Genomic DNA, 529,127 nt, shown 5'->3' with positions numbered 1-529,127 from the left:
TGTAGCTGCTTCAGTTTTCACTTGTTATTTTCATGGATATATCGGCCATTTGCATTTCCTCTTTTGTGAAATACATCTTGACATTGTTTATTCATTTTTATATAGCTATTTGTCTGTTTATAACTCATTGTTACAAGGCTCCTGAGTGTTAGGGATGTTAATCCATCGCTTTTTATATGTGCCGCAAATATTTTTTCCTTGGCTTCTGTTCATCTTTTGTCATGCAGGGTTTTCATGGCTGGGTAGTCACTTTGGTTATCTTTTCCTTTAATGGTTTCTGGATTTGAACTTGCTTAGGTCTTTCTAAGCCGGAAATATATAAATGTTTTCTCCATATTATGTATTAATGTTTTCGATTCCTCTAAAGGTGATAGTATTATTCGTTTTTACAATGAGCACTTCAATCTATGCAAAGGGAAGACCTTTTTCCTCTTCTCAATGGATACTCCATTGTCCCACTGACTGGAAGTGAAATAGTGCTCTGCAAAGCGGGCAGACCATAGTTTCAGGCCTTGCACAATTAGGCAGGACTTTCTTGGGGAGAGCAGGCAGGAAGATGCAGGTTACAGGACCCTTAGGAGGCTGAGCCTGGCAAAGGGCTCCTCCCTCCTTTCCCTTCCCTCAGCCACAGCAGGGAGCACCACCCAGGCTCTGCCTACACCCTGCCCTCTAACCAAGGGTGGGGTCCTACAACTTCCTGAGTCACCCAGAGTGATTTAGAGATACAGAACGCTATATAGAATATCATAATTTTATATTCCCTATCATATAGCTGTGTCTATAAAATGTGAAACATAAGGAACAAGACATGGTTTCATATACGTTTGCTATATATACCTAAAAAAATCTATAAAAGAAATGACTTTATATACCTGTTAAGGGACATATAAGTATAAAGGCTGTTATACATGCAGATGATTATATATGAAGGCATATATGTATAATTATAATTCTAAAGCAAGCTGAGATCTGACAGAGGAACTGAGAGCTCAAGGAGGGCTCTTTGACAGAGAGCCTTGAAGACAGCACAACTACAAAGGTCAGTTGTCGTGGAAAGACCTACGGGGCTGTGCAGCCGTCCCTCCTTGTTTCGGATGGGCAGGCCGTGTCTGGGAGGAGCGTGCAGTGCGTTGCGCCTGCTGGAGAGTCTGAACCTGTGTGTGTGACGAGGAGGGGACATGTTTGACCATAGAGTAACAGAGTCATTGTGACCGAGTCATAGTGTGTGTGTGTGTTTGAGTGTGCCTATGCATGTGTGTTTGAGTGTGAGCACATGCGTGTGTTTGTGTGTGGTGTGGCAGGCCCTACGTGGTAACAAAATATCACCGAGCTGCCCAGGGGATTATATCCAGAGATGTAATTGGATATAATCCTTTGACCAGGATGGCAGGCCATCACTCCAAAGAACGTTAAGACAGGTTTGACGTTCCAGTCTTTTTCAGTATTTGCTGAGTTCCAGGAGAACTGATGACTGGGTCTGGATGGAAAGAATTCGGGTTCAGGGCACATAATCCAGGGCAGCTGTGGGAGACCTGGGGTGGGACGTGGCAACACAGCACTGACACATCTGTGCCTCCCTCACCTCTCTCAGATTCTGGTTCCAATTTAGATTCAAATTCAGCTGTTAGTGGGTGAGTCCAAGTCCTCCCATCAAGCTTATGTCTTTCAACTTTTTATTATCACAGTTTTCAAACTTGTTTGAAGGAGAGAGCACATTTGATGTGCTCGGTCCCCTCTTAGGTTAACTAATTTTCAATATTTAGCTGTATTGATTCATCCATCCTGTATGTTCTTTCCCTTTTAAGAACATTTTTGGCTGTCATGTTTTAAAGTAAATTGTTGACATGTCATTCCATCCCTAAATACTTCACTAAATATAAAAAATAAGGACAATTAGTTTCATAGCTGCCATATCCTTATCACACCTAACACAATCATTAATTGTTCAACATTATCTAATTTCCAGTCCATAAATAAATTTCTTCCTGTTGTCTGGAAAAAAAATGTGTTTTGCACTCAGATCAATGAAACAGAATTCAGAATCGAGAAATAAACCAATACATCCTTGGGCAATTGATCTTTTGACAAGAGCACCAAGACCACGCAAATGGGAAAGAACAGTGTCCTCTACACATAGTGCCGGGACAGCTGCATATCCACAGGCAAAAGAGTGAAGGTGGACCCTTACCCCATCCATGCACCAAAGTTCACTTGAAATGGATCAAAGACCTACATAGAAAAGCTAAAACTGTAAAGCTCTTAGAAGAAAACACCGGGGCAGATCTGAATGCCCTTGGATTTGAAAAACGTCTGTGCATCAAAGAACAGTCGGAAGAGAGTGAAAGGAGAACCCACGTGGGCTCACAAACATGCGCAAATGCTCACACCTGTGTTACTCGGAGGCTCCCGCAAGGCGCTCATAGTCCAGAAAGACAGAATCCCTAATGCCGCCTTCTGAATGTTAAGATCCTTAAAGATCAAAATTGCGAACAATATAATTCTTAAAAAATAATAAAAAAATTTTCCAGGGGAATTTGAGAAACATAAAAACACAAAGGAACAGTTTATAGACCATTTTACACAATAGTACACACACTTTAGGCAAGAATAATATGTATATTTTGCAAGCAGGAACACTTGAGTATACTAATGACAGTGACACTTTATAAGAATTATGACCAAATGAACCATATTAAAATAATAGGTCAAAAAGGGAAATGTATAAACATATATCACTGTGGTCGGTGATTGTGCACCCAGGTTTATGAGTGCAGTGATGGGAATACAGTGGTGACCAATCTATGTCTGTTCATGAGATTAAGGGAAAACCAGTATGGGCCACCACAGTACATACAGTCGCCCAAAGAGCCTCGATCTTGAGAATTTTCATCTTTCACAAATGCAGGTGTATAAAAAGGCATCTCTTCCTTTATTGAGGAAGTTCCAACACTTTGCACAGGCACATTTCTCACTAAGTTGACTTTGTAACAATGCACAATTCAGTGAAGTCGAATTTGCTACAAATGCATTAAAGCAAATTAGAAATTGCTAAAAGTCTCCACACAATTTACACCTTCAGTATGGGAAATGATACAAAGATGAATATACAGGGTAATCATAAAAATAATGCTGACAATTTAACATAGTGAAAAAACCCTAAAACGAAGAAAACTATCCAGTGATTGTGATTTTTGGGTTTTTAGACATTACAGATGTGAGATATTAGGGATTTAGATCTTGGAGATTTTGGTCTTTCACAACTCCCACCCCATAGCGTCACAAAATTAGTTTACAGCAGAGCTTCTCAAGCTAGGTGTTCTTAAGGAACAGCATAAAATAGTCTTGCAAGTCATTACAAATGCATATTTTTTGTAAAATAGAACAAAAATGAAATGGTCGAAAATGAAATGAAATCGACCAGAGGCCTCTAAAATGCAGATCTGCTGATGGTTTCTTGGATGACGTAGCAGCACCAATTGCTCTGAGACTTTCTAAGCACTTAACTGTGGGACCTGCCCTCGGGTCGGGTGGGCAGGGAACCGTACTTTGAGCAGCACTGTTTTAGACCCAGGTCAGTACCTTCATAGGCACAGTGCTTAGTGAGAAACAAAAAGTGATCAGAATGGTTTGATAAATGTGCTAAGTATAACACACGGTGACAAATACTGAATAGTAAGTTAAGGGCAGGGCACACTCCACTGTGAGCGACTTGTTTCCTTGTAATCTTCTGTTTTGGGAACGTGGCAGCACCTGTCCCTGCTAGGGTGACAACTCATGCTGGTTTGCCCAGAACATTCCCAGGGTTGCCCTGGAAGTGCCACATCCCAGGAGACTCCTCATTCCCAGTGAACAGGGACAGTGGTGGCTGTCACTGAGCAGCGAAAGGTGGCCTCAGCAGCACGTGTGCCTGAGGGGGAGAGACTTCAGGAGGCTTCATCACTCTCCCATCTAGTGCCTCTGCTCAGGTGTCTGAGGTGACGGTTCCCTTCCATGCAGAACCCAGGCTAGGGAACAGTGTAGAAATAGCCTACTGTTACCACCCGGCTTATCAATAAGATAAGCATTCATTAATACACATTTCTTTGTGTGGCATGTACTGTATTCTGCCATAAAGTAACCTAGAGAGATGATAATGTTAAGACTATGAAAGGGAGAGAGACCAATTTACTATTCATTAAGTGGAAATGGACCATCTTAAAGGTGACATCTTCCTAGTCTTGAGGTGGAGTAGGCAGAGGAGAAGGAGGAGGAGGAAGCGAGGCGTTGGTCTTGCTGTGTCAGAAGAGGCAGAGGGGGAAGAGGCGGAGGGGCTGGAAGGGGAGGCAGGAGAGACAGGCACACTTGGTTTAATTTACAGAAATACATTATGATTTCTGTCTGACTGTTTTGCTTGTTCATTCCTTAAAATGTGCGTCTACACACTACCAATCCTTCTCCCACTGTTTCCTTCCCTTGCCGTGAGTGTCCGTAGCACAGAAGGGTCCTTGTCATAGAGCAGGTGAAAAGCAGTCTGGAGTAACTGCCACTCTTCTGCCATGTTGTCTAATGTGCATTTGGTTTGGGCACCGCTTCCTCCTCACCTTCTCCCTCGGCGTCTGGCCCTGGTCCAGAGCACTCCTGTCCAGCAAGTCGTCCTCTGTGAACTGCCCAGTGTGCTGTGCACGAGCTCTTGAATTCCTCCAAGACCCATGTGTTGCAACACTTTATGCCCCACCTTTTTTCCTGTTTTCTTTGGCCACATCCACGGTCTCCTTTGTGATTTCCTCGCACAACAGCTGGACACAATTTTCTATAGCAGGAACTGACTGTTTCGGGCTTGATGGCTTTCACAGCGTTTTGTATCACGACAACTGCATCTTCAGTGGTGAAATCCTTCTGCGTTTCCCTGATGTTCTCTCTGTGGGACCGTCTTCCATAGCGTCGACAGCCCTTTCATACAGTGCTTTGTGCAATGAGCCCTAAAGGTCCTTGTGAGCCCAGACCTAGATGCTGAATTAGAGACTTCGTGCTTGTGGCACATAGAGCACTTTGAGGCCTTCCATGTTGAACTTATTGGGTTGTGGGTGGCCAGCGGCATTGTCCAATATCAAAAGAACTTCGACAGATAGTACCTTACGGGCAGGGTCGTTTCTGAGTTCAGGGACAAAGCATCGATGAAACCCATCCAGAAAAAGTGTCCTTGTCCAGGCCTTCTGTTGTACAACGAAAAGACTTCTCTTTTCCTCAGGGGTTAGCAGCTTTGCAGATAAGGGCAGTCCTGATCATAAACCCAATGGCATTTGCACAAACAGTAGAGTTAGGCTCTTCCTTCCTGCCTTAAACCCTGGTGCTTGCTTCTCTTCCTTAATAGTAAATTTTCTGTTTTGGCTTTTTTTTTTTTTTTTTCCAGAATAGGGCATGTTCATCTGCATTAAAAATCTATTCAGGCAGATATCCTTTCTCCTCGATAAAATTCTTAATGGGATCTGGAAACTGGTCTGCTGCCTCTTGTCCAGCAAAAGCTGCTTCCCCTGTCATCTAGACATTTTAAGAGTCTAACCTCTTTCATGAAATCTTTGCTGGCATTAAATTCTCCAGCTTTAGATCCTTCACCTTCCTTTTGCTTTAAGTTGTCCTGCAATGGCTTTGCTTTCTCTGGCATCATAGAGAGTCTACAGGTATTTCCTTCTTGTAGCAATCCTACATCCACATAAATGCTACATTTTCCATACAAGATAAAAACGTATTTCACAACAAGTGCAAGGTCTGGGTACTTGCTGGCATAGCTGCAGTGATGGCTGCTCAGATTTTGTTTTTGTTTTTGGCAGTGGTCCTTATGCTGGAATCATTGAGTTGGAAATGGTGGGCAAGCAGAGCTGCAGACCTCAGTCTATGGTACTCATCAAGTTATTCAAGTTACTCTTGAAATGCCATGACTTCTCTCTGCCTATTGGGAGAACTTCCAGCATCAGTGGTGGTACCTTTTGCCTCATATGGTGTTAGTCAAGGTCTATAATATTCCTGAGATTGCACCAAACAGTGGAAAAATACATGAGAACCATGAGAGATCACTATTTAGTGTGATAGGCAATTTACTATAGAAATGGACTGCTCAGGAGGAGAGGATTAGCATCACAGGGCATTTCAACTGATACTCCCAGCACTTTAGCTCCCCGCAGTGGCAACAGGAGGTGGCTGTGAAATTATCACAGTGCACACCACTGTTAGTTGTATGTCTAAGGATTTATGCAGCATCTTCACATTTTTTACATTTCTCCTCAGGGAGAATGGCACCTTTTACAATCTGTGTTTGTGGGTGTAAATTTTGATAAGTTTTACCTTTCTACCATAGATTTGTATATGTTTTAGTATAGTAAATGATAAAATAGAGTGGTATGCACATATATTTTATGGATTCATGACTTACCCAACTTAAAAAAATTTTTTTTTGATATTTCTAGACTACATAGTTTATCTGTAAGATTTTTCAAATGGTTGCAAGTGTCCACAATGTTTTTTATATATTTATTTTGAAAAATCTGCCTGTAAATGGACCCCTGCCATTCAAGCCTGTGTTGTTCTAGTCAACCTTGACTGACTTTTTACGTTGAACCAGCCTTTCATTCTTGCAATAAGCCCCAGTTGATTATAGTGTATTATCTTTTTATATATTATAGATTGTTATAAATTATGGAATTAGATTTGCTAAAATTTTGTTTAGAAGTTTTGCATCTACAGTGAGGAGGGTCTGCAGTTTTTCTTTCTTTGAATGTCTTTATGTGATTTTGGAATTGTGGGAGTGCTGGTCTCATGGAATGAGTTAGGCACTTCCTCTGCTCCTGTTGTATGGAATAGACAGTGAGGAATTGGGATTATTTCTTCTCTGCTTGTTTGGTAGAATTCATCAGTAAAGTCATCTGGACTGCATGAGTTATTTGTGGGAAAATTTAAGTTAGAAATTTAATTTTTATGCAAAAGATTTAGGTTATCTCTCTGGGTTATTTATGTGTTCTTATGTAAATTCTGGGAGCTAGTGTGTTTTAAGGAATTTGTCCATATCATTTAAATGGTAGCATTTATTGTCATGAACGTTCATGACATTCACTTAGTACCATTTTGATATCTGTGGACTCTGTGGTGATACCACCTCTCTCATCCCTCTCTTTCCAGTTTATTTCTTCTCTTTTTTTTTCCTGATCACTCTGGTTAGAGCTTTAGCAAGTTAATTGATCTCAAAGAACCAGCTGTGATTTCACTGCGTTTCTCTGTTGTCTTTCTGTTTCTAGTTGTCTGATTTCTCTTCTGATTTATGCCTTAAGGGAAGATTAGATTGCTCACTTCCGTTTTCATTTCTCATTTACCTTGTAAATGATAAACGGTAACTAAGCAATTGTGTAGGGACAATTAGGAAGTCTCCATTTGTTGTTCCTGACAAGGATTATACTACTAGCACCGCTGCTGGCAGGGCTGAGGAAACTGTGGCTTTGTGATTTTAAAGATTTTTGTTTTTTTAAGCAACGAAGGGCACAAGAACAGCTTCATCTTTCTCTGCTGCACCCTGTTTAATAAAACGATTTGTTGTGTATAATTTGGATTCAGTCAAATATGGCACTTATGGACCTAGAAGCCCACCTGTGGGCTTAAGACCACAGGTTGCCCACCTGTCTGACCTGACACACACCGACAGGCTCACGCAGGAAGGTACCTAGGAAACCTGCGCGGTGCAGTTGAGCCCAGTACAACGACATTCCTGTGTACTTTCCCTGTGCAAGGCACAGCATGGGTACTGTGGAAGGGGAAGGAAACATGAAGACATATCACCTGACCTCAAGGAGCGCTCAGCAGAGTGTGGGAGACCAATACGTGCTGAAGGAGGGTGCCTGTGGTGATGGGGTGAGCCCACAGCAGAGGTCCACACCTCTGGCTGGAACGGGGACGCATGGAGGACAGAGAGGAATCTCAGCAGGGTGCTCAGGCAGCACTGGGCAGGTGACCACCCAGTGCATGCAGCGAGTCTCAGGGAAGCAGGTGAATATAGATGCCAGTCACTTTCCATCACATCCCTGGATCAGTCCATGCCAGAGGGGTCGTCCACCTTGCTCAGCATTTCAGAGGCCTCAGGGGTTGGAAATGGAAAAGGAGAAGCAGCGACGCCTACGCGTGGCCAAGACACTTGGGAACAACAACTTCTTGCCAGTCAGGAGCCGTTGCTAAGGCCCTTGCTGTCTGTCCTTGGACCAGGAGATGCCAATTTTTTCTGGGCAGAGTGATTTTTTTTTTTTAATTTTTATTTTTGAGGGTGTTTTGTAGTCTGAGGATAAAATACAAATTTTGCTTTGGGACAAATTTCTTAAACACAAGGTGCAGTCTTGCATTTATTTTCTCTCCTGTTTTATTTTATGTATTCATTTTCTCTCCCTTTTATCTTTCTGAGTAGTCAACGTCCAAAGCACTGCTGAATAATTTTGTTTCTAAAGTCACACTGCGGTACTGTGTACAGTCTATTTCTAAGGCAAAGGTAATAAGCTAGTCTTATCCGGAGAACATACAAGTGTGTATCTCAGAAGATATTATGGTCCTTATGAGTAAATCATTGGCCATGTGTGTGGTTTTTTTAAGAACATGTGGGTACACGCCCTGTGTCGGGTGCAGGTTTTGTGCCTGCACTGCTTCCGCCTGCTAGGTTACAGGAGCGAGAATCCAAGGGGCTGGTTTGCTCCAGGCTGCGGTTCTGCCATGGCTCCTGCAGCGCTGCCCAGGCTCCTTCCCCTGTGTGCGTGTCTGCTGCTGACGCCTGGCCTGGCCCAGGCAGGCAAGCTGCTGGTGGTGCCCATGGACGGGAGCCACTGGTTTACCATGCGGTCGGTGGTGGAGAAACTCATCCAGAAAGGGCACGAGCTGGTTGTGGTCGTTCCAGACGTGAGTTGGCACCTGGGACAATCCGTGAATTTTACAGTGAAGACTTATAAGACTTCTCACACCCTGGAGGATTTGAACCGTGAGTTTCTGAGTTTTGCCGACGATCAATGGAAAAGTCGGCCACAAACTTTATATTCTCTTTTAATGAGTTCAGTCAGAGGTTTTTTTGAAATTGTTGTTTCACACTGTAGGAGTTTGTTTAATGACAAAAATTTAGTAGAATACTTAAAAGAGAGTTCTTTTGATGCTGTGTTTCTGGATCCTTTTGACATGTGTGGCTTAATTGTTGCCAAATACTTTTCGCTCCCCTCTGTGGTCTTCGGCAGGGTAATATTTTGCCATTATCTTGAGGAAGGTACGCAGTGCCCGGCTCCTCTTTCTTATGTTCCCAGAATGATCTTAGGGTACTCGGAAGCCATGACTTTCAAGGAGAGAACACGGAACTATATCTTCCACTTGGAGGAGCATTTATTTTGCCCCTATTTTTTAAAAACTGGGTTAGAAATTGCCTCTGAAATTCTCCAGACACCTGTCACAGTATACGACCTCTTCAGCCATACATCAATCTGGCTGCTGCGAACAGACTTTGTTCTGGACTATCCCAGGCCTGTGATGCCCAACATGATCTTCATCGGTGGCATCAACTGCAACCAGGGAAAGCCATTGCCTGAGGTGAGTTGTGTCTCTTTTAGCTCATGAGGGATTATCTGACTTTGGACATTAAAAAAAGAATAAAGATTCCTTCCTTAGCTGTGATTTTTCATTTGCATTTGTTGGATTTGGAATTCTTTCTATTTTAATGAATTATTTTGTGCCAGGTCACTTAATTGTGGGTTAGCGAATATTACAAATCTGCCCTGTTGTTGTGTGTATGTATATAATTCATATAGCTGTACATAATTTTTAGGCTGCATTGTTTGTAAATAGAAATGGGGTCTTTCTGTATTGCCCAGGCTGGCCTGAAATTCCTGGACTCAAAGGATCCTCTTGCTTCAGCCTTCTTTGCAGCTGAGATTACAGTCTTATGCCCCACTAGAAGGCTGGAATTTTTTTTTTTTTTTTTTTTTTGATACAGGGTCTCATTGTTTTGCCCGGGCTAGAGTGCAGTGGTATCATAGTTCACCGCAACTTCAACCCCCTGGGCTTAAGCAATCCTCCTGCCTGAGCCTCCCAAGTAGACAGGACTACAGGCCGGTGTCACCAAGCCCAGCTAATCTTTTTAAAATATTCTGTAGACAGGGGTCTGGCTCTGTTGCTCAGCCTGGTCTCAAACTCCTGGGCTCAAGGCACCTGGGCCTCCAAAGTGCTGGGACTACAGGCATGGGCCACTGCCCAGCTCAGGCTGCATTTTTTAAGTGTTTTTCGAAAAGTAATAAAAAACACAGTAAGACAAGAAAATTCCCTCTTTTGCTAGTTCTGTGCTACTCCCTACAGGAAAATGCTCTTAGCAGTTCTGTATGCATTGTTTTCAATTTTTGAAATTATTTTCTATAACTCCATATGGCTAATGTGAATTATCACATCCATATTATTAAAATACAGTCTGTTAATAACATCAGGCTGCACATGTTCTTCTTTCCTTTGCATTTTTTACTTGCTGACAAATCGTAGAATCATGTGTGGTGGCTTCAGTTTTCACTTGTTATTTTCATAGATATATCGGCCATTTGCGTTTCCTCTTTTGTGAAATACATCTTGACATTCTTTATTTATTTTTATATATCCATTTGTTTGTTTGTAACTCATTGTTACAAGGCTCTTGAATGTTAGGGATGTTAATTCATTGCTTTTTATATGTGCTGCATATATTTTTTCCTTGGCTTTTCTTCATCTTTTGTCATACAGGGTTTTCACGGCTGGGTAGTCACATTGGTTAACTTTTTCTTTAATGGTTTCTGAATTTCAACTTGTTTAGTTTTTCCAAGCCCAAAATATATAAATGTTTCCTCCATATTATGTATTAATGTTTTTGATTCCTCTAATGGTGATGGTATTATTCATTTATACAATGAGCCCTTCATTCTTTGCAAAGTGAAGACCTTTTTTTCTTCTCAATGTATACTCCATTGTCCTAATGTCATTTAATCAAAAATTTGTTCTTTAGCCATTGAATTGAAATGCATCTTCATCATATTTTACATTTCTATGAATATATTGATTTGCATGTGCTTCTGAACTCTCAGTTTTGTCCCACAGATTTGTCCATTTATGCACCAGCACCGTATTTTCATTCGACTGGTTTTGTAGCAAGTTTTCTCATGTGGCAGGGCAAGCCTGTCCTAAATATTATTTTTCCAAATGTTCTTGGTGATCCTAATAATTTATTCTCCTTTGTAAATTTAAAAATGCTTTTGTTAAGTTTCAAAAACTAAAAACAAACCTTTAGGGCTGTGTTATTATTACATTAAATATTTTTATTAATTGAGATTTGTTACTGTCTTCCTATGCAGATATATATATATATATTCCTTTTTATTTATCCAGATCTTGTTTTATGTCCATCTATAAAATTTTGCACATCATATAAGCATTTTATCTTTCTTATTTAATACAATTTATGCTAAGCATTTATTATTTTTGAAACTATTGTTCAGAGGACAATTTTTCCATTTCTATTCTTAACTGACTATTGATGATTAAAATACAGCTTTGGTTTTTGATAGTTTATTGAGTATCTTTATCTACTGTTCTGGCTTCTTCCGAAGCTCAGTAGACTTTGCAACAGAGTCACATTCTCTCACGTATCGGCAGATGTCTGGTGAGTGACTTGGAGCCAACTCGCTGGAAGTGAAATAGTGCTCTGCAAAGCGGGCAGACCATAGTTTCAGGCCTTGCACAATTAGGCAGGACTTTCTTGGGGAGAGCAGGCAGGAAGATGCAGGTTACAGGACCCTTAGGCGGCTCAGCCTGGCAAAGGGCTCCTCCCACCTTTCCCTTCCATCAGCCACAGCAGGGAGCACCACCCAGACTCTGCCTGCACCCTGCCCTCTAGCCAGGGGTGGGGTCCTACAACTTCCTGGGTCACCCAGAGTGATTTAGAGATACAGAAAGCTGTATATAATATCATAATTTTATATTCCCTATCATATAGCTGTGTCTATAAAATGTGAAACATAAGGAACAAGACATGGTTTCATATACGTTTGGCTACATATACCTATAAAAATCGATAAAATAAATGATTGTATACATCTGTTAAGGGACATGTAAGTATACAAGCTCTTATACATGCAGATGGTTGTATATGAAGGCATGTATGTATAATTATAATTCTAAAGCAAGCTGAGATCTGACAGAGGAACTGAGAGCTCAAGGAGGGCTCTTTGACAGAGAGCCTTGAAGACAGCACAACTACAAAGGTCAGTTGTCGCGGAAAGACCTACGGGGCTGTGCAGCCGTCCCTCCTTGTTTCGGATGGGCAGGCCGTGTCTGGGAGGAGCGTGCAGTGCGTTGCGCCTGCTGGAGATCAGGAGTCAGAGTCTGAACCTGTGTGTGTGACGAGGAGGGGACATGCTTGACTATAGAGTAACAGAGTCATTGTGACCGAGTCATATTCTGTGTGTGTTTGAGTGTGCACGTGTGTTTGAGTGTGAGCATGTGCGTGTGTTTGTGTGTGGTGTGACAGGCCCTACGTGGTAACAAAATATCACCGAGCTGCCCAGGGGATTATATCCAGAGATGTAATTGGATATAATCCTTTGACCAGGATGGCAGGCCATCACTCCAAAGAACGTTAAGACAGGTTTCACGTTCCAGTCTTTTTCAGTATTTGCTGAGTTCCAGGAGAACTGATGACTGGGTCTGGATGGAAAGAATTCGGGTTCAGGGCACATAATCCAGGGCTGCTGTGGGAGACCTGGGGTGGGACGTGGCAACACAGCACTGACACATCTGTGCCTCCCTCACCTCTCTCAGATTCTGGTTCCAATTTAGATTCAAATTCAGCTGTTAGTGGGTGAGTCCAAGTCCTCCCATCAAGCTTATGTCTTTCAACTTTTTATTATCACAGTTTTCAAACATCTGTGAAGGAAAGAGCATGTGTGATGGCACCCATAGGTCTCCCCTTAGGTTACCTAATTTTCAATATTTAGCTGTATTGATTCATCCATCCTGTATTTTCTTTCCCTTTTAAGAACATTTTTTGCTGTCATCTTTTAAAGTAAATTGTTGACATGTCATTCCATCCCTAAATACTTCACTAAATATAGAAAATAAAGACAATTTGTTACATAGCTATAATATTCTTACCACACGTAACACAATTACTAATTCCTCAATATTATCTAATTTTCGGTCCATAATTAAAGTTCCTCCCATTGTCTGGGAAAAAATGTCTTTTGCCCTCAGATCAATGAAATAGAATTGAGAATCTGGGAAAAAACCCACACATCCTTGGGCAATTGATCTTTTGATGAGGGTACCAAGACCACGCAAATGGGAAAGAACAGTGTCGTCTACACGTAGTGCCGGGACAGCTGCATATCCACAGGCAAAATGATGAAGATGGACTCTTACCCCATCCCATGCACCAAAGTTCACTTGAAATGGATCAAAGACCCTACATAGAAAAGCTAAAGCTGTAAAACTCTTACAAGAAAATACTGGGCAGATCTTCAGGACCTTGGACGTGGCAATGGTTTCTTGGGTATGACAGCAAAAAGCACAAGAAACAAAAGCAAATAAATAGATAAATTTCACTTCCTTGAAGTGAAAAACGTTTGTGCATCAAAGGGCACTCGGAAGAGAGTGAAAGGAGAACCCACATGGGCTCACAAAGATGCACAACTGCACACACCTGCTAGATGCGGAGGCTCCCACAAGGCTCTCATAGTCTGGAAATACACAATCCCGAACGCCACATTCTGAATGTTAACGTCCTTAAAGATCAAAATTCCGAACAATATAATTCTTAAAGCATAATAAAAAAATTTTCAAACACAATTTGAGAAACATAAAAACACAAAGGGACACTTTATAGACCATTTTGCACAATAATACACACATTAGGCACTAATAACATGCGTATTTTGCAAGCATGAACACTCGAGTATAGTAATGACAGTCACACTTTGTAAGAATTATGACCAAATGAGCCACGTTAAAAAAAGTAGGTCAAAAAGGGAAATGTATAAACACATATCACTGTGGTCGGTGATTGTGCACCCAGGTTTATGAGTGCAGTGATCAGAATACAGTGGTGACCAGTCTGTCTATTGATGAGATTAAGGGAAAATCAGTATGGGCCACCACAGTACATACAGTCGCCCAAAGAGCGTCGATCTTGAGAATTTTCATGTGTCACAAATGCAGGTGTTTAAAAAGGGCATCTCTTCCTTTATTGAGGAAGTTCCAACTCTTTGCACAGGTACATTTCTCACTAAGTTGACTTTGTGACAACGCACAATTTAGTGAAGGCAAATTTGCGACAAATGCATTAAAGCAGATTAGAACTTGCTAAAAGTCTGCACACAATTTACACCTTCAGTATGGGAAATGATACAAAGATGAGTATACAGGATAGTTAATTATAAAAAACAATGCTGACAGCTGAAGATAGTGAAAACACCCTGAAACGAAGAAAACTATCGTGTTCTTGTGATTTTTGGGATTTTAGACATTATGGATGTAGGATATTAGGGATTTAGGCCTTAGAGATTTTGGTCTTTCTCGACTGCACATGGGGGGCTGTAGCATTTCTGATTGTGTCTGTCAGCATTTTGAGCTGAAGCCCTGAGCATCTTGTCCTTTAGCACATTGTGTGCAAATCAGAGAAGACACATTTTCCCCACCTCTTAGCATCACGAAATTAGTCTACAGCAGAGCTTCTCAAGCTAGGTGTTCTTAAGGAACAGCATAAAAAAGTCTTGCAATTCATTACAAATGCATATTTTTTGTAAAATAGAACAAAAATGAAATGGTCGAAAATGAAATGAAATCGACCAGAGGCCTCTAAAATGCAGATCTGCTGATGGTTTCTTGGATGACGTAGCAGCACCAATTGCTCTGAGACTTTCTAAGCACTTAACTGTGGGACCTGCCCTCGGGTCGGGTGGGCAGGGAACCATACTTTGAGCAGCACTGCTTTAGAGCCAGGACAGTACCTTCATAGGCACAGTGCTTAGTGAGAAACAAAAAGTGATCAGAATGGTTTGATAAATGTGCTAAGTATAACACACGGTGACAAATACTGAATAGTAAGTTAAGGGCAGGGCACACTCCACTGTGAGCGAATTGTTTCCTTGTAATATGTTTTGGGAACATGGCAGCACCTGTCCCTGCTAGGGTGACAACTCATGCTGGTTTGCCCAGAACATTCCCAGGGTTGCCCTGGAAGTGCCACATCCCAGGAGACTCCTCATTCCCAGTGAACAGGGACAGTGGTGGCTGTCACTGAAGCAGCGAAAGGTGGCCTCAGCAGCACGTGTGCCAGAGGGGGAGAGACTTCAGGAGGCTTCATCACTCTCCCATCTAGTGCCTCTGCTCAGGTGTCTGAGGGGTGACGGGTCCCTTCCATGCAGAAGCCAGGCTAGGAAAGAGTGTAGAAATAGCCTACTGTTACCACCCGGCTTATTAATAAGATGAAACATTCATTGATACACATTTCTTTGTGTGGTATGTACTGTATTCTCACCATAAAGTAACCTAGAGAAATGATACTGTTAAGACTATGAAAGGGAGAGAGACCAATTTACTATTCATTAAGTGGAAATGGACCATCTTAAAGGTGACATCTTCCTAGTCTTGAGGTGGAGTAGGCAGAGGAGGAGGAGGAGGAGGAAGACGAGGCGTTGGTCTTGCTGTGTCAGAAGAGGCAGAGGGGGAAGAGGCGGAGGGGCTGGAAGGGGAGGCAGGAGAGACAGGCACACTTGGTTTAATTTACAGAAATACATCATGATTTCTGTCTGACTGTTTTGCTTGTTCATTCCTTAAAATGTGCGTCTACACACTACCAATCCTTCTCCCACTGTTTGCTTCCCTTGCAGTGAGTGTCCGTAGCACAGAAGGGTCCTTGTCATAGAGCAGGTGAAAAGCAGTCTGGAGTAACTGCCACTCTTCTGCCATGTTGTCTAATGTGCATTTGGTTTGGGCACCGCTTCCTCCTCACCTTCTCCCTCGGCGTCTGGCCCTGGTCCAGAGCACTCCTGTCCAGCAAGTCGTCCTCTGTGAACTGCCCAGTGTGCTGTGCACGAGCTCTTGAATTCCTCCAAGACCCATGTGTTGCAACACTTTATGCCCCACCTTTTTTTCTGTTTTCTTTGGCGACATCCACAGTCTCCTACGAGATTTCCTCGCACAACAGCTGGACACGGTTTTCTACATCAGGAACTCACTGTTTCAGGCTTGATGGCTTTCACAGCTTTTTGTATCACAGCAACTGCATCTTCAGTGGTGAAATCCCTCTGCATTTTCCTGATGTTCTCTCTGTGGGACCGTCTTCCATAGCGTCGACAATCCTTTGCATATGGTGCTTTGTGCAATGAGCCCTAAAGGCCCTTGTGAGCCCTGATCTAGAGGCTGAATTTGAGACGTTGTGCTTGGGGCACATAGAGCACTTTGACGCCTTCCGTGTTCAACTCATGGGCTTGTGGGTGGCCAGTGGCATTGTCCAATATCAAAAGAACTTTGACAGATAGTCCCTTACTGGCAGGGTTGTTTCTGAGTTCAGAGACAAAGCATCGATGGAACCCATCCAGAAAAAGTGTTATTGTTGTCCAGGCTTTCTTGTCGTACAGCCCAAAAACTTATCTTTTCCTCTGGGGTTAGCGTCTTTGCAGATAAGGGCAGTCTTGATCATAAACCCAATGGCATTTGCACAAACAGTAGAGTTAGGCTCTTCCTTCCTGCCTTAAACCCTGGTGCTCGCTTCTCTTCCTTAATAATAAATGTTCTTTGTGGCTTTTCTTCCCTCAGAATAGGGCACTTTCATCTGCATTAAAAATCTATTCAGGCCGGGCGCGGTGGCTCACGCCTGTAATCCTAGCACTCTGGGAGGCCGAGGTGGGCGGATTGTTTGAGCTCAGGAGTTCGAGACCAGCCTGAGCAAGAGCGAGACCCCATCTCTACTAAAAATAGAAAGAAATTATATGGACAGCTAAAAATATATAGAAAAAATTAGCCGGGCATGGTGGTGCATGCCTGTAGTCCCAGCTACTCGGGAGGCTGAGACAGGAGGATCCCTTGAGCTCAGGAGTTTGAGGTTGCTGTGAGCTAGGCTGACGCCACGGCACTCACTCTAGCCTGGGCAACAGAGCGAGACTCTGTCTCAAAAAAAAAAAAAAAAAAAAAAAATCTATTCAGGGGGATATCCTTTCTCCGTGATGATTTTCTTAATGGCATCTGGAAACTGGTCTGGTGCCTCTTGTCCAGCAAAAGCTGCTTCTCCTGTCATCTTGACATTTTAAGAGTCCAACCTCTTTCATGAAATCATCTTTGCTGGCATTAAATTCTCCAGCTTTAGATCCTTCACCTTCCTTTTGCTTTAAATTGTTCTGCAATGGCTTTGCTTTCTCTGGTATCACAGAGAGACTACAGATATGTCTTTCTTGTAGTAATCCTTGATCCACAAAAAGTCTGCATTTTCCATACAAGATAAAAAGGTATTTCACAACAAGTGCACAGTCTGGGTGCTTGCTGGTGGAGTTGCAGGGATGGCTGCTCAGATTTCATTTGTGAGTGAGAGTGTGTGTGTGTGTGTGTGTGTGTGTTTTGACAGTCGTCCTTATGTTAAGGACCTTGCTGTCTGTCCTTGGGACAGGCAATGCCAATTTCTTTCTGGACAGAGTGTTCTTGTAGTTTGAGGATAAGATCCAAATTATTCTTTGGGACAGATTTCTTAAACGCAACATTTATTGTTGTACTTATCTTCTCTCCTTTTTAATTTTCTGTATTTTGTTCTCTCCTTTTTATCTTTCAGTGTTCAAAGTCCAAAGACCGCTCAATAATTTTGTTTCTAAAGTCACACTGCAGTACTGGGCATGGTCTATTTGTAAGGCAAAGGTAATAAGCTAGTCTTATCCGGAGAACATATAAATGTGTATCTCAGCAGATATTATGGTCCTTATCAGTAAATGATTGGCCGTGTGTGTGGCTTTTTAATGAACATGTGGGTACACGCCCTGTGTCGGGTGCAGGTTTTGTGCCTGCACTGCTTCCGCCTGCTGCTTTGCAGAAGCTGAGAACCAAGTGGCTGGTTTGCTCCAGGCTGCGGTTCTGCCATGGCTCCTGCAGCGCTGCCCGGGCTCCTTCCCCTGTGTGTGTGTCTGCTGCTGATGCCTGGCCTGGCCCAGGCAGGCAAGCTGCTGGTGGTGCCCATGGACGGGAGCCACTGGTTTACCATGCGGTCGGTGGTGGAGAAACTCATCCAGAAAGGGCACGAGCTGGTTGTGGTTGTTCCAGATGTGAGTTGGCACCTGGGACAATCCATGAACTTTACAGTGAAGACTTATAAAACTTCTTACACCCTGGAGGATTTGGACCGTGATTTCATGGATTTTAGCAATGTTCACTGGAAAACTCGTATACAAAGTTTATTTCCCCTGTTATGGAGTTCTTCCATGGGTTTGTTTGACTTATTTTATTCACACTGTAGGAGTTTGTTTAATGACAAAAAATTAGTTGAATACTTAAAAGAGAGTTCTTTTGATGCTGTGTTTCTGGATCCCTTTGATTTGTGTGGCTTAATCATTGCCAAGTACTTTTCGCTCCCCTCTGTGGTCTTCAGCAGGGGAGTATTTTGCGGTTATCTTGAGGAAGGTACACAGTGCCCGGCTCCTCTATCTTATGTCCCCAAAGCTGTCTTAGGGTTCTCGGATGCCATGACTTTCAAGGAGAGAGTGCGGAACCATATCGTCCACTTGGAGGAGCATTTGTTTTGCCACTATTTTTTTAAAACTGGGTTAGAAATTGCCTCTGAAATTCTCCAGACACCTGTCACAGTATATGACCTCTTCAGCCATACATCAATCTGGCTGCTGCGAACAGACTTTGTTCTGGACTATCCCAGGCCTGTGATGCCCAACATGATCTTCATCGGTGGCATCAACTGCAAGCAGGGAAAGCTGTTGCCTGAGGTGAGTTGTCTCTCTTTTAGCTCATGAGGAATTATCTGACTTTGGACATTAAAAAAAGAATAAAGATTCCTTCCTTAGCTGTGATTTGTCATTTGCATCTGTTGGATTTGGAATTCTTTCTATTTTAATGAATTATTTTGTGCCAGGTCACTTAATTGTGGGTTAGTAAACATTACAAATCTGCCCCGTTGATGTGTATATGTGTACGCTTGATATAGTTGTACATAATTTTTAGGCTGTATTGTTTGTAAATAGAAATGGGGTTTTTCTGTGTTGCCCAGGCTGGCCTGAAATTCCTGGGCTCCAGTGATCCTCTTGCTTCAGGCTTCTGTGCAGCTGAGATTACAGTCTTATGCCACCATGCCCCACTAGAAGCCTGGAATGTTTTTTTTTTTTCTTTGATACAGGGTCTCATTGTTATGCCCAGGCTAGAGTGCAGTGGTATCATAGCTCACCACAACCTCAAACCGCTGGGCTTAAGCAATCCTCCTGCCTGAGCCTCCCAAATCAACAGCACTACAGGCCTGTGTCACTAAGCCCAGCTAATCTTTTTAAAATATTCTGTAGACACGGGTCAGGCTCTGTTGCTCAGGCTGGTCTCAAACTCCTGGGCACCTTGGCCTCAAAAGTGGTGGCACTACAGGCATGGGCCACTGTGCAGCTCAGGCTGCAATTTTTAAGTGTTTTTCGAAAAGTAATAAAAAACACAGTAAGACAAGAATATTCCCTCTTTTGCTAGTTCTGTGCTACTCCCTACAGGAAAATGCTCTTAGCAGTTTTGTATGCATTGTTTTCAATTTTTGAAATTATTTTCTATAACTCCATATGGCTAAGGTGAATTGTCACATCCATATTATTAAAATACAATCTGTTAATAACATCAGGCTGCACATGTTCTTCTTTACTTTGTACTTTTTACTTGCTGATAAGTCGTAGAATCGTGTGTAGCTGCTTCAGTTTTCACTTGTTATTTTCATAGATATATCGGCCATTTGCATTTCCTCTTTTGTAAAATACATCTTGACATTCTTTATTCATTTTTATATAGCTATTTGTCTTTTTATAACTCATTGTTACAAGGCTCTTGAGTGTTAGGGATGTTAATCCATCGCTTTTTATATGTGCCGCAAATATTGTTTCCTTGGCTTTTCTTCATCTTTTGTCATACAGGGTTTTCACGGCTGGGTAGTCACTTTGGTTAACTGTTTCTTTTATGGTTTCTGGATTTCAACTTGCTTAGGTCTTTTCAAGTCGGAAATATATAAACGTTTTCTCCATATTATGTTTTAATGTTTTCGATTCCTCTAATGGTGATAGTATTATTCGTTTATACAATGAGCACTTCATTCTATGCAAAGTGAAGACCTTTTTCCTCTTCTCAATGGATACTCCATTGTCCCAATGCCATTTAATCAAAAATTCATTCTTTAGCCATTGAATTGAAATGCATGTTTATCATATTTTACATTTCTATCAATGTATGGATTTGCATGGGCTTCTGAGCTCTCAGATTTGTCCTGCTGATTTGTCTACTTATGCACCAGCACCCGTATTTTCATTAGACTGGTTTTGTAGTAAGTTTTCCCATCTGGCAGGGCAAGCCACATACTAAATATTATTTTTCCAAATGTTCTTGGTGATCCCCATAATTTATTCTGCTTCATAAATTTTAAAATCCTTTTGTCTAGTTTCAAAAACTAAAAAACAAACCATTAGGGCTGTGTTATTATTACATTAAATATTTTTATTAATTGAGAAAGACTGGTAAACTTTTGTTATTCTTCCTATGCAGAAATATATATTCGTGTTTATTTTTCCAGATCTTGTTTTATGTCCATCTGTAAAATTTTGCATTTCATATAAGCATTTTATCTTTCTTATTTAATAGACTTTATGCTAGGCATTTATTATTTTTGAAACTATTGTTCAGAGGACAATTTTTCCATTTCTATTCTTAACTGACTATTGATGATTAAAATACAGCTTTGGTTTGTGTTATTTTATTACATATCTTTACCTACTGTTCTGGCTTCTTCCAAAGCTCAGTAGACTTTGTAGCAGAGTCACATTCTCTCACGTATCAGCAGATGTCTGGTGAGTGACTTGGAGCCAACTCACTGGAAGTGAAATAGTTAGTGCTCTGCAAAGCGGGCAGACCAAAGTTTCAGGCCTTGCACAATTAGGCAGGACTTTCTTGGGGAGAGCAGGCAGGAAGATGCAGGTTACAGGACCCTTAGGAAGCTCAGCCTGGCAAAGGGCTCCTCCCACCTTTCCCTTCCATCAGCCACAGCAGGGAGCACCACCCAGGCTCTGCCTGCACCCTGCCCTCTAACCAAGGGTGGGGCCCTGCAACTTCCTGGGTCACCCAGAGTGATTTAGAGATACAGAAAGCTGTATATAATATCATAATTTTATATTCCCTATCATATAGCTGTGTCTATAAAATGTGAAACATAAGGAACAAGACATGGTTTCACATACGTTTGGCTACATATACCTATAAAAATCGATAAAATAAATGATTGTATATACCTGTTAAGGGACATTTAAGTATATAACCTCTTATACATGGGGATGGTTGTATATGAAGGCATGTATGTATAATTATAATTCTAAAGCAAGCTGAGATCTGACAGAGGAACTGAGAGCTCAAGGAGGGCTCTTTGACAGAGAGCCTTGAAGACAGCACAACTACAAAGGTCAGTTGTCGCGGAAAGACCTACGGGGCTGTGCAGCCGTCCCTGCTTGTTTCGGATGGGCAGGCTGTGTCTGGGAAGAGCGTGCAGTGCGTTGCGCCTGCTGGAGAGTCTGAACCTGTGTGTGTGACGAGGAGGGGACATGCTTGACCATAGAGTAATAGAGTCATTGTGACCGAGTCATAGTGTGTGTGTGTGTTTGAGTGTGCCTATGCATGTGTGTTTGAGTGTGAGCACGTGCGTGTGTTTGTGTGTGGTGTGGCAGGCCCTACGTGGTAACAGAATATCACCGAGCTGCCCAGGGGATTATATCCAGAGATGTAATTGGATATAATCCTTTGACCAGGATGGCAGGCCATCACTCCAAAGAACGTTAAGACAGGTTTGACGTTCCAGTCTTTTTCAGTATTTGCTGAGTTCCAGGAGAACTGATGACTGGGTCTGGATGGAAAGAATTCGGGTTCAGGGCACATAATCCAGGGCAGCTGTGGGAGACCTGGGGTGGGACGTGGCAACACAGCACTGACACATCTGTGCCTCCCTCACCTCTCTCAGATTCTGGTTCCAATTTAGATTCAAATTCAGCTGTTAGTGGGTGAGTCCAAGTCCTCCCATCAAGATTATGTCTTTCAACTTTTTATTATCACAGTTTTCAAACATCTGTGAAGCAGAGAACATATGTGATGAGCACCCATAGGTCCCCCCTTTGGTTACCTAATTTTCAATATTTAGCTGTATTGATTCATCCATCCTGTATTTTCTTTCCTTTTTAGGAACACTTTTGGCTGTCATCTTTTAAAGTAAATTGTTGACATGTCATTCCATCCCTAAATACTTCACTAAATATAAAAAATAAGGACAATTTGTTACATAGCCACAATATCCTTATCACATCTAACACAACCACTAATTCTTCAATATTATCTAGTTTCCAGTCCACAACTAAATTTCCTCCTGTTGTCTGGAAAAAAATGTCTTTTGCCCTCAGATCAATGAAATAGAATTGAGAATCTGGGAAAAAACCCACACATCCTTGGGCAATTGATCTTTTGATGAGGGCACCAAGACCACGCAAATGGGAAAGAACAGTGTCGTCTACACGTAGTGCCGGGACAGCTGCATATCCACAGGCAAAATGATGAAGATGGACTCTTACCCCATCCCATGCACCAAAGTTCACTTGAAATGGATCAAAGACCTACATAGAAAAGCTAAAGCTGTAAAACTCTTACAAGAAAATACTGGGGCAGATCTTCAGGACCTTGGACGTGGCAATGGTTTCTTGGGTATGACAGCAAAAAGCACAAGAAACAAAAGCAAATAAATAGATAAATTTCACTTCCTTGAAGTGAAAAACGTTTGTGCATCAAAGGGCACTCGGAAGAGAGTGAAAGGAGAACCCACATGGGCTCACAAAGATGCACAACTGCACACACCTGCTAGATGCGGAGGCTCCCACAAGGCTCTCATAGTCTGGAAATACACAATCCCGAACGCCACATTCTGAATGTTAACGTCCTTAAAGATCAAAATTCCGAACAATATAATTCTTAAAGCATAATAAAAAAATTTTCAAACACAATTTGAGAAACATAAAAACACAAAGGGACACTTTATAGACCATTTTGCACAATAATACACACATTAGGCACTAATAACATGCGTATTTTGCAAGCATGAACACTCGAGTATAGTAATGACAGTCACACTTTGTAAGAATTATGACCAAATGAGCCACGTTAAAAAAAGTAGGTCAAAAAGGGAAATGTATAAACACATATCACTGTGGTCGGTGATTGTGCACCCAGGTTTATGAGTGCAGTGATCAGAATACAGTGGTGACCAGTCTGTCTATTGATGAGATTAAGGGAAAACCAGTATGGGCCACCACAGTACATACAGTCGCCCAAAGAGCGTCGATCTTGGGAATTTTCATGTGTCACTAGTGCAGGTGTTTAAAAAGGGCATCTCTTCCTTTATTGAGGAAGTTCCAACTCTTTGCACAGGTACATTTCTCACTAAGTTGACTTTGTGACAACGCACAATTTAGTGAAGGCAAATTTGCGACAAATGCATTAAAGCAGATTAGAACTTGCTAAAAGTCTGCACACAATTTACACCTTCAGTATGGGAAATGATACAAAGATTAATATACAGGATAGTTAACTATAAAAAATAATGCTGACAGCTGAAGATAGTGAAAACACCCTGAAACGAAGAAAACTATCGTGTTCTTGTGATTTTTGGGATTTTAGACATTATGGATGTAGGATATTAGGGATTTAGGCCTTAGAGATTTTGGTCTTTCTCGACTGCACATGGGGGGCTGTAGCATTTCTGATTGTGTCTGTCAGCATTTTGAGCTGAAGCCCTGAGCATCTTGTCCTTTAGCACATTGTGTGCAAATCAGAGAAGACACATTTTCCCCACCTCTTAGCATCACGAAATTAGTCTACAGCAGAGCTTCTCAAGCTAGGTGTTCTTAAGGAACAGCATAAAAAAGTCTTGCAATTCATTACAAATGCATATTTTTTGTAAAATAGAACAAAAATGAAATGGTCGAAAATGAAATGAAATCGACCAGAGGCCTCTAAAATGCAGATCTGCTGATGGTTTCTTGGATGACGTAGCAGCACCAATTGCTCTGAGACTTTCTAAGCACTTAACTGTGGGACCTCCCCTCGGGTCGGGTGGGCAGGGAACCCTACTTTGAGCAGCACTGTTTTAGAGCCAGGTCAGTACCTTCACAGGCACAGTGCTAGTGAGAAATAAAGTATGACCTGAATCCTTTGATAAATGTGCTAAGTATAATACACGGTGACAAATACTGAATAGTAAGTTAAGGGCAGGGCACACTCCACTGTGAGCGACTTATTTCCTTGTAATCTTCTGTTTTGGGAACGTGGCAGCACCTGTCCCTGCTAGGGTGACAACTCATGCTGGTTTGCCCAGAACATTCCCAGGGTTGCCCTGGAAGTGCCACATCCCAGGAGACTCCGCATTCCCAGTGAACAGGGACAGTGGTGGCTGTCACTGAAGCAGCGAAAGGTGGCCTCAGCAGCACGTGTGCCAGAGGGGGAGAGACTTCAGGAGGCTTCATCACTCTCCCATCTAGTGCCTCTGCTCAGGTGTCTGAGGGGTGACGGGTCCCTTCCACGCAGAACCCAGGCTAGGAAACAGTGTAGAAATAGCCTACTGTTACCACCCGGCTTATCAATAAGGTGAAACATTCATTGATACACATTTCTTTGTGTGGTATGTACTGTATTCTCACCATAAAGTAACCTAGAGAAATGATAATGTTAAGACTATGAGAGGTAGAGAAGACCCATGTGCTATCCATTAAGTGGAAATGGACCATCTTAAAGGTGACATCTTTTTGTCTTGAGGTAGAGTAGGCAGAGGAGGAAGAGGAGGAGGAAGACGAAGCATTGGTCTTGCTGTGTCAGAAGAGGCAGAGGGGGAAGAGGCGGAGGGGCTGGAAGGGGAGGCAGGAGAGGCAGGCACACTTGGTTTAATTTACAGAAATACATCATCATTTCTGTCTGACTGTTTTGCTTGTTCATTCCTTAAAATGTGCGTCTACACACTACCAATCCTTCTCCCACTGTTTGCTTCCCTTGCAGTGACTGTCTGTAGCACAGAAGGGTCCTTGTCATAGAGCAGGTGAAAGGCAGTCTGGAGTAACTGCCACTCTTCTGCCATGTTGTCTAATGTGCATTTGGTTTGGGCACCGCTTCCTCCTCACCTTCTCCCTCGGCGTCTGGCCCTGGTCCAGAGCACTCCTGTCCAGCAAGTCGTCCTCTGTGAACTGCCCAGTGTGCTGTGCACGAGCTCTTGAATTCCTCCAAGACCCATGTGTTGCAACACTTTATGCCCCACCTTTTTTTCTGTTTTCTTTGGCCACATCCACAGTCTCCTTCGTGATTTCCTCGCACAACAGCTGGACACGGTTTTCTACATCAGGAACTCACTGTTTCAGGCTTGATGGCTTTCACAGCTTTTTGTATCACAGCAACTGCATCTTCAGTGGTGAAATCCCTCTGCATTTTCCTGATGTTCTCTCTGTGGGACCGTCTTCCATAGCGTCGACAACCCTTTCCATACAGTGCTTTGTGCAATGAGCCCCGATCTAGAGGCTGAATTAGAGACGTTGTACTTGGGGCATGTAGAGCACTTTGACGCCTTCCATGTTGAACTCATGTGGTTATGGATGCCCAGCGGCATTGTCTAATATCAAAGAACTTTCACAGGCAGTGTCTTACTGGCAGGGTTGTTTCTGAGTTCAGGGACAAAGCATCGATGGAACCCATCCAGAAAAAGTGTCCTTGTCCAGGGCTTGTGTTGTACAACAGAAAGACTTCTCTTTTCCTCGGGGGTCAGCAGCTTTGCAGATAAGGGCAGTCCTGATCCTAAACCCAATGGCATTTGCACAAACAGTAGAGTTAGGCTCTTCCTTCCTGCCTTAAACCCTGGTGCTCGCTTCTCTTCCTTAATAATAAATGTTCTTTGTGGCTTTTTTCCCCCTGAATAGGGCACTTTCATCTGCATTAAAAATCTATTCATCCAGCCTGAGCAAGAGCGAGACCCCACCTCTACTAAAAATAGAAAGAAATTATATGGACAGCTAAAAATATATATAGAAAAAATTAGCCGGGCATGGTGGCACATGCCTGTAGTCCCAGCTACTCGGGAGGCTGAGACAGGAGGATCCCTTGAGCTCAGGAGTTTGAGGTTGCTGTGAGCTAGGCTGACGCCACGGCACTCACTCTAGCCTGGGCAACAGAGTGAGACTCTGTCTCAAAAAAAAAAAAAAAAAAAAAAAAAAATCTATTCAGGCAAATATCCTTTCTCCTCGATGATTTTTCTCAATGGGATCTGGAAACTGGTCTGGTGCCTCTTGTCCAGCAAAAGCTGCTTCTCCTGTCCTCTAGACATTTTAAGAGTCCAACCTGTTTCTAAAATTATGACATCATCTTTGCTGGCATTAAATTCTCCAGCTTTAGATCCTTCACCTTTCTTTTTCTTTAAGTTGTCCTATAATGGCTTTGGTTTCTCTTGCATCACAGAGGGTCTACAGGTATGTCTTTCTTGTAGCAATCCTATATCTACATAAAGTCTGCATTTTCCATACAAGATAAAAAGGTATTTCACAACAAGTGCAAGGTCTCAGTGCTTGCTGGTGTAGCTGCTGAGATTTTGGTGTTTGTTTGTTTGTTTGTTTGTTTTTACAGTGGTCCTTTTGCTGGAATCATTGAGTTGGAAATGGTGGGCAAGCAGAGCTGTAGACCTCAATCTATGGTACTTATCAAGGTATCCAACTTTTCCTTCTAACGCCATGACTTTTCTCTACTTCTTGGGAGAACTTCTAGCAAGAGTAGTGGCACTTTGTGGGGGTCCCATGGTGTAGGTCAAGGTCTATAATATTGCCGATATTGCATCAAACATGATGAAGATCGATGAGAGATCACTATTTAGTGTGATAGGCAATTTACTATAGAAATGAACTGCTCACGAGGAGAGGATTAGCATCACAGGGCATTTCAAGCAGATACTCCCAGCACTTTAGCTCCCCGCAGTGGCAACAGGAGGTGGCTGTGAAATTATCACAGTGTGCACCACTGTTAGTTGTATGTCTAAGGATTTATACAGCATCTTCACATTTTTTACATTTCTCCTCAGGGAGAATGGCACCTTTTACAGTCTGTGTTTGTGGGTGTAAATTTTGATAAGTTTTACCCTTCTACAATAGATTTGAGTATGTTTTAGGATAGTTAATGATAAAATAGAGTGGTATGCACATATATTTTATGCATTCATGACTTACCCAACTTAAAAAATTTTTTTTTTGATATTTCTAGATTACATAATTTATCTGCAAGATTTTTGAAATGGTTGCAAACCTCCACGAAGTTTTTTATATATTTATTTTGAAAAATCTGCCTGTAAATGGATCCCTGCCCTTCAAGCCTGTGTTGTTCAAGTCAGCTGTACATACAAATAGCATTAATTTTTATGTATTGTATTTTGCAACCATGCTGAACTTACTTGTTTGTTCTAGGAGATTTTTGTACAGTTCCTTGGAATTTCTAAATAGACGATCATCTTGTCTGTGAATGAGATCCTTTCACTATTTCTTTCCAACCTGACACATTTTATATTTCTTGGTTTCCTGAACTGGAGAGAATCTGAAGAACAATTTTGAATAGAAGAAGTAAAAGCTCCCACCCTAGACATGTGTCTGGCCTGAGGAGTAGAACATTCAGTCATTTGCCATTAAGTAGGATGTTAGCTGAGGGTTTTTCAGAGATGCCCTTTGTTAAGTGGAGAAACTTCTCTTATTTACCAGTTGTGCTAAGACTTTTTATCAGGAATCGATTTTCAATTTTGTCAAATACTTTTTCTATGCTTATTGAGATGATTATACCATTTGACTTTTTGAGTGGATTTTTGTGGTGTGTAGCCTTGATTGATTTTGTGTTTTTAAATATTTACTTCATTCTGAATGTTGGAAAAATACTCATAATGTAACATTTATCATGTCAACCCTTTGAAGTGTACAGTTCAATATTGAATATATTCACATTACAAATAACACCATTCATTTCCAAAACTCTTTTACCTTCACAGACTGAGCCTTTGGACATCTTAAACAATAACTCCCCATTACCCGTCCTTCCAGCCCTTGGCACTCACCTTTCCACTATGTGATTATATGAGTTTGACTATTTTAGGTGCCTCATGACAATGGAATCATAGTATTTGTCTTTTGGTGACTGGCTAATTTGATTCAGCAAAATGTCTTGTGGGTTCATCCATGTTGTAGCATGTGTCGGAATTTTCTTCCTTTTTAAGGCTGGATAATATTCCATTGTATATGTATCTGCCACCTGTTGCCTATTCATTCATCTGCGCGTGGACACCTGAGTTGCTTCCACCTCTTGGCTATTATGAATGATGCTGCTAGGAACTTGGCCCGACAACCTTGACTGACTTTTAACGTTGAACCAGCCTTTCATTCTTGAGATAAACCCCAGGTGATTATAGTGTATTATCTTTTTATATATTATAGAGTTTTATATACCATGGAATTAGATTTGCTAAAATTTTGTTTAGAAGTTTTGCATCTATGGTGAGGAGGGTCTGCAGTTTTTCTTTCTTTGAATGTCTTTATGTGATTTTGGAACTGTGGGAGTGCTGGTCTCATGGAATGAGTTAGGCAATTCCTCTGCTCCTGTTGTATGGAATAGACAGTGAGGAATTGGGATTATTTCTTCCCTCCATATCTGGTAGAATTCATCAATTTAAATTAGAAATTCAATGTTTATGCAAAAGGTTTAGGTTATCTCTCTGTGGGTTATTTATTTGTTCGTATGTAAATTCAGAGAGCTTGTGATTTTTAAGGAATTTGTCCGTATCATTTAAATGGTAGCATTTGTTGTCGTGAACGTTCATGACATTCACTCAGTATCATTTTGATATCTGTGGACTCTGTGGTGATACCACCTCTCTCATCCCCCTCTTTGGCAGTTTATTTCTTCTCTTTTTTTTCTGATCACTCTGGCTAGAGCTTTAGCAAGTTCCTTGAGCTCAGAGAACCAGCTTTGATTTCATTGCTTTTCTCTGTTGTCTTTCTGTTTCTAGTTGTCTGATTTCTCTTCTGATTTATGCCTTTAGGGAAGGTAGATGGTTCAGTTCCATTTTCATTTCTCAAAGATGATTATGTGAAAGTGTCCCATACAACAAGGTAAATGGTGGCTAAGCAATTGTCTAGGAACAATTAGGGCGTCCCCCAAGGAGCCATCTTTTGTTCCTGACAAGGATTATACTCCTTGTCAGGAGGGCTGAGGAAAACTGTGGCTTTGTGATTTTAAAGATTTTTGTTTTTTTCAGCAACGAAGGGCACAAGAAAAGCTTCATCTTTCTCTGCTGCACCCTGTTTAATAAAACGATTTGTTGTGTAAAATTTGGATTCAGTCAAATGTGGCACTTACGGACCTAGAAGCCCACATGTGGCCTTAAGACCACCCACCTGTCTGACCTGACACACACCAACAGACTCACACAGGAAGGTACCTAGGAAACCTGCGCGGTGCAGTTGAGCCCAGTGCAACAACATCCCTGTGTACTTTCTGTGTGCAAGGCACAGCATGGGTACTGTGGAAGGGGAAGGAAACATGAAGACACATCCCCTGACCTCAAGGAGCGCTCAGCAGAGTGGGGGAGACCAATACGTGCTGAAGGAGGGTGCCTGTGGTGATGGGGTGAGCCCACAGCAGAGGTCCACACCTCTGGCTGGAACGGGGACGCATGGAGGACAGAGAGGAATCTCAGCAGGGTGCTCAGGCAGCACTGGGCAGGTGACCACCCACTGCATACAGCAAGTCTCAGGGAAGCAGGTGAATATAGATGCCAGTCACTTTCCATCACATCCCTGGATCAGTCCATGCTGGAGGGGTCGTCCACCTTGCTCAGCATTTCAGAGGCCTCAGGGGTTGAAAATGGAGAAGGAGAGGCAGCGACCCCTACGCATGGCTGAGACACTTGGGAACAACAACTTCTTGCCAGTCAGGATCCGTTGCTAAGGGCCTTGTTGTCTGTCCTTGGACCAGGAGATGCCAATTTTTTCTGGGCAGAGTGATTTTTTTTTTTATTTTAATTTTTGAGGGTGTTTTGTAGTCTGAGGATAAAATACAAATTTTGCTTTGGGACAAATTTCTTAAACACAAGGTGCAGTCTTGCATTTATTTTCTCTCCTGTTTTATTTTATGTATTCATTTTCTCTCCCTTTTATCTTTCTGAGTAGTCACCGTCCAAAGCACTGCTGAATAATTTTGTTTCTAAAGTCACACTGCAGTACTGGGCACGGTCTATTTCTAAGGCAAAGGTAATAAGCTAGTCTTATCTGGAGAATGTACAAGTGTGTATCTCAGAAGATATTATGGTCCTTATGAGTAAATCATTGGCCGTGTGTGTGGTTTTTTTAAGAACATGTGGCTACACGCCCTGTGTCGGGTGCAGGTTTTGTGCCTGCACTGCTTCCGCCTGCTAGGTTACAGGAGCGAGAATCCAAGGGGCTGGTTTGCTCCGGGCTGCGGTTCTGCCATGGCTCCTGCAGCGCTGCCCAGGCTCCTTCCCCTGTGTGCGTGTCTGCTGCTGACGCCTGGCCTGGCCCAGGCAGGCAAGCTGCTGGTGGTGCCCATGGACGGGAGCCACTGGTTTACCATGCGGTCGGTGGTGGAGAAACTCATCCAGAAAGGGCACGAGCTGGTTGTGGTTGTTCCAGATGTGAGTTGGCACCTGGGACAATCCGTGAATTTTACAGTGAAGACTTATAAGACTTCTCATACCCTGGAGGATTTGAACCGTGAGTTTGTGAGTTTTGCCGACGATCAATGGAAAAGTCGGCCACAAACTTTATATTCTTTTTTAATGACTTCAGCCAGAGGTTTTTTTGAGCTTGTTCTTTCACACTGTAAGAGTTTGTTTAATGACAAAAAATTAGTAGAATACTTAAAAGAGAGTTCTTTTGATGCTGTGTTTCTCGATCCTTTTGATCTGTGTGGCTTAATCGTTGCCAAGTACTTTTCGCTCCCCTCTGTGGTCTTTGGCAGGGGAGTATTTTGCGGTTATCTTGAAGAAGGTGCGCAGTGCCCGGCTCCTCTTTCTTATGTTCCCAGAATGCTCTTAGGGTACTCGGACGCCATGACTTTCAAGGAGAGAGTACGAAACCATATCTTGCACTTGGAGGAGCATTTATTTTGCCCCTATTTTTTTAAAACTGGGTTAGAAATTGCCTCTGAAATTCTCGAGACACCTGTCACAGCATACGACCTCTTCGGCCATACATCAATCTGGCTGCTGCGAACAGACTTTGTTCTGGACTATCCCAGGCCTGTGATGCCCAACATGATCTTCATCGGTGGCATCAACTGCAAGCAGGGAAAGCCATTGCCTGAGGTGAGTTGTCTCTCTTTTAGCTCATGAGTAATTATCTGACTTTGGACATTAAAAAAAGAATAAAGATTCCTTCCTTAGCTGTGATTTTTCATTTGCATTTGTTGGATTTGGAATGCTTTCTATTTTAATGAATTATTTTGTGCCAGTTCACTTAATTGTGGGTTAGTGAATATTAGAAATTTGTCCCATTGTTGTGTGTATGTATACAATTGATATAGCTGTACATAATTTTTAGGCTGTATTGTTTGTAAATAGAAATGGGATCTTTCTGTGTTGCCCAGGCTGGACTCAAATGATCCTCTTGCTTCAGCCTTCTGGGCAGCTGAGATTACAGTTTTATGCCGCCATGCCCCACTAGAAGGCTGGAATTTTTTTTTTTTTGATACGGGGTCTCATTCTTTTGTCCAGGCTAGAGTGCAGTGATATCATAGCTTACCACAACCTCAACCCCTGGGTTTAAGCAATCGTCCTGCCTGAGCCTCCCAAGTGAAGAGGACTACAATCCTGTGTCACCAAGCCCAGCTAATCTTTTTAAACTATTCTGTAGACAGGGGTCTGGCTCTGTTGCTCACCCTGGTCTCAAACTCCTGGGCTCAAGGTACCTTGGCCTCCAAAGTGCTAGGACTACAGGCATGGGCCACTGTGCAGCTCAGGCTGCAATTTTTAAGTGTTTTTGGAAAAGTAATAAAAAACACAGTAAGACAAGAAAATTCCCTCTTTTGCTAGTTCTGTGCTACTCCCTACAGGAAAATGCTCTTAGCAGTTCTGTATGCATTGTTTTCAATTTTTGAAATCATTTTCTATAACTCCATATGGCTAAGGTCAATTGTCACATCCATATTATTAAAATATAATCTGTTAATAACATCAGGCTGCACATGTTCTTCTTTACTTTGCACTTTTTACTTGCTGACAAATCGTAGAATCGTGTGTAGCTGCTTCAGTTTTCACTTGTTATTTTCATGGATATATCGGCCATTTGCATTTCCTCTTTTGTGAAATACATCTTGACATTGTTTATTCATTTTTATATACCTATTTGTCTGTTTATAACTCATTGTTACAAGGCTCCTGAGTGTTAGGGATGTTAATCCATCGCTTTTTATATGTGCCGCAAATATTTTTTCCTTGGCTTCTGTTCATCTTTTGTCATGCAGGGTTTTCATGGCTGGGTAGTCACTTTGGTTACCTTTTCCTTTAATGGTTTCTGGATTTCAACTTGCTTAGGTCTTTCTAAGCCTGAAATATATAAATGTTTTCTCCATATTATGTATTGATGTTTTCGATTCCTCTAATGGTGATAGTATTATTTGTTTTTACAATGAGCACTTCAATCTATGCAAAGGGAAGACCTTTTTCCTCTTCTCAATGGATACTCCATTGTCCCACTGACTGGAAGTGAAATAGTGCTCTGCAAAGCGGGCAGACCATAGTTTCAGGCCTTGCACAATTAGGCAGGACTTTCTTGGGGAGAGCAGGCAGGAAGATGCAGGTTACAGGACCCTTAGGAGGCTGAGCCTGGCAAAGGGCTCCTCCCTCCTTTCCCTTCCCTCAGCCACAGCAGGGAGCACCACCCAGGCTCTGCCTACACCCTGCCCTCTAACCAAGGGTGGGGTCCTACAACTTCCTGAGTCACCCAGAGTGATTTAGAGATACAGAATGCTATATAGAATATCATAATTTTATATTCCCTATCATATAGCTGTGTCTATAAAGTGTGAAACATAAGGAACAAGACATGGTTTCATATACGTTTGGTATATATACCTAAAAAAATCTATAAAAGAAATGACTTTATATACCTGTTAAGGGACATATAAGTATAAAGGCTGTTATACATGCAGATGATTATATATGAAGGCATATATGTATAATTATAATTCTAAAGCAAGCTGAGATCTGACAGAGGAACTGAGAGCTCAAGGAGGGCTCTTTGACAGAGAGCCTTGAAGACAGCACAACTACAAAGGTCAGTTGTTGCGGAAAGACCTACGGGGCTGTGCAGCCGTCCCTCCTTGTTTCGGATGGGCAGGCCGTGTCTGGGAGGAGCGTGCAGTGCGTTGCACCTGCTGGAGAGTCTGAACCTGTGTGTGTGACGAGGAGGGGACATGTTTGACCATAGAGTAACAGAGTCATTGTGACCGAGTCATAGTGTGTGTGTGTGTTTGAGTGTGCCTATGCATGTGTGTTTGAGTGTGAGCACATGCGTGTGTTTGTGTGTGGTGTGGCAGGCCCTACGTGGTAACAAAATATCACCGAGCTGCCCAGGGGATTATATCCAGAGATGTAATTGGATATAATCCTTTGACCAGGATGGCAGGCCATCACTCCAAAGAACGTTAAGACAGGTTTGACGTTCCAGTCTTTTTCAGTATTTGCTGAGTTCCAGGAGAACTGATGACTGGGTCTGGATGGAAAGAATTCGGGTTCAGGGCACATAATCCAGGGCAGCTGTGGGAGACCTGGGGTGGGACGTGGCAACACAGCACTGACACATCTGTGCCTCCCTCACCTCTCTCAGATTCTGGTTCCAATTTAGATTCAAATTCAGCTGTTAGTGGGTGAGTCCAAGTCCTCCCATCAAGCTTATGTCTTTCAACTTTTTATTATCACAGTTTTCAAACTTGTTTGAAGGAGAGAGCACATTTGATGTGCTCGGTCCCCTCTTAGGTTAACTAATTTTCAATATTTAGCTGTATTGATTCATCCATCCTGTATGTTCTTTCCCTTTTAAGAACATTTTTGGCTGTCATGTTTTAAAGTAAATTGTTGACATGTCATTCCATCCCTAAATACTTCACTAAATATAAAAAATAAGGACAATTAGTTTCATAGCTGCCATATCCTTATCACACCTAACACAATCATTAATTGTTCAACATTATCTAATTTCCAGTCCATAAATAAATTTCTTCCTGTTGTCTGGAAAAAAAATGTGTTTTGCACTCAGATCAATGAAACAGAATTCAGAATCGAGAAATAAACCAATACATCCTTGGGCAATTGATCTTTTGACAAGGGCACCAAGACCACGCAAATGGGAAAGAACAGTGTCCTCTACACATAGTGCCGGGACAGCTGCATATCCACAGGCAAAAGAGTGAAGGTGGACCCTTACCCCATCCATGCACCAAAGTTCACTTGAAATGGATCAAAGACCTACATAGAAAAGCTAAAACTGTAAAGCTCTTAGAAGAAAACACCGGGGCAGATCTGAATGCCCTTGGATTTGAAAAACGTCTGTGCATCAAAGAACAGTCGGAAGAGAGTGAAAGGAGAACCCACGTGGGCTCACAAACATGCGCAAATGCTCACACCTGTGTTACTCGGAGGCTCCCGCAAGGCGCTCATAGTCCAGAAAGACAGAATCCCTAATGCCGCCTTCTGAATGTTAAGATCCTTAAAGATCAAAATTGCGAACAATATAATTCTTAAAAAATAATAAAAAAATTTTCCAGGGGAATTTGAGAAACATAAAAACACAAAGGAACAGTTTATAGACCATTTTACACAATAGTACACACACTTTAGGCAAGAATAATATGTATATTTTGCAAGCATGAACACTTGAGTATAGTAATGACAGTGACACTTTATAAGAATTATGACCAAATGAACCATATTAAAATAATAGGTCAAAAAGGGAAATGTATAAACATATATCACTGTGGTCGGTGATTGTGCACCCAGGTTTATGAGTGCAGTGATGGGAATACAGTGGTGACCAATCTATGTCTGTTCATGAGATTAAGGGAAAACCAGTATGGGCCACCACAGTACATACAGTCGCCCAAAGAGCCTCGATCTTGAGAATTTTCATCTTTCACAAATGCAGGTGTATAAAAAGGCATCTCTTCCTTTATTGAGGAAGTTCCAACACTTTGCACAGGCACATTTCTCACTAAGTTGACTTTGTAACAATGCACAATTCAGTGAAGTCGAATTTGCTACAAATGCATTAAAGCAAATTAGAAATTGCTAAAAGTCTCCACACAATTTACACCTTCAGTATGGGAAATGATACAAAGATGAATATACAGGGTAATCATAAAAATAATGCTGACAATTTGACATAGTGAAAAAACCCTAAAACGAAGAAAACTATCCAGTGATTGTGATTTTTGGGTTTTTAGACATTACAGATGTGAGATATTAGGGATTTAGATCTTGGAGATTTTGGTCTTTCACAACTCCCACCCCATAGCGTCACAAAATTAGTTTACAGCAGAGCTTCTCAAGCTAGGTGTTCTTAAGGAACAGCATAAAATAGTCTTGCAAGTCATTACAAATGCATATTTTTTGTAAAATAGAACAAAAATGAAATGGTCGAAAATGAAATGAAATCGACCAGAGGCCTCTAAAATGCAGATCTGCTGATGGTTTCTTGGATGACGTAGCAGCACCAATTGCTCTGAGACTTTCTAAGCACTTAACTGTGGGACCTGCCCTCGGGTCGGGTGGGCAGGGAACCGTACTTTGAGCAGCACTGTTTTAGACCCAGGTCAGTACCTTCATAGGCACAGTGCTTAGTGAGAAACAAAAAGTGATCAGAATGGTTTGATAAATGTGCTAAGTATAACACACGGTGACGAATACTGAATAGTAAGTTAAGGGCAGGGCACACTCCACTGTGAGCGACTTGTTTCCTTGTAATCTTCTGTTTTGGGAACGTGGCAGCACCTGTCCCTGCTAGGGTGACAACTCATGCTGGTTTGCCCAGAACATTCCCAGGGTTGCCCTGGAAGTGCCACATCCCAGGAGACTCCTCATTCCCAGTGAACAGGGACAGTGGTGGCTGTCACTGAAGCAGCGAAAGGTGGCCTCAGCAGCACGTGTGCCAGAGGGGGAGAGACTTCAGGAGGCTTCATCACTCTCCCATCTAGTGCCTCTGCTCAGGTGTCTGAGGTGACGGTTCCCTTCCATGCAGAACCCAGGCTAGGGAACAGTGTAGAAATAGCCTACTGTTACCACCCGGCTTATCAATAAGATAAGCATTCATTAATACACATTTCTTTGTGTGGCATGTACTGTATTCTGCCATAAAGTAACCTAGAGAGATGATAATGTTAAGACTATGAAAGGGAGAGAGACCAATTTACTATTCATTAAGTGGAAATGGACCATCTTAAAGGTGACATCTTCCTAGTCTTGAGGTGGAGTAGGCAGAGGAGGAGGAGGAGGAGGAAGACGAGGCGTTGGTCTTGCTGTGTCAGAAGAGGCAGAGGGGGAAGAGGCGGAGGGGCTGGAAGGGGAGGCAGGAGAGACAGGCACACTTGGTTTAATTTACAGAAATACATTATGATTTCTGTCTGACTGTTTTGCTTGTTCATTCCTTAAAATGTGCGTCTACACACTACCAATCCTTCTCCCACTGTTTGCTTCCCTTGCAGTGAGTGTCCGTAGCACAGAAGGGTCCTTGTCATAGAGCAGGTGAAAAGCAGTCTGGAGTAACTGCCACTCTTCTGCCATGTTGTCTAATGTGCATTTGGTTTGGGCACCGCTTCCTCCTCACCTTCTCCCTCGGCGTCTGGCCCTGGTCCAGAGCACTCCTGTCCAGCAAGTCGTCCTCTGTGAACTGCCCAGTGTGCTGTGCACGAGCTCTTGAATTCCTCCAAGACCCTTGTGTTGCAACACTTTATGCCCCACCTTTTTTCCTGTTTTCTTTGGCCACATCCACGGTCTCCTTTGTGATTTCCTCGCACAACAGCTGGACACAATTTTCTATAGCAGGAACTGACTGTTTCGGGCTTGATGGCTTTCACAGCGTTTTGTATCACGACAACTGCATCTTCAGTGGTGAAATCCTTCTGCGTTTCCCTGATGTTCTCTCTGTGGGACCGTCTTCCATAGCGTCGACAGCCCTTTCATACAGTGCTTTGTGCAATGAGCCCTAAAGGTCCTTGTGAGCCCAGACCTAGATGCTGAATTAGAGACTTCGTGCTTGTGGCACATAGAGCACTTTGAGGCCTTCCATGTTGAACTTATTGGGTTGTGGGTGGCCAGCGGCATTGTCCAATATCAAAAGAACTTCGACAGATAGTACCTTACGGGCAGGGTCGTTTCTGAGTTCAGGGACAAAGCATCGATGAAACCCATCCAGAAAAAGTGTCCTTGTCCAGGCCTTCTGTTGTACAACGAAAAGACTTCTCTTTTCCTCAGGGGTTAGCAGCTTTGCAGATAAGGGCAGTCCTGATCATAAACCCAATGGCATTTGCACAAACAGTAGAGTTAGGCTCTTCCTTCCTGCCTTAAACCCTGGTGCTTGCTTCTCTTCCTTAATAGTAAATTTTCTGTTTTGGCTTTTTTTTTTTTTTTTTTCCAGAATAGGGCATGTTCATCTGCATTAAAAATCTATTCAGGCAGATATCCTTTCTCCTCGATAAAATTCTTAATGGGATCTGGAAACTGGTCTGCTGCCTCTTGTCCAGCAAAAGCTGCTTCCCCTGTCATCTAGACATTTTAAGAGTCTAACCTCTTTCATGAAATCTTTGCTGGCATTAAATTCTCCAGCTTTAGATCCTTCACCTTCCTTTTGCTTTAAGTTGTCCTGCAATGGCTTTGCTTTCTCTGGCATCATAGAGAGTCTACAGGTATTTCCTTCTTGTAGCAATCCTACATCCACATAAATGCTACATTTTCCATACAAGATAAAAACGTATTTCACAACAAGTGCAAGGTCTGGGTACTTGCTGGCATAGCTGCAGTGATGGCTGCTCAGATTTTGTTTTTGTTTTTGGCAGTGGTCCTTATGCTGGAATCATTGAGTTGGAAATGGTGGGCAAGCAGAGCTGCAGACCTCAGTCTATGGTACTCATCAAGTTATTCAAGTTACTCTTGAAATGCCATGACTTCTCTCTGCCTATTGGGAGAACTTCCAGCATCAGTGGTGGTACCTTTTGCCTCATATGGTGTTAGTCAAGGTCTATAATATTCCTGAGATTGCACCAAACAGTGGAAAAATACATGAGAACCATGAGAGATCACTATTTAGTGTGATAGGCAATTTACTATAGAAATGGACTGCTCAGGAGGAGAGGATTAGCATCACAGGGCATTTCAACTGATACTCCCAGCACTTTAGCTCCCCGCAGTGGCAACAGGAGGTGGCTGTGAAATTATCACAGTGCACACCACTGTTAGTTGTATGTCTAAGGATTTATGCAGCATCTTCACATTTTTTACATTTCTCCTCAGGGAGAATGGCACCTTTTACAATCTGTGTTTGTGGGTGTAAATTTTGATAAGTTTTACCTTTCTACCATAGATTTGTATATGTTTTAGTATAGTAAATGATAAAATAGAGTGGTATGCACATATATTTTATGGATTCATGACTTACCCAACTTAAAAAAATTTTTTTTTGATATTTCTAGACTACATAGTTTATCTGTAAGATTTTTCAAATGGTTGCAAGTGTCCACAATGTTTTTTATATATTTATTTTGAAAAATCTGCCTGTAAATGGACCCCTGCCATTCAAGCCTGTGTTGTTCTAGTCAACCTTGACTGACTTTTTACGTTGAACCAGCCTTTCATTCTTGAAATAAGCCCCAGTTGATTATAGTGTATTATCTTTTTATATATTATAGATTTTTATAAATTATGGAATTAGATTTGCTAAAATTTTGTTTAGAAGTTTTGCATCTACAGTGAGGAGGGTCTGCAGTTTTTCTTTCTTTGAATGTCTTTATGTGATTTTGGAATTGTGGGAGTGCTGGTCTCATGGAATGAGTTAGGCAATTCCTCTGCTCCTGTTGTATGGAATAGACAGTGAGGAATTGGGATTATTTCTTCTCTGCTTGTTTGGTAGAATTCATCAGTAAAGTCATCTGGACTGCATGAGTTATTTGTGGGAAAATTTAAGTTAGAAATTTAATTTTTATGCAAAAGATTTAGGTTATCTCTCTGGGTTATTTATGTGTTCTTATGTAAATTCTGGGAGCTAGTGTGTTTTAAGGAATTTGTCCATATCATTTAAATGGTAGCATTTATTGTCATGAACGTTCATGACATTCACTTAGTACCATTTTGATATCTGTGGACTCTGTGGTGATACCACCTCTCTCATCCCTCTCTTTCCAGTTTATTTCTTCTCTTTTTTTTTCCTGATCACTCTGGTTAGAGCTTTAGCAAGTTAATTGATCTCAAAGAACCAGCTGTGATTTCACTGCGTTTCTCTGTTGTCTTTCTGTTTCTAGTTGTCTGATTTCTCTTCTGATTTATGCCTTAAGGGAAGATTAGATTGCTCACTTCCGTTTTCATTTCTCATTTACCTTGTAAATGATAAACGGTAACTAAGCAATTGTGTAGGGACAATTAGGAAGTCTCCAAAGGAGCCATTTGTTGTTCCTGACAAGGATTATACTACTAGCACCGCTGCTGGCAGGGCTGAGGAAACTGTGGCTTTGTGATTTTAAAGATTTTTGTTTTTTTAAGCAACGAAGGGCACAAGAACAGCTTCATCTTTCTCTGCTGCACCCTGTTTAATAAAACGATTTGTTGTGTATAATTTGGATTCAGTCAAATATGGCACTTATGGACCTAGAAGCCCACCTGTGGGCTTAAGACCACAGGTTGCCCACCTGTCTGACCTGACACACACCGACAGGCTCACGCAGGAAGGTACCTAGGAAACCTGCGCGGTGCAGTTGAGCCCAGTGCAACGACATTCCTGTGTACTTTCCCTGTGCAAGGCACAGCATGGGTACTGTGGAAGGGGAAGGAAACATGAAGACACATCACCTGACCTCAAGGAGCGCTCAGCAGAGTGTGGGAGACCAATACGTGCTGAAGGAGGGTGCCTGTGGTGATGGGGTGAGCCCACAGCAGAGGTCCACACCTCTGGCTGGAACGGGGACGCATGGAGGACAGAGAGGAATCTCAGCAGGGTGCTCAGGCAGCACTGGGCAGGTGACCACCCAGTGCATGCAGCGAGTCTCAGGGAAGCAGGTGAATATAGATGCCAGTCACTTTCCATCACATCCCTGGATCAGTCCATGCCGGAGGGGTCGTCCACCTTGCTCAGCATTTCAGAGGCCTCAGGGGTTGGAAATGGAAAAGGAGAAGCAGCGACGCCTACGCGTGGCCAAGACACTTGGGAACAACAACTTCTTGCCAGTCAGGAGCCGTTGCTAAGGCCCTTGCTGTCTGTCCTTGGACCAGGAGATGCCAATTTTTTCTGGGCAGAGTGATTTTTTTTTTTTAATTTTTATTTTTGAGGGTGTTTTGAAGTCTGAGGATAAAATACAAATTTTGCTTTGGGACAAATTTCTTAAACACAAGGTGCAGTCTTGCATTTATTTTCTCTCCTGTTTTATTTTATGTATTCATTTTCTCTCCCTTTTATCTTTCTGAGTAGTCAACGTCCAAAGCACTGCTGAATAATTTTGTTTCTAAAGTCACACTGCGGTACTGTGTACAGTCTATTTCTAAGGCAAAGGTAATAAGCTAGTCTTATCCGGAGAACATACAAGTGTGTATCTCAGAAGATATTATGGTCCTTATGAGTAAATCATTGGCCATGTGTGTGGTTTTTTTAAGAACATGTGGGTACACGCCCTGTGTCGGGTGCAGGTTTTGTGCCTGCACTGCTTCCGCCTGCTAGGTTACAGGAGCGAGAATCCAAGGGGCTGGTTTGCTCCAGGCTGCGGTTCTGCCATGGCTCCTGCAGCGCTGCCCAGGCTCCTTCCCCTGTGTGCGTGTCTGCTGCTGACGCCTGGCCTGGCCCAGGCAGGCAAGCTGCTGGTGGTGCCCATGGACGGGAGCCACTGGTTTACCATGCGGTCGGTGGTGGAGAAACTCATCCAGAAAGGGCACGAGCTGGTTGTGGTCGTTCCAGACGTGAGTTGGCACCTGGGACAATCCGTGAATTTTACAGTGAAGACTTATAAGACTTCTCACACCCTGGAGGATTTGAACCGTGAGTTTCTGAGTTTTGCCGACGATCAATGGAAAAGTCGGCCACAAACTTTATATTCTCTTTTAATGAGTTCAGTCAGAGGTTTTTTTGAAATTGTTGTTTCACACTGTAGGAGTTTGTTTAATGACAAAAATTTAGTAGAATACTTAAAAGAGAGTTCTTTTGATGCTGTGTTTCTGGATCCTTTTGACATGTGTGGCTTAATTGTTGCCAAATACTTTTCGCTCCCCTCTGTGGTCTTCGGCAGGGTAATATTTTGCCATTATCTTGAGGAAGGTACGCAGTGCCCGGCTCCTCTTTCTTATGTTCCCAGAATGATCTTAGGGTACTCGGAAGCCATGACTTTCAAGGAGAGAACACGGAACTATATCTTCCACTTGGAGGAGCATTTATTTTGCCCCTATTTTTTAAAAACTGGGTTAGAAATTGCCTCTGAAATTCTCCAGACACCTGTCACAGTATACGACCTCTTCAGCCATACATCAATCTGGCTGCTGCGAACAGACTTTGTTCTGGACTATCCCAGGCCTGTGATGCCCAACATGATCTTCATCGGTGGCATCAACTGCAAGCAGGGAAAGCCATTGCCTGAGGTGAGTTGTCTCTCTTTTAGCTCATGAGGGATTATCTGACTTTGGACATTAAAAAAAGAATAAAGATTCCTTCCTTAGCTGTGATTTTTCATTTGCATTTGTTGGATTTGGAATTCTTTCTATTTTAATGAATTATTTTGTGCCAGGTCACTTAATTGTGGGTTAGCGAATATTACAAATCTGCCCTGTTGTTGTGTGTATGTATATAATTCATATAGCTGTACATAATTTTTAGGCTGCATTGTTTGTAAATAGAAATGGGGTCTTTCTGTATTGCCCAGGCTGGCCTGAAATTCCTGGACTCAAAGGATCCTCTTGCTTCAGCCTTCTTTGCAGCTGAGATTACAGTCTTATGCCCCACTAGAAGGCTGGAATTTTTTTTTTTTTTTTTTTGATACAGGGTCTCATTGTTTTGCCCGGGCTAGAGTGCAGTGGTATCATAGTTCACCGCAACTTCAACCCCCTGGGCTTAAGCAATCCTCCTGCCTGAGCCTCCCAAGTAGACAGGACTACAGGCCGGTGTCACCAAGCCCAGCTAATCTTTTTAAAATATTCTGTAGACAGGGGTCTGGCTCTGTTGCTCAGCCTGGTCTCAAACTCCTGGGCTCAAGGCACCTGGGCCTCCAAAGTGCTGGGACTACAGGCATGGGCCACTGCCCAGCTCAGGCTGCATTTTTTAAGTGTTTTTCGAAAAGTAATAAAAAACACAGTAAGACAAGAAAATTCCCTCTTTTGCTAGTTCTGTGCTACTCCCTACAGGAAAATGCTCTTAGCAGTTCTGTATGCATTGTTTTCAATTTTTGAAATTATTTTCTATAACTCCATATGGCTAATGTGAATTATCACATCCATATTATTAAAATACAGTCTGTTAATAACATCAGGCTGCACATGTTCTTCTTTCCTTTGCATTTTTTACTTGCTGACAAATCGTAGAATCATGTGTGGTGGCTTCAGTTTTCACTTGTTATTTTCATAGATATATCGGCCATTTGCGTTTCCTCTTTTGTGAAATACATCTTGACATTCTTTATTTATTTTTATATATCCATTTGTTTGTTTGTAACTCATTGTTACAAGGCTCTTGAATGTTAGGGATGTTAATTCATTGCTTTTTATATGTGCTGCATATATTTTTTCCTTGGCTTTTCTTCATCTTTTGTCATACAGGGTTTTCACGGCTGGGTAGTCACATTGGTTAACTTTTTCTTTAATGGTTTCTGAATTTCAACTTGTTTAGTTTTTCCAAGCCCAAAATATATAAATGTTTCCTCCATATTATGTATTAATGTTTTTGATTCCTCTAATGGTGATGGTATTATTCATTTATACAATGAGCCCTTCATTCTTTGCAAAGTGAAGACCTTTTTTTCTTCTCAATGTATACTCCATTGTCCTAATGTCATTTAATCAAAAATTTGTTCTTTAGCCATTGAATTGAAATGCATCTTCATCATATTTTACATTTCTATGAATATATTGATTTGCATGTGCTTCTGAACTCTCAGTTTTGTCCCACAGATTTGTCCATTTATGCACCAGCACCGTATTTTCATTCGACTGGTTTTGTAGCAAGTTTTCTCATGTGGCAGGGCAAGCCTGTCCTAAATATTATTTTTCCAAATGTTCTTGGTGATCCTAATAATTTATTCTCCTTTGTAAATTTAAAAATGCTTTTGTTAAGTTTCAAAAACTAAAAACAAACCTTTAGGGCTGTGTTATTATTACATTAAATATTTTTATTAATTGAGATTTGTTACTGTCTTCCTATGCAGATATATATATATATATTCCTTTTTATTTATCCAGATCTTGTTTTATGTCCATCTATAAAATTTTGCACATCATATAAGCATTTTATCTTTCTTATTTAATACAATTTATGCTAAGCATTTATTATTTTTGAAACTATTGTTCAGAGGACAATTTTTCCATTTCTATTCTTAACTGACTATTGATGATTAAAATACAGCTTTGGTTTTTGATAGTTTATTGAGTATCTTTATCTACTGTTCTGGCTTCTTCCGAAGCTCAGTAGACTTTGCAACAGAGTCACATTCTCTCACGTATCGGCAGATGTCTGGTGAGTGACTTGGAGCCAACTCGCTGGAAGTGAAATAGTGCTCTGCAAAGCGGGCAGACCATAGTTTCAGGCCTTGCACAATTAGGCAGGACTTTCTTGGGGAGAGCAGGCAGGAAGATGCAGGTTACAGGACCCTTAGGCGGCTCAGCCTGGCAAAGGGCTCCTCCCACCTTTCCCTTCCATCAGCCACAGCAGGGAGCACCACCCAGACTCTGCCTGCACCCTGCCCTCTAGCCAGGGGTGGGGTCCTACAACTTCCTGGGTCACCCAGAGTGATTTAGAGATACAGAAAGCTGTATATAATATCATAATTTTATATTCCCTATCATATAGCTGTGTCTATAAAATGTGAAACATAAGGAACAAGACATGGTTTCATATACGTTTGGCTACATATACCTATAAAAATCGATAAAATAAATGATTGTATACATCTGTTAAGGGACATGTAAGTATACAAGCTCTTATACATGCGGATGGTTGTATATGAAGGCATGTATGTATAATTATAATTCTAAAGCAAGCTGAGATCTGACAGAGGAACTGAGAGCTCAAGGAGGGCTCTTTGACAGAGAGCCTTGAAGACAGCACAACTACAAAGGTCAGTTGTCGCGGAAAGACCTACGGGGCTGTGCAGCCGTCCCTCCTTGTTTCGGATGGGCAGGCCGTGTCTGGGAGGAGCGTGCAGTGCGTTGCGCCTGCTGGAGATCAGGAGTCAGAGTCTGAACCTGTGTGTGTGACGAGGAGGGGACATGCTTGACTACAGAGTAACAGAGTCATTGTGACCGAGTCATATTCTGTGTGTGTTTGAGTGTGCACGTGTGTTTGAGTGTGAGCATGTGCGTGTGTTTGTGTGTGGTGTGACAGGCCCTACGTGGTAACAAAATATCACCGAGCTGCCCAGGGGATTATATCCAGAGATGTAATTGGATATAATCCTTTGACCAGGATGGCAGGCCATCACTCCAAAGAACGTTAAGACAGGTTTGACGTTCCAGTCTTTTTCAGTATTTGCTGAGTTCCAGGAGAACTGATGACTGGGTCTGGATGGAAAGAATTCGGGTTCAGGGCACATAATCCAGGGCAGCTGTGGGAGACCTGGGGTGGGACGTGGCAACACAGCACTGACACATCTGTGCCTCCCTCACCTCTCTCAGATTCTGGTTCCAATTTAGATTCAAATTCAGCTGTTAGTGGGTGAGTCCAAGTCCTCCCATCAAGCTTATGTCTTTCAACTTTTTATTATCACAGTTTTCAAACATCTGTGAAGGAAAGAGCATGTGTGATGGCACCCATAGGTCTCCCCTTAGGTTACCTAATTTTCAATATTTAGCTGTATTGATTCATCCATCCTGTATTTTCTTTCCCTTTTAAGAACATTTTTTGCTGTCATCTTTTAAAGTAAATTGTTGACATGTCATTCCATCCCTAAATACTTCACTAAATATAGAAAATAAAGACAATTTGTTACATAGCTATAATATTCTTACCACACGTAACACAATTACTAATTCCTCAATATTATCTAATTTTCGGTCCATAATTAAAGTTCCTCCCATTGTCTGGGAAAAAATGTCTTTTGCCCTCAGATCAATGAAATAGAATTGAGAATCTGGGAAAAAACCCACACATCCTTGGGCAATTGATCTTTTGATGAGGGTACCAAGACCACGCAAATGGGAAAGAACAGTGTCGTCTACACGTAGTGCCGGGACAGCTGCATATCCACAGGCAAAATGATGAAGATGGACTCTTACCCCATCCCATGCACCAAAGTTCACTTGAAATGGATCAAAGACCCTACATAGAAAAGCTAAAGCTGTAAAACTCTTACAAGAAAATACTGGGCAGATCTTCAGGACCTTGGACGTGGCAATGGTTTCTTGGGTATGACAGCAAAAAGCACAAGAAACAAAAGCAAATAAATAGATAAATTTCACTTCCTTGAAGTGAAAAATGTTTGTGCATCAAAGGGCACTCGGAAGAGAGTGAAAGGAGAACCCACATGGGCTCACAAAGATGCACAACTGCACACACCTGCTAGATGCGGAGGCTCCCACAAGGCTCTCATAGTCTGGAAATACACAATCCCGAACGCCACATTCTGAATGTTAACGTCCTTAAAGATCAAAATTCCGAACAATATAATTCTTAAAGCATAATAAAAAAATTTTCAAACACAATTTGAGAAACATAAAAACACAAAGGGACACTTTATAGACCATTTTGCACAATAATACACACATTAGGCACTAATAACATGCGTATTTTGCAAGCATGAACACTCGAGTATAGTAATGACAGTCACACTTTGTAAGAATTATGACCAAATGAGCCACGTTAAAAAAAGTAGGTCAAAAAGGGAAATGTATAAACACATATCACTGTGGTCGGTGATTGTGCACCCAGGTTTATGAGTGCAGTGATCAGAATACAGTGGTGACCAGTCTGTCTATTGATGAGATTAAGGGAAAATCAGTATGGGCCACCACAGTACATACAGTCGCCCAAAGAGCGTCGATCTTGAGAATTTTCATGTGTCACAAATGCAGGTGTTTAAAAAGGGCATCTCTTCCTTTATTGAGGAAGTTCCAACTCTTTGCACAGGTACATTTCTCACTAAGTTGACTTTGTGACAACGCACAATTTAGTGAAGGCAAATTTGCGACAAATGCATTAAAGCAGATTAGAACTTGCTAAAAGTCTGCACACAATTTACACCTTCAGTATGGGAAATGATACAAAGATGAGTATACAGGATAGTTAATTATAAAAAACAATGCTGACAGCTGAAGATAGTGAAAACACCCTGAAACGAAGAAAACTATCGTGTTCTTGTGATTTTTGGGATTTTAGACATTATGGATGTAGGATATTAGGGATTTAGGCCTTAGAGATTTTGGTCTTTCTCGACTGCACATGGGGGGCTGTAGCATTTCTGATTGTGTCTGTCAGCATTTTGAGCTGAAGCCCTGAGCATCTTGTCCTTTAGCACATTGTGTGCAAATCAGAGAAGACACATTTTCCCCACCTCTTAGCATCACGAAATTAGTCTACAGCAGAGCTTCTCAAGCTAGGTGTTCTTAAGGAACAGCATAAAAAAGTCTTGCAATTCATTACAAATGCATATTTTTTGTAAAATAGAACAAAAATGAAATGGTCGAAAATGAAATGAAATCGACCAGAGGCCTCTAAAATGCAGATCTGCTGATGGTTTCTTGGATGACGTAGCAGCACCAATTGCTCTGAGACTTTCTAAGCACTTAACTGTGGGACCTGCCCTCGGGTCGGGTGGGCAGGGAACCATACTTTGAGCAGCACTGCTTTAGAGCCAGGACAGTACCTTCATAGGCACAGTGCTTAGTGAGAAACAAAAAGTGATCAGAATGGTTTGATAAATGTGCTAAGTATAACACACGGTGACAAATACTGAATAGTAAGTTAAGGGCAGGGCACACTCCACTGTGAGCGAATTGTTTCCTTGTAATATGTTTTGGGAACATGGCAGCACCTGTCCCTGCTAGGGTGACAACTCATGCTGGTTTGCCCAGAACATTCCCAGGGTTGCCCTGGAAGTGCCACATCCCAGGAGACTCCTCATTCCCAGTGAACAGGGACAGTGGTGGCTGTCACTGAAGCAGCGAAAGGTGGCCTCAGCAGCACGTGTGCCAGAGGGGGAGAGACTTCAGGAGGCTTCATCACTCTCCCATCTAGTGCCTCTGCTCAGGTGTCTGAGGGGTGACGGGTCCCTTCCATGCAGAAGCCAGGCTAGGAAAGAGTGTAGAAATAGCCTACTGTTACCACCCGGCTTATTAATAAGATGAAACATTCATTGATACACATTTCTTTGTGTGGCATGTACTGTATTCTCACCATAAAGTAACCTAGAGAAATGATACTGTTAAGACTATGAAAGGGAGAGAGACCAATTTACTATTCATTAAGTGGAAATGGACCATCTTAAAGGTGACATCTTCCTAGTCTTGAGGTGGAGTAGGCAGAGGAGGAGGAGGAGGAGGAAGACGAGGCGTTGGTCTTGCTGTGTCAGAAGAGGCAGAGGGGGAAGAGGCGGAGGGGCTGGAAGGGGAGGCAGGAGAGACAGGCACACTTGGTTTAATTTACAGAAATACATCATGATTTCTGTCTGACTGTTTTGCTTGTTCATTCCTTAAAATGTGCGTCTACACACTACCAATCCTTCTCCCACTGTTTGCTTCCCTTGCAGTGAGTGTCCGTAGCACAGAAGGGTCCTTGTCATAGAGCAGGTGAAAAGCAGTCTGGAGTAACTGCCACTCTTCTGCCATGTTGTCTAATGTGCATTTGGTTTGGGCACCGCTTCCTCCTCACCTTCTCCCTCGGCGTCTGGCCCTGGTCCAGAGCACTCCTGTCCAGCAAGTCGTCCTCTGTGAACTGCCCAGTGTGCTGTGCACGAGCTCTTGAATTCCTCCAAGACCCATGTGTTGCAACACTTTATGCCCCACCTTTTTTTCTGTTTTCTTTGGCGACATCCACAGTCTCCTACGAGATTTCCTCGCACAACAGCTGGACACGGTTTTCTACATCAGGAACTCACTGTTTCAGGCTTGATGGCTTTCACAGCTTTTTGTATCACAGCAACTGCATCTTCAGTGGTGAAATCCCTCTGCATTTTCCTGATGTTCTCTCTGTGGGACCGTCTTCCATAGCGTCGACAATCCTTTGCATATGGTGCTTTGTGCAATGAGCCCTAAAGGCCCTTGTGAGCCCTGATCTAGAGGCTGAATTTGAGACGTTGTGCTTGGGGCACATAGAGCACTTTGACGCCTTCCGTGTTCAACTCATGGGCTTGTGGGTGGCCAGTGGCATTGTCCAATATCAAAAGAACTTTGACAGATAGTCCCTTACTGGCAGGGTTGTTTCTGAGTTCAGAGACAAAGCATCGATGGAACCCATCCAGAAAAAGTGTTATTGTTGTCCAGGCTTTCTTGTCGTACAGCCCAAAAACTTATCTTTTCCTCCGGGGTTAGCGTCTTTGCAGATAAGGGCAGTCTTGATCATAAACCCAATGGCATTTGCACAAACAGTAGAGTTAGGCTCTTCCTTCCTGCCTTAAACCCTGGTGCTCGCTTCTCTTCCTTAATAATAAATGTTCTTTGTGGCTTTTCTTCCCTCAGAATAGGGCACTTTCATCTGCATTAAAAATCTATTCAGGCCGGGCGCGGTGGCTCACGCCTGTAATCCTAGCACTCTGGGAGGCCGAGGTGGGCGGATTGTTTGAGCTCAGGAGTTCGAGACCAGCCTGAGCAAGAGCGAGACCCCATCTCTACTAAAAATAGAAAGAAATTATATGGACAGCTAAAAATATATAGAAAAAATTAGCCGGGCATGGTGGTGCATGCCTGTAGTCCCAGCTACTCGGGAGGCTGAGACAGGAGGATCCCTTGAGCTCAGGAGTTTGAGGTTGCTGTGAGCTAGGCTGACGCCACGGCACTCACTCTAGCCTGGGCAACAGAGCGAGACTCTGTCTCAAAAAAAAAAAAAAAAAAAAAAAATCTATTCAGGGGGATATCCTTTCTCCGTGATGATTTTCTTAATGGCATCTGGAAACTGGTCTGGTGCCTCTTGTCCAGCAAAAGCTGCTTCTCCTGTCATCTTGACATTTTAAGAGTCCAACCTCTTTCATGAAATTATCTTTGCTGGCATTAAATTCTCCAGCTTTAGATCCTTCACCTTCCTTTTGCTTTAAATTGTTCTGCAATGGCTTTGCTTTCTCTGGTATCACAGAGAGACTACAGATATGTCTTTCTTGTAGTAATCCTTTATCCACAAAAAGTCTGCATTTTCCATACAAGATAAAAAGGTATTTCACAACAAGTGCACAGTCTGGGTGCTTGCTGGTGGAGTTGCAGGGATGGCTGCTCAGATTTCATTTGTGAGTGAGAGTGTGTGTGTGTGTGTGTGTGTGTGTGTGTTTTGACAGTCGTCCTTATGTTAAGGACCTTGCTGTCTGTCCTTGGGACAGGCAATGCCAATTTCTTTCTGGACAGAGTGTTCTTGTAGTTTGAGGATAAGATCCAAATTATTCTTTGGGACAGATTTCTTAAACGCAACATTTATTGTTGTACTTATCTTCTCTCCTTTTTAATTTTCTGTATTTTGTTCTCTCCTTTTTATCTTTCAGTGTTCAAAGTCCAAAGACCGCTCAATAATTTTGTTTCTAAAGTCACACTGCAGTACTGGGCATGGTCTATTTGTAAGGCAAAGGTAATAAGCTAGTCTTATCCGGAGAACATATAAATGTGTATCTCAGCAGATATTATGGTCCTTATCAGTAAATGATTGGCCGTGTGTGTGGCTTTTTAATGAACATGTGGGTACACGCCCTGTGTCGGGTGCAGGTTTTGTGCCTGCACTGCTTCCGCCTGCTGCTTTGCAGAAGCTGAGAACCAAGTGGCTGGTTTGCTCCAGGCTGCGGTTCTGCCATGGCTCCTGCAGCGCTGCCCGGGCTCCTTCCCCTGTGTGTGTGTCTGCTGCTGATGCCTGGCCTGGCCCAGGCAGGCAAGCTGCTGGTGGTGCCCATGGACGGGAGCCACTGGTTTACCATGCGGTCGGTGGTGGAGAAACTCATCCAGAAAGGGCACGAGCTGGTTGTGGTCGTTCCAGACGTCAGTTGGCACCTGGGACAATCCATGAACTTTACAGTGAAGACTTATAAAACTTCTTACACCCTGGAGGATTTGGACCGTGATTTCATGGATTTTAGCAATGTTCACTGGAAAACTCGTATACAAAGTTTATTTCCCCTGTTATGGAGTTCTTCCATGGGTTTGTTTGACTTATTTTATTCACACTGTAGGAGTTTGTTTAATGACAAAAAATTAGTTGAATACTTAAAAGAGAGTTCTTTTGATGCTGTGTTTCTGGATCCCTTTGATTTGTGTGGCTTAATCATTGCCAAGTACTTTTCGCTCCCCTCTGTGGTCTTCAGCAGGGGAGTATTTTGCGGTTATCTTGAGGAAGGTACACAGTGCCCGGCTCCTCTATCTTATGTCCCCAAAGCTGTCTTAGGGTTCTCGGATGCCATGACTTTCAAGGAGAGAGTGCGGAACCATATCGTCCACTTGGAGGAGCATTTGTTTTGCCACTATTTTTTTAAAACTGGGTTAGAAATTGCCTCTGAAATTCTCCAGACACCTGTCACAGTATATGACCTCTTCAGCCATACATCAATCTGGCTGCTGCGAACAGACTTTGTTCTGGACTATCCCAGGCCTGTGATGCCCAACATGATCTTCATCGGTGGCATCAACTGCAAGCAGGGAAAGCTGTTGCCTGAGGTGAGTTGTCTCTCTTTTAGCTCATGAGGAATTATCTGACTTTGGACATTAAAAAAAGAATAAAGATTCCTTCCTTAGCTGTGATTTGTCATTTGCATCTGTTGGATTTGGAATTCTTTCTATTTTAATGAATTATTTTGTGCCAGGTCACTTAATTGTGGGTTAGTAAACATTACAAATCTGCCCCGTTGATGTGTATATGTGTACCCTTGATATAGTTGTACATAATTTTTAGGCTGTATTGTTTGTAAATAGAAATGGGGTTTTTCTGTGTTGCCCAGGCTGGCCTGAAATTCCTGGGCTCCAGTGATCCTCTTGCTTCAGGCTTCTGTGCAGCTGAGATTACAGTCTTATGCCACCATGCCCCACTAGAAGCCTGGAATGTTTTTTTTTTTTTCTTTGATACAGGGTCTCATTGTTATGCCCAGGCTAGAGTGCAGTGGTATCATAGCTCACCACAACCTCAAACCGCTGGGCTTAAGCAATCCTCCTGCCTGAGCCTCCCAAATCAACAGCACTACAGGCCTGTGTCACTAAGCCCAGCTAATCTTTTTAAAATATTCTGTAGACACGGGTCAGGCTCTGTTGCTCAGGCTGGTCTCAAACTCCTGGGCACCTTGGCCTCAAAAGTGGTGGCACTACAGGCATGGGCCACTGCGCAGCTCAGGCTGCAATTTTTAAGTGTTTTTCGAAAAGTAATAAAAAACACAGTAAGACAAGAATATTCCCTCTTTTGCTAGTTCTGTGCTACTCCCTACAGGAAAATGCTCTTAGCAGTTTTGTATGCATTGTTTTCAATTTTTGAAATTATTTTCTATAACTCCATATGGCTAAGGTGAATTGTCACATCCATATTATTAAAATACAATCTGTTAATAACATCAGGCTGCACATGTTCTTCTTTACTTTGTACTTTTTACTTGCTGATAAGTCGTAGAATCGTGTGTAGCTGCTTCAGTTTTCACTTGTTATTTTCATAGATATATCGGCCATTTGCATTTCCTCTTTTGTAAAATACATCTTGACATTCTTTATTCATTTTTATATAGCTATTTGTCTTTTTATAACTCATTGTTACAAGGCTCTTGAGTGTTAGGGATGTTAATCCATCGCTTTTTATATGTGCCGCAAATATTGTTTCCTTGGCTTTTCTTCATCTTTTGTCATACAGGGTTTTCACGGCTGGGTAGTCACTTTGGTTAACTGTTTCTTTTATGGTTTCTGGATTTCAACTTGCTTAGGTCTTTTCAAGTCGGAAATATATAAACGTTTTCTCCATATTATGTTTTAATGTTTTCGATTCCTCTAATGGTGATAGTATTATTCGTTTATACAATGAGCACTTCATTCTATGCAAAGTGAAGACCTTTTTCCTCTTCTCAATGGATACTCCATTGTCCCAATGCCATTTAATCAAAAATTCATTCTTTAGCCATTGAATTGAAATGCATGTTTATCATATTTTACATTTCTATCAATGTATGGATTTGCATGGGCTTCTGAGCTCTCAGATTTTTCCTGCTGATTTGTCTACTTATGCACCAGCACCCGTATTTTCATTAGACTGGTTTTGTAGTAAGTTTTCCCATCTGGCAGGGCAAGCCACATACTAAATATTATTTTTCCAAATGTTCTTGGTGATCCCCATAATTTATTCTGCTTCATAAATTTTAAAATCCTTTTGTCTAGTTTCAAAAACTAAAAAACAAACCATTAGGGCTGTGTTATTATTACATTAAATATTTTTATTAATTGAGAAAGACTGGTAAACTTTTGTTATTCTTCCTATGCAGAAATATATATTCGTGTTTATTTTTCCAGATCTTGTTTTATGTCCATCTGTAAAATTTTGCATTTCATATAAGCATTTTATCTTTCTTATTTAATAGACTTTATGCTAGGCATTTATTATTTTTGAAACTATTGTTCAGAGGACAATTTTTCCATTTCTATTCTTAACTGACTATTGATGATTAAAATACAGCTTTGGTTTGTGTTATTTTATTACATATCTTTACCTACTGTTCTGGCTTCTTCCAAAGCTCAGTAGACTTTGTAGCAGAGTCACATTCTCTCACGTATCGGCAGATGTCTGGTGAGTGACTTGGAGCCAACTCACTGGAAGTGAAATAGTTAGTGCTCTGCAAAGCGGGCAGACCAAAGTTTCAGGCCTTGCACAATTAGGCAGGACTTTCTTGGGGAGAGCAGGCAGGAAGATGCAGGTTACAGGACCCTTAGGAAGCTCAGCCTGGCAAAGGGCTCCTCCCACCTTTCCCTTCCATCAGCCACAGCAGGGAGCACCACCCAGGCTCTGCCTGCACCCTGCCCTCTAACCAAGGGTGGGGCCCTGCAACTTCCTGGGTCACCCAGAGTGATTTAGAGATACAGAAAGCTGTATATAATATCATAATTTTATATTCCCTATCATATAGCTGTGTCTATAAAATGTGAAACATAAGGAACAAGACATGGTTTCACATACGTTTGGCTACATATACCTATAAAAATCGATAAAATAAATGATTGTATATACCTGTTAAGGGACATTTAAGTATATAACCTCTTATACATGGGGATGGTTGTATATGAAGGCATGTATGTATAATTATAATTCTAAAGCAAGCTGAGATCTGACAGAGGAACTGAGAGCTCAAGGAGGGCTCTTTGACAGAGAGCCTTGAAGACAGCACAACTACAAAGGTCAGTTGTCGCGGAAAGACCTACGGGGCTGTGCAGCCGTCCCTGCTTGTTTCGGATGGGCAGGCTGTGTCTGGGAAGAGCGTGCAGTGCGTTGCGCCTGCTGGAGAGTCTGAACCTGTGTGTGTGACGAGGAGGGGACATGCTTGACCATAGAGTAATAGAGTCATTGTGACCGAGTCATAGTGTGTGTGTGTGTGTATGTGTGCCTATGCATGTGTGTTTGAGTGTGAGCACGTGCGTGTGTTTGTGTGTGGTGTGGCAGGCCCTACGTGGTAACAGAATATCACCGAGCTGCCCAGGGGATTATATCCAGAGATGTAATTGGATATAATCCTTTGACCAGGATGGCAGGCCATCACTCCAAAGAACGTTAAGACAGGTTTGACGTTCCAGTCTTTTTCAGTATTTGCTGAGTTCCAGGAGAACTGATGACTGGGTCTGGATGGAAAGAATTCGGGTTCAGGGCACATAATCCAGGGCAGCTGTGGGAGACCTGGGGTGGGACGTGGCAACACAGCACTGACACATCTGTGCCTCCCTCACCTCTCTCAGATTCTGGTTCCAATTTAGATTCAAATTCAGCTGTTAGTGGGTGAGTCCAAGTCCTCCCATCAAGATTATGTCTTTCAACTTTTTATTATCAAAGTTTTCAAACATCTGTGAAGCAGAGAACATATGTGATGAGCACCCATAGGTCCCCCCTTTGGTTACCTAATTTTCAATATTTAGCTGTATTGATTCATCCATCCTGTATTTTCTTTCCTTTTTAGGAACACTTTTGGCTGTCATCTTTTAAAGTAAATTGTTGACATGTCATTCCATCCCTAAATACTTCACTAAATATAAAAAATAAGGACAATTTGTTACATAGCCACAATATCCTTATCACATCTAACACAACCACTAATTCTTCAATATTATCTAGTTTCCAGTCCACAACTAAATTTCCTCCTGTTGTCTGGAAAAAAATGTCTTTTGCCCTCAGATCAATGAAATAGAATTGAGAATCTGGGAAAAAACCCACACATCCTTGGGCAATTGATCTTTTGATGAGGGCACCAAGACCACGCAAATGGGAAAGAACAGTGTCGTCTACACGTAGTGCCGGGACAGCTGCATATCCACAGGCAAAATGATGAAGATGGACTCTTACCCCATCCCATGCACCAAAGTTCACTTGAAATGGATCAAAGACCTACATAGAAAAGCTAAAGCTGTAAAACTCTTACAAGAAAATACTGGGGCAGATCTTCAGGACCTTGGACGTGGCAATGGTTTCTTGGGTATGACAGCAAAAAGCACAAGAAACAAAAGCAAATAAATAGATAAATTTCACTTCCTTGAAGTGAAAAACGTTTGTGCATCAAAGGGCACTCGGAAGAGAGTGAAAGGAGAACCCACATGGGCTCACAAAGATGCACAACTGCACACACCTGCTAGATGCGGAGGCTCCCACAAGGCTCTCATAGTCTGGAAATACACAATCCCGAACGCCACATTCTGAATGTTAACGTCCTTAAAGATCAAAATTCCGAACAATATAATTCTTAAAGCATAATAAAAAAATTTTCAAACACAATTTGAGAAACATAAAAACACAAAGGGACACTTTATAGACCATTTTGCACAATAATACACACATTAGGCACTAATAACATGCGTATTTTGCAAGCATGAACACTCGAGTATAGTAATGACAGTCACACTTTGTAAGAATTATGACCAAATGAGCCACGTTAAAAAAAGTAGGTCAAAAAGGGAAATGTATAAACACATATCACTGTGGTCGGTGATTGTGCACCCAGGTTTATGAGTGCAGTGATCAGAATACAGTGGTGACCAGTCTGTCTATTGATGAGATTAAGGGAAAACCAGTATGGGCCACCACAGTACATACAGTCGCCCAAAGAGCGTCGATCTTGAGAATTTTCATGTGTCACAAATGCAGGTGTTTAAAAAGGGCATCTCTTCCTTTATTGAGGAAGTTCCAACTCTTTGCACAGGTACATTTCTCACTAAGTTGACTTTGTGACAACGCACAATTTAGTGAAGGCAAATTTGCGACAAATGCATTAAAGCAGATTAGAATTTGCTAAAAGTCTGCACACAATTTACACCTTCAGTATGGGAAATTATACAAAGATTAATATACAGGATAGTTAATTATAAAAAACAATGCTGACAGCTGAATATAGTGAAAACACCCTGAAACGAAGAAAACTATCGTGTTCTTGTGATTTTTGGGATTTTAGACATTATGGATGTAGGATATTAGGGATTTAGGCCTTAGAGATTTTGGTCTTTCTCGACTGCACATGGGGGGCTGTAGCATTTCTGATTGTGTCTGTCAGCATTTTGAGCTGAAGCCCTGAGCATCTTGTCCTTTAGCACATTGTGTGCAAATCAGAGAAGACACATTTTCCCCACCTCTTAGCATCACGAAATTAGTCTACAGCAGAGCTTCTCAAGCTAGGTGTTCTTAAGGAATAGAATAAAAAAGTCTTGCAAGTCATTACAAATGCATATTTTTTGTAAAATAGAACAAAAATGAAATGGTCGAAAATGAAATGAAATTGACCAGAGGCCTCTAAAATGCAGATCTGCTGATGGTTTCTTGGATGACGTAGCAGCACCAATTGCTCTGAGACTTTCTAAGCACTTAACTGTGGGACCTCCCCTCGGGTCGGGTGGGCAGGGAACCGTACTTTGAGCAGCACTGTTTTAGAGCCAGGTCAGTACCTTCATAGGCACAGTGCTTAGTGAGAAACAAAAAGTGATCAGAATGGTTTGATAAATGTGCTAAGTATAACACACGGTGACAAATACTGAATAGTAAGTTAAGGGCAGGGCACACTCCACTGTGAGCGACTTGTTTTCCTTGTAATCTTATGTTTTGGGAACGTGGCAGCACCTGTCCCTGCTAGGGTGACAACTCATGCTGGTTTGCCCAGAACATTCCCAGGGTTGCCCTGGAAGTGCCACATCCCAGGAGACTCCTCATTCCCAGTGAACAGGGACAGTGGTGGCTGTCACTGAGCAGCGAAAGGTGGCCTCAGCAGCACGTGTGCCTGAGGGGGAGAGACTTCAGGAGGCTTCATCACTCTCCCATCTAGTGCCTCTGCTCAGGTGTCTGAGGGGTGACGGGTCCCTTCCATGCAGAAGCCAGGCTAGGAAAGAGTGTAGAAATAGCCTACTGTTACCACCCGGCTTATCAATAAGGTGAAACATTCATTGATACACATTTCTTTGTGTGGCATGTACTGTATTCTCACCATAAAGTAACCTAGAGAAATGATAATGTTAAGACTATGAGAGGGAGAGAGACCAATTTACTATCCATTAAGTGGAAATGGACCATCTTAAAGGTGACATCTTCCTTGTCTTGAGGTGGAGTAGGCAGAGGAGCAGGAGGAGGAAGACGAGGCGTTGGTCTTGCTGTGTCAGAAGAGGCAGAGGGGGAAGAGGCGGAGGGGCTGGAAGGGGAGGCAGGAGAGACAGGCACACTTGGTTTAATTTACAGAAATACATCATCATTTCTGTCTGACTGTTTTGCTTGTTCATTCCTTAAAATGTGCGTCTACACACTAGCAATCCTTCTCCCACTGTTTGCTTCCCTTGCAGTGAGTGTCCGTAGCACAGAAGGGTCCTTGTCATAGAGCAGGTGAAAAGCAGTCTGGAGTAACTGCCACTCTTCTGCCATGTTGTCTAATGTGCATTTGGTTTGGGCACCGCTTCCTCCTCACCTTCTCCCTCGGCGTCTGGCCCTGGTCCAGAGCACTCCTGTCCAGCAAGTCGTCCTCTGTGAACTGCCCAGTGTGCTGTGCACGAGCTCTTGAATTCCTCCAAGACCCATGTGTTGCAACACTTTTTGCCCCACCTTTTTTTCTGTTTTCTTTGGCCACATCCATGCTCTCCCTTGTGATTTCTTCGCACAACAGCTGGACACAGTTTTCTGTAGCAGGAACTGACTGTTTCGGGCTTGATGGCTTTCACAGCTTTTTATATCATGACAACTGCATCTTCAGTGGTGAAATCCTTCTGCGTTTCCCTGATGTTCTCTCTGTGGGACCGTCTTCCATAGCGTCGACAGCCCTTTCCATACAGCGCTTTGTGCAATGAGCCCTAAAGGTCCTTGTGAGCCCCGACCTAGATGCTGAATTAGAGAGGTTTTGCTTGGGCTCGTAGAGTGCTTTGACGCCTTCTATGTTGAACTCATGGGGTTGTGGGTGGCCCGTGGCATTGTCCATCTCAGAAGAACTTTTTTTTTTTTTTTTTTTTTTTTTGAGACAGAGTCTCACTCTGTTGCCCAGGCTAGCGTGAGTGCCGTGGCGTCAGCCTAGCTCACAGCAACCTCAAACTCCTGGGCTCAAGCAATCCTGCTGCCTCAGCCTCCCGAGTAGCTGGGACTACAGGCATGTGCCACCATGCCCGGCTAGTTTTCTCTTTATATATTTAGCTGTCTATATAATTTCTTTCTATTTTTAGTAGAGATGGAGTCTCGCTATTGCTCGGGCTGGTCTCGAACTCCTGAGCTCAAACGATCCACCCATCTCGGCCTCCCAGAGTGCTAGGATTACAGGCGTGAGCCACCGCACCCGACCTATATCAGAAGAACTTTGACGGGCAATATCATACTGGCAGGATCGTTTCTGAGTTCAGAGACAAAGCATCGATGAAACCCATCCAGAAAAAGTGTTCTTGTCCAGGGCTTGTGTTGTACAACGGAAAGACTTATCTTTTCCTTGGGGGTTAGCAGCTTTGCAGATAAGGGCAGTCCTGATCATAAACCCAACGGCATTTGCACAAACAGTAGAGTTAGCCTCTTCCTTCCTGCCTTAAACTCTGGTCCTCACTTCTGTTCCTTAATAATAAATGTTCTTTGTGGCTTTTTTCCCCCAGATTAGGGCACTTTCATCTGCATTTAAACCTATTCCAGCAGATATCCTTTCTCATCAATGATTTTCTCAATGTGATCTGGAAACTGGTCTGCTGCCTCTTGTCCAGCAAAAGCTGCTTCTCCTGTCATCTTGACATTTTAAGAGTCTAACCTCTTTCATGAAATAATCTTTGCTGGCATTAAATTCTCCAGCTTTAGATCCTTCACCTTCCTTTTGCTTTAAGTTGTCCTGCAATGGCTTTGCTTTCTCTGGCATCATAGAGAGTCTACAGGTATTTTCTTCTTGTAGCAATCCTACATCCACATAAATGCTACATTTTCCGTACAAGATAAAAATGTATTTCACAACAAGTGCAAGGTCTCAGTACTTGCTGGAGTAGCTGCAGTGATGGCTGCTCAGATTTTGTTTTTGTTTTTAGCAGTGGTCCTTTTGCTGGAATCATTGAGTTGGAAATGGTGGGCAAGCAGAGCTGCAGACCTCAATCTATGGTACTCATCAAGCAATTCAGCTTTTTCTTGTAATGCCATGTCTTTTCTCTCCTTCTTGGGAGAACTTCCAGCATCAGTAGTGGCACTTTGTGTGGGTCCCATGGTGTTAGTCAAGGTCTATAATATTCCTGAGATTGCACCAAACAGTGGAAAAATACGGGAGAACCACGAGAGATCACTATTTAGTGTGATAGGCAATTTGCCCTAGAAATGGACTGCTCAGGAGGAGAGGATTAGCATCACAGGGCATTTCAAGCTGATACTCCCAGCACTTTAGCTCCCCGCAGTGGCAACAGGAGGTGGCTGTGAAATTATCACAGTGCGCACAACTGTTAGTTGTATGTCTAAGGATTTATACAGCATCTTCACATTTTTTACTTTTCTTCTTATGGAGAATGGCACCTTGTACAATATGTGAATAGAAATTTTAATAATTTTTACCTTTCTACCATAGATTTGTATATGTTTTAGGATAGTAAACGATAAAATAGAGTGGTATGCACATATATTTTATGCATTCATGACTTACCCAACTTAAAATTTTTTTTTGGTATTTCTAGATTACATAGTTTATCTGCAAGATTTTTCGAATGGTTGCAAATCTCCATAATGTTTTTTATATATTTATTTTGAAAAATCTGCCTGTACATGGACCCCTGCCATTCAAGCCTGTGTTGTTCAAGTCAGCTGTACATACAAATAGCATTAATTTTTACCTTTTGTATCGCGCAACCATGCTGAACTTACTTGTTTGTTCTAGGAGATTTTTTTACAGTTCCTTAGAATTTGTAAATAGATGGTCATCTTGTCTGTGAATCAGATCCCCTTACTGTTTCTTTCCAACCTGACACTTTTTATTTCTTTTTCTTGGTTTCCTAAACTGGAGAGAATCTGAAGAACAATTCTGAATAGAAGTAGTGAAAGTTCCCACCCTAGACATGTGTCTGGCCTGAGGAGTAGAACATTCAGTCATTTCCCATTAAGTAGGATGTTAGCTGAGGGTTTTCAGGGATTGTTAAGTGGAGAAACTTCTCTTATTTACCAGTTGTGCTAAGACTTTTTATCAGGAATGAATTTTGAATTTTGTCAAATACTTTTTCTATGCTTACTGAGATGATAATATCGTTTCACTTTTTGAATGGATTTATGTGGTGTGTAGCCTTGATTGATTTTGTGTTTTTAATTATTTACTTCATTCTGAATGTTGGAAAAATACTCATAATGTAACATTTGTCATGTCAACCCTTTGAAGTGTACAGTTCAATATTGAATATATTCACATTACAAATAACACCATTCATTTCCAAAACTCTTTTACCTTCCCAAACTGAACCTTTGGACCTCTTAAACTGTAACTCCCCATTACTCCTCCCTCTAGCCCTTGGCAGCCACCTTTCAACTCTGTGGTTCTATGTGGTTGACTATTTTAGGTGCCTCATGACAATGGAATCATAGTATTTGTCTTTTGGTGACTGGCTAATTTGACTCAACAAAATGTCTTGTGGGTTCATCCATGTTGTGGCATGTGTCGGAATTTTCTTCCTTTTTAAGGCTGGATAATATTCCATTGTATATGTATCTGCCACCTGTTGCCTATTCATTCATCTGCGCGTGGACACCTGAGTTGCTTCCACCTCTTGGCTATTATGAATGATGCTGCTAGGAACTTGGCCCGACAACCTTGACTGACTTTTAACGTTGAACCAGCCTTTCATTCTTGAGATAAACCCCAGGTGATTATAGTGTAATAGCTTTTTATATATTATAGATTTTTATATATCATGGAATTAGATTTGCTAAAATTTTGTTTAGAAGTTTTGCACCCATGGTGAGGAGGGTCTGCAGTTTTTCTTTCTTTGAATGTCTTTATGTGATTTTGGAACTGTGGGAGTGCTGGTCTCATGGAATGAGTTAGGCAATTCCTCTGCTCCTGTTGTATGGAATAGACAGTGAGGAATTGGGATTATTTCTTCCCTCCTTGTTAGAATTCATTAGTGAAGTCTTCTGGACTGGAGGTATTATCTGTGGGAAATTTTGAATTAGAATCTCAATTTCCATGCAAAAGGTTTAGGTTATCTCTCTGTGGGTTATTTATTTGTTCGTATGTAAATTCTGGGAACTTGTGTCTTTTAAGGAATTTGTCATATCATTTAAATAGTAGCATTTATTGTCATAAACGTGTTGACGACATTCTCCTATTATCAATTCAGAGTCTGTGGACTCTGTTGTTATGATACCACCTGTGTCATTCCCCTCTTTGGTAATTTATTTCTTCTCTCTCCTTTTTTTTCCCTGATTAGTCTGGTGAGAGCTTTAGCAACTTAATTGATCTCAAAGAACCAGTTTGATTTCATTGCTTTTCTTTTGTCTTTTTATTTTCTCGTCCATTGATTTCTACTCTGAAGTTAGCCTCAGGGAAGGTAGATCACTCACTTCCGTTTTCATTTCTCAAAGACAATGATGTGAATGTGCCCTAGTGGGCCAGGTAAATGGTGACTAATCAAATATCTACCAACAGAGTGTCCTGAAGGAGCCATCTTTTGTTCCTGACTAGGATTGTACTCCTAAGTTGGCTGCAGAACCCCTCACTAAATACTCTTTGGGTATTACCTGACACACACCGATTTGCCCACCTAGGAAGGTACCTAGGAAACCTGCGCGGTGCAGTTGAGCCCAGTGCAACAACATCCCTGTGTACTTTCTCTGTGCAAGGCAAAGCATGGGTACTGTGGAAGGGGAAGGAAACATGAAGACACATCCCCTGACCTCAAGGAGCGCTCAGCAGAGTCGGGGAGACCAATACGTGCTGAAGGAGGGTGCCTGTGGTGATGGGGTGAGCCCACAGCAGAGGTCCACACCTCTGGCTGGAACAGAGAGGAATGGAGGACAGAGAGGAATCTCAGCAGGGTGCTCAGGCAGCACTGGGCAGGTGACCACCCACTGCATGCAGCGAGCCCGAGGGGAGCAGGAGAAAATAGATGCCAGTCACTTTCCATCACATCCCTGGATCAATCCATGCCGGAGGGGTTGTCCACCTTGTTCAGCATTTCAGGGCTTCAGGTGTTGGAAATGGAGAAGGAGAAGCAGCGACGCCTATGCGTGGCCGAAACAGTTACGAACAACAACTTCTTGCCAGTCAGGAGCCGTTGCTAAGGCCCTTGCTGTCTGTCCTTGGACCAGAAGATGCCAATTTCTTTCTGGGCAGACAGTGTTCTCGTAGTCTGAGGATAAAATCCAAATTTTGGTTTGGGACAAATTTCATAAACACAAGCTTTATTCTTGTATTTATCTTCTCTCCTTTTTAATTTTCTGTATTTTTTCTCTCCTTTTTATCTTTGAGTTGTCAAAGTCCAAAGGACTGCTCAATAATTTTGTTTCCAAAGTCACACTGCAGTACTGGGCACGATCTATTTCTAAGGCAAAGGTAGTCTTATCTGGAGAACATACAAGTGTGTATCTCAGCAGATATTATGGTCCTTATCATTGGCCGTGTGTGTGGCTTTTAATGAACATGTGACTACACGCCCTCTTTTGGGTGCAGGTTTTGTGCGTGCACTCCTTCCACCTGCTGCATTACCCGAGCTGAGAATCCAAGCAGCTGGTTTACTCCAGGCTGTGGTTCTGCCATGGCTCCTGCAGCACTGCCCGGGCTCCTTCCCCTGTGTGCGTGTCTGCTGCTGACGCCTGGCCTGGCCCAGGCAGGCAAGCTGCTGGTGGTGCCCATGGATGGGAGCCACTGGTTTACCATGCGGTCGGTGGTGGAGAAACTCATCCAGAAAGGGCACGAGCTGGTTGTGGTCGTTCCAGACGTGAGTTGGCACCTGGGACAATCCCTGAATTGTACAGTGAAGACTTATAAGACTTCTCACACCCTGGAGAATTTGAACCGTGAGTTTGTGAGTTTTGTCGACGATCAATGGAAAAGTCGGCCACAAACTTTATATTCTTTTTTAATGACTTCAGCCAGAGGCTTTTTTGAAATTGTGTTTTCACACTGTAGGAGTTTATTTAATGACAAAAAATTAGTAGAATACTTAAAAGAGAGTTCTTTTGATGCTGTGTTTCTGAATCCTTTTGACATGTGTGGCTTAATCGTTGCCAAGTACTTTTCGCTCCCCTCTGTGGTCTTCAGCAGGGTAATATTTTGCGATTCTCTTGAAGAAGGTGCGCAGTGCCCGGCTCCTCTTTCTTATGTTCCCAGAATGCTCTTAGGGTACTCGGACGCCATGACTTTCAAGGAGAGAGTACGGAACTATATCTTGCACTTGGAGGAGCATTTATTTTGCCCCAATTTTTATAAAACCGGGTTAGAAATTGCCTCTGAAATTCTCCAGACACCTGTCACAGCATATGACCTCTTCAGCCATACATCAATCTGGCTGCTGCGAACAGACTTTGTTCTGGACTATCCCAGGCCTGTGATGCCCAACATGATCTTCATCGGTGGCATCAACTGCAAGCAGGGAAAGCCATTGCCTGAGGTGAGTTGTCTCTCTTTTAGCTCATGAGGGATTATCTGACTTTGGACATTAAAAAAAGAATAAAGATTCCTTCCTTAGCTGTGATTTTTCATTTGCATTTGTTGGATTTAGAATGCTTTCTATTTTAATGAATTATTTTGTGCCAGTTACTTAATTGTGGGTTAGTAAATATTACAAATCTGCCGAATTGTTGTGTGTATGTATACAATTGATATAGCTGTACATAATTTTTAGGCTGTATCGTTTGTAAATAGAAATGGGATCTTTCTGTGTTGCCTAGGCTGGACTCAAATGATCCTCTTGCTTCAGCCTTCTGGGCAGCTGAGATTACAGTTTTATGCCGCCATGCCCCACTAGAAGGCTGGAATTTTTTTTTTTTTTTTTGATACGGGGTCTCATTCTTTTGTCCGGGCTACAGTGCAGTGATATCATAGCTTACCACAACCTCAACCCCTGGGTTTAAGCAATTCTCCTGCCTGAGCCTCCCAAGTGGAGAGGACTACAGGCCTGTGTCACCAAGCCCAGCTAATCTTTTTAAACTATTCTGTAGACAGGGGTCTGGCTCTGTTGCTCAGCCTGGTCTCAAACTCCTGGGCTCAAGGCACCTGGGCCTTCAAAGTGCTGGGACTACAGTCATGGGCCACTGCGCAGCTCAGGCTGCAATTTTTAAGTGTTTTTCGAAAAGTAATAAAAAACACAGTAAGACAAGAAAATTCCCTCTTTTGCTAGTTCTTTGCTACTCCCTACAGGAAAATGGTCTTAGCAGTTCTGTATGCATTGTTTTCAATTTTTGAAATCATTTTCTATAACTCCATATGGCTAAGGTGAATTGTCACATCCATATTATTAAAATACAGTCTGTTAATAACATCAGACTGCACATGTTCTTCTTTACTTTGCACTTTTTACTTGCTGATAAATCGTAGAATCATGTGTAGCTGCTTCAGTTTTCACTTGTTATTTTCATGGATATATTGGCCATTTGCATTTCCTCATTTGTGAAATACATCCTGACATTCTTTGTTCATTTTTATATAGCTATTTTTCTGTTTATAACTCATTGTTACAAGGCTCTTGAGTGTTAGGGATGTTAATCCATCGCTTTTTATATGTGCCGCAAATATTTTTTCCTTGGCTTCTCTTCATCTTTTGTCATACAGGGTTTTCACAACTGGGTAGTCACTTTGGTTATCTTTTCCTTTAATGGTTTCTGGATTTGAACTTGCTTAGGTCTTTCTAAGCCGGAAATATATAAATGTTTTCTCCATATTATGTATTAATGTTTTCGATTCCTCTAAAGGTGATAGTATTATTCGTTTTTACAATGAGCACTTCAATCTATGCAAAGGGAAGACCTTTTTCCTCTTCTCAATGGATACTCCATTGTCCCACTGACTGGAAGTGAAATAGTGCTCTGCAAAGCGGGCAGACCATAGTTTCAGGGCTTGCACAATTAGGCAGGACTTTCTTGGGGAGAGCAGGCAGGAAGATGCAGGTTACAGGACCCTTAGGAGGCTGAGCCTGGCAAAGGGCTCCTCCCACCTTTCCCTTCCATCAGCCACAGCAGGGAGCACCACCCAGGCTCTGCCTGCACCCTGCCCTCTAACCAAGGGTGGGGTCCTACAACTTCCTGAGTCACCCAGAGTGATTTAGAGATACAGAAAGCTGTATATAATATCATAATTTTATATTCCCTATCATATAGCTGTGTCTATAAAATGTGAAACATAAGGAACAAGACATGGTTTCATATACGTTTGGCTACATATACCTATAAAAATCGATAAAATAAATGATTGTATACACCTGTTAAGGGACATGTAAGTATACAAGCTCTCATACATGCGGATGGTTGTATATGAAGGCATGTATGTATAATTATAATTCTAAAGCAAGCTGAGATCTGACAGAGGAACTGAGAGCTCAAGGAGGGCTCTTTGACAGAGAGCCTTGAAGACAGCACGACTACAAAGGTCAGTTGTCGTGGAAAGACCTACGGGGCTGTGCAGCCGTCCCTCCTTGTTTCGGATGGGCAGGCCGTGTCTGGGAGGAGCGTGCAGTGCGTTGCGCCTGCTGGAGAGTCTGAACCTGTGTGTGTGACGAGGAGGGGACATGCTTGACCATAGAGTAACAGAGTCATTGTGACCGAGTCATAGTGTGTGTGTGTGTGTGTATGTGTGCCTATGCATGTGTGTTTGAGTGTGAGCACATGCGTGTGTTTGTGTGTGGTGTGGCAGGCCCTACTTGGTAACAAAATGCCACCGAGCTGCCCAGGGGATTATATCCAGAGATGTAATTGGATATAATCCTTTGACCAGGATGGCAGGCCATCACTCCAAAGAACGTTAAGGCAGGTTTGACGTTCCAGTCTTTTTCAGTATTTGCTGAGTTCCAGGAGAACTGATGACTGGGTCTGGATGGAAAGAATTCGGGTTCAGGGCACATAATCCAGGGCAGCTGTGGGAGACCTGGGGTGGGACGTGGCAACACAGCACTGACACATCTGTGCCTCCCTCACCTCTCTCAGATTCTGGTTCCAATTTAGATTCAAATTGAGCTGTTAGTGGGTGAGTCCAAGTCCTCCCATCAAGATTATGTCTTTCAACTTTTTATTATCACAGTTTTCAAACTTGTTTGAAGGAGAGAGCACATTTGATGTGCTCGGTCCCCTCTTAGGTTAACTAATTTTCAATATTTAGCTGTATTGATTCATCCATCCTGTATGTTCTTTCCCTTTTAAGAACATTTTTGGCTGTCATCTTTTAAAGTAAATTGTTGACATGTCATTCCATCCCTAAATACTTCACTAAGCATAAAAAATAAGGACAATTTGTTAAATAGCTACACTATCCTTATCACACCTACACAATCATTAATTGTTCAACATTATCTAATTTCCAGTCCATAAATAAATTTCTTCCTGTTGTGTGGAAAAAAAATGTGTTTTGCACTCAGATCAATGAAACAGAATTCAGAATCGAGAAATAAACCAATACATCCTTGGGCAATTGATCTTTTGACGAGGGCACCAAGACCACGCAAATGGGAAAGAACAGTGTCCTCTACACATAGTGCCGGGACAGCTGCATATCCACAGGCAAAAGAGTGAAGGTGGACCCTTACCCCATCCATGCACCAAAGTTCACTTGAAATGGATCAAAGACCTACATAGAAAAGCTAAAACTGTAAAGCTCTTAGAAGACAATACCGGGGCAGATCTGAATGCCCTTGGATGTGAAAAACATTTGTGCATCAAAGAACAGTCGGAAGAGAGTGAAAGGAGAACCCACGTGGGCTCACAAACATGCGCAAATGCTCACACCTGTGTTACTCCGAGGCTCCTGCAAGGCTCTCATAGTCCAGAAAGACAGAATCCCTAATGCCACCTTTGAATGTTAAGGTCCTTAAAGATCAAAATTGCGAACAATATAATTCTTAAAAAATAATAAAAAAATTTTCAAAGGGAATTTGAGAAACATAAAAACACAAAGGAACACTTTATAGGCCATTTTACACAATAATACACACACATTAGGCAAGAATAACATGTATATTTTGCAAGCATGAACACTCGAGTATAGTAATGACAGTGACACTTTCTAAGAATTATGACCAAATGAGCCATATTAAAATAATAGGTCAAAAAGGGAAATGTATAAACACATGTCACTGTGGTCGGTGATTGTGCACCCAGGTTTATGAGTGCAGTGATTGGAATACAGTGGTGACCAATCTGTCTGTTGATGAGATTAAGGGAAAACCAGTATGGGCCACCACAGTACATACAGTCGCCCAAAGAGCGTCGATCTTGAGAATTTTCATCTTTCACAAGTGCAGGTGTATAAAAAGGCATCTCTTCCTTTACTGAGGAAGTTCCAACTCTTTGCACAGGCACATTTCTCACTAAGTTAACTTTGTAACAATGCACAATTCAGTGAAGTCGAATTTGCTACAAATGCATTAAAGCAAATTAGAACTTGCTAAAAGTCTTCACACAATTTACACCTTCAGTATGGGAAATGATACAAAGATGAATATACAGGATACTTAATCATAAAAATAATGCTGACAATTTAACATAGTGAAAACACCCTAAAACGAAGCAAACTATCCAGTGATTGTGATTTTTGGGTTTTTAGACATTAGAGATGTCAGATATTAGGGATTTAGATCTTGGAGATTTTGGTCTTTCACAACTCCCACCCCATAGCATCACGAAATTAGTTTACAGCAGAGCTTCTCAAGCTAGATGTTCTTAAGAAACAGCATAAAAAGTCCTCCAATTCATTACAAATGCATATTTTATGTAAAACAGAACAAAAATGAAATGGTCAAAAATGAAATGAAATCGACCAGAGGCCTCTAAAATGCAGATCTGCTGATGGTTTCTTGGATGACGTAGCAGCACCAATTGCTCTGAGACTTTCTAAGCACTTAACTGTGGGACCTGCCCTCGGGTCGGGTGGGCAGGGAACAGTACTTTGAGCAGCACTGTTTTAGACCCAGGTCAGTACCTTCATAGGCACAGTGCTAGTGAGAAATAAAGAATGACCAGACTCCTTTGATAAATGTGCTAAGTATAATACATGGTGACAAATACTGAATAGTAAGTTAAGGGCAGGGCACACTCCACTGTGAGCGACTTGTTTCCTTGTAATCTTATGTTTTGGGAACGTGGCAGCACCTGTCCCTGCTAGGGTGACAACTCATGCTGGTTTGCCCAGAACATTCCCAGGGTTGCCCTGGAAGTGCCACATCCCAGGAGACTCCTCATTCCCAGTGAACAGGGACAGTGGTGGCTGTCACTGAGCAGCGAAAGGTGGCCTCAGCAGCACGTATGCCTGAGGGGGAGAGACTTCAGGAGGCTTCATCACTCTCCCATCTAGTGCCTCTGCTCAGGTGTCTGAGGGGTGACGGGTCCCTTCCACGCAGAACCCAGGCTAGGAAAGAGTGTAGAAATAGCCTACTGTTACCACCTGGCTTATCAATAAGGTGAAACATTCATTGATACACATTTCTTTGTGTGGTATGTACTGTATTCTCACCATAAAGTAACCTAGAGAAATGATACTGTTAAGACTATGAGAGGGAGAGAAGACCAATTTACTATCCATTAAGTGGAAATGGACCATCTTAAAGGTGACATCTTCCTTGTCTTGAGGTAGAGTACGCAGAGGAGGAGGAGGAGGAGGAAGACGAGGCGTTGGTCTTGCTGTGTCAGAAGAGGCAGAGGGGGAAGAGGCGGAGGGGCTGGAAGGCGAGGCAGGAGAGGGAGGCACACTTGGTTTAATTTACAGAAATACATCATCATTTCTGTCTGACTGTTTTGCTTGTTCATTCCTTAAAATGTGCGTCTACACACTAGCAATCCTTCTCCCACTGTTTGCTTCCCTTGCAGTGAGTGTCCGTAGCACAGAAGGGTCCTTGTCATAGAGCAGGTGAAAGGCAGTCTGGAGTAACTGCCAGTCTTCTGCCATGTTGTCTAATGTGCATTTGGTTTGGGCACCGCTTCCTCCTCACCTTCTCCCTCAGCGTCTGGCCCTGGTCCAGAGCACTCCTGTCCAGCAAGTCGTCCTCTGTGAACTGCCCAGTGTGCTGTGCACGAGCTCTTGAATTCCTCCAAGACCCATGTGTTGCAACACTTTATGCCCCACCTTTTTTTCTGTTTTCTTTGGCCACATCCATGCTCTCCCTTGTGATTTCCTCGCACAACAGCTGGACACAATTTTCTATAGCAGGAACTGACTGTTTGGGGCTTGATGGCTTTCACAGCTTTTTATATCACAACAACTGCATCTTCAGTGGTGAAATCCTTCTGCGTTTCCCTGATGTTCTCTCTGTGGGACCGTCTTCCATAGCGTTGACAGCCCTTTCCATACAGCGCTTTGTGCAATGAGCCCTAAAGGTCCTTGTGAGCCCCGACCTAGATGCTGAATTAGAGAAGTTTTGCTTGGGCACGTAGAGTGCTTTGACGCCTTCTATGTTGAACTCATGGGGTTGTGGGTGGCCAGTGGCATTGTCCATATCAGAAGAACTTTTTTTTTTTTTTTTTTTTTTTTTGAGACAGAGTCTCACTCTGTTGCCCAGGCTAGCGTGAGTGCCGTGGCGTCAGCCTAGCTCACAGCAACCTCAAACACCTGGGCTCAAGCAATCCTGCTGCCTCAGCCTCCCGAGTAGCTGGGACTACAGGCATGTGCCACCATGCCCGGCTAGTTTTTTCTTTATATATTTAGCTGTCTATATAATTTCTTTCTATTTTTAGTAGAGATGGAGTCTCGCTATTGCTCGGGCTGGTCTCGAACTCCTGAGCTCAAACGATCCGCCCATCTCGGCCTCCCAGAGTGCTAGGATTACAGGCGTGAGCCACCGCACCCGACCTATATCAGAAGAACTTTGACGGGCAATATCATACTGGCAGGATCGTTTCTGAGTTCAGAGACAAAGCATCGATGAAACCCATCCAGAAAAAGTGTTCTTGTCCAGGGCTTGTGTTGTACAACGGAAAGACTTATCTTTTCCTCGGGGGTTAGCAGCTTTGCAGATAAGGGCAGTCCTGATCATAAACCCAATGGCATTTGCACAAACAGTAGAGTTAGGCTCTTCCTTCCTGCCTTAAACTCTGGTCCTCACTTCTGTTCCTTAATAATAAATGTTCTTTGTGGCTTTTTTTCCCCCAGATTAGGGCACTTTCATCTGCATTTAAACCTATTCCAGCAGATATCCTTTCTCATCACTGATTTTCTCAATGTGATCTGGAAACTGGTCTGCTGCCTCTTGTCCAGCAAAAGCTGCTTCTCCTGTCATCTTGACATTTTAAGAGTCCAACCTCTTTCATGAAATAATCTTTGCTGGCATTAAATTCTCCAGCTTTAGATCCTTCACCTTCCTTTTGCTTTAAGTTGTCCTGCAATGGCTTTGCTTTCTCTGGCATCATAGAGAGTCTACAGGTATTTTCTTCTTGTAGCAATCCTACATCCACATAAATGCTACATTTTCCATACAAGATAAAAATGTATTTCACAACAAGTGCAAGGTCTCAGTACTTGCTGGAGTAGCTGCAGTGATGGCTGCTCAGATTTTGTTTTTAGCAGTGGTCCTTTTGCTGGAATCATTGAGTTGGAAATGGTGGGCAAGCAGAGCTGCAGACCTCAATCTATGGTACTCATCAAGCAATTCAGCTTTTTCTTGTAATGCCATGTCTTTTCTCTCCTTCTTGGGAGAACTTCCAGCATCAGTAGTGACACTTTGTGTGGGTCCCATGGTGTTAGTCAAGGTCTATAATATTCCTGAGATTGCACCAAACAGTGGAAAAATACGGGAGAACCACGAGAGATCACTATTTAGTGTGATAGGCAATTTGCCCTAGAAATGGACTGCTCAGGAGGAGAGGATTAGCATCACAGGGCATTTCAAGCTGATACTCCCAGCACTTTAGCTCCCCGCAGTGGCAACAGGAGGTGGCTGTGAAATTATCACAGTGTGCACCACTGTTAGTTGTATGTCTAAGGATTTATACAGCATCTTCACATTTTTTACATTTCTCCTCAGGGAGAATGGTACCTTGTACAATGTGTGGGTAGAAATTTTAATAATTTTTACCTTTCTACCATAGATTTGTATATGTTTTAGGATAGTAAGCGATAAAATAGAGTGGTATGCACATATATTTTATGCATTCATGACTTACCCAACTTAAATTTTTTTTTTTTTTGGTATTTCTAGATTACATAGTTTATCTGCAAGATTTTTCGAATGGTTGCAAATCTCCATAATGTTTTTTATATATTTATTTTGAAAAATCTGCCTGTAAATGGACCCCTGCCATTCAAGCCTGTGTTGTTCAAGTCAGCTGTACATACAAATAGCATTAATTTTTACCTTTTGTATCGCGCAACCATGCTGAACTTACTTGTTTGTTCTAGGAGATTTTTGTACAGTTCCTCAGAATTTGTAAATAGATGGTCATCTTGTCTGTGAATGAGACCCCCTTACTGTTTCTTTCCAACCTGACACTTTTTATTTCTTTTTCTTGGTTTCCTGAACTGGAGAGAATCTGAAGAACAATTCTGAATAGAAGTAGCGAAAGCTCCCACCCTAGACATGTGTCTGGCCTGAGGAGTAGAACATTCAGTCATTTCCCATTAACTTAGCCGAGGGTTTTTCAGGGATGTATTTGTTAAGTGGAGAAACTTCTCTTATTTACCAGTTGTGCTAAGACTTTTTATCAGGAATGAATTTTGAATTTTGTCAAATACTTTTTCTATGCTTACTGAGATGATAATATCGTTTCACTTTTTGAATGGATTTATGTGGTGTGTAGCCTTGATTGATTTTGTGTTTTTAATTATTTACTTCATTCTGAATGTTGGAAAAATACTCATAATGTAACATTTGTCATGTCAACCCTTTGAAGTGTACAGTTCAATATTGAATATATTCACATTACAAATAACACCATTCATTTCCAAAACTCTTTTACCTTCACAGACTGAGCCTTTGGACCTCTTAAACTGTAACTCCCCATTACCCCTCCCTCCAGCCCGTGGCAGCCACCTTTCCACTATGTGATTCTATGAGTTTGACTATTTTAGGTGCCTCATGACAATGGAATCATAGTGTTTGTCTTTTGGTGACTGGCTAATTTGACTCAACAAAATGTCTTGTGGGTTCATCCATGTTGTGGCATGTGTCGGAATTTTCTTCCTTTTAAAGGCTGGATAATATTCTATTGTATATGTATCTGCCACCTGTTGCCTATTCATTCATCTGCGCGTGGACACCTGAGTTGCTTCCACCTCTTGGCTATTATGAATGATGCTGCTAGGAACTTGGCCCGACAACCTTGATTGACTTTTAACGTTGAACCAGCCTTTCATTCTTGAGATAAACCCCAGTTGATTATAGTGTATTATCCTTTTATATAATATAGATTTTTATATATTATGGAATTAGATTTGCTAAAATTTTGTTTAGATGTTTTGCATCTACAGTGAGGAGGGTCTGCCGTTTTTCTTTCTTTGAATGTCTTTATGTGATTTTGGAACTGTGGGAGTGCTGGTCTCATGGAATGAGTTAGGCAATTCCTCTGCTCCTGTTGTATGGAATAGACAGTGAGGAATTGGGATTATTTCTTCCCTCCTTATTTGTTAGAATTCATTAGTGAAGTCTTCTGGACTGGAGGTATTATTTGTGGGAAATTTTGAATTAGAATCTCAATTTCCATGCAAAAGATTTAGGTTATCTCTCTGTGGGTTATTTATTTGTTCTTATGTAAATTCTGGGAACTTGTGTCTTTTAAGGAATTTGTCCATATCATTTAAATGGTAGCATTTATTGTCATAAACGTGTTGACGACATTCTCATATTATCAATTCAGTGTCTGAGGACTCTGTTGTTATGATACCACCTGTGTCATTCCCCTCTTTGGTAATTTATTTCTTCTCTCCCCTTTTTTTTTCCTGATCAGTCTGGTGAGAGCTTTAGCAACTTAATTGATCTCAAAGAACCAGTTTGATTTCATTGCTTTTCTTTTGTCTTTTTATTTTCTCGTCCATTGATTTCTACTCTGAAGTTAGCCTCAGGGAAGGTAGATCACTCACTTCCGTTTTCATTTCTCAAAGACAATGATGTGAATGTGCCCTAGTGGGCCAGGTAAATGGTGACTAAGCAAATTTCTACCAACAGAGTGTCCTGAAGGAGCCATCTTTTGTTCCTGACTAGGATTGTACTCCTAAGTTGGCTGCAGAACCCCTCACTAAATACTCTTTGGGTATTACCTGACACACACCGATTTGCCCACCTAGGAAGGTACCTAGGAAACCTGCGCGGTGCAATTGAGCCCAGTGCAACAACATTCCTGCATACTTTCTCTGTGCAAGGCACAGCATGGGTACTGTGGAAGGGGAAGGAAACATGAAGACACATCCCCTGACCTCAAGGAGCGCTCAGCAGAGTCGGGGAGACCAATACGTGCTGAAGGAGGGTGCCTGTGGTGATGGGGTGAGCCCACAGCAGAGGTCCACACCTCTGGCTGGAACAGAGAGGAATGGAGGACAGAGAGGAATCTCAGCAGGGTGCTCAGGCAGCACTGGGCAGGTGACCACCCACTGCATACAGCAAGTCTCAGGGGAGCAGGTGAAAATAGATGCCAGTCACTTTCCATCACATCCCTGGATCAATCCATGCCGGAGGGGTTGTCCACCTTGTTCAGCATTTCAGGGCTTCAGGTGTTGGAAATGGAGAAGGAGAAACAGTGACGCCTATGCGTGGCCGAGACAGTAGGGAACAACAACTTCTTGCCAGTCAGGAGCCATTGCTAAGGGCCTTGCTGTCTGTCCTTGGACCAGGAGATGCCAATTTCTTTCTGGGCAGACAGTGTTCTCGTAGTCTGAGGATAAAATCCAAATTTTGGTTTGGGACAAATTTCATAAACACAAGCTTTATTCTTGTATTTATCTTCTCTCCTTTTTAATTTTCTGTATTTTTTCTCTCCTTTTTATCTTTGAGTTGTCAAAGTCCAAAGGACTGCTCAATAATTTTGTTTCCAAAGTCACACTGCAGTACTGGGCACGATCTATTTCTAAGGCAAAGGTAGTCTTATCTGGAGAACATACAAGTGTGTATCTCAGCAGATATTATGGTCCTTATCATTGGCCGTGTGTGTGGCTTTTAATGAACATGTGACTACACGCCCTCTTTTGGGTGCAGGTTTTGTGCGTGCACTCCTTCCACCTGCTGCATTACCCGAGCTGAGAATCCAAGCAGCTGGTTTGCTCCAGGCTGTGGTTCTGCCATGGCTCCAGCAGCGCTGCCCGGGCTCCTTCCCCTGTGTGTGTGTCTGCTGCTGACGCCTGGCCTGGCCCAGGCAGGCAAGCTGCTGGTGGTGCCCATGGACGGGAGCCACTGGTTTACCATGCGGTTGGTGGTGGAGAAACTCATCCAGAAAGGGCACGAGCTGGTTGTGGTCGTTCCAGATGTGAGTTGGCACCTGGGACAATCCATGAATTTTACAGTGAAGACTTATAAGACTTCTCACACCCTGGAGGATTTGAACCATCATTTCATCATTTTTAGCAATGTTCACTGGAAAACTCGAATGCATAGTTTAGTTCCCCTATCATGGAGGTCATCCATGAGTGTTTTTGACTTATATTTTTCACGCTGTAGGAGTTTGTTTAATGACAAAAAATTAGTAGAATACTTAAAAGAGAGTTCTTTTGATGCTGTGTTTCTGGATCCTTTTGATCTGTGTGGCTTAATTGTTGCCAAGTACTTTTCGCTCCCCTCTGTGGTCTTCAGCAGGGGAGTATTTTGCCATTATCTTGAGGAAGCCGTGCAGTGCCCGGCTCCTCTTTCTTATGTTCCCAGAATGCTCTTAGGGTACTCGGACGCCATGACTTTCAAGGAGAGAGTACGGAACCATATCTTCCACTTGGAGGAGCATTTATTTTGCCCCAATTTTTATAAAACCGGGTTAGAAATTGCCTCTGAAATTCTCCAGACACCTGTCACAGCATATGACCTCTTCAGCCATACATCAATCTGGCTGCTGCGAACAGACTTTGTTCTGGACTATCCCAGGCCTGTGATGCCCAACATGATCTTCATCGGTGGCATCAACTGCAAGCAGGGAAAGCCATTGCCTGAGGTGAGATGTCTCTCTTTTAGCTCATGAGGAATTATCTGACTTTGGACATTAAAAAAAGAATAAAGATTCCTTCCTTAGCTGTGATTTTTCATTTGCATCTGTTGGATTTGGAATGCTTTCTATTTTAATGAATTATTTTTTGCCAGTGACTTTATTGTGGGTTAGTAAATATTACAAATCTGCCCCATTGATGTGTGTATGTATACAATTGATATAGCTGTACATAATTTTTAGGCTGTATTGTTTGTTAATAGAAATGGGGTCTTTCTGTGTTGCCCATGCTGGCCTCAAATTCCTTGGCTCAAAGGATCCTCTTGCTTCAGCCTTCTGGGCAGCTGAGAATACTGTCTTATGCCACCATACTCCACTAGAAGGCTGGAATTTTTATTTATTTATTTTTTTTGTTGATACAGGGTCTCATTGTTTTGCCCGGGCTACAGTGCAGTGATATCATAGCTTACCGCAATCTGAAATCCCTGGGCTTAAGCAATCCTCCTGCCTAAGCCTTCCATGTTGACAGCACTACAGGCCTGTGTCACCAAGCCCTGCTAATTTTTAAAAAGTATTCTGTAGACAGGGGTCTGGCTCTGTTGCTCAGGCTGGTCTCAAACTCCTGGGCTCAAGGCACCTTGGCCTCCAAAGTGCTGGGACTACAGGCATGGGCCACTGCCCAGCTCAGGCTGCAATTTTGAAGTGTTTTTGGAAAAGTAATAAAAAACACATCAAGAGAAGAAAATTCCCTTTTTTGCTAATCCTGTGCTACTCCCTATAGGAAAATGCTCTTAGCAGTTTTGTATGCATTGTTTTCAATTTTTGAAATAATTTTCTGTAACTGCATATGGCTAATGTGAATTGTCGCATCCATATTATTAAAATATAATCTATTAATAACATCAGGCTGCACATGTTCTTCTTTCCTTTGCATTTTTTACTTGCTGACAAATCATAGAATCGTGTGTAGCTGCTTCAGTTTTCACTTGTTATTTTCATGGATATATCGGCCATTTGCATTTCCTCTTTTGTGAAATACATCTTGACATTCTTTATTCATTCTTATATAGCTATTTGTCTGTTTAAAACTCATTGTTACAAGGCTCCTGAGTGTTAGGGATGTTAATCCATCGCTTTTTATATGTGCCGCAAATATTTTTTCCTTGGCTTCTCTTCATCTTTTGTCATGCGGGGTTTTCACGGCTGGGTAGTTACATTGGTTAAATTTTCTTTTATGGTTTCTGGATTTCAACATGTTTAGGTCTTTCCAAGCCCGAAATATATAAAGGTTTTCTCCATATTATGTTTTAATGTTTTCATTTCCTCTAATGGTGATAGAATTATTTGTTTTAACAGTGAGCACTTCAGTCTATGCAACGTGAAGACCTTTTCCTCTTCTCAATGGGTACTCCATTGTCCCAATGCCATTTAGTCAAAAATTCATCCTTTAGCCATTAAATTGAAATGCATCTTTATCATATTTTACATTTCTATCAATACATTGATTTGCATGGGCTTCTGAACTCTCAGTTTTGTCCTACTGATTTGTCTACTTATGCACCAGCACCCGTATTTTCGTTAGACTGGGTTTGTAGTAAGTTTTCCCATCTGGCAGGGCAAGCCACATAATAAATATTCTTTTTCGAAATGTTCTTGGTGATCCTCATAATTTATTCTCCTTCATAAATTTACAAATGCTTTTGTCTAGTTTCAAAAGCTAAAAACAAAGCTTTAGGGCTGTGTTATTACATTAAATATTTTTATTAATCGAGAAATACTGGTAACCTTTTGTTATTAAGGCTTCCTAGGCAGAAATACCTATTCCTTTTTATTTATCCATATCTTGTTTTATGTCCATCTGTAAAATTTTGCATCTCATATAAGCATTTCATCTTTCTTATTTAATAGAATTTATACTAGGCATTTATTATTTTTGAAACTATTGTTCAGAGGGCAATTTTTCCATTTCTATTTTGAACTGACTGTTGATGATTAAAATACACCTTTGGTTTTTGTTATTTTATTAAGTATCTTTACTGTTCTGGCTTCTTCCTAAGTTCAGTAGACTTTGTAACAGAGTCACATTCTGTCGCGTGTTGGCAGATATTTGGTGAGTGACTTGGAGCCAACTCACTGGAAGTGAAATAGTGCTCTGCAAAGCGGGCAGACCATAGTTTCAGACCTTGCACAATTAGGCAGGACTTTCTTGGCAAGAACAGGCAGGAAGATGCAGGTTACAGGACCCTTAGGAGGCTGAGCCTGGCAAAGGGCCCCTCCCACCTTTCCCTTCCATCAGCCACAGCAGGGAGCACCACCCAGGCTCTGCCTGCACCCTGCCCTCTAACCAGGGGTGGGGCCCTGCAACTTCCTGGGTCACCCAGAGTGATTTAGAGATACAGAAAGCTGTATATAATATCATAATTTTATATTCCCTATCATATAGCTGTGTCTATAAAATGTGAAACATAAGGAACAAGACATGGTTTCATATACGTTTGGCTACATATACCTATAAAAATCGATAAAATAAATGATTGTATACATCTGTTAAGGGACATGTAAGTATACAAGCTCTTATACATGAGGATGGTTGTATATGAAGGCATGTATGTATAATTATAATTCTAAAGCAAGCTGAGATCTGACAGAGGAACTGAGAGCTCAAGGAGGGCTCTTTGACAGAGAGCCTTGAAGACAGCACAACTACAAAGGTCAGTTGTCGCGGAAAGACCTACGGGGCTGTGCAGCCGTCCCTCCTTGTTTTGGATGGGCAGGCCGTGTCTGGGAGGAGCGTGCAGTGCGTTGCGCCTGCTGGAGAGCAGGAGTCAGAGTCTGAACCTGTGTGTGTGACGAGGAGGGGACATGCTTGACCATAGAGTAATAGAGTCATTGTGACCGAGTCATAGTGTGTGTGTGTGTTTGAGTGTGCACGTGTGTTTGAGTGTGAGCACATGTGTGTGTTTGTGTGTGGTGTGGCAGGCCCTACTTGGTAACAAAATGCCACCGAGCTGCCCAGGGGATTATATCCAGAGATGTAATTGCATATAATCCTTTGACCAGGATGGCAGGCCATCACTCCAAAGAACGTTAAGACAGGTTTCACGTTCCAGTCTTTTTCAGTATTTGCTGAGTTCCAGGAGAACTGATGACTGGGTCTGGATTGGAAAGAATTCGGGTTCAGGGCACATAATCCAGGGCAGCTGTGGGAGACCTGGGGTGGGACGTGGCAACACAGCACTGACACATCTGTGCCTCCCTCACCTCTCTCAGATTCTGGTTCCAATTTAGATTCAAATTCAGCTGTTAGTGGGTGAGTCCAAGTCCTCCCATCAAGATTATGTCTTTCAACTTTTTATTATCAAAGTTTTCAAACTTGTTTGAAGGAGAGAGCACATGTGATGGCACCCATAGGTCTCCCCTTAGGTTAAATAATTTTCAATATTTAGCTGTATTGATTCATCCATCCTGTATGTTCTTTCCCTTTCAAGAACATTTTTGGCTGTCATCTTTTAAAGTAAATTGTTGACATGTCATTCCATCCCTAAATACTTCACTAAGTATAAAAAAATAAGGACAATTAGTTTCATAGCTGCAATATCCTTTTCACACCTAACACAATCAAATTCAACATTATCTAATTTCCAGTCCACAATTAAATTTCTTCCCATTGTCTGGAAAAAATGTATTTTGCACTCAGATCAATGAAACAGAATTCAAATCGAGAAATAAACCAATACATCCTTGGGCAATTGATCTTTTGACGAGGGCACCAAGACCACGCAAATGGGAAAGAACAGTGTCCTCTACACATAGTGCCGGGACAGCTGCATATCCACAGGCAAAAGAGTGAAGGTGGACCCTTACCCCATCCATGCACCAAAGTTCACTTGAAATGGATCAAAGACCTACATAGAAAAGCTAAAACTGTAAAGCTCTTAGAAGACAATACCGGGGCAGATCTGAATGCCCTTGGATGTGAAAAACATTTGTGCATCAAAGAACAGTCGGAAGAGAGTGAAAGGAGAACCCACGTGGGCTCACAAACATGTGCAAATGCTCACACCTGTGTTACTCGGAGGCTGCTGCAAGGCTCTCATAGTCCAGAAAGACAGAATCCCTAATGCCACCTTCTGAATGTTAAAGTCCTTAAAGATCAAAATTGTGAACAATATAATTCTTAAAAAATAATAAAAAAATTTTCAAAGGGAATTTGAGAAACATAAAAACACAAAGGATCACTTCATAGACCATTTTACACAATAGTACACACATATTAGGTGAGAATAACATGCATATTTTGCAAGCATGTATATTCCAGTATAGTAATGTCAGTGACACTTTCTAAGAATTAAGACCAAATGAGCCATATTAAAATAATAGGTCAAAAAGGGAAATGTATAAACACATGTCACTGTGGTCGGTGATTGTGCACCCAGGTTTATGAGTGCAGTGATGGGAATACAGTGGTGACCAATCTATGTCTGTTGATGAGATTAAGGGAAAACCAGTATGGGCCACCACAGTACATACAGTCACCCAAAGAGCCACGATCTTGAGAATTTTCATCTTTCACAAATGCAGGTGTATAAAAAGGCATCTCTTCCTTTACTGAGGAAGTTCCAACTCTTTGCACAGGCACATTTCTCACTAAGTTAACTTTGTAACAATGCACAATTCAGTGAAGTCGAATTTGCTACAAATGCATTAAAGCAAATTAGAACTTGCTAAAAGTCTTCACACAATTTACACCTTCAGTATGGGAAATGATACAAAGATGAATATACAGGATACTTAATCATAAAAATAATGCTGACAATTTAATATAGTGAAAACACCCTAAAACGAAGCAAACTATCCAGTGATTGTGATTTTTGGGTTTTTAGACATTAGAGATGTCAGATATTAGGGATTTAGATCTTGGAGATTTTGGTCTTTCACAACTCCCACCCCATAGCATCACGAAATTAGTTTACAGCAGAGCTTCTCAAGCTAGGTGTTCTTAAGGAACAGCATAAAAAATCCTCCAATTCATTACAAATGCATATTTTATGTAAAACAGAACAAAAATGAAATGGTCGAAAATGAAATGAAATCGACCAGAGGCCTCTAAAATGCAGATCTGCTGATGGTTTCTTGGATGACGTAGCAGCACCAATTGCTCTGAGACTTTCTAAGCACTTAACTGTGGGACCTGCCCTCGGGTCGGGTGGGCAGGGAACCGTACTTTGAGCAGCACTGTTTTAGACCCAGGTCAGTACCTTCATAGGCACAGTGCTAGTGAGAAATAAAGAATGACCAGACTCCTTTGATAAATGTGCTAAGTATAATACATGGTGACAAATACTGAATAGTAAGTTAAGGGCAGGGCACACTCCACTGTGAGCGACTTGTTTCCTTGTAATCTTATGTTTTGGGAACGTGGCAGCACCTGTCCCTGCTAGGGTGACAACTCATGCTGGTTTGCCCAGAACATTCCCAGGGTTGCCCTGGAAGTGCCACATCCCAGGAGACTCCTCATTCCCAGTGAACAGGGACAGTGGTGGCTGTCACTGAAGCAGCGAAAGGTGGCCTCAGCAGCACGTGTGCCTGAGGGGGAGAGACTTCAGGAGGCTTCATCACTCTCCCATCTAGTGCCTCTGCTCAGGTGTCTGAGGGGTGACGGGTCCCTTCCACACAGAACCCAGGCTAGGGAACAGTGTAGAAATAGCCTACTGTTACCACCCGGCTTATCAATAAGGTGAAACATTCATTGATACACATTTCTTTGTGTGGCATGTACTGTATTCTCACCATAAAGTAACCTAGAGAAATGATAATGTTAAGACTATGAGAGGGAGAGAGACCAATTTACTATCCATTAAGTGGAAATGGACCATCTTAAAGGTGACATCTTCCTTGTCTTGAGGTAGAGTACGCAGAGGAGGAGGAGGAGGAGGAAGATGAGGCGTTGGTCTTGCTGTGTCAGAAGAGGCAGAGGGGGAAGAGGCGGAGGGGCTGGAAGGGGAGGCAGGAGAGGCAGGCACACTTGGTTTAATTTACAGAAATACATCATCATTTCTGTCTGACTGTTTTGCTTATTCATTCCTTAAAATGTGCGTCTACACACTACCAATCCTTCTCCCACTGTTTGCTTCCCTTGCAGTGAGTGTCCGTAGCACAGAAGGGTCCTTGTCATAGAGCAGGTGAAAAGCAGTCTGGAGTAACTGCCACTCTTCTGCCATGTTGTGTAATGTGCATTTGGTTTGGGCACCGCTTCCTCCTCACCTTCTCCCTCGGCGTCTGGCCCTGGTCCAGAGCCCTCCTGTCCAGCAAGTCGTCCTCTGTGAACTGCCCAGTGTGCTGTGCACGAGCTCTTGAATTCCTCCAAGACCCATGTGTTGCAACACCTTATGCCCCACCTTTTTTTCTGTTTTCTTTGGCCACATCCACGCTCTCCCTTGTGATTTCCTCGCACAACAGCTGGACACAATTTTCTATAGCAGGAACTGACTGTTTCGGGCTTGATGGCTTTCACAGAGTTTTGTATCACAGCAACTGCATCTTCAGTGGTGAAATCCTTCTGCGTTTCCCTGATGTTCTCTCTGTGGGACCGTCTTCCATAGCGTCGACAATCCTTTCCATACAGTGCTTTGTGCAATGAGCCCTAAAGGTCCTTGTGAGCCCAGACCTAGATGCTGAATTAGAGACTTCGTGCTTGTGGCACATAGAGCACTTTGAGGCCTTCCATGTTGAACTCATTGGGTTGTGGGTGGCCAGCGGCATTGTCCAATATCAAAAGAACTTCGACAGATAGTACCTTACGGGCAGGGTCGTTTCTCAGTTCAGGGACAAAGCATCGATGAATCCCATCCAGAAAAAGTGTCCTTGTCCAGGCCTTCTGTTGTACAACGAAAAGACTTCTCTTTTCCTCAGGGGTTAGCAGCTTTGCAGATAAGGGCAGTCCTGATCATAAACCCAATGGCATTTGCACAAATAGTAGAGTTAGGCTCTTCCTTCCTGCCTTAAACCCTGGTGCTTGCTTCTCTTCCTTAATAGTAAATTTTCTGTTTTGGCTTTTTTTTTTTTTTTTTTTCCAGAATAGGGCATGTTCATCTGCATTAAAAATCTATTCAGGCAGATATCCTTTCTCCTCGATAAAATTCTTAATGGGATCTGGAAACTGGTCTGCTGCCTCTTGTCCAGCAAAAGCTGCTTCCCCTGTCATCTAGACATTTTAAGAGTCTAACCTCTTTCATGAAATCTTTGCTGGCATTAAATTCTCCAGCTTTAGATCCTTCACCTTCCTTTTGCTTTAAGTTGTCCTGCAATGGCTTTGCTTTCTCTGGCATCATAGAGAGTCTACAGGTATTTCCTTCTTGTAGCAATCCTACATCCACATAAATGCTACATTTTCCATACAAGATAAAAATGTATTTCACAACAAGTGCAAGGTCTGGGTACTTGCTGGCATAGCTGCAGTGATGGCTGCTCAGATTTTGTTTTTGTTTTTGGCAGTGGTCCTTATGCTGGAATCATTGAGTTGGAAATGGTGGGCAAGCAGAGCTGCAGACCTCAGTCTATGGTACTCATCAAGCTATTCAAGTTACTCTTGAAATGCCATGACTTCTCTCTGCCTATTGGGAGAACTTCCAGCATCAGTGGTGGTACTTTTCACGTCCCATGGTGTTAGTCAAGGTCTATAATATTCCTGAGATTGCACCAAACAGTGGAAAAATACATGAGAACCATGAGAGATCACTATTTAGTGTGATAGGCAATTTACTATAGAAATAGACTGCTCAGGAGGAGAGGATTAGCATCACAGGGCATTTCAAGCAGATACTCCCAGCACTTTAGCTCCCCGCAGTGGCAACAGGAGGTGGCTGTGAAATTATCATAGTGCGCACCACTGTTAGTTGTATGTCTAAGGATTTATACAGCATCTTCACATTTTTTACATTTCTCCTCAGGGAGAATGGCACCTTTTACAGTCTGTGTTTGTGGGTGTAAATTTTGATAAGTTTTACCTTTCTACCATAGATTTGTATATGTTTTAGGATAGTAAATGATAAAATAGAGTGCTATGCACATATATTTTATGCATTCATGACTTACCCAACTTAAAAATTTTTTTTTGATATTTCTAGACTACATAGTTTATCTGTAAGAATTTTCAAATGGTTGCAAGTGTCCACAATGTTTTTTATATATTTATTTTGAAAAATCTGCCTGTAAATGGACCCCTGCCATTCAAGCCTGTGTTGTTCAAGTCAACCTTGACTGACTTTTTACGTTGAACCAGCCTTTCATTCTTGCAATAAGCCCCAGTTGATTATAGTGTATTATCTTTTTATATATTATAGATTTTTATAAATTATGGAATTAGATTTGCTAAAATTTTGTTTAGAAGTTTTGCATCTACAGTGAGGAGGGTCTGCAGTTTTTCTTTCTTTGAATGTCTTTAGTGATTTTGGAATTGTGGGAGTGCTGGTCTCATGGAATGAGTTAGGCACTTCCTCTGCTCCTGTTGTATGGAATAGACAGTGAGGAATTGGGATTATTTCTTCTCTGCTTGTTTGGTAGAATTCATCAGTAAAGTCATCTGGACTGCATGAGTTATTTGTGGGAAAATTTAAATTAGAAATTTAATTTTTATGCAAAAGATTTAGGTTATCTCTCTGGGTTATTTATGTGTTTTATGTAAATTCTGGGAGCTAGTGTGTTTTAAGGAATTTGTCCATATCATTTAAATGGTAGCATTTATTGTCATGAACGTTCATGACATTCACTTAGTACCATTTTGATATCTGTGGACTCTGTGGTGATACCACCTCTCTCATCCCCCTCTTTCCAGTTTATTTCTTCTCTTTTTTTTTTTTTCTGATCACTCTGGCTAGAGCTTTAGCAAGTTAATTGATCTCAAAGAACCAGCTGTGATTTCACTGCGTTTCTCTGTTGTGTTTCTGTTTCTAGTTGTCTGATCTCTCTTCTGATTTATGCCTTTAGGGAAGATTAGATTGCTCACCTCCGTTTTCATTTCTCATTTACCTTGTAAATGATAAACGGTAACTAAGCAATTGTGTAGGGACAATTAGGAAGTCTCCAAAGGAGCCATTTGTTGTTCCTGACAAGGATTATACTACTAGCACCGCTGCTGGCAGGGCTGAGGAAACTGTGGCCTTGTGATTTCAAGATTTTTCTGTTTTTAAACAACGAAGGGCACAAGAAAACCTTCATCTTTCTCTGCTGCACCCCGTTTAATAAAACGATTTGTTGTGTAAAATTTGGATTCAGTCAAATGTGGCACTTACGGACCCAGAAGCCCACATATGGCCTTAAGACCACAGGTTCCCCACCTGTCTGACCTGACACACAATGACAGGCAGGAAGGTACCTAGGAAACCTGCGCGGTGCAGTTGAGCCCAGTGCAACAACATCCCTGTGTACTTTCTCTGTGCAAGGCACAGCATGGGTACTGTGGAAGGGGAAGGAAACATGAAGACACATCCCCTGACCTCAAGGAGCGCTCAGCAGAGTCGGGGAGACCAATACGTGCTGAAGGAGGGTGCCTGTGGTGATGGGGTGAGCCCACAGCAGAGGACCACACCTCTGGCTGGAACGGGGACGTATGGAGGACAGAGAGGAATCTCAGCAGGGTGCTCAGGCAGCACTGGGCAGGTGACCACCCAGTGGTCTCAGGGAGTCTCAGGGAAGCAGGTGAATATAGATGCCAGTCACTTTCCATCACATCCCTGGATCAGTCCATGCTGGAGGGGTCGTCCACCTTGCTCAGCATTTCAGAGGCCTCAGGGGTTGGAAATGGAGAAGGAGAAGCAGCGACCCCTACGCGTGGCCAAGACACTTGGGAACAACAACTTCTTGCCAGTCAGGAGCCGTTGCTAAGGCCCTTGCTGTCTGTCCTTGGACCAGGAGATGCCAATTTTTTCTGGGCAGAGTGATTTTTTTTATTTTTATTTTAATTTTTGAGGGTGTTTTGTAGTCTGAGGATAAAATACAAATTTTGCTTTGGGACAAATTTCTTAAACACAAGGTGTAGTATTGCATTTATTTTCTCTCCTGTTTTATTTTATGTATTCATTTTCTCTCCCTTTTATCTTTCTGAGTAGTCACCGTCCAAAGCACTGTTGAATAATTTTGTTTCTAAAGTCACACTGCAGTACTGGGCACGGTCTATTTCTAAGGCAAAGGTAATAAGCTAGTCTTATCTGGAGAACGTACAAGTGTGTATCTCAGCCCATATTATGGTCCTTATGAGTAAATCATTGGCCGTGTGTGTGGTTTCTTTAAGAACATGTGACTACACGCCCTGTGTCCGGTGCAGGTTTTGTGCCTGCACTGCTTCCGCCTGCTAGGTTACAGGAGCGAGAATCCAAGGGGCTGGTTTGCTCCAGGCTGCGGTTCTGCCATGGCTCCTGCAGCGCTGCCCGGGCTTCTTCCCCTGTGTGCGTGTCTGCTGCTGATGCCTGGCCTGGCCCAGGCAGGCAAGCTGCTGGTGGTGCCCATGGACGGGAGCCACTGGTTTACCATGCGGTCGGTGGTGGAGAAACTCATCCAGAAAGGGCACGAGCTGGTTGTGGTCGTTCCAGACCTGAGTTGGCACCTGGGACAATCCCTGAATTGGACAGTGAAGACTTATAAGACTTCTCACACCCTGGAGAATTTGAACCGTGAGTTTGTGAGTTTTGTCGACGATCAATGGAAAAGTCGGCCACAAACTTTATATTCTTTTTTAATGATTTCAGCCAGAGGCTATTTTGAAATTGTGTTTTCACACTGTAGGAGTTTATTTAATGACAAAAAATTAGTAGAATACTTAAAAGAGAGTTCTTTTGATGCTGTGTTTCTGGATCCTTTTGACATGTGTGGCTTAATCATTGCCAAGTACTTTTCGCTCCCCTCTGTGGTCTTCAGCAGGGTAATATTTTGCGATTCTCTTGAAGAAGGTGCGCAGTGCCCGGCTCCTCTTTCTTATGTTCCCAGAATGCTCTCAGGGTACTCGGACGCCATGACTTTCAAGGAGAGAGTACGGAACTATATCTTCCACTTGGAGGAGCATTTATTTTGCCCCAATTTTTATAAAACCGGGTTAGAAATTGCCTCTGAAATTCTCCAGACACCTGTCACAGCATATGACCTCTTCAGCCATACATCAATCTGGCTGCTGCGAACAGACTTTGTTCTGGACTATCCCAGGCCTGTGATGCCCAACATGATCTTCATCGGTGGCATCAACTGCAAGCAGGGAAAGCCATTGCCTGAGGTGAGTTGTCTCTCTTTTAGCTCATGAGGGATTATCTGACTTTGGACATTAAAAAAAGAATAAAGATTCCTTCCTTAGCTGTGATTTTTCATTTGCATTTGTTGGATTTAGAATGCTTTCTATTTTAATGAATTATTTTGTGCCGGTTCACTTAATTGTGGGTTAGTGAATATTACAAATCTGCCGAATTGTTGTGTGTATGTATACAATTGATATAGCTGTACATAATTTTTAGGCTGTATCGTTTGTAAATAGAAATGGGATCTTTCTGTGTTGCCTAGGCTGGACTCAAATGATCCTCTTGCTTCAGCCTTCTGGGCAGCTGAGATTACAGTTTTATGCCGCCATGCCCCACTAGAAGGCTGGAATTTTTTTTTTTTTTTTGATACGGGGTCTCATTCTTTTGTCCGGGCTACAGTGCAGTGATATCATAGCTTACCACAACCTCAACCCCTGGGTTTAAGCAATTCTCCTGCCTGAGCCTCCCAAGTGGAGAGGACTACAGGCCTGTGTCACCAAGCCCAGCTAATCTTTTTAAACTATTCTGTAGACAGGGTCTGGCTCTGTTGCTCAGCCTGGTCTCAAACTCCTGGGCTCAAGGCACCTGGGCCTTCAAAGTACTGGGACTACAGTCATGGGCCACTGCGCAGCTCAGGCTGCATTTTTTAAGTGTTTTTCGAAAAGTAATAAAAAACACAGTAAGACAAGAAAATTCCCTCTTTTGCTAGTTCTGTGCTACTCCCTACAGGAAAATGGTCTTAGCAGTTCTGTATGCATTGTTTTCAATTTTTGAAATCATTTTCTATAACTCCATATGGCTAAGGTGAATTGTCACATCCATACTATTAAAATACAGTCTGTTAATAACATCAGGCTGCACATGTTCTTCTTTACTTTGCACTTTTTACTTGCTGACAAATCGTAGAATCATGTGTAGCGGCTTCAGTTTTCACTTGTTATTTTCATGGATATATCGGCCATTTGCATTTCCTCTTTTGTGAAATACATCTTGACATTCTTTGTTCATTTTTATATAGCTATTTGTCTGTTTATAACTCATTGTTACAAGGCTCGTGAGTGTTAGGGATGTTAATCCATCGCTTTTTATATGTGCCGCAAATATTTTTTCCTTGGCTTCTCTTCATCTTTTGTCATACAGGGTTTTCACAGCTGGGTAGTCACTTTGGTTATCTTTTCCTTTAATGGTTTCTGGATTTGAACTTGCTTAGGTCTTTCTAAGCCTGAAATATATAAATGTTTTCTCCATATTATGTATTAATGTTTTCGATTCCTCTAATGGTGATAGTATTATTCGTTTTTACAATGAGCACTTCAATCTATGCAAAGGGAAGACCTTTTTCCTCTTCTCAATGGATACTCCATTGTCCCACTGACTGGAAGTGAAATAGTGCTCTGCAAAGCGGGCAGACCATAGTTTCAGGCCTTGCACAATTAGGCAGGACTTTCTTGGGGAGAGCAGGCAGGAAGATGCAGGTTACAGGACCCTTAGGAAGCTCAGCCTGGCAAAGGGCTCCTCCCACCTTTCCCTTCCATCAGCCACAGCAGGGAGCACCACCCAGGCTCTGCCTGCACCCTGCCCTCTAACCAAGGGTGGGGTCCTACAACTTCCTGAGTCACCCAGAGTGATTTAGAGATACAGAAAGCTGTATATAATATCATAATTTTATATTCCCTATCATATAGCTGTGTCTATAAAATGTGAAACATAAGGAACAAGACATGGTTTCATATACGTTTGGCTACATATACCTATAAAAATCGATAAAATAAATGATTGTATACACCTGTTAAGGGACATGTAAGTATACAAGCTCTCATACATGCGGATGGTTGTATATGAAGGCATGTATGTATAATTATAATTCTAAAGCAAGCTGAGATCTGACAGAGGAACTGAGAGTTCAAGGAGGGCTCTTTGACAGAGAGCCTTGAAGACAGCACGACTACAAAGGTCAGTTGTCGTGGAAAGACCTACGGGGCTGTGCAGCCGTCCCTGCTTGTTTCGGATGGGCAGGCCGTGTCTGGGAGGAGCGTGCAGTGTGTTGCGCCTGCTGGAGAGTCTGAACCTGTGTGTGTGACGAGGAGGGGACATGCTTGACCATAGAGTAACAGAGTCATTGTGACCGAGTCATAGTGTGTGTGTGTGTTTGAGTGTGCCTATGCATGTGTGTTTGAGTATGAGCACATGTGTGTGTTTGTGTGTGGTGTGGCAGGCCCTACTTGGTAACAAAATGCCACCGAGCTGCCCAGGGGATTATATCCAGAGATGTAATTGGATATAATCCTTTGACCAGGATGGCAGGCCATCACTCCAAAGAACGTTAAGACAGGTTTGACGTTTCAGTCTTTTTCAGTATTTGCTGAGTTCCAGGAGAACTGATGACTGGGTCTGGATTGGAAAGAATTCGGGTTCAGGGCACATAATCCAGGGCTGCTGTGGGAGACCTGGGGTGGGACGTGGCAACACAGCACTGACACATCTGTGCCTCCCTCACCTCTCTCAGATTCTGGTTCCAATTTAGATTCAAATTCAGCTGTTAGTGGGTGAGTCCAAGTCCTCCCATCAAGCTTATGTCTTTATCAAAGTTTTCAAACTTGTTTGAAGGAGAGAGCACATTTGATGTGCTCGGTCCCCTCTTAGGTTAACTAATTTTCAATATTTAGCTGTATTGATTCATCCATCCTGTATGTTCTTTCCCTTTTAAGAACATTTTTGGCTGTCATCTTTTAAAGTAAATTGTTGACATGTCATTCCATCCCTAAATACTTCACTAAGCATAAAAAATAAGGACAATTTGTTAAATAGCTACACTATCCTTATCACACCTACACAATCATTAATTGTTCAACATTATCTAATTTCCAGTCCATAAATAAATTTCTTCCTGTTGTCTGGAAAAAAAATGTGTTTTGCACTCAGATCAATGAAACAGAATTCAGAATCGAGAAATAAACCAATACATCCTTGGGCAATTGATCTTTTGACGAGGACACCAAGACCACGCAAATGGGAAAGAACAGTGTCCTCTACACATAGTGCCGGGACAGCTGCATATCCACAGGCAAAAGAGTGAAGGTGGACCCTTACCCCATCCATGCACCAAAGTTCACTTGAAATGGATCAAAGACCTACATAGAAAAGCTAAAACTGTAAAGCTCTTAGAAGACAATACCGGGGCAGATCTGAATGCCCTTGGATGTGAAAAACATTTGTGCATCAAAGAACAGTCGGAAGAGAGTGAAAGGAGAACCCACGTGGGCTCACAAACATGCGCAAATGCTCACACCTGTGTTACTCCGAGGCTCCTGCAAGGCTCTCATAGTCCAGAAAGACAGAATCCCTAATGCCACCTTTGAATGTTAAGGTCCTTAAAGATCAAAATTGCGAACAATATAATTCTTAAAAAATAATAAAAAAATTTTCAAAGGGAATTTGAGAAACATAAACACACAAAGGAACACTTTATAGGCCATTTCACACAATAATACACACACATTAGGCAAGAATAACATGTATATTTTGCAAGCATGAACACTCGAGTATAGTAATGACAGTGACACTTTCTAAGAATTATGACCAAATGAGCCATATTAAAATAATAGGTCAAAAAGGGAAATGTATAAACACATGTCACTGTGGTCGGTGATTGTGCACCCAGGTTTATGAGTGCAGTGATGGGAATACAGTGGTGACCAATCTGTCTGTTGATGAGATTAAGGGAAAACCAGTATGGGCCACCACAGTACATACAGTCGCCCAAAGAGCCGCGATCTTGAGAATTTTCATCTTTCACAAATGCAGGTGTATAAAAAGGCATCTCTTCCTTTACTGAGGAAGTTCCAACTCTTTGCACAGGCACATTTCTCACTAAGTTAACTTTGTAACAATGCACAATTCAGTGAAGTCGAATTTACTACAAATGCATTAAAGCAAATTAGAACTTGCTAAAAGTCTTCACACAATTTACACCTTCAGTATGGGAAATGATACAAAGATGAATATACAGGATACTTAATCATAAAAATAATGCTGACAATTTAACATAGTGAAAACACCCTAAAACGAAGCAAACTATCCAGTGATTGTGATTTTTGGGTTTTTAGACATTAGAGATGTCAGATATTAGGGATTTAGATCTTGGAGATTTTGGTCTTTCACAACTCCCACCCCATAGCATCACGAAATTAGTTTACAGCAGAGCTTCTCAAGCTAGGTGTTCTTAAGGAACAGCATAAAAAATCCTCCAATTCATTACAAATGCATATTTTATGTAAAACAGAACAAAAATGAAATGGTCGAAAATGAAATGAAATCGACCAGAGGCCTCTAAAATGCAGATCTGCTGATGGTTTCTTGGATGACATAGCAGCACCAATTGCTCTGAGACTTTCTAAGCACTTAACTGTGGGACCTGCCCTCGGGTCGGGTGGGCAGGGAACCGTACTTTGAGCAGCACTGTTTTAGACCCAGGTCAGTACCTTCATAGGCACAGTGCTAGTGAGAAATAAAGAATGACCAGACTCCTTTGATAAATGTGCTAAGTATAATACATGGTGACAAATACTGAATAGTAAGTTAAGGGCAGGGCACACTCCACTGTGAGCGACTTGTTTCCTTGTAATCTTATGTTTTGGGAACGTGGCAGCACCTGTCCCTGCTAGGGTGACAACTCATGCTGGTTTGCCCAGAACATTCCCAGGGTTGCCCTGGAAGTGCCACATCCCAGGAGACTCCTCATTCCCAGTGAACAGGGACAGTGGTGGCTGTCACTGAGCAGCGAAAGGTGGCCTCAGCAGCACGTGTGCCTGAGGGGGAGAGACTTCAGGAGGCTTCATCACTCTCCCATCTAGTGCCTCTGCTCAGGTGTCTGAGGGGTGACGGGTCCCTTCCATGCAGAAGCCAGGCTAGGAAAGAGTGTAGAAATAGCCTACTGTTACCACCCGGCTTATCAATAAGGTGAAACATTCATTGATACACATTTCTTTGTGTGGTATGTACTGTATTCTCACCATAAAGTAACCTAGAGAGATGATAATGTTAAGACTATGAAAGGGAGAGAGACCAATTTACTATTCATTAAGTGGAAATGGACCATCTTAAAGGTGACATCTTCCTTGTCTTGAGGTGGAGTAGGCAGAGGAGGAGGAGGAGGAAGACGAGGCGTTCGTCTTGCTGTGTCAGAAGAGGCAGAGGGGGAAGAGGCGGAGGGGCTGGAAGGGGAGGCAGGAGAGACAGGCACACTTGGTTTAATTTACAGAAATACATCATCATTTCTGTCTGACTGTTTTGCTTGTTCATTCCTTAAAATGTGCGTCTACACACTACCAATCCTTCTCTCACTGTTTGCTTCCCTTGCAGTGAGTGTCCGTAGCACAGAAGGGTCCTTGTCATAGAGCAGGTGAAAAGCAGTCTGGAGTAACTGCCAGTCTTCTGCCATGTTGTGTAATGTGCATTTGGTTTGGGCACCGCTTCCTCCTCACCTTCTCCCTCAGCGTCTGGCCCTGGTCCAGAGCACTCCTGTCCAGCAAGTCGTCCTCTGTGAACTGCCCAGTGTGCTGTGCACGAGCTCTTGAATTCCTCCAAGACCCATGTGTTGCAACACTTTTTGCCCCACCTTTTTTCCTGTTTTCTTTGGCCACATCCACGGTCTCCTTTGTGATTTCCTCACACAACAGCTGGACACGGTTTTCTACATCAGGAACTCACTGTTTCAGGCTTGATGGCTTTCACAGCTTTTTGTATCACAGCAACTGCATCTTCAGTGGTGAAATCCCTCTGCATTTTCCTGATGTTCTCTCTGTGGGACCGTCTTCCATAGCGTCGACAATCCTTTGCATATGGTGCTTTGTGCAATGAGCCCTAAAGGCCCTTGTGAGCCCCGATCTAGAGGCTGAATTTGAGACGTTGTGCTTGGGGCACATAGAGCACTTTGACGCCTTCCATGTTCAATTCATGGGCTTGTGGGTGGCCAGCGGCATTGTCCAATATCAAAAGAACTTTGACAGATAGTCCCTTACTGGCAGGGTTGTTTCTGACTTCAGGGACAAAGCATCGATGGAACCCATCCAGAAAAAGTGTTATTGTTGTCCAGGCTTTCTTGTCGTACAACCCAAAAACTTATCTTTTCCTCCGGGGTTAGCGTCTTTGCAGATAAGGGCAGTCTTGATCATAAACCCAATGGCATTTGCACAAACAGTAGAGTTAGGCTCTTCCTTCCTGCCTTTAACCCTGGTGCTTGCTTCTCTTCCTTAATAATAAATGTTCTTTGTGGCTTTTCTTCCCTCAGAATAGGGTACTTTCATCTGCATTAAAAATCTATTCAGGCCGGGCGCGGTGGCTCACGCCTGTAATCCTAGCACTCTGGGAGGCCGAGGTGGGCGGATCGTTTGAGCTCAGGAGTTCGAGACCAGCCTGAGCAAGAGCGAGACCCCATCTCTACTAAAAATAGAAAGAAATTATATGGACAGCTAAAAATATATAGAAAAAATTAGCCGGGCATGGTGGTGCATGCCTGTAGTCCCAGCTACTCGAGAGGCTGAGACAGGAGGATCCCTTGAGCTCAGGAGTTTGAGGTTGCTGTGAGCTAGGCTGACGCCACGGCACTCACTCTAGCCTGGGCAACAGAGCGAGACTCTGTCTCAAAAAAAAAAAAAAAAAATCTATTCAGGGGGATATCCTTTCTCCGTGATGATTTTCTTAATGGCATCTGGAAACTGGTCTGGTGCCTCTTGTCCAGCAAAAGCTGCTTCTCCTGTCATCTTGACATTTTAAGAGTCCAACCTCTTTCATGAAATCATCTTTGCTGGCATTAAATTCTCCAGCTTTAGATCCTTCACCTTCCTTTTGCTTTAAATTGTTCTGCAATGGCTTTGCTTTCTCTGGTATCACAGAGAGACTACAGATATGTCTTTCTTGTAGTAATCCTTGATCCACAAAAAGTCTGCATTTTCCATACAAGATAAAAAGGTATTTCACAACAAGTGCACAGTCTGGGTGCTTGCTGGTGGAGTTGCAGGGATGGCTGCTCAGATTTCATTTGTGAGTGAGAGTGTGTGTGTGTGTGTGTGTGTGTGTGTTTTGACAGTCGTCCTTATGTTAAGGACCTTGCTGTCTGTCCTTGGGACAGGCAATGCCAATTTCTTTCTGGACAGAGTGTTCTTGTAGTTTGAGGATAAGATCCAAATTATTCTTTGGGACAGATTTCTTAAACGCAACATTTATTGTTGTACTTATCTTCTCTCCTTTTTAATTTTCTGTATTTTGTTCTCTCCTTTTTATCTTTCAGTGTTCAAAGTCCAAAGACCGCTCAATAATTTTGTTTCTAAAGTCACACTGCAGTACTGGGCATGGTCTATTTGTAAGGCAAAGGTAATAAGCTAGTCTTATCCGGAGAACATATAAATGTGTATCTCAGCAGATATTATGGTCCTTATCAGTAAATGATTGGCCGTGTGTGTGGCTTTTTAATGAACATGTTGGTACACGCCCTGTGTCGGGTGCAGGTTTTGTGCCTGCACTGCTTCCGCCTGCTGCTTTGCAGAAGCTGAGAACCAAGTGGCTGGTTTGCTCCAGGCTGCGGTTCTGCCATGGCTCCTGCAGCGCTGCCCGGGCTCCTTCCCCTGTGTGTGTGTCTGCTGCTGACGCCTGGCCTGGCCCAGGCAGGCAAGCTGCTGGTGGTGCCCATGGATGGGAGCCACTGGTTTACCATGCGGTCGGTGGTGGAGAAACTCATCCAGAAAGGGCACGAGCTGGTTGTGGTCGTTCCAGACGTGAGTTGGCACCTGGGACAATCCATGAACTTTACAGTGAAGACTTATAAAACTTCTTACACCCTGGAGGATTTGGACCGTGATTTCATGGATTTTAGCAATGTTCACTGGAAAACTCGTATACAAAGTTTATTTCCCCTGTTATGGAGTTCTTCCATGGGTTTGTTTGACTTATTTTATTCACACTGTAGGAGTTTGTTTAATGACAAAAAATTAGTTGAATACTTAAAAGAGAGTTCTTTTGATGCTGTGTTTCTGGATCCTTTTGATTTGTGTGGCTTAATCATTGCCAAGTACTTTTCGCTCCCCTCTGTGGTCTTCAGCAGGGGAGTATTTTGCGGTTATCTTGAGGAAGGTACACAGTGCCCGGCTCCTCTATCTTATGTTCCCAAAGCTGTCTTAGGGTTCTCGGATGCCATGACTTTCAAGGAGAGAGTGCGGAACCATATCGTCCACTTGGAGGAGCATTTGTTTTGCCACTATTTTTTTAAAACTGGGTTAGAAATTGCCTCTGAAATTCTCCAGACACCTGTCACAGTATATGACCTCTTCAGCCATACATCAATCTGGCTGCTGCGAACAGACTTTGTTCTGGACTATCCCAGGCCTGTGATGCCCAACATGATCTTCATCGGTGGCATCAACTGCAAGCAGGGAAAGCTGTTGCCTGAGGTGAGTTGTCTCTCTTTTAGCTCATGAGGAATTATCTGACTTTGGACATTAAAAAAAGAATAAAGATTCCTTCCTTAGCTGTGATTTGTCATTTGCATCTGTTGGATTTGGAATTCTTTCTATTTTAATGAATTATTTTGTGTCAGGTCACTTAATTGTGGGTTAGTAAATATTACAAATCTGCCCCGTTGATGTGTATATGTGTACCCTTGATATAGTTGTACATAATTTTTAGGCTGTATTGTTTGTAAATAGAAATGGGGTTTTTCTGTGTTGCCCAGGCTGGCCTGAAATTCCTGGGCTCCAGTGATCCTCTTGCTTCAGGCTTCTGTGCAGCTGAGATTACAGTCTTATGCCACCTTGCCCCACTTGAAGGCTGGAATGTTTTTTTTTTTTCTTTGATACAGGGTCTCATTGTTATGCCCAGGCTAGAGTGCAGTGGTATCATAGCTCACCACAACCTCAAACCGCTGGGCTTAAGCAATCCTCCTGCCTGAGCCTCCCAAATCAACAGCACTACAGGCCTGTGTCACTAAGCCCAGCTAATCTTTTTAAAATATTCTGTAGACACGGGTCAGGCTCTGTTGCTCAGGCTGGTCTCAAACTCCTGGGCACCTTGGCCTCAAAAGTGGTGGCACTACAGACATGGGCCACTGCGCAGCTCAGGCTGCAATTTTTAAGTGTTTTTCGAAAAGTAATAAAAAACACAGTAAGACAAGAATATTCCCTCTTTTGCTAGTTCTGTGCTACTCCCTACAGGAAAATGCTCTTAGCAGTTCTGTATGCATTGTTTTCAATTTTTGAAATTATTTTCTATAACTCCATATGGCTAATGTGAATTATCACATCCATATTATTAAGATACAATCTGTTAATAACATCAGGCTGTACATGTTGTTCTTTACTTTGCACTTTTTACTTGCTGGTAAGTCGTAGAATCGTGTGTAGCTGCTTCAGTTTTCACTTGTTATTTTCATAGATATATCGGCCATTTGCATTTCCTCTTTTGTAAAATACATCTTGACATTCTTTATTCATTTTTATATAGCTATTTGTCTTTTTATAACTCATTGTTACAAGGCTCTTGAGTGTTAGGGATGTTAATCCATCGCTTTTTATATGTGTCGCATATATTGTTTCCTTGGCTTTTCTTCATCTTTTGTCATACAGGGTTTTCACGGCTGGGTAGTCACTTTGGTTAACTGTTTCTTTTATGGTTTCTGGATTTCAACTTGCTTAGGTCTTTTCAAGTCGGAAATATATAAACGTTTTCTCCATATTATGTTTTAATGTTTTCGATTCCTCTAATGGTGATAGTATTATTCGTTTATACAATGAGCACTTCATTCTATGCAAAGTGAAGACCTTTTTCTCTTCTCAATGGGTACTCCATTGTCCCAATGCCATTTAATCAAAAATTCATTCTCTAGCCATTGAATTGAAATGCATGTTTATCATATTTTACATTTCTATCAATGTATGGATTTGCAAGGGCTTCTGAGCTCTCAGATTTGTCCTGCTGATTTGTCTACTTATGCACCAGCACCCGTATTTTCATTAGACTGGTTTTGTAGTAAGTTTTCCCATCTGGCAGGGCAAGCCACATACTAAATATTATTTTTCCAAATGTTCTTGGTGATCCCCATAATTTATTCTGCTTCATAAATTTACAAATGCTTTTGTCTAGTTTCAAAAACTAAAAACAAACCATTAGGGCTGTGTTATTATTACATTAAATATTTTTATTAATTGAGAAAGACTGGTAACCTTTTGTTATTAAGGCTTCCTATGCAGAAATATATATCCGTGTTTATTTTTCCAGATCTTGTTTTATGTCCATCTGTAAAATTTTGCATTTCATATAAGCATTTTATCTTTCTTATTTAATAGACTTTATGCTAGGCATTTATTATTTTTGAAACTATTGCTCAGAAGACAATTTTTCCATTTCTATTCTTAACTGACTATTGATGATTAAAATACAGCTTTGGTTTGTGTTATTTTATTCCATATCTTTACCTACTGTTCTGGCTTCTTCCGAAGCTCAGTAGACTTTGTAGCAGAGTCACATTCTCTCACGTATCGGCAGATGTCTGGTGAGTGACTTGGAGCCAACTCACTGGAAGTGAAATAGTGCTCTGCAAAGCGGGCAGACCAAAGTTTCAGGCCTTGCACAATTAGGCAGGACTTTCTTGGGGAGAGCAGGCAGGAAGATGCAGGTTACAGGACCCTTAGGAAGCTCAGCCTGGCAAAGGGCTCCTCCCACCTTTCCCTTCCATCAGCCACAGCAGGGAGCACCACCCAGGCTCTGCCTGCACCCTGCCCTCTAGCCAAGGGTGGGGTCCTGCAACTTCCTGGGTCACCCAGAGTGATTTAGAGATAGAGAAAGCTGTATATAATATCATAATTTTATATTCCCTATCATATAGCTGTGTCTATAAAATGTAAAACATAAGGAACAAGACATGGTTTCATATACGTTTGGCTACATATACCTATAAAAATCGATAAAATAAATGATTGTATACACCTCTTAAGGGACATGTAAGTATACAAGCTCTCATACATGCGGATGGTTGTATATGAAGGCATGTATGTATAATTATAATTCTAAAGCAAGCTGAGATCTGACAGAGGAACTGAGAGCTCAAGGAGGGCTCTTTGACAGAGAGCCTTGAAGACAGCACAACTACAAAGGTCAGTTGTTGCGGAAAGACCTACGGGGCTGTGCAGCCGTCCCTGCTTGTTTCGGATGGGCAGGCCGTGTCTGGGAGGAGCCTGCAGTGCGTTGCGCCTGCTGGAGAGCAGGAGTCAGAGTCTGAACCTGTGTGTGTGACGAGGAGGGGACATGCTTGACCATAGAGTAATAGAGTCATTGTGACCGAGTCATAGTGTGTGTGTGTGTATGTGTGCCTCTGCACGTGTGTTTGAGTGTATGCACATGCATGTGTTTGTGTGTGGTGTGGCAGGCCCTACTTGGTAACAAAATGCCACCGAGCTGCCCAGGGGATTATATCCAGAGATGTAATTGGATATAATCCTTTGACCAGGATGGCAGGCCATCACTCCAAAGAACGTTAAGACAGGTTTCACGTTCCAGTCTTTTTCAGTATTTGCTGAGTTCCAGGAGAACTGATGACTGGGTCTGGATGGAAAGAATTCGGGTTCAGGGCACATAATCCAGGGCAGCTGTGGGAGACCTGGGGTGGGACGTGGCAACACAGCACTGACACATCTGTGCCTCCCTCACCTCTCTCAGATTCTGGTTCCAATTTAGATTCAAATTCAGCTGTTAGTGGGTGAGTCCAAGTCCTCCCATCAAGATTATGTCTTTCAACTTTTTATTATCACAGTTTTCAAACATCTGTGAGGGAGAGAGCACGTTCGATGGCACCCATAGGTCCCCCCTTAGGTTACCTAATTTTCAATATTTAGCTGTATTGATTCATCCATCCTGTATTTTCTTTCCCTTTTAAGAACATTTTTGGCTGTCATCTTTTAAAGTAAATTGTTGACATGTCATTTCATCCCTAAATACTTCGCTAAATATAAAAAATAAGGACAATTTGTTACATAGCCATAATATCCTTATCACACTTAACACAATCCCTAATTCTTCAATATTATCTAATTTCCAAGTCCACAATTAAATTTCCTCTCCTTGTGTGGGAAAAAAATGTCTTTTGCACTCAAATCAGTGAAATAAAATTGAGAATCCAGAAATAAACCCATACATCCTTGGGCAATTGATTTTTTAGGAGGGCACCAAGACCACGCAAATGGGAAAGAACAGTGTCCTCTACACGTAGTGCCGGGACAACTGCATATCCACAGGCAAGAGAATGAAGGTGGACCCTTACCCCATCCATGCACAAAAGTTCACCTGAAATGGATCAAAGACCCTACATAGAAAAGCTAAAACTGTAAAACTCTTAGAAGAAAATACTGGGACAGATCTCCATGACCTTGGATGTGTCAGTGGTTTCTGGGATATGACAGCAAAAAGCACAAAAAACAAAAGCAAAAAAAAAAAAATTGATAAATTTGACTTCTTCAAAGTGAAAAACGTTTGTACATCAAAGGACACTCGGAATAGAATAAAAAGAGAACCCACGTGGGCTCACAGAGAGGCACAACTGTACATACCTGCTTGCTGTAAACTTTGCCTCCCTGAACCATCCTTGTTTCCGCTTTGCTGTGGAACTTTCTGACAGGCGAGCCCAGCTGGAGCCACCATGTGCCTTAGCACCTACGCGCTCTGCAGCTCTCCGAGCTCCCTGGCATCAGAGGTCATGTGTGGATCACTGCTGCTTCCCTGTGCCACTTTCCCTCCTCACCCTACCCTAAGAACACGATGGCAAACACCACACACCACCTCTTTGACACACTCCAAATGTCTGTGTGGTGTCTGTGGCCTGCCACCCGCCAACCAACCATCGAGGTCCCCCTGATCCTGTCTTGCCTGGGGTCACTGGCCTTATTTTATGCATCTCTCAGCTCTCCTCTCTCCAGCTCCCAGGCTATTTTTCCTCCCCACTACATTCCTTTTTTCTACCTCCTTCCCTGGTCTTGTCTTTCCTTTGTGTCACTTCCTCGGCATGAAGCCTGCCCCGGAGAGGTGAAAGGGGAAGGGGCATCCCACTGCCTGACTGACACTGGGAAGGTTTCAGTAATTATTTGTCAAGACAGGAGCTTGTACCCGGAGTACTGGTTTCAACACTAGGGTGCTTTACGAGGTGGTTCAACAGGCTCACATTACCTTGAGTGAGAACCTGAGATTCTTCATAGGTGACATGGGGATAAAATATCCCACCACACAGAGCAGGTTAAATACAACACTGCACGATGAAATATGAGAAGGCGTGCAGATGCCTGGCGTGTGGCCGTCAGTCAGCAACAGCCATGATTGGGTGGGTGATATGCATTTTCTAGCACAGTCATTTCCAATTTGCACAATGTTAGTAACAGTAACCATACATTCAGGCTCTCTTCAAAACGACATGACCAGATGTCAGCATTCTCTTCTTGATGCAAGCCTCCCGCGAATTATTTCATCTTCAGATGGGTGGACTGTCCCCTTAGAGAGAGCTTATACATTAAATTTAATGGAAGCTAACAGATATTGGATAGTTACCACAGTGACAGGTGCCACTCTTACCGAGACGCCAGCAGTACCTATGGGCCTACTTTCCAGATGATGAAACTGAGGCACAGAGAGGTTGAATGACTCACCTAAGGGCATGGCTCTAGGAAGGGGGAAGCCAGGATTCAAACCCAGACATTCTTTTTTAAAAATTGAGACATAATTCACATACTATAAAATTTACGTTTTAAAATGTACAGTTCCGTGGTTTTTAGTATATTCACAGAAGTGAGCAACCATCACCACTACCTAATTCCAGATCATTTTCCTCACCCCAGACAGAAGCCCCGTGCCCACTGGCACTCACTCCACTTTTCTCCCCATTCTCCTAGCCCTGGCATAAATTCCCTTTCCGTTTCTATGGGTTTGCTTGCTCTGGGCATTTCATAGAAGTGGAATCACACAACACATGGCCTTTATGACTGGTGTCTGTCACTTAGTGTCGAAGTTTGTTTGTAGCATGAGTCAGAATTTCATTCCTTTTCATGCCTGAATTGTATTCCATGTCCGGATTCACCACATTCGTTTATCCATTCATTAGCTGATGGACAATTGGTTTGTTTCCATGTTTCAGCCATGAACAAATCACGCTGCTATGAACCTTTGTGCACAATGAACCCCGACATTTTGATTTTCGAGCTTGTGTGCCTAACAACTTCTACACGTGGCTGCTTCCCGTGTAGACAGGAAACTTCTTGGGAAATGTCCCGCCTGTGGCCGTTTGGTAATGTCACACTCAGTGAACTGTGCCCAGGCTGGGCTCGACTTACATCACATGGTCTCTCACCCCATATGTCGTATGTAGCAGACATGAGTTGGTTTTGGTGGTTTTGGCTACAGAGTAACATGCAGCTGGCTGTTTCCTGTTATTTGATAGTAAAGATCCTTCATTCAACAAATATCCATGGAGACCTGTAAGTGCCTGGCCGAGTGCTGGGAACACGGCCCTAAACAAATGAACGTGGCTTTGCCTGTGGAATAGAGAGGAAGAGGACCAGTTATAAACTGTGAAAATACTTTGAAAGAAGAGTCAAGGGTGCAAAGAGACATGATGGTCGGGGCCTGGCAGGATGGGGAGGAGCAAGGCTGGGAGAAGTTGGGGAACCATGTGCCAAGCAGAGAAGACAGCAGGTGCGGCACGAAGCCAAATGCCACGAGCCCTTTAATGTTTGGAACTGCGGCGCACTACTGCCCGACACCCCTGTGTCTCTACTGCATAACCATGGGCACGTGAAGTCCTAGTTTATGTGTTTTCTGAGTAGTCCCTTTGTCATGGCTTATTCAATGGCCTGTGCCCTCCCCACTGCTCCTGCGCTCCTGGGACCACCACAAGCACTGGAACAAGCCCCCCTGGGAAGTCATAGGCCACTTGAAATGTCCATTTGGGCAAGCCACACGTCCCTGACCTGCCCTGTCCCATGTGTGGGTGATTTGGGATCCGGGCCCAGAGCACCACGACTCCTGCAGCCCCCACCCCACAGCCTGTCCAGTGCATTAAATTGCCCCAGTTTCCCACGTCACATAGACTGTAGTAAAACTCACTGAGCTGGCCTGCTGTGGATTCAAGGAATGTAGTTAGATTTCTACAGCCATTTAATAGAATATTTATACAGTTTAGTGTTGTGGATTCAGCACATTTCTTTTTTCAAGTCTTGAGGATTTTGTAGGTCCTTTGGAATCTTGTAGGCACGTCCTGGCTCCATTGCTCATGGGTTGTGGATAGTGCCAGGGTCTGGGAGAGGGAGCACCCAAGAGGTTACTCCTCCATAGGGTCAGCCTTTCTCAATGCCACCTGCCCTAGCATGAAGTCACCTCCATGCCCACCTTTAGGTCTCCCCCTACTCACAGTGCCCAGCGTCCCCCATTTACTTTTTGGGAAACCTGCTACTTGTGCAATGAGACTGGTTTCATCCTAGGGGCTACCTCGTCCCCCCACTGCAGTGGGTCCCATGCCTGAGTCATTCTATCTACAGTAACCCCTGAGACACAGCTGGCCTTCCCATGGGCACTCAGGTAAATGGTGATGCCCGAGGACACCTTGAGTCCCAAAGCACCACCCAGGCCTGGGCCACCTGGGCAGCTCTTCTTAGGAATCATTTATTGTCACTAACAGACATGCCTGTTTCCTCCTCCTAGTGTCCAGGAAAACACACACACACACACACACACACACACACTTCATTCTTAGAAATAGTGCAGTCAAACCTTGCAAGGAAAAAGAGAAATGTTTTCTAACAGCTTCTTAACTTGAAGGATCATTCTAGTGATGGTTTGCACAGAGGCTTTAGTCCTTTCCTTCATCTCCTGCCTCCAACCTATGTCCCTCTGGGCCTGCGGGGAAAAAGAACAGCACCCACGAATGAGCCATATGATTTTCAGAGCGAGGCTCTGCTTAGAAGGGCCCAGAGCACGGTCCTCAGCAGAGTGGCGGTCCAGCACCTCTTCGTCCTCCTACTTCTGCTTGCTTGCATCAGCCATTCTCTCCCCAGATGCCTGTTTTTGGAAGGAACTCTGCCCAGCGTGCACCTGCCCCAGAAAGGTGGGCCTGCACTGTGCTCCCTTTGTAACCTCCTGGTGTCTTACTGCCATCTAGATAGACCCCAAGCAGGGTGCTGTCACCTTCCTGACTCTGATCATTGTAATTAGGAAGCCCAGCTGCCAACCTCCTTGGGAAGGAGTCCTGGGAGGCTGCTCCCAGCTTGGATTGAGCCAAATCTTTGCGTGCCTTGAATGATGAATTTGCATCCTGGCTGTGTTCCTGGGGCCAGCCCTGCTTGGGGTTGGGGTGGCCCCTTCAATCCTGTTCCTCAGGCTGCTTGTCCTTTCCCAGGCCCCAGCATGCCTTCCGTGCCAAAGGTGAGGCTTAGGACAGGGCCTGGCTTGCCAGTCCAGGTGTGCGTGACTAGCTCTGGGCAAGTCTGCTCTAGTAATTCAAGGAGCCACTTCTTATAAGGACGGCTAGTTTCCCCTTCCATCCTCCTCTGGGACCTCCCTCAGCAGTGTGATTGAGTAGGTAGGACCCACGTGACCCTCCCTCCCTGGGTGTCAGTTGAGAAACCTGAAACTTAAGTGATGGGCCACTCCTCTGGCTGATGGGTGGCCACTTTCTGAAGCAGCGGCCAGGCTCTCCGCCTCCTACTCTGGGGCTCTCACCACATGCTGGCTGGACTTACACTTCTCAAATCATAATTTCCTAAAGGTAAATATCAGATTACATGTTTTGATATTGTAATATATAATAAGAAATATACATGTCAGTCTGTGTTCCCATTGCTTGGGCAGAGCTCCTGAATCCTTTGTAATTTCCTAAGTGAGGGGAGTGATAAAGGTGAACAGAGCATCTCTTGTCATTCAGCTCAGGTGTGATTCAGTGATTACACCTTAGTTGGTGGAAGGAGGCGAAAAAAGTGCCTGAGGATGGGGACTGGTGGCCAGGAGAACCAACCTTGTGATTAGAGGGCGGAGAGTACAGAGGGACTGAAGGTTGAGTTAATCAGTAATAAATCATTCCTACTCTGTTGTGGGGAGTTAGCTATGCTCCCCACAAAGGTTCAGGTCCCTCAGACAGGGGTCGTCACAAAGGATGAAAAAATAGTAGGAAACAGAAATAAAAATAATGCGCAGAGCCAAAGATATAGTTTTTAAAGTAAAGATTTATGAAGATAGACAATGCAGGGTGCCTAGAAGGTTACATCCCTTCCCGCGGAAATGCAACCCAGACTGAAATTTTACACAGATACTTATAGGGCAGATACAGGTTCTCGGTTGCCAAGGGCAATGGGATTTACATAATGATAGGTAGTTTGGTTTAGGGTCAAAGTCTTCTAAAAGGCTACTACAGATCCTTAAACTAACTCTATCTAGGTGAACAATGAGTTATAAAATCTTCTTAGGGCAAACTTCTAAGTTTTATGATAAGGCTATTACTTTAGCAAAAACAGAGACATCGTGGCTCTGGTTATTGTGTATTAGAACATAGATTTCAGAAAGCAAGCATGAGCTGTCTCGTAAGCTATTTACTTTAACCCCATGGTTCCGTCTGGGCTCGGCTTGGGCAGCAGCATTTCTATCTGATCAGCTGTCATCTCCCGCGGCCTGTCTTTATTGATCAGCTCCGGTATCCCGTGGCTCTAGGCAAGACCTGCTTTGTCTTTCAAAACAGGTGAGAGCCATAGGCCTGGATAGCAGCCTCGCTTTGGAATGCAGCTGTAACTGACCATTGAGACGCCCTCCTCAGGTGAGGCAGCTATGGATATGCGAACTAACACATTTACATTTTCCTTCAGAGCAAAGCCTTGCAAGACTTCTGAAATCATATCTGTCTCTAAAAGTATATGGGGCATTTCTATAAATCAATAATTTTTAGGCTCAGCACTCTGTAACAAAGCCTACATAAAAACCCAAAGCGGGCCGGGCGCGGTGGCTCACGCCTGTAATCCTAGCACTCTGGGAGGCTGAGGTGGGCGGATCGTTTGAGCTCAGGAGTTCGAGACCAGCCTGAGCAAGAGCGAGACCCCATCTCTACTAAAAATAGAAAGAAATTATATGGACAGCTAAAAATATATATAGAAAAAATTAGCCAGGCATGGTGGTGCATGCCTGTAGTCCCAGCTACTCGGGAGGCTGAGACAGGAGGATCCCTTGAGCTCAGGAGTTTGAGGTTGCTGTGAGCTAGGCTGACGCCACGGCACTCACTCTAGCCTGGGCAACAGAGTGAGACTCTGTCTCAAAAAAAAAAAAAAAAAAAAAAAAAAAAACCCAAAGCGACAGGTGACAATCAAAAATAAGTGACTGAGGCAAAGGTCTCAATCAATGGAGGTTTATTAAGCCAAAGTTTGAGGATGCACCCAGGAAAATCACAAGCTGCGGACGCATTTGTAACTGTCTTGTTTCTAAGAGGGATTTGGGCAGGCAGTATTTAAGGGGAGAGGAATACAGAAACAAAAGGGGGGTGGGGCAGTGAGGCAAATGGCTATGTCTCCTCAGGCCAAGGAAATCTACATTTTATAAAAGACAGGGTGAATATTCAAAGAGAAAAAGGGAGTAAAGGAAGAATCAATTATGCAGATATCCCTGGGTAGGTGGAAGAGCCTCTGATCTTACCTAGTCTCTGTTCTGCGCCTTGGAAGATTAGCTTGAAATGAACATTATCAGTGTGGGATTGAATAAGCTTTAGTTTTAGGACCTAGAGTTAGACTGTAGACCTAAAGCTGTGATTGGCATGTCCTTGTTTCTGGGAAGCCAGCGAGGAATTTCCTTCTGATTATCTGTGGAGGCAGTTCTCCCTGGGTGCCTGAGCCCTCTTCTCTTGCTGATGGGATCTGGCTGTTGCATAATGTTGGTGACAGCTATTCATTCAGAGGGGGGTCTTCTTGCATGACTCGGCCTGCAGGCTTGACTTTCCCTTTCCATAAGGAGTTGTGGGGTTGTTCCCGAGATGTTCATTTTCCTTTACATGGAATTTGTAGAGTTCCCCGGTTTCTAAAGGCGTGGAGAGTGGTGTCCAGGAGAGGGCATGGGAGCTCCATCCTCCTGTCCCCATGTCTTGTGATCTGTGCTTCTCCATCTGGCTGGTCATGTGTATCCTTTGTAATAGCCCTTGTAATAAACCGGTAACCTAGCAAATAAACTGTTTTCTTTGGTTCCGTGAGCCATTCCAGCAACGGATAAACCCTAGAGGGAGATGTGGGACCCTTTGATTTGCAGCCAAGTGAGACAGAAGTGGGTGTAACTTTGGGACCTGCTACTTGCCATTGGTGTCTGAGGTGGGGGCAGTCTTGGGTGGGACTGGATCCTGACCCTGTGGGGTCTGGGCTAACTCTGGTTACTGACAGAATTGAATTGATTTCTAGGACAGCCAGTTGGTGTCAGGGAATTGGTCAGTGTGGAAGAAAATCCCAACATGTCATGGATATTACCGATGACGAGGAATCCAGAAAGTTCAGAAGAGAGGGCTGGCGGGGTGGCGGGGCCCAGGGGTCTCTCTAAATTGTCCTCAAAGTGTTGCTATGACTCTTTAGAGTGGGAGAGGCAGATTGGTGGAGATGAAGAGAAAAAGCGAGAAGCTCAGGAGAAAGCTGATAAGGAGCAGGGTTGGTCTACTTTAGCTGTGTGGTTAAGGCTGGTTAAATTTTAATTTAGGTTTTTCATAACAAAGGGCAAGATTCAGAGCAAGGGTGAGGTCTATAAAGAGAACTGCATGGCTCTGGGTGTGCAGACACTACTGTTTTCACTTTAACTCCTTCCAGAATGGCCTGCCTTCCCCGTCGTCCTGCATTTCAGAGAGTTTCTGTGGGAGTTTTCTTCTTAGCACTTTGGAGAGTGGTTGTGGGTGACAAGGTGCTGATGGTCCCTCTGGACGGAAGCCACTGGCTTAGCGTAAAGGATGTAGCCGAGAGACTCAGTGCCAGGGGCCATGAGATTGTGGTGCTGGCACCAGAAGTCAATTTGCTTTTGAAAGAATCCAAATACTATTCGAGGAGAATCTTTCCAGTGCCATATGACGAAGAGGAGCTGAAGAACCGTTTCCGTTCCTTCGGAAACAGTGTGTTTGCTGAGAGATCATACGTGATGACTCCTCTGGTGGAGTACAGGAATGTCATGTTTGTCATTGACATGTGGTTCATCAACTGCCAGAGCCTCCTGAAGGACCATGCCACCCTGAATATCCTCAAGGAGAGCAAGTTCGATGTTGTTTTCACAGACCCAGCCTTACCCTGTGGCGTGATCCTGGCTGAGTACCTGGGACTTCCCTCTGTGTACTTATTCAGGGGCTTCCCGTGTTCCCTGGAGCACGTGTACAGTAGAAGCCCAAGCCCTGTGTCTTATATACCCAGGTGCTACACAAGCTTTTCAGACCAGATGAGTTTTCCCCAACGGATGGTCAACTTCCTGGTTCATTTGTTGGAGCCCGCTCTATTTTATTGTCTGTATTCAAAGTACGAAGAGCTCGCATCAGATGTCCTCAAGAGAGATGTGCACTTACCCACCTTGTATCAGAAGGGCTCTGTCTGGCTGCTGAGATACGACTTTGTGTTTGATTACCCCAGGCCAGTCATGCCCAACATGGTCTTCGTTGGAGGCATCAATTGCAAAAACAAGAAGGACTTGCCTCAGGTTGGTGCATTTATTTCTTTCGCATTGCCCTCTTTCTTTGTGTTTGGACATTATTCTTCTAGGTTCTGTCATCCCTTGCTCGAGCCAACTGTTACCTGGAGGACCGCTGAAGAAACGGTGGCAGGAAGAGAATGCTGGGCTCAGAGTAGCAGGGACATATTAGGAGACCTGAGGGTGAGGTGATACAGAGGACTTTGAATGAAGACAGGGTTCATGCTTGGCACCAGTGTGAGATACGTTCGGCTGGGCAATCTGGGGACAGTCACAGGATCAGTGCATGAAACATCCTAGTCCAAATAGAGGCACAGGTTTAACCGTGGGGACAGGTCTAGGTCATAACCCGATCTCCCAATTTTATCCCGTGCTTTGTCCCTGGGCCCAAAGCCAGGGGTCAGCAACCTACAGCCAGGGAGCCAAATCTGTCCAAATCTTCATTGTTCCCTACCCATAATTTTCCTAGCCCCTCATAACCACCAATCAACTCTCTACCTGCATAAGATACAGTTCCTTGGCTCCCACATAGGACTCAGCTTCGTGTGGTCTTTGTCTTTCTATTTGCCTTGCTTATTCCATTTAACATAATGCCTTCCAGCACCATTCATGCTGCTAGGAACGACAGACTTTCTTTCTTTTTTGTGGCTGAATAATATTACATTGTGCATATCTTCTACCAGCGAGTGTGGAAGAAACCCTCAAAGTGTTTTTTCTATTCTCTCACTCAACAAGAACCACCAACACAGAATACTTCTGTGACTAAATATGTGGGTTTTTTCCCCACACACCAAGGAAGCAATTCTGCAGCTGATATCTGCAGCTGTCTGATTTAGTTCTGACACTATTTACCTGGAGATAGTGCCAGATCCCACAGGTTGAGGGCTCAGGGCCCAAGACTGAGCCCCCAACCCCACCAGTTACAAGTCTGGGCCTCCAGAAATTCTGACTGACTGACTTCAAGTTGGGGTTCCCATGACTCCCTCTTTGAGTTTGGTTAATTTGCCAGAGTGCTCACAGAACTCAGGGACACTTAGGTTTAGCAGTTTACTGTGAAGGATTTTTATTCGTTCCTCTGCTGACAGGCACTTAGTTTGATTCTATGTCTTGGGTATTGCGAATGGTGCTGCAGTAAACGTGGGAGTGCAGCTATCTCTTCAATACACTGATTTCCTTTCTTTTGGACCTATACTCAGTAGTGAGATTGCCAGATCATATGGTAGCTCTATTTTTAGTTTTTTGAGGAACCTTTATGTTGTTTTCCATAATGGCTGTGCTAATTTACATTCCCACACAGTGTGTGAACATTCCTCTTTCTCCACAACCTTGCTTGTCTTTTTGGTGAAAGCCTTTTTAGGTAGGGTGAACCAGTGTTTCATTGTGACTTTAATCTGCATTTCCCTGATGATTAGTGATATTGACCATTTTTCATATACTTCTTGTCCATTTGTATGTCTTCTTTTGAGAAATGCCTATTCAGGTCCATCTTAGTCTCTTTTGTGTTGCTATAAAGTAATACCCGACATTGGGTAGTTTATAAAGAAAAGAGGTTTATTTGGCTGATAGTGATGCAGGGGCTGTCCCAATAAAGGGAGGAAAAACCCCTGAACTCACTAAGGGAGTTCTTGGCTCTGTGCTGGAAACAATTTGAGAGCAAGCCAACTAGCACAGGAAGTTTATTGAGAGAGACAAGAGATCCTACTCCACAAAGTAGGGATGTCTTCCCGAGCAGGAGTGAGACACCTTATGGTGGCAATAGTAGCATTTTATTTATTTATTTATTTATTTAGTCGGAGTCTCGCTCTGTTGTCAGGCTGTAGTGCCATGGTGTCAGCCTAGCTCATAACAACCTGAAACTACTGGGCTCCAGTGACCCTTCTGTCTCAGCCTCCTGAGTAGCTGGGACTACAGGTGTGCACCACCATGCCTTGCTAATTTTTCTCTGTTTTAAGTAGAGATGGGGTCTTACTCTTGCTGAGGCTGGTCTCAAACTCCTGACCTCAAGCAATCCTCCTGCCTTGGCCTAACTGAGTGGGGATTTTACCTGCTCTAATGATAATGTTTTTAAATGTTCATAAACCCCATATGTGACCAGCCTTGTCTTGAGGTCAGGCCATAAAGGTTAACCATAAACTGCTGTCCCATAAAGGTAAACACAGTTTGTGATGCATCCAGTTTAGGAATTCATCCACCCTCGGCAGTTCAGGCCTGTGATGTGCCGGTGACTTCCTCGTTTGCGGTGGTTAGAATCTTATCAGTCAAAATGGCTGCACTCAGGCTCTCTTGACTTTCCTTTTCTGCCTCATCACTGCATTAGTGTTCCTACAGGCTGTACAAGAGGCATGATGCGGCATCTGCTTCTGGCGAAGGCGTCAGGGAGCTTCCAGTCAAGGCAGAAGGTGAAGGGGGAGCAGGCATGTCACCTGGTGAGAGAAGGACCAATACAGAGAGGAGGTGGTGCCAGGCTCTTTTAAATAACCAGCTCTCGTGAACTAATAGAGTGAGAACTCACTCATTACCTCAGGGAGGGCACCAAGTTATTCATGAGGGATCCGTCCCCATGACTCAAGCACCTCTCACTTCCAACATTGGGGATCAAATTTCAACATGAGTTTTGAAGGGGACAAACATCCAAACTATGTCCAAGTCTTTGGCCCATTGTTAGATTATTTGATTTTTTTTGCTATTGAGTTGTTTGAGTTTCTTATATATTCTGGGTATTAATCCCTTGTTGGATGTGTAGTTTGCAAATATTTTCTCCCATTCTGTAGGTTGTCTCTTCACTTTGTTGACCGTTTCCTTTGCTGTACAGAAGCTTTTTAGCTTGATCCATTCATGTTTGTCCAGTTTTGCTTTTGTTGCCTGTGCATTTGAAGTTTTATCCAAAAAGTCTTTTTCCAGACTAATGACCTAAATCATTTCCCCAACGTTTTCTTCTAGTAGTTTCATAGTTTCAGGTCTCAGATTTTAAACCTTGAAACCACGGAGATTTAATTTTTGTATTTTAGTGAGAGATAGAGTTGTAGCTTAATTTTCTGCATGTAGTTATCCAGTTTTCTCAGCAGCGTTTGTTGAAGAGACTGTCCATTCCCCAATATATGTTTGTGGCACCTTTGTTAAAAATGAGTTCAATGTAAAGATGTAAATTTCTTTCAGCGTTTCCTATTCTGCCCCATTGTTCTGTGTGTCTGGTTTTATGCCAGTACTGTGCTGTTTTGGAAACTATGGATTTGTACTATAGTTTGAAGGTAGGTAGTATGATGTCTCTAGTTTTATTCTTTTTGCTCAGGATTGCTTTGGTTATTTTGGGTCTTTCCTGGTTTCATTCAAATTTTAGGATTTATTTTCTATTTCTGTGAAGAATGCCACTGGTATTTTGATAGGGATTGCATTGGACTTGTACCTCTCTTTGGGTAGCATTGACATTTTAATAACATTAATTCTTCCAATGCATGAGCAAGAGCTATTTTTCCAATTTTTTTTGCATTCAATTTCTTTTTTCAGTGTTTTATAGTTTTCCATGTAGAGATCTTTCACTTCTCTGATTAAATTTATTCTTAGATACTTTATATTTTTTGTAGGTTTTGTAAATGGTAGTGTTTTCTTGATTTTTTTTTTAGTTTGTTAGCTGTTGACATATATAAATGCTACTGATTTTTGTATGTTGATTTCATATTCTGCAACTTTCCTGAATTCGTTTGTCAGTTATAACAGTTTGTTTGGTGGAGTCTTTAGGTTTTTCTAAATATAAGATCACGTTGTCTGTAGACAAGGCTAATTTGACTTATTCCTTTCCAATCTGCATGCCCTTTATCTCCTTCTGTGGCCTAATTGCTCTGGCTAGGACTCCCAGGACTATATTGAATAAAAGTGATAAAAGAAGGCATCCTTGTCTTTTCCAGATCTTAGAGGAAGGCTTTCAATTTTACCCAGTTCAGTATGATGTTAGTTGTGGATTTGTCATATATGGCCTCTATTGAGGTATCTTCCTTCCACAGCCAATTTGTTGATAGTTTTATCATAAAATCATGTTGAACTTTGTTGAATTCCTTCTTCAGTGTCTGTGAGACGATCATAGGATTTTTTTCCCTTGATAATTTTAGTGTGATGTCTCAAGTTTATTGATTCGTGTGTGTTGAATCACCATTGCATCCCTTTGATTAATCCCACTTGATTGTGGTGAATGATCATTTCAATGTGCTTTTAGGTTTGGTTTGCTAGTATTTTGTTGAGGAGTTTTTCATCTATGTTACTCAATGATATTGGCCTACAGTTTTCTTTTTTTGGTTGTGTCCTTGCCTCGTTTTGGTATCAGGGTAATGCTGGCCTCGTGGGATGATTTTGGAAGAATTAGTGGTTTTTTTTTTTTTTAAATTTTGGTAGAATTGAGCAGTGACTCATCAGGTCCTAGGCTTTTGCTGGATGGGAAACATTTTATTACTGCTTTGATCTCATTATTTGTTATTGGTCTGTTTAGGTTTTGTATTTCTTCATGGGTCAATCTTGATTGGTTGTAAGTATGCAGGAATTTATCCATTTCTTCTAGGTTTTCCAATTTGTTGGAGGTATAGTTGTTCATAATGGTCTCTAATGATCCTTTGTATTTCTCTGGCATCAGTGGTTATGTTTCCTCTTTCATTACTCATTTTATTTATTTGGATCTTTTTTCTGGCTAAAGGTTTGGCAATTTTGTTTATCTTTCTAAAAATACCAACTTTTTATTGCTTGATGTTTTGTATTATTTATTTTGTCTCAATTTAATCTGTGATCTTTATTATTTCTTTCCTTGTACTAATTTTGGGTTTGATTTGTTCTTGCTTTTCTAGATCCTTGAGGTACATTGTTAGGTCGTTTATTTGAAAGTTTTCTACTTTTTTGTGTAGGCATTTATTGTTATAAACTTCCTTCTTACTACTGATTCAGAACATTTAGGGCTGCCTCACAGCCCAGGCTTCTACCGCCATTGTCAGGTGGAACCTCCAGCCGGGCAGCCAAGGGGCTTCTCCGAGGGCCAACTTAGGCAGAAATGATCAGGGCAGCCCTCTGAGATGGCTAATCTATCCCATAGATTTTGGTATGTTGTGTTTCCATTTTCATTTGTTTCAAGAAAATTTTAAATTTCCATTTTAATTTCAAGAAAATTTAAGAAATTAATAAGCAAAAGTTATTTATTAATTTAATAATTCATTATTTATTTAAAGCTATTCTTATTACAAAGAAAACTTTGATGTAAGAAGAAAAAATATTATTTTTGCTATCTTGATAGTAACCATCCTGTTTTTGTAAAAAGAATTGTATTTCGTGATATTGAAAAACCGGGTGTAGCGAATGTTCTTTTTTAGCACCATGAACCTTTATCTGGTGTTTGACCTCATTTGTATCTCAATTATATTCCCAACATGTCACCACAGAGAACATTCTGTGTTATGATATGTAATTATCAACTTATAATTATTAGGAATTAAATTAAAGAGATCAGAATCAAGTTTCTTTTGCAAGTAATCAAGCCATTTCAACACCATGAAGAAAACGTGCACTTTGCAGTGATGGAAATGAGTGGAACCAGACAGAGGTGGTGGCGCAACATCATGGAGGTGCTGAATGCCATGGAGTTCATCACTTCAAACGGTTAATTTATAATACGTGACTTCGCCTCCATAAATCGCTGAAAAAAGAAGAGACATCACAGCTCATTAAAAAACAAAGCCCTGATTTGTAGCTTAAAAAATACACTCCTCATTAGGGAAATAACACAGTCAGGCAATACATAAAGTAAATACGAAACAAGGCCAATAAAACTTTGAAAACACATTTAAGTTCAGAAATAATCCAAGGAATTCAGATTAATAAGCAATGAAATTCAATATCCCCTTTCAAACTAGTAAGCATGTTATGTAGATAACCACTGGCCCAAGTGTAAAACAAATACTCATATATTTCTTGAAAAAACACGTGCAGATCCTTTCGAAAACCATACCTTGGTGAATAATCCTTGCATAGTGCACTTTGGCCTACTCCAGATGTCCGGGTGGGGACTGTGGCCTGCCACCCCTCAACCAGACATCAAGGTCCCCCTGATCCTGTCTTGCCTGGGGTCCCTGGCCTTATTTTATGCATCTCTCAGCTCTCCTCTCTCCAGCTCCCAGGCTATTTTTCCTTCCCCCTCCATTCCTTTTTTGTAGCTCCTTTCCCAATCTTGTCTTTCCTTTGCGTCACTTCCTCGGCATGAACCCTGCCCCGGGGAGGTGAAAGGGGAAGGGGCATCCCACTGCCTGACTGACACTGGGAAGGTTTCAGTAATTATTTGTCAAGACAGGAGCTTGTACCCGGAGTACTGGTTTCAACACTAGGGTGCTTTACGAGGTGGTTCAACAGGCTCACATTACCTTGAGTGAGAACCTGAGATTCTTCATAGGTGACATGGGGATAAAATATCCCACCACACAGAGCAGGTTAAATACAACACTGCACGATGAAATATGAGAATGCGTGCAGATGCCTGGCGTGTGGCCGTCAGTCAGGAACAGCCATGATTGGGTGGGTGATATGCATTTTCTAGCACAGTCATTTCCAATTTGCACAATGTTAGTAACAGTAACCATACATTCAGGCTCTCCTCAAAACGACATGACCAGAGGTCAGCATTCTCTTCTTGATGCAAGCCTCCCACGAATTATTTCATCTTCAGATGGGTGGACTGTCCCCTTAGAGAGAGTTTACACATTACATGCAATGGAACCTAACACATATTGGATGCTTACCTCTGTGAACGTGCTACCCGCCGTACCAAGACGCCAGCAGTACCTATGGGCCTACTTTCCAGATGATGAAACTGAGGCACAGAGAGGTTGAATGACTCACCTAAGGGCATGGCTCTAGGAAGGGGGAAGCCAGGATTCAAACCCAGACATTCTTTTTTAAAAATTGAGACATAATTCACATACTACAAAATTTATGTTTTAAAATGTACAGTTCCGTGGTTTTTAGTATATTCACAGAAGTGAGCAACCATCACCACTACCTAATTCCAGATCATTTTCCTCACCCCAGACAGAAGCCCCGTGCCCACTGGCACTCACTCCATTTTTCTCCCCATTCTACTAGCCCTGGGCACAAATTCCCTTTCCGTTTCTATGGGTTTGCTTGTTCTGGGCATTTTATAGAAACAGAATCACACAATACATAGCCTTTATGACTGGCTTCTTTTACTTAGTGTCGAAGTTTGTTTGTAGCATGAGTCAGTATTTCATTCCTTTTCATGCCTGAATTGCATTCCATGTCCGGATTCACCACATTCGTATATCCATTCATTAGCTGATGGACAATTGGTTTGTTTCCATGTTTCAGCCATGAACAAATCACGCTGCTATGAACCTTTGTGCACAATGAACCCTGACATTTTGATTTTCGAGCTTGTGTGCCTATCAACCTCTACACGTGGCTGCTTCCCATGTAGAAAGGAAACTTCTTGGGAAATGTCCCGCCTGTGGCCGTTTGGTAATGTCACACTCAGTGAACTGTGCCCAGGGTGGGTTCCACTTACATCACATGGTCTCTCACCACGTATGTAGCAGACGTGAGTTGGTTGGTGGTTTTGGCTACAGAGTAACATGCAGCTGGCTGTTTCCTGTTATTTGATATTAAAGATCCTTCATTCAACAAATATCCATGGAGACCCTGTAAGTGCCTGGCCGAGTGCTGGGAACACGGCCCTAAACAAATGAACGTGGCTTTGCCTGTGGAATAGAGAGGAAGAGGACCAGTTATAAACTGTGAAAATACTTTGAAAGAAGAGTCAAGGGTGCAAAGAGACATGATGGTCGGGGCCTGGCAGGATGGGGAGGAGCAAGGCTGGGAGAAGTTGGGGAACCATGTGCCAAGCAGAGAAGACGGCAGGTGCAGCACGAAGCCAAATGCCACGAGCCCTTTAATGTTTGGAACTGCGGCGCACTACTGTCTGACACCCCTGTGTCTCTACTGCATAACCATGGGCACGTGAAGTCCTAGTTTATGTGTTTTCTGAGTAGTCCCTTTGTCATGGCTTATTTAATGGACTGTGCCCTCCCCACTGCTCCTACCCTCCTGGGACCACCACCTGCACTGGTACAAGCCCCCCTGGGAAGTCATAGGCCACTTGAAATGTCCGGCTGGGCAAGCCACACGTCCCTGACCTGCCCTGTCCCATGTGTGGGTGATTTGGGATCCGGGCCCAGAGCACCGTGACTCCTGCAGCCCACACCCCACAGCCTGTCCAGTGCATTAAATTGCCCCAGTTTCCCACGTCACACAGACTGTAGTATAACTCACTGAGCTGGCCTGGTGTGGAGTCAAGGCATGTAGTTAGATTTCTACAGCCATTTAATAGAATATTTATACAGTTTAGTGTTGTGGATTCAGCACATTTCTTTTCTCAAGTCTTGAGGATTTTGTAGGCCCTTTGGAAACTTGTGGGCAGGTCCTGGCTCCATTGCTCATGGGTTGCGGGTAGTGCCAGGGTCTGGGAGAGGGAGCACCCAAGAGGTTACTCCTCCATAGGGTCAGCCTTTCTCAATGCCACCTGCCCTAGCATGAAGTCACCTCCATGCCCACCTTTAGGTCTCCCCCTACTCACAGTGCCCAGCGTCCCCTATTTACTTTTTGGGAAACCTGCTCCTTGTGCAATGAGACTGGTTTCATCCTAGGGGCTACCCCGTCCCCCCACTGCAGTGTGTCCCACGCCTGAGTCATTCTATCTACAGTAACCCCTGAGACACAGCTGGCCTTCCCATGGGCACTCAGGTAAATGGTGATGCCCAAGGACACCTTGAGTGCCAAAGCACCACCCAGGCCTGGGCCACCTGGGCAGCTCTTCTTAGGGATCATTCATTGTCACTAATAGACATGCCAGATTCCTCCTCCTAGTATCCAGGAGAACACACACACACACACACACACACACACAAAAACACACACACTTCATTCTTAGAAATAGTGCAGTCAAACCTTGCAAGGAAAAAGAGAAATGTTTTCTAATAGCTTCTTAACTTGAAGGATCATTCTGGTGATGGTTTGCACAGAGGCTTTAGTCCTTTCCTTCATCTCTTGCCTCCAACCTATGTTCCTCTGGGCCTGCGGGGAAAAAGAACAGCACCCACGAATGAGCCATATGATTTTCAGAGCGAGGCTCTGCTTAGAAGGGCCCAGAGCACGGTCCTCAGCAGAGTGGCGGTCCAGCACCTCTTCGTCCTCCTACTTCTGCTTGCTTGCATCAGCCATTCTCTCCCCAGATGCCTGTTTTTGGAAGGAACTCTGCCCAGCGTGCACCTGCCCCAGAAAGGTGGGCCTGCACTGTGCTCCCTTTGTAACCTCCTGGTGTCTTACTGCCATCTAGATAGACCCCAAGCAGGGTGCTGCCACCTTCCTGACTCTGATCATTGTAATTAGGAAGCCCAGCTGCCAACCTCCTTGGGAAGGAGTCCTGGGAGGCTGCTCCCAGCTTGGATTGAGCCAAATCTTTGCGTGCCTTGAATGATGAATTTGCATCCTGGCTGTGTTCCTGGGGCCAGCCCTGCTTGGGGTTGGGGTGGCCCCTTCAATCCTGTTCCTCAGGCTGCTTGTCCTTTCCCAGGCCCCAGCATGCCTCCCGTGCCAAAGGTGAGGCTTAGGACAGGGCCTGGCTTGCCAGTCCAGGTGTGCGTGACTAGCTCTGGGCAAGTCTGCTCTAGTAATTCAAGGAGCCACTTCTTATAAGGACGGCTAGTTTCCCTTTCCATCCTCCTCTGGGACCTCCCTCAGCAGTGTGATTGAGTAGGCAGGACCCACGTGACCCTCCCTCCCTGGGTGTCAGTTGAGAAACCTGAAACTTAGGTGATGGGCCACTCCCCTGCCTGATGGGTGGCCACTTTCTGAAATAGCAGCCAGGCTTTCTGACTCCTACTCTGGGGCTCTCAACACGTGCTGGCTGGACTTACACTTCTCAAATCATAATTTCCTAAAGGCAAATACCAGATTACATGTTGTGATCTTGTAATATATAGTAAGAAAAATATATATCCGTCTGTGTTCCCATTTCCTGGCCAGACCTCCTAAAACTTTTGTAATTTCCTAAGTGAGGGGAGTGATAAAGGTGAACAGAGCATCGCTTGTCATTCAGCTCAGGTGTGATTCAGCGATTACACCTGAGTTGGTGGAAGGAGGCGAAAAAAGTGCCTGAGGATGGGGGCTGGTGGCCGGGAGAACCAACCTTGTGATTAGAGGGTGGGGAGGACAGAGGGACTGAAGGTTGAGTTGGTCACTAACAAATTATGCCTACTGTGTAACAAAGCCTACAGAAAAACCCAGGGTGACAGGTAACAACCGAAAATAGGTGACTGAGGGAAAAGTCTCAATCAATGGAGATTTATTAAGGTAAATGTGACGATGCGCCCAGGAAAAACACAAGCCAGGGACACATTTGTGACTGTCTTGTTTCTAAGAGGGATTTGGGCAGGCAGTATTTAAGGGGAGAGGAATACAGAAAGAAAAGGGGGGTGGGGCAGTGAGGCAAATGGCTATGTCTCCTCAGGCCAAGGAAATCTACATTTTATATAAGACAGGGTGAATATTCAAAGAGCAAAAGCGAATAAAAGAAGAGTCAATTATGCAGATATCCCTGGGTAGGTGGAAGAGCCTCTGATCTTACCTAGTCTCTGTTCTGCGCCTTGGAAGATTAGCTTGAAATGAACATTATCAGTGTGGGATTGAATAAGCTTTAGTTTTAGGACCTAGAGTTAGACTGTAGACCTAAAGCTGTGATTGGTATGTCCTTGTTTCTGGGAAGCCAGGGAGGAATTTCCTTCTGATTATCTGTGGAGGCAGTTCTCCCTGGGTGCCTGAGTCCTCTTCCCTTGCTGATGGGATCTGGCTGATGCATAGTGTTGGTGACAGCTGTTATTTCAGAGGGGGTCTTCTTGCATTACTCAGCCTCTAGGCTTAACTTTCCCTTTCCATAAGGAGTTGTGGAGGTTGTCCTCACATATTCTCTTTCCTTTATGGAATTTGAAGAGTTCCCCGGTTTCTAAAGGCGTGGAGAGTGGTGTCCAGGAGAGGGCATGGGAGCTCCATCCTCCTGTCCCCATGTCTTGTGATCTGTGCTTCTCCATCTGGCTGGTCATGTGTATCCTTTGTAATAGCCTTTGTAATAAACCGGTAATCTAGCAAATAAACTGTTTTCTTTGGTTCCGTGAGCCATTCCAGCAACGGATAAACCCTAGAGGGAGATATGGGAACCTTTGATTTGCAGCCAAGTGAGACAGAAGTGGGTGTAACTTTGGGACCTGCTACTTGCGATTGGTGTCTGAGGTGGGGGCAGTCTTGGGTGGGGCTGGACCTGACCCTGTGGGGTCTGGGCTAACTCTGGTTACTGACAGAATTGAATTGATTTCTAGGACAGCCAGTTGGTGTCAGGGAATTGGTCAGTGTGGAAGAAAATCCCAACATGTCATGGATATTACCGATGACGAGGAATCCAGAAAGTTCAGAAGAGAGGGCTGGCGGGCTAGGGGGGCAGTGTGACCAGGGGTCTCTCTAAGTTGTCCTCAAAGTGTTGCTATGACTCTTTAGAGTGGGAGAGGCAGATTGGTGGAGATGAAGAGAAAAATCGAGAAGCTCAGGAGAAAGCTGATAAGGAGCAGGGTTGGTCTACTTTAGCTGTGTGCTTAAGGCTGGTTAAATTTTAATTTAGGTTTTACATAACAAAGGGCAAGATTCAGAGCAAGGGTGAGGTCTATGAAGAGCACTGCGTGGCTCTGGGTGTGCAGACACTACTGTTTTCACTTTAACTCCTTCCAGAATGGCCTGCCTTCCCCGTCGTCCTGCATTTCAGAGAGTCTCTGTGGGAGTTTTCTTCTTAGCACTTTGGAGAGTGGTTGTGGGTGACAAGGTGCTGATGGTCCCTCTGGATGGAAGCCACTGGCTTAGCGTAAAGGATGTAGCCGAGAGACTCAGTGCCAGGGGCCATGAGATTGTGGTGCTGGCACCAGAAGTCAATTTGCTTTTGAAAGAATCCAAATACTATTCGAGGAGAATCTTTCCAGTGCCGTATGACGAAGAGGAGCTGAAGAACCGTTTCCGTTCCTTTGGAAACAGTGTGTTTGCTGAGAGATCATACGTGATGACTCCTCTGGTGGAGTACAGGAATAACATGTTTGTCATTGACATGTGGTTCATCAACTGCCAGAGCCTCCTGAAGGACCATGCCACCCTGAATATCCTCAAGGAGAGCAAGTTCGATGTTCTTTTCACCGACCCAGCCTTACCCTGTGGCGTGATCCTGGCTGAGTACCTGGGACTTCCCTCCGTGTACTTCTTCAGGGGCTTCCCGTGTTCCCTGGAGCACGTGTACAGTAGAAGCCCAAGCCCTGTGTCCTATGTACCCAGGTGCTACACAAGCTTTTCAGACCAGATGAGTTTTCCCCAACGGATGGTCAACTTCCTGGTTCATTTGTTGGAGCCCGCTCTATTTTATTGTCTGTATTCAAAGTACGAAGAGCTCGCATCAGATGTCCTCAAGAGAGATGTGCACTTACCCACCTTGTATCAGAAGGGCTCTGTCTGGCTGCTGAGATACGACTTTGTGTTTGATTACCCCAGGCCAGTCATGCCCAACATGGTCTTCGTTGGAGGCATCAATTGCAAAAACAAGAAGGACTTGCCTCAGGTTGGTGCATTTATTTCTTTCGCATTGCCCTCTTTCTTTGTGTTTGGACATTATTCTTCTAGGTTCTGTCATCCCTTGCTCGAGCCAACTGTTACCTGTAGGACCGCTGAAGAAACGGTGGCAGGAAGAGAATGCTGGGCTCAGAGTAGCAGGGACATATTAGGGGACATGAGGGTGAGGTGATACAGAGGCCTTTGAATGAAGACAGGGTTCATGCTTGGCACCAGTGTGGGATATGTTCAGCTGGGCAATCTGGGGACAGTCACAGGATCAGTGCATGAAACATCCTAGTCCAAATAGAGGCACAGGTTTAACCGTGGGGACAGGTCTAGGTCACAACCCGATCTCCCAATTGTATCCTGTGCTTTGTCCCTGGGCCCAAAGCCGGGGTCAGCAACCTACAGCAGGGATCCAAATCTGCCCAAATCTTCATTCTTCCCTCCGCTTAACTTTTTCTAGCCCCTCGTAACCACCAATCAACTCTCTACCTGCATAAGATACAGTTCCTTGGCTCCCACATAGGACTCAGCTTCGTGTGGTCTTTGTCTTTCTATTTGCCTTGCTTATTCCATTTAACATAATGCCTTCCAGCACCATTCATGCTGCTAGGAATGACAGACTTTCTTTCTTTTTTGTGGCTGAATAATATTACATTGTGCATATCTTCTACCAGCGAGTGTGGAAGAAACCTTCAAAGAGTTTTTTCTATTCTCTCACTCAACAAGAACCACCAACACAGAATACTTCTGTGACTAAATATGTGGGTTTTTTCCCCACACACCAAGGAAGCAATTCTGCAGCTGATATCTGCAGCTGTCTGATTTAGTTCTGACACTATTTACCTGGAGATAGTGCCAGATCCCACAGGTTGAGGGCTCAGGGCCCAAGACTGAGTCCGCAACCCCACCAGTTACAAGTCTGGGCCTCCAGAAATTCTGACTGACTGACTTCAAGTTGGGGTTCCCATGACTCCCTCTTTGAGTTTGGTTAATTTGCCAGAGTGCTCACAGAACCCAGGGACACTTAGGTTTAGCAGTTAATTGTGAAGGATTTTTATTCGTTCCTCTGCTGACAGGCACTTAGTTTGATTCTATGTCTTGGGTATTGCGAATGGTGCTGCAGTAAACGTGGGAGTGCAGCTATCTCTTCAATACACTGATTTCCTTTCCTTTGGACCTATACTCAGTAGTGAGATTGCCAGATCATATGGTAGCTCTATTTTTAGTTTTTTGAGGAACCTTTATGTTGTTTTCCATAATGGCTGTGCTAATTTACATTCCCACACAGTGTGTGAACATTCCTCTTTCTCCACAACCTTGCTTGTCTTTTTGGTGAAAGCCTTTTTAGGTAGGGTGAACCGGTAGTCTCACTGTGATTTTAATCTGCATTTCCCTGATGATTAGTGATGTTGACCATTTTTCATATACTTCTTGTCCATTTGTATGTCTTCTTTTGAGAAATGCCTATTCAGGTCCATCTTAGTCTCTTTTGTGTTGCTATAAAGTAATACCCGACATTGGGTAGTTTATAAAGAAAAGAGGTTTATTTGGCTGATAGTGATGCAGGGGCTGTCCCAATAAAGGGAGGAAAAACCCCTGAACTCACTAAGGGCGTTCTTGGCTCTGTGCTGGAAACAATTTGAGAGCAAGCCAACTAGCACAGGAAGTTTATTGAGAGAGACAAGAGATCCTACTCCACAAAGTAGGGATGTCTTCCCGAGCAGGAGTGAGACACCTTATGGGGCAATGGTAACGTTTTATTTATTTATTTAGTCATAATCTCACTCTGTTGTCAGGCTAGAGTGCCGTGGTGTCAGCCTAGCTCATAACAACGTCAAACTACTGGTCTCCAGTGATTCTTCTGTCTCAGTCTCCTGAGTAGCTGGGACTACAGGTGTGCACCACCATGCCTTGCTAATTTTTCTCTGTTTTCAGTAGTGATGGGATTTCTCTTTTGCTGAGGCTGGTCTCAAACTCCTGACCTGAAACAATCCTCCTGCCTCGGCCTAACTGAGTGTAGATTACAGGCATGAGCCACCATGCCCGGTCTCATGGTAATGTTTTTATATGTTCATAAACTCCATATGTGACCAGCCTTGTATTGAGGTCAAGCCATAAAGGTTAACCATAAACTGCTGTAACAGAAAGGTAAACACAGTTTGTAATGCATCCAGTTTAGGAATTCATCCACTGTTGTCGGTTCAGGCCTGAGATATGCTGGTGACTCCCTTGTTTGGGGTGGTTAGAGTCTTATCAGTCAAAGTGGCTGCACTCAGGCTCTCTTGACCTTCCTTTTCTGCCTCATCCCTACATTGGTGATCCTATAGGGTATACAAGAGGCATGGTGCCAGCATCTGCTTCTGGCGAAGGCGTCAGGGAGCTTCCAATCAAGGCAGAAGGTGAAAGGGGAGCAGGCATGTCACCTGGTGAGAGAAGGATCAATACAGAGAGGAGGTGGTGCCAGGCTCTTTTAAATAACCAGCTCTCGTAAACTAATAGAGTGAGAACTCACTCATTACCTCAGGGAGGGCACCAAGTCACTCATGAGGGATCCGTCCCCATGACTCAAGCACCTCTCACTTCCAACATTGGGGATCAAATTTCAACATGAGTTTTGAAGGGGACAAACATCCAAACTATGTCCAGGTCTTTGGCCCATTGTTAGATTATTTGATTTTTTTGCTATTGAGTTGTTTGAGTTTCTTATATATTCTGGTTATTAATCCCTTGTTGGATGTGTAGTTTGCAAATATTTTCTCCCATTCTGTAGGTTGTCTCTTCACTTTGTTGACTGTTTCCTTTGCTGTGCAGAACCTTTTTAGCTTGATGTATACTCATTTGTCTATTTTTGCTTTTGTTGCCTGTGCGTTTGAAGTTTTATCCAAAAAATCTTTTTCCAGACCAATGACCTAAAGCATTTCCCCATGTTTTCTTCTAGTAGTTTCATAGTTTCAAGTCTCAGATTTAAACCTTTAATCCATTTTGATTTCATTTTTGTATTTGGTGAGATATAGGGGTCTAGCTTAATTTTCTGCACGTAGTTATCTAGTTTTCCCAGCAACGTTTGTTGAAGAGACTCTCCATTCCCTAATATATGTTTGTGGTACCATTGTTAAAAATGGGTTGACTGTAAATGTGTGAATTTCTTTCAAGGTTTTCTGTTCTTCTCCATTGTTCTGTGTGTCTGTTTTTATGCCAGCACCATGCTGTTTTGGAAACTATGGATTTGTAGTATAGTTTGAAGGCAGGTAGTATGATGTCTCTAGCTTTATTCTTTTTGCTCAGGATTGCTTTGGTTATTTTGGGTCTTTCCTGGTTTCATTCAAATTTTAGGATTTATTTTCTATTTCTGTGAAGAATGCCACTGGTATTTTGATAGGGATTGCATTGGACTTGTACATCTCTTTGGATAATGCTTATATTTTAATAACATTAATTCTTCCAATCCATGACCAAGAGCTATTTTTCCATTTTTTTTTTTGCACTGTCTTCTGTTTCTTTCATCAGTGTTTATAGTTTTCCATGTAGAGATCTTTCACTTCTCTGATTAAATTTATTCTTAGATACTTTATATTTTTTGTAGGTTTTGTAAATGAGATTATTTTCTTGATTTCTTTTTTAGTTTGTTAGCTGTTGACATATATAAATGCTACTGATTTTTGTATGTTGATTTCATATTCTGCAACTTTCCTGAATTCGTTTGTCAGTTATAACAGTTTGTTTGGTAGAGTCTTTAGGTTTTTCTAAATATAAGATCACGTTGTCTGTAGACAAGGCTAATTTGACTTATTCCTTTCCAATCTGCATGCCCTTTATCTCCTTCTGTGGCCTAATTGCTCTGGCTAGGACTCCCAGGACTATATTGAATAAAAGTGATAAAAGAAGGCATCCTTGTCTTTTCCAGATCTTAGAGGAATGGCTTTCAGTTTTACCCAATTCAGTATGATGTTAGTTGTGGATTTGTCATATATGGCCTCTATTGAGGTATCTTCCTTCCACAGCCAATTTGTTGATAGTTTTATCATAAAATCATGTTGAACTTTGTTGAATTCCTTCTTCAGTGTCTGTGAGACGATCATAGGATTTTTTTCCCTTGATAATTTTAGTGTGATGTCTCAAGTTTATTGATTCGTGTGTGTTGAATCACCATTGCATCCCTTTGATTAATCCCACTTGATTGTGGTGAATGATCATTTCAATGTGCTTTTAGGTTTGGTTTGCTAGTATTTTGTTGAGGAGTTTTGCATCTATATTCATGAATGATATTGGCCTACAGTTTTCTTTTTTTGGTTGTGTCCTTGCCTCGTTTTGGTATCAGGGTAATGCTGGCCTCGTAGGATGATTTTGGAAGAATTAGTGGTTTTTTTTTTTTTTAAATGTTTGGTAGAATTGAGCAGTGACTCATCAGGTCCTAGGCTTTTGCCGGATGGGAAACATTTTATTACTGCTTTGATCTCATTATTTGTTATTGGTCTGTTTAGGTTTTGTATTTCTTCATGGGTCAATCTTGATAGGTTGTAAGTATGCAGGAATTTATCCATTTCTTCTAGGTTTTCCAATTTGTTGGAGGTATAGTTGTTCATAATGGTCTCTAATGATCTTTTGTATTTCTGTGGCATCAGTTGTTATGTTTCTTCTTTCATTTCTCATTTTATCTATTTGGATCTTTTTTCTTTGTTGGTTACTCTAGCTAAAGGTTTGTCAATTTTGTTTATCTTTTTGAAGAAAACTAGCATTTTTTATTATTCATTTCATCTCCATTTAATTTTTTACTGCTGTGATCTTTATTATTTCTTTCCTTGTACTAATTTTGGGTTTGGTTTGTTCTTGCTTTTCTAGAGCCTCGAGGTATATCATTAGGCCGTTTATTTGAAATTTTTCTACTTTTATCAAAAAAGTAGGCATTTATTGTTATAAATTCCTTCTGTCTACTGCTTCAGAACATCTGGGGCTGCCTCGTGGCCCAGCCTCCTACCTCCATGGTCAGGAGGAACCAGCATCCGGGCAGCCACGGGGCTTCTCCGAGGGCCAACTTCAGCAGAAACGACCAGGGCAACCCTCTGAGGTGGCTAATCTATCCCATAGATTTTGATGTGTTGTGTTTCCATTTCCATATGTTTTAAGAAAATTTTAAATTTCCATTTTAATTTCAAGAAAATTTAAGAAATTAATAAGCAAAAGTTATTTATTAATTTAATAGTTTATTATTTATTTAAAGCTATTCTTATTACAAATAAATCTTTGACATAAAAAGAAAAAGTATCATTTTTGGTATCTTGATAGTAACTATCCTGTTTTTGCAGAAGGAGTTGTATCTGGTGAATTGAGAAACTGGACTGTAGCGAATGTTCTTTTTGAGCACCGTGAACCTGTATCTGGTGTTTGACCTCATTTGTATCTCAATTATATTCCCAACATGTCACCATAGAGAACATTCTGTGTTATGATATGTAATTATCAACCTATAATTATTAGGAATTAAATTAAAGGGATGAGAATCAAGTTTCTTTTGTCAAATAATCAAACCATCTCAACACCACGAAGAAAATGTGCACTTTGCAGTGATGGAAATGAGGGGATCCAGACAGAGGTGGTGGAGCAACATCGTGGAGGTGCTGAATGCCATGGAGTTGGTCACTTTAAAATGGCTAATTTATGATATGTGACTTCGCCTCCATAAATTACTTAAAAAAGAAGATACATCATTAAAAAACAGATCATTAGAAAACAAAGCCCTGATTTGTAGCTTAAAAAATACACTCCTCATAGGCGAATAACACAATCAGGCAATACATAAAGTAAATACAAAACAAGGCCAATAAAACTTTGAAAATACATTTAACTTCAGAAATAATCCAAGGAATTCACATTAATAATGAAATTCTATTTCTCCTGTCAAACTAGTAAGCATGTTACATAGATAACCATTGGCCCAACTATAAAACAAATACTCATACATTCCCTGAAATAAAATGTGCAAAGCCTTTTTAAAACATAACTTGGTGAACATTCATTGCATAATGCTCTTTGGCCCACTCCAGATGTCCAGGTGGGGTCTATGGCCAGCCACCCCCCAACCAGATATCAGGGTCCCCCTGATAAGTCTTGCCTGGAGTCACTGGCATTATTTTATGCATCTCTCCCACTCTCTTCTCTCGCTACTGGGCTATTTTTCCTCCCCACTTCATTACTTTTTTCTAGTTTCTTCCTCACTCTTGTCTTTCCTTTGTGTCAATTCCTCCGCATGAACCCTGCCCCAGAGAGGTGAAAGGGGAAAGGGCATCCCACTGCCCGACTAACATTGGGAAGGTTTTGGTAATTATTTGTCAAGGTAGGAGCTTGTACCCGGAGTACTGGTTTCAACACTAGGGTGCTTTACGAGGTGGTTCAACAGGCTCACATTACCTTGTGTAAGAACCTGACATTCTAAATAGGTGATGGGGAAAAATATCCCACCACACAGAGCAGGTTAAATACAACACTGCACGATGAAATATGAGAAGGCGTGCAGATGCCTGGCGTGTGGCCGTCAGTCAGCAACAGCCATGATTGGGTGGGTGATATGCATTTTCTAGCACAGTCATTTCCAATTTGCACAATGTTAGTAACAGTAACCATACATTCAGGCTCTCCTCAAAACGACATGACCAGAGGTCAGCATTCTCTTCTTGATGTAAATCTCCCGCAAATTATTTCATCTTCAGATGGATGGACTGTCCCCTTAGAGAGAGTTTACACATACATGCAATGGAACCTAACACATATTGGATGCTTACCTCTGTGACAGGTGCTAGCCTTACCCAGATGCCAGCAGTACCTATGGGCCTACTTTGCAGATGGTGAACCTGAGGCACAGAGAGGTTGAATGACTCACCTAAGGGCATGGCTCTAGGAAGGGGGAAGCCAGGATTCAAACCCAGACATTCTTTTTTAAAAATTGAGACATAATTCACATACTATAAAATTTACGTTTTAAAATGTACAGTTCCGTGGTTTTTAGTATATTCACAGAAGTGAGCAACCATCACCACTACCTAATTCCAGATCATTTTCCTCACCCCAGACAGAAGCCCCGTGCCCACTGGCACTCACTCCACTTTTCTCCCCATTCTCCTAGCCCTGGCATAAATTCCCTTTCCGTTTCTATGGGTTTGCTTGCTCTGGGCATTTCATAGAAGTGGAATCACACAATACATGGCCTTTATGACTGGTGTCTGTCACTTAGTGTCGAAGTTTGTTTGTAGCATGAGTCAGTATTTCATTCCTTTTCATGCCTGAATTGTATTCCATGTCCGGATTCACCACATTCGTTTATCCATTCATTAGCTGATGGACAATTGGTTTGTTTCCATGTTTCAGCCATGAACAAATCACGCTGCTATGAACCTTTGTGCACAATGAACCCCGACATTTTGATTTTCGAGCTTGTGTGCCTAACAACTTCTACACGTGGCTGCTTCCCGTGTAGACAGGAAACTTCTTGGGAAATGTCCCACCTGTGGCCGTTTGGTAATGTCACACTCATTGAACTGTGCCCAGGCTGGGCTCGACTTACATCACATGGTCTCTCACCCCATATGTCGTATGTAGCAGACATGAGTTGGTTTTGGTGGTTTTGGCTACAGAGTAACATGCAGCTGGCTGTTTCCTGTTATTTGATAGTAAAGATCCTTCATTCAACAAATATCCATGGAGACCCTGTAAGTGCCTGGCCGAGTGCTGGGAACACGGCCCTAAACAAATGAATGTGGCTTTGCCTGTGGAATAGAGAGGAAGAGGACCAGTTATAAACTGTGAAAATACTTTGAAAGAAGAGTCAAGGGTGCAAAGAGACATGATGGTCGGGGCCTGGCAGGATGGGGAGGAGCAAGGCTGGGAGAAGTTGGGGAACCGTGTGCCAAGCAGAGAAGACGGCAGGTGCAGCACGAAGCCAAATGCCACGAGCCCTTTAATGTTTGGAACTGCGGCGCACTACTGCCCGACACCCCTGTGTCTCTACTGCATAACCATGGGCACGTGAAGTCCTAGTTTATGTGTTTTCTGAGTAGTCCCTTTGTCATGGCTTATTTAATGGCCTGTGCCCTCCCCACTGCTCCTACCCTCCTGGGACCAACACCCGCACTGGTACAAGCCCCCCTGGGAAGTCATAGGCCACTTGAAATGTCCATTTGGGCAAGCCACACGTCCCTGACCTGCCCTGTCCCATGTGTGGGTGATTTGGGATCCGGGCCCAGAGCACCGTGACTCCTGCAGCCCCCGCCCCACAGCCTGTCCAGTGCATTAAATTGCCCCAGTTTCCCACGTCACACAGACTGTAGTAAAACTCACTGAGCTGGCCTGCGGTGGATTCAAGGCATGTAGTTAGATTTCTACAGCCATTTAATAGAATATTTATACAGTTTAGTGTTGTGGATTCAGCACATTTCTTTTTTCAAGTCTTGAGGATTTTGTAGGCCCTTTGGAAACTTGTGGGCAGGTCCTGGCTCCATTGCTCATGGGTTGCGGGTAGTGCCAGGGTCTGGGAGAGGGAGCACCCAAGAGGTTACTCCTCCATAGGGTCAGCCTTTCTCAATGCCACCTGCCCTAGCATGAAGTCACCCCCATGCCCACCTTTAGGTGTCCCCCTACTCACAGTGCCCAGCATCCCCCATTCACTTTTTGGGAAACCTGCTACTTGTGCAATGAGACTGGTTTCATCCTAGGGGCTACTCGTCCCCCCACTGCAGTGAGTCCCACGCCTGAGTCATTCTATCTACAGTAACCCCTGAGACACAGCTGGCCTTCCCATGGGCACTCAGGTAAATGGTGATGCCCGAGGACACCTTGAGTCCCAAAGCACCACCCAGGCCTGGGCCACCTGGGCAGCTCTTCTTAGGAATCATTTATTGTCACTAACAGACATGCCTGTTTCCTCCTCCTAGTGTCCAGGAAAACACACACACACACACACACACACACACTTCATTCTTAGAAATAGTGCAGTCAAACCTTGCAAGGAAAAAGAGAAATGTTTTCTAACAGCTTCTTAACTTGAAGGATCATTCTGGTGATGGTTTGCACAGAGGCTTTAGTCCTTTCCTTCATCTCCTGCCTCCAACCTATGTCCCTCTGGGCCTGCGGGGAAAAAGAACAGCACCCATGAATGAGCCATATGATTTTCAGAGCGAGGCTCTGCTTAGAAGGGTCCAGAGCACGGTCCTTAGCAGAGTGGGGGTCCAGCACCTCTTCGTCCTCCTACTTCTGCTTGCTTGCGTCAGCCATTCTCTCCCCAGATGCCTGTTTTTGGAAGGAACTCTGCCCAGCGTGCACCTGCCCCAGAAAGGTGGGCCTGCACTGTGCTCCCTTTGTAACCTCCTGGTGTCTTACTGCCATCTAGATAGACCCCAAGCAGGGTGCTGTCACCTTCCTGACTCTGATCATTGTAATTAGGAAGCCCAGCTGCCAACCTCCTTGGGAAGGAGTCCTGGGAGGCTGCTCCCAGCTTGGATTGAGCCAAGTCTTTGCGTGCCTTGAATGATGAATTTGCATCCTGGCTGTGTTCCTGGGGCCAGCCCTGCTTGGGGTTGGGGTGGCCCCTTCAATCCTGTTCCTCAGGCTGCTTGTCCTTTCCCAGGCCCCAGCATGCCTCCCGTGCCAAAGGTGAGGCTTAGGACAGGGCCTGGCTTGTCAGTCCAGGTGTGCGTGACTAGCTCTGGGCAAGTCTGCTCTAGTAATTCAAGGAGCCACTTCTTATAAGGACGGCTAGTTTCCCCTTCCATCCTCCTCTGGAACCTCCCTCAGCAGTGTGATTGAGTAGGCAGGACCCACGTGACCCTCCCTCCCTGGGTGTCAGTTGAGAAACCTGAAACTTAGGCGATGGGCCACTCCTCTGGCTGATGGGTGGCCACTTTCTGAAGTAGCAGCCAGGCTTTCTGACTCCTACTCTGGGGCTCTCAACACGTGCTGACTGGACTTACACTTCTCAGATCATAATTTCCTAAAGCCGAATATCAGATTACATGTTGTGACATTGTAATATATAATAAGAAATATACATGTCAGTCTGTGTTCCCATTTCCTGGCCAGAGCTCCTGAAACCTTTGTAATTTCCTAAGTGAGGGGAGTGATAAAGGTGAACAGAGCATCTCTTGTCATTCAGCTCAGGTGTGATTCAGCGATTACACCTGAGTTGGTGGAAGGAGGCGAAAAAAGTGCCTGAGGATGGGGGCTGGTGGCCAGGAGAACCAACCTTGTGATTGGAGGGTGGGGAGGACAGAGGGACTGAAGGTTGAGTTGGTCACTAACAAATTATGCCTACTGTGTAACAAAGCCTGCAGAAAAACCCAAAGCGACAGGTGACAACCGAAAATAAGTGATTGAGGGAAAGGTCTCAATCAATGGAGATTTATTAAGGTAAAATGTGACGATGCGCCAGGAAAAACACAAGCTGCGGATGCATTTGTGACTGTCTTGTTTCTAAGAGGGATTTGGGCAGGCAGTATTTAAGGGGAGAGGAATACAGGAAGAAAAGGGGGGTGGGGCAGTGAGGCAAATGGCTATGTCTCCTGAGGCCAAGGAAATCTACATTTTATATAAGACAGGGTGAATATTCAAAGAGCAAAAGCGAATAAAAGAAGAGTCAATTATGCAGATATCCCTGGGTAGGTGGAAGAGCCTCTGATCTTACCTAGTCTCTGTTCTGCGCCTTGGAAGATTAGCTTGAAATGAACATTATCAGTGTGGGATTGAATAAGCTTTAGTTTTAGGACCTAGAGTTAGACTGTAGACCTAAAGCTGTGATTGGTATGTCCTTGTTTCTGGGAAGCCAGGGAGGAATTTCCTTCTGATTATCTGTGGAGGCAGTTCTCCTTGGGTGCCTGAGTCCTCTTCTCTTGCTGATGGGATCTGGCTGTTGCATAGTGTTGGTGACAGCTGTTATTTCAGAGGGGGTCTTCTTGCATGACTCGGCCTGCAGGCTTGACCTTCCCTCTCCATAAGGAGTTGTGGGGTTGGTCCTGAGATGTTCATTTTCCTTTACATGGAATTTGTAGAGTTCCCAGGTTTCTAAAGGCGTGGAGAGTGGTGTCCAGGAGAGGGCATGGGAGCTCCATCCTCCTGTCCCCGTATCTTGTGATCTGTGCTTCTCCATCTGGCTGGTCATGTGTATCCTTTGTAATAGCCTTTGTAATAAACTGGTAACCTAGCAAATAAACTGTTTTCTTTGGTTCCGTGAGGCATTCCAGCAACGGATAAACCCTAGAGGAAGATGGGGGACCCTTTGATTTGCAGCCAAGTGAGACAGAAGTGGGTGTAACTTTGGGACCTGCTACTTGCGATTGGTGTCTGAGGTGGGGGCAGTCTTGGGTGGGACTGGACCTGACCCTGTGGGGTCTGGGCTAACTCTGGTTACTGATAGAATTGAATTGATTTGTGGGACAGCCACTTGGTGTCAGGGAATTGGTCAGTGTGGAAGAAAATCCCAACATGTCATGGATATTACCGATGACGAGGAATCCAGAAAGTTCAGAAGAGAGGGCTGGCGGGGTGGCGGGGCCCAGGGGTCTCTCTAAATTGTCCTCAAAGTGTTGCTATGACTCTTTAGAGTGGGAGAGGCAGATTGGTGGAGATGAAGAGAAAAATCGAGAAGCTCAGGCGAAAGCTGATAAGGAGCAGGGTTGGTCTACGTTAGCTGTGTGCTTAAGGCTGGTTAAATTTTAATTTAGGTTTTTCATAACAAATGGCAAGATTCAGAGCAAGGGTGAGATCTATAAAGAGAATTGCATGGCTCTGGGTGCACAGACACTACTGTTTTCACTTTAACTCTTTCCAGAATGGCCTGCCTTCCCCGTCGTCCTGCATTTCAGAGAGTCTCTGTGGGAATTTTCTTCTTAGCACTTTGGAGAGTGGTTGTGGGTGACAAGGTGCTGATGGTCCCTGTGGACGGAAGCCACTGGCTTAGCGTAAAGGATGTAGCCGAGAGACTCAGTGCCAGGGGCCATGAGATTGTGGTGCTGGCACCAGAAGTCAATTTGCTTTTGGAAGAATCCAAATACTATTCGAGGAGAATCTTTCCAGTGCCGTATGATGAAGAGGAGCTAAAGGACATTTTACGTTCCTTCGGAAACAGTATGTTTACTGAGAGATCATACCTGATGACTCCTCTGATAGAGTACAGGCATAACATGGATGGCATTAACATGTGGGTCATCAACTGCCAGAACATCCTGAATGACCATGCCACCCTCAATTTCCTCAAGGAGAGCAAGTTCGATGTTGTTTTCACAGACCCGATCATACCCTGTGGCGTCATTCTGGCTGAGTACCTGGGCCTTCCCTCCGTGTATTTCTTCAGGGGCTTTCCGTGTTCCCTGGAGCACATGTACAGTAGAACCCCAAGCCCTGTGTCCTATGTACCCAAGTGCTACACAAGCTTTTCAGACCAGATGACTTTTCCCCAACGGATGGTCAACTTCCTGGTTCATTTGTTGGAGCGCCCTCTATTTTCTCATGTATATTCAAAGTTCGAAGAGCTCGCATCAGATGTCCTCAAGAGAGATGTGCACTTACCCACCTTGTATCAGAAGGGCTCTGTCTGGCTGTTAAGATACGACTTTGTGTTTGAGTACCCCAGGCCAGTCATGCCCAACATGGTCTTTATTGGAGGCATCCACTGCAAAAACAGGAAGGACTTGCCTCAGGTTAGTGCATTTATTTCTTTCACATTGCCCTCTTTCTTTGTGTTCGGACATTATTCTTCTAGGTTCTGTCATCCCTTGCTCGAGCCAACTGCTACCTGGAGGACTGCTTGAAGAAACGGTGGCAGGAAGAGAATGCTGGGCTCAGAGTAGCAGGGACATATTAGGAGACCTGAGGGTGAGGTGACACAGAGGCCTTTGAATGAAGACAGGGTTCATGCTTGGCACCAGTGTGAGATACGTTCGGCTGGGCAATCTGGGGACAGTCACAGGATCAGTGCATGGTATGTCCTAGTCCAAATAGAGGCACAAGTTTAACCGTGGGGACAGGTCTAGGTCATAACCCGATCTCCCAATTCTATCCCATGCTTTGTCCCTGGGCCCAAAACCGGGGGTCAGCAAACTACAGCCAGGGAGCCAAATCTGTCCAAATCTTCATCCTTTCCTCCCCACAACTTTTCCTAGCCCCTCGTAAACACCAATGAACTCTCTACCTGCTTAAGATACGCTTCCTTAGCTCCCACATAGGACTGAGCTTCGTGTGGTCTTTTTCTTTCTGTGCCTTGCTTATTCCACTTAACATAATGCCTTCAAGCACCATCCAAGCTGCTACAAATGACAGACTTTCTTTCTTTTTTATGGCTGAATAATATTGCATTGTGCATATGTTCCATCTGTGAATCAGGAAGAAACCCTCAAAGTGTTTTTTCTATTTTCTCACTCAAGAACGACAACCAACACAGAATACTTCTATGACTAAATACGTGTTTTTTTTCTCCACACAGCAAGGAACCAAGCAATTCTGCAGCAGATAGCAGCTGGGTGTCCTCTAATTTAGTTCTGACACTGTTTACCTGAAGATAGTGTCAGATCCCACAGGTTGAGGGCTCAGGTCCCAAGACTGAGCCCCCTACTCTGCTAGTTAGAAGTCTGGGCCTCCAGATTTCTGATCAACTGGCTTCAGGTTGGGGTTCCCATGACTCCCTCTTTTAGTTTGGTTAATTTGCCAGAGTGCTTACAGAACTCAGGGAAACTTACGTTTAGCCATTTACTATCAAGGATGCTACAAAGGATGCAGATGAAGAGATGAAAAGGCACAGTTATGAGGGAAGGAGCGTGGAGCTTCCCAGCCTTCTCTGGCACAGCACCCTTCAGGAACCTCCACGTGTTCAGCTATCTGGAAACTCCCTAAAGCCTGTCCTTTTTCGGTTCTATGGAAGCTTCATTACATAGGCAGGATTGATTAACCATTGGCCATTGGTGATCAACTTAACTTGCAGCCCCTCTTTTCTTCCTGGAGGTTGCAGGGGTTGGGGGTGCGTGGGTGGGGAGGACGCTGAAATTTCCAACTCTCACCCAGCCTTGGTCTTTCTGATTACCAGAAACAAGGCTGAAGAACAAATATATATTGCACAATATCACAGTACCATGTTTTCTTTATCTGTTCATCTGCTGACAGGCACTCAGTTTGATTCTATATCTTGGCTATTGTGAATGGTGCTGCAGTAAACAGGGGAGTGCAGATATCTCTTCAATATACTGATTTCCTTTCTTTTGGATATATATCCAGTAGTGAGATTGCAGGATCATATGGTAGTTCCATTTTTATTTTTTTGAGGAACTCTGTATACTGTTTTGCATAATGGCTGTACTAATTTACATTCCCACACAGTGTATGAGCATTCCTCTTTCTCCACAGCCTTGCCAACATCCGTTATTTTTTGTCTGTTTGGTGAAAGCCATTTTAGCTAGGGTGAACCGGTATCTCATTGTGATTTTAATTTGCATTTCCCTTATGATTAGTGATGTTGAACATTTTTCATATACCTCTTGTCCAGTTGTATGTCTTCTTTTGAGAAATGCCTATTCAGGTCCATCTGGTTTGTGTTGCTATGAAGTAATACCTGCCACTGGGTAGTTTATAAAGCAAAGAAGTTTATTTGGCTGATAGCGATGCAGGGGGTGTCCCAATAAAGGGAGGAAAAACCCCCTGAACTCACCAAGTGAGTTCTTGGCTCTGTGCTGGAAAGAATTTGAGAGCAAACCAACTAGCACTGGAAGTTTATTGGGAGACAGACAACAGATCCTACTCCACAAAGTAGGGATCCTTTCCAGAGCAGGAGTGAAATTTATGGGGCAATGGTAACGTTTTATTTATTTAGTCAGAGTCTCGCTGTGTTGCCTGGGCTGTAGTGCCGTGGTGTCAGCCTCGCTCATAACAACCTCAAATTACTGGGCTCTAGTGATTCTTCTGCCTCAGCCACCCGAGTAGCTGGGACTACAGGTGTGCATGCCCAGCTAATTTTTCTCTATTTTAGTTGCATGGCTAATTCCTTTCTATTTTTGGTAGAGATGGGGTCTCGCTCTTGCTGAGGCTGGTCTCAAACTCCTGACCTCAAGCGATCCTCCTGCCTCAGCCTCCCAGATTCCTAGGAATATAGGCGTAAGCCACCGTGCCTGGCCTAATGGTAATGTTTTTATATGTTCATAAACCCCATATGTGACCAGCCTTGTCTTGAGGGCAGGCCATAAAGGTTAACCATAAACTGCTGTAACAGAAAGGTAAACACAGTTTGTAATGCATCCAGTTTAGGAATTCATCCACCGTTGGCAGTTCAGGCCTGCGATATGCTGGTGACTTCCTTGTTTGGGGTGGTTAGAGTCTTATCAGTCAAAATGACTGCACTCAGGCTCTTTTGACTTTCCTTTTCTGCCTCATCCCTACATTGGTGATCCTACAGGGTATACAAGAGGCATGGTGCCAGCATCTGCTTCTGGTGAGGGCTTCAGGGAGCTTCCAGTCAAGGCAGAAGGTGAAGGGGGAGCAGGCATGTCACCTGGTGAGAGAAGGACCAATAGAGAAAGGAGGTGGTGCCAGGCTCTTTTAAATAACCAGCTCTCGTGAACTAAAAGAGTGAGAACTCACTCATTACCTCGGGGAGGGCACCAAGTCATTCATGAGGGATCCGTCCCCATGACTCAAGCACCTCTCACATCCAACATTAGGGATCAAATTTCAACATGAGATTTGAAGGGGACAAACATCCAAACTATGTCCAGGTCTTTGGCACATTGTTAAATTAGATTATTTGGTTTTGTTGCTATTGAGTTGTTTGAGTTTCTTATATATTCTGGTTATTAATCCCTTGTTGGATGTGTAGTTTGCAAATATTTTCTCCCATTCTGTAGGTTGTCTCTTCACTTTGTTGACTGTTTCCTTTGCTGTGCAGAAGCTTTTTAGCTTGCTGTATTCCCGTTTGTCTATTTGCTTTTGTTGCCTGTGCATTTGAAGTTTTATCCAAAAAGTCTTTTTCTAGACCAATGACCTAAAGCATTTCCCCATGTTTTCTTCTAGTAGTTGCTTAGTTTCAGGTCTCAGATTTAAACCTTTAATCCATTTTGATTTAATTTTTGTATTTGGTGAGAGATAGGGGTCTAGTTTAATTTTCTGCATGTAGTTATCTAGTTTTCCCAGCAACGTTTGTTGAAAAGACTTTCCATTCCCCAATATATGTTTGTGGCACCATTGTTAGAAATGAGTTGACTGTAAATGTGTGAATTTCTTTCAAGGTTTTCTGTTCTTCTCCATTGTTCTGTGTGTCTGTTTTTATGCCAGCATCATGCTGTTTTGGTTACTATGGATTTGTAGTATAGTTTGAAGGTAGGTAGTATTATGTCTTTAGCTTTATTCTTTTTGCTCAGGATTGCTTTGGTTATTTTGGGTCTTTTGTGGTTTCTTTCAAATTTTAAGATTTTATTTCTATTTCTGTGAAGAATGCCACCGGTATTTTGATAGGGATTGCATTGGACTTGCCATGATGTGCGACCTGGAAAGTGGCAACAACACAAAAGGAAGGAAGGAAGCTGAACCGAGTAGTCAGCAGTCTCACCAGCTTCCTCTCCCCATGTGGCCTTGGACTTCAGCTTCCTCAGCTAAAAATGAGGCTGGTAACATCTTCCTTGACTCTCACAGTGTTGTTGGAGGGTCTAATGGGACATGTGAAAACATGGGAAAGCGCTTTGTAGACTGCCAGGTGCAAGTATAGCTCCCCCTCCGCCCCCCCCCCCCCCACCCCCCGCCCCTGACTCTTCCTTGGACCCTAACTCAATACAGGCTCAAACCTCTCTGCAAGGAGAAAAAAACAACATGGATTCCTTGTAAAAGTCTTTGGGTTGCATTTTCCTAGAAAACCAGATCCCAGTTCCTTAGGACTAGTTCTTCTGTTCCCAAGTTTCCTCTTCTTGTGTTCCAGAATTATTTAAGTAATAGTTCTCAAATGGGGTCACCTTTGCTCCCCCGAGTGGATGTGTCTGAAGACATTTTTGATGTACAGTTGGAGAGATGTTACTGTCATCTAGTAAGTAGAGGCCAGGGATGCTGTATGAGGTTGTTCAGTGCATAAGAAATATCCAACCCATCCACTCCCAACAAAGAATTAATCTGGCTCAAAATGTCAATAGTGCTGAAGTTTAGAAATTCTGATTAAATAAATTCCAAGTGAGCATCAGTGACTTCTACCCAGAAAGGCCCCCAGCAGGATGCTTTGCCCACCCTCTGAGCTCACCTTTGTCTCCCTGCAGGGGTCTTTACATGTAATGCCCATTCAGGCTGAAACCTCAACATTTCTTGGTTGAGCTGAAGTTTGATTGTAGGAAAGTCAGGGAGACAAAACTCCAAAATGCCAAATCATTCTTACAAAAAAAAAAAAAAAAAAAAAAAAAAAAAAGGCCTGACTGCTAATGTCTACAATGCCTTTAATGTTCTGCCTCTCTTTCAAAATCATGTGTTTATTTTTATGACTGGTTATCTTGGAGATTACCAAACACATAGAACATTTGGCAGCAGTGTTTCTGTTAATAAGTAATTGTCTAAAGAGTGGCTAAATGCTAGAGTGAATCAAGGTTAAAGAAAAAGTATTCAACATGAGTATCAAAAAGACTAGAAACATGGCTGATTCATAATTTAGATAACTCTAAGAGAATGAGATTCAGTGGGTTAAAAAAAAATGCCCCATAACTATTACCCCTCCTTCCTCCAGCCCCTGGCCCCCACTAATCTCCTTTCTGTCTCTGTGGATTTGCCTATCCTATGGATTCCATTCCACTGAAATGGAATCATGCAATATGTGCCTAGTTTTTATTCCCTGAGCCTAGGGTTTTCAAGGTTCATCCATATTGTAGCATAACTTTTTATTGCCAAATAGTATTCCGTTGTAGGCTTGTATCACACTTTGTATATCTACTCATGAGTTGATGGACATTTGGGTCGTTTTGGCTGTTGTGAATAAAGCTGTGTGAACATTCGTGCATAAGTTTTGTGTGGACATACGTTCTCAATTTTCATGGGTATCTACCTAGTGGTGGCATTGCTGGGTTGTATGGTAACTGTATGTTTAATCCTTTGAGGAACTGCTAGGTTATTTTTCAAAGTGGTTGCACCATTTTCTTTTACTGTGATAAAATATATATAAGAAAACTTTACCATTTTAAAGTGTGCTACTCACTTTGTGTACTATTACAATCGTCTTGTTCCAGAACATTTCATCACTCACAAAAGCAGCCCAGGTACAGAGAGCAGTCCCTCCTCATTCTCTCCTCCCCCCTCCCCGGGCAACCACCAATCTGCTTTCTGTCTGTGTGGATTTGCCTATTCTGGATATTTCATATAAATGGAATTACACAATATGTGTTTTTTTGCATCTGCCTTCTTTACTTAGGGTGTTTTCAAGGTTCATCTGTGTTGTAGCATGTATCAGTACCTCATTCATTGCTATAGCTGAATAATACCAATATTCCATTGTATGGATACACATTTTGTTTATCACTTCATCAGCCCATGGACATTTGGGTTTCCACTTTTGGGCTATTGTGAATAGTGCTGCTATTTGTATAAAAGTTTTTGTTTGAACACATGTTTTCAATTCTTTTGAGTATATGCCCAGGAGTGGAATTTGGGGGGTTACAGGGTAATCTATGTTTAAATTATAGAGGAACCAACAAACTTCTTTTTACAGTGGCTGTACCATTTTACATTATCACTAGCAATGTACGAGGGTTCCAATTTCCCCACATTTTAGCCAACAATTTTTATTTTTTATTTAAAAAATTATAGCCATCCTAGTGGGTATGAAGTGCCATCTCATTATTTTTATTCCTATTTCCCTAATGACAATTGATGTTTTACATCTTTCCATGTTCTTATTGGCCATTTCTATATCTTCTTTGGTGAAATGTCTATTCAAGACCATTGTACATTTTTAAATTGGGTTTTTTGTTGTTGAATTTTAAGAGTTCTATATAGATTCTAGACATAAGTCCCTTATCAGATATATGATATATATTTTTCTACTATTTTGTGGGTTTTTGTTTTTCACTTTCTTGATGGTGTCTTTGAAGCACAAAAGTTTTTAAATTTTGATCAAGTACAACTAATCTATTTTTTTTCTTTTGTTGCTTGTATTCCTGGTGTCATGTTTAACAAAAACATTGCCAAATCCAGGGCCAAGAATATTTACTCCTATGTTTTCTTCTAAGAGTTTTACAGTTTTGACTCTTACCTTTAGGTCTATGATCCACTTTGAGTTAACTTCTGTGTATAGTGTGAGGTAAGGGTCTAACTTCATTTTTTTTTAACATATGGATATCTAGCTGTATTGGTACGTGTTAAAAAGACTATTCTTTCCCCTTTGAATGTCTTGTGACCCTTGTGGAAAAGCATTTGACTGTAAATGTGAGGGCTTATTTCTGGACTCCTAATTCTATTCCATTGATCTATATGTCTATCTTTATGCTAGGACCACACTGTCTCGATTACTGTAGCTTTATATTACAGTAAGTTTGAAATTGGGAAGCGTGAATCCTCCAAACTTGTTATTCGTTCTCAAAATTGTTTTGGCTACGTTGAATTTCCATATGAACTTTAGGATCATTTTCTTTCTGTGAAAATTTCTGCAAAAATCACCAATTGGAATTTTGATAGAGATTGTGTTGAATATGTAGATCAGTTTGAGAAATATTGCCATCTTAATAACATTAAACCTTCTGGTTCGTGAATATGGGAAATCTTTCTGTTTATTTAGGTCTCCTTTAATATCTTTCAATACTTTTTTTTTTACTTTTCAGTGTCAAGTCTCACGCTTAAAAAAATTAAATCTATTCTTAAATATTTTATTCTTTTTTGATGCTATTTTAAATGGAATTGCTTTCTTAATTTCAATTTTATATTGTTCATTGCTAGTGTGTAGAAATGAAAGCAACGTTTGTATATTGATCTTATACCCTGCAACCTTGATGAACTATTTTATTTGACCTAAGGAGTTTTTTAAAAGTGATTTCTTAGAATTTTTTACCTAAAAAAATCATGTCATCTAGAAATAGAGGTAGCTTTACTTCTTCCTTTTCAATCTGGATGACTTTTATTTTATTTTCTTGCCAATTTCCTTGGCTAGAACCTCTAGTACAATGTGGACCAGAAGTGGAAAGAGAGGACATCCTTTTCTTGTTCCTGATCTTAGGAGGAAAGCAATTAGGCCCTTCTAAATGTGGGGTGTAGTGTGACTGCATAGGTGCACATCCAGGAAGCTTGCCCCGACAGAAGGGAAGGTGGAGTTGAGAAAGCAAGAGAACCAGGGCTGCTGTGTTGCATAACCTCAACAATGTGCCCAAATGCCCAGAGCTATGTAGATAGATAGCTCTATGCCCTTCGGAACTGTTCAAGCTGGTGACCCTGGAAAAAAACATTCTTGTAATCTAAACTATTGCATAAGAGCAATGGCCAAATGTATTTATAATTCAAACTCCAAAAATGGTCTTTCAGCTGCAATAGACTTGGTCATAGCAAATGACCACTGAAGTCCCACCAGGGCTGGGTACATGAGGGTGTCTGGACTGGCATGATACTGATAGCTTTACAGTGACTTAGCAAGATTTTTTCTAGGGGTTCCTCAAATCTTAGGGTAGGAGTGGAGATGAGAGGTGGACCTAAGTTGAGATAAGAAGACTTAGGGAATCAGTTTTTCTATCCTATCTCTGCCCCATCACTTTAGGTCCACCCTCACCCCCACCTCTTTATTTCTGACAAGTCATAGAATTCTGGAATCTTAAGACTGGTAATGACAGTGAAGCAGAGTACCATATACTGGTATCAGTTTCTGGGAGAAGAACACCATGCACCAGTTACCAGTCCCAGGGCAGGACTCTAAATATCTTGCCAATTTCTGCTAAGATTCTTTGATCTGGCAGTTCCCAGGTCTGGGTTTTTGCAGGAGGCTTTGCACAAACCTAGCTGCCAGAGTATGAGTTCAATGAGACAGAATACTCATACAAGTCAGCAAATCAACTTTATTGTTCACAGATAGGCAGCAAAATTCAACAGAAGCCTAGAATCCATGGTAAGCTGGTCCCCCATGGCTCAGGAAGCTGCTCGGGGTGGATAGAGTCTTGTCTACCCGGCTCCACGCTCCACTTTGCACCACAGCTGAGAGGCCCCAAAAACTCTGGGTTTTATACCCCAGGGGCCACTTCATTCTATCAGCTCCCAGACATGTGCCCTGGGTTCCTGTTCTCCATTCTACCCACTTTACATCCCTGCCCTGACTTCTGTGATGATTATTTCTTTGCTTTTTCTTACAGTTTAGCCACCTAAATTTGCATCTGTAAATAATATAGATGAGTTTCACCTGTTTAGGTACTTCATATAAATAGAATCATACTGTATTTATTTTTGTCTTGCTTCTTTTGTTCAACCTATGTTTGAGAGATTTGTGTTGTTGCGTGTTCTCGCAAGTTGTAGTTCGTGCATTTTCAGTACTGAATAGTATTCAGTTGTGTGATTATAACACAATTTTATTTATCTGTTCTACTATTGATGAAAATTGGGTTGTATCCAGCTTTTGACTACCGTGGACAATGTTACAACGAACATTTTAAATTCTGAAGCACATGTGCTTGGGTTTCTGAGCCTATGTACTTAGGAATGGAGTTGCTGTGCTGTAGGGTATACATATCTTTCATTTGATAAGACAATGAGAAACATTTTCCAGGTGGTTGTACCAGTTTAAATCCTTACTAGCCTTGTAGGAGAGTTCTCATTGCCTCACATTCTTACCTTCACTTAGCATTGTCAGATTTTAAAATTTTGCTAATCTGGTGAATATGTAATGATATCTCATAATTTTACTTTGTAGTCTCCTGATTACTAACGCACTGATTATACATTTGGATTTTCTCTTTTGCCCATTCAAGTCTCTTTCCCACTTTCATACTGGGTTGTCTGTATGCATTCTGGATACTAGTTCCTTGGCAATTATAGGTATTGCAAATATTTTCTCACTCTCTATGTCTTGCTTCTTACTTGTATTCAAATCAATTACAATGAACATCTTCATATGTGCCTCACTGTGCTTCCATGTGGGAGTTTCCATGGGGGAGATGCAGGAAATAGACTTGCTGGGTCAGGCACATTTTAAACGTCATTAAGTATTAACAACTAATTCTTCCCCCAGCAATGTGTAAGTGGGCACTTCATATCCTTGCTCACATTTATTATATTTGAACTTTTTAGGTTTTTGCCAATCTAATAGGTGAAGAAATATCTCAAGGTTATTTTAACTTGCATTTCCCTGATTAATTGTTCATTTAAACATCTTTTGTGTGTGTTTTCTTTATCAAGTTGTTTGACCAGTGAAGAGCAGAGCTGGACTTCACCTTCTTCATTTAATAGAACTGACGCAACCTATGATCCCCTCAGCAATTTGGGCAACCTCACCCTGTTATCTTGACAAAATGAATTTGTTGCAAGGCTTTCCGTTGCAAGCTATTTTATTGGTTCACATGCTGGAAAAATCTCAGGGTATATCAGGTTAGGTGTTGCTTGCTACAGGGCCAAACTACGTCACCAGAGCCCACTTTTTGTCTCCATTTCATGTCTCTGCTTCCCTGGCGACAACATCCTTCCCAGGCTCAGAATCTAGCAGCTAGGGCTCCAGCCGGAGTCCTTTTCCCAGGATGCTTAGTAAAAGTCCTTCTGCCTCATTGGCTCTGGCTAAGTCACATGCCCATCTCTGAACCAATCATTGCAGCCAAGGGGATGAGACATGCTGATTGGTTGAGCCCTAGGTCACACGTTCTACCGAGCAGGGAGTGAATCTTCACCTGAGGTGCATTTAAGAGGCAGGGAGAGGGGTGGTCTCTGTGGCGAGATAGGAAATAACTTGTCCACACTGGGAATTAGCCCTCCATTAAAGATGCTTTCTATTTAGATGTCAATATACTCAAGCTCCCAGGGACCGCCCTCCCCTGGACAGCTCCGATGCCCTTGCAAACCCGCGGCGTTGGTCTGTGCCCAGCCGGTCTGTGCTTCCCGCGAGCTGCGGGCGCCCCCTCGTGGACGCCGCCGTTCACTGCCTCTCACATGGGCTGTGCCCCTGACGCCGTGGTGGCTTTGACTGAGGCCCTCTTCTCTCACAACAACAGCCTCCAAATGGGACTCCACGGGTCCATGCTGACCCCTCCAGATCACTCTCTACTCCTTTGCAAGAGGGATATTTCAGGAACACAGCCTGGCCATGCACACTTCCTTCAGTGACTGGCCCTGCCTTTAGGAAGCAGCTCAGGCTCCCAGCTTGCGCACGAGGCCAGGGGCGGCCTGGCTTTTTGTTACAGGTTGAATTGTGGAGTCCTGGAACCGGTCCCCTACGGATCCCGATGGCCGACTATGCTCCTCTGACCTCAAAACATCCTGCTTCCTGCTTCGGCAACGCTCCCCACCATTGCGCGAGTCATACACTTTTTCATTCTCTAAACACTTCCTGCCATTTCCATGTCTCCGTGTGGGGTGGGTGGGGACAGCGAAGCAAAGAAAGAGTTGTAGGGGCTTGGCGTGGCACCAACTGTGCCTCGCTCCCATGCAAAAAGCCACAAACACAGGAAACTCGCCGGCCGCTGCCCCCTCTACCCCCTCAAGTTCCTCCTGTTTCGGCTTACTCTTCGGTGCCTTCAGGTGGCTTTAAAAAAATTTTTTTTTGCAAGAGTTTATAATCATTATCTGTGAGAGCATTGGTCTGATAGGAGCGACACCTCTATTATCAGGAGCCGGAAAGGCTTCTAGGTGAACTCTAAGATTTTTTTTGGTCATGTTAAAAACCCCAGTGAGATTTTGTTTGGCTTTGCATCAAATCTATAGCTTATATGGGACAAATCAAGACATCAAGACTGTCATAATGTTAATCCTTTGCTGTATGCCTCTTCATCTATTCTAGCCTAGATCCGGGTCTCTCATTGGCTCAGAGGGAGCACTGCGGCCAGGCCGAGTCCTCAGGTTTCATGTGGCTTCTTACTCGGCAGGTGACGCCCGGGTGCGGTTGGCAGATGCTCACAGGGAGGCGAGCTGGGCACGCTGCCCCGGCCCACTGCCATGAGCACCCACTGCGACCTCAGCTGGGCAAGCGGGAGGCTACTGAGTTCTCGGCAGCGGCCCCACTCTGGAAACTTCCGCTAGCTGCCCTTGCTGGCAACCTTAGCAGCTGCAGCAGCAACAACAAACTGAGAGCTCTGCCTTCCCAGGCACCCTACCCCTTCCTCTCTCATGCTTTTACCTCTTCGTACAGGACATGCACGGCCTAGGCCCCACGGACTCGTGCTCTTGCGTGGCCCTGGGGAGACGTGAGCGGCCATGGGAATGATAGGATTTGACTTGGGGGTAGAAAGATAGAAACTGAGGCTTGGGAAAGACATACAGTTATGTGGCTGAGACAGAGAGAGGAACCAGATAAAAGAGGGCAGAGAAATTGCTGTTAGAGAGGAAGTAAGAGAACCAGGACACCAGACTTCCAGCCTGCAAGAAAAGGTTAAACCCAAATGCTCCCTGCCTAGAGGCAGCTGGGGTTCCTCAGCGAGCGTCTGGGCATGCGCACATGTGCTCAGTGGTGGCATGTGTTCTCGGTGTTGGTCTCTAGAGGGGTAACTTCCTCCCAAAGGAAAGCCTCAGCCTGGCCAGCCATGAAGACATAGATGTGGTGAGCTACAAAGCCGGACAGCACAGGGAGCCTGCCCGCATCCTCCTGGGGCCACCAGGACAAGGAGGTCTCAGTAATCTTGCCAAGCACATGTGAGAGTGACTTTCTGGAGCCAGGCCAGCCTCACAGGCATGCCACCCCTCTGACCACACAGGCTTCCACCCTCACAGGGGCTCTCATTTGCTTTCTCCATCTTGAAATTTGAACAAAGGGCCCCACAAATTATGTAGCCCTCCTGGAGGACTCTGTCCTTATCAGGACTGGGCCCTGGAAATGTCCTTGGAGAAAGGCCTGAATGTAAGCTTCAATGTGCACCCAAGTCCCTAAACAGAGTAGCAGAAGGCTGGAGCTTTCAGCATTCAGGAGAAGAGAAATTCAGACAAGGCCAGATCTGGGGCCAGGCCCCAGCTCCCTCTTGGCCGGTGGGGAGCAGGATGTTCCAGACTCACTGTGTGTCATTGCTCAGGGTTGTCTTGCCCACGTGTGCCTTAGATAACAGCAGTTCATATTCCATGGAGTAGATGTAGAATTCTCAGCAAACCCTTCAACAGAATCACATCATCACATCTTGAGGTCAGTGTCCCTCTCTCCAGCTAGTCCCTTGTTTGAGAGCCACTTCAAATAGAATCCTCCCTGATCATTATAAGAGATATTCTGGTATGGAAAATGAACAAAACTAGAGAGCCAGCATCTTCCATTTAGAGAAAGCTGGCTTAGCAAAGTTATATGTTTCTCGGTGTGCTCTGTGTTACTCATGCATGGGAGGAAGGAGTTATAAGATAGGATCACATCTAGCAGAGAGGTTATGGTTGGGGACCAGGGCATTGGTGACTCTTCAGAGCATAGTGACAGCCTGGTAGAATGTGGTTAATAGAGAAGTAGGAGGCAATGACATGAAATGTGTGTCCACATATTTTGGACATTGGATGAAAAACATGAGCGTGAACTCAAATGTTCCTCAAAGAGAGCGGCAGGGTCAGATGAGTTTTTCCAAGATAGGAGTGATCCGATCTCTCCCCGGGGCCAGACAGGGATAGATTTATTTTGTAATGATTAACTTAAGGAGGGCACTTTCAATTACATGCCATTTTGCTAAGTGGCTTAATGATAAACTGGTAAGGGTGAAAAAAGTGAATACAAGAGGCACAGACTGCGGTGAAAGTTAGTTGCTGTTAGCTTCTGCCGAGATGGCCACCAGACTCCAGGTTCTTCCAATATGGCTCCTGGGGCTGCTGCTCTTCCTGAGTGCTGGGCCCTGGGCTGAGGGCGAGAAGGTGCTAGTGGTGCCCGTGGATGGCAGCCACTGGCTCAGCATGCGAGAGGCGGTGAGGGAGCTCCACGCCCGAGGCCACCAAGCTGTGGTCCTCACACCAGAGGTGAATATGCACATCAAAGAAGAGGACTTTTTCACCCTGAAAACCTATGTTCTTCCATACCACAAGGACTATTTTGAGAACTCCATTAAGGAATACGTTCAAATTACATTTGAAACACAACATTTTCTGAAGGCATTTTTTAAAACTATGGCAATTTTTAAAAGTTTGTCTGCGTTTTTTTATAAGTGTTGTTCAGACCTAATGCATAACAAGACCCTGATTGGGCACCTGAATGCCAGTTCCTTTGATGTGGTTTTAACAGACCCCGTTTACCCCTGTGGGGCGGTGCTGGCTAAGTACCTGTCCATTCCTACTGTGTTTTTTTTGCGTTACATTCCATGTCACTTAGACTTGGAGGGCACACAGTGTCCGAACCCTCCCTCATATATTCCTAGGTTACTAACAAAGAATTCAGACCACATGACCTTCCTGGAAAGGGTCAAGAACATGCTCTACCCTCTGCCCGTGTTATACATTTGCCACATTTCTTTTTATCCTTATGCAAGCCTGGCCTCTGAGGTTCTTCAGAGAGAGGTATCATTGATGGACATTCTTAGCCATGCATCCGTGTGGCTGTTCAGAAATGACTTCGTGATGGACTACCCCAGGCCGATCATGCCCAACATGGTCTTCATTGGGGGCATCAACTGTGTTAACAGGAAGCCACTATCTCAGGTCTGTATGGGTGTCTTTATCCAACCAGTGTTCCAGGCAGAGCACATTTTTATTTATTTATTTATTTATTTAAACTTTTTTTTTTTTTTTTTTTTTTTAGAGACAGGATCTTGCTCTGTCACCCAGGCTGGAGTGCAGTGACATGACCATAGCTCACTGCAACCTTGAACTCCTGGGCTCAAGGGATCCTCTGCTTAATCTTCCTGAGTAGCTGGGACTACAAGCATGCCACTACTCCTGGAAAATTAAAAAAATTTTTCTTTGTAGAGATGGGGTCTTGCTATGTTGCCCAGGGTGTTCTCGAACTCCTGGCCTGAAGTGATCCTCCTGCCTTGGCCTCCCAAAGTGCTGGCATTGCAGGCATGAGTCACCACACCCAGCCTGCATATATTATATATATTTAACTTACAAGTGCTTACTTAGCTGCTCGTTTTACAAAGATTTCTACTTCTTGTCCTAATAGTCTTCAGTGAGATAAATTGTTAAGTGGTCTGTGGTAGTGTAGTTAAGGTTTGCAGTGGTCTCTGAGAAGAAGGAGAGGCAGGGGTGAGGGTCTGTAATGGGACTGATAAACAATGGTGTGACTCAGCTGAGACTGTCCATGAAGATGAAGGCACTATCTTCACAGTTGTTTGATTTCCTTCAGCTGTGCAGGAGCAGATAAATTGAGTTGCGAATGATTCCATCAGGGGATTTTTGCTTGCAGATTTTTAGTAGAAGGATAAAGGAACCAGCAAATTGCAACTGTCAACATGATAATTTCTAGTGGTCCTGTCCTGAAAGGGATAGAGAAGTGATCACAGGATACCTAAGCACTCAAAGGAAGTAGAAGTTTCAGTAAGTTAAGTGGAAGTGAGGCCATGAAAATGGGGTCTCTGTGATCACAGAAAGAAACTACCAAGTCCAACTTTTCAGAGAAGGAGCTGTACTGACAAGAGGTTTTCTGACCAGGAGTTGGTGGCTGGTGTCTAATGTGGGGGACATGCCAGAGTTGGGAAGGCATCATGAAGACTGCCTGCCAAATGGGTCTTCTACTGGGGACACTGAAATTGAGGGATGGTGGAATGGGTAGAGAGGAGATAACCCAGTGAAGGTGGGGCAGTGACGAAGAGGCATGAGCCTAAAAAGGGCAAGGTTTCTTAGGAGGGGCTGACCACATCACCAAACCTACCCTATCCCACCCCAAGTTCCCATAGTGGGATCTACTCCTTTACCAAGGATTTCAGAGGCATCTTACGTCAACCCTGAATATTTGGGTTTAACTGAAATAGGACTGTTGGGAGCTGGATTTTTTTTCTTAATCCATTGAGTGAGCCGTCTTTTTTGTGAGAGGATTCAGCCCATTTATGTCATAGGCACTTAATTTATATTAATTTCCATGACCTTAGAGCTTTTATAGTTTTTGTGTTCCTATTTCTGTACTTCTTTTGATTAATGTATGTATTACTGCAAAGGACTCTAAACTTCATTTTTGTTTTTGATCAAACTACAAGATACTTGTTCTATTTGGTTTTCTTTTCCCCTTATGCCATAGCATAAGTTATCCAATTATAAAATATACGTGTAACTATTAGATGTGTAAAACTGTTGAAAGTAGGAAGGCATTAAAAAAGTAATTGTTACTCTTTTCTTCTAGTTTTTCTATGTGACTATATTATCTAGAGTTAACTGCATTGGCCCCAATCTTCTTTCTCACTTTTCTAGCTAGATGACTTTGGGCAGGAGATAAAACCATTCTGGTTTTGATGTTGCCATAGTGAGTACCCAGTAAATATTATATTATCTGTTATCATTATTATTACTGCACTTAAAAAGTGCCCAGCAGGACAAGGCATATCATCTGGAGACCTTAAACATGTTTGTGGCAATTTATTAGGTTCATGAAAGATCTTTTTTTTGTTTGTTTTTGATTTTTGAGACAGAGTCTTGCTCTGTCTCCCCAGCTAGAGTGCAGTGGCATCATCATAGTTCACTGCAACTTCAGACTTTTGGGCTCAAGTGATCCTCCTGCCTCAGCCTCCCAAGTAGCTGGGGCTACAAGCAGGTGCCATGATGCCCAGCTAATTTTTCTATTTTTTTTTTTTTTTTAGTAGAGACAGGGTCTCGCTCTTTCTCAGGTTGGTCTCAAACTCCTGAGTTCAAGCAATCCTCTGGGTTCGGCCTCCCAGAGTGCTGGGATTACAGGCGTGAGCCTGAAAGATCATTTACACTTAAATCTTTACCATGTATTATACGTGAGAGGCATGCCATTATTATTTTTATATTAATTTTTTTATTTTGAGATTTTTGTCACTCTTACTCATTTGGTTTGGTTTACCCTTGGATTTAGCTTTTTTGGGTAATTTATGGAATTTTTCTACAAATACAAAAGACCCAAGTTTAAGTCTTATATTTTTGCTTCGTCTCTTTCTCTTTAAGGTTTATATTGGGTTGAATTATATTATTGGTATTCTCAAAGAAATAACTTGTATTTGCATATTCTTTTTACTAAACGGTTAGCTTTCTCTTTCATTAATTGCAGCTTATTTTTTATTAATGATCTCATACCACTTTCTTTTGGCTTATTTTGTAGTTGCTTTTCTAATTTCCTTAAGTATTTCATTCTTTTACATTTGATTTTTCTTAATGAGACTTGAAGGCTATAAATAAAAGTTTTTCTATGTCTCTTAGGTTTTGGTAAAAATCAGTGTTCTTTTAATTGCTTTTTTTGTCAGTTAAATTTTTTTTTTTTCATCACTTAAATTTTGTTTTTTTCTTTCCTCTTTGATTTGATGGCTATCTACAAGGCTGGTTCTTAATTACCACATAGTTAAGATTTTTTGTAGCCATCATTTTTTTCTAGTTATTTTGGATTATAATGAGAGAATTTTTCTTGTGAAGTCACCAAAAAAAATCTTAATAGGTTTTCTTTGTGGTCTAGTACAGATTTGTCCAATAGAAATATAATGCAAACTACACATGTAATTTAAATTTGTCTAGTGGGCATGTTTAAAAGAGCAAAATGAAACAGTTAAAATTAGTTTTTTATTTACATATTTTATTTTTTGACATTTAATAATACATTTTATTTAACCAGATATATCCAAAATATTATCCTTTCAATATGTATTCAATATAAAATTATTAATGAGATATTTTACATTCTTTTTTCATGCTAAGTTTTCAAAATCTAACGTATACTTTACACTTACAGCGTATCTCATCGGACTAGGCTCATTTCAAGTGCTCAGTTGTCATGTGTAGCTAGTGGCTACTGTATGATCAATGATTGTAAATCTTCCATAGATACACCTAAAATTGTATATTTTCAATTTTTCTATTTTAGAAAAGTACTGAATTCTGCCCAATTCTGAAAAAGATGTTTTAAAAATATCCCCTTATGTAACAAATTTTGCTCAAGTTATATTTGGATTTCTTAGTAGTTCTTGCTTTATACATATGGCTGCTAGATTGGTGTATATAGGTTTAAGACTTGTATTTTCTTCATAAAGTTTGCTTTTATCATTAAATAATAATCCTTTTAATATACCGTATCTGATATCAATGTTGCTACTCCTATGTTATTTTTTGATGCCTCATCTCTTTACTTTTAACTTAAATTTTTGTGAAAAGTTTGTTTGAAAAGTTTGTAAAACATTTTCAAAACTCCAATTTGATAGTTGCTTTTGATGTAAGAATTCTTTCCATCCACACAGGGTATATGTTTGATTTTATTCCATCCACTTAGTGTAAATTTATTCTTTTTAGATTATTGTTCCTTTTTCCTTCTTCCCTGGCATTTTCAATTTCCATGCAGATGCACTGTAGCGTCTTCAGATCTCTGCCTCTTAGCCTCCCTCTTTCACTTACAAGAGCCCTTGTGGTTACACTGGGCCCACCCAGATAATCCAGGATAACCCCCTTCTCAAAACCCTTAATTTATTCATGTCTGCAAAGTTGCCTTGCCATGTAATGTAACGTGCTCACAGGTTCTGAGGATTAGGATGCCGACACTTTTGTGGGGCCGTTAGTCTCCCTACCAGAGACAGTAAGCCTAACGCTAAAGCCACTCATATTCAAAGCTTGAAGGTTTTCCCCTATTATGCCACTGAAATTTTTGTTCCCGTCACCCATAGATTTTAATTCTTTTGGCTCCATTGCTGTCATCTTACTCTTCAACTTTCTTATCTTTTACATTTCTTCCTGGGAGAGCATCTCTGAAAGAGCACATTTACATCGTTGATTTTCTTTTCTGCATTATCAATTTTGTTCTTTATTGCTTTCAATCGTTTTAAAAAATTCATCTTTTTTGCTTCCCTTGTTACTGTTCCCCTCCCCCCATATATGAATGTAATCATTCTCCACAAAGTTTTCATAAAGTCCCAAGGTAAAGAATTCCTCTGAATACCTCAAACAAAACACTCTCCTTGGCTTCACATAAATATTCTCAACCCCTAAGTGTTAAAAATAAGGAGCTCTCGTTAGAAAGCACCACCTTAACAAAACTTATTTTTGAGTGAGCTAAAAGTAGAGAATAGGCTATTGCATTCAGTAATGAGGCCTCCTAGAGTGAAGGCACAGTAGGTTGGTGGTGACTAAAGTTATACTGACAGGGCTTAAAGGACGGTGGGAGAAGAGGAAATGAAAGGAATCTGCATTAATTGAGAAAGTCAGGTAAGAAAGGAGAATTAGAAATTCCTAGAAAAGCAAGCAGTCAGGTGAATGATTTCCCAGGCTGGGGAAGACATCTGGCGATAGGAGAGTGGAATCAGAGGGGAAGAAGATGGATTGATCATTTTATATAGCCGTCTCCAACCTTTTTGGCACCAGGGACTGTTTTCATGGAAGACAATTTTTCCACAGACCTGGGGTGGGGATGGTTTTGGGATGATTCAAGCACATTACGTTTACTGTGCACTTTATTTCTATTATTACATTGTAATATATAATGAAACAATTATACAACTCACCATAGGTTGGGGACCTCTGCTTTAATAGATACTTAAAGGGAGTATTCTCTCTTCCAAAGGCTTTCCATTGCATGAGGTAAGCTGAACTAAAAACAGCTGTGTGTAGAGCTTCAGCCAGAAGTGTCTGGCTTTTTGGATTTTGGGATGTTGCCGAGATGGCCACGGGTCTCTAGGTCTCTTGGGGCTCAGAGGATGTGCCTCTCTCTGCCTCGTGGCTCTGTGGGAAGGTGCTTGTTATTCCATGGAGGGGATGCACTGCAGGGGACTCAAGACAGTCATCTTTGCCCCAGAGGAAATGTCCTTTTTCACCACTCTGAAAAGCTTCTCAACCCTTCCATAAAAGATGAATGCCCACATACAGGCCTATAGTGGTGTGTTTTCTTGGGGGCTGAGACATTTTAAAAGGATTTTCAATTTTGAAAGTTCTTTAAATAAAATGCTTTATACTGCTAGAAATTTTCTATTTATAGCAGTACTAAACCAGGATATATAAAAACTGGATGTTGTGTTTGCCTTCAACTGTTAAAACTAGCTAGAACTGTTAAAGACTCACGATCTCTGTGTGACCTTGTCACACCAGACTCTTTGCTGACCACTGAACAATGGAATTTATTTTAGCCAATGGTACAGATACAAGCACACTTATTCTGCCCTATCTGGAGTGGTGGTTTCCAGCACACCTAAGCACCGTGAAACTGTACCTTCCTATTACTTCAAAACTCCTGTGGTCCCCTGACTTTTTTAGAAGTAAGCCCATCGCCAGCAAACTACTCAGTGAAGAACTTCATGGGCATCAGTTCCCTTGCCTGGCAAGTAAACGAATTCATTTTTAATAAGCCCTGACAGTTTTATTCTGATACTTCTTGTACAGTTGGGATATAAGAAGCAAATGCCCCAGGTATCTCAGTGACTTCATTTGACAGTTCAGTGACAGACTCTGTGTGCCCACGGGACACTGCCAGCTGACTCCCATGTCTCCGCTGTGTACTGTTTGCATTCATTCCATGTAGATGGGACTGTGAGGACACTAAAGCATATCCAAACTCATTCTCACATAGTTATAGCTTATTGATGATATGTTCAGGCCACATGACCTTTCTGCAAAGAATTAAGAGCATGCTGCATTTTTAGCCTGTCAGGCTCAGCTGCTCTTTTAGTCTCATACCTTATACAGACCTTTCCTCAGAAGTGACCATGGGAAATGGGACACTTTGTGATACAGACTCTCCCAAGGCAACGTGCCCAAAAGACCTTCATTTGGGGCATAAACTGTGCCAACAGAATGGTACTTTCTCAAATGTGTGTATGATGTCTCATTCAACCAGTATTTCAGGTGAAACCTGGCTTTTGTGAATCTAACTTGACATATGGCCTTCGTTAGCCTTATGGAAATGCTGTTTTACATTTCCAGGAGGTACCATTGTTGTAGAACCTAAGAGTTGAGTACAGTCCTAACATGCCATTAACGAACCCTGTAACCGTAAGGCATTTACTTGAACATTTTGCCTCAGACTTCAGAAGGAGCATATTTCTGCTGACATTGATTTTCAGCTCAGTGAAAGGGATTTCAGACATCTGACTTCCAAAACTTAAGAGAATGTTTTAAGACACCAAGTTTGTGGCAATTTGTTACAGCAGCCATAGGAAACTCATACAGCCACTTTGCCAGGTTTACCTGCTTTTAAAAAGCCTGGGTTTAACATTGTATTTTAACTCTTCCTGCATCACCAGCATGTATGTGCAATTAAAATCCATCTTTATTTTAAAACATAAGTAATAATAATATATTTGTATCTTTCACCGCTATATATGAAAAAATTGACTAAAATGATTCAGAGCAAATTACCTGGCTTATACTTCAAACAAAAAGGAAAAAAGCAAGATTCAAGGTGCTGTGGTGACATTTTTTCCTAGCACTACGAAATAATCACCATCTGCCTTGGGATTAAGTTTAATAAATAGCAAAGTGCATACAGATATTTACAACAGTTTTAAAGACAGAGGTCCTATTTTCGTAGTCCCAACAGTAACAACAAATAGGGGTTGGCATGCAGTGTTTATAAACTCTTGGGTACAGTTGTTCTGAAAGTAGAGTTCACTTGAAATCTTAAAAAAAAAAAAGTTCTGCTATTCCCTAAAGTGTGCTTTAAGTCAAACATGGACTGGAATTACTTGGTGTCAATGTAGCAACTGCTCTTTGCCATTTATTATCAGGGACTTTAACTCTCCGTCTTCTTCCACTTCCACTCTTTCTTGGCCATTCTCAATAATTCTCTTGGTGGTGATTTTTTTGCCATTAACTATTTCTGTGGATGTCGACATGGACTTGAAGCTGCCTGTTCCACCACCACCAGCAGACATGCAGAAGGAAGAAAGGCCCCCATTTTCCAGGGAGCCAAAGGAAGTAAATCCTGTATCCAAAGAAGAAAAACCACCCCCAAAGACTGGAAATTCATTGAATGTGGAGAAAAGGGATGCTGACCCTCTGCTTCTGCTTCCCCGGGAGGTCCTCCGACCCCCAAAAATGTTCTCAAGCGGGTCACCAAAGAAGTCAAATGAAAATGGGTCCCGGCCACCAAAGAACTCCCTGAAGACCTCAGCCGGGTCACGGAAGGTGAAGATGTACTCGAAGGGGTCCTCGAAGCGGGCACCAGTAGCGCCGCCACCATCCACGCCAGCCTTGCCATACCGGTCATAGACGTCGCGTTTCTTGGAGTCCGACAACACTTCGTAGGCCTCGGCCACTTGTTTGAATCTCCGCTCCGCTTCCTCCTTGTTCTCAGGATTTTTGTCGGGGTGCCACTTGAGCGCCAGCTTGCGGTACGCCTTCTTGATGGCCTCGGAGGAGGCCTGCCGGGGCACGCCCAGCACCTCGTAGTAGTCCACCATGTTGTGGCCGGCAAGGCCCGCGGGCCACAGCGCAGCCAGGGGCGCGTACGGCAGCCCAGGGGAGCTCCCAGAGTGCTCCGCGAGGTTGAGCCACTGGAGGGACGCTCCTTGTGACGTAGCAGCATCTCATTGGCCAAGGCCGGTGGCGGCTTCGCATCCCAGAATGCAGTGCTCCTGGGGCTTGCCCAGCTCTCAAGTAGGCTCTGTCTCGTCCCGCCCACTCACCGCGCCCCTCCCACTCCCCGGTCCCGCCCACTCTGGCCCTTAGCCTTGCTGTGGGAAGTTTGCGGGGGGGGGGCGGAAGAGAGGGCCGTGACTGGCTGCCTTAGGAAATGTTTTTCTTAAAGTCTGCTTTATATCAGAATTTCCCCTCTGCCCAGAGGAGGGATAGTGTGACGGGCATGAGTTTAGTCTGACCCTGGGCTGAAGGCCGCATTTCGTTTGTCTAGGACAGCAGTTCTCAAATGTTTTGGCCTCAGAGCGTGTATGTATCATGCATACAGCGTTAGAAATTAAAACAATTAAAAAGATAAATTCATTGATCAATGTAATAACAGTAAGCCCATTAGACACTAACATAAATCATATATTTATGAGAAAATATGGTTTTCAAAACAAAAATATTTAGTGAGAAGCATGGCATTATTTTACATTTTTTGCATCTGTTTTTAGTACCTGGCTTAATAGAAGAGATCTAGATTCTCATGTCTTCTTCTGCATTCAATCTATTGTGATATTACACATCATACATGTAGCCTCTGGAAAGCTTTACTGTACACTTATGAGAGAATGAGAATGAAAAATTCAAACAGTAGTATTATGGAAATAGTTTTGACTTTGGAAAAGTCACCTGAAAAATTCTTGGCGATCCCCAGGGTTCCTTGGCCCATACTTTGAGAACTGTTGGTCTGGTCTAGTACATTAGTCCCTCAGTATCCTGGAGGGATTGGTTCCAGGACACCCCTTGGCAACCATACCAAAATCCTTGGATGCTCAAGTCCCTTATATAAAATGGTGTAATCTTTGCATATAACCCATGCACAACGTCTCATACACTTTAAATCATCTCTAGGTTACTTACAATACTTAATATAATGTAAATTTTACATTGTACATATGTAATTAATACAATGCAAATTTTGTTTGCTTTTTTGTTTTAGAGATGGGGTCTCACTATGTTGTTGAGGCTGGGCTTGAATTCCTGAGCACAAGCGATCTTCCACCTCATCCTCCCGAGTAGCTGGGACTACAGGTGTATGCCACCATGCCCAGTTCTATTGTTTTAATTTGTATTATTTTTTATTGTTGTATTATTATTTATTTATTTGAATATTTTCAATCCACAGTTGGTTGAATCTGTGGATGCAGAACCCGCAGATACAGAGGGCCAGTTATACCTGTTATTCATTTTTCTTGACTGCTAAAAGGAACTCCATCCTGTTTTTAGATTCTCTCAGGGAGAAGGAAAGAAAGCACTATCCACTATATCATATTCATTAAAACTTGTGGGACATGTTTATAGTGCTGTGGGTAAACTTGGGGTGCAGTAATTTATTTCTACTAAAACTGCTATATTATGACCAAGATTTTCTTTCTGGCATGTCCTGACATCTGCATTTTCCCTACCTCCTCCTTATTCTTTGACATGATATTCTTTTCTTTGATAGTTCGTGAGGCAATACACCAATAAAGATCACTTAGTTCTAAGGGGAAAATGATTAACTAATGGGCATTCATCATAAAGGGTAGTAGGTCTAAGGGGATGTGTTATCTCGCCAGAACAAACTGCTTAGTTTATATTGCCTCTAGTAAACATGAAGCCCTGGACTTGGCACTTGGTAAGCATGCAATAAGCAATAGTAGGAAGATCAAAAGTAGAGTTCAGCATGAACAAAGCAACTTGGGAACATGCAAACCAAGTTTTGGGAAGGGCAAGTGATTCAGAATGGCTGGTGGGTGTGGGGCAGTGGGAAGGGTCAAGCAGAGGGCCAGAGAGGAGGAATGAGCTTGGACAGATGAGCTGGGGTCCACGCCAGGGGGTCCTGAGGAGAAGGCTGAGGAGTCTGAATCTTTTTCTGGGCCCTAGGGAGCTGTTGACCAAGGTGTCAGAAGTGGTGGTGGGGTGGGGCAGTGCAGGGGGCTGCTGATGCCGTGATTCAGAAGGGACACTGGGGCTTGGGGGTCTGGAGACTGTGGCCCTGAAACAGGACTGGAGCAGCTGAGTCTGAGAGACATCCAGATTCAGCACTTGCTTGCTTGGGTACGGGGTCTAGAACAAAGAGAGAGGGGAAGTCATCTCTATAGGGAAACATTTCCTGAGTGCTTACTGTCTGCAAAACCATGGACTGGCACCTGAGTGATAGCATGATTCCAAAGCTGAAACCTTGCCTATAAGTAATATATGTACAGTATATATCTGTAGTCTAGTAGCAAGATCAGGAATGCAAACTTCTAAAGGATACAAGGCAGAATAAACAAAATGCTGCCGAGGTTCAAGGGAGATGGCTTTGTTTCCCCTGGAGAGTCGTGTAGATGATCCACTGGGCAATAGACATGTTTATGATGATCCCTCAGTTTAGTAGCAATCCCCTCCATTCTGAGCCGATCAAAGGAGCTGTGAGTGTGCCTAGCGGTGGGCAATTAACTTCTGGCTTCAGCTTAAAAGGAAAGTACCTCCTAATGGGATTCACGAACACTTTTGTGGACACATCAGTGGCCCCAAAGCAAAACTGCATTGCTACTCTGGTCTTTGATTCCTCTACCACCAGAGCACATCTCACCCTGCCTTACAAGTGCCTGGTTGTGAGTCTGTCTCTTTCCTTTGGAGTCTTCCTTGCAGGGACCATTTCTAACTTGATTTTCTGGCCCCAGCTCCTAGCATAGTGCCTGGCACACAGTAGGGCTCACATGTTCCATAAACATTTGGTGAACAAGGGAATTAGCAATGGATTTTGTATTCTGTGTCTGCTCTGGTCCCAGGAAAGAGATTTATTGGATTGCTTAGAGGTGGTTCTCAGTCATAATGCGTGAGAGTGCATATGGATTGCCTGCTTTTCAGGTTAGTAAATAACATGCCCTGGTCAGGGCAGAGTTGTGGCCCCAAACCATCCAGGTACATAGCAGCCTCAAAAAGCTTGGAGGCTTTGCGTGATGCAGGAAAGTCATAAAATCATTGCAGTGGTGACTGTATGTGTTTACAGACCCTTTGCTCCTTGTAATCAGCAGATGAACTTTCATGACATTGGGACTTTGGAAGAATTATCATCCTTAAAGTTTAAATTGGACTGTGAATTTCAAAATTGCAGATAAGGACACTACAAAGAGTGAAAGCATTGCTACGTCTTTTCTGTTCATCAAGATCTGGGTTTTAAAGAATGAAGAGTGCTTGGGTGTGGGGAGGAACTTCAGAGTGCTTGTGTGTGCGCACACATGTGTGTACCCATATAGATGCACATGTAACACTGGAGGTCTAATGAAGAAGGATGGTGGTCCAGGGAAAGGGGACTGTAAGTCCCAGAATGAGAGGCAATTTTAAGTGCCTGTTCACATGTCCTGTAGGAAAGCAAAGCTTTCAAGTTAGCAGTTTCTCCTTGACCCTCCAAGCGCATCCCCGAATATGGGTGGCCAGTAATGTGTGTGGTGAAAATGCTGGGTTTTGTGCTTTCATCCTGGGATTGTGGATCCCAAAAGAAAAGAATGAAATGCTCAGTTCTGCCTGCACTCTGGTTTGCCCTTTCTTCAAGAGGGGACATTTCTGTGTAGCAGCTATCATACTTGTTCCCTGATCCTTCACCTGGTCTCCCGGGGCGCCTGTTGGTGTGGGGCATGGCTGTGTGAGTACATTCTCCCTGGCCTAGAAGTCCTGCCATCTGCCTTCTCTCCATTTGTTTTGACTGCATAATGACTGTGGGGATCACAACTTTTCTTCTGACTTCTAATTGATTTTAAATTTCAACCAGGGGTTGACACACCATTATCTGGGTGCTACTAGAGGCCATGGGGAATTGTTGCAAAGAGCAGGGCTTCTAGGTACAGACACCCATGGCCTGGGTCTTGGATCTTCCACTTAGTCAATACGGGACTTTGGCAAATTTCCTTCCCTCTGTTGGCCTCCGTGCCTTTATTTGTAAAATGGGAAAAATACTTTCTGCCTTTGCAGGACAGTTCTAAGGGATTACATGAGATATGTTGCAAAGTGCTTAGTGCAACAGTAGGCACATAGCACACACTCAGTAAGTACAAACCTGTATTATTGTTTTTGTTCCCCTCTCTCCTTTGCCTCCATCTTGGGCAACAGAACTTCCCAAAATGTCTTATTTCTCCTGGACCTTGGGCAGGTGTAATGAGTACAGCTTAACTTGTTTCAGTTTGCTTATCTATTCGGTTTCCCATTTAGAGAACGTTCTGTCACTGTCTCTCTGAGTGAATACAGATCTGTCCCTGGGGAAGATGTCTGTGCAGGATGTCTGTCCAGGCATTCTCCACCCCCAAATGCCTCCCCACCTCTCCCCCACATTCATTTCCTTCTTAGCTTTGTTCACAATCTTCAAGTCCCTGTTTATCCGTTTAAATTGTTCATTGTCTTTCTTGATGGAGCATCGAACTCCGTGGAGGCGGGCGACCCCTCTGTTGGGGGCTCAAGACGGCACACTGGGATTAAATGAATCAAAAAATGTTGCAAGTGGTCAGGCTGAGCCCAGAGGGAGCTGCGGGTAAGGACATTCTTAAAGCCTTCTGTGGGCCAAAGGCAGGGTTGCGACGTCCTGTTCTTTTCTTTCTGAAGGGTTTTCTGGAAGGCTTTCTGTTCTGTTTCTGAAAAGGAAGTCTAATTTGTCAGTGCACAGTGAAGGAGTGAAGGATGTGTCATCTCCAAATATGCCAGATTGGAATATTGACTATTTTGAGTTGAAAACATTGGAGAAATTGTAGTTTCAGAAACAGCAAGCCATAAAGATTCCTCCGGGAGGGGTACCCTCCCAGTACCAGGGTGAGAAAATAGCTCTTATCACCTGAGACTTGGAGTTGGAGGCCATAATGAACCCCAATAAACACACTTAATGATATAACCCTTACCCCTCCCATATATCTCCTGGTAGTTACTCCCCTAGACAATTTACTGCCCTTAGCTAGATTTTCTTTGTCCTGTCATTTCTTCTCAAATTTATTGTTCTTTATCTAAAAAGGATAGAGGCATTTTGCTTTGGCTAATTCTTCAGAATTCATGCTTTTATGAAGACTCCTGTGTACACGTAAAACTAATAAAATGCATCTTCTTTTCTCTTGTTGATCGACCTGGTGTCAATTTGGTTTCTAGATCCAGCTGAAGGCCCACTAAGGGCTAAAAAGGGGGTTGGAGGTGATCTCCGGCTCCCCTACAGTAGTCCTTTTTCCTCTCTGGTAACATTTCTTGGCCCATGGAAATACTAATTCAATGGATCCAGAAGTGCTGGAAGTACTTGGCTTTCTGTGTTCACGCAAGAATGTGATCTGAGGAAGGGATTCCAGCCAGTTCCGCTATGGTTGCCTATTAAGAAACCCAGTGAAACTCCACCCTCTTTATCTCTGAGCGTAAACTTCCTGCTCTCTTTGTGGACTCTAGTCACGTGACACAATCAAACATTAACTTGGTGCATAGATTGGTTCTTGTGACATACAAGCAGGAGAGGGTGAGCCTCTGGCAGGAGGAGCAAAGGCGCCATGGTGGCGGGATCCCAAGGCTGCCGCCCGCTCGTCCTGGGCCTGCTGCTGTATGCGCTTGGGCCCACTGTGTCCCAGGCTGGGAAGGTGCTGTTGGTCCCCATAGATGGCAGCCACTGGCTGAGCACCCTTGGGGTCATCCAGCAGCTGCAGCAGAGAGGACATGAAATAGTGGTCCTCGCTCCTGAGGCCTCGGTGCAGATCAAAGAAGGAGCATTTTACACCGTGAAGAGGTACCCTGTGCCGTTCCAAAGGGAGGAATTGGATGCGTCTTTTGTTGATCTTGGGCATAGAGCTTTTGAGAACAGTCCTTTCCTATTGCGTCTGGTCAAAACGTACAAGAAAGTCAAAGCTAACTCTGATCTGCTTTTGTCTGGCTGTTCCCACTTACTGCATAACAAGGAGCTTATGGCCTCCCTGGCAGAAAGCAGCTTCGATATCATGTTGACAGACCCTTTCCTTCCCTGTGGCCCCATTGTGGCCCAGTACCTGACTCTGCCTACTGTATACTTCTTGAATGCATTGCCGTGCAGCCTGGACTTTGAGGCTACCCAGTGCCCCAACCCATTATCCTATGTGCCCAGGCCCCTGTCCTTTAACTCAGACCGCATGACCTTCCTGCAGCGGGTGAAGAACATGCTCATTGCCTTGACGGAGAACTTTCTGTGCAGTGTGGTTTATTCTCCGTATGCGACACTTGCCTCAGAATTCCTTCAGAGAGACGTGACTGTCCAGGACCTTTTGAGCTCTGCATCCGTCTGGCTGTTGAGAAATGACTTTGTGAATAATTACCCCAGGCCCATCATGCCCAATATGGTTTTTGTTGGTGGGATCAACTGCCTTCACAAAAAACCACTATCGCAGGTGTGTATTTGAGGGGAGGCTTTACATGCCTGTATTCTTACAAATATAGTACTTTGGATAGATTGACTTGCCCCAGGTATGTGGTGAAACAGCATGCTGAGGTAGTTTACAATGTCTTCTTTTGTTAATTTCTAACTCACAAGTCTTCTAGGCCTGAATGCATCTGTCTCTGGCACTGTCTTCTATATTATGTCTTTGTATCCAAGAGTTTGGAAAAGGATGCTTTGAGCATTTTATTTGTATGCTTTGGTGGATAGTAACCAGTTAGAAGCAACAAGTGTTAAGTGCCATAAATACAGAGCACTGAGTCTGGGGCATGTGACAGAAAATTAAAATGTGTGCCATGTACCTTGCTCTGGATCGGGTCAGGCTTGCAAAATTCAAGACTGATGAAATAGTTCTTTGCCATCTATAGATCCTGGCAAGGAAAGTTGCCTTTGTGGACCTGGCTAAAGCTCCAGTTTCTAGTTATTCTAATAGGAAGCTAGATACTGCAGTCCCTTCCGTTCTAAGTGAATCACCGGATAGTCAGGTTCTGACCTTGGGCTGAAAGGTCACGAGTCTCATTCCCTGAAATGCTAACATGTTAATTTTTCCACAGTAGAATTTGAAGTATGAAAAAGTAGCATTCACATACTTTTCTAAATCTCAGCAGAGATGGCAGAGAGTAACAGGAGAGGCTCCTCCACGTGGAGGGTTAGGGAAGGACTCTACAAGGAGGTGACATTTTAGTGGACATTCATTCATTTATTCTTCAAAAATTGGCTGAGGACCTACTGGTAGCCCAGGCGCTGCCCAGGTGCTGAGTCTGGCTCCTGCTAAATGACTGTTATCACCCTTGGAGAGCACTGGACCTTATTTCCAGTATTCCTCCAATGTGGTTCATATTTTAAATGATCATGTAATTGTCATGGCAAAGAGAAATTTTGGGCAACAGAAAGAACAACAAGTGAGAAATGAGGTGCCAGGTTGATGCCTGTACTCCAGATTCTCCTTCTGTGGGGCCTTGAGTCCTCATCTACAACGTGGAGAAAGTCATGATGACCCACCAAGACCTCCTGGCTCTAAGATTCTGATGCTTCATGGCCTGTTGGACAAGTATGTGTTTGCTCAGGTGGTCTGGTTAAGAAAGAAGAAAGTGTTACAGATTTTCTAAAAGCAAGGTGAGAAAACCTCACAGTATAGAAAACCATTAATGATTCTCTTTCAGAGAGAAGAAAAGCAATAGGTAAAGTCTCATCAAACCAATGGGCACATCTCAGATCAAAGGAAAGAAATCTAGTCAGTGTGTCCAAATTAGAAAGGCACTAAAGAGAAATATTTTTGGCATCATTATGAAGGATCTGAAAGAAAACAATTGTGTTTCACATTCATTTTGAAATTTAACCCTTTGGAGAGAAGCACACACTTGCAATAGAAACGAAAGGACCTGTCTATGAATCTACACGGACAGTCTGCGGTTACGCTGGCCTTCTGTCTGTTCCTGGGACATTCCAAAATCTTTCCCAGTTCCAGACGCTTGAACATGCTGTTCCTTCCAACTGGGATGCTGTCCTCTGAGTTTGTCACGTGTCTGTCTTCTCATTTTTCTGGTCAGCTTAAACATCACTTCCTCGTAGAGTTGTCCTCTTGAACGCAGCATTCCGGGCAACCGCCCTCTCAGCACATCTGGTACCGCAATCGTATCATTTAGATAATTGTTCATTGACTGTCTGCTCCACATCACCAGCCACGCAGGGGCATGCGCGACTTTGTGTTAATCATGTCTGCCATGTGCTGCCTCCTCAATACCTGCCGATGGGTCTGCACGTGCTTGGTGTCCCGCAAATGCCAGCACTTAAGGCATATGTTAGTGGCTCACCAAATGTTTATTAAATGAATGAATGAGAAAAAAAGGGGTGTGAACTGGGGACTAGTTACTGGATAGATAGTAATTTCTAACAGTTCTTTATACTCCTACAATTACATACAAACATGTATACGCGCATAGAATTTTTTTCTTGCTTTTTCTACATAACAGGGTAACAATATATCCCCACTGCTCACTTACCAATATGTCATGGATGTCACTCCAGTTCTAAATGTTATACCTATTTATTTATTTTTTAACGACAAAATAGTATGTCAGAGTATTTCATAGTATTTCATGGTATTTGTGTACCAAAGTTTATTCTGCTAGCTATCTAATCTAGTTCCCCACAGAGGAACATTAAAATCTACACTCCACGATTTTTTGTTGTTGTGACTTCAAACACTACCTTAACAAATATCAAACATTTTGTAGTTTTCTTAATATTCTGTTTCTTTCTTATTTTTTCTTAAGTGTTTTACAGTTTTTGGAATGTGTTATTTTTTTCCATTTCTATATCTAGCTGATTATTGACTAGTGTTCAGCCATCTCACCAAAATACTGATATTCATACTTTAAAAAAACTTAGCACACAGTCATGTGCTGATAAAGGAATTTTAGTTTATTCTTTTCTAAATTCCATGCCAAATATGAGTGCCATTGAATTCACTAGACTCTCTAAAAACAAGTAGGAAGGATTCCTGTGTTGCTGTTGATTTTAATGGAGATTGACTTTTATTTCATAATTTTGCATTATGTTTGCCATTGTTTTCTAGCAAATAGTCTTTGTTGATTGAAATAATTTTCTTTTTCACATTAGGATGTTTATAGGAGAGGCTGCTGAACTTTATCAGTTGTCTTTCTGGCATTTATTGATACAATTATACCCTTTCCCCCATAAATTTGTCTAAGTGGTGAATTATATTGACTACATGTTGCTTGATGCCTTGTTTGGTGCAAACTGGCTTAGGTATAAAAATATTGTTCCTGGGACATTCCAAAATCTTACCTAACAGTAGCTTTGTCTTATTAATGTTTTAATCTGAAATTCCACTTTTTAAATATTAATATCACCACTCCTGTATTATTTTTGTTTACATTTCCCTAGTACCTCTTTAGTGACCCTTCCTTGTCCCTTGTCTTCTTTTTTTTTTTTTCTTTTTAAACAACAGGGAGCTTTTTTTTTTTTTTTAAGAGATAGGGTCTTGCTCTGTTGCCAGGCTGGAGTGCAGTGGCGCTACCACAGCTCACTGCATCCTTGAACTCCTGGGCTCAAGTGTCCTCTCGTCTCAACCCCTGAGTAGCTGGGACTAGAGGCATGCACCACCATACTCAGTGAACTTTTTAAAAGTTTTGGTAAAGGCAGGGTCTTGCTCTGTTGCCCAAGCTGGTCATGAACTCCTGGCCTCAAGTGATCCTCCTGTCTCAGCCTCCCGGGTCACTGGGATTACAGGTGTGAGCCACCATGCCTGGCTCAGAGCTGATATTTTTAATCTGGTTAGAAAGATTGCTTTAATATGTGAATTTTGCCTGTTTAAATATAAAAATTGATAGATTTGATTATAAAGCTACCAATTTATTTTATATTTAGCTTGCCATTTTCCCTTTTCCTGAATTTTGCTGGTTGGTCAAGTTATGGCTTACTTTTTCTTGTCCCCTTTGTTAATTAAAAAGCTCCTCTGCATTTCCCTTCCTCTGGTCATGATGGTCCTGTTCTCAACACTCTTGGTAAAAGTCCAGCACTTCAAGAATAAAGATAAAACCTTTATTCCATAAAGAAAGTCCATAGAGAAAGCACAACCGGGCATTGGACATGTCTTTGTTGCGTCTGAAAGAAAAAAGATAGTAGAACAACATTAAGAGAAAAGGAATGAAACTCAAGAATTCCAAGACGTCATTCCCCTGTCAGGGTGAGAGACCAAGGTCGGTGAGGACAGAGGCTTCGAGATGGTGGGGAGAAGGAAGCTCGGGAAGTATGTGTGGGGGACTCGGAACACATGACGATGAAGTGACAGCTGGCCAATGTGTTGTCTAAGTGCTAACTGAGGATTCTGAAACAATAATAGATATTCGGGAAGGGAAAATCTAATCAAAAGCCTGAATTAAAAATACTAAACTCTCAGTAAAACTTAGGAGCTATTTTAAAGGGCTCATCTTGGGTGGGGAAGTCTCATCAGAGTGGGGAAATCCTCTCCCTCGGGGGGGTCCCCCCTTTTTGAAAGGGGACCAATGGTGGGGAACCGAGGGTTATTTCCAGTCAACACCTTGCTTCACTCTTTGACTATTCCAGGGGCTGTGAAGTCGGGGTGAGGTTTAGGGCACATTTTGCCAGGTAGGGGATGGACCACACCTTTACTGAATCCAGTAAGAGCTGGCCCAGAGTTAGACATTACCCATAATAACACCATCTCTGCAGTTTGCCCTGGGGAGATCCGTAGATGAACTTCCGTGCCATTTAAATTTTAGTGACATCCTGCTATTTAGCTTTGGATGTTTATGGACCTGTGGGTTCAATTTTGTGTGAATCACGTCCTGCTGGTTGCTGAGTGTGTGGGGGAGGCTGTGCAAGGAGGACAAATTAGACTTTGCCCTTTCCAGACGAGGTTAATTTCCTGAAGGAGCGAAGGTCCTGGGAGGTTTAGGTAAGCCGTTTGCCATCACTCTGTAGAGAAAGCTTAAAAAAAACACTTGGAAATGAGCCATCTGTCCCCAGGAGAGAGGGAGAGGGAAAGGGAACGTGGTGTGGATCCCAGGGAGGAAGGACTTCAGAAAAACCATCCTCTGGATGTTCTTGCCACAAACCCAAAGGCAGCGTGGGGGTGGAGAGGATGACTCTGGCTCCCTGACCTTTCAGATGAGCCCAGGGGAAAAGCCCAAGACACGGCTGCTGTGAGCCAGGGGACTCGAGAGGGCCTGGGGCTGGCGAGGGTGGGTGGGAGAGTGGGCTCGCCGCAGGAGAAGGCTGGTCAGTGCTTGGGCTTTCCTGGTCATGTCCCGAATCGAGCTTGGCAGAAGTCCTGCTGTTCAGATCGTGTATGCTGAACCCTGTCAGAAGTCTCCTATATCTCACATCTAGGTGACCAATGTCCTGGTTTGCCCAGAACTGTTTAGCTTTCAGCACTGAAAGTCCCATGTCCCAGGGAACACCTCAGTTCGGGGCAAACCCTACTACACCACACAATTTTATTTGTGCCCTCGGTAATCTTTGGAGACATATAAGACCATTTGGGAGACTCTAGGGGGGTTGTTAATTCGATCACTGATAATCTATAGTTGGGAAAGAATTGCCGTATTTATGCCCTGCTGCTTCCTCTACGGGGAGCTACCACTGTGCGTGCGCGTATGTGCGCACACGCATGCATGTGTCTGTGCTTTCCTCCTGGAAAATCAGCACATTATCTGGATTCTGCATCGCAAGGAAGAACAGAAAACCCTGCAAGCAAAGAGCCTTCCTCCTTCAGAAGGGAGTAAGGGAGGGAGAAATACTATAAAACTCACACACTGATAATTCTTTGCTGTATTTCCCACATACACACCTTTAATCCCATGAAGAGGAAGATATCTAATTCGTAGTTTAATGTATATAGTGACCAAAGAATATGAGGAAAAAAACTAACTGGAAATTTCTCTTCTGGCTCTAGGAATTTGAAGCTTACATAAATGCTTCTGGAGAACATGGAATCGTGGTTTTCTCTTTGGGATCAATGGTCTCAGAGATTCCAGAGAAGAAAGCTATGGACATTGCTGATGCTTTGGGCAAAATCCCTCAGACAGTAAGAAGATTCCATCCTACTCCTTCATTTCTATCTTCACAGGAGTTCCAACCCCAGACTTCTAGTAGCTAGATTAATTCAATTTGTTGGAACCAGAGATTTGGGATTTTCTCTGCCACTTCTCAGCCATTAATCCACAGTTCTTTCTTTTGCAATTTAACTCTCAAATATTCTGTTACACCATACTCCACCTCACTGGGAAGTCTCATTTTCTCTGAGAGACTCAAAAGTGTATTAAGGAGAATTCATTTAAAAATAAAACAACCAGGTATTGTTTCTTCCTATTAAATAGGAATATTTCTCCAAAAAGCTGTTGGTTAGGGCACTGGATTTATTTCTTATATTTCTGCTTTTATTGCATCCACTCATTTTATTAAATAAGCTTTCCCTTGAAGTGCAGAAAAGTGAAGAAATCGTAAGTGCATGGCTTGATGAATTTTCACAAATTCACATAGTGTGTATACTCTCGTAGCCAAGCCTCCAAAACAAGACACAAAATGTTGCCAGCCCCCAGAAGCCTTCTTAGCTACTAAACCTCCCAGTCTGGTAAAGGTTATGTTTATTCAGAGGACTCACTTTCTAGCTACTATAGTGGATTTTTAAAAATAATATTATGGTCTTTCTTTAAACTCTGTTCTTTTTGTCCCTGCAAGGTCCTGTGGCGGTACACTGGAACGCGACCATCGAATCTTGCCAACAATACGATACTTGTCAAGTGGTTACCCCAAAATGATCTGCTTGGTATGTTGGGAGGATTTGACAATTAGGTCAAACCAGGGTTACATTACGAAAATGGCTTAGGCACAACTGTACTCAAGGATTGTTTAGCTTGGAAATATTATGGCCAACATATCGTACATTGTTTTTTATCTAGTAGGGTATCCCAACCCACAGTGTCTTCTACAGACTTCTGCAAGGGCCAAATGTGGATGACACTCAGTCCTTAGAGTACTTTCAGAACGTGGACACTGTCACACTGAAACTCAGAGATTTGACTGCTGGCATCCCCCCTATTTTGCATCTCAGGTCACCCGAAGACTCGTGCCTTTATCACGCATTCTGGCTCCCACGGTATTTATGAAGGAATATGCAACGGCGTACCCATGGTGATGATGCCCTTGTTTGGTGATCAGATGGACAATGCGAAGCGCATGGAGACTAGGGGAGCTGGAGTGACCCTGAATGTTCTTGAAATGACTTCTGCAGATTTAGAAAATGCCCTAAAAACAGTCATCAATGACAAAAGGTAAGAGAGAATGTATGGAAGACTGCTTCCTGTACTTTGGCCATAGCATTCATGAAAAATACTCAAATATGAAAACAAATATCTAAAAACCTGGGTGTAATACATAAGATAATCTGGGATCATTATTATTATTCACTTTATAAAAGGATCCTTTAGTTCCTGTATAATTTATCATAGAATTTATTTAAAATTTTATTTCCCTGGGAGATTTAAAACTCCAACTTATTAAAAAAGCCACCAAAATAGACATCTGATCTATAAGTTTCTGCATAGAAAGAAATATTCCATTTTAAGAAGCATGGTGTCCACAAGATAAGAAAAAAATCCAGGAGCTTAGAAGTACAGCTTTTCCCAACACTAGAACCTATGAGAAGTTTTGTCCATGGGTTTTATAAATGGGGCAATCATGAGATATCACAAAAGCTTAAAATAAAAGCAAAGGCAAATTTGTCCAGATGTGGCCCTGAAAACTATTCAGAAGGCAAAAGTCATCAGATCAAATGATCTGTGTATGAAATTTAGTGCATTACTGTCACGCTTACTGGTTGATCCAAACCTTATGAGAAGAAGTGATGGCCAGTGATGAATTTCACCGAATGATAGTATGTGCACACATGCATGTGCATTTATTGTGTGTGTGCACGTGTGCACATGTGGGTGTGTGGAAGAAGAGGACACATACACGTGTGCATGCATGTACTTGTGTGTGCACGTGTGTCTATGAGAGTGTCGGGCACCCTCTCCCATGGTTACTTCCTTTAGAAAGAGGCACCAGTTGGGAGGACAGATGGGAAAAGCTGGAGTGTGTTGGGATGGCAGGAGCCAGCACACAGCGGGACACACCAGCCTGGGCGAGGGAAACGGGGAGAACTGATGCTTGACTTCCAACCTTGAGGGGTTACTCTGTGTGTGGTGCCACTGGATAAAAGAGGAAAGTCCACATGACCTCAGAGCCAGGTGCCCAGAGTGCTGGGTGGTGTGGGTCCCATCCTGTCCCTCCACCGTCTGCTCTGACAGCCTCAGAGTCACACTGTGCTGCTCACACATCAAGACCATTAGGACCCAGCTTCTCTCCATGTGCTGACAAAGCTCCTTCTTGAGGTTCACATTATTAATACAATTTTGATCCTGTGTTCAGCGGTGTAACTACTTATAACATAAAAATGGCTTGGTAGCAGTTCTTTTGTACATCATTTTTAAAAAACACAAATCAATCAGCTGAAGTTGCTAGCTAACGTCCTCTGTTCATTTTCAAGCCATCTCTATCTCATTGTGGATCTCCATGTTTCCAGCACTCTGAGCTGGGACTGTACCTAACAAAATAGAGAGAAATGGGAAATTTTCAAACAGCTGTTTATGCAGATGACCAGGCCATAATAGGTGCTCAATAAATATTGAATGAGTCACTGAAAGTTCTAAGAAAATCTATCTTAAGAAACGATTTATATAAAAGGAAGCTGTTTAACATGATTTATGGCCAAATACTAATACTACATTATAATGATGTTTCCAAACCAAATAACAGATATGTTTAAGGACAGCAATGATCATGGTTGTGAATAGGAGTGTATTGTTTTTTTCTTTCCTCTCCCTTTTCTTTTCCTTCTCCTCCTCTTTTGCTTTCTCCTCTTTCTCTTTCCCTTCCTACTCGTCTTCCTTCTTCTAGTGCATCCGCACCAAGGGTTGAAGCATCTAACCTTCTGTGGATTTAGATGTTCTGATTCAACTATGAGCACTGTCCAAAATAAACAGGAATCCATTTTGCATTAACAGGCTGCGTAGACACAGCCTCATGCTAAGGTGGTTTGCTTTTTCAATGATTGAATTGAAAGGGTAGCATCACCTTGGAGTTGGCCCTATTACTTTGGTCAGATGTGATTGTTTACAACTGCAAATGGGAGACGATTCATAATTTGTGACATGCACTTTTCCTTTCTTCATTTTGCTATAAAGAAAGTATAATCTAATTTCTCACAAAAATATTACTAAAAAGAAAAGGAGAAAAGTAGGAAGCAGAGTTAAAATATTTGTAAAATTAAAATTTTGGCTTCAGGTCCTCCCTCCCTCCTCTCTCTGCCTTCCTTCCTTCTCTCTCTCTCTCTCTCTCTCTTTTTTTTTTTTTTTTAGAGATAAAGAACATTTATTAAGAGTGTGTGTACATGTATGTGTTTTCTGGTTATAATATAAATACTTTTCCTCTGCCAAGTTTGGAAAACCTGGTAGCATTCCTAGCGGAAGCATAAAATGAGGGTCGCTCATTACTACAGGAGTCCCAGACATAACACAACTGTCTTTGTGTTTAGCTACAAGGAGAACATCATGCGCCTCTCCAGCCTCCACAAGGACCGCCCCGTCGAGCCGCTGGACCTGGCCGTGTTCTGGGTGGAGTTCGTGATGAGGCACAAGGGGGCGCCACACCTGCGCCCCGCAGCTCACGACCTCACCTGGTACCAGTACCACTCCTTGGACGTGATCGGCTTCCTCCTGGCAGTGGTGCTGACCCTGGCCTTTGTCACCTTTAAATGTTGTGCCTTTGGTTTCCGGAAGTGCTTTGGGAAACAAGGGCGCGTTAAGAAAGCCCACAAATCCAAGGCGCACTGAGAAGTGGGTGGGAAATAAGGTGAAATGTTGATTCATTCCCTGGTCAATTTCAAACTTGAAAACAGAATCAGTGTTAAATTCATTTTATTAAGGAAATACTTTGCATAAATTAGTCACTCCCAGAGTGGTTTTTAAATCTAATTGCTAGTCAGCAAAGATATTTGAATAGTATCCTGCCCCCTTGGTATCTTTAATCTGGTTTACACTTGGCGACCTTCAAATGAGTTGCAGAGAGGGTGGGCACTTTGCACGCCTTTTCTTGCTCAAAAATGTGGCCTGTTGGGGAGCACAGGATTCAAAGGTGGTTCCACGGCTGCCCCACTTGGGACGGCGGTTTTAACCTCATCATCTGGCTCGTGATTAGTCCCTTCCCCAATAATGGTCAATCTTCATTTATGATCAAGCTTCATAGATGTCAATCTGTGTGTTTAAAGCAGGGAAGTTTTGTGTCTTTAGGGGATACTTGAATGAAGGGCTGAGAGTCTGTTGAGAACAGTGTGTGATTTCTTACTTTGGGGGAAAAGAATGATGTTATGAAATTGCTGGGTGGTGTATTTGAGAGGATAATCTTGCTGTGTCAAACGGATCTGAACTTGATAAAAACCCAGTATATTTTCTCTGATGTTTACCATAATTAAAAAATACTAATAAATTAACAAAAATTGTATGTTTAGGTGTTTTCTCTTCATTGGTGTTACGTTTATTTATTGTTATATTTCATTTTCTAATTACAAGAGTAATGCATGATTATGACAGAAAATTTCAAAACTATAGAGGTTGTACCTGCACACACATTCAGTGCACACATACACATACAAGAAAAAAAAATAGCCAGTAATCTTATATTGCCCGGAAATAACCACTGTTACTATTTTGACAAATATATATGCTTATAAAATATTGTAGATATACCAAATATACCTAGTAGTTTCTAACATTCTTTCTTCACTTCCCTCTATGGTGAATGTTCCCCCAGTCTTTTTGTATAATATTTAATTTATTTTTAGTGGCCAAGGAGTATTCTATTGGATTGATATACCAGGATTTATTTAACCACAACTTTTGGGTGGATTCAACTTTATTTATTTTTATTTTTAAAAGTTCTCCTTGAATATCCTAGTAGCTATTTGCACATATTCATGATTATTTCTGTGGGAAAGTGATTTACAACAAATTGCTGCTTGTCTCAGTTTGGGTTTCCCTAAGGCAGGGATTCAAGTAAGGGCGGGGAGTTTATTTGGGAAGTAAAGGAAACACCGATAGGGGAATGGCAGAGTGAGAAGGGGTGATGGCTTCCAAGAGCTGGCTCTCTTGGGGGCAACCGGAGCTTTAGTCTACTGGGTAACTCTGGGCGCCAGTGGAGAAAACACACGCCAGACTTATCCGCCCCGAGAAGCAAGGCTGTTGAGTATTCGAGCGTTTGCTCCTGTCAGTGATTGGCTGGACCTGCTTCCAGGTGGTATGAATTTCCCTACACTTCCTGTTGGCCACAACGGGGACTTTAAAAGTCAGAGAGAGGCAGCAGGTAAGAACTGCAGATATGGTGTTTGAGGGTGAGCCCTTGTCACTAAAGAAGTGCACAAGGGATCTGGGTGGGACACTGCCCACATCGCTACCCTGGACAAATGGCTTGAGATAGTCCCACACTGCGTCCAGACAGTTACTGTCAGTGTGTGGGTGACCCAGGTTCCCACACTCTCATTAGTACAAAGACCTATCTTGAAAAAGAGTCTATCAGTTTGATAGGCTAAAAGTGGGATCTTGGTTTAAATGTGCTTCTATTATTATTAGAGGTAGAATTTTTTTCAAGCATTTGAGCCATTTCTATTTCTTTTTTGGAGAATATCCTTTGCCTGTTTTCCTACTGGAGTTTATTACCCTGAGGATTTAAGAATGCTTACTGCATTAATCAGAATATCCTTTTTGTCACGTACTGTATTTTCTCCACTTGTTTTTTTGCCTTTGATTTTTTGGTTGTGTTTTATTTTGTGTTACAAGCAGAAGTTTTAAATTTGTAGGCTTCAAATCGGAGCTGGGTCGCACAGAGAGTGAGGGTTTCAGCTGATCTCCCGACCCCAGCCCCATTTCCTCCTTCCCCAGGAGGAACATAATATGTTCACAGTAGTTCCCGACCCACATCTTTGAGGCTCTGCACTGATTCCTAAACCAAGTCCACCCTTATTCAAGGCCCTTCGTTGTCCACCCAGGGACCATCACCCGGCCTCACTGCCCACGGCTCCTGGACACCCCCAACCCTTTCAGGGACCCCCTAAGCTGCTGTGACCTCCCACCAGCTCATGCACCTTTGCCCTTTTGTGCCTGTAGCACCTAGGCCCTCTTGTTTACAAGTATGAACCCAACTCGGGATAACTTAAGCAAAAAAAAGGGTACTTCTGTAAGGAGATAGATTCCTAATAACGTGAGGCTCACAGCCAAGCCTGCTCTGAGTGGAGCCTCTCCTTCCCCTTCCTGTCCCTGCTCGCTCTGGGTGCCAGTTTTACTCTTCCCTCTCCTCACAGCCTTTTCCGCTTCTTAGTCCCCAGACCCCTCCCGCCCTAGACAGCAAGATCCCACGAGAGACTGACTGCATTCTCTCTTACCCAGAATTCCAAGTTCCTGCAAGTAAGAATCTGATTGGTCTAGCTGGATCAGGTGTCCACTTCTTGTCCAATCAGGAATGATGAGGGAGAGATTACAGCATGAAAACATGGCTCCCAGTATCCCATTACTGTGGCCCCATGAATGAGGGAAGAGGGAGCCTTGGGAGCTGGGCAGAACCCCCAAAATGTGTCCACTCTGTAGAGGCTGCCTCTGGGTCAGCTTCTGTACATTATTTCCATTTCCCCCACATTCTGCCTTGGCCCTTTCATGTATTTAAGTTCACAGGATTTTACAAATACAGTGTTTTCTTATTTCCTGGTTAGTTCCCATAGAAGCAAAGGTGGGAAACTTAATAGGGTCACTGCACCTAAGAGAGGCAGATTTTGTGAATGGATTATCTGGGAGTCCAATATTATTGTCATAATCAGAAAGAAAAGCATTTTCAATTTGGAAAACTAAGAAGAACCCACTTCTTTCTCCTTGATTTCATTGTCTTAGTGTCCTCTCTAGATAATTTGCTCAGGGGCATCTTACTTTTTGCCATGGCTTACACTCTTACCTGTGTGTAGTAAAAAAACAGCCCCTTTTCCCACCCCTCCTGATAGCCACATCCTTCACAATGTGACTCTGTAGCTCTTTTCATCAAAGGGAGGCACCCATTTCCCCGGCCCCTAAGTCAGGGATGGCCTGTGATCTGCTGTGGCGGATAGAATGTGGCAGCTGCTGGGTGATGGTTTTGGGTCTCAGTCTTGAGGCCTTCATGTTTCCATTTGCTCTCTTGGAACCCTGCCCAGGTGCTATGAGAACAGCTTGGGCTACCCCTGCTGCAGTCACCGTGTCACTTCAGCCAATAGCTAGCTAGCCAACAGCCAGCTCTCAGCCATCCCTCCAGCTGACTGAGATACGTGAGTGGCCCTAGTTGTGCTTGGCTGGGCATGGCACAGAGCAACAGAACCACCCAGCTGACCCATAGTTGAGGGAACAATAATAATTGGTTATTTTCAGTCATTAAGTTTTGAGGGCGTTTGTTCCACAGCAGTTGCTAACTGACAAGTACACTTCTGGCTCTAAATTCATGATCTTTCTTGTGTTGACTCTGAAGACCCTCAGAGGACAAAGATGTGTCCTCCCCACCCTGTATCCTCCACAACATGGAGAGCCATGCTTCGCTGCACACACTTGGTATGCAGTCAGGACCTGTGGAATGGAATTGCAACCATGTCACTTGAGTAATCTTTGAAAGAGAAAAGGCCCCAGGTGGAGCGGGAGGAGGCAGTGCAGAGGGGTTTGTGAAAGAAGGGGCACGGGATAACTGTCTCCTTGTGTCTATTTTATGTTAATCAATGTGTCTCCAAAGGGCAAAACTAGGAACAATGTAGGAATTTTATGGGGAAGAAATGTTCGGCATTATATAGAGAAAGCTCATTTTTCTACCCATCTGAATTTGGGCTTCTCCTGAGGGTAATGAGCTCCCTAGCATTAGAGGTGTCTAGGCAGAAGCTGAGAAACTTACATTTGGCAGGATGAGCACATTTGAGTGGGAATTTTAACCAAGCAGCCTTGGACCTAGATGGCTGTGAGTTTTATTCTGTTGTCCTGTAATGCATAGAAAGGTTTCCCACAGGCCAATATTTCACTGTTCAAACTAGTGATCTGGACCATGATCACCCTTAGCTATGAGTGATAGGCAAATACTTTGGGACCTGCTTTTGGTTTAGGGAAGAAGGGTGCCTGCTCTCCTAGCTGTCTTTGATGTTCTTTATCTTCTAAGTGTTCGGCGAGTGGAAATCCACTTCCCCAACATGCAAGCTGTCCAGTCCTTGAGAAGGAGGAGTCTTCTCCCCGGGATCTCTCTGTCATTTCCTCCTCTCCTCTCCAGCTGTCCTGATCACACCTCCCCACCCTGGGCTCCTATGACTGCATCCCCCTGGGATTTGGTTGTAAATCACCCCCACTCCCACCATTTCCCTTTCCCAAACAGACCACTGTAATCCAGCATACACATTGGGTAACAGAAATGTTTAATGACAACATGATACGGAGTTTTTACCCCAGGTCCATGTGCACTCCCTCAGGTCTTGAGTGGACAAAAACTCAGGGAGGCAGTTGGGTCTCAAAGTTCCGAGGGTCTGGGGTCTAACGGTGATGGTTCTAATGAAACCCTCCCTCCCACCAGGAGACCCATTCCTCCTAAGGGATATGACTGCAGAGCCCAACTGCCTCCCTTTGACCGCCAATCCTGCCATTCACATTTCCATTGATGTGTACTGGGCAAAGAACAGAGCTTGTTCTTGTGGTTTATTTTTGTTTCACGCAGAAGAGGACCCTAAGGAAAGGTACCGGTGTTTAGGTCCCAGAATAGCACTTCAGATGATTCCCAGGAGGGAAAGGGCACAGGATGCTGAAGGGCCTGGGATGGACTCTGAGGATTGAGGAATTTGAGACAGGAGGAGAAAGGCTCTGAGAGCCTTTATTCGCCATCTTGACATCTACGGTGGTGTTTGACAGCTCTTAAGAAGCTGTTGACACTGAGAGAGCCCCCTGAAAGGAGTGATGAGAGCTGCTGATGTGGATTTCTCTTTAGTCATTAATTTTCAGTGTCTAGACAAGGGGGAGGGGGGAAGTGCCCTTTTAAACCAAGCGTATTAGTTATCTATGGCTGTGTAACAAATTATCATAAACTTAGTGGTTTAAAAGAACACCCATTTATTATTGCAGTTTCCGTGGGTGGAGAATCTGGGCACGAGTCCTGTGTTCAGGGTCTCAGAGGCTACAGACACCGTGTTGGCCAGGCTGCTTTCCTTTCTGGCGTTGAGGCTCCTCTTCCAAGCTCATGTGGTTGTTGGAAGAATTCAGTTCCTTCTGGCTATAGGACTGGGGTCCTCAGGGCCTTGCCACACGCCCCCCTCCATAGGCAGTTTACATCATGGCTGTTTACTTTTCAAGGTCAGCAGGAGAAAGTTTCCCTCCAGTCCGCTAAGGCAGAGTCTCAGATAGCGTAACATGATCATGGGAGTGACTTCCTGTCATCTTTGCCATATGACATAACCTGCTCAAGGGGGGACCTCCCATCAACTTTGCTGTACTCTGTTGGTTAGAAGGAAGTCACAAGTTTCATGTACACTCAAGGGGAGGTGGGGGGTTTATACAAGGGTGTGTTGTCATAGGGTGTGTTGACAGCTAAGTATTTTACACATCTTGTCTGTCTCAAGAGAGCTTGAGGAAGAGATGGCAGAAGCAGCAATAGACTCAAATGAGGATGTGTTGGAGGAAACGGAAGACCTGGGTCCTTTTGAGTCAGATGACGGTGGTAAGGAAGTGACCCATATCCCTGCATCCCTGCCCCATCTCGGCCACTAGCTCCTTGAATGCAGTCCCAGCCTAGATCTCAGTTTCTCCATCTGCACAGTGGACATCATGTCACAGGTGAAGCTAGAGGTGTGGATGTGTAGGAAAGGCCAGGGCACATGGGGCACCCCCTGTAGTGATCATTTCCACACTGCACCTGGGCCATCTTTGTTTCAGGTACCTTCCAACAGATCATGAACCTCCTGGACATCATTGACAGTGAGTCATCAAAGACGGACACAGCAGGGGCATGTCTGGACATGCGGAAGACCCTGGCCTCAGTGATAATCACAGAGAAGGCCACCACCGAGCCCTTGGTGGTAATGAATGCTCTCATCCGCTGCCTGCAGGTGCCGGAGGTAGGGCCACCTCACCCTCAGCGCCCGCCTCGGGGCTCAGCCACCTTCGACTGCCTGTGCACCCATGCGCTACTCAGCACATGCTTACTGACTGTCACAGACATGGTGCTAGGTACTGGGACACAGAGATGGGCAAGGCTGTGAGGTGCTTACTCCTTGAGGACCTCTAGGGCCTGGGCCTTTCATAATTTTTAAAAGCTCTTGGATTCTGACACAGTGGGTTTGGGAGCCATTGTCCTAGAGCACATGAGCTCATTTACAATGGTGTTGAACCAGGTGGACACGGGAGAGCGATGACACACCAGACACAGGGTGCAGGGGCGTTTGGCCAGCTGGGGTTGGGGGGGCGTTTACCTGGGGTAGGAGGCTGGGGCAAAGGATGTTGGAGGGAGTGATGCAAAGTGCAACCAGAGATCATGGGAGGCTTGTTTGACAGAATGTGGGCCAGAGCATCAGGATCCTCTGGAGGGCTTGTTAAAACGCAGATTTAAACTCTCCAAGAGTTTCTGAGTTGGTAGGTCTGGGTGGGGCCTGGGAATCAGCATTTCTAACAAGTTCCCAGGTAATGCTGGTGCGTCTGGTCTGGAGACCACGCTTTGAGAACTACTGGATTTTAGACAACACTTAGCCTTGGGGGTGGGTAGCAAAGGATTTCTGTATCCAGAGAAAGTTTCTATATATAGAAAGCTTTATCATTTTTTTGTTTGATTTGGGTTTGGATTTTTTCCTTTTCCTTTTAGCTGATATAATAATTATTCATATTTATGGATAGAGAGTGATATTTCAATACATGTATACAATATATAATGATCAAATCAGACAAATTAGCATATCCATCACTGAAAACATTTATCATTTCTTTGTGTTGGAAGCATTTAAAATCCTCCCTTCTAGCTTTTGGAAAATATACAATATATTGTTGTTAACTGTATTCACCCTGCAGTGTAGAGCACTAGAATGTATTCCTTCTATCTAGCTGTAATTTTCTGTTAACCAACATCTCTCTGTCCTCCCCTCCCCAGACCCTAATAACCATAATTCTATTCTCTACTTCTATGAGCTCACCTTTTCTTTTAGCTCCCACGTATAAGGGAGAACATGCAGCATTTATCTATCTGTGCCTGACTTATTTAACTTAACACAATGTCCTCCATGCTTATTTATGTTGCGTGAATAATAGGATTTCATTCTTTATGGCTGAATGTTATTCCACTGTGTGTATATACATATATATATATATATATATATATACACACCACATTTTCTTTATGCATTCATGTACTGATGGGCATTTAGGTTAATTCCATGTCTGGGCTATAGTGAATAGTTATGCAATAAACATGGGGGAATATATATCTCTTTGATATACTGATTTTCCTTCCTTTGGATAAATACCCAGCAGTGGGATAGTGGACTTACATGGTAGTTCTATTTTTAGATTTTTGAGAAACCTCCATACTGTTTTCCGTAGTGACTATACTAATTGATTGTTCCACCAACAGTGTGTAAGAGTTCCCTTTTCTCTACATCTTCACCAGCATTTGTTATTTTTTGTCTTTTTAACAAAAGCCATTCTAACTGGGGTGAGATGCTATCTTATTGTGGTTTTGATTTGCATTTCCCTAATGATTAATAATGTTAAACATTTTTTCATATACTTGTTGGCCATTTGTATCCCTTTTTCTTGTTTTTGAGAAGTGCCAATTCAGATTCTTTGCCCATTTTATAATTTTTTTTTTTTTTTTTTTTTTTTTGCTATTGAGTTGTTTGAATTCCTTGTGTATCTTGGATATTATTTCCTTGTTGGATGTATAGTTTGGAAATATTTTCTCCTGGTCTACAGGTTGTCTCTTCAGTCTGTTGATTGTATCCATAGGTTTTTGTTATGTTTTGTTTCTATTTTCATTTGTTTAAATTTTTTTTTAAATTTCCTTTTTAAGTTCCTCACAGGTTCATTGGTTTTCTAGGACTATGTTATTTAACTTCCATGTATTTGTACAATTTCCAAAGTTCCTCTTCTTAGTGATTCCTATTTTTATTCCACTGTGGTCTGAGAAGATACTTGATATGGTTTTGAGTTTTAAAAATTTGTTGAGATTTGTTTTGTGGCCTAGCATATGGTCTACCCTGGAGAATGTTCCATGTGCTGAGGAGAAGAATGTGTATTCTGTGATGAAATGTTCTGTAAATGCCTGTTAGTTCATTTGGTCTGTAGAGCAGTTTAAGTCCAGTGTTTCTTTGTTGATTTTCCATCTAAATGCTCTGCCCAGTGCTTAGAGTGGGATTTTGAAGTCCCCAACTATTATTGTAATGAGGTCTATCTCTCTTTAGCTCTAATATTTGCTTCATATATTTGGGTGCTCTGGTGTTGGGTGCATATACATTTACAAATGTTATATTCTCTTACTGAATTGATCTTTTTATCACTATATGATCTCTTTTTATGTTTTTGGGTTTAAAGTCTATTTTGTCTGTTATAAGTATAGCTACTCCTGCGTGCTTTTTGTTTCTAGATATATGGAACACCTTTCCCCATCCCTTCACCTTCAGTCTATGTGTGTCTTTACAGGTGAAGCGAGTGTTTTTATAGGTAGTGTATAGTTGGGTCTTTTTTATTCTAATCCATTCAGCCAGGCTGTATATTTTAATTGAGGAATTTAAACTATTTATACATTTAAGATTGTTATGGATGGGTAAGGACTGACTACTGTCATCTTATTAATTGTTTTCTGATTGTTTTGCACATACTTTGTTCCTTTCTTCCTCCCTTGTTGTTTATCTTTGTGGTTTGGAGGTTTTCTGTAGTGATAACATTTGATGCCTTTCTTTTTCTCATTGGTGTTTCTGCTGTACCAGTGAACATCACACTTCCATGTGTTTTCGTGATGGCATGTTGACCTTTTCCTTCCAGATGTTGGACTCCTTTAGCTTTCTCTAGGGCCATTCTGGTGGTGATGAATTCCCTCAGTTTTTGCTTGTCTGAAATGACTATTTCTCTTTCATCTCTGAAGGATTACTTTGTTGGCCGGCAAGCTTTTTTTTCCTTTCAGCACTTTGAATATATCATCCTATTCTCTCCTGTTCTGTAAGATTTCTGTTGAGAAGTCTGTTGTTACTCCGGTGAGTATTATCTTATAGGTGACTTGATGCTTTTTTATTGCTGTTTTTAGAATTATCTCTTTGTCTTTGATTTTTGACAGTTGAAAAGGCCTTGAAGAGGACCTTTGGGATTGAATCTAGCTGGTGATCTTTGAGCTTTCTGTATCTGGGTATCTATTTCTCTTTCAAGACTGGAAATGTTTTTAGCTATTATTTCATTAAATAAGTTTTCAATATTTTTCCCCATCTCTTTTCCTTCTCTAATTCCCAAAATGGTTCTTCTTTAGAGAGCTTTATTTTATCAAAAGATGTATGGCAGCCAGGAGAAAGGTGCGCTGGAGAGATGGGGAGCACAGCAGGGAGTTTTCAATACAGGGTGTTTTAAAATATAGGTTTTATTCAGATACGGTGAGGACACAGCTCAGGAGACACTTGCTCTCGAAAAGTTAGTTTGTTATTATAGTTCCCACTTAGAGGGGCATGCCACCCCAGGCAGGGCCACTGTGTCAGAAAGCAGAAGGAGTGAAGGAAAGTTGTGGGCAAAAATCTTTATTACGGTTTCTGTGGGAAGGAACAGGCGAAGCAGGATAAGAAGGCTTAGGATTGGCTAGCTTGAATAATTTCAGTGGGCTCCGGGGTATAGCAGCTGTCCCCAGTTGTATGGTACCTGGCCCTGGCTGATTAGGGCAGGTGGATAGTGGCCCAGAGTGTCAGAGCCCAATAAAGGAGGCTGGGAGGTGGGCTCTGGGTTGGTTGGTGTATTATGCTGTTCAGGGTGCCATACACAATACCATAGACTGGGTTACTTAAACAACAGAAATTTGTTTTCTCATAGTTCTGGAGGCTGGAAGTCCATGATCAAGGTGCCAACTAGTTTGGTTTCTGCTGAGGGCTCTCTCTTCCTGGCTTGCAGACAACGTACCTCTCACTCACTGTTCCTCATGTGGTTTTTCTTCTGCATATGTGCAAAGAGAGAGAAAACTCTCATGTCTCCTCCTTTTATAAGGACACCAATCCCACCAGATTAGGACCCTACTCTTATGTCCTCATTTAACCCTACTCATCTCCCAAAGTCCCCATCTCCAAATACAGTGCCACTGGGGGCTAGGGCTTCAACATATGAATTTTAAGGGAATACAATTCAGTTCATAACAGTTGTTTTGTATTTGAAGAGCATATTTTTGGGCAATGTGTTTACTGCCTCTAGGAGTTGGCTAGCTCTGGGAGGGGCAGTCTCTCCAGGGTCAGCAAGGCTCCAGATACCAAAGCATCAGGAAATACAGAAAATGAAAAAAAAAACCACAATTAATACACAGGCCTTAATAAGTGATCAAGGTCAATAAACAGACAATAAACATGTAGGCATAATTAAAAAATTAACATACATCAAATATTTATTCCTTAGTGAAGGAACAAGTGAGATGTTAAAAACTGTTTAAATGAAAATTTTACTTGTAGATATTTATATTCTTTACCAGAAAAAATCCATTTGCATTGCCGTGAACAGGAATCGTTTTCATTGCTATTGAGGAAACGTTTGTATTATTATCAGTTTTCTAGACCTTAACTTCAAAGGCACACTCTACAGAATCCAGTAATCCCAGAGCATCTGCCAGACAGTACCAGGCATTGCTCTGGAAGGCCACCAAGTGATCGTTTTTGCCCATTTCCAAGTCTTTGACAGTTTTTCTCTTGTGACCATAAATATTCTCCGAACACTATTCTTGATCATAGAAAGGCTGGTCTTATTATAATTTCCCTGGCTCTTTATATAGCATGCAGCAAGAGTGTTAATTAAGCATGCAGGCCTCTTCGAGTTTGCTTTGAAAAATCTAGAGCATGATTCTCAAAAGGGGATATTGCCCCCAAGTGGGTAAAACTGGTTTTTGGGAGACAAAGAAAATTTTACTTTTTTATGTATAAAACACAGATATATATATAGCACATAGACAGATATATAGTATATCTGTGGTATTAAAATTTCATGGGGGCTGATTAGGAAAAAATGTCTAAAAAGGCTCCTTAGGGACAACAACAATAATAACATTAACAATAAAAATAACGGTTGAGAAACACTGGTCTCCAGCCATGCAGAACCGAGCAGCTACTAATGCCACATGATTAATTTCTGTCCAGGAGTTAGCATAAGAAATCTCTGATTGGAGTTTTACCAATCTCTATTATTTGCTATCTCAAAACTAGGAAACCAAGGCTAAGACTCCCTGTACTGAATTTCACCAGAACTTATAAATTTGGGTGAATTCCTCTCTTCTTGAGGTCCTCAAATTTGCTAAGCTTTCTGGACTGTGGGAAAGTGACCTTCCCCCCATCTCAGGTGGCAGGCAGGTCATTTTCCCCGAGGGATTTGCAGGTAGTGGTCCCATGTAGAAAGTCAATCCTCATTTCTTAAGCGTAGCTTCTCATGCCTGATTAAGTGAGTCATCTCAAATACGACTCTCTGGGTGGTTGGTCTGGGGGGTGCACAGTCCATCTGTCCAAGCCCATCCTAACCCAGGTCGTTGTAAGTGGTGGCAAGTGCTATCTGTACCGGAATCAAAAGAGAGTAAGAGGCAAGTGTCCTGGTCTCACTTGCTCCCTTGTAGGGCACAGGGCAGGGCCACTCTGCCTTCTTGGGCTTTCAAGATGGCCAGTGCCCAGTGTGTGGAGGACTTGCCTATTGACCATGTGACACTTGCCTTGCTGAATAGCGACAGAAAACAGGGAAGAGAGAAGAGCTATGCAAGTCAAATGGACAGGACAAGTGGGATGAGTGGGGCGGGAGAAGGGAAGCAGGAGGAGTTGAGCATGGAGGAGCTGGGATCTGAGACTTCTGTGGTTGGAGGGTGGTGGTTGCCTTCACACGGGGTGTGGGGAAGGGGGACAATAGTAGGGAGAGGAGGTGGACTCACCCAAGGGCCCCCTGCCCCGCCAGGAATCTTCCCACCCGCCATACTTGTTTTCCAGATTTCCACCAAGCGCAAGGTCAACATTTACAACATCCTCCAGGAAATCATCCAGCAGGAGGGGGAGCTGGAGGAGCGGTGTGTCCAGAGGCTGGTGGCCATCGCCTCCAAGGAGATGAGGGAGACCACAGAGGTGGGAGGGCCCTGGGCTCCAATCGGTGCCTTCCGTCTGCCAGCCCAGGAGCTGGGCCACTGGTGGCCTGGCCCAGGATGTCCCAGGCCCTGTGCAGTTACCTCACAGAGCAGCGTGGGCTGAGGCCAAGGAGCCAGAGGGCTGGAGAGAGCATGGAGCAGGGGCGGGGGAGGGTTATGAGGGCCCAGCTGGTGGTGCCACACATCCCTCCCCGCCCCTGCAGATGGACGGCTATGAGAAGGCGGAGGTGGCCAGTGACACCCTGGTGGCTCTGTCCCGAAATCACTTCAGCTTGGTCATGTACGAGCTGCAGCACCACCTGAAGCCCCTCAGCCTCACGGATGAATTTGTCCTCGTCACCTTGGCCAAGCTGGCCAATGGCAATGGTAGGGCTCGAAGGTCCTCAGCCAGGTTCCAGCCCCTTCGGCCTGGCCCGGGGGCCCTCCTGGTCTCTGCCTCTCCCTGACCCCACTTCCCTCTGCCTCTGTGTTTGCCTCTGCCCCTCCCTTTCTGTCTCTCTTTTCTCTCTTTCCCCTCCTCTTTCCCTTTCTCTCCTGTCTCCCCACTACCTGCATCGTCCTGTCTTCCATCTTGCCTTCTCTATTTCCTTTCTCCCTCCCTCTCCTTCCACAAGCAGCCCCACTCCCGGGCCTCGTGTGGGTGCCTGGCCACAGCAATGGGTGAGTCCCGCGTGGCCCCTGCCCTCAGAAGGGACCATAAAGGAGCAAATACGAAAATCGATGTTTGTATGAGGCGACGTGTAAGAGTATGGAGAGCACAGCCAGGTGGCTGTTTGAGCGCAGGATGAGGGGAGGGGCCCTCCTGTCTGCAGGGCCCCAGTGAGGTAGCCATGTTTCAGCTGAGACCTGAAGGGGAAAGCAAGATATATCTCTTGAAGAACGGGGTGTTGGAGAACATTCCACATGGAGAGAATATCACGTGCAAAGGCCCGAAGGCAGGAAAAGGCTCAGTTTCTCTGAAGAATTGAGAGCCGGCTGAGGCTGGACTTGGGGAATGAGTGGGAGATGGGGGTAAGTTGAGGCAGAGCGTTGGGTGGGGCCTCGTGGCCTTGGTGAAGGGTCTGGACTTGCTCGGGAGCGGGAGGGAGCTTCTGGAGCATGCCAAGCTGCAGAGCTGCCCCATGATGGAGGTTCCAGGAAGACCTTTCAGGCAGAGGTGGGCAGAGAAGGGGTGGGAGGTGGATAGTGTGCGGCGATGGTGGCTTGGGCTGGCGTGAGGGGAGGTGGGGGTGGGCAGAGGCAGGAATGGGCCGTGGGTGACACCTGCTGGGGAACTGTGAGGGCAGGTGAAGGAGTGGAGGCGCCAAGCATCTGGGCATGCGGTGGCTCATTTCTGGACAATGGGAAACACTGGAAGAGAGTTTGGGGGCTCCTGTATTTTGTGTTGTGTGTACAGAGCTCAGGTCACCTGTGGGCTGTGCGGGTGGACAGGTGGTGCGGGCAGTGGACTTGTGTATGCAGAGTTCAGGGGGCAAGTGTGGGCTTGGCCTTCAGTCCGGGTGACTTCAGAGTGCCGTGACGTTCAAAGGTGTTAGCACCCAAGGAGTGGAAGTAGTGAAAGCTGCAGCAAGGACCCAGCGCAGAGGAGCCCCCGCACTGAGGGGCTCGGGGGGAATCGTAGGAGAATAACCAGCAGGAGGAGGAGCGGTGCAGGGTCGCCGGCCCTGCCAGAGGACAGTAGCGCAGAGGGCAGAGGCGCCAGGTGTGTCCAATTGTGCCGAGGGGTCCAGTGAGATGAGCCTGGAGAAGGTGGGGGGGTGTGGAGGTTTCAGGGCGTGCTGGGGTCAGAGGCTGGAGAGGGGGAGGACGGGAGGACGCAGTATTAGCCACTGGTTGGGATGGGAAAGAGGAAAAGGGACAACAGGGACAGCAGCCAGAGGGGCCCGTGGGGGTGAGGGAGGGTCCGGGCCTGAGTGGTGCAGGTGCCAGAGACCCAGGAGAGAGGGACAGATTGATGGTGCCGGAGGGAGGGCCCCAGCCGGGGGAGTCAGTGGAAGCTTTGTGAGTATTTCATTCTTGTGAACATGTATGATCTATCACGGAGTCTGAGGAGGGGTGCTCTCGGCGTCAGTGGGGGCAGGGCCTGCCTCCTGTTGGAGGGGGGTCTGTCACCAACTTCTCTTTCTTCCATCTCTCTACGATTCCTCTTTGTCCCGTCTCGCCTCCCGCCTGCTCGCAGTCCCCTCCAACCTGCTGCCTCCCTGTTTCTGCAGTCACCCAGGAACCCCTGTGGGACACCTGCAGGAGGCGGCCAGTCCGTGGAGGCCCACGTGCACCTCGAGCTGCACCCCCAGCCTCTTCTCTCTGCTCACTTCCACACCCCCCTCCCCGCAGCTGTTGGGACCCTCCTTCCCTCCCTCCTTTGGCCTCCTCTTGCCTCCTCTTCCCTCTCCTGTCTCTTTCCTCCCCTGCCTCCTCTCTTTCCATCTTTCCCCCTCCTTCACCTGCTTCCAACTCGATTGTTTTGTGCTTTACTGTCTCCTGCGCTATTTCCTGCAGCCCGGCAGGGCAGAGGGATTCCCTGGCTCTGGACTATCGGGGACTGGAGGCAGTGGGCAGCTGGAATGTTCTCTGTGCCTTCTCCCTGTGACCTCTCCTCCAACCCCACAGTGTTTGAGTTCATGCCGTACATGGGCATCACCCTGGCTACCATATTCACGATGCTGAGGCTCGCCAACGAAGCCAAGATACGCCAGGTGATCTGCAGTGGTGCGTGTCCCACTTGGGCCTGCAGGTCTGGCCTGATCAGGGTGCTGAAGGGGGATAGCAGGGTAGGAAGGAGGCAGAGGGGTTGTTGAATAAGAGGCACGTTGTTCATTTATTCCCAAACGTTTGCTCAGTCTCCTACTTTATGTGGCTTCTGATTGGGTCTCTGGAGGGAACAGGGGGCTGAGACATGGTGGGTGCCTTTTAGAAGATCCTGGCTTAGCAGGAGGAGGCTGTCACTGTGACTCTGTTTAGCTTGCAGTGTAGTTGAGTGTTTCAGGAGACCAGAGATGGGCGATGGGCGTTCACAGGAGACGGAGACCAGGGAAACTGTCTCCATTTCGGCCTTGACTTGGGCAGGCCTTTGATGCTATTTAAATCTGATCACCTTCCCAGGTTTTGATTACTTCATGTTTCTGTGGGTAAAAAACCCCGGGGCCTGAGAAGGAGCGGGCCAAAGGTGCCAGAATCTCCGGGATGTGGGTACAGTCATATTCCAGGCCCTGCGATTAACCCAGTGGCCTCTAAGGGGAGGGACCCGGACACACCCGTGCACCCAACTCTCGCACCCAGAGGTGCGGGTGCGAGTCGGGGAGCTGTGAGGGGCTGGAGGGCAGAGAGCAGGCTGCTGGCTGTGGAGACCAGAGCGCCCTCCCGAGCAGGGGGTGAAGACAGTTTTGTTCTCCTTCCGGCCCCTCTGGCTCCACCTGCATCTCGCTGCGGCTGGTAGCCATGGAGACCTTCTGTGAGACGGTGCAGTTTTACCTGAGGCACCTGGAGGACAGCGTGTACCCCGTGATGACGGAGGAACAGTTTGCCCTGAAGCTGTTCCCGATGTATCGCTACTTCGTGACCCTGTGGCTGAGGCAGCGCAACCCGGAGGTGAGATGGGCCTTCCCAGGGGGCCTGGACCCCGCAGCCTGCGGGCCGGCAGATGCTGAGAGGCCACCGGGTCCAGCCTCGTTCCCTGGATCCCAGAGGGCGGTGACCGGATTCATGGCCGAGCTGGGGACTTGTGATGCTGGATGGCGCAGACCCGCGAGCCTCGCTTCTCGGGGCCGGCCTTGGGAAAGGACCCTGGGGAGTCGTTGGATGCGGGTGGATGCTAATTCTGAGAGCACCTGTTGCGTGCCGGTGCCCTACCAGCGTCTTGCCTACGGGAGCCGTTTCCACACCAACTCTGTGATGGGGGGCTATTTTACAAAGGGTTTCCACGAGGAAACTGAGGCACAGAGAGGTTATGTGCCTGCTCGAGGCCACCCAGCTGGTAAAGTGGGACTCCGACCCGGCAGTCAGGCCATACCGCACTACCTGTGCAGGATGAGGCCTTGAGGCTACTTCTGAGGTCCCTTCCGTCACGTGTCCTTAGACTCTGTGAATGGGGCTGAGACCACTGGCCTTGGTGGGGGATCCTGGGACAATGAGCTGGAGACCCCACTTCCTGTGGCAGGTGAAGCTGGGGGTCATCAAGTCCCTGAAGCCCATGCTGAAGCTCCTTCTGCCCAACGACGACCTGCGGGAACAGGTGTACGACTACATCCCCCTGCTGCTGGCGGAGTACCAGGGCGGCCTGGAGGCCCTCTTCATCACACAGGCGAGGGCCACGGCTCCGGGGCTTCGGGGTTCCCAGGTGTTCGGGGCAGGTGTCATCTGGGTGGAAGGTGGGGTGTCATATTTTGGCATTGTGTCAGCAGACCCAGCATCTGTGTCCTGAGAGGCACCTGTAGGGTTTATGGGAGATCAGCTCTGTCATTCCAGGTGGCAGGGACCAGATTCTGAAAAGCCCTGGAGGCCACAGTGAGGTCGTGGCCTTGTGTTCCTTTGTTAGGGTCGCCATAACAAAGCACCACATGTGGGAAGCTCAAGACAACAGAGACTTACCCTCTCATGGCTCTAGAGGCCAGAGGTCTGCAGTCAGGGTGTCAGTTCCTTCCAAAGGTGCTAAAGAAAGTGTCCTTGCCTCTCCCAGCTTCTGGTGGCCCCTGCTGTGATAGTGGCGACATCACTCCAGTCTCGTCCCCCATTGTCATGTGGCCTCCTCCTCTCTGTCTCTCTGCGTCTTCTTTTCTTACAAAGGCACCCACCCTACATCCAGCATGACTTCACCTCAAGATCCTTAACTAATTACATTTGCAAAGACTTTATTTCCCAACAAGGTCACAGTCTCAGGTTCCGGGTGGACATGGACTCTGGGAGGACACCATTCAACCCCCGACAGCCTTTGACTTGTGCGTGCTGGGCCTGATGCACTTTGTAATGGGGTCACTTGCTTGCAAACGGGGCTTAGTCCTCAGCTATAAAAGCAACGCGGGGAGATGAATGTAACTGATTTAGGAGTCATCTGTAGATAATTCTGGATAAAGAATTGGATTCACCTCCAAGCGAATAGGAGGGAAAGGTGAAGAAGGCCTTGAATGCCACACACGCTCATGACCCAGCACGGCACTGGGCCTTACTGTGCATTGCAATCACCTGGGCCTGGGTGAAATGCAGGCTTGGATTCGGCAGGTCTGGGCTAGGGTCAAGGGGCACACTAAGTAGCAAGGGTGTAGAGTTTGACCCTGGGTTGGTAGAAGGTCACCTGCCACCATTTGCCCATCCCTTGCAGGTCTTGAGGCAGATCCTGGAAATGTCGGTCACCACCAACACCCCTGTGCCCCAAATGCAGCTACATACCATTTTCACGGAGCTGCACGTGCAGGTGAGGCCGGCAAGCTCAGCTGGGCGTGGGCATTCTCAGGGTGGATCAGCATGGAGTGGAAGTGGGCTGCAGGAGGTCGCGTGGTCCCCAACTCGACTCACTCCTGTGCCTCTGTCCCACTGGGGAGCAAGGCTGTGGTTCCCACGCGGCCCTGGGCATGGTGAGGCTGGGCTGCCCCTGCACCTGTGCCCTGTGGTCTCCCCCACCGCCCTGGACGCCCCTCCCCAGGTGTGCACCAAGGTCCCGAGCCAGCATCAGTACAGCAACCAGAACCTGGCGGAGATCGTGCGCTGCTTCATAGCCCTCGGTGAGGCTCCTCGCAGGGGCGATCCCTGCCTCCCCCAGGTCTGCGGGGAGCCCCTGCCCCTCTGAGTGCTGGGCCTGCTGTGGGCCCAGTGGGCATGACCAAAGCCGTCCTTCCACCCTGCAGCTCGCTCCTACCCCAGGGAGCTGATGAAGTTCTTCTTCAGCCAGATGGAGATGAGTAAGGAGGCCATCCGCGTGGGGACTCTGGCCCTGATTAGGGCCGTGGTGAGTGCAGATGGTGAGCAAGGCAGGAAGGCAGCGGGTCTTAGGGGGGCTGGTTTCACCCATGTCTGGGCATCTGCTACTTCCCCTTTTATAGACATTCCTGGGTGGGCCTGGGGAGCCACGGTTCTTGGTCACTTCATATTTCCTAACCTTTCACCTCATCAACATTGTGGCCCATCCTCCCCACCACAGCCCCCTGTTGACAGCATGTAGCCCCGAAGGTACATAATGGTTAGAAGAGGGGGGCAGCTCCCACTCGGCCCTAAAGCCAATTGCCTTTGTGCAGTGCACAATCTGGGCAACTGTATATAAAGGACCTTCCGCTGACATTAAACCTCTCTTTTAAAGAAATGCAAATTTAAGTAACAATTAAAATTTTTAAAATTATCTGATGAACATAGATGATAAAGATAATGGCTGTAGTTGACCTGGCCATTTTTCTGTAAAAGGACAGTTAGTGAAAGTATTTTTGGCTTTGCAGGCCCCATATAGTCTCTATGACAATTACTCCACTCTGCTGTTGTTAAGCAAAAGCAGCTGTAGACTGCTGAGCATGGCTGTGTTCCAGGAAAACTTTATTTGCAAAAACAGGCGCTGGGCTGGATTAAGCCTGCAGGCTACACTTTGCTCATCTCCGGTCCCTGGTAACAAGAAATCGACCTCTTATACTTCATTGACAGAGATGTAAATCCATAAACAATTCTGGGTGCTCAATTGGATAGGGACCAGTTTTGGGATCCACAATTGAACTTTTTGTCAACTGTCTGAAGGAAATAATTGCCCAAAGGTAATTAATTGGACAAAGATGTTCATTATAACGTTGTTCTAAAAGCAAAACATTGGAAAAAAGCCTAAGTATTTTTCTATAGGGAATTTGTATAATAGAATAAATAATAAGTCTGCACCATGGAATATTACGTAGCCATTAAAAAGAGTGTAATTGGCCAGGTGCAGTAGCTCATGCCTGTAATCCCAGTACTTTGGGAGGCCACGGTGGGAGAATCGCTTGAGGTCAGGAGTTTGAGACCAGCCTGGGCAACAGAGTGAGACTCTGTCTCTACAAAAAATAAGAAACATTAGGTGGGGCTGGTGGCACGTGCCTGTAGTTCCAGCTACTCAGGGGACTGAAGTAGGGGGATCACTTGAGCCCAGGAGCTAGAGGATACAGTGAGCTATGATCGCACTACTGTACTGTGGCCTGGGTGACAGAGTGAGATTCCGACTCAAAAACAAACAAACAACAGGTAATCAACCTACCCTTTTCTGTGGAAAAGCTGCCTTCTATATATTAAGTGTAACCGTACAGTGTGGGGTGGCAGTATTTATAGTATTTATAACCTCAATTATGCAAAAGAAATGTTTGTTTATGCATGAACAGGTTTAGAAGGACATACCTAACCTATGAAGAATGGTTATTTTTATTCCAATTTTGCAATGAACATATACCATTTTTTATAATCAGAAATAAGGTTTCCATCTTGGAGATAAAAACCCTAAGTTGTACCATCTTCCCTTAGTGCGGGATCACCTGCCATCTCAGGAACTTAGTAACTTGACTTAGTAACACCTAGCCTTGAGCACAGTATCAATTTGCATGTCTAACTCTACCTCCAAACACACCAGACCTCTCCAGAACCTTCTCAGGGCGCTGTCTCACCTCCCTTAGCCCTCCTCCTTTAATCACCTGTGCTGCTTTAATCAGTTGTACCATTAGCAAATGCTCAGCCAGCCCTTAGGGGGCTGGGTGCTGTGTTAACTCATTCACTGCTCACAGCAGCTCTGCGAGGGAAGCACTGTTATTACCCACATCTTACAGGTAAGGAAACTGAGGCACGGGCCATTAAGTAATTCACCTGAAGTCGCGCAGCTGGGGTGTGGTGGAGCCAGGATTTGAACCCAGGCAGCCTGGCACCAGGACCCACGCTCTTCACAGCCGTGCGCTCAGCCCCCGAGTGCCCAGAGCTGTGTTCCCAGCTGCAAGGCACTAACAAGCTCTTAGGCGGAGACCCTGCCCTCAGGGAGCGTCCACAGCAAAGCAGTGGCCAAGTGGACAGAGGCGGAAAACAGCACCCCACCCTGGGCCAGAGGGGAGGGAGGGGTCTGGAAGAGCTTGGTGAGGGGGCGTCTAAGGAAGTGCCTCTGAGCTGAACGCAGGGCCATAACAGGACGAGGGAGCTGCTGTCCCCTGGGCCGCAGCCCTCCAGGCCGGCTTTCCTGTTCCAGAGCCCAGGATGAACATCAGGACCATCTACATGGCCGTCCGGGTGGTCAAGAACACCCTCTCTGACACCCGGTCCAAGGTGAAGGGCAGAGACCTGGGGAGGGGGCGCTTGGGCCCCGCTGCTGGGGAGCACTGGGAAGTCTGGGAGGGTGGCCGTGGCCACCCGTCCTGCTCTGTGGAGCTGCATTTTGGTGGCCTTTGGTGGAAACCCCAGCTTCCCGTCCCGTTGTCCTGCCTGGGGCTGAGGCTCTGCTCTCCAGATCCTCCCTCTCACCACGGAGCTGGGCTTTTCAAGCTGTGTGTCGGGCACTGTCTTGGGCAGAGGAGAGGCTGAGCAAACCCAGCTTTGGCTAGAGCCACCGGGCTGCTTAGGGGTTTCGTAAGGTCTTTGTTGCATGTGAAAAAAGCAAATGAGGGGTACAGCCTCTTTTCCTCGCAAAAAGGCTGAAAAACCACAGTCCCAGGCTCCCTGGCGGCCACAGCCAGCTCAGAGCGTGGCTCTGGTTCTGGCCGCAGGCCAGGGAGGGGAGGTCCAGGGTAGGAAAGGTCTGCACTGGGCTCCGAGGAGCGTGGAGGAGGGAGTGGGGGATGGGGCTGGAGATTCGGCAGAGCTGCCTTCTGAACCTGAGGCCGCATCTCAACCACATAGAGTCTCCCCACAGGAGCCGCAGGGAGCCCAGGGTCTCCCCGCCAGGGCTGCTGAGAGGGGGCAGCCTACATAAGAAGGGAGAGAGGGCGCCCCGTGTCTCCACAAGGGTCAGAGGAGGCTCCTGGGTGAGGCTGGGGGTGTTGGACAGAGTCGGCAGTCGCTGGGTGGCCCCTGAGGCCCCTTCTAGCCCAGAGCACCCCCTGTTCCCAGCTGTCTCAGGTCACAGGACTGGGTGTCGGGTGCTGAGCCCCTGCCCTAGCGCCCACCCCACCCCTGACACGTCCACTTGCCCTGTCCCCTCAGGTGAGGATAGCTATTCTCCGCATCATTGGCCAGTTGGCTCTGTCTGGCTACCAGGAGAGGGTCAAAGGCTGGGGCCTGAAGTACGTGTCCGTGCAGCTGACCATATCCACCTACAAACTGGTGAGTGGCCCCGACATGCAGGCTGCCGAGCAGCCAGCCTTTGGGAGTGGTTTCCAAAGTGCTGAGGGAAGCCGGCCGCTCAGCGCCCCTGAGTGTGAGGCTGCGTGTCTGTTCCCGGCGTAAGTATACACACACACACATACACACACACACTCACACATACACACACGCACACACACACACACGGGGAGTCTGTGGGTAAGGACGTGTGCGGTCCCATGGGCAAGAGACACGCGCACAGTGCTGGGCATCCTGCAGCCCCGGCATCTGGGCAGGGAGCCGCCCGTGGGGGAGAGAGGAGACCACGCCCGTGACCACGGCAAGCCCCTGTCAGCCTGAGCGGGAGCCCGCGGTCCTGTCTTCCAGACAAACCGCCGGGACAGCTTATGTCAGAGGGACTTGGAGGAGAAGATGGTCCACAAAGTCACCATGGACACCGTGAAGATCTTAACCTCTTCTGTCAGTGGGATGACCAATGTGAGTGGCCCGTCCCACCGGCCGCACTGGGGTGCGGGATCCTGTCTGCAGGCTGCTGCAGGGGAGCCAAGCACGCCAGAATCCCGCACCCTGGCTTCCTCCATTCCATGGCCTGGGGGCCTGGGGGCCTTCCTCTCCCAATTGCCTGGCAGAATTGACACCCAGTGCCAGAGCCAGGTCCTTGATGGGAACTCTCTCTTCATCTCTGTGCCCCTGAAGCTGGGGCAGCGCCCAGCAAACAGGGATCTCAATATATACTATCTGACTCTTTGCCTGAGATATGTCCATGGCTTTTAAAGCCCTTTTAGTTCAGGCAGCTGTGTGTGTGTGTGTAAAGGAGTGATGTTCGTGGTCTACTTCTGTAAACATTCACCGAGTTCCTACCACGTGAACGACATGAGGGTGTGCGCTTAGGAGGGCTCAGCACAACCGCCAGGAGTTCGCAGGCTGTAGGAGAAACAAATCAACTTTTAACTGCAATAAAACGTGACAGCAATAAGATAGGAAAAACGCACTGTAAGAACATCGAGGAGGGAATGATTATCCACTGGTGAGGCCATAGGCTGGCTGCTCCCCATCCATGGCAGCTTGGTCTGATTGCAGAAATAACAAGAATAGTCGTCGTAGCTGTGGCCTATGCAGCACCTCCACAGAGCAGGCGCCGTGCAGGTGTGCAGCCTGCCAATCTCGTTTAGTCATCCCAACAGCCCTGTGGGGCAGGCTCTCCTATCCTACTGCCCTGATGTTGTGGATGAAGAAACTAAGGCCCAGAGGGACTCATCCACTTGCTCGAGGCCTCACAGCCGGTGAAGAGCAGAGCCAGGTTAAAACGCCCTCTCCCATTCCCCGCGCTGCCTCTCTGGGGAGCCTAGGAGCTGGAACAGTCTAGTCCTGGCGGCTCAAACAGGTCAAGCCACTGCACTTGTTAGTTGGTAGCACAAGAGCCTCACCCTAAACTCCCAGGGGCGCAGGGGACCCATGATTAGCTAGGGGTGTTGAAGGCTCTTAAGGCCCTTTGACCAGATGAGACCCACCCATGTTGCTGAGGATAATCTCCTTATGGTCTGTGGGCTTTGATCACGTCTACGTGGTACCTTCACAGCCATTCCTAGGCTAGTGTTTGACTGAATGCCGGGTGCTCTCCCCTAGCCAAGGTGACAGGTAAAACTGACCATCACACCTGGCAGGCCCAGAGGGGCCATCTGCCCACTGTGAACCTGCAGAGGACTTGGGACCAAAGGGAGGGCCCTGAGGAAGAGGATGGAGTGGGTGAGGGGTTGGTGCAAGGCTGGCAGGGCGGGGATTGGGCAGAGCGCATGCCAGGCCCGGCGGTCCGGCTCTGTTGCCACATCTCGGGGTGGGGCACGTAGATGCCCCTGGCGGAGATGGGGGCTGGCGGTGGAGCAGTTCAGGGCTGAGGCTGCCAGTGGTCAGGGGACAGCTCTGAGGAAGTGGGCTGGGCTGACCCTCTGGGTGCAGCCTGATACTCTCCTTAGATGGCCGGGACGCCCTGGCTAATCCTGGGTGCTCTCTCCTTCCTGCACCCCAGGAGTTCTGGGTGAGGCTCCTGTGCTACATCATGGAGACAGACTACATGGACGCCTTGACCCCCATCTGTGTCAGCCTCACCAATCTGGCGGAACGCCAGCTGCACAGCGACGATGCGGAGGCCACCGCGGCGGGCAAGAGCAGGCATGGTGGGCAGCATCCCTGGGCCAGCCAGTGGTGCTGGGTGGTGGGTGGGCTCCTCATGTCAGAGTGCTCACCCGTCCACTCCCCAAACCCCACTCCCCTCCTGGAAGCATCCGGAGTCCCAGTAGCCAGGTTAAACCTAATGCTTACCCTTGTCATGTCTAAGGAGGTGGTAGAATCATGCAAACTCCCCCCTGGTAGCCACTCTTCATGTCCCTGTCCCTCCGACACCCCAGCCCAGACCCCCCCCTGGGGAGCTCCTGGTCCATCCTCTCCAGGTGTGACCCTGCTGGGCCTCTGCTCTGCGCTGCCTCTCTGAGCCAGCTGGAGGAGCTATAGCTGTCCCATCCCAGTCCTTGCAGACCACCCCCACCAGGGTCCACCTGGAGTGGGCACCGTCAACACCAGGCTCTCAGAGAAGCAACTGTGCCCTCTTCCACATTCACTGCAGTCCCCCCCAGCCCCGACCTCTCGGTCAGGGCTTCGCAGGGATGGGCGTGGCTGGCGTGGAAGTGATTCAGGGAGGCCTTTAGGATCCAAGGATGGCAAAAGGCACAGCCTGCTGTCTGAGTTTGATCTGAACAAGCCAGCCAGGTGACAGCCTGAGGCCTTCCTTGTGCCCTGCTCACCCTCACCCCCGGGGCTGAGTGCCCTCTTGGGGCCCCACATTTAGCTTCTCAGCAGGTCTGTGCCCCCTGCCCCCTGCCCATCCGACCAAGCACTGCCAGTTTGCTTGTCACGGACTCGCTGGCTCCCAAGGCCTGTAGTGAGAGACAGGAGGGGTGGGCAGAGTGTCTACTGTTGGCTCAGCAGAAGCCAAGGTTCACAGCAGTAGACAAAACATTGTCACGGCATGTCCTGGTGTCCACTACAAAATGGGCATGGCTGGAAAACAGAATCTTCTAAACCTCAGCCAATTAGCACAATTCTCCCCTCTTCCCAGGATAAATCAATCATGTTCCTTATAGAAAAATCCCCTGTGCCACCACATTCTCCGTCTTAGGGAAGCACCTTCTAGGGCAAATTCCCGTTTGGGGGCTGGGGGGACGGGGCATGTCCATCATAGGCTGCGGCCTCAGCTGGGCGCCACCTCCTTCTCCCTCAGTGGACCTGCCTGCGCCGCAGAAGCTGCTGGCCCGCCTTCTGGTGAGTGGCTGACCCGCACCGTGCCCTGCCTGGCCAGGCCGTGCCCTGTGGCACCTCTACCTTGACCTCCTAATTCCCGAGCCCCAGGGGTAGGAAGGACCCAGGGGGCAACAAGGGAGCCGGACACTTGGCAGGACAGAGCAGTCTGCATCCCTGTCGTCCCTCTTGGGTAGATGAGGCAGGGGCAGTGTGCTGGGAACTGCCAGGACCCAGCCTGGACCTGCTCCCAGATTGCTCCGCCCATAGCGTCCCTGGGACACTGGGGCGCTGGGCTCGCCCACCCCTGGGGTGGGCTCAGTCCTGGGGCCACGAGTCTGTCTCTTCATGGTAACTGTGGACACTAATCCATGCTCCACTGAGGCGTGGGGTAGGGACGGAGCCCCGGCTGGGCCCCTCGCCCCCTCTCCTTCCTGCAGCGTCCTCTGCAGGGCTCCCTCTGTCCCTGGAAAGCCCCGAGCTCTGTTTAAAAGCCACACGTCTTGTCCAGCTCCTCTCTTTGCAAATGAGCACAGTGAGCCCCACTGAGCCCTGGTGCCCTGCAGGTGCTGATGTCATCGCCCTACAAGGGGGAGGGCCGTGGGATAGCCATGCTGAACCTCCTGCGGACCCTGAGCCAGAGCATCGCGCCCACCATGGCCGACATGTGGGAGCAGGAGATCCCGCTGCTGGTCCAGTACCTGGAAGGTGAGGTACCTGGGGCGCCCTCCCCGAGCCAACCCTCCACTCCATGCATGTGCTGGGGTCCTAATCTCGTGGCTGGAACGACAAGAGCCGAGGCTCAGGCTGGACCCACACAGCCTACTTTGGCTCTGAGAATTGGCCGAGCAGCTTGGAAGGTGGGGGGGGGGGTGGGCAGTGCAATGTGCGGTGGGCTCATCCTTGGGGGGCTGTGGCTGCCAGGCTAAGGAGGCTGACCCGGAGCACGGGTGCAGCAGAAAGTAGCAGGTGTGAGCCTGCGTATGTTCCTGCAGAGCACACCGAGTTCACCTGGAATCAGAAGGCCTGGGAGGACAAGCTGATTCAGGTAAGGGGGACCGGTCTGCATGGAGGAGAGAGACGGGTAGCGGGTGGCAGGGCATTGGGTGGGCTTGGCCTGTGAGGAGTTGAGGAGTCCCCCCCCCGAAGGACATGTTCTCTGTCAGAGACTTGGGAGTACAAAGACGCAGCTGTGTCTGTCAGCAGGGGAGAGCTGAGAGAGCCTTCCATGCTGGGCAGCCAGGAAAGCAGTGGGGGTGACGCCCTCCTGCCAGCCCCACGAGCCGCAGCCTTTCCCCAGCCTCACTAGCACTGGATCAGGGATCTATGGACCATGTGAGCTAGAGATGTGGGAAGGGGAGGCCAGAGAGGACAAGTCCCTACTCAAGGTCACGCAGCTTTCCTAGAGCCTTGTCCCCCATGCAGCAATGTCTTCTTCCTCCCCAGTTTCTGAGACACTCCCTCAAGAAGACCCGGGGGTCCAGCTGGAGCCTGCGCCTGAGCAAAGAGCTGAACAACCAGATCTCAAGCTTTGACAGCCCCTCTCTGGAAAAGGTTCATGCTCACAGGGCCAGGGCAGTCTGGGCGGGGGAGACGCCAAGGAGGGTGGAGGGCAGAGGGTCCTGCGTGTGTGAGGCCAGCTGGACCTGTGGCTACTTACAGAGCTCTGGGAGGAGTGGCGGGTGACCTAGACCAGTGGTTTTTAGTTTTCAGTTTAGCTTTGGTTTGGCTTTTTGTCTTGTTTATCCTCCAGATTCTGGTTCTTGATCACGTATGTGTTTTTCTGTAAAACGGTTTTTTTTTACAAGACTATAAAACATTGTTGAATGAATTCAGAGGAGGTCTCAATAAATGAAAAGCATCCCATGTTCATGGACTGAAGGGCAGTCTAGTAGGAATGGTGGTAGCTCCCAAATTTATCTTCAGTTACAGCATGATCCCTATCATAATTGCAGTCGGATCTTTTTTTATTGTTGTTGCAGAGATTGACAAGTTGATCCTAAAATGCCAGGGCCCCAGAATAGCCAACACCATTATGATTAAAGAAAACAAAGTTGAAGGATTCAAACTTCTTAATTTCAAGATTTCTTACATAACTGCAGAAACAAGACAGGGTGGTACTGGCATAAGGATAGACATACAGACTGATGGACTAGAATTGACAATCTAGAAATAAACCCCCAGTTTTATGGTCAATTGATTCTCAACAAGAGTGCCAAGACAGCTCAATGGGGGAAAGAAAGGTCTTTTCCACAAACGGTGCCTGGATAGCTGGATATCCACATGTGAAAGTATGAAAGTGGACTCCTTCACATCATACACAAAAATTAAACCAAAAGGAGTCATAAACCTAAATATAAGAGCTAAAGCTATAAAACCCCAAGAAGAAAACATAGGTGTGAATCTTCATGACCTTGGGTTAAATGAAACCTTCTTAGATATGATACCAAAAAGCACAAATGACAAAAGAAAAACAGATAAATTGAACATCGTAAAAATGAAGGCCTGTTGTGCTGAAAATAATACCATCAAGAAAGTGAAAAGACAACCCACAGGATGGGAGAAAATATTTGCAAATCATATATCTGATAAGGGATTATCAATATAGCTATGTATCTTACAACTCATTAACACAAAATGACAAGCCAATTAAAAAATGGACAAAGTCTGTAAATAGATATTTCTCCAGAGACACAAATGGCAAGTAAGTACATGAAAAAATGTTTAAGGTCATTACCATTAGGGAAATGAAAATAAAAACCATAATGAGATCCCACTTTATGCCCACTAGGACGACAATAATCAAAAAGATAGATGCTAACAAGTGTTGGGAAGGATATAGAGAAATTAAAACCCGCATATATTGCTGGCGGGAATCTAAAATGGTGCTGCTGCTTTGGAAAATTTGGCGTTTCTTCAAAATGTTAAATGTATAATTGACAGCAATTCTACTCCTAGTTGTACATGCCAAGGACATATGAAAGCCTATGTCCACATGAAAACTTGTGCATAAATGTTCATAGCAGCATTATTCATAATAGCCAAAAAGTGGAAACAACCCAAATGTCCACAGATGTGTGAATGGATAAACAAGTATAGTATAGACATAAAACAGAGTATTACTCAGCTACAAAAAAGGAATAAAGTGCTAATAGATGCTATAACTTGGATGAAGCTTGAAAATGTTATATGGAACTGAAAGAAACCAGATGTAAAGAAACACAAGGGATCCCATATATGATTCTAATAATATTTATATGAAATGTGTCCTGAATAGGCAAATCCAGAGAGACAGAAAGTAGATTAGTGGTTGGCAGGTGTGGACAACTGGGGGGAATGTGGAGTGGCTGCAGATGGGTGTGGAGTTTCTTTCTGGGGCGATAAAAATTTTTCCAACTTAGGCTGTGATGAAGGTTGCACAGCTCCAAATATACCATTGAATGTGTACACTTGAAATGGGTGGGTGAATTTATGATATGTGAGTTATAACTCCATAAAGATGTTTTAAAAAACATTTTTACAAGTGTCAACTAAAAATTGAATTCATTCAAATATATACCCTTCATAGTTTAGTATGTAAAATAATAAATAGCAAAGAATATCTTACCGATATCTTCTATTAGCTAAACACTGTACATTTGTAGGTGTAAGGTCTTAATCAGATGTTAAGGCCCATTTGAAAGGAAGTTGTATGTAGTATTTAATAAGCAAGTGCATACATTTAAACCATATGTAATAACTCATCTAGCTTAAGATAAAAAATAAGTAAATTTTAAAAAGGATTTTGTTGTCCCAGATAACTTAAAAAGGCACAATTAGACGCAGCGGCTTAAGGAACCTCCTCAGGACTCTCCCCTCTTCACCTCTCCCTCGGGGGGCAGGGGGAAGGGGGTTGCTGACTCAAAACCCCTGGTAGATAGAGCCAGTCCTTTCTCAAAAGTAATATGCAAAAATCATTATCTGTCTTATATACAAATAACACAATATGTAAAATATAAAAGATCCCACTCAAAGTAACAACACAGTGGAACATATATAAGCAAATAAAATATTAAATATATGAAGTACGTGGAACCAATGTGAGGAGCACAAAATTATGAGGGGGTTGGGTAGGGAAACAAAAAGAAAACCTGAAAATATGGAAACAGTCTCTTGTTCTTGAATAGAAAATCATAATCTGCTAAAAGTTCCCATTTTTCTCAAATTAATCTACAATACAATTTATTCCCAGTCAAGTCCCTTAAAGGAGTGTTTATGGAAATTTGAGAATTTGACAAGATTATTTCTAAGTTCACTGAAATGGAAAAAGGAAAGAAAATAAGAAGATATCAAAAAAAAAAAGCACATCAAGGAAGGATTTGTTCTTCCAGAGTAGATCAAAGATTTAAGTGCACAAAAGAAGACAAAACCATGGATGGGTGAGAAGAATATATTGATGGATATTTTTGTATGTATTAGGAAAAAGCCAAGAAAGACAAAGGAAAAGAGATAAACTATGACTATTAAATTTTCTGTGTGGTCCTACCATTTCCTGCTTGTTTTCTCATCTCTAAATGCAGTAGTACCATTTACCATATAGAGTTGTTGTGAGGATTAAATGAGATAATACACAATTGCTCTCGTTATGCTTCCAAATATACAAACAAAATTATCACAAATAAAAAAGTAGAAAAAATTCACCAAAAAAATGAGAAAAAGAATGTTGCCAGAAATTCAAAGAACTATATAAAATGGATCATGAGAATATGGAAAGATGATCGACATGATTAATAACCAAACGCATCAAAACGAGAATGTTCCGCCTCTTACTGAGCATAACCTATGTCAGGGAGTTCGTGGGAAAATTGGTGCTCTTAGATCTGTGGGCGGGAGTGTACGTTGATTCAGCTTTTACAGAAAAAGAGTTTGGCCTCCAGTGTTACCATGTGCAACATGCCTGCCCTTATACAGTCCAAGCCCCCAGACTAACCTGAACCTTTATTTTAAAGAATATACAAAATGCACAGATATGTGCACATTAATCTTATGGAATGTTGCAAACTGTGCGCGACAGCGCCCCCTGGAGGGTGGGCTTGAGGAGGCCTGAGCGCCTTTCTCCCTCCTGTCTCTCCAGGGTTTTCTGTACCGGGCCTTGGGCTTCACCTTGGCTACAGGCCTGGAGGCCAGCAAGGTGGAGGTGCTGCTGCTGGAGCTGCTGTACAAGACGGACTACAGCAACGACTTCGACCGGGAGGTGAGGGCACCCGCAGTCCCTGCCTGTCCCCCAGACCCCTCAGGACCCTTGGGTGACCTGTGGGTTCATGTGCCTGCATGCATCTGTGTGTACATGCGTGTGTGCCCATGCACACGTGTGTGGGCCCCTCCTCTGCCCTCACCCCAGCTGGCTGGGTCTCCCTGCAGGGCGTGATCCTGTGCTTCGGCCTGTGTGCCCGGGGCCAGGTGAAGACCGTGCTGAACGTGCTGCACGACTTCGAGGACCGGATCCAGGAGTCGGAGCAGTCCTGGCAGATTGGTGCTTGGCGGGTACGGCGCCCTCGCTCCACAGCTAGGCCTCTGGGGCCCCTAGCACAGTGCTCCCCCCTCGCCCCCGTCCCGAGGCCCCTTCTAGATCTCAGGAAATGCCCCCTCCAGCCTCCTGTTGCCAAAACGATGCCCCCGAGGCTTTCCTCCAACAGAGCTTCTGCTTCTGGATCATCTGAGATTACAGGGTGGGCCTTCCCAGGATCAACCAGACTCCGTCAAGGGGTCTCGCCCCTTGGGGGGGTCCTCAGACCCACAGTGGGGGCTCCGTGGGTGCGGGTGGGACATGCAGAGTCCCAGGCCCCGCCCAGACCCCCAGGATCTGAAGAAGCTGTTCAGGTAGACCTCCGTGGGGGCCTTCCTCATGGAGAGCTCTGCCTCAGTGAGTCCACGGGCTGTGGCCCCCCGTTGTACGGGTGAGAACACCGAGGCTTGCCCAGGGGCAGGCGGCTGCTCGGTGGTGAGGCCAGCATTGCACCCAGCCTATGGCCCCAGCATCTGGAGGCTGCCCCTGCCAGCTCCAGGGGGTGTCCCACAGGCTGGCTGAGCCCCCACTGGGAAACCGTCCCGAGTGGCCCATGTCTCAGGCTTTGCCCTTGCCCTTGCCCTCGGGCCCTTTTCCTGGGATCTGTCATTTGGATGGAGAGAATGAGAGTGTCCTAGAGGGTGTCAGGCTTCTGCCCCAGGGTCTCTGCAAAGCAGGACCTGAGCCTCGGATTCCTACTTGTGGCCTGTCAGGGCATGGGCGTCCCTGTGCCCTGTCCATGGTGGGTTTGGTGGGCTCCAGCACCTCCCGCTGGGTGCTCGTTCAGAGGGTGTGCGTGCCGGGAGGCAGGGCTGAGGCTGTCGGTTTCCACTGGATCCCCAGCCTCGAGAGTGCCTGGCCCGGAGCAGTGCCCGGCAGGCAAAGGCATGGGGTGTGCAAGCTGCCTCTGTCTGGGGGTGTCCACGTGAACCTCCTGCCCACGGCTAGGGTGGTCCTGGCAGCTATTGCCTGGTGGAAGCCTCCCAGGGGCTGGGCCTTGGCTCGTCTTGCTCACCCCTGCGTGTCCAGTGCCTGGTGTGTGGTAGGTGACCAACACAGATGTGTTGAATGAATGAATAAATGTGTGAGTAAATGCATGAGCATTTTAGGCACCCAGAAAATAGTAAAAGCACCTTCCACTGGCTCAATGGTAGCTTTGGTCGGGTGGACAGAGACCGTCCACATGCAGCTGGGGCAGCCCCAGCTCTCCCCCAGCCTGTCCCCCAGCAGTGCTTCCCCTCTGGTCGGCCTCGCAGAAGGACCACCCCTGGAGGAGGGAGGCGGTGAAGAGTGCCCTCATGGTGATGTACAGCTGCGTAGCCTCCTACTGCCACCCCCAGCTGCTCCTCAACCACGTGGACACCCCCATCACCGCTAAGATCATCCACCACTACTCCAGCAGCTGCCAGGTAGCCCTCACCTACTGCCCGGGGGGACGCCGTCCCTGGGCCAGGATGGTGGAGAGTCACCCCCCGTCATTGCTGGGCACCCCCAGCCCCACCCAGGAGACATCCGCGTCCTACCCTCTGCAGCATTTGGGAAGCCTGTTGCCCGGACGTGCTGTTCTCTGTGCTTTGGTGTCCGGCCGGGGAGGTGTGGGCAGTCCCTCCCCGAGTGCCAGGCGGGGTGAGCGTGGGTCCCCAGGAGCCACAAGGTGAACCCCACCTGTTTCCAGCCTCTCCCACTCCCTCTGGCCTTCCTGACACCTGACCCAGGCCCTTTCATAAAGGATGAGACGTGAAAGGACTGACGACTTCCTTGGAATGGCAAAGAGGAGAAAACACAGAGAATAAAGCAAAAATTATTTTTATGTTTAAAAACTGTGGTAAAACATACATAACACAGAATTTGCCATCATGACCATTTTTAAGTGTGGAGTTCAGTGGCGCTAAGGGCATTCACATTGCTGTGCAGCTGCCACCGCCATTCATCCTCAGAATTCTTCATCCTGCGAAGCCGAAACTCGCATCCGTTAAACACTGACTCCCCGTTAAGCCCGCGCGACCGCCGTCCTGCTTTCTGTCGTGTGAATCGAGCCACCCCAGGAACCTCCTATAAGCGGAAGCAGACAGTATTTGTCCTTCTGTGTCTGGCCAATTTCACTTAGCATAATGTCGTCAAGTTTCATCCATGTTATAAAAGCAAAAATCATTTCATCTCGATAACTTATCCTGCCTCTCTGGGGACACATCGGGCTCAGTGTCCCTGGTCACGGAGGTGCCCCCTGAGCTGCATTGCTGCCCCCGGCACGAGCGTGGGAGGCCAGGACCCGGGGCTCCTGAGAGGCTCACTCACCAACGTCCCTCCTTCCGCTCCCTCTTCTGGGCACAGAGCGTCTCCCTGAAAATGGCCTTCATGAAGAGTGTCGTGCAGGTTACCAACGCCGTCAACAACATCAAGGACCTGGAGGACTTCCAGTACTCCCAAAAGACGGCTCTTACTGGCATCGTAATGGTGAGCCGGGTGAGGGGCCTCCTCGTCCCTGCATGGTTTGGGGTCTAACTCTGCTGACTGCCTCCCCCGGTCAGAGGTTTTCCTGAGGGCGTCTGAAGGACAAGCTGTCTGCGGAGGTCTCTGAAGCCCTCCCTGTCTCAGTTCTGCTTCGATCTGTCTAACTGTGGGAGTTCTGGGAACGATTTTTGTATCTGATAAGGTTGCAAAGCCAGGCAACGGTTTAGAAACCGGGGCAGAAGACCTGGCTGTCTTGGGCCCTGTAGTGCCCAGAGGTGGCTGGTTTGGGGACTGGTAGACAGAAACCCACGGGGCTGGCCCAGCTGTGGCCTCAGTGTCTCTCCATGGGAGGGACTTAGGGGCAGGGATCTGCTGGAAGCAGGACTTACAGTGACATTCACCCAGAACTTTGATAAGATGTAGAACATGTCAACTGTGCAAAGGCTGATGGAGCTTGTGGGACAGCCAATGTCCTTCTTCCCCAGACCTCCCCACCCCATGTCCCTGCCACCGCCCTGGCCCCTGGAAACTGCTCAGCGGGAAGCGAGATGGGGTGGACAGGAGGCTCCAGAAACAAAATGGGCGTTGCTGTGGCTCCCGCGCTGGGCCAGGAGCTCTGGGCCAGGCTGGCCCAGCCTGTGAAGTTGGTCACCAGGTCTCGCTCTGCAGAGGCTGGCACTTGCGCTCAGGCAGGGGAAGTCTAGGGCCCCACTCCCACTTTGCCGCCTCCCCTGAGATGCCAAAAGCCAGGTGATCCTAAAAGGAATGGAAGAGGTATGGGATGTTCGAGCACTTTGGGGAGCATCGGGTCTTCCTACACTAACCCTGGGGAGTGCTGCCACCTTCACGTCACTGTCAGCCGAAGGCCAGGGCTCCTCACCTTGCCCGACCTCTGGGTGCCGGCGGCTCACTATCCTGCTTGTGCTGGGCAGGCGGTCATCAGGGCAGAGCCGACTGACAACCTGGTTTCTCCCGTGCGGACCATGGCGATGGACGCCCTCTCGCACCTGAGGTGAGCCAGGCCCCTGCCCGTGCCCAGGGATGGGGCAAAGTCCGAGCCCATCCCTCGGTGCCCCTTCAAGGGCTATACCTCCCTTGCCCCACCCCACCTCTGTAGCAGGGATCTCAGCAGCAACTCACTGGGGCCGTGGCCCGCCTAGAAGGTGGGGGTCTGTCCCCGCCAGCTCCTCTCCGTAACTCTCAGCAGGTTTGCAAGTTGGGAGCTCCTCTTTGGATTGGGAGGTGAATGGCAGGTGGGTGGGCTGTTCTTTGGTTGATTAGGGGATGTTTTGAGCAAGAAATCACAGTGGTGACACAGAAGATGGTCACAGGGACCTTCAGGATGAACTGGACTCGGTCAGTCAATGGGCTCAGTCAACTATTTATTGACATGATTTCTGCAAAGTGACCTAATGCTCGAGGCTGACCTCCCTGGAGTTGTCGACCCATTGGTGGGGAGGGGGAAGGAGGAAGACTTTATGGATTTATAAAGTTAGTATTTGAAGAGGTTGGGTCATCTCCAGGAATACTTCACCTGTAACTTAGGCTTGTAACAGAATCATCTGTTGCTTTAAGCTGCAGCAAACAGGCAGATTTTAAATACATTTCACAAATACCAAGTGAGCACGTGTTCAGTTAATGCTGGGTACTGAGGGGACACAGAAATACATGAGAGATACATACTAGTGCCAGCCTTTTAGGGACTTAGAGAGAAGACAAACACATACAAACAGTATTATAATCAAGCTAAGAGGAATGCATTTGCAGGTGAACCCCCCCAAAAATCTAAGACCAGAAAAAGGGGGCTGCTAATAAAATGCCACTCAGTCTATGCAACAAGGGCTGTCAAAGGGTTCGGTGCAGGACTTGGCCTTTGACTTTTGACCTGGGCTTAAACAGAATGACTGGAGAAGTACAACACACCTTCTCCCAGCATGGAGAAGTACAACACACCTTTGGGGAGCAGAAGTTTAAAGTAAAGTAGATGGCAGCTCTTAGCTCTGGGGCACAACAGAACCAATGGGGAACTTTTAACAGTTCTGATACCCAGGTCCCATGCCAGATGGGTTCTGATACCCATCACGCTTGAGAACTAGTAATGAAGTGATAGCAGGAGAATGCGCAGCACGTGCGGATCAGCCAGCTACCACCCCGGGAGGGTTTGTTGAAACCCAAATGCCTGGCATCCACCCCCAGAGTTTCTGACTCAGTAGGTCTGGGGTGGGGCCATAGATTGTCTGTTTGTAATAAGCTCCAAGGTGGTGCTGCTGGTCCAAGTATTACACTCAAAAACCCTTGGACCAGGAACAGGTTGGGAGGGCAGATCCCATGGTTGTGGTCAGGGAGGAACAATGGGACGTTTCTGAGTAGGAGATTAACGGGCTCAAAGCAGGGAACAGCAAGTAGGAGAGGTGGCCCTGGGCCACTGAGGCTCCCCTCAATCACAGACACAGTCAGTGGACACTGGTGGCCACGCAAAGCCAGGTGCCCTGGGAAGGGACGCACACCTGAGCCCCCAACTGGAGAAGCTGGTCTCTCCCTTGTCCTGGGCAGTGGGGTTGCATGGGCTCAGCACCCTGACCACTCCTCTTTTCACTGCTTCTTTCCCAGCAAGCTGAAGCCTTTCTACTCCACAGAGGAAAGCAGTGAGCTGATGGATATCAGTTTACATTCTGTAATTTCTCTCCAGCCCCCAAGAGAGGACAACGAGTCCATTACGGTAGGTTCCTCTGGGCCACCTCCTTTTCTAGGTCAGCACCTTGAAGTTTACGCTGACATGGGCAGTGCCAAGAGTCCACCTTCCTGAACCACTCTCAAGAGGTTGGAGGCAGCAAGGTGGAGCAGGCGCTATTAGTGAGTGTAAGGTGATGCTAGCTGCTGTGACAGATGAGCCCCGAAATCTCAGTGGTTTAGCAAGATAAGATAACATTTATTCCTCCCCACTTTTTTCTGAGACAGGGTCTCAGTCTGTGGCCCAGGCTAGGGTGCGGTGGTGTCGTCACAGCTCACAGCAACCTCAATCTCTTGGGCTCAAGTGACCCTCCTGCCTCAGCCTCCTGAGTAGCTAGGACTACAGGAGTGCATCACCACTCCCAGCTAATTTTTCTGTTTTTTCTGGAGACAGGATCTTGCTATATTGCCCAGGCTGGTCTTGAACTCCTGTGCTTAAATGATACTCCTGCCTTGGCCTCCCAAATTACTAGGATTACAGGCGTGAGCCACTCCACTGCACCCAGCCTTATTTCTCATCCAAGTAAAGTCTAGCTGTCAGCAGGGGTCGGGTGGAGCTCCTGCCTACAGTTGTTCAGGATCCTGGGGGTATTATATCCTGCCTGGACAGATGGGAGAGAAATCCTGGAATGCCATTGGCCAGACACAGTCATGTGGCTCGCCCTGTGCAAGGGGTCCTGGGAAGTGTAGTTCCTGCCTACTTGGTGGTTTCCCAAGGACCCTCTGGAAGAGGAGAAGGACTCTTTTGTGGACAGGCAGCCACTTCTGTCTCAAGGGCCTGGGCCTGGGTGAGGAGTCGGGTGAACTGGGCTCTAGGAGTTCAGTTTCCTCCTTTACAAAGTGGATTCCTCTCGAGTGGTTGTCTTGGGCTTCACACGAGAAGATGCGTGTAAAGAACTCAGACTGAACAGAAGATGGGGGTGACTGTCACACCACCTTGGTTCTCCCCACTGGCCTGGGCCCCCGCAGAGAGGGTGGCTGTGTGTGCCCCTCCTTGCCGCCCAGCTCTCGCTCTTGGCTGCAGACTCTGCACGTGGACGCCCGCAGCGCCCTGGAGCGGCTGATGGGGCACCTCCTGCAGAGGCAGCTGGACCCCAGGGGGCTGCAGGAGATGGTGCATGTGAGTTGCCTGCCAGGGTGGGTGGCGGGGACGGTGGCAGGAGCCAGGGTTGGCCACTCCTCCCGGGAGCTAGTCTGAGGGCCAGACCATGGGAAACAGGGATGCATGAAATATTGCTTTAGCAATTTTATTTTGATAAAAATTCCAAACTTGCTGAAAAGTTGCAAGGATAGTACAGCAGTACTCTTCGTGAAGATTCACAATTCTTAGTATTTTGTCAGATTTTCTTTCTCTTGTCTTCCCCTTTGTCTCTCTCACTCCACACACACATCTTTTGAACCATGAAAAGTGAGTTGTAGACATCACGAACAAGAACATTCTCTTGTATAGCAACAGTACGATGATCATACTCAGGAAACCTAACATTGATTCACGGCTGTATTAAAATCTACGGCCTGTATTCACATTTCACTGACCATCCCAATAATGTACTTTAGAGGTGCAATCCCCAACTCCCAGGCCACGGACTGGTATTGGTCGGGGGCCTGTTGGGAGCTGGGCTGCACAGCAGGAGGTGAGTGTGGGGCTGGGGAGAAAACCAGAAGTTTCTAGACACAGAAACATTGAGAGTCAGACTCTGAGTAGGAGGAAAGAGGAGGGCAAAAGCTAGCCAGGAAAGGGCTGGCCCCAGGATTTTCATGCCTGCTTCTGTGTTCTGGGCTCTACCCTTAGCTCCTGGAGAAGTGGATCTTGTCAGACAAAGAATGGGAGAGGGAGAAGGCCATGAAGCTCCATCTCCATCTCTTGAAGATCTATGCCCAAAGCACTGGAGTCTGTGTGAGTGTAGGGGCGCCCAACCGCAGCCTGCTGCTCTGGCAGCCATGGAGGGAAAGGATGGGATGTGGCTAGGTGTGGGTCCAGGTGTTGTGGGGCCCGAGGTTTATGCAGTGGTGAGGGCCCTTTGTAAGAAAAAGAATACGCAATGATGACTACCATATTGGTTAGGAAAATGGATATTTACTTAGAATGAGAAAGCAAATCAGTATAAAATCACAAATTTACAAAGCTTGACAGGTAGCACTAACATCACGAAATCCAGAACAATGTAGTGTTTTATTGATTAACTGTCTTACATGGCTTGGTCACACTTCCTTTCCTCCACGTGATGGCTCCATACTCTTTGACTGCCTTGTCCTCAGGAGGCTAAGGGCAGGACGACGGTGTCCAGGGCGGGGGGAGGTGCATGGTGAGGGTTCAGCAGAGCTCAGCAGGGCCAAGACCAGTGCTGGGCAACACTGAGTGTGTCGCCTACCCTCTCTGATCTGATTCGTACAACATTCCCCGAAAGGGGAGGCGCCACTATTATCTCCACTGTACAGACAGGGAACATGAGGGGCTGAGGGGAGAGGCACCCCGCCTCGGCCACTCAGCCAGTGGGTGGGGAAACCCTGATTTGAACCCAGGGCCCCATGACAGGAACAGCCACACCCGGGCTCAGAGCTACGAGCAGGGCAAAGCTGGCTCAGGGCTGGTCCTGGACCCTCGGACCCTGGCCGATTGGCCTCCAGGGGCCCAGCTGTGGGGCTGGGAGGTGGACTCGTGGTCGGGAGGCGGATGGTGGCAGCCTGCCCGCCCCAGACGGTGTTTGCAGAGCAGCGTTCACACTCCCTAGTGGCCATTTATGCTGCCCCTGAGTGTGCCTGAGGGCACAGAGGTGTGAGCCCCGAGGTGTCCTGTCCCTCAGATCCCCCTGAAGCTGGGGCAGTTTGGCACAATGGTCGGACTCATCGCTCCGTGCACCTGTGACACCCACCGAAGAACCCGTGTAGCCTCAACTAATGTCCTGTCTGCCCTGCTAGACCTTCACGGTACGGAGGGGCAGGGCACGAGGGCCAGCCTTCCTGGGAGGGAGGGCGGCTCACACCAGGGGTGTTGGCTGCGGCTGCCCTGCAGGGAAGCCTGACGTTCTGTGCACGGAGACAGACAAGGGTGACCGACAGAGAGGGCAGAGCAGGGAGAGCGCACCAGGAGGCCACGAAAGCTTCTGAAAAGAGAAGCTCATTAGTCCAGATTGACTTGCTGAGAGCATGTGCTGGGCACTAAGAGGACCCCCTGGGAGAAGGTCAGCTCACAGATTCCAAGGACGTGGAAGAACTGGCCAGAGCTGAGCTGAAGGGAGGACAGGCATCTGAGCTGTGTGTAGAGGTGGTGCGGGCAGAGGCCTGCTGCGCAGAAAGAACGATGACAGCAAAGCCCAGAGGGAGGGGATGTCTGCATGCTGCAGGGTGGCTCAGGCTCGCAAAGCCAGGGCAGGAGTTTGCCGCAAAGTGGCCGTGGCCAGGCCCTTTGTCCCTGCGGGTCATGTGTGAAACTATTCCCAACAGCAAGCCAGACCTGCTCCCTGTGGAGCACTGCCAAGGAGAAGGAGCTTGAGAAATGTAAGGAGGACCTCCGGGGCACGGACTTGGAGAAGATTTTCTGTGCATCCTCAAGAATCGCCAAGGTGACAGTTGGGAAGCCTGCATGGGCCGTGGGCTGGTCTCAGGGGCCTGGGCCATCTCTTGGGGGCGGGGCCTCCCAGGCTCACCGCGTCCATGGCCTTTGGTCCGACTCCTGCCATCTGTATTGAAACGGGCTGCAGTGTGTCCGGTCCCCACTGTGCCCTCTGGCACATGCCCCGCTGTCTGCTCCCCCTCCCTGCATTGTGCTACACCGAGTGTGGAGGGGCCACCGGAACCATCTGGACAGTCTCTCACAGGCTGTTGGACACAGGCTCGCTAATGACACAGTGATGAGTGGAAGTGCTCAGAGCTGCCAGAACAGGGGGCTCAGGAATTCAGGGGGGCAACATCCCTTCTGCCTCAGGACCAAGGGGGCTGCGGAGCAGCAGGATGAGGCGGGGGGCGTCAGGGCTGCAGGGCAGCAGAGTGAGGATGGCGGATTTTGAGGTGGAGCTTCTTGTGCAGGGTTGGGGTGCAGGTGATGAGAAGTGGAGAGGTTGGGATGCACCCCAGAGGCCTGGGAAAGCTGGCTGAGCCTGCAGGGGCTGGCAGGAGGACCCTGGAAGTAGAGGAGTGGGGTCTGAGCAGACCTGTGGACAGCAGAGGGGCTGGTGCCTGGAGGAAGCTGCAGCCAGGGTCTAAGAGAGGATGGGGGCCTGGGCTGGGGCTGCGAGCTGGGCAGGAGAGGATGGGGTGCAGTGGTCACATGGGGCAGGGGAGTCAGCCCTAGACTTGGTTTGCAGACCCCAGATCAGCCTGCTCTGCTCCTAGGTGGTCTGCATGGAGTTTAACTGCGACGAGGTGGTGTCGCTCATCCAGAAGCTCTGTGAGAACATCGGGGCCATGGACCTGCAGCATGACAAGGCCTCTGTCACCTGGATGGGCGCCTTCCTCCAGATGCGAGTCAAGGATCTGGAGGACAAGGTGGCAGAGCCACGTGGGCAGGGCCACCTGGGGTGGGGCTGGGCTGCTTGGTGCACGCTGCCTGCACCCGCTGAGAGTGCCTGCCCTAAACCTCTGGTTGCCAAAGAGGAGGAGTAAATAGAGTTCTAGAACAAGGAAGAAATGTGTTGGGGGTCACCTGGTCAGTACGTGGACAGTGGTCTGGAGGCCTGCGGCTCTTTCCCGGAGTACGCGCCTCCCATGCAGAAGGCCTGATAAATGAGTGTGAGGAAGCAGGCACAGGGTGCGCTGGAGAGGGTGTCGGCAGTTTGATCGGTCCTTTGTCTGATTGGACAAGAGTCCCCAGAGGAGGGGCTGCCATGGAGTGGGAGAAGGAGGCCTAGGGGGACCCAGGCTGCCTCGTGATGCCACACCCCCGCCCCAGGTGCCCGAGATCCTGGGTGCCATCCTGGTGCACCTGCCAGGTGTGGATCAGCCGGAGGTGCGGCGCCTGCTCATCGAGGGCATCCTCCTGCTGGCACACTACCACCAGGACACCGTCCTCACGTCGCTCCTGAGGCAGCCCCTGCCCATGGAGAGGTGAGCGCCCCGGGGGAGGCCGTCCCGGCCTCCTGCGCAGCTCAGACCATGCCCAGCTCAGCACCCCAACAGGTCCTGGAAGCCAGGGGCCTTGGGCAGTACCTTGCCCCGCCCCGCGGCAGGTCAAAACCCTGCACCTATATGTCCTGTAGGAGGTTCCAGCCTCTGACGAACCACTGATCCCAAGCCCAGACTTTTACAGCCTCATCATTCGGAGCTGGAATCTGGATCCCATAGCTTCTCATGTGCCCTGGTCTCCTCCCGGGACAGTTCTGTGACATCCAGCATCCCCCATGGCAGCCCTTTCCAGCACGTGGCTCCCAAGGCCTGAGCAAGCCTCCGGTCTGTCCCCACTCCTTTCAAAATGTGTCCTGAGAGGGCCAGTGACCTGCCCAAGTTTCCAAGAAAGAAATGCCCAACCTGCAGCCCCTCAGGCGGTCGCGAGTAAAGCAGAGAGCAGCCCCCTCTTTCTGCAAATAGCGCCAACTCCTGTGTGTGCTGCAGCATCACACAGGCAGCCAGGGAGGGTCTCCCCAAATGTGCAGGGCCCACAAAGAGGTGGGTAGTCGTCCCCAGAGTAGTCGAGCCTGTGCTAGGGCAGGGAGATTAGGCAGGTGTCACACCGAGAGGCGGTGAACAAGGAAAAGAGAGTTTCAAACATGGGCCTTGGACCCAGAGCCACGAGGGCTGACCCCCCAGAAACGCAGCGCTGGCTGCCCATGGGGCTGCTCCTCGCAAGGGCAGCCCTGTGGCGGGTCCAGGTGAGAGGGCAGTGTGGCTTTCGTGATGGAATGAGGGTCGGTGGCTCTTGAGGCAGTGCTGGTGGGGGTGAGGGGCAGTGTTTGGGGCAGCCCTGGGTGAGGCTGGCATGCTTGGTGGCCACGTCACACTGGCGTTCACTTAGTTCCCCAACACCTGTATTGGTTAGCTATTGCCAAGTAACAAGTTACCATCCGTGTATGATCTTGCGGCTTCCCGGGGGCAGGAGTCTGGGTGTGGCCCAGCTGGCCTTCTGTTCAGGGTTTACAAGATGCAATCAAGATGTCAGCCGGGCTGCATTCAGAGCCCAGGTCCTCTTCCAGCAGGTGGTTGGTAGAATTGTTTCTTGCCATGGCAGGCCTGAGGCCCCCCGCTTCCCTGTTTCCTTGCACCCCTGTGGCTTCTTTACTTGGTGCTATGAGCGCACTGGACCCACCTCTCCACTTGATTCCTACAACTAGGGCCCCGGACACATCTTCCTGCCACCCCAGACTCACCTGCACTTGTGATTTGGTTTTGTAGATTCAGCTCTTTGTCACATTGACCTTGTTAAATTGTATTTAGACTTGTTAGCCTCATCACCTTAGCCCTTTAGAACTTGCCAGATCCTCACCTCTCTGGCCTCTGCTCCTCTCCTGGGCATGTCCCTTCTCGTCAGGGCCTTGGGCTCGGACTTGGGGATCGGCCAAGCTGTTTCCAGTCCCAATCCGGCAGGTTGCCTAAGCTCTGCACGCTTCAGTTTCCTCTTTTGTGGGGTATGGAGATAAAAACATCTTCCTCGGAGATGGAAGGGAGGATTAGGTGATGTAACATCAGCAAGCTGCCTAGTGCAGCCTGACACAAGCTGGGCACTTGGGGACATATTGGACATGTCCACAAAGTCATCAGATGGCCGGAGGGGCCCTCCGAGGTCGCCCAGCAGGGGAGCTGGGCCTTCCTCGGGGCCGTGGGACTCTGAGCCCGTGCAGAGAAAGGGGGTTGAGTGTGGAGTCAGGGGCCTGGGTGCTAATTACCCAAACTTTGGCGGCTCCCTCCACCTCCCTGAGATTCAGCCCCCAGTCTTCAACCCCTACTCAGGGGGCTGCCGACACATCGCGAGGGATTCTTGCCTGCCAGGAAGCTCACAGTCCTTGTGCCCTGCTTTGGTTAGCCACCTGACGGAGGTGTGGGTGGCCGTGGCTGAGAACGTGTCCTTTGCCTGGACCATGCTCCACGGCCTGATGAGCCGGCTGCAGTCGCGGTTCACCTCCCGGGTGAATGCCACCTCCAAGGCTGACGTCTGGCGCCTGGCCGCGGTGGACCCTTTGATGGTGAGCCGCAGGGCAGACCCTGGGGCTCCTCGGGGGTCTCTGGGCAGGAGCCCCAGCACCTGCCTCTCTCTGCAGGCCTTGTGCACCACCCACCTTCTCATCCAGAAGATGGACCAGGAGGACACGCTCCTGGGCCTCCTCCCCGAACTGCTCTACACCCTCCTGCTGCAGCTTGCCAGCAGCCACGCCCCGGAGGCCGCCTCGCCCGTCCTGAAGACGTGGAGGCTGGTCCACACAGGGCCCCTGCCCGAGGAGCTGAACCCGCAGAGGTGCTCTCGAGGGCGGGTGGGCAGGCGGGAGGGGGCCCGGCAGCAGGGTGTCCAGCACATGTCCAGCACAGCGTGGTTTTCAGAGCTTGCAGACCCACTCTCTCCTGGGACTGCACCCTCAGCCCCTTGGACTAGGCTCTGCAGGTGCTGGGACCTGGCCTCACAGCGCGGCGGCCTCCAGGCCAGCCTCCCTGGCCGTGCGTTCCCAGCCGGCATCGAGTCACAAGCTCCCACCTTCTTCCAGGATCACAATCAAGTCCATGCAGCTCTTGTGCAAGAGAATTGGCAGTGAGCGGCTGGCGCACGCCCTGGAGGAGCAGGCCGTGTGGGCCCTCCTGGAGGATGGCGGGTCTTTCCTGGAGGGCGTGAGCCGGCTGGCCAGGTGGGGCCCAGCTCTCACAGGGTGGCTGTGGGACCTGAGAGGCACCTCCCTGGGGACAAAAGGGCCTCCAGTCTCCTCCTTGGGGGACTGAAAGGTACAGTTCAGTCCTGGTGGAATGTTCCATTTCTGGGGAACTGCCATGCTGGTCAACCCATGTCCCAGACCGTGGGTGGCGTGCAAGACAGCGGGAATCTTCTATTCCAACTCTTCCTGCCCAGAGCAGAGGGTGAGAGGTCAGAGAGAGGAGGCCACGCGGAGCTTTGAGCAGGGCCAGGGTGGGGACTTGCTTCCTGGGTCCAGATCTCTCGAGCAGCCCTCATTCTTGGGTCCCTTTTATAAAAAGTAGATGGAGATTAAGTACTTTGATGACCACCTGACCAAGCCCTTTGGGCGAGGAAGGAGAGGCCCAGAGGTGTTAGGAGATCTGCCCCGGTCACCTCGCCGGCCCGCACCAGCCCCAGGGCAGCTCTGCCCGACGTCAGGCAGGAGCCGGGTCTCCCCTGACCGGCGGCCCCGTCTTCCCGCACAGGCTGTGCATGCGGCACGTGGAGGGCTACAGGCAGAGGCTGTCGGAGCTGGTGCTCAGGGGCATGGACTCGCAGGTCCTGAGCTGCCGCGTCAGCAGCACGGCCATCTGTGTGGAAGTGAGGCGACGGGCGAGGGTGTGGGATCCCTGGGCTCCTCTGGGGATGGCCCATCTCCGGGCACCGGCGTCGGGGGCAGGCCGGCTCCCCGCCTTGGTGTGTTCGTTCGCTCACCTTCCCCTTCATTCACCCATCACAAGAGCAGTGCAGGGCCGGGCACTGCGGGGAAGAGAGGCTGAGGCACGGCCTGTGCCCTGGAGCCCGGCAGCCAGCTGCTGTGTGACATGGCAGGTGCCAGCAACCCGGGGGCCCAGCGGAGGGCACCTGGCCGTCACTGGGGCAGGCTGCCGCAGCAGGACTCTGAGAGCCGAGGGTCTCCGCCCGCTGGGATGGTGGGCCTGGCTACCCTGTCCTACCGCTGGAGCGTTGAGAGCGTCCCCAGGGAAATGACGCCCGACATGCCGCAGGAACCAAGCAGCAGCCCAGGACAGGGGTTGGCAAACTTTTTCTGTGAAGGGCAACATAGTAATTAAACCTTTTTTGACTTTGTGGCCAAGAGCAGCCATGGACGATACAGACACCAGTGGGCATGGCCAGGTTCCGATCAAACCCTCCCGATGGACACTGTAATTTAAACTTCGCATAATTTTCATGTGTCATGAAATGTTCTTTGGATTTTTTCCCCCATCATTTAAAAATGCAAAAATGATCCTTGGCTGTGGGCTGTACAAAATCTCCTGGCCCAGTGCGAGGCAACCTGGGCCGTGCCCGCCAAGCCACCACCTCATGTCCTCGGGCTCCTCCCTGTGCTCCTGCCACCTCTGTGAACCCTCCCATCGAAGGTGGGATGGAGAGGCCCCATTTGATGTGTCTGGGTTTGGAGCTCTCGGTGGCCAGGCCCAGGTGCTGGCATTCGAGGGCCAGGTCAGGGTCCTGCTCCTCCGCTCAGCAGCTGGGCAGCCGGGGATCAGGGACTTGGTGTCTCTGTGCTTCGACTTCCACATCTGCCAGACTGGGGACAGCGGTACCTGCTTTACAGGGCGTTGGTGAGAATTAAATGAGATAATACAAGCATTGCTGGGCTTCGTGGTGAGCACTGTCTAAAAATGAGGTTCAGCTTTTGAGAAGCAAGTTATTTAAATCCTTCAAAAGTTGATATGACTGTATTATAAAGGATTTTTTAAACTCATGCGAAGAAGTTTGGACTTTATCCTGAAGGGCATTTCAAGTGAGGTGTGATAGTTTTACTCACCGCTCTGCCTCCTTAGTAGGTGCTCAGTAAATGTCTAAATGAAGGAAGTGCTGCAGGAAGCCGCTGCCGATGTTGTTGTCCAGGACTGGCTGGAGCGGGGGGAGGAGGAGACAGGGCGCTTGGGGTTCAGAGCAGCCGTGCCCGATGGGGTTTAAGGAACTGGACACGGCAACGGTCAGTAGACTCACATCTCCTCTCGCTGCCAGACTCACCCACTTGGTGTTTAGCTTTCTTTTTAGGACTCCTTAAAACACACTGAGGGGCTCATGTGTGTGTGCACACACACACATATACACACACACATGTATGCACACACATGCATGTAAACGCATACATGCATATGCACACATGCACACATGCATGCATACACAAGCATGTACACACAGGCATGCATACACACGCAGGTGCACATGCGAGCCAGGGGGTCTCCATCGGCCTGTGGCCTTGGGACTTTGAGTACTAGGCCCGTGTTGACTCTCCCGAGTGACAGAAATTCATGCTCCCTGTGCATTTCTGTTCAGACACGGGTGGGCCTGGCTCCGGTGCTTGGCAGCCGCTCTGCCTTGTTAACTGAAGAAATAAAGGGGAAACGAATCTATGTGTCTGGACAGGTAACACTTATCCAGCCTTCCCCCCCACAGTCCCTCACTGAATCCCCACAACGACCCCGAGGCAGGCACTAGTGTCATCCCCTTGTTACAAGTAAGCAAACGGAGGCACTTGCGACCCTCCCGTCCCGCTCAGAGTACTGGCTGTGCATCGCAGGCCTTGATGCAGGGAAGTGGGCCTCCGCCGGGGTAACTGTCGAACTTCTCCTCCCAGCTCATGAGCGACCCGATCCTGCACCAGGAGAAGCTGCTGAAGCCGGCGGTGCTGGCGCTGGAGAAGGGCACGGAGCCGGACGAGGACGAGGCCCTGCGGGTGCTGTCCCTGCGAGCGCTCGGCAACATGGCCCTGGGGGCCCCCAGGAAGGTACCTCACCAGGCCCTGAGGTCCCCAGAGCTGGGGTCCCGCGGGTCCTCTGCTGGCGGGAGCCAGGGTTGAGTTGAGTCAGGGCTGCCGTGTCCCCCAGGTGAAGCAGTACCGGAAGCTCCTGCTGGAGAAGTGCCTGGGCTCCCTGCAGGGGCCCGCGAGCACCAGCGTGACTGCTGAGGGCATGGAGGCCCTGGCCAAGATCCTGACTGAGCTCCGAGAAGGGGACGTGGGGGCCTCTTTCGACAGCATCTCCGAGCAGTGCAGGGTCTTCTTCGACAATGTGAGTCCCGCTTAGAGCGTCCCTCAGCTTGCTCAGGGAGGGAGCGAGCACTTCTCACCCCCCAGTGAGAAGACGGGCTCCGGGGCAGAGTGGGCTCTGCGGCTCCTGCCTGGTGCCCGTACATCAGCTGGCTGGTCTACGTTCCAGAGAATCAGTGCTGTGGGGTCCGAGGGCTCGTGGGCCCCCCAGCCCTGCCAGGAGGGAAAAGCTTGCCCGTTTCACTCCTTGCAGCCCACAGATACTCCCTGGGCACCTACGACCTGCCGGCCTCTGCTGGGCAGGGGGTGTGTTCATGTTCCACACAAGCCCTCACCCAAGAAGAGACTGTCACAAGGCTAGAGTCCCTCAAAGACTGTCAGCCCTGCAAAAGGAGAGACTCTGCCCTGATGCAATGACCCAGCAGGCTCTGCGGGGGCCATGGCATTGGAAATGGTCCTGGGAGAATGGTGAGGGCTTTGTTGGGCTTTTTGCTTCCTGCTGTCAGCCCCTGTGTAACATCTTGGCCGCAGGAAAGCGAGCTGCTGCGTTTAAAAGCCTTCATCCTCTTTGGGAGGCTGGCAAAGATGGTCCGGATTTCCAAGAAGCATTTCTTCAAAGGGGAGGTGAAGAAGGCCTGGGTCCCCCTCATGCTGCACTGCCAGGACCCCTGCTCCAGCACGGCCCGAGTAAGATGCACTCTCGTCTTTTTGTCCCAACGCTGGGGCCCTCTGTCCCCCAAAGGGACAGGTCCTTTAGCTCTGTTAGCTGCGGGCATTTATCCACCCCACTCAGTCTTCTCCGAAAGCCCAGGGCTGCAACCCCAGCCACCCCCCGACCCCATCTCTCCGCAGGCTGGGGAGAGGGCGTCTCAGCTCCGTGGGGGGACGCGGCATGGCTTCCTGCTCCAGTCACTGCCTGCAGCATCTTCTACGCAACCCCCCTTTCTTCTAGCAGATTCTGCAACTGGCTGTTCACTTTTGGGCATCAGGACTTGGTCTTGTCCCCTCCTTACTCCCCGTGGGGCAGGCCCGGGTTGGGGGCCGTTAGGGGTACTGGAGGGGAGCAGGCCTGGCTTCTCCTCCCGCTCCAAGGCCCAGCTTCTCACTTGCTGTAGGGTGGGAGGTAGGAGAGGGAGAGAGGACGAGTCTCCTCATTTAGCCCCTGCCCGCACACCAGGAACCTGCCACCCCAGGCTCCGTTCTTGCTTCTCTCCCTGCATAGACTGGGGAGGGGGTGCAGGGGAAGTGGCTGAGGCTGGGGCAGTTCTGCCCGCTCCTAGGAAGCCTTGGGGATGCAGCTGGCCCCACACGAGGGGAACTCCATGTCATTTTCAGCTGGTGCCTTAGGCCCCAGTTCTGCAGCACAAGACAAGTGCCCTCAATCCCACTGCCTTGAGGGCGGCAGGTTTCTAGGTGGGGGATTTTCACCAATGGATACACAGCCCATGTTCAAGGCGGCAGGGGCTCCATCCCACGTGCCCTCCCAGGAGCCACCAGCCCCGCCCTTCTGCTTTGTGGGGTGCTTCCTGGGCTGCCCTCTGGCTTCTTGCCAGCCCCACCCCTCGTGCAAACCACCCTGGCCCGGTGGGCCTGACGCCTCTCTGCTGTCCTGTGTCCTTGTCCCCCCAGGCCTGTATGGCTACCATGTTTCAGTGTGTGCACTTCTGGGGCTGGAAGTCCCTGGAGAGCCCCTTGGGGCAAAGTGACGCCAGTGCTGACGACAGGATGGCTGTTTTCCAGACAACCATGTGCTCCATCTTGGTGAGAAGTGGACGGGGACCAGCCCGTCCCATGGCCACACTCTGGCCTGGAGCGTAGGGTTGAGGCTGCCACAGATTTCTTTTTCGTGACTCCTTTTACTTCCTACGTGGGAGCTGTCGAGACCAACAGAAGTAGAATGCAAGCTGCATGTCTACTCTTAAGTTTTCTAGCAGCCACATTCAGAAGAGGAGGAAGGGGTGATACTAATTTTAATATTTCATTTCACCCAATATAACTAAAACATGATCATTTCAATATGTAATCAGTATAAAAACTATTATTGTGATATTTTACATTTTGGGTTTTTCTGGTAGTCTTCAAAATCCAGGAGGCATTTTACACTTAATTCAGACTAGCCACACTTCAAATACTTAAGGGCCACATGTGGCCAGTGGCTACTGCATTGGACAGCACAGGTTCTGGACAAATGCAAGAGCCCCTCTAGAGTCTGACAGAAACGCAACAGGGGCTAAGAGTCCTTAACCCGCATAGCTACTAATCTGCTGTGTGACGCTGGGTTGCGCGCTTGCCCTCTCTGGGCAGACTCTCCCAGTTGCGAGGGAACTGATGCGTCAGACAGAGGGGAACACTCTCGGTGAACAGCCTGTCTCCAGGATCGCGTCCTCCAAGGCTGTGTGTGTCACTTGTGTTTTGTAGACTCAGAAAAAGCCTGCCGTTCTCTACAGCTTCTTGCTAGAAACAATGGCCTACGTTAAAAATAACTTGCCAAGGATCAGAATTGCTGCCTGCAACTTGGCAGGTAAGCAGACAGGTCTCTGGACTCAGGGTGGACCGTGACAGCCTTCTGGTCAACCCCAGTCCTGGACGGGGAGGGAGACAGGTGGCAGAGTTGGGCCCGGTGCTCAGGGCTGACCTCTGCACTGTGCTCTTGTCCTGAGGGGCTTCCTACCTGCCCGATTTAGAACTAGGCTTCCTCCTTGCTGACGTGGCCCAGCAAAATCTCCAACCGATGTCCTCATACGGCAAAACTAAGTCTGTTGCAGGGAGGGGCACACAGTGGTTTGCCTGCTGACCTAATACTCATGTGATAAGCATGTCCCTGGCTGTCATTTTAGGAATTATTATGAAGCAGATGTCTACACATTATCTGAAAAAGCTGGACTTTCCGGCATTACGGAATTGTAAGTAGTGGAGGCTCGATTATGCTGAGTCCACAACTCAGCAAAATTCATTTAGGGAACTTAGTGAAACTGCTCTGAGGGAAGAGCCAGACTAATCTTTCTTGTGGGAACTTGGGGCGGCGGGGGCTGGTGTAACCGGGACAGAGAGGGAGGGATGCGCCGGGGAGGACTGTCCAGGAGGAAGCTGCTGATGGGTGGGGCCCATCTCGTCCCGTTGTTTCCCCCGTTCACAGCTGTTTATGAAATGCTCCTGCCCCGATGTTGCAGTCAGGCTGTGCGTATCTTGCTGTCAGTTAGGGTGGCCACTGGAGCCTTGAGAGTCTGTGATGTGTGGAAATCACACAGCTCCACTGCCGTCTTCTGGCTTCACACAGGAGGTTCCAAGTCCGTCCCTTGCCACTGTCAGCCGCCCTGCAGCCGATGCCAGGGCACAGGGTGTGCGGTCCTGACCAGGGGGACTGATTCCTCCTCTCTGTGCTCATTCTCAGCTCTCCAGGAGCTACAGCTGGACACGGATCCCGGGGTCCGGAGGGCAGCCCTGGAGACGCTCAAAGTCTTGGATAGCTGTAGTCAGCACTGGCTTTTGGCTTTACCTGGAGGAATGTCCTAGGTAGGCCAAATGTAAGATACAAATTGTCTTCTCAGAGTGCCAAATCCTACCACAGTGATGCAAACCCTCTTTAATTTGTAAGGAAAATACTGTTGTAAAATAATCAGTATCCCTTTCTTTCCTTCCATTGAAATAAACCTCCGCTGCCATTTGGAGTGCAGAGTCCTGACTGCAGGTGACATCCCACAACCTAGATCACGGGCAAAGGGAACTTCAGCCCTAACGCGCCACTTCATTCCCGCCCTGCCCTGGCGAGTGTCAGACAGCCCCTGGGCCCAAAGGACCGGAGACTAGCTTTGTGTCTTCACGTGCACTTTGGTCCCACACACGCTGAGTGTGCCCACTGCCAGGCTCTGCGCCAAGTCCAGGGGCGGGAGCGACCTATTGTCCCTCTGGCCCCCAGGTACCCCATTCTTAAAGGGAAAGGTAGACATCTATCTGTCCAGCAGACCAGGGCACATCAGAGGGACAGGAGGGCCACAGCCAGGGTGGAAGTGGTTGTGGCACGGTGGGGAGAATGTGCGTCTCCCTGGGGACAATCCAGGAGGGCCTCATGACATTTATGCCAGGCCCCTCACCCTTCCCATAGAGGCCTGAAAGTACCAAAGCATGTTTGGCCCCTGGAACGGAATCTGGCCGAGGTTCCAAGAAACATGTGGGGGACGAGGGGAGTGCGGGGAAAGTTTCCCACACTCAGGCCGTAGGCAGGATAGGCTGGTTGTCCCCGAGCAGCCGAAAACAGGACTCCCAAGCTGTTCCCACTACAACTGTTGAAGGCAGTCACTATACGGGTCCCGCCGACAGCGGAGGGTTGCTGAGCAGTTGCAACATCCATCCATGCTTAAGGCTTCTCTGGAATAGTGGTTTTCAAACCTTTTTGAGGCTCCCATGGAACAAATAGTGAAGTTATTTCCTGCCAAGTGATGGAGCGTGTTGCTGCTAAACGAGCTTGGACACCCCTGACGCAGTGGGGATGGACGTGCTGCCCAACACATGCACGGGGAGATGGAGCCGTGTATCTACATAACTGGCTCTCCCTTCACACTTGTGCAAAAACATTTCTGGATGGTTTACAGACCTAAAGGTGAAAAACAACATTTGAGACAATATGGTATTTTTGATCCTAAGAGTGAGGTAGTTTTTCTTTAGAAAGTAACAAATGCCAGAAAAAGGGTTAAGCTAGCTGCTTGTCTTAGTCCATTTAGCATTGCTGTAGCAGAATGCCTGAGGCTGGGTGATTTATAAAGAAAGGTGTATTTACTTCATGATTCTGGTAGCTGGAACGTCCAAGAGCATGACGCCTGCATCTGCTCAGCCTCTGGGAAGGGCTGCGTGGTATATCCAGGCCCGGTGGAGGCGCGGAAAGGTGGGTATGTGCAGCGACCAAGCAGAGAGGAACCTTGCTTCATAAAAACCTGCTCCCACAGTCATTAATCCAGTCCTGAGGGAGCGAGCACTCCTTAGAGACAGCATTAATGCATTCGTGAGGGATCCTCCCCCTTGACTCAAACACCTCCCACTAGACCCCACCTCCTGACCCTGTTACATTGGCAATTAAATTTCAAGACAAACTACATTCAAACCATTAGCACTGACTGCGTTAAGATGTAACTTTGGTACATAAAATACCATAAAGTTAAAGGCCAAATCATAGATGGGAGCAGTTACTTGCAACTTACATGAAACTGGATTGGTTCATATGATAGGATCCAGAATATACCCCAAACATTAAGAAACAAAGAGGCAAACAGAAACAGTGTCCTGAGAGGACACTGGAGAAACCAGCATCCCAGGAAGACATGCGATCTCAAGTCATCAAGAGAAAGCAGATTATGAAGCAACATACTCCACACCCACGGTAGCTCAAAGGCTGCCAGCTATGTGGGCAAGTGGCACGTCTCACATTGCTGGGTTTACTGCAGCGGAATAGTTGTTTGGGAAAGCAGTTAGGCATTATCAGGTAAATTAAAGATGCACCTACCCATAATCCAGTTCGCTTCTAGGTGTGTGCCTCAGATAAATTTATACTTGTGCACAAGGATCCTGGGTGATGTGTTTCTATCCAGATGCCCAGGACAGTGAAGTAACTGCCTAGAGAATGCTTAAAATGAGAGAAGCCCACATGCGTTAGCTCCTGTCAAAGGTATACAGTATTAAATGATTCATATGGAAGTTAAAAACATAGAGACTATACTGCATATAGTTTATGGGTCCTTTACTTGCAGATCTTATAAACTGGCTAAGACCCTCGCCCAATTCCTTCTGCCTCACCTTCTTCCCCTAGATGATCAAAACTGTTTTGCAGCCTTTCTGTAGCTAGGCCTGGCCCAGCCAACGAGACCTCAGCACAATCTGCTGGGTTTGAGGGAAAGGAGAGACACAAGCCGCCTGGGTACGAATGATGGTTTTCCTGATGACAAGGAAAAGATGGGCTGTGCACTTCGTAGGAAGCAGCAGGCCAAGGAAAAGGCCTAGACTTGCAGGGGCCACCCTGCCCTGGCCGAGCCTGAGCCAGCAGTCCACTCCAGCCTGTTCTGTGAGGGAAAACGAGCCTCCTGTGAGGTCTAAGGCTCTTGGCCAGGTTCTCAGCTGGAAGCAGCATGTGCCTTCCTTACTGACCCACGGTGCTGTGGACTGAATTGTGTCCCTCAAATTCACACGGTATAGCCCTAACCCAAGGGTGATGGTATTTGGAGATGGAGCCTTTGGGAGGCGATTAGGTTTAGGTGTGGTCATGACGGTGGGGCCCTCATGATGGGATTAGAGCCCCTACAAGAGACAGCAGAGAGCTCTTTCTCTCCCTCCATTAAGTGAGGACACAGCAAGAAGGCGGCTGTCTGCAAGCCAGGGAGAGAGCCCTCACCAAACCCCAACTGTGCTGGCTCCCTATCTCAGACCTCCAGCCTCCAGAACTGTGAGGAAATAAATCTGTGTTGCTTAAGCCACCCAGTCTCTGGCCTTTTGTTATGGTAGCCAGAGCAGACTCCTACACACAGGTAATGTGGTCCCATCGTAAGACGTGGGTGGTAGGGATGCACACCAACATTGGGACAGCAATCGCCTACGGAGGAGGAGGGAATAGAAGTGCATAACTGAATCTTCTCCTTAACCTTTCATTTACAAAAATCCAAAACACACAGCATTATACTAACAACTATTTACTCCAGCATGGGTTTTGTTACTGCAGCCTGAATATTTGAAGTATTTCATTAAAAACAGTCACTGTGATATCATATCATAAATGGCACCACTAAAAATCACAAGGTGTCATAGATGCTGTATGGCTGCAAGAGAGTTTTGGAACTACCAGGACGGCTTAAATACAGTATGTTTTCATCTAAACATATTAAGATGTTAGGAGTTACTTTTTATGGCTGAATTATATGGGTCGAACATCTGTAATCCAAAGATCTGAAATCTGAAACTTTTTGAGTACCAACATGATGCCACAAGTGGAAGATTTCATACCTGACCTCGTGAAAAGTTACAGTCAAAACTTTGCTTTATGTACAAAATTATTAAAAATATTGCCTAAAATTACCTTCAGGCTATGTGATAAGGTATATATAAAACATAAATAAATGTCATATTTTAGACTTGGGTCCCATCCGCAAGATATTTCATTATGTACAGCTGACCCTTCAACAATGCAGGGGTGAGGAGTCCCAATCACCCCCATGCATCAAAAACTTTTGACTCCACGAAAACTCAACTATTAATAGCCTACTGTTGACCAGAAACCTTACTGATAACAAACAGTCCATTAACACGTATTTTGTATGTTGCATGTGTCAGGTACTGTATTCTTACAATAAAGTAAGCTAGAGAAAAGAAATGTTATTAAGAAAATCATAAGAAAAAATATACTTACTGTTCACTACGTGGGAGTGGATCATCATAAAGATCTTCATCCTCATTGTCTTCATGTTGAGCAGGCTGAGGAAGAGGAAGAGGAGGGGTTGGCCTTGCTGTCTCAGCGGTGGTGAAGGCAGAAGAAAATCCGCATTTAAGCGGACCTGTTCTGTTCCAACCCTTGCTGATCAAGAGTCAATGGTATATGCAAACATTCTAAATTCTGAAAAACCACAAAATTCAAAACACTTCTGGTCTCAAGCATTTCAGATGAGGGACGCTCAACCCATATTAGGTTTTAATCTGCTGTCTCCTAATAGCGGGGAGACGGGCTCCCCACGGGTCTGAATTTAAAAGACGAAGCAGCTGTATTTTCCTTCAAGGATCATTGTATCCAGGGCTTAAACTCAGGTTTCACAAGCAAACACTTTCTAATGAAATAGGAAATGTAAGGGAGAATTTTTTGGATATGTCTAAATTTAAGAAAGAAAACACGAGAAAAACAGGCCTGCAAAGGATGACCTGAAATATTTTAATAGAGCATTTATTCACACAATTTATTCGCACAATTTCTATACTCAGAGTCATCTCTGATGTAGCCGATTTCATTGACATTTGCTTTCAGGACAGATAAGTCAACCAAGTTCTCACATTGTCTTGAGAATTAAAAACAAAACAAAATAAAACAAAATGAAAACCATAAACAGAGGGCGAGAGTAAAGAGAAACAATGTTCCAACGTAACCTGGCTGGAGATTTTTAGCTTTGAATTTTCCTAGCACAAAAACCAATTTTCTCTTCCATCCTGAAAGTGTTCTTCATTTCTCTAGGAAAAAAAAAAAAAAAAAAGACAAAACAATTTCAGTGAAATGCCACTGGAACTCCCAACGCCACTCGGCAAAACCTCAACGGTTTTCTGTTTATTCCACTGCAGCCATGGAAACATCTGTGTGCCCGTTATAGAAAAAAAATGCCACCACATTAAGCAAATACCCCAAGAAATGTTTAAAAACCCAGCACTGCCTGTGTGAATTTGGGAGACTTAAGCTGTGCTTCCTTCTCTGTAAAAGGATAGAGAGCCTGCCTACCCACAGACCTGTCTAACCAAATTTGTGCGGGGATTAAGATAAGGCCTCAAAACAGCCCAGCACACAGAAAGCACTGGGATGTCAGTCACTACAATTCCTTAGGTAGTCACAGCTTGTGAAGAGTTGGCTGGTCCCTTTCCTCAAGAAAAAAAAATTTTTTTTTTTTTTATTTCGGCTTACTATGGGGGTACAGAAGTTCAGGTTACGTACGTTGCCCATGTACCACCTATCCCTCCGAGTCAGAGCTCCAGGAGTGTCCGTTCCCCAGACAGTGCGCAGTGCACTCATCATGTAGGTATACACCCATCCCCTCCTCGAACTCCCCCCTCCCCGAGTCAGGACCTTCAAGCATGAAATTTTATCATTTAAGTAGGGAAAGCAGAAAGAGAAAACACGTAGGGGAACTGGCTAAGCGTTTATATTGTAGATTAAGATGAAACTGAGTGGCATCTGGCCATGGTCACAGGACTTGCTATCACATTCCAGGGGGGCTGGGAGGGCCCTACTGGGCCACTCAGGGCTGAGCTGTCGGCCCAGTCCCCCATTCCCGGGCACCGTGATTTCACAACATGCAACCTCACACATTCTCCACTGTAAAGCTGGGGTCCCTGCTACGTGGCTGGGCCAAGAGAAGAAATCCCTGTAGGCTGAGCAGGTAAAAATGCGAGGGGAGCCTTTGCACCGGGCAGCAAGGCAGGACTTCCCAGGGAGAGGGCAGGGCCCAGGCTGAGGCTTGAGGGCAGGAGACAGGGCTATGCTCTGAGGCCCGGAGCCGGCAGGCAGCGAGCGGAGCAGTGTGAGCAGGTCAAGGCGACAGGTGGGAAAAGGCATGAGAGAGAATCCCAGCGGCAGGATGATGGTAAAAGGGGCAGGTGGGGGCTGTTTGAGAAAAAGTGGTTTAGGTTCAGCCAAGGGACAGGGATCAAAGGAGTTCCGCTGTGCCAGGAGGCTGCAGGAAACGCCAGGGCCGCCTCTCTGGGCTGGGGAGTTGTTTTCAGTGAAATGCCCCTTTCAGCTGAGCAATTCGGTTATCCTGAGAGGTGCTTTTAAATAGAACACACATCTTGGCTCTCCAAGCAACCTCCACAAAGCGCCTGCCACGCAGAAGTGGCTGGGATTTCTGGAAGGCCTCACACCACAGGGCTCACTGAACTGCAGCTGAAAGTCCCCCGGCTTGTGGTTGGGTCTGAAAAAGCCCAGTGGGCACAGGAGTGTGGGTGGGCAGGCCAACAACTCGAGACCACGACCGAAGGGAAGGGCCTGCCTTCCCAAAAGAATTTGGGAGAATACTTGGAAAGTTAACACTCGTGTAAGAATTCTGTATAGATTCTTCAAAAGTGGCACAAAGATTCCCACCCTAAAAAGGCTCTGCCCAGAGAGGTCACTCAGAAAACACCACACGCAACAGACAGAAACGCACCTTCTCTTCCGGGTCGGGCTGCGAAGAGCTGCCCTGCTCTCCTGGTCTGAGGGCGGCCCTGCCCCTCGAACCTGAGGAATCCCAGGAATCGACGCTGCGTCCGCACCCCCAGGGGTCTGATAACCTACATCTTTTTGCAGGGGACTGAAGGTCCCCCCCGGTAGCATAAGGGACACAGGCAGATGGATGAGCCACAACTGCAGTTGGGCCACGCAGACTTTTCGTGCACCCCAGGGGTGATGAAGACAATAATGCCTTTGGGGAACCCTGGAAACGAGAGTCTGGACTGAATGTTCCTAAGTCGTCTGTTTGACACTGAACTTCCCCACTTGCTTTGTCTGGAGACGCTCCAATACGTAAAGGTGCCTTCGCCTGCACAGGCAATTTTGGGCAATACTTTTGATGAAGCTTGTCAAATTGTTCTTTAATTTCATCATAACGATTTCTTCCAGAGCCCAGAGGTCCTATCCTTGGTACCGAAACAGCTTTGCTGGGCAATACTGACTTGCTAAACATTCCGGAACTGTTTCCTTGGGAATGAAGGTCAGGCATCTGCTGAGAGCGACCTGGGCTCGGTGTGGGGCTGGTGTTTGAGAGTGACAAAGAGGACCCTCCCCATTGCAGGCACCCACTCACCTCCGTGGGTCTTTTGCCCACAGTCTCAAAAGCCTCGTTCAGCCTTTTTCCTTTTGCTTTGTTGAAAGGGAAGCTCAGCCTGTGGGTTTCTAAGCCCCAACGGCCACCAGGGCTGGTGGGACCACCTCTGTACACGTCCACAGCCCAGGAGTCAGGGAGGCCGGTCAGGCGAGGCTGTTTCCTGGGAGTCAGGCAATATTCCCGATAGAGCTCATCGAATTTGATTTCAATCTCCCTATGACGATTCCCTCCATAGCCCAGTAGTATTCTTGGTCTGGAAACCCTTTTTACAGGAGAAATTAACCATTTTAATGTCATAAATCTATTTTCCTGATCAGGACTATGTGTTCCATTGGGGTCTAAATAACTCAATGAGGAATACTTCTGGGGTGTCACTTTAAGCTCCTTCCAACTCGGATCTGACTTATGGATTTGGGGTTTTACTTCAAGAAAAGCTTTTTCCAATTTTAAACCTGTCTTACAGCAAGAAACATCTAGTAAGTTCTTGCAATCTCTTAACACTCCTTTCTCTCGCACAGGCTCAGAGCAGGGTAAAAACCTCTCCGTGGAGCTCCTCTGAGAATGTCTGCCTCCTTTGTAATACGTTTTGTTCATCCTGCTCTTACATCTGTGCCTCCTCCTCGAGTTCCAGTTCTGCATGATGGACGTTTTGGTGGAGATTATGCTTGATGGCTTCATGCTCAGCAGCCGGCTCATCGAGTGCAGCATGCCCTCGTACAGGTCACTGATCGTCACGTTGCAAATGTCGTCGTCTACAAAGGACTGGCTGCTTAAGAAGCTGCTGCTACTGGCCCTTGTTAGTGAGAGACTGTCATTTCTAGGTACTATGGCCATGTCTGTTGCGTCCCATTGTCTGGGAGATGAAGCTGGTGTAACTGGGTCCCCAGGACTCTTTCCAGAGACGCCACCACAGTTTCCTGGGGAAAAACATAAACAAAGCCATCCACATGCACAGGTCATAGAGCTTAGAGTGGATCATGATTGTGTTTTCTTAAGCAATACAACAAAAAAATAAATAAGTAAAACAAAAACTCCACAAATATTTAGGAATAGACTCGTCTTCTTTTTTTTTGAGACAGAGTCTCGCTTTGTTGCCTGGGCTAGAGTGAGTGCCATGGCGTCAGCCTAGCTCACTGCAACCTCAAACTCCTGGGCTTAAGGGATCCTACCGCCTCAGCCTCCCGAGTAGCTGGGACTACAGGCATGTGCCACCATACCCGGCTAATTTTTTCTATATATATTTTAGTTGGCTAGATAATTTCTTTCTATTTTTAGTAGAGACGAGGTCTCGCTCTTGCTCAGGCTGATCTCAAACTCCTGACCTTGAGCGATCCACCCGCCTCGGCCTCCCAGAGTGCTAGGATTACAGGCGTGAGCCACTGCGCCTGGCCAGGAATAGATTCTTCTTAGAGATGGCTCTTTAGCTATCATGATTTGATTTCTACTCTCCATCCAACCTTCCCAAAGGAGCCTTCCTTCCCCACCGTGGCCTGGCCGTTTGGAAGGTCTAATTAGCCTTTTCAAAAGCTAATTAAAAACTGGAAAGTGACACTTTCCCTCCAGGGAAGGGTGGAGAGGGAGGAAGACTCCTAAACACACCTGTTTATACAGCTTTGAGCTTTGCATTATGTTCGATGTTTTATATGTTTAAAAAAATGAAATTAAACTAACAAGGATGGGAAAAATCCCAAGGTCGAATATAATCAGAAAAAAAACAAGCCTGTGTATCAAATTAATAACTAAAAGAGAAAAAAGAATCCAAATAACTTTGAACACAGCACTCTGAACGTAAGGCTGCCGGAGACCTCTGAGGATCACTCGAGATGGCTCCAAGGCAAAAGGCCCTTTCGTGTGAGAAATTGGGTGGGTCCCACCCTAGCTAAACCGCCAGATTCAAAAGTTGCCAATAGGACAGACTGACCTGATGTCCCGAGGGGTATTTCACCCATGTAGTGTTTTTGCCCAAAATGTTTAACATGAACCTAACCATGAAGAAACAATCAGGCAGGTCCTAATTGAGGGACAGTCTGCCTAGACTAGCACCTAGTGGGTGAAACCGTGTGTTAACGTTCAATTTCTGGCATGTGCTAAGCTTGCTGCAGCCACGTAGGAGAACTAGCCTGTTCTTAGGAGATACGTGTGGGGCAGCAAACACACAACTGCGAACCAACACGTACCGGAGGGATATGTATGTGCTGGGGGCGGGGGTGGGTGACAAAGCGAATGTGACACGATGTTAACTGTGAAACAGGTGAAGGGTGTTCGTTATACCAGTCCTATGCTCCTGGAGGGTCAAAACTTTTCAAACTGGTTAAGTTGGGATAAATAGCAGAATTTCAGAGGAAAAAATAGCTCATTTTCCTGAAATTAAGATTTTCTAAACCTCAGCACGAGCAGCGCTGAGCTGCGGGGCCACGCGTGGAGGCACACGCAGGTCACACTCACCAGGGGCAGATGTGGCAGCTGAGGCCGGTGAGGGGGGCAGGGCCACGAGTGTGTCCTTGCCAGCTCCGTCGTCTGCACACTGAAATCAAAGCCAGTGGTTACAAGAGTTGTCAAACGTCGAGACCCAGGGCGCATGGAGCTGGGCTCTCCCCTGACAATGCGATGTCCCCCAACGATGGTGTAAAGAGCTGCTCCCGGTCAACACCGAGACTGCATGTCTTAGCACAGCAGTGTTGACGAGCATGTAACCATGGTGACAGTGGCCAGCTGGGTTTCCAGCAGTGGAGGGAAGAGGGATCCCAGTAGGACTGGGAACTCTGTCCATGTGGCCTCCAAGACGCCCTCTGCCACAGCTACCACTTGTCTGCCAGTAACTCCCTCACCTGGAAAGGTCGGTGGCTTTTCTTTGTCCACCGTTATACTCGGACAACGAGAACACTGAGGGGCCAGGGGCATGGTGGGCAGAGAAGACCAGTGGAGCCGTTCCTAATTCCAGTCTCTTCCTCTGATCAACAGCAACCAAGAGGACACCACTTACTGCTTTAGGGTAAAGGACAAAAGCATTTCTAGTGCAGCCACTGAGTCAGTGGTCCTCACATACAGGCCTTGCACTAGTCAGCAGCGCAGTGAGAAAATAAACCCCTGCCACCTTTTGGGGAGTGGAATTGTTCTTTATTCTGCAATGTGTACTTTCTAGTTATTTGGTATTGAAACGTCCTTTATTGTATAAAAGATATTGACAGAACTGGGAAAACTAAGGCAATGGCATCTTTATGTGAGCTCCATCTTTAGCTTTTTTTTCCTCTTCCTTAGGCAAAGCTCCAAGAAGGCGGCTGCGGGGCAACAGCGGACAGCCTGGGAGGGGAGCTGGCCGGGCCGCCACCCCTCATGCCATCCACGCTGCCACCCGAGGCTTCACCACAGCCCCCGTTCGTGCCCCACCCCACCACGACCTCAGAGCAGGAGGGACAGGCTAGGGCCACCAGTCAGCCGACTCACCTTGCTGCTGACCCTTGCCTGGTCACACCAGGGAAGGAGGGAGCCACTGCCTCCCTAATCATGCAGCTTCAAACCCCTCCATCCAGAGGCTGGGGCTGCCCTTGGAGAGCCCTACAGGTGGCCCTACTGGATTCTGTGAGCCGCCCCAGAACAGCGGGCCGCGGAGGGCGCTCCCAGGAGGGCTCCCACCTCCGTCAGTTGCCCTCATGGAGCTGCACCCCCCCGCCCCCCACCCCCCCCCACCCCCCGGACCTGGAGTGTTTATTCAAGAAGAGCAAAAGTCTATCAGCATGTGAATAAAACAGTTTGGGAATAATTATTCAAAATGCTTTTTACAGGCTCTGTAGAGTAAACAAAAAACACGGTCATGTTATACCTCAATGTGTCACTAGTGTATGGTCTAACTATATAAAAACAAACACTGAAAAACAGATTACCTCTAAATACCCTGAATCTTGTAGCAGTATATCCACTTGGGTCAAGTATTTTCTTCTCAATTCATTTTTCAAAGGGCTTTGAGGCACTGCAGGCTGATCAAAAAAAGAGAAGTCAGTATTCTTAAGAGCTTTTGGGTGCAGATGACCTCTTGAATTCTGGAACAAACTGGCAAGCTCACTAATGCACAAATCTGTAAATGGAGTTACTCAAAGTTACTTTCTCCCTTCCTGCTGTTAGCAGCACAAAGTGGTCCAGCCCCTCTGAAATTCCAGCGACCCAGTAATCTGACTTTAGGGAATTTACCTAGTGTTAACAACCCAAAAGAAAGTAAAAAGACAAAATATATATATATATAAGTCTGGAGAAGTTATGACAGCATTACAAGAACAGAAATAAAAAATGAAAACAACCTGAATATTCTTAGATGAGGTTGGGATTCAACTACTGGTAATAACCTGAACTGGTCGGTGTTCCAACTCGGGAGGCCAGCAATGGCCTGTCCTCGCCTGCCAGACACTAGGAACAGGTGTCACCCTCCATTCTCTGCACCTGGGTAGGGTTGACCAGGCAGGATGACACACACACTGCCAGGGAAGGGCCAGTTCTTCACTACCGGGGCCACCCACGCCCCCTCGCTGCCAATCCCTACGTGATACTTTAGTAGGTACCACTTTCCTTCCCCGGGTCATTACCTGTTTCTACTTAGTCACTAAAAGTCACATGGGTGTATGGGCAACGCTTGCACAAAAAGAACAGTTTTAGAGACGAATCATGAGCCAGCCATGCTAGTATGTGACAGCATGTGACAGAGGGGCCAACAAAGACACTCGAGTGGGTTAGGCGCAGTGTGAATTCTCATCTCTCCTAGCGAGAGGGGAGGAGAGCAGCACATGCTGTAAGCAGAGTGGTGGCTTCTGTGACCACCCGGGCACTCCGGGAAACAGACACATGGATAACACTTGCCGTTTAGGTTAGCGACGCTGCCTGATTACATGACCTGGTGACTAAAGGGGATTTTAAGGGCTGACCTGGAGATACTTCCAGGAAAACACCTCCCTGTGACACTGGCTCTGTGGAGCAAGACTTAGGGCCCACCTTCTAATGTCACCTGCTCACTGGAGGCAAACGACGCCCTGTGAACCAGTGTGACAGTTCTATTTGCTGAGTGAAAACCATGCAGGATTACTCACAACCAAGTTTAGTAGATGAAGCTTGAACTAGGGGTAGCGGCCGCTAAGTGCTAGACTGGGAAGGGACGTACTGCCTTCGGGGACCCGAATGGGGGAAACCAAAGACTTGAGGGGTGGTAGCAGCAAGAGCGAGCCTCAGAAGAGGACTTGCAGACAGGTGCAGGCAGTGCTGCCCCAGGCTGCGTGGGCTTGGACCGCTGAGAGGATGTGCACCCGGACCCCGGGCTCCCTCCGGCCACGCATCACCAAAGCAGTGCTCACCGTGACAGCCCACGCAGCCGGATCTTCCTCGTCTGAACTTGCATCGACATCACTGCTTTCTGAATCTAAAGGTAAAAAAAGGAAATCTCAGTCAGGACTCTTAGAAGAGCTTGCATTTTCCTCTCAGGATAGTTACCACATCTTTCCGACGCGGCCGGAAGCCGGAATGCAGCCGGGTAGGGAGCACACGGCAGGGAGGAAATCCCAGGCAGCAGTCGGGCAGGGATTGACTTTGGTTTTAGGGATTGACAAAGCAGGGAGCTGGAGAGGGACACGGGGCGGGGGAGATCTGTGAAGTGTTTTGTCTGTTGAAGGTGGAGTCTGGGCTTGCGTAAATGCTGACGGATAGATCCAGGTAGAGAGGCTGAGGACAGAGAAAGCAGGGGTGACGGCCGGATTCCTGAGGACATGGGCCAGCATCAGGGGAGGGCAGTGGGCTGGCCTGGGGGGCAGCAGAGGAGCCTCCTGGAGGAGGAGGAGGAGGAGGAAGAGGAAGGAAACGTGGGTGACTGCAGAGGCAGGTGGCTTTTCCACAGAAGCGAGCATTCACAACACCACCCAGTAGGGCAAATCTTAAATCTTGATATTAATTTTTTAAGTGGGGGGCACGTTTATTTATTCAAGAAACATCTGAGCACCACATGTAACTGTGGGCAAGACGTGGACCCCAATCCTCCAGGGAGCTCAGAAGGAATTGACAGGGCACTTTAATATGTTTTTAGTTTTTAAAATATACCTTAGAAAAAATAAAAACTTTAATAATGAGGAATGTAGACTTTAAACTGCTGTAACAGAGACGTGACAAGCCCAGTCCCTCCTGAACGCACTCTAACAAAGGTGATACTCACCAGCTCCCAGGACCTGTGTGCCTTGTTCGGGGCCATTTGTCCTGTCCACGGGCTTCACAGGGGAGTCCTCGAAGTGCAGAAGTCAATAAAGACATGCTCGTTAGAGAAATAGCACATTTCAAAGCCACTGTAAAGTAACAAACCTGCAATCCTTCCACTAACACAGGAGAGAGCAGGAAGCTGCATGAGGCTTCTCGTCTCCCTGCACATCTGCTTTCCGATAGGCCTCCAGATGCCTGTGAGCTGGTCAAGGTGCCCCTTGGAAACCAGCAGTTTTCTTCCTCTCTTCCTTGCCGAGGGCGGCTGCCTGAACTACAGGGCGGAGGCACAAGCGGATGTGCCCTCGTCTCTTAACACCCCAGCCCCAGCCCACATGTGGCTCCATGAGGACTGGGGCAAACAAACAAACAAAAAAAAAACACAAAGTGAAAAAGAATGAAACTGTCACTTGGTCATCATGGAGAAATCAGAAATAGCTAAGAGGGCCCTGGAGGACCTCCTGTGGTCTTTATCTCAATGTGATGTGGCGTTCATGGTGATGTCATGAGGTCTACGACTCCTGTGCTCTTGTGGTTTAAGCCTCAGCTATACCACAGTGGCAGCTGGGTGCCGACCTGGAGCTCGCATCGCAGGGGCGCTCAGCCCGCCACCCTCCGGGCGAGGCCTGCGCCTGCTCTAGAGCCCACTGCACACAAGGCCCCACTGATAATCCTAGCAGATGGCACCAATGGGTTCTCATTAGTGAAACTGGAGTATTCAAGATGGCAGATTGGTTAAAATATTTTAGGAACCACCTAGCCTTGCAAGAACACACAGTGAGAAGGTGGTGAGGCCTATCCCTTTAGGGATAGTCCCCAGATGTATCTCCAAGGACTCAGGGGATTTGTGGCTACACTGAGCAAGCACAACGTGTTAAGTGAATCCTGCTGCCAGAATATCAGCACCTTTGCCTCCAACGAAACCATCACAGCAGGTGGGACTTCCTGGAGTTTACAGAGCTGTTCTGTGGCTGTGTCTGAGGGGCTGGTGGAACTTGGTTTGAGAATCAGTGGACGCAGCTGATCCCCACAAATCCCTAACTACTTGGCAGCTCTGGTATCTACAGAGAACCCAGGCCTTGTGTCGTGACCAAACTGGCGTAGGCAGGTGCACAGCCTGCCACAGCCTCCAGGACACCACCAGCATTTGGCTGTTTGGGAAAAGATGAAGGCAGATTTGGGCACAGTCACCAACGGCAATTTTTGTGATGTTACAGATGTCCAAGCTGCAATCACAGATTGTGCTGTTTTCTAACCCCAAGAAAGGGTCTGAAAATTCTGCAGACTCCAGGCAGGGGGCCCCCTACATTTTAAGCAAAAACCTTAGATAAATGTCCACATGAAACCATTTTGCCACCAGGATCATTCAAGCACTGGTCTGATGAGGGGGCGTCTCTGTTATGCATAATTTAAAGAGTACATGTTCTTTGACCCAATAATCCTACTTCTTGGCATTTACTAAAAAGGCGGGATATCAGTATTGGGAAGAGATAAGGACCAGGATGTTTCTCTGATGGATGTTTCTTTAGTCCTAAGCTATTGAGGACACGGGTTTATGAATAAAAGTTTGGGACACAGCCACATGTGCTCATTTATGTATTTTCTACGCTGCTTCCCCCCTATAACATGGAGCTGAGACGTTACGACAGAGAACACAGCCAGCAAGGCCTAAAATATTTATACTGTCCAGCCCTTTGTAGAGTAAGTGTGCTGACCTTGATTTACAATAAAGGAAAGCACAAATAGCTAAATGCCTGTTAACTGGACAGCAGTTTTAAAAATTGGTGATTGAATTATATAATAGACGATGAATAGAGGGGTTCTCCATATACATTAACTGGAAACGTGAGGGTAAAAGAATGTGTATTTATAAAGATGTGTATTATAAAAAGGAATCATATTATACTAAAATAGCATTAGTGACTGTATCTGCATAAAGAAGTCAAGCTAATTTTAAGTAGTTCTACATATTTCTAACATTTCTATGACTAAAATAATCAAGAAGATTTGACTTTCAATTTGTTGTTAATGCTATGTCACCTTAACCCAGATATTCTCACCCTGAGTATCGGCTCCTTGACCTGTGACTGTGAGGAGGAACCGTGACAATCTTGCAAAAGCTACTATGACAAAAGGCTCCCCCAGTCCTCAGTAGGAAGGCAAACTACATTAGCACATTTCATTAAAATAATAGGTCTTGTAGCTGCCACACCCTTGGATCAAATAGTGAAGAAAAAACCTAGGTCTTTGAAAGGGAGAAAATGCAGAAGGAAAAATGTGTGATCCTGCACATTGTATCCTCCCGCATCTCTCTTCCTCCTTCCAGAAGAGGAAGGGAGGCCTTTTTCTTCCCTAGGAGGAAATGGATTTTGTCTCTTCTGTAAAGACCCAACAAAGTGAGCCCCTCGCTGGGCTGGAGAGTGGCTAGGGGAGGGTTACCCAGCCAGCCCAGCCTCTGCAATCTAGTCGTCAGAGGCACCCGGCCTATGACAGGGGAAACACAGGGTGACAAAAATGTTCAAACAGTACACAGCTCCTTCCTGCACTTGACAAGCAACAGAAGAAATGCTTCTCAGTAAATCCTTAAAAACAGAAAAACAGGGCAGTCAAGGTGAGAAAACAAAGTCCCCCGCAGCAGCCCCCATAAGCGCACACACACCTTTATCACAGCCACACTCCTGCACAGTGAGGCATTCTGGCAATAACATCTGACACTAAATACCTGGATTCGTCCTCGGCTTCTTCTATTTATTAGTCCTCCACCCCAAATTCTCAATCCTTAAGAAAAAAAACAAAAATTACCATGTAAATAATCTTGAATGAGGAATTTCTGCTCAATCTGTACACAGAGAGAGCCAAAGGAACAGGCAAAAAAAAAAAAAAATATATATATATATATATATATATAAAATTAAAACCAAACCAAGTTTCTGATATTCTGTTGTTGTTCATCTTTGTGAAGTTGAAGGTTTTTTTTAGAGTCAAAATTAGACAAATTTGTCAGTAATGGAAATCTTCCCTACCTCGTAGGCAATGGCTCATCAAATCACATCACTAACCTGAAAGTTAAACGTAAACAAGGAACACACACATGCCAGGTACTTTCCTTAAAATATGTACAGTGAGGCCAATCCAGACACTACGTATAGAGAGAAAGTAAGCACTTTCCAAGGGCAATCTCTACGTCCCATACACAGAGTAAATGCTTCCTAAGGGCAATCTGTGCATTACACGTACAGAGCAAGCCCAAGCTCAGGCATCAATGCTGGAGTTCAAGTACACCTAGTCCTGCCACTTACCAGCTAGCAGGTTGGGCAATATACTCAATCTCTGCAATAAGAAGGAATTGTTGTTGGGTTGCAAGGCTTGTGATGGTTCTTAATAGAATAATAGCAGCAAAAATTTATGTGGTGCTTACCATGCTCCAGGATCTATTCTAAGCTCTTTCCAAGTATACCTCATTTAGTATTCACAACAACCCACTTACATAGAACTTGTATAGTGCCCCTAACACCCTATGGGATAGGGACCTAGCATGTGCATTGTACAGACGGACACACAGAGGCAAGAAGTCCAGACCACTAGCTCAGCCTCCCTGCCCACACGGTGGAGCCAGGATGTGAACTCTGGGCAGAGCAGACTCTGTGCTCTTGACCACTGTTCCTTCTGGACTTTCCAGAATGGAGTGATGCTTGTGGGTGTGGGCTCAAAGTCAAGTCAAGGCCTTGCCACTTTGGTTAAGTGACATAGGGCAAGTTAAGCTCTTTGTGCTGTACCCACCATCAAACATCGATGATTCTAAGAACAGTGACTACCTTGAAGGACTGTTGAGAATCAAAATATGAAACTCTTAGGAGTGTAGGGCACATGATAAGCTGTCAATGCATGTGGACAAATTACTTCCCTGCTGTCTTCATCAAAATCGGCATTGTAGTGTTAGCAACATTAGCTATGAGCTTGTTAGAAACACAAACCTACTGAAACCAGCATGTAGCATTGCTGTGAGTGGCCCTGGGAATCTGTGTTTTATTTAGCAAGCTCTCTAGGAGTCTTTTACATGCTACAGAGACTGCTCGCAAGGTGCTGAGGTGCTTCCACTATTGTTCTCATCAAACTAGAGTTAAAAAAATGAATTTTCACTGGTGAAATTAGGAGTTTTCAAGAAATGTGGATTGTCCAAAACATTCTAGACACTGCCCTTCCTTGTATGAACAGTCCATAATAGCACAGAGAAGCCAGTTAGCTGCACCCTTAGGAAAGATTCCTGTACAGCCCCGTGTCCTACCCTCAGGTTAGATTTCTCGTGGCCTAGTGCAGACCAGAGAATAACAGAATCATGTCACTGGAATATTTTAGTTTCTGCCTGTGTAAACTTTTCATCCAAGGCGTGGCTAGACCACCCAAAAAGGCAGAGAGCTAATATTTCATTTAATTCAAGGAGCAGATCTTATGAACCTTTTGTGCCTGTATGTTTAATGCAACACAGATTTGCTTTCATAGTAAGTAATAAGTTATTACTAAGGCTGTAGGGGAGGACCTGACCTCACCCAGCGCGAACTTTCTCCAGCTATTTACCAAAGAGAATCTGTGAAATTTTGGTCAGTTTACAACATTAGCCATTAAACAGGCGGTTATGATCTCTCTTCACGTGCTCAGAATCTCAAGGACAGTTACAATTCCAAATTAAACGGGACAAACAGTCACTAAGAGTGTTTACCAGTGCTGGGTACCATTCCAAGAGCTTCACAGGACGCTACCTAACTGTTGTCATCCTTCCCATTTTAACATGAGGACACTGACACAGTGCAGCTAAACAACTGAACCCACATATCTGGTAAGTGACCAGCTGGGATGACAATCCAGCCAGGCAGAGGCATCGTTTAAACAGGACGCATCTATGTGTCTTCAGGAACTCTGTTGTAACAAGTAATTCTGTTGGAAATAAGCAATCTATAAGTTCAAGGGAACAAGTGATGTTTTGGCTCCTATTAGGCAGGTGACCAAGGTTTACTCCACAGGAGAGCACGGGCAGCACTTCAAATTCTATAATGGAAGACACGATTCTACTCACACCCTTAACCGTAAACACACCGAAAGGGCAAGACACCTCCTTACCCATGGGCGTCTCATAGGTCAGTGTGGCCATCTTCACCAGCGGCGCGTCCTCGAAGGGCCGGTTGTACTGCGGGGGAGGAAGGGGCTTCCCGTCAGGTCCGAGGGCCACGAGCAGGCCCGGGTATCAGAGGCGCCAGCCAACGCGACGCTTGGTCCGGCCCGGGGCGTCCCAGGCCCCCGCTCCGCACCGGAGCCCCAGCCCCGCCTGCCCCGCTCAGGCTCGCCCTCCGAGCCCAGCCCCTCCCGTCCCACCCGGCCCGCAGGCCTGGCCCCGGCCGCCCCTCCTTGCAGAAGCTGGGGGCCGCACCTTCTCTATCAGCCGCTGCATGCGACTCTGGAAGCGGCGGCGGCTGTCCTTGAGCTTCTGCAGCAGCAGCGCGTCCTCGTCCAGGATCTCCCCCGCCATGGCTCGCGGCAGACCCGGCCACGAACCGCGCAGCAACCCCCGGCGTCTGGTCCCCTGCGCGCCGCCGACTCAAACGGGCGGCGACTCCGCCTCTCCTGCCCTCTCTCGGCTTCCTATTGGCTGGCTCGGAGCGACCGGGCGCTGATTGGCCCTTTCAAACAGTTAGCGCAGCTTTCTCTCGGCCAATCCGCACCCGCGTAGCCAACCCCGCCTCGGGAGCTGCTGGCTGAAGGGCTGAAGCCAGAGCCCCGGCCCGCCGGGCTGGTGGCGACGCGGGAGGCCCGGGCTGATCTCGAGCTGCTCCCGCGCTTCTCAGTCAACAGTGCTGCGCGAGCATCCTGTAAAAACGTGCATACGTGTTATCTCCCCTTTGCGCGCTTGAGATACGTGCGGCCTGGAGATGTCAGGGTCTCTGGGCCGACTCCATACCCGCCCGCCCGGGTCCCGGCTGGAACGACACCACCAAATTGCCACCACAGCAGGAGGCAGCAAGGTGACGGTTCACTTAGAAGGAAAAAAAATAAATCCCAGCAAATGGCCGACAAACATCACAGAATCCAGGAAAACAAGCTATGTTTATTAACTGATAACACTTTTCCTCCCTGCATATTTCTGACTGCATACTGTTTCTTCCTTGATAATAATCTTGTAATATTTTCTCTACAGAGAATAGCAAGGTAATTCAGTCTTTAGTATGGTTGGTGGAATTTATTTTGTGATTGATATTTTAGGAAAGTTTTATTCAGCATCAGCACTTTGCCATATTTGTGCGCTTGTGCAGATGTGATTGCCAAGGTGTATGATTAAAAATAAATCATTACTGAGCGCCGCTAGGTCCCTTAGGGGGGGCTCTTTACCTCCTATCATGCTGCCCTGCGGAAATCTGGGGAGGGAAGCAGGGTGAGAGGACCGTAGGGGCTCACGGAGTGTAAGTGTCCACAAAATGTTGTGCTGAACTCAGAGATGGGCTGGCCAGATTCCCCTTCCAGATGCCCAGACTGCTGGGAGGACTGTTGACAATATTTTCAGCTGCCAGCCTCTTCTGGGATTATTCATTTGCAGAGAGTCACCTCAGCCAAGGTCGCTCGGCCCCAGAGTGACCCAGATCCAGTGACTAATCCAGGTGGGAGTATGAAGGCTGTGCCATTTCAGTCCAGTGTGGGACAACCTGACGGGTCATTCTATTGACGGAGGTAACCTGTTCAGTCCTGTTTCTTTCCCTCCCTTCCTCAGGTGTTGCTTTGCAGGGCACTCCCATTTATTTATTGATATATTTATTTTTCAGAGCCAGGGTCTTGCTCTGTCGTCCAGGCTAGAGCACAGTGACATGATTATAGCTCACTGCAGCCTTGAACTTCTGGTCTGAAGCATCCTCCTGCCTCAGCCTCCTGAGTAGCTGGTACTACAGGCGCACACCACCTGCCTGGCTAATTTTTTTATTTTTAGTAGAGACAAGGTCTCACAATTTCCAAGGCTGGTCTCAAATTACTAGCCTTGAACTATCCTCCTGCCTCCGCCCACCAAAGTGCTGGGATTACAGGCGTGAGCTACCGTGCCTGGCATGGCATTCCCTTATAAACAACCTGCACACTAACTCCCTCTCTGAGTCTGCTCCCTGGAGAACCCAACCTTGCTGCAAGTGGCTACTGAATTTACATATTCAATCTGTAGCTTTGCTGATTTTCTCCAACAGACTGAAGTATTTTCCTCCCCCTTCTTCAGCAGTGGTCAGAAATTTAACAGCATATGCTGTTCCTTTGACTCTGTGTTTCCACACACGATTTAGTTTTCAAACATTTAACTTGGCCCATTTAGAGACTTGAGACCTTGGATAGGTTTTCTTTTTCTTCTAAGTTTTGGATGTTTTCTGTGACTCTCTAACAAGTGTGATAGTGCCACTTTTCAAAATTGGCCTCTCCTAGGGCTTGTTCCCCTTTCCCAGGAAACCATTCCCAGGTTCCAGGGCTTCCTTTGCTGGCTTCACTGACAATCCAGGGATTTGCCTCTGTCCCAGGGGCTCATGGGCAGCTTCAGGGGGAAGATTTCTCAATCTCAAGTTCAAGTCTTTAATTGAAGTCCTAAAACATACCTGGTTTGGCCAACCCCTTCTGAGCCAGCCCTTGTCCTTCCGTCCTGCTGGTCTTCTAGCCCACTCTGACTTTCTCCATTCCATGGTCCAAAGTGGTGGCCCAGCTAAGGGAAGAGAAACTCTGCATCGTGCTTCTAATCTGATGCTGTTCCCTACAGCCCCCACCCATGCTTGGCAGCCTAAACATGTGACCTCAGGAACCCAGACCTGCTAAGCAAACTCCTTTCCTATCACTTCCCACCATGTAGCAGGGAAGGATGACAAGTCAGCTCCTTCCCCGGCAGCAGAAGTTTCTGGGTGTGGCACTTGGGGTCTCCCAGGGTTTCCAGAGATGATAGCTGGGTGCCGTAGCATCTCCTCTGGCTGTACCTGCGCAGCGCCCTCCCCTAACCAGGCTAGAACTTCCAACTAGGAAATAGTTCTCATTGGAGTTATATTATGGCTGTCTCACGTGCATGAATTTTGCTCCAAATAAAATAGATGGGGATTTATTTGACGTAGAGTTGCCACGTAAATAATTTTATGCTGGAAAGGTATGGAAAGGTTTTTCACCATGTCTGTGGTTGAAGAAGCACAGCTTTTGGCTGGTCCCACAGTTGCCATAGAAACTGCTACGTAACAGTGAAAACGGTTACAGCAGCCTGGGATGAATCATCAATCAGGAACATCAGGCCCCACCTGTTAGGCTGCCAAGAAAAGAGTTCGCTCTTCTCAAACACTGAGGCTGGGAACTAGCCGGCAATGAGTTGACTGTCCACAAGGTGTCAGTCAAAGCTCATAAAATGTTCTTTGATTTAATGAATGTACTTCATGAAGTCTATCTGAAGGAATTAAGGATGTTGGCAAAGAATTAGCTGGAGAAGCTTTAGTGAAGCTAAAGTCCAACACTAGAAGGATGATGAGAGTAAATGGTGATAGACACTTACCTGTGTTCCACTGACAACAATTTCGAAAAACTAATTACTGACATCTAAAATGTATACTATCTTTTTAATATAAAAAGAGGTTACAAATATATATTATATACCTGCATTTTAAAAATATACATTATATGTTTTAACAGTTTGAATGTGTATATATCAAAATGTTTCAGGGTTATCTCTGGATGATGGTCTGATGGATTATTTTTAATATCAGTTTTCCTTAACTGCATTTCCTAGAATGAGTATGTATTATGCAATTGCAAGTATTCATTACTCATGCAATAAAAAACATTGAAAACTAATTGTCTTAGTTCATTTTGTGCTGCTATAATAATAGCTGAGACTGGGTAATTTATAATGAACAGAAATTTATTTCTCACAATTCTGGAGACTGGACAGTCTAAGACCGAGGGGCTGGCATCTGACAAGGGCCTTCTTACTGTGTCATCCTATGGCAGAAGGCGGAAGGGCAAGAGAGGGCAGGAGAGAAAGGCGGCGGCCAGACTCATTCTTGGATAAGAAACCCACTCCCAAGATAATGTACCCACTGGCACGGTAGCAGTATTAATACATTCACTCCACCCTTATGGCCTAATCACTTCTCATTCTCACCTCCCAACTCTGTTGCACTGGGGGGTTAAGCTTTCAACACATGCTTTTTTGGGGACATATTCAACCTGTAGCAACAATCATGTGTTTTTACTTTGGCTCTACACAATCCGAGACCATTTATCCAAATGAGACACACCTGGCTCCAAACTTTCTAAAAGTGCTGTTGTACAGCAGATATAACACACATGCTCTCTGCTGTCTCTTCTTTTAAGGACACTAACCCTACTGATCAGGCCCCATTATTATAACCTCGTTTTACCTAATTGTCTCCTAAAGGCCCTGTTTCCAAATATAGTCACACTAGGGGTTAGCGCTTCAACGTATACATTTTGTCCATAGCAGTACTATAAATAAGATTTTCTTAGACTTCAGGAAGATGGACAGACATTTGCAACAGGGTCTTTGTTATGTACTGTTGTCCTAGATGACTGGATCTGTATAAACTGATTCACCTAATTTTAGCCCCTCAAATGAGGAAAGAGGTTAAAAACAAGAGGATAGAAAAGAAAAAACTTAAATCATCCATCTGAAAATTAAAAAAAAAAATTCTAGAGACAGAAATAAAAAACAGAAAACCCATTAAGTCCATTTTAGAAGTCTTTCCCTTAAGAGCAGATTGGACAAAGATTCAAAATTGTAATTAAATAAACACAAATTAACAGGAGATTTTAAAATTAGATTTCAGGAACCTTTGAACAGCATTCTAGGCTATGATCAACAGCTGAAAATGGGCTCAAATTTTAACTATGAGCCTTAAATGGAAAAAAATTATAATAGAAAATTGTGAATTTAGAGGATCCCTAATAGGTAATTGAGCATTTTCATTGAGCCCTAGAAAGAAAAGAAGCTAGAAAGGAAAATAAATATATAACTCTCTAAAGAAAACAACTGGCCTCCAGAATAAAAACAGAATATGAGGTCCTCTATATTCTCTACGAAGCAAAATGGAATAAATAAAGCACCTGTAGACTTCAAGGAGGAAAGTCATTGGAAGAGCCAGAGCCAAGAAACAAGGATGATAGTTCAAAATCTGTGCAGCGGTGCCGCTCTCTGGGAGGCATCAGCACCTTGAAAATCCCTGTCCTTTCTCTCATCTCCTACAGAGAATTGTCTATAAATGCAGACGGACAGCAACATAGCTCTATTTTTGATATGTGTGGCACTAGAGCTGCAGTAAGTCCCACTGCCGTAGAACATCATCCCCTTCAGAGTTAAATTTTAAAGTTGTCTGGAAAGAAAAACAGGAAAATTGACTGGCAGCAAGTAAAAAAGAGAAATTTGATCTTAATCTAAAAATGTCTGGTTGTGTCAGATTTTCGAAGAAGATAATTAAAGACAAATGAGGTATGCAGTAAATTTTAGTAAGGCTTGAGGGAAAAATGAACTTTCTTTGTCTTGACTTACTAAAACCATTCAGGTTGTGTAAGTTTGTAATAATCTCCAGCCTTTTCTCAAGTTCTAACATGATATCATCATAAGAATACTCTTTTTTTCCCTTCTAGGGCACAACATTTATGTATTAGTCAGAGTTCTCCAAAGACACAGAACCAGTATGATAGAGAGATAGAAATTTATTATGAGTGGCTGGGCTCAAGTGGTTACCATGACCTGCCGTCTGCAAGCTGGAGGTCTAGGAAAGCCGGTGCTGTAGTTTCAGTCCACGCTCCAAGGCCTGAGGATGAGGGGAGTGAGTGGCGTCAGAGTGAAAAGGCTGGAGAACCCAGAGCCCCAGTGTCTAAGGGCAGGAGAAGATGGATGTTCCAGCTCAGGCACAAAGAGCAAACTCATCCTTCCTCCACCTTTTTTTTCTATTTGGTGGTCCTGGACAGATTGGAAGATGCCCACACACACTGGTGAGGGTGATTTTCTTTACTCAGTCTGCCTATTCAAATGCTGCCAGAAACACCCTCATAAACACACCCAGAAATAATGTTTTACCAGCTATCTGGGAACCCGTTAGCCCACTCAAATTGACACATAAAATTAACCATCACATTCTACAACATTCAATAGGTAGAATTTGCATTGCCAGTGGAGCCACCAGAGAAAGTAAACTATGGGAAGATTATTTTAGAATTTTAAGAAAAGTGTCTACACATTATTATATTTTAGTTGATCCAGACATTAGTGTATCTATACTATGAACACTTCAGAAAAATAACCAAAGGATAAGCCATGGGCCCATAACCATTATAGGCCAAATGCTCCATGGACCATAGGGCAGTTAATCTGAGCAGAGCCCCTAAGTGTGCAGATGCATTCTTCCCAGATTGTTATAATTTCTTGCACGTCCATGAGAGAGTAGGCTATGCCGTAGGGCTGACAGCCTGAACTACGTTGAGATGGCTCTAAGTGTGAAGTACACGCTGGATTTTGAAGTCTTAGTATGTAAAAGTGGATGTAAAATAGCTCATTAATAATTTTCAACGTTGGTTAAATATTGAGCTGACAATATTTTAGATAAATTGTGTCAAATAAAATGTTTAAAAATGTCTTCACCTATTTCTTTTTACCTTTTAAAAATGTGGATATTAAAAATTTAAAATTCCCTGTGTGGCTCACATTCTACTTTAGTGGACAGTGCTGTTCTTGGGAGCATTACCTCGATGACACGGCGCGCATGAAAAACTCGGTGTCTTTTTTAGCCTGTTCCCTGATCCAAGACCCAAGGCTTAGCCTCCCCTAGCCAAGCAATTACTACAGGCCTCCACTAAATTAGTCAGGGCATCTTTGGGTCTTATACTAGGATTACCTTTAAATCTGATGTTAACATATGTAGCAAATTCCTATTGCTAATAGAAACCACTCAATGTTTTTCTGTTAATTAATTAATTATGAATGATTAATTCATAATTACTCTCTCCTTCACACATTACCATATTCTTACATAACACACTTAACTCAGCAACCTTATATTACCCTTACTCAGTGAAGCTGAATCTATAACTTGTGTTCTCTTCAAAAAAGATCCATGCCCTCAACCAATCTTTGAATAATTCAATATGAAATCCTGATTTAATGCTTTTTTTCCATGTTATCTCAGAAATGAAAAAAAGGGGATGATACCAGGCAGGCTAGGTGATAATTACTTGTCCAAATCTAGGCTTTAGGAGAGGCAATCATTCCAACTTTATAATGCAGCTCTCCTAAGCTGTTGCTTGTGAATTAACATGAAGGACAATTTAAAGTCAATTTGAAGGACTGGTTGCCTTGCAAACTCTTAGAAAGACCTAAATAATAGCCATGTCTATAATTAATGCTACTAATGTGAATTTGTAGCATAATGTGAATTTGATCAAGGTACGTCAAGCCAATTTAAATTTCTTAGCCTAAATAGTTATGGATAATAGAACAACATTGTATTTTATTTTGGCCAATTAAAAGAGAGGCTAGGCCATTGCTAAATACTTCCTGCTATATCTAGACTAACTCTGTAAGTGACTTGGACTGATGTCTCTCAGAGTTAAAAGAAAGGCAATGTGAGGTATCTATAATCTACTTAGAAAGTTGTTGAGATTTCTCTTCTTAGGAAATCTCAGTCCCTTCTTAAAATATTTGTTTGTATTGCATGTATCATATGTATTTATTCTTAAAATATTTCTAGCTGAGTAAATCCCCTCCCCTTGCTCACTTCCTAAGCAGTGTTATGGCTATTCTTGACCTTTGCTTTTTACAGATACATTTTATAACCAGCTTTTTAGTTTCACAAAGCTCTGTTGACATATTGATTAGAATTACTTTGAATTTATAGATCAATTGGGGGAAATTGACATTTTTATGATATCGAGTCTTCTAATTCATTAGCATGGCATATCTCTCCCATAATTTAGGTCTTCCTTAGTATCTTTCAAAAATATAAAGAAAATATATTTTTAACAATATGGATACATAAAATGAAATATTTCTTTATGACAAAATGCCCAAGACAAATTTAATAGATAAACAACAAAATGGAGCAAGTAGTGCATTATATATTACAGAGGGCTAATAATAAGAACATGTAAGGAGGAACATGAAAACCCCAAAAGGAAAAAGAGGAAAGTTCATAAATTGGCATCAACAAAAGATAGAATATAAATGGCCCATAAACATACACAATTTTCTGCCTTGAAATCTAAATTAAAAGCTACGAATCATCATTTAAAACCTAACAAATAAATAAATATAAGGAACAATAACAAATGTTACCAGGGTGTGAAGAGGTGAATATTTTCTTATACTTCAGAAAAGCATAAGTTTGTACAATGTCTCCAGAGGTCAATTTGGTGGGATGTATAAAGAGCCTTTAAAACGTGTCTATTTTTTGATTTAATGAGTCTGATTTTTGAAATCTATCCTAAGTAATTAAGGGTGTTGGCAAGGATTAAGCTGAGGAGCGTTAGTGAAGCCCTGTTTATCGTGTCCAGTACTGGACGGGTGGCAGAGTAAGGGGTGATACATATCTGTGTTCCATTAACAACAATTTTGAAGAACTACATTTATTGGCATCTAACAAGTAAATTATTTTTTTAGTATAAAAGAGGATTCTGAACATATGTGTTACATATATATCTACAGTTAAAATATACATTATATGTTTTAAAGTTTGCGTATGTATATATTAAAATGTTCCCAGGGTTATCTCTGGATGATGGTACGATGGATTATTTCTAATATTAGTTTTCCTTAGCTACATTTTCTAGAATGGGCATGTATTATGCAATTATGAGAGTGCATTACTCATGTAATAAAAAACAGGGAAGACCAATCATGAGTCTCTTACCTTGCCTCTACAAAATTAGAGACCTTTTAGCCAAGGAAGACACACATGGCTCCAAACACCCTAAAACCTTTGCCGTACGGCTGGACAATGTTTCATCATCATTATACCTCTCCTCGCAGCTTTTACCCAGAAATGTTTTTTTCCTGGGAAAAGTAGGGCTGCAGTTCTCTTTGGTGCTGTTCCTGGCCCAGTTTCATGCGGTGGGGAGTTGCTTTTTATTCCTCACCTTAGGCTTTTTGTAAAACAAATACACTTTTAGGGTCATGATTAATGTGTTTTAATGGGATATCCATTTTAAAAATCAATGAAAAGAGTTTACATTAAAAAGAGAAGGCAGTTAGATTGATTCGGATGACCTATTTTTAATCAACCCCATTATTTATGGATCTGAAAACTCTCTGGACAGCTTTCTCTGGAGATTCAAGGGTCAGCCCTTCTGTTATTAAGTGTAATTTGAAAGCAGGAGCCATCAGGTTAATTGATAATTTGCTAAATCTTTTTTTTAATATCCCACCTTAGAAATGCTCCAGGACGCCACCCCTTTCTTTCATCGTCCCTTCAAAGTTCCTCCTCACCTCCCGTGGTTTCCTGGGCTAAGTTCAAAAGCACAGAAGACATTCTGTTCTGTTTCTTGAAAAGTTTTGGTGCATCTAGTCCTAGAATTAGCTTTTAAGTTAATAGTGTTACATCTTCTCTCAACTATCTTTATCTTTTTATACTCAACTACTTTCACCATTGCTTCTAGGTTCTTATTTATTGTAAGAAATAAGAATTATTTGTGTCTCTCTCATTTGTCAAAATTATTTCTTAACATTGTTATAAAATGCACAGAGTTTAGGTTCTTTAGGAATTCGCACTTGCTTTCTCATCTTCTATCTTTTAAATGTTTTTCTTATACCTCAGACTTTTTTCTATTGCTGAAGGGAATATATATTTTAGAACTCTTAATGAATTTTCTCAATTCTATAGTTTTGGAAATATTTCACAGAAAAGAAGTAATAAATTCCCATTTTCATACCTACTTACTTCTCTGGTTTCAAAGTAGTATTTGTACCACATACTTGAATTTATTATGAAAATGTTCTGTTCTCCATTTGGAGCCATCCCTCTGCAATTAATAGTATAATTATTAAATAAAATGTCTCTTCTACCAGGAGTGGTCGGTAGTCATTTGCTATAAGTAGCATTGAGCCTGATGGTCTCTGATTGTCTCTGAAGAAATGCAGGCCCCTTCTGCTCAGAAGAGTCTGGAGTTGAAGCCAGTGTGCTTAAGAACGAGTACGTGCAAACTAAGACCAAGCCAACGCCAATCATGAAGGCGGTGATGGCAACAGCTTTCCCTCCGCATCTCCAGCTGTGTGCTGGGGGCTTACAGTCACCCCGGGCTGGGACACCATGTACGCTGTGCTCCTTCATCCCCGCGACGGTTCTGCGAGGTAGACATTGTTATTATGCACATCTGACAGAGTGGAACTGAGGCTCGGGGGTGTGGAGATGCAACGTGTACAGGGTCACAGAGTAATCAGTGGAGCTGGAATTTGACATTGAACAGACGAGCTTCAGGGCCCAAGCACCTGTAACCTGTAAGTACTTGTGTAGATCAGCTCACCTGGGTGTTAAGTCTCTCACCTGGCACCACTAAAAAAAAAAAAAAAAAAAAAAAATTAGACCAACTGTGTTAGAAGAAAGAGAATTATCTTCCCATCAACTCTACAGAAAGTAATAGTACCCACTTGTTGTCATATGAAGAAGTGATCAAAGGGTATTAGGGAAAAAAAGAAGGAAAAGTGGAGCAGAGAGGAGTATAGAGCTGCGAATGGATCAGGACATTGGGATTTTCTGGTATTACAGTGCTTGTAAACTTTTAGAAACTTTGTAACCTGTTGTGATTTCTGTTTTCATCATGTGTCAGTTGTTCTCAACGGAGGGCGGTTTTGCTTCCTCATGTGCGCTAGTAACTTCTGATGGGTGCAGGCGAGGGATGCTATTCAACATCCTCCACTTCCCAGGACAGCCCTCCACAATAAAGAATTTTCTGGCCCAATTATCTGTTCTGGTGCTGAGATTGAGAATCTGTTCTAAATAAATGTTCACTTTTATGTCTGACTTCATAGTTTTATAAGCTGAAGCAAGAACAAACCTCAGCTTGATGGTGAAGCTTGGGTGGAAGAATGGTGAAATCACTGATGCTTTACAAAAAAAGTGTATGGGGACAATGCCCCAAAGAAATCAGCCACTTACAAATGGAGAGCTCATTTTAAGAAGGGATGAGATGATGCTGGAGACGAAGCCCAAAGCAGCAGACCACCCACATCAATTTGCAAGGACAAAATTAACCTTGTACGTGGCCTAATTGAAGAGAAGGAACAACAGACAACACCATAGACACTTGAGCTGGTTCAGCTTACACAATTTTGACTGAAAAATTAAAGCTGAGCAAACTTTCTACCCAATGGGTGCCAAAACTGTCATGCCCAGATGGACAAGAGCAGAGCTTTCAATGGAAATTTTAAACAAGATTCTGAAGCATTTCTTTGAAGAATTGTAGCAGGAGGTGAAACGTGGCTTTGCTAGTTCGATCCTGAAGACAAAGCACAAAGCAGTGACCGCCAAGAGGTTCAAGAGCAAAGGTCGGGGCAACAGTTTTTTGGGATGCTCCAGGCATTTTGCGTGTTGACTTTCTGAAAGGTCAAAGAACGATAACATCTGCTTATTATGGGAGTGTTTTGAGAAAGTTACCCAAAGCTTTAGCAGAAAAATGCTCAGAAAAGCTTCACCAGAGAGTTCTCCACCAGGAATGCTCATTGCAGGCATCACACAAGCGCAATTTTGTGAGAGTTTTGGTGGGAAATCTTCAGGCATCCACATTACTGTCCCGATTTGGCTCCTTCTGTCTTCTTTTTGTTTCCTAATCTTAAAAAGTCTTTAAAAGGCACCCATTTTTCTTCAGTTAATAATGTAAAAAAGACAGCATTGTCATGGTTAAATTCCCAGGACCCTCACTTCTTTGGGGATAGAGTAAATGACTGGCATTATCACTTATAAAAGTGTCTTAAACTTGATGGAGCTTATGTTGAGAAATAAAGTTTACCTTTTTTATTTTTATCTTTTAATTCCCTTTTTCCACAAACCTTGTGAAGTCCGCTCGTACATACAACCTATTGCAAATGTGTGAGTAGGCAGCCAGAATTAATTCGTGGGTAGAGAATTGCCGGGCTAAAGTGTAGAGCCCATAATATTTTATGGACGTTGCCAAACTGCCCACCCTGGAGGGCAGGGGTCCACCAATTCATAGTCCTATAAGTGATGTTTTCCCCAACACAATGTGTTATCAGAATTGTTGCTCTTTGCTACTCTGATAGGTAAACTCTTATCTTGTTTCATTTTTTCTTATTATGTTGAACATATTTTTTATAGGTTTCATAGCCATTGTTTATTTTTTTTTTTTTCTGTAAACTGTTCTTTTTTGTCCTCTGTCCATTATGGGCTCTTCTCAGGGTATCAGTGGGCCTCATGGCTGCTCCGATTGAATGTGCCTCGGCTGATGTAATGGGACTGGGAGGCGGATCCCAGGGCAGTGTGCTTCCTGCAGCCGGTAGTAAAATGACTCATAACAGTGCTCGTCCATCGACCAGAGACTGTGCTGCTCATCTTACCTACAGTGTATCCTTCCACCGTCCTAACAAAGGAGAGACACTACCTGTGTGGAAGTCCTAATTCTGCAGTTTGTAACCAAGGCCATCTTGGTCAAGATATCTGGCCTCAGTTATGTCATCTGTAAAATGGGAATAGAACCTCCTTGGAGAGTTATGAGGATTAGATAAAATGAGCTAGCTAGAAGCACCTGGCACAGTGCTTGGCATAAGTGTAACGGTGGCTAAGGAACGTTGGTTTCCTACCCATGCCAGTGTGGGGCTGGGCGTGAGTGGAGTGACAGGGGGTGGGGCTCCGGGGCACGTAGGCAGGAAAGGAAGCTGGTGGAGGCACCTTCTTTCAATGAACATCCCAACTCTCATGGTTTTTCTGAGGTCTGGAAAGAACTACCAACTTATTTTAGAGAATAACTCTTGGCTCTAGCTTTATAGTTTTAAAAAGCCAAATAGAAATCAAATAAGTATTAATGCAAGTATGAAGGCAGAGAGATTTCTAAATGGTTCTGGAAGAGGGACTTTAGCTAAATTACTCTCCTTCTCTTCTTTTCGGAGGGCAGTGGTTTTGCATTTTCCAGGTGCCTGCTTTGTGCTGTCGGTCACAGCTTTCACAGCGACCCACTGTGCTGCCAGCGGAGCCTAATGGACCATTGTGCCCGGAGAGGTCCCACAGTGTCACACTTCTTTGCCACAACTTCAAAATGGCCATGAGCAGGAATGTCGCCATTAGGGTTGTGACTTTTCTCTTTACCAGAGTGTAAGGCTTGTACTAACCTTTCTGATAGCTTGAGAATTACAGCGAGGTACTTTCTAAACTGCTCTGTTTCCTTGGGTTGAAATTCCCTCAAGCAACTGATCTATTGAAGAGTTTAGGTTCAGCTCCATGTCCCATTTATGTTGGGACATTTTGAGGTCTATTTCTTCTTTAAATGAATACAAATCCTAGAGAAGGGAGAATGTCTATTAATGTCACTGAGAGGGTCATTTGATGTGAAACTGCCATTCTGAGAGTTGGGCTCCTATATCCCACTGCTAGAAGAGCAGGTAACGTTCGCAGGACCTGTCGCAGGTTCAGAGGGGAGCTGTGACTTCGCTAGACCACCTGCGAGGAGCTTCGTTGCTATAATCCTTACCCACACTGATCTTACCTACAACCCCACTTCATTGGACACGTGGGCAAGAACGTTTGGGAACGTGACTGCCCTGCAGCTAAATGATCCTCCGTTCTTCCTGCTTGTTGGAGGGAGCAGAGCAATGGCCAGCACCACTGCTGAAATGATAGTGACAATAGTGGTGACAATAAGTGTACTCTTTGGGGATTAAATCTTTTTTTCCCCTCTTTAATGCAAGATTTACCATTCCAGAGGACTGCACAAAGCATCCACGTGCAGTTGACAAAATATTCACAAAGCAAACACCCCCGGAACTCCACAGAGGTCAAGGAAAGGGGTGTGGGCTGCACCCCAGAAACTCACCAAGTGCCCCCCTACTTGAGGTGACCCCTCTTCTATCTGTGATGAGAACATTCCTGCTTTCTTTTAGTTTTACAGCAGGTGAATGCATCCCTCAGTGATACAGGTTGTCTTGGCCTGTTTTTGAGCTGCACACGCACATGGCAACTTGGAAACCTGCCGCATGTTTCTTTTATAACGTGCTGCAGTCTCAGCTTGGTTTCCCGGGAAGAGGACTCTGAGATGGAGTTTAACACAGGATGTTTATTTGGGGGTGCATTTGGGATCAAACCCTGAGGAAGGGGAGGCTAGAAATGGGAGTGGGCAGAGGGAGAAGCTGGGCTGAGATGGAGACCCAGCCTTGGCCAGCAGGGGACTCCGGAGCTGGATGGTTCTCCAGACTGTCCTGTGTTGGACCAAGAAGGCCAGGCCTTTCAACACCTACATCGATCAGCCACTGGATTGGGTCACCCTAGGAAGGGGCGCGACCTTGGGCCAGGGACTGTCTTTAGCTGAAGCATTTCCTGAAGGGGCTGCAGCTGGAGGCGCCTGTGCTCTCAGCAGCTGGGCAGATGCTCTACATCCAGGTGGGTTTCTCCATCGGCATGGGAGGCGGTGTTTAGGCCACAATACGATGAGGGGCCAGGGAAATCTTTTGATTTCTTTTAGAATCAGAAGAAAAAAATACATGCAGCCTAGCCTGGATTATATTAGTCTTTATACAATGCAGGCATAAAGCTATACTTTTTTATGTATTTGTATTTTATTAAGGAGTAAGGGGCCTACGAAGGCAAAAGTATCTAGGGCTCATGTTAGTCCTAAAGTAGCCCCAGTGAGTCTTTTGTTGAAGGGCAGCATCCTTCACAATCATTGAGTGTGGCATTTGACTTTGGCACCAGATTATTATTTGTATTTTACTAAGAAATTTTCTTTCTTTCCTTCCTATTTTACTAAATATTTTGATCTTTAATTGTATCAACTGCCATCATGGCATCTATCAATATGATCATATTGTTTTTCACTTTGCCTGTCTAGCATTACAAACTATCTTCATTAATTTCCCAGTGCTAAATAATCCTTGTTCAGGTCTCTGTTGTCTTAGCAACTGCTTGCTTGGTATGTGTGTTTTGAAACAATTTCAATAGTATAAACATTTATTTAGCAAAATTGATAAAACTTTCTGATAAAGCTTCTGTGAGATTTGAGACATGTTTAACTCATAGTAAATGTCTCCTGACTTGTCCTTTCAAGTTTAGTAGTCTATGTTAGCATTTCCAAAACTGTGATTCATTTTTTTGCAAAATTTCTTAAAACAGTTTCCCTGGTTGGAAAGCCTGGTTTAAACTAAGTTAAATCACTTTCTTTACAAAGATTCTCAGAACATTCACATGCTAATTGCACCTTCAAGAGGGACTGACATGTTTATCATTTCTCATACTTTGCAAGAGCTTCATGTCCTGCAGAACACAATCTAAAGAATACCACAAAATATCCGTCTTCTGTCTCTTCCCTAGCTACCAGGGTATCGTTTTATTTCTTCTTGTCAGCATGCCAACTCCTGTCTCAAAATTTAATTTGCAACTTTTTTTTTGTTATTGTTGAGCTGGAAACCATATAATAAAATTTGTTAGAAATATGTAAAAAATAATCACACATAGATTCTTTACAATCTCTGTGAGAGTCTGAGGGATCCTTTATGACTAAAGTGGTTTCTGTACATCCATAACGTAATTCCCACTTTGGCTGCTGAGGAGTAGGTTTTGCATCCTCCTAGTATTGTGGCCACGTTCTAGGCTTGATCTGTTCGATGCACTTGCCTATAGCCATGCAGCTATTAAGATTGAAATTAATTACAATTAAATACAATTAAGATTCTAGTTACTTGTTCACACCAGCCACGCTTCAAGAGCTCAGTAGTCAAATATGGCCAGTGGCTGCCACACTGGATGGAGCAGAATGGGGACAGTCCTTTGTCATAGGAATTCTACTGGACAGCACTGTGCCACACTGTTGATTGTGACAGACCACAGAGGAATCTGTATTTTATGCTGGGATTAATAACTCCACTTGCAAAGTTATCTATGAATGGTCTATTATAACTAATATTTCAGCCTCACTTATTGTCGTTTGTCTGAAGTGCGATCTCCAAGTAGAAGCAGGAGGTATTGCTTATCCAGGAACGGGTGATGTGCTTTAAATTTCATAGCAATGTTTGATATGGACGGATTCAAACTCAGTAAGAATTTGCTTTCTAAATACCTCAAAGGTGTTACCATTATCTTTCCATCAGACAACAGCAGACATGTGCTGTCCCACAGTTCTAGAGGCTAGAAGTCCAAGATTAAGGTGTTGGTAGGGCCGGTTCCTACGGAGGCCTCTCACCTTGGCTTGTAGGTGGTCATCTTCTTGTGCATCTGCACATAATCTCCTTTCTTTGTGTGTCTGTGTCCTAATCTCCTCTCCTTAAGGACAGCAGTCAGATTGGATTAGAACCCACCCCAATGACCCCATTTTAACTTAACTTAACTACCTCTTTAAAGACCCTATCTCCAAATACAGTCACATTCTGAGGTACTGGGGTTAGGGCTCCACCATATGAATTTGGGGGGTAGTGGTGGGGAGGTAACACAATTCAATTCATAGCACAAACCAAATGGTGACCAACAGGAGAATGGTCACCATTGTGGTCTATTCATACACCGGAGATCTATTGCAGTGCAGGCTGAACTACAGATGATGCAAGAGCATGGATGAATGGATCTTACAAAAACAGCATGGCACCAAAGAAGCTGTGTTGGATGTTGTAATGCACCACTCAGATTCCTCTCTAACAAAAAGCTTATTGTCCCAGCTGCTCGGAGCGCTGTTGGCAGCTGTCTTCAGCTATCAGCTCCTTTGGGGACTGCTTCAGTTACAGAAGGCTGCCTCACCCAAGGTCACACTCAACTAGGGGTGGTCCATGCCCATGACTGAGCACTGTGCCCATCTTGGCCAACTTGGGGCAACTCTGTAGGGCCCATTGGTCAACCAAGGCTGTTGCCGGGCCTGAATTGCAGCTCAACCTTTCCCTTTGTCTACTCTTCCTTTCTCCCTCCTTCTCTCAGCCCTCCCTCACAATTGTCCACAGGTGTTGGTCCCAGGGGAAGCCCACAATAAATATCCTGTCCCCTCAACTCCATCTCAGAGTCTGGCTTCTGGGGAACCCAGCTTGGGACAGTTGGTGCCAGGCGTGGTCCTAGAAAGGAGGTTGTATTATTTTCCTGCAGCTGTTGTAACAAATGACCACAAACCGGGTGGCTTAAAACAAGAGCATTTTATCTCTTACGGTTCTGGTGGCCAGAAGACTAAAATCAAGCCGTCAGTAAGGTTGGTTTCTTCCATAGGCTTGGAGGGAAAATCTGTCCCATGTCTCTCTCCTATCTTCTAGTAATGGCTGGCCATCCTTGGTGTTCCTTGGCTTGTAGACATATCATCTAATCTCTGCCTCTTGTCTTCACATGGCCTTCTCCTCTTCTCTGTTCTTGTAAGGACAGCAGTCATTGGATTTAGGGTCTACCTAATCCAGGATGATCTCATTTCCAGATCCTTAATTATTTCTGCAAAGACCATTTTTCCAAATAAGGTCACATTTCCAGGTTCCAGGAGACATATCTCTATGGGGAGCTCACCATTCAACTCACTCCACAAGTGATAGAATGGGGTTTTGAAACTGAAGCACTCAACTCCAGGCTGGCAGTAGAACCCTGTCCCGTGCCAGGCACAAAGTGGAGGCCCAATTGTTACCACTTCCTCTGGTGGGGAATGGGATGGCAGAGTGGTAGAAGGGAGTGCATTAGATGGTGCACTGTTTCAGGCAGTTGGGAACTATTGGGGTGAGGTCGTTCTAAGGACAATGGAGTTGGGTATCGATGCCAAGCTTGATTAATGCTTTGGGATGTAGATAACAAAAAGCTGAGTGCAGAGGCTTCCTTGGTAGCAAGAAAGAGGCTCATCTCCTGCAGGAGGAAGGCAGGGATGCCTGAGGACCAGGTTCATGACTGAATGCTCAGCATTGAGCTCCTGAGAAGGTTGAATTCCCAAACGAGGTAGGTCTTCTATGCCCAGGTCAAGGTCCTGGCTGGAAAAGAACAGGACACTGACACACGGATGGGAATGGCTAGGCCAGGATGTCCAGCAATCTGGGGTTCCCAGAGCCTTCAACAACAGCCCACTCCTCCTTGGGAGCTAGCATCCTCGCCCGCCCACACTTGGAGGTGATACAGAGACTTCATCAAGACAACCCACATCCCCCAGTGGCTGCTTCCACCTGGTTCTGGCCGCTTGGGTACAGGTAAGGATAAGTCACAGCAAACCCGGAAGGAATGTACTGGGTCTCCTGCAGATCTGGAACACGAAGGAAGCTGTGATACTGACAAAATAACAGGGACTTTCTATTTAGGTGTAGAACAAGACAAGGCTGTGTCTTAATAACACCATAACTCAATATTATCCTCAAGAGCTGTCCAGCGTATTAAGTATAAAAGAAGAAGAGTTTAAAGATCAGAAAAGAATAACCCAGATGATTTGCAGATTGTCTACTGAGAAAATTCAAGAGAATAAATCAACTGAGAAACATTTAGAATTATTTAAGGAGCTTATTAGGTGATTGAAATGAAAAAATTAAATATATAAATTGAATTCTCTAGTCTTCCCACCTATCAACAGTAACCATAATAAGCAGTGGAAAAAATAGGAAAACAGAAATACAAAAAAAAGAGAGAAATATTTAGTGTGTATATGATTGTAACTGCAAAATTTTTCTGAGGGAAGTAAAAGATTTTAAAAAATTGAGAGATCAATCACATTCTTCAATGATAAGGCAAAATATAGTATTGTAAAAATGCTAATTCAGAATTACTGAATTAATTGGTCAATTAAATATTTAACTATAGCCTTTTGTTTTTAATAACTGACTCATTAATTGTAAAAAGTCAGTCAAGTAATGTAGAAAAAAGTGCAAAGAAAAAAGAAATAACGAGCTGACAAGTACCACATGGAAATGACCGTACTCTTCCAGACGGGTCTCTCTGGAAATAACACATGTAGATTTACGTTCTCAGGTTTACATTAAGAGAATGATACTAAACTTCGTGTGTCAGGACTTGCATTTTTTCATTCAATAAAATTTCTGGACATTTTCAAGGTCAAACAAGTATACAAGCACATCATCATAGCAACCGCTTGGGAGGGACCAACATTTACACAACTGGTTCCTTACTCTGGGACACTGTTGTCATTCTTTTCTATTATTAAAAATGCTACAAACAAACATACTGAGTAGTTTATACATTTAACATAATCCCAATAAATATTGTAACAGATGTTCTGCATTTATAAAAGGAATTCTAAAATGCATCTGGAAGTATAAGTGTATGAGATTGGGCAGTTAATTTTTGAAAGAAGAACACTGTGGGATATTTGTCCTATGAAATGTCAAAATACTTTATGAAACTATAATGATTAGAACATAAATAGACCAACCAAGTTTCAGAAGCAAAGCAATGTGACTAGGGAAAAAGTGACTTAGAGTCCAATCTCCCACTGTAAGCAAAAGATAAATTTCAAATGAAGTAAAATGTATTAGGACAAATTATAGGTGATTATTAATATAATTTTAGGGTGTGAAAAACTTTCTAAGTCTGACATTAAAGGCCAAAACTATAAAGAAAAAATCAGGTAGATTTTATATTAATAAAAGAAATCGAATATGTATGTACATAAAACATAATTTTATAATATAGAAGAGCATTGTTTATTAGAAATATAACATGAACCATAAATGTGAGCTGCATATATAATTTAAATTTTTTTATAAATGCATTAAAAAAGTGAAAATAATTTCAACAATATATTTTATTTAATTCAATGTATCTAAAATATTATCATTTCAACATGTAATCAATACTAAAAATAATTAATGGGAAATTTTACATGCTAAGTCCTTGAAATCTCATGTGTATTTTATTTATTACAGAACATCTCAAGTAGGATCAGCCATATTTCAAATCTCAATGGTCACATGTGGCTAGAGGCACTGTCTTAGACAACATAGTTACAGGCTATTAAAAATAAAAGCCAAATGAAAACTTGAAAAGGTAAGGTATTTACTTTGTGCATATATGTGTGTCTATGTCTCTTTGTGAAAAGGGTTTATAGCCTTAACGTATAAAGAGTTCTTATGAATCAATAATTATAGGCAAGCCATCCAGTAGAAAAATGGGCTAAGGATGAGAACAGGTAATTCACAAAAGAATCAATAAACATATAAAATATGTCCAGGTGCTAGTCATCAAATAATGTACATCAAAATACAATAAAATAGATAGCGTTCACCTCTTAAACTGTGAAATGTTACGAAACAAATCCTAAATTCTTGTGTTAGTAAGAGTATGATGAAATGAACACGTGTATGTACCGCTGCTGGGAACGTAACCAGGTACAACCCTTCTGGATGGAAATCTGTATCAGAAGCCTTAACACGTTTCCCTTTGAAGTAGACATTTTACTTGCAGGAATTTATCCTGTGGAAGTGTACTAGTTTGCTGCTGTAACAAAATACCACAAACAGGGTAGCTTAAAAAACAAACAAACAGGAATTTATTGGCTCACAGTTCTGGAAGCTAGAAGTCCAAGATCAAGGTGTCAACACAGTTGGATGCTTCCAGGGGCTCTGAGGAAGAATCTGCGCCATGCCCCTCCCTTGGCTTCTGGCGGTTTGCTGGCAACCTTTGGTGTTCCCTGGCTTGTAGCAGCATCACCCAGTCTCTGCCTTCATCTGCTCATGGCGTTTCCCCTGGGTGCTTGTCTGCCTCTGAATTTCTCTCTCCCTTTTTAATCGACACCAGTCATATTAGATTAGGGCTCACCTCACCTGAGAGTGACTCTATCTTAACTAATTACATCTGCAACAACCCTAGTTCCAGATAAGATCACTTTCTAAGGTACTAGGGGTTGGGATTTCAGCATGTGGATTTTGGGGAGGGGGGTACGATTAAACCTATAACAGGGAGTGATTAAAGATGTGAACAAAGATTTGGTTGCAAGGACCACTTCTCATCACCCGCCCTTCCCCGCTCTTGGCTAAGCCACCACCGTTCTCACTTGGATTGAGCCAGGCAGGCTGGAGGGAGTCGTAAAGTGAGTTGGGATTGACCGTGTTGAGCCAGCCTGGCAAATAATTTTCCCAATGAGTGGGCCTGTGTGATTAGTTTATATTGAAGTTAAAGCAACTTTTGTTAATACTGCTAATGCTACTACTTCCTTCTTTGAGACATCTTCACCATTTTTTCATAATTCTTCTCCCTTCACACTGAGGAAACTTGCATTTGGTATAGAGCAGTCACCTTTGTTATCATTAAAGACCCAAGAACAGAAAACAGCACAAAAGTATCAATAAAAAGAGAATAAAGCAGTGGTGCGTTAACTGTCATTGTCTGGATCTACGTTTTGAATTCATGTTGCCCCGGGAATGAGAACCCCCCACAGGTTTCTGTGACTAGATGTCATGAAGAAACCTACAAAGGGTCTGATCTTATAATTATGTGTGTGGCCAGGACTCCCAGTGAGTCATCTACTCAGAAATATACAGGTATCTGAGTCAGGACAACCCATAAGATAGTCATCACTTTGGACCACCAAGGATGTTCTTAAGAATAGCATCATCTATGGAATCAGAAAAGTTAATGGCAAAAAAAGTTGTAAAAATCTCATCACAACTTTAAGGGTGGGGAAAATAACTTCATTTTAAGCATCAGATTGATTTTGATCGCAACTGCTTGTTCTTTCTTTCCATGTCATAGAAGAAGAAAAATCTTGAAATGGAATTTATAATCTGTCCCTTTAAAGAGCACATTTGGGCACTGAGTCTAAAGTGGTTTTAAGCACACAGCATCACAGGGCTCAATAAATAATTAATATAAATTAATGGCCAATGAAAGAAACATATCCACACTGATCTATAATTACTGGAAGCAACCTCATATATTTTTCATAAGAGTGTCGTTTCATTGCAGTTTTTTTTTCTCTAAAATTCAGTGTATTTAGAGTTTCAATTGCTTTCAATAATTGCTTTCAACTGCTTTCAGTGGCAGAGCCCTTCTGTCAATATGGGCATCTGAGAGGCCTGGGGTTCGGTGCCGCTTTTATATCTTCTGACTTTATGACCTGAAATGGTGACACCAAAGAAGTAGATTGGGATGACCAGAAACACCTGTGGGGACACTCAGCTGCCCCACCATTCTGCACGTGGCTGCCCCCAAAGCCCCGGCGAGAACATCTTTGCTTCCGAAGCTTGCAGAGCAGAGGCAGGTCCGGCTGGCGGGAGAGTGAGTTCACAGCCCAAACCACCGATGGTTCCGCTGGGTACAGTGTAGACATAAGCTTCCACAGTGAAAGGGTGGAGATTTCAGCTAGTTTTCGGAATTCACTTCACCAAAACAGTCATTCAAAGAACAACAATGAGAAGCAATGGCAGCAGTAGCAGCAGCAGCCACTGGTCTGATCAGGAAACAGGCTTATTATTATTAGCGTGGTTTCTGGAGCGTCAAACTGTGGTTCTGTTTTTGGCTCTGACGCTTGCTAGAAAGCTGAAACTTGGGCAAATTACTTTATATATTTAAGCCCCAATTTCCTCATCTATGACATAGAAGAATGATACCTACTCTATAGGGTGATTTAGAGAATTAAATGGACTGAAGTCTAAAGCGTTTGGTACAATTACTAACAGCACTGAGAATCAGTTGGGACGATCTAAATGGATAACGAAAGATCCGTCTCCAAGGTGTGCGTGTGCCCTTTGGTTCACATGTATCATATGGGGAGAGGAGTATGGAGCAAAATCTCTCTGGAAACCTTAGAAAGTCATCAAGAGTGTGCAAGCTTTAAAAATTAAACTTACTGATGAAAAACTGACTCACACAGTGTTTTTCTTTCAATGTGTTTTGGTATATCCAAAGTTGCAAATTTGCTGTTAAATATGGTACATTGGAAAGTTCTGTTTTCTACCATTAGAAATGATTCCCTCTCAGTGGAGACACGTGCTGGGCAACACCCGATGTTACAGCCTCAGCCTGAGGATTCGGCTGATGCCAATGTAAACAAGAGTTCCGGAAGACATGCGCTTGAGCTATAAACTCACTGGTATTCTTCTTCTCATTCCCTTCCTCCCCCTCCTCCTTCTCCTGCTTCTTCATGATTGGCCTGGGAAATTGAACCGTTTGTACCTTAAGATGAAAAAGGGAGATTTTTCTTATTTTGATTTTGCTGTGAAGCATCAGATGTCAGAGCAAGGCTACCAGGATAAAGGTGTGGAGACTGCGATTGAAGGTGAATAAAGCCCTTCCTTTGCTCACAGCTCCTGGTGGAGACTGGCTAGTTGTTCAGGAACCCCACTTTCTTTTCCTCCTGTTCACACAGCTAGACCACATTTCCCAGCCTCTCCTCAAGGTAGGAGTGGCCGTGGGGCCGAGTGCTGGCTGGCGTGATGCAGTCGGCAGTGACAGTCGCCACTTCCAGGCCCAGCCTCTCGATTTCCCACTCTTGCCCCCTGCCTGCTAGGTTTAACAGGTGATCTTACAGGGGGCTCTAAGCTCCAGGGGACACCAGAGCTGCAGAACCCTGGGCCCTTGAACCCCACGTGGATAGCTGTCTGCTGAACGCCGACACTCAACTTGGGCATGAGCAAGAAATAGACGTTTCTTGAATTAGTCCTCAGAGATAAAGGTTGTCGGTCACAGCGTCTAGCCTGCTCTGACAATTACAGAAATAGCTTCCAGGCACTTCCTTGCACGCATGCCTCATTTTATCCTCACTGCATCCTTCTGGGGCACAGAGACTTGCACAGGGCCTGTGGTTGATGTTTGATTAAGCCAGAACCAACCCCCAAGTCTCAAAGACTCTCTCATTGAGAAGGTTCCTTTCTTTGGTTGATCAGTCAGTGAATGAGTATAACTCACGCATTTTTGCATCCCCTCTTTGTGTGAGGCACTGTGCTAGATATTGGGGACATAGAGGCAATTGATCTTCAAAGATCATTTAGTTCAGCTACACTGAGATCTTGAGTTCCATCTACAACAGTGTGCAAATTAAGTATCTGCCCAAGCCAGGCAGTGATATCAGTGTGTGAATAAGGCTGAGCATGGAGTAGGAGAGTCTTTAGGAAACTGGAAGGTGGAAGACATTAGCCAAAGGTGTTCAAATAAAAAAATCTCAAAACACCAGGCTGGCTTAGCAAAACACATCTCTGGATTGGATTCAGCCCACTGGCCCCCAGTTGGTGATCTCTGCTCTACAACACCCTCAGGTGGACTTGCCATCACCGAGTTGCATTTCATTGTGCAATAATTGATTAGAGTCGACATGCAACCTCAGTCAGGCCAATCGGAAACGTAAAGATTCAATTCCAAGACTTCTGTTTGTGCAGTCTGCAAAGTGGACACCGTGTCTCCCATTTTTGTTGCACGTGAGATGATGGAAGTTCTAGCTGCTGTGGACACCTTGCAACCTTGAGTGGAAAGCATGGGAAGGACAGTGAAGCCCAGAGAGGGAAGGCTGGAGCCAAGAAACACACAGACAGAAACCAGGTCCTGGTGGGGTCATCTCAGCCCCTGATTGAGCTGCTCTTTAAGGCAGTAGGCCCCTGTTATTTTCAGTTTCCTGAGCAAACAAATCCCTTATTTTTGTAAGCCAACTTGGGTTGGGTTGGGTTGGGTTTTTGTTTACTTGCAAACTGATTCACTGGTCTCTTTAAAAGGAGATCTTGGCTCCATCTGATCATAGTACGTAGCACGGCTATTGAAGTGTGCTGCGCTACTAATCAATCAGCCAGTATTTCTGGGGCACTGGCTGTGCCGGAACCTGGAGGCACAGGGACCATGCTGGTCACAGCCATCTGTAGGGCTGCTGGGCACCAGAGGCAGGGGCTGTTTTCACCTGCAACGTAGCTTTACACAGGAATGAATTTTCCCTTTGCTTGTGGTTTATGGGAAAATGAATGAGAAAACACTGAAGATATTTGAGCCTGGATTTTTACCTCATTCCAGGATTAGGAAAAATTTACTTGGGGAAAAAAAAGTAAAAGCACATGTGAATGCGGTGACAGTTCCCAGGACTCCATGTTGATGTGTATCCGGTCCTGGTCGTCACAGAGTCATAACTTTTCTTGTGTGACGGCTAAAGATGTATAAATTGGAGCCGATGCTTAATCCATAGTCTGAGATTGATCAAAGACGATAGATTCAAAAGAAAGTTCAAAGCTTTCTTCGACGGTGATTTGGGCTCTAGTGTCTTCATCCTGAGGTCTTTGGTACGGATTCTGGAGCCCTGGTGCTCCCGTGTGCACGAGGACAGTTGCCTGCTGTAGCCTCAGCCAAGCTCGACTGGGTGCTCCTCACACGCCAGGCGCTGTGCTGGGTCTCTCCAGGTGCGTTATGTCATGACCTTGGGGGGCACAGTGACAACCCCAGGGAACATAGGGGGAGCAGGTGTAAATAGAGCATTCCCTGCATGGGAAATTGACTTCTGTGACAGCCACACCCAGTAAGGGAAGTAGACGTTACTGCTTTGATTCTACAGGCGGGAGCCCCGAGGCACAGAGCGCTCCCGGGACTTCCATAGCGAGCATCAGACTGGTCTCAGGCTGACACCCTCTGACTCTCGCTGAGTTTTTTCAACTGCTGGCAACAAAATCTAACCATGCTGTCTGAAGTTCCACCACACTGTCCATCTTGACTGGTCTCCACTTAGCTGAATCCCCAGATGTGAATTGTTAATCTACTCCATAAAATCTGTAGGGTTTGGCCCATAGCACCCCAAATCTTCACTGCTACTGAGTCACTCTTCAGAGAGTCTGTGAACTTCTCCTTTCACCACTTAAAGGCGTCTGATAGAACAAGAGTCAGATGGATTTGTTCCCAAATTTGTTTCTCTCAATTTTATTTGCTGTTATAATTATGCAACTTAATTAAATACTCCATAAATAGATGAAGAATAAATGTGAAAATTAAAATGTGCTGTTTCTATGAAACTGTATTAGTTTTCTATTGCTGCTGTAACAAATGACCACAAACTCAGTGGCTTAAAATATCACAGATTTCTTTTTTTTTTTCCCATGCAGTCAACAAATATTTATTGAGCACCAAGTTCTGTTTCAGGCACTGGAAATTCAATGGCAGATAAGAAGCATGAGTTCCTAATCACAGGTGGAAGACAGAACATAATAAACAAAGAAACAAACAAGAAAATTGTAGATTCCAGCCAGTGCCATGGAAGAGCACTGGATTCTCTGGACTTTATTATCACGGTCTACTTGTAGCGTGCCTGTGTGATCACAGCCTGAGTCTCATTTATTTTTGTAACTTCCGCAGTGCCTAACACCGTCACATCTGTGTCATAGCCCCTCGGTGTGTATTTGTGGAAGGAAGGAAAGACGGATGGAAGACAGGAAGGAGGAAGAAAGGCAAGGGTTTGGAAAACGTTTAAACAAATACTCCCACCATCAGTGGAGCACCTATTAATTTCTTTGCTTGTTCAATTTAGAATTAAAATAAAAGGAAATTCTCATCTCACATTAGTCAACTTTTCAGTCCCTAGAGGTGGCTTTCGGTGTGAGAACGTCACTCAAGAGAGGAGAGGTGACGTAGGGCAGAGGAAGGGCACTGCACGGACCCAGGGGCTCGTCCCTGCTCTCCCGAATCACTGTGGAGGGGTTTGGAGCAAGTTCCTCAATTTCTCTAAGCCTTAATTTCCCCAGTTGTAAAATAGGAGGTCATAAAACCTGCCTCACATCGTTGGAGAACCAAATGTGAGATAGCATGTGAGAAATGGCTCCATAAGTTATAAAATAAAGTACCTCCAAGTCATGAAATTGATTCAGCACGAATCTCTTATCTTATGACTCTGTGTCAGAGTCCAACACGGCTCTCCCTGAGCCAAACTCAAGGTGTTGGCAGGGGTACGTTCCTCCTGAAGGCTCATTTCCTTGCTTTCTCCAGCTCCCAGGGGCTGACCACACTCCTTGGCTTGTGGCCTCTTCCTTCATCATCAATGCCAGGCACGCAGCATCTCTCTGCCTCGGCGGCCATCCTTTCTGCTCTTCCTCTGGCACTGAGTCTCCCGTCTCCCTATTCCATTGTGATTCCATTGGACCTGCCCACATGTCCCGGGTCATCTCCCTATTTTAAGATCTTCTGACTAGTGACCTTAGTGCCATCTGCACCTTTAGTCCTCTTCCCCATGTGACCTGACATAGTCACGGGTTCCGGGGACTGGAGGCTGACATCTTTGAGGGGCCATTATTCTGTTTACCACAGCAATCTAAATTGAATGCTCCTCAGGAGTCTTTAACTTTTTACTGCTCTCCGAAGACTCTAACCACCACCGGTTCTGACGGTGCTGGTGAGAGGGTTCCTGCTGCAGTTGCAGTGAATTCTTAATAGAAGGAATCGCATGCAATCTCCCAAGCAAGAACTGGGAGATCACTCCGCTGATTTCTCCTTTCCCCTTATATCCTACGTCAGTCAGTCATCCAGGCCTTCTAATGTTTAAAAAATATTCATCCCTTTTCTCCATCATCGCTATCGCTCTCCTCATCTCCTGTTTGGATCAAATCATTCCTTTGTTTCCATTCTTGACCTGACTGCCAGGGAGACACAAGGATGACCTCCTAAAACACAAATCTTGCACTGACCTTGGATAAGGCCCTTCAATGCCTCTGTGTTGCTTGCAAGATAAATTCCAACTCCTCTGCCAAGCGTACAAAAGTCCCCCTGCCCACCTAGTCAATCTCCCGTCCTCCATATCCTCCTGACCCTTCACTCCAAACTCCAGCCACACTCTTACGTTCGCTGACTCTCAGCCCGAGTTTTGGCTCATGCTCCTTCAGGAACGTGGTGGAGCGGCCGTCTTTCCCCGTTCCCCTGGGCTACGTTGCTGCTCCTTCTGGACACTCCTGTAAAAACAATGTGTGCAGCTGTCAGTGCCCTTCGCCCACTGCATTTTAATCATCCATTTCTGCATCTTCCTCCTTGGCTATATTTAACTCCTTACAAGCAGCCACCCAGTTGCATTAGTCTCTGTGACTTTAGTGCTCTGCATTAGGCCTGCACGTAGTTGGCACTCGGCCAGTGTTAAGTTAATGAATGAATCGAATAATGAATTAAGGAATGAATCAATTAGTGAAGAGAGAAGGTAAATATGAGAGGGTGTGTCTGAGCACACGAGCCAAAGTCACCATGGAACTGCTCAGCCTCCACAGAGAGGGCCCAACAGGTGGCAGCAACAGCAAAATGCACGCTGGAATAAAATATTTAGGAGTAAACATTTCATTAAGGTTTGATGTGCAGGAATGGTTGGCCATGAACTTGCACAGCAGAGTAACAACCCAGGGAACAAAGAGAGACCTCGTGCAAACAGAGCATTTCCACAAGTGCAAAATATGGCACGTGTTCATTTGGCTTGTACTGAGTCCTAGCGTGCACCAGGCTCTGTGCCAGGCTCTGTGCTGGTGCTGGGGGAGAGCAGTGAAGGGGCTCGAGGGGAGGAGAGGTGATCAGCGACACGTAAGACCACAGTAGAGACACTAATGTCAAGTAGTGATCAATGCAATGACGAGAAACAAGACAGGCTGATACAACAGAGTGATCAGGGTGCGGGATGCAGGGGGTGGGCTCTGAATGTTGGGGTGGTTGGACAGAGACCTGGAAGAAGAGAGCAGCATTGAGAATATAATGATAACGATGATGAACACTTCTGAATGCTTGCTGTGTACCGAGCGCTATTTTCAGTGCTTTACACATATTAACTGATTAAATTCTCATCTGATATACATGAGGATGGAATAAATTATTTTCTCCATTTGACAAATAGGAAAACTGGACACAGAGAGGTCAAGTAACTTGTCCAAGGTCACACAGCCAGTACTGAGTGGTGGTCTGACCCTCCAGAGTCCAAGCTCATAATTGGTTTGCTGTTAGTAATACTAATACTAACACTAATGATAGTAAAAGTAACAACAGTGAACATTTCTTAAGAAAGGCATTTCTCTAAGCATTTTGCATGAGGTTGATTCATTTAGTTCTCACGAGAACCCTGGGTAGATACTACTTTTATTTTCATCATTTTCTAGATGAAGAAACAAGTACAGAAAGGTAAGAAAGTTGCCCAAGATCACACAGGTGAAACAGTGAGCTTGGGGTTTTCACCCGGGCAGTCAGCTTTTGCAGCTACATACTAGATCCAGGGGAAGAGAATTCTAGAAAATGGAAAGCACTAAGAACCTGAGGAAGGATCCAAGGGGAGAGTGCTGGGAGATGAGGCTGCAGGTTGTTGTAGGTCCTCACGGTGGAGGGTTGTTGTAAACCATCACATGGATGTAGGTTGTTGTAGACAATCGTGTAGAGGTGGGTTGCTGTAGGCCACCGTGGATGTGGGTTTTACTCTGGCTACAGTGAGAAGCCACCTGATGGCTTTAAAACTGGGACTCGTATGATCTGAGAAGTGCTTTGAAGAGATGACTTTGGACGAAGGGTGGAGAATGGATCCTATGAGCAGAAGTGAGAGCTGAGAGACCAGCTGGGGCCGTGGCCAACATTCGGGCAAGAGACGGTGGAGCCTTGGTTGAAGGAGGTAGCAGCTGTGACCAGAGAAATGTCGGATTTGGGCTGTGCTGAATCAGACTTGGAGGCAGAACCGACAGGGATTACTGATGGATTGGGCCGTGGGGGGAAGAGGAGAACCCACACAGCCCTGGACAGGGCTGCCAGCGGCCAGCATTCTGTGGTGCCCACTCTCCCCTTGGAAATGTCTTTCCCGTCAAGGACTTTTGGATGGCTCCAGGGTATTGATCTGAGCAAGTGCATGGTCGATGATGTCATGAGCTGATATGGGGAAGACTGGGGGAGACGCAGGTTAGGGGGCTGGGATGTGGTTTGGAATCAAATGCTTTGATTGGAACCTATTAAGTCTGAGGTGCGCATTGGCTACATACATGGAGACGTGAAGGGTAATCCTTGGAGATGCCTGAAAACATAACCTTTCCCTCCAAAGTATAGCTTCAAAGAGCAGTAGGAATGGCCTTGACTTTTCTTTGAGTTACAGCAGGGCCGAGCTCTCTACCTGTGCTCTTATTCAGAGTAACTCTGGGCGTGTGCATTTGTGTGTGTGTGTGTGTGCACACATGTGTGTCTTTGGAGGCTTAGCAAAGAGGTTAAGCCAAAAGGCCCTTACAACCAGATAGCCTAGACTTCAAACCTGGTTCCCCCATCTGCTAGGTATGTAACCTTGGGTAAGTTACTTAACCTGTCCGTGCCCCCGTTGTATTACCTGTAAAATGGGGATGATGGTACTAGTAGCACCTACCTCACAGGTTTGTTAGGAGTTCAATGAGTTAGCACAGGTGAGACACTTAGAGCTGTGCCTGACACATACCAGGCACTCAACACATGTTAGCTAATGTCATGGGGGAGTGTGGACCAATGCACATAAATGTTGAGAGGGCTTGCAATTGAAGACTTGTTAAAAATAGGATTCTTTACTGGGTGAATGGTCCAATACCTTCCTGCCTAAGATACCACTGTTAAAGTATGGGTATGTGTATATAGGGGAAAAAACTTATCAGGAAGCTTATTCTTGGTTGTTGGAGGAAGTGTCTCACCAAAACAGGCCAGAATCTCACAAAAAGAGGCACCTGCTTCTTCATCACCCAACACAGTTTTTACCCGCCTGAATTCCTTGTGTGTGAGGTTTTGCCTCAGGCATGTTTGACTCTGCAGCCCCCAGCCCAGGGCCTGGCAGCCACACAGCGCTGGACAGGCCTGCCAGGGGCCAGCATAGTGTGGTGCCCACTCTCCCTTTGGAAAATGTCTTTCCCGTCAAGGTTACTTTTGGGGCAAATATTCAATTATCATCTGGGGTCGTTTGGCTATTTTCGTCTCTGGCATTTGAACCCTTCTGCACTCAGGGACCATGCTGTGGGATGGTAATACTTCTAATAATCTTAATTATCCATCTCTTTTCATGTTCCCTCTTCCATTACTCTTCCTCACCCACAGCCATCATGCTTTTAAGTGGCATTCAGCAACCTCCCTGTCTTGGGATGGGTTTATCTTGCTTCGAATCAGGAGGAGGATGGAGCAGCTCTGCTCACCCAAGTGGGCCTGCAGTCGGTTTTTCTTCCCATGCTGTTACCACATAAAAGTGGCCAGAAATCACTCAGAACTTATTTTGTCTTCTTAAGCAAAGTTTCGGTAATTTGGATGAAAGGAAAGAAATGGGTTCTTGCTGCCTGGAGCTCTAAAATGGGATAGTGCAAGGTCATATAGGCCAAATGGACGACTGTGTGAATTTTTAATACACAAAGTAGTTTCATTTTCTCTCACACTCAGGAGCTGACGTGCACTTGGGCTGGAGTCAGGGAAAAAGTATTTCCTCCAAAGCCCTGTCCCCCTGTCCTCCAGCATCTCCCACCCCCTGCCACCCTGTTTGCTTTGCCTAGTATTTGAATCCAGATATATAAATGCAGTTTCCTTTGAGGCTCTTTGAAATAATCTACTTTAAGTCTCATGTCCTCTTTCTAATTCCTTGTTCATCAGCATCATGGACAAGCTTGAGTCAACAAACGTATTGCCGGTAGAGTGCATGCAGCTCTGCACGAGGGACTGTGCTCCATCTCGGCGGCAGTTAGCACCTACTGGTGCTTCACTCTGGAGGACACCTGAGCTTTGCAGGTGGGGTTACCCTGGAGCCGGGACGTTATTCCAGACCTGTTTGCCTCAATAATGACCATGGTCATCTGCCTTATTCTGAGAGATTTGCTATAAAAGCATAAGGCAAACTGTCATTGTTTACATTTATGTTGGTAAACAGCAAATACTTTGGTCTCTGAATCTGAATTACTTTGGGTCCTTGTTAGTTAACATCTCTCTCATTTTTCTATTTCTCTCCCCGCCCCCAATTCCATCCCCATCTCCACTTCTGTCTGTCTCTGTCTCTGCTTCTCTCTCCATCTCTGTTTCTGTCTATACCATCTTCTTCTCATTCTTATTTCCACTCCCAGGGTGGGATCTCACATGCAAAGCAACTTGGATGCCTGATGTAGAAAATTCATCGAAGAGCTTCAGTTAGCCCCTAGCATCTAGCGTAGGTCAGGAAGGCTCCGTGACCCTGAAGGAGTTGAAAGCCCCTACTTGACACCTGGGTTTCTTGACTCAGCTCCGCCCATCAGAAAAGAGTAAGTCATATTAGTTGACAATGGACAAAATAATAAGAATTAGGAAGGAAGATGTTTTAAAAACCCTCACATGAAGGGAAAAAAATTATAGAAAGCGCATTAAAATTACAGTTATTATAAAAGAATAAAAGGCTCTGTCTCCTTCATATACACATAAAATGTCATGTTTTATTCTTCAGACTCATGGAGTTCCTTGGTTTTGTAGCATTGGGTAGAAGGGTATTTCTCTAGCGGTGGTGCTGGTATTTTGAGATTCCCAAATCACTTCATACAACCTTGTTCTCTAGAGAGGTATCAAGCTCCACAGATCCCTGGTGAGGGCACCCACATTGGATTTGGGAGAGTATGAAGCTTAAGAAAGGGGCCCAAGGAAAGCCAGGAAGAAATACCCCTGGGTTCCCCTGGTGGGCCGTCCCCCGGTGGGCAGCACTTTCTCTGGACCCCTCTCCCGGCTCCTGCCTTTCTCCTTGCTGCCAGCCTGGGAGCTGACCATGGTGCTGGCAGGAATGGGGTGCTCATGGCGCTTGCTAACCAAAGCGTGTACCTTGGACCAGCAGCTCCGGCTCATCTGGGAAGAGCCTGTTAGATGTGCAGCATCCTCGGTCCCACCCTGTGTGTACTAAACCCGAATCTGCACTTAACTAGATTCCCCAGTGATTCATGTGCACATGCAAGCTTGAGAAGCACTGCCCATTGTGACGCCTCTGCAGAAACATCGGGGGTGTGAAACGCAGGGCTAAAGGCAGAAGGGAATTGTGGAAGATGGATGTAGATGCATGGATTTGGTTTATGTGAGAACTGATCATTTGAGTGTCTTAAGAAGGGTTCCATAGTTTTTTGAGATGGTGGGTTATCCATGTTGGAAGGCATGAGCTTCTTTCTCATTGGATCGTTGCTTCTAGAACTTGTAAATACATGTTTGGTACTACTCATTGATATAGACCTCTATGTTGGCCTGTCCCTATGTTGGCTACAAATTTGACCTGGTACAAATTTGCTGATGGAGTTGGTGTGGAAGCCAGTTCCTATGGAATGGTGTGTTCTTGGTGGGGAGTTGCCTGAGCCATTCTGAGCTGGTGAGATGGTGAACCAGCCATGCTGATGTAGAAAGTGTAGCCAAGGACCTGGCTTCCTTTTGACAGGCAGTGTACAGATCATGAGATGTAAAAGGGTAGAGAGCTTTCTGGAACCCAAATGGTGCACTGAGGGTTATAGTCAGAGAGCAGGGTCTCTAGCGGGTTAGTATGCATTTTTGAGGAAGGCCACAAAAGAGGTTGGGGAACTGCAGTTTGGGACTAAAACAAGCAAAGAGTAAGGGAGGCCTTGGCCACTGAAAGGCCTGGAAGGAGTCAGATGCCTGGGAGGAAGAAGCTCAGAGACTGGACATGGGACACCTTGAGGCTGTACACATGTGCTGGAGAACTCCAGGTGACGTGCTAGAGGTGGTGCCACCAGCCTCCTCTGGCCATGGCCATACCTTAGGGCCCGTCTAGTTGCCCACCAAAGCCGTGGTCTAGTACCCATGTGCATCTTCCTCAGACGGGAATCTGGGTCTACAAATGTAGTGGAGGAGGGTGCTGAACAGCTCTGCTAGGGAAAGGAGGGTCTGCAGGCACACGCAGGGGCGGTGCCATTATTCACCTCTGAAACCTGCTTTGTGACTGCAGGTGGGTGAAAACGTCTCTGTCACGGCTGATTTTGCTTAAGGAAGCCACCTTCTGTCATTGAGAGATAATGCAACAACCTAGCATTTAAAAAAATCTTTAAAAAACCCGACATGTACTCACCATTAAATTGGTACTAATCGATTAACACTTATGTGCACATGTGGGAAGTAACATCCATTGGGTGTCTGGTAGGTGGGAGGTGGGGAGCGGATGGGTAAATCCACACCTAACGGGCGCGGTGTGTGCTGTCTGGGGGATGGGCACGCTTATTGCTCTGACCTGGGCCGTGCAAAGGCAGTGTGTGTAACCAAAGCGTTGGTGCCCTCGCAAAATTCTGAATCTCCTGTTTGCCTTGCTAGGTGAGCTGGGCATTTTGTTGAGTCTTGGATAAAATGACAAATCTGTAGGTTACATCCCTACACCTTTACTTATCCCCTTCTCTACTTGTCCCCTTCTCCCTCCCATGTCACGGGGACGCTCGCTCACAGTGAGGATCCGTGCACACACGACTTTCAGGAATTGCTAAAGACATTTGTATAGAACTTGTTCAGGCCAGATCAACTTTATTTGCTGTGGACAAAAAAGTTTGGAATTAGAATGAAAATTGAGATAGAACAAAGAACTTGATTGTTTCATATCCAGAAAATGGATGAAAGAAGTCCACACTTGCTTAACTCATTGGTTTCTGGTATTTCTGACAGTTATAGCAGGAGCCTGTCCTGACGCTCCCTGGGTGGAGACCTGCTCCACCGTGCGTGCTGCAGGTGGGCTCGGGGACTGCACCGAAGCTTCCATCGGCTTCTTTGCTCCCCACTTGGCCATCTCCAGGGTCCTGGCTGTCCCCAGGGAGAGGTCGAGCAACTTCCTCTACACCCAACCTCGGGGACTATGTCCATCTGCTAGGGCTGCCGTAGCAAAACACCACAGACTGAGAGGCTTAAACGACAGAAACATGTTTCTTTATACTTCTGGAAGCTGGAAGTCTGATGGAGTTATTGACAGGGCTGTGTCTTCCGCTGCCTCCCCACCGCCCTGCTCGCTCCTCCTGCCACCGTCAGTTTTCTCTCTGCCCGCCTGGGACCACCACTTCCGCACCTTCCACAGGGAGTCTTCCTTGACCAGCTTCATGACAATTTTATTTTCATCACATACAAGTGTGCGGCTTATACGTCAGTTTAAACTTACTTCCTAGTTTCCTCCAGTTCATTCGTTTGGTTTTCAAGCCTGGTTTCAGGTTCTGCTCTCCAATTCCTTTGCATCTCTGAGCACGCTCGGCAGATGCCCCTGCACTGCAGGCCACGGAAGGGGAGGCGGGCGCCGCTGCTCTCCGTGTGCGCCCGTGTGCCCAGGCGGGTGGGAAGGAGATGACAAGGCTATGGCGGATGTAGTCCTGGACCCACCAGATTTCTCTGGCTCCCTCTCTGTTTCTGGCTGGATCCCTTCTCACCTGGGTCCGCACTGGAACACGGAGCTCATCATCCCCAGTCGTCCACAGCCCCACCCTTCCCTGTCGCCTTACCCTGGGCCCTGCCATTCACTTTCATTACCTGCCTGACTCTTGGGATGTTTGGGTTTGAGACCTCTGTCTTCGGCCTATTGTCATTCTTGGTCAAGGAGGTTTTCTCCCTGAATGGAATATGCTTTCTGTTGGAGTTATTAATATTACTACAGTTCCGTTCCTCCCTTTAGACCTTGCTCAAATCTCTCTGCTTTTACAAAAATATCCCTTGAGGCTCATTCCATTTAATTTCTAACCCCCTTGTATTTGTGTGTCCTGGGTAAGCAATTTTTACATTACACTATCTTATTTATACTTGTCTGTAGCATACACCTCATGTATAAATATACGAAAGAGATAATAGCCAACACAAAGGAGCATTGGTTACAGCAAAACTGTCATGAATGTGGTGCACCGTCATTTAAGCAAAATGACTGAAAGCTGCCCACTGGCAATTACTCCTTCCCTCCTAGCAGAGTTATACAAAGACAAAGTACAGTTTAAAGGGGATGTGGGAGTAACTTAGCTTTGTTCAGCTCTGTGACCACCTCGCCTTCCCCCTAATGCTGAATATATGTTGGTGAGGAAAAGTTAAAATCTGCAAAAAAAGCAATGTTGGTTAAGTTTCCTCCATTTAAGAATTTTTTTCCTAGTCTTAATAAAGAGCTTTTAATCTATTGATTAATTAATATTGCCATTACTGTCTGTAATGAGCATTTCCAATTTATTTGTGGTATTTAAAATGTGCCACTAATTGCAGAAATTAAATTTTAGTATGATTTAATACTATGGTATTATTGGCAAGCTAAGAGTGGGAGTTTGGTATCATTATTTTATTAACATTTAAAATACCATGTTCTGTAATTATGCATTCCTCACTCATATTCAATTGCTAAATTGCTACTGTGTGCCATGGCTTTAAGAATGGAATACGTTTTTTTTGTTTCTCCTCCTACAAGAACCTCAGAGAAGAAGGCGGGGCTGAGAAGACTCGAGTTATAAGAGCCTTGCTCCTCCTGCCAGTGAAGAAGACAAAGATCTCTGGAGTGAAAGAAAGTCCTGCCTGATACATCGCCGCCTACGGTAAGTCATCATCTTTGCTTTTTCATCTCTGCATAAACAGTGCCATTGCCGTAACGTGTACAATGGATACGAGTCTCTGGGAAGGGCATCATTTAGTTTTTCTATGAAGATATGAAACTAAAGAAAGACAAAACTTTAAATTCCTTAAAGAGGTGTGAGCATACAGAGAATGCAAGTTCACAGATACATCTAGTCCTCACTCAGATTTATTTAGAAATGTAGACATTGTTCCTAGAGTTTTGAATGATTTTAAATATAATTGTGGTTTTCTTTTTCTGATTGACAGGGTTAGAAATTCCCCGCAATGAGCTTTACTAAGAAATTCACTGGTTTCCTACCTCTGCAACTATCTAAAGCAACCCTATGTTCTCAAACTTGTTGGAAACAAAGTAAAACAAGTTTTCCTTAAATCAAGACTATAGTGAAACATAAATTAACATCAAGAAAGAATGCATTCAATTAGTAAATATTCTTTAGTAATAAAAGGAGAAAAGCGTATTTGTCTTGTTTTTACATACTGTGGTTGCTTCGGTTTTTTCAGCTTGGTGAAACACGCTCAGCGTCTGTAATTATTTAGAAGCAAGAGAGAAACACTGAGGGGTTGAATGAATAATTAAAGGTTTTATTTCTATTTGATTTTGAGTCCATTATTGCCAGTGCTGACTTTTTCAGTGTTAGGATTCTCGAGCTGAATGGAAGGAAATGGTTATTCCTTAAGTCTATCCTATAAAGTCTATTCTGTATGTGCTAACACAAATATACGTACCATTATGGGAGTTTTAGTTTGTTGAAATCTTGAGAGCATAAGGAACTTTCTTTCAAGGTTGTGACTTTGGATGTATAATTCTTTAAAATTTGGAACAAAGTTGGTGCCATCCGTTATTGGTTCTTTTTGTCTTGCCTAAGAGTTGTTATTCCTGGCGCCTGTGAAGACAGCAGGCTTCCAGGCACCACGGGGACCCCTGCGTTTCCTCTCATTGTAGGAGGCTCTGAGCAAACCGCACCTGGGAGCATCCTCTGCTGCCCGTGTTCTACCTCCTGTCTCTCCCCTCTATCTTTGGAGTGGAATATCTTGGGATCAGCGACTTTGGGGGCTTCTACTGGCTTTTGCCATTTTTCCAGTTTTTACCTATCTATTCTGATTTCAAAAATTTGGTTGACAGAGGCAATTAGAAAATCAGGTTCGTGACTATGACAGAACAAATCTCAGTTCTCCTGCGGTGCCTGTGTTGTGGAGGCTAAGGCGTACACGGACCCCTGCGGGTCATTGTGACTCTCCCACGCACCACTGCCGTGCTCTTGCCGGAATGAGAAGGGAGACGATTCCTTTGGATGGGTCATTTGTGTTTGCAGCCCCTGCAAGTGTCACAGTCACCATTATAATGAATAATTGATGGGAAGGAAGAGTGGAGATGGCTGGGGTTTGGTGCGGGGCCCTTTGTAACACTCTCCTCACCACACAAATAATTTCTTCCTCTCTCATTCAGGGCTACACAGGGAGAACATCTTACTTATTCTTTTTACCATAAAGAGACTTAGAACTAGATATCCAGTGTGAAAACGACATTTGAGGACTGGTTTGAATATGGCCATAAGGAGGCTAAAAGGCAATTTAAAAACATGCCTAATACCATTTTTGTATTAAGATGATAATATAGCACACTGATTTTTTTTTTTTGCATCAAAAGATTCAAGAGTATTCTGTTGTTCATGGGTGACTTCCAGATTACTTAAAATTACTCATTGATGTAAAAATAGTACTATGGCCAACTTCTTTCCCCAACAAACAAAATGAGGTTTCTCATCCTAAATTTTGACAGTGTATAAATATAGTGAAACCAACAATCTATTCCCTCCCAAAGAGGTACTGAGGTGGCCCAAAGTAACTTAAAGTTTAAGGATCAGGCTCTCAGGACACCCTGCTTAGTTTTGAGTCCTATCTCCTCTACTTATCAGCTGTGTGACTTTGGGAAAGTTACCTAACCTCTCTGTGCCTTGGTTTCCCCATCCATCTAAGAGGGAAAATAAGAATTCATATAACTCATGGGAAGACTGAAAGAGTTGATGTGTGTAAAGAGCACGACACAGTACCTGGCCGTAATGGGCGTTGCACAGGGCATAGCTGTTACTACTGACATTTGGACAGTGTCCTTGGCCTGACAGAGGTGCACGTTTCATGTACCAGCAGAACAAATTACAGTGTTCATAAATTCAAGTTGTGACTACAGAAGAACCTAAGTGAAAATTTACATGATGCCGCCTTTGAAGCATCCCATCCATTGATTGCTTGTTTTTTAACATTTGATGACAAGTTCTGAAAACATTGTATTGCAGTCTAAGAACAAGGGGGTCATTGGTGTTATCTGTAGCATGCTGGTTTGGCCCAGAGGTCTGCTAGGTGTGGTCCCAAGACAAGCATCATCATCTGCACCTGGAAACCTGCGAGAGAGGCAGAATCCGGGGCCCACCCCAGGCCTAGCCAGCACTTGAGGGGGTCTTAGCATTCTGGTCTAAATGAGTCCAGTGAGTCAGCCTGTGGAGTGAACATGCATTTCCCTGGGTGGGAAACTGGAGAAACCATTGGTTGGTCTTTGGCTCAGAATGGCCGTCCTTCCCGCCCGGTACGGCAGCGAGTATCTTCACAATCTATCTTGAAGTTTTGAAAAGTGTGAATGGTGTTTCAAGGGTCCATTTGGATTTAAATTTTTACTGAGGTAACCTCCATGGTGGGTATTAGGATTCCATGAAATTTATAAGGCCCATCTGAAATTTTTGAGAGTAAGGACCATAAATAAAAATAATTGAGATATTGATGAAAACACAAAAGCAAGGGGTTTACATAGTTAAACAGGCACATAAACAAGAGCTGCCTGAGCTCTCGATTTCTCTCTGCTGCCCTGGAGATGCTTCCACCGAAGTTTACTTTAGCAATGCAGCTTCAACTTGCATCCAGGACCTTATAGGAAACAGCCTCTGAGTTTGGTGCTGTGGTTGTTGCACGATTGTGCCCAGGATGTTTTCCCCTGTGTGTACTGTGTTCTTTTGGCGCAGGCATTTTTCTTTTAAATTATTATTTTGAAATAATTATAGCTTCACAGGAAGTTGAAAAAACAGTGCAGAGAGCTTCATGTACCCTTCACCCAGTTCCCCCACATGGTGACATTGTACATAACTGTCATGTGAGAGCAACATCAGGACATTGGCATTGGTGCAATCCACGGACTTTATTCAGATTTCCCCAGTTTTACGTGCGCTCACTGCTGTGTGCATAGTTCTGTGCAATTTTTGTCACATGAGTAGATTTGTGTAACTACCACCACGATCAAAGTATGCAACTGTTCCATCCCTAGAGAAGTTCCCCTTGCTGCCCCTTTTAAAATCGTCCCCATCCTCCCACCCCATGTGTCCTGAGCTGCAGGAGTTCTTTCTTCCCTGGCCTCTGTATCAGGGAATGTGGGCTTGAAGTCACTTTATGGACACTGTGCAGCTCGCAGTTGACCATGTTCATCCTTTTGCTTTGGCCACTCGTGAGATTAGGGTCCAATTTCTAGCACCCACTCCAGGACCTGGCAACAGGCCTCCCACGTGGCTGGGGGGCCCCTCACTTTCCCAGTCTCTTTTCTCGTTTTACCCTCTGCTCACTTCCTTCTCTTTGGTTCCTTTGCATTACAAACTGTTGTAGCAAGTCTCTTCCAATCTTTGTGTGCCAAGGTAAAATAGAAAGATTCAAACTGAAAAACAAAACAGCTCTGCCGTGTCTTCTCCACTTAACTGTTTAGATCTCTCACTGCCCCTCCCAGCGGCCAGACTCTCTCCCCTGTCCTGAACGGGTGGGAGGCACGGGGGTGGTTTCCCTGTTCATTCTTCAGTTCCTGAGCGTGTCATTCTGCTGCACTCCCTGTTGAGTCGGTGAGGATACCATTCCTAGACCACAATCTTTTCCCTCTTAAGAAACACAAACATTGCTCCATCTTCTCCCAGCTTACCAAGTTGGAGAAGAGAAGTTTGACACCAGCCTGGTTTTTCTCTGTAGTGCTTTCTTTCTGCTATGTTGCTTGTATGGGTTTATGTTTATTCTGACACTTCAGTAACGTCACCAGGATGCTTCTGACCCTATTCCTTTTTCCTGACATCACACGCAGGGGGATTTTTGTTGTGAGGACCCAGATCTTTCCTCAGCTCAGGGAAGGTGTATCCTGTGGATTGTTTTGACTGCTACGTCTCCTGTGTTTCTTCTGCAAGGCCTGTTACTTACATGGTAAATCTCCCATGTTCTCCGTGGCTCCACCAGCAATGGCCGCAGCCAGGCGAGGGGCGACAGTGCCAAGGTGCTGCTTCCTCTGCGGGGAGAGTAAAGTTGAGGACAAAGCCTCACGTCCGCTGCTGCCGTGCTCTGCCTGGTGGGTCACGGAGCTTCCTGTCTCAGCTTCCACCATTCCTGGGGAAGCAGCTCACTCACTGCACTGCCCAGGGGAGGCTGAGTCCGAAAACAGGAACCAAAAACCCCAACTGTTTCCGGAAGGATCGGGGTTCACGTGCCTTGCGAGTAACGAACGACTCCCTGCGAGAATGCGGTTGGTTCTTGATCTGTAGGAGTTTTAGTTACTGGCAGAAAGTGAGGAGGGCGCTGGGATGTTCTCCAAAGCAGGGTCTCCCTGAGGGAAAGTGGCATGGGGTTTTCATGGGGCAGTAGAGAAAGAGAAAGATGTGTCAGCACACACAGGGGTGTCCTTTCTCTTACGCATGTGTTAGTTGTCACACTCGCCCACAGGACGCATGTTATGGTAAGGAAGGAAGCCATAGTTCCTCCCTGGGTGCAGACTTCAGCCTGGCACTGAGAAAGTTCACTCGAGCCTCTCTACGGGCTGCCAGAGTCTACCAGGGGCTGGTTTCAGCCAGGGGCACAGCCTCGTAAACAAGGGCTAAAGAAGAGGCTGACTGCTCAAGTGGGGTGAGATCCCGTGTTCTCTGGAGACCCTCCCTTCCTGCTGACACAACAAAAACAACAATAAACTTTTCAAAGCTGGAAAAACAACCAACCAAACTTGAGTTTGCACGTAAAAAGAGCCTATGATCAATGTCGAAATTTCAGACCAATATCTGGTCCTTTGCAAGATCAAAAACCTGATAAAAATGGAACTTTTTGCAGTGTTGGGGAAGCTGTGGACCTGTGAATGCAATAAACAGACATTCCGAAGCTGCAGGGTTCCTCACGTACACCCGTCGTGCTTTGCCCACTCAGAGCACCCCCAGGACCTTCTCCTGGTGCGGACAGACGAGCCCAAGGTGGCCGAGGTGGGAGTGGAAGGACTCACACTGGGCATGGGCACCGGCAAGGCAGAGAGGGCCAAGTGTAAACGAGTGTGGAAAACACAGAAATAAAAATTAAAATGGAGATAAAGATTATTCTCAAGGTGAAAACACAGTCTGAAAAGAATCATGTAAAAATAACCACCTGGGTCTAAATCCCAGATTAAACTGACGCTGTGCAGTTGAGGGACGAATGCTCAGAGACAGTGAACCCGGCCACCAGTGGACAAGCTGACCTCAGCCACCAGCGCCTTGGCACAGGACGTGAGCAGCGAGAGCAGACAGTCGTGAGTTCTGCCGCTCTTTCCTAGCATTGCTGGCATTTCTGCTCAGTCAGATGCCTTCGGAGCCCTGCTTTTTACATTGTGTTTCATGGCCATTCTTGGCTCAATGTTTTTTTCAAAAAATGCTCAGGTCCAACAAAGAAGAGGCTTGGAAATGAACGTAAATTAAAGGGTGTGGAGGTGGACAGACCCCAGGATGTCCCCGAGGATCCCCACTTCCTGGCATCCACTGCCCTGGGTGGTCCCCTCCCGAGTGTGGGCCGGACCCAGTGACTTGCTTCTAGCCAGTACAATATGGCAGAAGCAATGCGTTGTCACTCCCGTGATTAGATAACAGAAGATTATGACTTTGTCTTGCTAGCGGACGCCCTCCCTTGCCTGCTCAGCTCGCGTGCTTTGGGAAAGCAAGTTGCTGTGTTGGAGAGGCCGACCTGGCCAACAGCGGGTGAGGTGTTGAGACCCTCAGTGTGACAGCCCTTGAGGAACTGAGTCCTGCTGACAACTGCTTTCTTCATGACGTCTGCATTCTCACCCCTTCCCCACTCACAGAGCTGCCTGCTCACAGCCTTCTTCCTCTCTCACCTCCTCTTCCCGTGGTCCACATTCGTGTGGACCACTCTCGAGTGGCTGTGGGGTGAAGCCCGAAAGCCCTGCAGGCGCGACAGCATCTGCTCTCAAGTACAGTAAGTCAGACGGTGCTGACGAGGCCACAGTGCTGTGGTGGGAGAGGAGAACTGATTCCGTGTCCAGGAAAGCTCTCAAAGAGTACGGCGTGGGGGAGAAAATTCCAAGTTGTTCATCAGTATTTACTATGTTACTACTGTTGCCTGTCTTTTCCCTCTGTCTAGTTTCCATTTAGTGCTGATAGCTTCATCACCTCACCTGCCCCGCGAGCTCCTGCTCCATGCTCTGCTATGGTTCTGATTATGATATTACAATATTTGCTTTGATCTCTCTGTCTCTACTAGTTTTCTTCCCCAAGATTTAGACATGATTCCACCTCTTTGGAGCAAACAACCCAGCCACTGACCCTCTGCTCTCCACCAGCCCCACCTCCCTCTCTGGGTACCCCTGGGGAGCCCTCCCTCGGCCACCTCCCACTTACTGACACTGATATTGCGAAGGTCATTGGCAACCTTAGCCTAGCCCGGGCTCTAGACACTTTTCCTGTTGATTAAACGTATTTTCCAGATGACATAAGTAATATATTTAATTTTGGAAAATAAAAAAGGGAAAAGAATAAAACTAAAATCACTCACAGTACCACTCTCCGCGAGTAGCAATGGTTGATGTTTGATGCATTTGTTTCCATGTGTCTGGAACATTATATATGATGCATTTGCCTTTCCTGCGGCAACAGCTACCTTTACTGAAGACAGGCCACACGCAGTCGCCCAGCCGCCTTTGCAAGGGAGCTGCAGAGTCGTAGGGTTAGGGGTGGAAGCCAAGCTGACTGTCTCCAAAGCCAGAGCATTCAGCCACTGTGATTTCCTGGCTCCTGCTCTTTTTCTACTCACAATAAATCAGAGTGATCTTTCTGTGTCATTAAAAGACCCCCCCCCCCCCGGCACTGTCGTCTGACCTCTTTTGGGTGTTAACATTCTCTTGGTGGAGATTTTTAGGTCATTTCCAGTTTTCCTAATTATAAATAACTCAGCAACAAGCCTCCTCCGAGTATAACTTTTTTATGTGTTTCTGATTCTTTTATCAAGAGTCTCCAAAGCCAACTCATGGGATCTGCAATGACAATTTTTAAATGCCTTGCTACTTTATTGCAAATTGCTTTGCAGGAAGTAAGACGGCTTGAACGCTCACCTGATCATATGAGAGTGTCTGTCCCACCACCCTCATCTCGACGTCAAACGCTACCATCTGAAAACGTCTCCATTGTTGTTGAATCCTTACTGTTTTTATTACAAGGCAGGTTTAGTATGTTTTTGTGTTGACTGGCGATTTGTGTTCCTTTGTTTGGTGGATCTAGATTCTAGGCCCTTTGTCCATTTTTCCAGAGGGTTTTGGATTATGGAATCTGGTGCTGTGGTTTTGTTACTTCTCCTTGGCGCGTGATGTATCCTATCCAGAGGTTGCCCCTGGCACGGCTTTGTCCTCACTGCCTGTCCAGGTCACTCCTCTTCACGGGCGTCTCCTCCCCTGCCCACCCCTCCTTGCACTGTCCAGGCCCTCTGGGGGCTCTTTTCCCATCTCTTCCCTCAGGCCTAGGGCCGTATGTCCCTTCCTCCAATGCTTCTTTCATGTCCCAGCCTGAAATCCTGAAAGAAGGTGTCTAGGACACGAACAAGCCTGCACACCTGGAGCAGCTGTTAGGTAGACTTTGTAGAGATGCCTAGACCGAGTCAACCTCCTTGAGTATCAACGGGCCTCAGAGAGTCAGTGAGGAGCTAATACCTAATGCAGGCGTTCAAAGCGTCAGAGCAGGGCGCTTGCTGCAGACCTGTCTTACACAGCTTCCCCGTCTCTTGTTCGATGGAAATGTGATTCAAAAGCAAAAATACCCTATTTTGGTTGCAATGAGAAATAAGCAGTTTTTCATTCTGAGGCAAATGAAGTCACTTCCTAACCGTTGGTGCCCTACTTAGAAGCAATTTGCTGTATGGGAATCACAGTGAATGCCTTGCAGGATTGATTTGCGGTTTTGTAATAATGTATGTAAAGTACCAATTAATAGTCTGAGCTTCTCTTCGAAATGCCTGGGGAGAGAAGTAAAAGAAGCGCTCCTGGTTTTAAACAGTCTGGACCGACCATTCCAAGCGGGTTTTAAAGAAGCGTCCAGTTTCTGTGGCATGGCAGAGTCTTGTGGTTGGCCGACGTAAGCTACAGTCTGTTCTGCAAATGCCCTTACTCCAAACTCTCTAACTTAGCAAGTAGCTACTGCAGGCCCCATACGTGTGGTGCTCCGTGATGCACGCGGTGCGGCCTGTCCTCTCAGAGCTCTCTGTCTTCTGCGGCAGTTGTGATAGGGTGCTACGCATGCTGCCCCTGCAGAGAGGGGACACCCAGGAGGGGGTCCTGATCCAGGGGTGGAGACCAGGGAAGACATGCTGGAGGACAGAAACTCCAGCTGGATCCCAGAGGACAAAAAGCAATCAGGGGTAGGGGTACATGACCCTGGTGGGCAGGATGGAGCTCAGGGCGCTGCACGTCACAGAGGAGAGGGTGCAGGGAAGGAAGCTCTTTCACTGTTTGTAACCCAAATTCACCCCTGCCCCAGTCTTCACAGGAAAGATGTCCTTCGAGGCAGCCAGGCTCAGCATGAGAAACAGAAGGAACGGCACTTTGGACAGCACCCGGACCCTGTACTCCAGCGTGTCTCGGAGCACAGACTTGTCCTACTGCGAAAGTGTAAGTCAGAGCGCCATCTGTTTTAAAGGCTGTAGCTTTAACCTTAATAAATCGTTCAATAATGCACTTGCTAAAGGACTTTGAGGAAATTGAAAGTGCTGTCTCCTTAATGTTTGTTTCACTACTGAATGCTTGCTGCTCTTGCTTCGGATCTGACTCTTGAATCTGGATCCTGTCTCCAGCGCTGTGGGCAAGTCTCAGTTTGGGTCCGTCTGCATTTGTTCTTGCAACAGCCTCCTAATTGTGCTCTTGGCACCGTGTCCCCTCATTCCAAACCAGCCTCCATGTTGCCTTCAGGACACAGAAGGGACAGAGAATGGGCTGGACTCAGGGTGGGGTGTCGGCAGGAGCTGGTCTCCTTCGCACCTTGCTGCCTGTCCCCAGCCTGGCCTTGCTGGCACCGCGAAGTTCCCTCCCACAGGGTTCTGCCCACGCTCAGGCTTCCCATACTCTCATGATAGACAACACTCCAGTCTGGCATCCAAACTCCCTCTCAACTACGGTGGCTGGCATTGGAAAGAATGGGAAGACGTGGGAATGTTGGGGTTCTGGGGTGCTGTTCAGTATTTTGTTCTCAGGCAAGTGGGGCACCCTGGTGCAAAATTCATGGCGGCCACCCTCTCTCAGGGCCTGCTGCGCACGTGCACACGCCCGGCCTGGGCGCCTCCCCAGTCTCACCCTCGTCCCAGCCCTATGAGAAGCAAATAGTGGGTGAAGGGCATTAGTGGCTTCTCCAGCGTTCCTGTCTTTCTCTCCTCCTTCCACCCTAAGCAGTGAAGCATCTCTGGGAGGTTCCTTGCAGATCGGTCCCTCTGGCTTAGGCTTCGGTGACCCAGGAGATGGACAGAGGCTGATTCTTTCTCTTGGGGTGCACCTGTGGCTTCCCACTGGATGGATCTCCTGCCCCGCCCCTTCCAGGTCACCCCTCCCCGATGCAGGTGGCCCTCATGGGTAGAACTACTGAGACCACCCAAGGGCTTCTCAGTTCTGGGGGATTCCTGTTTGCTCTGGAGCACGCATGCACCTCTGCAAAGTGCATTTTCAGAGGGAATTTTTAGCAACAAAGCAATTTTTTTTTGTCATCACTTTTCTTCCCCGATCATTGATTTCACAAGCTTACACAGCTATTGAGTTTTCTTCATTCATGTTAAGTGGACTCAAAATTAGGCAAGTGGATAAAAAATATTGTGAGGAAAAATGGCCATCACAGATTTTCAAAATTTTTAGGTACAGGTGAGTGTAGAAGCTACTTTTGCTCTCTAAATGTTTGTTGTGAAGTATACATAGAAAAGAATGTATAAATGCAAATTTCCATCTTAAAGAAGAACATTAAAATGAAAGCCCTTGCGCTCACCACCAGCGTGAGAAAGTGTCATCAGCACTTCCAAAGTCCCCCACGTGCCCTTCCTGCTGGTTTCCTCTCTCTTGTCACTACCCTGAATTTTGTGTTACCCATTCTTTGCTTTTATTTATAAATTTATGACTTGAATATATATTTCCCTAAATATTTCCCTAGATTTGTCTGTTTTTGATATATGTGGAATTGTACTATATGTATTCATTTATGTTTCTATTTTTTTTTTTTGCTCAACACTCAGTTTTTAAGATTCATCCCTGTTGATACGTGGGACGGTGGTCGATTCATTTCTCTGTGCAGCCTATTGTGTGCTTATGTTTAATGGGCATTGGGGTTTCTAGTTTTTGCTATTAGGAGCAATACTACTCTTAACATTCTTGGATGTGTAAGCTGGGTCTCCCTGGGAAATGTTCTCTGGGTTAAGGCCGAGTGGATGACAGTAAACATCTCTTCTTTATGGGGTCTGTGTTTAAGACACAGGATTTACGGGGAAACTTATGTTCAAAGGATCTGGAAGAGAAGGCACACGGTCCCCATTCTCTGATAGCTCAGGACTTGCAGGGGCAGGGGGTGGGCAGGGAGGTGGGGATACTGTGGACTTCATTCCAGGAGAGGGACTCCCCTGGTGACAGCCTCACCGCAGGGGAGAAGGAGTCAGGGTTGGCTCTGGTGCCAGCAGCCTGTCTAAAACCCAACTATGTATGAAGTTACCAGAGAACTCCAGATGCCAGCTGTGGGTGACCTGCAGGAAGTGGCACTGGGCTGCGGGGAAGGGAAGCCCTTAGCAGCCCACCTCCCCAGGGCAAGACAGCCCCCCGCAGCGGGAAACGCACTCCAGGCAGCTTTGCCAGGCAATCCGAGTGTGCAGGTTGTGCAAGGGACAATCCTGCTTCTCTCTCCACAAGGGACTATTCCTCAGGACGATAACTTTAATGACAATAGTGGGCAATTTTCTGGAATGGTTGTATCAATTTTCCCATGCCTTCCCTTCACCTGTGTTGAGTGTTAATTGCCTTTTTAATTTTTGCCAACCTGGTGGGTGAGAAGTGGGATCCCACTGTGGTTTTACTTCATATTCGTCTCATTATTAATAAGATTGAGCTTCTTTTCATATGTTTATGGGTTTTTCTCTTTTATTGAATGTTTGCTCTTGTCTTTTGCTATTTTTTTCCCATGGGGTTGTCTATCTTATACTTACGGATTTATAGTTCTTGTATATTCTGGATTCGAATCCTATGATGTCTAATATGTGTTGCAAATATCTCCTCACACTTTGAGAATGTAGGTATTTTCAAAGCATTTTTTCATCTGTTTCCAAATAGTTCGTTTCTGCCAACTTAAGGGAGGCTTTGGATTTAGAAAGGCTTTTGGTTTGTCAGAATTAGGTCCCAGATGTGCCTAAGCACTTTGCCCATGGGAAGACAAACACAACCATGGAAGGAGTTTTGGAACATATCTTGTTTTAAAAAGCAAGCATAAGAGGAATGGGAATCGGCATTGCTATATTATTTATGAAAAACTATCGTGCACTGCTTATATTCCCCCAGTAGCCTTAGATACAGAAAAACATAATTTGTATGTGTATAATGACATTTATATACAAAATAGCTCCAAGTAACTTTCGGAAAAATTTGCATTTAGTTATCAAAATTTAAATATATGCCTCTTTAAAAAAAACTTTGTGTACTCTAAAAGCATGAACAAATGCTGAGTGCTGTGAATTCATGGTAAATTCTTAAAGCCTTATAGATCCAATTTATATTCATTAATATCAGCAGGGGATGAGAATAAATCAGTAATGTATTATCTCATGTTCTTTCTCCAAAGGACCTGGTGAATTTTATTCAAGCAAATTTTAAGAAACGAGAATGTGTCTTCTTTACCAAAGATTCCAAGGCCACGTAAGCTACTATTTTCCCTCTGTTTTTGCTTTCCATGTTCAAAAATAAATTATTATTCATCATTACAACGAACAAAGAATGCTCACTAGTTCATTATTAAAGATGTTTTCATCTTGTAATTCTCAGAAATGGTGTGTGAGCAGGAAAGATTTGGCAAGTAGTTTGTAGTTATTCCTTAGAGCTTAAAATTTTTTTTAAAATGTTTTTAGCTTTGGCAATAGTTGGTAAAGTCACTGAGAGAGGCTGCCAGCCCCTTCGGTACTCACATGAGCCTGGGAGCCCACCTGAGTGGCCTTGGCAATGAGGCTGTTTGATAGCAGTTGGTTGACAACACCACGCACACCCGCATGTGTCAATCTGACTGGCTCCTCCATCAGGACTTTCCTTCCCCTGTTGAGTTTCATCCTCACTTCTAACTGGTGTCCATCTACTCTGAGTCTCATGCCTTTTGGAACACTAAGGTTGGGTTACAAAAGCAGCCCCTAGCAGCTCAGAACGCAGGATGTCCTCAATGAATGCTAATGAGCAAGTGAGTGAGTGGATGGATTGACCATTGCAGAAGATGTTCCTGAATCAAATTCAAAAAATTTTAATCCCACCTCTCACACTTCTTGTTCCTCTCTGTCCCTTCTCTTTGGCCTGCTGGCGATGCAAGAGAGTCTAGCTGTCAATTGATTGGAAGTTGCTGCTCTAGTTTATGATTAAAGGACCGATGCTCTGTGGAACAGAGGCAGTGACTGGAGGCGAGGTGCAGGCTAAGCCCGGAGAGGGGCTATAGCATCAGCCTTGGCTCCAGCCTTGACTTGGCTGCCTCCTCTCTGCGTGACTAGTTCTCTTATCCTAAAAATCTAGCAGAAGTATACCTTACCAGTCGTGGTAAGGATTCAGTGATGAAGCACGTACAATCAGAGCATGAAAGGTTCTCAGTGGATGTGTATTCCTACTTCATGCGAATTAGAAAATGAACATCAGAAAAACCAAGAGATTTCTGTTTCTCTTTGTACACACTTACTCATCACGAGTCATTCTGATGGAGTATAGACCTGTGAGTCAGCTACGTACTCCATGCATGTGTCACTGAAGGATTCTACTGTTTATCTGTTCATTTGACCTGTAGAAAACACAGTTTGGCTTCATTCATTCACTCATTCAGGTATTTTCTGAACATCTACTCTGTTGCAGGAATTTATTTACTTGAGTGCTGATACAACTCCCTGGCAAGGCTGCTGTTTTTATCATTTGTGAGATAAGGCAAGTGGGGCCCAGAGAGGTTCAGTATTTTTCCCCAGGTCACATGGCCAGTGGAAGACAGACGAGCGATTCAAAGCCAGGCTTTTGATTCCAAGGTTGTGCCTTCTCTGTCTCCCCAGCTGCCTCCCTGTCTAAGGATGACACTGCTTCAGGCAGACCAAATCCATCAACACTTTCTCGGTTGCAGATACTCTATCTGATAACTGGCTTCAGTGAAACTGGGGGTGCCTGTGGGGTGTGATATTGGGATCTTGTGGCTGAAAACCACAGCCAGATTCGGGGCTCAAACAATGTCACCGAATTCCTGATTCTAGCATCCTTCTGAATCTTGTCCAAAGACTTATCAGAGAGACACTAGAGAGAGATGCAGAACCAAGAGGGTGGGCCAGGCAGAAAGGAGCTGGGAGGAGGGTGACCAGTGTCTCACTAGGACAGAGTTGTTTTTTGGCCAAATTGGAATTTTTGTTTTGTCGTTCATCTCTTTGGAGGCCACAACACTCAGGATGCCCTGGATAGAGGGGTCAAAGGGTCATGAAATGTGTTATTAGATTTTCTTAACTGCAGTTTTGCTTCTTTCCTGTTGGTGCTGCCTTCGTTGGCACCACCATAACCTAAAAGTCACCTTGAGGGATCAAGTACCATGTACTGGGCCCAGCAAGATGCTTTGCATCGTTTCTAACACCCGCGGGAAGCCTGAGAGGGACTGTGGGAGGACGGAAGGAGGCGTTTGTCCCTGCGTACTGTGCCAAGTGTGGTACTTAGCCATTCCCAAGAGATTGTGAGCAACTGAGGGGCAGGAATCATATCCAGTCAACGTTGGGGTGCTGTGGTGCCACCCCAGGTCTGACTCAGAGTGGACTTTCAGTCAGTATCTGTGGAGTGATTACAGGGGATGGAGCAGGGGAAAGGGTTTACCACTTGCCCTGTCTTTTTATCCTCTCCCAATTTCCTGTCTTGCGTATGTGTCACCTAATAGACAAATTCAGTTCTATTGCACTTTTAATGAGAACAACTAGTGTTCATTGATTGCAGTTTGTTCTTGTCTAGCTCAAATTATTGAAAGTCCCCCAAGCAGCTGATCTGTAATATGGAAAGGAGGGTCCCTCTAAACTCTGGAACACTTGGGGTTCCTGCCAGGTGAGGGTCTCCACAGTGAGCTCAGCCCGCAGGAAGGAGGGCTCCCCTTACCCGCGTTGCCAGCTGGACAAACAGTCAGGGTTGGTGCTGAGGCGCTGACACCTGCCCAAGGCTCCCATGCAAGAGGCTGAATATGCAGTTTCCAGATTTCCGAGGCTCCTCTGATGGCAGTCCCGTGGCTACTCGGATGCTAGACGCCACAGGGGCAGGGCCCTGAGAACCAATCCCAGCTCTCAGCACACAGCCAGCTTGTCCGTGGCCGGACAATAAACACCAGGGATAAAACACACCCAAATAGCTTCTACACAATCAAGTGAGATGATGAAAACAGTCTGAAAAGAAGACTCGATGGTGTCATTTCTTTTTGTGTTTATTTAAGCTAGTAATGCCTGGTTTCCGCAAGCAGCTTTAATGAAATCCATTTCTCCCCGTCAACGTCGCTGCGCGCAGGGAAAACGTGTGCAAGTGTGGCTATGCCCAGAGCCAGCACATAGAAGGCACCCAGGTGAACCAAAATGAGAAATGGAATTACAAGAAGCACACCAAGGAGTTTCCGACCGACGCCTTCGGGGACATCCAGTTCGAGACGCTGGGGAAGAAAGGAAAGGTGAGCAGTGGTAGTGCTTTCTGCGTTCCCTCCCCAATCCGTATGCGAACACAGCCGGGGCTGCCTGGGTCACCGAGAAATGTCCAACAGTGTGGAGGCAAAGAGATGGGTAGTAAACGCTAAAATGATGGCAGAAAAACATGAGTGAGATTAGATCGTGTGCAACTGGACAACTCGACAGGTAAGGATCGGATCATCACTCAGCCTTCTGTGTCCAGGCACCGGGCAGGTGGCCCTGAGCATGTGACCTCTGCACACCTCCGGTGCCCGTCTCAGGGACAGCAGCGTCACTGTCGCTGACCTCGCGTCTCCTCCCATCCCCAAACCCTGCCATGCGCGGACTGTGGCCCAGCTCCCTCCTCTGGGGTCTCTTCCCAGCGCTCCCAGCCTGGCCTCGCGCCGCCGCTGGAGGGCGCCCCGCTGCAGAGCGCATCCCGCTCCGCGTGCTGCCGACGCGGCCGAGGATAACGCCCCCCGGGCCCCCAGCGCTGCGCCCCCTTTCCCTCGGCCCCCGACCCCGAGCCGACCCCGGCGCTCTTCCCTGTCCCCGCAGTACATCCGCCTGTCCTGCGACACGGACGCCGAGCCGCTCTACGAGCTGCTGACCCAGCACTGGCACCTGCGAACGCCCAACCTGGTCATCTCCGTGACGGGCGGCGCCAAGAACTTCGCGCTGAAGCCGCGCATGCGCAAGATCTTCAGCCGCCTCATCTACATCGCGCAGGCCAAGGGTGCGCGGGCGGGGGGAGGGGTGCGGGCGGGGGGAGGGGTGCCGGGGGAGGGTCGGGGAAGGGTGGGGAGGGGCGCGGGCCGCCCACCTGCCCCCGCGTCTGCGCAGAGCCCGGTGCTGGGAGCTGGGGGTCGGTTCGTTGACGGCTGCATCTTCAGATGCATGGACGACAGGTTCACGCATATAAAATTCTACCCAGAATTTCGTTTCTGGCGAATTGAAAAGGACAGTTTAATTTGCTTGCTCTTTAATTCCGAGATCAATGATGCGCTTTTGGAAATAGTGACAGTGCCTGGCGGATTGTCAGCGCCATGCAAGTGTCTGAGGGAGGCAGAAAACACCACAGGTTTGAAACGTGCAGTTAGCATTTTCTATCCTTTTAACTTTTTATTTAAAAAATTTTAGAATCCACAAAATAGTTGCAAGAATAATACGACAAACATCTGCACACTCTTCATCTAGATCAACCGGTTGTTAACATTTCCCCACGTTTGTCTTATTTTGCTCCATAAGTATACACATTCCATGATTTTTTTTTTGAGGAACCGTTTGAGAGGAAGTTGCAGGCATCATGACCCTTGACCCTTAACCCCTAAGTAGGCGGCATGCATCCCCCAACTGCAGGAACTCTCTTACATAACCCAGCACAGCTACCTAACAAACAGTCTGCACGCAAAGTTTGCTAATTATTCCAACTATGTCCTTTAGAGCAGATACTCCTTTTTCTTCATTGAGACTCCAGATTTGTTTAGCTTTTCATAACTTTTTAGTTTTCTTACATCTGGAACTGTTCTCAGCCTTTCTTTGTCCCTCATTCCGTGTTTGAAGAGCATAGGCCAATTGCTTTGTAGACGGCCCCTCTGTTTGGGTTTGATTCATGTTTTCCCAAAGTTAGGTTCAGTTTAAAATCTAAGCTTAAAATTTTTAAAACTTCTTTTATAAAGAAATGATACTGACTGATAGACCTAAGGAAACATGTCTAATTTTATATATGAATTTTTTCTTAATGTCAAGAAGAAACTGAGTTGTGTTCTTTTTTTTTTTTTAGTCTTCTTAATTTCCTGACCAATCGGAGGAGGCCATTGTGGGTTGTCACTTTGTTATGAAATTGAGCAACTCAGCTTCCTTACTACTAAATCCTCAACACGCATCATTCTTTCATTCAACAAACACTGGATGCCCACTATGTGCCAGGAGTGGTTTTAGGTGCTGGGAATATAGCAGAGCAGAACAGACAACAGTCCCCTGGCCTAGAGGAGCACCCATTTCTGGTTAGATGACCAAGGGTCCAGAGCAGAAGTTAATAGTCTCATTGTCCCCTATGGTGGCCTGTGGAGTGCTACCGTCACTTCTGGTTGCCTCATCTTAAAGGGGAACACTGAGGGGCTGAAATCTGGGAAGGAGACTGGGTGCTGAGGGGTCGGATTCATGTCCCATGAGAACTGGCAGAGAGAAGTGGGTACACAACTTCTGAGACCACATCGAATTTGCCTGAGAACACAGGACGGACTCTGATGTGGAGATGACTGAACTTGTTCCTCATTGCCACAGACAGTAATAAAAGCAGAGAGTGGAGACAGGCAGCACCAGGGCTTTCTAGGGACAGTAGGAGAGTGCTGCTCTGAAACTCCCGAGCCTCCCATTACCCAGCTATCCAGAGAGGCTGGCGACTGACTGCCCCTCAGGGTGGATCCCTGCATGGGCCGCATGTTACACTAGGGTCATTTCCAACTTTTTTTTTTCTCCAGTCCTCCAAGGAAATCATTGAATCCAGCTTTAGATTATAGTATTATGCTAAATAATATTTTTGTAGGTATTTTCTTTTTACTTCTATTTTGCTCCAAAAAATTTAAAACCCTAGGCGTTGAGAAGATCATCAAATATAAACTTTAAAAAGACCAGTATTTCAAATCATGTCATTATAAAGCAAAGCAAAATTATTGGCCCCAGGGCCATGCCAGGAAGCTCCACTCCGATCCCACCGATGTGGGGTCTGGGAGCAGAATATCTAACTTGCCACAGTGGCACTGCCTAACTCGCTTGGAGGCTCAGGCTTGGCATTCATTGTCCACAAAAGAGTCCCCTAGAGGCTGGTTAAAGATGCAGATCCTCTGGCCCCACCTCCCGGAGAGTCTAATGAAGTAGAACTGGAGTGGGGCCAGAGAATGGACCACCTCTCAGGAACACTGTCTGAGGTCCCCTTCTCCTTCCTTGCCGTATGGCACAGGCAAGGCCATTCCAAAGTGTAGCTGCCAATGCTGTGTCTGGTGCCCATGAGGATGGGGCCTCCTTTAGGTGTCTGTGAGAACAGGACAGAAACCTTTCCCGGTCGGTACCAGCTGAACATTTGCTCTTCTCGCTCACTGACAGGTGCGTGGATTCTCACGGGCGGCACCCATTACGGCCTGATGAAGTACATCGGGGAGGTCGTGAGGGACAACACCATCAGCAGGAATTCGGAGGAGAACATTGTTGCCATCGGCATAGCGGCTTGGGGCATGGTCTCCAACCGGGACACCCTCATCAGGCATTGCGATGCTGAGGTACGGGTGGGCATGGAGGGGGTCTGCAAGGTCCCGTGGAAGGAAGGCCATGGCAGGGGCTGTGGCCCGAACACTGGGTCTCTGGGATGGAACAGGCTCACGGGGCAGTCTGCCTTGCAGAGAGCACCTTGGGGACCTCAGGAATTAAAAACAAGGACGACATACTTAAGGAACTCCTGGGAAGGAGTTAACATTGGATGTGTTTTGTTCATTAAAATTTGTTCTCAGCAATCTCATGTTAGAGCCAGGTTCTTTATTCTTTATAAGCGTGACTTGGATCCATCTCACAAGAGCTCAAGCCCGGCTGCAATACCTTAATTGCCGGGATTCAGATCAACTGTTGTGGTCCCTGGTTAATTTGGCATTAAGAAAGCTGTAAGACACCCCCCACCCCCGCCCCATTTCCTGTGAACATATTTAGGGAGTAATGAGCATTTCGTGTTAAAAATACAAGGTAGACATATGGGGTTTTGTATCAGTATGGAATTTTGCAAACAACATTTCTAGTGAGTTGAGGACCTTCTTAAGCAACAGGTGTTCTCTTCCCAGAAGCTTTGGACCAAATGCTCAGAAATCCGATTTTAATCTACACCTGCTCCCATCTGGGACTCCTCAGAAGCTTAGACAGTAAATGTTAAGGATTTTTGGAGTTGCTGTGGTTCTTCTTTAAAATTGTTTCACTTTAGTGTCTCTGTTACCATTTTTGAAATTTGTAAGGGGCAGGGGAGAGTGGGAGGCATTTCTTATGCATCTTCAAGGAGACAGCCTGGTGGGGAGGAAGGAAGGTGGGTTTTGGAGACAGAGAAGCGTAGGTTTGAGTAATCACTGCTTTTCTAGTCTTGAGCCGGTTCCCTTCTCTCAGTTTGTAAAATAATAGCCTTGTACTGATACGGGGTGCATTTATGTAATTGTGCAGAGTGAATGGTAGCTTTTCTTATTATTACTAGATGCTCAACAAGAGTTGGCAAAATGGTCTCTCATCAAATGCCAACTTCAGGGGTGACAATGGCCTGGAGTAGGATTTCGAGGACAGTGACAGGCTGGAAGAGAGATAGTACCATTACCTATTAGAAAGATTTGTCATGGGCGTGGGAGTCAACTTAGTGTTGTCTAATTCTCATTTTGGGGATGGATACAGTACCCGTATTAATTCACAGAATCACAAAAACAACCCTGAAAGTAGCTACTTTTACCCCTGAATTGGAAAAAAGACTTCAGTATCTCCCTGGAGACCATTTATAGGGCTCATTCTCTGGCAACAGGTGAAACTTTCCATGAATATGTAAAGATTAAAGAGAAAGTGCCCTTCACTTGGAAATTACAAAACAACCAACCAACCATCTGGTAAATAAATATTGAGCCATAAATGAACTTTCAAAAACGTAATCTCAGATCACTTAGAAAGCAATGCAAATGAAGATATTATATATTAATAAATATCAACATCTATCAATAGATAAATATAGCAAAAGCTGCACTCAAAGTAAAAGACATAGCCATATACACTTACTAGTAAAAATAAAGTTAATAAGTAATTCAATAATCATAATAACAATATCTAACTTTTATAGCCCTTACTTAACATAGCCCTCACTATGTACCAAATTCTGTTCTAAGTGTTTTACATATATAGACTCATTTAATCGTCACAATATACCCACGAGATAAGTACCACTATTACTCTCTCATTATAGATGAGAAAATCAAGGTATAGAGAAAGTGAGAAACTTCCTTAACTTGCAAATCTGGACAGTGGCAGATCCGTGGCTCACAGTTTTTTAAGCACTATAATATTCAAATTAATAAGTTTGGAACATAACAACACCAAAAAATTATGGCAAACAGGAGAAAAAGTAATATTTAATCAGAAATAATTAAAAAGGAAAAAAGAAAAAGAATAGAATGTTTTTTATTCTTTAAAATAGCTTTAACAGTTTAAAGAATAAATAGAACTGAAAATTAAATATATTAGTCATAGTAGATGTTAAGAAAAATGTGAGAATGCTACATATAGTGTTATATCAATAAATTTGAAAATCTCATGAGAACTGATATTTTTCTGTAAAATTATAATTTTCCAAAATTGATTCAAGAACTAGAAAATCTGAATAGAGAAATTATCACTGACTGAGCTTAAAGAGAAGTAAAAAAATTACCTCCGAAGTTGCTTTGGGTCAGATTGTTTCACTGAGCAATTGAAAAAACAGTTAATTAATTACTCATTTAAAAAACATTTATAGCCTTCCAACACATACAGAAGTATGGGATCTTTATAAATTCCTAGAGAAAGAGCAAATGTGTGTTCTTTATAGAAAACCATTTGGAAATATGTATCAAGAGCATGAAAACCGTTCCTACTGTAGGTCCAGTAATCATACTTATAAATACATCACTAAAGAATTTAATATTTGTACAAAGATCTTCATTAAAATATTTCTCATAATAGCCAAGAATTGGCATTAACCTAAATATCTAGTAATATATATAGTAGGAAAATCTTCACGTATATTACTGTACAAATATGAGAAAAAATTACAAAGCTGTTAAATTACTATTCCCAAAGATGTTCAGATAGTACAGGTATGGAAAATATTTATAATTTTAAACATAAAATAAAGAAAAAAGTATGCCTAGCAGAGAAATAAATATATTATTAATAAAAATGGTAACTCTGGGTTGTAGAATTAAGCATAATTTTAAATTTTTCTCTTACCTTCTGCATTTTTCATAAGTTCTACAGTAAACATGTATTATTTTTAGAGACAAATAAATTTTTATTTCTTTTATGTTTCTGTTAATGATAATCTTTAGTGGCTTAGAGAAATTTCATAGCAAACTCATATGAACTTGTGATTAGCTTCCTTGTTTCTTTACTGTCTTCCCGGAACAATAGTGTTTGGTCTTCTGTATAAGTGGAAACCAGTTGTTCATAATAACTGAGCCAAATCGTCCTATGTGGTTTCTGCTCAGGGCTTTATTACAAAACCCCACCACTGGTAGATGGGGCTGTACCAGGACCCAGGTTTAGCTGACCTGAGACAGTGCCACATTTCACAACACTAAAATTTTAGGATCTCTTTCAGGGTTTTTTTCTCATCTTCCATCATCTGTTTATTCTTGAGTCAGTACTTTCAAAGTAATTGTAGCATTAGGTATGCATTAAAAATAGAGCACAAGCCTCTACTCATCATTCTTGTTCTTCAAACTTTTCTTGGCTTTTCATTACCAAGTTTTTTTTTTTTTTTGCATTTCAACTTATAATCCCTTTGTCAAGATACGATCACAAAGCAAAACAAACAACAAAAAAACTACACACTCACCGAGTGGAGTCACATTAAAGCTATAAACTGATACTGGGAAAATGGAAGTTATTATATCAAGTCTGCTCCAGCAATATATGTCCCTCAATTTATACTAGTCTGTGTCTTTCAGGAAAATATTACAGTTTTCCTTAATAAGTCCCATATGTTTCTTAGCACTATTTCTAGAGATTTTACGTTTATTGTTGTACATGGGGTCTTCATTCAATGTAATTTTTGGTTCATTTTTTGCTGGTGTATATGAAAATAGTAATTTGCTTATTGTTGCTTTGAATCAGACACTTTAGTGGACTCCTTTACTGGTTCTCATAGTTTTCCAGTAGATTCTCTGAGTGTTCTAGGCTTGCAACTATATTATTGGCAAATAATGTTAGTTTTTAAAACAACTCTTCCATTTAATTGTACTTTGTATTTTTTGTCGTCTTCTTGCTTTGACTACAATGTCCAGAACAATATTAAATAATAGTTATGCTAGCAGGCACCCTGACAGGCATCTAGGATACCTGGCGTTATAATTAATGGCAATGGTTCTAGTATTTCACCAGTAAAAAAGATTTGGCTAAAGGTTCAGTATGTATATATTTTAAAAATTATCATAGGACGTAATCCTTTTATTTCTAGTTTATATTTTTTTTAAATCAAGAACAAATGCTGAGTATGAAATATCTTTTTGCATCTATGAGGTTGTTATTTTTCTCCTTTAACCCATAATCTAATGGACTGAATCCTGGAAAAACACTAATTGTTTCTTAATAATCCTGTTGCATTTAATTAGCCAATGGTTTATTAGGTTTTTGTATTCTCATCAATTAGAGAGCTTGGTCTTTGGCTTTTCTTTCTGTGATTTTTTCCTTGTTAAGGATGTGTTCCGAAAGAGTGTAAATAAAATTGTTTGGGGAATTACTTGTTTCATGAAAGTGTGCAGGGCTCCTCCTTCAAACACCCGGATGTACCTGGATGTGCAAATATTATCTCGTGTCATGTTATATCCGGGACTCTCCTGCTTGGAGCTCTTGGCTGGGCAAGGCCACTTAGGGACTAGAACTGCAACATTTGACCTTTACTTCCCATTCCGCCTTAGCTCCGATTGTATGTATGTCATCGCCAGGATCAGTAACCTTCTTCTCCCCATTGAGTTTTCAACTTAATTCTATTCTTGGAGTAAAGGTTGAAACATCTTTTAGTGTCACTCTGATACTCTAAAAACTCCACACCTTTGAATGGAGCTTGAGAGTCAGGAACCTTCTTGGTTCTTTATGCTCCTGCAGCAGTTTTTTATTAACTAGTATTTTGGGGAAAAAGTATCCATTTAATTGCTTCTTTTTGTGGTCATGTTACTATATACTTCTCAAGTGCAAAGACTCTATTTTATTTATTTTCTAATGCCTAGACTCTGCATGGATCCTGGCATATGATTCCAGACAAATACGTGTATGTGTATATCATTGTCTACCTATGCCTGTGTCCAGACACATCCACACACACGTCATATATGCATATACACACACACACATGCACTTTCCGGAATGCTATCTATTTCAGTGAATGTATACAAAGAACACAGGGTGATGGACTGAGAACTGGACCGGAAATTTTATCTTTATACTGTCACTTGCCATTTATGTGACAATGGGCAAGTGACCCAACCATTTTGAACCTTTATTTCCTTACATTTAAAATGAAACCTGTACTCTTAGATCTCTAAGATCCTTCTGAATTTTGGAATCTGGGAGGAGGCATCAATATAATTGAACCCAAAGTAGTAGCTTTAATATGAACATATTAAAATGTCATCATGCATCTTGGCCAACAAATAAAATCTCAAAGACAAGTTTCTCTGTACTTTTTAGGGATGTTTTTTAGCCCAATACCTTATGGATGACTTCACAAGAGACCCTCTGTATATCCTGGACAACAATCACACCCATTTGCTGCTCGTGGACAATGGCTGTCACGGACATCCCACGGTTGAGGCGAAGCTCCGGAGCCAGCTGGAGAAGTACATCTCCGAGCTCACGATTCAAGGTCAGTATTTAGGAAATGGGACATTAGACACGCGTGATAGTAACAGCAGCTGCAGCACCACCGACAACAGCTGCCAATTATTGAGTGAAGCATGATGAACCCACCTGATTAGGTGTTTTCATTGCCAAAGAAGAGCTGCTTCAAAGAACTAGAACTGCTTCTGCCAGCGTCACTGTGAGAGGTACCCTTCAACATGCTGAAGGCAATGACACATGCTGCTGTCTTCCACTCCTTTGTCAGATTAGCAAGACTCCTGTCTCTTCTGCTAGACACCATTTAAGAACAAATAAAGTCTACCATGACAAAAAAGAGTTTATGAAGCAATGCAATTAGCTAGGGTAGAAGTGATAAAAAACCAACCCATTAGATTACAACCAGTTGGTTTACTGTTTGGAATCCTGGCTACTTCTGCATAACAGAGCCACCTAAAACATTGGTTTCAAGGGAGAGAATGCAGCAGTTGAGTGAAGACCTTTATTTGCCTTGGTAAGTGGTGTGCACTTTCTCTCTCTTGGAGCTAGGTGAGTATTTCTATTGAGCCCAAAATAAGCTTTACTTTTTATGTTTTACAGATTCCAACTATGGTGGGAAGATCCCCATTGTGTGTTTTGCCCAGGGAGGTGGAAAAGAGACTTTGAAAGTGAGTCCTGCTTTGATTTTCTAGAAGATCAATTAATAAGCTTATCTAACAAAATTGTATTTTCAGGGCTTTGGGGCTCATCTAATCTAACCTGACTAATTCTTCTACCACAGCAAGTAGGTAGCGTTTTGCCTCCAAATACTGTTCTAACAGACTTAAGTTATTCCTTGGCTGGGAAGATTTGGTAGGAGAATGTGAAGTGTCATGAATAGTCTGTGCACTTAGTGTTGGCCTTGACAATCAACCTGCCAGAGAGAGGAGGTGTCATTAACTCAGGGGAATTAAGGATTGTGACCAGCATGCATATTGGAAAACTGTGGCCACCCCATCTGCATAGAGGTGGTCTGTGATCATACACACACAGATTGCCTTCAAATCCGAAGTTTCCAGACCCCCTAAGGGCCGTCCATGTGCCTCCTGAGGATGCAGGGATGCCACGTGGAGAAATCCAAACCCCAAGTGGCTCGGAGATCATGGGAACCTTTTTCAGTGATTCTGTACCTGCAACAGTGAACAGTTGAGCACGAATTTGGCTTCCCAGCCCATCTGTGTAGACTCTGGTATTACTGAGGTCATCCTGCCTGCAGCCAGGCTTCTGTTTGACTTTTTTTTTTTTTTTTTAAAAGAAACACTATCAGTGGGACTACATTTTAGTTAGTATTGGAAGACATCATTTTCAAAAGCTCATTTGCCTGTTGGACACTGCAAGAAAGAAATTTTTAGATCTTCTTTTTAATTAATTTCCATGTTGATTTGCATACCTCCCCCTTTCCCCACCCTGGTTTAATTCTGAGACAGGATTAGATGGAGGACTCTGATCCCCTCTCCTCTCTTTGCCAGGGTACACCTCTGGAGTAATTGCTGGTGACGTGCTGAGAATCATAATCCAGCTCTTTCCTTTGTTTTTTCTTTTATAGAACAACGGTCTTTTCATCCATTCATTCAACGGGTATTTACTGAGTACCTACTGTGAGATCTATTGAGACCATTGTTAGACAACAGTTTTTCAGGGAAAGTTTTTTAGCAAAAAATCAAAAGATATTTTTTGCAGTGTGACATTGTCAATATCTGAATGCTAAGAAAGCAGGCACACCAAAGAGGAAGAGAGACGGAGAAGGAGTAGTTGAAAGATGGTTACGTTTATTATCTTTCTTTCAAATTTTAGGTTTGGAATTAAGACTTCTTTGCTTAGTGTGCAGGGGAAGACCAGAGAGGTGCCGTAGGTCTAGGGCATTGCATTTTTGCTGCATTTTCCACCAACGCTCAGCCAATGAACAGCCCAGGGAAGAGGGGGCGGCAGAGAGGAGGGAAGGAGGAGATGCCCGGCTGGTGTCTGTCTGGCTCTTCCTCCTGCTTCAGCCCCCACCCAGCAGAGGGCCCCGCCTGTTCTGTGGCTCTGACCCTCCGTCAGCCCTCTTCGTGGCACCACACGCTTTGCTTTGGGGCGAGGTCTTCTCTAAGGGAAGCATTCAGGCCTAAAAAAGTGCTGGGCAGTGTCTTCTGTACCTACGTGTAGATCACTTTGCAATTCCAGGATTTCAGTTGCTGCATTTGAAGCCCTTCCACAACTAAATATTGCTGAAATCCCAATCTAGTTATAAAATATATTTGTTTTTATTATTTACACTAAATCCAACCTTTGACTCTCAGGCTGAAACAGGCTCTGTGATTAAAATAACCCTTGTTACTTTAATGTCTGCAGCCTCCTTCCTTTATGGAAATATTTCCACGTGGCGACACCTGCTCCTAAAAATGTCCAGATACCAAAGGCCATTTCTGAATGAGCAGGTGCCAATGCACCTTTATCTTACGTGATTAAAATTCTTAAAACCTGATTCCTCTGTTCTGACCTCTGCAGTTCTTATAAAGGAAATAAAAGTGTGGTAGGTGTTTATCCCAGAAGTAAATGTATTTCTACTCTCTTTTAATAATAGGGGCGAGGGAAATTATTTGAGGAGGGAAATATATCAGTAAACATAACACAAAGTATGTGGCTGCTGCTTTTAAGATATTTGCAAACCAATACATTGAAAGTTGAAGTGTTGGTAACCTTGATCAGATAAGCTATCAACTATAATTTTGAATACAGTCTTAATAGTTGTCACTCAAATCTATTATGTCAGTATTTGGAATGATCTATTTTGTATATAGGGATATTTTAAGGCACTTATTTGTGGAAAATAAACTAGTCACATGTGCTCTTATTATGGAATTTGTTTTGGCCACAGAATGTCATACAAACAGATTGCACTTCTCATTTATAACATCATTGCCAACATTTGGGTTGTTTCTGATTTAAGATAAAAGCCCCAAAGGAAAAGGTGCAAGGATGTGTCCGTGTGTTTTGTTCACCAACCGGGTTCAGAGCCTCCGTCTCGAGCTGGGTTCTGCCCAGCACCAGCATCTCGTCCACCTGCCCGACTCTCTCCCTCCTCCCAGGCCATCAACACCTCCGTCAAGAGTAAGATTCCGTGTGTGGTGGTGGAAGGCTCAGGCCAGATCGCGGATGTGATTGCCAGCCTGGTGGAGGTGGAGGACGCCCTGACGTCTTCCATCATCAAGGAGAAGCTGGTGCGCTTTTTACCCCGCACCGTGTCCCGGCTGCCTGAGGACGAGACCGAGAACTGGATCAAATGGGTGAGTCGTGTGGGGACGTGTCTGAGGGCTGAGAAAAGACCCCGAGACTGTGGGAAGGGAGGATGCTTCCAATGCTCAACTCCACTAGCAGCTGCACACGCTGGATACTTTCTCTGTGCCTTTGAGACTCGACTGGCCCAAACCAGATGCTTTGCTGGAAACTGAAGCTCAGATAAGTTAAGTGACTCGTCAAGCGCCCACACGTACCTCCTAAGGGGCAGCGTGCGAGGCCTGCATTCGGATCTGTTTGCAGAGCTTATAATCCTTTTACGCTGTGATATCAACACATGTGCTTCTGTGTTTCACGTGTATCAGTGATGGGGTGGGAAGAAATACTGGGGAACTGTATTCTGGCAATGCAGACGCTACACTGAGTCTGTTTCTATTGGAGAAACCACCACTACAGAACCTTTCTGCAGTCACTGGCCTGTGATTCAGTTCAGAATCTCTCATCTTTATTAGATCATGTAGGAAATGTGGACTCACTCGAATGCTTATTATGCATCTTATTGCTATGTTTATAAAAAGACTTTGACATGGTAGTGCTGTGCTTTCTTACTTTCCTCTGCTTTGTGGCTGCTGTTGACTTGTAAGGACTTTAATTTCCCGGATCACTCGGTTCATTAGAAAGTCACTCTGTTGTCAGTAGCTGCATTCACACCAGCTCATTCAGAAACAGCCTTTGGTATTTGGATGTTTTTAGGAGCAGGTGTTGCCACGTGGAAATGTTTCCACAAAGGAAAGAGGCTGCAGACAACAAGTTGGCTTGTTGGGTCTGGACCAGATCATCTCCAAAAAACAGAGGCCACCTGATGGGTCCCCACACCCTTTGTGAGGGATTTTGATTTCTGCTTCAAGAAAACGGTTATGGGCAACTCATCTGAAACAGGCTAAAAGACACAGTCTACCTTGTTTGATTATATTGCTCTTTCTGGGACTCATATATGATTCATACTCATATCTAATATGCTAATAATATATCATAATTATAATTATGTCAATCAGAAGACATACATAAATAATAAAAATTAGTCTGGAATTTTAATTATGTACTCATATGGGGTTTTGCAATTGGTACAGATTTTTCTAAAGACCAAGCTCAAGAGTGGAATTGTTCATTAATGAATGTGTGTGTTCAGTCAAATGCTAACTAAGCAAACTTCCAGGATAATAGTGGTGAACTCACTGACCATGTGGACGACCAACCCCAAAACCTGAACTTGCGATGTCTTGACCTCTCTAAGAGCCCCATCATCCTTCTTCTACTGGGATCACTCCCTGCTCTCCTAACCATTCTTAGCTAGTCCTCAACTTCTCAAGAACTTGACAGTCTGTCAACCAGTCTAGATGTCATTCATTCATCCTAATTCTTTCATTTGTTCATTTCTTCAATAGATATTATTGAGCGCACACTGTGTACCAGGTTCTGAAATAGGTGCTTCAGAAAGAATTATGTACACAACAGAAAGAATCTGTATCCTCATAGAGGAAAACGAAGTTGGAAAAAAGTTCATGTTGAGCGGTTACAACACAATGCATTGTATAATTTCAAACTGAAATGAGTGTTCTGAAGAAAGGTGACATAGACACAGAAAGCCATGTGCCAAGGGAGCCTGGCCTGTGTGGGGCTTTCTGAAAAGCTTCTCAGAGGAAGTGACGTGGGAGCCAAGATCTGAAGGGTGGGTGGAGTTAATGAGGTGAGGGATGGGATTGTGTTGGTGGGAACAGCACGTGCAGAGGTCCTGAGGTGAGAGGCAAGCATGGCATACCCAAGGAGCTGAAAGTTGGCAGTGACGGTAGATATTGTGAGTGGAAGCTTGAGAGCTTGTGAGGGCCCAGACCAAGCAGCTCCCTGGGCACTGCTTGGTCTTGTTCAAGTGTAATGGGACATTGTTGAAAGGTTTGAAATAGGGAGAACATGCAGTCAGAGTTGTGCTCAGGAAAGCTCACACTGGCTTCAGTGGGGGGAAGGATAGGATGAGGCCAGAGTTTGTGGGGAGAGGATGCCCTATAGCTGTCTCTGGGTCCCATCAGTTTGTGCTATATCTATATTAATTTTCTCCTTCTTCCTTTTTATTTCAAAGGAAAATGAAAAGAACCTCTTAGCACAGTTCACTCCCACTTGTGTCCCATAATCTTGAGGCCTGTGCCCCTCCTCCTGGCCTATCACTTCTTTCTTTCAGCCTGAACAAAGGCTGCAGACAGGTGAAGAGGGCCTTTCCCTTCATTCTATCAGCTTCTCCCACTCTCTCCCTCAAAATTCCCATGATTCGTGTTTTCCTCCAGTTTTCATTTATTTCCTCATTAGCCTCTGGCTGCTGCATCTTCTGAACTAAGGTCTCCATCACCGCCTTTTCCAGGAAACTGCAGCCTTAAAAGCTCACCTCCTAATCTCCAAACCCAAGGGCCCTTCTTAGTCCACACCTTTCCACCTTCCAACGGCCGGACCCTGACCCGACACTTCCCCCTCCTGCCCAGCTGAGACTCTCTGCAGTTCCTGATCCTCATCCCCAAATGTTGCCAGGAAAACCCACCGGCACCTGGAACTTAGGCTAATTGAAACCAGCCGTGCTTCCTCCTCTGGCGGGAAGGGGCCCATTCTCACCAAGCTGCTGCCAGGCTCACCAGTGTTTGAAACCTTGGAATTAGAGGGCTCTTTAATTTAAGATTAAACACTATAGAACAATCACAAAGGATAATACAGCAAATTCTTTATCTCTTTCTTCAGTCACCAAGTCCTCTTGGTTCTTGTTTGCATTTGAACTTAACTTTTCTACTGTTTAAGTCTTTATGACCACACTTTGTGGTGTCTGTGGTCTTCTGTTGTCCTTTCTTCATTTATTTACTTGTTCAACAACTGAGTGTCTACCATGTGCTAGGCTTTGTGACAGACACATACACACACATCCGTAGTTAAATGTGGCTGCCGGCTCTTTGATGGGGATATGTGTGCTCTCGTATAACCCATGCTTTATTCTCATTGTGGTCAAGGACTCATTGGAAATTAGAAGCTGTGGGTACAGGTGTTGAAGGTAAGGGAAGAAGATCTGGAACTCCCTTACAGGTGGCCTTTTTAAAAAGATGAGATAAAAGAGCTCTCACCCTAAGATACAGGTTTATCCTCCTCATGCCTAAAATCAGTTGGCTGACAACTTTGTTCTTTAAATGTTGCCAGCTCAAGGAAATTCTTGAGAGTTCTCACCTGTTAACAGTTATTAAAATGGAAGAAGCTGGGGATGAAATCGTGAGCAATGCCATTTCCTACGCTCTGTACAAAGGTGAGTAAAAATAGCCCTTTTTGAAGTTTCAGCTTTGTGTTGCTTTCTGTGGCTTTTAATGACTTACATTTCTTTTATAAAACAGCTTTATTAGAATACAGTCTTGCATTTGCTTTTGATTATCATAGATTGGAAGCTAGAATAACAACTATTGCCCAGGTGAAGTAAATCTCCTTGGTTGTATGTATTTGATAGAATAAGAACTTTTATGTCATTAAAATACTGATCAAATATGATCATAGTACTCTCCAAAGAGCTGTTTCCAACAGCGGTTTAAAATACATATATATTTTTTTGAGTCTCAGACTCCTTTGAGAGTGTGACACTTTGAGTGTGTGACTTTATTATAGAGTCACACACATGTACATACGTGCACACACATAAATAATTTTGCATTCAATTTCAGGGGCTTACAAATTTCCTGAAGTTATGAATGAACCTTGGGTGAAAAAATTCTCATCTATGGTCTTTGCTGTCTTGGAATCCATCAAAGTGGATATTACCTGCAGTGAATAGGTCCTTGGCAAAGGCACACCTTCTAGAGCTGAACTGCCTGATTAACAAGTGTGAAGTACCCAGGCACATAGGAAGTGCAATTTAAACATTAGCTGTTTATTAGAAATATTGTTATTCTGCCTGCCAGAGGTTTGGTTATGATGGTATTTACAAAAATTAGAATTTTATCTGTATAGATACAGAAAATATTAGCTCTGGAAAAGACAAGAACATCGTTGCAATATGGCTCATCATTTCATGGATTCGGAAATAGTATAAGTTAGATATGGCCCTTGAAATATAACACTTATGGAATCTGAATCAATGGAAAAATCTCTTGATACCATTGTTACATTGTTAGGCTATACAGTGGAAAGATGTTACTATAGCCTCAGTTGATCCTCATCATATGCATTAGGACATACAGAATGTGGATAAGGATTGAGGATAGAGTGAAATGACAGTTGGAAGTGTCTGAATCTAAAAGAACTTGCTTAGCACCACCTTTGACAAATGGCTCTGATGATTTGCATACCGATTGGTTCTGGCTGTCTTACTTCTGGGCCTTTGGTGAGTTGGTTCTTTCCTTGCCGTCTCACAGCCTTCAGCACCAATGAACAAGATAAGGATAACTGGAATGGGCAGCTGAAGCTTCTGCTGGAGTGGAACCAGCTGGACTTGGCCAACGATGAGATCTTCACCAATGACCGCCGCTGGGAGGTAAACAGGAAGCCGTCCTGTGTTTTCCCAGCGTCGGGTCTGGACAATGGCTCGTCCATGTCCGACAAGGTCTTTAGTATTGAATCTTGTGAAGAATTGTTCTGTTCTGGTACATCAGTGTTGCTGAGCCTCGATTTCCTCATCTGTAGTATGGGGTGATAACATTGACTTACTTAGTCAGTTTGTTGGGAAGAGACAATAAAAATAAATGGCCTAACGTAAGATGGTATCAGCTCCCCGATGCCTTTGGCCACAGTGTGAAAGGTGACTCTACACCTGGGTGTGAAGCTGCAGATCTCCTCCTGGGAGTGGTGGGCAGAAGTATGGGAAAGGATGTGCAGGATGATTGAAAGTAGCTTGGCTAAAAGTCAAGGCATAGCACTGTTTTGCTCCCTGCCCCACCTGCCTAGCCAGATTCAAAGGGAATTGTCAGCAGTGAGATGTGTAAGGAAAAACGGAACACCGTGATTGAAGACACTCAAGGAATGTCTTAGAGCTGGAAACCTGGGACTCCCTTAGTCAAATGAGCACCTTTAAGATGGAAACTGCACATGCAATAAAAACTGTATATTTTCCCAGCAGACTGCCTTTTCTCCCTTTTCAGTTTGATAAGTGTTTTAGGGTATTTCCCAGCAGTGTGTTCTCGTGTACAACTGAAGTCCAATCAGCCTCAGGAGCCCTGCTCAGTAGAGACAATTATGAACTGTCACGCTGAGCTTTGCAAGGCTCCCTTTTTGCTTTCAGCTCTTCCAAATTAATGTAAGTCATTAGTGGGCAGTGAGAATACATTTAATTGTATACATGGATGCATAGATTTGGAAGTACACGTACTCTATAACTTTCACCCTTATCAGCCAGGTTCAGGGAACACCTTTAGGCCCATTGTTGTACAATCAAAGACTAAGATTTGATTTATATTAACGTGAGATCAACTTTAATAGCAGTGCAAATAAACTAATGGCATATGAATTTTTAAGGTTTTCATTCCTTTAGCAAACACTACGTTGCATTTGGTCTTTGCAGTATAACAAACCCCCGCGAGGCTTTAGTTAGTGAAGGGGAAGTGGAACTGTACGTAGATCTAGGTAATCGATTTATAGATGACTTAACATTTTGTGTGAAATGTTCTATTTAAGTAAGGCCGGATGGTACAAATAAACGTAAACTCAGGCACGTATTGAATGGCACATTTAACTTTGTTACCTCAGCTAAGGATTGTTAAGGGTGAAGGGAATAATGGCTAAGAGCTTGGACTCTGGTGCCAGCCCATCAGCATGACTTTGGGCAAATAACCGCTCTAGGCCTCAGTTTCTTCCTCCAGTGACATGTTGGAGCCACTTGTCCTGGCTTGCAAGAACTGACTGCTAAAGTTTTAGGGATTTTGTGAGTTGCTTGTTCAAGACAGTCATTATTAAAAATGAAATTATACAACCTTAGAATTACATAGATTTTACGAAAACAAAGGTAATAATCAGAGCTCATCACTTTCTAATTCTTTGACTACATTTACTATTACCTGTGCTCTGAAGGTTATTTATGTCTGTTGTGTCTGAATGCTGGAACTCAAGGGTGCCATGTTGGTAGCTGACAATTGGCCGTGGCAGGAGTATTTACACCCTGGGAATTGGCACACACCACAAATCAGGGCCTCTATTTTCTTTCAGAGAAAGGTTGATAAACATTTACCAGCACATCACTGCTCATCTGAAAATGGAGATGATAATAATAGCAATACCCACCTCATTAGGTTGTCAGGATGATTAAATCAGACAATATTTCTAAAGTGCTTAGAACATTGGCACATTTTAAGCACTATTTGCTTAAAAATTAAAATCTTTGGAATAATGATAATATCTGTGTAACTATTTATAGTGCACAAAGCAGTTTCATTGTGTTAGTATACGTGCCCCTCGTACCAATCCACAGCAGGGATTATCTCCTTTTGCTGGCTAAACCAGGGTCCCTGGGTGTCAGAGCAGGGGGGTTACTGATGCTTTTTTGAGGACCTGCTCTGAACTCAGATCTTTGAAAGGACCTGACCTGTGTTGGCTCATTTCATCCTCACAACCATTGGTTTCATAGAAGGGCAAACTGAGGCACTGAGACACAATTTTCCAGGTCCCATGGCTAGAAAATGGTAGAATCAAGATTTGAAAACCAAGATGTGTCTGACTACAAAGCCTTTTCTCATTCCCGTACTCTAGTGGTCCTCAAGGTGTGGGCCTGGGCCAGCAGCAGCTGGGTATAACCTGGGAACTTGTTACCGTGCAAATCATCAGGCTCCGCCTTGGACCAGCTGAATCAGAAATTCCAAGGTTGACTCCCAGCAATCTGCGTTTTACCAAGCCCTCTGGGGGACTCTGATTAAAGTTTGAGAGCCACTGCTGCATGCTAGCAAGTGTGTCACTGATGGAAAGGCAAATGGATTTAGAAAGAAATATGAGATCCTGGGCACAGGGGACACTTGCTTTGAGGACAGAGGAGAAAGTGCAACTTCCACCCTCCCAGGGGTGGCTGCCTCCTCCCCTGCTGAGCCCAGCTGGATCCACAATGGGGGACTCAAGGGACCCTTGACAGCTCCCTCTCTAGGTGATGCATGGTCCCCATGAGACCAACATCAGACAAAAATGAAACCACTGATGCTGCCCTTGGCAAAGGGACGTTCACGTAGCCCAGCAGTCAGGCAAGCCCTGTGAGTGAGTGAAGTGGGCTGGGGGCCACCCTGTGGGGGCGGGGATGGTGGGACTGAGGGCCCAGGCTCCTGGGACAGCTGCCCCTCGGCTCCAGCCAACGGGTCCCATGTTGTCAGAGCTGCTGGTTTTCACTCTTAAATCTGGATTTCAATGCTGGAAATGTAGATTTGGATGAACCTTCTGATTTTTAAATGTTGGCAATGGAATCAAATTGTAAGAAGTGCCGCAGAGGACACACAAAATGTCTTAGAGCTGGTGTAGCCCGCAGCCCTCTGGGTTGTGTCTGAAGTCAATATTGATCATCTTTCTTGAAATTCTCAATAAGTTTCCATGGGATAAATTTTATCAGAAGCCCAGAAAGTACAGATAAACTTAGATAACTAATAGTCAAGTGTAATTGTTAAGTGTTCCAGCGACTTCCTGGCATGTAACATGACAGGCGTTTGCTTGGTGGCATGTGGCTTGCATGTGGTTTGGTGGATTCCATCTTGACAACTGCATTTGAGAGCACAGTCACCACGGTGGGAGGTTTGCAGGCGTCTGCGAAGGGCAGCAGATCCCACCGCACAGAATAAAGGGACGGCATGGTGGCCTGCTCACGCTGGCTGTCTGCTGTGGACCCAGAGAGATGGCTTCCGTGGCACTGCCGGTCCCCTACCCCAGCCCTGATGGACTGTTTCCTCTGTGTCAGATGCTGGGGTCAATTTTTGAGCAACATCGTCCCTACATTAGGTATTAACATATTTATCTCCACTTTAAAATAGCAAGAGGCCAAGTCACAGCCACGTTCACATCTAGCTGATTTCAAAGATTCCACCACACCACTTCCCTGTTCAGGTGTTTGAATTATAACCCAATGTCATGTTAAAACTGAAAAGATACATTTTAGTCTCGAGACAGGATGGAAAGAGAAGTTGAAGATACCATTAGTCTGTGGCTGGGAAAGAAAAACGCCTTACACTTTCCTTACGTTGTTTTCCCGGTGTTGCTGGTCCTGCTCTGCTCTTTCCCTTAGTCCGCCGACCTTCAGGAAGTCATGTTCACCGCCCTCATCAAGGACAGACCCAAGTTTGTCCGCCTGTTTCTGGAGAACGGCCTGAACCTGCGCAAGTTCCTCACTCACGACGTCCTCGCCGAGCTCTTCTCCAGCCACTTCAGCACCCTGGTGTATCGGAACCTGCAGATCGCCAAGAACTCCTATAACGACGCCCTGCTCACCTTTGTCTGGAAACTGGTGACCAGCTTCCGGAGAGGCTTCCGGAAGGAAGACAGAAATAGCAGGGACGAGATGGATGTAGAATTCCACGTATGTACTGGGAGAATTCTCTGATATTTTGAGTCGTCCTTCAAAAAACCCTCCACCTCCATCTTCCCACACCCTGTCCCATGGCCATAAAGCAGTTAGCACATTGACACCATCTTTACTTGAGATAAGGCCTCTGCCTGGCGAGTTCTCTAATGTCTTGCTTTATGCTTCACGCTGTGTTTTAAACTGGTTGTAGTTTTCTCAGTGGCAAAGCTCAGTGTGATGTATTTACTTTCTGAAGGTGTCTGACAGAGAACAGGGACAAACACATGGCTGCTCATGTCTCAGCCCACTGGACGTGATTTCCTTAAAGTAGCTTCTTCCTGTTCATGTGTGCAAAGGCCTGAAGAACTGGCAAAGTGTTCTTTTGTGAATAAAAGGGGCAGTGAATTTTTCCAGCGGGATAGTCCAGCATGCATGTGAGAGGATGTTGTGTACGTGCCGCCCCGACTCTCCCAGGCCCTCCCACTCTAAGTGCAGGCAGCCCGGCTTCCCGTTGCAGCAGCTGCAGCTCTGCTGAAAGTTTGCTCTGGTCAGAGCCCAGGGACTGCCGGAGGTTGGTGTCCAGGTACCTGAGCCCCTCTCCACTTGGCGGAGCCAACTCTGAGGCACGTGCTCCACACTGGCTCCTAGAGTTGCCTACGGGGGTTAATTTCTAGTTACCCCGGGAGATAACTTGCTTGGTAATGCACCTTTTATTGCTTTCTTTCTTTTCTGATATGATTTCCTCACTCCTCCATTGATTTTCTTGAGATTACCTCCCAAATAAACTACTTACCTCAAATCCCTGTCTCAGGATTGCTTCTGGGGGAACTCAAACTAGATCATTACCTTTTGTAATTCTGGGATTTTGTGTGTGTGTGTGTGTGTGTGTGTGTGTGTATGTGTTGCAAAATGTAAGTGAGCTAGGTGTTTGCAGGAATTGGAAGCATCTAGAGAGCTTCTGTTTGACTCTATTTATGTTAAATCCCTCTGCAATGTGCATAACTGTGCCTCATGCATTTTACACCTGGTAAAACTTGTAAGGAAGTTGGAGAGGAATGTATCCATTTAGTTGTTTCTAACTGCAAAGTTCCACTGGGAGACACAGAATGCTGACTAGGAGCTGGGATCCTAGCTGATGTATCAAGAATCAAATCTTTGAATAGCAGTCCAAAGAAACAAGCCTAGCTTTATGTGGTGATAAAATCGAACTGAAACCACAGGAAAGTTGGGAGTTAGCTTGAAAGATTTTTTTCTGAACGAGAAACAGATTTATATGATGAGAAGGATGAGAACACATTGCTTTCTCTCCAGCCTGCCATTCAGTTTTTAAATTGCTCTCGGCACATTTTTTTCATGCTTTATACTTTTCTATCTAGTTGTACTTTGTCTTTTATGATAGATAAAAGACTGTGTCAAATTATACCGCCCGGTGAGTGGCAGAGATGAAAATCACATCACCATGCTGGTAAAATGGGCTCATACGCGAGCTACAGAGCCCCCCAGATGTGGCGCGCTCTCCCAGGGCTTCCTGTTCCGTTTGCATGTCTGTAAAATGATTTCCCCGTGCACACGCTGACCCTACTCTCTCGCCCCTCCAGGACGTGTCTCCTATTACCCGGCACCCCCTGCAAGCGCTGTTCATCTGGGCCATTCTTCAGAACAAGAAGGAACTCTCCAAAGTCATTTGGGAACAGGTGAATGTCCAAGCCCACGCCAGAGTTACACCTAACGTGAGCTTTGCTGCAACACTTCTGACCTCACATGCCTAGTCGGAAACAGCACCACCAACACGGAACGCCTGCTGTCTGATAAGCACGGTTGTGCCTCTGTGTCTGGGTCAACGGAGGTGTGCGTGCGGGGGACGGTTCAGGGGAGACAGCAGTTGTTCTTGGTGGGCAATCCAGTAGGCACCTGCTTCTCTGGTGTGTGTGGGTGTGTGCATGTCTTCTGTGTGGATGAGGTTTTCAAATTTAATTTTAAAAATCAATGTCTAGATTTATCACATTATAGGCAGGAAGTAAGGCCTGTGAAAATTCTGCTTTGGAACATTCATTGAGAATTTTCTTAGTTAGTTAGCATGTAGCAATGTTTGCAAATGATCTATGGGCACTCGCACTACATTCTCCATTTTTAGAGCATAGAATTGGATATTGAATGTTGAATTCACAGTATTTCTAGTGATATTGTCCAGGACTTCTGTGTTCTTATCCACTGCCCGCCTTTGAGCTGGTACAGTACCACAGCGGGTTAGTCAGATCTCCCGCGATCATAGTCCTCTGTCAGTTTCTCGTGGCACTCATCTTCATGTTTTCTTTTTATGTGCTAATTCCGTGTTCAAGACTGTGAACACATTCGGGCTCGAGGTTAGTTTGTGCTCATTACAAATTTTACTTTGAATCAGTATGAACAGTTCAGATTTTACCATCTCCCCCTTCTGCCATGAGCTGCTCCTTGTCTGACGTGAATGTTGACTCGACTACTTCAAGAGAAGATGAATTAACCTTAACATTCTCCACCCCCCGAAAAGACCAGGGGCTGTACCCTGGCCGCCTTGGGGGCCAGCAAGCTCTTGAAGACCCTGGCCAAGGTGAAGAATGACATCAATGCTGCCGGGGAGTCCGAGGAGCTGGCGAATGAGTACGAGACCCGCGCGGTCGGTAAGTCCCCGGTGATGGGGACTTTCCTTATCTGATGTAAAAGATTTTCTAACTTCTCTGTGTTAGAAAAAAAGGTGTCTAGGGCCGGGCACAGTGGCTGTAATCCTAGCACTCTGGGAGGCTGAGGCGGGTGGATCACTCGAGGTCAGGAGTTGGAGACCAGCCTGAGCAAGAGCAAGACCCCATCTCTACTAAAATAGAAAGAAATTATCTGGCCAACTAAAAATATATGTAGAAAAAATTAGCCGGGCATGGTGGTGCATGCCTGTAGTCCCAGCTACTCGGGAGGCTGAGGCAGTAGGATCCCTTAAGTCCAGGAGTTTGAGGTTGCTGTGAGCTAGGCTGACGCCACGGCACTCACTCTAGCCCGGGCAACAGAACGAGACTCTGTCTCAAAAAAAAAAAAAAAAAAAAGGAAAAACGTGTCTAATTGTTTCTTTTAATTTATTGAAATTTCAAAGATATTATGTTCATTTCTGGATGACCTCAATCTGGCAGTGGCTCCTAATATCTTGACTTTTAAAAAAATTTCCTCTGAGGATCTGCACCCCAATAATTTCTTTGTTCTTAGGCAATGAAATATAAGCATACCCTTAATGCAATGGATCATTTTTCTTTCTCTCAGCCCATTTTCTTGTGCTGTGTTTTATCTGCCAGGAAAGCACGGAATGTAAATGAATGGGGGAAGGGCTGCCTGGGTCAAGGGGTGGCAGAGGGTCCCTTCCCCCGTTGCTGCGGCTCTGTTGCCTGAGCCCAGATGGAGCCCAGCAAAGAGCAGGCTCCCTCGTTCATCTCAGCTCAAACCACTGTTTATTGTCACCTACTGCCATCGGAGCTCCCCATGGTATGCTGTGGCCAAAGGAAATCCGTTATCAGAGAAGAATTGTACCCTGACGGCATTCCCTATGCCTTTTCTAAGTCTGCATTCCGCACAGAGGCTGTTCTCGGGTTTGGGGGGAGCCTGGGGGGCACAGTTTTGGGTGGGCGCAGCCCCGCCTCCAGCCTCTCTCTCCCTGTGCTGATGCCGCTGCAGAGCTATTCACGGAGTGTTACAGCAACGACGAGGACCTGGCAGAGCAACTGCTGGTCTATTCCTGTGAAGCCTGGGGTGGAAGCAACTGCCTGGAGTTGGCGGTGGAGGCGACAGACCAGCATTTCATCGCCCAGCCTGGCGTCCAGGTAGACGACACTCAGCCGCCAACCAACATGCCCAGAAATGCCAGACCCTAGTAACAGCATTAAAAAATATTACAATGAAGCCTTCTCCTCCAACATAAAAGCTATGGCAGGGGTAGCTGAGTTCTTTCTTGAGAGCTGTGAGTTCCTCTGATGTGGTCGGGTTTTTGCTCACCCCTCTAGCTCTTAGAGACGATGTGAGTTTTCTGATTTCCACCTTCATCTGGAAGCCCCTCCTGTCCCAACTTCAAGAGTTGGTGCAGTCTGGGGAAAGCTTTTTCAGGCATGTCAGCTTGAATTGACGTCAAGACACCAGCTGTCTCTCCCTTCCTGACATCCATGTCGTTTTCTGACAAAAGCATCACCTGTCTGCCTCCAGAAACGAGTCCTTGGGGACTCTACAGGTTGCCTTGGCTGTGCCTGAGAATTTGGGATCATTGAAGAGAAAGGAGCTAGAAAGATAATTGTTTAAACTTATGAAATAAAAACTAGAGTTGGTTAAATATTCATAGGTTTTTGGAATTTGGACTCGCACAACCTCTATTTTAAAGTTCACATAACCCAATTCAGAAAAAGACTTACAATCAAATAGAATTTTAAATTGCTTTATCATAGCCCCTTAGAATCCAGGCAAATTATACAAAAGAATAAGGGCCTTGATTCGGAGAGTTACATATTTTTGAGAGGGTGTGGGGCTGGGAAGAAAGATTGCGTCCTGTTCTGCATATTGTGTGGATAAGGATCTCTGTTTTTGTCTCTGCTTCCCTGTAGAATTTTCTTTCCAAGCAATGGTATGGAGAGATTTCCCGAGACACCAAGAACTGGAAGATTATTCTGTGTCTATTTATTATACCCTTGGTGGGCTGTGGCTTTGTATCGTTTAGGTACGTGTGTGAGTGTGTCTGTGCTCTTGTGCAAATGATCGCAAGGTTTGGAACTTCACACTAGTTCACACTCGTGCCTACGCATTCAGTCTGGTGTCTTCCCTGGCTTTTCCTGCGTTTGATTTAAACGGGTAGAGGTGGGGTCATGTCTTCAGTATCTGAGGCAGGATTTGGGTTTGTTAATAATCGGCAAATGCCGTTCAACCCTGCCCCTCCTCCCGGCGTGGGTCTGTATTGGTCTGTGTTTGGAAGGGGGGCTGGAGCCCACACAGCTGCGCCCTCACGTGTCTGCGCGATGCTGACGCTGCCCTTACCTCCGGGCCCAGGAAGAAGCCCCTGGACAAGCACAAGAAGCTGCTGTGGTACTATGTGGCCTTCTTCACCTCCCCCTTCGTGGTCTTCTCCTGGAACGTGGTCTTCTACATCGCCTTCCTGCTGCTGTTCGCCTACGTGCTGCTCATGGATTTCCACTCTGTGCCTCAGCCCCCCGAGCTGGTCCTCTACGCCCTGGTCTTTGTCCTCTTCTGTGATGAAGTGAGACAGGTAGGACAGCCGCGACATGGGGCACCTCTTCCTTTCCTCAGTGAACGGCATTTTTCTAAAGCCAAGAGGAGTAGAAGTTACTTCTGAAGTTCAACAGTCATTATTTTCCCAAAATAAATGCTCCCATTAGGTGGTAGTCCACGAGCATGAAGGGCATTTGCAAGCTCTTAGCAATGCAATGAGATCTCGCAGAGCCAAACTCACTCTTTGCCAGGGTCACTTACTTCTTTTGTGTTAATTGATGGAGATGAATTAGCCAGGAATGGGAGAGTGTCCAAAGGGAAGAGAGACCTTGGACTTAAACCCACTGCCGTCACCAGGAGCGGTTTGTGTTCCTACCATTGCCGTCACCGGGGCAGCATGACAAGGGGCGTGGAGCTGGCAGGACTTTCGACCCCAGCCTGTCAGACTGACAGTGTTTTGAAGCCGTGTAAGTCCCTGTGGGTTTCAGGGAGTTTGTGTGAATTAACCTTCAAGCTTTTCTGCAGTTTCTTGGGATCTGTGCTTCTCGGCATTCTCTCTCTGCCACTGAACCCACAACTCTAGCGCAGACCTCACCTGTAGCGGGTGCTTAGTTAGTAATTGTTGAAGAATAAGTGTTCCTGGTGAAGGATGGTGTTATCCCTGAGCCGTTAGAAAGAGTCCTCCCAGAAATCCTTTCAGACCTAGCAGAAGTTTACAAATTGTTTGAGAACTGCTGTTGCTGTGATTTCTCCTGTCCCTTCTGAGACCAAATCCAGAGGATGTATCGATGCAGCAAGTGAGCACTAGGAACTCGCGGTTTATGAGGTACAGCGGCACATGCTGCAAGAGATCTGGAGGGGGAAGAATGCTCTTCTTGCCCTCACAGAGTCACTGACAGGTATATGAATTCTAAGGTGGCTTCACCTGTCACATCAGCTCCGATAGAGTTTTTTTGTTGTTGTTTTTGGTGACTTCCAGGAGTCCTGGGTTGGGAGTCTGTCTGTTCTCAGCAGAAGCCTGTCTTGATCCGTGAGTGACGTCTGCTGTGGGTGTGGCAGTGGGGGGACTCCCGGCACCAGCGCCCGCATCTGCCCTTCCCTGCCTGGTCGGTTGGAGGTGCAGAGGGGGACGGAGCTGGCGGGGAGGTGGCGGAAGGAGAAGCGAAATGACACCTGTCAGTGTTGGACACGGCAAGGTTATCAGGCTTCCTGTCGGCCGGCAGCTGTCCCCCAGGACTGGGTCCTGCTCCCGTGTGGGGGGTTTCTGTAACTTCAGTCTGCTGAGGCCATGGCCCCACCCAGGCCAGGCTTTCTGTGTTAGCTTGTAGGGCCACCGCGACAAAGCACCACAGACAGGGTGGCTGAAATAACGGAGGTTCGATGTCTCACAGTTCTGGAGGCCTGGAGTCTGAGATCAGGGTTGTTCCTTCTGAAGGAGAATCCGTCCGGGCCTCTCCCCCGGCTTCCGTGGTCGGCCGGCGACGGTGGGCGACCTGCCGTCCCTGGGTTTGTTGATGCATCACTCCGCTCCCTGTCCTCACGTCCGTACGCTGTTCTCCTTGTGTGCGTGTCTGTGTCCCAAAGCCCCCTTCTCATAAGGACAGCGTCATATTGGATCAGTGCCCACCCAGCTTCAGTGTGATCTTTTCTTTGCCTAGTTCTTCACATCTGCAGTGACCCTGTTTCCAGACAAGGCCACATTCCGAGGTCCTGAGGTTAGGAATTCACAGTATGAATCTTGGGGGACACAATTTGGCCCGCGACACCCGCCAGCTTGCCTGTTTCTCTCAGCGGCCGTCTTCCACTCCCTAGTTCTGTGCTTTGACTTGTGATGCGTTGGCAGCAGCGGGGCCGTGGGCACCTCGTTTGGGAGAAGCAGAGAAAGACTCAAGGAGACTCAGCCCAGACCGAGTGAGACAGTGCGAGGACAACGCTCCTCTAACCAGGAGCCCCGAGCCAGCTGCAAGGCCGCTCTGCACGAAGTCACACGTGTCCCCTTCTCCTAACTAGTTACACCTGCAAACCGGTGTGGTCGGGTCCCAGGGCCCTGGCTTCTCTCTCCTCCACTCTCGTGCTGGTGCCTTTCAACAGGGCCTCAGGGAGAAGACGACGGCATTCCCAGCTTAGCCTTTCTGGGGGTGAGGGACGGGGAGGGCCCCAATTCTCACCCCCCAGAGAGGCGGACTGCGTCTCATCTGTGGACTGGGAAGGCCATGGCAGTGTCTGTCCTGGGAGGGGGCAAGTGCCAAAGGGTTCCCCCTGGTCTGCGGAGATCGGTGGGCGTGGAGGGCAGCCCGCTGTCGCGGGAACAGCCCACCGGAGAGGCAGCCGGGCTCTGTAGGTGGTCATGCAGGCCTCTGACCGGCCCTCAGTGGTGTGAGTCACACGTGTGAACCGTGCCCTGTGGGCTTCCTTGGAGACAACGGGGGAGGCAGCTTCGCTTGCTGGAAAAGGCACAGGGTTTGTAGGAACTTGAGCAGCACGTGTCATGGTCTAGTTTCTGCACCTGAGGGGACCAGCCCCACCTCTTAGATGTAGCCGCTGAGTAGAATCCAGCCACGGTGGAGTCACAGCCCTATGGAGAAATGCGTAGTCTCAGGCATAGACGAGGTGGGGCGGGGCAGAGAGAGAACGAGAACCAGCTGGAGTTGCAGGTAGATGGCCGCTGGTAACTTACTTGCTTTCTCTGACCTGGTTCCTCGTCCTCATGCGGGTGGCTATGCAGTAACCTACTGCAAGAGGTTGCCGAGAGAAGCGGGAAGACGGGGCCTCGCACGGTGCCCAGCGTGTCTCTTCTTGCATCGGCTCCCCTGGCGTTGACGCCCTGAGTGTCTCGGCCTCCTAACACACGGCTGCACGTGTGTGTGTTTCTGGCACGTGTGTGTGTGTTTTAATAAACGAACTGACGAGGCAGGGTCTTCATAATTCAACCCGAGGGCTTGGCCCCAGCATGGCCACGTGGGTGGCCACGGTGACGGCTCATGGACCAGCGCTCGGGAGCCGGAGAGGAGCTCTGCCCGCACCCCTGGAGTGAAGGTGCTTGTGGGTGCCCTTTTGGGCAGAGGGCGCTTTGGTGGCCTCTTCTTGAAATGGTGGTAAAAAGTCAAAAGTACTTTTCCTGCTGCTTCTCAGCCTTTGTGCTCCCAGACAGCTCTCCGCTGGTCCTGTCCCCAGCCCTGTCTCTGGCTGCATTAAGACACAGAAGCTGATGTTCAAGTCTGCACAGTACTTGGTTCTTTCGGGCATCTGTAGGAACCGTGAGGCTGGGAGAGGAGACCGGCGCGGGGTTGCTGTGGAAGGCAGAGCCTGCCCGGGATGGAAGCTGCAGGGAGACGCGTCTCGGCTCACACCACATGTTTCATGCGTGTGTTTTTCCTTTTACAAAATATTTACTGAGCACCTACTATCTGCCGGACACTGTTCTAGACACTGGGGATACAGCAATGAACGATACAAATGTTTCTGCCCTTTTGGAGCTTTCTACCAGTGGGGATGATTTCTGGGTGCTTTCAAAGAGATGAGCACTGGAGCAGCCCCGGGAGGGCGAGTCTCACATTCATAGGGCGGTGGGCCCTGGGCACTCGCAACAGTAAGACCTGAAGGCGTAAATTGCAAACATCTCCATGTCAATCTTGTGTGTGTGCTTAGCAACCATGTCGCCTGCATGGGTCTTGCAGGAGGAGATCCAGCACAGGTACGTTTCGCTTGAAGAAGGGCCCTGGGCAGGGGTAGCATGAGGTGTTGCTCAGAGAGGACGCAGGGAAGGCAGAGACTCTGTGCGGGAGTGGGAATGATGAGGATGTTTAATAAGTATCTCTTCTTCTTCTTTTTAAGAATTGTCTTTGAATGGGCCGGTTTTAATTCAGCAATAAGGTGTATGAAAGTAATGGCACAGGAAGTGCCTGTCTTCAGGGGCAGCAGTCTGGTTGCCTGGCTGGCTCTGCCGCCCGAGGTCTCCCCCAGCCTTACAGCTCTGACCTGTGGCTCTACGGTCGTGAGTGCGTCTGCAGAGCATGGCCATGAAGATGCTTGTTGTTCAGAGAACTCGACACTGGGGGTCGCTGTTTCTCTTCCTGTCTGCAGACCCATGCCTTGGCCATCCCAGGTGTGACTGGTTGTCTCTAAGAAACAGTTCTGCTGGGCTGGTGCTGTCTTAATTAACCTAGTTCGCACTTGCTAGGGGAGAAAACCCAAACAGGATGCCACCCGTTTTAGATTGTGTCTGGTGTCAAAAAGCTGTGTTTGTTAGTGTCTGCCTATGTCCCCTTGCCCAGGTACAGATGTCGATATGCTAATGTGGAATTTTGAACCAAAGCAGTGAAGTGCAAATACAGTTGCTAAATAATGCTTGAGTCCATTGAACAGACATTGCAATGTTTGTTTAAAGTGGGATACATTCCATTATGTCTTCACGGAGGGCACTATTCAATCCTGAGGCCCGTTGAATTTCCAAATCCTGAGAGATATGAAGAAATACGGTCTTGGCGTTTTATGAATACAGCCAGTCTCCGGCATTCTACTCAGAGAAGAGGCCTCTTTTCATTTTAAAAAGTGTTTCCTCTCTGCAGTGGTAGCTCAGAGCCCCAGAACTGACCCACGCAGGCCGGGCTTCTGACAGCCACCTGGGCCGAGGCTGGGCTGGGGCGGTGCAGGTTGACCGGTACCTACGTGCCTCCCACAGCCGGGTCTCAAAGGGAGGAGCCGGCAGCAGGTAGGGCCTGTCTCACCGCCCTCACCTTGCCGGGCACCAGAGCAGCACATGGTTGTGCAGGGTGGTGATGAGGCTGCTGGCACCAGCCACGGGGACACTTCCTGCTGCCTCCCCGGGGGTCCTGCCCAGTTTCTGAGCCGGAGGGGTCAATCTTTGCCCAGTGGAATGTCATCAGACTGTGGCTGCTCAAACCTTGATTTCCTAATGCCCTCTCTCACCCGCTTGGTCCGCTCAAGCTGTACTTGAATTTATAAGTGAAGGAAAGGAAATATTTCTTGAGAAGTTGATGATGTGTCTGGAATCCCTTCCACGTCTGAGATCATAGGGTTTCCGTGGAATCTGAAGGAACAGAGTGATGTGGGGAGAAGCTGCTAAGCTTCAGAACCGCGAGGCCTGCCACTTGCTGGCCAGGTTTCTTGGCCTCTCAAGGCCTTGCTTTCAGCTGCAAAGTAGGAAATATAATCCCTGACTACCAGACAGACACATGCTGGTGAGTTCATTTAGTGAAGTGAAGACGTGCCAGGTACCTTTGGTGACCCTTCTTTGCTGTGTTTTCCTGCCTTGCACAAGTGGTAGTTTCTTTATTTGAACTCGCTCCCCAGGCCACACTTCAGCATGTTTCCTTTTAAACATGTTTAGCATCTGTCTTTCCCATGGGACAGGGGATTTCTTGAGAATCAGCATTGCATCTAGTCCAGTATCTTTGTGTCCAGGAGCCGGGCACAGGCATTTGGGAGTCTATGTGCTCTCAGTAAATATATTTTGAATGGATGGATAAATGAGAGGGTCAGATGACCACCCTGAGTTACTCAAATCCAGGTCAGGGATTGCTATAGAGGGTGTCCAGATGCAGTCTTCTAAGGGATAATCCTTTTCCTCTTTGTCTCAATGTTTTCCTGACATACTTTCTTTCGAAAAAATCATGACCGATACTTACAAATTGGTCCCTGAGGCACACTGTTTCTGTCAGTCATTTCTGTGAACACATACATAGGTGCCACATGCAGCACCTACATATACATTTTTTTAAAAAAACGGTTTTCTTTAATCAAGATATTTTACTGCCATATTCCAGAAAAATTTTACAGTAAATACACAAATCTACGATGACTACAGTATGGATAGCACCCTTTAGAATTGTGCAGTGCACAGCCTATACCACTGTACACGGCCAGATGTTTCGTATTTGCCTACACAGGTTATACTCACTTTTGGCAGGTTCATCTTGAAAGAACAGTCAGGATACATATGTCCTTTTTTTTTTTTTATTTTGCCAGCAACACATGAAGAACAGAACAGCCAGAGTGCAGCCCACTTTCCAGTCCCCCAGGATTAGCATGAGGCATGTGGTAGGGCTTAGCTGGCATATGGAAGAACAAGCAGGCGCATGATTGGCTCAAAAGATACCTGGGAAAAAATGAGTGGACACTCGAAAATCTGGAAGTGATTGATGTTTCCAAGCTGCTGATGTTCCCTCTCTGTCCCTCTCTGTGCAGTGGTACATGAATGGGGTGAATTATTTTACCGACCTGTGGAATGTTATGGACACACTGGGGCTCTTTTACTTCATAGCAGGAATTGTATTTCGGTAAGTCTCCATCACTTTCCCCAGCGTTAGGTGTTTTGGGCACAAAAGTGGAGAAAGAATAGCTCTTTGCACATTTTGGTCCCAAGAGAAGTCTATTGTTTTGTTTGGTTTTGTTTTCCCCGTTAGAAATTTCAAATGGTCTGGTGCAAACAAGGTAGGTTTCATCGGGGGAAATGAAAAGAAGTCTCAAATGGCTGGGAGGATGGGTTCGGAACTGCCATCGTCACGGAAGCCTGTGAGCCAGGACAGGCAGAGGTGACATGATTGGGTCCCCGCAGTGGTTTTTGAGGATGAAGGACAGATGAGACAGGGACCGCTGAGAGCTCAGTCTGGTGTGATGTGCTTACCTTAGTGTCCTCTCTTGGCCTTGCCTCTACCCGAGCCCACGAGGGCAGAAGACCATGGCCCGTGGGGGGTGGTGTCCCTGGCCGGTTTCCACTCGCTCGATCTCCCAGCTCTTGGCTGATCCTTGACATTTGGTTATTTGTCGAAAGCTAACTTTGAAATGTGTTGTCGATATCTCACCAACTCTCCCCCTCTTCCCCAACAGGCTCCACAGTTCTAACAAAAGCTCTCTGTATTCTGGGCGAGTCATTTTCTGCCTGGATTACATTATCTTCACCCTAAGGTTGATCCACATTTTCACCGTAAGCAGAAACTTAGGACCCAAGATCATAATGTTGCAGAGGATGGTAAGAGTCAAGAACGTTGGTCGTCATCATTTTTCTTGCTGTCCCCAGAGTTCCTTTAATTGTTGACAGGTGGGATTTTGTCCCTAGAGTGACTGTTGCATTGCACAATCAGTGTGGTTTTCTTTCTTTGATGTGTTTCATCAGGGGCTTCTCCAGGGTTAAAATTTAACGAAAGATGGTTGTTAGGAGCAAATAGTGTCATTCAGTGCATGGCTAACAAATAACACTGCACTTATTTAGATTTTATACTTTACAACGTGCTTTCATTTGAGTTTTAACAATTTGCTAAGAGCATAGGCAGGGGAAGGTCTTTTATACCAATGTTACAGATGTGGACAGTTGAGCCCAAAGAGGTTAATATGTTTAGAGACAAGCAGTGAGCCAGGCACACAGTGAGGGCTGGAACCTGAATCATGTCACCGTGTAACACGGATACAGGGACAGGTGATGCCAGACTTGTTTTGTACGTGTAACAGAGAGAATGACATACTGATGGTGCTTCCCTAAATTTGTTTTCCAGATGATCCAAACCTCCACTGTTTCCACCTTTAAATCAGATGGTGTTTGGATTAGCTCATCTGGAAGTTTCTTTCCAATGCTGAGGTTCTTTGAGTTTGTGGTTTTAATTCAAAGCATATCTGAGGCATCCAGTCACCATGAAGTCATGCTATCTGTGCTAAAAATTTTTAAAAGTTAAACTCTTCGTTCTTGTTTAATAGGACGATTTTTAAAAAAATTTTTTATGTGTGCAAATGTCTGGGGTGCATGTGCAGTTCTGTGACACGTATAGATTGTGTAGTGGCCCAGCCAGGGCTTTTAGGGCATCCACCGCCTGAGTAGTGCACCTGGTACGTCATGAGGTGTAGAGACAGAGGGGTCCTCCCAATCTTAGGGCCCTGCTTTGTTCTTGAGCCGGGCTCTCAGAACTCTGCTGTTGCTGAGCTGGCTGGAGACCAGCAAGCAAAAATGGAAAATAATTAATTCTGGAAAATAAATGACCCCAGACCCAAAGTTGATGATGGCTATTTTTGCAAATCAGCACGTGGACTCTGGGTGACTTGGATGGTCCAGACCCTGGAACCTCTGCCCTTCTCCGTGGCCCGCTGAGAATGGCCAGCCCGAGTAGACCAGGCGACCATGGGTGCAGTCCTGACTCCGTCCTAATGTCCTCTCTTGGCAGCTGATTGACGTGTTCTTCTTCCTGTTCCTCTTTGCGGTGTGGATGGTGGCCTTTGGCGTGGCCAGGCAAGGGATCCTCAGGCAAAACGAGCATCGCTGGCGGTGGATATTCCGCTCGGTCATCTACGAGCCCTACCTGGCCATGTTTGGCCAGGTGCCCAGTGACGTGGATGGTAAGCCTGACTCGGCTCAGTGGAGACAGCTGGGAGGAGGGAGTTGCTTCCTAAACCCGCCTCCAGGGCTGACCCCCAGATGGCACCGGTGAGATTGGGTCCAACACCGTGGATTGAAAACTAATCCCGCAAAACCTTTCCTTTTCCCCAAGCAAGATTTTATGTCAGCCTTGCAGACGTGCACCCAACACTTCAATTTTTAAACCTTTTAAAAAATAGTGTTTCTCTTATTTTCAGTAGCAAGGTGGCAATCGAAAGCAGCAAGACTCCCTAGTTTAGAAACGAGTGTTGGGAGTTGTGCTCTCCCACATAACAGAGTCACTGGGCACCCCTCTCTTTCAAAAAGAGCAATGTTGAAAACCTCACATCGGAACCTGGAATTTAGACTTCCAGCATCAGCCCACTGCCAGCCGGTTTTGGAGACAGGCTAATGGTGGCACAGACCCAGTTTGCATAAGGAAAGTGTGGGCTTATGCAAATTGGGCATGTTTTGAAGGAACTGGCTAGAGCATCTTTAGGATGCCGACAACAGTAGCCTTGGCTTGTCATTTCCTATCCTGCCACGATCAAATGATCTTGGTGGCTTCCTTGATCCAGTGCCTGCCCCTATGGTCGCATTTTGCAGTCCCCGTCCTTTCCTCTGTTAGCCTCCTGGCCCCGTGCAGCCTCTCTGGCCCCTTCTCCTGCAGCTCTTCCAAGGTCTGAGAAGCAGCTCTTTTTCCACGCAGCGAGGAAGGCACCTTGTGCTTAGTGTTCCCACTCTGCACGCCGTGCGTGCCGTCTCGCGCAAGCAGGTGCATCTTGTCCTTATGACAATCCTCCATGTCGGTGGGTTTAGGCCCTGGTGGGGCGCAGCACCCGGGGATCTAAAGGGAAGTGACAGGTGGGATTCAGAGGGAGGTCAGCCACCAACGCGCTATGCACCCCTGGGCGGTGACTCCACCTTGCTGCCTCTCGGTTCCGTCTTGGGCAACACCAGCGTAGCACCCCCTTGCCCGCAGGGCACCTCACCCCCTTGCGGGCAGGCACAGCCTCACGCACATGCTCAGATGAGGATCTCTGGCCCAGAGCCACTCCCAGAGGCCACGCGTTTGTATCCACTGCCTTCTCCTCTGAGATGGCTCAGACGCATCTCGGCACATGCAATTGAAAAGTCTTAGTTCTCCTTTCTAGACACAGACTTCCGCCACGGCCCCCTGCAGGAGGGTCTGTCACCACCGTTCATACATTCGTGCACGTCAGAAGCCTCAGTGTCATCCTTGACCCCCTGATGTCACCCCCCCATATCCAGTTTGTCAGCTAGTTTTGTTTTATCTCCTAAATGTTTTTGCGCTACAGCTGCTTTCTCTCATCCCACTGCCACCCACCCTGCCCAAGCCGTCCTCATCACTGGCTGCCCGAACCCTAGTGCTGACCTCCCGACAGTCCCCTCCGCTCCTGATCTGTGCTGCGGCCAGAGCGATCCTATCCTTTATCCTCCGATAAAGAAAATCTGATGTGTTGTTCTTATGTTTAAAACAGTCTAATGGCTACTCATCATTTTTTTAGTATAAATGTAAAAACAACATGTTTAGTCCCTGCACATCTCATTTCCACAGATGTTCTCCTGCCCCCACCACAGGGCCTTTGCACATGCTGCTGCCTCTGTTGGGATGCTCTGGGCACCCACCTTCCTCATTAGTTCATGTGCTTGTCTCCTGCTTGTCCTCTACTCTCAGTGCACAGACCCTTCTTTCTTGGGAAAGCGATTCCTGAATGAGCTGCCTCAGTTTACACTCGCGTAGGACCTTATGCATATCCTTTTTAGCACTTCTTATGAGCTAAAACTTTACACTGGTGTGGTTAATAGGTAGACAATCATCTGTCTACCTAAAGAGGCTGGAAGCTTCCTGAAGGCAAAGAACATGTCTTGTTTGCCCTTTCTTTGATCTCGATCTTAGTAAAGTCCCTGGTAGCTGCTCAGTAAATACGTGTTGAGTGGATGAACGGGTGGTTCTAAGGCTTGTACCTTGTTTGGACAAAGTGCCTAAGACACTCCATGAGCATCATCTTGTGGCCCCAGGGGTGCCATCGCCCTCACCCCTCCATAGGGTCCTCACTTTGCCTTTGGTTTCTACATCCTCAGGGACCACATATGACTTTTCCCACTGCACCTTCACTGGGAATGAGTCCAAACCACTGTGCGTGGAGCTGGACGAGCAGAACCTGCCCCGGTTCCCCGAGTGGATCACCATCCCGCTGGTGTGCATCTACATGCTGTCCACCAACATCCTGCTGGTCAACCTGCTGGTCGCCATGTTCGGGTATGTGCTCAGCCGTGTGGCCACCAGGTGTCCCCCTGGTGCTGGTGCCAGGCTCTGCACCAGGCGGGGCTGGAGGCTCTGGGAGCAGAGCAGCCAAGGTCCACCCTCCAGGAACTTATGGTAGAGGTCTGGAGGGGATGGTGGTCCGCAGCGGGTGGTGGCCTTAAAGGGACCGTATGAAAGATATGTGTGTCCCTGTAGCTGTGCCTTAAGTTTATTTGACACCAAAGACAAGCAGCTATGGCGACCTCTGGTGAATCCGGACTGTGTGCGTAGCATCCGTTTAGCCGTCTCCGCAGACTGCCGTGATGCTGGCAGACTAAAATGCAGTTCGGCTCGCCTCCAGGATGCCTTGATTTTTAGGGGCTTCAGTGGCATGGATTCTAGGACTTCAAATCAGTCTTTAGTTGGTGTTTTAAAAATTTCAGTTGAAATCAGAATACAAAGAGCAGAGTCCAAAGAGTGACTCCCTTTCAGGGCTCATGTCCAACAAGGTTGGGGAAGAAGAATATGGTGACTCTAAATGTTTTGTTTGGGAAATTCTCCTTAAGATATTCGGAAAATGATGTTTTTCATTTCTGCTCCATGGTTCTTAGGAGGGTTTCTAACAGTCCTACCTGGTAGTTTCGGTGGGAGTTTAGTTTCACGCTGCTTCTTTAGGGTAGATGGTCATTTGACATACATAAATCCCAGCACAGTCCGACAGACAATTAAGAAACAAGTATGCAAATTTAATAAATTATTTGTTAAACCTTGGGGTAGAAGAGAACCTTTTAGTCAAAAGCAGAAATCCAGAAGCTATGGCTGATAAGATAAACACATTTGATTTCATAAAGCACTTTTTTAGGGTAAAAGATATCTCAAATGAAGTCAAATGATAAATGATAGGCTGTAGAAATGTTTCTGATGCTTACGATGAACAAAGGCTTTTAATTCCTAATATAAAAAGAACTCCTGCAAATTTATAAGAGAAAGACAACTCCATTGAAAAATTGTCAGAGAAAATGAGTAAGCAATCCAGAGAAGAAGAGTTCAAATGGCCAGTAAATCCATGAGAAGGGACTCAGCCTTGTGGGTAGGAAAATTCAGATTAAAACAACGAGATGCTGGTTTTGAGCCCATGAGGTGAAGGAAGGTTCAAGGGAGCCTCTGGCGTTGGGACGCTGGGAAGTGGGCATTGCGGCCGGGAACGGGAATTGCCTTTCATTCTTTGCAAAGTAGTGGAAAATAGCTGTTAAAAGGAACAACATACAGACCTCTAACCTAACACCCATATCTGGGAATCTATCCTATAGATATATGCACAAAGATATCCATTGGACCATTGTTTGATGTCTGTCATAGGGGACTGGTGGAATAAAGTGTATAATATCCATGTTATAGAATGATGCAGCTTTTAAAAAGACAAAATTACATTTACATTTAGTGACTTGGAAGGGTGGCTTTTTAAATATAAAAAACAAATTGCAAACTAATTTTATGGTATAATCGTGTTTTCCAGCAATAAAAAACAAGAACTTAAAAAATCAAGTGTATATTTCACTTGTTACAATGATCACACATTTTTTTCATAATTTAGAAAATAAAATAAGGAAAAGACAGTTGTCACCTAGAGCCCTGAGATCCCGAGGTGCCCGGGGACTGCAGATGAGGGGCACCTGCCTTTGTGGGTCAGTGGCCTCCCTTTGGGCAGGGCTGGGTGGGGCATATTGCTCTGGGGACGTCACCGTCAAAGGGACTGAGCAGGGGGCAGCCATCCGGTTTCCCAGTGTCCAGAGAAGTCCTCCTCCGGCCCACCCTCTACGCTGTAGCCATAGTGATGTTTCTAAAATGTCATTGTTCTGCTTAACATTCTGGAGGCGTTTTAGTATTTCCCCACAGCTTTCAGGGTAAATTTCAGGCTCCTCGGCTTCCCAAGGCCATCCGTGACCTGGCCTCTCACACAGCTCCAGGCTCCTCCCCGCTGCCTTCCCCTGGCAGGTACCCACGTGTTCATCTTTGAACAGGGTCACCTGTCACGGCTGATGCTTTTGCGCCTGCTCCTTCTCTCTGGATTCCCTGTTCCATCCTGACCCTCTCCTGCCTGGTGCGTTCTCGCCCTTTACACAGCTACGCATCGTCCTTTGCTGAGTGTCCCCTGATGGCCTGGCAGCTCTGTGCAGGGGCTCCTTGGGCCCCCGTGCCGCTCTGCTCTTGCACTGTAAACTCTGGAGCACGGAGACTGTGCCTGTAATTTCCGCATTTGGCATTTCATGGGTTTGTTCCATGAGTGGAAAGAACAGGTTCTTACCCACGTTTAGTTCATTATTCAGTTATCAGTTACGAGCTTAGTTCCTGGTGTGTCATGTCATACTCTGAGACGCGTCAATGCTGAATAACAGACCAATAAGGGATTCGCCACCTAAGCGTATAACATCTGCTCGGTGCCGGGTGCTGGGCCACAAAGCTCCTGTGGCTGTTAGTGTTACGTGGCCTTAAAGAGGGAACATGCAGCCTTCTCCCTCACCGCCCCTAACTGGTGGCCAGGGAGGGACTCGGGAATCCAGGGGCCTGCCTGACTCACAGGCAGCGACAATGTCATGACTGTCATTTGTACCAAGTGACGTCCCAGCGTCAGAGGGGCCCAGCGTCTGAGCTGGCAGAGAGGACGGGCAGGAAATGGGCCCTTATGTATCCACGAGAGGGAGGAAGAGCAGACCGATCCCCAAGCCTGAAGCAGAGGTGAGGAGGAAACCGGATGGCTTTGGGTCTCGGCAGCGATGAGCCGTCTACCTCACCGGGCCGTTCCTGCAGGAAACAGCCGCTGCAGGTATCTACAGAATTCAACACAAAGGCCGATGGCAGCTCCGGACGCCGGGACCTTTGAGTTCCGCTAACTCGGTGAGTCTTAGTGAGGAGTCTTAGTGAGGAATCTTTGTGCTATGAGCTGTTCACAGAAGCCGTCATGAGGACCTTGTCACTTTTGTCATCCATGACCTGCATTCCGATCATGGAATGACAGAAACTGGAGCTGAGCAGGACGGGAGCCCCACCCGCCGTTCCCGGGATAAGGAGGTGCAAGGCCAGCGGCTCAGCGTCTGTGGTCCTGGCTGTGTAACTCGAGTGTCTTCCCCACAGGGCCTGAGCCATCGCGCCAGACCCCACTATTGCCACGTTTGGTGCTGCAGTGTGACAACCTGGGGTTCTCCCTTCCCTTGGGGAGCCTCCTGGCTTAGTCCTGGCTTGAGCCACAGGCCTCTGCCTTGCTGATCCCTGTCTGGGGACTTACGAGCAGCAGGGGGTACCTCATTGTGGTTCTTGGGTGAAATACTCGGGTGAACATTTCTGACGTTTCTGATCGTGGTTGGAGTTGTTCAGGGCTTACTCCGTGAGCAGATGGCCCCGGGCTGTGACCCCTGCCTGGCACCACATCAAAATATTCATTTAAGAGCTTAACCGTACACAATGGCGGCCTTATTAACTGCAGTGTGAATGTGCCCCTGGGAGTTCTGAAGGAGCGCAGCAGAGCTCTCTAGATGGTATTCGGCAGTGGGAGGAAATGGCTGTGCACATCTGCGATTATTCTACATTAGAATTATCGATCCCAGGCCCTGTGTGGCTTATCAGAGGCATGAAGTGAATTTAAAGTCAGTAAATGACTCCGGTCGTCGTCACGGCAGCTGTGGCGCTTACAAGCTCTGCGTCCTGAAGATACATTCTCCTGGCGCAGTTATGAAAAGGACTCATCGATATGTCCTGATATTTCTAAGAATAAGTTTTTTAGAACCTTAGGAATAATATATGTTTATTATAAATGTGCAGAAAAGTAGAAAGAAGAAAAGACTCACCTGGTACCAACTAAAGAGTGGGTACTACTCCAACGGTCCAAGGCAGGCTACCCACATGGGGCGAAAAGAACGAGAAGAAGAGGCCAGGTAATCGCAATGACAACAGTAGCTAGTGTTCGTCAGCGCTCTCCCATGCGGAGCGCGGGTCCCAGTGCTTCACGTGCGCTACCTCCTTTAATTATTAATCATTTTCGTGCAGGTGTGGGCTTACTGCCATTTCACAAATAAGGAGTTGGAGGCAGAGAGAGGTTAAGTTCCTGCTGTTAAGGGAAGGGCTGACATGTAAACATATTAAATATAACATAATGGAATGGAATGTAGGCAGCGTGGACAGGCTAGTTCCAGAGGAAGGAGCTATTAATTGTGAGAGACCTAGGAACTGTAGCAGCCACCTCATGGAGGTGACGTTTGCACAGGACCCTGCACCTGGAACCGGGAGCGCTGGTGGGAGAGGGAGAGGCGGGGAGATAGGCCAGTCTGGGCAGGGATCAGCTGCCGGGGAGGGTGGAGAGGGAGGCGGGGGCTAGGTTCTAGAGAGTCTTTTATGGCATATTAAAGATTTTGGACATTTTCCTAAAGACAAAGAGAGAGCACATGGGTCTTCACTCAGGTGTATGGCACAATCTTACTTGTGTTATTCTGTTAGTAATGAACTAACTTGAATTATCGCTTCAAAAATCAGTGCAGTGAAATAGCTAGTTGTCTCTTGCTGTTGGCTGCTGTTGGCATTGTCCCTGCTTTTTTTGATGTGGCAGCATGAGAGGGGAACCAGGATGTGTCAGACATACACGCTGGGGCATCGGGAGAGACAAAAGTTCAGGGTCACCACCGGCCACGGAGCAGTACTGGCTAGATATTGCTGGTGTGCGGGGAGGAGTGACAAAGGAAAGTCTGGGAAAAGTTTGGAGGAGGTGTTCACCTGATAGGAAGCTAGCTGACAAGTTTCTTGTATTGCATTCACCTGATAGGAAGCTAGCTGACAAGTTTCTTGTATTGCATTTCATTGTAAAATTCTTTCGTTGTTTTACTGTCGACTTTTTGTGAATTTTTTGCAGACTCTGCATTCTGTTCTGTTGATCGGTCTTTCTGTTTCAGTTTTTGCTACCAAATGGCTTTGATTACTGAAGTTTTTTTTTTTTTTTTTTTTTAATCATTTTAACATCTGTTGTACAAGGCCCCCTCATTATTCTTACTCGAAACTTTCCTGGCTTTTCTTGCGGATTTAACTGCCAGAGGAGCCCAAGGCTCATCTTGTGAATCCCTTTCCTCTTTCTTCTTCCAAAAAAAAGTCTTGTGAATTTTATTGTGATGATGTTAACTTTATAGAAACATGTAGGGAAAGTTGGCATCTTACCATCCAGAAAAAAATGGTACAATCTCCATTTATTCAAATATATGTAATTTTTCAGTGACGTTTTCTGGTTTGTTTAGCATGAGTCTGGCAGATTTCTTGTTCATTTATTTCCAGACATTTATGGTTGTGAGAGAGATACTATTTCTCTTATTTTTTTTCAGTGACTACTTTTTGATATGTAGGAAAGATTTTAAGGTTTTCTCTATTTATTTTGGAACAAGTCTCCTTACTGAATTCTCTTTTTTTTCCTTTTCTTTTTATCATGTCATGGACAGTTCCTCCTGTTTTTGGTTTATTAAGCTCCTTTCTTCTTTTCTTTTTTTCCCTAATCAGAAAAGGATGTTGAATGTTGCCAGAAGACTTTCTAGCAACTATTGAAATGATATTTTTCCTTTTGATCTAGTATTATGATGAATTATACAAACGATGAATTATATAAGTGTTCTTAATATTTAGTCATCCTTCTAGTCTGTGGTCACGGAATATTATTCTTTTAACATACTTCTGGATTTCATTTATGTGCAAAGCTATCTGAATTCTGAACGTCTGTTGTTTCTTAGTAACATCTCCAATCTCAGTGAATTTCTGGAGTGTTGTCCCTCCCTGGGGGCTTGTGCCCCTGCCTCCTGTCCCGCTCCGCTGTGGGCGCTTGGCTGGTTTCAGGAGATGGCCCTTGGCTGTCACTGCAGATCTCCAGGCAGCTGGGCATTTGCCTGGGACAGGACTCCGAGGGCACAGATGTCACTGGAGATGTAGAGTTGAAGGGCAAACTGCAGAACTCTCCCAGGGAAGACACCAGGCGGCCAGTGGTGGGCAGGGAGGCTTGGGGAACCGTCTGAGTTGGGGCAGGTGAGAGGGGGGCGCGAGAGACGGTCTCTAAGCTGCTCTGATGCTTTGGTGCCGGCACCAGAAAGCCCTTCTCTGCAGAGTTCAGTCTCTCCTCTCCAGAATTTGAAAACTGTGTCTAAAGAATATCAAAATTATTTTAGCAAAGCAGTTAGAAACAATGCTCGATTGTGAGCCTCCCCTGGAGAGCCCTCATGTCTATTTCGCTGAGTCCGGAATTCACTGGAGAGAAAAAGAACATCTTGGAAGCTGCTGTCAAGCGGGGAAGGTGGACCTCAATGTATAAATAGACCTCAGCATTATATATGCAAAGCGGCTTGTGGGTATTAATGTCCACTTATCAGCCAGCTCACCTGTGCCCCCTGGGGTGTGCATAAGGATTTTTACCCTTTGTTTGGGAAAGGAATGTTGCTCGGGGATCCACCCTGCCCCGAGGTACAGCGGGGACTGCCGGTCCAGCTGGAGGGTCCTCATTGTCAACAGAGTTGTCCTGAGAGCACGTGAGATGGTGACATAGGAGGTAGACCCCTTTGAAATAGAGAATGATACAAACGCAAAGCCTTGCTGATGGGTACTGGCCTACACACAGACTTCCCGGGAGGGCCAGCCAGGGGCTTTGGTCTGGCCAGATGCACCCAAAGAGGCGGCGTCCTGCGATGCTGCACCCGTCTGCTCCTCTCTGCTCTGTGAAAGCCTTTCTTAGCTCACGGGCTGTACAGAAACAGGCGGGGAGGTTGGATTTGGCCCCTGATTGGCAGTTGGCCAATCCCTATTCTAGGTGATCTGGAAGTTATGGGCCGTTTTTCCCTGACTCTGAGTGAGCAGGTAACCCACAGTGCAAATCTCCTCCTCCGTGACCCTCTTGGCTACAGTCCACTCTGAGCTCTCCAAGGAAGGGAGGGAGTCCCACCTGCCTTCCCCCTGCTCTAGAATCCTAAATATTCCTTCTTCCAATAGGACTTATTACTTCCTTTTGGGTAGAACCTCAGAAAACTACATTTGATGCACTAAAATGGATACAGTTGCTTTTTTTATGTTTGATTTTGGGGCAGTGAGTAAAATCCACTTTTGACTAGATATGTCAAAAGTTAAGTTACTTCTAGGGACAATAATTTGAATGGGGATAGTTATTCTGGACTTCATCAATCTAGGGTGCTGTTGTCCTGTGTCATGGCAGCGGCGGAGAGGTGCGTCCCCTTTGCAGGCAGGAGGGTGGACAGTGGTGCGTGGTATTAGTCTCAGAGCAGCCTGACCTAATTTGGAAGAAACGCCGGCGACTGCTCCATTCAGCTTGCGTCGCTGAAGTACATCACAGCCCTGCCTATTTTTCTCCTGAAAAGATCCACCATTCAGGATTGACGTGAGGATCCGTCAGTAACCACTTTTCATGCTGAGTATAGGAGCTTATGTACAGTAAATGTTCAATAAGCATGGGTCCCTTCCCTTCGGAGACCTCTTCCTGTTGGAAAGACGCTTGCTACAAAGGTCTGCCTTCCTCAGAAGCCAGGACGTGGTGTAGACCCCAGAAGCATTCCATCCACTGTTAAACACTGAGACAACCAAAGCTAAACTTACAAGCAAAGCTACATTGTCTGTGTAGGCTAGTGTTTTGAGTAGGTATATGATCTTTTCTTAGCTTAAGATATTTAAGTTTTAGACTGCAGTGAACCAAGGTGCAAGAATGAGGTCTCATAACAGCTGTAAACAGTTTCTCTGCCTGTTCTCTTCATTTAGGTTTGGCCTCTGAAGACATTACCCGGAATCTGGAGAACGTAACGCTCTCCCATTCAGGGTTTGCGTATAGATTTCAAATGGCTCACCGCTGCTTCTTTGGCTCTTGAAGGCATGATTTGATATTAGCAATAAAAGTGTCTTTGGATGTCTGAACTTTACAAATTGTAAAGTGCTCTGTAGTTATCTAGGATGCTAAGCTAGGAAGTAGTCCTATAAAATCCTTTTGAAATAGAGCATTGCTTCAAACCTTTCACGCGGCACTCTGTGAGGTGGTATTGTGTCGTGGTGAAGCCGAGGGACGCTGGGCCAGGTGGCGGGGTCCACATCCCAGCTGCATCACTTCCCGGTTGGGGGACTCAGACAGCTTGCCCCAGCTGCACCTCAGTTTCCTGATCTGCTAACTGTAGGTGGTAACAGGACTTAACCTCAAAGAGTTGCTTGTGGATTAAACCAGTTAATTTAAGCAGACTGCTTAGAACAGTGTCTGTTATATAATGAGTGTTAGCCTACTTTATAGTTTTGGTTTAATTTGTAACTGAAAAGTCATTGAAATAATCAGTTTTGGGGTAGGACACAAAATAGATATGTTTCTGATTATGTAAGTAATTGATAGTCATTGCACAGTGCTTGGACAGCAAATGGAAAACAGAATGAAGCGTACCTGAGATGATCACCACTCGGGGTTGATCTATTAATTGTGATTTGCGTAGTGAGACCATGTTGTAAGTACAAGTTTGAGCCTAGTTATTTTCACTTAACACATATATAAGCATTTTCCCAAAGTATAAAAATTATTCATGAACATAATTTTTAATGGCTACATAATGAAATCATATTGATTAACCACAACAATCTTCTTAGTGTTAAACATTTAGTTGTTCCTTTCCCTTGGGGTAGGGGGGCTGTTACCTACAGTGTTGTGGGCAATAGCCACGTGTATATATCCATTTACATCTTTTTTTTCTCTGTATCTCCCTTATTCGTACGTTAAATTCCCAGAAGCAAAGTCACCGGGTCAAAGGGATGAACATTTTTAGGGCTCTTGATTAGTGCTAACAAACTGTTTTCCCAGACTGTTTACAATTAAACATGCGTGAGGGGCACATCATTCCTAGGAGGGTCAACATCTTGGGGCTTTTTGTATCTCACACAATAACAATGAATGGAAAAAGATAATCTCTGAAACATTTTGAACTAAAAATAATTTTAAAGTTCATTGAACATTTTTTTGGTGATTAAAAAAAAAAAAACCGTGCCCAAAGCCAAACACACTTTGGGCCCAGCATGAACTGAAGACCGCCTGGTGCAGAATTGTCCGGGCCCTTCACCCGGGATGGATTCTTCCCCCCGGTGTGGACGTAAGCCATTGCAGACATAGCTTAATGCCAGTGTGGCCGTGTTTGGCAATTAAATGATGAGGCACGCAGAACGCTAAGCCTTGGCCTTCTCTCCCCTCTTGCCAGCTACACGGTGGGCACCGTGCAGGAGAACAACGACCAGGTGTGGAAGTTCCAGAGGTACTTCCTGGTGCAGGAGTACTGCAGCCGCCTCAACATCCCCTTCCCCTTCGTCATCTTCGCCTACTTCTACATGGTGGTGAAGAAGTGTTTCAAGTGCTGCTGCAAGGAGAAGAACGCGGAGTCTTCCGTGTGCTGTGAGTGGTTTATACGTCTGCGCCTGGGGTTGCAGCAGTGATTAAGCTCTGGGAGGGAGGCTCGGTCCCCTCTCAACAGGGAGGACTTTCTCACAGGTATTTTCCGGCTCACACCTGTACCTGGGCAGAGGTCCGGCGTCAGGCCGGCCGTGACTCGCTCGAGGGAAAGCGTAGATGAGGAAGTGCCGTAGGTCTCCCAGGTCACCCTTACGTGGGGGAATCACTTCTGGACGAGCACAATAATAATGTAAATAGTGTGTTGAACAAGCCGGATTCGTGGGGTAGTGTCAAATCATGGCTTTGTTTTCACTTTTCATTGCTTCTGTGAAATTTATTCTCTGGCAAACTTGAACCCTGACTCCAGCAGGGTTTGTGACTTTTCTGGTCGCTCTTAGGGAAATAGAAAATCTTACAATTATTTACTTGATAAAACATCATCCCAATTTAGAAATTGGAACGTACAGTCCAGTACATTAACCAGCCTATTCATTGCTCTCCAGAGGTGAGACTTCCCCTCGAACTCACCCCCTCCCAGCTGGCAGAGCTGTCAGGGATGGCCACCGCACATGCTCTCCCTGTTGGCCACCCACCTCCTTCAGGAAGGTGGGAGTCCACTGCCCACGTGTCGGATTGTTCTCTCTCTCATGTGGTCACTTACCTCCTGAGCCCTGGCAAAATCTGGGGTGCAGGCAGGTCCCCACCCAGCTACTCTCCTTACCCTGCTGTGGGAGCAGCTGTCAGCCGGACTCGCTCACCCTTGGCTCCGCTGTCCCCTGTGAATGCAGGAGCTGGCATCTGGCTGTCCTCCTGGGCCTGCGGAAACCCACACCAGGCTTGGGTTTTGTAACACCTGATGCCGCAGCCACCAAGCCAGACAGTCTTCCTGGCCCACAGGCACGCCTCGACCCAGGCAGGCATGCAAGGAGGGACAGGCCTGCTTTTATTCATTTGGATGCTTGGACACAAAAGAAAAGACAGAAAGGGCACTGGCCCCTTCTCCTGGCCCCCAGCCTCAGACCCAGGCCAAGGGAGCCATCTGTGGGGCAGGTGCAGCCACAGGGCTGATGCTCTGTCGGGCACAGCGAGGGCCCCGGCACTCGGGGCCTTAGGGCCCTTGAACATCTTTTAATTTCTTTTAAAAATCATAAGAAAAAAACAAACTTTTAGATCAAAGAAAAAGTTTAAATATATAAATCTATATGTTTTTATGCCAATTCAGCCATGAAATATTTTTAATACTTTTTTATGAAGGGAGGGACTCATGATGGCACACGTGCCTAGGGCCCAGGGTGACCAGCTTGTCCTGGTTTGTCCCAGCTTCCCCATCTTAAGCCTGAGAGTCCCGTGTCCTGGACATGCAGTTAGGGTGACCAGCTTGGGTCCTTTCGCCCAGGGCCATCCCGATGGTAAAGTTGAAGGCCCTGCCTCTTGGGAACTCCCTCAATTTCAGGGCCTGGTGGTCACCCCAAGCCTAGGAAAGTCGTAAAGTGGCCCGTCGGAGGGCCCGTCGGAGGGCCCGTCCTTGTCCAGGGCTAGGCTGGGATGGCTGGCCTCCGCTCCTTGGCGCATCCGGTGGGCCGCGGGCTGGCTGGTCCCGACGTCTGCATGTACTCTCATGTGTGGTGTTGGCTGGGCTGTCAGTGGGGAGCCCCGGTGTCCCCCAGCTTGGGTTTCCACGCAGAGCAGCTGGGTTCCTGCAAAGAGCAGATGCTGCACCGCCCCCGAGGCCTTGTTCAGAAAGTCAGATGACGTCACTTCTGCTGCATTCTATTGGGCAAAGCGAGTCACAGGCCTGCCCTGACGGGGGTGGGGTAGAGGATGAGGAGGGTGGAAGTATCTGTGGCCCCATTTTGCCACCTGCCGCACCAGGCAGCACCTGAACAAGCGGGATGTGCTGGTCCTCTGACAGGGGCTACCCCCACCCCCCGCCCACCACTAGTGCCCAGCTCCAGCCTGTCTAGGGAGGATGAGCCCCTCTCTGCCCTCCTGCCCCCCCCCAGCCCCCGTTCACAGCAGAAAGGAGGGGCGCCGGTGGGGGCAGGTGCGTGGGGGCTGGCCTCTCGTTAACTCAACTGCTCTGTGAAACTTAGGTAGTTTTGAGCAGGCCAGCATTATCTTTGATGCCTGGAACAATTTGAAACAAAATTTTCTGCACTCTAACTCCTCCAGCCACATCTGCCCTGGGGAGCGCTCGGTGGCCGGGCGTGGCTGGCCCGGCCGTGCCTTCCTGGGCCTCCCGAGCTTGGGCATCGAAACAGAGCTGTCAGAACTAGCTGCTTCGTTGTGCTCTGAGCTTGGCTGATTCTCCTTTGCTTCTCTTCCAAAACTGATAGATGTTCCAAGTCATTTGAAGACCTGGCTGTCTTCTATCCTTGAAAAAACCTTTCCTGAGCCCGTCCTTGCTGAGCGGGATCCGTGGTTGACACGGATATCGTAGACATGCGTGCACTTGGCTCCAGGAAATGACCTTTTGCAATTTGGGACAGAGACAGGCTCCTTGATATTTATAAATTATTCAACTAATCTTGTTATTGCAGAGGCAGAAATCTCTTTTCCTCTACCCATCTTAGGCTCGTGGCTGAGGCCCCTACGAAAAAAGACAAAGTTAGAAGAGTGGGCAGATTTATTTAATGGAGGGTTTGCGTGACCCAGGAACCTTCGTAAAGAAATGAAGAAACAAACTGGAGTGTTTTTTTAATAGTAGGTTTAGTGAAGAATGGAGAGTTATGGAGAAATAGGACAGGGAAAAGGAGCATGATGTGATATAACGGTCACACGCCGGGGGCAGCTGAGCAGGGCCTGTGTGTTCCTCTCTGTGTCCCTGTGACCTTGGAGATGAGTTAGGATGCCCCTCTCCTCTGGGCATAAGGAGGCCGCCTCTCACACCAGGGTGTCTTGGCCTGCTTTAGGGACGGTCAAAGGTCCTTCCTAGGTTTCATGACCTGCTTTAGGGGAGGAGAGTGGGGAAAAGGCAGAGAGACCTTTCTGATTCTGCGGTTTTCTCAAATTCTTTCAGCTCAAAATATTCAATATGCCATGGTGCCGTATCTTGGGGGGTAGTGTGTCCTAAACCCCAGCATCCTTTATATTCTAGGTAGCCACCAGGAACCAATGAAAACATTTCCATAAAAATGTCTAAACAGGGAGAAGAAAGAAAGGAAAACCACTGAGTTCTTATAAATCCCCAAAGCAAGAGCCTGCCAACCCCGTTTCCCGCCACAGTCCTCTCTGAAAGAGCTTTGTAAAACTCACCCCATGTTACCTGCTGATCCGAATTTAAGAAAAACAGAGTAAGGGCGAGGATGGATGGGAGCCGTGCGCAGGCATGAAAAGCAGAGCATAAAACAGGGCATGGCCTCCGTTAGCACCTGGGAAATAAATGCCGTAAGAGCAGTCAGCTTGCAGGAGGGGTTTAGTCCTTGACAAGTATTAACGCTTGGTTCTGGGGACGCGGCCGTGAGAAAAGGCACATGGGGCTGGGCTTGCGGCCGTGGTCCGGTGGGAGCTGGGCCAGAGGTGAGACAGTGGGTGTCCCAGAGAGCCATGGTACAGGGCTGAGGGGCCTGCGAGAGCTGACTCAGCAGATACAACCCACGTGACAATCCCTGGGCAGCCCTGGGGATATGATCCGCAGTAGGATAGACGCTCCCCACCCTCAAATGGGCTCACAGTCTAGGGGGAGTGGTGAGGAGAATGAAAACTAAAAAGCCTTAGTTGAAAAACATGGGAAGCACTGATTTTAGGGAGTGTGCAGAAAGCCATGACATAGAGGATGCCTTAACCCGAGGCGAGAGTGGGTCAGGGAGGACCTTCTGGAGGAAGGGGCTATCTGAGACCCGGAGGGTGAATTGGAATTAGCCAGGCAGAGGGGCGGAGGCTGGGGTGGGGCCACAGGGGAGGAGTGGTCAGAGGGAGGAGGATGGGAGCGGTGAGATGGGGTGACAGGGGAGTCCCCAGGGTGGAGGGTCGTGGGGATCTGTGGAAGATGTGGGCTGTGTCCTGCAGCGGGTTCTAGTGCCACACAGGCCCCCAGCCCACCATGTCCCAATGTGCCCTCCTGAATCCCAGAGGAAGGAGCAAATGTAGCCAGGAGACACGGTGGTGCAAGAAATGGTGACGTGAGTCAAGAAACATACATCGCAATATCGCTGTGATGATTGGACTTGTGTCCCTCAAGACAGAAGTGAGCAAAGAAACTCCCAGAGCCAGTCTGGGGAGACCCTCAGTCCACCACATGCAATGAGGCCCCTCAAATCCTGATGCCCCCTCTCGTGACCTGGGGAAGAGTGGTCATTATAGAGTGTTAGGGACAGGAGGGTCCTGTGCTATAGTCCCCACTGGAGCACGCTGGGAAAAAGAAAAGTCTCTGCTAGGCAGATAGCTGGGAGTTGAGGGCAATTTTGGAAACAAAATCTAAGGGAGAATCCAGTCCACATGACAGAAGGAATAGGGTTAGGCTGTTCTTTCCGCCACGCTGGCTTTTGCTGCAGCAAGTTCCCGTTCCTCTGCTTGGCGCCGGCCTTGTTCCTGCGGGTCCCACGCGGCGTGTCTTCTCGTGGCTGTTGGGTATGTTTGTGCTCTGGTTTTTCCCTCATGGTATCTGATAACATGGTCACCAACTGCCATCTTTGGATTCATGCTCTATATGGGGCTGATCATTCCGTCCCTTTAGTGTAACCCCAAATATTTTGAAGATTCAGAAAGCAAAAATATAAATTTTACTAACCTAGGCATGATAATTAGTGGCAGTTAAGAAGAATTTAACTTGCCAAGAACCATCATTTTTTTGTGGGGCTCTTTAACTACATAGAAATGGAGGCAAGATACTCAAATATGACCTTAAATATTGGCCATGACATACCTCCGCACCCTCCCTGTAGCCGTGACCCGTAAAGGCTGCCTTTCAGAATGTAAACTCCTGGCAGAGCTTAAAGGAGCATCATAGCCAGTTCTTTTAACAGCATTATTTTAAGACATTAAATGTCACTCTGGGGATGTCATTAACTATCAGACATATGCAATTGCCTTTGTTAATGAAGAAAGTGTTTTGACAACTTGGATAAGTTGCCGTCTTTCTTCCCCTCGTTTTGTCTTGGAAGACAAAATGACTCATTTCTAACGCAAAGAATAAAAAGTCTTTGTATCAGAAATGGGATATGGAAGTTCAGATCTGGGATTTGACTGTACTCGAAGACAACACCCAAATATCAGAGGCACTTAATGACAAGCCCCAGGAGGACCTTTCGTTCTGTCTTGGAACCATGTCGTGATGAGTGTCCCTGGGACCTGGGAGATGACCTAGTCTATGCCTTCAGATAACAGAAGTCTTACAAGTTTCATATTTTTTTTCTGAATGGTTCTGGAGAAAAACAAAGGATAAAGTTGCAGTAAGAAAGATTTTGGCTCAGTATAAAGAAAAAACAATGTGTAACAATTAGTGCTATCTGGAAATGAAATGACTTACTCTGCGACAGTGAGTTAATTGCTTGTCACTAGTGGGATCCAGGCTGGGGAAGGGTGGATGGGGGAGCTGGATGGGATAAAGCTCTTTTCTCCAAAGACATGTCAGACTCAGTCCGGGATCAGTGGAATCCGGGAACTCAGTGTACAAGTAAGGATGAATTATTAACATTATAGTACCCCAGATTAGGGGTGGGGTGGAAAAGGCAGGACAAAATGCATTACATTCCCCCCAAACTTATTTAATGGTTAGGCACCATATGAACATAAAATGAAAAAACATCCTCTATCATGGCCAGAAAGTGGGAAGGAGCCCAGCTTGAGGCAGCGAGCAGGTGAGTCAGAAGCCAGTGATGTTAATCTGGGCTTGTCTCCTTGGTGGACTTCCCGGCGAGTGGTGACTGCACAGTGATCGGACAGTGTGAACTGTCGACGTTTTCCCTCTTCAAACAGTTCTTATTCTCAGGAGGAAATAAAGAAATAGAGGGAGCGGGAGACCACAGAAGGACAGGATCTTTCTCCACCCAGTGACGATGCAGTGACGATGAGAGAGAGGGAGCGAGAGCCCCATTGGCTACCTGGAGACTCCCCAGGGCCACAGTCACTGCCTGCTCACTTGCTCCTCCTCCCTGGAGATCCCTGAATCCAGAAACCACAGCAGCGCGGTCACCAGAACCTCTGGTTGGAAATCCATTTCTTCACCGTACTTTGCTTAGGCCTCCAAATGATGGGGAAGTCAGGGGTTTAATTTTGAAATTATATTTGTTTAGAGAAAAATGCAATAGGTTTCAAATAATTTTCAGAAAAGTAGAACCCAAACTTTTACTCTTGGTACTGTTTGGTGATATCTTCAAGCAATAAAAAAAGCACACTACCCAGTAATTGCTTTTTTATAAAATGTATTTTTATTTTTTGTGATTCAGAGCGCAGTTCATATTCATTGTAGAATGTTTGAAAACTGTGGACAAGCCTAAATAAAGCTGAAGAGCACATGTCACCTGTCATCCAGAGATAAATACTGTCAACATGCTGGTGTTCATTACGTTATTCTTATGTGGGTGTTTAATAATTGTATTGCTCTATGCATACACATTCATAATCTAGCTTGTTTAACTAATAATACATTGTAAACTCTTTCCATATTCTAAATAAAAACCTATATGACAATTTTTAATGATGGAGTATTCCAGCCTATAGATGTACTATAATTAATTTAACCAATTCCTTGTTGCTAAATATGTAGATTGTTTGAACTCTTTTGTCAGCATATAACATTATGATAAAGAGTTTTAGGCATTCATTTTTGAGCACATCAATAATTTTTTCCTTTGAGTTATTTCTACAGAGAAATTTCTAGATAAAGGGTATGCTCACTTTGAAGTCTTTGTATATTGCCCATCTCCCCCAGACCCCCACTAACCTAAGGCTGTGACAGTTGACAGATTTTTCCCATTATGTGGGAGTCCTGTTCCTCCACAGTTTTGCCAAAACAGGATATAGTCGTTGTTTCAGACTCTGCTAATTTTCCAGTATGGTTTGGTGAAAATGCCACGTCATCATTTCAACTAGTGTTTCTTTGACTGTTACAGAGGTTGATCATGGTTTCTGGGTCATTTGTCATCTTGCTCTTTGTCCATCTGTGTTCAGGAGTGTCTGTCCTTTCTGTGTTGATGTTTAAGTACCCACCTTTGCCTTTCCATATTTTAGTTTGAATAAAAGACATTGGAAACCACTTTGCTAGGAAAAATACAATTGGCAAAAATTAGTGAAGAACTACTTTGTAAAGTGAATAACTACCATTTAAACACAAATCCATATTTGCTATGTAGGATTTGCTTAAATCTAGCCACTTACATATTGGTTCTGCCTTTGGCCCCCAATTAATTGTTTTTAAACCCAGAAAGATCTTATAATTGTTCCTAAACTCTAAGATGTTGATGAATAAATTTAAACAGTGCTTTAAAAGTAAAAACTACATAAATTTATTCCAAGCGGACACGTGTAGGAACACATGTACTTCCCTGTTCCCATGAATCTACGTGGAAGCTTGATGCCCGTTGCATTAGTACCTCAAGCACAGGTGACATGTTGATCTGTTCCTCTGTTTTCCTGTCATCTGGAAGGCTCAGGCACTGTAGGAAACTGAGCTAAGACTCTTAGCTGGAGCATGTCCTAGGCCAGTTCTACAGCATGTCCTGGCTTAGGTGAGTTTTCTTTGAGGTGCACACCTGGACTGCATGTTTCAGGAGGACAGGAACAATGTCCTGTGCTTATTTTCCTCTCCTTTGACGTTCCTACCCCAGTTTCAGGTTGAGAGTCAGTACAAAATCCATCAGTAATTATCCAACTGAATGGTTTAGCATTTTTATGTCACCAGAATCGAAGAAGAGCACATATCAAATGTGAGAGTCAGACTCATTGGTGGAATGGTTTTGCTAAGTCACGAAACGCAGAGAGAGGATTCGGATCGATCTCCATCTAGAATAAAGATTGCATTCCTCTTTCACACAGGCAGCTGCAATTCCTCATTGTCACCAGGAAAGCATTACTATTCCGCCGCTCTGACGCTGTCACCAGGAAGTAGCTTTAGTCAGATCTGCCTGCGCGGGACGGATCTAATTCTACTTCTAGAGTCTTAAAAAATGCCTGGCAGGTGTTTATTTAGGAGGCGAGGGGCAAATGAAACAATTTGAATGTTTTTCTTTTTCTCATTATTCAAGGTTTCAAAAATGAGGACAACGAGACTCTGGCGTGGGAAGGTGTCATGAAGGAAAATTACCTTGTCAAGATCAACACGAAAGCCAACGACACCTCAGAGGAGTACGTCGCCGTTCATTTCTGTTTGCAACTTTCCCTTTGTATACGTGAGCCGGCAGAACACAGGCAGCTAGCTGAGCAAACTCGGTAAAGGGCATTTTCGGCAGAGAGCAATAATAGCACCACAGAGATATTACCCAGGCAGTTGAAGATGACAAGCACATAAGTGTGTGCCAGCCCTTTAAGAAGGTGAAAAAAACCACTCATGTACTGTCCCGATTGTCCTTCAAGACCCTGGGGGAGAAGGAGGTGTTTGGAGCCTGCAGCGCAGGACCATGGAACCAGGTTAACAAGAGGGCAGGTCCCCTGTCGTGGCTGCAGAGGTGGCTTCCAGCAACAGGTCATGGGTAATTGGCATTATCTTGCAGGTGCCACACACCTATTTATCTCTGCAATGAAGAAGTATAGAGATTAGAAGATGGAAAAACCATTTGGGTGATCTGTTACAGGCTGTCCCTGAAAAGTTCTGAACATCATTTATGAATCACATGGAGTGGTTAAAAACATCCCGGTGATTTGTAAATACATTCATTAAACATCTTCTGAAATAGATAAGTCATAGCTAAGTCTACAGGTGGTCTGCCAGGAACGTGTTGTGAAGTCTACAGAAGCATGCTCTTCTTACCGTGAGGGCTAACATTCTGCACTGACAGCGGCCACGCTTCCTGAGAGTTAAAATACACCTCAAGATTCACTCTAATAGAATATGAGTATATACAAGCACAAGGAACCCCTTTGTTGGGTTCAGCACAGCTGGTGAAAGAGGCAGGGGAGGCTCACTCTCTCTGAGCCACAGTGAGGGCGCCGTAGCACTCCTGTGCTCGTAGATGCTGAGATCTCGGTTTTGGGAGGGAGGGACAGACCTTCCAAGCCATCCTCCACCACCCCACTAGCAGGGGTGGTGTTTATGTGCTCTCCTAATTGGGATTAGAGAGGAATTCTGCTTCTTTTGGGTATTAGGAAGAACATCAGAAAAGCAAACACAGCTGATCCTTGATTTAGCTGAAAGTGAAAATGACCTGAATTCTGTACTCGAAAAGACTGCAAAATGGAGCCTGACAACCCTCTCTCAGTCTCTTTTTCTCTCGCTCACTTTCCTTTTTTTTTAACTTCCTTGCAGAATGAGGCATCGGTTTAGACAACTGGATTCAAAGGTATGGTCTATTTACAGTTTGAGAATTTTTTTTGTGTGTGTGTGTGTCACTGATATCTTAGAGCTTTTAGCTAGAGGCCAGTGGTCACGGTAAGAAAATAAAAGAAGTTAATTGTTAAAATCCATATGAAATATTCCATATTCCATTGTCTCCGCTCACTGTGGAAGAGCTGGCTGCTGGGGCCTAATTGCATGGGGAGGAGACCTGAAGTCCACTGCCATGGTCTCCGACATCCTTTTGCTTCTATCTGACTCGGGGTCCCCTCTTCTTTTTCGTTCAGCTATTGGGACAAGTGAACAGTAGATCTCTAGAACTTATTCATCCTGCACAGACAAACCTTTGTGCCCTTTGACCAACGTCTACCCATTTCCCCTCCCCCCGGCCCCTGGCAACCACCGTTCTACTCTCTGCTTCTATGAGTGTGACTATTTTAGAGTCCACAGATAGGTGATATCATGCAGTACTTCTATTTTTGTGTCTGATTTATTGCACTTAGTATGATGTCCTCTAGCTCCATCCATGCTGTCACAAATGGCAGGATTTCCGTCCTTATTTTAGGTCTGAATAATATTCCATTACATGCCATTACATGTATGTACCATGTTTTCTTTGTCCGTTGGTTGAGGGACATTTAGGTGGTTTCCATATTTTGGCTATTGTGAATAATGCTGCAGTGAACATGAGAGAGCACCCATCCCTCTGTCTTCTCTCTCATTTTGGATTTATTATTTGTATCTTCTCTCTTTTTTTTCTTAGTCTAGTTAAGGGTTTGTTGATTTTGTCTTTTCAAAAAACCAACTCTTACTTTTGCTGATTTTTTTCCTATTGTTTTTCTATTCTCTATTTTGTTTATTTTGCTCTTGGAGTCTTATGCGGTACTCTGAACAGCTTATTAAAGCCATTTTACTATTAACAAATACAGGTCTCTCCAGAAAGCCCCTGTAGGGAATAAAAAATTTCTCCATCTCATTATACCAGAAAACAAAGCTATTCACAATTGATTTATGTATTTTAGGCAGCCGCCAGCCTTTATTTTTTTGTTTAAGTTAAAGGAAGAAGTTATTACTGGAAATAAGCCTAATTTAAACACAGATTTTTCTCGAGTGAGTGATATAGCAAGATAGAAACCAACCGCACAGACATTGCGTTATATCCGTGAGCTTTTATCAAGTGTGCTAATATGGCATGTAATTTAAAATGAGCCTCAGACATTTTGTGTAATAAATTGTGAAATGTGTATCAAGAATAATTTTATTATGCCTTTTCCTAAAATTATCCTTTAGTATTGTACTGTTTGTATGTGGGAGGGGAGACCTTTTATTTGCAAAAATTTGATTGATTAGTATTATACCATATTATCTTTAAAAGTATTATACTCTTAGCAAAGCAAAACTTTATTACTGTCTTATAATTTTATTAGTATTAGTTATATATAACACTATTGTTTTTACATATTACTTCTCCATGTCATTGCAATCTGCTATTTCTATGTGGAAGCCCCTAGTGACTTGCATTTGAGTAAAGCCAATATTAATTGGTTTACTAACTGGTTACTAATTGCTGGTGCTGTGATTTCAGAAAGTGAGCAATGAGCAGGGTCTGAAATGTCACGTGCCGCTCGCATTCTGCCTTATCCCAGATGGGCCATGCTAGCCGTTTCATGTACATGTCTGTTTCATGGAAAAGCCATAGTGGAATAATTTAAAACTGAAAGTTGGAAAATTTATCTTAAGACCAGTTCTATTTCTTTCTCTTTTTGAGATTAATGATCTCAAGGGTCTTCTGAAAGAGATTGCTAATAAAATCAAATAAAACTGCATGAACTCTAATGGAGAAAAATCTAATTATACCAAGGTGAGTCATTCTAATGGCTTTTTTCTTTGTTGTAAACATTTACGTATCTTAAGACTAATTTAAAATCATAATGTTTCTCTCAGTTATTTTATTTTCATATATTATCAAATTTGAAAATAATGTATATGCAAAAAAAATCAAATAAGACAGAGATACAGAAAGAAACAAGCAGAAGCCTCTCCTCACATTACCTTACCCGTCAGTTTTGCCCCCCACGCCAGGGTCAGCTCTGCTAGGGGTAGAGTCCAAGTGCCCTGTAGAACCTTTTAAAGCACTTGCAATCTATACGGCCACTTTGGCATAAATTGAAACAAGGTCATGCTCTGCTGACCTGCTATTATTTTTTCTTCCTTAACTCTATGTCATGGATATCTTTACAGATCAGTGCCTAAAAATGTACCTATTCTCATGATAAATTATTATGCTTATTGCTGTGGGATAAACAAATGTATGTTAATTGCCTTTTTTACTAGCAAAAAATGTTTTAGTGAGGCATTCAAGGTTTTTAGCAGTAGCTCCTTTGCACAATAAAAATGTAATTCGGTTAACTGGCAAAATTTAACCCAAGGCTTTGCTCCCTGGACTTACCATTTGCTTTCATTATGTTTTTCCCATTACCTGTCCAAATCCTGAAACCAAATGTTAAAAATGTGCTTGGAGACATGTGGAGTTAGGAAAAAACATTTTTTTTTTTTTTTGAGAAAGTAAATTGCAAGGAATAGAAACACAATTAAGAATTCCCTCTTTCCTCCCTTCTTCCTTTCCTTCCTTCCATGAATATTTACGGAGTGGCTGGTAAGTGCCCAGAACCGTGCTGGCCCCTGCACTGGCCTCACACAGTGGCCTCCACCTGTGCATTAAGTACTTAACGCTGCAGAATTTCTCTCCATGTGCTGCAGGGGAAATCACGTTGCATCAGCTTCCTTTCAATCTTTCCGGTCACTCAGTTCTTTCCTTGGGTTCTGACAGCTATAGGTCATATTTAAAAGCACTATACCATGGAGGGCTTTGTTAGAGCAAGATTGATGCATATTTGATGTAATCTGAAAGGCAGGCACAGCCTCCTGATCTGCACGTAAGGCTTGCATAGTTAGGAAGAACTTATTTCAACTCTTTCATAACGGTGCTTAATGAAAACAATATTAAACCTTACTACAATTTGGTTTTCGAAACACCATTTTGTATAATTTATGAGCTAAAATATAGAAAAAACAATCAGGAATAGATAAAACAATTAAACATGATAAAAATCTAAAGGTGATTAAAGAGTAGTAATAATCAGAAAAGAGCCAGATTCAGACACACGCATCCCTCTTCAATCTCCAATCTTCTCATCTCTTGTTCTTTCTCAGATGTATAGACTGTGAGTAAATTGGGCAAATAGACTGGCTTCTGACCAACCTGCCCTTTGTTAACCTTAAATCTTTATTAATATACTGAGAGTTAAATAATTGGTGAACAACAGTGAAGGTGGACGAACATCACTTGTTTTCTGTGCATGTGCCGGTGTGGCTACACACATCCAGGGAAAAAGGAGCACGTGAGAAAACAGGTGCCCCATGAATTCCAAACCTCTGACATCCTTAGAAACAATGAATTTGGCATGTCCAATTTTTTGCATACTTTTTACTTATAGATATGTTTTTTTTTTGACATCGTCTATTTGTCATATTGTTAAGACCTTCGCTGAAAATGTAATTTTGTAGGCAACCAGCTACATGCTGCTAAAACATACTCTTCCAGGGCCTCCCTACGCTGCTGCCCCTGGAGCAGTGAGGGAATCTTTCCCTGGGGTTTCAGCAAGGGAGAGTGTCAGCCTCTGGTGGGTGTGAACCAGTACCCGTCGAGATAGGGCAGGGAGCTGACACTTGGGAGCGAGTCTTTACCAGTTCTTCCATCTCCACCCTGAATCAATCTTTGATGCAGTAACTTGGGATGAAATAAACAGATAGTTGTATGTTTTTTTCTTTCTCCCACACTAAGGTTGAAAGAAGTAAACCCAGGGCGAGAGTTAGCCATTTGTTTTCTCCTACCTTTATACTTAAGAAGTGGCCACCCTATCTGAGGACCACGGGGAAGTAAGGTTCCCGGAAATTGTTCATTCTCTATAGAGTAGTCCATTGGTTCTTGTATTTGCGTCACTGACACTCTAGTTCAGTGGAAGAATCCAAGCTGTTCCTTGGGGAGTCGTCATAAAACCACGTTTTGTTTGATAAATTATTCCAGTTTTTAACTTTATTATCAATTCACTTTTTTATTTATGCAGAAACTGTGAGCAAATGAAGCCAGAGCTTTCTGGATCTTAACCTAGATCGAGTGAGTTGGGCCTCGATCCTGCAACCTTGGTCACCCAGTTCACACTGGCAAACCCGTCAGAACACACATCTTTAAGAGAAAAAACATTCTCACAGCTGCTTCAATACCGAAAGGAAATCTCTCGACTTTCGACAGTACACGTGGACCTATTCCCAGGATAGTCCCAGTATACTTTCAAACAAACCATGTCCTGCCTGAGCACGGAAGTGGGAGCTCTATTCTCAACACAGCGTTCTCTGCTTGCTTTTGCAGGCAATACCAAGGAACAGTGATGGACGATTTTGCCATTGATACTAAATGAGCATCGTTCAGGCCTCTGGGTACAGAGTGGATGTTTTCGATCACCCTAGTGTGCTGAAATCTGAGAATAAGGCATGAGGTTGATGTCACACGTGACGCTGGATATGAGGGAGAACATTTCCTGTAACGCGCTTCTGCCGAAGCTGCCGGTACTCCGTGTGTCTCGGTGCCCAGGACTGGCGGGCGACTGTTTGAGTGTGTTCTCGCGGCCTCCTTTTCCCCTCAATCTTACTTCTGACCCATGAATATCACAGGAGAACATCGCTCCTGGGAACAAGAACCTGGTCATGCTTTCACTTCTGCAATATTATTACCTTGGTTATTTCTAATTGATTCTTTACTTTTCTCTATTTTGTATCATGTGATTATTTGGCAAATTGTTAAAAGTCTCCCCTGATTAGGCCAGATTCTAAAATGTGCTGTAGCAAGAGGACCCTGCTCTTTTCAGATAAACTATTTTTATTTCTCATGCTGCTTCTCACCTGTCAAGGGAGGTGATAAAGCAGGGTGTTGCCCTGTCCGCGCTCTCCAGGAACTCCTAGGGAAGGAAGCATTCCGTTGCTAACAATGTGAAAAGTCACCCAAAACGCAACCCTGAGAGGCATTACTGATTTTGTTTTCACCGGGTGCTCCTCTTTCTCCTCTTAGTATTTTTTTCTGTTAAAAATAATACATGGATATTATAGACAATGTAGACCACATATAGATGTAGAAAGAACATAAATTGTCCCACACTACCTAAAGGTAATTGCTGCTACCATTTCTGGGAGTTTTCCCAAGTCTATTTTTTTCTATGCATGTTTTATGTTTCTTTTGAAATTTTACACAGTGTCATCATCATACTACATATACAATTTTATATAAGCTTTTTCACTTAACATTTGATCACAGTTTTCTTTATATTCATGGTCTTAAGCATTATGTCAATGATTGTGTAATATCCAATCTCTAGTGATTTCCATGACGTTGGTCATTGAAAGCTGTTTCCAGCTGAGCATTGTGTTGAGTGTCTTCGTGTATGAATTTTGTTGCTGCATTTGGGAAGATTTTTCCAAGGCTAGATTCCAAGAAGGATCTATTGATTATCAAACCATTTATAGGGCTTGTTCATAAATGTATAGCAAATAGGAATTATTAACTTGAGCATAAGATATGAACTACATAACCTACAACTATTAAAATAAAATATTATATTTAATCTTTAGGAAGAAGCCAATATGCTTATTTAAATATGGGTGGTGACGGCAATGGGATAGAATTAGGCCATGTTACTGATCACTCCTAGCCCTAGCTTTGTCTGAAGTGGTGGTGTCTGAGCTGGAAGCACATAAAGCAGTTTAAATGCGCAGAATTAGCTCTTCAGCTTTGATTGGACTATAAACTCAGTGGCTGAAGAAGGAACTCTTAGGCGGAAGCTATTAAAAGACCATCTAGTTAGAAAAACTACAAAAGCATTAACCAAAAACAGTTTATTTTCATTCTGTCTGGGCAGTAGTTAAAACGGCTATTCACAACATAGTGTTTGCAGGGAATGAACGCAAATAAAGGTGCCTTTCTACTGAAACCTTAATAATGGCCTAAAAGGGAATCTTATTCAACTGGGTCAATCAATTCATGGTTTCAGATGCTGAAAGTAGATGGAACAAAATTTACATGACAAAAATTGTCAATGAATGGAATATTCGAAATTTCTCTGTTAGTGAGAGAACATCACTTTCATTTCACCATGGCAACTAAAATATCTGCCTTTTCTGAAACCACCAAGAAGAGGGTAACGTCGTCTCTCTACTGACTTGGGAAATTGTACACGGCAGCACATCGGACGGTGCAGAAGCAAACAACAGTCCCAACCTCGGACCCTCCCTTCAAGTAGGGAACTTGAATAAAATTAGAAAATTAAATTTAAAACTTCCCAGAAGACAAAATGTAGCATAATCTATTTTCTGATCTCCCTTTAACAAATTTGTCCATATATTCATATTTCCGCTGACCGTGTTTCTGTGAGCTTCAGAAATAGGACTTTGGGCACATCATTATCGGCAGGAAAAGAAATCCTCTCGTTGCTACCAAAGACAGAAAACACGCACAACACTCAGAATTCACTTGCATTGAAGAGGGACTTGTTAAGTGTTTTCAACTCAGCCTGTCTGGTGGATGTTTCTGCATGGTTACACTACCTGGTTTTTTCTTAGGCAAAGCCATTGTTTTCTGTGTAGCTCACAAAAATACCACATGCATTGAACATACCTCTAATCAAAGGTGCTACGTTCTTGTGTATGGTACTAAAAGTGTCCTGTGTACTTGTGTACAACACTGAGAACCCTGCAGCTTGGTTTAAATGAATGTGATAACGCATTAAATAATGGAGGAATTGTCATGTGTTGCTTTCGTCATTCTATTGAGAGTGAAAAAAATAAAATTCCTTAGTTCGGTCAGATTCATTTTTGTAGGGATTTTGCTCCCAGAGTTACATGAGCTGATACCTCTAAGCAGGTGACTAGAACATTCTGATTGAATTTTAGCAGAAGAATGCACTCTGTGGTTCTGGTTCTTGTCAGCATGGCTAGTTTGGATCCCGTGACCCACTTTTTGGCACCACCCCCCGCCCCCCACCCTGTTAGGCACTGAGCTATGGCCCGAGGGGCTCCAGCTACACTGTCTCAGAGCCACCCCGGTGTGGCAGCAGTTATTTCTGAGGATTCATGTGGCTCACAAACAAGTGTCAGGCTCTGTCCCGGGGCCAACACGGATGTCTATTGTTGACAAACCGCTTGGTGATGGAGCCTCTGGCCCCTCAGGGCACATGATCTCCTTTCTGTAGGCACCGTCCCCTCAAGTATTTGTTCCGGGAAGAATCAGAGTCATGTCTTCCCCTGAGCTGCTGCTTCTTGGTCCACCTGGGGACTGAAGTGTGTTGTCATGGAGACAGTTGCCGCCGTAGCCTCTGTCTCAAACATAAAAGGCTCAGGAGTCAGGCCCTGGGTCTGAGCTGCAGCTGGACATCGGAGACAAACGTCCTGCTGCCCCCCCCCACCCCCCGCCTCCCCAACCCAGGCACCAGTGGACGAGCCTTTTCTTTCCTGAAGATGGAAATCCGTGTGGGCCGCCTGTCCCTTCGTTTATCAGACCTGAGCAGGCATTTCTGAACCGCAGTTGATTTAGTAGGATCCAGTTGGGATCTGGGGGCTGCATGTACACATTGATCGCATTTGTTTTTTAAATCAGTGTTTTCCCCTATAGAAATCTTGTTTGACAAGAAGAAATTTCACTCCTTCTTTTATATATGCAATGTGTTGTCATTAGATGTTGACTACAAGCGCTTCTCTGGTAATGAAAATAGTTCAGAGTGAATGAAAGGAATTGGTGGCCTCTGCCCTCCACCATCGTACAATCCGCTTGAGCAGACGAGGCTGACTTCAGTAACCCTGCAAGGCGGGATGCCAAACGCAGGGGCACGTACGGTGCAGAATCAGGAGATGCCTGCGTGGGGTGGAAGGATGCGGGAAGTGTCTGGGGACACTCACCCTTGCCGGTGCAGTAAGATGGGGAACACTGGCTTCTCCTGGATTCCTCTCAAGGGGACCAGTCTGGGATTTGTAGGGTCGAAATGCCCCGAGAAGCTCCTTGCGGTAGAGAGCAAGACAGGTGGCTGAGACGGTCACTCGCTGTGGTGCAGCAGGCGAGGACGCGGCATGTACAGTTGCTGGGGAAGAACTGGGGGGGTTCAGGGAGGGGGAGAACAGCAAATGGGGCGGGCTAGAGGGGCATGTTAGGGGGCCCCGCCCTAGGATGGCGCCAATCTCCAGAAAGGAAATATACAAAGAGTCGAATCAGCAGATCACACACGACCTTCTAGAACACAGACCTGCCTCTGTGCCCCCCACGGCCTCCCTCTGGTCACACTGGATCACGGCAGTTATCCCTCAAACACGTGTTTCCATCCAAGCTCTCACCTCTCCTGCTGATTCTCGACACTGCTCTGGAGTTAACCTCCCGGAACTCAGGGTGGAGCCAACTGCCCCCTGCTCACAAGTCTTCAATGGCTCCCTATTACTAATCCCGCCCACCTCCTAATGCGGAGCCACAGGCGTCGGCAGCCTGGCCCTCGCTCACCTCTGCAGATGCATCCTGTGGTCCCTGCCTGGATCCCCGGCTTCAGGGACAGCTGCCTGGCCACAGACTTCGTGCCACCTGCCTGTGTGGCCTTCCTGTCCTGAGCTGAGTGCTGTGTCCTCCTCTGGGCACTTCCTGCCACTGCCGGCCCAGCACTCTGGGAAAACCAAACCGCTGTGCTACCCGCCCTTGCTCACGGCTTTCCTGCCTCCTTTGCTTTACACCTTGATGGATCCTCTAAAAGGAGGCCGCGTAGTGCTGTAGCCTAGAACTGTTGGACATGTTTTCATCACTGCTAGCTGTGTGACTTTGAGAAGGTTACGGGAACGCTCTGTGCCCTGATTTGCTGGCCTGTGAGGTGACACTTCCTCCTAGGAGGCGCGAGAGGATTTAGGGAGATGACACGGGAGGTTCTTAGGTCCAGGCCTGGAGCGTCAGCTCTCCTGATTGTCGCCGTTCTCAGCTCTTCCCTCTGGCCAAAGTCTCCTCCACCTGCATTTCTGGCAAACCCTACTGCCACCGTCAGGGCCCAACTTGGGAATCACCTCCTCTAGAAAGTCTGCCTCGGTCCTCTGCTCCCAGGGCAGCCTCCAGCGGCTCTGTCCTTTGAGGTCCCCCTGACTCTTCCACTCATGGCATATGGGAAAAATAGAGCAATCTGTGGGTCGCCTGGGTGCTGGAAGAAGACTTCCCTTGGCCACAGGCCCTGGCCAGACCCCGCCTAGCGGCTCAGCACCTTGACACACCTGGAACCCATTCCCGCCGGGCAGCTGTGGTTACTAATCCCATCATGGTCTGTTAACGCGTCTCCCTCCCCCACTGGGCTGCAAAGCTCTTGAGAGAAGAGACTTCAGCTGGTTTGTTTTGCTCACTGGACCCAGACAGTGCCTGGTCTACTGCAGGAGCTCGGTGAGTGATGTGTGGTTGAATCAAACCACTCTGCACCATTCCCCCAAGTGCCCTGTGATTTCCTCATTCGTGCTGTCCCTTCTGCCTTCTTGCCTGGCTAGAACATTGTCCCTCCCCAATTAAGCTCTGCCCATCCTTTTCTTGCACCCCCGGCAGCAGCCACCAGTCCTTCCCCATGCGAGGATGGAACCCGATATGTAAACATGACTGCAGCGCTTGTAGCCTGTCTGCAAGTTGTCATGGTCATCGTGTCCAGGTCTTATATTATGGTCCTCCCGAGAGAAAGAACCAACCAGAGATATATATAAAATGCGATCTATTTGAGAAATTGGCTCAGATGATTATGGAGACTGAGAAACCCCACGATCTGCCGCCTGCGAGCCGGAGACCCAGGAAAGGCAGTGGTGTGATTCCAGTCTGAGTTTAAAGGCCTGAGAACCAGAACACTGATGGTGAAGCCGCAGTCCAAGGCAGGAGAAATGGACGTCTCAGCTCACACAGTCAGGCCGAGATAGAGAATTCATCCTTCCCTGGCCCTTTTGTTCTGTTCTGGCCGCAGTGGATTGGACGGTGCCCACCTATCACTGTGGGTGGGAAACCTGCTTTACTGAGTCCACCAATGCAAACGCTAATCTCATCCCTAAACGCCCTCACGGACATACGCTGAGATGGTGCCTAACCAGGTACCTGGGAACCCCATGGCCCAGTCTAGCTGACACATAAAGTGACCCATCCCAGGTCTGTCCCTCTCCTCCTACCCCTTGATTAGGAGCTCCTTCTCATACGGCGAAGACCTGGACTATTATATCAGTTTGCCAATGCGTGCGTTCAGACGTGAACTGTGTGCCACAGTGTGCGAGGTACAACTCTAAGCCTGTCCTCGGGGACATTGCAACCCACAGGGAAAGGCAGGTCAGGATGGCTGCAGTCCGCACCATGGGCTATACTGGGGCTTCCGCAAGGCTCCAGGGGAGCAGGTGTGAGGGGCTCTCAACCTAGCAGGGGGGCATCCTAGCACCCAGGTAAGCATAAGTAGGACTTACCAGGAGGGTGGTACTTGAGGCAGAGGGAACACATGTGGGCCAGAGGTTGAGAGCACAAGTTAGAACTGGCTCGCCTGGGCTCAAACTCTGCCTCTGAAATGTGCCCAGACGCCTGCCTGGCACGTGGCCGTACTCAGTGTCAGCTCTTGTAGCTACGGGTCACCTACTAACTTCCTGTAAAGTCTATGTTCTGGCCAAAATGTTTCACGGTTCTCCTGTGCACTTGGCCATCACAGGTGAGGAACGATTTCACCAGAGAAAGTGAAAACAAGCCAGCGGCCTCAAGCGAGCTGCTCCTGTGGGAAGGAGCCAAGGGGGCTTCCTGCAGGGGCGCAGGGCACCCCAGCTTCCTGCCCTCAGCCCAAGGTGCACTCTTCACTTAATGGAATGCTTCAGTTTTCATTTTAAAAATGAACAACAAAGCCACAGTCCCTGAATTAAGAGCGTTAGTAGTGCTTTTTTTCCTCCTTAAGTTATGATGGGGGGAATAGTTCTTGCAATCATCTGCGTGAATAAAAGTGAAATTCCGTTTGTTCAGGTTGCCTTGTTGCTTTTCAGTGAGCACAAAAGAGCAAATAATGCTCCAAGTGCACGGCCTCTCGCTGTCGTGACTGTGGAACTCGCTTGGTGGGGGACAGAGGGGACAGGGAGGGATTCTGTCCTTGCTTCCTGCGCCAGTCGCCCCACCCCGAGCTTCCTCCTCCTGCATTTTCCTCCCTGTCTCCCGCTTTCCTTTCAGAACCGGCGAATGGCTAGGACGCTTAATTCCTTTTTGTCTGAGATGAGTGAAGAATGACAGAGAAACTGCCTTCCAGGCTGATGGCGAGGGCTTTGCCTTCAATTTCACCCCTCATGTCCTCTGGACGGACCTCCCAGTGGGGACGAAACCGCTGCAAAGTGAAAACCCCCCAGGGCTTGCTCTGCTTTGCCTTGAATCTGCTCTGCTGAAGCCGCAGTGCTCTCAGATTCTTCCAGAAATGGATGTCCTTGCAAACCCTGCTGTCAGTTTCTTTCAGATGCATCAGGCGATTTATGGATGCTTTACTCTGAGCCGCGCTTCTGCAGTGACCCAGAACTGCCAAGACAGGAGTTCCTGGCCCGCAGGTTTCTTCCCAGTCCACTCCCCAGCAGCCCCCCAGAGAGAGCCCAAGGGTGCCCTGCAGAACCCCCATCCTTCCACCCCAGCCTTTTCAAAGCCCATCAAAGCCCCAGGGCTTTGACCCCTGCTATCCTTTGGAGTGTCGCTAAGCCACAAAAAGTGAGGGTCATTTCCAGGTCAGGAGAAAAATTTCCTTCCGCTGCTGAGAGCACTTTGCAGTTCCAGCTCCCTCTGGAATCTGGATTTAGGTTCCTTTTTTTTTTTTTTTTTTTTATATTAGCTTTCCTCTTCTGATCCTTCTATAATTAAGTGACACAGTTTCTCCTCCTGTTAAAAGACAGGAAGCTTTCATTTCAGACTTGAAGTGCATCTGACTTGAATGGAAGCACTCTGGAGTCTGGAGAGGGAAGATAAGTCCGTTTTCATTGAGAACACTGCTCGGCCTTCGTCTGATGTGCCGGATTAACCCTCCAGCATTTCATGTTCTCGGAGATGGCGAAAGCTCCGCTGGTGAGCTGGACCATAAGCTCCCTGGGCCTGAGTTTCCTCATTAGGAAAAGCAGAAGCCTGAACCCAATAATCAGGCAGGCTCTCCCTGCTTTGAGACGCTGACACTGAGTCACTGCCTGAATAATGGAAGGACACGCGCCTCTGGTCAGAACACCAGCAGACCTCCTCTTCTCGGTCATTTGGGTTCCTTTCCATCCATTTCTGCAAATGTGGCCAGGGGGGAAGGGACAGATTCTAGATGATGAGCATTGGCAATTTCTCTCCCCTTCTCCGCCTCCCCGGCTGCTGAGGGGTGGGGATCCCCCCTCAGTTCCTGCAGCCTCTGGTTGTGGGATGAGCCTGCTGGTGGGAGCAGGAGGGAGCAGGTAGATACCAGCAGGCAGGTAGGTGGGCGGAGGAGGGAGGCCTGGCTGGCGGGATCGGAGAGGATTTGTGGAGTGTGGAGAGGAGGAGGAGTGGCGCCGGGAGCCCTGCCCTGAGCGTGCGCATGCGTGTGTTTGTGTGTGTGTGTGTGTGTGTGTGTGTGCAGGCGTGAGCATGTGCACACACAGACTCTGACATTCTCCTGTGTTTTTCTCTGCTCCCTGCTGTGGCCATTTGAGACCTCTGTTGTCCTCAAAACCTTTGGTCTCTCCTGTTTTCCTTTCTCTGTCCGTACTCTTGGCCAATAGTCTTTCTACTTTCCATCCCAGTGGAAATTCCCTCAATCTCTCTCCCAAATCACAAACCCACCTGCCTACCCTAACCCTAGCCCTACCTGCACCTGGACCGGGAATTTTCGGGTTCCTTCTCACGGCATTGGAGTCTCTGCCTTTTGTCTTCTCCCAGGTCAAGTCCCCCCTGGGGGCTCTGGACCCCATCCTCTCCATTCTTTCCGGAATCTTACAGACTTGATTACCCTCTTCTCACCTCCCTTCAGCCTCTTCCCCTCTTCTCAGCTTCCCATGGAAGTATCAGTTTGTTCAAATCCCTCCCATCTTCACAGTGTGAAACCTACACCCTGCACCTTCCCCTTCCCCTCTGTCTCCTCTGCCACAGTGTCAATGTCCACGCCTCCCGCCCCTAGTCACGGCCTCCACTGTGTCGCTCTCACTCACTGCTTGGCCTCAGCCTTCACTCTCCACCGCACTCCTTTTCCCAAGCTCGCCAGTCAGCTTGATGTCTTCACATCCAATGACATTTCCCAGGTTTCCTCTTTCCTCTCTTTGCAGCAGGTTTGACACTGCTGACGACTTCCTTCTTCCTGATGCCCTCTTCTCTGGCTTTCTGGAAACCACCGTCTACAGATTTTCTCCACGCCTCTAACTGCAACTTCTCAGTCCCCTTTGCAACTCTGTCTACTGTGTCTACTCAACGTTTGTTTCCTCTGGGCTCCGTCCCGGGCTCTCTCCTGTAACCCCGGGTCAGCTCCTTCGCACCCACTGCTTCAGTTGTGGTTCCCACCTTTACGACTCCAGCTCAGCTTTCTGATCTGAGCTCCCTCTCCGCTTCTCCAACCGCCCACCAGCCTCTCCATCTGCACTCTTCAGTGTTTAATGTTTCTACCAGCCAGAAATCTTGGCGTCGTCTTTGGCAGCCTCTTACCTGTCACTTCACATCCTGTCGATTGTACCCTCTAAACATCTCCTGACCCTCACCATTTCTCCGCTGCGCTCCTGCTCCCACCCTGTGCAGCTGGGACAGTCATCATGACCCCAACCGCAGTGACAGACTCCAATGCTTCCTTTTTCCCCTGCGCCTCCCTCTCCTAACTCTTTTCCTCCTCTAGGCCAACAGTGAGCTCTTCAGATGAAAATCTGACCATGGAGTTCTCTGGTTTAAAGCCCTTTAAGAGCTTCCCGTTGCTCTTGCACTAATGGCCAAGGCTGTTACCAGAGTCGCGGCCCACCGTGCTCTGGCCCTACTCGCCCCTCCAGCCTTGTCTGATACATGTTCTCTTCCTCTGAGCTCTCACCCTCTCGGTTCCCCATGGACACTATTGAGAGGGAAAGAGATGCTGTTAATGATTAAACTGGAACAACAGGCATAAAACAGGACCACCCTGGGCACCGTAGGACTCCCTCACTTGGTGGGGGGGTACACTCCCTCCTGCTCCAGGGCCTTTGCTCGTCCGCTCCACCTGCCTGGGAGCCTCTCGCCTCTCTCCTCTGCCGCATGGATTCTGAATCACCTTTGGGCTCTCATCTCCAGACGCGCTTGTCCAGCAAAGCCCTTCCGGACCCCCCACTGCCCCTGCGACGGGTTTGCAGCAACTCCTCTGATGCCTGCCACAGTGCCGCTGACCTCTCTTTTGAGATTCTTCTTCATTGTTGTCACTTTGTGTGTATTTACAAGATTCTTTGTTTCATATTTATACTCCCCACTAATGTGTAAGCTCCTTGAAGTCAGGAACCACGTCAGGCTCTGCTCACTACTGTATCTCCAGCACACAGCGGCTCAGTGCCTGGCACATACAGACTCAATATTGCTTAATAGGTGAGTCCACGAAGCAATCAATCAGGTAATTATTGGGGGATAATTATCCATCAGTTTCTTATGCTTCTGCCCATCTTGTGAGCAGAGATACTGGCTGCCTCTGTTTCTATTTATCTATTCAAGGATTTTATGCAATGAACAACCTTGGAAGACAGAGATAATGTCTCCCTGCAGAACAGAGGACAGACATACTGGCTTTCCAACATAATAAAGATAACGTCTTCCTCTAAAGAAAAGTGCAGGCGTGCTTACACCCCTTGTGTGCCCAGTAAATGATTCAAGTTTCCTAAGCTGTGTTCTGCTGTAACGCACCTGGCTGCATTTGCAGATGTAATATGGCTCTTTTCACGTTGCTCTGTGGGAATCGCAGCTCCAGTAACCAATACAAAAAGTGCTGCAGCTCTGGCTCCTGCTGTGAGTAATAAACTGTCTTTCGTCTCTGACGCAGGAGTCTTGTGTTTTCTCTCAGCTTCCATGCCAGTTGCATGTTGGGTGAAATATCAGATCCTTCACAGTGACATTAATTAGAATAATTATATTTTATTCATTTTGTATATTTCTTATACTAGTATCAAGATGTGCAGAATTGAGACATGAATATCTTAACTACAAGTTACTGGTTTTCCTTACACATAGAAAAACTACATTCTTGGGATCACCCCTATGTGATAATCTGAAGGAAGCACAGGTTTTATTGACCACGTCTCTTATTTATTCTCTTTTTTTGTATGTTCTCTTTTTTCTCCTTCTAGTTTGTCATTTTTTTCTCCTATGTCTTTAATCTATGTTCCATTCCCTTTCAAACAATTACACTAATTTCTCCCATGGTGTTAGCTAAATTTTATAGGGGACAGTTAAAGAGGAAAAATATTCAAGGTGTAGTACACCTTGGAAAGGACCCTGGATCAGAATTTAGAAGCTATAACTTCTAGATGTTCAGACATAACTAGTTATGTGAAATGGGCAGGTCACAAACTCCGGGGGCTTTGCCTCTGCCCCCAATTCCCCCAAACCTCTAGTGGTGCCTCTAGGGAGAGTCTTTATCACTCCCTTTATCAGGTGGACCTGGTGGAAGGCAGTGAAACAACCTAATGAAGCGCTCAGCCACCTGCCTCCACCACTAACCCTGCAATCGGAGCACGGCCTTCCCATCTGCTAAAAAGGTATCACATTAAGATCCCCCCACAGGGTTATCGTGGGATACAAGTGTTCAGCACAGTGCTTGGCACATAGAAACCATCCAAATGGTTGGATCAAAACTGGGGAATACTTTGGAAGTTGTTCATGCACTTTCTTGTTTGCCCCTTTGAGAACCTGGCATCTTCCCTAGTTGATCCAGGACTTCCATGTGCCTGAGAGTGGGAGAAGGTAGTGGATAGTAGAAATAGCTCAGAGTCACACAGGAAGGCCAAGACGATTTTCAGTGTCTAATGGGCAAAATAGGATTACACAGCAGCAGGTTAGCTTTGAAAGGCAGGATATTGTCTTGAGGTGGAATTACAAGTTCTTGGTTCCCCTATCTTGAATCTTCTCCCACAAACACCTTCAACACAGTCTCAGAAGGAAGACGAAGGCAACTCAGCACACCTGATGAGAAGAAACAAGGCATCATCATCATTTACATCGACGTGAGTCAAATAAAAAGGGTGTAATGGTCTCATTGATTGGGTGTTGCCTGCCCCATTAAGAGGTCTGTGGGGAGACTGAGGGTTTTTTGACCCCCAAACAATCCCCTCACCCCATATTTTTCAAAAAATCACATACCTGGAAAATGACTGTCCTGAAAATATCCATATCTTACCAGGTTAAAAAGAATTTAATACTTTTGTTGATTTTAGAAAGGTGCAAAGCAATCCCAAGAATTTGAAAGCATCACAGAAGCATTTAGGACATTCAGAAAAGTCTTTGGAGTGAATTCAATGGTTGAACCCACAGACATGTCCACTGATTTACATTTTTAAAAGAAAAATATGTTGTTTTAAAATTATCTGAATTCCAGTCACATAGTAATGCTATTGTACTTCCAAGGGGTGAGCACAAGGCTAGATCTGATTACTGGGAATGTAGTGGAAGTTATTCAGTTCTTTAGATTTTTTGCTCTTAAATGGTGTTTATTTGCTGTTGTGAAAATGGAAACAGATACAGGACATGCTCCAGGTGTGAGCATCTGGAGTTGAGAGCCAGGAAAAGGTAATACATCATCTCATGGAATTCTTCCTTTTTCTTCATAGAAGAATGATGTGGTATTATTGTGTGTCTAAGAGAAAAAGAGATGGTTTCTATTAAATAGTTCTTTCAGTCTTGAAACTTGAAATTTAATTTCTTTTTTTAAAAAAAATATTTGACATATTTTAAAAAGTGAAAAAGTTTCATATGAATTATAATAAAAAATGGTGATCCTTGCCCCATCCCACCCTAACTGAAAGCTGTGGATACCATTTAAAAGTCTTTTGCCTGTTTGCTCTGTTTTGAAAATTTTGTATGACTAAATAATAGACTTATACTGCTATTCCTGGATTTTTCAATTTTTGTGGCTTCCTATTGTGGAAGAATGAAGATTCAGTTCTTTTTATTCCCTGTCTTCACCACAGCAACATCATATTTCCTTTTGTGGTTGTCACTAGTGCGCTGTGAAAAATAGTTTGTTCTCTACATTTAGAGTACATGGCAGGACTTTCTTTCCTGTTCCTTTTGAAATTAAACAGAATTATGTGACTATGTGCAGTCAATGAGCTCCAGGCAGAGCATTCAATTGCTGGTGTAAAACCTTCCAGAGCAATCTTTGTGTCTGGCATTGCTGTTAGTGTTCAAAAGACAGCTGTGAGTGATGTCAGCATGATTGTGGGACAGGAAGCTCTAGACTCTCTTTTCCTCATGTAAACACTAGTTCAACAATCATACAAGGGACAATTCCTATGTGAGAAATTCAGAAACTAATTAAGAGGTTCCTGCACCCCAGATGAACATGAGGTCAGCTGCATCAAAGTCAGCAGGAAAATTCAGGGCACACTTTTGCCTTGTCCCTTCCCTAGTACAGCACAAAACAAGTGGGGTGGGAGAAACAACAACTCTTGGCTTTTCCCTCAGGAGGCAAAGATTTGGAGGATGTGTCTGGTGATTCAACTTTTTAAGTGGCTGCCTGAGGGACTGGCTTCTGCCTGCCTGAATCTAAGCACTGGCAGGAAGGAGCACCAGGTGGGGGGCTACTGCAAACAAAGGGGACAGTTTGTACTGATATGTACTCATTTACCATAGCTCCTTCTCTGGCTCAGCACAGAATTAGTGTGTAAAAACTCCCAACACCTGGCTTCTCCCTGGGAAGGAAAACAGTTGGAGCATGCATCCAACATTATGGCTTTTAGGGGAGCTCCCTGAGGTACTGGTTTCTGTCTCACTCAACTCAGGGTGCTGATAGGATCTGGCATATGCTAGATTCCTGGGGACTTCTGGGGAAAAAAAAGAACTAGGAAGCATGCTGCTGCTACAGAGACCCACAGTACAGCAGATAGACAACAGAGAAGTTAAAAGATTATGAACTCATGAAGATAGAAATCATCAAATTCTTCTAATTAGTAATTTACACATGCAAATGCCGAGAAAATGCATCCACAGAAAAGCATTGAGAGGCCTCCAGATTTTCTATCTGGGCTGATTCATGAATACCTTTCCCTGTATGAAGACTTGGAAAGGTGACTGTTTCTTCAAATGTAAAGATATAAATACTGAGCTACAGAAACACAAAGAAACAGGGAAAGATGGCCCAGTCAAAGGACCAAAATTTATCTCCAGAATCTAATACTAACAAAATGGAAGCATATAAATTACCTGACAAAGAATTCAAAATAACCATCCTAACAATACTTAAAGAGCTCAGAAAAATAATGCATGAACAAATTTAGAATTTCAACAAAGAGATAGAAAATATAAAAAACAAATGAACAGAATTTCTGGAGCTGAAGAATATAACTGAACTGAAAAATTTATTAGAAGGCTTCAACAATAGACTTGATCAAGCAAAAGAATTAGCAAACTCGAGGATAGATCATTTGAAATTATTAAGTCAAAGGAGCAAAAGAAAAATGAATGAAGAAAGCCTAAGGGACTTATGAGATACTATCAATTAAACCAGTATATGCATTATGTGAGTCTCAGAAGAAGAGGAGGAAAAATGGGAAGAAAGCTTATTTAAGAAAATAATGACTAAAAACTTTTAAAATTTGGGAAGGGAAATGGACATCCAGATTCAAAAAGCCTAATAGTCTACAAATAGAATGAATCTAAAGAAGTCCATATTAAGAAACATAATAATCAAATAATCGGAAGTCAAAGTCAAAGATAAAGAGAGAATTCTGAAAGCAGCAAGAGAAAAGCAACTTGTCACATAAAGGGAACCTCCATAAGACTATCAGTGGATTTCTTAGCAGCAGTAGTGGAGGAAGCCTGCCTTCAGGGAACATGCAAGCATGCTGCTTCCTTGCTGCTGGGCAGGGGTGTGTGGCTGCAGCCACAGGTAAGAAATTCTCGGGCTCCAGGGAGCACAACATGGTGCAACCCTGCTGCTGAGGGTCAACTCTGCTGCCCATGGCACACACTTTGGCATCCAGTGACAGAAGCTGTTCTCAGGGCATGTATGTGGCAGCCCTTTTGCTTGTGGGAGGAGTTTCTATCTGTGGTAGTTGTCCCAGGTAGGCATTTCTCATTGTCTAGAAAGCACATGCTTTGGCTCCCTTTGTACTGGAGCAACCTCTTCAGTTGGCTGCACTTCTCAGTCCCCAGGGTGCAGGACACTATGTGTGCTAGCCTGTCGAGGACCCTGCTGCTCTGCTGGGTCCAGCCATGTCAAGCTGCTGCGGCCATCTAGGTGGACTCGGCAGGAATGTCAGTGGAGCTACAGGGATAAAGAAATCCTGTTGGGACCCAGGGCAGGATGTAGTCTGGCAGGGGGTGGGCTCTCAAAATTATACTGTGCTGTGGCTGCCTAGGGCTTAGGGTGTGTGTGAGACCTAGTGTGAGGTCCCTTTGGAGCAATGCCATCTCCAAGCAGCTCCCCATCCTAGTCTCAGGGCCTGTGAAAGTCAAGGGGTTCCCCCATGCCTAGGGTGGCAGGAATCCACAGTGGAAATGCTGATGACTGGGGAGCTCTCACCCTCTCCCTACACTGTAGAGTCTCTGCAGGCCCCCAGCCAATCCCAGCTGAGCTGGCTGCCTCACTTCTGTGCCGTGAGTATTTTCTGTCACTTCTCTGTTGAATTTCAGTGTTCTCTCTCAGATGCCCTTTTGAAGTCCGATTATCTACTTGCTATTTTGGTTCTCTTTGGGGAGGACGCAAGTGCCAAATGTCTCTAGGCAGCCATCTTGAAATCTCTCCTTGCACTTTATATTACTGGTGTCACAGATTACATCTTTTTTATCATGTATCCATTAACATATTTTTTATGCTTATGGTTATTTTTGTACTTTGTTTCTTAACTTCTATACCAGAGCTTAAAATGATTTATGTGGCACCATTACAGTATTACAGTGTTCTGTATTTATCTATGTATTTAACCACATAGGCAAGCTTTATAGTTTCTCATGTTTTTGGTGTTGCCATGCAACATCCTTTCATTTAATTTGAAGGGCTCCCTTTATCATTTCTTGTAAGGTTCGTTTTGTTGTGATGAACTCCCTCAGCTTTTGTTTATCTGGGAAAGTCTTATCTCTCCATCATTTTTGAAGTACTGTTGAACTGCCTCTAACATTTGTGCACTCATCCCAAGGGCCTGAGGACAGGCTCACTCAGCCTGCCATTGCCACCACAGCTGGCACTCACCAGTGTGCACTGCCCGAGGACTTGGGGACTAGCCAGTCCAACACATCACAGTCACTGCTAACACAAACGCGTGCCTCTTTGGAGCCTGAGGGTTGTCTTGCCACTGCTACTGCCATCAGCCATGCCACGTATGCTACCCAGGGGACCAAGCACCCCTACACCTGCCTGGTCTACCATTGTGCCACTTCTGCACGTGAGCAAGCTGCCTGGAGACCCAAGAATTGCCCTGTTTGGACCTGCTAATACCAGTGCCCACACATGCAGCCCGGAGATCCCAAGACAAGCATGCTCAGCCTGCTGTTACAACCACTGGGGCCTGAGGACTAGCCCACCTGGCATCTCCGTCCCCAGCAAAACCTCATCACAGTCTCCACTAACAACCTAAGCCACTGAGAAAATCACAGACACCACTGACACTGTTTACACCTGAAGAAATCATAAAACACTCTACTTCTGCATGCACCAAGAATCAAAGACAAAGTGTCCTACCCAACGACCACATAAACACATCTTCAGGAAAAGTTTTCCCCTATGAAGGCCAATTCAAAAAATTGGAAGAAGCAATGGTCACACCAGGTGTTCAGACATCAACGTAAAAACACAAGAGACATGAATAAACAAGGAAATATTATACCTCCAAAAGGAACACAATAATTCTCCAGTAACAGAGTTCAATGAAAAAGAAATTTAGGAAATACCAGGAAAATAATTCAAAGTAAAGATATTATAGAAACTTAGTGAGATACAAGAGAACACAGATAAACAATACAAAGATATCAGAAAAACAACTCAAGATATGAATGAGAAATTCGCCAAAGACATAGATACCATAAAAAAAAAGAACAGAGAAATTCTGGAACTGAAGAATTAAGTGAATGAAATCAATCTTGAGCAAGAAGAACAAAGCTGAAGGCATCATACTACCTGATTTCAAAACATAGCTATCGTAGTCAAAACAGTGCTTGCAGGCAGACATACAGATCAATGGAACACAATCTAGAGCACAGAAATCAATTCACACAAAAATGGTTGATTGTTCTTTGTCAAGGGAGCCAAGAATACACAACGGGGACAGAATAGTGTCTGCAACAAATGGTGTTGGAAGAGCTGGATATCCATATGCAAGAGAAATTGGATCCTGATCTTGTACTATGCACAAAAAATCAACTCAAAATAAATTAAAGATTTAAACATAAGACTGGAAACCATAAAACTCCTAGAAGAAAATGTAGGGAAAATCTTCATGGCATTGGTCTTGGCAATGATTTCTTGGATATGACACCAAAAGCACAGGCAACTAAAACAAAAATAGACAAGGGGTATTCCATCAAATTAAAAAGCTTTTGCATAGCAAAAGAAGTAACCAACAGAATGAAAATGCAGCCTACAGAATGGTAAAAAATATTTGCAAATTGTATATCTGATAAAGGGTTAATATCTAAAATACATGAGGAATGCTTATAATTCAATGGCAAAACCCCCAAAAAATCCAATTTAAAAATGGGGTAAGGTCTTGAATAGACATGTCTCCAAAGAAGACATACAAATGTCCAACTGATTTATGAAAAGATGTTCCATACCACTAGTCATCAGAGAAATGCAAATCAAAATCACAATGAGATATCACCTCACACTAGTTAGGATGGCCATTATCGAAAAAATAAAACAAAAACAAAAAAACAGAAAATAACCAGTGTTGGTGAACATGTGTAGAATTTGGAACTCTTGGACGCTGTGTGAATGTAAAATGGTGCAGCTTCTACAGAAAATAGAATACTTCTGGGTATTTATCCAAAAGAATTAAAAGTATGTTTGCATTCCCATGTTTATTGTAGCATTATTCAAAATGCCCCAAAGGTGGAAACAACCTAAATTTCTATTGATGGATGAATGGATAAAGAAAATATGGTACACACAGTGGAATATTATTCAGCCATAAAACAATTCCTGTCATATGCTATAGACTGCATGAACCTTGAGGACATTATACTGAGTTAAATAAGCCAGTCCCAGAAGGACAACCACTGCATGATTCCACTTATGTGAGGCTTCTAAAGTAACCACACTCATAGAAACACGAAGTAGAATGGTGGTTGTCAGGTGCTGGGGCAGGGGCAGGGATGAAAAGAGAGCTGCTGCTCAGTGGATGGAGTTTCAGTCATGCAAGATGAAAAGGTTCTAGTGATCTGCTGCACTACATTGTAGTTATAGTTAACAACACTGTATTGTGTACTTAAAATTTGTTAAGAGGATAGATCTCCCATTATGTGTTATTTACCACAATAGTAATAATAATAAAAGATGGTTGCTCCATCACGCTGCATCCTTTTGTGACTATGATGAGCAGAACCCCTTTTTCAATCTCTGGTGGGTATATAGTATGAACAAAAGATAAGATTTTATTTTTTGAAGTTACAGCAATTTTGAAACATTTGTTGCCACACTATTATCATGACTTTCCTAACTAATAAATATTTCTTGAACAGATGTTTATTTTTCCTGGAAATAACAATGCCTCATTTAAAAAACTTGCTTTAGTTTCCCTGTTCCTATCACAAAGTCAACTCCAAAGTCTTCACCAGCAATATAAATCTCTTCTCAGGATTCTTTTTCTCAGGACTCTATTAATTTCATATTTTCTTTGGGACTCTCCGTCCAAGGACTGCCCTCTAGCCTCCTACACAACTGTCTTCCTGGAGATCTCCTTCACCTCTGTCCCATGGAGCATAAATCCTCTGGTTTCTGCAACTCGAGTTGGCAAAGACTATCACTTACTATTTCAGCATCTATTCTCCCAGTTATTGGATGACATTTCCTAGCCGCGCTCGCAGTAAGTTAGCGCTGTAACTTATTTCTGGCCAATGAGATGTAATCAGTAATGTTGTGTGTGACCTTTGGAAAGTGTCCTTAAACTCATGGTGCTCACCCTTCTTTGTCCTTTCCTACACCAGGGTTTCTCACCCTTGGCACTATTGACATTTTGGGCCAGATAATTATTTCTCACGGGCATCTGTCCTGTGCGTTATAACGTGTTCAGCAGCATCTCTGGCTTCCGCCCACCAGATGCCAGTGGAATCTTCTCTCCCAGTTGTGACAACGGGAAGTGTCCTCCAGACATTGTCAAATGCCCCCTGATGGGCAAAATCATCCTGGTTGAGAACAGTTGCTCTGTGCCAGTGACTCTTACCCTTGACTACGAATCAGAATCTCCAGGGGAACCTGTAAAATCACAAGTGGCTAGGTCTTCTCCCTAGAGTTCCTGACTTAGTGGGCGGGGCGTAGGGCTCGGGAATTTGCATCAGGTTCCCAGGGGGTGCTGGGGCTGCTGGTGTGGAGACTGCTCCGTGAGAACTGCGGATCTGCACGACTTTGCTTTGCAGATAAACCTGTCATTCCTATAAAATAAATGTCACAATAGCATTGACCTTAGAAAGGTTGTGACTAGAGGCCATCAAGGTAAATCTTGACTGTGGAGTTCAGAAGTCATGCTATTACAAGAAATTAAAAGGCAGCTGTAAAATGCGTGGTTTATGGATCAGATGAAAATTTGGTTTATATTTGCCCTAAATTTAGTGATGTTTCTCAAATAATATTACCAGTAGAGCTGACCGAAATGAAAAGAAACAATCTCAAGAGAAATGGTGAAGATGATAGCAACGAGCCTTAGTAGTCTATAACGTGCACAGTCACCCATCTTTATTTAACATCTTTCCAATTGCTCTTGTTAAGCTTCTGCAATGTCTTTTGCATAAATTTCCAGGGGCTATTGTAAAAAGACTGTACAACCCTCTTCACTTAGTGCCATGTAATTTTTAATCTTTTAACTAAATAATTTGTGTTGGAACAGCAGAAAACTACAGGAGTTAATGCTGCACACACTTTTGCAGATTGGAGAAAGAATAATAAAAGAGATCATTATGGCTTGGATTCCAATGGATGGCTTGTATTTAATCTTCCAGGTTTACCAGACATGACAGAGCTCTGCAAAGGCATTTTTAGATCATCACTTTTTAGCACTAATCAGTGCCTGCCCTGCATGCCTGGTGCCAACGTTTAATTGTAGCCAAGAGAATCTGAGAAATGCAAAGCTCTATCCCCACACCAGCCAAGTTACAAACAAAATCAATAGCCCTGTGCTGGCAACATTATTTTATTGCTGTCTCTTTAATCTCCTCTCCTCGTTTGCAATTACTTTTATTACTGCTGCTCATTTGATGAGACCGTGGAGTTTGGAGCCAGATGGTGCCATTAGTTAAATCTGAAAGACTCTAATGGAATTGAGTTCAAAGCAGGTTAAAAGTAATAGAATTACAAATTTTGGTGGTCATGACCTAATAGAACACTGCTCTGTGTACCTGTTACACGCCAGAAATTAGTGCAGGCTTCCAGCAGAAAGATGTGGATTCAAGTTCAGAGAGACCAAAGTGTGCTCACTGACTCATTCACGCAACAAATATTTGATTGTATTCCTATCTGGGTGCTTCAGTATAACATGAACAAGACAGCCCCAATGCTTGCCCCATGGAGCTTGTAGTCTGTTAGAGGAGAAAGACAGTACTGAGCAAACAAGCAAGATCAGTAAGCATTGTGGTAAGTGCCAGGCAGGGAGAAGCAGACAGCTGCCGTGGAGGGGTAGAGGATAGAGCAGTTTAGGCAGGTGCTTGATCGGGCTGGAGAAGCTCTCTGGGGAGGTGCTGTTTAAGCTGAGACCTGAATCATAGGAAGGAGCTCATGTTGGGGGAGCAAGAGGAATGTCATTACTGCTTGTCAGAATGGACAGCAGGTGCAACAGCCCTGGGATGGAAAACATTTGGTGTTCCCGAGAAACACAAGGACACCTAGTGAGGAAGGTAGGATGACCAGAGAGGAGGCTGGGGAGTGGCCAGGAACTGCTGGACCCAGAGTTGTGGTTGAGTGGGCTGGGTGGACATTGAGGCTCTGAGATTATGCAGGGGGTTAAATACACCTCTGTGCCACAGTGCTGATGAATAAGATTTGTGGAAAGAAAGGCTTTGACTCAGGGAGGCAAATACCCAGGGAGCAGCACTACCCGGTCAATATGCGAAGTCTTCCAAAGCATGATTTTGCCCCTTTGTGAAAAGGGCAGGCAAAACCAAGGCAACACTTTGATGATTCAAGTCGCCTTACGTAGTAGCAATAATTTAAACTTTGCATCGCTGCCCTTCCTGTAGAGTACAGCTGTTGTGTCTAAGTCTCCTCCTCCTCCTCGTTGGTGATGATGTCTGGCCTGCCTTTGAGGAACATCATTGTGTCCCACCATGTCCCTTGGCAAATGGCTGCAGTCCCCTCCCCGGAGCTTCTGTTCTTTCTTCCTGGGCTGAGGCTCCTTGTCTCCCAGTGGATGAGTTTGCATCCATCAAGGCCAAGTTCAAAGAGACACATGACCTCATGGGCACTGGGCTTGAGGGGAGAAAACAAACTGCCAATGTCCCCAGTATCTCCAAGAAGTCTTTCTTCAGCCCCTCTCTGAATTCTTACAGGGATTTATGCTCCCTTTGTCGGCACTTACATGTGCCTTGTTTACGGAGGGCAAACTAGACTATTGGTTCTCATAAGATATTGTCTGGACCTTTGGCTTTACGTATAGCAGGTAATAAAAATATTAATTGGATTGCATTCTTATTAGTAGCCACCATTCATTGAGCAATTAATTTTCCAAGCACGCTTCTGAGGCTGTTTAATCCTTACGTGATAGCTGATTGGATGTGTCAGTGTGGCTGAGTAAGTACTCAGATATATTGTCAAACACTGTTCTAGATGTTTCTGTGAAGGTAGATTTAAAATGAGGTTAACATTTACATTAATAGACTTTGGGTGATGCAGACAACCCTCCATTACGTGAGTGGGCGTCATCTGTTGGTTGAAGGTCTGAGTAGAAAAAGACTGACCTCCCTCTCCCCACCCCACCCCCTCCCCGGCTCCCCCAGCAGGAAGCAGGTCTGCCTTTGGATGGAAACTGCAATTCCTGCCTGGGTCTGCAGCCTGCCAGCCCGCTGTGCCCGTCTCCATACCCGTGTGAACCAGTTTCTTAGAATACATCTCTCTCTGTCTTTCTCTGTCCATGTTGTTGGTTCTTCGTCTGGAGAATCAGGACTAATAATGCACCCGATGTCTAGCCATTTGTGCCCATTCCATAGATGAGGAATTGAGGTTCTGAGGAGTTGAGCACCGTGCCCAGGGCTACACACCTAGTAAGGGGAAGAGCCAAGATCCCACTCAGGTTTTCCTGAGTCACAACACGGAGTGGCTTCCTGTGCATGAAATCATTTTTGTGAGAACACAGTGACCTACCTATAACACAAACTGTGTTTCCTACAAAGTATCTCACCTTTTTAATGATTCACAAACTGCCTTGGGATCTCATGGTGTGAGAGAATCATCAATATGTAAATACCTTATTATCCTGGTGACGGGCAGAGGTGTCCAGTAGCAGAGAAGGCTGCCTAACAGCATTGTGTGTCCTGCATTTTTACTGCACATGTACTTGTTTGGAATATTTAAGACTCCTGTATAAAATTGTCTTTTTTAAAGTCATAATTTCTAAAAAAAAAAAAATCTTGAAATACCCACACTATTTTCATAAACAGTCAGCTACAAGACCTTTAGGAGCATGAGAGGGAACCAAATAGGCAACAGTTTAAAAGGAACCATTATGTGGAATATAAGATTACATCCCCACCCCCCAAACATTAGAATAAAATAGAGAGAAATGAACAGCACACGCAGAGTCCTGAACCTCTTGGTGCCTTTTGCTGTGGGCTAAAGTCCCCTGGTGAGGTCTAAACTTCAAAAGTGGCCTCAAACTGGAACTTTTCCATAGGAAAAGTCAGCAGTAAACATTGACCCCAGGATCAATTGCTTCTGTTTAAGTTACAGACTGCGCCAATCAGAGAGAGCAGCCAGGCCGCATTTGATAAAGGCAGCTTCTCTTAGGAAGAATTGTCACCCCCAAACCCACAGAGAGACAACCTCCCTGGCTCCGAATTAAAATTCTTCCTCCCAGGATGGGGAAGACGGTGATGAAGATATTGATCGTGTTTGCTCTGGGAACGAACCACTGGTCCTGCTCAGGTAAGGTCCTCCGTGAGGTGCCCACCTGCTCTTACGGCGCGAAGCACCCTGGCCCACGTGCCCCGTCTCACTGTGCCCGTGTGCTTGCGTGTCAGGTTTCCCCGTGTATGACTATGACCCGTCCTCCCTGAGGGAAGTCCTCAGGGCCTCTGTGGCGAAGGTGAATTCCCAGTCCCTGAGTCCGTATCTGTTCCGGGCGTTCAGAAGCTCACTGAAAAGGGTAAGCGCAGATCAAGTCTTCTCTGCTCCTCTGCAGACTGCTTTCCGTCTCGTCCCGTGCCACGTTGTACTCTTTCTTTTGTTTTTCCAGTTTAAAAAAGGTCATAGCTAATTATCTCTTTCATACTGTTTTTTTTTTTTTTTTACAGAGATAGGATTTCATTACAGTTTTTGTCATGAGGCTCTGAAAGCTACTTTTGACGACTGACTCTTCTGCTGTTTTCTTCCCTCTGAACCTGTCTTCTGTTTCCCTGCGTTCTGCTTCCGTCCTTGAAGTCCTCATGGCTGTTCCTGAGGTGTTTTGTTAAGAGCTTCTCACTTATTGGAAATAAGCCTCCTTTCAAATTCAGCAGCTCTCCTCCTAATGCTTACTGGAACTAAATTCTGGCTTTTGAGCCAAATAAATCCACCTTCTTTTGTCAATTAGGTAATATCCTGCTTCCTTTTATCCTTAGAACCAGGGAAAGAGGAGCTTCCTTGGGCTTCCAGTGACTATGTCTGTGACGGGCAAGGACGGATGTGTACAAACGTCCTTCACGGGAACTGAGGAACAGACGCGGCAAGTGGCCGCCCTCCCTCCTGTTCCCCAGGGAATTTTGCAGCCTGGTTATTGTCTTCATGCGGCTCACTTGGAAGTGGGAACAGAAATATCCTCAAGCAAATTTAGGTTAAGGTAGGAGGTAAGGGAGGTTCTAGAAAGTCACAAGTCTTAGGAATGATATCTCTGTGGAGCCAGGTGGCATGGGAATAAGAACAGAGACGTGGCCAGGAGTCCAGGTGGCGGCCACTCCGCGCAGAGGCCAGACGGCTGCTGACTCCGCTCTGCCTGCTGTTCCTGTCTTCTGTTCCTCCTGGTGCCTCTGACGCCCACGCTTAGCTCGTGCCCTCTGCTGCTCTGTCGAGCACTGGGTCATGGTTTCCCAGCCGTCATCTGCAAATACAGTATATTCATCTGGGTCTTCTTCAGAAACAGCTCAGATTCTCTTTTCCAGATTCCAAGGAAGTTAATCAAATTGTCCCAGGCGTCTTTTCTAGTTGGGTCATAGGCCATGAAGACTATGGGCAATGCTTTACTTAGGTGCCCATCCCAGAGCCAGGCTGCCATGGCCAGAGTGGGGTGTCCCGGACCTGGACGCTGCGGTGCGGGGGCCCTGCAGCAGGTGTGTGGTCCACTGCCGAGCTGCTGCTGGAAGAGGACTGGACCAGAGGAAAGAGCCCCTTCCTTGTGCACTGCTTGCGTTGGCTTCCAAATGCCACTTCCACTGGCGTCTAATGAGATGCACTTGCGGTGTTGGGAATCGATGTCTCCTTGCCAAGCTTGTAGATGAGCAGTTTAAATTTACTCGCTCACTACAGAAGGAAAGTTAGTAGTTAACTAAATGGATAAGAGAATGAGGACAGATCCTGAGAGAACTGATTACTGATGCTGCAAATCTGGCCTGTGGGAAGGGGCTGTTGTGAGACACAGCCCCCTGGGCACGTTCCGGTGTGCGCCGTCTCGGTGTGGGCACGCAGACCTGAGCCCCGATGCATCTAAAAATACACGCATCGTATGGGATTCTTAATGGGCACGTAAATAAGGGATGCCTCTCCGCTCCGGACGCGGCTCCTCTACCTGCAATCTGCCTGTTCTTGCCTCTCCCCAGTCTTTTCGGATTATTCAAATTTATTGATTAATCTACCTTCACTGTGTCCTGTCCTTGAAAACTCTCTCTCTTCTCCCATTGGGAGGAAGACCCTTCCCCCTTTAATTTCTTCTGGTGATATTTCTTTCCTCTTGGGAGTATTTCAGCTTTTGCTTTATGTTGTATGTGTTAACCGTATCTTCTACGAACACCTTATAGATGGCTTCAAATATGCCAACTTTTTCCATCTAATAGACAGGGGAGATGCACCAAGTGAACATGTCGCTAGTAAACATCTGGAGAAATATTCAACCTCTCTCTCTAATAGAAAGAAAAAAATCACAGTTCAAATAACAAGGCGAAAAGGAAGAATAACAAGGTAGAAGAATGAGGTGAAAAAGAAATCTCAAACACTGTTAGAGAGCTTGTAATTTGGTAAAATTATCTTTGAAAAGCAATTTGGAAATATGTGTTAAACATATTTACAAGCATGTTAAACATTAATATCAGTAAATATTTTTAACTTTTGATCACATGGTTTCACTTCCAAGAATATGTGCAAAGGAAATAAGTGGTTTAGTCATGTGTACATATGTGCGGGTATTTTGGGGTAGAGTTCGGTGGATTTTGGGAGAAGGGTCGAGACCTTCTACTGCATCCCTGAGTTTGCTTAATAAGCCCAGTGATTCTCGACCCAGGTTGCCCATCAGCATCACGTGGGAGCTTTAAATATTCCTGAAATATCGATCATGAAATGATCATCCCATCATGATCGACTAATGAAATCCCAGCCTCTGGGGCGGGGGCTCATATTCTTAAATGCTCTCGTGCTCAGTTAGTAACCACCGGATCAAATACTCTTGCAATGGATTTCAAGTTACTTACCTCCCGGGCTCCCGTCCTTTCTGAAGAAAGGACGAGAAAGGCTGAGGTTACGTGACTTCAGCCCTGACGGTCTCCTGCTCCAGCCTCCACATTAGGCTCGCTCAGAGCAGAGAGCGGAAAGGTGGGCACAGGCCCTGTACGGGGGCCGAGGAAGTGTTGGGGACAGACCGGGCTGTGCTTTCACAGAGCTCAGACTCCACTGGGGAAGGAGAAGGAAGCAGGGGAGGGCATGCAATTAAATACTCAGGTTATTTCAGGCAGTGGCGAGTACCGTGGGGAAAACGAGACAGGTGGGCGGATGGACAGACCTGGGCTGGGGCGGCAGTCAGATGGGGTGGTCTCCACCGAGGCTTCATATTTGAGCTGAGACTCACTCTGGTGACAAGGTGTTCCAGCCCTGGGAAGACCTTTTGAGGGAGAACTGGGGTGTGCTGGGCAGAGCCAGTTGGACGGCTCTGAAGGACAAAAGGGCTTGAGAGAGCATCTGGCTGGAGTCAGGAGGGTGAGGCCAGAGCGGTGGGCGTGAGTGGGACGTGCCTAGGTTGCGATGGTGAGGAAATACCTTTGCAGAAACATCCAGAATAATGTTTGACCCAATATCTGGGCACCTGGGCCTAGCCACGTTGGCACATAAGATTAATCACTACAATTGCCAAAATGGAATTGTTATGGGTCTTTTGTTGTTTATTTGAAATAAAAAAAAAACAAAATAGGATCTTACAAAAAATTAGAAAATACAAGAAAGAGCAAACCCAAAATAGCCACATTGTCCATTTCTCTGAGACACTCAGTGTAAACTCATGGGAGGATATCTCTTCAGAGCTTTTTCTCTTCATATGTAGATAGAAAATAATTTTTTAAAGAAAAACAGGACCATACTATAATATTGATTGTAAATTACCACAATCTATTGCAGCCAGTAAGACGGGGTTTTGAATTCCTTGTTGCTGGGCATTTGGGCCGAGAGCAGAAATGTACCAGCTGAGAATGGGTTCAAATGAAACAGCAAAAATGTCAGGTGTTTCTCCACATTGTTGAAAGAGTGCTTAACAGTGCTTAAAGATGCAAAAGAGGTTGCATCTCACAGTTCAATAAAATGACCTGTACTCAAGAAACCTGCATCTTCCTATTTCCCCCTGAGCTGCGGCGCTGCTGGTTTGCGTTCGTCTCGCTGCTTTGCGGCAAGCTGCCGGGCGGGATCGGAGGCGCAGAGCCCCAGACAACGGCTGCAGGTGATGGGAGAGGTTCTTATTTTTTAACTTTTTTACGAGACTCAGATTTAATACCGAGTATGTTAAAACTGTAAATAAATGAGGTAGTAAGTAATGGTGAGGTTGAGATTTTGTTTCTACCTGTTTTCAGAAAATTCTATGTTTATTAACACTTATTGCAATATCCTGTGCTAGAAGACATGAAGACACCCATCCTAAGCTTGGAGTTTGTCATATTTTTCTAAACCAAAGTTCCCTACATGTGCCCTTATCCCCTCCCGGTAGGTGGTCTGGGCTCTCACAGAGTGAGCTCGCTCCTCATGGGCAGCGGGTTGAGTGTGTTGCTGACGCCAGTTGCCACAGGTGGGCTTTGGAACCCAGAGGGAAGACGTGATGTGCAGCCCGGGGGTGTTGTCACGCACTGGACGTGGTGGGCTCCCCAGTGGCCTCCTGCTACCATCTTGCTCCTGCCGCATTCTGTTCCCCTTGCAGCAGTCCTGGTGACTCGGTCGTACCTCTTAAAACCTTCTGATAGCTTCTCATCCTCGAGCATGAAATCTAAACACCTCCCCGTGGGCTACGAGACCGTAACATGTCTGACACGCCCACCTCTCCAGCGTCAAGTGTATGGGGCTCCCCTTGGTCCTGTCGTTCCAGCCACAAGAGTCGGACTTGTCCCCGCCCCAGGGCATTGGCTCTGCTTTTTCCTCACACGATGGGCCCCTTCCCAATCTTCAAGTCTCAGCTTAAATTTCCCTTCCTTGGGAGGATTTTTCTGGCACTTTCTCTACAGTAGCTGCTTTCTCCCCTCACCCGCATTGCCTTTTTGCTGCTGTTTTGCTGTTTTATTCATAGCACCATAACTATCTGGATCGTGTTTAGTTTTCTTTAACATGTTTACTGTGTGTGTGACTCCCCTCTGGAACCTGAGCTTTGTGGCCTCGTCCCTGCTCTGTCTCTGGTGCTGAACACACGGCAAGCACATGATACATCACGACTGAGTGTCAGCAGAGCCTCCCAGATCTGTCAGGAAGTTTAGAAGCCTCCCCCAGTACCCCACTCCCGTGGAAAAGACTAGAAGATCATGTAAACCCACTCACGGGTCAGATCTGCTCCCGCAGGACGCTGGGGCAGGTCACACTCCGTACAGCACAGATGCCCTCGCCACTGCATCACTTATCTCAGGAATTAAAAATCATGGAGCAGACTTTTAGGAAAAGGACACTTAAAAACATATGGGGTTGATTCTTATCATTTGTGGCAGTTACGTGCTATAAAATCACCACTAATGAACGTGGAACCACTGCTCCTACGAGAAATAGAGGTTGGGTTTCCCTGAGCCTCGGGCCACAGCACTTTCACCAACTCATCAATACCAACCTTGTTGCGGTGAGTTCCTGTTTAAAGATGACTAATTTCATATATACTGTTGATTCATTAGCATTGAACTCGTGCCCACGGCACCGTAACTCACGCCTGAACAAAGCCTGCCTAACACGTCCTTTCTCCGTGAGGCACATCACAGCGTCTTGCGCTTCACAGCACTAGACAGCTCTGCAGCACGAGGCCTGGGGGCATTTTAAACACCGAAATCACCAACAGGAAGCACAAAAATGCAAGAAGCCCGACACTACATAGGCCACAGAGAGCACACTTGTCTCCAGTACAAGAACCGAGCAAGAAGTCAGGGCATCTCCTTCTCTGACAGCTGGGAACATGCACTTCAGGAGGCTCCAATTTTTCACCACTCTTCACTTGTCACGAATGATTGCACAAGTGCTGTAAGCATCGGTCTTGGGGCTACACATACGTTTTAGTGAGGAGGGGAATTAACCATATGGGATCCATGCGTAATGAGGATCAACTGTATTAATAAATGTACGTGGTTAGAAGCAATACTGACCTTGGAGTTAGGACACTTACATTCCGGTTCCATTTTTGTCACGAAAGTACTGTTTGACTTTGATAAATCACTTTTCCCCTCTGGTCTTCACAAGGAAGGCACGGAACTGGGCGATTGCTAAGATAATTCACAGCTTTCACGGTGATTTGTTTCTCATTGGGCGGAGAGAATTGTTTCTGGCACCGTGAACTTTAGAAACACAACTGTTGCAAACCGACACTTTGTTTTTATGAAGGTTGAGGTCCTGGATGAGAACAATTTGATCATGAGTCTAGAGTTCAGCATTCGAGAAACTACGTGCAGGAGAGATTCCGGAGAAGATCCTTCCACGTGTCCCTTCCAAGGCAGCTACTTCGTGGTGAGTGTGGGGGAAAGTGCCCGGTCCCAGAAACCACCCCAAGGGAGAAAGCCTCACCTCGTCCATGACTTGGAGTCAGGCAAAGAAAGAGCTTGGCTGTTGCCTGGGTGGCATCTGGCCACACCACTAACTGTGTCAACGGTGTCCCCTGGTGGGGCAGTGTCGTCCAGTGGTTGATGACTTGGGCCCCTGAGCTGTGGAGTCTGTGGTCCTGCCATGTGGTGTTATTTTGTAGTCAACTGTTGAATGTCACCTGTCTCCCCTACTGGTTCAGGCTCCGTGATACCAGGAACATGGCATGTTCATTTTTGTATACCCCGTGACCAGAACACAGTACAACGCTTAGTCAACACCCATGGGCAGGAATCCTGTCTGAACACGGCAACGCTGTTATTCAAAATTTGCTTGCCATAGTGTTTGCATTCGGGTGTACGAGCTCTCGGGGTTTTGTTATTATACTTAAAAAAGGATTGGTTTGATTATTTGTTCCATCAAACTTTTCAATGCGACTCTGTTTTACAAAGGACCCAGACCAAAGTGTCACAAATGTCTATTTCTAATGACATCTGAGGACAAAGGAGAGGAGATTGAAGTCCTGTGGGGGCCTTACCATTTCTTTTTGTTCGAATGGGAATGGACTCAAGGCGGCCCACTCAGCACTGACAGAGGAAAAGTGTGCTTCTCCCAGAGACTTGTAATGTATCCAATGCTGAAGAGATATTTAAATATTTCCCTTGTTTCTGCTTAGGTCTTGAGAAATTTTTCATTTTGGAAAAAACGAAAAACCTTGGTGAATGTTCCCTTTCTTCATCATTTTGTCAAACCTGACAGTACTGCATGATTTATTGGACAGAGACTAACCCTTTTTACGAGCAGCTGAAGATATAACTCACCGTTTTGCCTTTTCCAGCCGACAGCCGTCTGCAGAAGCACCGCGCAGGTGTCCGGCGAGCAGGTGCGGGACGTGCGGGCTCGCTGCAGCTGGGCGGCCTCGTCCTCCATGTCCGAGTCTCTCAGCAGCGAGGAGGTGGGACCAGGGCCTTGTCTCCTCCCAGAAAGCGCCTCGTGGGGTCTGTGGGGGGGGGGGTGCGAAAAGCAGAGTGGATTGACAGGGTAGCTGGATCGCCACTCGGGAGGGAGTAAGCATCACTCTGCTCACACAGTTGCGTTCTCCCTGGTGCCCCCGCAACCTCACTGCCCATTTTCCGTATCCCCGACTTCTCCCAGCCTATCTTTGTGTGTGAGCTCTCTCTCCCTCTCTCCCTCTCTCCCTCTCTCCCTCTCTCTCTCTTCCCTTCCCCGTGACTTGGGGCATGATCTTGAAGTAACAGTCAGCAAATCTTCACAGCTTTCGATTTGTGTACCTCCTTGGCACTGTGATTTAATGGCATGAAAAGGGGAATTTTTGTTGGACCAACATTCAAAACTATTCCCCAGCTCTGCTGTCTGGGTGAGGAAACTTAACCTTCACGTAACCCTCATGACCCACAGCTTCCTCATCTGTTAAACGCCAGTAATAACGCCAGCAATTACGACCTGGTCCTCATAACGACCAGGTTGTTGAGAGAGCCAGGTAAGTTGATGGCCCAGTGCCTGGTGCATAATAGATGCTCAGTGAACGGCAGGATACTTTTTCCCCCTCAGTTGCATTAAAAGTGATTTGCAATAATACTTTAAAATTGATAATATATACATTTCTGACTTGCGATTATATTACATATTTGTCTTACTAGACTTTATGTCTCACGACAGCCGGGGATGTTTGTTTTTGTCCGTCTTCCGTAATGTTTCATACAGAGTAAATACTCAGTAAATACTTGAATGAATACAAGAAAATTCATTCAATAAGTATTTACTGCACAAGAGTACAATACGAAGAGGCAGCCTCTTTAAATTAGGGCTAAAAACTAATGACTTACTTTATTTATTCATTCATAATTGGATAATATTCTACACAGGTATTTTAAAAATATTTCTGTCATTATGCAGGTGAATCTGTCCTACAACATCTTAGATTCTTATTCAATTTTTAAGATTTAATTCTGTAGTGACAATTACATTAGAAGAGTATAAAACTTCAACTTCAAGAATTACACATAAAAGTTAATTTTCTCATTCAATTAACATACCCACACCTTAACTATTGAGTCTAGAAGGCCATTTTCGAACAGAAAGTGACGAAGCTCGTGACTGAGAAACTCCTATCACAGAGGACGGTCTTATTGGTACAAAGAGAAGTTTGCGCAGTTTCTTAGGACTTTCTCCACAAAAATTTTTAGTTGAGCGTAAACTTACTGATTGATTGTGTTCACACTGGCAACCTTTGAGGTAAATTCCCAGGTGATTTTTGAGCTTGTCGTAGAGCCATAGTGCAAGGGCCTTCTGTTCTTAGTGCTATTAATAGCTCCGGCAAGCACCAAAGGGCTTCTTTTCTAGACTCTATTAAAATATCCAGGAAGTCAGATATGTTTCCCAGTAACACACTCACACATGTGTGGGCCCAGTTAACACAGAAATGATGACACGGGCCAAGCACGTGGTATTCTGTTAGTATTGATTTCTGTGGTTTATATGAGAAAAAGAGACCGAGGGGAGCAAGGGAAGCACAGTCCCAGGCTTCCTCCCTTGGGGAGAAGGTGTCCGTGAAGCAGGAATTGCCCTGACTACTGGCGAGCGCTTGGGACCACATAGCGAGAGGAATGAACGTCGTGCAGGGCAGACAGAGCTTCTGGAGGGAAGCGTGTTCAGAGCAAGGACTGGAGGGTAGGTGCGAGTCAGACACAGGGCACAGGGTGTGCAGGGGAGGGAGGAAGGGTGTCTCAAGCACGGGAAATCACATGAGCATGCCCCGAAGAGTGAGGGAAGTGGGGGGTCGGAATGGAAATCCATTATAGCTGGAATAAGCAAATATGGGCAGAGAGGCACAGGTGGGGCTAGAGGTGACCAACAGCAGGTCACCTCGGGGATTCCTGCCTTTATCCTCATGATGGGGGGCTACTGAAGGGCTGTAGGTGTGTGCGGGTGCAGGGGAGGGTGAGAGAACCAGATGATGCATAGACTGGAACCAGGTGAGAACAAACAGGAGGTCCAGGAGAGGTGAGAGAGAATGCTGATTGGAGCTAGGGTCTAGTGGCACTAAAAGTCGAGAGAAATGGGTTCTAGTTCATTCTGTGATCTTTAATACAGAATTAATTTAATAGATGGCCACCTAATTTAACCCCTCTTCCATCTCTGCTTTGGAAAGTTGATTGTCATTGCACAACCCGCAAATCTGTTGCAACTTTCTAATGGCGTAGTGAGGATCGCAGCGAAGACTCTGATGTTAAGTTAGCCCCAGGAACAAACCAGATTTTAGAGTAAACTCCCAGGTGGCTTGTCCTTAAAAATGAGGAGATCATACAGAAATATGAACAAAGTTATTAAAAAATTCCAAAATTAAAGAATTTTGCAATTCAAAGGAAAAGGAAGAAAGCAGATAGAGATTTCAAGTAAATCCTGGCAACTCTGAAATGGATTTCTTACACGAAACAGAGGGAAAACAATAGAAAACAGCTGTAAACCATTTTTAATGAAATACATGGTGACATTACCAACATGAAAGACAATAAACTAGGATGAATTTAGTCACAGAACAAATAATTCATTGTTGGGAGAAGGAAATAGAAGAAATAAAACTGAGAAGAATCCCAGAGTAATGAAAATAAAGATCACTTGTAAAACACAGACTATAGAAGAATTTCCAGAGGAGGGAATATAATGTAAAGAAAGATAGAAGTCATGGAGTAGAAGCCCCCAAATCCAAATTATGACTAAAACAGACTTAGATCAACTGGAATGTATCTGATAAGGACATAATGACAGAAAATGTTGCAGCCCAGACTCGTGGCAGGAAAGCTGTGTGGGCCAGGCAGCCACCTTACTGTGTGACTATCACAGGGACTTTCAGTGATTTCATGAAAACTTCTTACGGATATCTCTTCCTACTGAACATATTATGGGGACTTCATAAAAAGAAAACTCTGAAATTGGACCCAAACTCAGTCTATTTGCAAGTCTGCATAACAAAGTTCCGTCTTTCTGGTCTGCAACATTTGGGCTACATTCTGAGTCTAGTGGAAAGCTTTTGGTCAATTTGAACTTCATGTAAGTTGCTCTTCCCCACATACTTTCTTAAACATACATGTTTGATATCATATGAAATTATTTAATATAATATATTGTCTTATGTCATTAAAAATGAATTCTATGTCAGAGTCTTCCAGATAACATTTACACTTTTTACAGTGTCTTTCTGTTTTCTCTCTTTCATGTGCTTAAAAATACCGATGCCTAAATTTCTTTAGATGATTTTCGGGGACATGTTAGGATCTCATACGTGGAGAAATAATTATCTATTTGGTAAGTTAAGATCCGTTCTTTTTAATTTTTTTTTTTTCTTGAAACAAACCTCATATTGAGGCTCTTTGTTACTGAATCATTTAAAATTAGAAATATCTATATATAGCCTTTGAACAATTACAGTAACTATAAAAAACTAACATTTTGTTTTGCTTTTGCTTGTTTCTTATCACTAGGTAATAATGATACAAACTATTCATTTAATGTACTTTTTTCTATCTACAACAGAGCTTTTCCGTACACAATTCCATTTGATGACCCTAATGTCTCTGTTGAATAGGCTGAGCCAATATTGGTTTTCCCCTTAAGTGGGTCCCCTAATTTGATCATGCTTGTTCCCTCTGGGGTGTACTACCTGAGTTATAGGGCCCAGATATGCAATAATGTGTAGCTGGCAAGATCAGGACTAAACCTCATCTGGCGGGTTGAGGCTGAACTCTGTAATCCTCCAGCCGCGCAACTAGAGCTGACCATCTTTTCGAGTGCCTTGGTTGGAGGAGAACGGGCTCTCCTTTTTCCCTGCTTACATGGCCTCTAATTTGAAGAGAGATTGGGTCAGTGCTCCAGGATTTAGGAGTCCTTTTTATGTTCCTGGAGCTTTTTCCTTTAGTGCTGATGGTGGCAAAACTCTGTGGTGATCTCCCACTGCTTCTTTGCTTAAGACACATATTTGTGAAATCAATAATAAAATCATACAACCTTCTGGAAATAGGGAGAGGGGTCTTGTCTTATGGCTGTTACTGTGTTACAGGTCTCATTTCTGATGAATCCAGAGGTGGACAGTTTTATGATCGGTCACTTGGTAAGTGGTCTGTCCCCTGCTGCAGGACACCACCAGACCTTTCTCTGATCAATCCAGACTCTGCTGAGAAATCCTATTTCATAGGAGTCAAATCTCTGAAATACAAAATATAAGTGAAAATGAAAAGAATAGTGATGTACAAACTTGCTTTGCAAATCAATAAAAAGGTAACCTTGAGGCACTAACCCGCTTAAAAGTTACCAAGAATGAAAATATCAAATCTGGTTCCGCAAATCAGCATGGACCTTTTTCCTGCCCCACTCGGAAGCACTTTTTGAATAGCCCGAACTCTGATGATCTTTTTGCCATACTCGACGAAACTTCTCAGTAAGTGGATGACACTAGCAGTTATTTTGTCCCTCCCCCGAACAGATCAGTTTTCTCACATCGTCTACACGATAGCTCTGTACACCAGGTGTGTTGTCTGCTTGTAATAACTCGTGGCATTAACTGGCACATACAAAATGCTTACCCCGTACACAATTTTCTCCTCCAACTTTACAACCATCCTGTGGGGCAGCACTGTGTTCTTTCCCATTTTATAGGTGAGCAAATTGAGGCTTAGTGAATTTCGGCAACTTGCTGAGGCTACACTGCAAGGTAGGACTTTGACCCAGGGAGTGAACAGCAGAGACAGGTCTTTGATCAGACCTGCCATACTCTAGAGCCTGTGCTTGTTCCATGCTGCTTCCCAGAGGAATTGTGAAATCCACTGTTCAGTGTTTCTCATTAAAATAAATAACACATATTAATATTTCAATGAGCTTAATGTCTGATCTTCATTAGGCATACTCCAATTTATGTGAAGTGTTGGGCCTTACAATCTGAGGCTTGATTTTTAAAAATGCCTAGTTTTTATACCACCTCCAAGTTATCACTTTGGGAGAATACATGGTTACTATATCAGTATGACCACCGAGGAAACATTTTTATGAACACTTCTTTTGGAATTGCCTTCAGAACAATGGCCCATGGTTTTGAATCTGCAGTGGTGGCCAACATTTGCCCTCGGGTTTGATGTTGGAAAGAGCCAGAAGCTGTTTGGAAAAAAAATCTTATGTATCCAATTAATAACAAACTTGGGTGCCTTGGTTATCTATTGCTGTATATCAAATTACCCCCAAATGTAGCAGCTTAAAACAACAAACATTTATTATCTCATGGTTTCTGAGGGTCAAGAACCCAGGATTGACTTAACTGAGTGGTCTGGTTCGAGGCCTCTCACGAGGTTGCAGACAAGGACAAGATGGTGACCGGGGCTGTGGTCTCAGCCGATGCTCGACCAGGGCTGAAGTAGCCACTTGCAAGTGCACTCGGTTCTTCACGGGCTGTCGGACTGAGGGCTTCCGTTTTTCACCATGTGGCCTTTCCACAGGGCTGTCTGAGTGTCCTTAAAACACGACAGCCAGACTCCCCAGAGACAATGATCTGGGAGAGAGAAAGAATGAACGAGCAAGCAAGAAAGCACCTGAGACAGGGGCACACTCTTTTATAGCCTAATCCTGGAAGCCAGATATCATCACTTTCGCATATCTTGTTAATCCACCCAGACCAGCCTGGCCCAGTGTGGACAGCACCGCCCAGGAGGGTGAACCCCTGGGGGCCGGCTTGGAGGCTGGCCACCTCACTGGACAAACGCCATTTGGGACAAAATATTATGTGGGTATAAATTAATGTGGCCAATCCTTTTATATGTCTCAGAAGATATTTCTAAGATGAAATATCAGCACATATTGGGCCTTGGGGAGCGTCACTGACGCAGACGGGCAGCTGTCTTGGAGACTGCTTTGAACATGATGATTTAATTTAATTCAACAAATGTGAGTGACAAGCCCTGGGCAGATCCCATGGAGGACTGAAAGATAAATGTGGCAGTCCCTTCCCTCAGGGCTTCCAGCAGTGGCTGAGACATCACGCGTGTAATACGGAGCGGGGAGAGGTGAGCTCTGGGCAACACAGTGCAGGGGAGAGGAGGGCGAGCTGGCGGAGGGGGTGAGGCCGTCGCATCCTCAGGTGTCCTCTTGGTAACGGGCTCAGGCTACGCTGGCCGTGGCCCTTCCCGTTGATCTATAGTCACACAGTCCGTGTTGTCTTAGGCCTTGAGGTGACTGACAGAGCCTCTGTATCCCCTTTCTGTCCTTAGAGATCATGAGAAGGGTCCTTCCTCCTGGAAATAGACGGTACCCAAACTACCGGCACAGAGCGAGGATAAATGCTGGCCTTGAGTGACAGCCCCGAGGTAAGGGGACACCGCTAAACACACGGGTATTTAGAAATAGAAACTGCTGGAGTGAGTGCCTTCAAGCTGCCGGCCTCGGAACCTGTGACGTGCTGTTCAGGTCCCGTCCTCGCCTCCCCCAGTATCACCGTCTCTGCAGTCTCACGCGCCCGCGCTCTTTCTCCTCGGCGCTCGTGTCAGCGGCCACTGAGGTGACCGGTCTCTCGTCTTCAAGGGCAAACAGCAGCAGGGGAACAGCCCCTTCCTCTGACTCCTGTCACCCAGCCCACACCTGTCTTCCCGCTGCCTTCCTGACGCAGCTGTGGTCTCCGGCCGCTGCCTCCAGCCCCTCACCTCTCTTGCACTTTCCCCCTTTTTGCAAACTGGATTTTACTCCTTCCCATCCCTGAAATAATCTGATCTGGCTTCCTTTTCTTAATCTATAATTCAAATACCGTATTAACTCCTTAGCCCAATTCTTTCCATAGTCTATGGAGTATGCTGCTATCTCTTCCGCTTACTTGACTTTAACTAGTGCTGACGTGTAATTATTTCCAACTATGTGTCTCTTACCACGCTCCGTGCTGGCATCCAGGCCCTTATAGCAACCACCTATTGGAGGCCATTGCCGTGAGCATCCTGTGGGCCCCTGAAATTCGACTGGCTTCCTGCCAGGCTTCCCTTATCAGTGGATGGCAACCCCATCCACCTAACTGGCTCAAGCTAAAAACCTTGGGGACATGATTGACTCCTCGTCATCCTCCATCTTCTCGCACATCCACGGGGGGTCTGGTCTCGTTGATTTCACGGCACATTTTTCCTGGCATTGGCCCGTCATTTCACTGCCGTCACCACTGAACTGTGGATTGCATTCTTGCCTCCAGCCTGATCCCACACTCTCTACCTTGCATGTTGTCTTCAGGTTTATCATGAAACACAGAGGAGGCTCTGCTCCTGCCCCCGCAAACACTCGCTTCACCTGCGGGCTAAAGCGGAGGTGTGCGATAGCCAGACACTGAGCCGAGAGGAAGGGCAGGCTGTTGGCCCCGAGCTGCAGAAAGCCGGCTCAGCACACTCCCACGTGCACATGAATTTCCAGTCTCTAGGGATGGGATTGGAGCACAGGTAGCTGCCATGAAGGGCACCCTTGAAAGGAATCTTAAGATGCAATTATAGAAGTTCATTGAGTGTGTGGTCATTTTTCCTGCACTCACACAAGTTAATGATGAAGCCTGAGCTGTATAGTTTACATAACACTGCATGCTGTCAGGATAAAGTCCAAACTCCCGGCGTGGCTCACAGTGGCCTTCATGATCTGCCTCTGCCCACTGCTCCAGCCTCACCTCTCCCACGCCCCCTGCACCTCACTCCAGCAGCACTGAAGTCCTCCCCCTGCAGCCTCCACGGGGATCTGCTGCCTGATTAGCTCTGCCTGCCCCTCTGGGTCTCAGCCCAGTTACACCTTCCCTGCGGTGGTCTACACTGACACCGCAAACCATCACCACCAAATCAGCGATGATGTTCCCTTCTGGGCCTCCGTAGAGTCCTCATCACAGGGATCTGAGATTGTTTGTTTCCTCTCTGCCCATCCGACTCTACCAGCCTCCCCCTGGGCAGGGCTCAAGGAACCTCATCTGCCGTCCTGTCCCCCTGCCTGCCCACAGCCCGGCATGCTCAATGCGCAAGTGTGCAGTGGATGTTCTCTGGGTGCATGAAATCCTTCACTTTGGGTTCTTGAAATTTTTTACCAAAAAAAAATCAAGTAAGCATAATATAATTAATTTTTAACCACTGGAATTTGAAAGAAGTCAACTGACATTTGACTAAAATAGAAGGAAAATTCACCAGTGAGGCCGTCTTGGATAAAAGATGCAAATGGTAGGTTTTCTTTTCAATCTATGGTGCACTCTAAAAATAAAAACCAGCTTCAAACCGAGATCGAGAAACCAGTCATTATGAAGAAACAGACTCATCATATTCCTTTTTTATAAATGTAAATCATTTCTTTTTGCTTCACAGAGTACCCTGGGGGTGGGGAGGATAGAATTCTCAGTGGTTTGGCTGTATTTTGTTTATTAATAATACAATTATATTGGATATCTATACATATGTACAATATAAATGCATCATCTGATTTCTATAAAGAAATTGGTCACTTAAAACATGTCTTTTAAAAGGCAGCGCAGACTAAAGGCCGAATGCTGCTTGCCCTGGTCTGGACATTGACTTTGACTGGAGTCCCAGTTATGTCTCTGCCCTCCCGTGACCTTCAGAGCAGGTTTCCACCCTGTGCTCTGAGTTTCCTAGCATCACAGGGTGAGGCTGGCAGGGCCGGCACAGTGGGCCCAGCGAGGGGCCCGTCTGGCGGGGGTCTGAGCAGCCGGCCTGGCCCTGTGCCTGCTCTCCCACCCACGAAGGGTACCCAGTCCCCTGACTTCTCAGGGCGCAGTTCCTTCAAAGGCCTGTTACTATTTTTGACTTATTTTTGCCCCTACTAGAGCATGAACTCTTTGAAGATGCATTACCTTGTGGTCCTTACTAATTATTTTAGTTTTATAATAAGTAAAAATATCATTAATGATAGGTCTACATGAAATTATCAGTAACAGTACCCTTTGTTAACTTCATCATGCTAAGAGCAGCATATGGAATATAGTCAATCAGGCGGGGAAGGAAGAATAAGTGAGTGAATTCATGACCCAAACCAAAATCGATATTTTCAAATTGTGCAGGACATTTTCAGGAGCTCTTTGAGGGTGGACACTTGGGCCCATTTATTAGGGAATTCCCAGAGCCCTAAACACTGTTCTAAGGATTCCTTAAGGCTGGGAGAAAATGATTTACTGTATGAGAGTGGATCGTGAGATGTAATTTGAAACAAAGAGCTCTGAACATGTTTGGTGTTTGTTACTCTGAGAGAGGAAATGTGGACAATCAGGTTCCTGCTCTCTGTTGCAAGGAATCTCCTTGAGAGTCCTACCCGGTCTTGATCTCCGCCCCTGGAAAAGCTCTGGCTTTTCCATTACGTGGTGGCCAGAAGACCTCAGCACCCACCACAGCCGGGCGAGGACGCCCCTTCCTTTCCGTTGCTGTTGACAGAGTTCTTAACATGGCCCAGAGCAGCAGAGAAGGCAGTTCTGAATGAGGCGTTTTCAATAAGTGCATGGTGGAAAGAGTCAGTCTTAGGCTTTTATCTCTTAGTTCAACAAACGTTCGTTCAATGCCTGCCTCCTGCCTGGCCCACGTGGCCCTTGAAGATCACAGCCCTCAGGTGTGCTGGGTTCCGTGTGTATGTGTATCACCGTCTGTAAATCCTGCACAGTCCAAACTGCTGCTCATGCAGGGAACACGGGATTAGGTTCCTTCGCACCTCTGGTCATGACATTTTCCTCAACCTTGTTGCACGTGTGTTTCTGTTTAGATGCCTTATGTAATACGTGCTGTTGATTCGTTAGCATTGAACTCACGGCCAGCAGCACCGGAACTCACGCCTGAGCGAAGCTCATCTTATTAACGCACAGATTTTCTCCATACGGCACATCACGGCCGTCCTGCACTCAGGAACACTTGACAGCGCTGTACTCGGGGCTGTTTTGAACAGTGAAATCATCCACAAAAAGCACAAAAATGCATGGCACTGAATAGACCTCAAAAAGGACACTTGTTCACAGCATGAGAGCTGACACAGGCAGGCAGATGTCGCCTTGTTTGACCTCAGCTGGGAGCGTGTGGGTGGGATGACTGGAATGTTTTGCTGCTCCGCGCACGTCTGAGCATGAATGAGAAAGCGCCATGAATATCGACTCTGGGGGTACAAATAAAGATTAGTGAGAGGTGAACTCACAAATGTGGAATCTGTGAGTCACGAGGGCTGAACATAGAGTGGGTTCCCTGCGCCTAGTTTATCCCTGGCTTCTCCTTGATCTCTCTTGTTCTCTTCTCATCCTTTCTTTAAAAAACAGCCCTGTCTGCACTTGCCGCTGGGACCTCATGCAATCTCTGCGCCTGCTCTGACCCTGCCCTGCTCTGCAGCCACCTCCTCGCCGTCCCTGCACCCCACGCCCGTCCCTTTTCCTGCAGAATCTCATGGCGTGTCTGATAACCGCTGTGCTCCCGAAATCCTCTGGCCTGAGATTGCACTCCCTCCACTGGCTCTCCTCTCTGGCCCAGACGTCCCCCGTTCCCCACGGATCCCTCTTCTCCCTGCTGCTCCTCAAACGATGATGTTCCCAAGGCTTCGGCCTGGCTCCCCTGCACTCCCTGCCCTCCTCCTCCTGGTCACCCCAGCCACCCCCAGGCTCTGACACCAGCTGTCTGGGGATTATCCCACCCCCTGCTCCGCACTGTCCCTCTCGCTGCTGGGACTCCAGGCACCTCCCTCCGAATATTCCACTCCGTGCTCAGAGCGGAATTCTTCCCTCGGAGACTGACTCTTCCTCCCTCAGCCAACGCATCTTCCCAGTGACCCAGGCCTGAAACGGATTCTTCTCAGACCTGCCCGCCTCTCTCACCCAGCTGGTCACCAAGCCCTGCTAATCCTTCCTCTGCCCCCTCTCCATGCTGTTTGCTCTGGTCCTGGCCTCGTCATCTCTAGCCTGCTATGTTCAGTATCCTCCTGGTGGCTTTGTCTTTGCTCCTCTCAAGGGTGCCTGTGCGCTGTCACCAGAGTTATCTTAGCACGAGCCCGCGCCAGGCCAAGGGCCCTGCCCACCCGCAGGATGGAGTCTCAGCTCCCTCACGGTGTGACAGGCGAGCAGGCAGCCCGGGCCCCTGGTAGTGTGGTCACAGCCGGCATCCCCGTCCCCGGCTTCATGTGCCGCTACCCTCTGTCTCCCGACTCACCTACGTGGGATGGTGGCTCACAGCTGACCATTCCTGCAGGCCCCCAGCCTGGGTCTCGCCTCCATTCCCAGGCCCCTCCTGCCGGAATACAACACCCTTCCCCCCCGTGCCCTGAATTCCCCTCAATGTCTTCTCTGGGGGCTCCTTTCCTTGGGTTTCTTGCACATGGGCGTCTCTGCAATGGTACTGACCATGCTGTGCTCTAACTACTTCCATCGTCTCCACTAGTTTGTGGGTTTTTTTGTCTAGGTCAGAACTAGGCCTTGTTGATCCTTGTAACCCCCAGTAAATGCTCCAGCCTGTGTGTTTATAGAATGGATGAACGATGAATGAATGGATGGATGGATGGATGGGTGGATGGATGGATGGATATTCCCATTAGCAGCCCCACACCCTCAGAGGACTGCCGCTGTGGCCAGCCCCCTCCTTCACTGGTTCGATTGGTTCCTTCCTTCCCAACCTCATGCCACAGGCACCTCCTTAGGCCAGACTGAGACCAACACCCGTCCACAGCCTCTCAGGGGCCTCTCTGATACTTCCCGTTTTGAGACTTGGGCTTCCTTTATGGGACTGTGTCTCCATCACTCAGACTCAGTCACCTTTTCTCACCCCTTTTGTTTGTTTGAGGAGCTGCCACTGTGGGTAGTTGCTCTAGTCTCCAGTGCCATCAGACCTGTTTCTGGCCAGTGCCGGACTCCTGGGTCCTGGGCACCACAGCAGGCATGTGCATGACATCGTGATCTGATTTTACCCTTTGTCTCTCTTTTGACAGCAAAATGCATCAGAAGGAAGAGAAGTTGCAACAAAGAAAGATATTTAATAAATTCTGGAATTTTTCTTTTGATCAGTTCCAATCTGTAATAAATGCCTTACTTTTCCTGTAAGACTCTCTCTTTCATTGCTTGATTTAACATAAGTATGAAATTTTTAGCTGAGAAACCGATGGCCTGAGAAATCAGTGTCAGCCAAGGATTTTAGGAGTTAAAGATCCATGAAGTGAGTGTGTTTGGCGTGTTTTAGGTCAATTTAAAAATGGTTTTAAATTCCTTGTTATTAAAAAGACACTTGGTCTTGAGCAGGTCAATGTCAGGAGAGTTCTGTCTTTCCTTTTACATCCAATTTTAATTTTGAAAAATCATCTGTGGAGCTCAGGGGACTTTTGGGGAAGCAAAACTATTCTCTATGATGCTGAAATGGTGGATTTGTGACATTACGCACTTGTCAAAATCCCTAGAATGTACAACCAAAAGAGTGAGCCCTAATGCAAACATGCCAGTATTGGTTTATCAGTCACACCAAGTGTGCCGCACTGGTGCGAGATGTTACTAACAGAGGTAGTTCTGTGGGGTGAGGCGTAGGATGGGGAGAGGGAGGAGATGGGAGCTCTCTGTACTTCCTGCTCATTTTTTAAAAAAGTAACACTGCTCTAAAAAATAAAGTTAATTAATAAAAATCATCTGGTGGCTACAGAATAAGAGGTATCACAGTCAATCACTGTTCCCCGTTAAAATACTGTTGTTACTTCTTTCCCTTCAGGTTTCTTGGTCTAGGGAGTCAATAACAAAGAGTGCTCTCCGACAATGCAGGCACCACCAGGGAAGTTCCCAAGGGACTACTAGGCTTTGTGTTCTCCAATCCACTTATTTAGAAAGGTGCTCCAATTGGTGCCAGTCCTGGAGCCAGGCCTGCCCTGGAGTAGTAGAGAATTTGAGCGTGTGAGAAGCCCCAAACCCGATCATAGTCTCTCGCCAGGACTGGATGGAACCCATTTGAGGTTTTCTGCCCTTGGTTAGGATATCACAGACCCCTGAAAACTATTTTCCGGATGAATGAAACACAAAGTCATTATCAGTCATTTGTGCCTAGATACAGATGTGACTGTTTAATTCTGCTCCAGTAGCAAACTGCTTTACTGACTACAGCATTGAGATATCTGATAAGGCTGGTCCCTACCACATCCCAGTTCTATTTTTTTTTTTCTAGCACTTTTCTGGATAGTCCCATATTCTCATTTTATCTCAACTGTAAGATCAGCTTATGAAGTTATGAAAGAAAATTATATTGGCATTTTGAATCAAATTACATCAAATTTATAAATTAATTTAGAAAAAATTGACATCTTTAGATTTTTGAGTTTTGCTCTATAAGACTAAGATACACATTTCCATTTACTGACGTCTTCTTTTATATCCTTCAATAGAGGTTAAGAATTTTCTTATATGTGTTCTGCATATTTCTTTTAAAATTTATTCTATTGTTATAAATGGAATATTTTGTCATTATATTTTATAATATAAAATTGACCTAACATATATTAGGTTTTGGGCCTGTCTTCCTGCCAACTTTTCATATTGTTGCTAATAGGTTTTCAGTAGATACTCTTGAATATTCCATCTATATAACTATAACTTGTACAAATAATACTAATTTTACATTCTTTCCATTTTTTAAATGTTGCTTCTTTCTTTTTCCTATTTTCTTTGATGAGTATATTCCAACAGGGTTAAATAACAGGATGGTGATAAGCGTCCTTGTCTAGTTCCTTACTTTGACAGCACTCTAAGAAGCACTTTAGCATTTCACCATTAAGTACAATGCTGACTTCTGGTTTGGTGTAAGGGTCTACATTTTTAATCATATTAAAGTTGTATCTATTCTTCCAGTATTAAGAGTTTATAACATAAACATGTTTATTAAATGTCTTGAAATGTTCTTATTTTTTTTCTTTGATAACAAAACATGGTGAATTATGTTAACAAATCACCAATATTGAACCATCTTTGCATTCTTGGAACAACCCGGCCTGGTTGTGGTTTTACTACTCTTTGTGCCACTATTTCATTTAGGATGTTCATTTCAGCACCCCTGAGAGATAGTGATCTGTAGTTAATTTTTGTGCTTTCTTTGTCTGGTTTTGGTGTCTGTGTTGTGAAACCCCTTCTATCTTTACAGTCTCTACGCGGCGTCTCCTCCTGCCCCACCAACCTCCAACACTCTGGTCTAATGAAAGACCTATTTGTAAACATACATGGAGGGAAAGTGTGACTTCTTTTATGGATGGAATAGAATATTAGTTGCATATATAGTAACTTATATATAAATTTACATATTTTTGTGACTTGTCAATCTTTGAATTCACCAGCCTTTTCCAAACATTTTTGCCAACTTTCTTCCAGAGAGAGAGGATAGCAGCAAACAAATACTAGGGCTGAAATGTTCAATCCTTGCTTTGTAATGGTCATTGGCCCAGGAAAATGCTGAGGTGTATAAGAAGGGCAGTGGAACTGTTTGATTTATTTTATAAATGTATCTTCTTGGATTGTGCGAGCCAATGCCATCATTATGCACGGCTGCCAGGCTGCAGCTCAGCCCATACTCTTCCTTAGGCAGTAGCAGGCCAGCAAGAATAGAAACACACTTAGAGGGGAAAGGGGGTTCACTGGCTGTGGCAGCAACAGACACCTCATGAGAGATGCAGGTGGGGACTGTGGGACCCACATGCTCTGTACCCTCAGCCAAGGCTGTTTCTAAGAACAAACATGATCTAATTCCTTCTGGCCAGAATTCACATGAGTAATTTTCTGTCAAACAAAGAGAACTTGTGCCTTTTTTTTTTTTTTTTTGAGAGGTGCACACCTGCCCTCCATTGTGGGGTTGTAGAATGTGGTCACTGCCAGGATTCCCTCTCAGCTCTGACCTCTGTAGAAATCACGGTACAAGACAAACAGCGGCAAACATCTCTATAAAAATGTCATTGTGCCACTGTGAGGATTGCAGCAGAACAATTTTGGCCTCTCTCCAGAGGCAGGTGTGGCTGGAGCCAACCTGTCTGGAGTGACTTTTTGTACTACAAAATCATTAGCACATAGACAGGATAACAATGTTGCATTATTGGGAGGCCCTGGGAATGTGCACTTGCCTTTGTAGGTGGGCTGTGTTTACCCTCCCGGCCCTTCAAAGCTGGGATTAAAAATTGCCAATGTTCAAATATTTAATGTTCCTCCTTGTTCTCCATCCCTGGAATGTTTCAGTGTGACCTGACTTGGTGCCAACATGTTGTACACCACACTGTCCCTCCCTCACCTGGGTTACCATGTATGAAAAGCTGGATGGTCAGTTCTTGTCACCTTTAGGGCCACTTCAGCCTAAAAATCAGTTGGTGTCCTCCTTAAGTTTGGGGGTAGCTTTCTACAGCTATTCTGTTCCATGTTATTTTCCTTTCACAGCAAGAGATTTAATTTTGATCATGAGGATAATAAACATATTTCACAATATGTTGTCTTGTTTTTTTAGTGACTATTAGGTTCTAGTGGCCACAGGGAATGTATGTAAGAGAAGTGGGAAAGGGGCAAAGTATGAATTCTCTACAGAATGTTCCATACTGTGGAGAGCCCAAGTTCTTCCTTTCTTTCTTACTCCATTTTCTCTACTGAATACCCTTATCACATCAGACTGCTTAACAAGAGGGAGTATTTGACTGAGGAAGTGATGCTTCTAGATATTTGGCAGAGCAGGTCCGAATGCTAAGCACAGCCTGCAAGTAGTGTTGCATGGTCAGGGGCCCAGCTACGGTTGCCATAGTAGCAGCTGTGACCACTGGTCCAAGTAGCACATGAAGTCTCTAACTAGGATGAGCTGTAGAAGGATTCCAGGATCACACAGAGACAGGGGTATAATGACAGTGTCTTAGTCTACTTGGGCTGCTATGACAAGATACCAGGGACTGGGTGGCTTAAACAGCAGACATTTATTTCTCACAGTTCTAGAGACTGGGAGTCTGAGATCAAGGTGTCAGTAGATTTGATTCCTGGTGAAGGCCATCTTCCTGGCTTGCTGATGGCTGACTTCTCACTATGTGCTCACACAGCAGAGAGAAAGCAAGCTCTGGTCCCTCTTCTTCTTCTTAAAAGGACACTAATCCCATCATGGGGGCCTTACTATCTGGACTTTATCTAAACTTAATTACCTCCCCAAAACCCCACCTCCAAATACCATCACATTGGAGATTAGGGATTCAACATATGAATTTGGGGGTGGAGGGATGAGAAAAACATTCAGTCCATAGTAGGTAACCATGAGGCGTTAAACACACCAGAGAGATTACACCCTCCATTGACCCCAGCAACTTTGAGAGACAGGCTCACATTTTTAACTATGTTGACAACCTCCACCCCCACATTTCCTACCCAGTGCTACCTCATTCCCAGAATAGCAGGAGTGCTTCTGCTGCGTCTCTGGAGCCTCACAGTTGCCACAGTCTCAATGCAGCCCCCCAAATCACCCAGCCGAGGGAATGGCCTGTCCAATGTAAGAACCAGTCTTCCTGGCGATGCCAACTGGCAGAGAAAAAGAAACCACCCAACCCTGCTCATTCTGATTGCTTTGCCAACCACATTTATTCACATGGAACAGCAATAGGTCAGTGAGAGGAGCCACAGGTTCAAGACTCCCAGATTTCTCAAACTCATATCCATGAGTTTGCGTATATACTCCAAACCCAGTTGTTTTCTTGTTCCCTCTTTTGACACCACCTTCATCTCTATCCTTCACCTCACAGAGTGTTCTGCACCACTCCTGGGTAGGTATGCATATAAAATATGCTTATGTGTAAATGAATTGAATGACAGCAATGATACAAGGAAACGGAGGGAGAAATTAGGAAGATTTTGTCATTATAAGATATTTGCACTGTGTCTGAAGTGGTAAAATGTTATTTGAAAGTGGACTTGAATTAGCTGTAAATATATATTGCAAACTCCTCTGAGCAATCACTTTAAAAAAGTAAAAAAAGAAGAAAAAAGAAATATAATATGTTAAAAAAGGAGAGAAAATAGAATCACAGAAAATGCTCCATTAAAACAAAGGCAGAAAAAGTGTAGAAGACAAAAATAGGAACAAAGAACAAGGGAAAGAAGTAGAAAATAGTAACAAATATGGTAGATATAAATCCAACTATATAAATAATCACTTTAAACATCAGTTTGTCTAAATACACCAATTAAAAGACAGAGCTTGTCAGAGTGGATCAAAAACAAGACCCATCTATATCCTGTCTATAAAAAGCCCACTTTAAATATAAAGACACACAGATTAAAATTAAAGATACGGAGAAAGATATATCATGCTAACACTAAACAAAAGATAGCAAGAGTAGCTATATTAATTTCAAACAGAACAGACTTCAGAGCAAGGAAAGTTATCAAGAATAAAGGGGGTAATTACATAATAATAAAGAGTTCAATACTCCAAAAAGACATAACAATCCTTAATGTGTATGCAACTAATAAAAGAGCATCAAAATAAGTGAAGCAAAAACTGATTGAATTGCAGGGAGAAATAGATGAACCCACTAGTATAGCTGGAGACTTTCACACCCTTCTGTCAGAAATGGACAGATCCAGCAGGCAGAGAATCAGTACGGACGTGGTTGTACTCAGCAGCACCATCGATTGACTGGATATGACCGACGTCTGCGGACTACTTCATCCAGCAGCAGTAGATTCCATGTTCTTGTCAAGCTCACATGGAACATTCACCAAGATGGACTATGTTCTGGGCCATAAAACACATCTGAACAAATTTAAAAGAGGAGAAATCATACAATGTCTGCTCTCAGACCAGTGTGGATTTAAACCAGAAATCAGTAACAGAAAGACAGCTGGAAAATCCCAAAATACTTGGAGATTAAACAACATGCTTCTAAATAACATGTAGGTCAAAGAACAAATTCAAGAGAAATTGAAAAAAAAATATTTTGAACTAAATGAAAATAAAAATACAACTTATCAAAATTTGTGGGATGCAGTAAAAGCAGTGCTTAGACAGGAATTTGTGCCATTGAATGCATATAAAAAAGAAAAAAATCTAAAAGCAATAATCTAAGCTTATACCTTAGGAAACTAGAATTAAAAAGAGCAAATTAAATCCAAAGTAAGCAGAAGAAAATGATAAAGATTAGAGCAGAAATCAATGAAATTGAAGACAGGAAATCAACAGAGAAAATCAATGAAACCAAAAACTGGTTCTTGGAAAAGATCAATAAAGTTGATCAGCCTCTAGCCAGTCTGACAAAGAAAAAAACAGACAACACAAATTACTAATATCAGAAATGAAAGAGAGGACATCACTGCATATCCCAAGGACATTAAAAACATAATATAGAGACACTGTGAAAAAAATTTATGCCCACAAATTTGACAACCTAGATGAAATGGGCCAATTCCTTAAATGTTCCCAGGACTTTGCGCAGGTGGCAGTGGAGAGTTACTTACCCCAAAGGACCCTATAAGCACTCACGCTGTTGCCGGTCTACTTTCCTCTTCCCTAGGCGGAAGGAGGGTGTTTTCAGCTTACAAAGTTAGACAAGGAGCTGCGGTTCCTTCCAAGTTTCCCTTCGCGCACCACCCCCCATTCTTTCTCCTGACACCAAGTAGACACTCCCTTGGCTCTCGCTCAACAGAAAACTGGCATCCGGAGAAGACGAATGAAACCTGCCTCTAAAGGAAAAACAACATTAATGAACAGATAGGAAACCCGAGCCTTATTTTTCTCTGAACGAGGGTGCTGAGGAGATGATGGCCTTGTGCATAAACAGGAGGGGAAGGAAAACAAAGCTGGGTCCCCAAGGGCAGCTCCCTGGCTGCAGCGGGTGTCTGAGTCCGGGCACTTGGCGCTACCAGGGCACAGCCCTGTGGCAAGGAGAGCCAGGCTCGGTGTTTTCTCCAGGTGTCATAACTGGGTCACAGTAAAGCAGAAAAACGTGTGTCGTTCTGTGGCCGGAGCACAGGGGCTGCCGCTGCTTCTCCTACAGCAGGGCTGTCCTGGTGCTGCGGCAGCCGATGCCTACGTGCTGCTCACCCTTTTCTCCCTCTCCGTCTCTCTCTGCCACGCCATCCCCCTCCTGTTCCCCTTGCTGGGCCCTCGGGGACATCACCCAGTCTAACGTCCCTGGTGGGCAGTGAGGTTACTGCTTCTCGTTCCACACCATACATTGGGTGAGGAACATTCTGCTCTCAATTCTTCACAAGTTACTGTCTGTGGCAGCAAAATTCAGGTTTTCAAGAAAATGCATTGCATCGTAAAAGGAAGCATTTAATTTAAAAAAGGAAAAGTCACCAAGAATCCCACCACATGCATTCGTCCCTCTTGTGCTCCCGTTAAAATCTGTTGTGGAAGTCCTCCTCTGATCAGGAACAGGAGAGCGGGCTGGCCTCGCCGCTCTCAGATGGTAAAAATCCCCCTGGTTAATTTCAATCCTACACTAGACACACATCTTTAATTAGGATAATGCCATGTTGTAGGGCAGACATGCACAGTACACACTGATACGCCGAGTACCATCACTTCTTCCCTCCCCTTCAGAAATATCTGGGGCTGAGCCTGCAGTGAGGAAGGGGCGATGCTGTGCTCCACCACGGCCCTGCAGGTGGGGCTTGGGGACTGCACAGTTCTTGGGGGACTGGGGAGCTGTGCCCTGGCTCCTGGTAAAGATGGCTCTTCTCTCAGGGCTCTTTAGAGATGCCCTGTGCTCCCTTCTCTCCTGGGTGCCTTTGGCCCGGCCCTGAGCAGACATAGCTCCGTTCTGAGCGGTCCCTGTGACTCCTTGCTGAGCCCTGGGCATTCCCATGGTGCACCCACCCTCCTGCAGCCCTCTCACCCCTCCACACAGCCACCCTGGACTGACCCAGGATGGCCCCTCTTGTACTGGGTTGTCCACATGGAACCTCAGAATGTGACATTATTTGGAAATAGGATGTTTGCAAATATAGTTATTTAAGATGAAGTCCTACTGGATTAGGGTGGGCTGTAATCCAATGATGGGTGTCCTTGCAAGAAGAGAAAACACAGGCAGAGGGAAAAAGTCCACGTGATGGGGGAGGCAGGCACTGGAGTTACACCCCCACAAGCCAAAGAGTGGCAAGGACTGTTGGAGCCACCGGGGGCCAGGAGGGCCTATGGAACACATTCTCCCCAGAGCCTCCAGGTGGACTTCAGAGCCCCCTGCCCACACCTTGACTCACACATTTGGCCTCCAGAACTGTGAAAGAATAAACATGTGTTGTCATGAGCCCCCCAGTTTCTGACAGCAACCCCCAGGAAATGAACACACCTGCTTTCTCCCTTCTACCCACGTCTGGCCCCAGGAAGCACCCATGCATTGTTTGTCCTGGCAGACCCCTCAGGCAGGCGGGTCCCCCAGAGCAGCCCTGTCCTGGCCCTGCCTCCAAAGCCCCTGCACTGCTCTGCTCTCGCCCTCGCGGTTTCCTGTGGCCGTTGGATCCAGTCCTCCGTCATTTTCCCCTTCTCAGTTGTGGTGGGACACCAGGCATCATTCACTGACTTCAAAGGTCCCCTTGAACCTCCCTCCCAGGCTATGGGGCAGGCATGGGCACCCCTGCCCTCTCCCCAGGGGTGGCTCACAGCAGGCAGCTGTTCCACTAGAATCCTCCTCCCACAGCCTCCCTCCCTTGGACCCCTTTGCACATCGTGGTCATGCTAAGAGGTCCATGCCTCAAACCACAGGTCCTCCTTCATTTCCTTTGAAATTCTGCGTGTGGGGTAGCGGCAGGGTCTTTTCATCCTCATTCTCACATCCTGTTACCTGTCTGCGTCTTCACATTGTGCAGGTAGGACTGCAAAGAGTCATATACGCCGCTTTGTCACTAACCATAGTGGGTTGAATGTGCCCCCTCGCCCCCCTCCTCCCCCCCAAAAGACATGTTCACCCAGAGCCTGTGAAGGTGACCTTATATGGAAAAAGGATCTTTGCAGATATAATTCAGTCAAGGATTTTGAGATGAGATCATCCTGGGTTTACGGTAGATCCAAACCCAGGGACAGGAGTCCTTAATGAGAAGAGGGGAAGACACGGAGACACAGACAGTAAAAGGCAATGTGACCACAAAAGCAGAGATCGCAGTGATGATGCCACAAGCCCAGGGACACCCAGAGCCCCCAGAAGCTGGGAGAGGTATGAAAGCATCTTCTCTTAGAGTCTCCGGAGGGAGCATGGCCCCGTCAACATCTCGATTTTGGACTTCTGGCTTTCATGAGTGTGAAAGAATACATTTCCATTGTTTTAAGCCACCCAGCTGGTGGTCATTTGTTATGGCAGCCACAGAAAACTAGTACCTTAATAGTATTATGAACATTTTTTCCTAATGGGTGAATACTATTCTGTAGTATGAGGAAGCCAATCAATTCTTTATTACAAAATATTTAATATTTGAATATTGAACTACAATAAATTAGAAGAAATTAAATACACTGGAACATACTTTTGAGTATCTGATAATTTCCTTAGACATATTTCCTAGAGGTAGAATTACTGGGTCAAAGTATACACCCTTAGCTCTGGCACTATACACGCCTCTCTTGCATGAAGCCCATTGCTCAAAGCCTGTAATTTCTGTAAATATTATTTTATACTAGTTGGTACAAGCCGTGTAATAACTATGATTCATTTATATAGCAGTGATTTCAAATGCTATCCTTGTGAGCATGAAAAACAACCTTCTGAAAACCAGGCACAACCTAGCACTTAGGCCGTCTGGGTTACTCATTCAATATGTTTGAGTCACGATTAGCTCACATCCCTTAATTTTGGTGCCAGATGTGTATTAAAAATGTGCTTCTTTGTGGCTTTTCTTTTATTGGTCTGAGCTCTAAAAGCAAAGCCTGAAATACAGCAAATTATCCTTAAGCACCACGAACAAAAGTAGTTTGGGTAAGATCTCTCCTTGTTCTTTAACACTTAATAAAATAAATGCAGTAGTTGCTGGCAGGAATGTTAGCTCAAGAAGTCTTTGGGTATCTTCGCTCTGAATAAGTGAGCATAGAGAAGTTACCGAAAACCATGTACATCTAGCATCAAGGATCTGAGATTCAAATTATATTTTGCTAGCATCTAATTATTTTTTTCTTGGGAATGTTTGTGAGTGTCACTTACACTTGGTGACATATTCTGGGCAACAAGGATAGTGGGCTAAATAAACTCTAAGATTTCCAAGATTCTATTCTCCTGCTAATGTTTAAATGGCCCATGTGAAGGCCATTTGCAAATCCCTTTCCAAGTACTGAGATGAATGTGGATAAGTCATATCATCTGGACAAGTCTTTCTATGTGCTCTGCCCAAAGATGGCACCCTAAGTAAAGAATGTGCCAAGTAACAATCACAAAGGTCATAATCACACTGAACAGATGATTGTACCAGGAGCCTACCTCATTTTTTTTTCAGTTGAATAAAACATTTGATTGCTATATAAAGAGCTATCTCAAGGTTATCATTAGAAACAACAAAAGAAGTCATAGAATTATTATACAACTAGCTTTGTGCTGAGGCACATATATGATTGTGAGTTTATAAGAGCTCGATGGCCTGTCATAAGCTTATTAAAAATGTCTGTGTTATTTCGACATGGAGTCTGAAAATGACTTTAAAAATTTAGCCTAGAAAGAAGCTGATTAGTATAATCAAATAAGAAATTCATTATTACTTAGGCCAATAGCTATTGCATGACAGTCCTTGATTCTAAGAGAGGAACACAAACACACATGCGCACATACATACACACATATACATACACATGCACACATGTGCACTAACACATTAAGAGTATGAAACAGATGTGGAGTAGCTCTTCAACTTCCTCTTAGCACGTTTTTGCAGTGCCTCTTCTTTAGGAAGCGATAACAACACCACAAGTCATGAGGAAAGGCTTACCCTAGCAATATTATCACAGGGAAAGATAACATTTCCCACACAACATCCCTCTGGAAGTTTATGAAGAGCCAATAGACGTTGGTCCCTAAGCTGCACACAGTATCACTGGAAGACCTGGAGGATAGTTAGCTAAATCATTTGGAATTATTTTTCTTTACTATTATGCCTCTATTTTGATTTCCTTAAATTTTTCTAAGTTTTAATTTATTTTTATTATTTTATAAAACTAGTTAACTCTTTAGAGTTTGATGAAACTTTAGAGACCTTCTGAAATAGAAATAAGAAGTCCCTTCAGCATCCTTTCTCTCTCTCTCTCTCTCAGTTTAGGCCAATGTGGTCTGAGCCAATGGTGGGAACCCCAGTTTCTTCCAGTGATTGGTGCAGAAATGGGCACATGAATCCGCTAAGGCCACGGATAAGCAAGAAAGTTTGCTGGGGGCTGAGAATCAAAGACATGGAGCCAAAGCCACCAGGTTCAATTAAGCCTCAAACCTATTCCACACCTGCACTTCCAGGGCCAACACATTCTTTATTGTTTAAGTCATTTTGGCCTGTCTGTTATTGTAGAAGTGTCATAAGTATGATACACTATCATGTTCAATATCTCTTATTTTATACAAGACACCAGAGTCAATTAGGCCAAGGCTAAAGGACTTGCCCAAGATCATCAGCTATTTAGAGCAAGATCAGAAACCAGGACCAAATCTCCTGATAACCAGTCCAGAGCGCCTCCAATCCCACCATCCTTATGAGCCTGAGCAGATCTTCCACAAGCCTTCCCAAACACGATGTGCTTTGGTGGAGCAATGGGCTTCTCTGAGGGATCTTTAATGTTTAGAGAAAGTGCATAGAGTCAACAAAGCAGTGTTTGTTTGGGACATTGTATCTTCACAACCCAACTTATTGAGGTCCTTCTTGGAGCTTGCCAGTGTTTACCTGGCCAATAACAGTTTAGAGTTTTGATATTGACATTTGATATTGACAGACATGCTAATTAAGTTTCCTGTTCTCCAACTAGTTCCTGGTTTAGATTAGAATTCTTTTGTCCAGTACTGTCGTAATGCCCAGGCAGGGCCCCAGGTTCCTGAGGACATCTGACACGCATACCTGTTCTAGACTGTGCCTCATCGGGTAAACGAAGAGGACATGGGGAATGTCATAGATGGCCCTCCCCATGCCTAGGCCTTCCGGAGTATGTAGACCCATTCTTTTCTCTCTCTCCTCTTTGGGGCTTACATTATCCTTACCTGGATTCCTTCCCTCACGAACACACCTGTTTTGTTGTTGTTGCTGTTCTGGGCAGTATACCAAAGGCAAAGGGTACTAGACCACGAATCTGACAACCTGTTTTAACACCTGGAAATGAACTTGAGAAGAGTGATGTGATGTCTCCAGGCTCTACTGGTGCATCTGAATCTGAAGACAATAATATTATACTTGCTGGGCACATTTCCTACCTGAACTGCTCTGCATCCTCAGCCTTGCCATGGCGATCTGTTCATCAGCATGTTTTGGGTGCCCACTCTGTAAAACACACACTGCTGGGGAAGAAATACAGTGTAAATTGTGTAGCAATATCTAAATGTAAGGTCTTGTTACCCTTATTAAAACATTCATCTGGAAACTATATAAAACATTTTATTGCATCTTAAACTACTTGTCATCTTCCACATGCATAAACTTACCAGCTCTTCTATTACTCACGTTAGTGATAAAAACAAAATGCCACCTTCTTCATGCTCCGCCACCTTCCTCCACTGAGCAATAACCGAGTTGACTGGAAATATTATAAAGGTCGTGTGGTGAAGTGCTTATTCCACAGCTGTGCCTCTCTGGGTTTGAGAGCGCTGGCTAACTCTGTTAAGTGATGGACGTCCTGGCCACATCTCACTTTTCAGTTTTTATTTAATCAGTCTCACACGAATCACGAATAACACAAATCTTTATTCACAGTGAAAACATTGCAGTCAAAACAGATTAAGCTTGTTTAACACAGAATATGACAGCATGCTAGTTAAAAGCATCCTTGGTATACTCTATTGGTTGAATTTTTCACCCACTTTCCCCCAGAAGGTATATAAGGTTCTAACCCCCAGTACTTCAGCATGTGCTTTTTGCTTTTGTTTGGAAATAAGGTCATTGCAGATGTGATTAGTTAAACTGAGATGAGGTCAGACTGGGCTTGGGTGGGCCCCAGCATGCCGTGCTAGGGTTAATGAGTAGATCTGGCATTTTCCTGCAGCAAAGATTCAAATAGCCCTTCCCTAAGGACACTTTGTTACGTTGGTGTATATGTTGGGGAGGAGGAGGTTCTTGGGGTGACTTTCTATATCCAAGGACTTCTATTGTTAGTCTGAGGCTTGTTATCCTTAGGCGCCCCCAGCATTGCCCTGGCTGGACTCCTGTAGCTTCCTCATAATGGTTCTGCCCCAGCCCTGGTTCCAGAGGGGTCCCGACAGCGGCTGAGCCTCAGCAGCCGGCCTGCAGTGGCGCGGTCTAGGATGCCTTCTCCATCCTCAGAGCCACCCATGTCCCATGTTGCAGCCCCATTAGTCTCTGTGGGCCTCAGGTCCCTGGCCTGGGCGCTGCTTTGCTTTATTTTGTTCTGTCTGGCTCCTCCCAACTCCTCCACAAGAGAACATGGCCTTTTCCTTGAATCCCAGCCCAGTGGCCAAGCCCCTGCAACACCCGAGAAAGCTCTGCCGGATGATGGCTGACTGTCTGGTCCCTCCCCTCACTGAGTCACAATCTCCTCACGGGGACCCTTCTCCCTCCTTTTGCAATGACAGGTGCTATTTTTACCATAGGCTTATTATTGTTGGTGGTGTTTGACCACGGTCAAGCTGACTTGACCACCTGAAGCTCCACTGGGAACCAAGTTAACTTTTGCACAGCCTTTGATGTGAATGGCAGGTTTCTCACCAAGCTCTAACATCCTTGCCCCTCTTTTGGGACAACAAATCACCAATTCTTTTGCCTGTTTGTGTAAATGAATTATCCATAAGAGAGCATCTCACATTTGAATGTGCCTATGAATTATCTGGGGTTCTTATTAAAATGTAAATTCTAGTTCATTAGATGTGGGTTGAACCTGAGAGTCTACACGTCTAACAAGCTCCCAGATGATATCAGGCACTCCTGGAGCGTAGACTACACTTTGGATAGCATCAGGAATCTGCACCATATCACTTTAATTAGAGAGAGCAAGACATCTTTTAAAATATTATTTTTAATTGACAAATAATAATTGTATATATTTATGGGCTACAATGTGATGTTTTGATATATATTTACAATGTAAAATGATTAAATCAGGCTAATTAACAAATCCATTACTGCACGCACTTATTTTTTTGTGGTGAAAACATTTAAAATCTACTCTTTCAGCAATTTTGAAATATACAATGCAATATTATTTATTATCATCACCATTCTGTGCAAGAGATCACTAAAGCTTATTCTTGTCTAACTGAAACTTTGTACCCTTTTTTTGATACCTCTCCTTTCCACCCCTCACTCTCTCTACTTCTGTGAATTCAGCTTTTATAGATTCCACGTATAAGTGAGACTATGCAGTATTTGTCTTTCTGAGCCTGGCTTATTTCACTTCGCACAATGTCCTCTAGGTTCATCCATGTCGTTGAGAGAGCAAGACTTAAATAAATCACTTTAAATAGAACAAAACAATGAAGCCTACTCGTTAGTATTTAATATGCTGGTTCTTATTGCTCTAGAGAGCCTTTGCCCCTCCCTTGGGCTAGTGGATGAGTCTACAGTTTAGATCTCCGGTGACTCTGAGTCCTGTGCACACAAACCCAATGGCAAGTTATCACACACCTGGTTACAAATTACCGATGCGCTACACTGAACCCAGAGTGAGATTCCCTGACCTTTGGTCTACGTTCCTTTAGTGAAGTCACAGCCAGGGCTGGCATAGGGCACGTGATATTTTTAGGGGCCCAGGAAAATATTTTAATTTCTTTTAAAGTCATAACAAAAAGAACTTTTAGGATTGAAGAAAATGTTTTAATTTTTAATCCAGCTTGGATTATATTTGCCTTTATCCCAGTAGAATTATGAAACATAATTTTTAATATTTTTAACGGAGGTAGGGGCCCAAGAAGGCAGGAGTGCCTGGGGCCCATGAAAGTCATAGTGTGGCCCTGGTGGACGCCCTAGTGACCATGAATTAGTGGATGGCACCACAGGAAATAAAACAATACTTTTTCTGGATTTTTTTTTTTAAATTAAAGAGTTGATTTCACATAACCTGTAAGGCATTGCTTTTAGCCCTATGACACGTGTCATGCTGGCAGGACAGACTTGGGACCGGCCAGCCTGTGGGTCAGCAATGCTGACGAGGGACAGAAACAGCGCAACTGGACCCTCCCATCTGTCCCCTGGAACAGTTTAACAATTAACAATTATGTTGCTCTTAAGAACCCCTGGATGCTCAGGCCACATACACACCAGGGACATCGGAACCTGTGGGCCAGGGACCAGGGTGTTAAAATTCTTGAGATGATTCCTACAAACAGCCAAGGCTGAGAATCAATGATTTAGTTCACTCTAGGGGGTGACCACGGTGGGACAGTATTTCACAGAGTGCATCCGTGGAACACTAGTCCATTACGAATTTAACCATGCCAAGGTTTATTAGTAGATCTTCCTTAGACAAAACAATTCTGTAGTCAAATATCTTTGGGAAACATTAGGTTAAAAAAAAAAAAAAAAAAAGCCAAGCAGTTGCCTTTACTGTAGGACTTCTAGGAGAATTAATAACCGAATATAAACTGAAATTTCCTAAGAGAGAGAGGGTATGTGGCACTTCCTAAGTTTATTTGATCATAGACTCTTCCCACCAGCCCTCCACTCTTTCATTGAGAAGATTCCTTGGGATGCTTAGGGAAGTGCTAACCTGGAGTCGCATTTTTACAAAGTAAATGTGAACCCACTACAGTTGCCTGTTCTGGCTCTTGGGATGAGAGAAGATGTGTTCTTGGCATTGCAACTTGGAATTCAGGATGCATTTTCCATAAAACAATGTAGCTAGATGCAGTTGAAATAGTATGATTAGAGCTGTAATTTGGGTGTATGTGGGTTAAATAAGCTTTTGTGGACTAGTCTGGAAACTAGGCCGCCAGTAATGATGTTCACACCGAGGGAGAATCCACTCAGGGTTGCAACCAGCTTACATGCAGAATTCAACCTGGGCTTAATTAGGGAGCTGACTGTGCTGGAATTCTTAAAGCAAAGCTTGTTCTCAAGCTTAAAATATGCACCCACTTTTTGAATGACTGAACTTAACATGAATGGTTCTTACTAGTTGCCAACTTATGTGCCTTGAAATTCTGAGACATGTTCTTTCATGTCGGATTTTTCTTAAGAATTAAAAAGAAATCTTTAATAAATGTCTTATAATCAACTTTAATTACTTGTTGTTGCTATGGAGTTTTGCTTGGTTACAAATTCTTCAACTGCTGGTCCTAATTCAGCTCAAGTTTCAGTAGCTAAAGGGATATTTTGACTCTAATGAGAGACAATACATAATTTTTTTTAATAGTTTTAGTCTTTGTTAGCAATGGCTATCTAAGGAATGCCAAGAAAACAGAACAGGAGAGAGTGATATTTTATAAGAGCTCCAATACAGATCTTCAAGAAGAAAGATTTGGAATATTTTCCTTTTTCAGGATGGAAATTTTGTCATAACAGCTTGAGAATGGAAGAAAAAAACATTTGTCAAAAGACTCATTTTAAAGCTCGTGCTATTAGCAGGCCCCCACCAGAAGTTTTATGCTAATCAGTTTTTCACAGGGTGGGGGTGGGGAAGTTTAGTATTTGTCAAAATGATTTTGATAATTTCATTCTGCACTTAGTGGAGGAAAATAAAAATCAATGCCAGACCAGGCCAGATGAATCTAACAAAATCTTTTGTAAAAAAGAAAAAATTATATTAAATGGGAGTAATACCAAACTGCAACTACACATGGCCTTGTTTCAAACACACATCCACACTACACGGGAAAGCCGAGCATTTGCCATTGTAACTTCCTCAGCTACTGCTCTCTCCACCATTTAAGAACCGGACCTTCGAGATTTAGGTTGAAGCACTTAAGAGATAAAGTGGCAACATTTTTGAAGCTTACTTTGAAATGGTGGCTCTACAATATGTCCACTTCACTAGGCAGAGCTGTGCTCCCAGAATTCCCCTTCCGTGTGCTCCTTGTTGGGGTGGGCCACAAAAGACCTTCTTGGGAGATTCTGAGGGCGGAAGAGATGCCGCGGCCGTCTCAGCTCTCCTGCATGACCACTGGGTAGCTGGCTCACCTCTCCCGGGCTGGCATGAGTAAGCAGCCGGCCGCAGGCACCGCCTTCCAGCCCGGCCAGCTCCTGGCCAGGGGTGTGTGTTTGAATCCATAAGGAAGCCCTGACTTCAGTAGGACACAACTTCATCAGGGTTGGAGGCGACCAGAATGACAAAGTCTACTCGTTGTAGACTCCCCTGCTCTCTGAAGACCACCATCCTCCTGAGGGCAGCCAGTACTAGGGGGTTCCAGCCTGCCCTTGGTCTCCTCCATTGTACACTGATTTTTCCCTTCTTGACTCCTGCCCCGGTGACTTCAACCTCCAGCATCAAACAGGAAGGCAGTAGCCTTACGGATAGGCAGTGGCTCTGCTTTTCCGATTGAACCCTACCTGATCCAGATGCCTACCTGCATATGCAAATATGTGAGTATTTACATATTCTTATTTGTATATACATATTTATATAAGACAAACATTTATATACATATAAAAATGCATAAATATATATAATATTAAAAGAAATAAGTCAAATACAATAAATTGTTAACAATTATTAAACTTAGATAGTGGGTATATAACTTTATTTTACTATTCTTTCCACTTTTTTGTATGTTTGAACGTTTCCATATGAATAATTTAGGAAAAGAAAAAGAACGGATCTTAATAATGAATAAAGCCTCCAGATTCTCAGTCCAAAGAGCTCTGGAGTAACGTCTCAGCAAAAGACATTTTTTTACAAGATGAAATTAAGTAATATATCGTTCAGCAAATAATGACGTTCTCCCCGGGTGCCAGGCTCTGTCCTAGGTGCCCCGCAGTCCACGGTGAGCAAGAGCACAGAGCTCCTGCCTTCCTGGAGTGCACATTCTAGTGTCCCTTGAACACCCACAATTCTTTGGAAGTCTCACATCCTGGGCCCTCATGGGCACTGCTCGTGTCAGCCAGTGATGCAAATGGCAGTCACCAACTGCCATTCCCCTGCTCTCTGAAGACGGCCATTCACTGGTCCTCCGCGTTTGTCTCCAGTGGGGCCTTATCACATGCGCGGCCTGATCAACACATCAGGTGTCAGGGACCACTGGGGGCTATGCACGTCCAGTCGTACGTGGACAGTAAAACTGACCTAAGCAGAGGAACTGTTGGTGCTCTCGGGGTTCCTTTCATTTGGGGACCAGGCTCTGAGTTGCATATCTGGGCAGTGCTCTGTGGGGGTGCTGTGACGGGGTTGGTGGAGGTGATGCTGGATTGAGGTACCTGGATGTGGAGGTAAGAGGGTGTGACACACGGACAGATACTGAAGACAGGCACAGGCTGCGCAGCTGAGATCGCTTCTGCAGCGGGCTCAGTGTTCTTGCTGTAACGCACGTCTTTTTGATTAGAGGTTGTAAATGTCTTAGCTGACAGCATTTGGGGGTTGTGCTTTTGCTTTTTGGCACACTCAACTTAGGAAAAGCAAGCTTTTATAGTTTTGAAAGGGAAAGAATAAGTGAAAGATTACAGTCTTGATATGATTAAAACCATTCAGTTTCCACAAGTTCAAAATCAGGGAAAAGTTGTCGTATTTCTGTTACCTGCCAGAGAAGCGTCGCCAGCTCTGCCCTATCTAGTGATGGCCTCGGCTCACGGCTGAGCTGACCTCTGGGCTGCCTCATGGACTCCTGCTGGTCTTCTCAGCACAGAGCCTTGAAGGACGTGTAAACAGTGATGCATGTATGCCGTGATGCACATATATTGATCAGCATATTCTTCAGCACGTTGCCATTAAGATCCCTTCCCACCTGGCCGGCTTCTCCTTCCTGCTGGGGCCACCACTGCAGGCCAGGCCACCGTTTTATCAAAATCAATTTTAATTTGTTGTAGAAATGTTTTTATGTTTTAGTTTGTTGTAACTATGTTTTCAGTATACATTGATTCCAGTTCTTTCTTTCTTTTTTCTTTTTTTTGAGATATTGTCTCACTCTGTTGCCCTGAGTAGAGTGCCGTGGCATCAGCCTAGCTCACAGCAACCTCAAACTCCTGGGCTCAAGCAATCTGCCTGCCTCAGCCTCCCGAGTGGCTGGGACTACAGGCATGTGCCACCATGCCTGGCTAATTTTTTCTATTTTTAGCAGAGACAGGGACTCACTCTTGCTCAGGCTGTTCTCGAACTCCTGATCTCAAGCTATCCTCCTGCCTCGGCCTCCCAGAGTGCTAGGATTACAGGCGTGAGCTACTGACCCTGGTTATTTATTTCTGGGGAAAAAAAGGCAAGAACAACATTGCTTTAAGATACCTATGGAAAATGTCAGCGATTAAATTAGCTATTGGGTTTTCATTACACTAAAAAAATATTATACAGCACTTTATAATCTTAAATAACGATAACCCCACCCATGACATATCAGCTTTGACAATTCTGTAATAGCCAGCCTCAGAGATGCCACCTATGATCCTCATCTTTTGGTACTTATGCCCTTGCGAAGCGCCCTCCACACTGAATCAGAGTCGGCCCTGTGTGCCCACAGAATATGACAGGAGTGTCAGTGTGTGACTTCTGAGGCTAAGTATTTTAATGTCCACCTTTGTCTCCTGTTTAAATTTTCTGTATCTTTACTGAGTTCTGTCTATTTGCTCTACATTTTACTGAGAGAGTAGGATTGAAATCTCAGACTGTAATTGTGGATTTGCCAATTTCTTTTTATTTCTATCTGTTTTTGTTTTGTGTATTTTGAAGCTCTGTTATTAGATAGATGTGCGTGTAGATTGTTATTTTTTTGATGAACTAACTTATTAATCATTATAAAATGCTTCTTCCTTATTCCTTTTAATATTGCTTGTTCTAAAATTCTTTGATATTAATATAACCACTCCAGCTTTCTTCGATCAGTGTTTGTATAATATATATAATATATATAATATGTATATATTTCTACCATTCTACTTTTAACCTACCTGTGTGTCTTTAAAATGAGTTTCTTGTAAATGACATGTTGTTGAGTTTTATTGTTTTAGCTACTCAGAAAAGCTCCACCTTTTAAATGGCAGGTACGTAAGTTGGGGTTCAACCAGAGAGGCAGGACCAGTAGGAGATATATCAGATTTAGTAAGGAATTGGCTTGTGCGATCGTGGGAACTGACTAGGCAAGTCATAGCGTAGGTCATCAGGGGAGTCAAAGGTCAAGCGGGAACTCTCAGGCCTGGCAGATGCTGCTGTCCACAGCCGAGGCTGCTTCCTCATCAGGGAAGCTGCCTCTCCTCTCCTAAGGCCTTTCGGCTGATCGAACACGGCCCACCCAGATTGTCCAGGATAACCTCATTTACTTAAAGTCATCTTTAAGTACAGACTTTAATCACATCTACAAAATACCTCCATAGCAACATGTAGATTAAGATATTGGGAACGCTAGGTGGTGAGAACACAAACCACGTCCAGCCCTGTGTGAGCTCAGAGCATTGCTCTACAGTCTGCTTTCTGGTCTTCTTATCCTGGACTTAGATAGTTGCCTCTTGCATATTCTTAGAGCAGTGCTCAAAGATTTGAAGGCTCTTCCTTGGCAATCTCTAGAACTTTTGCTCTCTCTTTGTAGCTCTTTCCTTTCCAGTATTTTGCTCTTAAATTCTTGTGAGGGGTGGCCTTCCCAAACTTCAATTTCCTTTTCCTCAACTCAGGGAGACCACCAATTATAACCACAGGAGCAACCTTGGAGTTATATCTTACATTTCTAACTTTGACACACAGTAATTGAAGTGTAAAATTCTTAGGGGCTAATTAAGTTAATAAACCTTCACCCTTTCATAGTTTTAGCAGCCAGATTTTGTATATCAGCAATGAGTCCTTCAGGCTCCATGAATCTGGTTACAATTTCTGCTTGATAGAAATCTGTGTCAGGCCACAGAGCCGTGTGTCTCTTTTCCCCCTTGAGGTACATAAACATATTTTTAGGCAAATGAGAATTGAAAATGAGCCCCTCCCCCACTCTAGTGCTTGGCTAGGTCAATCCAAAATCTGACAGTGCTGACAACCCGGTAACTTTCTTTTGAAGTGTCTAACAAACAGCCGAGATTACTTAGATAGGTAGCAACAGAAAAGTAATTTGAGAGCTTTAGATATACTGAATTTCTGGAATTGGGTTTTGCAATAAATCTGAAAAATTCTCACACTTATTTGATTTTTTAATACTGCATACGATGGCTCCCTTCATTTAAATACAGTTCTCTCTTTTTTTATTTTTCTGTAACAGTTACCTTAAAAATTAAAATGTTGTTTTACAGTATCCAAACCTTGATTCTATACACTGATTTCATACTGTTCTCTTAATACACTAACCACATTACCACAGTCGTCATGCCTGCAAACCCCTTCCCTGGGAATATTTTAACTCTTCCGTAGGGAAGGCTCCTTTTATTAATACTTCAAAATCCTTCAGAAATTAATTTTAGCATAAACACTTTACTCCTTCCAAGTTACTTTGAAACTTTCATCATTGCTCTCAAATCATAAATACAGTATTTTTGTCCTTTTGAAAAAAAGAAAAATAGCTCTCATTTCACTTTGAAGCATATTTTTAAAAGTCTGTCACACTCAGCATTTGGTAAGGATATGATAATTTAAATTTAGACCAATGTCTACAAACTTGTATCATTGAAGAATTGTTTAATAAGTTTGTTTCATAAACTTCCAATATATCAAATATTTAAAAATCTGCTCAATACCTACTGTGATGGCAAACAACCCAACATGTTTGGGAATGTTAGGTAGCTTTCTGTGTGATACATCTTTATCTTACTTAGTTGATATGTTTAAATTCTCAATCATTTTTTTGGGGGGGTAAATGCATAAATCATGTCTTATAAAAATTGACAATTTGGGAGAGATTCCTATTTTCTTATGCAATATCCATTTTCCTGCCTCTTTTTAGAGAATCAGAGAAATAACCCTGATGTTAGCCACTTGGAATAAAGACTACATATCCCAGCTCCCCTTGCAGGTGGACATGGCTCTGTGGCTACATCCCCGTCTGTATAAGCAGAAGCACCGTGTGGGACTCCCAAGAAGCTTAGAGTCCACTGACTCCACTAGGAGCTATGCCCTAATTTTTCCTCCTCCTTCTGCCTCATAACTTGGAATTCAGATGGATGGAGCCGCAGCGGCCAGCTCAGACCATGAAGCATGCATTAGAGGGGCGGAGAGAGGGAAGGAGCCTGAGTCCTTGCTGACCATGGAGCTGCTACACAGCTTGCTCTGACCTCTGGCCTTCTCTTAAAGGAGAGAGAGGGAAAGTCTATTTTGTTTTAGCCTTGTATTTTACATATATGCAGCAAAAAGTACTCTTAACTAATGCAGTAGTGACAGGATTTTGGTAATCATTCAAGTCCTCAAAGATGTCAAATTATATGCATAAAAATATGTAGATATAGATGATCTACATAATATATATGTACACATGTACGTGATGATACACATACAGCGATTGGCATAGATTCAGGAAGTTTTCATTTGCAGGGCCCGGCCTCCTTTTGCTAGTGCTATCACCGGCCGTGCCACCATTTTATCAAAATGAACTTTGATTTTTTTGTAGAAAACTTTTATAACTGGTAAGGTACTTTTATACCTGTTTATTTCAGTTCCCTCTTTATGAATGTAAAAAAATATCAACATTGCTTTTATCAAAATGTCCCTAACATATATGAACTACTAGATCGGCTACTATTCTTTCATTGTACTAAAAGATGTATTATTACATGTTATCTTAAAATCATAGATAATGATGATCTCATCCATGGCATGACATTTGAGTCCTATTATTCTGTAATAACCAACCTCCGAGATGGCACTTAATGATTCTCATCTCCAGGGTTTATAACCTTTTGTATCCCTGTCCACACTGAGTCAGTGCTGGCCTTTTGTCCCCATAGAATATGGCAGAAGGGACAATGTCTGATATCTGAAGTGAGGCCATAACAGATATTTCGGCTTCCACTTTGGTCTCTTAGATCAGTCACTCTGGGGAAGCTAGCACCATGTTGTGAGGACACTAAAATAGCCCCAGGGTAAGGTCCACATGGAGAGGAAATAACTTTCCAGACCCAACCTGCCAGGCAATGAGGGCGCCACCTTGGACGTGGAGTCTCCAGCCCCAGCCAAGCCTTCAGACGACAGCAGCCCCGACAGATACCCAACTCCACTCGTGAGAAGCTCAGAGCCAGAACCACCTAACTGAGCTGCTCCTGGATTTCTGAATCCATGGGAAGAAAAAATGGCTATAATTGTTCTAAGTCACTATGTTTTATGGTGATTTGTTATGCAGCAATAGTGAATAATGAATATGCTAAGGATTTATTTTAGAATTTTGAGTAATTTTATAGAAACTGAATTGAGCTCACCATTAGAGCTCTGTCTTCTCCTTTATCCATGGGTCAATTTCCAATAATTCACAATTTTTTTTCTTTTCTTTTTCTAGGAAAACAAAAGATCAGTAATAGCAATCACAGGTTTCCAAGAGGTAGATATTTTTATTTCTCAGTTTCAGGTAATTTTATTCTCTTTCTTTCAACTTGTTTTGAGTAAGTAGATAATGTATTAGCTATAGTTTCATTTTTAAAAATTGACTTCAAAGTTATTATTCCAGTTATATTTTGTGCATTTCATTTCAAATTTACTGAAAATTTCTGGAATCGTTTCCCCAGATAGAAACTCCTTATTGTCCATGGCCATACCACCCTGAATGCACCCAATCTCGTCTGATCTCAGAAGCTAAGCAGGGTTGGGCCTGGTTAATACTTGGATGGGAAAAACTCCTTGTGTCAGAAATAGATTTTTTTATACAACTGATTTGTGTATTGGTATAAGAGTTGGCATGACTAAAATGTTAAAATGGTGCATTCTTGGAAACTATATTTAAACCACTGAGACTCTGAAATTCAAGGCTTTAACATATTACAATTGGCCTGGAATTAATTTTTATATTCTGAAAGAAGATTTCATTTTTAGCCATGGCCAAATACCCTGTCTCCACGTGTTCTGATGTCTAGGTTTGGGGTTGGTGCTCTGGATTTCGTCCCCACAGACTCATGTCTACAATAGCAGAGTCTAAGCCTTGCTCCAATAAACAGAGTCCCAGTATTCACGTGATACTTTCAAAATGTCTGGACAGGAGACCCTGGTCTTTTTAATTTACTCCTGACAGGTCCTGTGGGAGCCATCACAGGTGACATGAGTAGAAATTGCATTCAAGTTCCAAGTAAAAATTAAGTTCTCCTGGAGCAGCAGCGAAGGCAGGTAGATAGAGGGAGGTAAGTAGTATCTACTCTTTAGAGCAAGAAGTCCTGAGATCTGTGATTCTTTGCCTACATAAGATGAGGATTTTTAAATTGCAGAGAGGCTTTTATAAGATCAAATTCGCCACGCAGATGGTTTGGAAGCTAAGGGGGAGCTTTACCCTTGGGCTGCCCTTTGCCTACGAAGCATCTGGAATTGTGAAAAGGAAGAAGAGAAGAAAGCACAGGGCCTGTCTGATTTTTCTCACCATGGAAACTGCCCCTATGGAGAGGCTCTATGGAGACAGGAGCAGAGCTGATCTCGCTCAGCGAGCCTTGAAGTGCTGCACCTTCCCGTGCATAAGGACCTGCCTCCGGGTGGAAGGGGGAGGGCTGCTCACAGTTGATGTGGATGGAGACCAGCTGGTTTTGGAGTTAGACAGATCCCAGTTCACCAGCTATGACCCTTTGGAAGAATTTTCCCAACTCATTTTATCTCAGTCTTCTCATCTATAACACGAGGATAATGAAACTCCCCCCAAAGAGTTTTGTTGGGACTAAATGAGGGAGGGGAAGTCCAGTCCCTCGCTCCGTGATGGGCGAGTGCTCAAGAGAGCGAGAATTCTTATCATCCCAAGAAGTATGGGCATGCATTCAGGTGTGGCGGGGTGACAGCTGGACTAGAATTCCCCTCCTCTGATCTCTCCCAGGTCCTGCAAGCCATCCCAGTCTTAAAGCTGAGATAAAGACTCAAAGAAACCTCTGAAGGAAGATATCTGAGCACAGAGTGAAGAGGTCTCCACTCCCAGGGACTAGAGGTGAGAAGAGGAAGGGGAGGCTGCTGGAAAGAGGAAGATAGGGACAGAGTCCTCCCAGCGCACAAGAAAGAAGGACCTTCAGATTGTCCCAAGAGCAGAGTGACAGGGACATAGTGACCACTCAGCACTCAGCTTGCTAGAGTATGCCCCTCACTGACACATCTTCTGAGGATACCTGCTGTCAACAGATGTGGCCATTTGTGACCTCACTTCTGAGTAGAGGGTGGGGACCAGGGCACCATGTCCGGGGAATGGGGATGTGAAGCATAAGCCTCATCCCTTGACCAAGCAGTGACAAGGAAGGACAATGGGAACTGCCCGGTGGCCAGGACAGTGGTGGGCATCTCCCCGCCTGTGCTGGGCCCTTGTCTTCATCCTTCCTTTGCCGAATGAGATGATGATGATGATTGGAGAGTGTGGTTCACAGTCATTTTTACTTTGGAGACCATATATGTTGACAAATTTTTGTTTTAAAAAATAATATTAAAAGAAACAAAGTAACTTCTCTTAGCATTCCCACTTTACCAAACAAATGGCATTACCAATGTAAAGAAAAATTTAAGAAGGAGTTTCCCTTAAGTTGAAGAAATTTGGTTTCCTTCAAAATTAGCAGCACCCTTGATTCTCTTTCCTGCAGGTGATAGAGCCTGCTTGTGCCTAGTGCTGGAGCAGGGACTGGGCACAGAGCACTGAGCATCTCCCAGGATGGACCCCACATTCCTTCAGAGCACTGGTAGAGGAGTCCGACGCACTGGGCTGGCATCTGTGCTCTGATCCTTGGTGTCTGTGTGGCCTTGGGAGGGTTGCTTGGCTTCCTTAGGTCACAGTTGCTTCCCGGGGAGCAGAGAGTACAAATGTCTACCTAATAGAGTCATTCTGAGGATAAATTGGGTTAATATCAGCAAAGCTCTTAGCTCAGTGTTCAGAATTAGGAAAGGAGCTTGTAAATGGGAGCTGCCATTATTTTTCATTATTTCAGCTATAGACCATCCAGCAACTGCTACATTTATGCAGGAATTACTGTTTTCTACTATTTCAGTGGTCCTGCCTCAGCTAGCTTCAAGCACTTCCCATGATATCCATAACATACTCGTGGGCGCCCAAGCAAAGGCCCTCACTCCCATCAAGCTTCCCCTAACCCTGGGCTTGTAGGCGTGTAGGTCCAGGGACATAGTGGCTGCAGGGATGGCGTCAACGGCAGGGGAAGGGTGAGGTTGTGTGCTAGGTTTCAGAGAGTCTCCCGGCAGGACACCCAGACCCTTCTCAGAGAGAGCTGGTGAGATCTCAGAGAGCAAAGGTTAAATCTGCAAATCACGCAGTGGAAAGCCAAAACCATGGAGAGACCACAGGATTTATGCTAATGACAGCATTGAGAGTGACAGGGAAATGTCTTCGTCCTCATCAGTGAAAGTCATCTCCAGACAGCAATAAATTGATTCCTGAATATTGTGTGTGGTGCAAATAAATAAATAAATGGGCCAGAAATGAAATTCTAATAGACTTGGTGGGAAGTAATTTGTGAGCAAATCTTTCTGCGGTTCAGGATGCAAACAGCATCCCTGGGAGAGGTGGGGACCCCCAACACATTTTCTAATTACTGATGCTAATTACTTGCATCATCATTTGCATACCTTCGTGAGGAGAAGCTACAGAGGCCCCAGGCCATCATAGGTTTCTTTTTCCTTTTTTCTTTCTTATTCATTTAGAAATGGAGTATACAGAGTTGCACCGAGGCTGAGCCTTTGTGAACTGATAGGGTGTCTGGAGCAGATTTTGTCCCTCTGTTTTTGGGAGCTGGCAGCTCCCAGCTCTCAGATCTGAACGTAAAGACAGACGTCTGTATCTCCATGGCTAACGTGCAAGGGTTTTTAGGCACCTCCAGTTTTGAGAAGCCACATGGCCCAGTGGTTGGAAGCCCAGGCTCTGAGCCTTGGCTCAGTCGCTTACTAGTGCTGAGATCTGCAGCATGGGAGTGTTCAAAGGAAAACTTTAGGCAAATTAAATTTGACCGTGTTTAATTGAGCAAAGGACGATTCTTGAATCAGGCAGCCCCTAGAACCAGAATAGGTTCGGCACTACTCCGGGCTGCCCTGCCACCGTGGTCGGTTAACACTTACGGGGAGAAAAAGGAAAATGACGGAGGGAAAACGGAAGTGAGGTGTGGAAACAGCCAGATTGGGTCCAGCTTGGCATTTGCCTTAAACACGCTTTGAACAGTTGTCGCCTATAATTGGCCAAAACTCTGTGATCAGTACAAGAGTAAGTGACAATCTGTTTATACATCCAGTTAAGTTACAGCTATGCACATTTAAGTTCTGCTTTAAATGTGCACGGAGGCAGCTTTAGGCTAAACTTAATTTAACAGGGGTAGCATTGGGATGCTCCTTTCAAGGTTGCCGTGAAGGTCAGCAGGGCTGCAGGCCTAGAGTAAGCCGCCACGAGGGTGAATTGCTGCTACTGCTGATGCAGAACTGATGACCTCAGTCCTGTTCCATTTCATTTCTCCTGACCCCATGGGACGAAGGGGGGAATTCTTTGCCTGCTGGGGTGGGTGTCAGATGGGGCTCCCTCTGCATGCAGGACTCCTGGCTTTATGCTGCCTCCCTTGGTGGTTAGGGACACCCCAAAAACAGCAGTCTTAGAGCATCGCCCTGTCCTGCCCGCCCTGTGGCCTGCAGAGCCCGGGTCTGTGGATGGATGTGTGGAGGGAGTGGCCAGTGGAGGGGACAATGGGGGGAATGACAGGCTCTGGACACACTCGATTCAAAAGAAATCAGCTGCAGAGCTGACTGATGGTGGCCACCTGGCTTTTTTGGCTTCTTGTTTGCTTTCCTGGTAAAAAAAAAAAAAAAAAAAAAGACAAAATTAGCAGCAGAAAAATATATAGGACCAGATTTTTTGTTGTTGTTGTTCAGAAGATGCAGCAGGTATTTCTCAATCCATCTACATAGTTTATACCACGGAGGAAATTTCACCTTGAAATTGACTTCTGCCTTTTCCTCTTCATATTTGACCATCTTTATGGATTTTTAAAATGAGCATTGGGATGAAACCATTTTAAATATAGCCAGTCTGCCTTTGTTATTCTAACCCTGAGGTTTAAGTAGGGTTTTTCGGTATTGTAAATATTTAAATTTTTTCTGTATATTATGATGTTTTTATATCTCAAAATACCTTTCTGTCTGGAGTGTGACTGTCCCTCCTGGGGCTCTCCAATTCTTAAAGGTAAGCGAGGTCCTGGAGCATGACTTTGACATGTGCGTCCTTTTCTACCTGCCCACATGCCCCTGGAGACAATATTCCTCTGCCTTAATTACCCAGGGCCAGACGCCAGGCAACCAAAGCCCACACTGATAGTCCAAGGCCTGCCAAAGTTGCTCAAACTAGCCAGCCCTGAACTGTCCCCCTGCCCTTCCTTGCCTTTTCCGAGGAAACCCCAATAAAGCGGAAACCTCCTGTCTTCTGCCTCTGACCACCCTGGTTTCTCTCCCCTGTGGCCCTGTGTACGTGCTGTGGCTCCTGCCTCTAGCACCTGTCAATGGAGTAAACTTTGTTTCCCTGAGACTCTCATCTGCCTCCTTTTGTGGCCTCCCCTGACTAATCATTTCAGAAAAGAATGCAAAACATCTTTAAGAGAAAAGAAAATGGGAAATTTCCTACTCCTAAAATGTAGAGCAATTATAACTAGACAATACTATAATATAGAGCAATTATTTGAGATGTAAAATGTGGGCTTTTATTAACAAATTAGAGAGTCAAAGTGTCTTTGTAGCTTGATAAATTATGATTTATTGTGTGCTGATGTCTGCTTGAAACAAAATGTATGAAGTCTTTGTAAAGGGTCCCAAAATGAACTTTGCTGCCTTTAATTGCATGTTGTTCAGTGAATTCATTATGCTGTATTAGACGGTAGTTTTCTAATTCCTTTTCCTACAGGTATAATAATAGTCCTTGTTTTCCTGGAATATATTTAAGCAAACGTAAATGTTAATCATCACATGAATCACAAGCTTAGTCCCTTACTCAGCATCACCCTGTGTTGGTTTTCTATTGCTGCCTGTCAAGCTGAGTGCTTAAACAGCACACAGTTACCATCTCACAGTGTCTGCGGGTCGGGGGCCTGGGCGTGGCTCAGCTCAGTCCTCTGCTCAGGGTCTTGCCAGGCTACTGCTGAGATTCTGACTAGGCTGCGTTCTCATCTGGGTCCTCTACTGGGGAGGAACCTGGTGCCAAGCTTCCTCCTGTTGTCGGCAGAACTGAGGTTGTGACTGCAGGGTTTCTGTTCTCCTGCTGGCTGCCAGCCGGGGCTGCTCTCAGAGGCCTTCTGTGACAGGGTCGTCTGCCTCTTCCAGGCCAGCAGGAGAATCTTTCTCTCCAATCTGCTAAGAGAGTCTTTTCTTCTTTTTTTGAGGCTTCTGGCATGAGCCCTGGCCAGGCAGTGGTGCTCTACATGGAGATGAGAGGTGCTACATTTGGGGGAGTGACATGTTGGGAGAAATGAGAATTCTGTTTTAAACACGTTACATTTAAATGACTATGGACATTCAGATAGAGGTATCAACTGCAGATACTCGAATCCAGAGCTCAGGAAGAGTGGCCTGGCCTAGAGGCATCAGTCTGATGTGTTTGGCATAAAAATGGTATTTAAATCCATGAGAACATTTAAGATCACCTGGGAAGAGAGAGAAAAGAGGGGCTAGAAAAGAAAGAAAGGGCCAAGAAGAGGAAAATGTTTAAAGGGAGAAAAAGATCTTGAAGCAAACCTTGGGAATCCAGCATTCAGAGGCTGGGAAGGGTGAAAGGAGACACAGAATAGGAGAGTCTTAAATAATGCCACCTAATCGAAGAAGTAACATGCCACGTTTCATCAGCTCTGCCGTACCCTGTTGGTAAAAGGCGAGTCTGGTCCTGCTGGTGCTTGAGGCTTGGCGGGTCATTCTTGTAACTGGCGGGTGTATTCTTGTAACTGACTCTCTCCAAGTCTCAGTTTCCCTCCCAGTAAAATGGACATAATAAGGTAAGAGGACTAAAGAGAGAGGGTGTGTAAAATGCACATCATATAATAAATGCTGGGGAAATCTTAGCTATTTTTATTATTTCCAAAAGAAAAGGTGAGTGTATAGATACACGTTTCAAGGAAATATGTTTATGAAAATTTTAAGCTCCACACATGCCTTCTTTCACATCCGAAATAATCATGCAAGCTCTCCAGGCAGTGGCTTTGGTTTGGTTTTGGATACCGTGGGTTCCCTTTGCAAAGTTGCCTCTTTCCAGACACTGCTCCTGGACCGATGCTCCCCTGTGACGAGGCCTCTGCACTCTCTGGGCAGCTAAAGCCAGAGGCCCAAGCCCAGCTTCCTTCTTGGGACCCAGAGCCGGGTCTTCGAATTCTTTAGCAACTCTCTCTGATTTGGCTTTGAAGCGAATCAGTCTAGGCGTTCTGGGCCTTCCTGGTTGTGCAGCTCACTCATGGCCCTGAGCACGGAATTAAAGCTCAGGCCTTCATTAGCAGGTACTCGTGTGTGGGGAGAGCAGTGGGCGGGCTCGCAGGGGAGAAGGAATGTAAATACTTACCTAGTGGATTTTGTTTTATCCCTGTTCCATTATGAACGACCTTATAATCCATGCTAAAGATTTTGAATATTACTCTAGGCAGTGGGGAGTCATTAAAATGTTTTAAGCAGAGAAATGACATATCAGATTTGCATTTTAGAAAGCTCCAGTGTGGAGCGTGGACTGTGGGCGGAGGGGGAAGCAGAGAGGGATTGCCGAGCCTCGCCGTTTTCTGAAAGAAAGGCAAGGGGCCCCGAAGCAGTGCAGGGATTGTAGGGATGGGTGGAGAGGCTTGGAGAAGCTTCCGGAGATAGCTGGGGAGCAGAACCAATGGGACTTGGCAAATGATTGCACGTGAGGGGAAGAGGGGGTCAAGAATGGGGACCCGGGCTCTGTATTTGGCAACTGGATGGATGGTGAGCGGCTCGCTGGGACAAGGAGCACAGCCGTGAGCAGAGGAGTGGAGGTCAGCTGTGTCCAGCTGAGATGCCTGCAGGACGTCCCGGGGGAGATGTCTGCTAGGCAGCTGGCCACGTGGAAGGAGGAGTGATGGGCTCAATGCAGCAGTGACGAGAGAGACGATGGGGTGTCAGAGGGTGGCCAGAGCCCGCGGGAGACTATCGGGCAGCACCACCCCGGGTGTGGCCAGACTTCTGTTAGGGCAAGGATGGAAAAGCAATGTTTGGCAAAATATTTCCTAATATGGGATCATTTCTTAACCTTTTCCTATAGAGGACATGGAAATAGTTTGGGGGCAGAAGCGTAGAGGAAAGTTGGGTGGGAAGAGAGGAAGAACAGAGGATATTGGAGTGAAGATGTGGTAGAATACGGTGTCAGAGGGGCTTCCAGCTCAGGTGGGACCAAGAAGAACGGGGCGGGGCGGGGGGGGGGGGGCAGGGCATGGAGCTTTCGGTAACTAAGATTTCCGAACTGACCACGCCCTGAGGCGCAAGGCCCCTGTGTCAGTGAGCAGCTCAGCAATGCATTTCTGGTTTTTTTTATTTTTTTTTATTTTTCAACCCCCTCACCCGCTAGACGTGAAGCCATATGCCCTGTCTGCCCCCGAGTTGCAGGCTGGGTTACACAGTACAGTCTTGACCCCTGGTACCTCAGGATATGGCTGCAGCCGTCGGGCCTTTGAAAGGGTAATTGAGTTAAATGAAGTCATTAGACTGGACCTTAATCCAATATGACTGGTGTCCTCATAAGAAGAGGAGATAAGGACACAGACACACACAGAGGGGGACCACATGGAGACACAGGGAGAAGACAGCCACCTGCAAGCCAAGGGGAGAGGCCTCAGGAGAAACCAACCCTGCCCACACCCTGATCTCAGAATTTCAGCCTCCAGGGTTACAAGAAAATAAATTTCTGTTGTTTAGGTACTTCGTGATACATTTACGCGGTACTGCATTAGGGCAGCCCTCGCAAACTAACACACAGACACTGGACAAGGAGCAGGGCAGGCTCTGCACTTTGTTGGGCCCAGGGGAGTCCCATGCGGGCGGGTGCTCCTGCGGGGCTGCCTCCAGCCAGCTGGGAGTGCCGGTGCAGGGAGCGGAGGGCGTGGCTGCAGGGGCAGAAGTGGAGTCAGCAGCTGACTGGAACCCAGGAGGGGAGCCTGGGTGTGGCCCCTGCGCACAGTGAGCCTTGGGAGCACAGACGCCTGCCCACAGGGCTGAGCCAGGGGCGAATGAGAAAATGGGCCAAAGACCCCAATTCGCAGGGCAAACTCTGTATAGGGGCAACTTAGCATGGTGGCTCTGGGTGCCAGCTCCAGCCCACCGCTGACCAGCCTGTGACTTGGGACAAGCTACTCAACTTCTCTGTCTCCAGTTTCTACAACTGTAAATGGGGGTCATAACGATAACATACCACCCTCCTAGGATTACCTTGGGGACTAAGTGAGATGATAAGATGTGAGCACTTAGAGCCAAGTAACCACGTGGGCCAGCACAGTCGCCCATTCATGATTCCACACAGTGTTGCTGAGCTCTTGTGAGCACAGCCACTGTGTCACCTGCTTCGGGGAGCACAAAGGCATGTGACTGTCAAGCAACACCTTCAGAACACGAGGGCTTCTACGCTGCTCCTGGATGCTTAATAAGTTGTATCACACCTTACTCAATTAGATTTTTAGAATAGCTTTAAGGTATAATTTATATACCATTTAAAAGTCTATAGTTCAATGACTTTTAGCAAATTTGTGCAGTTACGCAACTGTCATCGCAGTCCAGGTGCAGAACACTTCCATCGCCCCCCAGACTGCCGTCGATCCCCACTTCCATCCCCACCCAGGCAACCACTGATCTGCTTTTTGCCACCATAGTTCTGCCTTTTCTAAAAATTTCACAGAAATGAAATCATACACTATGAAGTCTTTTGTGTCTGGCTTCTTTCCCTTGGCACAGTGTTTTGGGGTTTATCCCTGTTGTGTGCAGGAGTGTTTTGTTCCTTTTCATGGAGTAATTCTCCGTTGTTGGATGTACCCCATTTTGTCTATCCATTCGTCGGTGGATGACATGTGGGTTGTTTCCACTTTTCAGCATTATGAATAATGCTGCTGTATTAGTGGGTGAATATTTTCCTTTCTCTTGGATAGATACATGGAAGTGGAATTGCTGGGCCGTGTGATAAGTGTATGTTTAACTTTTTAAGAAACTGCCAAACTTTTTTCAAAAGCGGCAGTGTCCACCCAGCTAGATTTTAATTCCTTTCAAACACAAAGTATGTTGTGGTTCTTATTTGACAGCCGGCTCCTCGACGGCCGTCGCTGGCCTCCTGCCTCCACGCAGTGCCCACGACCGTGCGGTAGGTTAGCAGGAACTCGCAAGATTAACACAGTCCCTGGAAACAGGCAGCTTGTCTCCTGGGCTGAGCAAGTGTGGTCCTGTCAGAGGTCTTTTTGCTCTACAAGAGCGAGTGTCTGCAGTAATTGATTTAGTGCCGGATGCTCCCTCTGAAGAGCGGCGGAGTTACAAGCTCTCCAAATCCAATTGCTCCCTCACCTCCTGGGCAGGGACCCCCACGACAGGAGACCCTGGGCTGCTTTGCAGTTCTGCCTGTTGTTAAAGCAAGACACAGCTCGGGCAAGTGGGAATTTATAGCCTAGGGGCAGAGTGGGGTCAGCGGATGGAAAACTCTTATACTAGGAGGAGACTTGGAGTTTGGGGTTCTGGCTACACCAACCTAGCGGGATTTTAGTTGAGGACAGGCCAGGTGAGCAGACACCACCTCACCACCTGGGGGTGGGGTTGGGGGGGGACGAGGGGCCTGAGCAAAGGTGATCAGTTATCAAAGGTAGGGGGTTCTTGGAACACTGGCTAAGCAGGGCTCGTTGCTAAATGTGGATTTTACAGGCAAGTGCTCTGTCGGGCCTGGGAGAAGATTTGGAAGTCTGACCAAGGTGTGGTCCAGAGGAGACTCTTCGCCACTATCAGCTTGAAAATGTTGAGATCTGAAACACAGAGCACACGGCCCACCTGGGGGGAGCTGCAGGCTCAAAGGGCAAAGGGGAGTCTCTTCTGGGTGCCCCAGGAATCCGGAGCCAGGGGACCAGGGGAAGCTGGTCAGAAGGACACTGGTGATCTCCACAGACTGCACGAGGAAAGGCCTTGGCTCGTGCTGCCTTTAGACCAGCTGGGCAGCACCGCCCTCCTGGGTTACCTGCAGCCAGATACCTGCCACCTGGCCATGAGCCCGGGCCATCTTCGTGGCCGATTCCTTTTCTAAACCAGGGCCCAACCTCTTGGGGTTGTTCACACAGGGCTTGAGATGGTCAGTTCCTCCCGTCGGGCACTAGATGGCGACCAGGCATCGATAAGACCCGTGACCGCCTGGGCCCTGGGCCCTGGGTTTGGCTCGTCCACCCTCACAGTGACCCTCGGAGGTGGACGCTGTCATTCTGATTGTCTACAGGACCAGCGAGGTTGGCAGGGCTAAGGCCTTCGCCCGAGGATCACACCCTCCTCTGGCCCCGCCAGGCAGCAGATTTTAAATCCACATTTGATGGTCACAGGCGATGTCCAGCTCTTCCCTCTGGCCCGAGGCTGAGGCTGTGTGGCACTGCCAGGAAGCAAGGCTGAGGACGAGGGGTGGCAGGAGTGCTGTGTGCATCCAGGGCCAGGGACAAAAGAGTAATCTCTGCCACTGGAACCTGTCCCATTGGCCTCAGGGAGGAAGGGCTCTTGAACCCCAAGAAGGGCTGTGCTCCAAGCCTGCTGCCCAGGGCTGCCGTGTAGCTGTCCAGATGGTTTTAAGGATGCTTTCATAATAATAACACCTACTGGCTGGGCATGGTGGCTCACACCTGTAATCCTAGCACTTTGGGAGGCCAAGGCAGGAGGATCACTTGAGGCCAGAAGTTATAGACCAGCCTGGACAACATATCGAGACCCCATCTCTACAAACAGTAGAAAAATTAGCTAGGTGCAGTGGTGCATACCTGTGGTCCCAGATACTAAAGAGGCTGAGGCAGGAGGATCACTTGAGCCGAGGAGTTTGAGGTTGCTGTGAGCTATGATGTTGCCACTGCACTCTAGCCTGGGCAACAGAGTGAGACCCTGTCTCAAAATGAAATAACAATAATAACACCTAATGAGCTTTTACCACTGGCCAAGCACTGTTTTCAGACTTTCCATGTAGCAACATATTTAATCCTCATTCTAACACTATGGGCTTAGCTACTACCATCATTGTCATTTTACAAATGAGGAAACTGAGGCACAGAGAGATTAGGAAACTAATCCAAAGTCATTCAGCAAGTAGGTGACAGAGTTTGGATTTAGACCCAGGCCCCGTGACTTGAGGTCATTACTCTCTATTGTTTTGTGCTACTTTTGACATGACCAGTGTGGACAGATAGATTCAACTCCATTCATTTATGGGCCAGAGGGCTCTTTCCATGGCCCTGAATTATAGCATCAGAACGGGCCCCCTGGGCAGTGGGGAGAGGGCTGTGGCCGGCTGTTTACACACTGGCCTGGTGGACACACCCTGTGCCTTCTCCGGGCTGTGTTTGCAGGAGGCCATCAATGCCCTGTGATAGAAGATTCCAGGGTGAGTCTGCACAGGAAGGAGAGCGCTGGCGGCGGCCGTTTCTCAGCAGCTGTGAGATCAGCAACATCTTTCTTTTGCAGGGAACGAAGGGCAGAAAATGAAGTTATTGTATTGAAGGGCTCATTGATTGCTAAGGCTCTACCTCTGGCATCATTTTTGATAAAACTGGCTGCCGTTGAAAATGATGCATGTTTGATTTTAGTAGTAGAAATATCTGTAGTTCAAATGATGTATAAAGTTTTATGAACATGAGTCTCTGCTTTTGAAAGTTGCATGTGATTCCTAGAAGTCAAATTACTAAACCCTCCTTGAGTGAAATAATTTTGCATTGCAAAATGATTTAGATGAAGTTTATTATAGTTTTAACTCCAATAAAGTTCATCAACTTAAAAAAAAAACAAAAAAACTTGTTGCCTCTTCAGACCTTGGAATGAAGCAACGGACTCTGTCACGGAAAGTTTCTACGAGAGCCGACAGAAGCTGTGGAAGAGCCACGCCTTTGTTCTCTGAGAAATTAAAACTACCTCAGCCCACGGTGCCTGCAGGTTACATTTCAACTGATGATTCATTTCTCTGAAGTGCGTTCCTTTTCCTGCAATGAAAAGTTCTCGATACTAGTTGGTTCATGGTGGGAATGTTGAATGGGAACTAAAAAGAATCCCACAGCTCAGGACAATTAGGTCAAACTAGTTTAAAGCCCTTTAATTCTGGTAAAACTTCCCAAGGGGCATGAGCTAAGTGTGAGTCTCCACAGCCCTCCGGGGCCTCCTCAATGGCAAAGACACAGCACCCAGAGGCACTTGGCCACCGACTAGGAATTCTGGGTCCAGTCTGGCTTCTTGTCCCAAAGGTCCCTGGTTGGCATGACGGGATTCTGCCCTGATCTGTCTGGCCCTCTCGAGGGAGGGCAGGTGTGAGGTAGCACACAGACACCCTCCTCTGCCTGGCCTCCACCCGGAGACTTTGGCTTGCAACTGGAATTTAAATTCGTGTTTCTTTTCCTGCTAGTGTTATTCAGATTCAAAATATCTTCTCTTTCAAGTTTCTGAAGCATCACATTTTAAACTACTAGCAAGATGATATGAGACTACAGTAATTAAAAAGTCTTGAGACTACTCTCAGATTTTAGCTAAAATGTCTTTTTCTTAGAGAAGCCTCCATGATCAAGCCCTCCGAGCCCCTCTGGCGTTTGGTCGAGATCACAGCAACATGCTCCCTCCTTCACAGTAACGTCTAGTTTGTGATTACATACTAATTTATGAGCTTATCTGATCTGTGCTTCCCCCCAGCCCCAAATACACTAAGCTCCGTTCCTGTTTTTGACAATCAGAGTGGTCAGGAAGTGCCTCCAAACATCAAGCACGTGAATTACTAAAAAAAAGAATGAAAATAAATGAGACATGCAATTAAAGAAGCGGAAAAAATTATCCACACGAGTAAGGCCATGTCACATGGTCGGATGATTAATTAATTGCAGGATGGCAGTGACACCCAATGGCCTAGGCTGTAGTCATTAAAATTCACGGTGTAGAAATATCAGTTGACTTAGAAAGTTGTTTATAAGACACCTTGTGAAATAAGCAGTTTCTAAAGCAATCAATGATTCTGTGAAAAATATACAAATGTGAATAAGAAAAAACATTCTAGCAAAGTAAAAACTCTAGACTATTAGGAGTGATTTCACTTGCAGGGGAGCAGGCACGGCAAGAGCTGCCCACTGGGTCTCCTGAGCTCCGGGGAGGCCACATTTCCCGGCCTCCCTTGCAGGCAGGTAGGGCCACAGCTGCATCTGGTCAGTGGGATCTGGGTGGAGGTGATGTGGGTCATTTCCAGGCTTGGCCTGCTGATGTTCCTTTGTCCTGACATCCATGTTCTTTTGCCATCTTCCAGCTAGAGGTCAATTGCCAGGATGACCTTGACTTTGGAAGCCACGTGGAGAAGGCAGCAGAGCTGTAGACCCTGGATCCCTGAGGAACTGCACAAAGCAAGACTCTGCACGGACAAGACTCTGCACGGCACTGCATACCAGCTGCATGGGACCTGAGCAGTGGCCAAGAGGTGAGCATAAGGTGAGGGTGGACCTCGGGGTGGATTCAGATGGAGAGGCAGGGATCCCAGGGCTTGCTGGGAAGGTGTTTCTGAGACTTACCTTTGGGCCCCTCCCCAGTGCAGCGCCGTGACGGAGGCCTCGCTCCCCAGGTACAGGATCTGATTGCAGCTGGGCTCCGTCTGCCTTTTCCACCAGGGGATAAGCATCCCTCCCACAACCTCAGTTGGATTCCAGGCATGTCCAGTTGCTAAAGCAGTCTCATTTTGCTATGATTCAGTCCTGTGTGCTTTCAAAGTCTCACTCTCATATTTGACTGAAAGCTCTCTGGGTAGGCTGCTCTTGTGGCTTTGTGGCCTGGAGGGGAGGGTGTTGGTCTGGCCTCCTTTCTCCTGGCCTGTGCTGGGCATTAAGGAAGGAAGGGGCAAATCTGTCCCCATCTCTCTCTCTCTGTGGTGATTGGCTGTCCCCTCCTGGTTGGGCAGAACCACTGCTCCCTTCCATGCCAGCCCCCCTGCTACAGAGGCCAGGCGCTGTCTGCACGACTGTGGCTGACTTTCTGTCTACGTGGAGCGCGCTGTGCTCCCTTCTGCAGCAGACGGCGTGCTCTTGCCCTTGCGTGGGAGCAGAGCCCAGGCGAGGGAGGTATGGCTGGTGATGTACACTGTACCCGAGGGTGATGCTGGATCTTCCTGCCCTGCACTCTCTCCCTGAGTCAGTGGTGTGCAGGGGCCAGCTTGGACTGGCTCAGCCTAGGAGCCAGTTGTTAAATTTTCAGAAATTTGTGAGCAGATTGATGTTTCCTTGGTAGCTTGAAATACGCCATGGTGGGAGTTATTTACACCACAAGAATTGGCAAAAGCAGTACACCAGGACTATTCTTTTCTACCCAGAGAACTGGTTATTAAAGATTTATTGGCACATTACTGACTTTCTCTGTGGGGTTAGTGGCTCAGCTACTTTCAAACAAGAGACAACCGCTACCGTTGAAGAAAGAGGTCACTGCTTGCTATCTGAAGCCAAAAGCTGAGTATATTGCCCTCTAGCAAGGGGGGCTATGCTCGTAGGACACATGAGAATCTGGAAAAGCAAACTGCCGATGGAGTGTAGGGCTTTGAGAAGTGTGGTCGTGAGGTTGGAGGACTGTCAGAAGCACGATTAGTTGTCCTTTAGCTGTGGAATCGTGGTTACTGGGATTTAGCTGCTACCGATTGTCTGGTTTCAGAGGTGTAGTCGCTGGTGTGAAGATGTTGCTGATGGATTTGAGTCTAAAACTGATTATGACGGTTACTTGTGACTACAGCCAAAGAACCATCAGTCTTTTTCTGTCTAGAATTTGAGGTATATGGACTGTTTATGTCCACCATTCTCTGACTTGGTGTCCTGGATCCTAAAAGAAAGGAAGTTTGAGGGGAGGTCCCACGGAGAGATGAGGAGAAATGTACTGTCTTTGGCTCTTTAAACTTACTGTTTTGGGCACAAAAAAGCAGTTAACCTTTACTCTGCCAGCACCTCTTTCAATGTCAAAAGCCTCTAACCAGTTTTGCTTCTCTGAGAGGGAGAGTTATGCTGGGAACTGGCCCTTCTCTGACGGTGGCTCCGGAGAGTGTGGCCGTTCACAGGAGCACACCGCGTCCAGGGCAGATGCTGTGTCCTTGAGTCACTTCTGCAGAGCAGGGAAGGTCTCACCAGTGTCTCACAGCGTCAGTTCAGCTCACAGACTGGTCCGTTCCACGGTTCTCCTTTCCTAACTCTAATTCACAGAGTGTTCTTCTGTGTTCTTCTTTAATATGTCACCAGCAACTCTGGGGCAACAGGGATTATTTGATTAAATCAAGGATATAGAGCTCACTTAAGACTAAAGGCCTTCCCTTGGAAGGTCTGGCTAGCACATGTAAAAGAACAAAAAGTAAGTACAACTGTGGCCCATTTATGTAGCTTCAATCCTCTTATAAAACTGCAGTCCCCACCCCCCCACCCCCGGCTGCAGACTGGTACCGGGCAGTGGCCTCCTAGGGACCCGGCCACACAGTAGGAGGAGAGCAGCGGGTGAGCGAGCAAAGCTTAATCTGTCTTTACAGCCGCTCCCCCCCCGCCAACTCACATCACAGCCTGAGCTCTGCGTCCCCCACCGTCCCCTGCCCAGTCTATGGAAAAATTGTCTTCCACGAAACTGGTCCCTGGTGGCAAAAAGTTTGGGGACCGCTGTATAAAAGATCACCTACAGCCAGTATTTACCTACAGGGCAGCAAAAACAGCAATACTGCAATTAATTATTTAGGCAATAGCATCTCTGAGAGTTGCTGAAGTGATATTTGTGGTATTTTGCCATGACAACTATTCTTGTTTTGGATATCATTAAAAATCAATCAAACTGCAACTTCTGGCTTAAAATTTGCACTGGACTAGCATCCCCTGACACAGCCCCTCCCAACTAACTACTAACATTCCTGCTGCAGATGAAGCAACTCTGAGTCCAGCGATGTGGACACGGGCTGGCTGGATACGGGGGCCCCGGGCAGGATGATCGCACACCAGGGGGAATAGCTGGGATTGCGTGCCAGGGGTAGGTGAGATGCCATGTCTTACTCAGTGTGTTGGTTTCCTATTGCTGCTGTAACAAGCTACTACCAATTTAGCGACTTAAAACAACACAATTTGTTATATTACAGCTCTAGAGGCCAGAAGTCTAACAGAGGGCGGCTGTTCTGTGCTCCTTCAGGAAACCCTAGAGGATGATCTGCGTCCTCACGTTTCCAGCTTCCAGAGGCCACTCGCAGTCCTTGGCTGAGGGCTCCTCCCTCTATCCTCAGAGCCAGGACAGAGCATCATCAGATTCTCACACGCACGCACGAGCTCTCTCCCCTGCTCTTCTCGTCTCCTCCTCCAACTCCGACCTCCCCGCCTCTCGTAAGGACCCTGATGATTCCCCAGAGCCCACCTCAACAATCCAGCTAATTTCCCCATCTCAAGGTCCTCCACTTAATCCCATCTGCAAAGTCCCCTTTCTGCCCTGGAAGGTGGCATATGCCCAGGTTTGGAAGATTAGGACGTGGGCATCTCTGAGGAGCTGTCAGTCATCCCACTACACACAGGCTCACATCTTGTGCTCTGGGAAACTGGGAACAGGGAACTGTGAACCCACATGGCAAGCAGGGGGCAGGGCAAGTATAATGGGGTCCCCATAGCCTGCATGAGACCCCAAGTTCTCACTTCAGGGAAGAGGGCATTTTAGAGACTTGGCTTGTCTAGCAGTGACAATTACCTTCCCCACTCATTCCTGATCTGCAGGATGGCTGGTGTGAACTGACGGAGAAGTGTATCTCGGATACGAGACAGGGCACACAGAGACACTGTTATGACTGAATTGTGTGCCCCACCCTGAGCCCCAGTGTGACTGTATTTGAAGTAAGGAAGTAACTAAGGTTACACGAGGTCATAGGGTGGGCCCCTAATCCGATGGGATTAGCATCCTTATAACAAGAGATTCCACAGAGCTCCCCGTCTTGTTCTTTCTGCACGTGCACAAAGAAGAGGTCACGTGAGCAACCGTGGGAAGGCAGGCAGCTGTCTGCAAGCTAAGCGGGGAGCCCTCCCCAGACACCACCCCTGCTGACACCTGCATCTTGGACATCCAGTCTCCAGACCTGTGAGAAAATAAACTCTTGTGTGGGCCGCCTAGTCTGTGGAGCTTTGTTACAGAAGCCCGAGCAGATTGGGACAAATGCCTTCCTTAGAGTAGCTGGAGGGCTTCATGACGCTGCTCAGCCCGAGCAATGCTGCTGCCATGTTCCAGGATGTAGGTGAGTGACAATGACAATCTTGTTTATGTTCCTAGCCTCTCTTCAGGTATGTCCAGGAAAATACCAAGCTTACCCTTTTGCCATGATCTAGGCAGTCTGGGTACGTGCGTGATGCCAGACCAGGTCTCGGGCCCCCGGTCACAGGCCACTGTCACACCATGGAAACATCCAAAGATCGCAAGCGTTTTCCAGCACCTGCAGGTGTCTACACCCCCGGCCCCACCACCCCAGCTTGGCCAATTTGTTTTCTCGAAAAAGGGGAGGGGCTTCCTGGTCAGTTGGCGTCGCCATTCTCCTTCTAAGGCTAAAGAGGCTCTTTACCTTGGCTCTGGATTAGTCTGACGGAACATTATCAAAACAGGCATTTCAGCTAAACCTGTCTCAGGTGAGCTGTACACAAGGATACAAAACAACTCAAAGAAAACTCAAAACAACCGTCATCCGCTGGCCAGAGCCTCCGTCTTCTCCTTCAGGGCCCGTCCTCCCAGGCCTCCAAGTGAGCCAGCCCTCTGTTCTAGTCTCCTGCACCGCTTCAACCTATTCTCCACCCTGTCCCAGAACATTCTTTCCCAAATGTAAACTATGTTTTCCTCCCCTTTAAGATCCTTTAAGGGCTCTAGTTTGCCCACAGCATAAAGTTCCAGCCCCTTTTCTTGGTGGCATTAGAAGCCCCCTAAGCCCACTCCCTCCTACCTCTGGGTCCTGTCTTCCCTCTCACAGCCCTGACTCAGCCCTGGCCCACCTGCCTGCCTGGAGCCCACCAGGCTGTTCCATGCCTCTGTGCCCTTGGAGATGTCCTTTCTGGGCCCGACATGTGCATGTCCCTCTGTCCTGAGTGGACCCACATCCACCGCAGAATTCTCTTGCCTTGGGCCCAGTCCTGCCCAGGCCTTGCCAAACCGGATCCATTGTCGTGGTAAAAATGACAGCCCGACTGGTTCCTTGATCTAATTAATAAACCCTCTGTCTCAGCAAAATTGCCCATAAAATGTATGCAATTGTTCCTTGCTAAATAAAGCACTATCTGTGACCTCTTGCTAATCATTCCCACCTCTGATATTTGATTTTGATTTCAGATGCATAAATGAGTTTAATAAAGGGCTTGAATGATGACCCACTGCTGGGGCACAGACACCTGGAGGTGACATTGTTCTGGCTGTGAATAGTTATCTGAGGCCAGTGTTGCTGATTAAGTTGGTATTTATCAACGCGTTTCTAAATCGCCTCACCCCTCAAAGATTCTCTGAGGAGGCTGGATTATAAAACGGCGAATGGCGTCTGTTGCAATGGTCTAGCTTTAGGCCGTGATACAATGTGAGCTGGTGTCTGAAGAGCTCCGTGAGGAGTACAAGGACGGGAAGCTGGTTCCATCACGAAGCTGTCGGGTTGAGCTCTGCGATCCTGGGATCTGCAGGGCTGACTTCTCCAGCGCGTGCACGAAGTTCAGGACTCAACGCCCACGACACTTTTAGGGGCCTGCAAAAATGTTTCAATTTCTTTTAAAATCAGAAGAGAAAAATGAACTTTTAGGGCCGAAGATGTTTTAATTTTTCTCTCACATCAGAAATACATGAAGATTTTTAGGGGCTCTGTTAGTTTCCTATGGCTGCCACAGCACAAGACCACAGACCAGGTGGCTCAAACGACAGAGACGTATTTTCTCACAGTTCTGGAGGCTGGAAGTTGGAGACACAGGTGCCGGCAGGGCTGGTCTCCCTGGGACCTCTCTGCTTGGTTTGCGGGTGGCCTCTTCCTAAGGCCGTCCGTCTGTGTATGCACAACTCTGGTGTTGCTTTTTGGGTCTAAATTTGCCCTTCTCATAAAGACACCAGTCGCATTGAATTGGGGCCCAACCTAACAGCCTCATTTTAACTCAGTCACCTCTTTAAGGGACCGTCACCAAATGCAGTCATGTTAGGAAGACTGGGAATTAGGGGTTCAACACAGGAACTTTGGGGGCACACGACCTAGCCCATCGCTGGGCCTGCAAAATCTGTCATAATGGGAGGGACCCGCAAAGGCACCAGGGCTCGCAGAAGTCGTAGTGGTGTCCTAGCGTTGGCAGTCAGTTTGATTTTCCACGTGGAAGAGGCTGGAACAGGACCGTGTCTCGGCAGTCCGGAGAAATTCAGAATGGCTACGCCGACCTACAGCGCGTTCTAATCATTTACTAGCAGGATCCCGTCTTCCCTTGTCAGACCCACTGCTGGCTGAAGCTCAGAAACACGCAGGATCAGCAAAGCACGTTGCCGAAATTCTCATTTAACTTTCTCCTTAAGAGATCTTACTACTATTATGTACCAGGCCACCTACGAAAAGAGAATTTTCATACACAGGATTCGTTCAATAAACATTGAATCCTTTGCTATTAAATTGCAAAGAGCTGTGCTAGACCCTGTACTGAACTTATAAACGGAGACTGCCAGTGTGTTTTCCACGTCCCTGTCTCTGACAAGAAAGCAGCAGGAAGCGGCCGAGTGACTAAGGCCCAGAATTTGACTAACTCAGGACAGGGAAGACCACATCCTGTCTCGCATTTCTGCTTCTCATTAGCAGCAGGCTGTGTGTGCTCAGAGAGCTCTGCAGACATTAATCATGTTCACAAACACCGAGGGAGACTTTCTAACGCTGGGGAGTGTGCAGGGCCCCAAGGTCAACGTAGGTCGTCCAGAAAGTGGATGCTTAAAGGAAGAGTCAGGGTCGCCCTGCCAGTGGGATGAAGCCACAAGACGTTAGCCTGGGGTAATTTACGGGGCCACGAATGGGGTCATTTATCTTCACTTTTGCCGGGGAGACGTGCAGTGAGTTTCCCCACTCGGCCTCTAAGGGCCATGCTGGTTGTCGCCCAGAACTATGGTGGGGAAGGAAGGGAGCACAGGGGAGAATGCTCTAGAATGCTCTTGCAAAATACCAAGGGCCGTATTTATCATTTATAATGCTGCCTTTCCACGTGCTAGCATGCTTTTTAAAAATCTCATACGTCCCGATGGCTGTGACAGTGGGTCAGTCTGAATGACGCAGTGTGGCACCGTGGGAACACACGTGGAGCTGATGGGGTCCACTTCATCCGTGGCAGGGGCAGGCACATGGGAATCGTGCTGCTGGGCCAGTGACGGGACAAACCAGGGGCGGCAGAGGCCCTCGACGATGGCTGGCAAAGCATTGGTGACGCCTTCGAGTTCATTGCTGTGGGAACAAGTATTGTAACCCAGAGCTGGGCCCCGTTGGAGTTGGCAATGACCCCGGCGGAGCAGACTGTTAAAGAGGAACCTATTAAGACTAGTCAATAATTAACACGGTTCCCGGAGACACTCAGCGAAGCATTTCCAAGGCATCTAACCACAAACTGTAAATGTCAATTGGCCCCTGTAGATGATAGACTCAGATAATGAGATCAAAGGCACAGGAAGCCCTAAATCCTGATACTGCTTTTCAGACAAGTCAAGTGAGAGCCAGTGAGATCCGTCTTCTTTCTCTTCAACCTGCCTTTCGCAATGTTTCTGCCCGGTTGGCAGGGAAGGCTTGAGTACAGAGTGATCGGCAGGAGGGTAGAGTCTGCCCTCCTTACCAAGTCTGGATAATTATGTGCCAGGAATATTGGTTTAAAATAAGCTGGTTATTCTCTTTCTGGAAGCTGAAGTACAAACAAGCAGTACAGTGTGAACCTTTCCTCAAACTCCCAATACAATCCAGTCTCATCCAATTCTCCCCACAATGTGGGAGCCATCCTCTTTCTTATGGAGATGCTGTATGACTCCCCTGGGGTCCCAGGGTGACTTCCTAAGAGGTGAAGACAACATGAAATGAAGAGAAATGGAACAGAGCCTGCTCCCTACCTAACATGCTGGGTACAAGTTGGGGACAGGTCTCCCTTTGTTCGTCCACCTTCTCACTTGAGGCTACCATGATGCTTTGCAGGAGTGCAGTAGGAATCTAAAATGGAAACGAACTAGCCAGCCAAGGACAGGTGGGCATCTTCTTGCACCTTGAGGCTGATTTTCAAAGCACGTAGGAAATAGGCCTTGGCCAGCCTCAGTCTGGTACAGTACTCTGGTCATAAGCTTCATTTGCACTGGACAAACAACCGCCTCTTCTCAGTGTCTCACGGGAGCCAGAACCATTAGTGTGCAGGGGGCCTTCCAATGGCTTCTTTAGAACAGTATCCTTTTCAGCTGCCTCAGTTAGACCTGCTCTGCTTCCCCAAAGCACTGAGAGTTTTTGTGGTCAGATGAAAGTCCTACCTCATTAAGAACGCAGGTAGAGCCTCCGGGCCATTGGAAGAGCCTCCAGGCAGAGCCCTTTTACAATTAACTTATTAGTTCTAAAAAAGGAAGGAACTGTTTGTGTCATGGACTAAGATAGGTGAGCATCACCCCCGGGCTAGCACATGGTGCAGAAGCAGATTAATGGGGCTGACGGGATCAACTCCGTGAAGGAAGAAAATTCAGGCCAAGAATAAGGCCAAATGCTCCCCTTCTCATTCAGGGCCATGGTGCATGCCATTGCTTGAATGTGTCCCCCAAATTTCCTATGTTGGACACTTAATCCCCGCATTCATACGTTGATGGTATTGAAGGCGGAGCCTTTGGGAAGTAACTAGGAGTAGACAAGTCATCAGGTGCAGTCCACACAGTGGGCCTGGTGGCTTTATAAGAAGAGGAAGAGAGACTTGATCTGGCACACGCGTGCCCTCCTTCAACGTGCTGCCCTCAGCCGTGTCGTGACACAGCAGGCAGACCCTCGCCAGACGCCGGTGACATGCTTTTGGACTTCCCAGCCTCCAAAAGTGTGAGCCAAATAAACTTCTATTCTTTATAAATTACTCAGTCTATAGTATTGTTGTAGCAGCAAAAAAGGGACTAAGTGCAGAATTTACCAGAGTGGGAGACGCCAGTAACCCCACAGCCGCCCTGCAGGTATGCCTGTGCAGGTTGGTTTTGCGTGGACCTAGATGCTTGTCTCCACGACTGCACTCCTGGGTTTGTGGGAGCAGTGGCCAGAGGCCCAGGAGGGACGTGTGGTCCTGAGACCACAGCACGAAATACTGACTTGGAGGGATGGGAAGTGGTGGCATGTCCTTTGCTACAGCTTTGCAAAGATCCCAGGTATGTGGGTCAGGCTAAGATTCAAATCCAGCAAGCACTGGTTGTCACCAAAGAGCACTAACCTGCCTTCTTTCTCTGTTTCACGTTGGCCTACACGGTAGCATTATACGGCCTTGCCTTGGGTGTTACCCGCCTTAGTCCTCACACAGACACAGCTACGAGCAGGTATTCATGGCCCGTTTCCCTTCCACTTCTAGAGATTTGAAAGTTTCTTAAGAGCAAAATGATTTAGGAGCCAGACATCTACACATAAAAGTCCTCGTTTTTCCTTCCTATGGTCTAGCTCAAGTTCTCACACTTCTGGCTACATAAAAATTTGTGCACAGGGTTGTATACAAAAAAAAAAAAAAAAAAAAAACCCCAAATCATAAATGACTGAGTTTACTGTACTTTGCAGGCTCTGTAAACGCCATCAGGGGTAACCTTAGACTTCGTCCAGTTTTCTGGTTGAGGGTTAAGCTCTGCCCAGAGCACCCCGCCGGGGGTTGGAGAGGTGTGGCTTTGCGTTGTGTGCAGCTGCTGTGGACGGCGGGAGTGTGTAGTTGCCTCTGTTTGTGGTGAGGAGCCTTTCCGGAGCTGAGGTCCACAGCCCCCTCCCACCCTCCTTTTGAAGAATGTTGACAAGACAAGGCTGATTCTTCCTGTGATTTGTACCCCAGCGGGGTCTCTGCAGTTTCAGGGCCTGTTCTTTAGGTTGGAAGATTTAGACCGTTCATGTGCTCAGTTGCTCCAAGATTGATGAGGCTGTGGGAAACTGATTTATGTTAACTACACGTACAAAAGATTGATTCACAACCTAGGTTGAAGTTTGGTTAGTTTGTCAGGGTTTGTATCAGTCAGCATAGCCTTGGCTATGCTGCCTCCACAGCTCCGGAACTCAGGGTTTAAAGCAACAAAGCTTTTGTTTTCATTGGTGCGAAGGCCACTGCAGGCCTAGGCAGCTGTCCTCGCAGCGGTGGCTTGGTGTGGCACCTCCACGCCAACCACGTGGCCGTGGCTGATGAGGAGGGGAAAGAGAGCAAGCCGGAGGGTCTCCCCTGCTATTTCAGTGTTCAAGTGCTCCCCCAAAGTAACACAGCCACCTCACCCCACCTGGTGGGCCAAACCGAGTCACGCAGCCACATCTGATCTCCAGGGAGCAGGCAAGGACGGTGCCAAGAAGGAAAGGAATATTGGAAGGGAACATTGATGTCTGTGAAGGGACCACGAGGTGCTTGGATGGTATGAATGAAAGGAAGGGGAGCTCAGAAATGCAGGGTGGCACAACAGCAGGGGAAGCCGAGGCAGAGTGGAGGGAGCTTGGATATTTGAGAACAAGGTGAAAGGAGAGAGAGAAGGGACCAAATTTAGGAAATTTCATTTCTCCCACAATTTTAATCTGGGGTTGGCCTAAACTTTGTGTCTTTGATTGTCAGTACATTAAAAAATAATAATTATAAGGGTAATTAAAGCCTGAAATTAATAAAGAAAGAATGAAAGACACACATCAGTGATGGGTCTTTAAATTACACTGGGGCTCCCTGCACTTCCAGTCCTGCAAGTTTTCAGATCATTAACCCATGGACAGAGGTGAAGGATCAAACTTCTAATGCGAGTGTCAGAAAGAAAGGAAAAAGGAAAAGACCAATTCCAAAGTGAGTCAGAGCTGAACAGAAAATGTAAATCAAGGTGCACACATGTGTCTCAGTTTGTAAGAATTTGATGGTCTTACACATTTTCCTTGGCAGTTTAGTTTTGTAAAGTAGATGCATATGGAGGGATTCCCTTGGCTTGCACAGTTAGGGGGTAGACAGTAAAGTGATAGATTACGACACCAAAACCACCCCACTAAATGAGAAGGTTTAAACCTTAGTCAATGTCTGTTCATTTATTTACGGTTGGCCGGCTCTGCTACAATGCGCTCCTGGGATCCACCACAATGCACTTCCTGGCCGGCAAGGACTTGTTCTGTTTTGCTCCCTGCTGTGCCCCCAGGTCTGGAACAGAACCTGGTTGAATAATAAGACCCTGGGCTTGCCTGGAAAGGTGGGCTTCCTGCTGGGGGTGGATGACTCACACGGTAACCAGGACAAAGACTCCTTTCAAATTCCTGTTCCACATCCCCAGGATGAGGGAAGGGCCTCCAGAGGCATGATCGAAATGGAATATTCTAACAGCCTTCCTGGGTGGGGATCTAAACCAAATTTATTTGATTTAAGAAAATAAAGATGTGTGTTCCAGTTACCCATTGACAAAGTGGCCTGAAGCCAGTGCCCTGATTCAGGCCTTAAGGGACTGGTGGCCTCCACTCTTTGTCTTCAGGACCACCCTTTCTTGGAGCCCAAGTCACCAGGAAGAAAGCCCCGACTTTCCTGCTGGAGAGACCACACAGAGAAGCACTGAGACCACCTAAAGGCAGCACAGCCCCGCTGAGGCCAGCCTTCCAGGTGCACCTGCACGTGAGTGCAGCCCTCCCGGACCCTACAGCCCCACGCAGCTGCCAGCTGATGTCATTAGGTGACCACAGTCAGGGCCATGAGGAGCAGAAGAGTCATCTGGCCAAGCCCCGCCTGAATGCCTAACCCACATATAAGATGATGGTTGTGTTAAGACACTGAGTTCGGTTGGTTGGTCATGCAGCAGTAGACAACTGGCACAGGGGCAAGCATCTGGGCAAAGGGTGGCCCCGGCAGGAGCACAGAGCAGCACACAGCACATACAAAGTCCCTGAGGCTGGGCCCTTGCTCCCACATCCTACGAACAGTGGGGAGGGCACTGTAGCTGGAGTGAGTGACACGGGAGCAGAGCAGATGAGGACAGAGAGGTGAGAAAAGGAACACTTACTCCTTGATGGTATTGGGTCCTGCATGTCCTTTTAGGAGCTCCGGATTTTTCCGTGAATAGATGGGAAACCACTGTAGAGTTTTGAGCAGGAGGCTTACATGATATATGTTTTAAAAGAATCACCTACAGGGAAGGAAGGGTGGAAGCAGGGAGGACAGTTCAGAGGTTTTCTTGCAATACTGTAGGCCAGAGATGGGGTAGCTTGGCCAGGGTGGCAGCGGTGGAGATGGGGAGAAACGGTCAGAACCTGGATGTATTTGGGTATCTTTTGAGGGTGTGGCCAATGGATTTGCTGGTGGGCGAGAAGTGGGTATGAGGAAAAGAAGAATCAGAGATGACTCAAACTCTTTTAGAAAGATGTAGCTGACGTTCATTGAGATAGGGTGGGGGATAGGTTGAGGTGGGGGAACAGGAGAGTTTGGTTTAGACATGTTAAACTTCAGACGTTAATTACACATCTGGATGGAATCGCAGAGTAGGCAGTTGGATGGAGGCTGGAGTTAAGAAAGAGAAACAGGTTGGAAATACAAATGAGGGACCTGTCAGTATAGAGGTGCTGAATGGGCCCCCTGGGAAGTGAGTGTGGGTAGAGCAGAGAAGGGACCCACCTGTTCCAGTAGGAAGAGACTGGGGACTTGAGCAGAACCAGGGTGGCAGGAGGGCACTGGGGTCAGGCTGGTGTCCGGAGGACAAGGGGAGAATTGCCTGGGGAGGAGGAGGTGGTCTGCGGGGTCCAGAGCTCCTCCTTGGAACCCAGCCACCATGCTGAGAAGCCCAGGTCACACTGGCAGGGCAGGAAGATGCTCAGGGCTGACCACTGCTTCTGCAGCACGAAGGTCCCCAGTGACCTACTGAGGGCAGCTCCGTGGCGCGAGTGGGGGCAAAACCCTAACAGGCGAGAGTTCAGGGAGGAATGGGAGGCCGTGAGTGAGGACAGCTATTTGATGGAATTTGTGGCAAAGGGAAGTGGGGACGTGGGGACATGGGGAAGTGGGGACGTGGGGTAGCTGCTGGAGGAGAACGTGGACCAACAGAGTTTTCATCACTATGGAGGAAATCACCACGCGCTCGTGTGCATGTGTAAATCATCTTCTAGACGGGGAAAGGTGGATGAAGCAGAGAGAGGGGAGAGAACGCCTGAGTGTCACTGAATAGCCCCCCAGGTAGTGGGAGGCCCAGGCAGAGGGACCCGCTGGCCGGGAAGCTCCCTGGAGGCAGAGGTGGGTACTATGACCCCACACCGAGCCCAACGCCTGATGCACCAGGACAGGTGCCCCCAAACGTTGGTCAAATGAAGGAAATACCACAGTAACGATGACAGCTGGCATTCATGGGGCACTCCCTGATCGTCGGGCACTGCCTAAGCACTCTGCAGGGCTCACTCTCCAGCGCTTGCAGCCTTTCTCTGTGGGGGGCGACGAGTGTGGTCTTTCACGGGTGGCCAAGTTCCTTGCCAAAGACACAGAGCTACTAAGAGGCAGATCCAGGATTCAAAACCAGGCCACTGGAACCTTTCTAAGTTAGGCTACTTGCCCTGCAGTTCCAAAATGTGGCTGGGAAGTCCCCTGTTAAAGAGCGCAGGTAGAAGTCCCAATGAACACATCCCTTTCAAAACAAGCAGGGAAGGGTCGCTCTTACCCACTGCTGGAGTGAGAACTCTCAGCGTGGGCAAGGTGCGTCCCTCTCTGGGGTCCCCCCACCCTGTGCGGCGGTCCCGCTCTGGTCCCTCCCCTCAGGGCCTGCATCCTCTGTGTGCTGGCAGATGACGTTCCATTAGTAATATTATTAATACCACTGACTCATCAGTTTCCTGAGATAATCAATTTTGGGAGAGTTTTTAATGAAGATGATTCAGAAAGTTACTGGCTGAGGTGGGAATGCTGCCTGGATGCCTTTGCCGATGGGAGGAGCGGCCCCTTCTCTGCACACTGTGCCCCGTTCCCGCGGGGAATTAGCTGAAGGAGTCTGCGAGGCCGCCTCTGTGGTCACCCCTATTTTACAGACAAGAACACTGAGCCTGTCAGGAGGTTGTGACTTATTCAAGACTGCGCACCACTAAGAGAACTCAAGCCCAGTTCTGACTCCAACCCTGTGCTCTGCCGTCTCTCTTGTTGTGACAGGGACAGAGCCCTACGCCTTCCTCCGACACCGGTGACACAACTGAGAATCACCAGGTGCTCTCTGGACCCCACGAATGTCTTTACAAATGATCTGCGTGCATGAGTAAAAGCCAGCGCCTGCGGCTGCATGTTCTCGACATTGTGCACTTGTTTCCTCGGGAGAATTGAGTTAAGCTCATCTGGGTTCTGGACGTTGGAAGCTCTCTGTAGCTGGGAAAGCGTGTTGCCCTCCTGTCCCTACTCTTTGCTGAGTAAACAGCTTGTCAGTGAGGTCTTGATCCGACCCTACTCCCTACCAGTGTGCCTCCAGCACCCACCGCAGCAGGCAGGTGTGGAGAGCCCAGCAGGTGATGGAACAGCTGAGTCCTAGTGAACCATCTAAGAGCACATTGTTATACAAATAAACGTAAAAATCTCGTTCACATGCCTTGTCTTATGCATACATACGTCTGATCTTTATTTATAATTTCAGTGTAGTGATTCATTCATCGTACAATTTCAGACCCAATGACAAGCATTAGGTAAGTTGCCTTTGGGTAGGAGTCTCTCTTCCAACAGCTCAAAATACTCTAGCTTTATGTCTCCACTATTCAGAACAAGCCTGAATGCAATCTTTCCACATCCCAAGTTGTGGACCAGACCATGCTTACAGTTGCATGATAAGCCAGCCCAGTGGGTTTAAAGAACCTCTACAAAACCACAGGGCAGGGTGGCTCACGCCAGCTTGCAGGGTTGTAATCAGACAAAGGGAGAAATCAGACATCTGCCTCAGGTTACAATTCCAGAGTGCACAAAGGGTGCTGGGGGCTGTGTGTGCTGTGTGTCATGGGTGTGGTGTGTATGGGTGTTGTGTGTTGTGGGTGCTGTGTGTATGTGTGTTGTGTGACATGTGTGCTGTGGGTGTACTGCATGTTGTGTGTATAGGTGTGTTGTATATGTGTTGTGGTTGTATTACATGTGTGTGTTGTACATGTATGTGTGGATGTTGTGTGTATGTGTGTTGTGGGTGTGTTGTATGTATCAATGTGTCATGCGTGTGTGTTGTGGGGATGGGCACATGCACACGTGCACGTCTGCTTGTGGAGGGAGGGGCAGAGGCAGATTCCACAACCCAGGCTGGAGGCCAGGCAGACAGGCCATCCAGAGAGGTGGGACATGATGTGATGCATGTCCAGCCAGGTGGTCCAGTCCAGGAGAGCCAGGGAAGCAGCTGGGGCAGACAGCAGAGCTCCAGAGGGCTGGCTGCACCTGGCCAGGTGAGGGCCATTATAGCCAGCCTCATGCAACGACTGAAAAGTGGATATCTGAAGGTCAACATAGTGATAACCCCAAATTGAGTCTTGCCAGAGAGAGACTGAAGACCTGGGAAGGGAGACATGAAGTCAAGCTTTCTCTGTCTCTTTTTGGTGAAGATTAGAGTAAAATACAATCACATGCAATATCATATCTTATCCTCTCTGGATCTGAGCTGTAATTTCCCCCTGAAACCTTCTGTGTGTTACGGGACTGGCATTCCGATTTATCTTCCAGTAACTAGTTACATCTGCATCTGTTCATCTCTAAACAGTTTCTCCTCTGTGCCCCACATCTTAAACGTTTGTCTCTCAAATGACAACCACACACACAAAAGGAACGCCTGACTTTGAGCACACATTAAGCTTTATCAGGAATTCCGCTCTGTAGCAGAATTTATGAATCCCAAAGTTCTTACCCAAACTGGGTGTCATCAGGATTAGAGGCAGAAACGTTTATCTCTTGCATAAGTAACGCAAGCAGTGATGGCCACCGCTGCTTCACGGAGCCCGTCTCTTTTCTTATTTATGTCATTTAAAACAAAGGATCGCAGTGCTCACCCACCCTGGAGATCCACTGGGGAACGCTGGCACCTCAGGGACAAAGGGCAGAGGACGAAGGGGACAAGACAGTGCAGTGCCAAGCCCAGAATGCAGGTCATGGGGTCACAGGCTGCCGTCTTAGGTCGCCCACCCCACCCTGGGATGAGCTCAGCCGGGCCAGATCGTGGCCAGTGGTGAGGAGACACTAAGGCTCTGCATGGTGACCTTCTTATGATCTTGGCTGTGTCCTGGGGGAAGGTTTGTGCGTTTCTCTGTGGAGGTGACTAAACGGCAAAGAGCCTTCCCTTTGAATACTCGAGGGAAGGATCAGCCTCGCGGGCCTTGGCAGAGCCGCCAGCTCCTGACCGCTGAGCAGAGGCTGCCGTCCGGCAGGGCCCGGGGGTGCAGTGCAGGCAACGGCTTGGTTCTGAATCCTGCCTCTGCCACTCACGAGCACCGTGGCCTTTCGGGGCCTTTGCCTCCTCATCTGTAAAATGGGCTCTTTGCATCAGCTCAGAGGCTGGCACTGGGACAAGTGAGACGCTGCACTGTGACACCACGGTGATGCCTGGCATGGGGTCTCCTGCTTACGCAGAGGTCACTGCCAGTCCCCAAGGGGTGGCTGTCCTGCATAGCTTAAGTCTCCTTTGAGACTTACCTCAGCTCTTTATTCAGTTGGGGCAGTGGGGTCTAGGGTATTGAAGGGTGTCTGCATGGATACGCAGTGACCCTTGCATTTATATGACAGTTGTTTACATGTTTCACAGAGAGCTCATCAGCTCTTCCACCAATTCTGCAAAGCATTCGTCTTCAGTTCCACATGTGATGAAATAATTCACAGATTTAGTAACTCTCAGTTCGTTATCAGAAAGCCAGGGAGTGATGGTTGGAGGCCCCAACCCTGCCCTTTTGGTTCTACATCTCCCTCCCCACGCGGACCCTTCTGCAGACAGAATACAATGTCAAGGAATGTTTGCAGGGAAAGCATCCGGAGCAATGACATGCATCCACTTTGCCCCCAGATGCCATCCCATCCTATCCTGGCTTTTAGACATGGTGGAGATGTAGTCTTGTTATAATACACATCACTGTAACTTGGACAAGGACACACACACACTCCCCCTCCTCTGATGGCTTGGCCATTTCCACGGCAGATACAGAGCTCCACATGTCTGTTGGGGAACTGCAACCATCATCGGTCATGAGGTTGGATCAATAATTGAGTTCTCGGTGCCAGTCTGTTTCAGCAGCGACTTAGAAACAGACCGAGCCCTACTAGGGAAATTCTTATCTACCTAAGTACCGCCTGATCCTGAAGCACTTTGGAGAACACCACCAATGAATCAGAGATAACGTTCTGCTTTGAATAGCTAATAAATAACCTCACTCATCTTCTCTATTGGCTACCTGTGCAGCAAATACATAGATATTGATTTATATATATTTTTTATAGCCCGTAAATTTCTGAGAAAGCTATTTCTGAGCAGCCATGGATTGAAAGATAAAGAAAACATTTAAACACGCTCACTCTGCAGCTGGAACCACATGGAACATTCCACCCATTCTCTCCCAGATGCATGCAAAGCCCATAGCTTATTCTGGTCTGATTACTCAATTTGTGGTTCTACCAGAGTAATTCCATTTCCCACGCTCTTAGAAATATTTAGGGCAAGAGCAAAAATAACTTTATATATGGGCACACATACATGCCACGCACAGGACAGACTGGATGTGCGAGAAGATTGCTTGCCGTGGCGCCGGGATGCTTTCGGGCCGTCTTGCTTTCCCACACAGCCATGTGGGCTCTGCATGTTCTTCTAGGCAGCATCTGGTTTCCCAACGAGAGCTTGAGCATTTTAAGGAAAGAACCTGAAGGAGCGAGGGATGTTGACCTCTAGAAAGAGGAGACTTGTGTGTGTGCGCCCTGGGTGTGCAGAATGCAGTGAGGACCGGAGGTGTGCAGAATGGAAATCATGACTGTTTCTAGAAACCAGAAGAGATGCCATGTGGCAGGAACACAGACTGACTTCACATAGAGACAGGTTGTGAGTGCCAGGAAGGCAAATGTTAGTTACATATAGAGAAGAATGTGCTAGCAATATTGTTATTAAGAAATGACACGGACTATTTTATGAGGCTGGAGTCTTCTGCTCCTGGAAGTGTTGGAGCTGAGACTAAATGTCTGTTTGAGTTACCTATTGCTGTGCAAAAAACTAACCCAAAACTTAGTGGCTTCAACAAGACCTTTTTATTTATGTGCTCATGATTCTGCAGTCTGGGCGTGGCTCGGCAGGGACAGTTCACATGGCACCAACCGGCTGGCTTGCCTGGCGCTATAAGACCCACTTCAAAGAGGGCCTCTCATGGCTGCCAGGTTGGTGCTGGTTGCATCTGGAAGTTCAGCTGGGGCTGTGGACTGGAGGCCTCGGTCCTCCTTCACGTGGCCTCTTCCGGTGGCTAGGCTGGCTCCTCATAGGCTGGTGGTCACAGGGTGGTTCTTACATTGTGTCTGGCTTCATCTAGACAAAAGAGAAGTTGCTAGGTCTGATCAAGGTGTAGGCTCAGAACTGGCATAGTGTCACTTCTGCTGCATGGACTGAAGCATGTCACTGGGCCAGAGCAAATTCAAGGGAAGGAAAACACATAATAATATGAATACATCAAGGCACGGTTTACTGAAGTCCACCACAGCTACGTTCTATCACATCGAGCTAACTTTATAACAGAGAAGATTCATTCATCGGGTAGGTTGTCCAATTGGATGACCACCGATTCTTCTTTGAACTCTAAAAGTCTCTGGTTAAAGTGCTTTACAACTTTCAATGCCTAGTACAATAATGGGCACAACCATGATCATTAAAACAGCACTTACTGATTGACCGATTTCACACAACTTACATTTCCAGTGTGAGGCAGAGCCTGTCAATACTTTCACAGGAACACAGCGCTCTGTAAGGCATAATGCCATCTCAAGCCAAGGAATGATGATTCTTCATGCTGAAGATATAAGCTCGGCCCTGAGTAATTCACTTTGCAAATGTTTTTAGACACAAGCACACGCTACACTATTTTAAAATCTATGCTACAATACAAAGAATGGTGGGGAGTTATAGGCTGTTACATTTACATATATTTTTATTTTGCTATCTGAATTATTTTCTTAAAATTTCTATTCCTAACAAATGTAACACATACTCACTATGGCAAATGTATATGGAGAATAAGCACACACATGAAAAAGAAAACCAATCACTTATAATGACCTATAGTTAACTACTCCAGCCTTTTTGTACATGTTTTAATATAGATTAATATGGTTATACTTTTATTTCATTAAATTTCACCATAACTTATCTTCTTTGATACTAAAAAAATTCTGTATCAAAATAATATATTTCATGTTAAAGTAATATTCAATAATATTATTAAATCTTTACAAATGCTTTTTAATTACTACCGAGTATATAATTCTGCCATATGGTTCTACTTATGGCAGAATAATTTACTTATTATGCTAATCTGGGGCTTTAAAGTGTTTAAAAATTTTTGACATTAAATATCGTATTATTATAAATATTTTTTTGCATAAGGGCTTTCTTTATTTGGAAATACTTTTTTAAAATGCACTTCAAAAAGATGTTTTAACATTACCCATTTTATTCCACAAATATGTATTGAGCACCAACTATGTTTAGACACATTGCTAGGCTAATTATTGATTGCTATATATTGATTGCTTACCTAATGTGCACCAGGTACTGTCCTAGCGGACCTACAATTAGTGTGCTAGGCTGACAGGACAAGTCACTTATAGATTGGTGGCTTACCCAACAGAAATGCATCCTCCCACAGCTCTGGAGGTGGGAAGCAAGGCTGTGCTTCTTCTAGAGACGCTACAGCAGTGTCTTTCCCTGCCTCTTCCTAGCTCCTGGTCATTGCTAATGTTCCCTGGCTTGTTCCTAAGTGATGACGGCCTATAACTGCATCTCTTCAATCTGTGTCTCCATTGTCACACAGTCTTCTTCCCTCCATGTGTCTCTGTGTCCTGTGTCCAAATTTCCCTCTTCTTAGAAGGACACCAGTCACTGGGTTAAGTCTCACCTTCACCTGGTGTGACCTCATCTTAACTTGATTACATCTGCCAAGGTCCTGTTTCCAAACAAGGTCACATTCGCAGATTCCAGGTGGGCGTGCATTTTGGAGGACACTGTTCATCCCAGACAGCGTTCCATGAACGATCTTCTCTGTTCCTTACAATTGCTCTATTCATGTAAGTGTGTTGAGCATTCTGAGGCTTAGAGAAGCCAATTACCTTCTCTAGGGTCTTACGGTGGGGAAACCTTGGGACAGGTGTTTAGAGCCAGGTGCTCCGTCTCCAAGGTCCCCACCTGCAAACAGCAGCTACACCGCAGCAGGGGCTATTTGTATCAGGGGCCAACATGTTAGAAGAAGTATCAAAAGGGGATAGCTTGTCCGGTCAGGAGGATAAAGATGCCCACCCCTGTGGGTTACAACGACATCGCTCCTTATTTTTCTCTTTCCTGAAAGGTGGAAGAAGCTGGGGAGTGGGCAGGGAAGAGGGGAGGTCCGAACAGGGCTCCCTCGGAGCTCCAGGCGGGAAGGCTGGGGACAGCCCCAGCCGGTGTGGGGGAGTAGCGCAGCCGCAGTGGGAGTCCAGCCTCGGAGCACGGAGGTGTCCAGGGGCAGGCAGGGTTATGGGATGGATCCGAGCCGAGCTGTGCCCAAGGTCACAAAAGAGGACCTTTCAACGGAGAAGACGTCCCTTTTCTAATGAATTTTGCATCCCTCCCCCCACCACGAAGACATGTGGACGGGCTTAAAAATAGCATCGGCCGAGCCTCTTTTAGCTTCATCGTTTCCACTTCCACATCCTGAACGTGCGGCTCTAAACTTGGCACTGACAAGGGGCGCCCAAAAGATCGTCTGTCAGAAAATAATGGGCTTGATGGGCCTTTTGACAAACGGTGCAGATTTTCATTTTCCACTGCCCCTTCGTTTGAACTATTTTCAATGTTTTTAAGGAGGTGACACCCACATCTTAGTTTCCAGTAATTGGATCTGAGTGGAAAGGAAAGGCCGTGTGAAATGAGTTTCCTGTGAAAATCAGACCTCGACCTTCCACAGTGAAATAGTAGCAAGAAGCAGTCTGCTTTAAGGACTGGAGTTGCGAAGACAGTCTTCCCACCGGCTGAGAAAGGTGGGACGATGCCCGCGGCGAGGTGGGAAGGCCGCTGTCTCGTGGGGCTGGGGCCACTCGGTCCTTGGCTGCTTCAATCATCCCCTGGATGCTGCTTCTCTCCGGCGGAGGCACAGAGCTTTCGGAGGTGGCTTCCCCGGCATCTGCTGTTCCTCACCGGAGAAACACGTCAGCGCCGTTTCTGTCTTGTTTTGTTCCACATTTAGCAAGAAGAAACAAACTCCCTTTTAGTACCACACTATGAACATGTGAGTTAAAATGCAGGCACATGCATTTCACATGTCTCCCCTGCCCCCCGCTTCAAATCAGGAAAGTCACCCCAAAGAGAACACAATACTAGAGCACTAGAAACCAGGGATGGCGCATTGGAACAGCATGCCAGAAGCTGCAAGGGTTTCTGAAAAATGCCCGGCCAGGGAAATCATAGGGTGGAAAAGGGAGCACGCTGAACGATGTGTGTCCCGCTCTTCCCGGGGGAGGAGTAGCCTCCTTCTGCTCCTGCGGCCCACACTCCCGGAGATGGCTGCAAAAGGGGGCCACTCTCCCTCCTCGCACGCCACCTGGCCTTTCAGCCAGAGCACATGGCCATGGGCGCCCTCATCGCGTCTCCAGGTATAGGCGAGGGCACCCTAATGCTGTGGGCTGCCACCTTCACTGTTAACAAGAGGCTCCACAGCCACTGGAGAAGTGGCCAGTGACCCAGCTTCTTCAGCAAAGGAACTCTTCAGCACAGCCACAAAGCTCTCTGCAGAGAATGCGACCTCTGACCTGCCAAGGCAAAAAGGATGGTAAATCACGGCTTTGCCATCCCCCTTTTCTGGGTTTAGACACTTTCAGCAGGGTCCTGCGTGATGTCTCCCCGTTTTTTACAGAAGCCACTTCCATAATCAGTGCTCCTTGGGTACAGATCAGAGCCACCTGCGTGATAAGCAAACCCCAAGAAAAACAGCTGGACATCTGAAAGTGATGATGGCTCCAGAAGGGGCCAATAGAGGGACTCTGAGCAAATGCCACCCCCACCAGGACCCCCTGATTCCTGGGCGTGAAATGGGCTTATTTACTGACGCAGAAAGAGAGCTTTGGAGGTTCCCCAGCTCATGTTCCCAGTGCATGTCGGATCTGTGAACGGTGAGCGACAAGAGAGCAGGAAAGAAGGTTTTCTGATGAAAAGCACGACACTTAATTAAAAGGAAAACAGTCTGTGGAAGCAGGGAAGCTTTGATGAGATACTCTGAAATCCTCAGGGAAAAAGTCAACAGAGATGGATGAAAAGAGCAAAACTGAACAGGTAAAAGGGTGAGAGACATGCAGAGACAAGTAAGTGACATGGAGGACACATTCAGGACAGCCAGCGTGTCCCATGCCAGAGTAGAAATAGCAGCGGAAACTGGAGCAGGGGCAGAAAGATTTTCCAGTAATAGATGACATTTATTCTTTCATACTTTCAAAATCTTTCCCAGGAACGCAGTTCTCAATCCTCTTACATTTGTAATGTTCTATATTTGGGCTTCGTTTCCTTCTTTCTTGATTAGCCTTGCGGAAGATCGACTACCTTCCATGTTTCCTGAAGATGCCCGTTTGTGAGGGTCACCTGGAGGGCTGGCTAAGAATTCAGATCTCGTGGCCTCTCCACGAATGTCCTACGTTTGAATTTGGAACTTTCATTTTACCAAGTGTCTGAGGTTGTCTTATGGTCATCTCAGTTTGGGAAACTGGGATATTGTCATGACCTTTTCAAATAATTAATTTGGATTTATTTAACAATTTTATTTTTTCAATTCATGAATTTCTGGTTTTGTCATTGTTATTTTTTCCCTCAGAAGTTTTGCTTGTTTCTTTTTCCTCGTTTTCTTAAACTCTTAAGATAAATCCTCAGTTTATTGACTTTTCTCTCTTTTTTGCCAAGTAATAAAAGCTCTTAAAACAGAATTTTCATCTGGGGATAGCTTTGTCCAAATTCTATGGTTTTGTAAAACATCATTTGCATGGTTGTTATTTTCTAAATAAATTGTAACTACAAGATGATTTCTTTCATTAACCAAAGCATCATTTAAAACTTTTTCGTTTGTTTTTTGTTTAACTTTTAAATTTTTTGTTTTTAAATTTCAGTGCCAGTAAAGGCCTTAAATGCTAGGTGTGGTCAACCTTGACATCTAAACAAAATTAGAAAGTTGTTAGTATGGATGTGTAAGTTTGGAGATGGAAGAGACATTGCTAAATGGAGAAAAATAGAATTACATTTTAGAATACATCAGTTTAGAGCAGGGTGTCTCAGTCGTGACACTACTGACAACTGGGACTGGATAATCCTTCATGGCGGGGCTGTCCTGTGCCTTGTCGGACGGTTGGCAGCAGCCCTGGCCTCCACCCACTGGGTGCTGGTGTCCCTCCCTCCTCTGCACCCCGTGTCGCGACACCAGAACTGTCTCCCAGGAGTCAAAATTGCCTCATTTGAAAACTGCTGATTTAGCGAGAGGGACTTCTATCTATCCTTGCCCAAGGATGAATTTGGAAACCTGCAGATTTTAAATCCATCTTCATCCCTGTCAAAATCCTTCCTTCAGCATGGATTAGAGCCCGGGGCTTTGAAGGGGAGTGAAGAGGAGGAAGGTTGCTATGAACAGTATACAGCAATGTGCACTAATCAAGTTGTTGATTCTCTTTTGTTCTGTCCAGCAGAATTTGTAGCCCTTTTCCTCTCCATTCTTGACAACAGTTCCCTAAACCAACATCATTAAATGACCACCAAAAGCAGCTGGAAAAATTCCCGCCAGACAGATAGTAGATCCTTAATAGACTTCTCAAAAATATTTATTTGACATCCCTGAATGGTGGGCATTTTAATCTTTTTTTTGTAGTCAATAAATTGAGGCTTGGGGAGGTCAAGTGGCCCAAAGTTATGCATGTTCTCCGGAAGGGGTGGGTCTGGGAAAGGGACCTCAGGCGGCCTGACCCCCACGCGCACACTCTCATTTCTTGGTTAAGGTGAAGACCACTTAGCTGCGTCTTACTCACCCCTCTCCCCACTGCTCATACACGTGCCCACAACGTTTGTAAAACTACACTGCTCTGCAAAATAAGAACATCTACAAATTGCTGGAGAATGTGAGGCATCTTTTCCAGATAGCAAAGTTTCCTTGCTCTCCTACCTTTTGCATCACGAAGTTTCTGTTTTGTTGTATGAAAAATAAGATAAAAAGGGGAGTCAGAAAATATTCATGCCATTGCATCCACTAATTCTGCTGATAGCAACCATCCTAATGAAATCCAAGATATTTTGCAATAAAATATTGGTCATACTGTTATTTATAACAGTGAAACTTTTGGAAAAATACAAATGCCCAAGATAGGGTACTAGGTTACTAAATTATGACTTGCCAATGCCATGGGTTATAATAGAAATAGTTTAAATTGTTCTTATAAAGCTATTCTACTAACTTTTTGTTTTAAGATATATATTAATTGTAATACTAAATCAGTGGTACTGAAAGGTACAAAGGTGAAAGTAAAATTCGTGTCAAGTATTCCCGCACTCAGAAGGGCAGTCCTTAAGGCTGCTGAGAAACTTGCTGGCTCTCTCTCTTCCTGGACATAATAGGATTGGACATTCCCGCCCAATAGAATTATTAATAAATGTGGCCACATGACTTGCTTTGGCCAATGAAGGGTGAGCAGAAATGATCGTACCCATTTTCCAACACAATTATTGACATTGTGTCCAGTCAACAGTTCCAACCATTGATGATCTGATAGCAACTAAGTATCTGTATTCCTTTAGTTGCCTTTCTTTCTTTGATGAAGCTGAACCATAGCATATTGAACATGTGTAGCGCTCTCCTTTTGGGAACTGACTCTTCTGTCATTTACCTAATTTTTATTGTAAGTACTCTTTGCCTATTTACCCAACGTCTGCAAATCCTTTATCTCTCTTTTGTTATTTTTCTTTCAGCTTGGCTCATGGTTTTGGGTTTTTTTTTTTTTTTTTAAAAAGAAGTTATTGTTTATATAGTCAAATGTTATCCTTTATTTAAGGGTTTTGGTCTTGTGGCATGCTTAGAAAACACTTCTCCACTTCAAAATCATAAATATTTATTTAAAGCTGGATTCTAGCACTTCTATGTTTTCATTTTTTAATACTCGAATTTTTATAATCTAGAATTTATTTTGGAGTAAGGAGAGAGCTAGTGATAGAAATTTTTTTTTTTAACTTGTTAATGAATTCTCCCAACACCATCCTTTCGACCTGGAGGATTTTCTACTACAGGAAACTGTGTCCTCCTCATTTCTTGACCAGTTCTCTGCTTGGTGTGGCCGTTTAGAACGTGGACAAGCTTTCAGACGTCGCCTCTCCTGCCATTGTCTCCCGCACTGTTTGCTGTATAAGGGGGTCCAGGGCAGGCTCCTGATGACCTCGTTCCAGCCTCTCTCCAGCCCTTACTTCCCCAGAGTGGAGCGTGTGGGTGGGTGTCTGTTAGAGGCCACTTCTCTTTCCTGGTGGAATATTCCAATCTTTCTTTGAAGGGATTTAGCAGAGAGGATGCTTTCACTGACAAATGAAAGAAAATCCACTCAAACTGATTTACACACTCAAAGGCAAAAGTTTGCCTCCAGCGACCACAAAGCCCAGCAGCATGAAGGATGTCGAGCCTGGTTTTACCCTTGCTCCAACTCCGTTTCCCTGACTCTGCCCACACTTTCCTCCCTGCTCCGGCTCATCGTCAGGCTGACATCCTTGGTGCTGGCCAACGGCTTCATCAGTGCTATGTTTTGCATCCTTATACCTTGTCAGTCCTTTTCCTCTACCATCAAATACAAGTCCTGGCTTCCCTTTCAAGGAACCAATTTGGGTCATTCATCCACCCCTAAACTAATCAGCGTGCCGATCACTAACTGGTGATTAGCGACATGCTGATTCCTGAACCTATCACTATGGCAGGGAGGATGGGACTATATCAATTGCCTTAATATAGACAGCCAGCTGGGACTGGGAATGGTGTCACTCAGACCGGGTGGTTCCTCCCCAGTGGTGGGATGGGTGTTTGAAGGCAGCCATGACGATCATCTCTCAAGCTCTCCTTCAATATGCTGAGTACTGGCTTGTATAGTGCTCCCCCAAGAAATTCATGTCTATGGATATGTCTGTGAATATGACTTTATTTGGAAATAGAGTCTTTGTAGACGTAGTCCAGATAAGATGAGGCTTTCATGGACTCGGGTGGGCCCTAATCCAATGACTGGGGTCCTTACAAGAAGAAGGAAATTTGGAGACAGACGCACGGAAAGAAGGTCATATGAGAGTGGAGGCAGAGATTTGAGTGATGCATCTGTAAGGCCAGGGTCCCCAGCGTTGGGCAGCAACCACCAGAAGCTAGGAAGGAGCACAGAATGAACTGTCCCTCAACTGGAAAGAAGACACTTCCGATGTTTGGAGCCACCCGCTCTGTGGTACTTCGTTACGGCAGCCCGCAAGAGCTAGTATACGCTGCAGTCTGCAGACCGACTCTTGTACCGATCCCTCTGGTTTTCTAACACATCAAGGCGCTAATTCTTGGTTTCCTTTGAGTATGCAGATGTGCCCTATTTAAATATTCTGGTGGTCATTTTTAGAATTGGGAACTGTAGAGCTAGAAGCAGATTTGGAACCTAGCAGCCCTTATTTCTGTGAGACTTTTGCTCCATAAAAATGCATTACATTAAAGAAACCGAGGATGGGAAATACTTACTGACATGCTCCCGGCTGGATTCCTCTCCACTGTTCCGTGCATGTGTCTGCGTGTGTGTGGTTATGAGGGTATGTGAAAAAGGGAGAGGCAGTGGAAGAAAGGAGAGAGGGAGATTTATTGAGAAAGCGAGAGAGAAAAGAATTAGGAGCACATTTTATCTGAAGGAATTCATTTATTGGTAATAAAAATGGCTATGTTTATTACTGCTCCAATCTATGCCACAGCTTTGGAATCCTTTGCTGCATTATTTATAATATGAATTTAGGCATTCTTCTCTCATGTATCCCTAATTTATGTCGAGAGCAACTATATAAAGAAACATGGGCACTATTTTTCTTTTAGCTAGTTGTAGGGAAAGTCATTCCTCAAAGCTTTTGACAAATGGAGCATTTTAGTTTTAAGCTAATACAAAGTCTGCCAGCCTATCAAAGGAGTTCACAATAGCAGGATGTAAATTTCAGGCATATACTTTTATATGGAAATATAGATCTTTTTCAATTGATTTTCCCTGGACTATAAACACAACAGGGTTCCATCTGGGTTTGTATAGGATTTTACTAACACAGCGAAGCAAGGACCTCCTGCTGGTCATACAGGAGAAAAGTGTCGTGATAAAGGGTTGATCCAAATTAAAGATTGTCAATATATTAACTACGCAAGGCTTTCTGCTTCACAGTAATTGCAGAGGCTACACCATGGAGTGACTAACCTTCCCAGTGAAGGGGAAAAGCAGATCTGTTGTCACATGGAGAAAATTCATAATCAGCTGGGCAAAGGAAAGCTAATCAGCTCTTTAAATATGCTCTAATTATGAAGGCATAGGCAAGTTGTTAACTGACACTGGAGATTTTGATGAAAAGAAAATTTCATACTATGGGAAAATGGTTATTTTTCCATGAGACGGTGGCAGTGACCATGGTGGACACGGCAGTATGCCCCTAGCATTGTCCCTGGCACACCATAGTTGCTCAGTAAATAGTTATTCAATCAGTAAATTAATGCCACTTTTTCTTAAATGGCCACTATTTATTGTATTTAAGAATCTGCTTGGTAGCAAATTATGAATGTGGCTTCAGCATATCTACAGTTGCCATCCAATTTAGACATCTTTATAGAGTCCCTATTGCATGCAGGGCAGACTCCCTGATAGGCACTGGGGTACAAAGGTGGGTACAAACACACGCTCTGTTGCCATGGAGTTTACAGAGGAATGAGGGAGACAGGCAGCAATCGTATCATTACACAAAGCAATGTGAAATTAACTGCTAAGGAGTGACATGCAATGCCACAGATACCCACATCAGGGACATGACCTGGTCAGAGAGATCTGGGAGGCTTCTCAAAGGGCTGCCTCATCTTTGCCATCACAACCGTTTGGAGAATAAACCAGTGGAACGCAGAAAGGGTGATCCCAGAGTGAGCTGGTGGGTCGTGGTTAAATCGTTTCAGCCACACACACTGGTGGGCTGGACAATATAATAAGCTGGTGTTTATAACATAATGTAATAAACAATAATACAGCGTACTAATATTATTAATAATATAATAAATGTGGTGTTTCTAGAAACACCTTTTTATGTGCCCAGTTATATTTCTACTAGATTTAGAAAGTCCCCATTATTTTTTGGTAGCCCACCGAAGTGCCCTTTACTTATTCATGCTCCTTATTTTAAGTACGAAGTTCTTCTGTTTATTTTTTTAAAGTTTACTTTTACTATATTTCTGATTCCAGGAGGGACAGGTCTTTGATACTTACTCTGACCCTGTTACCACCTCTCCACGTCCACAGCGACTGTCCTGAGCCGATCTGCCTTCCCATTCACCCTCCACTGTCTCACTTGGTTTTATTTCCAGCAGAGCACGTATGTCACCATTTGTTTTTCTGTTTATTTATGTGTGTGTTTATTGATGGTTTCCACTCCTGGGATTTAAACTGTGTGAAGACAGGGACCTCGTCTGTCTGGTCCACTGCTGCGTCTCAGATACAGAGAACAGTGCTTGGTGCTGGTCGGTACTGAAAATATTTAATACATAAAGTGATAAAAATATTTTAGAGATAGAGCAAAGAGGAAAGCAAATGGCACTTTCTCTACCACCAAATTATTTGGCAACATCTCCTCTAATACATGGGAGTGGCTATTTAAGGCAGTCAGGATGTTCCACCCCAAAGCCCCCACCTTCATTTCATTCTCTTCCACGCTGACAAGACCGTGGAACAGCAAGTAGGGTGGACTCTCGGTGGCACATGCACCTTGGCAGTGACAGTCCATGTGACTGCTTGCTCCTACATTCTGTTGTTTTAGAACATCACAGGCAGTGGTGTGCTCATAAATGATTAATAATTGGCTTTTTGAAGTGGGAAAAAAAAACCCTGAGTTGTAGTGTTTGCCAATTTCTGTGGTGTAAATAGAACCACCATAGCCAATGTCAAGCTACCAATTTGCTGAACGTGGAGTGTGTTCTACAATTTTACCAGTTTATGATGGAAGCTTTATTTTTCCTGGCTGGTGGAAATGTTAACTTGTGTCCTTCATCCCTCTTCTGAGGGTTTTTTTTCTTTTTTTCTTTTTTTTGGTGAGACAGAGTCCCCCTCTATTTCCTGGGTAGAGTGCCGTGGCGTCAGCTTAGCTCACAGCAACCTCAAACTCCTGGGCTCAAGCGATCCTCCTGCCTCAGCCTCCCGAGTAGCTGGGACTACAGGCATGTGCTACCACGTCCAGCTCATTTTTTCTATTTTTAGTAGAGACAGGGTCTCACTCTTGCTCAGGCTGATCTGGAACTCCTAACCTCAAGCACTCCTCCCACCTCGGCCTCCCAGAGTGCTAGGATTGCAGGCCTGAGCAACCACGCCCGGCCCCTTCTGAGGGTCTTGTCAAGGATATCGCACCAAGGTGTGGAGAGTGAGGGGTGCTGCTGGCCTGTGGGCTGTGGGAGTGCACGTGGACTCCACACCTGCTGCTTGACCTCTCGGCTCAGGTGGCCTGTCTTGTTGGTCTTGATAAGTGCTTTAAAAACATGACCATTGCGGTCCTGCACTTGCTAATGATGACCAAACTATATGTGGTTGTGCCATGAGAATAGCTAAGCAAAAAGGTTGTTTCTTCTCCCTCCACAAAAAAAAAAGCACACATGCATATAACATAATGGCCATTTTCATTGCCAGAAACTGGAGTGGAGATATTCTGCATCTTCACAACTCATAATGATGGGTCTGAATCTTTGGATGTTTTTTAGACGAGAACAGTCAATTCATCAACAAGAAGCAGCTTTTCTGTGATGAGCATGCAATTCCTTTATAAGCAGGGAAAAATAGACTTGAATGTCATTATGCACAATTTTGAAGATGCCACATGATCATAATAACTTTAAGACAAAAAATGAATAGAAAAAAGATTTGGAGGAAATGCACCCACTCTTAACTGTGCATGTCTCGGATGATGAAAATATTTGCATTTTTTCCTTCTACTTTTTTTAGTTTCCAAACTTTAAAAAAAAAACAACTGAGCATTACTTTGGTAATGGAAAAAATATAATTTAACTGGCAAAAGCAAGAGAGCAAGCAAAGAACGAAATCACATTTTGTTCCACCACCACTGAAAGCAAGAGAAGCCGCTGGGGAGGTGGGTGCTCCCTTGAACCACTGTCCGGGGGCAGGTGGGCGTCTCAGCCTGGGGTGGAAGGTGGGAAAAGGCGGCGGCAGAAGGACTGCTTGGAGAACAGCTTCTTCAATCCTACCAGCGTTCCCTCGGCACGGTCATCACCGGGCACTTTACTGAAGAAATTGTAGCTGCTGCCTGGACCATTGGTTCCAGTGTCGACCAGGGTAGGGGTTCAAGGGATTTGGGGGCCAATCTAGAAAAAAGATATTACTACATGGGGCAAGAGCTCACACAAGCTTTGTCTGGCAATGCTGTGACAAGTTTGCATGTCACAGCAGGATTTTGTGGGGTCACTACTCAGAAGACGAGGAGGTGGGAGGGGAGTTCAAAAAGGGGCCTTCCACGTCTAGGTGGTGTCGCTCAGCCTCACAGCAGAGTCCCTGGGTCAGAGCCTCTGTAGGGCAGCCCCGGCTCGGGGGCCTGATAACTGCAATACAAGGCCCTTCTTATCAATAGCCCATAGCTGTCTGGTGAGGTTTCACGGGATATGCAAAGGAGGCAGGTTCTAAATGGGTAAAAATTTCCTTGTTTGAGATATTTTTAAAATAATTGAATGTGCAACAATCTGAGTTTGGTACCAGCAGGCAGTGAGGAACTAAACATCCTCAGGGCCAGTGATACACAGAGGCCACGTTTGACTCACTTTACATAACAATAGGATGCCACAGGGCGAGGCACAGGCCCCACTGCGTGGGTGCCAATGAGACTGATGAGAACAGATGTCCATTGCCCAGCCCCACGTCTGCACACCCTTCTCCAGGCCACCAGAGCTGATGGCTTTCAAGCCCGGGGGCTGCCTCTCCCTGAGCAGAGGAGCAGGCTGAGGTTGTGGGGGCAATAAGCGGATCCCCCTGGCCTGTGGCACTGGGGACTCCCCTCTGAGGTCAGTCCTGTCTCTCTGCAAATGGATTGGGTTCACACACATGGGCTTGGCCTTTGGCATTTGCAACAGTATGTTGTCTTAAGAGACACTTAAGAGAAAAGGATACATAATGCTTGAAAATGAAAGGATGGGAAAAAATGAAACAGTTAAATATTTAATACAAACCAGAAGAAAGCTGAGGTAGAACATCAGTATCTGATGAAATGGAATTTAAGGCAAAAATATCAGAAGGAGCAAAGAAGGATGTTTTACATTTGTATATTCATAAAAGGCACAATAGAATATAAAAGCTATATCTCGCACAAACATACAGGCATCAAACAATACAACCTCAAAATCTTGGATGGAACAATTGATGAAAGGGCAGAGAAAGAGACAAATCTACTGTATTGGAGACTTTAACACAGTTTCCCTGAAACTGATAGATTAATCAGGCAACATTTTAAGAAATAATAAGAACAATAATAATAATAAGCAGAGATACAAAGAACTTCACAATACCATTAATAAGCTTGAGCTATTAGATATATGTAGGACTCAATATTAAATACACAAACAATGCATGTTCTTTTCATTTTTTTTTTTTTTTTGAGACAGAGTCTCACTCTGTTGCCCAGGCTAGAGTGAGTGCTGTGGCGTCAGCCTAGCTCACAGCAACCTCAAACTCCTGAGCTCAAGCGATCCTCCTGTCTCAGCCTCCCGAGTAGCTGGGACTACAGGCATGCACCACCATGCCCAGCTAATTTTTTCTATGTATATTTTTAGCTGTCCATATAATTTCTTTCTATTTTTAGTAGAGATGGGGTCTCGCTCTTGCTCAGGCTGGTCTCGAACTCCTGAGCTCAAATGATCTGCCCACCTCGGCCTCCTAGAGCGCTAGGATTACAGGCATGAGCCACCGCGCCTGGCCTATGTTCTTTGCAATCCAATCTAAAACACAAAAAACATGCACATGTTCAATCATAAAGGACATGCTAAGAAATTAATATTTACATACTCTGTTCTCCAACCACGATGCAACACAATTGGAAATGAACAACAAAATACTAGCTTTAAAATCCTGTATCTTTGGAAACTAAGTAGCATGTTATTAAAGAGCCTATGTGCTAAGAAAGAAATCATAAAGTAAATTAAGACATATTTAAAACTGAATGATCATGAAAAGATTTCATGTCAAAATTCTTGAGACACATCTATAGTTGTATCCAAAGAGTACTTAGAGAGACATTCATCACTTTAAATACATTTGTCAGGAAACAAGAACATTGAAAATAAATTGATGAATTGTTGAAGTTTTCAACTCAAGAAATTGAAAAAACACCAATAGAGCAAACTCAAAGAAATAAGATAGAAGGGTAGAATACAGATAAAAGGGCAGAAATCAAATAGAGAAACAGCAACGACAAAACAGAGAAAATTAACAGAACCAAAAGCTTATTCTTTGAATGATGATAAAAATAAATGAGTCACTGGCAAGGCTGATCCAGAAACGGAGCGAAAGAGAGAGAGGGAGAGAGAGAGGGAGGGAAGATGCAAATAACGAAAATACAAAATGGAAAATAAATAACCACAAACAGTAGGCGTTTTTATTGTGAGCATACATTCATTTAATGTGAAAACCTAGTGGATCCAGCCCCAGAAAAAAAATTAAAAGGTCAAACTTGAATAAGGAGAACTACAGCATGAATAGACTGGTAATATTAATATTAAAGAAGTTGAAATTGTCATTAAAGACCTTCCCTCTCCCCCAAAACTCAACTCCAGGTGGTTTCACAGGTGAGTTCTACCAAAGTTTCATGGAACAGTTAATTCCTATATTGTACAAGTTGTTCCAGAAAGTAAAAGAAGAAATAGGCTAACACTCATTGTATAAGTCATCTGTAATCTTATTCTAAAATTTGATATGGGTGACAGCAGAAATGAAAACCATAGGCCCATTACATTTATGAATATAGCAGCAAAAGCCCCAAATAAAGTGGTAGCTGCCCAAATCCAACAGTGCATCTAATTTATCGTGAGGACGGAGGTTTGGCTATGGAAACAAGAACTTTCAAATCAGAAAACGAATCAGTGTGATTCACCACATTTGTAAGCTCACGGAGGAAAATCATGCAATTACCTCAACGTGCTGACGAGACATGTGATGGAGCCCCCAGCAAAGCTGGAAGACAAAGGCACATGCTCACTGGCAGCCTTGCACGTAGCTGCCTGGACATGCAGCGAAAGCGTGGACTGCAGCTGAACCTGAGTCCTGGCAACACGCCCTGTGGTCCTCCCAGAGCACAAGAGAGAAGGAGGCTTGTGAGGAGCTGCTACGTGGCCACTGCCCTCCCGCTGCCCTGCCTCCCCTGGGAGGCTGTTTCAGGAGACAGTTTCTCATCCATGGCCTCCCAGGTTCTGATGAGGTGTGGTGCTTCCTGCCTCTCCCCCGGGGCAGAGCTGCAGCCTGTGAACCCCTCAGCTGCAGCCTGGACTTTGCCCCTCAGCAGTGAGGTGTCCCACGACTTCATTGCAATCACTGACGACTACTGTTTAGATGTCACCTTTTCTGGTGTGTGGGACAAGGGCTGCAGGATGCTGGTACTTTTGACTTACAGTCTTTTTTTTTTTGCTGTCTGTATAAGTAATCAACTGTCCAAATCCAAAAGTGGCTCATTGTGTCATTACCAGTTGAATAAATAAAGTTTCAACAGCCAAGAAATGTGATTAATTTGATTGCATTAGCATTGATAATTTCCTTTCATCAAAGAACAGCAGGAACAAAATCACTGAGAGATCACAGAATAAGAGATGATTCTTGCCATGCCCACAACAAACAGGGGATTGCTGTCTAGAACACATAGAACTCCTGCAAAACCATAAAGACATGACGGCATCCCAATAGAAGAAACCGGCAAAGGAGAATTTTGAATAGGCGTGTTAGAGAAAAACCCAAGAAACTTAGAAAAGTCAAAAGAAATGCTCAAAGTCATTAGTAATCAGATCACCGAAAATTAGCTCCACCATGAGTCGTTATTTTACACTTTTAGGTTGGCAACCTCATGCCTGCAAGCTCTTGAGAAACTCCCCACTGCTTATTATGGGGTGTGAATTACCATAGTGACCGGAGGGGTAGGGAGAGCTGATCTGAGAAGAGATCCTGAAAGAGCCACGTCATGTAAAAGGGGCGTTTAGCTACATAAACAATTCACCAAAATCTACTTGTTCAAGCCCGGCCTGAGATGTTGTGTTGTCTGCTCCCCACAGGCAGCCTCCCAGGACGCCGTGAGCCCAGTGGGGCTGTGCCTTTATTTATTACGGAACTTGGACAACCTAGAGGCCATTGTCATTATAAGTGTTCCTGCTGGTACTAAAACAAATAATATTATTGAAACAAAACCTTGTATTAAACTGCAACATTTTTGCAATTCTTGTCATGGTGTAGTTCCAAACTCCATGACGTGTGAATGGACATGTTAGTCAGCGAGGACTGTGGGGACAGAGGAACACAGCAAACAACTGAAACAGAGTCATAAATATTTGATCTGGATTTTAAATGATGGATAATGGTTAACATTTATTTTGTGCTTACTGTGTGCCAGGCACAGTGTCACATGTTGTCACACTGAGTCCTCACAGCAACCCTGTGACATAAAGCTTACAGGTGAGGAAACCGAGACAGAGTGACGTTAAATACTGGGTCAAAGGTTGCACGTGTAGTAAGTCCAAGAAGCAGGATTTGAATCCAGGAAATCTGCCTGCAAATCTACAATTCCTATCTGCCGTTCTCTGATACTTCAGGCAAATAAGCCATAATAGGGCATTCTAGATGAATGCAAAAGGGCAAAGCCTGAGGTCATTAACAAAGCAGGAACATTCTGGAAATGGTGAGAAGTTTAGTGTGACTGGGACAGAGCAGAGATGGCGGGAGAGGTGGGGAACGGGTCTGGAGGGGTCCGCAGGGGTGCCAGCCTGCCTCTGAGCATCACTGAGCTGGAAGCACAGGATTTGTTTTTGAGGCAGAGAACTCTGGTGGTGGAAGGAAGAAAGAGCTAGAAAGAGGAGAGATGAGAAGGGGGAGGCTGTGGAGGAGAGACAGGCTGAAATGCAGCAGTGGGACTCAGCATCTCAGAAACCCAAGTACATAAACCAGTTTTCTACCCAGAGCAGCGCTGTGGCCTGGCTGTGGCCAGGCCTGGGGGGCAGGAGGCATCTGGGGACATTCCTTCGCTAGTGAGGCAAGAGGTTTCCAGATCCCCGAAAGCCTGACACTCCCAGACTCCGGGATTCATCTCTGCTCCCTCCGGGGCCCCTGCCTGCCTGGCCCCCGCTGACCTGCTGCTCTTCCCTCCCCACTTCTGCTCCTCCCACCCACCCCTTCTCTGAGGATGACTGAATTCAGAGCTAAAGCGCCCCGCAGATCACTGAGCATCTCACCATGGTTTAAGGATCATACGAAAGAGGAAAAGACAGGAAAACTTTGACCCTGGCCCGCGATCTTTGATCCTTCACCAGTGGCTTTTCCATTCCATGTGTTCTCCGGTCCTCGCTGTCACGCTGGGGCATTCGTAGAAAAGAGGAAGGACGCTTCAATTAGTCAGCACATTGCAGTGCACGTGGATAAACTGGTCTGTGCAGGACCCGGTTTTGTTTCCTGTTTGCAAAAGCTCATTGGAATCTTCTTACCTTGCTCCTCCTCAGGGACCCCTTGAACCTTGGCTGAGGGTGGATTCCTTTCCTGGGGCGGACAAACAAAGCGCACAAGCTCGGGGCTTAAAGTCATGGAAATTTATTCTTTCACAGTTCTGCAGGCCAGGAGCCCGAAATCAGTCCTCAGCAGGGCCAAACGCTCTGAAGGCTCAGGGGAGACGCTCTCCCTGCCCTTCTCCTCCACGTGTCTTGGCTTCTAGGAGCCTCGCTCCAACCTCTGCCTCTGATGGAACGTGTTCACCCTGTGCGTCTCTGCCTCTGTGTCTCCTCCTGTTCTCATGATGACACCGGTCACACCGAGTTAAAGGCCCACCCGCTCCAGAGGGACCTTATCTCAGCTGATTATGTCTACAGCAACCCTGTTTCCAAACAGGGCCACATTCTGAGGTTCCAAGGAAAATGTGAATTTTGGGGGGACACTATTCAGCCCAGGACAGGTATGCTGGTTGGCTTAATTTTATACTAGATTGGCTTTTGGCATTATGTGAATTATTAGGATTGCCCCTAATTCCAACATCCTCAAGCATTTGCCCCACGAAACCATGGTTAAAAACACGGAATCAACAGACTCTCATGCATATACTTATTCTGCAAATATTTATTAAGCAGATGCCACATGCCAGGGATTATGCTAATGAGGAAATCGAGGAGTTCACACTCCATAAGGGGAACAAACACATAGAAGAACAAAGTGAAATTGTGCTAGTATGAGAGGCACAGGGAAGGGAGCCCGGCCATGTCAGGAACGGCTGCACTGAGGTGAGGCTCGGTGAGGATGAGGAGGACCTTACAGGTGAGTTCAGCAGAGGAGGGATTTGGGCAGCAGGGCCAGCACGTGCAAAGGCACCGAGACATGGAGAACACTTCAGGCTGACTGGAGAGTCTGCAGTGTCTGGGAGCAGCGAGAGAATAGCTAGAAAGGTCATCACAGACAAGAGTAGAAACTTCAGCTTGTAGGTGATGGGGAGGGCTTTAAGCAAGAAATTAAAATGAAACAGCAATATTTAAAACATACCTGGAGAGCAGAGGGGAAGATGGATCAAAGGGGAAGGGACTTGAGGTTGGGAGACCTCAAATGTCTCTAAGTTAGTCCAGGCAAGGGAGGTGCTGGCATGGTCACAGGTGGCAGCTTTGAGGGCAGAGAAGGGATGCACACGCGTCACAGGTGTGAGCAGACACGGATGGCAGAGCCCACGGCAGGAGCACGTGCTGTTTGCAGCTCTGCCATCCTGAGGGGGGGCAGTCTGCTGAGCCAGTGTGGTTAAGAGCACACTTATGTTGACCTGCATTCCTCAACTCACGGCTCTGGAATTCTCTCCTATGGGGTTCAGCTGCTCTGGTCCACTCTGTCAGTGCCACGATGTCTGCTTTCTTTCTGCTAAGCCTTGGTCTCTTCTTATGCACTTGCCCAAAGCTCAATCTTTGAGGTCTGGGTCTCTATCGGTTCATAAATATGGAAGACTTGCAAATTCCAGGCTGTCTTTGTGGACTAAACTCCATGGTACATCATCTTGTGCCTCTACTGGAGGCCCCGAATCTGCAGCCTCTCCCACCCTCCTCTCCCTGTGCAGAAGGAAGGTCCTTTCCTCAGAAGGGTTGCATCACCTCCTGCCAGGTGTCTAATGAAAATGACAGTAGCCACGACACTCCCTGCATGACACCATTACACAACTCTCCCGCCAGCCCTGTCCCCCAGGACTAACAGAAAATTACTGCTTCATTATGTCTTAGTTGAAGCAGCAGTTACCTCATAAAATGCAATGTTTCCAGTTGGCATGGCTTAAAGATGATAGGTAGCTTTATCTTTAGATAGTCCATGAATTTGCACTGATTATTCAACAGGTTTCCAAATTTAGCATTTTTTTTTTCAGTTTATACACCTTTTGTTGCAGAATCTTTCCTGCCTGAATATACCTGGATCCATGTCCCCACTCCCCGTACAGATCTCCTTTGAATATCCACACTGGGTTTTTCAGGTGGGCAGGAGTAAGTTGCTGTTCTTTTAAGGATGGCGTTTCTTAGCAACAGGAGATTGCTTGCCTTGTTTCTACCGATCGATTCTCTGCATGCTGCTCTCGGCTCCATTTTTTAAAAACCGATCTTAGGAAGAAATATTGCTGATGAGCTGAAACTAACATGATCCCCCTGAAGAAAGGAAGGAAGGAAGAAAGAAAAGACAAGACTAACCAAAGGAACATGTTGTAGGACTATCCTAGTTGCGCTACTGACTCAGTATTATTTAATGTTTTATATTAAACTCCGAATGTGCTTGTTATTTTAGTAAGTGTCTGGAACAATTATGGCCAGTAAAGTCATATACATACATACCTATGCTTTACTTTCATTTCTTTGATTGCTAACCCAAGTAGAGTATTGTTTTCTTCATGTGCTCATTGGCTGTTTATGTTTCTTGTTGTATGATTTGGCCAGTCGCGACCTCTGCCTGTTTTTCTGCCGTGGCTTTTGTCATGAGTAGAGTTAGGTTTTCTTCCGTCCACTGCCCACCAGCCAGGTAAGCGTGAGTCCCACCCAGAGCCTCAGAGGATGCACCACAAAACCAAGAACTTGGACCCGAGAGCCCTCAGGTCTTTGGAGGACCTCGGTATTTATGATTCTGGAATTTACTTCTTTCACCCCCCGAGATAGGTGTTCAGAAGGAAAATTTTGAGCACTGTGGGAGAAGGAAATGGTGGCCCCACGTCTTTGGGAAGCCATGGAAGTTTGCTCTGCGGAGGGGAGATTGAGCACACACACAGTGGCCACTTGCAGGCAGAGCAATGAGGGGGGAACGAGGGGTGGCGGGACACGCTGGGGAATGTGGTACTAGGCATGCGACAGGAGAACCTCTGAACCAGCCTCTGGGAAAGGTAAGAATAAAGCGGAAAGGAGCGCTGTTCCCCGCACCCACGCCCTTTGCCGGGCGCCCTCCCATTGCCCACCCCCGTGGGAGGGTGACTTCCCGGCTGGACGTGTGCTCTGCTGGGGCCAGTGGGATGTCAGCAGACTTGCTGCCCAGGCACCACGGTGCTGTGGTGTTCTCCCTGCACCTCCGTGCTTCTGCCATTGTCCGAGGAGACGTATGACCAGGTGGCCGGCTGGAACTAGGAGAAGGAGAGACACGTGGGGCAGAGCCACCCCTGGTCAAGCTGAGCCCAGACTGACTGACCCCAGCCAGCCCACAGCCTCCAGAGCTGAATAAACACCTGCTGTTGCATGTCATGGTTGGTTGTTATTCAGAGTTAAGGTAGATATCTGATGCACAGCAAACTGGGCTTGAATGGGGCTGATGTTGGCCTCCAGGCCACTTTGAGCCCTACTGCAGGAGTTGTATTAGTTTCCAGAAAGTTCTGACACTGGCTCGGGGTACAGGGAGAAAGCCCAGTGGGGCCCAAGGAAGAGGGAACTGGTAAGCTACGGAAAGGCCATCCGGCTCCATCTAAGAGGAAAGGGAAGCAACAAAACCATCTTAACAAAGTGGGGAGTAAACCAGGAATGATTTGCGTCATCTAGAGTAGTAGCCCAGAAGGCACCAGAGGAGGCCACAACGTCACCACCTGCCTGTGCCTGGGAGAGGCCGTCTCCCTGGAGGGAATCTTGTTCATAGGAATGACACTGGTTCAGATGGTACCACCCTTTGGGACAGGTATATGCCTTAGGACTTTGGTGGGTCTTGGCCTCCAGGTGAGAGCTTCAAGACCTGAGAAGTCTCTCTCACGGGCCAGCCCAGACTGAGAGTGGCCACATAAGTGTAGGCAGCATATCTCATCTCTTAATCCTCCCACTCAGCTGGAAGTAGGTGCAAACATCTACATTTTATAGACTAAGGAATTGGGGTTCATGTAGAGCTAGTGATTTCCCAGAAATAGGCAGAACCAGGTCCAAACCCATCACTTCTGAATTTTGCCTTCTTTAAGGAAGAGCCCGACTCACACTGTTCCTATCTCAGCTCTGTTCTCCTGGCCCTTGTGGACTTTGGTTTTATCCCTTAAGAACATCCAGTGAATCCCTTTTATTTGGTTCCATGTTCACAAAGTAATCTTCTCTTTAGATCTTGCCTTCTCAGGTCGACTTGTTGAAGGGATGACCATAAACGCGTGCAACCTCATGAAATTCATTTCACATTCCTACTGTACATTTGCAGGTTGGTATCTTAAGCACACTCCAGGTTTTGCTGTAATTAGTTAGGATGAGACTGGGCAGCTTTGGGTGTGATGACCAATTGAGATTCTAGACATGAAGTGAACCCCAAATTATTGGGACTCACCCAAGTGCTGCTGAGCAAGATTTTAGGGTGGGCTTCCTGGACAAGGTCTGTGAGCCTTCACGTCCTCCAACTGCGGAACGCAACGGCGAGGCTGGCCGGAAGGTCTGCTTTTGCAGGCTGCATTCCCAAATTCCACTTTTTTGTATTCTTAGGTTCCTAGACCCGTGCTTTGTGATGTATTGATACTTACTTTCTGTTGCTGTTAGTTGCCAATAGTAAGGGTAAAAATCAAACTATAGGATACAAAAGAACTTTTACAAAGCAACTGATTGTATTACAATTATGAATCTCAAGCTGAAATTCCTGGGTTCTATGGCAGCCTGGTGCCGTCTGTGCAGTTGGAAGAGCCGTGGCAGCCTGAGCACATGCTCCGGGTGACTCCTGTGTGATGCACCGTGGTGACACACTTGTTATGTCTGGGACACACATCCGAAGCATAAATTCTGTGTTCAAAAGCACATTTTAGTAAGTTTTGTTTTGTTTTTTGGCCAATAATTCAAACACTTGCACTGCTCTAATAGACAGCGATTAATTTCAGGTTCCTTTTCAGTGAAAATTGCTCAGAGATCCTCTCAGAACTATGCCACAATAGTGTGACTCACCTTCCTCCAGTTCAAGAGCTAATGACAAGGATTATCTGGTCCATGATTCAGGAAATGAGTGAGAGTGAAGTAAGCTGGCAAACTACTTTAATTTCTCTTCTTTTGAGAATGAAATGAAAGTTTTCTCAGAAGAGTTTTTTTCTGCCAGTATAAAACTATTCTTTTTCTTTTTTTTTTTAGCTTTTTATTGAAGTGTTACATATAAAAACAAACATAAATAATAAATGTATAGCTGGGTGGATTTTCTCAATGCGAACCCACCCAGAGCAAGAATGTGAACATTGTCAGCACCCTAGAAGCCCCTGTGGGGACCCTGGCTTCTAACTTCATCGAGTTTTGCCTGTCCTTGAAGTTTTATATAAATGGAATTATATACTATATACTATTTTGTTTGTTTTTTTTTTCACTCACTGTTAGGTTTTTGAATTTCAACCATATTGTTAAAATTAGCAATTGTTTATTTTTATTGCTGTATAGTATACCATAACAAAACACAATTTATTTATTTATTCTACAGCTAATTCTGTTCTCAATGACTAATGATGTAGACACTCACTTTCAGATAGTTATCAGCCAACTATTCAATAACTTCTGTTCATTTTTCTACTGGATATTTTTCCTTTGGATTTCTTTTTTTTAATATATGTTTTTGCAATTTTTTCACTTTCAATTTTGAAAAAGTTTTTTAATCTACCAAAAAGTTCCAAGACTTGCTTAATGACTATCTGTATATCTCTTCATCTAGATTCATCAATTCTTAACAATTTGCCACATTTTTGTATCTATCAATCTATCTATATATCTATCAACTTTTTTTGTCAATCATGAAGAATAAGTTGTAGACACCATTACTCTTTGTCTCTAAATATTTAAGTAGGGTACCTTAAACACAGGACATTTTCTTTCAAAACCACAATATCAAACTCAAGGGGGATTTAACATTTTTATATTAATATTATATAACATATGATCATATAAAAATTTGCCAGTTGTCTCAATAATGTCTCTGTAACAGCATTTTTTTCCTAATCTGTTGTCACACATTGCATTCAGTTGTCACATCTCTTTAGTCTTCTTTCATCTGAAATAGGTTCTGAGCCTTTCTTTGTTTTTGATGATATTGACATTTTTGACGAACATAGACTAGGCACGTTGTAGAAAGTGTTCTAATTTGGATATTTCTAGGCACGTTGTAGAAAGTGTTCTAATTTGGATATTTCTGGTTGCTTCTTCAAGGCTAAATTCAAGGTATTTATTCTGCTCAGAGTATTTCATAATTGATGCTGTGCCCTCAATGCATCACTTGAGAAGGCTCGTGACATCACTCTGATCACCTAGACAAGGTGGCGTCCCCCAGATTTCTCCACTAAAAAGTTTTCTTTTTCTCCTAAGTGATTAATACATAATCTAAGGGGAGATGAAACCATGTTGATATCATGTTCCCCAATAAATATTCACCCCAATTCTTGTCTAATTATTACTAGGGTGGTTGCAAAATGATGCCTTTCCAACTGTGTTGTGCCTTCTGCATTTCAGTTGTCATTCTACTATTTAAAAAAAACCTTTGCCTTCTTTCTTTTATTTGTTCATTCATCTATATTTTTTAGTGCAGTATGAACTCTTGTGCTCATTTTAAATTCCATACGTTGTTATCATTTGTGTCATTATTCTTTTGGGAATAGAACTGTCCTAAGCTTCACCAGTGGGTGGTCGTTAATGCCAGTCTGGACCTGTCATGTTGGGGGATCAATCTTTGAACACTTCCTTGCTTTAGGGACAAGTTATTGCAGGTTTATTAATAGAGTCTTTTGACGTACTTAATTTCTTAACGAAGTTCAATACATCAGTGTTTTCTTTAAGGTGACTGCTTTTTGTATTTTGACTAGGAAATCCTTGTTTAACACAAGTTCAGGAAATTACTTCCAGTCTTTTTTTCCCTACAGGCTTTCATGCTCAGATTCACAATCCTGCTTGACTTGAGTTTTGCTGATGGAGTTGTTAGCAGACTCTATAAGGAGAAGAAACAAACTTGAGAGTAAAAGGCGGCACTATTAATTATGGGGGTCAACAGGTGTAAGCCAGAACTGTCGTGGGGAAATACGGACAATGCCCGCCCAGCACTTGAAGGCCCTCCTGGCTGTCTCGACCTCCTTTCCTACACATCACTCTGATGGCCTTGCTGCTCCTCAGACCCATCAAGCACGGCCCTTATCCTTACCGCGTGTGCTCACTTCCACCAGAACGCTCCCCACCCGCACAGCCACTCGGCCCACCCTGCCCTGCACTGTCACCTCCTGAGACAGGCTCCCCAGCTACCCAGAATAGCTCCGCCCATGCCTGCGGTCACTCCCTTCCCTTCACCCTGCACCCTTGTCCTCAGAGCACTTCCCACCACCCCATGGAGCACTGGAGTGTGAGGAACAGGTTCTCTTTCCTTTGCTGCTGTGGCTTCACACGGTGTCTGCCACACGGCAAGAGACAACTGATGTTGGCCAAATGAGCAAAGGGAGTATTTCTCTCTTCCGTATCTTAACATCCAATAGATCTAGTCTCTCCCACCATATTCTTTTTAGAACTGTGTATTTGCTTCTTTTGTCTACTTACTTTTCCAGAAAAAAAAGAAGCTAGAATATAATTTTTAAGTTATAAAACAAACAAATCCCACCTCTATTTGGGTTACGTGTTGAAACTGTCCCTTTTGTGCTGTGTAACAGAATACCCACCGCTATTTGGGTAATGTGCTGAAACTGTCTGTCCCTTTAGTGCTGTGTAACAGAATACTGGAGACCGAGTGATTTATAAAGAACATGAATTTATTTCTCACAGTCCTGGAGGCTGGGAAGCTCCAGGTCACGGTGCTGGCACCTGTGAGGGCCCTTTTGCTGTGTCCTGGTGACGAGGAAGGCAGAGGGCAGGAGAGCAGGCCGACCAGCTCTTCCAGCGCCTTACCCTCTTTCAGGAGCAAGGATCCCGCATGGCCTAACCTCCTCTTAAACCCCCACCTCTTAACACTGTCACGTTGGCAGTACCTGGATTTTGGGAGGGACATATTCAAACTATAATGTTGTTTAAACTTAAAAATTAACTTGGCAGAAATTGACGTTTTTACAATATTCTGCCTTAGCACTGAGAAATAGGGAATGTTTGTTTTTTCCCTCCTCTCGGTGGGTCTTCTGTAGCTCTCAACGCAGCTTTTTAATTATATCATATATATCATGTTCATTTGTATTTAGGATTATTTTGAGGTATTTTATGGAATCTTTTGTGCTATTATAGCGAATGGGATCCTTTCTCTACCATGTCTTCTAACTCGGGATTTTGGGTATATAGGAAAGGTCTTTTGGGTGTTGACTTTGCCCATAGGTTTTGCTGAATTCTCTTCTGACATGTGTATCTCAGTGCACTTTGATACTACCGGCGTATAATAATCATAACAAAGACTAATATAACAATCATATATATGTAACGTAACAATTATAACAATAACATGACCATGACGTAACAGAACACTAATTGCAATTGTCCTCAATGCCTACAACACCCAGGACCTGGCAGGCCTGCAGTGAATGTTCGTTTTATGAGTGAATAAATTAGTAGCTATAGCCACAATTCTCATTTTGTCCTGATTTCACTGAGTGCCCCTCAAGTGAATCCTCGCCATGACAATGAGCATTGTTTTAAGATAGCTGTTCTTAATCTGTTAGGCAAGAATCCTTCGTGTCCTACTTTTAAAGGAGCTATACCTGGAAAGGGCACTGATTTGTATTAAGAGCATTTTCAACACCTTGTGAAATGGGTATGTGTCTTTTTCTTTTTTTACGTATCAGCATAAGGCATAATTTAAATTTTATAACAACTTTCCAATCCTGAGATCAATGCTGTATATCTGTGTATGTTTGTGTGTGTATGTTCAGATTTAGCAGAGGGGTTTGTGGTAGGATTTTGTTTAGGATCTTTACATATGGGACTGTTTTACAACTGTCATATCTGAACGAGTCCATGTTGAAATCAGGTTTAGGTTGGCATTTCAAGAACACATTTTATGTTATTGATGTAACTTATTTAAAAAGATACCAGAAACTGGAGCCTTTAAGAAGTAATTATTTGAAAACTTCAATAATACTTTTTAGTTATTGGACCTGTTATTTCAAAATTTCTATTTAAAAAAAATTCCACAAAGCATTTCTATTTATTGATATATTCAAGTTTATTACTGCACAGTTTTCCTAAGTAGACTCATATCTTTAAGAAACTGCATCATAACTTTTCTTAAAACAGTTTACCAATTTCTAATTTTATTTCTTTGAATTTTGCATTTTTAAAAATTAAATTTGCCAAAGATTTTCCAATTTTACTGGTTTTATAAAAGGAAGCAGTTCTTGGTTATACTTATAGATTTCTTTTTTCCAATTAATTTCTGCCATATTTCTTTAATTTCTCTTCTTCTGGTTTCCTTAGTACCAATTTTGTTTAAAAAAAAAAAAAAACAACCAAAACATACACACACACGTACACATACACAACCAGAGGTGAATATTTAACATATGCACTTACTGTCATTCCTTTTCTTAAAAGTTGTGGCTTTCTCTGATCATCTTATTGGCTGTGATATATGTATTTTAAAATGGTGCATTCTCATCTAAGCAACCCACCATCATATATTTTTATTTACTTCGTAATCCTACAGGTTTTTAGACAAATGATTTTCATTTTTATTAATTTTTAAATTTCTGACTGGTTTTGGTACTTTCCTTTAAGCTCATGTTATTAATTTGTAGGTTTATTGTATTTTGTTTGAAAATGTGTTTTTTGCAATTTCTATTTTAGGGATATGAGCTCTATAGGAGTGAGCATTTGACCAATTTTCTAAATCCTCATAGTCATTTAAAATAAGAAAGCAAGCTTATTTATATGTATACAAAAATTATAAAATGTCTATAAATGTCTCTATTAATTACATTGATTAAATCTCCTATGTTGAAGTTAATTTTACATGTGTTTAATCTCTCTTGGACTGACAATATTATTTTAAAATCTTACCATTGCTTTTCTGTTATGTGTTCTTTGCAATTATCATAATTTTTGCTTTACCAGTTTTGATTCAGCACTAAAGCTCTAACACCATCATCTTCTTGCATTGGAGTGGGGTTTGTGTCCATTAAAAATGGCCCTATTTGTACCACTAAATAGTAGTTGTTTGAAAATCAATTTCTCTACAATTTTATTTCTTCTTTGTATGTGCTAATGTTTGCATGTTGTGTGTTTGTTCATGCTTCATTTTTCATTTCCCTGTTTTTCCCCCTTTGGGTATATTTTTGTAAGTAGCATGTCAGGGAGAATCTTAGAATTTTAATAAGCGAGTTTAATCCACTTGTTGTCCTGTTGTGCTGTCGTGTTCTATGCTCTCGGCTTTAATGCTGCTCGCTGCTCACTTTCTCATCTGTACTTCGCCTTAGAGAAATATGTTTAGCTGGCTCTTATCCTCTGAAATGGTTTTGAACTTTGACATTCTAAATTTAATCCCATTAGAGCAGTACTCTCCAGAGTGTGTTTGGCAGAACACATCGTGTGAGATGTTCTGTAGTGAAAAAAGAGATCTGTGGTCAAATACTACATGCTACGTACTCCCTTAGAGAGTCTTAAAGCACAGCAGTGTAGTAAAGGCTCTGAGAAGTCCTGCAATTGGTGCGGGGGATAGCCTGTCTTTGTTTGTTTCCCCAAGTACTTTTTTGGGAGGGTTATGCCACCACCACAGCCTGAAGTCCCCAAGAAGATACTTTCCAAAATGGTAGCCAAATATGAATTTCTGAGCCTCTGCTGTTGCGGTGGGGAACATTTCGGTATTGATGTTTGTCTCTTTGTACCTTATGTGCCCTTAAATCCCAGCCATGGGGCTTGGTGCCCCAAGAAAGAAAAGGCAAGCCCCCTAGAGCAAGGAGGGTCATAGGGTAGGGAAAGGGGGACAGTGGCCTGGAGGAGGTCCCCGTGGCGCATGAGGGGAGGAGAAAGCTGCTAGGCGGGTGTGGGGAGGCGAGGAGGGCAGAGTTAGAAAGCCAGAGTCCTGACTCCCTCCTGGGACTGAGCTCCCCTGAGGACAGGAAAAGGCCGGAGAACCTGGAAGAGACAGGAGGGCCGGTGAAAGCAGGTGGTGTTTGTCCTACTTCCCACCTGGATCTCAGGGGGAGACCAGTTCTTCCCTGTCACCACAGCGGTAGGGGTGTCCTGCTACATCTGGACAGAGACTGTGCACCCTGCGGTCCAGAGGGATCCAGGAAAAGGAGGCAGAGGGTTCTGGAAGGTCAGGCCTGCCCCAGGGCCCATAGCAGGTATGGCCTGACCCCGTGGCCAAGGCTGCCGGTGAGACCCTGAGGACTCGCAGCTCCAGTGAGAACTGGCATGGGACTCCATGGGCCTCCCAGGATGCACCGAGGGAGGCACCTGCCACTTCTACAGCCTCGGGCGCTACCCCAGGGCCAGCTGGGCACAGGTGGAGTCCCGACGTCGCTCAGAGGCCTGAGAGGTTCTGCAGCTTCGGTCAGAATCCTTCCCGGGACCCAGGGCACACCCAAGCTGGGATGCCGGGAGTAGAGGGGAATAAACTACTTCTGAAGGTGTGTCTGGGGCCCTCGGGGACAGGGCAGCATCCTGGGGAGGAGGCGGGCTACTTCAGCCAGAGACAGGAAGGACTGCATGGAGGTGCCTCCCTGGAGCTGAGAGCTTTGGCAAGGGAGCCTGCAGAGAAAGAACTAGAGAAACAAACACCTTGGCTGTTACAGCCTAGCCAGGTGCATTGCCCCTGCTCAAGAGGAAGCCAATCCACTGAGACGGCAGGGGCTCCAGCCGGGAAAGAGTTTAATATTGCAGGTGCTATGCGAGGAGGTGGGAGGAAGTTCTCAAATCTGTCTCCCCGAGAATTTGGGAGAAGGGTTTCTAAAGATGGTTTGGTGGCAAACGGCTAGGCAATTGGGTCTGCTGATTGGCTGGGTTCAGGGTGGAACCACAGGGGTGTAGAAATTGTCTTCCTGTGCTGACTCAGTTCCTGCATGGGGGCTGCAAGGGCAGTTGAGTCAGTTCCTTGGTCTGGGCCACTGGTCTGGGTGGGTCAGCCGTTCCACTGCAAGGCAGGGCCTGGAAGATGTTGCAAAACTAGCCTTAGGCTTCACCAGGTGATGTTTTCTATAGGAGCAATGCAGAAAGCTAAGAATCTTCATGACCATCAGCTATGTGACTCCCGAGTAGTGAGCAATTATAGGAAAGCAAACCACAGAACAAATACCTGGATATATATATTCCCCTACCTCAGTTCCAGCCTGTGGCCCTTTATTAATTTTACAAAGGGCAGTTTCATGGGCTCAATCTCCCCTTCTCGCCCATCTCTGGCAATACCCCCCTGTCCTGAACCCAAGCTGGGTAAGAAGACCTGTGAGCATGATCCCTGTAGGTCAGCCGCCCGAGACTCAGAGTGGGAGAAGTCAGGGAGTGACCCTGGAGGGACCAAGGCCACACAAGGACCAGCACGTGGGCTGAAGACCCTCCCTACCCCCAGGCCATGAGGTGGAGTCCACTGTCCTCTCTACCCAGATGCCCTCTTGCTAGAAGGGGCCTAGAACCGCCAAAAAGGAGCCCCAGACAGTCTTCATCAGGAAACTTACCATCTCTTGGTCCTGCCCACCTGTGGGTCCCGGGGCGGAGATTCTGATCCACAGGGGACAGAGAGAGAAAATAACACTAGTGTATATTTTTGCACATCTGGGCAAAGCGCGTAACTGTTAAGCTTGACCTACAAGTACATAAACATTTAGTATGAGTCAGTTTCCAAATACTCGTTTTAGTGGTTGCAAGTTGTTCTAATGAGAAGCCGTCGTTATGGTTAATGCCTCAAAATCATTGCCATTTCCCTTGCACGAAACAGCACTAATTATTTACAACCCACATGTTGCCAAACAGTGATGTCTCTGCATCTGCCTCCCTTTAATTTAAATCCTCTCCACGAGGCCCTGTTGACTGAAAGTTCAGGGTAGATCCTGAAAAGCAGCTCTGTGGTGGCGTGAGGGATTGGCGCCATTTCTCTTCCCACCGCGTGTCAGGGTCAGCGGTCAGTCCTGCTGACATCTCCTGCTGGCCTTGACAGAGTTGGAAAAATAGGTGTATTCAGGGTGCTCCCCTGTTCGCACCCACTCTGCAGGCACAGCTCCGCCACCCCGGCCTGCCAGGAACCGTGGGTTGCAGTAATATAGTTAGGACTCCAGCTTGGAGGTCCCCAGGCTTGTTCCATAGAAGGTTTAGAATGCGGATGGTCCCAGGTAGATCACCTGCTAATCGCAGGAAGACTTTAATAGTGGCTCTAGAATCGTCTGTGGGACCACCTGGTAACATGTTCAGCAAGTCCTCCCCGGGACCACACTGCCACCTCCCCATTCACACTGCTGCACCGACTCCCCGCACCCGAGGTTCCCACGTGGGGGGACTTCTGCTTGAGTAGGGACATCAGCTGCCTGCACATCAGACGCACCTGTGGGGTAGGGTTTGGGTGTCTGTGCTATCCAAGGAGACCCAGGAAGTCTTCATGTGCAGGTAGGACAGGACTGAGCACCACCAAGCGGGCTGAGTCCCTTTCTCCCTGACTGTCACTCACTCCCCCAAGAGGAAGAGGAGCCAGTTGCTCACGGCAACCACTGGAAAGTGACCTGGGTGTTTTCAGCCCAGCTTCTTACCATTCCCTTTCTTCAATCTGCCCACCTGCAGAGAGCCTGCCCCGAAGGACAAAGTCCTGGGAGTGTCTAGCTATGCCCCCTGACCAGGTGGGCAGCTGCTAATTCAGTGGCAAAATATTAGCAAGCCCACCTGGCTGAGATCTCAACCCGTATCTTCAGTGAGCTTTGGCCAGTGATAAAGCTACATGTTTAGCTCTTGTCTGGCTTCTGTTTCTAGATCTCATTCATTCAGAGGGTGGACAGTGAAGAGAGAAGTGGTTCTTATTGACACCTGCTCCCTTGAGCTAAATCGGTCTGACTGGCAAGTGCTTTTCCCACTATGGGGAAAAGTATATGGAATCCTTGGAATGTGCTTCAATGTCAGCAAATAGAAGCAAATCAAATTCATTCTTATTATAATAAACACTTGTGTATTCTCTTGTTTTTATTCTAGTTTCTAAATTAGCCCTCTGGAGATGAGGAACAAATATACATTTGCCAGGGAAGCAGAAGAGGATGACTACAAAAAGGCAAATTAGGACGGAGCCCTGAGATCTTAGATGTGAACCTTACGTGTGCATCAGCCCTAACATGGTCCACTGAGATTTGCTCTGAGAGTCCGGCTGGGTCACATCTCCAGGAAGACCTTGAGCACCTGCCATGGCGTCATACTCCTTGTGGCAGCTCTTACCTGACCCAGGTTTCACCATGGACTCAGCACACAGCCTTGCCTGAAAGGCAGCCCTTGTCCTAAACCAGAGCAGACACTACTGCATCAAGCAGCGTGCGCTTTTTTCAGGCTTTTTAATTCATATGGAAGAAAAGGCTTTTAAGGAGTATGGTACCAAATTATATTCCCAGAAGAAATATATGAAAGTTCTCCATTCTTGCTAATCCTGGATATTATTCTTTTTTGCCTGTAAACATGTAGATGAAAAATAATATCACGTGGTTATTTATCTTTCATTTTATTGATTAATCCTAAGATTAAACCTTTACATATTTTTATCATGTTTTAATTAAATATCTTCTCTACTTTCCTCTTAGAATATTGTTCTTACTGATTTTTAAGAGCTCTTTATATATAAAGCTCATGTAAGTTGAAAATAATTCCCCCAGAATGTCATTGATCTTAGTTTTCTATGGTGATTTTTCTATTTTTCACAAAGAATTTATAATATCTGAACTCATACATGACATTGCTTTTCTTTATTTGTGCCTTTGATGTCATGCTATTCTACCTGAACATTACATGAGGATTCATCTACATCTTTCTTCTCTTATGTTTTATTATTTTACTTTTTACACTTAAATATGTATTAAATTTCTAACTTATTTTGGAGTAAGATGAAACAGAAATAACACTTTTAAAAAAATATATGGTTAGACTATTGTCCCAATACCATTTACAATACATAAAGAGTACATACAAATCCATTTTTTAAAAAATCAGGGCCATGGCATAAAAATAGACTAGGACTTATACGTTTCATTAAAGAATAATTCTCATGGTAAACATATGAGTAAAGGTTCATACTTGTATTAATTGGAAATTTAATCAGTGGAATATAATCTCCCCTCTCCACTCAATTGAAAAGGTTTAAATAGTACTAATACATTTCTTGTTCAAGATAATTTAACCCCATGCATTTAACCCCCTCTTGCCCCATATTACTGACGTAAACTAAGAATTATCAAAGGATTTGATAATCTCTCTGGACACCGAAACCAAGGAGAGTTGATGCCCACAGAGCAGATTCTTGGAGAAGTTTCTGTCACATACAATGTAGACAAGACAGTTGATGAGGAGACTGTCATTCTGCCAGGAATCAGACGTGGTGTCAAGCTGTGCCTGGGAAATGGGTTTCACTGGGACAGGGGGAACCCTGGCACCATGGAATTCGTTCAAAGGGATACGGGAAGACCAGATTGCCTGAGCCTTCCCTCCAGTGAGTCCTCTGGTTGGACCTGCTGTTGCAGTTAGAGCTCCAGGAAGGAGTAACAGGGTCACCTTGCAAGCTCCACTCTTAGGACGTCCCTAAGTGTTATCTCCAACTTGCACCGTCTCCCAGGGAGGAGGTGCTCTTCCCTCCCAGACAGGGAGACAGAATCACAGATTTAAGTCATTTGCCAAAGTTCATCATGGGCACACCTGGGGCACATTAGGACCCTTCGCACAACCCAATTGAGGAGGGAAGTTGGGGTGTGGGTGAACAGGGTGGACCACGAGCTAACTGTGGGAGGCTGGTGGCGTCAGATGAGGTTCATTATATTATTCTCTCTACTCTTTTTTATGTGTTTGGAAATTTCCATAATAAAAAGTTAAAAAGTGTTGTGAGCAGGCAGTGTGGTAAGGATACTGGACGGTCAGAGGGTTCATGACTGGGAGACACACACCTGTGTGTCCGGTGCAGCAGGGATTCGCACCCCCGCCCACCTGTAGCCCAAGTCCCACTGTCTACCCAGACTGCCCGCCTTGCTGAAATGGCAGAAGGGGAAGTGAACCTGGGGACCAGACCATTTTGTCCCCCCTGGCTATTACCTAACCCCTGGGTGTCTCTCCACGCCTCCTCCTAGGGTGATTGCAGGGGGATCCTCCCGAGGACTTGGCAGTTTGGAAAATCAGATTTGCCCCGCAAAGAGTTAAACTCACTGCATGATCGGAGTGGAGATTTGCAAAACCTCACTGCAGAGGCAGATGAGTCTGAGCCACTCATGGAGGAACCACGTGCTCATCTGTCTAATGAACAAGTTCCAAGGTCACATTACTTTCCTTTCCATGAATGCATGTCACTTTTAAAAGTCATTAAAATAATATCTTGTGTGAAGGGGTTTCATCACGAACATGCAGCATCTTCTACATCTATGGTCTCCCACCACTAATGTGTCATTAAAGAGGCTCTAATGGCAGTTTAGGCACCAGAGTTTGAGAATTTTATTTTTGTTAGCAGGAATCAGAATGGGTTTGAGATTATCCTTGCAGTAGTGTCGCAGTCACTCTTTTGCATTCTGATGCGCGTTCCCAAGTGGGAGAGGAAAAGGTGGAGTCAAGGGTGTCCCGGGCCATCAGGGGAAAGTTTGCACGCGTGAGCACCATCCATTGTCCGTCTCGCACGGCGGAATAAAAAGATTAAGATCCGTCGCTGTAGATGCTCAGTAAGTGATAGCTGAGATGAACACTGCATCTTGCAGGTTCTGTTCAGAACAGAAGTGGGGACATAATGAAATGGATTCCCTTTAAGTCTGCAAATAAAAACCTCACCCAGCGGGGACAGCACGTTGTGAACTGGGGACAAATGACTCTCTCAGTTTATAAGCCTTTTCAAGGAAATAGCCACTAAGAATTCTCTTAGTAGCACATCAGGTGCAGTTTTGTTAAAAGGTACTGATAATGACAAATTGGCCTCGGATAAAAGGTTTATGGTTAGGGGTAATTTTATTGATTCGGACCTGGCTGGTGTCTTGGAAGTACAACATTATTTTCAGGAAATCGATTGTGTCTGGTTTGGGAAGGCTTTGCACCACGTTTGTCTTAAATTATATTTAAATAATTGATCACAATTTGTATTTCTTAATGACCTTTAACTGAACTGTCACTGACCTGTGTTCGACCTTAGAGATCAATTTTGTGGGTGGCTCATTGGTTTTTGTGACTTTTCTAAGATGCTTGGTGTTTTTCTACATTTAAATTCTCTATTAGATATTCCATTCAGAAATCAAGGATTCTGGTTTATTTTTGCAAAAAAAAAAAAAAGAAATTTTGGTGAGAAGCTACGTGCTTCTACTCCCTTCACAGCTATAGAAAGGCCACAAATATGCACATCATTCTCTTCCGCTGGAGTCAAATGTTGAAGGAAATACAACACCATGAATCCCAATGAAGCCCAGCTCCTCTCTCCTCGGACGCTGTTATCACCCCACTTTCTCCCAGCAGAGTGAAGTCCACGGTGCCATCTTCATCTTGCTGTTCTCTCCCTCACCCACACCGCATCCATTTTTTGCAAAAATTCTCTCGATTCTTCTTCTATATGGTCGTTGATCCCTTTTCCCCATTCAACTACCCCTTTGCAACTCCTCTGATTCAGACCCTAAAGGAAGGGACGTGGGGGGCAGGTGTAACGGGGGCTGCACGTGCATTGGCATCCTGAGAGACCCCCCAGTTGGGGATCAATGTGCCCTCTCTCAGGTTCTTAGGAAGTGGACATCAAATCTGGAAGCCCGAGTGTGTCCTGCCCCACACAGGGAGGACAGCTTCTCAGTGGTCACTTGTCTAGTCCAGCACTTCCCAGCTGGGTGCCAAAGAGCACCAGGGTCCTTCGGTGTGAGTGGCCTCCTGGTATTCTTGTACAAGCCTTTTGTTTACATAGGTTTTCATTTCTTTTGAGTAGACACAGAGAAGTGGATTTGTATTATGTATGTTTAAATTTATGCGACTCTACCAAATCGGTTTTCAAAGTGGTTACAGCATTTTCCACTGGTAACAGACAAGACTTCTACTTGGTCCACACCCCCGCCAGCATCTGGGGCTGTCAGTCTTTTTAACTTTAGACAACTTATTGGACATGAAGTTGTAGCTCATTGTGGTTTGAACGTGTAGTTTCCTAACGTCTAATGATGTTTCGCACCTTTTCATGTGCTTATTGGCTATTTTTATCTTCTTTTGTGAAGATTCTTTTTCTGTTTTCCCATGTTTTATTGAATTAGTTGGGGGGTTAAATTAATTTTTAGGAATTCTGTACAAATTCTGTACACATGTCTTTGGTAGACATACATATTGCAAATATTTTTCCCAGTGGGTGACTTGCCTTTTCCTACTCTTAGCAGTGTTGGTAGCAGAAGTTTTTTGAATTTTGCTGTTGTTCATCTCAACTCAAAGTCTCTTCCTGTCCCCTCTTTCCCTGCAGACTCTGGGCCTTTTGGAGAGCCTTTCCCAGGTCTTACCAAAGACACCAAATGTGCTCTCCTCACAAGGAAAACGGCTTTTACCTTGGTGTGCAGAGTAGTTCTAGCTCTGTGCTCATTCACTCCACAGTACACAGTGTCCATCGACAACCTGTTGTACACTATGCGCTACTTGCCATTGCAGGGGCCGGGGAGGTAGCAGGTAGCAAGACAAGAGTGGCCTCTGCTCTCAGTTCATTCAAGTGGGGGGTACAGGGGACAAACAAGTAAGAGATAAGGCTGGTTGTGATACAAGGTGACAGAGTCATTAAATGACTACTCTGAACTGGATTGTCAGAGAAGGCCTTTTGGAAGAGGTGAAGCTTGAGCCAAGAACCGAGTAGGAAGCAGAAGCCGGCCATGCAAAGATCCGAGAAGGAACAGCTGGTGCAAGGCCCTGGGTGGGAGCAGCTTGGCTCGTGGGAGAACAGCTGGAGCAGGCAGTGCACAGACAGGGCCGGAGAAAGATGGTGTCAGGGCCCACGCCACGCAGGGCCTGCCAGGCCATGGTGGGCCTTTAGATTTTATTCCCATCTCAATTGGAAGCCATCAGGTGGTTTTAAGTTTAGGGGTAACCTGCTCTGATCTTGAAGGACCACACGGCTGCAATCTGGGAGTGAACCGAGCGAGGGGAGAGTGTGAAGGGCAGGTTCCGTGACAAGTCCATGAAAATCCTTCAGAGGAGGGTGGACGCGGCTTTGACTAGCGCGGCTGTTCAGAGGGTGGAGAGAGTGGGTGGATTTGGTACACACTTAGAGAGGAGATGGTATGAGACTGGCAAATGGTTTGGATGTGGGATGAAGTGAGTGGGAATAAGAGTGTCTAGATTTTTCCTAGTGCTTAGATTAAAGAAGCCGCTTCCCCCTCCCACCAGTGGTCAGGAGTGGAAGGTGCAGTAAGAGGTTCATATTTCCATTTCCAACCAAAACTTGAAAATGACTGCTATACTCTTAAGAGTAATGTACACCATTCTCTTCCTGGTGAGGAGGCCCTGGTGTGCTAGAAGGTCTTGCTGTTGCTCTGAGACATCCGATCCGCATTCCCACATGGACTACGAAGGCTCCTCACTGGAAAGAAGGAGCCAGAGCCAGGCAGAGTTCGATGGCAGGACTGCGCTCCCCAGGGGTGACCTGTGTGTGCATTTGCCCCCTCTGTATTTTTCCCCGTTGTCTAGATTTTCAGCAACACAGAAGATATAGATAGAGCTGACCTTACTTGCTTTTTGAAAGGATGATCTATGCATTGGGAATCAAGTGTTTCAATATTAAATTCTCAGTACCTTTCTGTTGTTTGACAACTTAGATAGGGATTATATCGTCCTACTTAGTGCAAAAGATTGAAAAGTATTCCCGGCACAAATTAATATATTAATGAATCTTTAAGAGAAAGACTCATAGCACTTCCTATGGTTGAAAAAAAGTAAGCAATTACAAACAGAAATAGCTTTTAAAGTCCTTTATAATTGCCCACAGATAGCTATTTAATTTATTCATTACAGTTAAAGTGAGTTTCATAAGAAGCTTTAGGAAAGCTTTTCTTGAGCTTAGTTCGGTTACCTGTACTCGTATGGAGGGTTAAGGAATGTTTCCAATGAAAGGACCCGAGGGAGGGGAGGCTGTTTGTCACGATGAGCTCAGGAAGGGTCCTGCTTGCCGATGCGGTCCTGCCATCCTGCCCACTTGGCATCCTTATGAGATCTCCAAGCTGTAATCATTTTACAGACACAAAAAGTGATGTGATCATGACGAAAATATCAGACAAACCCCCACTGAGGGACAGCCTATAAAATGCCTGACCAGCCTCCTCGAAAGCTGACAAGGTCACAAAAGACACGAAAAGTCTGAGAAACTGTCACAGCCGAGAGGAGCCTCAGGAGACAGGACCACTGAATGTCATGTGAGATCCTGGATGGCCTGAAACAGAAAATGGTCATTAGAGAAGAACTGAAGAGATCAGAATTCAGGGGACTTTAGTTAATAATAATAATAATGTACCAATACTGATTCATTAGTTGTGACAAAGGTATCATACTAATATAAAATGTTAATAACAGGGGCAGCCAGAAGTGGGATGGAACTCTGTAATACCTTCTCAATTATTCCATAAATCTAAAACTATTGTAAGAAATAAACTCTATTTTTTAAAAAGTGATGTGCAGAAATGTGAAGTGTCAACAACCCAGAGACAATCCAAAGTTTATAAACAGGGTCTCCAATTTGTTTCCAGGATTACAATATTGCACAGCCTATGACAATACATTGTGTCATATGTTGAGATCTAGTAAAATTAAACTCTTACAAATGTATTCTATAATTTAGAGATGTTAAGAGCTTCATGATATTTCACTTTTTATACAATAAAACCTCTCAAGGTAAACAATTTTGGCTCCTAAGATTTTATTTCATACAATTATTTACCAAAGCAGCATTTTCAAACAGTCTATTTTAACATTCTTCCTTTTCTTTCAACCTCAGATTCGGCGTGTGAGCACTTGACTACCCGTATGAGTTCTAAATGGAAATGTACACACGCCACGGAAAGTGTATACCTACGCGGCATTTGCACACTGCCAACTCAGTCCCATATTTGAGATTATTTTACTTCCTTCTGGCAATCAGGCAAGCTGAATTTGACTGATCGTATCTTAAATTATTCATAGTTCAAGGTGAGAAGAAACATGCATCCTCATTTGCAATTGGAAGTCCCTGGTCAGGGACAGAGTTTAATCTTCCATTTGTAGGATATTTACAAATTTTTCAATGTAAAAAATTCATACTATCAAGGATATGAACGGCAGATGGATGTCAGTGAGCATTTCTCTTAGGAGGTGCTCAGTAAATACTTGTTGGATTGAAATAACGTGGAGAGAATGTTTGTAAGGTGTAGAAAGGAGGCGAAAGGGATGTCTGAGGTTCTCATTTCTATGGAAACGGAGATTCAAATACATCTGCTCACCCTGAGGCCCTGTCGCTCTGACAACCACAGAGAACAGCCCAGCACACCTCTCTACCATCCCCAGGTACTGCTCGCTCGTACTCTGCCTGGGGACTGGATACGAGGGCCAGGCTGATATTAATATCATGACATTTCAATCCTGACCCTGGTGGTAACTTCTCGTGCCCTGCACAGCTGCGGTGCTGCACGAGGGTGTCGGGCTGGTTGGGCTGGAGCAGAGCATCCATCGTGTGGTCCTGGCCCTGCTGATGGAGCCTAAATCCCCTGCTCATCCGCAGGTTGACAGCGGATATTCAGAAACACCAGGGACTCTTTGAGGAAAAGTATCTTAATCCCTGACATAAACTGGAGCTGGACCCACTGGGAAAGGACGCGGAATCCAGTGTCAGACGGTTTGCGTTCCGACTTCTCCACTGGCTGTCTGGCTGTGCCCCAGGTCGCCTCACTGGTCAGCAAAGCCATTTGGAGGGTTAAATAAGAAACACACATAAAAGCACCTTAAACTCTGAGGATAGCAAAGCCCTTGAAATGAATCTGCTGGAGATGGTTGCCCTCTAGCAAGCAGCGTGCTCTCGGGTTTGCAGCTGGGCCTCCATCAGAAAGTGTGTCTGTAGAGGCGGCTCCTCTTCTTGCAGCACTTGCTGGCTGGTCTCGGCCAGGCCTGCAGCGTCAGAGCCGTGGTTGTCCTCTTCTGTCCCTTGGCGCTCAAGTCCCGCCTCTGGCCAGCTGCGGGGCTCTACTCATCCCACGGGCAGCCTGGCTTTGGCTGCACATTGCTCCACCAGTCAGGGCCTTCTGGGGAAGGCTCCTGAAGGGCCTGCTGGTTGTTCATTGCCCACCGTCCACTCCATTCTGATCACTGAGAGGACGTATCATGGAGAGATGCTCTTATCTGTAGAAGAATAAAAGGTAACATGGTCCGTACTGGGGCTGGACGCTCCCTGAGGGAAGGGGCTGCATCTCCTCTGACCTTATATCGCCAGTGTTTTCCTTGGGGTTGGCTTAGTCCGCTAGAAGCTCTATTCTGGCTCCTAACAGTCCTGGTGGGTGTTGAGGTTGGACAGTCCTCACATTTCACTGGCTGGAACCCAGGCACGTGGTCACAGCCACCGCAAGAGAGTCTGGGAAATGAGGTCGCTGGTGCCCTGGGGAAGAAGAGAACATGGGTTTTGGTTAAGAGCTATTTGTCCACTAGGCAAATAGAAGTAATTGCTCAACAAATACTTGCTGGGTGAACGGGCCCATTTAAGACATTAAGAATCGTAGCGGGAACGGGTAGCACCAACACGAAAATGGTCTTCAGAGTCTGTCCAAAGACATCGAGTTTCTGTCTACAGTCTCTATGGATTTTATTAGGCACAAAACCATTTATTAACCTTTATTGTGTTGTCCCTGTGTCCTGGGCAATAAACCATATGCTAGAGACCCCTCTGAGGAACGCCGGGGCCCTGCACTCAAGGCACTGCAGCCTCTGCACCTGGGAGTCCCAGTCGTGTTTGTGCTGAGCCAGCCACGTCTGCACGGGAGAGTCAGACGCTATTACCTTCATCACCAGAGCCGCAGTCTCCTCAATGGATTTTTCTAAAATCCTTTCAACATAGGATTTCACCATATTGTTAAAACCCTCAATGGAATGAATATTAATCAAACATTTTTTTTCCCTGGGCTCTGGAGCCCTGATTGAAAACGCATCTGTGTAAGAAGGCTTTTTAGGAAAATTACATATCTGACATTGAAGCAAGTAATCAAGTCTTCCCGAGCCCTTCACAATGGAAAATCAATGGATATATAAGATGACAGCTTATCAAATTGAAAAATAGAATGATCTCGTTCTAATACGAGTGCAGGGCTAGATCAATCATAGACAAGTGTGCAGCCTTACTGAGGTTTTCTTCTTTCTCTCTTTTGGTGGCTAGGTCTATGAAAACATCCTAAAGCAGCCTTGCTGCCTTGTGAGGTTCTGAGATGGCTCTTGATGTATTTGAATGGAATCATGCGTATATCTTACAATATCAGTTTCCACTTTAGAAAGGGAGATCTATTCTCAGGAGCAGTGAAGACATGCAGTCTGGGAGTGACAGGAGCAGCGGTGTTGGGAGGTAGAGCGGCTGACGTCAGAGACACCGAGGGTGAGATCACGGAGCAAACCACCTCTGCACAGACATCCCTTCAGGTTTGCAGCAGGAAGCTTAATTTAGCTGAGAACATGAAGAGTAATGGAAGAGAATTCCAGAACCCCTGCTAGTCTCACTCAGCTTTCTTTATTAAGAATAAAGCTGATTTGCATATATACCTGTCTTCAGCATCCACCTAGAATACACAGCTGCTCACCTACTTGGTCGGCTGCAGGAACTGGTGCATGACTTTTCTCTATTAACTTTGCCTAGGACGAGACAGTACAAGCCTGGGCATACACCAAAATCCTTGGATCCACTTCTCATTGGAATAGAGAGGTTTTTTTTTTTTTTCCTTTCCTCTTTTTCTTTTTCTTTTTAATCCAGGGAGCCAGTTCAATTTTGTCCAAGGATTATAAAGTATCACCCCTTGTTTTCATGAGGTCTCTTCCTTGGCTGAAGGTGGGGGACAGGTAGGGAGGAGTCTTTCATGAATAAACTGCACAGTACTCTAAGATCTGACATATGTGCAGGCCGGAGATGAGCATGAAGCCAAATGTCACAAACTAGGAAGAGATCAGGAAGTGCACTGACCAATGTCAAGTGGACAGAGCCATATAGCAGAAGCCAGGATGCAGAGTTACAATAGGAATTGCAAACTGGAGAGATGAGTGGATAATCACAGGGTGAGAATGAACTGAGAGTTGCGATTGTCTGAGGCAGGCCTTGTTTCCCCTGGCAACTTCCACTTGCTGAGGCTCTCACGGTAGGTGGGAGATGATCAACTTAAACGGCCAGGGGCAGGCAGACGACACCTGCTTCCCTCCTTCCCCCAGGAAAGCCAGTGCGTGAAGTGAGAGTCATATTCCAGGTTCAAGTTTAGGCAGTAAGAGGTCCCTTGTCCCATGAGGAGGGCATATGCTAGTTAGCCTGGGGGGTCCAAGGAGGGTGAGAAACATGTGGGACAGACCCAGACCCGACTTGCAGCTTCGAGCTACCCAGCTACAGGCAGCGCAGCTCAGCTGACCCCAGCCACTGTCTCTGTCTCTCGGTAGTTCCCTGAACATTTGCAAGATCCAGGACAGGAGTGTACATAAATGTTCACATACCTTTGCGGTTCATCCTCCACCTGCTACACACCATCTTCTGGGACTAACACACCGAGATACGTTTATTTGCCTGGGTCACTTCTTTATTTACGTGGGACTGCGTGGTCTTTAAAGGCAGAAGCTATTTAGAGAGCCTGACACGGAGGAAGCCCTGAATAAAAGCTTGTTGAGTAACTGAACGATCTGCAGATTTTTGATAATTTAAATACCTTTTTCTCAGATTGCTGGAAAAATACCACTCTGACATTCTCTTTAAAAAGATAATAGCAGCATTTTGCTTGTTTTTCCCAACATCTTAAGTGTTTAAATATTGATAATAGATGTTATTCATCAGGGTTTATTTATCCCTATATATTATTTCTGCAGAAGCAATGGAGTCAGATAGTGAAGTTCTAAGCCAGGAACTCATTCTCCCTACTTTTGAACTTTTAGAAATAAACAAAAATCAATGTTAGCTATTTTCAGGCAAGTTGCACTACTCATTCCCTACTATTTCATTTTCTTGAAGAGTCATAGTTTTGTGCCCAAGGAAATATATGCCTTTCTTCATCATTTTCAGAAATAGCCAGGCACGCTACAATGTAACCATTACTTCACTATCATTGCCATTCAAGATATAAAATCAAGTTAGCACCTAAATGTCAGCTACTAATTCTTATTTTCATATATAAAGTTATATCATTGTTTCGTATCATGTCTTTGATGAGTATATAAAAATATAAAATGTAACATTTATATCTTTATTTTGAAACATTACTCCCAAAGAGTAAAATCATCAAGATGTGTGTAAACACCTGGCCTAATTAGGTGAGATTTAAAACATCACACACGGTCCGACGCAGTGGCTCACACCTGTAATCCTAGCACTCTGGGAGGCCGAGGCAGGAGGGTTGTTTGAGCTCAGGAGTTTGAGACCAGCCTAAGCAAGAGTGAGACCCCCGTCTCTACTAAAAATAGAAAGAAATTATATGGACAGCTAAAATATATATATATGTACATATATATATATATTAGCTGGGCACGGTGGCGCATGCCTGTAGTCCCAGCTACTCGGGAGGCTGAGGCAGGAGGATCGCTTGAGCCCAGGAGTTTGAGGTTGCTGTGAGCTAGGCTGATGCCACGGCACTCTAGCTCAGGCAACAGAGGGAGACTCTGTCTCAAAAAAAGAAAATAAAAATAAAAAATAAAACATCACATGCAGGGTTGATAAGGACGCAGGGAAAGAAGTACATTTCACACACCGTTTGGGAGTGCACATTATTACAGATCAGAGGATAACTTTGCTAGTAATAAATAATAATAAAACAATTTGAAATATATATAGCCTGGAAATTTTACTTCTAGGAATTTATCCTAGATGAGTAAGCGTGGATGTGCATGAAGATTTAGCTGGATTGAACAAAATAGTTAAAAATAAAAAACACAAAACATTTCACAGGCAGGGGTTAAGTGATGTAAATTATAGTAATTCACATAATGGAACAAATGCATCAATAAAAATAGTTTAAAATACATAATGTCTTGGAAAATATTCAGTGGAAAAATAGGTTTCCAACAGAGTAATCCTATTGCTAAAAAAAAATTATCTCCCTCAAAGATGGCTAGGATATTCATTAAAATGTTAGCAGTACTTGTTCTTGGAGGATTCTGAAGGATTTTGATTACTTACGTTGGCTTTTCTGAATTTCCTGCCCCAAAATGGCATTACTTTTGTAATTCAGATAAATCACAATTAAATGATTTAATGAAAAGATACACATTGGTGGTTGAAGTAGCCCTGCTGGGTGGGGGTACGGTGCAGATGTGACTGCGAGTGGGTCATCCTCTGGTGACAAGAACTGCCACGACGGTGGCTTAGAGTTTTCTAGTATTTCCGACTTCAGGTCTGTACGTACGGATCTGTTGTGTCCATGAAGTTAAAATGCTGTCAGTGAAAAATGCTGCCTGGGTTTCGGAGGAGACAGGACATGTGTCCATGTGTGAATGTGTGCGTGTGCACGCGCCCCAGTTGGCATTAACGTTTTAATTATGGAAGAGATTAATTTACTTTTAATGTATGCTCTGCCCTTGGCTGTGCTGGATAAGCAGCAGCTAATTCAGTTTTCAAGATGCCAAGACTTTATTTCCTCGGGGGAAGTGACAAGCCTGATCTTCAAAGGTGTAAACTTCTAACTAGAGATAAAAACCACAGGCTGCTGGGATGTCCAATGCTGTGATGATTCAGAGTTTATCGAAAAGTGTTTGTTTTGCGTTTCAAGTTTAACTAAAGGATTCGCACATTCCCCCATTTTTCCTAATGATGGCCAAGGAACAAGAAACTTCCAAAATATTCCTGACAGGGAGAGAGAAGAGTGCAACGTATTTGCCAATGATCTTTCAGACTCAGAGAAAGAAGGGGCTTGGCTGCGTGTGGGGACATGGCTAGAGCAGAGACTGCCCACTGAGCCACAGAGGGTCTCAAGCAGGCACGTGGCACTAATCCAGGGCCACAGAAGTGCAGACACTTCACCTGCCCACACTGACACTGTCATGGCAGGGACAAAACTGCCCACCCCAGCCTCTGAATTTGCAATAGTTAAGCATGAGTTGAAGGGCTGTGCTGGGTCAGCACGGAGGAAGGGGTGGAGAGGGAGGGAGGGGAGAGGGAGGGTACTATAGTGAACACGGAGTCACACGCCATCACTTTGCAGGGGTGGGGCCTGGGGAGCTGCATAACCTGCCCCTGACAGCCCAGGCATTACTCCAGCCACCTGGGGAAAAACTGTGCTTGCTGATGCAAAGAATATGCAGGCTCGGTGCACATTGTTAATCACCTTGCACAAAGTTCGAACTAATTAAGATCCCTCACAACAAAACTGGACATTATCATTTTTTTAAAAAGCCATTGGTTAATTTGATAAAGTTCTTCTCATGTTTACTGGTTCTGTTCAATTTTTTCCCAGAGTGTCTATTTATGTCCTTTGCCCATTTTTCTCTCATGATGATCATCTCTGAATTATTGATTTGTAAAAGTTCTTTATATAAGCAGAATATTAACTTTTTCTCATCTATGTTGTAAATAACTTATCGTTGATCTTTTATCTATCATCTTTGAGATAGTTTGGCCATATAGAAATTGTTTTGTTAGTACAGTAGTTCCCCCTTATCCATGGGGGACACATTCCAAGACCCCCAGTGGATACCTGAAATTGCAGATAGAACTAAACTCTCTACCATATGCTATAATATATTTTTTCTTATACACATATACCTATGATAAAGTTTCATTTATAAGTTAGGTACAGTAAAAGATTCTAAACAGTAATAATAAAATAGAAATATTTTAACAATATACTGTCATAAAAGTTGTGTGAATATGGTCTTTCTCTTTCTCTCTCAAAATGTCTTATTGTGCTGTACTCACCTATTTTCAGACTGCAGTTGACTATGAGTAACTGAAACCACAGATAAGGAGGACTGCTATATTTAGATGTTTATGTCTCCAAGTGCATCCATCGTTTTCCTTTATGGGAGTTTTAGACTTTGAAATTCATCTTTACTCTAAAATTACAGAATTATTCACTTAAATTTTCTCCCAGTACTTTCATGGTTTTATATATACATGTGTGTCTGTGTATGTATGTGTGTGTGTGTGTATGTAAGTATGTATATATCTTTACTGTCTACGGCATAGATAAGAATTTAGGATCCAAACTTGTTTTTTCCTCCAATGATTTGTTAGTTTTAGTTTTCCTGACAACATATACTGGATTCTTTCCTCATTTTCTTATTGATTTAAATTCACATGTATTCCTGGACCCATGAGGAAACTTTTGATCCATCTGTTCTGGTGTTAATAGTGTTGTCACTCTACAAGCTATTTCAGAGATTACTAGGGTATGTCTCTATCATTGTCTTTCTATTTTCAAAATTTTTCTGATTATTCTTACATTTTTTCTTCTAATTGAATTTTATTACTAATTGAATTTTATTTACCTTTTTTTAAGAAGGGACCTGCTTGGTATATATGGTAGTCATAATAATGTCTACCCTCCAAAAAAACAAAAAACAAAACAAAAAGGTATCCAGGTTCTAATCCCCAGAACCTGTGACTATGTTATCTTGTATGGCAAAGGGGACTTTGTGGATGTGATTGTGTTCAGAATCTTGAGATGGGGACATTCTCCTGGATTATATGGGAGACACAATGTAATCACAAGGATCCTTCCACGAGGGAGGTGGGAGGAAGGGCAGAGTCAGAGAGGAGCATTTGAAGATGCTGCACTGCTGGTCTGAATGTGGAAGAGGACCAGGACCAAAGTTTGTGGGTGGCCTCGAGAAGCTACAATGGGGAATTGTACATGGAATTTGCAGATGGAAGTTACTCATCACCTGACTTTAAGAGAGGGAGAGCATCCTTGGCTATCCAGGTGGGCCCAATGTAATCACACAGGTCCTTTTAAGTGAAAGAGCGAGTCAGAGCAGGAGGGTCAGAGGCAAGGAAGGTCAGAGGGCGGCAACTCTGCTGGTCTAGAAGATGGAAGAAGGGGCCGCAAGCCAAGGAATGCGGATGAACTCTAGGAGTGCGGATGAAAAGGGCAAGGATACAATTCTTTCCTGGAGCTTCCAGGAGAAATACAGCACTTCAACACCTTGATTTCAGGGCTTCTGACCTCCAGAAATGTGGGAGAATAAATTTGTATTGTTTAAGTTTGTGGTGATTTGTAGGTAGGTTCTCATGAGGGTACCAGATGCAGCAAGGCTGGCAGCAGAGGTTGCAGCTGCGTGTTGGGTGAAGACCAGGTGTACAGAGACTCCGTCCCCAGCACACCTCCTCCAAGAGTTCGTGGAACCATGTCAGTACTGTCAATATGATTAGGAGCACAACACTTCACCTGTGAATGAACTCACCATTATCATCGTAACCCACCCACACCAGAAGCCTGGTGGTCAGCCTGCCTCATGTCCTCTCTGACCCCCACACCATTCTGTTAGTTTTACCTCCTAACTATCTTTTGAATTTACATTCTTCTCGTTATCACCATTGTGACGACCTCAGTCCAGGTCTTCATAATGTCTCACCTGGCTTATGCTGGGAAGCCACTATATTAAAAAAAGGCAAAGGGTTGGAACAGACATTTCCCAAAAGAAGATGGGCAGTGACCAATAAGCATGTAAAACAAGCACTAAATATCATTAGTCTTTAAGAAAATGAAAATTAAAACCCCAGTGAGATACTACGTCACACCCAAGTTAAAGCAAAAGATACCGACGGCACCAAGTGTTGGCCAGGTTGGGGAGCAACTGGAAGTCTCACATGCTGCTGGTCAGAGTGTGCAATGGCACTGCCTCTTTGTAAAACCGGCAGTTTCTCAAAAAATTGAACATAAACTTATCCTATGCCTCAGCAAATTTTCTCCTAGGTACTTACCCAAGAGGAGTGAAAACATATGTCCATAAGAAGCCTTGCACAAGAATACTCATAACAACTTTATATAGCCAAAAACTGGAAAAAATCCAAATGTTCATTAGCAGAAGAAATGACAAACAGATTGTTGTTTATTTATATAATGGAATATATCTAAGCAATAAAAAAAAAACCTGATGAGTCTTGAAGACATATGGTGAGGAAAGAAGCCAGACAGTTACATACTGCATAGTTTCATTTATATGAAGTCCAAGAACCGGCACAGCTCACCTACGCTGAGAGAAATCAGAATAGCGGTTGCTTCTGGGAGCGGAGATTAACTAGAAAGGGTTACAGAGGAATTAACTGGGGTTTTGGAACTATTTTCCATTGTGTTTGTATTTCATAACTCATAGTCCCAAACATTTAGGATTGGTGCATTTTCTTATATTTCACTAAAAATAAAAGTGCTTACATAGAATACATTTATTTATACTTTTCAGTAATTTTATTCTGTACTTGAATCTTTTGAAGCTGCAGAATTGGATTTTCCTTAAATATAGGATTTTTTACTCTATCATATGTTATTACTTTCTTTTCATTGATTCTGATACTTTCTACAGAAACCCCATTTACCTCTATAGTTTTGTCATTCTCCCGTGCTTGTTTTTTGGTCCTTTTCATCTGCATTCTGAGAGGTGGTCTCGAGATGGTCCTCTACGTCACAGATACGGCGGTTCTTCTCTTTACTGCTTCCACGTGCAGATTTTGATCCTGACAGTCTACCTCGTGTCTCTAATAATATTCTCTCAGTGACTTACTGCAGGTCTAGGCACGGAAGCTGCATAAACATTTAATATTAGCTGTCATCATTACCATGACCGGCAACAGCAACATCATCTTCACCCTCACTGTGCCTTCCTCTGGACAACTATGTTTTGGTTTCAAGCTATTAACTGCTTGCCTTGGAAGTGTTTTGTACACTGGCTGGTACGTGGCAGGCATCCAATGAGCATCTGTTGAAGAGACAGATAAATGTGTTCCTTCTTTCTACCCTGTGCTCTGATATTATGCTATGAGTCACTATGTTTTTGTTGCTAGTGAAACTCAATTAATTAATGTAAAAGCTGTTCTTGGAACAGGTTTTAAAATAATGAATCAGTTACTTTACCCAGCAAAATATTGTTACAATGTTAACTTGACAGAGTTTGAACAATTACCACATCAGGAATGGAAAATCAATGTCATGGGAAATTTTTATTGGGACATACGTTACGATGTTACCACATTCGAATTAGCTTTTGTGAACTAGGAATTTGGGGGGAAAGACTTGTGTCGGTAAGTTGTTAAAATGTTATTTATTTCTTAAAGGTTTTTAAAACTTATTATCGAACATATTTTTCCCTTTCATTAACTCTTGAAATAAATTATTGGAGAAATGATAAAGAAAGGCCCCTTCCACATGGTGTCTTAAAGTCTAAGTAATCCCAATCTCAAAGGGTAGGTACATCTCACGCTTTAATTTTCAATTTCTAATCTAAATGCCCAAATGTGACCTCTTCACCCTCTGTGGGCAGGAGAAACGAAGGTCCCTCCCCTTAGAGTTTCAAGCCATCAGTTTAAGCATTGGCCGCCCATCACCTGGCCAACCTCTTTGCACAGCCAGCACAGCTCTCGCTTTTGCACCGTCACTGCTGATGCCGCGGCACCTGGACCACTTGGCATTTCTGCTAAAGGCAAGGCTTTGGTGAAGCCCGTTGGAGTCACCCCAATCTCCCCCTGACCAGCTGTAGCCACTGTCCCCAGCCAACCAAACCTAACCTTGGCACGGAGGTTTTGCCACGTCCCATCACGCCAGGTCTTTCTCTCCTGCAGCAGTGAAGACAGTCCTCACTGACACCTGGGCCCACACCGTCACCACGGCTACTTTGCCAACCTGACTGCTTGTCCACGTGGTCAGGATGTCTCCTCTCCTGTCTGTTTTCCGTAGAGAGCTAAGCTGCAGAGACTGTTCCTGTATCTTGTGAGCCTCTTTCCTCTGTTCCCAGGAGAAGCAAAGAAGACAACAATCAGTGTGTTTTAGTGACACTTTTTATCCCCGACGAAGAAGCTTTGAGTAGCACTCTCAAAAGGGCAGAAAGAGGGTTAAGATGGAAATTCAGTCATTCACACAGAAGCTGCGGATAAGTGTTCATCCTTCCTCCGGATAAGGAGCTGGCCCCATGGGCAGGAAGCGATTTCGCCCAGAGACCTAGCACTCAGCAGAGAGGTACTTAAATTTTTTTTCATCTTAAATTTGAATAAGTTCAGACAGAAAAGTTACAAAAATAGTACAAAGTATTCCTGCACACCCTTTGATAAGTTTCGTTTTATTTATCATTCTTTCTCTCTCTCTCTCTCTCTTTTTCTCTCTCTCCCTCTCTCCTCCCTCCCCAAGTTGAATCACTGACTGACGTCTTAGTTAAGCTGGTTCCTGCCAGGTTACCCCACTGTAAAATTATGACTTTTCCCTTTGGAATTAGTAAGGGCATTGGGGAGAAATACCAGTGGCCGTGTAGCTGTCTGTTTCTCAGTGTGTTTTGTCAGTCACTAGTTTCATCCCTGATGATGCTGACCTGAAATAATTGCTGCTTTGCTCGTTGCTAAATCATGATGTTCTAATTCCATCATTTCTTCTGCATATGTTAGTTGAAATTCTGTTCCAGGGAGGGGCTTTCTCTTGCTTTCCCTTCCTTCCCACTTAATTATTTATAGGCTCATATGTTCTTATTTTGTGCAATGGGTTATAACCCATTGCTGTAATTATTTTGATGCTCAGGTTGTTTTAGATTTGGCAAGCAGGGGCTCCTTAAATCTGTCTTCTGTGTCCTTTGACAAGCACTAGTAATTCTTTAAGCGCTTCCCTACTTCCTGGCAAAACAAGATGTTTCAGGCTGACATGGATTTTCCCAGCCCCCAGCCTGGAATCAAACGTTTCTCCAGGGAGCCTGGTTCTCTCTAGCAGAGGATAGTGTCTGAAAACCCAGATCTGGGCCCCACGTGCGTCAGTGCTCCTGGGACGCCATTGCTTCTGGACCCCCAGTGGATAGAGCTAAACATATTTGTATGTATTTGTGTGTGTGTGTGTGTGTGTGTGTGTGTACACACCCCCACCTCCCCACAGACATATTTTTTATTATGAGTTCATAATAATCCTTCCAACTCTAACCACAAAGTTAGTTCTTTCCTTCCCTCTTTACATATTTGTTACTTGCTTCTCCAATAGTGAGAAACGTGGCTCTCTTTATCCACAATATATTTATTTGTTCAATTCCAGAATACATGTTAAGTAGCTTCAGAACTGCTAGCTCTTACCACTGTAAAAAACAAATATGATTGTCAGAGTTCAATATTTATTTATAGTTATTTTTTGTCTTTAGCCTGAGACTATATTATCAAAATTCTTGCTTTCGTTTTTTTCTTCCACTTCAGTGTGATTGTGTTTTTCATGTGAAATATGAAAGGTTCATTAGTTTCCATTTGTATTGCAATTTCCATTTCTTTTTATTCTCAGTCTGGCTGATGTCATTTATTCATTTATTTTTAATATGTAAAAGAGAACATGATTCTAAACATCAAACTATGCACAAAGTTGTACTCAGAACAAGGTGTCTCTTCACCCCATCCCTGTGGGCCTAGCCCATCTCCCATCCTTCATACCCTGTTCCAATCCACTCCCTGTAGGTATCCAATCCCACTAGTCTCTGCTTTATCCTTCATGAGTTTCCTTTTGCACTAATGAACATATACAACTATTTCTTATATCTTCTTTTTTATTAAACAAATTAAAATAAAATATGCTATAGATAACCTTTTGCACTTTGGTTTTTCACTTAACAATATATCCTGGAAAACACTTGATCCCAATTTATAGAGGTTTTCCATCTTTTTTTTTTTTCAGCTACAGAGTGCTCCATTGTGCGAATGTGTCATAGTTTATTCAGCCACAGTGGTTGAAGGTTGTAGGCGACTTTCAGTACCAGAGCAAGGCTCTACCCTTCTCCCCTCCCCACCAGTGCAGCCCACCAGCCACAGGGAATGGGAACCCCCTGCCCCACCAGCCCAGTATGATCGCAGCATGTGCGGCAGATACAGACCTCCTGAGATGATCTCGTCAGGGCTTCCCTATCCCCCGAACAATTTTGATCAGTGGGTGTATTAGTCACCTACTGCCGTGTAACAAATAACCCCCAAACTTAGCACTGTAAAACAGCAAGCACTTATTAACTCACGGTTTCTGAGGGTCGGAAACCCAGGAGCAGCTCAGCTGGTGGTTCTGGCTCATGGTCCTTCGTGAGGCTGCAGTTCAGCTGCTGCTCCTGGAGAGCTGACGGGCTGGAGGGTCCAAGCTCACTCCCGGGGCTGTTTCAGAAGGATTCGACTTCTTGCCATGTGGACCTCTCCACAGCTCTACTCATGGTGTGGCTTCCCCCAGCGTGAGTGATCCGGGAGAGAGGAAGAGCGCACGCCTGAGATGGGAGCCACAGTGACCTTTGGAACTCATCTCAGAAATGACACCTCATGACTTCTGCTGTCCTCTGTTCACTAGACAGGACTCACTAAGTCCTCCCACACTTGAGGAAAGGAGAATTAAGCTCCATCTCTTGAAGGGAGGAGCAGGAAGAATTTTTGGACACATTTTTAAAATCGTCACACTGGGTTAACATATATAAATATATCTTCTCGGGTGCATGAAAATACTGTCAGGTGAGCCCATAATGTGCGAGCTTGTTTCATACATTAGAATGAAAGATTCCCGCGGAATAACTGCTCCTTAGAGCTGCCCCGCCCCAGAGTGGGTTTGCTGTAGATTCTTCTCTCGGATCCGTGCTCACTGACACGGTGCAGGGGGCCCCCGCCCGAGCGGGACTGATGAACCGTCTCATGCGGCGGGGGCCGTGTGAGCGGGCGCAGCAAAGGGGCAGCAACGGTCCGCTGCTGCAGGCCGCGTAACGGATTAGCTCTCCATCCACAGAGTGAGTCATCGCCAGGTCGCAGGCTCACCCGTCTGGAAAGGAATCCGGGTCTCTTAGCTGTCTAGAAAGTGAGACTTTTTGGATGAAGGTCAACCCCACGAGAGTCACCACCGTCCTGACAAGTCTGAGAAGCAGTTTAAAGAAGGTCTCAGAGCTTTGACACGGATTACAGAGTAGCTCGAGTATTTTTTTAAAAAATGAGGATAATATAAACACACAAATATCCCTATCTTCGAATGCCTCCTTTCTGCCAGATGGATTCTTTCCTGTTCGTTCCGTGTGCTGTGAAAGATTTAATCTTCCCACTCGCTCCAGGAGATCAAGTCACAGTTTTATTGGAGTGCTTACTGGGAGCTGTGTTATCTATCCAGGCTTGCAGTTGCTATGGGATGTTAAAGAGGGTTAATAAAAAGAACAAGGTTTACATGAAGGATGCCCCAGGGTCGCCGAGAGCCGTGTTTCCCCAACTGCGTCCCACAGAATACTAGTCCCAGGAGTTACTCCATGGATAGAAACTTGTATGGCAAAATAAAAATATGAACACTGCATAAAACACTTTACCTCTTCACTTATAAATTCATGACATGCATCAATATATTAAGACATATGAGAACTGTTGCAAAAAAATTCTTCCACCACTTCTCCCTCTTCCTCCTCCTCCTCATCCTCCTCCTCCTCCTCCTCCTCCTCCTCCTCATTATTTTTTAACTTGGTTTAACCCAGTGTTTCTAAGACACCTTTGTCTATGGAACACGTAGGACTTTATGTTTTAAATATATATATTTTTTAATTAACTTATAACTAATTTGCATAATTGTCAAAGAATATGATCTTTAAGGTGTGTGTGTGTTAAGTTTCAAATTTTTTAATGGTCTACGGCATATCCAGCTTTTGTAAGTGTTCTATCTGTGTGTGAGAAGAATGTGTATTTTCCCTTTGTTGAATGCTGATATCTGGATGCCTGTTAAATTGAGTTTGTTAAATACTGTTGGACAGGTCTTCTGTACCTGTACTAATATTTCATCTGTTGGACATAACAATAATTGAGAAAGGTATATTGAAATCTTCTGCCCTGGCAAAGAATATGTCAATTTCTCCCTGCAGTTTTATCAATTTTTACTTTATGTATTTTGAAACTATTTAAGATCATACAAATTTGAAATTATTACATTATGAGATAACTATTCTTTTTCCTAATAATTTATTTCATCTGCTATTATTATGGCTGCTCCAGATTTCTGTACTATTTGCCTAGTATCTTTAATTCTTTTATTTTTAACTTCCGGTCTCCTTATGTTTTAAAACATAGCTTATTTAAATGAGCATGATAGATTTTTTTTCCCTTAATCTAAACTGATACTCTGTATTTTGAGTGGAAAATTTAGTTCACTTTTATCTAGTGTAATTATTATATGTATTAGAACTTGTTTTCCATCTTACCTTACTTTGTGGTTTCTATTTACCCTGCTAGTTCTGTGTATTTTTTCTTCTATTGGAATAAGTTGATTTGTTGTTGTTCTTTTTCTTCTGTTATACTTATTATTATTATCATTCCATTTTTTCCTCCACTAGTTTGAAAGTGATACTGTCCATGATTTATTTATCCATTTATCTTTTTGGTGGTTACTTTGGAATTCAGACTTACTGAACCTCATATCTAAAGTTAGTCCATACTTTGACCACTCCTGAATAATTGTTTAATTTCCAGATTTACCTGCTTTTGTGTTTCAGTATTTGGTTGTTTAAATTATTCCTATTTTATACAGACTTTTAAAAATGCATTCATTGTTTGAAAATTATTTTACTCCCTTTGTCTTCAAGATCAGACCTTCCTTCTGGGATCATTTCCTCTTTCTAGGGGACATATTCAGGAGTCCTTTTGGTTAAAGTCTCTTGATAATAAAACCATTTTTGTTTATAAAATTCTCTTCAATTGGCCATTGCTTTTATTTTATTTTATTTCTTTTTTTTTGAGACAGAGTCTCACTCTATTGCCCAGGCTAGAGTGCTGTGGCATCAGCCTAGCTCACGGCAACCTCAGACTCCTGGGCTCAAACAATCCTCCTGCCTCAGCCTCCTGAGTAGTTGGTACTACAGGCATTCACCACCATACCCGGCTAATTTTTTCCATATATATTTTTACTTGTCCAGATAATTTCTTTTTATTTTTTTTTAGTGCAGACAGGGTCTTGCTCTTGCTCAGGCTTGTCTTGAATTCCTGACCTTGAGCGATCCTCCCGCCTTGGCCTCTCAGAGTGCTAGGATTACAGGTGTGAGCCACCACGCCCAGCTAGCCATTGCTTTTAAATGTTAGTTTGCTGAGTTGACAATCCTAAATCAGCCCTTGTAAGGGTATCAGTTTACTCTCTCTAAGTTTCATTGCAGCTATTAATACAAGTCTAGTACAAATCTGATTTTTCCTTATAGGTGATCTATTTCTTCTCTTTGGTTGTTTTTAAGATCTTTTCTTTTTTGTTGGGTTTTCTATAATTTCACTATAATCTAACATGGTGTGAATTTTTTTAAAAATTCAAGCAACTTGGGATTCATTGGACTTTCTATAACTGGGGATTCATGTTCCCATCCATTTTGGAAAATTCCAGACCATTATCTTTTCAAATATTTCTCTTCTTCCATTCTCTGGGATTCCAATTAGACACAAATTATATTTTTTAACTTCCAACTTTGTATTTCTTCACTTCTCTTTCATATTTTATCTCTTCTTGTTTCTCTGTGCTAAATTTTGGCTAATTTCTTTAAATCTCATTTTCTGTTCTTTCTTCACCTGTGTTTAATCTACTTGTAACTCATTTATCCAATTTTTCATTTCATTAATGATAATTTTCATTTGTAAAACTTGACTTGATTATTTAAAACATATCCCTGAAAATTTTGATTGTTATTTCTGGTCATTTTTTAAAATTTTAAAATTATTATCATTTATTTTTTGACAAATAAAAATTATATATATTTAAGGTGTACAATGTGATATCTTGAAATATGTATTTGTTATGAAGTGATTACCACAATGAACATACCCAACACTTTGTATTTTTGTGTGTGTGGTGAGAACAGTGTAAGAGCTACTCTCTTAGCAAATTTCAAGCATACGATACATTACTATCAACTCTAGTTACCACGTTGTACATTAGATCCCCAGAATGCATTCATCTTATAACTGAAAGTTTATGCCTCCAAAATCCCCCTATCTTTCCCACCCCCCGTTTCTGGTCATTTTTATTCTAACTTTCATTTCTTCACATTAAAATGGTTATTTTGTAGACTGTATGTGATGATTCCAATAATTAAGGAACTTGGAGACCTAATTCTTTTGTTTGTTGTTTGCTGCTGACTTTCACTCATAGTGGTTTATTCCTTTGCATGCTTATATAATTGATTTTGAGTTACTATTCACCCACGTGGAATCTGAGACAAGCCCAAGGACATCTGTCGAGGATGCTCCGGTTCGTAGAGGATTCACTTCTGTTAGGAGCCAGGGACACTGCCAGTCTGGGCGTCCCCCACTCCCTTCCCGAGTGACAAACGTGCTGTGTCAGGCTCGCGGCAGCCTCCTCTTCCCCCACCCTGCAGAGTGAGTTTCGCTGAAGAGGAGTTGAGAACATGGAAAAAGGACTCAGCTTGAACGCGTTTCCTCTGGAGTGTTCAGTGGTTGTTAGTGGGTTTCCAAGACTTTGCCGGATCCGCTGCTCAGGATGAGCTGATCTTGGCTCGGGCGGCATGAAGGGTGAATTACTGCTTTCCTGGGATAGCCACACTTTCAGGATGAGACTGAAAGGGAAAAAATACCATCTGTGTGGTGGAACAATACACACAAAACATTCTTTATACATGAGGACATATGGACGGGATGATTCATAAGCTACTTTTTTCCAGGAACGTAACTGAGAGAAGCCAATATCCAGTGGAAAGTCTCAAATGTTTCAAGTGTTGATTTTTTTAAATGTTAAACTTAACATTATCTAAGCACTCAAGAGGATCTCAAAAACTTATTATAAGTCATTTCAGCCAAAAAGAAAATGTTATGCCTAATGCATATTTAAATCTAATCATATTAGATCTAACAATAGGACAAGAAATGAAATAACCTAATGTCACTTCTGTGTATACTGAGTGGCTTAATAAAAGAAGACCATTTTTTTTTCTCCTGGAATAATGGACACCATCAGTAGTAGAGATGAAGAATTTTAGTAAACTTAATCTTTTGTTGTTAAAATAATCAAGCATGAGTTCCTTAACAAGTAAAGTCCAGGACATAGTACAGGCGAAATGAAGTTCATGCTGGCTGACTGGGGCCCATTTTCTAATCTCTCTCAGCTTTGCCGTGGACTTTTTGCAGGGCTTGGGGAAGTCACTTCTGTTCCCTAGGTCCTGGTGTGCTCAAATATGAAGAGAGTTTCTCTAGCACTTCGCCCAGCCCTAGAATTCCAAGATTTTTACCATAAAGATAAAATTCCATTGATCATTGAACTATAAGGGGCACAAAAGATCGGTCCAAACTTTCCCTTTTATACCTAATGAAATTTAGACTTTGAAGGGCAAGGCCCTTTGAAGAACCTGCTTTAAGTTACTCGGCTGGTCATTAACCATGTCACATAGAGGTTGAAATTATTTTGTTAAAAAAGAAGGAGACAGAGAAAGAGAGAGAGAGAGAGAAAGGAAGGAAAGAGTAAACTTATGAAGTTGACTTTCAGATGGTGTACTAGGATAGAAAGAACCTTAACCTCGATTAGCAAATATTGATCTACATTAAAATTATGCAGAAAATGCCAGTCTCCAGAAGATGAGGTCCTTCTTGTGTTCAATGATGTCTATAATGCCAACGTCTGTCATTTCTGTTAATGTTAAAATGCAGCTTGAAAGCCTCTGTGAGCTCACAGGTAAGAACAAGATGCGCGGTGCCTGTGGAGACAGGGGGTCTAGACCTGTACTAGATGCCTGGACCTGGTGACACAGTATTTCAGTTTTTTGAGAAACTTTGATCTGGACAAATTGAGAGGAAAACAATCAATGGAGGCAGAAGTTTATAAAGCCACGTCATCCAGAAACCAGAGAGAGTGAGTGACAAGGAGAGGCAGTGAGGCGGAGGGGCGGCCTGTGTCTCGAGGCTTATGGTCCTTTCGGTGTGGTGGTCACATTTCTATGTTTCCACGATGGTTTCTCTTTACTTTTCCCTTGGTCTCTTGGAGGCTTGGCTCTTATTCCACCCAGCTGTGTCTTCTGATTCTGGAATCAGTAAAATTCCCCTCCCTGGTGCCAAGTTCATGGGCAATCGCTCTACAAAACTCTCTGTCCTCCAAGGGACCTCTGCCTTCCTTGCTGGGGTACATGATGGCTGTTTCCTTTGTTGTCCACCAGCACAGAGGGCTTTGGAAAGTTGGCACTGTTCTTCCAGTGACCCTATCTAGAAAGCCATTCAATACAAACACACAGCAGACGGCGGCGTAGACTGGGTATTACACGTGGTGTAGACAGCGGGGGACAGGGTTTACTGCAGAGCAGGTTCAATCCCAGAGCGTTTGCAGAACTTTGACTCAGCAGGACAAGAGCACCCACGGGCCACACTCTCTATCCTCCCATCCCGCAGTTTACCTGAGATTTTCTTCCTTTCTGTCAGCCTGATTAGAGGCAGGAGATGCCATCGCATTTATGAATGTGGAGCCAGGCAACAGTACTCCCATTCATGAAGCATTTTTTTCAACTGACAACTCATCCCTCAGCTATTTAGAGAAAAGGGCTCAGCCCTAACAAGCAATAGGTATTCAACAACGAGAAACATTTATAACAACAGGGAAGAGAAAGTGAATCACTTACCAGAGCCCTGAGGCTGGTTGGCTGTGGAAGCCTTAGGAGCCTGTTTGACTTTGTTATTCACTTCAGACAATCACTCCTTGTTCCTATTGTGTCAACTCCAACTCCTATTTTCCAGGTTAATTGTGCTAATGCAGAAAGCTGAGCAGCACCCACCAGGGGCCTGGCTTTTGAGCCACAGCCTGCGGAGGCTGACCCTAAGCATCATGCGCTCTGAGACTTATTTGTAAGTAAAGCAAACTTGGGATGGAAAAACGATTGACGGAGGAGCACTTTACCGTGTGGATTAGGATCACTGGATAACTGTAATCAACTTTTGTCAACATATACAAAATCAATAGATTTTGTTGATATGTCCTCAACATTAAAAAAAACTAAAATAAGCTGGGCACAGTGGCATGTGCCTATAGTCCCAGACACTCGGGAGGCTGAGGTGGGAGGGTGGTTTATGCTCAGGAGGTCAAGTCCAGCCTGGGCAATATAGCAAGATCCTGTCTCTAAAAGAAATTAAAAAATAAAAGCAAGAGAAATGCAAACCTATCCAATTATTCTAATACCTGTCTCCTGGCAGGTTTGTTTGTCCTGGAAATGCTGTAGGTGATGCCGTTTCTGAAAGGACATGTAAGTAGGATGCGAGAAGACCCTGTGAGACCCTAGGACCTCAGAGATACTAGCAAACGCAACCCCTTATGGACTGATGCACCCTTTCCTGTTAATTCTCTCTACCTCTTGGCCCCAGAGTCTTTCCAAGAACCCATCTCAGATCTAAGACTGAGCAGGATCTGCCTATAGCCAAGACAACTGTGGCAGAATTAATTAAGCCACCACTAGAGGAAGTCCTGGTCACGTATTAGTCAAGTCACCACGCAGTGTGCAGAGTGAGATCTGTTGCTGGACAGAAAGTGTAGACAGGTGCACCTAGGAATCACTCAAGTGTAAAGTCACGAGTGGAAAGCACTGGGTGGTGATTTATATGTGGTTTTAAAACCTAATGTATATCTTCCAGAGTGGGTACAATACAATTAAAACACAATGTTTTTTTAAAAGAATAAAATCAAAAAAGGAAGAAATGATTCCAAACCACCACTCTCAATTTTTGTGCCAGTGTATACCCCATTCCCAGGCAATGGGCTGAATGTCCTGAAGTTCTCTTAGAGCCAGAACTGCAGCACTTGCTCAGAAGGACAAGTCAGGTGGTCCTCATTCAGGTTGTGGCAAGATTCGCCTCGACTCCAATTTCACTTCAGGGCAATAGAGCAGGAGCAGAGATCAGTGTCCGAGCGGAGGAGAAAAGAGAGAAAAACCAGAGATCTCGGGAAAAGCTCAGGGACCTTCCCTGGCCAATTATCCCGGAGCAGCGAGGGCTGCCCGGCCACAGGCTAAGACGGTGGTGACCAGCAGCCCACAGGGAGCCCTCCGGATCCCCCCACCCTGCCTCCCACCCTGTTTTCTGACATGGGTGGCATCAGAATCCCCCAGCCCTGCTTGCTCCTGGCATGACCAACCACAGAGAGATGAACGTGGCCAGGAGGATTTACGGAGGCCCCCCCCCCCCCCCGCCCCCGGCCTGTCCAGACCCAAGGAGGAAGTGCCTGCCGAGTCTCTGGCTCCGGCTGTCCCCACCCAGCTTTCCAGGTCCTGCGCTGATGGACGGCCTCGTTTGTCCTGTTCCCCCTGCCCTGCTTTCCCGGGACCGGGCAGAGCTCCTCCTGGGAGGGGTCTGGGCAGGATCACAGAGGTCTCTGGCGGGACCCGCTGGACACCACCGTCTGAGTTAATGCGGCTCGAGCGCAGGCTTCCTCCGGTAAGGTGAGTAAACAGCGAAAATCCGCAGGCCTGGCCAGTTTGGGCCAGAGATACCAGCAGGCTCTGGAAGACCCAGAGGGCCCGTCTTCCTCTGAAATAACCGTTCTTCAGAAAAAGGATAATCTTTGAGGAGCTACCTGATGCATGTTCTCAAGATTCAAACCAACGTAACACTCACTTAATGGCAAGAAACCTCTCTTAAATGTTAAAAAATAAAGCCAGGAATGATTGGTGTGAAATGGGAAGCCCCATTGCTGAACACAAAGCATCGGTGGTCACCCTGGAGCGTGACCCCGGACTAGCTCCCTCCGTGACGTGCGCGCTGGAGGCCAGTTCTACAAACTGCATGTGACCATTTACAGTCGGTTGCTCGACCGTAACACGTCATCCTTGGGTGCTTTCATTTCTGGAAGGAGGTCATGTGTGGAGAACTTAGAACTCTGCTCCTAGCAAGCAAGGGAACTTCTCACGGTTTTTCTGATATGCAACCCACCACCCCCACCCCCGCCCCGTAAGTGGCTCCCTCAGGAAAATACAAACGTGTAACTATGTTATTTCATTTGATTCTTTCCTTGTTTGTTTTCTTTCCAACCAACTAGAATGTGAGCTCCTGAGGGCAGGGACCTTGTCCATCTGGTCACCTGTGCTGCCCGCCTGGCACATCATCCGTACGAGGCAGAGAATCGAAATCTAGTGTCGCTTCTGCCCATTGCTTATTCGTGAGCATCACGCAGGCGAGTGACAGTCCTCCTTCCAACGTCACGTCGCCCTGAGCACTCACTAAAACTGGCCTTGGACACAAGTCTGTGCTAGGGAAGTAGGAGTGGCAGAGGCAGCAGAATTTATAAGCAAGTGTGTGTAGATTTGCTGTGAACTTGCAACAAACTCTGTACCCCCAAGGGACAGTCAAGTCTGGAAAAAGAGGTGGCTGTTGACGCAGCAGAGAGGTGTCCTCGTCTTTCTCCCTGCCTGCCCCCGCGGTTCTCTCTAAGCGCTGGACGCCCAAGTCCTGCAGTGCGAAAATCCGCTTGTTTCAGTCTTGTCTTATTCTTGGCAGACGAGCATGTGCAAATAGACGTGTCAGTCATTTGCACAATTTCCAGGGTGGCTGCCAAGTCGCCAGCAGGACCGGGAGCGGGAACGGACTCGGTAAGCGTGCACCTGCTATTTTCCCATTAGCGTCTTTGGTGTTTGGGGACACAATTCTGCCAGCTTGCCGGAAGATTTTATCTGTTTATATTAGAATGTGTGGATTCTATTCTTTTTTTAAAAACCCAATGAGCCCCCATCTTGTTGATGCTATTGTGACATTCTTTGGAAAATGCATCTACATTAGAGACAATGGTAAAGTTGGTAACTCACTTTGGCCCTATGGCCCACGTCTGTCCTTGTCATTCTTCACCAGCATGGATACCAGCCTCACCCAGCCTGCTAGTCCCCCTCTTCTCCTGCCAATGGTATTTGAATCAACAAAAATGTCAGCAGCGTACCATTGTTATGGCTATTTAACAGATGAGAAAACCGAGGCCCAGACCGGGTGAGTGACCTGCCCAGGGTTCTGTGGCCTGTTAAGTGGTGGAGTCAGGATTAGATATCGGACATTAGATAAGGCCCCATGGTGTCAATCACTGGCCTGCTGAGACTGGTACACATACCGTATCAGTCATTCGCAGATGGGGTGTTTAGAAAAAACAAACAAAAGCAAGATGCCCAGGAAAATTTGAATTTCACATAAACAACAAAAATTTTAGTATAAGCATGTCCGATGGGATATTTGGGACATACTTTTACTTAAAATTTTTGTTGTTTATCTGAAATTCAAATTTAACTGAGCATCTTGCATTCGATTTGGCAACCTAGCATTGGAAATGGATTACTAGTGTGGGAATCTAGGAACCTGGGGGTTGGGGTGACCTGGGCGTGAGAGATGGGGGGTCACTCAAGACAGGCGGGTCTGTGGAGGCCACCAGGAGCTTCATCTCCTCCTGGTCCCCAGGCTGACTCCCCAGGAGAGATGCTGGTGGGACTGCAGGGGAAGTGCTCGCGCCCTCTGCACACGTGAGTGTACATGTGCACACAGACACATTCCACATACACATGCCTGGCTCCCTGCCTGGAATGGCCGACCCACCAGGAGCAAGCGCCAGGCGCTGGTGGAGTCGCAGAGCCTCCGCCATGCAAAGGCAAGCGAGGAAGCCTCAGGCGCTCCACATGCCTCCCCAGCTCCCAGGAGCCCACGCTTTGCAATCCAAGTGTGTTCGTGGGCTGTTGCACGGCCCAGCCAAGCTTCCTTTGCAGGTGTATTTGTCTCTGGATGTGAAGTGTTTCTCGGCAATCAGCGATGTGTTCTGTCTAGTGCTGTCCACACCATATTTGCAAAAAATCCCTCATGGATTCTAGGACATGGTGGTTAATTTTTAGTTTCATTTTGCACTGAAGACATATATGTTTTCTATGGTATGTTTGTCGATATACATGTACCTATGCACATAGAGACAGATACGGATATGTAGATTTATAGTTGCTTTGAAAATGATTCAAGGTGGTTTATGTTGTTATTTAATTAAGAACACTGGGGAAGGAGAAGGTACCCTAGATCCCCGTGAGAACCTGCTACCTGGCTCAGAAATCACACCTCTTACTTCCTAAACTATAATAGATTGTAAGAGGCTTAAACACAAGGACAGGTTGTAGTCATCTAACGTCCCCCAGTAGATGCCCAATATAAAGCCTTGTGCACCTTTATTTATTTTTCCATTAGTTGATTTGGAAAATCTGATTAATCACATACTGTTTGGTCAAAATAATTTACACTGCTCTAGGCAACGCTATTCCTCAGCCAATTAATTAGATGATTAATAACTATAACACGTAATTGAATTCAAAGTCCATGTTTACCGTCCTCTAAACAGATGAGGTTTCATTGTACATTGTTATTGATGGAAAAAATTGAGCTACTTTGGCCAAACAAAAGAGGGTACAGATGGCATTGTGCTCCAGCCACACAAAGGACCTGCTTACGAGCACACTTGCTGCATGCCAATTGGTGTTTAGTGGAGGAAGGGGAGGTTTTTTAAAACACTGAAATAAATATCAACAAGGGAGCGATTTATCTTTACATTAAAAATCTGGTTTGGAGCACAATCAGGACTTTGGGCTTGTTTAGGGCTGAGTAGAAATTTAATATTTGGGACCAAAATATGTTTTCCCTGAACCTTTGAGAATACACATAGTGAAAGAGAGATTCAGATGTAATTATCAGACAGCTTCCAAAATCAAAGTGATAGGTTTTCACTGTGCAATCTGATGAAAAATATACACAGCATATATAAATCAGGATAGTCATTGTTAAGTGTTAAGATGTTTTATAAAGAAGTGTTGGAACTGTCATAATTATTGGTGCTGCAAATGTAGACTCGTTAGAACAAAGAAGTCAGAGCCAGCCACTCCTTCAAAATATACACGTAAACATGACGCGTATGAGCAGGACCAGGAGTCTGGGCAGAGTTGGCCAGCCTGGTCACCCCAGCACGGTCAAGTTGGCAACTGGGTCAGCACCAGGAGTGGGCCTTGCAAGACCGAGTAGAAATACCTTGCTAAGCCAAACCATTTGGACAGGCACCTGGGCAGCCCGGGAGGCTTCCTGTGAGGTGCAGAAATTCCAAAAGCTAAGCACATGCTCCCAACATCCCAAGCCATCAGCCACAGACCTGTCATTACTTCAACCAGCTCAGTGTTGAAGGAGGGGGATTCCGGTCTCAGCGCCTGGCATTTGTGCCCGGCCTGGTCCAACTATGGCTGGATGCTGCCGGTCTTTAGCTATGGTGGGCAAAATCTCTGGGGTCAGTAGAGGGGTGTGTGTGTGTGTGTGTGTGCTATTGTATGTATATATTATGTGTTTATCAAAGACAAAAATATGCATTATAAAATTTATTTTTTAAAATGTCATCCTTGTCTAAGTGGAACTAAGAGATAAAGAGACTCCTGGTCCTAAGAGGCTGTGGTGTTTGTCCTGGCAGGGGAGCAGGGCACATCTGTCCCACAACCCCTGCAAGCCGAGGACTGAGGAATCACGTGGCTCCTAAGCGGCTGCTACAGTCAGTGAGGGAGGGGCAGTCTGCATTCACCCTGCAAGGTGAGGGGGACCCTGCCCCTGCGTGACCTCACGTTGCTGATGCCACCAGGGGAGCATTCCCAGAATAACTGCTACCCTGGTGGAGCCCCGGTGACAAACCTGAATGCTCAAGAAATTGTGGGTCTCTCCATGACATGACAAATGTCATCTGCCTTGAGTTGGCCACCCCTGTGAGTTTCTTTGTCACTAACTGTCAAAGTCCTGGGAACCTGGATGTGGTACCGCTGCATTCATCCCCACGAAAATCTTAACAAAGAGCCACTTCTCTCAGATTATCCCATGGGCTGGTAGATTTCACCTGTTGGCCGATATCTAGGGATAGATACAGATTCTGCAGTCAGTAGGACCTGGGTTCAAATCCTCGCTCCTCCACTTATTGGCAGGAGAGCCTGGAGAAATTACTTTCTCTCTAAATCTTGGCTTCATTGTCTATAAAGATGCAGATAATAACAATGCCAACGTCACAGGGCTTTATACAGGCTCAATGAGATAATCCAATGTACAGTGTGTAACACCGGGTCTGGCACCTTAGAAAGCATCATTTTATCAACACAGAGGGTGACTTGGGATGAGAAAAGGCAACAGAGAATTTCTATTACTTTTCTGAGCTTGAATGTTTCAGTATCAATTTTTCAATGCCAGTCAACAAAACAAGCATATCCTGAGCCCTTATGATATGTCAGGAAGGGATTCTAGGAGTTGGACAAGAAAGTCAGTGTTCCCGCTCTCAGGAAGCTTACATTCTAGTGCAAAAAGGGAAAAAGAGAGAAGGGGGGGGGGAAGGAAAGAAGGAAAAGAGGATGGGGGGAGGGAAGGAGGGAAGAAAGAATAAAACATGTGACTCACGCAGAGGCGCAAACACTCAGGTGTTATGACAGGAGCGACTGCTGCAAATCTCTCCCTTAACCAAGCAACTTAGCTTCAGTTTTGTCACAAATCACCAGTTCATAATCTTATATTAAATTCCTCACTGTTGAATCTGGAAAAGTGGAAACAGTATCCTTGTGCCCTGCCAGGGACGCGGAGGCCGGGAAGGGTGTGGGTGTTTGGGGAACAGCCCACCTCTAGCCAGCGCTGTCGGTCTGTGGGAAACCCCACCGCCTGGGCTAAGATGTGAAAACATCGCCCGCTCCGGGAGAGGGAGCTTAGCCCCCGAGAGAGCATTTCTAAGGCCTCTGGGGAGTCTGTTACATCTTCACACACATAAGACTCTCTCAAAGTCAATAGATCAGAAAAGGCAGTTTGGCCACACTTGCTCCGGCACGTTTTAGGGAGCAAATGTGGAGTCATCTCCCGACGGGAGTACCTGGCACTGGCCAAGCACACTGATTGTGGGGCTCTTTGTGACTGGGAGCCCACGTCCTGTGAGTCACAGGATGTGAGAGAGTGAGGCCGGGGGCAGGAGGAGGGTAGGAGGAGCCCGAGTCTGCAGCAGGGTGTGGGGGGGAGCCTCCTTTTGCATAACGTACAGGCAGTTTTCAGTAACGTGGATCGGCTATCGAGTGGGGTTCCCTGCGGCTCATGCAGCAGCGGGTCCTCTGGTTCCAGAAATCCAGAGACACCGGGATGGAAGTTCGATTGGCAACACATATGTCAAGTTGTAGTTTGCAGTAATTAGTCTGAGCCTTTGAATAATCTACTGGTAAACACGGTTACACATTGAAAAGCTGTGGTTTATGTGAAAAAACAAAAACAAAAAAAAACAAAGGAGCTATTTATAATGGCTAAAACTTCATTCACTTCAAGAAGAAATAGATCACCTAATGTCACCTTTACCAGCAGGCTGTGAAATGTGTGGGAACGAGCCCCGGGCTGGAAGGATGCGCACGCAGGTGCTGGGTCTGCCCCAGCTTATGGTGGTCCCCCAACCAGCACGTTCCGCACCTGGAAGCACTGAGGACCCACTGGACGCGGGTCTGTGCAACCCAATCCATCCTATAGGAATAATTGCAAAAATATGCTCAGGATGTTCAGTATGGTTAGAAAATAAAACAGGAAAAATTAGGAGAAAAACCTGGGAAAGCACCTCTGTTTCTAACAGGGGAGAAAGCTTGAATAAGTTGCTGCACTGTTGAATAGAGGAATGCTGTGAAGCTCTTAAAAATGAGGTAGATCTACATGTCTTAATGTGGAAGTATTTTGATAACATACTAAGTTAAAAATTACATATGTACACACACGCCAGATATATATACATATATACAATGACTGTGTTTTACGTAAGCATGTCTGCCTGGGAGTATAAATGGATCTGAATGGATTTAGAATAAGCTCAGGAAGCCTCCCCACCAACTGTTGAGAGTAGCTGCACACTTGGCAACAGGCTGGAAGGGGTAAGTGGTTTTTCTTTCATTTCACTTTCCATAATTAAATGTGAAAGTGAGAATGGGGATGATGGTGATCGTCAAAGCGAAAGAACACGTAGATTGTGTTCTAACATGAAATACAGTTGGCCTTTGACCCCAGTTTCTGTCACAGAGCAGCTAAAATTCTTGTAAGTTTCTGAGTGATTGGAGTGTCTTTTTGAGGTGGCTTTGAGTGGGGCCAGAAAGACGGGGTGATTAGAGGGTGGGAACTGCCAGCCCCACCCAGTGGCCGCTGGGAGAGGGGGATGGGCTGGAGACGTATGAGCTTCCACTTGCGGAGGTGCGGGGAGGGCGGCCTGGAAGCCCCACCGACCTGTTCATCTGGCTGCTCATCTGTTCATCTGTAAATAGCATTTGTAATAAACTGGCAAACATAAGTGGGTGTTTCCCTGGGTTTTTTGAGCTGTTCTAGCAAATTTATTGGCCTCAAGGGGAACCCTGCTTCATAGCCAGTCGGCCAGAAGGATGGGTGACGACCTCTTCCTTGGGATTGGCGTCTGAAGTCAGGGCAGCCCTGTGGGACTGAACCCGTAACCTGCAGGATCTGGTTGTAAGCTCCAGGCAGGTAATGTCAGACCTGAACCGTACGACACCCAGTTGGTGTCCGCTGGAGAACTGCTCCATGTGAAAAGCAGCTTGTTTTTCCTCCCACCTAGATGAAGACGGAGGTCCGGCTGATGGACAGGGCAGCAAGGGACGGTCGTTAAGCCCTATGATGGCCACAGGGGCTGCCTTGGCCCTGCCTGCTCCCCGCAGCATGGAGCTCACAACCCACCTGGGCTCTCAGGAGTCAGGTGTGGTTTCCCAGGTTGGCCGGGAGGCTGGTGCCTGGTAGACACCGGGCAAGGCCAGGTTCAGAGGGACCTCAGCCTGCTGGCAGGAGCAGGGAGGAGACCACACCATGGGCAGTGGCATTCTGGACGGCCCTGGAACCAGGCTTGCTCCCTCCCTGTGCTGGACAGGACGTCCCCGCCCTGCGGGGTCCTGAAGGCTCCTGCTGGCTCTTCCCTCAAAGCACTGAGCACCCGCAACCCCTCGCCTAAAACTGCACATGCAGATGGGCTTTTGTGGAGAAATTCAGAAACACTGAAAATTAAAAAAAAGAAATCTTGGGTTTTTTTTTTTTTTTTGCTTTTATGCTTTCATGCCGCATCTTATCGCTTGAAAGCCCCAGAGTTTTCAACACTAGAAGATTCTTTCTTGGAATTATTTTCCCCTCAAAGAATATCTTAAAATATCTCATAGCAGCACAAAACAGAAAAAAAAAAAAAAAACCCAAACACTCAGCAATTAAGCTTCTCCATCTCCTGTAAGAGAGAGGCAGGAAGTGAAAATAAAAGAGCGTATAAACAACTTCCTCCCCAGCACAGCCCTGGTGAGAGACGCCGGGCCCAGTCACCGCGGGCAGGAGCCCCATTCCCCTGCAGGAGTCGTAGTTAGTGGCTGGCTTGTGAGCTGGGGGCTCTGCAAGTCGGGGCCACGCAGGTCCAGTGCACCCCCGTCCCCGGGATCCTGGATGGGTGTGTGTCTGTCACGCCCTCCAATTAGAAGCGGCTTCTCCAGCAGGGCAGAGTCAGGAAGCACTGACACCCGGCTAATGGCACCTGGAGTAAACACTGGATCATTTTTCCAACTCACAGGCACCCGCTCTTCATTTTCATCTGTAATGCAAGCTGAGCTTGTAACGCAGGTGGCGATGTATGTCCTGGCCATTGCTGGGAAAGGTGCACCTTGCACTCATACAGGTGACCCTGGCTGCAGGGATGTGGGGTAGTGAGGCTACTTGAGGCTGCGGTTGGCACTGGCTGTCATGGGAAAGATGTCCACATAGAAGTGGCCTTAACTGCAAGGCTGTGGTTTGCCCGAGTCTCTCCTGATAGTTCTTGTTATCAGGTGAATACTCAAGAGGACCCTCCCTTCAAGGCCCCCCAACTCCATTTCATTAGGGTTTGATGTAAGTGACTCCATTTTGATTCTGACAACTTTCACAAGTAAAACAAATTTGGGAAAGTGTTCATAACTACATAAATTTTCACAAATGGAAATTTACTATGTAAGCAGCACAGAGATCAAGAAACAAGCACCTGCAGGAGACATTTTCACACTCCCTCCAGTCACTGTTTTGTGGTCACCAGGTAGGTACAGACACTCAGCTTAGTGAATACTGGTCGGTTTTCCACACTGTTACGCTGATTCCCACCCCACCAGCAGGGTATGAGAATTCCTGTTGCTTCACATCCCTCTTCGGAGAGGAGAGCTTTACTTCTCACAGAGGGCTGCAGCCTGCGGGGGCCATTCCGACAGGCTGGGACGACAGCACCAGCCAGAAGCCAGACACACAGGCCTTAGGGCACGGACAGTGGGAACAGGGGTTTATGCTGAGCAGCGAGGCCAAATATACACGTTTAACAAGCTATAGGAAGAGTCACGAACATTTATGGAAGGAGAAGCATGCACATGTAAGATAAGCTTCATGCCCCTTTACGGGGGCCGTGTTCAGAAGATGGCAGCCCTCTGATGTCAACAGGTGACGCAAAACCCTCTTTGCACTCGCTCTGTAGACTGGTTAAAACCACTCTGCGGGTGTGGCCTCTTATCTGGAAGGAATGCTGGCTAGTGGTGGTACCAAAAGCACGAATAGGGAGGAATAGATCATGAGACTGATTTCTGCCTAGGGCTTAAGGAAAAAAGCCTAATGGCTGTTAGCAAGGGAGGGGCATGGTGAGGCGTCCCCTTGGCCAAGAGGGGGTCAGTCCATCCAGCTAGGGGCTTAGGATTTTATTTTAGTTACAACACACTATGTTATTCAGTGCATAGATTTTTTTTATGTAGTTTAGCTATGAATGGTCCTTTTTTATATCCGTATCTATCTATCTATCTATCTATTTACATATATATTTTATATATACATCTAAAGCGACTCTGGATCTTGTTTCATGTTTTCTGCCTAAAACTCTTTGTCTGATACTAATTTTGCAATGCTTGTCTCTCTCTCTCTTTTTTTTTTCCATTGTTGTTGTTATTACTGTTTTGGGTCCAGAGGTTTTTTTTTAAGTTTAACCTTCTATTTCTCTTTAAATGGGTTTCTATAAAAAACTAGTTAATGATTTTTTAATAGAGTACAAATTATGCTGTTCAATAAGAGGATTAATACACTTTTATTGCTGTAATATTTTGCTACGTTTTTTCTAATCTTGTATATATCCTTTAATTTCCTCCACTTTACCTCCTCCATCTTTTGTTATAAACACCACGTTTTGTTTTTATTTCTTTAGAAATTTGGAATTAAAAATATGACTTTAGTTTTACCAATGTCTACTTTATAGTTTTTTTGAAGTCTTGAACTTACGTTTATATATTTTGATGGTGAAAAAATAATCAATATGTTTTACTTTTTTATGGGAGATGAGAATGATAGAGCTTTGTCTTGTTAGTCCAACATCACCTGGTCTGCTACAGTTTCATCTGAGATCAGAAACCACATCATAATCACTATTATTTAAGCATGATTTCAAAGTCCTGTGCAAAATTTAAAAGAAATATTGTGATTTATCTGTATATTTAACTGGTATTAATCCTCATCACCTGTCCCACATCTTTCAACAAATCTTCCTCATTCTTAAATATGACTCTCTGTCCAGAAGCTTAAGAACACATATAAGTTATTATTTTAAAAAGATCATTATGATGTTATATGACTAGAGAGGTTATACATTCAGAATGTTTTTCAACTTCCTGCTTGTATATATCCAAAGCTTACAAATTCTTTGGATAAAACATTATTAAGGGTCATATCTCATAACTTTTGTTTTTCAAAGAAAATTAATTTTTTTTTCAGGTTGAAATTACAAAGGAGGCTGTGGTTAATATGATTTATATTTTTTATTGACACATCACACATTTGGGCTTTTTTCTTTTCTTCCCTAGATATCTATAAAATTATCTCATAGCATTTACTTTTTAAAAATGTAGTCAGACAAGTGTAGATATTGCTGGCTTTCTGCTAAATTTGTTAGGAGTTGGCTTGGCAGTATTGCTCTTCACATTCGAATCTTACTTGATCTGAAAAGCTGTTTTTTAAAAAAATTCTTTTCTATTTTCAATTACTGTTTCCACTTCATTCATCTTCTTTCCCCTTTGGGAACGCTGTTAGACTGGGTTTCTGTTAAACCTCCTCCACATGCAATCTTATCTATGATCTTTTCACTTCTTTACCCTTTATTCTGTGTTCTCAGGCTGTTTCTCAGGGTTTTCTGCAGGGAACAAATCTCTGCTCGTTGCCTTCACTGTAAGTTTTCATTTAGCTATGGTGCTCTTGATTCATATGCAGACTCTTTGCTTATCTTTTTATAGTCATTATCCTGCATAATTAATAGAACAGTGAAATTTTCTTAAAACTTCTTTTTTTTAAATAAATAAAATACATTTGTATCCAGAGGGTGCCCTTTCTTTGACAGCCTTATGTGTGCTGCATAATCACTGCGACCCAGCTTTTGCAGCAGGTCCCTGATCTCAGTCACTGCCCTGATTCATACCTGAAGGAGCTCTTGCTAATGACGAGGTCAGACGTTCCCATCTGATGGTCACTGTCATTATCACTAAGGATATAGTAACTGCAGACTTCTCAGTTTTGTGTCTTAAAATTAATTTTTGAAGTAGAGGTTTCACAGATTGTATTTCTACTTCTTTAGCTATTTTTATTCCTATTTGTGTCTGCAGAGATGGAGAGAATACCGAGATGTAGACTGTGAAATACAAATGAATTCCGCAATATGGTTTTTGGTTTTTTATTTTTTCTCCACTACAACACGAGGAGGCTGGCACATTGTTTGGTTTCCCTGCTCTTTCTTCTTTTTGTCAGAAGTCACTTTTCTGGTTTTCAGGCACCATGAAACATCTCTTTCCCCAGCTGCTGCACCGAGATCAAAGGCCCTTTGCCCTCATCTCAGCAGCATGAAGACTGTGTTCACACAAAAGCTGCACGTTAATGTCACTGCAGCTTTATTCATAATAGGGAAAAACTGGGTATGACCAGATGGCTTTCAGTGAGTTAATGGCTGAACACATTGTAGGGTCCCCATGCTGTGGAATACTACGCAGCTATGAAGAGGGATAAACTAGAGATCCGTGCACCAACCGGGGTGAATCTCCAGAGAATTACACAGAGTGGAAAGAGCCAATCTCAAAAAGTTATGTCCTATGTGATTCCATTTATGTAATCTTCTTAAAACGACAAGACTATAAAAACAGAAAACAGAACAGTGGTTACCAGGGCTTGGGATCAGGCAGGGGTAGAAGGGAGCAGGCGTGGACCCTTGTGGGGATGGAACATTCTGGATCCTGACTATGCCATTGTCAGTATCCTGATCAAGATGTGACACTGAAATTTTGGTGGATGCTACCAGGAGAGGACATTTCCTTCAACTACACATGAATCCACCATTATCTCAAGATAAAAAGTTTAATACCAATAATAACAATGAAGCCCTTTTCCTGATGCCTTCTAGAGATTTGACTTCTTGGTGGCTTCGTCCCATTTTCCTTGCCATCACCACTGCATGACACGTGCAGTGATCGTACCTGAAGCCCACATCGTCCAGAGCGGATCTGATCCCGTGGGATCCAGGCTGACTTTACCTTGGCACCTCATTAGTCATTTTTTCATACCAGGTAGCATTTTAGGAGACACGTAAGATACTGCATGTGCAGGGGTGCAGTCTACTCTCTGAAGGAGCTGACATTACCAATAGATCATAGAATAATTACATGCACGATTCCCACGAAAGTCACAAGGATAATGTTCATGTTAAGTATCACCACGGCTGAGTGAAACGTGTCCTGTTCCCCAGAAATAGGCACCGTGCAGCTGAAAACAGAAGTCCCCAAAGAGTTCACATGCCAGCCAGGTGACAGATAGTCACATCTCCAGATTTTGATATCATATAGTAAAGAGGATATTGGACAACTCTAGTTGGAAAAGACATCATAAACAGGGTTAAAATATAGAAACGGACTAGAAGAAAATATTTGTAAGACATATGGCAGATGAAGAATTAATAACCCATACAGAATGAAATGCATTTTTAATGACTAGAAATAAAGACAGAAAAACAAACAACCCTCAAAAATGGGCAAAGTGTATAGACAGTGTATCAGGCAGGGCACAATCAGGAAATCAGAAAACACTCCAGGTATTTCAAACAGAGAGGATTTAACACAGGGTTACAAGGTACTAGAAGGGCTGGGAGAGGTGCAGAAACAAAGGGAGATGGAGTGATGCCCAGAGGACCTGCTCCAGTGCTGTTTGAAGCACTGACCCTGTGAGTTCTGGATCCACCAGGGGTGCTGCCTGGACTGAAGATGGCAATGCCTAAAAAATACCACCCCTGCTGGGAATCTGGAACCCCCACCTTTGCTGCCATCTGGGCAGCCCCAGCACCTGCCACGGGTCCTCTGCTCAGCCAGCGCAGGAAGCTGCCGTTCCCCTCCTCTTGCTGACCCGCTGCTCAGAGCCTCCTGGTGGCTAAACCCAGCAGAGAGCCACCGGCAGGGAGCCGAGACACAGACTTAACACCCAGCCCCAGCAACACAGAGCAGAGTAAAAGGGCAAAGGTCAGGCTGAGAGATGAAGGCAAATACCACAAAGAAGAGGAGGTGCCCATGACCATGACCCTGAGCGTGACCATGCAAAATGCTCAGCCTCATGCTTAGTGAGGAAAACACAACAAAAACTGTAATGAAATCTCAGTTTTAAGCAATTAGATTTGCAAAAATAAAAAATATTTATAACAAGCAATAATGATGAGGCTGTGAAGGTGGAAAAGCTATTTTTAAACACTACCGGTGGGATCGTGTGATATTTTGTAAAGTAAATGAGAGTTTATTTAATTTTTTATCTTTTTCTTTGGATCTCAGGTGCACAGATTTGGATTAATCATAATGTTTGGTTCATGAGATATTTTTTTGCATTGGTTCATCCATGGCCTACTTGTAACTAATGAATTAGTTATTTTAACATCTGCTTTTTTTTTTTTTTTTGTCTTTCTGCAGAAACTCTAACACAATGTCAAACAGAAATGATGATGGGGCATCCTTGACTCATTTTTTTTCAATTTAAAAGGAATCCTTCTACCATTTCTACATTTAGAAAGACATTTGTTTAATATACTTTTTACAGATATGCTTTAACAGGTTAAGGAAATCCCCTCTCTTCCTAATTAGAATGTCTTTTTAAAAACTCATGACTGTTTTCTTTCATCAAATGTTTTCCTGAATATATTAATATTATCATCTTGTTTTTCTCTTTTGACTGATTAATGTAGCAAATTATACTTATGACCTTTATAATATCAAACCATCCTTGCAAACTGCTATAAATGTAAATTAATTATGTTGCCTCATGTTTTATACATATTGTTGGATTCCATTTTTTCAATATTTTGTATCTACATGCATGAATTGAAGAGGTCTAAATATTCCTTCTTGCCTTTCAATTGTACTGCTATTAAGATTACGATGATTTCATAGAATGTTTAGAAATAATCTTTCTTTTTCTATTGTCTGAAAAACTTTATATACATTAAAACGATTTGTTCCTTAAAAGTTTATAGAGTTAGTTTATGCCCACATGGGAATTGACCTATTAAAATTATAAGTATGTAAGTCGTTTGATGTAGCAATTTCAGTACTAGCAATCTATTCTGTTGGTCTAAAAAGCACACTATATAAGTTTTATGCATGTAGATGTTTATTCTAGCATTGATTTCAAGAGAAAACAAAGGAAAACAATCTGAACGTCTATGAGTAGCAGAGTGGTTAAATATCATATATTCAACCAGGGATTATAAGGCAACTATTGTAAAAGATGCACTTAATTCTTTATGTTTATATCTGGAAAGACGCCCAAATAGATTATGAAGTAAACAAGTAATTTTAACACACACAAAAAAAGAAAGCAAGAAGAAAAAAAAAGAAAAGGTGGTAGTCTGACCTACATATGTTCATCCACATCTGCGTGTGCTTATTTAAGGAAAGAGCATTAACATACAAATAATTTTTGCCGCAAGGATTAGCAGAGTCAAGTAGTTAAGGCCGTGGGCTCCGGCACTGGGCATCGATGTTGGAATTCCCGCTCTGGCACCTACTAACCGTGGACCTTAGACTTCTCTATGCCTCAGTTTCCTCACTTGTGAGACAAGAACAGGAACAGTGCTGAAATCAAAGTGTTGTTTTGAGGACTAAATGAACTAAGCTACATTCCTGGCACACAGTGAGCACTCGTGAATGGTGGTACTTATTTAAGTATTAATTATTTAGCTGATACTATTTAAGCTGTTTATTATTTATTATTTCAGGACTTACTATTTAGGTATTAGTTCAAAAGGCTACGAACTACTTTTAAAATACATTACTGTCATTTTTGAACTATTTCAATGAATATGATTTACTTTTATAACTGAAAAAAATACGAAGATGGTGAAGGAATCATACCACCGACGGCATCAAGTATGCAGATACTTTCTGGGAACAGCTGAGTCTCCAGGCGGGCAGATACAGCTGTGGTCGCTCTTGATGTTTCTCAGAACAGAGCATTAAAGTGAGTCACAGGCTCTCCGGCAGCTTTTTATCATTCCTAAATTGGAGTCTGTATCATTTCTACAAAAAGTTATCAGCAATAACAGGCTCGCTTCCTGGCATAGTAATTAGAAGCCCAAACAAATAACTGCGTGTTTTTATTTCCCAAACACTTGGGCCTGGACTGTGAGCACGGAGACCCAGTCCTTGACTGCAGGGCGGCGCGGCCAGTGGGGCTGCGGTCAGAGCCAGCCCACCCAGCACCTCCTCAATTGCTGTTGGCGATTCACCGCACCTAACAAGACCTCGGCTTCGACAGTAGCTCCTTCCTCGCAGGGGCTGCCGTGAGGATGTCGTGACAAGATACGCTGCAGGTCTCAGCAGACTGCTTGGCACAGAGAATTCACTCAAACATGATGAAGAAGATGATGGTGGCTGGTTTCCAGAATAGAAATGGCATGCAAAAAAAAAATGGTAGATCTGGCTAAATAATAAATTTAAAACTTTCATAATTCAAAAAATCTTAAATAGGGAGAAAAAGCAAATCAAAATTTAAAAAGACTTTTAACAAAGCACTTTTGTATGTCAGTCATAGTGGGAAGTATGCAAAATAGCTTAACATTAATAGAAGAAAAATAGAGTTGGATGATTAAAGCAACAGAGAAGTGCCCATCCCCACTCTCCACACACCCTTAGTGGGAAATTTTTCCCAAGCCTACTGACCCTCCTTAACCTTCCCCCAAGAGAGGTGGACCGTTCTGACTAGTCTATCTCAGAAAAGTAAACTCCAGGTGCTCAGCTCACCTGCCCCCTTTTTTCTTTTGGGAACCAGGTGCCTGCAGGGGGTGAGCCTCCTCTGCTCCTCCACGCTGACTCCCAGGCAGTGCCCACACCTGGGAAGGTCTGTCCAGCTGTTAGTCCAGCCTGCCCTGCCTGGGATGGGGAGAAGGGTGTTGCTGAATTTGCAATTCAGCCAGCGGGTCCATCTGGCTCTCACATGAGGCTTCGTCCTTCACCTTCGTCTTCATCAAGAATCAACATGATTTCTGATATTTTTGCCCCGTCTGTCCCCCTTTGTTCTATGGGCAGAGAAAAGAACTGTTCTTCATCAGACTCCTTCAGAGACTTCATCTACACAAGAAGACGCTTGCTGGGCTGATAATCAAATCAATGCATATTAAAACAAAAGGCAAAGGCTGTGCCTACCTGCCCCGCTCGCTGCTCAGGGTGGAGCGGGAGAAATGGGCACATTCACACCCGCCCGCGGGAAACTGTCACTGCCCATCGAAGGCAGTGGGGCCGTGAGGATCATGAGCTCTAAAACTTGAAACCCTTTGATCTTGTGATTTCACTTCCACGACTCCACTCCAACAACCAAGATTCACATACATCCTTAAAATACTAAGCTTAAAAACAATTGAAATGTCCAGCAAAGGGGGAATGGCTGTAAAAATTACAAGCCAGCCATGGGATAGAATGTGATACAGATATTAAAAACAGTGTCTATAAAACATTCCAGAACACATCCACAATGTGATGTGTTAAGAAACAAAATAGAATATAATATTATTAGTAAAGTATAAATCCAGGGCTATACCTAAGATTTGGAAGGAGATGCGTAGAGACTCTAAAGGGATTTATATCTTGAGGGTCGGATTAAGAGTGGTTTTTATTTTGCTTCTGTGTTTTTCTACACATTACCTGCAAGGTGAGAAGCTGCTTTGATAAAAAGAAAAATCACAGAACAATGTAAAATTACTGTAATATGAAATAAGGCCCCTAGAAACACAGAAGACAGAGCTGCGGGCCTGGGCTGGTTGCTTGGACACGCCAGGAGGAAGGACGTTTGAACACGGAAAGGTTCACTCCTGGGAAAGAGGGAAGGAAAGGCTTCCAGCGGGAAGGGCCTGTCGCCAGCACAGAGATCTCACGGAAGGCAGCTGCCTGGGAGAATCTTTTGCTTGTTTTGTGGCAGAATGTTGCTTTAGAGATTCAGACAAGCAATACTCTGTCTCTGTGGCCCTGCCAGAAGCTTCCATTTCACCTCTGCCCACTTACGACCCTCTCCATCACCTGGGTCAAGTGTCCACACCTGTCTGCTCCCTCCATCTGGGTCCACTCACCTGGGTGGAGAGGGCTCCAGTGGATCCTGAGATTGGAAGTTTCCTCTATGACCAGAAGAGGGCGCTGTCGGGCAGGATGGGTGTCCAAGAACTGCCAAGACTCAGGTTCAAATTCCCGTTTTGTCTTTTTCTAAGTCTACGTGGGTGACGTGGGCATGCTAACGCCTCATCACAGAGTTCCTGCAAAGATCAACTATTATACAACAATGATCTACAAACAGTTTGCAAGCTGAAAAGAGATCTGTGACTATGTGAGATTAACTTCCATCAACACTTTATTCATTGTTAAACTCCCAGTTGCTGCACTACTTGCTTTTCCCCCGAGCTTTCCTCTCCCGGCAGTGTCTTGGCGTCTGCCTGCTTCATGGACTGTGGCCCTGTCCATGTCCCCCTCCTGCCCTTAGGGCTTCAGGGCCCAGGGCCTTTTTGTTGCAAATGATTGCTGGGCTCTGCTCCTGACTCAGTTTGACCGGCTGGCTGGGCCCTGGTGTGGCCCACAGCCTAGGAGGGAGGGCCTGGCATTCCTGGGCCAGGCACTCGTGGTCCCCGTGATCAGCATCTTGAATCCTGGACGCAGTAACGAGGGCCTCCCCAGCACGAAACACCAAGCCGGCCCCGACTCTGGGAAAGGGCTTCATTTTTTCAGTCTATGCCTCGTTCCTACTCAGATCCACATTTCCTCTAAGGCAGAAGTCAGGTCTTACCTGCCTTTCCAAATGCCAGTCTCCTGGCCTGAATCCCAGTGTCTACGAGTGGGTCCCCACCATCCCTGTCTGGGCTCTGGTCACCCTCCTGCATTCATTTTCACCATGTGCCCAGAGATGGGACATCTCTGGCTTATGGGACCTCTTAGGCCTTTGCCTTGACTCTGGCTCAGAGCCTTTCTGTACAGTTGTGTAGACTGTGCACTGCACAGCCCCACATGGTGCTGTTCATATTTTAGTCTGTAAGGAGGGAAGAAAGGCCTGAACAGCTGCAAACAGCAGTCTTGCTCAGGGCATAGCTACCCAGCTGTGACCCAGGCAGGTGGCCCTGGCTTCTTCATGAAAGGCCCTGGACATGAGCCCTGGCCTGGTCTCTGCCACATATAAGATGGGGAGGATCTCAGAATCTCTCTGGACCTCGGTTTGCTCAACTGTAAAGTGAGGGGTGAGATGGCTTGACGGCTAAGCTCATCTAGACATTCTATCTACTTGATTCTAGAATCTTTCAGACCCTCCCTAATCCACCTGTACCAGTGGGCTCTGGCAAGTGTCCTGATGTCACCAGATTCATGCCTGGGCTCAGCCTAGGGATTCAGGATCCCAGCTCTGTCCTTCTCTAGCACAGTCTTAAACCCGCTGTGGTTCTTGGCCCCCATTCTAGCATCCCCTTCCATCCTCACAGAAAGCCCTTCCTAGAGGCCCTAAGAACAGGCATTTCCATCCCACTGGGCTCATGCCCTCGTGCTGTGTGTGCTGGAGGTGGACACAGGCAGAGAGGAGCAGGGAGGGCAGTAGGTGTAGGTCTATTTCAGGTGGTCTCTTGGTGCCCTGCAATGACACATGTGAGTCTGCTTCCCCACCTCACCCCAGTGGTGTCTGTGGAAACTCAACGCTGAAGCCAGGTACACTACCATCTAGCAGACATGGTGCCCCAGGGACCTTAGAAGGAAGTGGAGCCAGGAGCGAGAACAATCTCACAGACTCACAGGACACTGGCAAGGACACCAAGCTAACTGAATCCCTGGGTCCAAGATGCCTGTGGCTACTCCATGGTGGGGGCCCTTTAAGGGGACCTGGCCTGCATGTGCCTGGTGTGCACAGCTGGAGGGTGGCCTGCAGAGGGAATGCAGGGTCAGCTGGGCGGGGGTGGCACAGGAGCCATAGTTCAAGTTATCCTGAGGTACTCGGGAGTCGGGAGTCGGGAGTCGCTAAAGGCGTTAAGCAAGGGAGTGATGCAATAAACCGTGTGTTTTAAAGAGATCGCTCTGGCTGCCTGCGGAGAATAAGCTGGAGATGGGCCAAGGGGACTCAGGGAGACCAGCTGCTGCACAGTGGTTCCCAAGAAGGATGTGGTTGCAACAGAGACAGCAAGCACATGGACAGGGCCACGGAAACCAGACAGACCCAGACAACGCGAGTCAGATGCTCCTATGTGTTGGGAGCTGAGTCTCTGACCACCGGCAGCTTGGCCTCTGGAACAACAGGTGCTGGGGATGGAGCCCAGGATGACAGAAACCTGGGGCCAGGGGTGAGCGCGGCACTACAGGATGCCTGAGCCAGACACGTCCTGGCAGAACCAGCAAGAGGAGAGCGAGGGAGAGGAAGGGGCTCAGGAAACTTCCGCCTGCCCAGCCAATCCCCCTGCCTACCCCACCCCACCCCGCCCCAGACAACATGCGTACACGGAGCTGTTTTCACCATCCGCCCAGACAGGGCTGGGTGGACACCTGTCGACCACAATCAGGGGACCAGACCAATTAAACCAGGAAC

The 529,127-nt window shown here is 45.3% G+C and overlaps 14 protein-coding genes and 1 pseudogene across 24 annotated transcripts; 13 read left to right on the top strand and 2 right to left on the bottom strand.

The window, feature by feature from the left end:
* Positions 1-8,690: 8,690 nt before the first annotated feature.
* On the top strand, positions 8,691-9,597 carry LOC138383397 (UDP-glucuronosyltransferase 1A8-like). The gene has a single exon (XM_069468313.1). The coding sequence runs from the start codon at positions 8,716-8,718 to the stop codon at positions 9,595-9,597; it is 882 nt and encodes a 293-aa protein (XP_069324414.1). The 5' UTR covers positions 8,691-8,715.
* Positions 9,598-17,947: 8,350 nt separating this feature from the next.
* On the top strand, positions 17,948-19,004 carry LOC138381566 (UDP-glucuronosyltransferase 1A8-like). Its single transcript, XM_069465880.1, has one exon. The coding sequence runs from the start codon at positions 18,114-18,116 to the stop codon at positions 18,993-18,995; it is 882 nt and encodes a 293-aa protein (XP_069321981.1). The 5' UTR covers positions 17,948-18,113; the 3' UTR covers positions 18,996-19,004.
* Positions 19,005-30,634: 11,630 nt separating this feature from the next.
* Positions 30,635-31,651, top strand: LOC138381556 (UDP-glucuronosyltransferase 1A8-like). The gene has a single exon (XM_069465869.1). The coding sequence runs from the start codon at positions 30,656-30,658 to the stop codon at positions 31,649-31,651; it is 996 nt and encodes a 331-aa protein (XP_069321970.1). The 5' UTR covers positions 30,635-30,655.
* A 9,605-nt stretch (positions 31,652-41,256) lies between these two features.
* Positions 41,257-42,163, top strand: LOC138381551 (UDP-glucuronosyltransferase 1A8-like). The gene has a single exon (XM_069465857.1). It carries the CDS (start codon positions 41,282-41,284, stop codon positions 42,161-42,163), a length of 882 nt encoding a protein of 293 aa, XP_069321958.1. The 5' UTR covers positions 41,257-41,281.
* Positions 42,164-50,516: 8,353 nt separating this feature from the next.
* Positions 50,517-51,571, top strand: LOC138381543 (UDP-glucuronosyltransferase 1A8-like). Its single transcript, XM_069465843.1, has one exon. The coding sequence runs from the start codon at positions 50,681-50,683 to the stop codon at positions 51,560-51,562; it is 882 nt and encodes a 293-aa protein (XP_069321944.1). The 5' UTR covers positions 50,517-50,680; the 3' UTR covers positions 51,563-51,571.
* An 11,649-nt stretch (positions 51,572-63,220) lies between these two features.
* LOC138381535 (UDP-glucuronosyltransferase 1A8-like) lies at positions 63,221-64,129 on the top strand. The gene has a single exon (XM_069465831.1). The coding sequence runs from the start codon at positions 63,248-63,250 to the stop codon at positions 64,127-64,129; it is 882 nt and encodes a 293-aa protein (XP_069321932.1). The 5' UTR covers positions 63,221-63,247.
* Positions 64,130-74,800: 10,671 nt separating this feature from the next.
* LOC138381526 (UDP-glucuronosyltransferase 1A7-like) lies at positions 74,801-75,791 on the top strand. Its single transcript, XM_069465820.1, has one exon. The coding sequence runs from the start codon at positions 74,895-74,897 to the stop codon at positions 75,774-75,776; it is 882 nt and encodes a 293-aa protein (XP_069321921.1). The 5' UTR covers positions 74,801-74,894; the 3' UTR covers positions 75,777-75,791.
* A 10,335-nt stretch (positions 75,792-86,126) lies between these two features.
* Positions 86,127-87,027, top strand: LOC138383340 (UDP-glucuronosyltransferase 1A8-like). The gene has a single exon (XM_069468185.1). It carries the CDS (start codon positions 86,146-86,148, stop codon positions 87,025-87,027), a length of 882 nt encoding a protein of 293 aa, XP_069324286.1. The 5' UTR covers positions 86,127-86,145.
* A 7,566-nt stretch (positions 87,028-94,593) lies between these two features.
* LOC138382941 (UDP-glucuronosyltransferase 1A1) lies at positions 94,594-171,650 on the top strand. 6 transcript variants are annotated; one of them, XM_069467924.1, is made up of 6 exons: positions 146,249-146,416; positions 160,816-161,526; positions 167,017-167,148; positions 167,802-167,889; positions 168,175-168,394; positions 170,698-171,650. In XM_069467924.1, the coding sequence occupies exons 1-6, from the start codon at positions 146,264-146,266 to the stop codon at positions 170,993-170,995; spliced, it is 1,602 nt and encodes a 533-aa protein (XP_069324025.1). In that variant the 5' UTR covers positions 146,249-146,263; the 3' UTR covers positions 170,996-171,650. The 6 variants fall into 6 exon arrangements, with proteins under 6 accessions (XP_069323952.1, XP_069323814.1, XP_069323719.1 ...); XM_069467851.1 differs by lacking the exons at positions 146,249-146,416; positions 160,816-161,526 and adding an exon at positions 94,594-95,463; XM_069467713.1 differs by lacking the exons at positions 146,249-146,416; positions 160,816-161,526 and adding an exon at positions 119,466-120,389.
* Positions 101,294-107,905, top strand: LOC138380717 (UDP-glucuronosyltransferase 1-6 pseudogene; annotated as a pseudogene).
* LOC138381516 (dnaJ homolog subfamily B member 3-like) lies at positions 154,529-155,176 on the bottom strand. The gene is given in 2 exon segments (XM_069465812.1): positions 154,529-154,590; positions 154,593-155,176. Coding segments are annotated over 2 exon segments (435 nt in total). The 5' UTR covers positions 154,966-155,176.
* Positions 171,651-175,856: 4,206 nt separating the features above from the next.
* On the top strand, positions 175,857-221,111 carry MROH2A (maestro heat like repeat family member 2A). Its single transcript, XM_069465800.1, has 42 exons — positions 175,857-175,932; positions 176,811-176,906; positions 177,122-177,303; positions 183,367-183,498; positions 183,722-183,884; positions 186,129-186,227; positions 186,955-187,106; positions 187,675-187,818; positions 188,833-188,925; positions 189,154-189,232; positions 189,356-189,469; positions 191,680-191,756; positions 192,630-192,749; positions 193,116-193,226; positions 194,776-194,923; positions 196,024-196,064; positions 196,607-196,748; positions 197,036-197,088; positions 197,487-197,594; positions 201,154-201,273; positions 201,441-201,563; positions 202,842-202,994; positions 203,917-204,039; positions 204,969-205,048; positions 206,647-206,755; positions 207,791-207,886; positions 208,559-208,663; positions 209,571-209,694; positions 210,211-210,329; positions 211,099-211,251; positions 211,655-211,809; positions 213,719-213,878; positions 213,954-214,147; positions 214,392-214,529; positions 215,059-215,173; positions 217,188-217,337; positions 217,438-217,620; positions 218,130-218,285; positions 219,228-219,359; positions 220,017-220,119; positions 220,436-220,501; positions 220,990-221,111. Exons 1-42 carry the CDS (start codon positions 175,857-175,859, stop codon positions 221,109-221,111), a joined length of 5,109 nt encoding a protein of 1,702 aa, XP_069321901.1.
* A 4,626-nt stretch (positions 221,112-225,737) lies between these two features.
* Positions 225,738-283,309, bottom strand: HJURP (Holliday junction recognition protein). Its single transcript, XM_069465365.1, has 13 exons — positions 283,274-283,309; positions 282,041-282,126; positions 280,120-280,204; positions 240,061-240,205; positions 239,769-239,869; positions 239,462-239,528; positions 237,069-237,124; positions 234,309-234,375; positions 233,461-233,525; positions 232,009-232,101; positions 230,573-230,651; positions 227,471-229,044; positions 225,738-225,788 (listed from the first exon to the last, which is right to left on the bottom strand). Exons 1-13 carry the CDS (start codon positions 283,307-283,309, stop codon positions 225,738-225,740), a joined length of 2,505 nt encoding a protein of 834 aa, XP_069321466.1.
* Positions 283,310-284,697: 1,388 nt separating this feature from the next.
* Positions 284,698-352,890, top strand: TRPM8 (transient receptor potential cation channel subfamily M member 8). Of its 6 annotated transcripts, XM_069467122.1 has the most exons (24): positions 284,702-284,818; positions 288,003-288,076; positions 290,915-291,071; positions 291,625-291,802; positions 294,172-294,344; positions 299,515-299,689; positions 300,262-300,329; positions 302,769-302,966; positions 306,142-306,244; positions 307,341-307,459; positions 311,168-311,458; positions 313,042-313,137; positions 313,971-314,100; positions 315,134-315,279; positions 316,048-316,160; positions 316,487-316,703; positions 322,874-322,965; positions 323,516-323,657; positions 324,838-325,009; positions 327,135-327,312; positions 336,537-336,727; positions 344,908-345,007; positions 346,125-346,158; positions 350,581-352,890. In XM_069467122.1, the coding sequence occupies exons 1-24, from the start codon at positions 284,702-284,704 to the stop codon at positions 350,617-350,619; spliced, it is 3,303 nt and encodes a 1,100-aa protein (XP_069323223.1). In that variant the 3' UTR covers positions 350,620-352,890. The 6 variants fall into 6 exon arrangements, with proteins under 6 accessions (XP_069323307.1, XP_069323223.1, XP_069323478.1 ...); XM_069467206.1 differs by lacking the exons at positions 344,908-345,007; positions 346,125-346,158; positions 350,581-352,890 and adding an exon at positions 341,608-341,779 and having other exon boundaries at positions 284,698-284,818; XM_069467377.1 differs by lacking the exons at positions 284,702-284,818; positions 288,003-288,076; positions 290,915-291,071; ... (10 more) ...; positions 315,134-315,279; positions 316,048-316,160 and adding an exon at positions 347,920-348,012 and having other exon boundaries at positions 316,644-317,133; positions 350,279-352,890.
* Positions 352,891-373,494: 20,604 nt separating this feature from the next.
* On the top strand, positions 373,495-390,473 carry SPP2 (secreted phosphoprotein 2). The gene is made up of 7 exons (XM_069467014.1): positions 373,495-373,681; positions 373,777-373,901; positions 379,760-379,882; positions 380,793-380,909; positions 384,226-384,280; positions 385,032-385,082; positions 387,226-390,473. Exons 1-7 carry the CDS (start codon positions 373,615-373,617, stop codon positions 387,309-387,311), a joined length of 624 nt encoding a protein of 207 aa, XP_069323115.1. The 5' UTR covers positions 373,495-373,614; the 3' UTR covers positions 387,312-390,473.
* Positions 390,474-529,127: the final 138,654 nt, after the last annotated feature.

The sequence above is a fragment of the Eulemur rufifrons genome, chromosome 1 (genome assembly GCF_041146395.1).
Source record: "Eulemur rufifrons isolate Redbay chromosome 1, OSU_ERuf_1, whole genome shotgun sequence".
In the NCBI taxonomy this organism is placed as follows: Eukaryota; Metazoa; Chordata; class Mammalia; order Primates; family Lemuridae; genus Eulemur; species Eulemur rufifrons.
Note: the sequence above shows the minus strand (reverse complement) of the source record. Positions and strands in the feature narration are given on the sequence as shown.

Bases quoted from the DNA above. Each gene is read 5' to 3' on its own strand.
- LOC138383397 (XM_069468313.1), top strand. From the start codon at position 8,716: ATGGCTCCTGCAGCGCTGCCCAGGCTCCTTCCCCTGTGTGCGTGTCTG.
- LOC138381566 (XM_069465880.1), top strand. From the start codon at position 18,114: ATGGCTCCTGCAGCGCTGCCCGGGCTCCTTCCCCTGTGTGTGTGTCTG.
- LOC138381556 (XM_069465869.1), top strand. From the start codon at position 30,656: ATGTGGCTACACGCCCTGTGTCGGGTGCAGGTTTTGTGCCTGCACTGC.
- LOC138381551 (XM_069465857.1), top strand. From the start codon at position 41,282: ATGGCTCCTGCAGCGCTGCCCAGGCTCCTTCCCCTGTGTGCGTGTCTG.
- LOC138381543 (XM_069465843.1), top strand. From the start codon at position 50,681: ATGGCTCCTGCAGCGCTGCCCGGGCTCCTTCCCCTGTGTGTGTGTCTG.
- LOC138381535 (XM_069465831.1), top strand. From the start codon at position 63,248: ATGGCTCCTGCAGCACTGCCCGGGCTCCTTCCCCTGTGTGCGTGTCTG.
- LOC138381526 (XM_069465820.1), top strand. From the start codon at position 74,895: ATGGCTCCAGCAGCGCTGCCCGGGCTCCTTCCCCTGTGTGTGTGTCTG.
- LOC138383340 (XM_069468185.1), top strand. From the start codon at position 86,146: ATGGCTCCTGCAGCGCTGCCCGGGCTTCTTCCCCTGTGTGCGTGTCTG.
- LOC138382941 (XM_069467713.1), top strand. From the start codon at position 119,523: ATGGCCTGCCTTCCCCGTCGTCCTGCATTTCAGAGAGTCTCTGTGGGA. The intron at 120,390-167,016 runs GTTGGTGCATTT...TTCTGGCTCTAG, and splicing joins ACAAGAAGGACTTGCCTCAG to GAATTTGAAGCTTACATAAA. The intron at 168,395-170,697 runs GTAAGAGAGAAT...CTTTGTGTTTAG, and splicing joins ACAGTCATCAATGACAAAAG to CTACAAGGAGAACATCATGC.
- MROH2A (XM_069465800.1), top strand. From the start codon at position 175,857: ATGTGTACTGGGCAAAGAACAGAGCTTGTTCTTGTGGTTTATTTTTGT. The intron at 214,148-214,391 runs GTGCTCTCGAGG...ACCTTCTTCCAG, and splicing joins GAGGAGCTGAACCCGCAGAG to GATCACAATCAAGTCCATGC. The intron at 219,360-220,016 runs GTGAGAAGTGGA...TGTGTTTTGTAG, and splicing joins CAACCATGTGCTCCATCTTG to ACTCAGAAAAAGCCTGCCGT.
- HJURP (XM_069465365.1), bottom strand. From the start codon at position 283,309: ATGAGGGTGGTGGGACAGACACTCTCATATGATCAG. The intron at 282,127-283,273 runs GTGAGCGTTCAA...ACTTGAGAGCAG, and splicing joins AGACACTCTCATATGATCAG to ATGCTGTCGCGCCTGCAGGG. The intron at 232,102-233,460 runs GTGAGCACTGCT...TTTTTTGATCAG, and splicing joins CGGCTGCGTGGGCTGTCACG to CCTGCAGTGCCTCAAAGCCC.
- TRPM8 (XM_069467122.1), top strand. From the start codon at position 284,702: ATGTCCTTCGAGGCAGCCAGGCTCAGCATGAGAAACAGAAGGAACGGC. The intron at 300,330-302,768 runs GTGAGTCCTGCT...CCCTCCTCCCAG, and splicing joins GTGGAAAAGAGACTTTGAAA to GCCATCAACACCTCCGTCAA. The intron at 316,161-316,486 runs GTACGTGTGTGA...CTCCGGGCCCAG, and splicing joins TGTGGCTTTGTATCGTTTAG to GAAGAAGCCCCTGGACAAGC.
- SPP2 (XM_069467014.1), top strand. From the start codon at position 373,615: ATGGGGAAGACGGTGATGAAGATATTGATCGTGTTTGCTCTGGGAACG. The intron at 379,883-380,792 runs GTGAGTGTGGGG...TGCCTTTTCCAG, and splicing joins TCCAAGGCAGCTACTTCGTG to CCGACAGCCGTCTGCAGAAG. The intron at 384,281-385,031 runs GTAAGTTAAGAT...ACTGTGTTACAG, and splicing joins GAGAAATAATTATCTATTTG to GTCTCATTTCTGATGAATCC.